At 38.8% G+C, this 486,408-nt stretch overlaps 3 protein-coding genes across 3 annotated transcripts; all 3 read right to left on the minus strand.

The window, feature by feature from the left end:
• Nucleotides 1–521: 521 nt before the first annotated feature.
• On the minus strand, nucleotides 522–49,167 carry AXIN2 (axin 2). Its single transcript, XM_070934741.1, has 11 exons — nucleotides 49,097–49,167; nucleotides 45,840–46,799; nucleotides 36,171–36,311; nucleotides 23,617–23,719; nucleotides 19,221–19,361; nucleotides 18,271–18,779; nucleotides 17,832–18,023; nucleotides 17,225–17,455; nucleotides 16,174–16,269; nucleotides 11,635–11,802; nucleotides 522–1,131 (listed from the first exon to the last, which is right to left on the minus strand). Exons 2-11 carry the CDS (start codon nucleotides 46,661–46,663, stop codon nucleotides 1,005–1,007), a joined length of 2,532 nt encoding a protein of 843 aa, XP_070790842.1. The 5' UTR covers nucleotides 46,664–46,799; nucleotides 49,097–49,167; the 3' UTR covers nucleotides 522–1,004.
• A 65,263-nt stretch (nucleotides 49,168–114,430) lies between these two features.
• On the minus strand, nucleotides 114,431–391,034 carry CEP112 (centrosomal protein 112). The gene is made up of 26 exons (XM_070934742.1): nucleotides 390,737–391,034; nucleotides 387,981–388,121; nucleotides 378,050–378,240; nucleotides 376,819–376,988; nucleotides 360,327–360,423; nucleotides 359,640–359,714; nucleotides 353,956–354,003; nucleotides 353,782–353,859; nucleotides 330,507–330,593; nucleotides 326,863–326,962; nucleotides 321,674–321,792; nucleotides 316,783–316,926; nucleotides 306,798–306,952; nucleotides 305,762–305,891; nucleotides 300,034–300,126; nucleotides 298,910–298,969; nucleotides 295,930–296,009; nucleotides 282,995–283,130; nucleotides 278,195–278,302; nucleotides 266,470–266,652; nucleotides 231,604–231,834; nucleotides 187,503–187,565; nucleotides 176,909–177,058; nucleotides 142,971–143,060; nucleotides 116,591–116,692; nucleotides 114,431–114,499 (listed from the first exon to the last, which is right to left on the minus strand). The coding sequence occupies exons 2-26, from the start codon at nucleotides 388,078–388,080 to the stop codon at nucleotides 114,431–114,433; spliced, it is 2,859 nt and encodes a 952-aa protein (XP_070790843.1). The 5' UTR covers nucleotides 388,081–388,121; nucleotides 390,737–391,034.
• Nucleotides 391,035–394,973: 3,939 nt separating this feature from the next.
• Nucleotides 394,974–417,378, minus strand: APOH (apolipoprotein H). Its single transcript, XM_070937733.1, has 8 exons — nucleotides 417,306–417,378; nucleotides 412,124–412,300; nucleotides 407,157–407,253; nucleotides 404,585–404,661; nucleotides 401,010–401,198; nucleotides 398,817–398,996; nucleotides 395,944–396,135; nucleotides 394,974–395,313 (listed from the first exon to the last, which is right to left on the minus strand). The coding sequence occupies exons 1-8, from the start codon at nucleotides 417,367–417,369 to the stop codon at nucleotides 395,249–395,251; spliced, it is 1,041 nt and encodes a 346-aa protein (XP_070793834.1). The 5' UTR covers nucleotides 417,370–417,378; the 3' UTR covers nucleotides 394,974–395,248.
• Between the last annotated feature and the right edge of the window lie 69,030 nt (nucleotides 417,379–486,408).

Raw genomic sequence — 486,408 nt, forward strand, 5'->3', positions numbered from 1 at the left:
CAAGTTTTAAATCATAACATTCCTCCGAGCCTTCACAAAGCTCCCTGTGATGACTTTGTAGCCCTCCAGGGATCTGTGGACCCCAGGTTGAGAACCACTGTCCTAGAGATTGTTTTAGGCCAGTGTTTCTCAACCTTGGTAGCTTGAAGATGGGTGGACTTCAACTCCCAGAATCCCCCAGCCAGCACTGCTGGCTGGGGGATTCTGGGAGTTGAAGTCCACCCATCTTCAAGCTTCCAAGGTTGAGAAACACTGTTTTAGGCAATTGGGAATGTTTTCCCTGCACAAAAATTAGAGCATCGTTGATCAAAATATCCTTCTCTGTAGAAAGGTCTTATCTTTTCCTTCTCATCCCCTTTCCAAAGAAATAAAACCACTGAAGGTCGTACAATTCCAGTTGGTCTTCTAAGGTGGCAGAAACAAATGCTCATTTCAGTAAAGGACACATTTATTTAGATCGTGGAAATAATGTAAAAAATAAAATATAAAACACCCATTTTCTTTAATCACATCCCCTCTTTTCTCCGTCTTTTAAAGCAGCATATCCATAAAATGGATTTAAAGGAAAAAAACCCTAGAATGTTCAATAAATATCAATAAGGATTATTATAAGGTAAGCTATACACAGTTTCTAAATCATTAAGTACAGGATCGTTAGGAAGCCATATATTTCTATATGCAAGTCTCTCAGAACATCATCTGCATCTTCAAATCACCTAGAGCGACCATATTTTTAATAAATAGTTCAGAGTTGTAACATCTTGGCATCCAGCTCAATAGACACATCTTATTTTTCTTCTTTTTTTTGCTAAGGCTGATTTGGCAAAGTCTACATAGACCTCAGTTTGTTTATTTGTTTTTTTTGTTGCTTCTTCATGGGTTCAAACCTTCCTTCAAAAATTTTGCTTGGTGGTTTTACGTCCAAAGGCCAGCATCCATAGCTTATATCTTCTTAAATATGCTCACATAGACTATGCCACTCAGAACCAGTCAATCAGAACCAGTCAATCAATCCTCTCAACTTTTCCGAGAATTCTGCCTTCGTACATTGGCAGAATGGCATCATCGTCCCAGATTTCTTCGAAGACCGCCCCACAGTCAAACTCATCGCTTGCTTTTTTGAAGTAATACCTGAAATCAGTAAGACCAACATATGCAAAATAAGTGGAGTGTATTTTGGAATCAATATATTTTTCATTGCAGCAAAAACACGCAACATTCCATATCTGGATTCCGAAAGGCAATTCAGTTTCCTTCCCAACTTCCAAATTCATATATTTCCAGATAGAGAAAATCAAGAAACAAAAACAAAACCATGATCTAGTTTGGTATCCTGTGTATTTGTGATTAGACCAGGCAGCTAAATCAAAGCAAATTAAACAAATTCCTCCAAGCTTGTGATATTTAATGGCATATGAATATAGTCCATTGTTAGGTTTGTTTTTGTCTGAATATAAGTGACTGGATCTTGGCTTGTTTTGGTTTGTATTGGATCTTTATGGTAATATATTTTGAGCTGCCCAAGGTCAGGTGAGTCATGCAGTGTCCAAATTGAATCAAATAAATGAATTACTAAATAAATAGCTGTTACCCATCATCAATTATTACTTTTTTGTCTTCTACATTCGAAGGAATTTGAACCAATAGAGGTGATGATACAGTATCTTAGTAATTGCTTGTGATTGCTTTTGGCATACCAAAAAATTTAAAATAAATATTACTTCTAATGGTAATGTCTTAGTTACAACTTTAAGCATATAGTTTACTGCAAAGCAGTGGTGGTATTTAGCTAGTTCTATCCGGTTTGAGCCAATCAGTAGCAGCTGCTGTGGAAGGCTCCGCCCACCCGCCTGGGCGTCATCACGTTCCGTTTTTGACGCTCTGCGCATGCACAGAAGGTTCTGCGCTTGTGCGGAGGTGGTGAGCGCGCGCTCACATATGCAAACTGGTAGCGAAGGTAAGTGAATCCCACCCCTGCTCCAAAGGCCAATGTTTAAAAGCATACATTATAGCAGACCTGGGCATTTTATAGCTCTCAGACCACATCCGGCCCTTTGATTGTCCCTGTCCAGCCATGTGAAGTTAATAAGAAATAAAAAATCAGCTAAGAAATTAAGTAAGTATACACCATGCATGCAATACAACTGCATTGGTTTTATTTTGAAGTTGATTGTTATTTTTTTAAAAAAATTACCATGTGCATGTGATTGTGCCTACGCATCTTCACAGCCCTATTGGTTTGGCCCTACACAAGAATCCTAGTTTCTCATGTGGTCCCTTTGGAAAATTAATGGCCCCCTCCTGGATTATAGTGACCAGGAGGTCTCTCTTGAGTACTCCATGAGTCTTGTGCTAATTGTAATGCAAAGCCATTGCAAATATCCATGGGCCATTAATGCTGCTGAAAGCTTCTGGAGGCACTGGTGGATAACTACACCATAAATAGCTGTTCGCATTATCCAAATTTCATCCACTAAAATGATTATGGCACTGATTGATGGTCTACTTTGTCCTGCGCCTAGTAAAATTATCTTTGATGTGTGGTGTAATGTGCAAATCAGAATAAAGCTTGTGAACCAGAGCATGGCTGGTCACCCCCATGTGTTGGAGACATTGGCAAGGATGAGAGCAGAGTGCTGGATCACCTAATTGTCAGTGAGCTGGCAACCAAGTCATTCGAGCCCTCCCAGAAGCTGCTGACAAAGCTTGAAGCAGAGTTATCATTTTGCAGGTTTTAAAATGCCCTGATCTTTCAAAACAACACCATCGTGCTTATTGTCCCTTCTCAGACTCAAAGTCTGGAACAAACGATCCAATACAGTCTTCTCTTATTTTGGCATCATCCAAATCTATGGGCCTCAACCTCTAGACTTTTTCAGTCATATCCAATCTGAGATTTGAATTTCATACCTCAGGAGGTTGGAGAAGGCTAATTTAGGATACCTCTATATTGAAATATAAACAGAAGGGCACATGTTATGAAGCACTGCAGCAGGGGTGTCAAACTTGCAGCGTCACGGCGGCGTCATGTGACATATCGCGACCTTTCCCCCCTTTCCTAAACTGGGTGTGGGCATGGCCAGTGAGTGACGCATCCGGCCCGCAGGCCATGGTGGGAAGAGGCCAGAATCTTCCCAGATGTTGCTGAAACAACAAAGGCCAACAGCCCATGCAATCAAGAGAAAGGATTGCTGGGAGTTGTAGTCCAGCAATATCCGAATTATCCCTTTCCCTGCTTATGCGGAGAGTTAACATAACACTTTTTTTTTTAATTCCAAGGTGACTGCATTAGGACCTTGATTCTCAAAGAATCAATCAGCCCTTCCATCAGGAAATGACTTCAATTTTCTGATTAATATCAATTGCAGACTTGCCATTTATCATTTGTGAATCAAGTACGACTAATTTCATTTGTCCACTTCTGTTTAATGGGCAGCCCCCACAAGAATAATTCCCTACAGCAGCAAACCAGCTCCTGGACTCCAAGAAAAATCCTGGATAGACAAGTGCATGGTCAGCCAATTGAACAGCAGCTAAGAAAAAGTTCTTAGAAAAGAGAGAGTGAAAGTGAGAGAGAAAGAGAGAGGGAGGGAGGGAGAGAGAGAGAAGTACTTTGAATGGATCAGTAAATTAAAAAAGAAAGGGGGGGAAACACCCTTTGAAGTCATTCATAGGTATTGGCAGGAGGAGCAGAGTTTTTCTTCGCCAAGCATTTGATTTAAGGAAAACAAAAATCTAAAACAAAACCAATTATTAATCTGTTCCTTAGAGCATCACTCCTGCCGTTTAGAATCTTTCATTATAGTGCAAATACTTTTCATTTCCTTTTTGTTTCTCTTGGGAAACCGTTCAAGCCTCTGCCTCTTTCTGAAACAAGAGACCAATGCAGAATCCCCACTTTCAAAGCCACAGAGAGGTTACCGCATTCATGCGCCAATATTTCTTAGCCGCTCTTACATAATGAGCAATCTTGGCTTAGCGGGCAATATTTGACACCGAAAGGTCACGCAGCAGTGTCCCCGCTCTCCCTTTCTTTGGCTTGGGAGCATAGATCACGAAGCCAGGGCTCACCCAGACAAAAAAAGCACCCCTTCCCCTCTTGTGTCAAACAGTAAGGACCCCTCTATTATCCTGAATTAGACCGTTCAGCTTCTTGATTAAAGGTTCCTTTTATCCTCCCGTCCAACTTACTGCCTCCTTCTCAGGCTGCTTAATTGCATATGCACCAAATGAAGGCCTTCCATTCAGAGAGTTAGCATTTTGGGAGCCTGCTTGTCTACTACCACATACACAGACAGACACATGGCCCTTGGTGCTCCCAGGCTGGGCTGTCGTCTTCCCTGAGCTGTCATCCTTCCCATCATCAGCAAGGGAGCTTTCTCATCAGGTAGACACCAAAGGAAGAAAGCAAACGTTTGCCGAACACAAACTGCTCTCCAAGAATGGGTAGATGGATCAATCGATCGGGCCAATTGACGTTACCACGGATCAGAAAGTTTTATGATTTGATTTTTTTTTAAAAAAAATGTCCCATCCTAGAGCAGGGGTCTCCAACCTTGGCGACTTTAAGACTTGTGGACTTCAACTTCCAGAGTTCAAAGCTGGCTGAGGAATTCTGGGAGTTGAAGTCCACAAGTCTTAAAGTTGTCAAGGTCGGAGACCCCGTCCTAGAGGACAGGAGGACATTTTGAATGTCTTCTTTGTCAAGAAGGTCCCTTCTTTTGGAATGGAACTCAGGAACTTTGGATTGAGAGGGAAGACTTCTGACTGTACCAACCTGAGGTTTCTTTATCAGGTTTGGGTTACAAACATACAGGCAGGCCTTGACTTATGAGCCGCAAATTTCTGTTGCTAAGCAAGACAGTTGTGAAGTACGTTTTGCCCCATTTTACGACCTTTCTTGTCACGGTTGTTAAAGTGAGTCACTGCAGTAACAAAGTTGCTGAGTGAAATCTGCCTTCCCATGGACTTTGCTTGTCAGAAGGTCACAAAAGGTGATCACGTGACCCCAAGACACTGCAAACCTCATAAATACAAGCCAGTTGCCAAGTATTCAAATTTTGATCATGTGACCACAAGGATGCTGCCATGACAGGAAGTGTGAAAAACGTTCATAAATCACTAAATGTCTATGGCGATTCTCAGTCATCCAGGTCATGGTTGTCCCAAAGGTGCTTTTTTCCAAGAGGCAACTGGACTTTCTGGTGGTTTTTTTCTTTGAAGATGTTTCGCTTCTCATCCAAGAAGCTTCTTCAACTCTGAATTCAGAGCTGAAGAAGCTTCTTGGATGAGAAGTGAAACATCTTCAAAGAAAAAACAGGAAGTCCAGTTACCTCTTGAAAAAAAGCACCTTTGGGACGTTCATAAATCACTTTTTTCATTGCTGTTGTAACTTTGAACAGTCACAAAAATGGATGGTTGTAAGTCTGTGGAACTCTCTGTAGTATAAGATCTCTGACTCAACGAGGAAACTGTTTAGTCCTTTTTCCTCCCCTTTTGCTACTTCCAGATGATCCCAGGAATGTAACCAAATCCATTCATTTCAGTTAAGCCAGGACTGTCCCTCTGCAGAGCCCCCTTTCCTGACCCCAAACTGAAGTACAATGAGACTTCCTTCAAGAAATCCCGCAAGCCAGCAGGCGGGGGAGGGGAGGGCGGGAGGAAAGCCTTTGAATGAGGCACAAAAAGGACTTTTGCTCAGTTGTATCTCCTCCCTTCCAAGAGGATAAACAGCTGTAGCAATAACTTCCCCCTTGATCTCAGGCCCTGGCAGCGTTGACAAAATTCTTTGTTTGAACACCACATTTTATTTTCTTGGGGGCAGAAGGGGGAACAAGACACAGTGTGATGTTTTCCATAACTGCAAGTTAATTTCTCACAGAGAAGGGCAAAAGGAGGGAGAGCATAAAGGAGGGAGGGAACCCAGGCTGAATATTGTTCCCTCCAGGGTGGATTTGATTTAAATCAAGTCGATTTCAATCATGATTTAACTCACTAGTAAAGAAGCTGGATTTAAATCAACTGGATTTAAATCATAATTTTTAAAGAGCAACTGTCATCTCTGTCATCCCGCAGCGGCTCCTCCTCTGACCCGCTGTTGACTCACCGGCAGTCCCAATATTGCAGAATATACAGCCTCATGCTACAGAACTAAGCTCCATTTCATGCTGAATAAACTAAATTATTTATGTATCTTAAATAGAAAACTATCTTTAGACAGATTTTTACTCCAAAAGCATTTTATTAAAATAAATTTGATAAAAATAAAAAAATCTGATTTAAATTTAAAAAAAAATCAGATTTTTTAAAAAAAATTTTTAAAAAAAATCTTAGATTTTTATTCACCCTGTTTCCCTCAAATATCGCACCCTCACAATCTCTCAAAACCCATTGGGAGGTCCCGATTTGCTCACTGAAGTGGACTTCCCATTGAAAGGCCACTTTTCAAGCAACTTCTGCTTCTTCCCATCCACCCACCCCCACTCCGTCCTAACTCCTACCCATCCCTCACCCATTCCTCCTTTCTCCTGTATCTGGCAACCTTACAGGCTTATAAGGCTGGGCTTCCTCTTTTTGCTCTTGCTGCGATACCCTAACCTGCTCAGATTGTGTGTGTGTGTCTGTGTGAAAGTAGGGGACAAACCTGAACTCTACTCTTTCTCTTTAAGCCACATGGGTGCACTAAATCCGCCCCGCAGAGCGCTCTGTGCTGACTGAAATCACCCAACAACAACAAAAAAACAAAAAACAAAAACCCAAGGCACCTAGGTTGCAAACTGACTCATTCAATCAAGAATGTGGAGTGTCAGCCATTGATGCATGTCTTTGTGTCTTAAAATGAAAGGCACAGGCTTCAAAGACATGCTTATTAAGAGGGCCTTAGAACAAAATCAATGCCAGATGTGACCAGAGTGAGTAGCTAGTCCTTCCCTAAGCAATCACTGCTATTCCGGGCAGCGTGGCCCTCTTCCCTGAAGGTCACCTGCAGTTTCACTCAAAGTCCAGCCAAAAGGAGGAGGGGTGGGGGGGAAATCAAAGCTCAGATCAAAATGATTCCCTGGGGGTACAACACATTTAGATAATTAGTTTCACCTTGTGTCTGTGCAAGATAAAAACACATACACATACACACCAGATTTGGGCCCATGTTTCTTTTGTACACAGATGTTAACAAAAATAAAATAAAGAAAAAAACAACTTCATCACCGTCCTGTTAATGTATAGGGGTAGTCCTCGACATCGGACCATAATTAAGCACAAAATTTCCATTATTGAGCAAGACAAGTGAGTTTTGCCTCATGTTATGAGTTTTCTTGCCACAATTCGTAAGTGAGTCACTGCAGTTGTTCAGTTAGCACCACGGTTGTTAAGTGAATCTGACGTCCCCCATTGACTTTGCTTGTCAGAAGGTTGCAAAAGGCGATCGATCACATGACCCCAGGGCACTGCAACCGTCATAAATACATGCCGGTTGCCAAGTGCCCAAATTCTGATCACGTGACTATGGGGATGCTGCAACAGTCGTAGGTGTGAAAAACGGTCATAAGTCGCTTTGTTCAGTGCCATTGTAACTCTGGTCACTAAACAAATGATTGAAAGTCGAGCCAATAATTATATCTTGCCAAGGTTCAAGCTGCAATGCTCAGAGAGTTTTTGAGTTTAGGTGGAACACTTTTTGTGACATCCTATTTTTTTTCCCCCTTGGTGTTGTCTAAAAACAAGGACTGCCACTACACAGCACCATGGTTAGGACTGTTAACTTCAGAGCCTGCTGAGAACAAATCAGGGCCTGTTTCTGTAGGGAAAAGATGTTTTTTTTTTTTTAAAAAAAAAAAACACCATCCAGTGGGCCAAGATTTTTGGGCCTGTGGCTACTGAACATTTATTGCTTCCATCTTTGCAAAGATGGAAAGGCCCAAAAATTTTGGCCCACACAGACATAATTAACATACGGGAATTTCATTACTCGCAGTGTGCCAACTGGGATTTTTAAAAAAACTGTCCTTACAGATGAGCTCCTGTAAAGCTGTAATGGTGGTGTTTCCTAGTGAAAGCTAGGCTACAAGTTGAGGGCTGCTAAATAAACATTATATCCACAGGTAATTGTATGAAAGTGGTTACTTTTGAGCTTTTATCTTACACTATACTGAACATAAATCACGTGTACAGGGGTCAGCAATCCACAGCTCTGGAGCCGCATGTGGTTCTTTCATCCCTCTGCTGTGGCTCCCTGTTGCTGGTCAGCTCCATAATTGATAGGGGTTTTGGTTAGGACAGGTAGAGGAAAAAGGATGCCACGCTAGGAGGAGACTCTATGGTAGGGGAACTGACTTCCAGTCAGCAGAGGAAAAAGGATGCTGTGCTAGGAGGAGACTCTATGGTGGGGGAACCGAACTTCTGGCCAGCAGAGGAAAAAGGACGGTGCACTAGGAGGAGACCGGAAGTCCAGTTCCCCCATCACAGTCTCCTTATGATGGGGGAACTGGACTTCCGGTCAGCTCCAGAATTGAATAGGGGCTTCCGGTTAGGACCTTTGTGGCTCTTTGAGTATTTAAGGTTGCCGACCCCTGACCTAGTACAATAGGTATGCAGTAGGGTTTGGAACCGTGGCCTTCCATGTGGGGTTTGAATGGGACTCACCCCAGATTCAGCCAGAATGGCCAATTTTAAGGAAAATGGGAGATGGTCTAATTATAGCTAGAAGGCCCCAGATTCCCATCATGAGAAGATGTTCAATCTTCTTATCTACACTAACATGGGTGGTTATCACAAGGGTAAGCAAATCTCTCTCCATCAGACTAGCCCATCCCCCTCTTATTACAGATAATCCTCAATTTATAACCTTTCATTTAGTGACTGAAGTTAACAACAGGACTGAAAAAGGTGACTTATGACCTTTATTCACACTTAAGACTGTTGCAACATCCCCATTGTCATGCAATCAAAATTCAGATGCTTGGCATTTGGTTTATATTTATGATGATTGCAGTGTTCAGGGGTCATGTGATCCCCCATATTTGTGGCCTTCTGGCAAGCAAAATCAAAGGGGAAACCAGATTCACATAACAACCGTGTTACTAACTTAACAATTGCAGTGGTTCGCTTAACAATTGTGGCAAGAAAGGTTGTAAAATGGAGCAAAACTCACTTAACAGCTGTCTTGCTTAGCAATGGAAATTTTGGGTTCAATTGTGGTCATAAGTCGAGGCCTATCTGTACTGCCAACCAGCTCAAGATGGATTAAACTACATCTTTAGTTTAAGAGGCAGGGCTTCAGTGTGAATACAAAATTCAGAAATATATATATATATATATATATATACGCACACGCACACACACACACACACACACACACATATATATATATATATATATATATATATATATATATATATATATATATATATATATATATATATATATATAAATCTATATATCCAGTTTTAGTCTCAACAAAGATTACAGAGATCATAGATTATAGAGATACATTATATCTCTCGAAATTCCATCTAAGGCTCTGGAGTAAGCTGTCATCACCGATCTAAAATAAGATTCTGAGACTCCATATTATTCCTGTGGGAGGTTAGACAATAAAGAGTTTTCACCACGCAAGTCCTTCTCAATGCCTTTAACCTCCATTCGCTCAATACCATCCACATAGTTTGGTTCTAGTTAATTAAATCAGGGAACCCTTCATTTGAGGCTAGGATCAGGAAAGGAAGGGGAAACTCCCTGGCAGAGTTTCCATATTGGTGTTGCTTCCTACAAAGTACAAACCATAAGGAGCTCCTATCAGCCAACGTACAATTCTGGTAGCAAATGAAGATACCCTTTGATCTGTAAAGATGGGCCTTAGGTATTTCAAGCATTTATATTCTAGTTTTGGTCAGGGCTAGGCAGCTAGTCAAAAGTACCTTAAGGTGCATCCTTTAAAAAGGCAGGTAGTCATAAAATAATAACCAAGCAACAGAGGAAATCTCTGTAAATGTCAGCTAACCCATCACAGAAATGCTGTCCAAAAATGCAGGCAGATGAAAAGCTGGTGCCAAAACCAGTCAGGGACAAGCAAGTCTCTTTGGAGAGCAAGTTCCAAAAATACAGAGGTTCTTTCTCAAATCCCCCTCATCTCTCCTACAAGGACAGAGAGACTAAAGTCTCCCCCAGTAGAGGACTTTGATGCCTATCCAGGTCCTGCCTTTAGAAAATAAATAAATTTTCTTATTTAGAAAAAACAAAAACAAAACCCTTTTAAGGTGTAGATCTTCCAAAAAGACCTGTGACTATTTGGAAGTTTTGTTTCCAATGTCAGCATGAGTTTTGCAGTAATCTAAGGGTAGTTTATGAGCAATTAATAGACTAAATAAATTCAAACTTTTATTCCAATGCTTCCTAATGGGTTCTTTTTCACAAAACTTAGAAGGTTTGACTGGAATGATATAAAAAAATGGGAAGATTGCAGATTGTTCTTTCAGGGCGATAATGGAAGATAGTAGCTGCAGCCCCCGTATTGTTGTTAACTTTTGGGTTAGTTAGATGGTCATATTGTGAAATGAAGCCCCACCTCTTCCAATGGAGCAATAAAGCATTCCTCAAGATGTTCTCTACCATCATCAGAGATAATAACTCCTGCTTAATATGTATGCCTCAGTAACAGGGAGATGGGACAAGTTGATTCTCTGAATAATTACATAGGAAGTCCTAAGATAAGTCATAAGCCTTAGGAGGACTTTAAAAGTCAATCTAAAATAAGGAAGTAGACAGGTCTGGAGATCAAAAGGTCCTGCTGATGTTATCTGCTGGGTAAATCTGCCCTCAGGACTTCACTAGATAATACACTCTAATTTTGCAGAACGTATTGGAATATCTACCCTCAAAAGAAGCCCCAACTCTTTCCTAACAGATGGCATTTGAGCAAATACCACTAAGTACAATAGTCAAAGTCAGTTAGCCATTGACATTCACAGATTAGGTTTACAATATTTTGCATGACCAATTGGGACTTTGGTAACACTTGACTGTTTTGTGCAAAGCTAAATCAACCAATACCAAAGGGGGAAAAACACATTTTAGAGACCCTTCCCCTTATAAACAAGATGCAGGAATATATGTACTCATTTATAGCTATCAGATGCAGGTCCCAACAATTTTACTTCCATTAGTGTCTCCGTAGTTGATGACTGTCCTGTTCCTTTTATTTTTTTTTAGGGCCCAAATGGCGAAATCAGAATAATCGGGTAAAGTGTAACCAAACTGATGAAAGAAAGGAAACTTCTAAAGCAGCAGTGTATCATCGCAGAAAGGAAATAAGAACTTTGAAGAGATACCTATTATACAAGTCTGCGGCCTCGTCGACTTGCAAAAGGCAAGACAGCCGACAATCTCACATCTACTCACCAGATGAGATCTCAGTTTGGTTGCTGGAGCAACCGACCCACCTGCTGAGTACTATTGCTGGGTGGGTAAACATAAAGAAGTCAGAAAAACTTCATCTAGTGAACGAGTTGCAGCCAACCTTCAAAAGAGAACAATAAACCTTTCCTTGTGGGAGGCTGCTTACAAATACATCGTGGTTATTTTGGCAGTCAGTCTGTGCAAACACAAGAAAAAGAAGAAAGAAACCACAAAGATGCTTACCTATAATTTCCCTTTTTGCTCAGCTGCTCTTTAAAATGCCCAAGTGTCAGGCTCGGGGCCTTCAACAGCCTCCTGTAGGGAATTTCTTCTCCACAGAAAAAATAAGTGACAACCAACTCACTAGGCTGGGAGGAGTGAACAACAGGGAGTTTCTTTGGTTCTTTGTGACTGAAACATAAAGGAGGGAGGAGAGAAAATAAGTATGGCTTCACAACATTTACAAAACATTTATGTCACACTCAGAGGCACAATTACACAAAGGCGTAGAGAGTCAACTAACCACATCAAGTAATTGAAAAATTGAGGAAAGCAAAGCTGGAGACTTATCTGTGTATTAAATACTGAAGAATTTGTGGTAGCCTTCCCCATACCTGCTGTCTGACCTTGTGGACTTCAACCACCCTTGTTGTTATTAACTAGCCCCTCAATTTGGAAGACGATTCCAACTCATGGCCCACTAAGCATTGCTGCTGGATCATTTTTTAAAAAATGGGAATTTTGACTGTGGAAAAAGGGTTAAAAACAAAGACCAAGGCATGTATTGTGCAAAGTTTCCAATGGAGATATACAGTCTTTAATTATCAGCTTACTAAGACTGGCCAACTAGTTATTGTACATATTTGAAGTATAAATATTTTGAAAAGGGATTTGCTTAACAGGGCAATGATGTCTGCAACCCTTGAAGATTCAACAAAGCAATCCTACATTGTTTTCATGTCCAGATGAAGGGGACATGAGTCTGCAGCTGTAGGATTATCCCAACCCTCAATTATTGGATGCATTTGGGCAGATTGCTCAGACCCTCTGGCAACTTTTCTGAGAAAGAACTTTCAGCTACATCAGGAGACATATGAGGTGAATCCCATGTGGACTGATCACTGGAGCAGATCATGTGATGTACAATAATACAATGACACCAGCATTGCTTCAGCCATGACCCTGTTTTACAAATGGATTTGTTCAGTTCAACTTCAACTTGATACTCCAGTTGGTTTCCCCATTCTTGGATCACCAATTTCATGTTGCTATAATTAATTAGAGAAGTGAGGGACAAATTGCCCTCCTGAGTCTGCAAACAATCCTTAGACTAAAAATCCTTTTCAAGTGACAATTTGGTCCTTGGCACTGAGGGTGCCAGGATGATGGGGATGTTAAATAAGAGATGTCAAAAACAGAAAGGAACAAGGGTTCTGAAGAAAGAGCCAACAAACATTCAATAAAAGAATCCTGAAACATGATAGAATTGGTAGGACCATTCACTGTTTGTTTAAGATCTACCTCAAGACCAAGTGGTCCTTGATGCAAAAAAGGTTGTGCTTGGTTCTTTAAAAGAGCAATGACAAATCCCGAGGCTGAATGAATTCATACATCACACTAAGCCATGGCTTGTTTTCTGTGGTTTTGGGATTAATTTATACATATCTGGGTTCCCACTCCAAGCTAGGGTATGAAAGAGAGGTTTATAAATCACAATGACTGGAGTTGAACTAACTAAATACCAAGCAAATAACTTTGTACAATATCTGAAACCAACTGGCACAACACTTCTCAGTCACTGTTGAAATGTGGATTCAGAGAATAAATATTGCTAAAGGAAGTGTTCCACTGAGAACACCCCCCCCCCCCGCATCATATTACATATAAATGTCTTGGCTAAGTACTGTCTAGAAAGCTTCAGAAAATTTATTTATTTTCTTGTGTTAATTTGTTATTAAAAATCCTCAATAGATATTCATGAAGATTTTCTGGGACTTTATGGGAAAACCCATAAAACTATTGGGTTTTACGTGATTTCTAACTGTCTTTATATATTAAGTTACTGACTATAGGTTTCAAATTCTACTTTATCAATGCCTCTATTGTCATGTACAACTTTTGCATTCCATATTAATTTTATGAAAATATTGGGTGAATTGTTACATGATCCTACACCAAGATTTCCTTATGGCTTGAATAAGCTCAAACAAACAAGAATAAGTCTTGCAGAGATACAAAATATTCATGGCTTATTTGACCATGACCAATCTCTGATTTGTCTTTTTTTTTTAAGTTGGTTTTGTTTTACAATTCTGCGAGCTGACTAGGTAAATGGATGAAGCCCCCAAACAATCCAATAATAAGCAAGGAATCCATAAACAAACCAAGTTTTTTTCTGCACATATTTAGTCACAGCCACAATCTTACAACAACAAACCATGATTTCAAACTATAGACTACAAATAAATCATGACTCTTTTGCAAAAGTGAGTTATCCTTTTGAAGACCAAGATGAAAAGGCTTAATCTCTCCTAGACCTATTATACCTCTCATTGCGTTTCAATATGATAGCCCATTATATACTTTTGGACTCTATGCAAGAGTCTGGAATTAGAAACATACTTTTGCAGTGCTTCTTCTTCCTTTACTACAGTGGCCAAATTATTCAGTATCTACGTGAAACCATTAGTGAGATCATATGTCACCTGGAGTGAAATATCGCCATTATATACAGCATATCCATCCCAGGCTGAGCCAGAAATCCTGCAGAAGTCCTGTCCCAGGGCTTAGAGGTTGTGAGAGCCTGGGTGGGTCAAAACAAGCTTAAATTAAATCCCTGCAAGTCAGTATTGCTCTATGTCTGTGATAGGTCTGGCCTTATCCAAGTTCTGAGTTTGGCTCCAGAGGGAGTTATATTCCCCTAACAGAGGAGATCTACAATTAGGGGGACCTACAGGAAAGTGGCAGGTGCAAGGTATGGCTAAGAAAGCTTTTGCCTACCTCTTGTTAGTGTGTGAAGTACAGGCCCATTTGAATTGGGAAACTCTGACTAAGAATATTTAGTGTGGGTCTGCCTCTGAAGATATCTCAGGCTTAGATACTACAGTTGTCCCAAAGTCCAGCAGCTAACCAACAATATGGTCAATGCTGCAGGTGCCACATTGGTTGCTGATTTGCTTTCGATTCCAAGGGACCTACAGGGATATCCCTTCTGCGCATTCCTGTAGCAAGGACTTGACTTGCCGATGGTCTGTATCCCACATGAAGTGTGGGATACAGATATGTGCTTTCTCGGTGGCAATTCCCATTGCGTAAAACCCCTCACTTCCCTGTATATAGAACATACCCCAACCTTATACCCTTTGGAAAACTTCATATAGTTCAGCTGTTCTCCAGAGCTTTTGGGTGCTTATGGTGCGCAGGCTGCCTAATTAAAAATGTGGTTGATTCATCTTCAGATTGTTTAAAGTAGTTCATTTTCATCATCTCTGACCATTCGCCAAAGTGCCTGGAACTAAGCAGAGATTCCTGCAGATTCCCCCGATTTACCCCATTGATTTGCCTATCTCCTGTTCTCCACAGGTTGTATGTATGTATGTGTGGGTGATTGTCTGTGTGTACAAAAACAGCAGTAAAGGGAAGAAATGAAAGGACCAACATTGTCTAAAGATCCAGGATGGAACAGAAAAGTATTTGTTTAATGGATAGCCCATATGGACATTTCACAGCTATTTAATTTTTTTGATAACACTGTAGGATCTCTATCTGAGTCTCCACAATAATTTACAATGTCTATTTCATAGGTTAGGGGAAGCCTAAGGTCCATAACCCAAACTTTGAAAGTACTCTAACTTTCACATATGTATGTGCCATCAGACCATTCTCAACTCCTAGTGGCAGCATAGATAGATTCTCTCCATAACGTTCGATCCCTAACCTGGCCTTTCAGATCTTCCAATTCACTTACAATGCCAAGGAATTGGCATATATATTCTATATATGCATTCCTTTACACCAAACTAAATTTAGAATGCCCTAACTTGTGTGGAACAGCACATCAAAAGCTGCCACTGTTTTTCTATCTTGGACCTGGAGGGGGGGGGCGGGGGGAGAGGGAGAAACAGAGACATGCCACATCTGTTTTAATACTTTGATACCACTGTCAAAGGGAAGAGAAAGCCAAGTTCTGGTTCCACCTTGGGAACCTCAAGAAGACAGAACCTGTTGCAGAAATAAGAGTCTTCAGTGGCATGAAGACAAGGCCGTCTCTGAGACAAGCCAGACTTGGCACGTCTAAAGGTCACCAAAGGCTACTCTGCCATAATTTTCTCTTCCTAATTTGTTCCAAGTCTTTGTAGAGTGGTTTCAGGAAGCAAAAAAAAAAAAAAAGCACTAGCACAGACAGCTGGCTTAAGGTCAGCCAATTAAAAATGAAAAGGGATAGTCATGTGGCTAAGCTTGGACTTCAAACATTACTCATTGCTTAAGATGCAGCATCTAAGAAAAAAAAACTTTAATTATTTAGACTCTAGCAGATTCCTTGTCAAAGAAGTACTATCCTGTAATTAGACTAATCCACCAATCTTTGTCCATTTAACTGGAATGCAAACAAAAAGAAGGGGAGAATTAGAGAACCAAGGTTTGAAAATGTTTGGTGTTCGCTATAGGCCTTTTTTAAAAAAAGAATCCAAACTCCCTTGTAAATGCTCCACTTCCAAAGCAATAAAATTGGGTTTGAAAAAAAAGGAACCAGCAGCTCTCTACTGTTTATATTGCACTTACTCTTCTGGTGCCGTGTTTGTCGTGCAGAAAGGGCCGTTCCCTCCCGGTACTGAAGCCAAGTGGTTTCGATCTCTAAGCTGATTTGAAGTTGAACATCTGAAGGATTGGGAAATGGGAGAGGAAGGGGAAGAGATACAGGAAAACCATTAATACCTTCTCCAAATCCCATTTATGCGCTCAAGACCGATGTGCTGAAACAAGCAAGGAAATATTACACATACTAAAGCCTAAAGTATCTCAACATCTTCCAAAGTCAGGCTAAAGCTTTAATCCCACCACTTAACTGGTTTCTGTTTCAGAAGCATTCATTAAGGAAACCAAACAAACCAGGTTAAATTGGAAGATTCGAATTGCTTTGACTAGAGAAATTACAATTTGTAGGGTGCATCCTGAATGGTAAGACTGAGACACTGATTGTTCCAAAACCTAAGAATCGCTTGATAGCGACATGGGCAAAAAATTCAATTTCATAAATAAGTAAGCCCATGCACCAGCTTGAGCAAGCCAAAAACTAACTCATAAAATGAAACCAGTTTCAGCTCTTTTGTTTCATCTTTCAAAAATATCTCAAAAGTAAAGTTGAAAAAGCTTTAGGTTGGTGGGGTCAAATATGGATCCTAATCTTTCAATCCAAGTTTTATAAGCCTACCTCTCTATTTTAACCAAGTTACAAATTTGGGAAATTGTATGTTACTCAGTTTGAATGGAGTGGCTTAAAAGCCCAGTAACCAATACACAAACAACCATAAACAAATTTAAATCTCTCCTGAGGAGAAAGGGGCTTTATGAATCTGACCTCCTATTTGCCATTGTTCTAGCTGATCACCATTACATGTTTAATCTGACTCTACATTTTGCAACACAATAGAGAATTTGAAAATATTCTGTTTGCAGATGCTTTTGTTAGGCAATCTATGGTTTTTACAGGCCTGTTCCAGAATATTCAGCCTAGCCTATCTTCAACAGGGACTGGATCTGCTTTTAGCAGACATCAACCCTGCAGCCCCGGGGGGGGGGGTCTGCTTTGACACCCCAATCTGTGGGAAGTTACCGTTGTTTCTGGGGCTTGGACACCTCGGCTAGCCTGCGGCAAGCTTCCTCCAGCTGGGCCAGTGTGTTGGGTGGAGTCAGTGGAGGCATGGCGGGATCCTGGACAAAGGGGTGGGCAGGTTGCACAGCCCGTGGGTAGCTGCTGTTGCCCCACTGGTGGTGACGAGCTGGACGCTCCCCAGATGCACCTCTGGTGGAGTCAGCATTGTAGGCCTTCTTCGTGCTTTGCGTGCTGGAAAAAAGGGACCAAAAGGGCAAGGTTATAAAAGCTGAAATACAGGCCTTTCATAGCAGCTTCTGTTCTGTGCACTCTGGATGAGAAGAAAGAAAAAAAGAGAGAGAGAGAGAGAGAGAGAGAGAGAGAGAGAGAGAGAGAGAGAGAGAGAGAGAGAGAGAGAGAAAAGTCTGTCATAACATGAAAAGGGATTTTTTTTTTTTTGCCAAAAACATGACATTTTTGTGGTTTTTCTGGTTCCGCGGAACAGCTTTCATATTAAACCAGAGGAGCAAAAGAGCTTCATTTGTTTTTAGTGATTGTAAAAATAGACAGCTGTGTAATAGATAAATATTTACCAGGAGCAAGAGTGTTGCAGACAGCTGATATTTACCTATGGGGCTTGTGCTTAGATTGTCTTTCACTCTCCAACATCCACTGCCAGACATTCTGGGAGCGATCGGCTTCCCCACTGGGTAGCGGTATGCCTGGTGGGGCAGGGGGACCACCTCCTTCTCCACCTGGCAGGACGAGGCCATCCTGGAGCTTACAGTTCCTTTTGGGAAGGGTCCCAGTTCTGCTGAGGCTTCCATCAGAGAGAAAAGAACAACACTTAGTCTCTGGTGGCTAGTCATTACACAGCAAGAGTTCTGCTAAAACCTCATGCCCCAGTTGGATGGGCTTCTCCTCCCTGGTCCCATCTCCACTCTCCCCTCATCGCACCAACTCCCAGCAGTCCCTTTAGCTTTTAGACAAACAGGCACAATTCACCAAGTGTGGACCAACCCCAGCCACCCCAAGCCTTTAGAACTCTTCCCCAAGATGAAACTCACCCAAATGGCTCCAGCTGAGCGACAGGAAGGTCCGCTCCCTTCGCGTGTCCTCTACATTTTGGATAGCAATAATAATCAGTGCCCCCAGCACACAAGCATTGGACCCGCTGGGCTGCCTCAGCTTCTATCTGCTCTTTCGTTTTGGGGATGGTGTGGTGGTGGATGTAGTGATGGTGAACATGCTTGGTGGTCTGCTTGGTGACAAATCCTTTGCTGAGAAGAGCACAAGCCGCAGGCACGGCGTTCTTGCCTGGGGTGGCTAGCAGGAACTTGCCCCCTGGGAGTCGGTCGGGGGAACGAGCACGAGGACTATGCCGCCCCATGCCGGGAGACTGACACCCGGGAGTCTTAAGCACGCGGGACAGGTGGTCGTCCAGAATGGCCTGAGGATCATCTTCGTAGCTGCCGGTGGGAAGGAGCGTAAGGGGGTGCTGCTGATGTTGCACGGCTACAAGCTCTCGGTTGCCCTGGGCAGCGACAGGCGTGTCAGAGATCTCCTTTTCGTCATCCTTCAGGACAAAATGTGAAGGACAATGACTCAATCAGCAGAGCTCAACAAGGAGTCCTCGTAAAGCTCTTCAGACATTATGCCTTCCTGCCCCTTGACAGATATCTGGGGCCAATGCCTAGTTACATAGATGCTGACAGAATTTGAGGCATTCGCACGGATACCCCCAAGAGACCTCAGCTGGCAGCAAACAGGCACAGCGGTATTGCTCTGGTTTCATTAGCTTGTGTGACTGCAGTGCCTCTCCACACCTGGCCCTCCTTCACAGAAGGATGACCTGAGCCAAGATTCATTCATTCATTCATTCATTCATTCCGCCCCCCCCCCTCTCATGCCTCCTTCTTCCTGCCCATCCTCTCGCCCACCCTCCCCTTCAGCAAAGGGGGAGCCACCAAGCAGGAACCCATGCAAAGGGAGCGGGGGTGGTGGTCAGGTTCCCTACCTCTGTGATTTGCTGCAGCCTCTCTTCCAAGCAATCCATGGTCTCTTGTTCTCGCTTGAGCTTTTCCAACCGAGAGATGAGCTCGGCTGCGAAGGTGGCAGGTTCCACGGGGGTCATTTCCTTGGGGAGCCGGTGGGTTCTCTACACAGAGCGGGGACAGAGACAATAAGCCAAGTTTAACAGGCAGCGCGAGCGAAAGCAGCTCAGTTCGAGGAGCAGGCTGGCTGGCTCCGTTCAGCTTGTTGTGTCTCCATGTTTGGATGAAAAGACGACCGCAACTAGGCATGGTCTGCTTTGGATTTTTATGAGCAAGTGCTGTGGCCTCATGGAGTGACATCTTCCCCAATAGCGTTTGCCTTCGGCAGGAGCAGTTGGTCGCACTCCGAGGAACCCTGCTTGTTCTCTCTGTAGTACAACCAGCCCATCAGTAGCTACTCTGAAGTAGAAAATCTTCAAAGACTGTTGTCAAACATCAAATGGAAAACTCAGAGGCGGGAGGGGGAGAGAGAGAGAGACTTTAACTCAAGGAATAAAAGTGGAGTATAAACAGAAGGAGTTGGAAATTAAAATAAAAATAAGACGGGGGAGAAAAAGGGAAGGGAGCGGAGGAGGGAGGGAAAGAAAAGGAGTCAAATGGTGGCAGATCAGAGAAGGGCTGGTAATTTATTTCCTGGCTACACACTGGGCACCTTTGAGGTAGTGTTGTCTCAACAGTGTCCTGGATCTTTCTCCCTCTCTCTCCCTCTGTTCTTCTCCCCCCCCTCCCTGCCCTCCATCTCTTTGTACAGAAAATGAAGGAAGCTGCTACGGGCAAACGGCGCTACACTGCTGAGCCTGGCTGCCTCCAGCAGATCTATCAAGGGAAAACGCAGCACCTCCAAATCAAGGCTGGAATATGAAAAGGCAAGCAAAAATCTCTGCCGAAAGAAGCCCAGGAAGGGGGGGGAAGGCCCCCTTCCACCCCATCTTTATTCTCCTCTCATCTCCCCCACAAGCACTCCCATTTCTTGCCTTTTTTGCCCTCCAGTTCTGGATACACAAACATACACACAATACTTTTTTTTTTTTGGTTTGGGGCATTTTTTGAGTTTTTTTTTAAGGGTGGGGTGGCTGAACTGCCAAGGCTTTCACAGGCTGCCCATGAGGTGAGGTAGGGCCTCTCTCTCTCTGGTAACCACTTAGCTTCAGAAATGATGTGAGGGGAGAAAAAGGCGACTCTGCAGGAAATTGTCACTCTTACACAAGCTGGCTCTATTCAGCTCCCTGATCAAAGCACTGCCTTACAGAGAAAGTCGATTTGCACGCCCCAGGACAAAATAATCTAATTTACAAGCAGAAGCTATAGAGAACTTTTTTTTTTTAATGGCAGAAGCAGAAGAAAATACTGTAAACAAACATACCAATAAATAAATACATGGGGACATGCAAACCTTAGATACCAATAAAGGAAAATATTTGTAGTTCAGGGTTGAAATGGAGGTCCTTGGAGTTCTCTGAGCTTGGTTGTTTTCTTGCAGACGTTTCAATTCCCAGTTAGATAATAGCATCAGTGCTAGTGCCATAGACAAAGCATTGATGTTACCTAGTTTGGCTAATGAAACATCTGCAAGTAAACAACCAAGCTCAGAGACCACCAAAGACCCTAGAGTCTCTCCAGGGGTGTCAAACTGGTGGCCCGCGGGCCAGATGTGTCACGTGCAGGCCACGCCCACCCCAGCTCCGCAAAGGGAAGAAGCGTCACGAAACATTACGTAATGGCAACGTGCCGCTGTGGGTTTGACACCCATGCCCTAGACAATCCCCCTCCATCTCAGAGACATACAGTATTTCACCTGGAATTTCTCATCCCTTAAGAGAACAGGAAGTTGAATTTGCTTACATTAATCACAAGATAAATTTAGAACATAGAACTTCATCAGAGTTGGAAGGGACCTTGGAAGTCTTCTAGTCCAACTCCCTGCTCTAGCAAGAGACCCTATACCATTTCAGACAAACACCCTCAAATTTGTGTCCTCCAAGCACATGGGCTCCCCAGTCCCACATCACTGTTTCACTACATTGACTGGGGATGATGGGAGCTGCAGTCAATTTTCCCTACTAGGCTGGAGATGATTGATGATGGCCAACATATTAAGGAGACCCTATGCTAAAGTAAGCTTCACCACAAGAATTACACAGCATATCACCCTGTACTTTAGATGAAAAAAGAACTCAAATTTCCAAACAAGCACTATTAGGTTAACTGCTTGCAAGGAAGCCAACAAGCAAGAAGACCTAGGATGGGGGCGGAATGGGAGGTGAGGGGAGACTTTTTGGTACAAATATCCTTTTTCCTTTGAAGGACCTGGGAACTCTTTCTTCCTGCCTTAACAGTTGCTAATAGTGGGGGAGAAATCCTGGCTCTGCTTAAACAAATAGCAGAAGGCCCAGTGACTTCAATGAGAACATAATTCCTCCTGGTGCGTTTCTCACTCTTTGACATCCCGAAGCAGAAATAGCAAATGAAAAGCATTAAAAAAAAAACCCTAAAATAAAATAAAGCAGCTGTGGAAGTTCACAGTGAGACTTCCCCCTCTTTCTCTTACTACCCTCAAGTCGATCCATCACATGGTTTAACAGAGGGAGGAAGCATGCATTTTAGAACAGTCCTGCAGCAGCAAACAAGCAGGATAAAATAAGCCCAGTTTTACCAATCATCTATCCATGAATGACACACATGCAAGACAGTCCTCATGTCAGACCCAGAGCCTTCGGGAAAGGAATCATCCAGGCCAGTCTTTGGCTAGGAATTTTGGAATTTATCGTCCAAGACATCTGGCGGATTCAGCCAACAATCATCTCAGCCCAACATTTCCCCAGTAATAGCTGTGAGCCAGATGCTCCCAGAAACTCCCAAGCTGGGTCAGGAGTCCAAGTCATGTTTTAATTGATCTCATCTTAGGGCAGATTCTAAACCTCCCCTGTAGTTGTTCTCCATAGCTCTAAAAAAGAGAGATGGGGAAAAGTTCTTTTTCTCTTTCTTTCTTTTTTTTTTTTTAAAAAAAAGAATTCTTATGTTGTATTCTATGGAAGTCCACTTACACAGGTAAGTCCTTGACTTACAACCATTCATTTAGTGACCGTTTGAAGTCACAATGGCACTGAAAAAAGTGACATGATTGTTTTTCACAGGCATCCCTGTAGTCACATGATCAAAAATTGGCCGCCTGACAACTGGCATGTATTTATGATGGTTGCAGTGTCCCAGGGATCATGTGATCACCTTTTGCGGCCCTCTGACAAGCAAAGTCAATGGGGGAAGCCAGATTCACTTAACAACCATGTTACTAACATAACAACTGTAGTGATTCACTTAACAACGGTGGCAAGAAAGGTTGTAAAATAGGGCAAAACTCCCTTGTCTTGCTTAGCAGTGGAAAGTTTAGCCTCAATTGTGGTCAATAAGTGAAGGACTACCTGTATATCAGTTCTTTCTCTCTAGGCGCTACCCTATTTCTCTTTATCCCACCCTCTCAAACAGCAAGAAAGAGAATTAGTCCTCAGAAAAGGGTGCAGGAAGGGATTGTCAATCCCCCCACACCAGAGCTTGGTGCCCAAAAGGCTGGCCTAGCACAAAGCAGATTCCTAGATCAGATATACTTTGAGTAGCATTTGGGCCGACATCCACCAGAGCAAAATGAACTTCTCTGTGGCGGATAAAACAAATCTGATATATCTAAGCAACTTTAGTAAAACAGGTGGGAAGAGGAAATGAATACTATTTTAACATTTTAGGAAATTAACTTTCCAGTTATCCTTACAACAGGGAATCACAATCTCTTGTCATTCTTTATTTTACAATATTCATAGCCTATCGCCATTCTGCAGGACTCCGGGTCAAAGACAAGCACATAAAGCCCAATACAAACAGATAAAAATGGTATTACAGGTAGTCCTTGTTTTATGACCGTAATCGGGACCAGAATTTCCTTTGCCAAACATTGTGGCTGTTAAGTGAGTTGTGCCTGATTTCTTGACCTCTGTCGCCAGGGTTGCTTAGTGAACCACTGCAATTGTGAAGTGAATCCCCCATTGATTTTGCTTGTTGGAAGCTGGCTGGGAAAGTCACAAATAGGAATCACTGGGACACTGCAATCATGGTATAAATACATGGCAGTTTCCAAGTGCCCAGATTTTGATCACACGACCGTGATAGTCATAAGTGTGAGGATCTTAAGTTGCTTTTTAAATTGCTGATGTAACTTTCGAATGATCGTTAAACAAATGATTGTAAATCAAGGACTACCTGCATTCAAAACTATCGATCAGCATCCTAGGCGGCCTTTGAATTCATTCATCTATGGGCCAAATGAATGCATGCTTCTTAAAATGCTTTGTCAACTCCAAAAGTACTTACCGGAAAGTGAGGTAGAGAAACTTGCCCGTTGGCCTTGACACTACGATGCATTTCCCTCTGGAGCTGCTTCTTGCTCCCGATTCTGTAAGGAGGGATCCCATCACTACACATGAGAAAAGAAACAATTATAATATTAGGTTTAGAGCTTGTAAGTGTTCAACTGCATCAAGAGCCAGTGCTTTGGAGTTTTTCTTTTAATGAGAGGCCCTCCATTATATAGATGCTTAGAGAGAGGGAAATATTTTGTTTTCTTTTAGAGAAGGCCCCACAGAGACCAGAGCTAGATTTATAAGCAGAAGCCAAGCCTTCAGAATTCCAAGCCAACCTTTGTTTTTTCCCTTCTTCCCTATTTAAATTCAACTGAGCTATAAATGTTTTTCTACTGGGGGAAAAAAAACCAGGTAAAAGAAGAACATCTCTGTTTGTTAGAACCTGGAACCTGGTTGCTAAGGCTTTCTCCCACTTCTTTATTATTCCCCCCCCCCACCCTCGACTTTAAATGCGAGTGGTTTCTTAAAAGTCACAATTCAAGGTGAAAATCCCTGTTTTTGCTTGCATCCCGGCATAATGCTAAATGGCACGTTAAAATAGAAAAAAGCAGCAGCAGGGATTGATTGATGGCACTTCTGTCCCTTCCTACATGCAATATTACAGGTCTTTCCAGTGGTGCAGTCTGAAATGCCAAGTACTTTAACATAAATTGTCCCTGTAGGAAAAGCCAGTGTAATCTATAGCCTTTTAGAAAGGCATCCAGGGCTCTAAAAATAGGAATCTTCAAATGAAGACATGGAATGTTTTTAGAATAGTCAAGTTACTCTCCACTCACCTCTTCACTTTCATTATTTTCAGAGAGAAGGAAAACAGTTCCCTAAATTTATGAAGTAGCTTTCACACTTAGCGCTTGAATGCATGCGCACTGATGGATTGAGAGGCAGATATGAGCATGCGAGCACACATACGCAAACAGACAAATATAAACTTTATATACACATCAATTATTTATTTGTAAAATATAAATAACTTTCTCTAGAAGCTCCTAGGGCAGTGCTGTCAAACTCCCAGCCCATGCGTCACGTGCTGGCCACGCCCACACCCAGTTTAGTGAAGGGGGGAAAGTCCCTATACGTCATGTGACTCCGCCATGATGTGAGTTTGACACCCCTGTCCTAAGGCAATAGATGCGGTTCTCCATCCTCCATTTTTCCTCTTTAATAATCACCCTACGAGGTTGTGATTGAGTTGAGAGACAATGACCAGTTCAAGGTCGCCCACCAGCTTCCATGGTTGACCATGGACTTGAATTTGGGTTTCTCTAGTCCTAGTCTAACATACGGGTGATCCTCAACTCGCAGCCACAATGGAGCCCCAAAATTTCCATTGCTAAGCAAGACAGTTTTTAAGAGACTTTTGCCACATTTTATAACCTTTTTGCCATGGTTGTTAAGTGAATCGATGCAATGCTTAAGTTAGTAACATGGTTGTTAAGTGAATCTGGCTTCCCCCCCATTGACTTTGCCTGTTAGAAAATTGCAAAAGGTGATCACATGACCCCGGGAGACTGCAACCGTCTTAAATACATGCCAGTTGCCAAGCATCCGAATTTTGATCACGTGACCACAGTAATGTTGCAATGGTCGTAAGTGATCATAAGTCACTTTTTCAGTGCTGTTGCAACTTTGAATGGTCATTTAGTGATAAATTGAGGGCTACCTGTTTTAACTATTCCATCACCTTGGCTCTATATTATATGCATACTGTATGTAAGCATAATGAACAAATGGTAGGATAAATCAATAGTTTATGCAACTTTAAAAATCCTTGAAAGAAGAAGGAAGTGATTACATACACACGTGTGTGTGTGTGTGTGTGTGTGTGTGTGTGTGTGTGTGTGTGTGTGTGTTTGGTTGAAGGCTCCATTCAGATTTTTAAACCCCCAGTCATGGAGGTCAAAAATTATGCTGCCATTCAGGATGCTATTATGAATACTTCACTGTTGATTATTTCAATATGAAGAATGGAAACAAGCTAAAATCCTTATTATGAAACCTCTTACCCTTTTATTCCTTAACCCAGATAATATAAACAGATGGTTTTTAAAGGCAAGGTATGTAAATCTAATTAAATCCAATTGCATTTGTTTCAGTATAAATATATTGTTGCAAGGGCCTGTTGGTAAAACAAGTCAGATGAAAAAAAAATGGCTTGTCTCTGGGAAAATATTTTCTGAGCCCAGATCTGCAGAATTTTGAGGTGGAAAAGACCATTAATTCTCTAAGCCAAGTTGAGCCACTGGCAACTTTTTTAGACCATGTACCACCCCAAACCTTACACTGATTTGGGCAACCATTCAATGGCATCCTTGCCTTGGGTTGAGACTACATATCTCATCCTGGTTGAGTTTCTAAGAGATGTACCAGTAAATCTCAACAAGACTGGAGAGCAAAGAGGCTTGGGTTCTTGGTTTAGAATATTTTAACCAGGTCAATACTTTTCAGACTTTTCCTTCAAACAGACCATGATCATGTTCAAAAGCGTCTGAGGCCCACCACATAAACAAGGGGTCAGAACTTAGTAAACATAAGTCTCTTCTCAGTTGGCTCCATAGGAGCCCAACTTTAAAATTACTACTAAAGGTTTATTGTGCGACCTTGTCAGATTTTGAGCAAGACCAATGACCAAAACCTGATCCATTTTTTAAAAAATATTTTCTGCTGCACCGGGGACCACCTATGCTTCCCTTATGGATCTCGAGCGGTTCCCAGATCACACCTAAAGAACCACTGGATCCCAGAACTTCATTCTAAAGGAATTCCTATCTTAATAATGATGCATCACCCAAACTTTCATATATTCAAACCCTGCTCCATCCCTCAAAAGAGATCCATGATGTTTTTGCCTATGCAAAACATCTGATCCTCAAAGGTTCATAGATATGAGTAAATCTATAAACTAGGACAAGATATTGTGTAACCTCTGTATCTCTCAGCTTAAAGGGAAAGTGCTTAAGGGAAAGTGAACTGCATTTACCATTCTGAGAGGTATGAACTAATAATGTGCCAGGTTATGAGAAAATTGGGAGTTTGCTAGGTGATCAGGCAGAAAGAAAAAACAGTCCCCAATCAAACTCATTCTCCTGCTTCCCAATAAAAGTTCATGGAGGGATTTGTGGTCCATGTTAATGACTTCGCAATTCTCAACTTTCTATCTGAGATAAAGACAAAATGTTCATTCTTTTCTCTAAAGAGAAAACTGAAAACCTCCAGAGTAAAATCATTATATGGAAATACTTAATGAACAAGCCTGCAATTTTCATACAACTTCCTTCTCAGAAATGTGACTTGAGTTTTTTTAATTTGTATGCACCATGATTCTAAAGAAAGCCATCCTGGCTGGTGTCATCACCAACAGGAAATCATAGGATCACCAGGCCGAATAGGGAATTGGGGGCCTATTGCAATCAGTGATCTCATGCAAATATTGTCCAAACTGTTAACTTAGTTTGGGTAGCACAGAGGGTATAGAAAGGCAAGATCTTTCCTCAAACTTGTGGATCTCTTTTCCTCAGAATATCTCTGCTCCAAATGTGATGCGTTGGGTACAGTTGGTTGTGATCAGGGCAATATTTTTTTAACACATTTGCTGTTCCATTTGCCTCCAAGAAACAGGTAAAACCAAGCTGAAGGCAGGTGGCACAGTTCAAAGATCATCTCAAACAGAAGGCATTAAGTCCTCTGAAGAACACGCAATGCAACTAGAGCTTCTAAATGTACAACATGCAAATCACATAGTTGGAAGGGACCTTAAGAGATGGTCTGGTCCAACCCTTGACCCAGCACAGGATCCCCAGCAGCATCCCTGAAAAGTGACCAGAAAACCTCTGTTTAAAGATCCCCAGCAGAGGGCCATTTCCTATTTTGTGTGGCCAATCATGCTTTTGAACCAGTTCTTTCTCCGCCTAGCCTTTAGTTGGGCAACTCCATTTTTTTCCTCCACAGTATAAAATTCCTGGGAGTAGATTGCAGATTCAGTCATAGCAGCAAACTACAGTTTACAGAATTCACTCATCGTGCTAATCCATTCCGTGATTTGTTTAGGTTTTCACTTATTTTCCCCCATTTCTCTTCCTATGTGATATACAAAAGAGACTTAACTTGCTAAGACTCTTAAAGTAAATGAAAGAGAATGCTAGCGGATGCAGATATTGGTAGTGAGCTGAGTGAGCTCTCTATATTGTTCAAATTCAAAAAACTTTCCATGCTTTTACAGACATTTCATTACCTGGCTAAATAACATCTTCAGTGAAGATATTACCTAGCTGGGCTATGACACATCTGCAAGAAGGCTACCATGCTCAGAGAGCACCAAGGATTCCAGAGTTCAACCCTAAACTGCATAAATTTGCTTCGATTTGTAATCATTAAGTTATTCATGTTCTACCACGTCATATGCTGCAGTTACTGTTTTCAAGCACTTCAGAAACAATGTACTTTTTGAAAATACATATCCATGGATTAGTTTTGTGTTTGCAGCGGGCTTGACAGTATTGAAAACTAACCATAATGGCAGAGTTCACACAGCACCTAACAACTAACTTGATGGGCTTCTAGTTCAGTTTGTTGGGTGAGTACAGTGTGAGTGCAACAGGACCTGACCCTGTTCTATAATTCCACTTTGCTAACATAAATATAAAACTGAAGATGCATATTATTCTTCCCTGTTTATTTCTGATTTTTAGACGGTACCATTGATATTTTACCTGTATTATTTATTCCATGCAAGCCATCAACATTTTTTAAAGAAATTCTGGTACCGTAGAAATATGTTTAATAAATAAATAAACAAATAGCAGGTGTATTGGTACAACATACTAAATCGCCATCTGTGAACTATAATCTGTAATTGCTAATCCAACATCATACCATACTCTGTTTTAGCATGGTCTGTGAACCAGGCCATTACTCAAAGCCATTTATGGTTTGCTTTGGCTTAGACAAACATATTGTGGTTTGTTAACTGTGATGTACAATGTGATTTATCCACAGGCAATAGGCAATGCCAGTTAATAAACCCAAAAACTCTGTGCAGGAGAGAGGAGGAGGTGGGGGAACTCAGGTATGGCATGATAATATACAGCTGTTAACACAGGCCCAGATTTTGTCTTGAAACTGGAGTTTGGCACAAGGTTTTAATGCCCCATCTCCCATGCTTCTCTGTGGGAGATTATCCCATTTATGTTTCAAAAGCTCAGATGCTTCTAGCCAAGTTGGCTGCAGAGAAGAAACCTGACACTAACCACAGCATCACATTCCTCCAACCGCTCAGACTTATGCTGGAATACAGCCTCTTTCTGTTGTGATGTTACAACAGTGATGTCTACTGTCCTCTCTTGTGGAAAAGCCAGCTCCCTTCCCCAGGCTAGCCTACCCTTAAGTGGCAAAGGACAGAAAAAGCCTGCCATCCAATTTTCTTTATGTGGGGAAGGGCAACATTAACATAACAGTCAATTACCAATCTAGTTGGCTCCTTCTGTGCTGGGAAAGTGGGGGCGGGGAGAGTGGGCTCCTTTTCCAAAATGCCATCAGTCAGCCCTGTGGCATCCTTGGGGTAGGCTAGGAGCTCTCTGGGCTCCTTGAGCCCATTAAGATTTAATTTCCATAATTCCTAGCATGCACCACACTTGGTGCACTTGATGTTAAGTGAATTTTGCCCCATTTTGCGACCATTCTTGACACAGTAGCTAAGGGAATCACTGCCGTTATTAAGTGAATCATGAGGTCATTAAGTAAATCCAGCTCCTCCCCCATTGAGTTTGCTGGCTGGGAAGGCTGCAAATGGTATTCACATGAGCCCAGGATATCTTAAATACATGTCAATTTTCATCCTGTGGCCTTGGGGATGCTGCAATGGTCATACATCTGAAGACTGTTCATAAGTCATTAAACTAATAGTCATAAGTTGATGAATACCTGTAAACCACTTTAAGCTCCTAAAGAACATGTGGGTATAAATCAAATGACTAAATGAAGCCCTTGTTTCAAGAATTGCTTTGGACAACAGAACACATAGCTAAAATACCTGCCCTAAATTGGGGGGCCCATTTATTTCTTCCTTGACCCCTGTTTTTGGTAACTTTTTATTTGATGGGAAGTCCTGGAGAACCTGAAAAGTTGCACATTCTTTTGTGACATTCATTGATCTGATTTAGACCTTACTTTTCATTGAGGAGCTCAGGATGGTGCTGCTCCTCATCACGACCTTGTGAGGTCCATTGGGCTGAGTGCAAGCCACTAGATCCACCTCTCCAGAGAAGCTCTTGTGGCAGAAAGTGGACTGAAACTGTGCTCTCCCTACTCCTGGTGCAACACCTTTACCATTATACTCCACTTAAGAAAGAACATACTTAATATAGTAGCAATTCTTGAAACAAACTCACGGAAATCAAGAATTCCCACTAAGAAAATGTGGGAATGTCCAGTTGCATACATTGTGAATTTCATCGGGCTTATCTCCATGAAAACTTTTTAAAGACTGCACTGTGATAGAGTTGATCTCCAAATAAACCAGAATTAAGAGCCAGGCAACAGTGGAACTTTGGGTTAGATTAAGCAGCCCATCACAAATGAATTTACATTGGAGGTAGACGTAAAAGGGAGTACCATCAAGCCAAGGAAAGCCTTTCCCATATTTATATTTGTGCTGCCACACAAGCTATTGCACAACTGTGAAACATCACAAACACCTCTTAATCTTCAAGCTCCAAGACCTCAAGACATTAAAAAGCCATCATCCATCTATGGCAGACCAGATGCCACTCCAGATATCCTCTGGAAGAACACACAACATTTGCCTCTTTCAAAGCAACAATTTCACTGCATTAGTTTTTCACCTGAAATGTCTCTTCAACCAGAGAAAGAGAAGACAGCTCAAATCTCTCAAACCTATTAAATCTGGCAAAAATATTGAGGCGGAGAGAGAAGAAACTATTTTTTTAACCAAATCCAAGGTATGAAATTTTTACAATTTCAAATCATACAACTTAGAACAGGGCCTCAGTTAAGCACCCCCCGTGCCACTTGTCAAAAACTATCCTATGGGCCAACAGAACTTTACAACCTACATAAAAACAAGGTAGATGCATCTCAGCCTAAAACGAGATAGACACATCTTAACTACATGGAGCAGAGCAAAGAACCTAAGCTAAAATAATACAAATGAGAACATTTAGGGACAGAGAACTGGGTGTGTTTTAGTAATAGGGTGAGAGGGAAAAAATCATGAGTAAGTATTAAGTGATCCCATACAGGAAACACCTGGGAATCAAGAGTGCGTAGAGCATTAAAGCAGTAGTGGGTTTCAAATTTGGCCGCTACCGTTTTGCTTGCCGGCAGGCACTCACACACACGTGCAACACTTCTGCCCAGGTGGATGGGCGGAGCCTCCCGCCGCTGCCGCTACTGGTTCGCCCGATCTGGGGCGAACTGGTAGCAACCCACCCAGGGGTGAAATCCAAAATTTCTCCCTACCGGTTTTGTGGGTGTGGCTTGGTGGGCGAGGCAGGGGAAGGATATTGCAAAATCTCCATTCTCACCCCCACTCCAGGAGAAGAATACTGCAAAATTTCCATTCCCTCCCCACTCCTGGGGGAAGGATATTGCAAAATCTCCATTCCCATCCCACTCTGGAGCCAGCCAGAGATGGTATTTGCTGGTTCTCCGAACTACTCAAAATTTCCGCTACTGGTTCTCCAGAACCAGTTAGAACCTGCTGGATTTCACTCCTGAACCCACCACTGCATTAAAGTGTACATGAGTTGCTGTGTGTGTGTGTGAGCCAATCTTTATGCTTTCACACAACAGGGCCTGGGAAAAAAAAACCCAGACTGAAAATATGAAAAACCTCTTCCAGTTTAGAAAGAAAATGCCGGATAGGGAAGCCATGGGGGTCTCTGATTATTCAATATAAGACTGCATCTTCTTTTCGCCTGTTATTGGTTAGCCAGCAGGATACTCAGCCATAGAGGTCGGGGGTGAGGGGGCTTAATGATTCATCTTGTACTGATAGATTGCTCTGATTTTTATTATATATATTTTAACTAACCTAAATCCTTATCCATAATACTTGGGCTTTTAAAAAAACCAAACAAAACTTGGTTTCATTATATCTCATTTGGGAATATCTTGGTGGTTGAAAAGAGGGCCTTCTCCCTAATGAAACCTTAGTGATATGAGGCTATCGGCCCCGTCTGTATCATTTTGTCCTAATTCAATGCTCCTTGTCCATCCAGGTAGCCCCTCCAATTTTCCCCAGTGTTTGGAAGACTCCCCAATGCAGCAATTTGGAGAAATGAGAGGGATCCTCTGAATTGGCTCACTTAAGAACTGCCTCTATCTTGGAACAAGCTGTTAATTGAACTTAAATAAAAGGCTCAATGAGTGTCATGTTAGGAGGGGGCATTCCTTAATAGCCTGAGAAACAGAACTGGGTATCCTAATGAGGATTTGAGCATTTTTTTGGTTCTTGAATATTTAAAATAAAAGAGCACTGGAACAAGGCAAGAATTGATAATGCATTCGTGCGAACGAGACAGACAGCTGCTTCTCAAATTTAAAATTAGGGTAGCCAAAGAAGCCAATTAAGGCACAGAGGAGAGAGGACTCATTTTGCCCCGGGGATATTTATTTTGGTTTCAAGCTTTCTTTCAGCCACACATGCACCAAACAGCCTTGGTGGTGGACTTCTAACATCCCCACAGGCTTCTCATCTGAAAAATAGGCAGCCACGAAATAGGCAGCCACGAAGGCAAGGAAGACAGAAAAGTCAAGCCTTTAAGATAAGAAGACGGTTTGGTAAATACGTTGGGGTTGATTTCAAATCCGTCTTAAAATCTATTGTAAGGCTGTTATAATCCTCAACTAGAAGAATCCTATAGATGCCACGCTCGCTAGGCCACTTGAAAGTAAGATGAGATCTGAGAGGAGGGGACACCAAATGTTCCTGCCCAATGCTCGAATATTCGAAAGCTTTTTACATCAATGGCCTCAAAAGTGGGACAGTGTTTTTTGGAAGATGACAAGATGACAATCATGTCAGTCCACTAGCTTTCTCCTTCTTGCCCCTGCCTGCCTATATGTGTGTGTTTAAATCTAAGTCTAGAATAAAGAACTGCACAATTTTAGGCAGCGAGGAGCACAGTTTAATTATAAACATTTTAGCTAACCACTCTGGGACTAAGCCAATCTGTTTCTGGGGAAACACTAGTTTTGAAGTCTCCTTTCCAGTCAGCTGCCATTTAAGCTGAGCCAATTATCTTAGCCTTTTGACTTAGATGTGCCTGACCTAACTTGAATGTAGTTTTACTGCTTCTTTTGAAATCTCAGGCTTTGGCGCATATGCATTCACTCCCATCTTCATTTGGCAATGGCTGTGGAGCACAGCCTCTGATCTTGCCAACATCAAAAGCCTGGTTTGTAAGATAAGGTAATATTTGAAGTTCACTCAGCAGTATTCCCCTGGGTCCAAAGTAAATCCATAAATAAGATATAACCAAATAATAAGACGCTCCCTTTTCAGCTCTCTTTCTTCTCTCTATTTCCTTCCCTCCAATCAAGACATGGAAATTGGAGGTGCTTTGTGGTCGGCACCAAAAGAGCACATGAGCAACCAAAAACGTCGCCAGGATCCTTTTGAGATTAACTGCAAATTCAGACACAAAGTGTATTTGTCTCCCCTTCTAGAAAGGCCACACCAAACCTTCCAGCCCAGTTCACCCTGGCTTCATATATCTCTACATTCTCTCCCTCCGTTTGCCTCCCACCCAAGAGGCAACCTAAATGCACAATTGGGAAGTCAACAAAACCTATAGGAAAAGGCACTGATGTCCTTTGCCGCAGCATCAAAGGAAGTCAATCTACCACAGAAGCAATGGATTTTTTTTTTCTTTTTCCTTTTCCAATCCATTCCCCCAGCCTGGACAGAAAATACCTTTCCCCTTTGAGCTTTTGCTCAAATTTCTCCTTTGTACACCCAGGGGGCAAGGGAAACAAGTCAAAGGCAGAAAAACCTGGGCTGGAGTTGGCAGCAGGAGCAGGTGAAGAAAAGTGGCTCCTTCGTGCTAGGTAACCATCCCGGATCCTAACTGAAATCCATGTTTTGTCTGTTCAATGCCTCCCCAGCGGTATAAATCAAGCCAGCTTCCCTGGCTCCTCATGACCTGAAGGAGCTCTTGTTATGGCAGGAGCAAACAGGGCAGCTTCTTTTATGCTTTGCTTTAAGGGGGAGCTCCTATTCACTTGTTCAAGTCAATTTCAAAGCTGCCTGCTAACCTCTTATCCTCTCCTAAGCTCCCCTAGATGAACAATGGGCTGAAAGGGATTCAGTTAAGCCTTTCATCCATCCACTCCCCCCCCTCCCCCACCTGCCCCCCTTTGCACTTTATTTCTCACTCAGGCCTCTCATCTGCAGAAGGCCCTACAATTGGCCTGGCTCTGAAGAGAGGGTATAAGGATCCCAGCCGTAAGGAGCCATTGCTAGTCCAGAAATGACTAACTCTGTGGAGGCACAAGGATGGGCCTACCCACATCCTGGCAAGCCAGTCTTGGCGATCCTCTTTTTAAGAATAGGCTAGTCCACACTGTGTAGCCCCGTAAGAGATGGGAGAGGCGGTTTACACGATTCTTTCAGGGAGATTTGACAACAAAAATGGAGCTAATCTGTACCATTTAAGCCCAAAGGAAGTCCCCCTATACAGATAGTCCTCGACTTACAACAGTTCATTTAGTGACCCCCGTTCGAAGTTACAACGGCGCTGAAAAAAGGCACGTAAAACCATTTCTCACCCTTGTTACAACCGTTGCGGGATCCCCATAGTCACGTGATCAATATTCAGATGCTTGGCACCCGATTCATATTTATGACGGTTGCAGTGTCCCCAGGTCACGTGATCGCCTTTTGCGAACTTCTGCCAAGCAAAGTTGACGGGGAAGCACTTAACAGCCATGTTACTAACTTAACAAATGCAATGATTCACTTAACAACCGTGGCAAGGAAGGTTGTAAAATGGAGCAAAATTCCCTTAACAAATGTTTCGCTTAGCAACAGAAATTTTGGGTTCAATTGGGGTCATAAATTGAGGACTACCTGTAAATGATTGGCTTCCATGAAGAAGCATGAGCAACATCAAAACTGCCTGAGTGCCTACAAGGGCCACCCAAAGGATGTTTACTCTGCAGTCCATTTCAGGGGGGTTCTAGATTTACTCCCGGGGCATCAGCTGACTCATGAAAGGAAGTAGAGAAACCCCTTAATTACAGCAAAATCAATCAATGTATTTCAAACTTCTTTCAACAGCAAAATGTACCATGTCCTTCTAATATCCTGGAATATTTCAATAATAAAGCACTGCCTTCATTCAGAAACAGGATAGAGATTACAATTTGAGAAAAGAGGAGGGCAGAGAGAAAAGAACTGGTAATGCAATTTAACCACCAGAGATTATATAAAGGCTGACCAAGAGTCCGTCTTTCTTTCTTTCTTTCTTTCTTTCTTTCTTTCTTTCTTTCTTTCTTTCTTTCTTTCTCTTTCTTTTTCTTTCTTTCTCTTTCTTTTTCTCTCTTCCTTCCTCCCTTTATTTCTCTCTTCATTTCTTTTCTTTTTCTCTTTTCTTTCTTTCTTTCTTTCATTCTTTCTCTTTCTCTCCCTCTTTCTTTCTGTCTTTTTCTTTCCTTCCTTCCTTCCTTCCTTCCTTCCTTCCTTCCTTCCTTCCTTCCTTCCTTCCTTCCTTCCTTCCTTTCTTTCTTTCTTTCTTTCTTTCTTTCTTTCTTTCTTTCTTCCTTCCTTCCTTCCTTCCTTTTCTTTCTTTTTTCTTTCTTTCCTTCTTTCTTTCTTTCTTTCTTTCTTTCTTCCTTCCTTCCTTCCTTCCTTCCTTCCTTCCTTCCTTCCTTCCTTCCTTCCTTCCTTCCTTCCTTCTTTCTTTCTTTCTTTCTTTCTTCCTTCCTTCCTTCCTTCCTTCCTTCCTTCCTTCCTTCCTTCCTTCCTTCCTTCCTTCTTTTCTTTCTTTTTCTTTCTCAGTCAAGATTTTTGCAGAGGACACCATTTCCCTTCCAGAGGGAAACTAAAAGAAAACAGGCCAAGCCTCCTCTAATTCTAGTTCTAATATTGGCACAAGAGGTCACTTGCCTTTCAGATCAATTGTACTTGGAAGCGTAGCAATAACCTGAGAGCACTTCCTAAAGGAAGCAATTTATTTTTTTAACACGGTCATTATTTAATGAGAGCACACACAGCCCTAAAAACACCTGAAACAAGACAGCAAATAAGGGACAACTTACAGACATGCTCCATGGGGCAGAAAAAAAACTGTAGGTTTTCCAGGAGAACGAGGCCATTTGTCTGAGACTTTGGAAGAATAATCCCTATCGAGCAATGAAAACGGTGGAGACCAAATCTTACTTTTGCCGCATATACTGTTCTGTTCCAATCATGTGCTCAGTTTAGTAGGAAGGATAGCCCAGAAAATTTACAAACTTCTCTCCAATTCCAATGATGGAAGTACTTACACACTGCTGTCGGTCATTGACATAGAATCGTCAGTCAGAGCGTCGCTAGAAATTTCGCTGTCGTTTGCACTAGTAGCAGGAGCAAAGACATAGCCAGAATTCACATGATAAGGGTTAACTGGATCATTTCTCTTGAAGGACCTAGAAATGAGCAAAAACAGAGAGCCCTGTTAGTCTTTGAACTCAGGAAATGCAAACTTTAGGAGACCAAAGAGTAAGGTAGCAGTTACTCAAGGCAAACTACAGACCTAGCATTCCCAACACTTGGAGGGGAAAAAAACCCACCACAGATTCCATGGAATTCTTGAAAATGAGAAGTGTTTAAGATGGACCACAGTTTAAGCTTTCTTCCCACTGCTTTAAGCTTTCCCACATAATTTCATAGGTCGCCTGTCTCAATGACTTCACAGGATATTTTAAATTAGGGATAGAGAATCTGGAGCTCTCACAATGTTTTTGGACTTCATCTCTCCTTAACTCCAGCCACTAATTATGGGATTGTGGGAGCTTCAGTCTCAGACCTCTGAAGGGCACCAGGTTGCTTATCCATGACTTCAAGGCACCAACTATTGAACTGCTTGAAAAAGAGTCATCCAACTTGCATTCCTTTCCTCTGTTCTTCCAAGGAGCTATCTTCAAGTATCTCTACTCTTAACTTATCCTCACAATAAAACCTCTGAAGTAAGTTAGTCATATTACTGAGTTTGGTTAACCCTTTGTCTTCCTGGTTTTAGAAACTATGTTTTACCAATTTACACAGTTGCCCTCCTTCTAGGTCTTGCTATTTCAAAGATGATAGAGATCTACATCAAGGGTGTCCAACCTTTGCAATTTTAAGCCCTGTGGACTTCAATTCTCAGAATTCCTCAGCCAGCCATGTTGGCTGAGGAATTACGGGAGTTGAAGTCCACAAGTCTTAAAGGTGCCAAGGTTGGACACCCCAGGTCTAGATAGAGTGGAAAAGGGGCCATCAATAAAAGTCACTCTAGCTGTCAACACCTTTTTTTTAAGAATAACCCCATCTCTATCTACCCTGAAATAAGATCTTCTTGTGAACAGTTGGACTTTGTCCTATTTAAGCAGGCAGAGGCTGCATTCATGAATGCTAAGCCTACTTAGGACAAAGCCCAACTGCACACGAGAAGATTTCCCTTCATTTCTCACATTTACCATATGATAAACAGCTCTGCAATTTTGTTTTAGAAGTAAAAACGCTATAACTCTATTACACTTTGCAAAACTGACACTCTACACCAGGAGTGTCAAACTCAATTTCATTGAGGGCTGCATCAGCATTGCGTTTGACTTTGGAGGGCTGGGGTGGGTGTGGCCAGCTCGTCACTTGTGTCGGGGGTGCCTGTGGTGGTCCGAGCACTCTGCCAGCAAAAATGGGGTCTTGAGTTCTGTTTTCAGCTGTGATGGCCCCCTGCAACCCTCTGCCATCAAAAATGGAGCTCGGGTGGGCCGCCCGCAGCCCTCGCGAGCTCAGTTTTCAGCTGTGACAGCCTCCTGCAACCCTCTGCGGCCCTCCCAAGCTCCGTTTTTGCTGGCCGGTCCTTTGCTGTTTCCAGTGCGGCCCTGCAGGCCATTCTAACAACCCCACAGGCTGGATCTAGCCCCCAGGCCTTGAGTTTGACACTCCTGCTCAACACAATATACTTACGAACCTCTCCTTGACATTTATGGCACTGATTCTCTGACCAGCCAGTGTTCAAAATTGTCCAAAAAGCTGTCAAGCCATCTACCCTCAGCCTATCCCTTAATAATCCCCCTTCACTACAGGTAATCCTCAACTTACAACAGCAATTGAGCCCAAAATTTCTGTTGTTAAGCAAGACAGTTGTTGAGTGAGTTTTGGCACATTTTGCAACTTTTTCTTGCCATAGTTGTTAAGTGAATCACTACAGTTGTTAATAACACAGTTGTGTTAAGTAATCTAGCTTCCCCCATTGACTTTGCTTGTCAGGTCAAAAAAACCTGATCACATCACCCCAAGACACTGCAACTGTCATAAATATGAAGCAGTTGCCAAGAGTTCAAATTTAGATAACGTGACCATGGGGATACTGCAAGGTAAGTGTGAAAACAGCCATAAGTCATTTTTTTTTTTCAGTGCCATTGTAACTTTAAACAGTCCCTAAATGAATGTTCGTAAGTCGAGGACTACCTGTATATAACATTTCCATTTTGGTCAGGGTCCCCAGCCGCACCCCACCAAATAGCACTAGCACTTAGACTTATATACCGCTTCACATTGCTTTACAGCCCTCTCTAAGTGGTTTACCGAGTCAGCATCTCCCCTCCCCAATCAATTTGGGTCCTTATTTTACCCACCTCAGAAGGATGGAAGGCTGAATCAACTTTGAGCCTGCTGAGATTCGAACTGCCAAATTGCAGTCAGCCAGCAGAAGTAGCCTGCAGTACTGCACTCTAACCACTGCGCCACCTTGGCTCAATATATATTCAACTACTTTCCCACTAAAACATTGAATGTTCATATTCTTACTTCTTCATGAAAAAGGGAGCAGAAAGGGTTGAAAAGGGGCAAATGAGCATCACCATTGAAGAGATGAATTGACTTTCCTGAAATTTTATCAGGGCCAAAAGCTCACAGCGTGACATTAAAGACACAGGACTCCCTTCTGCCTCCAATTGATAATAGGATTCATTGTAAACCTACAGTACATTACAGGAACTCTAGGCTAATGCAATGTGCTTGGGAAATCTGATGAATACTGGGAATTAGTGGTAAGCACACCCACAATATTTTAGGGTTATTGTCTGTGCCCTGATAGAAAGGTTATGGCTTCAAAATCAGCCAATGAGCATCTGATTTTGGAAGAGAAAGCAGAGGGCTTCCAAAGGCAGGGAGGTTCAATGGGAAAGCAGGAATCTGATTTGAAGAGCAAATCAATCTTTCCTCATCGATCTATAATCTTAAGGAGAAATGCACAAAAGTTTCTTTTTTATGTGTGGTAAGCACACTAAAAGATATTTCTTGTTTCTTTTCTTTTTTTTAATTCTGGGTCATCCTGCCATCTTAATTTTGGATAGCAACAGGATACAGGTAATCCTTGATTTATGACCACAATTGAGTCCAAAATTTCCATTGCTAAGCAAGATAATTGAGTTTTGCCCCATTTTATGACTTTTCTTGAAACAGTTAAGCAACTCGCTGTGGTGGTTAAGTTAATAACACGGTTGTTAAGTGAGCCTAGCTTCCCCATTGACTTTGCTTGCCAGAAGGTTGCAAAAGGTGACCCACAGGACCCCAAGACACTGCAACTGTCATAAATATGAGCCAGTAGCCAGTTGTCTGAATTTGACAGCTGGCTACTGATCACATGACCATGGGGGCAGGGGGATGCGATGGTTGTAAGTGTGAAAAATGGTCATAGGTTCTTCAGTGTTATTGTTAACTTTGAATAATCACTAAGCAAATGGTTGTAAATCAAGAATTTTACCTGCATTGTCACACTAGTAGTTTGAATAATTTATTTATTTGTCAAATTCATATGACCAACCATCTTACCCAAAGTGATTCTGGCTGAGATACAATAAAACCATAGAAATAGATAAACGTCATGAGATCAACTTGGCAATCCCATGACAACGATAAAGATGAATAAAACAAGACTACAAGCTGGGGGAGGGAGATGTTTACATATAGGGTAACCAGCATTGAATGAACACCCTTCACACAGAAGACTTTTAAAGCAGAGAGCAAGATGGCAACACCAAGTACAAAAATGTGCAGAATTGGCAGGACCGTTTAGAGACCAAAGGTCTCAGAAGTTCTTCCTCACTGACAGCAACACCTTTAACTCTTCAGTTCTTAAAAGCCTGGAATCCAAGCTGAAGTTTACCAGATGTTCCTTATTTGAAGCAGTCACCCCTTGTTCCAGATGCCTGTTTCCATAAAATACTGAAAAATGAATGAAAGGGCACCCCCCCCCACCCCATCCCGGCTGTCAAATGTACACCACTTCCAGAACATTCCACAGCACAGATCTCAGAGGGGCCCAGACCACATCCCTCATCCGGAAGAAACTCAGCTTGGTAACTCTTTTTCACTGGAGAGAGAATTGCTGGTTGCAACACACGTTGTTCCATGTTCAGAACCACTTGTTCTAATCAAGAGTTGCTCTCAAGGAGCTCAGAAGGCAGGATGGGTGGAGAAGAAATTCAGTTCTGCAAGGCCAAGGCATAAGAAGGGTGTCCTTTTTAAATTATTTATTAAAAAACATCCCCTCAAACCACTTGGAGAGAGTGGCAGAACTTCAGTAAACAGCCTGGCATCTTTAACGGAAAACATCATTTCACCCTTTAATATTCTAGTCCAATGATGGTGAACCTTTTTGGCACCGAGTGCCCAAACCAGAACGTGTGTGTGCATTACACGAGTGCACGCACACGCCAGAGTACCATAAACCCAAAACCAGCTGGCCGGTGGGCATGTGTGTGCCAGAAACCAGAAGAGCAGCTGGAAACGGTGTGTGTGCCCAGAGAGAGAGCTCTGTGTGCCACCTCTGGCACACGTGCCATAGGTTTGCCATCACGGTTCTAGTCCCTTTACTGTATTTTCGTGCATCCCAATTGCCCACTTTCACCCTTCTTAGGTAGCCTTTGCTCACTTTTGTCACAAGCTGAATGTCTCTTCTCTCCTGTCTGTTGCATTCCTCCATTTCATGGGGGTCCACCAACCTTTGTAAAGAAGGGGGTGGGGGTGGATAGGAAGGAACAGACAGAGGGGCAGCCCACCTCTTCAAGGAGTAGTGGCCAAGAGTAGTGGTGAACTTTCTCTATCTCAGGCTGATCTTTGCAAGGAGACAGCACTGCCAGAGAAGGAGCTATTTCTGCACATCTGGGACTGCACTCATTCCCAAAATGCACCAATATTTTTTTTTTAGTGGGAAGCTCAAGATATCTAAAAGATGAGGGAGGGAGGGAGGGAGGGAGGGAGGGAGGGAAGGGAAGGGAAGGGAAGGGAAGAAGGAAGGAAGGAAGGAAGGAAGGAAGGAAGGAAGGAAGGAAGGAAGGAAGGAAGGAAGATAGATACTAAACATGACATATGGAGAAAAGTCTGGGGTTGTTTTTTGTTTTTTTTATGTTTCTTAACAAGAATTTTTTTTACTGGGAGGATGGGAAGTAATGGCAATTCTACCTGTAAAAACAAAGCCAATTCTCTTGATAAGGCATCTCTGCTTCTGAAATTCCAACTTTCAGTACACCGTTAATGGTGTTTTTTTTTTTTTTATTATTATTATTTTTTAGGGAAAGGGGGCAATTGAAGCCTTTTTACCTTTTATTGCTCTCCTTGGAACTGTTTCATGTCTTGTTTTAACACAACCCAGGCCCATCAGAGCTTGTTGTTGTAAAGTATCTGGTTTCAAGATGCAAGATTCATCTGTACAGAACCAGCCGGCCTCTTTCGGGGGGATCCTATAGGCCTTTTCTTTTCAAGCACATGCAATGTGAAACATGCCAGCGCAGCAACCACTGGAAGTTATGTTTACAACGCATCCCTATGGGAGGGTTAAGAAGAGCCTCTTCAGTAGTGTAAGCAGTCACTTTGGAGAGTTCATCATTTTCGACAAGAAAGAGCTTCAAAACTATTGCTTTGAAGTTCAACAGGAATGGTAAGCACCATCGAAGAGTTTTATAAATCCCTGAGACACTTAGCTTACAACTTCTTTTTCAGCATTTCAACGAAGTGGATGGAAAAGTCTTCACACAGAATTATAAAAATAAAACCGGGGCGGGAGGGGAAATCCAAGATTTGCCCCTTACAACCTAACATACAATGAGTAAACCAATTAAAGGTAGTTACTTTGAAAAATAGGGGGGGGAGATTTTGACCACACTAACACCTTAACTGCAACCAAATCTCATCAAGCTATCTTGTAACTCCTCTGTGTAGGGATCTCCATCATATCTTTCTTCAAGGCCGCCAAAAGCTCCATCACTTTAAGACTGAATGGTGAGAAATATTTTCAAGGAGCAGGTAGTAGCTTCTCTTCATCATCAAAGAGGACATTAACAGAATAACAAAATTGGAAGGGACCTTGGAAGTCTTCTAGTCCAACTTCATGTTCAAGCAGAAAACCCTGTACCATTCCAGACAAGTGGTTATTCAGTTTTTTCTTAGAAGCCTCCACTGATGGAGCACCCACAACTTCTGAAGGGAAGCCGTTCCAATGGGTAATTGTTCTGTTAGGAAATTTCTGCTTAGTTCTAGGTTGCTTCTCTCCTTGATCAGTTCCCATCCATTGTTTCTTGATCTGCCTTCTGGTGCTTTGGAGAATAGGTTGATTCCCCCTTCTTTGTGGCAGCGTTTACAGTGACCCTTAATAAAAACTCCTTTTTCTTCTCCATTTTTTTCTTTCAGTTTTGCCTTCCTGCTTTATACAAAGCTTCAAAGCTTCCTTTTCGGTCCAAGCAAGAGGGTGCTGAGAAATTGTAGCCAATTTTCAATTCACAGCAATATACAGTTTGGGGGTGGAGAAAGCAAAATGGCGTCTAATTGATGACAGTTTTCATGTGACAAACTTGAAAACCCAAATTTATGGCATGCTTTGTCAAAAAACTGTTAAACCAGGCTGTGAAAATTGGTGTGTCCTTCTAGGGAGAGGCATGTATGATTATTTAATGCTGGCAGTGCAGTATTTATAACTTTATAGGAAACTGGTATATAACTTGCCTCTTCTCCAAAAAAAGAACCAATGAGAAGAAGGCATGGTTGCACATGCAAGGCCTTGTCGTGGTGTCATTTAACTGTGGATACAAGTTAGCTTCAGTTAATAATTATTTCTCATACAATAAGTGCCAACCAGCAGCTCTTTTGATCAATGAAGACCTATCTGCCGGATCCATCTCATTCAACAGCAAAGCTAGCTTCACTCAGAACTTGTCTTATTGTCTATACTGTAGGAAGGCAGATCTGGGCCCAAGAACTGGCACATTATACATTTAGACTACAACATAGACATTTCATTGTATGGGGCTTAAAGTAACAAATCTCAAAGTAACTGTCGCAAGTCCACATGGCAGAGAACAGCATCTTGCATGTGTGATAGTCGTTTGGACGAACCTTGAAATAGCTTTTTTGCCTCAAAAGTCATTCAGCATATACAGATATGCTTAACACACAAATCAGATGAGTGTTGTGTGTTAATTATGCATTACGGTTGTAGGCTAGTTGCAAGGGGAGGGGGAATATACACCAAATCTCTATAACTATCTGTTAAACTGATGCATTAGCAGAAGGTAGATTAGATATGTATAGCAGCAGTTCTTTTACCAAGTGGGGACAAAAACCAGGATTTTTAGCATTGGTTAAAACAGAAGAGCAATAGCATTTGATGATCTCTAGACCAAAAGAAGTTTGAGCTTGCTTCCTAGGGCAATATCATGTAACTGTAAGAGCCCAGTTTAGAAACTGCTACTGGATCTGACACTTCCAACAAAAGTACTCAACAATTCTTACAGAGACATAGGTACACAGTCATAAGTAAGTCCTATTTCAATTTCATAGCAGAAAAATTTAGTCTGAGAATGGATGGGCTGGTGTGCCCAAGATCACACCCTAAGCCTGGAGTAGTGACAATACTAGAACTCAAGTTCAAATCCTACTCTCTACTTCGTTATGCAAAGAAGACAGACCCCAAACCTTATTCCATGCCTCTTTGAAGATCATCAAGCAGTTTTGCTTAATGTAAAAGCTGTAAAGAAGTTCCCTATAAAATACCATCAACATATTCATGATAAGATGCGATCAACCATGGGGGTGGGGGGAAATCCTACTCTAGAGCCACTAAACAATTGAATATTAAAATATATTATTTCTGGAGTGCCAGTGGCAGAAAATGCCCTTTATAGTCTTTTTCTTAAGATAAGAAAAATAAATATCTCTAAATGATCATTATCTCCATGCTCAAGTTCACTGTCACAGCAGATATGAACTACTGAAAAGCTGGGCACCATAAGAAAAACTTATTGAGTCTTCAGACAGAAGACTAGAGCGCACATTCCCATCAAACAGATGAAACAAATATGTCATACATGGATGCCATGTACACAGCCAACAATTGTAAGCCGCTCCTTATACATCTGGAGCTGCTCCAGGTTTATACTGCTGTGAGTGAAAGCTGGATTGGAATCAGCTGCCTTGCCAGTCCTATCCCTAGGAAAGACCAAGTAGTCCCTTTGCTAAAAGTCAAGCAAAAAAAAAGACAAGGGATGCAGTTCAAGATCCCTCCTCTTAGAGGCAGGCCATGGTCGGTACAAGCTGAAAAAAAGAGGAGATGCCTGAAGTCCTTTGATGTCCATGAATCACAGAAACACTCACAAAATTCCTGTAAACCAGATGTCAAATACTTACCAGATTTAGAAACTCCCAAAGCAAGACAGAATACAGAAAGAGAGAGAGAGAGAGTGTGTGCGCATGAGAGAGAGAGAGAGAGAGAGAGAGGGAGAGAGAGAGAGAAGGTCCTTCTGCTCTACCGTTTCATATGCAACCAATTCTGATTTATGAAGGCAAAAGGGGAGGGGAGGGGGAATAAGAAGAATAAGAGCATAGAAGAGCATGCTACTCTGCATGACGGAAAGAGAATATGATGATGTTGCCACTTGGGGTGATGAATTCTTGCCCCACTTTCAGCAGCCAATGCAACCAAAGGAAAGCACACATCATTCTCTTGGGGTTACCAAAGACAATGTTCAAATGGAGAAAAAAAAGCAACCTTCAGATGAAGACTACATGCCATTCATGTGGGGAAAGCTCCACAATACAAGCACAATCCTTCACACAGAAAAAAAACAACCACAATCCTAGGTTGAAACCCTGACTTCTCCCTTTCCAAGTAGAAAACTGTATCTGAATTCTGCAAGAAGAGCTGCTATTAGTTGGAATAGACAAGTAGTGAACTCAAAGGACCAGCACTTTAAGTTGGTATCAAGCAGCTTCCTTTGAACCTGGAGCACACCGTTCATCTCTGACTCTTGCCCTTACTAACATCCTGTACCTGGAGCCATCCCTTTAGCTAAGTTTGTTTTGTTTGGCTTAAGAAATCCTATTTATCTGGCTAATATTCATTTATCAAGCTACTACCTGATATTCCTTATGGAAGTACCTCTGTGGAGTCATCATCTTCTTGAAGTCAACTTGGTTCAGTTTTACAGGTTATCTCAATAATAATATGGATTTTCTAGTTCCATCATCACATAATTGCTCTCCATTTTCTACATGTAATCCACATATTTCAACACCAGCTAGGGATGAAGTTGGCAAACTAGTATTTCATTACTCATTCACATGCCTAGATGGTGCTCTTCCCAGTTCCTCTTAATGTGGTTTAAAGTGGTAACAATTAATGCATGTCTCAAAGAACAAGAGCCCTTTGAAGTTCCTTTTTGATGTCTAAAAGAGGTTTAGAACTGGTGGGTCTTAAGAACCACAACGTACTCCTTTTTTTTTTGTATTAGGGGAAAAGGCAGCCCTCCCCTCCAGCAAGAAATAAATGCCAAAATTGGGAAGCTTCAAAAAATAAGAGAGTCTCTTTGCCAGATTTGACTTAAACCAGGAACACAACATTAATCTAGACACTCCTTTTGCAACACACTGTAACCACTTAACACCCTCCCATAATAAATGGAATCTATTGCTCTTACCTGAACCCATTTTCCACAGTTTCTGTAGCTCGGACACTGGCTGTAGCCCTCAAGGTCTTACTGGACAGTCCAAGTATGGAGGGCAAAAGTTTGTTTTTAAGGTCAGCACAGCTCCATTCCTCTTCTTCATTCAAGGTAGGGAGATAGCCACAATCCACTTTCAAGCTGCCTAGTCCATTGCTGTTAATGTAAGCAGGGTTTTCTCCCCCACTCCTTACATATTCGAGGTATATATCAGAAGTCAAAAACATCTGGTAAGCATTTTCCTCCATCACAGTCTGAATCTCAGTCTGTGCCTGATCAAACATTACAGAATCGATCTGCTGCTTCTTGATATTATCCCGTATGTAGGTCTTGGTGGCAGGCTTGAGTTGCTTGGAGACAATGCTATTATTCTCAATGTACCTTTTGTAGATAGCTTTGGCGACTCTTAAAGTTTTGGCATCCTTAAGGTCCATCTGCCTGAAGCCATTGCAGGCAAACCAAAAGTCTAAAGTATCCACACATTTCTCCCTTTCCAGGAAGGTCCGAAAGAGATAAGCACCATCTTGATCTCCTAGTAAAGAATGCAAGGATTTGGTCCATCGGGCTAGAGGAGAATCTGGAGATGCACTGCCTTCTGGCTCCCCAAGACCATCTTCATTCCTCCTGGGTGTGGAAGAAACAGACATGGCCTTGAAGCTTTGGTTTTTTAGGGCAAAGAAACTGGCAGCCAGATGGCATGGTGTCTCTCCTTCTTCCCCTGGTACAGGGGGGCGTGGGGCATCTTCCCTGAAGCTGCTGCTGGGGTCTGGGAGGTGAGTCAGCAATGCCGCGCTGCTCATGGTTCCCGGGAGTTCCTTCTGATACAGCTCTCTCTCTCTCTCTTTTTTTTTCCTTTTTAAGTTCCTCAGCAATCTGTGTGCCTCTCTCTCTCTCTTTTCTTTCTCAAGTCAGCAGGGGATCCTCAGAGTCTTCTCTCTTAAAGAAGAGGGGGAAAAAGAGGGGGGGAGAAGAAGTATTGATCTAATCAAAACCAGATCCAAGCAACATCAAAGACCAAAAGTAAACAGGCTTTTCAACTCTTCACATTAAAATAAAGAGGCAACCACAGCTATCTGCAGCACTAATCAAAAGTATCAAATACGCTTTTCAAAGAGGAAGACTGAACTCTGGGCACACTTTTAACTCTCCTAGGCAGAGAGCCGGGTGGGGTGAGGGGTTGGGAACAAAAACAAGAAAAGAACTCTCCCCCCCCCCCCTCCTTTATTGCACTGCCTCTATACAGTCTCAACATGCACAAAGAAAAACATCGGGAAGGGTTTCCCTCCCTTCCCCCCCCCCTTCCTACTTATGATAACATCTGAGGAGTCCCAGGAATAATCTCGGATCCCCATGCCGTTCAACCCATTTTGCAGCAAAAAAACATTCCTTCAGCTTTTGCTTCCCTCCCTTCTCTCTCTCTCTCTCTTTGCTAGATAACTCACGGCAAAAGAACAAAACGTGCTTTCCTCAGCATCTGGTTTCCATTTCACTCTCTCTTCTCTCCCCCCCCCCCCGCACCCCAACCTTTCAACTCCTGAAACGTTTAGATTAGGATCACCAGAAACCCTCCTAAGCAAGCACAATGCTGGATGCTCCTCTGAACTGTACCCTGAGAGGGGGAAGAAAAAAAAAAAAAGGTTGAAAAGAAGCTGGAAAGACAAAGCCAGATTTGACCAGCCTCGCGTTGAAAACGAAGACTTTCTTACCAGTTGCGCATTGCCTTTGAAAAGAGCCATGCTCGATTCAAGTATACTGTTGACATGTAATTTCCTCTCCCCCCCCCCCCATTGCTATCCCTACCTTTATCATGCATTGGTCCCCTTTCATACGACAAAGCACCATTTTAAAAAAAACACACACACACACACAATTCAACTCTACGGCGAGCGGGCTGTGCTCGCTACTCCTCAGGCAGCAGAGCAAAGAATGGGCATCCAAAGTTCTTTACCAGCTCACCATAACTCCACCATCCAATCCAGGGAAAAGAAAAGGGGGGAAAAAAGCTGCTATTCCGTCAGACACGCAAAGAGCTGCAAACTCCACTCCAGTAAATGAGCAGCCCAATGCCAGGTTTCCACCAACCTCTTCCACCCATAGCCTAGAGCGTATAAACACATAAAAAGTTCCCTGTATGGTTTCCTGCTCGCCTCAACTTTTCTTAAGAAAGTTCAAAAGCTGCTTCAAAGGGAGGAGGAGGAGGAGGAGGGAAGAGAAGGAGGAGGATGTCCTGGAAGATACCTGAACAAGAGCAGACATTCCAGACCAGGCTGTTAGAATCCTCAAGCATTTCCCCACTTAAACAAGCACTCCATCAAAGAGGCGTTGGGCACGAAGGCGATTGTTTAAAACACAAATTAGATAGATTTTGAGGAGGAGGAGGAGGAGACGGCGACAGTGCAGCCCATACCCCCAGAGAATCATCCCGCAGAGGGAGGGAAACATTAAAAGAAAGAGAGAAAAATATCCCAGAAATGGCGACTGATGGGAAAAGGGGGGGGGGGTGTAAGCAGATCTGCTGAGATATCTCAGGAACTGGGGAGGGGGGGGGGAGAGAGAGAGAGAGAGAGAAGAGGAAAGAGAGAGAGAGAGAGAGAGCTAGCGAGAGAGAAAGGAACGAGAGAACAGGAAAACCTTCCCCGGCCGCCTTCTCCAAGTCCTGTGTAACAACTGACCCCAAAGTCAGCACGCTGCGCCTCTTTGGAGTTCATCGAGGGTGCTGACAGAAGTGGGAGGGGTGTACGCGAAGAGGTGCGGGAGGAGGGACTGGCAGCCAAGGCATCCTTCGCCTACCTACCAACCGAAGCCATCCCTGGGTCTCTACCTCCTTTCCAAGTCACAAAACATTGCTGGGAAAACAAAGGCAAAACTCCTCCCTACTTTACCGGGATGTTTATGAGGGGGTGGGGGGGTGGGGGGTGTAGGTCTGTGAAAAGACCATTCCTTCCCCAGCAGATGCCTCCCCCTTAAACTCTCTCTCTCTCTCTCTCTCTCTCTCTCACACACACACACACACACACACACACACACACACACACACACACACACAGAGTTCAGTGGCTGCTGTGGTTCGCAGAAACCCAGCTCCCTTTTTTTCCTAGGTCTGCTTACTCATAAAAGGAAGGCGCAAACAGCTTCTCCCAACAACTTCAAAGCTCCAGCCAAGAAAACATCAAAGCAACCGGGGAGAGGGGGGGGAGGGGCGAAGGAATTACACACATTCTTTCGCAACTTACCATTGATCCCGTAGTTGGTGGTGGGGCGCTTTCTCCCCGCCCCCTCCGTTAAATCGGGCGCCCGGCGCTTCCTTCCAAACAGCAGGGGGGGCCCTCTCCCCCCCCACCCCCCACCCCCCGGACTCAAAATCTACCTCCCTGAGCCCTTCTCATAGGGAAAGGCGAAAAGTAATCCGCAACGCTGCGCTGATTCCTTCCTATCACCCACCTCCTCACAAGCTTCTCAACAGCATCTGAGAGAGAGAAAAAAAAGGGGGGGAGCGTGGAGAGCTCGGGGGGGGGGACTAGGACGTTGCCCAAAATATATCAGAGAGAGTTGTGGGGGGGGGGAGAAGAGATTCTCTCCTTTTTTAACCCAAAAGAGCGGGGGAGGGGGGGGGTTGTTTGAGAATCAAAAGACCTGACCCCTCCCCCACTTCTCCTGACCCCCCCCCACCCGCCCCCCCCTTCTTTCAACTCAGGTCCTGTTTCAAGCAGTCATTCCTTGCACCAAATGTCCTCCGGGCTATTTCAACAAACACTGAGCTGTGGGTTTAACTGTGCACATCAAAGTGAACAACCGAGAGAACGGTCCTGTAAGGGAGATAAGCCTCTTTTCTGCAACACCTTCCTCTCTCTCCCCCCCCCACCCTTTATTTTTATTTATTTATTTATTTTTGAAAGAGGGAAATTGGGGGGGGGGGGAGAGAAAAATTACAAGCCGAAATAAAAGGTCACAGTTCTTCAGATGGCGGTAGAGGCAAAAACGCCGGCCTAAAGATTCGGGCGTTAAACCCGAACTAAAGAGCTAATAATGAGTTTTGGTGTCCGTCCCCCGCCCCGCTTCCCCGTGAAGATGTGGGGTTTTGGTGGGTCCGTTCGTGCCGAAGCTTTGAGGCTCCGATTATTATTATTATTATTGCCTCTCGAGTTGTTACTAAGTTGCCAGGACCTTATCAAAGGGAAACAATCTCTAGCCAACTCCCCCAGGCTTTGGAACGTCAGAAGTAAGTGATCCTGCCGCCCCAATCGTATTATGCCTGCAATTCTCTTCGTGCTGCAGGAACCTTAAAGGGACAGGCAGCATTCCCTCCTCCCGGTTCTGCCAGCTCCACTCCCTGCCTTTAACCCTTTTATTGCCCAATCAACTCAAGCCTTTCTTTTCCAAACTCTCCTTCTTCCCCCCCCCCACTTCCCCCATGAGATAAAGATCAATTGCTGTTTGAACTCTCTTCCTTTTCTTTCACCGTACAATGCCCAGCAATGGCTGTATTGCTCTTTTGCAGGGGAGGGTTGGTGGGGGGGGTGTGTGGATGGTCAACTCTCAAAGAGGGAGGCTGCCATCATTTTTGCAATATAGCCCCTCCACAGCCCTTCCTTCTCCTCCTCCTCCTCCTGGCTTCATCTTAGAAAGAAAGTAACCCTTTTCCTTTTATTTTATTTTTATTGTGCATCACAACTAAACCCCACAGCTGCCTCCTCCTTCGCCTCTTCCTCCTCCTCTTCTTGGGTTCATCTTAGAAAGAAAATAAGTCTTTTCCTTTTATTTCTTTTTATTCTGCATCCCAACTAAACAATCTCTGATTGTAATAGAACTGGCACACCAACAAAACTCTGTTTAAACCCCCCCCCCATATGTTAAATATTAAACAGACACGGAATGCTTTAGAAAGGGCTTTAGACAAAAGGTTCTAATTAGGGACTGGATCTGGCGTGCACGTTTCAGGCCAATCCACCTCCTTACAAAGTCTAGATCTTTTAGGGGTTTTTAACTATTTTATGGGCCGTCCCAGAAAGTAGAAATCCAAAACTTTTGAACTTGATGTGAAGTTCTAGTGCTACTATGTGCTTTAAGTCATGATTCCAATCTATTTGTCTCACAATTGATACCTTTATGAATTCAGAGAGAGAGAGAGAGAGAGAGAGAGAGAGAGAGAGAGAGAGAGAGAGAGAGAGAGAGAGGGAGGGAGGGAGGGAGGGAGAGAGGTAGGTTTAAATTATGTGAAAATTCATGGAATTTCACTTTTTAACTGCATTTAAGAAATAATAATCAGCATGAATAAGATTGGGAAATAAATGTCTTCTTCTCAGTAAGGAAGACTGTCTTTAATCACATTATAATTAATTTTTATCACCCAGCACAGAGACCTTGTTCATTGTGCTAAAAGCTGGACAAATACAGATGACACTACATTTTTTTTTCTTCTTTTAATGTGCATATTCAGAAGAATGCGGCTTTCGCCTGTTTACTCTCGCAAGTGCAAATTGAATTATACCATGGGTGCAAAGATGACTGTTTTAGGGCACTAAAAGAGCAGCACAGTAATTTCTTCTTTGTTCAAGTGTTGTTGATCAAAATTGAAATTGCATGCATCTTTATGAGTTCCTTTCCTGATCCTCTTTATGCTTTCTCCAACTTTTTCACCCCAAAGCATCCTTCCTTACTATTTACTTTACAGAAATTGTTTTCTCAAACTAAGATCCAGATTTAATTTCCTGATAACCCAACAAACAGCTTGAAGGAAAAATAAATGGAATGCAAACTTTAATTAGATACTGAGTATCTCGGAGAATCAGATGCAACTGAACGGAAGGGGGGGGAATACCCAAATCTATTAGCTTTTTCAAAACAGGGAATCAGTATGTGTGTTTGTTAAGTACTGGACAAAATCCCACAGAATGCAGATTAAAAAATCCCATAATTGTGGTCATTATCTCTATACTTCCCACCACTTCAGACACATTGATTCATTGCACGCATTAGTTTATAATATGGTTGGCTTGGCCTTGCTCTAGTATGTGGGGAAACTAGCCATTGTAATTTATAAACCATGATATACTATTTAAATTATGACATCCCAGCCAACTATGGCTTATCCAATGAATTCAGCCAGTCTGTTTAAAGGGTTTTAAACTATGATTTATAAGTGAGACTACTATAGAACCCCAAAAGTGTTTTATTCAATGCCCCCCAAAAGTGTGAATTATACTGATTAGAGAAATCTTGGTTTGTTCTGATACATGAGAATACATGATACAGTCTCTGCAAGTATGATCCATGCCATTATTTGTCATAATTTCTAAACGAAGCTTAGACAGACTGAAATGTGGCCCAAAATTAGGTCTGGTGAAGAACCTCTTACTTGTAGAATAGACCATTTGCTTAAAATGTCCCTTTAATCTATGTATGTAAATAGCACAACTTCAGTCCAAGGAGTGTGTACTTGTGAGTGTGTACATTAGCCTCCCTATTAACACTTGAGAGGTATACAAGATTTCCATAAGCACTGCTAATGTCTTCCCAAACCCCCTGAGGAATTGGACAGAGAAGGTAGCATTGCCAAGGCTGGAGGCAAAATAGACTTGGCTCATTCAGGCTTCCATGGAGGAAAAATGTCTATGCAGCTTCTGGAAGCGACAGGGATATATCTGAGTGCAAGGGCCAGCCATCTAAGATGACCCATCTTGCAATGGGTCTTGAAATATCACCCCAAGTATGAAAAAGTGGGGTCATTTGCTTAGACTTGATGCAGTTAATGGGGTTTATACATAGTTGTGGATAAGAAGGGTGAGGAAACCAGAGTTCTAGGTAAATTTTTCCAGGGTAAAATGCACAGCCTTCATGAAAATACATATTTTTAGCATTTGTTATTACAGCTCAATTCTATTCTTCCTTTTAGTTCCTGTCTCAAATGAATGGAAAAGCAGCTTGTCAATCCCTCTCTTCTGCTCCCAAAAACAATGTTGTTTAAGGCAGGGTTGGGAACTTTTTTGAGGCTCTCTCACTAATGTTGGGACCCTTGTTTCTATCAGCCCCCCCCCCCTCACCATGATAAAAAGTAAGGGATGATGGGAGCTGTAGTTCAAAAGCACCTGCAGTAACATAGGAAATCAGTCTGCCAGAGAGAGTGTTCTGCTGCTCCAGGACCAAGAAGGAATAACAACTCCCAAAAAGAAAAGAAAAAAAGAAAAAAAAAACTCCATGTAGCCCCACACCACCCTTTCCAAAATACCAGCTTCAGCCACCTTTTCCCATGAAAGCAATTTATATTAAGCCTCTTTGAAATACAAAGCTTCCCTACAACCTATAATTAGCCTTCCAGACGAACTTTTGCAACAACACATATGCATTGAGTTCACCTGCGACCTGATCTTGGCGAGCTATTCACGGAGCCGGGAAATTGCAAGAAAACAAACGCCTAATTTAGAAAAGCCTCGCCAAGCCGTGGGCCGTCAATCCCCTCCCCTATCAAAGCCCCGGGCCTTGGGGGAGGAAAAAAAAAATCACCGAAGGCCTAGGGAGAACCAGAAGCCACCAGGGGAAAAAAAAAGAAAAAAAAAAAAGAAGAGAGGACTCTGTAATTACAAAGCATCAAAAGGTGCGTAAAGGCCCTTTGAAGACCCGTCTCCCCATTGACGTCACGGATCAGGATGGCCCCACGTGGGAGCGCAGAGGCGAAGGTTCCGCGCCTGGAGAAAACTGCGCTGGGTAAGGGAGCTGAGCTGCTCTTTCCACGATCCAAGGAAGCCTCTCCAACCTATCCAGGATGGTTGGTTGACCATGATTTGGAGAAAGGACCGTCTCCTGTTAAAGGAGAGCTAAGCTTTCCTTCCCTAACCAAGCCCACCTCTTGGCTGGGAAGGGGAGGGGTTGCAAAGGACGCTTGAACTCGACTAAGTGCCTTTGGGGGTGCAGCTAGAGTCCGTCCGTTCCCCCCCCCCCTCCCCGGTATACGGGAATGAATGAATGAATGAATGAATGAATGAATGAATGAATGAATGAATGGCACAAGGAGCCCTCCTCCCCCCCCCCCTCCCCAGGCGGGATCCACAGCCGGCCTAGCCTAGGAGACCCTTAGCATGTTTTCACTCGCCGTGCTCGCTCCCCCAAACCGCGCTGGTGGGCGTCATCGCCGCCCTTCCCATTGGCCTTTCCGCCCGCATTTACTCCCCCTCTTGGCTTCTCCGATTGGACGGTCGGCCGGGGAGGGGTCGGGAAGAGAACGCATGTCTGCGATTGATACATTGGCAGAGGCCGCGGCGGGAGGGGCCGCCGACCCGCTCGCTTTTTCTGAATGAATTTTTAGTGCGCTGGCCGGCCGGCAGCCCCGGGGAAAAGCAGCTGGCCGCGGTGACCGGAGGAGGCGGTTTGGGAGACTGTGGCTTGGTCTGATGATCCCGATTTGACAGTTGATTCGAAGTTGGGTTTGAAGCCGGAAGTCCGATTTAGGCTATCCGAATTCTTCCTTTTTATTTATGCCGGTTCCCCTGAATGAGGGCACGTTCGATTTAACAGGAGTGAAGGCGGCAGCTCGATCGTTTGGGATCTTAATAAACTCGTGTTTATTAAGTCTGCATTGGAATGTTCTTAAATATCCCTTAGATGGCCTGTGTCTGAATTGGGATATTATTAGAAAGAAAATGTGAAATTATAACTGCCAATCTTTTAGCTGGTGTTGGCCTTCATAAGCGTTGACTTTCTTCCCAAGAACCTACGGTGACATAATGTATCTGCATAGTATAATTGGGGATCCAAGCAGTGTGGCCTTTTGTAATTGGTATATGAATATTTTATTTTATTTTATTTTATTTTATTTTATTATTTTATTTTATTTTATTTTTATTTTATTATTTTATTTTATTTTATTTTATTATTTTATTTTATTTTATTTTATTTTATTATTTTATTTTATTATTTTATTTTATTATTTATTTATTTATTATTTGTATTAAATATTTCTCCCGAAGGACTCATTTTGTCAATGCACGGATTTTCTAAGCTACATCCAAGATTTTTTGATATGGTCCCCAGTCTGTTGATAACCACTGGGATCGCCATAGCCGGTTTATGCCTAATTTTTCAGCTTTGATAATACTTCTCCAATTGATCTTCTCCAATTCTTTGTCTTTTATTCTACTATCCCCTGGTATTGCAACATCAGTGGAACAACTGGCCTCCAGAAGTTGTGAATGCTCCAACACTGGAAGTTTTTAAGAAGAGATTGGACAACCATTTGTCTGAAATGGTATAGGGCCGTGTTGGCAAACCTATGGAACGTGTGCTGGAAGTAGCACGGAGAACCATCCTGTGAGGAATGCGCGGCCTTGCTGGCTCCTCTTATGTGTTTCTGTGCACACACTCACGCTGGTCAGCTGGCGTTAAGAGTGGATTTCAGTGTTGAAGTCTAAAGCACTGTAGCCATTGTAAGCCCTCATTTGTCCAACTAGACAAAGAAGAGTGGCGTTTCGTCACTCGGCCAGTACCCGAACTTCTGGGTTTACGTTGTGCGCATGCACGATGGCCAGCTGTTCATCGGGCACGCATCCGTGCCAGAAACTGGAAGTGCCGGCTCACGCATGTGCGATGGACCATCGCTCTTCCGGTATTGGCGTTCCCGTGCGCAAGAAGGCCAGCGGGGCCACGCGGTCCATGCGGGATGGTTTTGCATGCCATTTCCGGCACGCAGGCCGGCACGCGGTGACGTAAAAGGTTAGACATCACTGGTATAGCGTTTCCTGTCTGAGCAGAGGGTTGGACTACAAGACCTCCAAGGTCCCTTCCAATTCTGTTATTCTGTTCTGTTCTGTTCCTGTTACATAGCCATTGTACGGACCTGCTCAGTTTCTTGCTTCTATTTTTAAAATTGGGGCGGGGGAATGTTACAAGTACCCTTAACCACAGTGGACTCCAGTGTGAACTTGTTGGCCCGGGTATTGAGATCAATCTTGGCAAAGGTCTAGTTCACAGGTGTCAAACTCATGGCGTCATGTTGCCGTCACGTGATGTTTTGTGACTTTTTCCCATTCACAGAGCTGGGGTGGGCGTGGCCTGCGCGTGACGCCTCCAGCCTGTGGGCCATCAGTTTGACACCCCTGGTCTAGTTGGACAAATGAGAGCTTACAGTGGCTACAGTGCTTTAGACTTCAACACTGAAATCCACTCTTAACTGCTTTTATTTATTTATTCAACTTGTGTGCTGCCCAGTAACAACTCTGGGCAGCCCACAAGAAACAAAACAAGGAAATAACACTAAAGCCAATTAAAAGGAAGATTAAAAATTGCAAGAATGACAGACCAGATGAAAAAGAAGGAAAGATGCAGGTAGAGGCAAGTTTTCATAATGCTTCTAAAGACTCCAAACTTTTGCAATTTTTAAAATTTGTGGACTTAATCTCCCAGAATTCCTCAGCCAGCATAGCTATTTTAAACAATTGCAAAGTAGGAGTCATCCAGATCTATTATTTTTACAAATAACTCAAGACAGCAAACACATCTTCCCCCACAACAACAATCCCTTGAGGAAGGTTGATCTGAGAAAGAATGATTGACCCAAAGTTACCCAGCTGGCTTTCATGGCCAAGGCAGGAATTGAACTCATGGTCTCTTGCTTTCTAGCCTGATGCCTCAACCACTAGACCAAAGCAGCTGGGGTCGCTTAACCCCCTTCTTTTTCTGGCTATAATGAACCCTGAGATAACTCTTCTAGGGAAGAACAGAATAAAAATGGCTTTATTTTAGAGTCCCAACCATCAACCCCACATTTATTTCTAAGCATGCAACGTGATTTTTTTTAAAAAAAAAAGAAATATATTTTGTACAACGGAGTGGAATAAAAAAATCACACTAGAGCAACAAAGTAGAAGAATGAAGGACAATGAAATTTAAAATCCCAATAATTTAAAAACAAATTAAAATTTCAGTTTAAAAATTTAAAAGAAAGGGGAGAAAAATTAGGCCAGGCCGGCTTGCTGAAATAAGAGGGTTTTAAGAGCATGGCGGAAAGTGCGCAGATCCGGGATCCTCCGTATCTCCGGGGGGAGCTCGTTCCAGATAGTGGGTGCCCCCACAGAGAAGGCCCTCCCCCTGGGGGCCGCCAGTCGACACTGCTTGGCTGACAGCACCCGGAGGAGCCCCTCTCTATGAGAGCGTACCGGCCAGTGGGAGGCTGTTTGTGGTAGTAGGCGGTCCCGTAAGTAACCAGGTCCTAAGCCATGGAGCGCTCTAAAGGTGGTAACCAAAACCTTGAAGCGCACATGGAAGACCACCGGGAGCCAGTGCAGCTCGCACAGGAGAGGTGTCACACGGGAGCGCCATGTTGCTCCCATAACCACCCACGCGGCCGCACTCTGCACCAGTTGGAGCCTCCGGGTGCTCCTCAAGGGGAGCCCCATGTAGAGAGCATTACAATAGTCCAGGCGGGAGGTGATGAGGGCATGAGTGACTGTGTGTAGGGAGTCCCGATCCAGAAAGGGACGCAACTGGCGAATCAGGCGAACCTGATGAAAAATCCTCCCGGTCACGGCCGTCAAGTGCTCTTCTAAAGACAGCCGTGAATCCAGGAGGACACCCAAGTTGCGAGCCCTCTCCGTGGGGGCCAGCAATTCGCCCCCAATAGCCAGCGATGGCATCAACTGACTATATCGGGACGTCGGAAACCACAGCCACTCGGTCTTGGATGGGTTGAGCCTGAGCCTGTTCCTCCCCATCCAGATCCGCACGGCCTCCATACACCGGGACATCACTTCAAGGGCATCGTTGGGATGGTCCGGGGTGGAGATGTACAACTGAGTATCATCAGCGTACTGATGGTACTTCACCCCGAAACCATGGATGATCTCGCCCAGCGGCTTTATATAAATGTTGAACAGAAGGGGCGAGAGGACCGACCCTTGTGGCACCCCACATATGAGGGGCCTCGGGGTCGATCTCTGCCCCCCTGCCAACACAGACTGCGACCGGTCGGAGAGAAAGGAGGAGAACCACCATAGTACAGTGCCCCCCACCCCAACTCTTCCAGCTGGTGCAGCATGATACCATGGTCGATGGTATCAAAAGCCGCTGAGAGATCTAATAGGACCAGGACAGAGGAGCAACCCCTGTCCCGAGCCCTCCAGAGATCATTGACCAACGCGACCAATGCCGTTTCTCTTCAGAGTGGCTCTTCCAACATCACCCAGCTAGCTTCATGCCTCAGTGGAACTAAAAGTCACCATCTCCACTTTCTAGCCTGGGGCTTTAACCACTAGACCAAACTGGCTGTCTTAAGACAGATTTAAGGTATGTCATTTATGCTTTGTCACCCATTACTTTGGAGCAGTGGTGAAATGTAAAATTTGTTACTACTGGTTCTGTGGGCGTGGCTTGGTGGTGGTGGGTAATGTGACTGGGTAGGCATGGCCAACTTTTTTTTTTTTTACTTTTAAAAGCATTTTTTCTACAACCTCTTTGGCCGAAGAGGGTGTAAAAAAAATGCTTTTAAAAGCCTCTGAGGATCCCAGCTGAGTTGCCTGATCGACAGAGGGTTTTTTTTCTTTTAAAAGCCTCTGAGGATCCCAGCTGAGCCGCCTGATCGGCAGAGGCTTTTTTTTTTACTTCAAAAAGCATTTTTTCTACAACCTCTTTGGCCGAAGAGGGTGTAAAAAAAATGCTTTTAAAAGCCTCTGAGGATCCCAGCTGAGTTGCCTGATCGGCAAAGACTTTTTTTTTTACTTCAAAAAGCATTTTTTCTACAACCTCTTTGGCCGAAGAGGGTGTAAAAAAAATGCTTTTAAAAGCCTCTGAGGATCCCAGCTGAGTTGCCTGATCGACAGAGGGTTTTTTTTCTTTTAAAAGCCTCTGAGGATCCCAGCTGAGCCGCCTGATCGGCAGAGGCTTTTTTTTTTACTTCTAAAAGCATTTTTTCTACAACCTCTTTGGCCGAAGAGGTTGTAAAAAAAATGCTTTTAAAAGCCTCTGAGGATCCCAGCTGAGCCGCCTGATCGGCAGAGGCTTTTTTTTTTTTACTTCTAAAAGCATTTTTTCTACAAACTCTTTGGCTGAAGAGGTTGTAAAAAAATGCTTTTAAAAGCCTCTGAGGATCCCAGTTGAGTTGCCTGATCAGCAGAGGCTTTTTTTTCTTTTAAAAGCCTCTGAGGATCCCAGCTGAGCCGCCTGATCGGCAGAGGCTTTTTTTTTTTTTTTTTACTTCTAAAGCATTTTTTCTACAACCTCTTTGGCCGAAGAGGTTGTAAAAAAAATGCTTTTAAAAGCCTCTGAGGATCCCAGCTGAGTTGCCTGATCGGCAGAGGCTTTTTTTTTTTACTTCAAAAAGCATTTTTTCTACAACCTCTTTGGCCAAAGAGGTTGTTAAAAAAATGCTTTTAAAAGCCTCTGAGGATCCCAGCTGAGTTGCCTGATCGGCAGAGGCTTTCTTTTCTTTTAAAAGCCTCTGAGGATCCCAGCTGAGCCGCCTGATCGGCAGAGGCTTTTTTTTTTTTTTTTACTTCTAAAGCATTTTTTCTACAAACTCTTTGGCCGAAGAGGTTGTAAAAAAATGCTTTTAAAAGCCTCTGAGGATCCCAGCTGAGTTGCCTGATCGGCAGAGGCTTTTTTTTCTTTTAAAAGCCTCTGGGGATCCCAGCTGAGCCGCCTGATCGGCAGAGGCTTATTTTTTTTTACTTCTAAAAGCATTTTTTCGGCCGAAGAGATTGTAGAAAAAATGCTTTAAAAAAAAAAAGCCTCTGATGATTGCTAGGCTCAGCTGGGCATGTGGGGGAGGGGGGCGGAGGCAGGGATTTTTGCTACTGGTTCTTCCGCCGCCATTGCTACCAGATCAGGTGATCCGGTCTGAACCGGGAGCATTTCACCCCTGCTTTGGAGGGAAACTATATGACCACAGTGGGTCAAAATAGGCAAAGCAGGTCGTTCTCGACCTTCAACCATTCATTTAGTGACTCAAGTTACAACAGCACTGAAAAAAAGTGACTTATGACCGTTTTGTACACCTGCCACCATTGCAGCATCCCTATGGTCACGAGATCAAAATTTGGGGACTTGGCAACTGGCGTGTATTTATGATGGTTTTCAGTGTCCCTGGGTCATGTGAACACCATTTGTAACTTCCCAGTCTGCTTTCAACAGGCAAAGTCATTGGGGAAGCCAGATTTGTTTAATGACTGCATGATTCACTGAACAGCTGCAGCAATTCACTTAATAACTGTGGCACAAAAGGTCCTAAAATGGGGCAAAAACTCACTTCACAACTGTCTTGCTTAGCAATGGAAATTTTGGGCTCAATTGGGCTCATAAATCAAGGATTATCTATAGAGGCAGGATTGGAATCAGCAATAAGGACAGCAAACTTCATGGTAGTATAGTTTTCTGTCAACTTACGAAGGAACAGAGACAGATATATTGACTGACTAAACTGATCTTTATAGTTGTGCCATTCTAATATTTTCTTTGCACATGATTGTCTTCAGTGCTTAGGATTCTTAGGCTCTCATTTTATCATTTACCACAGTCTTCTGCTAAAGTAAAGTTTGCCTACACTCCAGGGGTGAAATCCAGCAGGTTCTGACAGGTTCTGGAGAACCGGTAGCGGAAATTTTGAGCAGTTCGAAGAACCAGCAAATATCACCTCTGGCTGGCCCCAGAGTGGGGTGGGAATGGGGATTTTGCAGTATCCTTCCCCTTCCATGCCCGAGCCACGCCTACCAAGCCACACCATACCCACCAAGCCACGCCCACAGAACCGGTAGTAAAAAAAATTTGGATTTCACCACTGCTACACTCTGAAAGTTGCCTTTCAACCTCAATCGCTTTTGGAGTTCTTTCGCTGCTAATTTTAAAAAATTGTTTCTCTGTGGCCATAGCCCTGTTTGAAAAGTTCATTCCTTGTCTTCATATTTATGTCTTATCAAAGAAATCTCAAAACTGAATTAAAGTCTTTGGGACCCTTTCTTCATGATTGCAACTCAAGTGTCATTCTCCCAGTCCTTTCTCATACTCTTTTCTGTTCAACCATTCGTACAGTAATTCTTAGAATACGCTTATTTCATTTATTTTTTAGGAAATTGTTATGGTCATCCATCTTAAGCAAATATCTCTGGGCAGTTCACAATATAAAACAATAAAAACCACACACAGTATAAATAAATATAAAAATACCACATACCAAAACCAAGGCTGAAGTACCTTACGTATTATCTTCCGTCACAAATTTAAACCAATGATGGGCTCCAGTAACTAACAACCCAGCTCTAATACTAACGCTGCACATGCTGCTGCCTTATGATCCAATTGGAACTTTTAAATGTTTTTCAGGGACAGTCCCATGTGGAGCTCATTGCAGTAATCCAGGCAGGGAGTGAGTAAGGCATGAGTGACTGTGAGCATAACCTCCTGAGCTAGAAAAAGGTGCAACTGATGCCCAATTGGACCTGCGCAAAGGCCTCCTAGTAACAACTGCCACTTACAACAACTGCAGTTGTGAGCCCAGGAGAGCCCCCAGATTGTGCCTTAACTTCCTTTGGGGAAGTACAACCCCATCCAGAGTTACTGTTGGAACAGCTCCAGGACCAGGGTGACCCCAAACATAAAGATACTCTCTTGTCACTGAGACTGAGTTGCAACCTGTGGATGTCCATCCAGACCCTCATAGACTCCAGGCACTGGCTAAGCATTTCCGCAACATCATTTGCACAATGCTGACAGAAGAACATGTTCAGCAGCTTCATGTAAAAATTAAATTGGATTAAGGAAAGAATTAAGCCCTAAGGTACTCCACATGGCAGCAACAAGATTAGACCTCTTTCCCTCCATCAATACTGTCTGCTGACTGAAACTGACCTCAGAGGAAGGTGGAGAACCACCTCAGAACTGTGCCTCCCAAGGCCACCCAGTAAACTCACTCAAAAGATGACATGGTCAGTGGTATCAAAGACCACCAAGATATCCAGGATGTACCACCTCATCCCAAACCTTCCAGAGTAGGGGTCTCCAACGTTGGCAACTTTAAGACTTGTGGACTTCAACTCCCAGAATTCCTCAGCCAGCTCTGCTCTGTCCACAAGTCTTAAAGTTGCCAAGGTTGGAGACCCCTGTTCCAGAGAGTATCCACAAGCATAACCATTGCTGTTTTGATGCTATAACCTGAAACCGGACTAAAAAGGATCCTGATGATATATTTTCTCTGAGCCTTTCTAGCTTCATAGGGCTAGTCTCTCAACAACCTTCCCTAGGAGAGGAAGGTTTGCAAACTGGATGAAAATTGCCCAGTACTGTTGGATCAAAACAATAGCCTTTTGAGAAAGGGACAGAAAGCTTTCAAAGCAGGTAGAGCGCTTCCTTCTGCAAAGAAGCATCCACAGCTTGGATCCAATCACATATCACCTCCCAGGAGGTCTTAACCAGCCATGGGTCTAATATACAAGTGGCCACATTCACAGCTCCAAAGATCCTGCCTAATTCTTCATGACCAATTTGTTGGAACTCTTCCCGGATACTTGAGCAAAACTGTTCCTCGGTCAGTTCCATAGATTTTACCCAGCCAGAGTCCAACACTGAGCAGATAGGGTTACCTTCCTGTTTGGCTACCAATATCCTCTACTGACATCTGGAAATTGAATGTGAAATCTTTCTTATCTTCTCTTTCCATAGTGGTTCCCAACGTGGGGCCTACGCCCCATGGGGGGGGTGCAATTTGATTTTTAATTTGGAACCTTGTTTAAACCAAGTTAATGGCCTTTTAGGCTTCTTCCGCATGAGTAGGAGTTCACTTTTTGAATAGTAAGAATTATATGTCACCCGGGGGGGGGGGCATCAGGATTTTAGAGATACTCAGGTGGGGCATGGCCAAAAAAAGGTTGGGAACCACTGGTTTAGGCTGTAACACTTTGCTTTCAGGTTTTGAGGTTGAAGACAAATTGGAGACAACTTCAAGGTCTCTTCTTCCTCGCCAACCCATCCCCAAGAGAGATGTTATCAAGGATCAAAAAACCCCTAACCTTGGGAAATTTTCAGCCCCGTCCTTCAAGACTACCCTCCCACTCTTGCCTTCCCCCTGTCTTGGAGGAGTAGCCATTTAAAAATGATTTCTCTTCTGTGCAGATAGAAATAATTCTTCTCTTTTGCCAAGAACCGAGTCAGCCAGGCAACCGGTGAGTTGGGAGTTTTCCTCCTGTTGTTAAGATTGATGTGCGACATGGGTGGTCTCTCTTTTTTAATTTCGGGGCACCATATGGACACTCGCACACACCTATCTTCTTTTTTAATCCTTTGCAGATTAATAGAGGGACTCTCTCTAATAGTAAGGAGGATGAAAGAGGGCAGGCAGGAAGGAGGCAACATATGCAACTGCTTTCTGCTTTGAAGTTGCAGCACCCACACCTTCTGTCAGATCCTTGCCTGATGAGAAAGAAGTGTCTTTGGACAGAGTGCAGTCTGGGCACTTCCAAAGTGGCCCTGCTATCTAAAACGTTGCATCTGTTTTCACCCTTTAGAACTCGAGAAGGGTTTCACAATCACCCCTCTCATTAAATCCCGTGCAGATCTCAAGGCTGAATCCTAGGAACATGTCCCAGGTGTAAGAGCAGGCTCCAATAAAACTTTTGATTCTATTTTCTATGTCTCCGTGAAGTTCAGCAGCTGACAGCTCCTCAAGATCACCCTAGTTAGGAAAGATTCAGTAGGGAAAGGAGCAGGCGGGGAGAAGATACCCATTTAATGCAACCTTGATCTGAGATATTATCACGAAATTCACATTTGGCAGCTAACATCTTCAGCAGTCAACTAACACACGGCAGTAGCATTGCCACTTTGAACAAAGGCGTGCAGTTAAGAACAAGAAGAAAGAAATCATTTTGCCACAAATCAATGCATGCCATCCTTGAAACACTATGCCAGCTCGTCCTTTGTCTTAGAGAAAACAAGCTGTCTGAAAGTCCCCCCTGGCAGTAGAAACTTTTGTTTTTGTTTTTTTTTGGGGGCTCCGGCAGAAGTCAAGATTTCACCTCAAATCCTAAAACCTGCTATTCAGGCATTGCCACTGACATCATAGACACATGCGAGGCGATGGTGTAGCATTCTCACCAGTGGACATGATGATAACAAGATCAAAGGCTCACAGCTACTCCAGCTGAAGTGATGGAACAGGTTTGATCAAAATGAAAGAAAGGGCCTGTATATAGAGCATATGAGTGGCTTGGAGCCCACATGTTGGTTAATACCTTTGAAGTTACCCTTTTTTTAATTGTAAATTACTTCATAGGTGCATTAAGCTGCTCTCAGCACTATTCATCTGTATAAGTGGATTGTATAATAAGTCAAAAAACACATGACAAGCCTTTTTCCCCAGCCAAAAAAAGCAAAACGAATTACAGCTCCCAGGCAGGTCAGCAGCTTCTGATCTCAAAAAGGAAGTCAAAAGAAAGAAGATGAAAAGAATGTCCTTTTGGACAGGTGTGGTCCTTGCAAGCTCCCCCAACTTGGTACTTTCCTCCCAGATGTTGGGGGAAAGAGGGTCAGGACTCAACCCCAGTCTGCACGGAGTATAATATCTTGGGTCTCCACTCATCTTACTGTGAGATTTAAAATTCCCAAATTTTATACTCACATTACCCATCCCTCTCCCCCAGCCACAGTCTCCCCCCCCCCCGCCCCCTTTGACAACAACTCCCTTCCTTTCCTTGGAGAACACTGGGAAATTTCCATCCAGCTAACTAGTGCTGCTGAATTTATGGGAGTTATTACCAGATTAAACAAGCTCCTTTAAGAAGGCTGCAACAATTTATAGATCTGAGTTTCTGTGCGTTTACTTGCAGCTTGAGCTACAGAGAGCTATTCAGAGAAATACTTATATGCCCTCCTTAAACCAACAGCGTGCTTTTCAGTACAGGCAGTCTTCGACCTACAACAGTTCATTTAGTGACCGTTTAAAGTTACAACATCACTGGAAAAAAGTGACTCATGACCGTTTTACACACCTCTGACTGTTGCAATGTCCTGGGATCATGTGATCATTTTTGGTGACCTTTTGACAAGCAAAATCAAATGGGGGGAATGCCGGATTCACTTCATAATCATGTAACTAACTTAACCGCTGCAGTGATTCTCTTAGCAACGGCGGCAAGAAAGGTTGTAAAATGGGACAAAATTCACTTAATATCTGTCTCACTTAGCAACAGAAATTTGGGGGTTCCATTGTGGTTGTAAGTCAAGGACTACCTGTACAGTTGAAAATAAAACCAGCCTGTAAACAAACAGTTAAACTTCATTGTTAATATTTGATTATGTTTATTCTGCATTCCCTAAAACGGAGATCCCCAACCCCTGGTCCTTGGACCAGCACCAGTCTGCGGCATACCAGCAACCGGTCCATGTAAACAAGCAAAGCCCATCCGCAGGATGCAGGCAGCATGCAAAACCACACCCCCTCTGGGCCACGGAAATACCTTGCTCCACGGAACCTGTCCCTGGTGCCCAAAAGGTTGGAGGCCGCTGCCCTAAAACGCTTCAGCTGCTGATTTCAGCAGATCTGGCTACCAATATTAATACCAAACAAGACCGGAACAGTCAGTCAGCAATCCTATCCAATCGCACAGGCCTGCAAAGCTTAGAAATTCCTTTGCTTTCAAAGAAGAAGAGGAAGAGGAGGAGGGAAGGGGAAGGAAGGCAGAAAAGGAATTCCTCCTCCTCTGCTGATAACATTATAATACAGTAATTACTAAGGCTCCTAAGAAAGCAAAATTTCTGGAAATATGATCCTTATTTAGAGCAATCCAATATTGCCTTGGAAAAAGCCCACATAAGGCTACCAGATATCCGAACTAGCGAAGAAGCATGCAGACAATTGGAACGGAGGACAAACGGCAGGAGAAGGATGACACACTGTTTAATTTTCTTGGCATCTGTGGTAAAAATTAACAGCAAACCACAATGAAAAAAAAAAAAAATTCTCTTCAACTCATTGCCCCCTTCATTCAGATTTTTCCATCGATTGCCAAACATTTATTATGTGAGAATAATTTAATAAATAATACTTTAACTAATAGTACTATGAATAATAATAGTGATAATAATGGACAGTCCCATCGACCCTTGGCGTTATTGATATTGTTCACTTTGAGGAACTGGCCTTAGGCCTACGTGTACATAAAATTATTTTTTCCAGCATCCCCAAAAAATTGTTTTTCAATTGCAATGTTTTTTTTTCCCTCAACAAATCTTTATTTTCAGGAGCAAACACCAGTGATAATATAGAGTCGACAATGTTGCACTTTCCAAATTTCACCATAGAACTGGATGAAGATGAGGATGAGTCATGTAACCTATGGGCTATAGTGAGGGGCTGGATTGAACCAAAATTGCTGGAATTAGGAAAGCAATTAAAGAATGTAAACTGATAATTAAATCTAGGCCGTCGAGTCTGTTAACCATCAGAAAAAACAGACAATTTACAAGACCATATTAAAAAAACGTGAATTACTGTTATGAAAACATCCGTTTTTTAAAAAATACACTCTAATATCTAGTATAGGGGTTCCCAACTCCTGGTCTGTGGACCAGCACCAGGCCGTGGCATGCCAAAAACCGGGCCACACAAACAAGCAAAGCCCTATCCACAAAGCAGGCACCACACACTAAACCACACCCCTTCCTGCCCCCGGAAAAATCTCTCTCCACGGAACCAATCCCTGGTGCCCAAAAGGATTGGGGGTGGGGGCACTGATCTAGTATAAAACGGGATCTCAAAGATAGAGCTACAATTCCCCCTTTGTCATTTCTTATCCTTCTTATTTAAGTCAGGTTTATGGACCAATAGGACGGAATTGAGATTCCTTATGGTTGCAGCCATTTCATGCACAAAGGAGCATTTCACTTCACATGAAGAGGAGCTAGTCAGGTACATCTGCCTCCAGGAAGCCTCCAGCATGGAGCCATAGAGCCATGTTCTTGCTTGTCCCCAGCCTCTTCAAGGCCCAGCATCAGTCCTCTCAAGGCGGAGCTTCCAAATTAGCCAGGAAATGTTGACTGATTTTTTGTCTTTGTTGGCACAAGGACCCTGCAGGCATCGTGCCAGGTTGGTCAAATGTATGAGAGGTGGGTGTTTTCAACATTTCCTGGCTAAGTGAAAGGTCTGCCTTGAAAGAATTGATGTTGGGCCTTGAAGAGGCTGGGGACAAGCAAGAGAATGGCTCCACGATCAGTGGTGGGTTGCCCCCAGTTTGGACCGGTTCACAAGAACTGGTAGTATAACCAGCAGGAGGCTCCACCCACCGACCCAGACGTCATCAGGAAGCTTCTGCGCATGCGTGCGCGTGGTCCCATTGTAAACCGGTAGTAAAGGTAAGTAGAACCCACCCCTGTCCACGATCTGCTAGATCTCCTGGAGGCAGGTGTATCTAGCTAGCTCCTCTGCAGCTGCAGCCAGAAAGGCCAGCATCCCGGGAAAGGGGCAGACTGGATTAGGCCAGTCTTTCCCTCTTTGCCTTATCTTCTGAAGAGCAGCCAGATGTAAAAGAGGACCAGGTTCCTGCATTTTTAACAGCTGCACAGTGGGAGGGATTTCACGCATTCAAACTAGACCTGCTAAAATTTTTGCATAAGTCCTTGCCTGGCATCTGGATGCCAAAATCCTCTATCGTCACTTGCCTTGCTGAGGTTTTCTGCCAGTTCGGTGTCTTACCTTCACATTCCCAAGGTCCAAGCTACCCACTGGGACATATTTCATTATCTCTCTTGCTGCCACTTAGGAATGGAAAAGCATTTATTCCCTCCTGTGCACAGCACCAGCTATAGAGAAAACCTTTTTTATTTTTTTGTGCTACTGGTCGAAGATCAGAGCTACTGGCCAGGGGACATGGCATAATTTTAGGTTAGTCTTCCTCAATCTTAGTCTTCACCTCTTGGAGGAAAAATGAACCATTAACTGAATGAATGCAGTAAGTAAAAGATGAAAGCTGCGGTGAGTCAGGGACCCAACATTGTCCGAACACATTTTCCATGGTCATGTGGTCAGCATGGCTAAATGCCAAAAATGCACAGAACACTGTTACCTTCCCACTGAAGTGGTACCTATTAATCTATTTGCATTTGCATACTTTTGAACTGCTAGATTGGCAGGAGCTCAACCCATTGTGTCTCGAACCTGGGCTGTCAAGTTCAGAGTCTTTAACCACTGAGCCATTGTTTATCTGGAAACAAATACCGGTCAATTCCATGGGGTTTACACCCTCGGAAATGGGCCTAAGGACTCACCCGTGTCTATATCCAGCTTTCATGAACTTTGGGCTAACATCTTTTGTCTTGTTACCATGTCTCCTTTCACCTCTAACAGAAATCACTGATAAACTATCAGCAACATTTTAAAATCTGCCTGTATTTAAGAAAACAAGTTTTACAAATATTATCCATATTCAGACACACACACATACACACACACACACACACAGAGAGTCACACTTATAACAGAGAGTGTGAGGAGAAAAGATTGTGAAACAGAGCACAGTTAGAAGAGGAGAGAGAGAGAAATATTGGATTTGAAGCTGGCCTTGTAAGCCAAGGCACTTATGTTATTGGGTTGAACTTGATAAGAGTTGTGTTTTATTCTCTTTTATCTTTTGAAATGTCTCCATCGCCCCACCTCCCCCTCCCAGCCTTCCGCCATGCTCTTTTGCTCCACAAATTTCCATATCCCTTCCTGTTATGTTTCTTGGCTAGTTTTCCTCAGAGATTACATTAATGGCTCCATAGCCCTATTGAATGCTTCCTATCCTATCCCTTGATAAAGGAGGCAAAAATGTTTTGCCTGACCTCACTAAATTGGAGGATGGAGGGTTGGGCAGGGAGGAATAAGGCCTGTTTTTTTTAAAAAAAACAAGGAGCTAAAAATAATGATTGGCCTGTGTTATCTTGTTTCAAAAGAATCTTGCCTGCTGAGGAACACTAGCGAAAGGATAAAACCTTCTGCCCTTCTATATTTTATTTCTTTACAGAGTTGACAGAGGTTATAGTTGGGATTGAAACCCTACAATCAGTTTAAAAACAATAACTACAAAGTGTTCCTGTGGAACCAGGAATTTTGAATAAAAGTATTCACACTAATGATTAAAAAAAAAAAATCCAATCTCACCACCACGAGAGGCAGCCACAAATTAGCCAGCCATCGTGGCTTGATGAAACAATTGACCCATTTTCTACAAAGCAGGCAGGAGGCAGGCACATTTGCGCTCACTCTATTTGTGTGAGATGCTTTAACAAGTTTATTCACTACCATTAATATAGATATATGGAGATAACCGGGTAGCCCATAATGTTCTCAGCATACTACCAGTACGGCCAAGGTAGAGCCCTGCTATCTTTGCATACCTTTGCATGTGGCCCTTGGCTTAATTTCAAGGCCACCCTTCAGCAAAGTCCACAGCAGATGGCAGCATCTAACTAATCTTGCCTGAGCCCCCAAAAGCAAAGCAGGATCCATATTTGGATGGAAAACCAACAGGAACCCCCAAAGCTGTAGTCACATCTGGGAAGCCAAAAACAATCCTTAGAAGAAGGGAGTGAAAACGCATCTCCCTCAAATGTCAAGAAGACTTTCTCAATCCCTGCAAAAGATCAGTTTGGAACTTGGTCCCTTCCCTTCTCTAAAACTTGTTGCTTGGGGAGAAAGAAGGTTCTGTCCAAAAGCCAGGAAGGAGGAGGGAGCGTTAAAAGAGAGAATAGGTGTCTCTCTGATAGAAGGCAGATGGTCTGTTCTGCCCACCTTCTTTTTAAACCTCCCTTTGGGAAGTAGGAGAAAAATAGATCTCCAGCAATTTGAGACCTGGACTATAACATTTTGCAAAGTTTCATAAATGTTAAATCAAGCTCTACCAAATATCTCTTGAATTACAAGGGGCATTTTCTGAAATACTAAGATATATTTGATGAGGATCAACCATTTTTTGAACAAATGTTAGTTCTCTTTTAGATGACAGAGGTGGTGATGGTAGTGGTGGTGATATCTATTATCTTTTTTTTTAGAATAGCATAGAATAGAATTTTTATTGGCCAAGTGTGATTGGACACACAAGGAATTCGTCTTTGGAGCATATGCTCTCAGTGTACATAAAATAAAAGATTTACACGGATAACCTAAAATTATTTACCAAATTATCAAAAACCAAACACCTAAATGCTATTCAGATGTTTAGTAGTGACACTGAAGGGCAATCGAGACTTTTTAAATGTGCAATAAAATAAAATAAAGAAAAGAAAAATCACTCAGACAAAGCTATTCGGCACAAAAATCCGACAACTACCAAAGGTCTAGCCTCTTTGCAAGATTACAAATATTGGAAACGTATTTGGAAACATCAGCTATTTTAAACAACCAAATGAAGAGAAAAATAAACATAGGACACTGAGAGCTATTAAGGAAAATCTGAAAGTCTAGCCTAAATGCTGGAAATACAATCAAAGCCATGAACTCCCAGGCAATACTAATGACTTGACATGGTGCAGATTGACCAGATTCAGATGGACTTTGATCACCTTGTCTGACAAACCAGAAAACTGATGACTTTTAATAGTCTGAAGAACAAGCACTACACACTAATGCCACAAAGCCGAGAATAGGACAAAAAAACCTCCCCAAATTGAGTAATAAATGCCATTTGTGATGTGATAACGATAAAGTAATTGAACTTATATAGTGATAACTGGATGCAGGCAAATTATGCAGACTGGTTACAAAAAAACAGATGATCAAGTCAGAAAGATATTTGCAGCCAGTAAGAATTTTTAAAAATGTGAAATTGCAGATAAAGTTACTAAAATCGATAAAGCAATAAATAAATAAATAAATAAAAATGGGTGGGATTTCAAAATTTAGATGGATGCATATACTTGAATAATAATATACCAGGTATTACTGTCATTGAACAAAATCGTATTTGCTTTACTGATAAAGCCATTCTAAGAGAGAATAATGTTGAAGACAAGAAATTGGAGGAAAAAATTACAAAACACTGAGATTTGCAAAGACACATTGCAGAAAGTTAGCACTGGTGCCATTGACAAATAAAGATCAGCCCAACAAGAAACAACAGCATAGTTGGGCAGCTCATCTAATTAGATGCAATCTTTACAATTCCCAAACCTGTGGGTAGGGCTGAAAAAACATGAAGACGAAAACTGACCAACCTTAGTTGTGACATATGATTAATACATTTGGAATAATAATAACAGTCAATTGCAAAAGCTTACATCTTGTGATGATACCTTTAACACCATGAAACATCCTCATCTGCCTATCCCAGGTAGGCCTTGGGAAGGACTCGCTAGGTGGATGGAAATGTCAAACCCAATCTGAACATCTGACTGACTGTGCGACCAACCATAATAACAGTGCAGGTGAATATAAGCAAGAAATGCCATTTGCCTGTAAGCAAGAACTGATGGAACTAAAGTGAGGCAGTGAAAGTGCTCTGGGACTTTAGAATTCAAACAGACAAGTATCTGTCACACAACATCCCAGATTTCACAACTGTTGATAAGAAAGACAAAAAAAGTGTGTTCGTGGACTTTGCATTACCTGGAGACAGCAGAAGACAAGAGAAAGAACTGGAGAAAGTCACAAATACAAAGATCTGCAAATAAAAGTAGAACGACTCTGGCAAAAGAATGCAAAGATAGGATGCAAAAGTAAGAGGTTCCTTGGCTCAATCCCAAAACATCTGGAGCATCACAAGAACACCACTGGCATTGACAAAATCCACCACCGGTCAATTGCAAAAGGCAGCTTTACTTGGAACAGCTTACATCCTGCAACAATGCATTTGACACCGTCAAACAACAACATCTACCTATCCCAGACCCTTGGGAAGGACTTGACAGGTGGATAAAAATGCCAAATCTGGTCTAAACATCTGGTTGACTGCCATAACAACAATAACAACAACAACAATGTAAGACAAGCCGCATATATCAGGCAAGAGCTGTGACATTATGGGCTCTTGGCTTTTCCACTCAAGGCCAAAGTTTTCTTTGTTTGAGCCTGTTAAATCCAAAGTGTTTGACAATAACAGGCCATAATAATAAAATACAAACATGAAAAGCATTTCTAAAAAGTAGTGCAGCAGGAAAGGAAGTTGGTCTTTGCTGGGGTCTCCAGTAGGAATCAGGGGAGCTTCCCTTGAAAGAGAGGCTGTACAGTGCCACGGTGGGAAAGATCCTCTTCTCCCTTGCCTTTGAATTGGGGGAAGCACCTGAAGAAGAGCCCCCCCCCCCCAGGTACATCCATGGCAGGAAATTTGTGAAGTAGATGTGGGAGAAGATACTTTGTCAACTTTTCAAGTCACCCAGTTGGATTGTGGGCTGATGGTTTTTGTTCTGCCCCAGCTATGGACACCAAAGAATGCAGCACACACAAAGTCTGTACAAACCTTAGTTTACTAAATTAAATCAGTCTTTTTCATACAGGCTGTTAATTAACTTTCTTAACAGCCTACAAGAAACCAAAGAATAAATAATCGTAATCTTACTATGGTTGACAGAAAGCCCAGAAGCAATTTGCAGAGAACTAAGATCAAGACGCGAAGGAGAGTGAACGAAGTTGTTCCCTGAAAATTGCCTCAGTCATCGTCCTTCCTTAAATAGGCTAAGGGAGTGGCCAATTAACACCAAGCCTTACTCTCGAGGAGACCTCCTCCTGAGGAGCCACTCCTGCCTTTTGGCAGCTCTGCACACCCGTGCATCGAGAAGAGGCTCCTCCTCTTCTTCCTCTTCACTTACGGGAGCTTCTGGACGTTCTGAAGGCCCTGGCTGAATCCCCACCTCTTGCACCACATCTTCTCCAGCCTCCTCATTGTCTGACTCAATTGCCAGCTGCACAGGCTGCTGGCGCAGCACCACACCAGCCTCCTCGCTGTCAGAATCAGCTACTAGCTGCACAGGCCACTGACAGGCCACAACAGTTTTTGGGACTATTTGTGGTATTTGTCCAGCACTGTAACACCCACTGGTTTGTCATCTTCTTTTCTAAGCCTGCTTTTTCTTTAATGGCCATTACCAAGTGAAGGGGAAAAACAACACCCTGCCAAGTAAAAAGAAAAACCATTGTCAAAGGGAGTAAAAAACTTGTCCTATGGTAGCCAAGAGCCTGTGGATGCAACAAGAAAGACTTCGAAGCCCGTTAAAGGCGAAGACTTTAACTGGCTGGAGCGAGTTGAGACCTGTGTTTCTGGAAAAGCTTTGGTATCCAGCCTCAAGGCGGATTTAAGGTTTGATATCAAAAAAAATCACAGTGAGATCCCGGAATTAATCTTTCTTTGTACATGGACAGGAGCATGACTAGGGGGATCAAACGGGTGGAACAGAATAGTCGAGATGTTTCTAAGGTACATGTTGATCCTTTTTGTCTTTGCAATCCAGCTTTTCCACATTTGTGTACATGAAAATATAATGTGTCTTAAAACCTGGACTAAGAATGAAATGAGCTAACTGGTGGTGGAAATCAGAGAGAGAGAGTGGAAGGGAGGGAGGAAGGGAAAGAGAGAGGGAGGGAGGAAGGGGGAGAGGGAGAAAGAGAGGGAGGGAGGGAGGGTGGGAGGGAGAGAGCGAGAGAGAGAGAGAGAGAGAGAGAGAGAGAGAGAGAGAGAGAGGAAATACAAATGTTTTGAGTTTAACTATTAAGCATAGTTTCCAGCTAGTGTACTCAGAACTTAAAATTAAATAAATGAAAGAAACATGTTTCATTTTTGGAGGTTGTTTTTGTTGTTGCTTTTTTAAATGCAGCAATAATGTGATTAACAGGAAATAAAAAAAAAACAGGGTTTTGCAGGCGTTAACTCTTTGTGTTCTGGATTGCTTTTCCCAGAAAATGTGAGGGGAGAAGAGAGGGGAGCAGATGGTGGCTGACATGGACGGGGTTGAGGTGGGGGGAATGTACTGTTTCTCATTTCACACTAAAATGTTCTACAAAGGGAAAAGTCCATTTAAAATTATGCAGAACCTGAGCACCAAGACAGTTATGGTTAAAGGCCCAGAAAGACTCATCAAAACAATAGAGTCATTTTTATGTAATACATTATATGGTGGCTTTACTTAGAGCCGACTTCCAAAGAGTCAGTGGAATAATATCTTTGATTCACTGCATTACTAGATTCTAGTAAAAACTTCAAATCAATCCAATCCAATCCATCCATCCTTCCATCCCTCATCTGCTTCAAGATATCAACTTTAGCTAGACCTGCATGAACCTAAACCATTTACATTATAATTAGCAATTTTATTTTATCCTTGCAATAATATTTTCATGCACTGATAACATCCTGCATAGGGTGGGCTGCTTTTGATGACAGTATAGTATTATACTTACAATTATAATAGCAGAACTTTTTCAGGAGGCAACTGGACTTCCTTGTTTTTTTCTTTTAAGACCTTTCACTTCTCATCCAAGAAGCTTCTTCAGCTCTGACAGGATAGTGGGGATGGAAGGATTTATATTCCTTGCAGACAGCTGGTTATTTGCATCCTTTTAGCTGTCTGCAAGGAATATAAATCCTTCCAATCCCCACTATCCTGTTAGAGCTGAAGAAGCTTCTTGGATGAGAAGCAAAACATCTTCAAAGAAAAAAATCAAGAAAGTCCAGTTGCCTCTTGAAAAAAGCACCTTTGGGACAACCATGACCTGGATGACTAAGAATCTCTACAGACTTTTATAATAACAGAAGTTGCAATTATAATAAACTATGGCTACTAGCCTATTAATATGGATGGATGGATGGATGGATGGATGGATGGATGGATGGATGTGTGTGTACAGACACACAGTGTACAATCACTGAACTTTGTTCCAGTCCATTCCTGATTTTAGTTCAAATTACTGATTTTGACCTTTAAAGGCTTAAATCATTTGGGGACTGTCGTATTTTAAGAAACTCTTTATCCTTTATCCAGCTCCTAAGATTCTTCTGAAATGACTTTTTCATCATCATTGGTCTTTAGTGTAAATGAGCCAGGACACAAGTGTTTCAGTATTGACACTAATTGTACAATTACTCTTCATTGGAAATCTTATTTTTCAGTACCACCGAAGTCCTTAGCATCCTAGTTAGGGTCTTAGTTTTAAACTTGGTTTTAATCTGGTTTATGCTTTTCTTACTGCTAGCATTTTATTTCCTGAATTTATTTCAGATCTTTCAGCTTTGTCAGCTGCTCTAGAAGATTTTTGCCTGAACAGCAAGATATAAATCCTTTAAAATAAAATAACAAAGCACAGTGTTTGTTACACTGAAAACAAATGATAGGATTGTCAAGTTCGCCATGATCTTCACAACAAGGTGGAAGATTGAATGCAGCTTCTCTGGATGATGTAAATCCAACACTGACCTTCGTACACCACAACTGGATCACCAAACAAGCTTGAGAAAGTTGCTCTACAAGTTATTCACTACTGTAAATTCTTGTGCTGGGTTTACATGAGATACCAAACCACTAGCTAATCTATATTTTATCATATTTTCTTCAACCCATGTTTATGATTCAGTGTATCCTGCATAGATTGCAGGGATTGAGACACTGGAATTAAAAGAGAGCAGCAGTGTTTTTAAAAGAGACTCCAAAAAAGGAACTGTGAATCTTCCCATTTTTACAAGAGAACCAACATAAGCCCAAATATCTTCCCCATACTCATTCATGGAAACGTCAATCCCACTGTCCTTCTATATCCCTCATGTATCTTTAAGATGCTCAGATGTAACAGATAATAACAATACGGAGAAGTACAAAGCAGTTTGATAGGCTACCCAAAGCGAGGTTAAAAAGAGATCTGTGGCTGGGGTAAATGAGTGCATACAGGGGGTGTCACTAACCCTAACATTAAGGAGAGCTAGTCATGTGTTTCCCTTACACAGTAAAAAGAAAACACTCTGAATCCAGCATGACACCACATTCTGCCCATGGCATAAGAGAGGTCTTGGTATCCAATAATAATGAAGATCAAGGGCCCTATCTTTATGCCACTGTCATTCAGACCATAGCTCGTTACAGATTGGATGGGCCAGCTATGATGCAATATGGATGTTACATGTCACACACAGCACAAGCACAGGAGAAGAATTTAGAACACCCAAATTCCCATATGCTTACATAGGAGCCCTGTTTTGACTTTGCAATTTCAAGAGAAAGAAAGAGAGAGAGAGAGAGAGAGAGAGAGAGAGGGAGGGAGGGAGGGAGGGAGGAGGAGGAGGAGGAGGAGGAGGAGGAGGAGGAGGAGGAGGAGGAGGAGGAGGAGGGAGAAAGAAAGAAAGAAAGAAAGAAAGAAAGAAAGAAAGAAAGAAAGAAAGAAAGAAAGAAAGAAAAGAGGAAGGAAGGAAGGAAGGAAGGAAGGAAGGAAGGAAGGAAGGAAGGAAGGAAGGAAGGAAGGAAGGAAGGAAGGAAAACTTTGGGTCTAAATTCTAGGCTGTGACTTGAGGTCATCTTACTGCCAACCAGCTCTTTTGTGTAGCTGACAATAGCCTCATTAAAAACACCCCCAAAATGTGAATGTAATTGCTCATAACTCTAAACACAGTTTAAGACATTAGCAGAAATTCCACTGATTTATAAAGTCCCATTGTCTGTTCATTACCCAAGCACGCAGATGACATGGGAGTTCGACAGACCACAGGCACATTCCAGGCAATAAAGAACACAGCAGTATTATGGGCTGGAGGCTGGAGGAGTCCCAAAACGAAATATTTGGACAATATAAAACTGCCAGGCAAGATTGGGCAATTTCATTTCTGCCTGGGATATTGGCTAAGGAAACCTTGGACGGCCAGCTGTTGCTCTTCCTAGGAAACTCAAGAGAATTCAGGTTGGGAACACGAAACCCTGGCTGGAGAAAGTAAAAAGGGAGGGACGCAGGTAGATTTTTAGACCCCGTCCAGAAAACGGAATGGCTTGTGTGCTCTCCAAATATTTCCTCCCCCCCCCCTCCATAATCTTTGCAGGGTAATAATGCAGAAGCCTCTCTTCTTTCTGCAAAGGTCAGTCCATTCCACTTCTCCTCAGCTTCCCACAACTAGAACTGCGGCTATTTATGTGAGCGCTTAGAGAGAGGGACATGCGAGACATTTGCATAACAATAGAGAGATTTGCCATCCAAATGGGGCTTTAATTAATAGCAGGCAGAAGGGAAGCTAGTCAAGCAAAAAACAAATACCCATGCCTCACACAGACACATACTGTACACATCCTGGCGGGGATTTGCACATCACGCTAAGCCTGGGCATTTTGATGGTGGTGGGGGGGAATCACAGGACCCTCGAAGGCAGAAGACAACCTTCCAGTTGCTGGCTTGCAGACTAGCTGACAAGGCTGGTTCATTTGGACCAGAAATTGGAGGTGTTCATTTGGACCAGAGATGGAAGTGTTGACTTGTCATGCCAGGAAATGTCATGTTTGAGCACACGTACATTTCTGATAAAGTTGTGAAATGCCCTGCATTTGTTCTCATAAATACCAAGCGATAAGATAAGCAAATCAGAACAGGATTCATTGTTAGGAAGGCCTGTTGCTTTGCTTTGAACACCTCTGCTTCAAAGCCTGTGGCTAAGAATGCGGGAGGTAAGGCTGAGATATAAACACAGACCGGGACTTAAGTTTCAGAGAAACCAAACCATGGTTGGAGTTACCAAGCATAAAATCCAGGCAAACAAGCTTTGCAGCAGGAAAGGGGACTTGCAAGGCTCCTCCTGATGCTATTGAAATCCCAGAAACTCCATGGAAGATGTCCAAAAAGTGAAAGCAGACTTGTCAGCTTTCAGCAATCAAGGGTAGGGCTCCTTGTCCCATCTTTTCTGCTGGGTTCCAATTTGGAATGTGGGGAGTGGGATTCACATGGCTGACGAGTCTCTGCAACAAAGTCTAAAACAGGGGTGTCCAACCTTGGCAACTTTAAGACTTGTGGACTTCACCTCGCAAAAGTCAACTCCAAGCAGAATTTTGGGAGTTGAAGTCCACAGGTGTTAAGAGTTGCCAAGATTGAAACATCCCTGATCTAAAATATCTAGGTGGTGACCACATCTATGTGATGGAAGGATGGAGCTTTGATCACACAGTTGTATTCCCCACCTTGGCTTTTTAGATCTCCCCCACCCACCCACGCCCGTCTTGCACACACCCCTGACTTGGCTGCTGAGGTAAAGGTACACAACAAAAGTTACCAAATGCTGATTTATTAGAATGTCCTTTGTAATGTAAAGCAACAAGGCTTTACAAAGATCTTTCTAGCTCGCTCGCTTGCTCTCTCCACCAAAAAATCTTTGCTGACTCTCATCTGTGTTCCTTTGTGGGCAGGTGGACAATCTTACAAACATTAGGTTGGCTTTCGGTTTTTTTTCTTCTTTTAAATCTTTTTTTTTATTATTGAAAAAGTTTTAAAACAAACACACTTTCCCCACAACCCCCCCTCCCAACCCCCCCCTCCCCCTCCCCGACTTCCCAGAGCAGAACACAAGGTATTTCTATTGACCTTTAACAATAAACTAAATTGCATAACCAATCATTAAACTAACACCCCTAAAAAAAATTTCTTAACCCCCCATATATAAAATCCTATTTCTTAAACATAATACTTCTAATATCACTTATATAACGCTTATTCAAATAAAAGACTGCGAGGCTCACAGTCATTTGGGGAAATGTGGGAAGCTGACACTGCTTTAGAGCAAGTCAACTTCCCATGTTTTTTCCATTAAAAGAAATGTTCAAAAATATCAGATGGAGCAGGGAGGCTGACAAATACCAAATCTGGAGGCTCGCTTGAGTCTTCCAGATCCAGATGTCCACCATCTAGCTTTGCTTAAAAGTTAGCTGTCTTCAGGTTGTTTCATCTGCCAGCCACAAATATTTGTGGTATAGCCGTCATTTCGAGGCAGCACAGGAGGCATATCTGTGATTTCTCAGTGACTTGTGGATTTGGATATAACAGTAAAGCAGTGCTGTAGAAGCCAACTGTAAGCCATAGGTGGATTGATATCCTAGCTTAGTAGTCTCTGGATACTCCTGTCCAGATTTTTTTTCCCTTTATTTGATGATCATGTCATCAAATGTTGATCACATCAACAGCAAGTCCACTTCTTGAACTCATCCCCACAGTGGCTGTATAGTTAAGGGTACCATGAATGTGACCGAGCACGAATATGGAACCTTGCACACAAGTGGAAACCTTTGGCACAAAGAACAAAAATAAGTGGACCTACAGATTGGTGGCCCTTACCTTTCACCTGCACACCTAGCGCCATAAGACTTCTCTTTGCTTTGGGCTTGGCACATTACCCTGCTGCTATGGTTTCTAAACCACTGTTTACGGTTTAGCTCCTTGTGCAAATTGAGCTGACTGTGATTTTTCAGTAAGCCACAATTGTAGAAAACATGGCTTAAGGCAAGAAAGGAAGCTGTCCTTTGTGTCTGTTGAGGCTCAAGGCCTTGGAGCCACCCCACCCTTTGCTTTTACAGATGAGAGAGTGACAACAAGGAGCCCTATCCTATCAACCAGTGAAGTGGAAGTGAACACCATCTATAGAGGTGAAAGAGCCTGAGTACCCAATGTTAGTGGGGCTCTAAGGATTGTGGCATGCCTGCTGATAGGATTCCAGACAGAATTGGCTGGATGCTTCATCCTTCTTTTTGGAGAAAAGATTCTCCGTGCATAAATATGTAACTAAGGTCAAGATAAGGATGCCTTCAGGTCAAATTCAACTTTTAAGACCCGTATAGTTTCTTGCAACAGAACAAAAAGTGGTTTGCCACATACTTTTTTCTTTTCTTTTTCTTTTTTCTTTTTCAATGTCCCATTCGGATCTAAAACAAGCCAGGCCCGTTTGCAGTTTTCTTTGGCTGTATTTATTCCTGCTTTTTTTTTTTTTTATTTATTTATACGCTGCCCTTCTCCAGAGACTCGGGGCGGCTTACAATGTGTTAAGCAATAGCCTTCATACTTTTGTATATTTATACAAAGTCAGTTTATTGCCACCATAATCTGGGTCCTCATTTTAGCTACCTTAGAAAGGATGGAAGGCTGAGTCAACCTTGAGCCTGGTGAGATTTGAACTTGCACTAATTGCAGGCAGCAGATGTTAATAACAGTGCTTTAGTCTGCTGCGCCACCAGGGCTCTTACCCTATCTATTTTCTGAATATAGATAACATACTGAATGAACCAAGTCCACAGGATGGGTTTGTGTAATATATTGGATAAAATAGGGTTGGCCAGTTTGGGGTTCAGCTGTCTGTGAGAAACCAGCCTATGAATCTGATGGGTCCAAATCAGCCCAGAAAAATTTTGCAGCCCAGGGAAGAAGTATCTCTTAAAATATCTGCTGGGATTATTTTACCATAAAATGCTACCAGCGATGGGATTTGAGCAGTTACCAAACAGAAACATACACACATCCGGGTGTCGGGCTGTCTGTTGCAGAGTTTTACCTTCCCGGGGCTTTGAAGTCTTTCATGTTTGAAAAGCATCGAGAAGCCGCTACAAATGTTAATAAAATTAGAGCCATCTGAATGTTGGATTCACATGTGCCTTTGAAAGCTGGCCTCTGATCAGTTATTACCGTCAATTACCTTGTTGTCCACTCTTTTTAGCTGGGGGTTAAACTCTTAACACTTCCCTTTGAAGTGGTTATCCTTTTATCTATGACCAGACTGAGGAATTTAAGGGCAATAATCAATGGAGGCTTCATAAGAATAGGAGAGGCAAAGCAACAGAAAATAGGTGTGAACTTCTCTTTAACCACCAGCTGGCTGGCTTCTTTGAGGAAGGAAGGAAGGAAGGAAGGAAGGAAGGAAGGAAGGAAGGAAGGAAGGAAGGAAGGAAGGAAGGAAGGAAGGAAGGAAGGAAGGAAGGAAGGAAGGAAGGTGTTCTCCAACATATTATCTCTTTAAAAAAAAAAAAAAAAAGGTGGGGGCAGGAATTTTCAAATCAGCATTAAAAGCCAAAGCTGAGGGGTGATAATTTGGGTGAAGGACAACAAAGGAGTGAGTTCTTCATCAAAGGGAGATGAAAAAAGTAATGAAGCACAAAGATACAATTAAAGAATTGCCTTAATCAGAGCTTTGATGTCTGACATGGTCCATAACACTGTTAAGAGGAGAAAGCGAGGTAAATTCACCTCTCTCATCTAGCAAAAAGGGGCTGATGCAACAACAGATTGCAACTCTTTCAGGTTTCTACAGAGAAATGTGTTTTTTTTTCTTTTGCACCCCAAGGGTAAGGTTGAAACCATCAGCCTCTGTATACAGCCTTGATTTCCAAAGCTAATTAATCTAGAAAGGCTACCCCCTTCTTCACTTTTACTCTTCAGCAGTTCATAACCGGTATCTGATGATGATGAGATGTCAAAGGAGAAAATGGAGAAGACTATTCAGGCAGGGCTACCACATCTGGGCTGCAACATTCTGCAAAATCATTCAGGCAGGTGGACCAGATGGACAAAAAAAAAATGTTCTGGATTTCTAGTGACATCAAGTGGGCCTCCATACTGTTGTGGCTTAGATCTAGTCTTTCTAATGCAAGTGTGATACTTTGGACTATTTGTAATCTTTCAAGACCTTAGGCCAACCCTGCCTTCAGGCAGAATGAAACATCTGCCTCTGATATGCTGAGTTGCTGGGCCATGAGGAGCGGCAACCCGTTGTTGAATTACAGAGTTGTGTGCCATATGGTCTGCCCTCCACCCCTAATCTAGCCTGCTGTCCTCAGAGATAGTGATGGATGCTGATCCAATCCCAGTTTTGAAGTGGGGTTCAGTTGCTAACCAACTACCTTCTGTAGGACAATCTCAGTTGGGGCTCAGTCCTGACCTGAATCGAGATATCTGAGGATGGCCCCCAGATACTGTTCCAGAAAGACAGGTTGAAAGAAATTCATGTGTGTCATGAATATATCCAAGCTGGACAACTTGGTTGAAAAATGCAATCTATAGCTCTCACCAATGAAATAATATTTAAAATCACCACATCACTCATAGGTAGTATTCACATGTCAAATTAATTTATATCTACAGTGAGGAGAGGAGAGGGGAGGGGAGGAGAGGAGAGGAGGAGGAGGGAGGAGGAGGGGGAGGGGAGGAGGGGGGGAGGGGAGGAGAGGAAGCCAATTTATGCCTTTATGAATTGAAAGAGTGCTAAGTTCTAGTTAATATTTATTTTAGTTAACAGGGTACTAGACATTCGCTTGGTTTACACCTCACACAAAGCTTCAGTTTGTGTAATCATAGTTTACTAAATAAATCACAATTGGCTGGTTTGCACATGTCATAAATCATGGTTTTCAGACCACAATGGCTCAATGCACACAACATCTTAAGCCATAATGTGGTTTGTCTGGTTTGCGTTTAGTTTCATCCATCATACAAAATCATAGGGTGTTTTTTTAAAAACAATTCTTTGCTGGATAAGCCACAACTGGGTCAGTTCAATCCTTCGAGCTAAGTGTGAATCCTACTCTAATGTGACTTGTTTGGTTTTGATTTAAGGTCTTTGTGGAACACACAGCCATTGTTACTTATTAACCTTGTTAATTCATTAGCATGTGGTGCGACCCACAGAATTGTGACTAATCACATGAGCCAAGTCCCACAGATTGAATTCAAATTCATGTTGGTTTAGGATGTTGGTTTGGGATGATTTATTTATTTATTTAAAATGTTTATGTAGCCTTAAAATCAAATTCTGGGTGGCCAGGAAATTTTCAGAGTTGAATGTAGCTCATCCACAATGGCCTAGGGTTGTTCAAACTACTGAAATCTAATCCAACACAGCCTTATAAAGATATTTTCTCTTTGGTGAAAAAATAAAACCTAACTTAGAATGTGTCTTCTTTCATTTTCTACTTGCAAGTAGGCTCTTTAAAATGGCAGGGACATGCAATTGAAAAGGTTTTCAGCACTTTCCTTTTGGGCCTAAAGGAAAAAGACTTGGAGAAAAAATTTGGAACTTTGTTACTATACAGTATGTGTTGACAGCTGCAAGACTATTGTACACCCAAAAATGGAAGGACACTTTGATTCCTACCATGGATGAATGGTAGCAGAAGCTGACGGAGTCGGCTGAAATGACAAAATTGACTATTTTGATTAAAGAAAAGAAGAGAAGTACTTTTGTTTCCACATAGAAACAGAAGACCCTTATAGAAATGGCTAGTTTATATTATTATGAAAAAAACAAAAAGTGGTGATTTGAATTAAACTTAAAATGCTTCAAGAGGTGAAAGAAAGAGGGGGATTTGGCTTACCAAAATGGGAATATTATTATCAGGCTGCAAATTTAGTTTGGGTAAGGGAATGGATTCTACTGAGAAGAAGACGGTTGTTGATTCTGGAAGGTTCGGGGTTACAACAGGGTTGGCACTATTTTCTTTGGCAAGATAAGGTTAAAAAACATATGAGTTTTGCAGGACATTATGTAAGGAATATTCTAATTGATACATGGAGGAAAGTTAAGAGTAAACTCTACTTTTCAACTCCTTCTTGGTTGGTCCCGTTAGAAGCTACAACATATAGTTCGCTTTATAATAGAGAAAAACACCTATCCTATCGGGAACTGTTGGATGCCCAAGGCTGCTTAAAAACAAGAACTGAGTTAGAGCTTCAAGGAATAAAACTGGATTGGTGGTCTTATGCCCAGATTAGCTCTAAATATAAGAAAGACAAGGAAAAAAGTGGTATAGACATGACCCAGCAAGAAATAGATAGTATTATATTAGGAAAGGAGGAAAGAATATTATCTAAGATCTATAAATTCTTAATAACTTATAGGTTAGGGGATGAGATTGTTAAAGACTCAATGATTGCCTGTGGGAGAAATATTGGTTACTCAATTGAACTGATAAAATGGGAAGAAATTTGGACGAAACAATTGAAATTTCTGATGGCAACTACTTATAAAGAAAACTTGTATAAAATGGTGTATAGATGCATCTCCCTCCCGCTCGATTAGCCAAAATGTTTCCAGGACTCTCCCCAAATTGTTGGAAGTGTGGGGAGATAGGTACTTATTATCATGTATGGTGGACCTGTCCTAAGGCAATCGAATTTTGGAGATCTATACAGAGGTGGATATTAGAAATCACGGGATATAAATTACAATTGAAACCTGAATACTATCTATTAAATATTAGGCCAGATAAGATAGGCACGAATATATGGTGTTTGACTACATATATCACAACCGCAGCAAGAATATGTTTTGCTCAACATTGGAAGGGGAAAGACCTACTGGCTGAAGACCTGATTCTGGGGAAAATTATCGAATATGCGGAAGCTGACAGGTTAACAAAAATTTTGAGAGATCAAAAGGACTCTGTATATTTTCAGTGCTGGGACCAATGGTATTTTTGGTTGAATAATAGAATAAAAAAAGGATAAGGTTAGTGTAGATTTTTTTTTATTTTTTATTTGTATATCTTGACTGAAGTTAATATATTCTGTAAAGCTTCCCTCGCGATCTGTGCCCGAATAAATATTTTGTTGTAAAGAAATAAATAAAAATTTTAAAAAAATTAAAAAAAAAAACAAGATCGGTTTTTCTCCTGAATGACTGATTATTTTCTTGACAAAGCCTTGGAGTTCTTGCTTTCTTTTCAGGAAAGCTTAATCAGATACTCACAAAACAAGCCACCACACTCTGAACAAGTGATCAGGTGCAAAGTCACTATGATAAAGTATTGGAATAAGTTGACCAGGGGTGTCAAACCAGGCAGCCTCAGGCCACATGTGTCATGTGCAGGCCACGCTCACCCTGGCTCTTCAAAGGCAAAAAATGTCGTGATACATCAAGATATGTCATGTGACGTAATCGAGTTTGACACCCGCAAGTTAGACTAAGAACTATCTATTTTGTAAATTCTTCACCCCACCCACCCACCTCTGGAACCCTGGGTGTCAGGTCCTTCCATTATATAATTTTAGGGTATGTAATCGTCCATGTGCCATTTTCAATTCTATGTCTCAGTGGGGATTCATTAGGAAGCCAAATTATCATCTCTTTGTATCTGTAAAGGCAAGTCTGCAGTACAGTTCTGAGATGAAAGCAACATTCAGTCCTGTTAGGTGTGAAAAGATGAAGACTTCGAATTCAAGTTTCAACAGTTCCTCAATCTTGCCATGGAGAAATGTTGGACATCAATTCCCACAAACCCAGAGTCCGCTAGATTTCAGACGGCAGAACAATTGCATAAATAGATCAAGCAAGCAAGCCCTAGTCAACCTGGACATCTGGAGATTATGGGAGATGAAGTCCAAAACATCTCAGAGGTAGAAGGCTGTGCTCTTTTCACCCTTATTCTGGTACTCCAGGAATGGATCCAGGGAGGACTACTGGTTTGGTACAATCAGTAGGAAGATCTGAGGCTGATGGGTTCTTCAAAGTTATACCTGGACAACCAGGTATACCTTTTCTGAAGCTCAGACTGAAGAACAAGGATAAGCAACAAATTTAACATCTGAGAAATTACTAGACTGATCTTAAAATGTGTATTTGCATATAATTGTGCCATTTGTTCTTTACTGGGTTACATTTTAATTTTTACTTGTTAAATAATGTAAGCATAACTTTTGTTTTATTTCCCCTCTTGCCTGGTTGCTCCCCATATCTTGGCCATGTGTTGATGATCCACAAATGGCTTATTGGTGTGGGTTCTCCCCCCCCCATCCATTCATTGTCTTTTCCCTATTTGTGCAACAGCAGCTGTGAATCTCTTTCTCCTCCTTAGCTAATAGATCCAAAAACCAGAGCTAAATTTCCTAAGTACCCAGATGTTAGTCTAAGAGTTAGTAGTCATGCTAGCTATTGCTTCTCAGCTCCGGTTTGGACTTCGCCTCTCTCCTCTTCCATGTCTTTCCTAATTTCAGTTTTCCTTCCCTCTGAATAACTTTAGCATTCAGCTTCTCAGTGAAAGTCCAGTCTATCTGTCTAGGTTTGGGGCAAGGAATCTTGCTCAAGACCAAAGGGATTATCTGGGATGATGTAAATAAGGAAGCAGGAGCTACATCAGTCCTTTCCTTTAAGAGTCTGAGATTAGCAGCTCACTGTGATATTAGGACCTCATTTTCTCCTCCTCTTTCCCTTCTTCATCCCCCCTGCCCGTACACTTTTAACACCTCTGTGAAGGTCACTACCAAATAGCTCCCATTTCAAAAGCCAGTGGAGAATCTCTGTTTTCTCTAGGTTCCACCTGAATGATCTATTCTTTGAGAGTAGATCAAATACAGACGCCCTCAAGTCAAACTTGTCTCTGTGCAGGATTGTAGATGTGATTTGTCCATACCTTCTGCTGGGCCTTTTTAAAAAATTTATTTTAACCTTCCCAATTTAGCCAGACAAAAAGTAATTTCTGGCACGCCTTTTCTGCTAGACATGAATTTCCTATTCCTTTTTTATAGGTAAGAAAGAAAAAACTATACTAAGATGGAATCATCCTACATTCATCTATCATTCAATCATTCTTAGCATTTTCCTTTGCATTAACTGGCTGGGAATGCATATGTATTTGTTTTTATTAGATTTTAATTCTGCCTTTATAACTTTTATAAATTAAAGTGGCAAAGATATATATCTAGTCCTTCCTCCTATTTTCCCCACAACAATCCTGTGAGGTGGGTTCTGCTTGCTTGACACCTACATTTGGGTTGTCAGGAAATTGAGAACTCAAAACCCCATATGCCTGGGCATACATTATGGGCCATGGAAATGTCAGCTGAACATTTATTGAATAAACGTTCATTCAGAACATTTATTCAATGAGTGAAGCTGGGTTTATACCAATATGCTGAAGTGTAAACTAATTACATGGTCCAGCCACACACAACAAACTAGGGGAGAATATGGCTGAGAGCTATAGCAGAAGAGGTTCTCCATCCCTAAAACAATAGAAAAGACCAAAATACAAAAATGAAAGTACAGCAGCTGTCTATTATCAAAAATCCCCCAAGAACACAGACTATACTCAATCAAAGTTACTTTCATTATCTACTACAACAGTACTAGGTAGAATAGCTTCCACATTAAACTGTGTTGCTAATTTTTCCTGCTTCAAATTAGATGATATTAAATAAAGGTGTGGAATCTTAAGTGTCATAATGGATAGCATCTTCCTTCTTTACTTGGAGGGTAATCTTTATGGCAATTACCAGATTATTCTTGAAATGCCATCACTGTGGCTAGATCTCATAAGTAGAGATCTTATTACTTCTTCATCCCAATATTGTTATGAATTATTATTTATAATAAAAATATTAATTTTACTTGTTCTCTTGAAGGAAGATATTATAAGCAAGCTTCTGTTTTATACACACACATATACACAATTTGCTTTATTTTTGTTTTTACCTAGATGGGAAATCATTATTTTTCCCCTATCTCAAATCCTTCACTTCCTATGTTTTCAAGATGTCTTTGAATATCTGGGCCTGGTGGCTCAGCAGACTGATAGCATTGTGATTAACACCAGCTGTCTGCAATTACTGTAAGTTCGAATCTCCCCAGGCTCAAGGTTGACTCAGCCTTCCATCCTTTCTAAGGTAGGTAAATTGAGGACCCAGTTTGTGGGGGCAATAAGCTGACTTTGTATAAATATACAAAAGTATGAAGGCTATTGCTTAACGCATTGTAAGCCGCCCTGAGTCTCCGGAGAAGGGCGGCATATAAATCAAATTTTTAAAAAATAAAATAAAAAAATAAAATATTGCTTCACAGCCCCAAGCTTGAAGTCTAGCAACTTGTTTTATTTATTTTAATTTTCAAATCAAAGCTGATATTACATTCAGATGCTGAATTCAGTTCCAAACAGAAAAACAAAATCAGCTCTTTTAATCATAATTATCAGGTCTCAGCTACAAAACTCGTTGTGGACAGTAGTAACACTGATATTAAGCTGCCTTTATTTACTCTGATTTAGAAAGTTAGCACATATCAGCAATGAGACAGTTGCTATCAGTTGTAGTGTAATACTCCGAGACAGGCCAAAAAGATAGCTGCCCAGAGTTACCTTGAGGTATAATGGAGAGTCTATAAATTTTATAAACAAGCAGACAAATAAATGTGCACCTGCTATATTTTAAATTTTGTTTGCTTTATTAAAACACTATCACTAACCTCCAGTTCCAGATATCTACTTCCAAAACCCAACATTTGCAATTTAGAGTGCTGCATGGAAATTAGGAGTTAAAATAAGAAATAAAGTGGGGGAATGTGATATTATATCAGTTGCTTGGGCTTCGTTTAATAGCAGGAACCTCAAGGAAAAGCAAACGATGGCAGAAAAAGGCAGGGGCCAACTACTTCTGTATTGTTGCCAATAGAACAATCTGCACGTAGCCACCTAATAAGCAAGAGTGATGGTTTGTTTTTTAAAATGTTTTTATAGTCTGGAAGCTGGACAAAACCTTTTGCCAAAGAAAAGATTGCTTGTTTGATGGAAGTATATTAGAATAGTTCCTACTCTACCATCACAGGATCCATTTGCTTGAATGTGATCAGTCCTCCCATAAAAAACCCCATCGATGAAGAAAGAGCAGGTCTCCTTGGAACCAGGAAGTGGGACCAAGTGACCCACACATGGGCTAAGCTCAAGGGCCATATTGCACCTATCAACATCAATCCCCAGTTTAAGTCAGGATTTATGGAAGGGGTGGGGGGGAAGAGGGCAGAAGGTCAGTGCTCCCCTACTTCCCTACCAGGAATCTGGTTTTAATCAGGCATCCAATGCTAGCTTGCTTTTAAGTTATTCATACAATTGCCTCAATTACTGCTTCCAAAAAGACAAACTTGAAATTCCATTGGATTCCATTTCTTCCAATGATATTAACCGTTTCTAAATGTGCCCATTGCTCGATTGGTTATGTATTTCCCATGCTCTGACTACAGCTAGTTACCACCATTGAGAGCCAAGTTATATTGGCAAAGTTCCTGTCTGTCAGTTATGGGAGTCTCTACCTCTCCTTTGAGTACTCATCTGGGCAAAGCCAGTTCCCGGTATCCTTTGCCTTTGGCCATTCATGTGGTTCAGGAAAGGAAAACCAAAGACTGCAAGTTGAGGAAATGTTACCTTCTTGTAACTGAGATTGGAAAAATACACTGGATTGTTGAAGAAAGGCAACCCAAGAGGCATCTGAAGGCAGCGGTGGCAGAGAAAGTGGGGGGTTGGGGTTGGGGAAGAGTAGGTAAAATATTTGTTTGGGAAAATTGGATTAGCTGTGGGATTACAGCTGTGAAATTCTTTGGATCAGAGAAAAGGGTGCCTATATCCATATGGGCAGCAGAGGAAAAAATAATCTTTTTTTCCCTTTCACAACCCAAAAGCAGCTCCACAGCCAAAACATCAACCCTTCTACTCTAATTCTTCTCTTTCTTTCTTCTTTCTTTCTTTCTTTCTTTCTTTCTTTCTTTCTTTCTTTCTTTCTTTCTTTCTTTCTTTCTTTCTTTCTTTCTTTCTTTTCCTTCCTTCCTTCCTTCCTTTCTTTCTCTTTCTTTCTCTCTCTCTCTCTTTTCTCCTAGCATGTGCTTTATCAACCCTCTTTTCTCATTTAACTGGTTTGAATAGCTCAGTGGGTCGCATCCTTCTTAGAAAGTGAAGGTTTGGGGGTGGAAGGGGTGGAGGGAGCTTCCTTGGAGATGGGATGACAAGAGAGAAATGCAGACAAACATCCAGGCTTGGCCTGCTGGAGAAAAAAATCCACCCTAATCCTGTCTGCAGTGTCCTTGTGACCGCAGACTCCAAGGTAGCAAGGAATTCCCAGTTCCTTTTCAAGAGCAGGGAGCACGGGGGGGGGGGGGGGTATGGCTGGGCTGGGCTGTTGGGCATTCCTGGGCTCAGCAGCAGGCACAAAAGGATTATTTTTCTCAGTGGAATCTCTCCATTTGGTCAGTAAGCTGATTGATAAGGAGAAATGAGTCCCTCTAGTCCAGGGTTCAGCCCTCATTGAGATGAATGTGCAGCCCCAGGTTGCACATTTGGCGCTCTATACTTAAGCATGGGGTAGCTGGTTTATTTATCCTTGAATTTAAGGTCCATAAATGTCCTCAGAGAGGAGCAGAATGCAATCAGCATCTTGTAGAAGAACATAAAGCTATATGAACTACATTTGACCTGTCCATTTGTTCAGTATGGCTGATTCTGATTAGCGATTCACATCATCTCGTCCCCATCTTTTATAACATTGGCAATTTGGTGAATTTGAGGAGATGTCACCAGGGTTTGAACTGCTCGAGACAAAGCATATGTTCTTACATCAGGCTAGGGATCCATCCTAAGCACGATGTGTTAGCAGTAGGTTGTTGATGTTTCAACATTCTTGCTGTAGATGCAAACTTGCATGAGAAGGCTGAACGTTGAATACACTTTCAGAGGGAACTAGAGAAGAAGAGGCTTGCAATATTTGATTGAAGCCTAATGTTCTCTTGCACAATGACCAGCTGAGTCTCTGAGAAATCAACTCTCAAGCATTCAGTGCCACATCATTCTCACACATTCCCCACATAGATGATAAATGGAGGGTATACATTATTCTGACAAAGGAAACAATATATAAGCGCTGTATAATATATAGCTGCTTATCATCTTGAATTTGTCTAAATTGAGGGCCATCATGATATTATATGGCTTTAATTATGCATTGCATGTAGAATTAGTTTTTCTAATCTGTCCTGAATCTCCCATAATTCAGCGTCATTGCATGACCTGGTTCTAATATTATGACAGAGAAATAAAACACATTATAAATCACATTATAAATAATTTTATATATTCTACCATAAAACTGCATTTCCTCTTTTTTCCTGAGTTAATAAAACTCAACCTTAAGACCTTTTCACACAAGTGCACTGCTCCACTTTCTTTACAATTGCGATGATCTGATGTTCTAGCTCTATGATAGTCTTTTTAGGTACAGTGCATATATTTCTACTGGGATTATTTGCTACAGGTATTTATCAGGGTATTGGATTTTTAAAAAGAAATCCTTTCCAAATAATCACATTTGCATTTTTTCTCATCGTAGACAACCTGACAAAGTTGCTGCTGCAAATAATTTTAAAAATGGAAGGCGTGTTTGTATGATTAGTTTTATAAACACAGATGTAAAGATTGCCATTTAATGTAACTCATGGACAAATTGATTATTAGGTTATAAAAATTAAGACTGACTGGATCCCAATCTATTTTTTAAAAAATCAACTGGGATGTCTTTCTAGGCAAGATTGATTGATTGATTGATTGGAGATGGCCACAAGACTCTGGGTGGCTATATAATCTTACTTGTCATCACTGTGAAATTTAGTTCTGGATTCAACTGTTGCTATAAGAGTAAACCTACTGAAATTACAAAGATTTTACTGAGTCATTGCTATGCCTTTAAGACAATATTGCTCATATTGTACAGTAGTTAGAAGAGGGACATAGGTCTAGAATGCCTATCTGTGTTTTGCCTACGGCCAACTGAAGAATATGTGGCAAAGGCTGAACCAGCTACAGGGCTTCCTTATTAATGGGGCCTGTAATTACAGTACTTGATATGAGCTAATTTTTCTATGTTGGATAGGATGAGATGTAAAAATGCTGTTTGGTTTGCCAGAGTGTGGTGTTTTAATATCGGTTAATACGAGTTACTTCTTGATGATGATGTCTTTGAAAATGTAACATGCTTGAATGATCCAGCCCGATTGTACATTTTTGAAAAAAAGCCTCCAATTGGGTGGGTGGAGGTGGCTGGTTCCCTGCCTGCCGTGACTAAGTTGCCCCTTGATGAACGGCTGCCTCCCTCCTGGGCTGCTGTTCCTCTTGGGTGTGAGACAGCCCAGACTGAGGCTGTCTGAGCAGTTTTCCCAGCCCAGCAGCTTCAGACAATCCCCAGACTCAGATTCTTAATTGTGGGCAACCAAGTGGGCTTAGCAGGCTGCACCTGCATTGCAGGGGCTTATAGATTGCTCAGCTTAAGAGCAACAGGGTGCCCATCCCCTGAATAATTTCAAGCCAGCTTGCAAGTTTCCAAACATCAATTTAGCGGCATTGCTGCTAATGCCCCTGAAAGCTGTGACAGAGGCCCGTTGCCAGCATTGTCTGGAGCAAGCTCAATGAATAAGTTTGCAGTTGTCTGGGGCTTGAGCCAGAGAATTGAGTAGTGCAAGACCACACAGATTCCCTTCCTAGAAAATAAAACATAAATTTCCTTTATAATTAAAAAAAAAAAAGTGATTAAGAAATTTGACCACTTTAATTCGGGCAGGATGATTCAATTCTCCCTCCTTACCCGCCTCCCACTCTCATATATCTTGTGGGAGTGGACAATTACATTTTTTTTTTAATGCCAGCACTGTTCCTTGGCAGGGACAATGCCTGCAAGCCTTTCCCATCCCTGGATGTAAATAGGGAGAACGTCAATAGCATGAGGAACATCTTAGGACAATTGATGCAGCACAGCTGAACCCAGTGCGGGATTTTGAAGAGCTTCCCCTTCTGTTCAGAAGAAAGCAGGAACCGTTCCTGGTACTCTTTCTGGGTGGAGATTTCTGCTGTAAATGAGCAGGAACTATTGGCGAGTGGGTGTTTAATTCAATCTGAATTCATGGCCCCAGGAGAACAAAGGGAGAGACTGAGAGGCAATAATTGCCTCCTGGTGGGACTTTAACTTGGTTGGCACCTGGACCTTGAATCAGGCCAGTCTCCAATCAGCTTGCTAACAAAGGCTTGGGAGGGAAAGAGGGAGGCAGAGGGATGCTTTCAAAAACACAGCACACGTTCACCGCAGCCTGGGGGAACTGAAAAGGCCCTGGACAAAATAGTCCCTCCCCACCCCCCGCCAGGAGGCAGTGGCTATGGAGACAAATGAAGCAACTCATATCTGGAGGAAAAGCATGAGGCCTCTAAATTCTGTCTGGGAAGCACCAATGTGCGTTCAGCAGCCTTTGGAATTAAATATAGGAGGGTGGGGAGCCAACCCTTTGTAAGTCATCTCCTATCATCTTACTAGCATATATAAATTATCTGTATCCTGAAAAACATTATACTTGAGGGAATCTGGAAGATCACCAGAGAACCAAGAGACTGGCAAGCAGATCGCTAAATGCCCCTGATAGGGAGAAAAGTGCTCCTTTCCACCTGCCAGGATGGGTCCAAACCTGCTCTGCTTTCCAGTCTTCAGCATGCGCTGGCTGAGGAATTCTGGGAGTTGAAGTCCACAAGTCATAAAGTTGCCAAGGTTAGAGACTCCTGCTTTAGGGCAAGGGTGTCTAACCTTGGCAACATTAAGTCCTGTGGACTTCAACTTTCAGAATTCCCCAGCAATTCTGGGAGTTGAAGTCCACATGTCTTAAGAGTTGTGAAAAGTTGAACACCCCTGCTTTTGGGTAAGAGTAGCCAGAAGGACAAGGAGACTAACCTGGCATCACAACCTGCTACCTTTCAGATGGGTTTGACAGTCCTAGGTTTCTCATTCAGAATTCTGGGAGCTTCGAACCAGGCTGTCTGAAAGGGTAAGAGGTGGAGAAAGCCAATCAGAAGTATTGGCTGTGGATTGTGAAATCTGCAATCCTGCTCAGATATGAATAGCTTTAGCATGTTAGGCGCTAATCGAGATATGGGGATAGAGTACAACGAGAAGAGGACCACTGCAGAAAACCCAAAGGGCACATTCCACTTGTATATTAGGATTTTTAAAAAATTATTCCACGGCTTCGTACATTTTTGTTTTATTAATCTACACTGTTGAAAAATAAAGTTCTGTCAACTAGCCTAATGACAGCAGCAGAAAGGGACCAGTTTATTGCATTTCTTAATGAGCTTTTAGATAAAGGAAAAATTTAACAATAAAGACTGACTTGAAAAGCTTGGTTCCTGGAGACTGTTCAGGCTAGTCGATGCATTTCTCTGGGCCATAAGAAAGAAATGTTTGCCTTCTGATTTCTGACCAAATTACTCTTCTGGCCTACAATCCTGGGATTTCCTCGTGGTCTCTCATCCATGTATGAATCAGGTCCGATCTTGCTTAGCTCTTAGGAGATCAACCAACATCAGTAAAATTCTGTCACCAGCTTGTTTCTATGGGTTTTTAAAAATTTCTTGATGAATAAAATGTATCAATGGGTTTTTCCTCTCTCTGTTGAAAAGCTGAACATTCATGGAGGCACATTCCTAAGGAACAAAGCCATTAGAAGAAGGGTGTCCAAGCTTGGTAACTTTAAGATTTGTGGACTTCAACTCCCAGAATTCCTCAGCCAGCTCAGCCTAGACAATGAGCATTGCAATGTAACAATATAGCATCTTAGACTATATTGAGTGGCAGTTGTCTAGTCTATGTAGAGAGGTCTATGCATTCCCAACAAAACTATTAAAAAAAGAAAAGAAAATAACAATGTAAATTTCAAGATTCTGGAGGGGAGGGGGAGGGTCTTAAGTAAGAAAAAAATCCATAGGTATATATGATTCCTTTACAACAATCCGCAATACACAACTGAAACACACTCAGGACTTAACAGGATGGCTGGTATTATGAACATCATGAATATATTGGGTAGGTGGGCAAGTTCACAAAGCATGATAAAACATTAAGCAATAGCATTTTACCTGCCACAGAATGGAGAACTGCAGCCTCTCCCAAAATATTTAGATTGAGTCTTCCAGCTGTGTCAGATGAACTATCCCCAAAACAGTGTGTCATTTTAACATTTGGTTTCTACTGGCCTCGGTTTCGAGATGATCAACTAGGTAGGGCCCAATATAGAATTACAAGCAGCATTGAAACTCATACAGCAAAATATGTCCTTCACAGTTATGTTGAAAGTCTTAAAAATAATGATTGCCAGAAGATTGAATTGGTCCTGGAAACTCACTGGTGGAAATGAAGGTACCACTGGCCTAGTTGGATATATTTCTCAAGGAATTTTAGGGTGGAATGATGAAAGCAAAATTTTAATTACAAGGAACTCTTTGATGTTGTGAGGTGTTGTTAGATTCACTTCTCTTGTCTGACTCTGACAGTGCTAAGGAAATCAGGATGGCCTTGAAATCAGATACCTCTCCAGCTGTGTAGGTTTTGGAGACTTCAGTGGTGGCAGTTGCACACAAAGAGCTTGGTTTCCCCTCCTCTAGTATGGTGAGTGTCACTCCCTAAGGTCAGATAGCAAGGGTAGAGTCCAAGAGATGTTTTTGTTCCTTGAATCTTTCCTGGGAGTAGTAGTTTGCTCTGAGGGAAGGAAATGAATGTCAAGCACACCCCAAGCTGGAAGTAACATCTCCCATAATGCAAGAAGGAAGTGAAGCTAGGTAGATTCCTCTGCAATGAATATCCAGAAACTTACTGCTTTAATTTTATTTTGGACAAAACTTTCCCCAATTAATCTCAAAACTATTTTCTTCTGATGTTCAATCTCCATTTTGAAAGGATCAGTACTTTGTTCTTTTGTTTAGAGTTCCTCTTTGAATCTGAAAGTTATCCTTAAGTCTAAAACCCATTCATGTTTCTCTTATTGCTGTGTGAATTAATAAACGCCAAATGCCATTTTAAAGAGACAGCTTTAATGCTACTTTATTTTGTAATCTGGCAATGCATTCTAAAGATTGATGACTCGCTTACAGGTTATGTTGTCCTTGTGTTTTTCACTGAACAGAAAAGACATTTTCTTTCTTTTGGCCTTGCTTTAAACACCTGGTTTAAGGAAGGAAGAGAAGGTGGTGGCAAATACAAGTTGAAGCCAATCATTGTTATATCATTCTGAGCTACTCTAGTTGGGTGGGGCAAGTCCAATGATGAATGTCACCCTTATGTATGTCAATATGGGGTTCCAAAATACTTCATTACCAGTTACTCTGCATTTAATGAGGTTCAACCTTAGTGACGTATGTCAACATTGCAGCTTTTGAGAATTCACATTAATATGAAAAAAGGAATGTGGGTGGGAGGGTGCTTCAAGAGTCTTACAGTTGTTGACAGTCCAAAAGGCATGAACTAGGAGGCTGAAAAGTGGAACTAGTCATAGGTTTAGCAACCAAGCTCACAGAATGTATCATCTGACCATTTCTATTTTTTTTTAAATGACACTATTTTCCACCTGTTGGATTTGCACATCTAAAAGCAAAGATGATCTCCCTACCATGCCACACAACAATCTGAAATACAGAAGTTGCAGCATCTGTAGATGAGTGTTTTGGTTCTCATAGGGGCCAACCACTAGTACAGGGGTGCCAAACTTGTGTCGTCATGGCAAGGTCATGTGACGTATCGGGACTTTTTCCCCCTTCACTAAACCGGATCTGGGAGTGGCCAGCGTGTGATGCATTCAGCCCACGGGCCATGAGTTTGACAGCTCTGCACTAGTACATTAATTTATTGGGAAAATGGTGTTATATGAAGCTCGATAAATGTACACTGGCTCTTAAAGTAACAAAAATAATCATCAGTCAAAGCCTTATTTTATTTATTTACACTGCAGTTGAGGTTTAGTTGAGTATGAAAAGGCTAAAAGAACTCAGTTTGAATTGAATAGTATGGTTTTTAAAAGGTTTGAGAGGTTTAATTAATTTATAATCTAGTCTTTGTAGCCTGAAAAATAGTCAATCTGAAAGGATGCTACAAGCTCCTTCTATGAAACAATACAATTTTTGTGGGGGTGAGTGGTGGGTGAGAGTGCACTCATATTTCAAAGCAGCATGAATTCTGATCCATAGGATTACAAGCTTTTTCCCAAAGTAACTTTCTTCCACATTATCTGGAACAATTTCTAAAGGAGCAGCCATGTTAATCTTCTTTAGTAAAAATAACAAGAATGTTGTGGTATGTTAAATTCTCTGAAGGGTATTATCATTTCAGCATTTGTGCATCTTGTCTGAGTTTACCAGATATCTGGGACAATTCTCATTTGAGGATAGTGCTAAAACAACAAATTAAAAAGAAACCCTATTAAAAATAATTGGAAGTTCTTAGAAAGTACTTCAGCTCAAAGCATTATCATCCTTGTGCACTGTTGGAGAGATTCTCCAGGCAACTTCATAAACTTGAAGCTTCAGCTTTCTGCCCCTTCAACTAAAGATCTCATCTTGATTAGCCTTCAGAACTGAAACTCATTCTATTTTAAATAGTTTCTTCAAAATTAAGAGTGCGCAGGACAATTTGTATCCAAGTATACTGCAAATAAATACATAAATAAAACACACAAGAATGTAGTACATTTAATGAGTACCTTAAGGTACTGAATTAATATTGGGGAACTCAAGTTCAAGTATACTTGAATTTGAGTCATGGAAGTTCACTGGATGACTGGATGACTCTGGACCAATCATTTCCCACTCAAATCTATCACACAAGATGATGATTGTCGGGAAACATTGGAAGATGGAATGTTATATAGGCTATCCTGTCCTCCTGGAAGATGGGATATACAATCAATGAATGTGGTCATTGTCCACATCATGGTCGGAAGCATATATCACACTTGTCCCAAAGGAGGATACTGATCCACAACAAATCAAGAATTATAGGCCTATATCCCTGCTAAATTCAGATTATAAAATCTTCGCTACAATATTGGCAGAAAGACTTAAAAGATACGTAAATAATTTTATACATTCTGATCAAAATGGATTTCTGCCAAAAAGGCAGATTAAAGATAATTTGAGGATAATTCTGGACACTTTGGAATACTATGAGGCACATCCAGAGAAGCAAATGGCTTTGATATTCTTAGATGCACAGAAAGCCTTTGACAATGTGAATTGGCGATTTATGCTATTACAACTGAAACAGATAGGCTTTGGGAGGAAATTTATTCAAGCCATAGAAGCCATATATCATAAACAAACAGCAAAAGTAATGATAAATGGAGAATTGACAGAATCTATTGAAATACAAAAAGGAACGAGACAAGGTTGTCCACTGTCACCTCTGTTGTTCGTGTTAACACTAGAAGTATTAAATAGAAATATTAGAGATGAAAAAGAAATAAAAGGAATGAAAATTCAAAACGAAGAATATAAATTGCAAGCATTCGCTGATGACCTGGTATTTATTCTTGAAGATCCATTTGAATCAATAAATAAACTGATAGACAAAATAGGAGAATTTGGAAAAGTAGCAGGTTTGAAAATAAATAAAGATAAAACGAAGATTTTGACAAAAAATATATTAAAAAAACAAAAAGAAGAATTGGCGGATGTATCGAAGATGCAGGTCACGAATAAGGTTAAGTACTCGGGGATATATTTGACAGCAAGATGCAGTACACTCAAGGAGAATAATTATAATAAACTTAAACAACGGATAGTGACAGATTTGGCTAAATGGGAGAATTTGCAATTATCATTGATAGGGAGGATATCAACTATTAAGATCAATATATTGCCTAGAATTTTATATTTGTTCCAGACAATCCCAATTAGGTTGGGAAAAGATTATTTTGAAGATTTGAATAAAATAGTGTTAAAATATATTTGGCAGGGTAAAAAGGCGAGGATAAAATTAAAACTGCTGCAAGATGCTAGAATAAGAGGAGGTTTTGGTTTGCCGGATTGGGAACTATATTATCAAGCAACTAATCTGATGTGGATCAAAGAATGGATAATGTTAAGAAATACTAGGTTGTTGACTTTAGAAGGACATGACTTGTTGTTGGGCTGGCATGCTTTCTTATGGTACAAGGGCACAAAAACACAGGGGTATTTTAGAAGACATGTTATACGAGAGTCTTTGCTATTAAATTGGGAGAAGATTAAAAGACAACTGTTGTGGCCCCGCCCTCTGAGCCTGTCCCATCGGAGGAAGAAAGCTCCGAGCATGAGGAAGAGGAGTCAGCCAGGCCTCCCTCTCCAGGCCCCTTCCCTCTGGCATTGTCTCAGGTGCCGGCCGAGGGAGAGGAGATCAGTAGGGAGACAGCTGGCTCGGATCAGAGTGACGAAGAAACATCATTCCTGGACGCACGCCTCCAAAGGCGTGATAAACGTTTGCAGCAGTTTAGGAGGCGTGCTAGGGATTAGAACTGAGTCACTGGACCACACCCCAGAGACTATATAATAGAGGGTAGTGGTCAGTGATCCTTGTGACGAACAAAAGTAAACCTTGGATAGTCACTAAAGCCTCGTTCGGAACTGCGGAGAGAAATATTATTTCTGCTTGGACTTTTTGTACGCTAAGTACCTTATCTTTCTGTTTGTGAAAATAAAGGCATTTGGCAGACGGTGTGTCTATCGCTGCCAAGTGGGAGATAAGACCTGAGTGCGTTCCAAAGTGTTTCCTTAACCCTCGGCTGGCTGTGTTTGTGTGTGTGTGGGTACGGGGACAGAACAACAACATTATTTAAAAATTCCAGTCTGGTTATCTACTATTGAAGCATTCTCATATTCAATAACATTTAGAAAGGAACAAATTGTTAGATATAGTGAATTATTGAATGAAAAGGGTGAACTTAAATCGAAGCAAGAATTAGAAGAACAGGATATAAAAATGGACTAGTTTTCGTACATGCAAGTACATTCTAGATATGATAAAGATTCTAAGACAGAGGGTTTTTACAGTAATCTGACTTAGATAAAATTTTAACAGGTTCTGATGACTATGTAATTAAAAAATTGTATGGTTATTTATTAGAGGTAAAATTGGAAGAAGAACAAGACAAAAAACAATGATTGCACGGGGGAAAAATTTTGGTTATGGAATTGATTTAGAGAAATGGCAAAAATTGTGGATGCAAAATTATAAAATGACAATGTCAACAGCATATAAGGAGAATTTGTATAAGATGTTTTACAGGTGGCATTTATCCCCGACAAGTACAACGAGGATGTTCAAGAACAAATCCGAGAAGTGTTGGAAATGTCATCAGATACTGGGCTCATATTACCATATGTGGTGGACATGTGTAGAAGCGAAAAGATACTGGACTAAAATCCACACATGGTTGGAAAAAATGACAAAAAAACACATAAAATTTAAGCCAGAGATTTTTTTTATTAGGGATTGTGCCAGAAATATACAATAGAGAATTGAGATATTTGATTGTGAATGTTTTAACAGCTGCTAGAATTGTGTTTGCTAAAAACTGGAAAAATGAGAAAATACCAACGCAAGATGAAATTATTAAGAAAATTATGGAATGTGCTGAAATGAGTAAATTGACATTTGAAATTAGAGAACAAGAAGATAAACAATACTACAAGATATGGGATTTATTTTATCAATGGCTAGATAATAAAACATGGAAATGAAATATGAAACATGAAATGAGTTATAAATATAATATTTGAAAATAATTTTTTTGAAGCGACAAAGCTATAGTTAAATAAATGATAAATGAGGATGTTGATTTGTTTGACAATATGAGAAATTAGATAATTATTAAATTCTGAATATGGGGATGAAGCACAAAAGATTTGTAACCAACTGACACACGGTTTGCAATTGTAATGGATGATGGATTTGTTTTATGTTTTGTTTAAAAAATTAAAAAAAAATTAAAAAAATGTGGGGCTATTACCATATTAACTGCTGTAAATAGAACTGTGGAAATGGTGAAAATGTAGTAACTAGTGACTATTTCAAAAAGTTCATGAACCCAATCATACTCTTATATTATAAATAAAACTTTGGTAAAGTATAGCTAATACTGGGCACAAATTATTTTATTGCACTACACTGGTGTCCTTTACTATTGTAGCATTGGGGGAGGTTTATTGAAAATATTCCTTCTTGAAGGATTTATGGGGAAGTTTTCTAACTAAAGACAGCTCTGGTTTAAAAAAAAAAAAAGGAGCCAAAGCTGTGGCATAATGAAGAACTGGCAAGTAGACTGGCTCTTCATCATTCCTTTCTGGATAAAGAAGACTTGAGATCACCTACGAGTACTCCACACAGCTGCTCTTTCCAAGAAGACCACAAGACAGCCGTTTCCCACAGGTCTAGAGTTTTGGGAGACAAGCGAATAGCCATGTTGCTAAAGCCACAATTGGTGCCTTTGAAAGAATACTGGATTTGTATACTTCATGTTCTCTCACTTTCAGAAAAGCTTGTTAACTACTTTTTAGTTATTAGAAACCTTTGGACCGAAAAATCTGAAAGCACCGGGTGAGCTTCCTTCAATCCTTAATGAATGAAGTTTTAAATACAAGTGAAATTGGATAAATACATATTTCTGTTTTTCTTTATTATTTTTTACATTTTCTATTTTTCTTCTTTTCTGCATTTTATTTTTTTAGTTTGTATTAGTTTTTACTGTTGCAATTCTACTTTTAATAAAATCACTGTATAAAAAAAAATAGTCCATTATAGTGATGAATATGAATCTTAATTAATGTTACTTATCCTCTGCCAACTCCATATTTGTTAGAATGTTTCTCAGTACATTTATAAAGCTGGACAAAGTTCACTGGTTAAATTCAAAGACCTCATTCAAATCCAAATAATTTTATTTATATTTAAATGTTCTATTTTGTTTGTCCCATCTATATAATGTTGTTTTGGATGGACACTATCAATAATCATCATTAACAAAAGAAGAAGAACAGAATTAATCCAACCCAAACAGTGCAAATGTAACAGATTAAAAAAAAACCATCATATTAAGGACCGACAGAAATGTAAACTAACTGAACAATCAGGAGGAAAAAAATCTCTGGAACAAGCATTTTTAAGATGAATATTTGCAAAGAGAGAGGCAAAGATTTCCACACTATTTCCATTCTGCTGCATCTGCAGAAAAAGGCTTTTTATGTATTCTAAGTCTCAGAAGTCATTGGTCTACACAAAAAAAGCCTCACAATGTAGGCACTTATGCAACAAAAAGCATTTTTTAAACAACTAGCTCCTTGAATGATGCCAAGAATCATACCTGTTTTGACTGATAGGAAGGTAACCTTGATCAAGATGTAAGCAGCAGCTGGTTTCCTAATGGTCTTCAGAAGGAGTAGCACATAAAATAAATAACCCTTAATCCCCTGTTCTGAGTTCACTCTCAGAACAATGAACACCTTGGGCTAACTGCTATTGGCACTGAGAATTTATTTGATTGACACCCTTCTTTTCCACCCAGGCAGTTTGAAAGTTCAATAAGAGTTAGCAATTAAAAGTTACCATTGATAAATTAAAACTGAAAAGCCTGCCTAAAGAGAAAGGTCTTGACTTCTTTCTAAAGCACAACAATAATGCAAGGAAGTAGGATGTTGGCTTTTATTTATTTATTAATCAAAATTATATAGCTGCCCATCTCACGAAGTTACTCTAGGATGGCATACAATAATTAATTTTAATACCCAGCCTTCAGTGGTGTGAACTCTTTGGGAGCAGGAACATGAATAAACAAGCAGTCTTTGCATATTAATAGCTCCTCAACACCTCACCTGCTAACCTCTGGATGCTCACCTTGAATAAGCCTCGGGGAACGCAAGCAAGCCTGCATCTCCTGGAAGCCATCTACACTGAGGGTGGCAATCATTACAGACAGAAGTAGAATTTCTTTTTCAAGTGTTGCATGATGTTCCATCCCTGATTATTATAAAGCATATATATTAACCACAACAAGTCTGTTCAGAATATGTAACTTGTTGCAGCCTTATCTTGAATATATTTTGAATATATCCAGTCTTTTGAATTATGTGAATCATGACACCCTCGAAATCTCCCCTTCTTCCACAAATTCTGGAGGGGCATGGGACTATTTCCTAGATTATTGAAATTCATTTTGTAATTTCATGTATTTTGATGTCATGTCAATGAATATAATAATCCAAACACCATATGTTTGGATCATTAAAAGGGGGGGGGAGAGAATGTGTTATGGTTTCTCATTTAGTTAAGCTGACATTTGAGAAATATGATTAAGCCTCCATACGTCTATCACTAAATATTTTGATTGATTGACTTCATGAATCAACTCAATATATATTTATAAAGATTTATTTTCTACATTTAGAGGGAGGGAAATATTTCTGGCAAACATGGTAAATAATGTAATTCATACTTCAGGAGTTGTGAGATCAGAAACTAGCGTTAGAATTCCACCATCAGAAACAAAATATTCAAAGCTACTGCTGCTGTGCCAAATTAAATATGCATAGTGTAACTACAAATAATTGGGCTAAATCAAGTTCAGTAAGAGATATGGTAAAATGGATAGTTGTATCCTGTACCCTTTTCATGACATGAAACTCTGGGAGGTATGCAAATGTAACTTTTATGCACAGAGTTCCCAATTTCTACCAAAAAGGATGTTTCGTGTGAGAATAAGCAATCTGGAAGCAGATCCAGGTGGGTATTGTAATACCCAGCCGGTCTATATATTGAAGAATTTGTACAATGACCAGCAAATCAGTTTGAGCAGAGCAACTGATAATTCCAAATTGCAAAAGGAATGTACAAAGTTGTTTACTTATTTTCCTTATGTATAGAATATATTGTGAGAAATGCTAGACTCAACAAAATAGAAATTAGAATTAAAATTGATGGGAGGAACATCAACAAGCTTTGATATGCTGATGTTATCACTTTGATGGCTGAAAGCAAGGAAGAAATAAAGTACAAAGTTTCTTGCTGAAGGTGAAAGAGAGTTTGAAAGGTAGTCTGCTGCTTAGTATTCTAAAAAGCAAAGCAAAGCAAAACAAAACAGAACATCCCCACCAGCTATTTAATTATTTATAAAACAAATTTACATAACTGCCCAACTCACAGGTAGGTGACTCTATCATTATGTCAGCAAGCATGGCCAACCCAATGCAAATGCATTAAGAGAAAATCTAAGTAGTGGCAGACTTTATCTTCTAGAGATGATGACTGCAACCATAAAATACAGAGATCTGCTACTTAGGAGAAACAGCATGGTAGAACTAGACAAAATATGAAAAGTGCAGAGATCCTGCAATGACAATAAAGGGACATATTATCAGATTTATAGTTTTTCCTGTTAAACACATATAGCTGAATGAAGGGTGGGGGCGGGGGGGGGGAAGAATCCTTTTAAACTCTGCTGTAGGGAAAGTTGTTAAGAAGACTTTGAACGTCAAGAACAAATAATTCAATATTACATGAAGTAAAACCAGGATGTTCATGAAAAAGTTAATAATAAAGCTATAGTTGAAATAGAGGTTCCATCATCAAATTAGTATGCTCAAAAATACCAATGGACCAGACAGTGACTGATTCAAAGAAGATCAAATAAAGATGGAAAGAATATACTGAAATTCTATATTGTAAGATGTCAACATCCAAGATACTTTAGAAAGTATTCCCTATTTGCAAGACTCTCTAGTGCTAGAAAATGAAATGAAATTGGCACTCTAGTCATTACCAAGTCAAAAAGCTACAGGAATTTGTGGCATATCTATAGAAATATGACAAGCAATAGATGAATCAGTAAAGACTCTAATAAAGCTATGTCAACAGACAGAGAATGGTATATTGGCTAATAGATTGAAAGAAGTCAATCCATGTGCCAGTACCTATTGCGTGTAACCATCACACAATATTCTTAATGTACACGTAAGCAAAACAATACTTAGGATCATCCAATGCATATTAGAGTCTGGTATGGAAAGGCCAGATGTTCAAATAGCTTTAAGAAAGGCTGAGGGATACAACACATTATTGCTGATGAATATTGGATAATTGAGAAAGCCCATGAATACCAAAAATGAACCAAGATCTGCTTTATTGATTACAGAATGGCCTTCCATTGTGTTGATTGTGTCACACTATGGAATGTGTGTAGAAAACTGGGAATCCCAGAAGATTTCATTGTCCTCATGGGACAGCTATATATTGATCAAGAACACTATTATGAGAGGGAAGGCTGAATATAAATTTATGTGTACTAATCATGCTGTAACATGGTAAGCAATGTTATGCAGAATAAGAAATAGTAAGCCTAAGAAATTAAGACTTGGGAGAAGGACAAAAACAATATAGTTAAATTTAGTTTATATCAGTACCATATTTCTCAATTTCCTCCTATTCTTCATCAATTTTATTCTCTAAAATTCTAATCTTCTTTTTAAAGATCTCATCATCTCAACCATTTTTCTTGACTTATTCTTTACAGGTAGTCCTTGACTTACGACCACAAATTTTCTTTGTACCATATAGTATAACTTTGTACCATATAGTATTAACCTTGTTAACTCTCAAAATTGTTAGATCTTCACATCAGAATTTCATTTTTAATGTATGCCAATGTGTTCACAGAAAAAAATGATAATAAAAGTTATATCTTATTTCCACTGCTAAAGAAGACAGTTGTTCTTGCCACAATTGTTGAGTGAATCATTGTAATTGCTAAATTAGTTACACAGTTGTTAATCTGTCTTCCCCATTGACTTTGCTTGTCAGAAGGTCGCAGAAGGAGATCACGTCCCCAGGACACTGCAACCATTATAAATACAGGCCAGTTGCCAAGTGTCCTAATTTTGATCATGTGACTGTGGAGATGCTTCAGTATGTGATTTGATCCTTATTTATCCTCTGTATATGACCTCATTTATCCTCTTTATATGTCTAAACCACCTCAACTTATTCTTTCATACCGGTCACTCATTTTGGTATTCAGCCTGCATTTTAGCACCATTTGTTCTTAACTTGTTCTTGCTTTCCCACACCATACTTCTTTCATTCTAACTATATTCAACATCGTTCTTTTCTTGACATGCCCTCTTTTCTCTTTGTATAAAGAGGGTGGGAATATATTCTTATAAACAGTCATTTTTGCATCTTTTGCAAGTATTTAGGCACCCTGACTAATTTTTTATATGTCAATGAATCTCTAAGTAAACAGAAACTGACACAACTTCTGCATGATATGAAATTAAATGTTACTTTTCTGTAAACTACAAGTTTCTTTCTTTCTGGGTACAATTGTTTTTATAAATTCAAAATAAAAAAACCAGTGATTATGGCACTAACAGAACATAGTGTTCTTCCATTATCACCATTAACTGGATTATAAACTTCCAACTATCATAGGCTTATAGACATCAATTCCTTAGGCATCCGCAATAATTCTAATTTGTACTTTTTGAATGCAATTTTAGCTTTTTCATTCATAATTAAACCTGTATCTTATTTCAGTGCATGTTCTTATCAGGTCTATTATACCCTTCCCCTTTCTCTTAGTTTTATAGACATACAAGCATACTATTTTGTTTTCTTTTCACTCGCAGTATTTATCATTTATTCCTTTTAGTTTTCATTTCAAGATTAGTTGGTTGAAAATCAGGGTCAAGCTTACATTTAATTCCCTTATAAAATCTTGAATACCGATTGCATAAATTAAAAAATTACAAACCTTATCACTTGAATACACACAATTTGTAACTTAGGACAATATTGCTAATGGAAAAATATTTCCGCCCCCCAACTCCTTAAATGTTTTGTACATGAATCTTCTTTCACTTTCTATCATTTCTTGATTTTCCATTTTCTATTGCCAGCAAGATTACAAGATAGCACTCACAAATATAGTCTTATAAAGAATTTTATTACAAATTTATTACTATACATATGATACAAATCAGTGAGTGGGACATGATAGGAGTGAATTATGATGGGAGACACTCAGGCACCTACATACACAATATGTCCTTATTGATTTATTAAATTTATATACCGTCCATCCCATTCTGAAAAGCAACTCTGGGCCCTTGCCCATCTCGGCCTATTTTCCTTCCTCCTATCCTTCCCCAAACATTCCACCCCTCTAATCAGAGGTTTCATACACCTGCACATCCTTAATGTGGAATTGTCCTAGAAGAACATCGGTTTGGACATTTTTTACTATAACATTATTTCACATTACTTTAATCCTTTTCAGATCAGTGTCATCACTGAAACACACAAAAGAATGGAGAGAAGAAGGTGACAAATGTGCAAAATATTGTAAATGAAGAAAATTAAAAATAAAGGGTCGATAAAGATAATGATAATAAAGGATGGGAAAAATGGGGAATGTATATAGTAGAAAGTAAGAGGAACGAAACTGATATGTAAAAAGAAATACATATCATGTGTTTTGTATGTTTGTGTTTTGTATGTTGTGTTGTGTTGTTGTGGTAAAAGAAAGAAAGAAAGAAAGAAAGAAAGAAAGAAAGAAAGAAAGAAAGAAAGAAAGAAAGAAAGAAAGAAAGACACAGAGGAAAGTGCTTTTTCCAATTTGAAAACATTTCACTTCTTATCCAAGAAGTTTTTTTCAGAAGAAATTTCTTGAATGAGGAGCAAAATGTTTTCAAAGAAAAAAACCTAAGCAAGTCCAGTTGCCTTTTGAAAAATGCATCTCTGGGATAACCATGACCTGGATGATTGAGAATCCCCGTAGACACAGAAAGAAATTCCACATTGCTGGAAAAACATCCCATCACTGTACATAGCCTCTATAACCTCTACTCTGAATGGAAAAAAAAATGAAAAAGTTAAGGAAATGTGCAAAAAATGTATCTATATTTACAATAAGTAATGTGCTTAGAGAACTGAATAGATATCACAAAAGATGGCATGACAAAATAAAAAAAGTATTCAAGATCAAAGCGCTGTAGAAGACATACATCTTTAAATAACTTATGCTTCTATTCTGAGTTTTTTTTGGTTACACTGATTATTCACATTCAAAGAAAAGAATGAAAAGATTATAAAACATTGATAAATGTCTAAAAGAGAATGTTGGATGTCCAATTAAATTTCATAATTATTGCCAAAGGTCATTAAAGAGATCTGCTGGAAATAGTACTTGGACAAATTAACCAATTCTGTTTTTGTCATGTTTGTAAAGTGTAGAAATCTTTGTTATAAAGATTATGCTTAAAAAATAGAATCAAAAGACCCTCTCTCTTACAAGATTAATTGAACAATGCTGGAAATAAAACAACCTTGCAATTTAAATGGCTTTTGAGCTATGAGATGTAAATAGGACATGGCTTGTTTTTAAAATGCTGTAGTTAAAAAGAGTAAATAGGAAAAAAAAAAAACACCAGCACAAAGGATTTTAAGAAAGTGATTGGTTACCATACTTAAAACCAATGATACATTTTTGTTTCAGTATCTTGCAATTTCAGCATTCTTTGATAATGTGCTTTGAAAGAGGCAACTTGTCTTTAATGACACAATTTAAGCAGGAATTATTTTTTCTCAGCAAAAATATCAAAGCTGAGACTTTATAAAAGAGAAAAGTATGAATTAAAATGACCTTGTGTTCCAAAATCTTTTCACCTACTGCTTGGTGTTCTTAGTGCCTTTTTTCCCCCCTTTCAAAACCAGATCTGATGCTGGTGCCTTTGGCATATTGAGATTTCAAAAGGCAGAGCAGTATTTTAAAAAAGAATCCATACTCTTTCTGTATGATGTGTTAGAACTACTTAGCATCAAGGATGCCCTATATTTTTAGTGTAACCTTTCCTAGTTATTAAAGCAATCACAAGTATTTTCTTTCTGTCAGTGTTAGAACCTTATTTACCAAGGGCAAGTCTGAACAGAGCATGAACTAATAAAGTTGTTTTTTTAAGAGAGTTGGACAACTAATAAAAACAGTCCATCAGTTCTGCTGCAGGAGGCAAAAAAATAAACCCACACCCCCATCTTATAATTAAGCCATCAATATACATTACATATCCAAAAAAGAAGTTGGGTATTTCAACCAATATATTGTATATAAACATGAACAGGAAAATAATATGAAAATCACTAAAAGTATAGATAACATCCACTATAGCAATTACTTTTCCAGGAAAGAAAAATTATTCAGAACTAAATAATCTATTCTTGAAACCCTTCAACAGCCAGAATGTAATGGAGGATCTGGCCTATTATTAGGGGTGTGAAGATAATGGGATTAAATTTATGATACCTAATTATAAAAGTGTGCATATGTGTACATTAATAATAATAAGAGGTACCTTAAGGCAGAGGTAGGCATACATGATTGTGGCAGATTGAGGTTGGCATAAATTAGATGAACTAATCCACAGGCTACAAGTTTACATGGTTTTGACTGTTGTTTGAGGCATTTTAGCACATTTGATGGCCTTGGGAATGTCCCTGTCTTTTCTCTTACTTAAGTCCTCAACAATCCTCAACAACTGCCCTAGCTTCTCATTTAAATATTGAGTAGAAGTTTTGGTTTGCTTAACTCATCCTTAGATTTTTAATCTCTGCTGATTTCAGAAGTCAGGATACAGTTCCAAAGTTCTACAAATTTATTTCATGCTACCTACACACAAGAATCTGAACTACAAGGCAAATGGATGCTAGATAAAGGTCAATGGACTTCAGGGGGGGCTGGACTTAGGTCTTTTATGGGGGTGTAGAGACTCCAAACTGATGATGTGTTTGAACCCACCCTCGGGCTCAGCCTGGTCATCTCCAGCATCACATGCCCTTGGTCTTCAAAATGCCTATGCTGTAGCTTCAGTTTATATCTTTAACCCACAAGCTTCCTGAAGCTGGAGAAAGCAGGAATTCTTCAAAAATCTCTAAATGATAAACTCTAAACTGTATCCTACAAAATGTCATCCTGCATCTGCATTGAGGTAGGTTCACCCTTAATTCAAAGTTAGAAATATTAAAAGGCAGGCTATACTATAGTTAAGGAAACAAAGGAACACATGTTTTCTATGAAACAGTATAGAATAAATCATTATCATTTATTGAATGGGTGCCCAACTTTTTGGCTTCCTTGGGCCACACCGAGTGAAGAAGAATTATCTTGGGCCACATATAAAAATATATAATATAGTTTTATAATATAAAATCAAATAATGATGTTAAAAGTTTACGATACATCCAGGGCCGTGAACTGGATCCCTGATTTATAGCTATTGATGCCTAAATTGCATTTAAACCTTTAATTTAATAGTCCTTGCTTGCTTGTTCATAGTGGTTAGAATTCTTTTTTTCCGCTTCAAAGTCGAGCCGCTTGCAGACGAAGAAATCCTCCCCCAAAAGTTCTCACAGCATTTTATCTGTAAAGTTCACAATTTCCCAAAACAAAGATCAAGTTGCAATTATTCCTTTTTACTCCTGAAGGTGTCTCTCTGCAATCCACAATTACCAATTGTCAAACAAGTATTCATTTTGTTTCAATCTGCATCAACAATCTTATTTAGTTTCTCTTTTTCTTTTTAGCTTTTAAAAATATCAAATCAGTTTGTAGTCCAGTCCAAATTTACACAACTCTTTTCATTTCTTTTTTCTTTTTTCTTTCATTTATACGACACTTCTATTTTAAAGCTTATTATCCATTCTCTTTGTTTTTCTTGAAATTCGAAAAAGAAAGGAAAAAGAAAGGATCTATTTATTTATTTCTGATCCTTTAACCACTCTTGGGGCAATTTCTCTAGTTATTTAAAATTTCCAAATAGTTTTATTCCAAAGTCAATTGGAATTGGACCTTTTTATCAGGTCCGCCTGATTTGCCAGTTGAGTTCCTTTCTGGATCGGGACTCGTTACGTATGGTCACTCACGCCCTTGTCACCTCACGCCTGGACTACTGTAATGCTCTCTATATGGGGCTCCCCTTGAGGAGCACCCGGAGGCTCCAGCTGGTCCAGAATGCAGCTGCGCGGGTGGTTATGGGAGCGACGTGGCGCTCCCATGTCACTCCCCTCCTGCACGAGCTGCACTGGCTCCCGGTGGTCTTCCGGTGCGCTTCAAGGTTTTGGTCACCACCTTTAGAGCGCTCCACGGCTTAGGACCAGGATACTTATGAGACCGCCTTCTGCCACCAATAGCCTCTCACCGACCAGTACGCTCCCATACAGAGGGGCTCCTCAGGGTGCCGTCGGCCAAACAGTGTCGACTGGCGATCCCCAGGGGGAGAGCCTTCTCTGTGGGGGCGCCTGCCATCTGGAATGAGCTCTCCCTGGAGATACGGAGGATCCCAGATTTACGCACTTTCTGCCCTCAAAACATTTTTATTCCAGCAGGCTGGACTGGCTTGACTCTCCCTTTTAATTTTAGTTTTATATAAATTGGGTGTTTTTAAATTCGTTTTTGGGCCAAAATTATTTAATGTACTTTTAATTGGCTTTTTAACTTTTGTATGATGTATTTTTATCTTGTGCCTATTCACCGCCCTGAGTCCTTCAGGAATAGGGCGGTATGTAAATTGAATAAAATAAAATAAAATAAATTTTCCATCGGGTTTTTATCCCTTTAAAATTATGCTTTAGAATCTTCTTTTCTCCTCATCCTGCTCATTAGCCGCTGTTTCATCACTAGGGGTCTTAAAGTTACAAAGATGTTTTCCTTATTGTTATTTCAAACCATGAGTTGGCTGTCACTCACCCGGCTTCCAAAAACTCCGTTCCATTCATCACACCTGCTCAATGCTTAATCCGGTAGCCCAGCTTCGTGGCAGCCGCAATGGCTGCTATCCCCCGCCACCCTGTCATAGAGAGTTTCCTCTGACCTTCAAGGAACTTGCCTGTTCCTCTTGATCTTCTGAGGTGCCTCTCCTTCTTCCCTGTCCCTACAGGACGGTTCTGGTCCGCAGACCCATCGGCAGCGGTTAGTCAGTCCGGGTTTTCGCGGAGCTCATCAGAGCCTGCTAATTCCCTGACTGTCTCGCCGCGACGCCAAACCGGAAGTCCTAGAATTCTTATTCTGGGGTCATGTTCTTAGTAGGGCTTTCCTTCATGTTTGGGAGTGCCTGAAATGTGAATCCTTGATCCTACATTATAGGTACAGGTAGTCCTCGTCTTACAACAGTTCGTTTAGTGACTATTCAAAGTTACAACAGCACTGAAAAAAGCGATTTATGACTGTTTTTCACACTTATAACCTTTACAGCTTCCCTGTGGTCATGTGTTCAAAATATAGATGCTTGGCAATGGTAGTTAAATTGTCCTGGGGTCATGTGATCATCTTTTGCAACTTTCTGACAAACAAAGCCAATGAGGAAGCCGGATTCACTTAACAACCATATTACTAATTTAACAACTGCAGGGATTCACTTAACAACTGTGGCAAGGAAGATCGTAAAATGGGGCAAAGCTCACTTAACAACTGAAATTTTGGGCTCAGTTGTGGCTGTAAGTTGAAGACTATCTGTATGCTCATTCAATTCTGCAGTGAGTATAGCTGGCAATAAGGGAAACTCAGTTGCAGAAGATAAGGAAGTCACCAATAGAACTACTATTGAAGAATTAATATGCAAAGCAGTCTTTAACTTCCACTGCACTTTCTGAAATTAGCACATGCCATAGGCAGTCTTAGTAAGTGAAAATATTAATAAACTTATAACTGTAATTCATAAATCAGGGAGTTCCTGATGTGAAACTCTCTTCTGCCATTAACAAATGACGTGATCTTAAGCAAAATTTCCTTTATTCCCCTTCTGCAAAACAGGATATAACAATTGTCATTCACTTTATAGGATCGTAGGAAAGACAACTAGACAAGGCACCTGAAGTACTCTGAACATGTAAGAATGCCAAATGCACTAAAAATATTATAATTACTGTTTTTCAGAAGAACTATCCTTCAAATCTTCTTGTCAAAATACTTGGTAATCAAAAATTCGGTATTTTAATATTTGGACACAGAGTTACTCCAGACATGAGAGACAAAAGAGTCTAATTACCACATCTATATATGTTGGAGGGCTATATAAATTCCTTCTTAGAGTCAATATCATGTATTCAGAAGCAGGCTGTTATTTAATATAATATTTTCTTTTATCACTCACGTAAGCATTAGATTTTAAAATTGAGTAAATGTGGCCTTTTCTCACTTAATTTCAGAAGATGCGGGGGCCTCGTGGAAATATGCAATCATGCAATTAGTCCCTTGTAATGGAAATATTAATAGTTCTTTTTGGGCTTGTTATTTCCTAATCACATCAGATAATTAATGACTATGCAGGACATTGGAAATAGCAAAAGTACACTAAATGGGAATGGCACAAGGAAACAAACCATATAATTATATACTAAAGAGGGAGATCAAGAGAAAGAATTCACTGTCCACTCTGTGAAACAGTCTTAGCTGTCATGCTATACCACATTATTGCGAAGTGACCCATTCCAGAATAAAATATATATTCTTACTACTCATATTCAAACTGAGCAGCCAAAACAATATGCACAATCAGCAGACGTAAAAGGTGTATCCTGCCATACAAACTGCAACAAAATAATTTTGAAAACGTTTATACTTTGCTGCAGATACCCTTTCCAGTAAATAAGATGTTGAAAACAGAAATAATATTGAAACAAAAATGTACAAAAATATTTTAATAATGTAACATATGAACATGAAGCAATACCATATAGGTTTTAACATGTTTTGGCCAATAGAATATAATAAGGACTTGATTTTAGCATGTATTTAAAAAAACTGCATTATGAAACAAGGGACAAAAGCAATGTAAGCAAACAAAATTATGTCAGGTAGTGAATATATCAAAAACATAGAATCTTTTTTATGGTAAAATGATTCAAATGTGTAGTAACTTAAAATACTGTAATGAATAAGGGTGTACTTTTATTCCTTAATTACACAATCTAATTTTAAAGAACAATCACTGATCTCCCAGATTAATTCAAAAGATCCAAATCTTCAAACCTGCTGAAAGAAATCCATCCGATACTTGAATCAAACCATCACCTTCAGTAATTACCTAAAGAATAAAATATTCTCATCAATTATCCATTTATTTTGTACAACAGACAATCCTAACATCTTTTAGATTCTTTCTCACTTTCTGGAAACAATGCCCCACTACACAGATATTAAGTACTAAAATGAAAGACTTCTTGGATTAATTCAGAATAATTTTCAATTATGGTTTCAATTGGGAAACTATGGTTACCAGGAAGAGAACAATTGAAGACCAGAAAGCAGATTATGGAGTTGAGATCTGAAGTTTCATCAGAGCAGGTGGCAGCACTTATGTGACCTCGACTGATCCTGATCAAAACGCTTACCAGTAGTACTTAGATGAGAGACTAACAGGAAATCCCAGGGCTATAAACTACAATGTTTTAAATATTCAAGTTTAAACTGGACCAGAGTTTTTATGCACAGATCTTGCAACACAATTGAAGTGTGGCAAAAGTCTCTGGAAAGGCCTACTCAGTAGAAGTGATCTAGCTTTAAATTAGAGTCATGCCTTCTATCAGTTTAATTAAGTGGTATTTACATATCTTATATCCCTACAGAAATGTTGCAGAAGTCAAAACTCTTCTTAATTTGCAAAAAAGAAAAGGAAAAGAAAGCAGTGACATCATTTTGAAGTGACATAACCACTCTTGTGAGTCATTCTTTTCAAAGAGTACAAAGCACCTTTGAGCTATTATTGCAACATTTGTGCATATTTTTGCATAACAGGAGAACAATCTAAAAAAAGCCAAGGAGGGTAAAGATCTTGGGCTTTAAAGATACAATCTTGAAGATTATAAATTGTATCGTTGTACTTTTATCTCAAAAGATGGCGACACTTCATAGCCCTGTAACCATAAATTGAGCCAGTGTCTCAGGTGTGTTAAATCAAGGCCCAGATCAGACTTGTACCCGCCAGCTGTTCTAGACCTACTAAACTGCAAAATTATAGATGCACAACTTTTTGAAATGGTTGTGCTTACTAAAAGCAAGCTAACAATCATAGTAGAAGATACTATCTTACCTTCTGGTGCGATATGTGCTCAGTTCATCTTGTAGAATTGATGCTCTTTTTCGTAAAAAATTTACCTAGAAAATACAGCTGTTGTGACTGAAGAGCTTCTAGTATATAACAGACTTATGAATATATCAGCTTGCAGTTCCTCAGATATATTGCTTAAGCCCTGTTTATGGCCTGATAATCTAGGGATTGGTGTCCCAATGTCAAACAGCCTAAATAGGGATCAAGTGCATTTAATCTTCTGAGAATACAGTCCATGTTCTATGTTCATGTGGTATTACACATTTTGGGGAAAAAAATGAAATACCTAAATTTTGTTTACAAGAAATGCGAAGATTTCAAAACTGAACACTAGCATAAGAATACCGAATTCTGCAATTTAAGCATCAACATTAATGGATTACACATGTCTTTGTGAGACACAAACATAAGATTCTACTTTTGAAGGGTGGTCAAAAACTCTTTGTTCGGAAAGTAAAGTTATAAGCATGCTATAAAAGTTCATTAGCAAAGTGCTAGGATAGAAGACAAAGAACACAGTGAAAAGCCTCAAAATTGAGGAGCTGGAGGCAGCCAGCATATTTTAAATATAAGCAAAGCTTTGTTTGAGAAGTGAATATTTCCTATTTGTTCGTTATTACTGCTGCTCTGTTGGTGTTTTTACCTAACCAAGCCCTCTCATTCCTCTGGAACAATTCACAGCCCTGACAGGTGCAAGGATTCCACTGTTCTTTCTGGCTGATGTTTTTGAAACAGGAATTTCAACAATTTTCAAAGAAGACACCTGTGCTTCAGAAGCTGTTAAGAGAACAGCCTGTAGCTGGATATTGTAGTTCACTGCACAGGCAGCTGCGAGCTATGCTTTGTATATGAGCACTCACTTTTAAAAGTCTGGAGTTACTTTTACTCCTTTGAAATGTTATGTATGCTAGCAGAAGCTTTGAAGACTGAAATCAAATTTCAACCTCAAATTCACTTCACTGGAAGCTGGCGATTTTTCAGTTGTTAATAATGTTAAATTTGCATGCCAGTCATAAGTCACATATATTATTAACTAATTTCCTAGATAATCCATTCTTCCCTTTTGTTATTTGTAATGGCAACACTGGATGAACCTGAGCACCAGCAGGAATTCCTTCTCAAAATCAGTGGTAGTATCAGCAACACCCATAAAGTACCTGCCATTATCAAGAGGGAACATGATTTGCCAGGGCAATTCCTTTAGAAATAGCATTACAAGGTGACAAATCCAAGTGCACCATTTCCAGATGAAAAAAGAAGTAACAACAACCCTATTTGAGACTATATGAATTGGAAAAATGTAACTACTGGAGGTTTTCTAGTCTTTGATTTTAGTTGGGTTCCTATCAATGTCTTAGTAATTATAGGAAGTTACAGATGACCGGTTCATATAGTTTTCTGTAATGCTATTATTTTACTAAATATATTTACTGCAAAAGAAAACTTTTATTGATGATTACCTTATGAAGTGTGAATTGATTTAACAAATACTCATTCATCCACTTGTTCTTGTTCTAAAAACCCTTGGTATTAAAGGAATGTCAGGATAGCAAAATTATTCCAAGTAACAAGTGGCTCCTAAACGTTCTTGCTTGAAGAGGACTTAGTTCATCACGGTATTGGAATGTTTGCTTGTTCAACAACAGACTGAAAAATGTAACTTCACAAATCCCAATTTGGGGCCCCACTCTTTCTCAGGTCTGTATCACTCCATTGCTACATGCATGGACAATAGTAAGCAATGACAAATTATTCTCCCCAATGCATCAATGTCTTTTTACAGAAACCATGCATGCTTGAAAAACAAAAGATGTTTATGCAAAAACTATCAAATTTAAAAAATTATGTTCATGTTTAAATATCAAATGCTAGAACCCTCATCACTTAAGAGATCAAAAATGCTAAACGTCTCTCTTTATATTGGTGCAGAGAAAAAACAGAACTAACTCTAGTGAGTGAAGGTTGGAACTAGCTAAGGGAGAAAAAAAAAACCAGAAGCAGAGATGATGAGCTATTAATTGTCAAACTCCATTGCTTATACCAGCATGCTATGGATATTTTTGTCAGCTGTTTGAACTAGCAAATCCTAGATTACATGCTACTGTACTATTCTGACAAATGGAACATAAAATCTTTACCTGAGATTTTAGTGAGAGAATTGTGTCTTCAAGTTCTTGTCGCAAAGATGATGGCATTAGACCTTTCAGTTTGGTTTCATATTCTTGCCGTATAGAAGTCACCTGAAACCATAGAAAGCAAGCATTTCCATAGCGAAGATTAGGTGAGCCAGTTAAAGTTATTTAGGGGCAATCACTACCTACATGTTTGAGGTAATATCAATATGAAGAGAAATGTTGACATGCAAGAAAAAACTGTGCTGTATTGAACCAAACAGTAATTCCTTGGTATTCTCTTCCGGTTATAAGGCTATCAATTCCTCAACTTTTATTATGTAAACAATGATAGTATCTGCTTGTTTTTAAACAATTAAATAATGGCCATAGGGATTCTATCACAGATGCTGCCTGTAGATATTTATAAGTGTTCTAATGAATCCTCCCCCAATTGCAACATCCAAACTGAACAGATCATTGCAGGAATAGTTTTACTCAACCTATCTTCAGCCACTTCCTGCTCCTACTCACTCTTGCCTGTTAATTCAGAACTGGATCAGTTCTTTTTTACCTCCCACATACAATGCAAAGAATGTCACAAGAACGATAAAGATAAAGCAAGTTTCCTTAAATATGCTACACGTTTAAAATGTTTTGCTTCTAGATTTACATCTTCGATATGGTGAGATTCATTTCCAATGCAACAGTATTTCCATCTTGAAGCTGAATAATTAAGATAAAATAGCTAATGAGCCAAACATAACCAACACAATTTTTTTTTTTTCAAAATTCCCCAAATTTCTTTCACACTTCTGGCTGTTTCTCTTCAAGCTTTATTTTCCCAACACATGAATGGCAGCACAGTTGGTTCTGGTCTTGTTCTCCCATTCACTGACCCAATTATAGTCTGAAGTATATCAAACCAACTACAAATGAACTTATAATAGTTCATTTAGTGAACATTTGAAGTTACAACGGCAATGAAAAAAGTGACTTATGACCATTTTTCACACTTATGACTGTTGCAGCATCCCCATGTCATGTGATTTACATTCAGATGCTTGACAACTGACTCACATTTATGACAGCTGCAGTGTCCCAGGGTCATGTGATCCCCTTTTTCAAGCTTCTAACAAGCAAAGTCAAGGGGGAAACCAGATTCACTGAACAATCGTATTATTAACTTAACAATGACAGGGATTCACTTAACAATTGTGGCAAGAAAGTAAAATGGGGCAAAACTCACTTAACAAATTTCTCACTTAGCAACATAACTTTTGGGCTCAATTATGGTTGTAAGTCGAGGACTACCTGTAATTACGTTTGACAGCACTGTATTCTTCAGAACCAAACTAAACCCACTTACTTCCTATGTCCATGTAAGCTGACAAAAACATCTTACCCAGGGGTGAAATGCTCCCAGTTCGAACCGGATCACCTGATCCGGTAGTGATGGCGGTGGGTGGTTCAGAGAACCAGTAGCAAAAATCCCTGCCCCCCCCCATGCCCAGCTGAGCCGCGCGATCATCAGAGGCTGCTTTTTTACTTTTAAAAGCATTTTTTCTACAACTTCTTCGGCTGAAAAAATGCTTTTAAAAGTTAAAAAAAAAGCCTCTGATGATCGCGCGGTTCAGCTGGGATTGTCAGAGGCTTCTAAAAGCATTTTTTTCTGCATGTAGGGAAAAAAAATGCCTTTAAAAGCCTCTGGCGATCCCAGCTGATCATCAGTGGCTTCTAAAAGCATTTTTTTCTGCAACCTCTTAAGGTTGTAGAAAAAATGCTTTAAAAAAAAGTTGGCCATGCCCACCCAGTCACATTAGCCCCCCACCATGCCACGCCCACAGAACCGGTAGTAACAAATTTTAGATTTCACCCCTGATCTTACCCCAAATTTGATTTCCAAAAGTTGTATAGAATAGTTGGTCCTGCAGAACATGCCTTCTCTATTTTATCCTTCAACTTCCATATGTTAAAGACTGATATTTATTCTCCTATCTTTCCTGTACTTTCAGAGGTCTAAGTTCCCGAACAAAAATACAATTGTGATTGGAGCCCTAGAAAAATACCTAAAGGACTTCCTTAATGTTGAATTTATCCAACTTGAACACCCTGATTTTACAAAAAATACCCTACTTTTAGAAACTTTTATATTTTTAGATGCTACCTTAAAAATTAATAACCAAAAGGTAATAATTCTTAGGTCTTCGGTTATTTGAATTGTTAAGTTTCCACCAGTCTGAAACTGTGAATCTAAATCCATAATTACAATATCTTTATTATTATTAAATAGCAAGATCTGCCTAGCCCAAGTCCTTGGGAAGATCTTGATAGGTGGATAAAAATGCATCTGGTTGAGTGTTCGACCACCATAATAATAAAAACCTACTTGGTTTGGTATAAGAAAAAAATACTAATATATTTTTGTTAATAATGAATTCATACTTCAGGATAGATGTAGCTAAAGTTTTATCATTCTTACAATCATCTTTGGAATAGTCTTTTCAATACCTCCCCCTCACCAAATTTAATAACAGCCAAACTTTTATCCTTCTTTTATTACTTTTTCAGAAAAGGAGTTTTTAAATTAATGTAAATTGTAGTGATTCACATAGCTCTATTCTCCTAGCTACAATATCTTTCCAATTTATACAATCAAAAATGAGCTGTCTTAATTATGTGTTACAAAATTATAAACTCGAACTACGGCTTTCATATCAGACCTCTAATAAATAGCCATCTGTGAAATTCTTGTATTTGAAAGAATGTGGTCTGAATGCACATCTCATTGCTAGTTAGATTAAGAACCAAAGAAGAGTATTTCTGGTTTTAGACTTAGGAAATTAAGCATCCTGTTTCTTACAGTAGCCATCCTGAATCCATATGAAGTACAAAAATAGGACACAGGGACAAAAGCATGATCCCTTAAATTCAACAGATAATTTGTTGTACAAAAAGGGAAGATATTCATTTAATTTACATTTTAAAGCCAAACAGTCCTTTTGTGAGGGTGCAGAAAGGGTAATTGTCCTACTGCATCCTTTGTGCTGGAAAATGGGAATTTACCCTCAAGCAAGGTAGATCCCTTCTGCAATACAGTGATTTCCTGATACTTTGGACCAACCACCATTAATCCCAACTGACAAGGAATCGGAGAACGCATGCCTGTGGATCTGTATTTTCCAAATACAATTCCCTCCTTTCGGACCAAGATGAAATGAAAACAAATTTGCCTTTTGATTAATGATTCCTATGCATGACATGCAGAAAACTGTTTCTATATATTGTCTTTATTTGAATTATTCTTTGGCTGCGTGAAGGAAGCCTGTACACTTTGCATTTAGCCTTCTCTTTCCTTTGGCCAGGATGGTCCAGGAGCCTTCAGTCATCTTCATTTAATTCAGCCTTGCCTTCATGGAAATATCCATGTAATTTTCTTGATAGCAGTGCAGAGATTACTTACTGTTGTCTTTCCAGAGATTCCCCCATCTTCATGGTCTAAGTAACATCCCTACATGCCTGGAAATTTCTCATCTAAGGACTCACTAAGACTAGCCCTATTCAGCTTTCTAGTCCAGACAAAGCCATCCAGGTGCTGCCATCTACTGAGTCAAGGCAAAATGAAGCTTCTCTGAAATGGGGGTGAGCAAATATTCCTTAATTACTGTGCTACGCTAGCATGCTATATTTTGAAGAACTATTCCTATTTTTTAGAAAAATCAAAGGAAACATATAATACTAAAATCTTCCAGAAAGTATGTCCCCTTTTCCATAAAAAGGACACCACCTAATCCTACCATAGAAAAGAAAAGCCATTGATATGATAACAAATGCAATCTACATATGAAAACAACAACATTCAATCTCCATTTACCGACAAGGAAAACCACCTTTTATCAGCTTGAGAAAACATACTGATTTGAAGAGCTGGGAATCCATAAAACTGAAGGTGAAATAAAATAGAGTATTACCGCGTTATGAACTGGAGCTGCATAATTAAGTATACATGAATGTTGCAAACTTAAAAAGGGAGAAAACTGTTTGATCTGATAATTATTCTTTCTACTCTCACGTATAGCAATATAGATGCGTTCAGTGAAATTATTTTGATTGTAGATATAAATTGTAACAGTAATTTCACACAAACTACAATTAGCCCTTTTCACAGAATGAGGCACTGTATTAGTAGCTTGGAGCACCTACTTCGTCAAGGCTTAACACAGTTATTCCTACAAACCATTCGTTTCAATGACACTGAGTATAAACCCATAGCATAAAATCTCACAATATAAAGAATGGAATATATTGCTATTGTTGTGTATTGCCAAAATTGCTTCTAGTAAGATGCGTAGCTATTTACATTTGATTAACAAATGAATACAAAAAAAATGAATAATCTGAAAAAAAAAAAAACCAAAGTAGGAACAAAATGTAAAATACCGATCTTACACTTTTTTTAAAAAAAATACTTATATTAAATCTGTTTTTTTTTAAAGTTAGACGATCCTCATGCTGAAGTGTTTTTTTAAAGAGGGCCTTGAAATAGCCATACTGTATTTGCCTTCCTTCCACCTCTGCTGATATTAAATAAATAGGATGACTTGAGTCACAGTATTCAACTGAATGAGTTCAGTTGCAGCAGCTGCACACAGTTCTTTTGCCAGCTAGATGAAGACACACTATATTCTGCATTGAACAGCAATTTGGCAGTTCACTTCAAAGAGAAAATGAAACTTTGGAAGTTTGTTTAGTAGCTTGTTTGAGGTAGACAAGGCAAAACAAACACTTTTTTAAGCAAAAGCTTCTTTTTGCTTTTATTCCTTTCATTAACAGGAGATATTTCCTGTTCATAAGGAACTATTATCAAATTTGTGAATGTCATTTAGAAAACTCCCTAGCACAGAGTTCTCTTTACATTTCATAAAATTTCCAAACAAAGTCAGGTATTATATAGCAATAAAGGAATCTCTATCCAAATGGTTATACTACATCCAAATCAAACTTTTGTAGAAAAAATTGTGGTACAAGGCTGCTATGTAAAGAGAGGGGTTTGCACTAATTGTTCCTCATAAGAAAATTTCCCACCAAAGCTAAAAAAAATTGGAAGACTTAATTTACTATTCCCTCCATGGAGTGGTCTTTCTACAGCTAAACACATTTTGAAATTATGGTACATTACACCGGTAACTATCCTCTTGCTTGGAAAAAGATAGAGCCATGTTTTTCAGAAGGTTTGAAGGATTATGGGACAAATAATAGGCAATACTACATATTAACATGTAAAGATCATACTGTGAGATTAGTAAACAGCCAGGTGGCAATGTAAGCATAAAATTTCAAATATTTCAGGCTTAAAACAAATACACCCCTTCTGAGGATTAAAACAGTAAGACACTTGCTGACTTCTATAGTTTATAAACTGTATGCTTCTTTAACCTCTTAAACAAATAAAACTGTTATTTCTTTTTCAAATAAAGTGTTTATTGATAGCTATTTGATAAAAAGATTAGGTAAGCATTTCTATATCCTAGTATATTTTTACCACATGGACTGCAAACCAAGACTAAAAATTCATTTTACTTGAAAGCAAAATAAGGTCGTGATTTATAACTTCTCTGTAAAATCCACAGTTTCTGTTGTAGAAATGTAGATCTATTTGAGATACCAATTAACCTCCTCAAATAGGAGAAAAAGTCATGCCAAATGTAGCATTTTGCATAGCACAATAAAATTATAAATACAGAGCAGGAATAAGACAGGCAATTCTGTTAAAACAATAATGAAGTATATAAATCTTGGTGTACGAGTTAAAAGAAAATGGCAATTATATTATAGCAGGCACTATTCACAAAGAAAAATAAAAGAAAGCTTAAGATGAAATATACAGTCATTTTTCCTCTGACCATTTATTTTGGGAGTATTAAATAATTTACATTCTCACTCTGATGCACAAAAAACTGTAGTTTGTCTTGTGCAACTTCCCTATTAAAAGAAATAAGGATTATAATAGGACAGATAAAAATTGCAACTTTAAGCACAGTAACCTGAGACCAAGCTCTACTCTGGAACTTCTTTCAGAATAAACGTGCATAGAATTTTATTGTAGGTTTAGCAGGAATGCTAAATGCTATGAAGAATGAACTTATAAGAACCTATAAGAACTCAGGAAATGTTTCTTACATAATGTTCTCTGAAATGTTAAATTGTACCATATGGCCACCATTATCTACCCTACATTTCTAAGTCCACCAAACTCCATGCTGGCTGGGGAATTCTGGAAGCTGAAGTCCACAAGTCTTAAAAGTTGCCAAGTTTGGAAACTTCTGTCTTATGAACTTAGGACTCCTCTGTAAAATATATTACGATGGTGATTATGACGATGATGTTCGCAACTAGGAAACACAAGGTGGAGTTCTCATCTAAAACTGCCTAATTAATTCACTGCAGTAAACAGATTTATAGCAAGCCACCAATTGTTAGTCTTAGAACAACTGCACTGATCTCATTATTTTTCCTTTGAATTATGATGTTTAATAAAAACAGTGATTTTGAAGACCAGCCCTCTTATTTCTGTGATATATACTAAAAAGAATCCTTGTGGATCAGGGGCACACAGTGGCGGGCTGCAAATTTTTTAACAACCGTTTCTCTGCCCTAATGACTGGCTGGGTGGGCGTAGCCAACGCAATGTTACTTACGTCATAGGGCGCTTTGCCTTGCCCGCCCACTCATGACCATGGGGATGCTACAATGGTCGTAAGTCTGAAAAACGGTCATAAGTTACTTTTTTCCGTGCCCTTGTAACTTTGAATGGTCACTAAATGAACTGCTGTAAATCAAGGATTATCTGTACAAAAATACAAAAAGCTCCTTTGCTTGCAAAAAGCTGCCCTAAATACCAGTCATAAGATTAGAAATGGGGGAATGCACACTGAAGATCAATGAGTCACAGCTGTCATGGAAACCTAAGCCATTCTGTCTGAATACCTTCCTTTTCCTCAGCAATACCTGCAACAAGCAAAATCAATAGGAAGGTTGGTAAGAGGTCACAAGTCACAGTCATATGATGCCTTACTTCACTACTTCAAGCGGGACTGCCATCGCTAAGCAGGGTGATCATGATGTTTCACTTAATGACTACTTCCCTTAGAAATGGAGTTGCTGCTCCCAATTAGGGTTGTTAAGAGAAGATGACCTCTACATGATAGAGGTGCATGGGCGTGATGGCTTAGCAGTTAAAGACACTGAACTGTTCAGCTGGAAAGTTGACAGCCCAGGTTCAAGACCCAAATGCTGCGCATGGAGCTATTGCTACCAGCTCCTGCCCATCTAGCAGCTTGAAAGAATGCAAATGTAAGCAGATACAGTAAATAGGTACCACTCTGATGAGAAGGATTTAATGGTCTATGTGCCTTGGGGTATAGTCATGCTGGCCACACCACAGAAGTGTCTTCTGACAATGCTGGCTCCCTCAGCTAAGAAACAGAGGTAAGCTCCGTGCCCTAGAATTGGGCCCGAGTGGACAGGGGAAACCTTTACCTTTACCTCTACATGCAGCTATCTTTGAAGAAAATTCATAAAATACAGCTGGTGGACAATGCAATTGCTTACTTGTTGACTAGCACTAGTTACTATCACCATATTACACCTATCTTAATTATCAATAGGTTTATGCATGCAGTTCAAAGTACTAAATTTCACTGATAAACACTATATGGTTTGGCACCAAGATGAGTCCAAGACCATCTACTCAAAGAGTTGTATAAGCTCAGCCAAGGAGGTTCTTCTGGGGACCTTATTTACAGAAAGCAAGAAAGCTTGAGGCCAACAAAGCACAAAAAAAGACTATTTGTAGTTGACAAATAGTCAACTACAAAAAAGGACCAATGGACACTAAAACACTAGGCGCATCTATCTATCTATCTATCTATCTATCTATCTATCTATCTATCTATCTATCTTCTACTTCTAAAAACCTGGGTTGTCTAACTTAGGAACTGTCTTAGAGAACATTTGCACTTGATGCACAGCAACTCACTGGCTGTTTTCTGAAGGGGCATGGTCAAATCGTATTCCGTGTAATTTTTCTGAATATGTCTATTGTCTATAGAAAAAATTATTTCAGTGTCTTATGTTTTCATTCTAAACATGGATCACCCACCTGGAAAACCCCTTGTTTATGGTTAAACACTTAAGAGTTTCATATAAAATCATGACTGCCAAAGAGAAGCAGCAAAGCAAACCTTAGGAAATAACAGACTGCATACAGCAGACTTTATGGGATTACGTGAGTTGGACAGAAATAAAAGTCTTTACTCAACAACATGGCAAAACTGTGGTCAGAAAATACTTGCTGCTGGATGAGGTTGCCAGCCTAAAGGTTTCCCCTAGGTTTCTGCTAAAAGTCCTCCTGCTAAATGAAAGCATCTTAGCACTGAAGCAGATTATCAAGAACAGGTCTATTATACTGCTTTTAAAATGGCAGCAAACCTGAAATAAATCGGAAACTGATGTGAGATTTGGTACTAATAGCATCTTTATTTCCTTAATGATACACTAAATGTTGCAAGCTGGGGCAGCAGCTGCCATTTTGGTTGGAGAGAAAAGAAGAGATGGTTTTTATATAAATAATGAAAATGACAACAAAATAAATGTGACTTTTATTCCTACGATCAGATTTTGAAGATTAAAAGAGCACACAAATTGTGAAACTCATGTTTGAAATTCAGAGAGTGAAAGTGGCTTTGATTTGCTTAGGAATTGATATGCTGGAAAGATATGCTGACAAAACATAATGATTCTGCAGAGAAAAAAATATTTTTTTTCTTGTCCTGAAACCACAGAGATGATTAAGTACAACATGTTCTTTCCTCACATCATTTATATTGCTAAAAAAAGAAGAAGCAGAGGTTCTACAATCATCATGGCTAAATCACTTTCATGACCTATCAATTGGTAGCTGGCACGTGGTATCCTTGTTCTCAGGAGATCCTCTATTATACAGTGTTGTGAAATCATGACCTGAAATTTTAATTTTTTTTAAAAAAAAATTATTTATTTTTATATGCCGCCCTTCTCCGGAGACTCAGGGCGGCTTACAATGTGTTAAGCAATAGCCTTCATACTTTTGTATATTTTATACAAAGTCAGCTTTTTGCCCCCACAAACTGGGTCCTCATTTTACCCACCTTAGAAAGGATGGAAGGCTGAGTCAACCTTGAGCCTGGTGAGAATTGAACTCGCAGTAATTGCAGGCAGCTGGATGTTAAATGCTGCCTTAGTAGGAGGCATTAGCCTCCTACGCCACTCAGGCTCCTTGTTGAAATGTTTGAATCTTAAACTAGACAGCCCAGTTCATTCTTCTTTCCACATATAATATAGGCTTGTGCTGTTTCCCTTCCCCTGGCGGCCCTCAGGACACCATAGTGAAGCCTCCTCCTCGACTGATGCATGGAATTGCCTACCATTTTGCTAGGGAGAGCAGAGATGGTGGTGGTGGTGGAAGGGAGTGGTAGAACACAAGGAAAACTTCGCCTCAGGTCCCCATTCCAGTGTATCCCCATGAGCTCCTCCCTCCAGGGAGAAAAAAAGCTTACCCATCATCAGCACCCCCCAGCTGGATCTACCTTGCCCGTAGGCATCTGAGTTGCTACTTATTCTTCTCTCACTAGCTACCACTGTTAAGATATTTCAAATATTGGCCTTAGTTCCAATGCACCCAATGACTGTATGGCCATCAAGTCTTGCCACCAGACAATTGGGCCCAGTGTATATAGGGAGGCTGGAAAGAGGATGGGGATACGCTCTTCCAATCTTCCCATCTGCCATGCAACCTATGGGTTTCTGAAAAGTGTAGACAGGAGGTACTGAAATGCCACAATTTTGCCAAATTTGAATTCCACAGAGTCATGGGTCCTAGATTTTGGACACATTCTATAATTTAACCCATTTGAGGTTCGTTGATTCAAAAATTGTTGCTTTATGATGCGCTGCTTTGCCTAATTGAGGGTTACAAAATAAAATCATTTTTTTAAACAATTTAGGGGAGAGTAGCATAGGATAGAGAAGCCTGGGCCAGTGGAAAGATAAAGAAAACATGAAATGTCCATTTGGGGAGTTGATATTGCACACTGTGCAAAAGAACAGAATCAATAACATCACAATTTTGCATTCTACATTAATAAAGAATGAAGTAAGCACAATGTAAATACAAAGTACAATGTATTTTTCTCACAGCTTATGCAAATTTGAAAGTTATCTAAATATGGATACAGTATGCCACAGAGACATATAATTTACTTCATAAGTAACTAACAAAAAAAGTTGGTGGGAAAAGTATTTTGATTACATTTCCAGAAAAGATTTTGTAGAAATATCCTTTCTGAAAGAATTAAGTGTTAACTAATATGCAGCTCCAGTATGGATTGACACCCTGAACTCTTTCACCATATCATAACAGATTATGAGAATACTAACGTTACACAAAAAGGGAAAACCCCAAACTGTTAAAAAATGCTGGTCTTCATAGGTGTATTGATTTATACTGTATAATAACCAGAATATTTTATGCTAGTTGAGTGGGCTACAGTATGGGAAGCAATCTTGTTTGGCCTGTCAGCAACTTCCAGATAGCGAGTGTTCCATAAATATTTATGAAATCCATTGGTTAAACCAGTTACTTCTAATATTGATATTTTGCTGTTTGGAGAATCAATCCATTCTGCTATCCACGACATACTTGTTTGATAATTTAGTAAAAACAAGTCTATTTCTTTTAAAAAAAAATCTTGTAAAGTTTTCAATCTCATTCTCAGGTTTTTCCTGCTCCATATAAATCTGTTAATTGTTGTTTCCCAATCTTGCATGTTTTGAAGTAGGAACTGGTGCCATTTGAAATAAAAAGTTCAATTTAGATAATATATTAATTTTATTGTTGCAAAAAATCCCAGCTAAAAAGGTATTAACATTTTCCCCCTTTCAGGATCTTGTTTTATTTTTTTCCATATTTTTTTATAACTGTTTTGAAAGATATTTTTATTACATCCTGTCAAATTCACTGGGTCTTTTATTATCTCACAGCTAGTCTCTTCCTTCACCAAGCTTTCTTCTTTAGAAGTTATTATCTTTACTTCTTTTTCATTGACTCTGTATCGAGAAAAGTGGCCAACTTTTTAAAATTCTTGTCATCAACTGCCTTGCAGAGCTTAGTGATTGCATAATTGTTAGTACTACATAATCTGCACACCATTTCATTTTGTATTCCTCTCCTTGAATTTTGATCCAAGTTATTTGTCCTTTCAGATCTTGTCTGCCAGAACTTCTAGAAAAATTTTATGCAATACAGGAGACTTCCTTGTCATCTGCCTTCCTTCACTTGATCTTTGCTGTTTGCTGTTGATGTATGCTCTCCGCTCAAGTTTTGAATTCTTCTCTTGGGTTCATTTTGTCAAGGACGTCTAGTAAAAATCCAATCCAAATTGTTAAAGGCTTTCTCCGCATCTAAGGATATTACTGTCACCTCCCTTTTCTTGTTATTAATGTATTCTAATGCAGTTATTATAAACCTGATGTTGTCATTAATCTTCCTCTTTGAAATGTAATCTGTTTGATCTAGACATGTGATTTTGGAAATGCAGTTCGTCTGCGTTGAGCTAATGTTGTGGTAAACAATTTATAACCAACATTTGATATAGGAATTGGTGGTAAAAGGGAAGAAGGAAGAGAGGTGTGAGAAATGTTTTTGCACAATGGAACTTGTAAAATAGAACAATCAAGCAGTAATACATGAAACTGGCTGTAGAATTACAATTAACACACTGTATAGAATCATTTTTACTGTACTTATAAAGAAGGAAAGAAAGACAAAAAACAATATTGAGGAAGAGGGAGAAGAGGCAAGGAAGATGGAAGGAAGAATAATCTGATTCAGATATAATAAATCGGTTTGATTAAAAACTAACAGCACAAATAAAAGAGCTGAATGAAAAGCTCCAAGGTTCACAGGAACAGGTTCTGCACATGATGGAAGAAATGAAAGCAGACTTAAAAACAATAGAGATTATGAATGTTCAGGTTAATTACACAATCTAAAATTCAGAGGTACCTGAAGATTCTGGAAAGGTAGAACTTGAAGTCCATTTCAAAATGGCTACCCAAGACTATTTAAAAATAGATGGAAGCTTTCCACATATTTTTAAACATAAACTCCACATTTGCACAAAAGAAAAAAGTGCCTCCAGATATGCTTGTCAGAGTCTTACAAATGAGAACAAGAAATGCTATTTTAAAGCTGCAGACTGAGAAACCTTTGATTATAGAAGGAAAACGTATTCAAATATTTCAAGACCTCTTCCCCAGAATACTAAGAAAAAGGAAAGAATTCACATTTCTTACAGGAAACAAAATGAATAATCATAAAGACAACTACAGAGGCTTCCTGCCTACATGAAAGAGTAACTGCTCAGGATTTTGCAGACAAAGAACTTTTTGGCACAGGAAAATACACTTGGGATGAAGAAGAGGGAAATTAGCTAGGGCAGCAGCATTAAATTAGAATTGAAATGGGCAAAACAACATTAACTTCTTTTAATGAAAATAGACTAAATTCCCAGTTTTTTAAAAAAAAAAGTATTAAAAACTTATAAAAACAATAAAGCCAATTTTGTTTACAAGAAATGCATATAAAATAAGACCATGGTAACTTGCTAAAACTGGGAGAAAAAATTTGCAACAGAAAAGACAAAGAAAATTGGAATAGCAATGTATTTTAAATCAATTACCTTGGGAGGTATTGGAACAATGAAAAGATAAAGGAGGAAGAATTTTAATTTTGAAATTAAGAAAAGATGCGAAATTCAACTTTGGCAATCCAACTGACCTTCAAATAAGAATCAATTTTATGAAAGGTTTTTCCAAATATTACTAGAAATAGAGTAATGGGTAATGGACATTATTGGGAGTCATGAATAGACTGCTAGATTTGATTTTAGACAGATCATCTCAAGGAAAAAAAGGAGGAAAACTTTTAAGAATTTGGTTTTCAGTATATGCATACATTGACTTTGACAATGCTTGGAGAATAAAAAAAATCCAGGACTAAGAGACTCTACCTTTTTATAGCAAGACTATTATTTCTTGTACTCAAGAACTGACATGCGTTGGTTTTGAAGATTTTTACACCAATTATTCAGGAAGATATATGGATCACAATCCAGTTTCAATATTAGGGTTCCAAGAAGGGGGGATGCCTTTTAAATGCTGCATTTCTTTTTAATTAATTCTGAGTATAAATGAAATCAAGCAAGTTTAGGCTTTCTCTTGCTATATCCACTTTTGGGAAGGGCGGCCTCTCACATATTGCTTCATTAACCAGAAGTGGGCCTTCTCTGGAGAAAAGTGTGCATCACTGCTTTAGATCTGCCAGCTTTTTTAAAAAAATAATTTTATTAAAAGTTATAATTAAAAAGCTGAAAATTAATACAAAAGAAAAATAGAAAATGAAAAAATATAGTAAAGAAAAAGATGTATGTAAGAAAAACTTCTTCATCAGGAGTATAAACAATTCAATAACATATTTTTTTTCAAATTCAACAAATGGTCTTTTTTTCCTTATCCCATCTCTTATCTATGAAGAAATCTTTAAAGCCTTGCTGTTTCAATCTTGATCAGCAAAAGTCTATTAACTGTTAGAGATAAGAACATATCTACTTTAAACGTTGGTCAAATAAACAAACTTTCTGTTCCTTCCTTTTATTTTTAACAATCTTGATCTTTAGTCCAAATAATATCCTAGAACTTTGTCCCTTCTCATAGAATTCTTCAAAGAGTTAACAAGTCTAGAAACTTTATTCAGATCACTCTCTTGCTTTGTTATTTTTATGTCCCTTTTAATTATTAAAACATCAACAGGTTTCTTTTGTATGTCAAGTCTAACATTTTTTGCCATATTATCCTTGTAGTCTGCCTTTTTAAAATCCACTTTCAGATCAGTCACAATCTTGTCAGATAAAGCTTGCTCCTCTTTGGTAACATAGTTAAAACACGATCTATTTCTAGTGGCACACACTCTTAAAACTAATTTCTGGGTCTATTATTCAACAATACCTTTCAATCTGTCCAATATTAAAATATTTTCCTTCATTCTGTATTAGAAAGTCAAATTTAAGTATTCTTCTCCTTTAATTGTAATATTTTGTACCTTCTAATATCCAACCTTCAAAGTCTCATCCTATAATTTTTTAAAAAGAGAATTCAAAACAAAAGCATTTTCCCATGGGAAGGATTCCTATAATTAATTCCAGAATCTTGTTTTAAATCCATCTGGACCTTTAATCCATTTGTTACTTTCCAAAATCAAAGTTCTAATCATCCTTTTGCTGTTTATTCCAAAAGAAATCTCTTTAAGTCCTTACACTTTTATTTAAAACTTCTTTCATAAGAGGAAAAATCACCCAGTGCTGTACAACTTGTTGATCCAAAAGTTCCTGAAAATAGCTGAAAAGTAGTCAACAAGCAATTTTCAAAAATGATCAGAAAAGGAAGCATGTGAACCCAGTTTCCTTTTAAAAGGTGCTAACCACAGTTTGAAGAAGATGGCTAGTTCCTTGACTTTCGGTGCTCAAAAGCTGTCTTGCCACTAGTTCAATTGTCTGGAGCACTTGGGGATGGTCTCCCAGCCTCTTCTTACCTAGCAAAGAACTGTTCTTCTCAGTCTCCTTTTATCCTGATTAATTATTAGATTTTCCTTCAGTACTACGTATCTGCAGTTGTTCTTATATGCCCAACTCAAACTACTTCCATGGCAATTCATATTTTAGAGGCTATATACTGTTGAAAAGCAAATGACAAAGATAAATCATGATGGAAGGAATGTTACTGCTTTTCTCTACTATAAGCTTTCCAGGAACATTTGACCAGCCACTGACCCAAAGAGAAAACCGAACTAACCAAAGATACTATTACTCAGAACTGAGTATTAGTCCACGAAGCATCAAATGATTCTTTCTCTTCTTATGCATGCTGCAGCAACAATATAAAACAATTTTCAGGAAAGTCAGCTACAAAAACAGGGGTCCTTCCCATGATTACAAACTGAAAGCAAGAGTATATACTAGTTTGAAGTAAATGAAGACAAAGCTCCCATTAATTCTATATCTATTAACTGAGCTCCCAAACTGGATTACTCTCAATGCAGCTCTTTTCTCCTTAGGGCATGGGCATCAAGCTCGTGGTGTCACATTGCCGTTACATGACGTATCACAATGTTTCCCCACGTTCACTGCACCCTGTTGGAACAAACACTAAAGAAACCAATGCCCTTGTAGCTGTTTTCCTTTTTTGAATAGTAGGATTCAAACATAATTCTATAAGCTACCCAACAGGATTCTATAAGCTACCCAAACTACAGGAAAATAATATCTATCAGTAGATATAATATCTACTGATTATTTTATTTTGTTTTAAAAAGTTTAAGAACAACCATAAGAAATAGGTATTTTAAACATTTTCTTAAAGTTAAAAGTAATTTCCTTGGTCAATTTTTCTGTAATAGGTGACAGCATGTATTACTACCACAAACAAAACTACAATAACATACCACCGTTCCACTTAAGCTTTAAGTTGTTAATAGTAAAGCTTTTTTTTAACAATAAAATGTATCTATGGGCATATAAAGCAAACAGAAAAGCAGTAACAGGCTCACAGAAACTACAGTGCTGCTTCAGACACATGCGATATGCTTAACTACTGCTTTAGACCAAGGACTTCAGCCCCATGTTGCTTCAACCAGGCTAACCTAATAGCAGCAGAGACAGGGGATATTTTGCAAGCTTCTGACCATTCACTACCTTTGTTTTATTATAATGTGGTATCTTAGTTGTTAACATACAATAAATGTATCAGAAAGTACACTAGTGATCTTTCCAAAGACAAAATAAGCCACACCTGATCCCAAGTAATATATAGGGGGAAAAGCTGTTCAGTGGATAATTGACTAATGGAGTCTGTAACTATGTTGCTGTAAGTATGGAGAATAACAGAGTTGGAAGGGACCTTGCAGCTCATCTAGTCCAACCCCCTGCTCAAGCAGGAGACCTACCATTTCAGACAAGCTGCTATCCAATCTCTTCTGAAAAACCTTCGGTGACGCAGCACCCACAACTTCTGGAGGCAAGCCCTTCCACTGGTTAATTGTTCTTGCTATCAGAAAATGTTTCCTTAGTTCTAGGTTGGTCCTCTCCTTGATTAGTTTCCATGCATTGCTCTGTGTCCTACTTTGAAGGTTGACGCCCTTCTTCTTTGCGGCAGTCCCTCAAATATTGGAAGACTGCTAGAATAGAATAGAATTTTTATTGGCCAAGTGTGATTGGACACACAAGGAATTTGTCTTGGTGCATATGCTCTCAGTGTACATAAAATAAAATATACGTTCAGCAAGAAAGGAAGACAGCTATCATGTCACTCCTAGTCCTTCTTTTCATTAGACTAAATATACCCAATTCCTGCAACTGTTCTTCATATGAGATACGTATGATCCCGGATCTACGCACCTTTCACTGTGCCCTCAAGACATTATTGTTTCAACAAGCTGGGCTGTCTTGAATTTTAATGAATTTTAATGGTTGTTTTAGTTTTTTAATATTGGGGCCAAATTATTTAATATGTTTTTAAATTGTTTTTAAATTTTATGGATATATGTGTTTTTATTGTGGCTGTGCACTGTCCTGAGTCCCTTGGGAGAAGGGCGGTATAAACATTTAAATAAATAAATAAATAAATATGTTTTAGCCTCCAGTTTCCTAAATTTAATTTGAACTGTTTGTTACACATTGTAGAAAGACAGAAACCTTTTTTTCCCCTTCTTGCTCTTTTTCTGACTCTGTTTCATGGTTCAATAAAAATGTTAGTCTGCTGTTTGCAATAGTGGCATCTTGTCTGTTTATGAAATGGCTAACCAGGGACTAGCATGCTATTTGCAATATGCATTGCAGGGTTTATTTCAGTGATGTATGGAAAAAAGTCCCTACTTTTTCTGATTATCTACTCAGTATTCTAGATATATTTTCCTAATGAATTGAACTTAAAACACAGGTAGACATTATGCAAATCATATACACATTTGCAATAATAGTAGCAAAAAAGTTTTACTTGCTCTGTAAGTATATTCACAAGACTTTGGGTATTTGTGCCAAGGATTAAGAAAGTCAGCATTAGCTGAATGGATAACTAAAGTACTATGTGGATAAAGAGCTATCAGGAAAGAGATGGCTTTAAGCCATTTCATCTAACAGTACTAATTTTTTTTTTGCATTTTTATGTTGTACTTATCTAATATTAGCCTTGCTGAATAGCTCCAAATCTGGCAGCACCAACCCTAAACTGTTAGAAGCATTTCTGTCATCTGAAAGGAGCCAAATCCTTCAATTGTTTTATGCTATCAGACACTCAGAGATGATTTATTGAGAGCTGTAAAAAGAAAAGTTCATTTTCAGTGTGTCATTCCATTATGGGGATAATATAAATAACTAAAATTGCAGAACATTTCATAACTGTTGGAACACTGGCATAATCATTTAATGTTCTTATCAAATATTCACTCTCTTCCTTTTAACCAAGGTTATTTTGGTGCCTTTCAACTTTGTTTACGTGCTGTTTCTATCTCCCTTATCCTCCTTTCCATTTCCTGTTTTTAGCTGCTCATATGATTTCAACATTCTTTCTTTGCCATTGCAGCTATGTGTTCACCTTTATACATTTCTAAGACAGAGCATGATTACCAAGTAATGCTTCAATGTCAACTTCTTTGAACCCAAGTCCTTCCTCACTTGGCTCTTCTTTTTGTTCATAATCTTGATGTTTTTTCCTAATAATAGTCATTCTTCTGTTCCCAATAAAAGAATAGAAAAAAAGCTCTAGCAAAATTAGCACAGTCTTCACTAATCTCTCATATTTCAGGATTCTATTATGTTCATGTACAATACTTAAAGCTGTGTTGGCAAATAGCAATCTCTGCAACAAACCTGCTAAGTGAACCTCTATTTTTTTAAAAACTCAACTTCCTATTGACCTTATAAAGTTGTTTTAAGAATTACTGAGAGAACATATATGAAATGGTGTCATCACTTGATTCTGTAAAAACACTTCGGTTTTAGTACCAGTTAATTTGATTATTAAGGTGCAAAGGTCTGGTGCAAATGTTATTTATTGCAATACATAACATTACATTGCGCTTTTATGAAGCTAAAGCATAACCCCATGTTTCTACGTAAAGAAAGTGTCCAGCTAAAACAGGATGGGAACTTTCCCAAGAAAGACTAATAAAATACATTCTGTCTTGCCCTTGATCAAATGTTTTTTCATAGTTATAATCTGGAGTAATAACTATGAACTACATCTAAAACAGATCTCCTTTTGTCCAGATGGGAATAGGCTGTAGTTTGTATGTTAAACATTACAGAGAACCTGCCTAGCCTAACGAAACTTTCTGGTAGTGGTTTAACAGCCAGTTAACTAGAAGAAGCAGCTTTGCCTCTCTCTGTATGATATGTTGGAGCAGTCTCACTGAAAAGAATACTAGGAGCATTTGCAGCTTTCTAAACGATTTAATAAAGTTACGGGAACTACAATAGTCTCACCTACTGTATGACTGTCTAAATGCCATGAAAAAAAATCTCTATTCAGAACTTAACATCTCTAGTACAAAAGAAACAATTCAGGAAATGGGTACAAGGAAGGCAAATATTTTTTTTCCCCATGATATAACCAAATTGGCTAAAGTGACCCTTGCAAAACCTGATGTTGTACACCTGAAGATGCAAAGATGATTGAGGCTTTCAGGCAAGTAGATATATTTAAAGCTGTACATTGTTACAGTTCAAGACAAATAGAAACATAGCTCCTCCTAGCAATTCAGTACAGTAGCAATTGAGTGCAATAGTATGATAATAATTTGTGTGATGGCAATTTTTTTTTAAATATACAGCAAACTTGGAGATTAATGATCAAATTCTTCAGCTTAGATGACTGAAGATGTTAAAGGCATTGCTAGTGTAACAAAAACATAATTACATAAGTATTTTGATTGAATGACACTGGATCATTATTCTCTTTCCAAATCTCAAAATATGTGATTCTGAATATTTCTGAGTACCTAGGAAGCAAAGATTGCCAAGGGCAATTGGCAAGAAAATACTATACTTTCAAAGCCTACTTCCTGAGTCATAGTTTAAGATTCTATCTTTTGCATTTTAAGTTATGATTTTTGGTAAACTCATATTAGCTAGAGATAATGGAAGTTGTTGTGGCGCAAGATTCTTGTTTTTCCAACAAGAAAAATCCTGAAACCTTGTAGCTAGCACTAGATTGGGACTGCCTTTTTCAAGGGACTAAAATTAGTTCTCAATTTTGGTTGTTAGTATTTAGTTGACCTTTAACACGGACACATTTCAAGTCTACATTTCCTCCCGAAGACTAGATACTGGATTTTAAAAATAAAAACTGAGCCTTGAGATGTGGATCCTATGCTAAATATGAATGCCTATTGTTATATTTTAGGACTACTGGATCAATGGATATTTTATAAGAACCTTTTCACAAATATGAGGGTTTATTTTAAACAAACTGTTATGTTACCTTATATAAATTTAAAAAAATTGTTTAAGCAATGCTGTCTATTTAGAAATTAATTATATCCATTCATCAAAAGAATCTTAGACAATTTGTCTACCTCTGCAAACTGTAAGGCTCTAATTAAACAATATCAGCAACTAAAGTGTAGCTAATCATTATAAAGGTGCCTATGATAATGATTCAATAACAATCTAAAAATCTATTTGGCCAACACAGAGAATAATCACGCTTCCCCTATTATATTTCCATTTTCCTTTCCCTACCACTACCACCCCCAACCATCCACACACAAACATGGTTGTTCCTGAAGATCATTGGGAACAGCTGGAATGTTGTGAGATGCTATAGCAGGACAGGGAAATTAAATGATTTTGATACAACCAAGAATTTTTAAGAATGCTGATTATCAGCAAGATATCTCTATGAATAAAGCAAAGATATTATCATGGCATTTGATATCTAGTATTTAAATTCCCAAGATTAGACATCAACAATATATTTTATATTAGTCCTAAAGAGTTTGTTTCTGTCCATAAACCGCAGATAATTATATTTTCTTTGAGTTTAAGACATTGTAATGTAAGTTGTTTAGCAAGCAAAATTTTCAAATGATGCATCATAGCTATCTTAAAACAAATTTATTTAACTGGCATAAAAACAAAAAAGTTAAGCTGAATGTTATAAACATCCAATATTTATTAAAAAATCAACTTGAGTAAACTGGAATAATAAACACTCAACTGGCAAACTAAATGTGTGATTGAATCATTGTTCTCTTGCAATTAAGATTTCTGGTTTCATTTTGCACTTTGGAATGAAATTTTTAATGAATGTTGTTGAGACCTTGGTGCTCTCTGAGCTTGGTTGATTTGCTTGCAGAGGTTTGATTACTGAACCAGGTAACATCATAGGTGAATCTTAATTTAATGAATTAGTAAAGTTTAATTTAATGAATTTTATTTCTAAATAATCTCAGAAATGTGGACTTTTCTTGCTTTTTAGTTTATTTACTTCAAAAGTAGTATTAAAAGTAGTATTAAAATAGTATTAAACATTAGAAAATGTTACTGAAATGTATCCCTCCTTTCTCAGTAACATTCCCAAATGATGAGTTATTCTCTGATGGATTTAGTTCTCCTTTTCTTAATAATAAGAGAACTTGGCTTACTGTTCTCAATGAAATGTCCTGAGACAACTTGGGGAGGAGCTGTAAAAGGATGTACATAAATTCAAGCTGGATTTTTTTTCACTAAAACCTGTCCCCAGCTAATTTCTGTGGAGCTTGCCTTGAACCAGTACTTCTAATTTCTAGATACAGTTTGTTTTAATTTCAGCTGAGGGAAGTGTTCAATTCAAATGGTTTCATCCTGAAACTAAATAGTTCTTTTTTTCACCAGAATGATCACATTGGAAGAGATTTTATTTTTTCTACAGAGACTTCACTGGTGACTTCCATGTAGCTGATAAATCAGTAGAGTTTAATGCGCAATGATTCACTCTATTATGCATCTCCAATCGAGCAAGACTGGGATAGAAATGAACTATTCCATCTTTACTACAGAGAGGTTCACTGTTCTTTGATTCCACGGGAGTCTGTATTATCAAGAGTAATACGAAATCAAATAATTATTGAGAACTTAGCCATCAAATTACTCCAAGCTAAGACTGAGTTTGAAAAGACGATAACTTGACGTGGACTCAATTTTTGGTTACAATTACTGACTCCTTACAAATTAAAAATCAGGATGATCTGCAGGTTCAGGTTTAAAAAGTTGTGGTGAAAAGCTATAATTCAAGTATGACAAAGGATGCAGGTTATATATAGAAAATCCATGCTTCAGTATAAAATGTTATTCAGTAGGGCTAAGCCAGATTCTTATCTTAAAATCCCTGTTCAGTCTCTAGATAAACAGTCTGAACTAGAGTGAACCTGAATCAACTCTTTCCTCCTACACTAACACTGTAGCTGCACCACTGCTATCAAGAATGCACACATTAGGACTTCATTGGACATGGTTGCAATGTAGCATGTAGCTTGCTCTCTAGTGAATTTGTTAGATATGAGCATAACCTTAGAGGCAGTTCTCATCTAAAAACAAGGCAAACATGGAGAACTAAGATACCACCCAATAAGAAATAATAAGAAACAGTCTTGTGCTTTTAATTAAAACCACAGTTTTTTTCATGTCTCATTCATTTGTTTGTTGTTGTTATAGAATCAAAACACAAGACTTTCCTTTTAATGAAAAACAGCAAGCATTTAAATAAGCTTTTTTTTTACTTGATGCAGACTTGTAAAAGCCCATGAAACTGCCTTTTGTAACTATGCCAAAGCAATTTTTGAACCTTTCTAAAATGTGGTCTCAAGACAATAGTATCTTATAGAAGTAGAGAAGAGTCCCAAATAGGTTTTTTTTATTACCATTACTTGTTTCTGCAGATGTGTTTGTAGCTAGCGTGGATAAGGATCAACAATGAAAGGGAGCTATCATTTTGAGGTGGCCCATTCAATTTTTCCTTTGTGGAATAGTTAACACTAAATAATTAATTGCTTCAGATAAAAGCATGCAAAACATTCTTTTAATTCTCCTAATCAGACTTGGAAAAAAGAAATGCCAAGAAGATTACAGGTAATCCTCAATTTACCACCGATCTCTTAATGACTGTTCAAAGTTAGGATGAATGTGAAAAAAGTTACTTATGACTAGTCCTCAAAATTATGACTGGCACACCATTCCTGGAGTCATGTAATTGCATTTTGGCAACTTGTGCACATTTACAACCTGTGGTCATGTGATCACGTTGTGCAACACTGTATGCAGTTTTCCAGCATAAAACTCACATTGGATAAAATGCTTTTATACTTATGACCACATGGTTTACTGAATGACCATAGTACTTCATTTAATAAACATCATAAAACTCTGCCTGGTCACATTGTGCCTCAACCTACAACAGCAACAATTTACAACCAAAATTCTGGTCCCAATTGTGGTCATAAGTCAAGGACTACTTGTATTAGAATATTTGGGTAAGTGCATTACTACGTCAATTTTTTTCTATAAGCTAGTCTTAAAAAAAAAAAAAGCTACAGCATTCTACTTCATAGATGGCAAACATATAGTGGAGTAGAGGTGAATTTTCCAGGTAGCAATTGATTTCTCATTATGGAATAAATGGTGTAATTCAACTTTTCACGAAGAAGCTGTCCCTGAAGGATTTTACAAAACAACTACCAATTACAGACATCTCTTTCTTGGAAAATGGCTAGTTAGCTACAGATGTATTTGAAGGAAACTGCTTGTGTTGACCAATTTGTATATGATTTCAGGTTTGGATACAAATCTGAAACAGATTTGGTCACATTTGTTGTTCCTCCTGGATTTTTCAGCAGCACCTGGTTCCTTAAGCACGAAATCTTGACGGGACAGCTCTATGGCCTGAGAAGTAAAAAGGCAGCATTGCATTGCAATAACTCTGTTTCTAGCTGCAGGCTTGCTACAAAAAATAGCTACGGGAAATTCCTGTTCAACTTATTTCACTGAATTCTGTTCCTTCCCTTGTCCTACTTAACATATTTTGGGTACTATTATCTACAAGCTTGGGACATGATAACACTAATGTACTGTATCTCTCCTGAATCAGGAGTGCTAGACAGTTGTCTAGTTGTAGTGATGGGTTGAGCAAGGATCAATAAATCAGCTGATCCTGGTAAGACTGAAGTTCTGACTAAATCCAGAATTATGGAGATAATGTCTTCTATATGACGGCATGTCTGAATACATGAATGCAACTTTTGGATCCAAAGCTTTAACTGTGGGGAGCACATATGCACTTCAAGCTGATATAGTAGATATAAAACTTTATAAAGAAGAATAGCATGATTTTACTTATTCATTCCCTAATCGTTCATAATTTGTTATACAAATATTTTCTTGTCCGAAATATTAGTTATAAAATACATTTTTCATTCATTCAAATTAAACCCAAAAAACCCCAAAACAGATCTGCCTAGATGGTCTTGGACTGATACTGTACCTTTTAGCCTTGCTATGAATACTACTTTTAAAATATAAATATTAATTAGCTGACACTAAATAAAATGAGTATCGACTAGTTATCCTTCATTGGATTTTTAATTTTTTTCCAATCACTTTGTTATATAGAAGTGAAGAAAGTTTTAATTTATTATTTTAAAAAAAACATAGGAATATTAAAAATGTAATCCTTCCTAGGATTCTACCATTTCATGTTCACATCATGCTGCTACATATATAATCCAGATATTAGTTGGAATTGAATTAAAATTAATTGAATTGAATTAAAATTACATTAAATAATTCCCCTAGTAATATGCGTGTTCATGAATGTGAAATTCAAGTGAGGTACCAGAGTGTACTAGATATTCAAGCAGTTTCTTTTCCATATTTTATTGTTCCTTTTCTATTTTGAGTACACTGAATATTTGACTTGAAACTGAAATATTGGATCTGAAGTACTAATCTATGATCTTAAATAAACAAACATAAATAGTACTATTTTAGACTAAATTTGTACAGTAAAATAAATCATAGAAGAAAATGTAGAATTTAAAATATTTATATACTTTTTTCCCCCTTCAGGGTGCATATAAATGTGGATATGAGATAATAGCCACTCTATCCTAGAAGGAACTTCTCTGACTTGTTGACCTATATCCTTATTTTCTTCTAAGACAAGCATGGAGAAAATGGCTTGGGCAGGGATGAAATGCTCCCGGTTTGGACTGGATCGGGCGATCTGGTAGCGATTGTGGCAGGTGATTTGGAGAACCGGTAGTGATGGCTGTGCGAGGCTCCGCCCACCCACCCAGGTGTTGTTACTTCCTAGTTTTAACCAGGAAGTAATGTGTTTTTTGCCCTCTGTGTATGCGCAGGTTTTGCGCATGCGTAGAGAGTCTGGGTGCGCATGTGATGCGCGCTCGCTTCGCTCGCATGCATGCGCAGCACATGCACTTCCGAACTGGTAAGGAAGGTAAGTAGATTTCACCCCTGGGTTTGGGGCATAACAACAAACTTAATAAATAAAGTTCAAGCATATTAGTGATGCTAACTTTTTTTTCCTTTCTAGAAAAAGCTTAAAATATTTCAATACTATTCTTAACAAGCAACAAAATTAAGTGTTTGGTAAGAAAGAAATTCATTGATGTTTATGCAGCACTTTTTTCCTTTTAAAATGCATGAATATCATGAAATCTCTCTTCTTACAAGCAAAGTCAATGAGGAAGGTGTTAGGAAGTCTCAAATGGCAACTATGTGAAATCCTTGCAAATGACCCACAACAGTTTGCTTAACAACAGCAAGTGGAAGTGTTGTTGCTAAGCAGTACATAGTGTCATGTTGCGCTTTACAACCACATTACTTAGTGATGGACGTTCTTGTCCCTAATTCCATTCTTAAATGAGAACTACCTGTGTTTGTTTGCTGTGTATAAACTCTTACCACAAATTCCTTCTTTTTAAAAGGAGATAACTATTATTACAGATAATTAAGAATAAAAGGAATTAGAACTTTAAATAATCCCACAAGGCAGTTTCCCAACCTTGGGAATTTCCAGGATGTGGACTTCCACTCCCAGAATTCTCACTAATAGTCATGTTAGCTGTACTGGCTGTGGAATTCTGGGGGAATTCCTGGAAATTCCCAAGGTTGGGAAACCCTGCCCTAAGGCAAAGATCAGGAACATGACTAAAAGGGAAAAAAAAGAGAGATATCAGTAAAAATATAAGCTACTACATGAGTATACCAGAAATTTAAAGCTTCTATTTCTACTTTACATCAACATCTAAAGATATACAAATAGACAGCTGCTTCTACAACAGAGCAAATCCTTTCTTTCCTTCATGCATTGTATGTACACCATGCAAATCTAATCCAGGAGGCTGGGAAACCCTTTGATTTTAGAACTGTGCAGAGAGATGCACAAAAGAATGTCCCATCATACTGTCAATTCTGCTGGCAGATAGACAATACTAGATATCAACCAGAAGGGCATAATTTCATTCATTTAAACAACATTTTAAAATTCTAATTTGTGAACTAATCATGGTTTGAGCAACCCCAGATATCTCAACTAGAATTTGTCAGGCAAGAAATAAGGGACAGCAAGTGAATCTAAGGCTTATATCTGCTCATGTTTGTAATGCTGATCCCCAGAGTTTAATATATGTTCCCACAATTTTTATTTTAAAAGTAAATGTATAACATGAGTCTTGGGACATATGAAACCAAGTATTGTATACACCATTTCTAAATCAACCTCCTTTTTATACTTTCTACTCAGAAAGTATAGCTTGCCAAAAGATTGATAAATTAATAGCTTAAATAAATAAATAAATAATTTTATACTATCTTTATAAATACAAAAATAGTATTCTCATCTACAATAAAGTGCCTCATCAACAGCTAAAAAAGTAACCCGAAAAAGAGGGCATTAGCTCAGGATACAGAGATCTTTCTTATGAATAAAAATAAAATATAAATCCTACAAAAATCAACAAAACATCTATTGTATTATCAAGTAAGACACGGGCATCAAACTCGCCACATCACATGACTTTTGTGACGTTTTTCCCATTCACGGGGCTGGGGTGGGTGTGGCCTGCACGTGAAGCATCTGGCCCATGGGCCGCCAGTTTGACACCCCTGAAGTAAGAGATTATTTTCATATATAAATTTGTGCATCTGTGCTTTTCATTGTCCTTTCTCTAAAAATCAGAAATCTCTCAGCAAAAGAATTATACCTGTTCCTGTGCCTCCAGATCTTTCTGTTGCAGCTTTTCTTCTGCAGAGTGCACCTGATTGTGGTAACTTTCAATCTCATCTTGTAAACCCTGAAACAATATAAAAAAAAAATGCAATGTATTTTTCCAGAATTACAAGCAAACAAAATAAAAGAAACTGTGCTTGCACCATTCATGGATTTCTTAAATTCCTTCGTGACAGTTACCCATGTAATAAGTCTCCCCCTTCCTCTCACTAAGCAGCCAGTTCCTTTCTACAGCAGCCCTGGCAGGCCAATAATTGTATTAGCTAGAATAAGACATATAGTATTACTTTGCTGACAGAGAAAAAATAATATAAAAACTCCTGCGAGCTCTTGTTTATTGCTTCTTCTATAAGGACAACATTAGGCCAGTGGGACCAATTTACTGAGAATATAAAACAGCTTCCTGTGTTTTATAACTTAGGTGCCAAACTGAACTGCATCTATAACAAGAGATCCCAAGATTAATTGTTCGCAATGAACTGCATTTATTTTGCAATATGATTTAAACCTGTGAATACTGTGGATCTATTATCCATTTTCCATTCAACTATGCTGAACAGACTAGTCAGCAAATACAGAATGTGATTCATTTGGGAATTTAAGACACATTAAAGCAAAACCTGTAAAGTGCAAAACTTCTAAACTGGCTCAAAGCAACTAAAATAACTCACAGTACAAATATTTAACAGAATCCTCTTCTATCTCTCTTAAACAATAATGGAATAGTGTATGTTTAAATCATTTACAGGATGAATGGCAATTCAGATAAGATAAGAGGGGTACTTGTGATAGATCTTGCACAATTGTTTTAAAGTAATGCCAAGAGTTAACTTAAAACTATTAACGAAGTTGTACAGCTTCAACTTCTTCTGATGCCAAAACGTTTAGTCAATAGCACAAGAGAGCTTCAGATCTCCTCCGTTCTGTATTATTATGCACTGTACAAATAACAAAGCATGTATAATGGAAGTCCATCAAAAATGCATTGCAACGTAACAGCCTAAACTGATTGCTAAGAGAAAGATTTGCTGTGTCTTTTCTTGTCCCTTCATCTTTAAATTGTTTTTCACTATATTATACAAAAAAAAAAAAAAAAAGGTGGGGGGAGGGGACACTCTTGAATGTAAATTTTGTATTATGTGAGCAGGCTTATGCCTGTGAGGGGATAAAGCAACATGATATCCACAGGCACCTTCTGTTCTGTCTACAAAGTACTTTGGTATTATCCGCAATTTATTTTATGTGAGGGAAGACTTCAAAGTAATGAGCTAACCCTCCATGCTGTCTGCCATCTTTATTCCACAGAATGCCTCTGGCTCCCATGAGACTCAGAGAAATTCTTCAGAAATAAAGGCTACGAGTGGCTGGAGGCACACTCTTGCTTTTAAATTCTCCTGGCCAGCTGGGAGGCAGAGGGAAGGAAAAGACTCTTAGCATCGAGGGTGCCTTTAAAAGGAGCAAGATTTAGAGGTGACAGTGAGGCAGGGGAACAAATGGAACTAGGAGAGATTGGAGAGAAAGCATTTACTCTATTTGGGTTTTGATGAAACCATATATTGTCATAATTATTAATTAACAGGTTAAAAATTAATTCAGATGTTGTGGTGAGGTTCAGATCCCACTTCTACTTTATTCATATTCTAAAAACTAATTTATTTAATTTTACTTATCTTTTTGCATTGTTTTTTTTTTAATATAGATGTTTGTGACATGGTGAACAGAAATGGCAAAGCAGCACATTTAGAAATCACTGCCTATTGCCTACCATGTCTTTCACATTATTCAAAATTCCAAATGCTCCCACCAATGGGAAAAACTGTCAAGAATCACATGCAATAGATTTCTATTTTGTACATTGGACTATACGACAAATCCAACCTTTTAAAATGAGCTTTTGGCTCCTTCTGGCAAGTACTTCTAAGATAAATAATACTTTCTATATAGTTTGCATTATGGAGAAAAGAACATGTATAAAATTAATTGCAACAATTTGCACATTTTCAAACACAATCTAATTAAATTAGCTATACTTACATTTTTGAAATTAATGGAATAAATAAAAAAGGATTACTAGGTTTATCTGGTCTCACTGAATCTTACTGAATCAAAATGATTTCCTATCTAGATCTTTTGCTTTGGAGGCTGGCACTCACTGGTTATAGTCCACTGTAATTTTTTTCTCTTTCCTTCTGGACAAGATGGACAACATTCAACAAAGTTAACTTATCATGGATCTTCAAACTATACACTGGGGCCATTACCATTCCAAACATATGAAGGGAATGAATAAGGAATTAGGGTTGACATTCTGATCCTTAATATCAAGGGAGACTGAAACCAACATTTTAAAAAGCTTGTACTGATAGTCTTCAACTTACAACGGTTCATTTAGTGACCATTCGAAGTTACATCACTAAAAAAAGTAATTTATGAAACTTTTTTCACTCTGATGACCACTGCATCAGACACTTGGCAACTGTCTCATATTTCTGATGGTTACAGTGTCCCAGGGTCATGTAATCACCTTTTGTAACTTTCTGACAAGTAAAGTCAATGGGGAAACCAGGTTCACTTAACTGTGTCATAACTTAATAACTGCAGTGATTCGCTTAACAAGTGTGGCAAAAAAGATTTAAAATGGGGCACAACTCACTTAACAACTGCTTCGCTTAGCAACAGAAATGTTGGGCTCAATTGTGTGGTAAGTTGAGGACTCCCTGTATTTGCATTAATTTCAAAGCAGCAACCATCTCCCCTCTCCTCTAAATCTCATCACAAAATGATGGGTGTATTCTGAACTCTTTTTTAGGCTTGTGCCTAAGCCTACTGCTATTTAAAAATCTAGTGAAACCTATATTTATTTAGCTCACTGATAAGAACAGAAGGACAAGGGCCACTGTATAATGACTACTTCTATTTAAGGAGAGTAATTCCAGTATGCTACAAATCAAATTGAAATGCCATTTCCAATTGTGCAACACTGGTGTAATGTACCATTTGTTCTTCTATGATGTGGATTGGGGCGATTGTTAGAGAGTTAGTGAGGATGGTCTTGCTCTGAATCAGGATTTATCATCAGAATTATTAGATTGGATGATTACATCTCTTTTGTGAAGCTAGTCGAGAAAACTGACAATAGATGCTTCAAAAGTAGAAACTCTAGAAAGCAATGGCAGAAAATATGGGTTTTAATTGCACAAATAATATATTAGAGTTTATTATTTTAATTTGCAGTATTAGTGAGATCAGTCAAGCATACTCATGCCATCTCACTCTTAATAGATGATAATAAATATGTACCCTAAAAATAACTCAACAATTTTGGAACATTTCTGGTTTTAAAAGTTAATAGAAACACTGTTGTGCAAGCTATTAAAATATTCAGCTGAAGACAAAACTGCCCGTGTTATTGTAAAGTGAGAAGAAGGTCAGTGTTCTGTATTGACAGCAAATCAGTTTGCAACATTTAGATTATTATATATGTTTCTTTCACCACTTCTCTTTACACAAATGAAAGATAAACATTATGAAGGGAAAAAAAGGAAGAAAGCTGTGAACATCAAAGGCCTCTCCCTTTCCCACACCAATCTGCCAACTAACCAAACTTTCCAGTCAGAGCTATAATAAAATAACAAGTTCACATGATGTTCAAATGATTAGTTTCTAAATGTGATCCCAGTCATGAATTACCAATTCAGTAATGCTGGATCTTATGACTTCTACATAGGACCCTTTCTTATATTTATTAATTTGAATCTTGCTTTTTATTTAGGCGTGCAAAGGGCTCCCTATTCTTATTTTCTCTTGCTACGAACCTTTGAGGTTCTTTCTTTAAAACTGAGTGGTCCATAATCATCCAGTGAGATTCTGCACTAAGGGTGGACAAGACCTTGAGTGTCTCCACTCCCCAATACTAGTACCATGTCTTCATCACATGATTATCACTAGCCAATCAGCAAACAGTATGGATACTTCGAATTTTTGAGAGAATCCGGTAGAAAAATATAAAAATATGTTTTTACCAACAAGCCTATACTGATGCCAAATTTTCATTGCAAACATTCTTCTGAGTCAAAGTGGCCTCTAAAATCAACAACGAAGTACCAGATCTAAGCTGGAAATTAATGATGAGAATATTTAAAATTGTACCATGTTTTTTTCTTCTTCCATTCTTGAAAGTTACTTGGGTACATGTGTTGGAATCAACCTATGTGAAGACCTTCAGTATCAATGAAACTATCGATCTGAGAGTAATTCACATAACAAAATAATGGTGTTTTATTTTACACAAGGCCAGCTGCTTTGTATGAGTGACTCATTTCTGTTGTCACTTAGAAAGTTCCTACATATTTGCTACATTGTAAAGGCTAGGTGAAGAAATGAAAATTTATAAATAAATGGCATCTGAGCCTTTTCTTACCAAATGAAATGTTACATGAGATTGAATCATTGATGCCTTTTCTTCTAGATATAAAAGAGGTATATGTAATAGTAAATATTGTCAGGCAACAGAAACAATAATAGACACCTTATATAAGTTCATTTGGAATCCATATTTATTCTGTCCAAGAGAAAGTTGTCTTCACCTGCTAAAAAGCCACCTTTCTTCAAAACAGTGCTTTCCGAATCTGATTTCCCTAACTATCTAAATTCTGTAGTTTTTAAAAAATACTATTAAATAATTAAAGTTTTGGGATGCAATGAACATTTGCTATTTCAGTTATTTTTCAAGGACTTATGAAGAGGTTTGCTGTGAAAAGTTATATTATAGCTGACCTTTGAACACGGAAGTATTATGTTTTGTTTTCTTATTCAGGTGCCCCATGTCCCATCTCATCCCATGAAAGTTACTTAAAAATCAGATAAGGCCTACTATAACAATGTGAGTGCATTATGGAAGAGGCAATTTATTTGATTTATTGATACAAGGGAAAAAGATACATAACGTACTTTAGAAATGTGTTACTTTAACCTAAAGCAGAATGAAAAAAAAAATCTTATAATCTTGTCACCAAGGTCACCTGACCAAGCTTTCTAAAAAATTTTCTCTATTTAGAAGAACATGTCTTATGGCTGATCCCTTGACCTGCAATTATCAAGGATTAAAAAAAGAGATCATGATTAAATAAGGCAGGCAAAGTTTTCAGGGTATGTACCCAGCAGTAATTTTTACTAAAATTTTGTAAACATAAACTATATCAGAGCTGATTTTATTTATTCATATTTTATCAACACATGCTTCCATATGGTTACATTCAAACTTTTACATGAAGAAATCTTATGGTGACATTATTTAAGTGGGTAGGCCTAGGAATCGGGTGGGGTGGGGTGGGGTGGGGGGGACTCAAGATTTTTGTTATCCTAAAATAATAGAAAGGTATACCTTTGTTTCTTGGTGTCTGCCTATAAAATTTGGGAACAGGATTTCCGGGGCCTACAACAGAGACAACTTAGAAGCCGTGTTGCTTTCTTCTGGCATAAAGACTCTAGGAGTACATGACTCAAAAACCTCAGCAATTGAGCAATCCTAAGTGATTTTCATGGCTTATGTAGATAATTTGAATCCATACTGAATCTTTCAAAATGATTTCGACCAGATGTTTACCATAGAAAAAAATATCATGGGACAGTTTTCCAAAAGTAGTATGAAGTATACATTAGAATACACTAGAATACACTAAAGTAATAGAGTGTACACCACTAGACGATTCAAGAAAAATTCTCATACTGCTAGGGAAAGAAGTCTTGTAATAGCAACCTGACTGACCTGCACCTTAAGGCCTTATGAAAATGTTTACCTTTGTGTGCAGTTAAAATGCAGCATCATTCTTACGGCTATTTGGAGCTCATTTATCAAATGCTTAGGAACTATACTTTTGTTCATAAAGTGATGTTTTGATGAATGTGTGCATAAGATTTTTATATGCATTGTTATAAATAAAATGAAGGGAACAGGAAGAATGAATAAAGAGTTTTGATGTAGAATTGTTAGAACATCCACTCATACTGCATATTCAGTTACCTCTTTACAAAGCCACCTATTTGTGAAAGAAATTTGAAAAACAAATTCTTGTTAACAATCGATTTATCTTATAGGACTTTGTTATAAAGCAATTTCACAAGCATGCAAAAATGGATCAAGTAACTTGAGGGGAAAAACAACTTTACTAAGCACTCTGCAAAGAATATTGTAATAGTTAAATCTTGTATCTGTATCCCAATTTTCTTATGAGATGCTTAGAGCAGCACCATATTCGTATAGTTCTACAAGGGAGGTAAAACTCCAAGAAAAAGACTGTCTCAAGTCTGTCTTGGCAACTTCATATCAATTAAAATTCTGAATTTTCCTTCCCTCCCTAGAAATTTAAGACTGTAGGTACCATTCCTGTTGTGGTATGTGGACTGTATCATTAGTTTGACAGGATGTGGACTAACATTACAAATCAACTTACAAATGAACGATCTTTATAAGGAGATATCATTAGTTATTTTTCAAGAGCCATGCAAAAATGACCCAATGAGATATGATATTATCCCATTGGTTAAAGTGAATTTGCTGTGGTATGTATGATTTTTGTTGGAAGTCACATTTTAGCTGTTTGCTTTCCTATTCCAATTATGATGAAAATTGATCCCACCAAGTTGGAGTTTCATTTCCAAAGCTAAGGAGAGTGTTGGCTGGGGAGGGCAGCTTTTTGACATGAAAGCAGGGGAGGAAAAGCTCCCTTTTTCTGCACTGCTGTTCTAATGAGAATCTTCCCAGTGTAATTGATGATTTTAAAAAAAGGAATGCAACCACAAGCAATACATTGTTTATCCTACATAGTACAAATTTAGAAATCATTATCTATCCCTGTTGACTATACCAATTATCATCATAATTCCTCACTTATTTTGGATAACAGCACTTATAGACATAAAGGTAAAAGCATATCAGACATTAATATAATTGAGAGAGTCCAGAGATATTTCATGAGAAGAGTCCTCCACTCCTCTACTCGCAACAGAATACCTTATGCCACCAGACTTGAAATTTTGGGCTTAGACAACTTAGAACTACACCGCCTTCGGTCTGACCTAAGTGTAGTACATAAAATTATCTGCTACAATGTCCTATCTCTCAATGACTTCAGCTTCAACCACAATAATACACGAGCACACAATAGATACAAACTTAAGGTAAACCGCTCCAAACTCGATTGCAGAAAATATGTCTTCAGCAATAGAGTGGTCAATGCCTGGAATGCACTACCTGACTCTGTGATTTCTTCCCCAAACCCCCCCAAATTTTAACTTTAGACTGACTACTGTTGACCTCACCCCATTCCTAAGAGGCCTGTAAGGGGCGTGCATAAACGCACCAACGTGCCTACCGTCCCTGTCCTAATGCCTCTTTTTATTCGTATCCATTTCATGTATTCATAATCATGTTTATACATTTCATGTATTCATAATCATGTTTGTACTTTTATCTGTAATCTTATATATACTTGGCAAAAATAAACAAACAAACAAACAAACAAATAAATAAATAAGGCACATGCAACATTGTTACACTTCCACCAAAGTGATACCTATTTATTTATTTGCAGTTGCATACTTTTAAACTGGTAGCTTGGCAGGAGGTTACTCATCATGTGGTACTTGGGTCTCAACTGCCAACCTTCCGATTGACAAACCCTGTGTTTTAACCACTAGGCTAATGTGTCCCCTATTATAGACATAGGCATCAGATAACATAACTTCTCTAGAGAAACCTACTCCAGCAAGAGCTTTCTCTTCTTTGATTGTACAATTGAGACCCCCCTCATTGTATAAATCTGCAATGGGCCATCTCTTTAGTGCAGATTTGATTTGTCTGGAACAAAAACAAAATCACCACCAAAGAACGAAAGCAGAGCTATAACACCACTTACTAAGGCTTAGATTAGGGTTCACAAAAATACACTGTTACTGCATTGGAAAAACCCTAAGGAAATGTTGACTATGCTTGGGAATTATTAGAATTACTGCTTAAAAGGAGAGGAGATATTTTACGATAACATGAATTGGTTTGACATGATGGTGCTTGTAAAATGTTTGCAGCTTAATTCACAGAAAAATCCCTTTGTCTCACAATGGCTTTAGCAAAGTAACTATGTGGATAAAAATTAATTCTGGAAAAACCAGAGTAATCAAAACTATTTACACCACATCTTGACTAGAAATATCTTCCATCTTTCTTCATAAAGTTGTTAATGTTTTTTTTAAAAAAATTCTGGTCTAAAATTATTTGTATTTACCCAAGAGACTGAGCATACATACTTGTTAACATTTCACTAAGAGTCAGTGACATATATTTCATAGAATTATTAAAATGACAAAGCAAACAAGTTTCAGGGAGAACTGATTAAGTGAGGAATTCTGTCCAATATAATGAGCTTGTAAACAGAAATAATTAGCTCTCTATATTTGTAAAAAAAACCCAAATCACAAGCAAGAATTCAGAACTGCTTCAGAAGTTTCATATTTTCACTTTTAAAGAAAGGATGATTTCAACCGGATAATCAATTTGACTTTTTAGAACAAAACTGATTTCAGTCCCCACTCTGGGTGTTTGGAGCCACCTTGGGGAACTTCTAAATGTCAGCTAATTGCTGACATTTCCTGCCTTTTTGTGGCTCGCATCTGACATGCCGTGGCAGTGACAGGATAATGCTGGGCCAAGTGGGAAAAATCTCTGATCATGCCAGTAATATCCCACATTTTGAAGGGAGAAACGTCATGAGATTAGAGGAGCAACTGCATGGCTCAAAAAAAAAAAAAAGGAATCTGGCCTACCTAGGCTTTCCAGAGGAGAAGTTAAAAATAAGTAGATTATAAAGAGAAAAGAAATGCAACTGGTAAGGATAAAATAGGGGAAAACAGTACTACTTTCAAACGGTACTTTGATAAAAGATAAAACTTTTCTCTCCCACTCTGGATTTGAGGTTCAGGAACAAACATGGCAACATTGTCATGGCAATGTATGCGCAGTGCATTGTAGTGAAACAATAATAACTAAGTCCCTAATTTTTCTAGATTGAGTCCCATTTAGCAAGAATTGATTCTGAAGATTAAGCAAACTATGATATCTTTATGTTGGGGTGGGCTCATTTAGTTAACCTATTTATTACAGATCCTTTTTTATGTTTTAAAAATGCAGTGAGATATTAAATGTATGCCAAATATTTTTCTGCCCCTGGTTTCCTTTAAAATGTCACCTGCTATGATTGCTTAATATCTCAGATTTAAATATGATCCTGTTGATGGACTGGCAAGAAAATAAAATGCTGTGTCAGACATCTTTTAAAAAAACTATATATCTCCATATGTCTCAAAATGAATGCATAATTTCAGCTGATTACTAGAGATCTTAACTTCAGTTTATTTATTAATTAAATTTGTATGCTTCCCATTTTGCTAAAAGGTGACTCTAGACAATTTACAACCAATAAAATTCCAAAAATAATACAAAATATTGTAAATATTTACTGTAATTACTAAGTTCCACTTTTTTTGTTTGTGCAGAAAGAAAATAAGAGGAAAACGTCTGTGCCCAATTCATGTTTTCTGTATGTGCATGAAAAAAATACATTCTGCAATTACTGCAGTCAAGCAAATACAAAAAGTTGTCTTGGATAATTGAATTATTAGAGCGGCTGACCAGTAAGATTGCTGCTCTTCCAACTTTTTCATTATCTTGAAATGGGAATAAATAATCTGGCATTCATTACCATATCTACATGGATAGGAATCTGAAGTTTATACTGTCCCAGAACTGAAATATATTAAAGATGTGTTATGTTTATTATATGTACAGTAGTATCTTCAAGTATCTGCAAAACCCCAATGAGAATTTAAATTTCTCATCCTCACATAAAGAATATAGACTTTGATTTCTGGTGTAATTGGTTTCTTTGACATCATTTAATAATATAATTTTCCTCACAGTGCTGACCAAATTATAAATCCAAACTGGAAAGTAAAGCAGCTTGCACATGAATAAGTCATATACCGAATCTAGTGCAGCAACTTCCTTGGGAGTGTTTCTTCGTGCTTTTTTCTTCATCTTACTATAGAAAGAATTCATAAATGCTTCTAGGTTACATTCAACATTTTCCCAATACATTCATGTGACTGGGGATTGTGTGCAGTAGAGACAGTATTGCTGTAAATTATGGACCAAGTTTTTTTTTTCTTTTTTTCTAAACTGTATTAGTCATTTTACTGCAGTAGCTCCCAAATGATGCATCTGAAAATGCTAACAATAGACATAAAACTTGGTAAAATAATGACTTCCAACAATCAATTCTCAGCTTCGCAGTAAAACAGCAGTTCTGATACATGATTTACTTTAAATTAAAAAGCCAATGGGTGGAACAGAAAATAGAATAAGCTAGGTATATTTTCCTTATGTTGACATTTAAAAACTGGGGTGTTACTACTAAGAAAATCTATGCATAAGTGGCCACCTGCTGCTGTTCATCTATACACTTGAGCAGAAACCTCCCTCTGGATACATTGTGAACCTAAGCAAGGACAGAAATTAATGTTAATAACCATGTTCTGAATTGGGCCTGAAAATGAACCATAGACCCATGAAAATGATATAATAGGATCATAACACCTACCTTACCTGCCATATTTTAAACCAACTGATGTTTCTGGATCATGACTAACTTTGAAGCTTTCTTCTTATTACTCTGATTGCAGCAGTAGCATCAAACCTCAATCAATGTCATCTGAGTTCATTTAAAATTTTAAATATTTTTTTTTTGTGAAAATACAATCTTCACAATGCAGACCTCTCTTTAAATTACCGAGGCCATACAGTATCTGAGCTCTATAATCCTTGTTTCATTCACTCTTCAACATTCCTGCGCGATTGCCCAATTTTATTTTTTTGAATAAATTGTGACCTGAAATCGTATCTCATTTACACATTCAAGAGACAAAACTCACATTTGTAAAGCAACTGCAATTGTATAGCATTAGAAAAATTGGTTTTATAAAAATATGGAGAAATGGTTATAATTATGTATAATAAATTTGTAGGACTATTATGTCTCTAAAAGAAGTTAAAAAGCTATTACTATATGAAAAGAACAATCTTATTCAGAACCTATTATGCTTGTCAAAATGTAGACAATCAGAATAAACTGTAAAGCTAATCAGTGGTCAGTATAGTGTATAATTTTCTGAAAACCTTCATAATTAAAAACTGATGATTGTCAAGCAATGGATTACCATCAAGCACTAATGGTTTAAATATCAGAAATATTAGGACATTAGTGGGACATTAGTAACATAATTGTTACTAATGTTACAATTGTTACTAATTGTTAGCCCTTCCTCATACAATGCAGTGGGTTTATAGTAACAATAAATATTGCATGTTTTTCTAATAAATGCATTTTATATACTCAAAAAATATTAGAACAACTTTGATTAGATACCATCAAATCAGTGTCAACTCTTTAATCACATAGCTGGATTAGACTTTTGCTAGTACAACTTTAGCAAGTACACTACAAGAGCCATGGTGATGCAATGGTTAGAATGCAGCATTGCAGGCTACTTCTGCTGACTGCCAGCAGTTTGAGTAACATTGGCTCAAGGCTGACTCAACCTTCCATCCTTCTGAGGTCAGTAAAATGAGGACCCAGATTGTTGAGAGCAATATGCTGACTGTGTAAACTGCTTAGAGTGGGCTGTAAAGCACAGTGAAGCAATATATAAGTCTAAGTGCTATTGCTACTTATGAGGAAAAAGTTCAAAAATTCTAATTTAAATATGAGAAGATTTACAAATATTCTTTTATATAGAATTGCTGTTACATTTCAGAAACATGTATTGCTGAATGTTTTGAAGTTTTCCAGCTAATCTCTAGGTATTAAAGCTTGAACTACCATGTTTCCCTAAAAATAAGACCTATCCGAAAATAAGCCCTATCTTGATTTTTACGTTTGCGCCTAATATAAGCCTTACCCCCAACATAAGACCTAGTTAAGACTCCGCCCACTCTGTCCCACCGTCTGGTTGTATGAGTTGGGGGCGAGGTGCATGCGTAAAAAATAAAACTAGGGCAGGGGTGGTGGGTGGAGCTGCCCCACATGCCTCGCACCCGCTTACCTTAGGACCACCGCAGCCACGTCCCAACACCTGTCACACCACTGCCCGACTTCTACTTGAGTGTTCCTCCCACTTTATAGTTGTAAAATCACACCAAAGGTCAGGGCATGGGAGGCCTGGCTGTGGTGGTCCTAAGGTAAGCTTCTAAGACATCCCCTGAAAATAAGACCTGGTGCTTATTTTGGGGGCCAAAAGAAAACAAGACCAAGTCTTATTTTCGGGAAAACATGGTAGAAGGAGTTTTAGGCATGTTCTCCACTTTGAGTTATAAAAATAATAAAGTCAGGATTTAATTTTTTTTTTTAAACTGCACAGTTTGTTATCAGTTTCAAAGCAGACATGCTAAGGTGTTTTTTTTTAAACCCATTTTATTGTTGCCAGATCTTTGGTGTGATTTTACAACTATAAAGTAGGGGGAAGCACTCAAGTAGGAGAATTCAGATAATATTTTAATAAATTAACTCTTTTCCCAGACACATAATAGGTTTAAAAATTACTGAACTTGTCCTATGCTAAAACTGATGATTAAGTCTTGAATCATCACCATACCGTATTTTCCGGCGTATAAGACAACTTTTTAACACATGAAAATCTTCTCAAAAGTCGGGGGTCGTCTTATACACTGGGTGTCGTTCTCCTGTAACCAGGCAGACCAGCCCGAAAGGCTCTGACGAGCCTTAAATGGCTCTGGCGATCCAAGCTCTGACGATCCCAGCTTTGCCTGCTAATCAAGCAACTCAGCTGGGATCGCCAGAGCCATGTAAAAGGAAAAACCTTTTTTTCTTTTACATGGCTCTGGCGATCCAAGCTCTGAGGATCCCAGCTGAGTTGCCTGCTAAGGAAAAAAGTTTTCCCCCTCCAGCTCGCTTACCTTAGCTGCTAGTCGCAACGCTTGCCTTGCTTCGCTTGCCTGAATCCATTCCATCAGCAAGCCACTCCCTGCCTGCAATCAAGAAGGCAGGAGTTGTGGACTTCAACTCCCAGAATTCCTGGCTGAGGAATTCTGGGAGTTGAAGTCTACAAGTCTTAAAGTTGCCAAGATTGGAGACCCCTGTTCTATTGGGTAAGTTTTTTTTCCCCTTTGGGAGCTTTAAAAAAAAATAGTTAATTGGGATTTTTTTTAGTTGTTCTTTTTTAGACCTAGCCATTTAAAGTTTAGGAAGTTTTAAATTTAGCTTTCGTATAAAAAAAAAATAAAATAAAATAAAATAATATTTGTGCAGCTTTCTGAGATTTAGTATGTTTTTGTAGTGTTTCACTCTAACTACACAAACACACAAAATCTCACAAAGCTGTATGTGGAATTTTGTATGTGTAAAGTGTGAAAGTTAGGTTTTGGGGCTTTCTGTGGCTGTGTGAGGTTCCTGCTTGTTGCAGGGGCCACTTTGGGTCTACCACAGCTGCTTTTACATTGTGGGTGAGCCAGCTGTGTTGTGTTGTGTTGTGTGTGTGTAAAGTGTGAAAGTTGTTTTTTTGGGCTTTTTGTGGCTGTGTGAGGTTCCTGCTTGTTGCAGGGGCCATTTTGGGTCTAGCACAGCTGCTTTTACATTGTGGGTGAGCCAGTTGATGTTTTTTAATTTTTATTTGGTGTGCGTTGGAAGAGGGGTAGTCTTATACGGCGAGTATAGCCCAAACCCTATATTTTAACAGGAAAAGTTGGGGGTCGTCTTATATGCCCAGTCGTCTTATACGCCGGAAAATACGGTAATTATCACCCTCAATTGTGATAATTTTCCAATGGCCCTGATATGGTTCAAGAGATACTATGAAAACCCAGTCTATTGGGCTCAACATGGTTCTCTATGATCTAAATTAAAAGCATAATAAGCATATTATGTAATATGTAATTTTTAAAAGTCTCATGCTGATATATAATTCCAGACAATAATACAGTGTCCTAATGAATTACAAATCCCACCCTATTTCTCTTTTCCAAGAATTAACCAATCTAATTGTTGATAGAAAATACATATGAATAATTCACTACTGCAATCAGGTATAGCTTTTTTCTTTCCAATATTGTAATTTTCTCTACAATACTCTACAAAGAATGTATTCACAATTTTGGCATGCTGACAGATTCCACAAGCTAGAGAATTTGTTTCGAAGAACCCTTGCATTCTTGTTGAGGCATGTTGGCAATAATTCTCAAGGAATGTTGGCAATCCTATGAATTTTACACAAAATATGGTAAGTGACAGAACTTCAACCATAACAGTTAATGTTTCAGGCCTCAAAATACAACTCTAGCACTTAAACTATCAGAATTATATTGCACTGAGGTCTCCTAACATAAAAGGAAGAATTGCCCCACTTCTCTGACATCTGAGTATTACAGTTGTGCAGCATTTTGGATTAGATTCCAGAAAGGTGTTTTGGATTAATGCATAGGTCACTTTTGGAGTGTGCAAACTCTGTATTGATCTGTAGCTCTTTAAAGAAGCCACTCCTTTTTCTAAGATCACATAGTGGCTATAAAAGGCAGCTGCATGATCCTGGAAAAAAAGTTCAACTGCTTTAAAGAGCTGCAGGTATGACATTCATGATCTAAAATAGGTTTGGGTTTGTTTTTTTTTTGGAATTCTACCCAAAGTGTTTCAGAGTCTTAGTAATTATGATCTGATTCACTGAGTTGTGGTTTATGACCCAAAATAGTATGTGGATAAATCAACTTGCTGGTTGGTTTGAATACTCTGATCTTTTAAAGCAGTGGTGTCAAACTGGCAGCCCATGGGCTGGATGCGTCGAGTGCAGGACACGCCCACCCCAGCTGAGTGAAGAAAAATATCACAATATGTAACATGACAGCAATGTGACTCAATGAGTTTGACACCTGTGATTTAAAGGCAAATAATAATTTGTAATATAAATTGATTTCAGCTCTCAAGTGTAGCCCTTGAGAAAAAATAAGGATAACAGCAACAGTGAAACATAAATATAACATTGATGCTTAAATACTGATGTTTTGTGCAAGGTGACTGACATAACTATTTCTTATTCACTTTATTCCTTATAATAGCTTAATGAACTAGTAGATTAGTTGAGAGAATGACTGTTCAAGCTCATCCAATTGGCTTAGCTGAAAGGGAAGTACCTATGTTATAATATCAGTAAAAATAATGAAAAATAATAAGCTAATGCTAATTTTCCAGTTGTAATGAAAACATTAAAAAACCACATATTACGAAAAGATCTGTTAATCAAAAAATAATTAAAATGAAATGATTTTACACTATTATGTAAATAAATATGAATGCTAAATCTTGCTTTTAGCTTCTTTTTGACAGATATGCTTGAAAATCTATGGCACTCAGTAAGACTCGTGTAAAACCTAGAAACCAATTAAGTGCAAAACACTAAAGTTATGGAAGGTGCACTGAAACCAATGAAAAAGATGGCTCTTTTTTTTTCTCTGCCTGCCAGTGAGTTCTATAATCACATCTTCGAATACATTCTATATGATATATCTGTGCAATGATCACGTGACCCAACTGTTGATTAATAAAACTTCACTGAGTTTTCTCCACTATCTGAGGTATAGATTAAACAGATCATTTTAAAAACGGCAAGCAGCAAAACACCAGGTATAAAACATTTATAGGTCTTTTGGTGCCAAACATTATCATATATATAAAGATAAGGGAATTTTATTACCGGCTTTTAATTAGGCTTATATTACAGTTATGCCAAAAGCAGTTGATATCACCCTTAGTATGCCAATTATTGTCCAATCTCATTGATTAATGGTGATACAAAGATTTTAACAGCAGTGTTAGCAAACAGTCTTGCCTTAGCCATGAAAGCCAGCTGGGTGACCTTGGGCCAGTCATTCTCTCTCAGCCCATCCCACCTCATAAGGTTGTTGTTCTGGGGAAAATAGGAAGAGGAAGGTGTGTTGTATACATTTGTTGCCTTAAGTTATTTGTAAAAAAAGTAGAGGTGGGATACAAATAAATAAACCTGCCTGTGGGAATTTATATGTCAGGCAAAAACTTTCTGGATGTAAGATTTTATCACTAAAAAAGGAAGGACTGAAGAAAAGCCCCAATATAAAATAAATAGCAATATAAAATAATAGCAATTGAAATAAATGTAAAATAAAACAGACATATTTTCAAACATATGCTTTTTAAAAATGTATATATGCCTTTTTTCCAAACTCGTATGAGATCTTTAAATGATAACCAGTTTTCTCCAGCAAGTTCTCAAGTATCTCTCACCATTAGAATTTTCAGCCAATTTTTATATCAACCCTTTTAAAAAAATTATTGTACATACACACACAAACATACATGTTATAAAATTATATATATACCCACACACACACATGTGTGTATATAATTTATATTATAATATTATATGACATTAATTAATTAAAGGATCATGCAAGAAATATAGTTCCTGAGAATGGAAATGCAATGTTTGTTTTATGTTTCCTATTACATGTTCAGCTTGAACAAATAATCATTTTGTTCTCCGATAACATTAAATCAGACTATATAATATACCTCTATATTGATTATTTCTACTAAAAGTCAATTCTTCCACAGCAGAAGCAATAATGCTATTATGTTACCATCATAATCTTGTTCCTTTCTTCTATAAGAGAAATTTTATAAAAACTTATATAAAGTCATAAAGAGTTGATTGAAGAGATTCCTTTGGACAATTATTATTTTTTTATTTTTTTATTTCTATACCGCCCTTCTCCTGCAGGACTCAGGGCGGTGCACAGCCAAAATAAAACATTGTATACAAAATTTAAAAAACAAATTTAAAAACAATTAAATAATTATGGCCCAAATAATTGTACTGCGCGGGTAGTGACGGGAGCAGCGTGGCGCTCCCATGTAACACCGCTCCTGCGTGAACTGCACTGGCTCCCGGTGGTCTTCCGGGTGCGCTTCAAGGTGTTGGTTATCACCTTTAAAGCCCCCATGGCATAGGGCCAAGCTATCTTCGAGACCGCCTACTGCCACCGACGACCTCCCACCAACCAGTGCGCTCCCACAGAGAGGGCCTCCTCGGGGTGCCATCAGCCAAACAATGCAGGCTGGTGACCCCCAGGGGGAGGGCCTTCTCTGTGGGGGCACCCACCCTCTGGAATCAGTTGCCCCCTGAGATAAGGAGAATCCATGACCTCAGTGCCTTCCGCCATGCCCTTAAAACTTTCTTTTTTCAACAAGCCGGGCTGGCTTAATTCTTTTTAAGGGTTTTTTAATTGTTTTGTTTTGTTTATCGTTTTAATTAATGGGGCCAAATCTATATATATATATTTAACTGTGTTTTAATATTTGTATTTGATGTTTTTATTTGGCTGTTCACCGCCCTGTGTCCTCAGGGAGAAGGGCGGTATACAAATTCAAAAATAAATAAATAAATAAATAAATTTAAAACAACCCAAATTATAACCGAATCAATTAAAACTGAGAGGACGGGATCAAGCCAGCCCAGCTAGATGGAATAAGTGTGTTTTTAGGGCCTGACGAAAAGTCCGGAGGTCTGATATCGTGCGTAACTCAGGGGGTAGGTCGTTCCAGAGGGCTGGTGCCGCCACAGAGAAGGCTCTCCCCCTGGGGGTTGCCAGCCGGCACTGTCTGGCCGACGGCACCCTGAGGAGGCCCTCTCTGTGCGAGCGAACCGGCCGGTGGGAGGCTATTGGCGGCAGAAGGCAGTCTCGCAAATACCCCAGCCCTAAGCCATGGAGCGCTTTAAAGGTGATCACCAACACTGATTATGGGTCACCCAGCTGATCGTTGGAACTTTTTTAAAAACATTTTTTAATACCGGTTCGGTGAACCAGTAGCATTTATTACTACCATTGAGGCGAACCGGACCAAATGCAATCTTATAGATCTTGGAAGTTACGTTACACTAGGTTTCATAGAATTTGTTTTCATCAAGAACAGAGATCAAATTTCCACTATGAGAGAATTGGAACAACTGACAGTTAGAACAATTAATTAGTGGAATTACTTGTCTCCAGAAGTTGTGACTGCTCCAATACTGAAGGTTTAAAAAAAAAAGATTAGACAACCATTTGTCTGAAATGGTATAGGTTTCCTGCTTCAGCAGGGGGTTGGAGTAGAAGACTTCCAAAGTCCTTTCTAATTCTATTGTTCTGTTAACTTTTTTGTGATCTCCTTTTAGCCTTTCAATTTAGCCATTTATACTGTAGTGGTGGTAGAAATGTATGTTTCAAACAATGTATCATAACTTGAAACACAAAATTCATTTCATAATATTTTATTAAGAAGAGCTAGATTTTCCCCACACTCAGGTAATCATTCTATATTATGTTCTGTATACTCTGGACAGCCACAGGATGTATTATGTGGGCATAAAATCGAAGAGTTCCATTACACACAGACTTCACATTTTTATTATTATAGTTATATGTGGGGGTGGATTTGAAATTTTCTCAGAAACTTCAATTTGCTCTTTTAAAAGTCAACTGCATGTCATTTCAAAATGCAGATTTGCTCCTGTGCTTTACTTCCTCTGCTATTTTAAATTTTGCTAGGTTTAATTATTTTTGTTCATTTAAAAATCATTCTAATATTAACTGTTCTGGAAAGTACCACTTTCAGGTTTTTTTAAATGAACAACTCACAGAAATGTAAACTTTGGTAAATAATATGAAGCCATCATTATCTATCTCCATGGTTCCTATTAATCGAGCAAACACAAACAACAAATTATGTGGTCTCAACCACAGACAATCAAATAACAAGCACAATTTATTATCTTGTTTAGAAGAAAGCTTACAAAAAAATAATAATTTACAGAGGAATATTCCAATTTGGGCACTGCCTAGAACCCCTTCAAGGTGAGGCAATTTTAAAAATTACAAACTAACATAGAAAATCATTTCCAAACATTTATTTTCTGTTAACTGAACAAAGATCCCAAGGCGAGTCCACATTGAATTTTATCCTTGCTAGTAAGCATACCTAGGGCTAAACCTTGAATTAGAAAGAGACAGTGGAATTAACATTGAAAGCAGGAGTTGTCAGATATCATTAAGCCAAAAACATAAGACTTTTGCTAAAATAACCAATTGATACAATGGAAGAGAATACTTGTAACTCAGGTTTAGGTTCTTGATGCTCTCTGAGATTGGTTGTTTTCTTGCAGACACTTAATTAACAAATTAGGTAACATGTTTAATCACCATATTCTTTGTTAATAACATTATTTAAAATGGTCGCCACTGTCTTTACTCAATTCATTATGGCCTTCAGCTAGCAAATTGGTATTTACTATATAATTATTCCTAACTACTGTAATTGCTCCACAAACATAGAGCACATACAAGTTATCAATTAATTTGTCAAATTCTAAAACAAACAATTAAAATTTGTGGGGCTAGTGGCTTTTTCACACCATCTTTCTATAACTAAAAGATTCCTTATACAAGTAGAAAATATTCAAATGTCAAAGCACTGGAATAGTGTTTGATCAGTTTATAGTGAGTCATTACCACGCTTTGCTTGGCTCACTTCTGTAAGACAGGTTCCTTTAATTTTCCTTCACTTTTTATATAATTTCAGTTTTTTTGAGCTGTAGCTGAATCCTTATAAATGCAAAAGCATTAAAAGCAATAGAAAACAGATCAACTTCTAAAGCACCACAAGTTTTTCATTTGTGCAGCTACATACCATCCTACTCTCATTAGAATTGCACAGAAAAAGCAAAGAATGTCAGTCCTTTCAAACTATTACATAACTTCCTCTTCCAAAAAAAGCAGGGGGGGGGAGAAAAAAATATGTGCCTTTTTATAGAGATACTAGTGGCAATGAAAGAAAAAATGGAATGGTGTGAAATAGTTTAGGAGCACTTGTATTTCAAAATCTGACTTCAAAAACACATGGCACTTCATTCAGCAGAATTGTAAAGACTACATTCTGCCCTATAATTAATTACTCCAATTCAACAAACTTTTTTAATTGAAGTCCATTTTGAAAAAAAATAATTTAAGAAGCAGAAGATAAAAATGTAACAAAGTGATGGTTTGGGGTCTCTAACAAAAATGAACTGGTATCACCAAGCTTGCATCATTACAAACTTCAGCTGCAAATTATCTTAAATTGTTTATGAGGACTAGGCAGGAAACAGAAGGGCAAAGAAAGGAGGCATGAAGACATAGAAGGCAATACTTCCACCAAAAATTGTGCATTAGTAACTCAAACTATAGTATAATGTCAAAACATTAATCACCTTTATTTCCTTGTGTTCTTTTCTGGCTTCCAACCTTTTCACCAAACATGGTCAATTACTATCCAGGATTATAGTGGAAGCACATAATATCAGATGTGAGCTAAACACTCAGGCTTGGTAGAGACTAGTGGAGAAGAATGTCACCAGGTATGCAGACAATTAGAACCTGCTGATACTGTTAAAATTATTACACTGGCTCCAGTAATTGCTGTTTTTACTCAGGGGAATTGAAATGGCATAAATTATATTAATTTTAGAAAGAAAAACACAACAAATCTAAGTATAGTTCTATAAGGGCAGATCTACATTTTTACTACAGCTAGAGGAAATGAATGTGGTTTTTTGGCATTAAAAAAAGGCTACTCTGGAATATAGAACTACTCTGGACTGATACGATGTATTCTGGTATTTGGCAACATATTTATTGATTTATGTCTAATTTGTTTTTCTGTTTTCTAAAACATAATGAAAGAAATACTGAGGCCAATAGTCGTTAACACATGCCTGAAGCTTTTTGAAGGCCAAGTTCTATAAATACAAAGAGATGGAATATAACAATATTTATCCTCTTCATGAATACCATATAAGAATCAGAAATAGAAGCTAGGTGAAAATGATTTGGAAAATGCAAGCAATTACATGGAACAAGAAAAGGGAGCATTAAAGAACTAGATTGGACTACTACAATGCTCTCTACATGGGGCTCCCCTTGAAAAGCACCCGGAGGCTCCAACTGGTCCAGAATGCGGCCGCGCAGGTGGTTATGGGCGCAACTCGTTGTGCCCATGTGACACCCCTCCTGCGCGAGCTGCACTGGCTCCCAGTGGTCTTCTGGGTGCGATTCAAGGTTTTGGTTACCACCTTTAAAGCGCTCCATGGCATTGGACCTGGATACCTTCGAGACCGTCTTCTGCCACCAGTAGCCTCCCACCGGCCAGATCGCTCCCACAGAGAGGGTCTCCTCAGGGTGCCATCGGCCAAATTATGTCGGCTGGCGACACCCAGGGGGAGGGCCTTCTCTGTGGGAGCCCCTGCCCTTTGGAATGAACTGCCCCCAGAAATTCGTAAAAACTCTGATCTCCGTGTATTTCGCTGTGCCCTCAAAACCTTGATGTTCCGCCAGGCTAGGCTATCAATGTAAAGATTTTAATTGGTTTTTAAATATGGGATTTTAAATTTGGGGTTTTATAATTGGGCCTATCATTTAATAATTTTAATTATTTTTAAATTTTGTTTGCCTATGTGCTTTCAATCAGGCTGTACACCGCCCTGAGTCCTTCGGGAGAAGGGCGGTATAGAAATAAAATTAATAATAATAATAATAATAATAATAATAATAATAATAATAAATAAGCAGCAGTTTTTGATACTGATACACAATATTCATTATTATTTGAGCTCAAAACAAATATAAAAAGAAATATTTCAAGATTAGAAACAAAAATCTTCCCTTAAAAGTTATCTTAAACTATCTTGTTTGTTTTGCAGGGAACAATAAAATATTTTCTCAAAATGGATTTCAATTAAAAAAGAAGTTGTTGAATTGGAGCAATTAATTCTAGGGCAGAATGTAATATTTTAGAGTTTTATCTCATTTATGGGGAAAACCAAGGGACCTTCTCCTGTATTTATTACTGATCTGTGTAGATTGGAACTACTAATAATGGATTGAAGCAATCTGCTAAAAGCTTCAAGTTTCACAGATGATAGCACAAACCTACATTTGGAAATAATGATAGCTGTGATACTTAACCTGGCCCTAAATTAGCAGTTGTTTGTTTAATAAAAAGCATAGTTAGAAAAGGGGCCAGGTAAGAGAAGGTCCAGAGACAAGAATTTTTTTTTATAGTCAACAGCATACTCTTTTCCATTCTTGCAATCCTCTAACTATATCTCTTCCAATAACAACCAATATTTCACTGTATGCAAATTTTAGGCATGGAATTTCTATATCCCCTATATCAGGGGTGTCAAACTCATGTCGTCATCGTGGCGTCACATGATGTATTGGGACTTTCCCTCCCCTTCTCTAAACCGGGCATGGCCATGGCCAGCGCGTGACACATCCGATCCGCAGGCTGCGAGTTTGAAAGCCCTGCCCTGTATTCTCCGTGATTATTTCTCACTCCTTTTAAAGGTATCCATGTAGCTGATGGTATTATGTCTAAAGAGAGTGAATTATATAAATGAATTGTGTATTATATGAAAGACTTCATGTCTACTATTTTTTATGCAGGAGTTGAATATCAGTGACCCTGAGAAAAGGGATAATTCCAACCCTAAAAACTTTGTGATTATAATTCATATTTTGTCGTACTGTCACTTTCGGGAATGCAGTCTGCTCATTTGCTTTTAAGAGTGCCAAGATTGGCTCATTTACAATGGTAAAATGCTCTTTGGCATGGACATATTTGCTAGTCACAGTACTTTAAAACTTATTTCCAATCTTATCAGAAGCAAATGGGATAATTGGTAATTTTAAAATTAGTTTCAGAAACCAGTTCCTTAGCAGTGTCACTTTTTATTGTACTTTCAAACTGTGTCCTAGTTTTTCACAAGTTTAACATTCTGGGATTCTAGCAGAATTGTGGTTTATTTTTTTAATTTATTGGATTCATATCCTATCTTATTATCATCATTGAAAAATGATCATTCATTTGACTTTAAAATCTGTGCTAATGTCTCAAATGTAACATTTGCATTACTGCAGCAAGCTGTGAAAACTAGATACTATTAATTTTGCTACAAAGAGGTTCTTCTGCTCTTCTGAAAATGCCATAAAGCTCCCATAAATTTTTGCAGTTGAATGAAATTTGCTAATATTGTGTTTCCTCCTACAGTGCTGGAAAAACCTCCAAGTCAACACTGTTCCATAACAGAAAAGGAAGACAGGCATAATTCCAAAGAGTCTCTGGAAGCAGAACAAAGGCTGACAACTGGAAAGCCTGCATTACTTCTGCAATACTTGGAATTGGAAAAGGCAGAGATGGATTTTTCAAAGCCCTTTCTGTGAAGCCCCAAACTTTTGAATGTGGAATCTTCTATAAAGTAACTCAGCCTTATGAAATGGATTCCTGGGATCTCATTTTTAGACTGTATTCTGAAACCAACAAAATCTCCAAAAGAGCTTTTTAAATTGTTCCATACTCATTAAACTTTGCCTCCCTCTCCAAATTATTTTTAGCTCATTTGACTTGGAAATACCGTAGCGTAAATACTGCTGCACAAGATAAAGTACAAATTAATTGAAAGTAAAAACACCATTTTAAAACACAATCAAAGATACAAGTAAAACCACAATCAAATAACAATCTTTTATTTCTTATGTACAATCATATCTGATTCTCAGAAACTGTTTGGACAAGTTCCTGTAGTTTTCCTGGCACGGTTTGCCATTGCCTCCTTCCTAGGGCTGCGAGAAAGTGACTGGCTCAAGGTCACCCAACTGCCTTTGTGCCCAAGGCCAGACTAGAACTCACTCTCTCCTCATTTCTTGTCTGATGCCTTAGCTACTATACCAAACTGGCTAGATAAGCACAAAAACCTGCCAGGTGTAAGACTTCTAATGTATAATTTTGATGTTTGTCATGTATGGTTTTTTAATGTGTTGAGGTATGAAAAGCCAAGAGAAATAGCAGTGAGCAAAGCCAGTTATGGGAAAATGAGTTCTTTGTTTCATAAAAATGTTATAAGTATTATAAAGTGCTTAGACTCAATCTTTTCATAGTTGCCCAACTGGCCAAACATTTGAAGTCATTTTTTTTTTTAGCGTGGACTGTTTCATAAAATGCTGCATTTTCAAATACTATTTTCAGCTGAAAAAGTTGAATAATAATTTTAGAAAATGAAGAATGTTAAAATAAAATGAAGTTCTCAACCAAATCAATCTGGAAGTAGTTTGGTTTCTTTTAATGGTATGTTCTCCTTCCACCAGATTCACAGTTCATGTTCAAAGATTAAATCAGTTATAATCAATATGCTGACAATAGCCAGCTATCAAACTCCTGTCTCTGTCCCTGCAATCTGGGAGTGGCTGTCCTCACACTCTGGAATATCTTGCCTTCAAAGATGCAGAATAACTCAAGTACTTGGATTTCAAAAAGTCACTGAGGACTTATTTTCCACAGGATAGCAATAGCAATAAAACTTATATACTGCTTTACAGCCCTCTCTAAGCGGTTTTACAGAGTCAGCATATTGCCCCCAACAATTTGGGTCCTCATTTTACCCAACTTGGAAGGATAGAAGGCTGAGTCAACCTTGAGCCTGATGGGATTTGAACTGCCAAATTGCAGGCAGCCGGCAGGCAGCAGAAGTAGCCTGTAGTACTGCACTCTAACCAACTGTGCCATTGAGGCTCTTCGAGGCATCAAGGAAATTTGAATGCTGATGAGGAAGGGCTACCTTTTGAACTGGACAGTTTTTATCTGTTCGATTTTGATTTGTCTGTAAATAATCTTAGAAAGTCTAGATGATATATAAATGATATATTATGATGACAATGATATACAGTATATGATATCATACAAACTATTAGCTAGCCTTGGAACAAAAGATCCCTGAGACAGAAATAGAAGAGGACTGCTTGCTGACAAATTTACTAAGTTTTAACATTAAGATCTCTGGGTCCTAAGTACCAAATGGAATCACCGTTGTTGCATTCTCTATGCATGACTGCGATTATCAATAGAATTCAGAGGTTTACATGGTAGACTCTACTGTCCTTAAATTGGTAAACTGCGAAAAGAAGGACTGATCTCATAATTGACCAGAAATGCAAATTGATTCTCTAGTGATCTCCATATATTTGGGCAAAAATGTTTGAGGGAAGATTCCTTTCTTCCAGCTCTAGATTCTAACAACTGAATCCAACTGCCATGATGTGAAAATCTCAAATGTGAACTGCAGAGATAGAAGTAACTATACAATGAAACTTTCAGCAAAAGATAGTTCCTCACAAGTGAACAGGATTTAGATTCTCCTAATCAACCAGTGCACAGAGTCTGATTGTCCAGGATTTGGGAATTATATATAATAGGTTCAAACCTAACGAAGACCAGATAAACCAACTGGACAGATGTCAGCCTTCCCAGGTAGTCCAAACATGAAACACAACCAGATGAGCTATTTTACTGTAAGGCTACATTAACAGAATCTTGCAAGTCTGAAAGTACAAATCTCCCACCGTCTCCTTTACAACCTGAGAAGTTAGGGAGGATCCCTTCTAAACCTTCTTTCTGCATCTATCATGCAGCTGTGGGTTAAGCTCTCTCTTATCTGACTGCTCCTTAGGCATTTCTTTCTCACATACCACAACAGTGCTACCATAGACTACATAGTCTAGATTCCCTGAGCAATCCTGCAGACACAATTGGCCCCCATCCTTTGAGACCCATGTTGCTATTTTATAGGGAATTATCACAGTGGTCTCCCAAGGATAACTATTAAACAAATGGCTGCTTCTTTGATGGACAAAACAAAACCTTGTTTTACCATTTCCATTAAGTCATATTATTTAGCTTGCTGTATGTATCTGACCAGGTATGTATCTGCAATGGACCTTTTGGACCCTAGAAAGAATAGAGCTGGAATGGACCTTGGAGGTCTTCTAGTCCAGCCCCCTGCTCAAGCAGGAGAACCTATACCATTTCAGATAAGTGATTGTCTAAACTCTTCTTAAAAACCTCCAGTAATGAAGCGCCCAGAATTTCTGAAGGCAAGCTGTTCTACTGGTTAATTGTCCTAACTGTTAGGAAGTTTCTCAATTCCAAATTGCTTCTCTCTTTGATTAGTTTCCAACCATTATTTCTTGTCCTGCCCTCTGGTGCTTTGTAGAATAATTTGACCCCTTCTTCTTTGTGGCAGCCTCTCAAATACTGGAATACTGCTATCATGTTAAGAAAGACTCTATCTTTTCTTACACCTATCACATAAGGATATAAGACTATAAAAAGTAGAGGAGTGTTTGTTTATAGCTTTCACATTAAAACTGGACAGGACTAGAATTAGAAGTTACCCTTTTTCCTATAGCTACATTGTACATAAATTTGGCCCTGCCTATTAAAGCAAGTGGAAGTAGCAACTTTTTTTTTTTTTGCTTTAATTTATATGCCACCCTTCTCCGGAGACTCAGGGCTGCTTACAATGTGTTAAGCAATAGCCTTCATACTTTTGTATATTTATACAAAGTTAGCTTATTGCCCCCACAAACTGGGTCCTCATTTCACCTACCTTAGAAAGGATGGAAGGCTGAGTCAACCTTGAGCCTGGTAAGATTTGAACTTGCAGTAATTGCAAGCAGCAGATGTTAATAACAGTGCTTTAGTCCACTGTACTAGCAACTCAATGAAAGATACTCTTCCTTTGCTATTAGAGGAAGTTATGTTTACTGAAATTTATTGATAATAATAAATTATTATTTATTGATAATAACTGAACTAATAAATTTATAGCTTAACATTTCAGAAAGGTCAGCTTAATTAAGTTTTCATGAACATTTAAGTTAAATTGATGGCTTTGTTTAAACAATTGTATATTGGAAATAGAATATTAAATTTAAAAATTTAAATTGTTTTAACTGATCTAAAATTACCTAAAATTTAATACAATTCAATAGTTGCTTATTATACAAAATTATAGCAAATAAAAAAAATTAAAAGAATATCATATTGTTCAGTTTTAGAATACAAATAAATAAATAAAAGGAAGTATTTTTTTTCCAGAAACTCAGAGATTATATGATATGCAAGGGGGAAAAAGGATCCTTAAAGTCAAGTTGCTAGGCTACCGGTAGATGCTTAACTACCTAGCCTCTGCTTGGCAACCTAAGGCAACTCATCACTTATATCTAAAATACATTTCCTTAAAAAATACTCAGAGGAAAAGGGAGGAAATGACTGCAAGTAGGGCATTTCAGTGAGTTCCAGTTTTCTGAATTTTTATGATTTACCAAAAATAGAATGCCATTACTGCTTATCCTTGCCCTTCTAAGAATAAGCATTTACAATCCGCCCCTTTTTTTTCCTGAAGTGCAGGAAAGCAATTGTCACAGTTAGGTTGTATAAATGCACCCACAGTCCAAGTTGGAAGCACTGCTTGTCTCACTCTCTTGCCAAATGCTCCTTTAGCCAGAGATGGATATTTATGGTATATTTATAAAAACTACATGGATACCTACACAAATGTGTTCTCTGCATCCTCCAAGGAGTAACCTCATCTCCATTACTGCAAAGCCATCAAGTCTCAGTAACACAGAGGCAGTGATTATGTGATATGCAACATGCCTAACAATTGAAAGGCTAATACACATTTGTCAAGCATCTGGAGATGGCGGGGGTTTGACACATGCCTTCCCAGAGATGGTTTAATGAAAGTCATAATATTCCAGAACAATCTGGGCAGAACACCTCGCATAGAATAAGCACTCAATGTGTGTCTTCTGCTCAAGAGTAAAAATAGCCCAGGAGAAAATGAAAAACATTTTGTGATGTGTAGAAGAAGCTTGCTTGGAGAGTATGAAAAAAGGAGCTAGGCATTATCACCCTTATGGAAGACATAAAAAAGCCTTGTTTGACGAAGCCTCAATCTCTGACATTAAATGAAAAAGAAATGCCTACTATTTGACAGTTGGTCCTTTCTAGGCACAAGTTTTCAAAAAATAAAATAATCATGAAACAATGCAATTGGATGAATAATGAATCAGAGTGGCATTGATTATATGTAGACATATGGGGGATGTTTGAAAACCAACTCTATTCCCTGAAGAGCCAGCTGACAATTTGAGGTATCAGTCTTTTTAAGCACCGTCTCATTTCTACATTAAAAATCTCATCTTCTAGCCCTGTCCTTTTCCTACCTCAAATCCTAGAAAGTCAATGTCATCTGAAATCCACTGAAAGAACTGAAGTTGAAAACATTTTGTTGCTGGGAGCTCTTTTTCAAAAAGTCTTGGAGGACTTCAAGAAGTTTGAGGATGACATGATGTTTCTGGAAAGAGGGAGGCTCATTGTTTTAGTTTACTTCTTCAGATATTTCCATATAAAATACATGTATTACATCTAAAAAAAGCTTAACACTTATCGTATTTTTTGGACTATAAGACACTCTGGACTATAAGATGCACCTAGCTTTTGGGGAGGAAAACAAGAAAAAAAATCTGCCTCTGCCTCCCAGCAATTTGCCTCCTTGCAGCAAACAGCAAACAGCCTGGTCAGCTTCAGCACAGCTTTATTTAGCATGAGCAGCTGATTGGTGATTGGATCTGCCTCCCGGAATACCACCTATCAGCTGTTCCAGGCTGCGGGAATCGCCACCACCCATCACCACTGCCGCCTCCGCACATCCCATTTTTGGTCTCCGTGTGTCCCATTTTCGGCCTCTGTGCGTCCCATTTTTGGCCCATTCCAAGCAGCGACCGCCTGGAACAGGCCGAAAATGGGGCCAACAGAGGCTGAAGATGGGACATGGGGAGGCCGAAAATGAGTCGCACGGAGGCAGCAGCGGTGATGGGCATTGACGGCGGCAATGGGCGGTGGTGAGCCCCACAGCCTGGAACAGCTGATCGGTGGTATTCTGGGATACAGATCCAACCGCCAATCAGCTGCTCATGCTAAATCAGGCTGTGCTGAAGCTGACCAGGCTGTTTGTTGTTTGCTGCAAGGAGGCAAATTGCTGGGAGGCAGAAGCCAAAGGGTGTGGGCCAGCGGATGGGCAGGGCTTCGGCAACATTCACTGTATAAGACGTACAGACACTTCCACCCACTTTTTTTTGGGGGGGGGAGAGAAGTGCGTCTTATACATCAAAAAATATGATAATTGTTATCGGTTAGTTGCTTGTGCCCTTGATTGTTATTTTTTAAATGTACCACTAAAAACTGACACTCCGCTTTCAAATTCTGGCAGTATAATTTTGAGATGATAGTTCGTGGCATATTGCTTGACTGCTTGTTCCTTTACTGCTGATGGTTAATCCATATTCACCATTAAAATTTATTGTTCCTTTACTGTTGATAGTTGAACTATATCCACCATTAAATTACACTTAATATTGTTGTGGGGTCAACAATATTAAACTAGTATACTTTAATGGAGGGCATTAAATGATTGTTTATACTGTCAGCTAGGTCTTATAAGGAACTCACTCTGAAATGAAGATTCTTTTATTAGAAATGTTGACTTCCAGATGCCATTATGGAGAAGCCAATGACTCTATGTACATATTTGCTCTGCTATTTCAACTTCAAAGGCTGAAAGATTCTCTGAATGATTCAGTTGAAGTAGAGACAAGAAGTTTTTATACCAAGGGCTCAGTTGGACCACAGATTGTGTCATAATCTTGGTTAATGTCATAAGCTTGAACCTTGCAATCTACATCATTCTGACATGTGTCTGGCAAAGTATATTCACAAACAATATTCTTAAATTCTTAGATGTTTAAAGACGTTGTTCATCCTTTGACTTAAGATCAAGTAAATGATCATACTAAAACTATTCACAAATTATACACAAGTCATGTAATGAATAGTTCAAATATTAAAATTTGTCCCCTTTCACTTTTAGTGCAATGGTGCCCCCTTTCTGAATTGAGATATACAAGCCACAAGCAAACAAACAAAATAATCATAACACAATTAGAGGCATGTGTTATAAAGAGTTCAAAAACATGCAGCATTTTTTCAACATGCTTTTTAAAAGAGTAACTAAGGTTTGCTTGTGGCACACATTGTGATAGCCAACACAGACACTTTCATGCATTAGATACATTACAATCACTAAATCAATTAAAAAGCTTTATACTGGATTTTTTTAAAAAAAGAACAAACTTGTCATATGTAAATTAAGAGGTATTTAGAGCACTATAACATTTTCAAAGCCAGTGGTATTTCCAAATAGACATTTGAAAAGCCAACTATTAGTAAGTAGGTGAAGAGACAAAGATTTCCTATAAGATAAATTAGCTTTAATTAATAATGTAACAGTAGGCTTGCAAATGAAATGTTCTTACTTTATAAATGGATAGGAATAAAACAGGTTATAGCTTTCTCAGATTAGTTCTCTTCTGAGGGTTGGAGGAGCAGAAGGTAAGTAAAGAGCCGATGGAATTCTCCATGCAAGTATCCCAACTGTATGAAAGCAAGAGCATCAATACTAAGCTTCAAGCTGTCAAATTGTTTGGAAGAGCACTTCAAAAATAATGGTTAATTTGGGGATAGATTATTACTTTTGAATAGTCCAATTTCTGCAACCAGCTTTAGAATGTTACCAATTGGGCCAGGAGCCCTTACTTTCTTGTCTGAAAGCAATCAAACATTGAAGTATATTCTGGACAGCTCTTCTTCAACTCTAAGCTTCACCTGATATCCTGGAACCCCTGACATGTGTCTGGATCTGACAACATTGTTCTGCTTACTGCTCTGAATTTGGCAGCCAATAATGAATCCTTTGCTTGACTTCTGTACTGGACCTTGATCATGCTTTTGCCTATAACTCAGCTTTTTGTGTTCTTGGCTGATTTTTGACACCAGCCTGAACCCAGTGAAATTGATCAAAGTTTTGATCTTGTCTCACAAGTGCTGGAATGTTTCAGGATTTGTTATTAGAAGCCGAATACAATGTAACAATGAAAAATAAAGCAATCACAAAATTTCTAATAGCATGTAATTTACAATCTTTTCCTGAACCTTTAAGCCTAACTGCAACAACAATAGCTATTCAGCAAACCATTAAGAAGTAGAATTTTAAAGCATGATGTAATAATTAATTTTGAAATGTTTCAAGTATAGAATGTCATAAATGTCTCACTTTGATTATGCAACTTCTGTTTTCATATGAACTGAGATCCTTCAACAAGTTACCCCAAAAATAAGACCTGTCTTATATTTTTTTTTTGAACCCCGAAAAAAGTGCTTGGCCTTATTTTCAGGGTGGTCTTATTATTTTGAGGCACATGGAGCAAGATGGGGCTCCTCTTGCCATCTTATCTTATTTCCAGCTCTACGTTTAAATATTTTCGGGGAGGGCTTATTTTTAGGTGGAGGCTTATTTTAGTGCATGTGCTCTAAAGCCCGATTGGGCTTATTTATCAGGGGATGTTTTATTTTTGAGGAAACATGGTAGGAACTTCACATCAAGATAACAAATTTAAAATATTGAGAGTTTGGAGAAACCTGGACCAATGTGAGAGCAAACTGGAAATTTAGGACAGAAGAGAGGAAAGGGAATATTCATTATAGTTTGAAGGCCCCTCGTAACACTGGACAGAGATCATCAATTCATCTTAGTATACTTTTCATTTTTGTCTTTATGACATTTGAACATTTTGAATTCTATATAGGATCAGGGTACAATGTCTGCCACGCATCAAGCAAGAGAAATATTCAGTAGAGCCTTCACTGAATGGCCAATAATAAAATGATACATGCAATAGTCCACAAGGAAATGACAAGGCATGAGTGATAGTGAGCAATGCCTCCTGTCTAGAAAAGGGTGAAACTGGTGTATAAGCCATATCTTGTGCAAAGGCTTTCTAGCTATAGCTTCCACCTGCTTTCCAAGCGGGAGCTGCCATGTCCCACAGACACTGTCTGTGGAAGTGTTACATCATTGAATGTCAGAGATAACAAAGAAAGACCCGAGGCTCAAAACAACTCCATCTTGCCAGGGTTGAGCTGGAGCTGGGTCCCCCCATCCAGATCCCCAGAGTTTCCAGGCAATGAGTCAGATGATTTACCATGCAAGATTCTGTTATTATAATCTTACAATAAAAATAGAATTAGCTTGTGTATCTTTGGTTTCAAAGTTAGGTCTACCTTGGAGACCTGATGATAGGTCATCCACCAGTGTGACCAATGCCATCTTTGTATTACAACCCAAACTGAATCCAGACTGAAAAGGATCCAGGTAATTCATTTTATCCAGGGCCCTCTTGAGTAGGGAGTCTACCACCAACTCTTTTGATGCTGGTGGAACCATTCACTCCTGCAGAAAGGCATTAACAACTGTTTGGACACTCAGGAGTCCTTGACAACGGGGGGGGGGGGGAATAGGTCCAGAACATAACTGGCCAGACTCACTGATTGGCTCAAACTCCTCCCAGAGGTCACTTCCTAAGGGATCTGTCCAGTCAGCACCATCAACAAGTGAAGTAAACTGACTTTGTCTGACAGGTGTTGAGTATAGTATATTCTCCACAATTGCTCTGCAAGAATTTTCATGGCTCTCCTTCCCAAGGAAGGACATGGCAATCCAAAACAAGACTGCTGGTTGGCTATCTACAGATGTGATAAGTACATTAGAGCAGAGAAGTACATTTGCTTTGCTGCCCTTATTGCCAAAAGGAACATCCTAATAAAGGCTTTTACCTGTGCTTGGTTGGCTTTACTTTTCATCTTTCACTAGCAACTTTCTAGGCATCTTTGTGTCATTTATCTCCTACAGTTCCTTAGTAAATCAAGAAGCTCTATATCAGGGGTGACAAACTCGCGGCCCGTGGGTCCATCATGCGCTGACCACACCCATGCCCAGTTTAGCAAAGGTGGGGAAAGTTGTGATATGTCACATGATGAAGCCATGATGATGCGAGTTTGACACCCCTGTTCTATATGATCCATTTAAAAAAAAGAATCCACACTGGTGTGACCCAATCCAGGTACCTATCACTTGTTCATTACAACCAAAGACCAAGACCTCCACCAATCCATGCACCAGGCTTTGGGGTAAAATCCAAGCTGCTTCTGAAATCCAATTGGGTCCACCCATCGTCTGGTGCCAGTTGCCAATCAAATAGGCCCCACTTCCGTTAGGGTAGATATGGTGGCACAGAAAATTCCTGACACATGGAACAATCATTGATGGATATAATTATTAATCCCAAACTAAGTACAAAATCCAAATTAATCAAAGATCCTCAATCAAGAATGAGGTCACCATCACTTGGATCGAACTACATGCCAGGGACATGGAACTAATTAGCACAGGTGGACACAGTAAAAGAGCTCTTAGAATCTATTCATTTTTTCAAAGATCACTAGATCAAATTTCTACAGTAACACAGTCAAACCTTGTTTCAGATACTTCAAGAAGACCTAGTCAGAGTCCAACTCTGATACAAGGCTGAAATCCCCCATTTATTCTAGCTCTTTCTATTCATATCTATGAAGTTTGGTAAGGAAGCACAAAAATGTAACTTTTAACATGCTGAATATTTCAAACTAGAAATGAACCATATATTCAAGCATGTGATTCAGGAAAATGTGAATGAATTTTGTTAAATCACACAAAAGAGATAAGTGGTAGATATTTTCCAATTAACCATGTAATGTGTTTAGAAATTTTCATTCACTGGTATTTTTAGCATTCAAAACTCATCTAAAACACAACAGAAATAGCAAGCATTTTATATGAAATTTCTAGAGAAAAAAATGCTGACTTCTATAAAAGTGTGACTTCAACATGCATTTTTAAGGCCACAGTCAATATTTTCAAAACTTTTAATTATACTCAAACAGCTGGCAGCATAATTGACTCAAAGCCCCAGATTACCTTGATTGCTGTGTCATTATCTCTAATCAGCTGCTGCTTCTCATCTTCAAACTTTTGTAAAACATCTTGCAGACGCCTTTCTCCAGCAAGTTGCCGCTGGTTGCTTTCCTCTGTCAGAGAGGAAATCGTTGTCTTAAGTTCAGCTATGATCTAAAAAGAAAACAGCATGCTAAAACTATTGCAACAGTAAGAAGTTATACATTTTGCAATGTATTTATCGTTGACACAAGAATTTGAGTTGGCAAACTCAACTGTGAAAACTAAATAGCTTAAATTAATGTTACATGCCAGCAAGCAGAAAATTCTACAGAGAATAGAAACATTGAGTTTGGAATAGTATAAACTGCTAACAAAAACATTTAGGAGAAAATTTTCCACTACAAAAGTCCCTCAATAATCTGCATACCAGAACAAAGCACACTTGTTATGTATAAAACATCAAATATAGGATTCCAATTTTCCACTTTACTGTAATGGTTTGAAAACTGATAGTCTGAAACACTTCTGCATATATACTGGGAAATGCAGCAAGAGAATATTGAGTTAATTACCAAAGAAGGAAAATGTATTATATTATCATACGTTATACTAATGTATAGTATAGTCAGTCTGCCTTTTTTGCATGAGACAGAATAGTTACCAATACATTTATTTAGCCATTTTCAAGCAAATTTTCTCCAATAATCTCTTCTACCTGCTCTGAACTACATAGTGTACATTTAGCACTGTGCTAAAGCAGCATTCATTTCAGTCTCTGCATTACATCTTTGGTGGGGGTTCTTTCCTTGCCAAACCATCACTAGGAACTTTCTATAGCTGAGATTTTCTTTTTGCGGAAATAGTAAAACCTAGTTTATTTGGTCAGAAGTGGATAATCTTAATCTACATTAATGAATATTCTTTAAAATATTGCTGCCACCATCCCCAAGTGATAAACTGAGACTTTTCTTATGTTATCTTCTTTCTGTTTTATATGGAAAGATCAACGTAGGAGATTGTACTCTGTACTCTTTACATAATCAATTGATTGTGAGTGATTAAAACATTATTTGACAGTAAACCTAGCCAGATTTACAGTATTGAGATAAAAAGAGTTTCCATTTGCAAGTAATATATCTCAGTGTATGCTAGACTGGAAGCAGCCTTTCTTTGAACTAGCAAGGGTGGAAATCTCTTCACTGTTAACAGGGTAGTTTGCTGTTGTAGTGGGGATTAAACCAAATCAGTGTTTATTATGTACATGAGCATATATACATATCTAAAAATAGAAACAGATAAAAGAAAATATATACAGTTCATTTATAAGGGAAAACTAAGCAACTCAAGGGTACATATCAATTCTCCTTGGATAAAAGTAGCAGCAAATAAAAGCTATACTCTCTATAAATCCATGAGAAATCCATGGCTGGGGGATTCTGGGAGCTGAAGTTTCATACATCTTAAATTTGCCAAGTTTGAAAAAACACTGTTGTTGATAAAGTAAAAATGGAACATATGAGTTATGGACTGAGTTATCCTTAAATGGGCATACATGCTGGTTTGAAGGGGCATTTTTGTAACACCCTAGCAAAATAGCAAAAAATAATGCAATGCATCAATTCTGGCCAAAGTAAAAGCTAATCAAAAATTCAGAATTGTGACGAGGACAAGTAAGAAGTTGGAAGGTACCGATTTATTTATTTCCCATCTTTATTATTTTTATAAATAACTCACGGCAGCAAACATACACAATACAATATTCCTTCCTTAGCCTATTTTTCTCACAATAACAACCTGAAAAGTGGGTTGGACTGGGAGAGAGGGACTGGCCTGAAGCCACTCAGCTGGATTTTACCTAAGGCACCACTAGAACTTAGAGTGTCCTGGTTTTTAGCCTAGCATCTTAATCACATTTAGGAAGAACACACGTTTTGAGGATGGGAACCAGAGTTAGGAACCAAACAGACCTAATACTTCTACCTCCCATTTTCACTATAACAACTACCATGTAAAGTGGGATTGGCTGAGAGTAAATGGCCCAAAGTTACCCAGTCAGTTTTCATGCCTAAGAAATACTAGAACTCGGTTTCCGTTGCGCAGTGGTTAGAATGCAGTACTGCAGGCCAATTCTGCTGACTGCCAGCTGCCTGCAATTTGGCAGTTCGAATGTCACCAGGCTCAAGGTTGACTCAGCCTTTCATCCTTCTGAGGTGGGTAAAATGAGAGCCCAGATTGTTGGGGACAATATGCTGGCTCTGTAAACCCCCTTAGAGAGGGCCGTAAAGATCTTTATCTCCTTAACTCAGTCCTTCAATCGTTTTTTCATGAAGAAACCTTCCAGATTTCCTTTCAAGCTCCTTTTTTTCCTGCCTCTTCTATTATTCTGATGCCAGGTACTTTGAAGCTTGGTTAAGAAGTATACTATTCAAGGTGGTTATATGATGTATCATGACTACAGTTATTACCAGGAGTTGTGCAGATTTTTTGGGCCTCAAAATATTACACTGCAATCAACTATCCTGCAATGGTCTTTGTGTCAATAAACATGGTGGGGTGATATTCTTAGTTTGATGTACTCATCTAACCCTACAGCTTTGCATGGGAATTCTGGTTCATGAAACTTTTTCCAGGGGTGAAATGCTCCTGGTTCGGACCGGATCGCCCGATCCGGTAGCGATGGCGGCAGGTGGTTTGGAGAACTGGTAGCAAAAATCCCTGTGCCCCCCGCCCCCCACCATGCCCAGCTGAGCCGCACGATCATCAGAGGCTTTTTTTTTTTACTTTTAAAAGCATTTTTTCTACAACCTCTTCCGATGAAAAAATGCTTTTAAAAGTTTTTTTTAAAAAGCCTCTGATGATCATGTGGCTCAGCTGGGATTGTCAGAGGCTTTTCAAAGCATTTTTTCCTGCAACCTCTTGGCTGAAGAGGTGGTAAAAAAATGCTTTGAAAAGTCTCTGACAATCCCAGTTGAGTTGCCTGATCGGCAGAGGCTTTTCAAAGCATTGGAAAAAAATGCTTTGAAAAGTTTTTTAAAAAAAAAAAGTTGGCCATGCCCACCCAGTCACATTACATCCCTCTATCAAGCCATGCCCACCGAACCGGTAGTAATAAATTTTACATTTCATCCCTGACTTTTTCATTTACTTAATTTTTATTTATTTTTATTTATTTATTACATTTATATGCCACCCTTCTCACTATTCAAAGTAGCTCTGGGCAGCTTACAATACAATACAATAAAAGCAAATATAAAAACATTACAATTAAGAAGAATTAGATAAAACTAAGAACCAAGTGCACAAAGCAGTAGGGAGGTGGGATCTCCTCTATTACTCCATCAACCACCTTCAGCATAAACCATTCCTATCGGGGGCCCAAGCCATCCAGTAGCGCCTTGTCTTCAGGGCCTTTTGGAAGGCCAAGAGGGTGGAAGCAGATCTCACTTCTGGTGGAAAGATGTTCCAAAGGGCAGGGGTCACGGCAGAAATGGCTCTTCTCTTGGACACCGTCAGCTAGAATTTCTTGACCGATGGGATCTGTAGCAAGACCCTTCTGCTACAGTGAGTGGGACAAACACTCCCATTGAAGCGAGATAGTACCTCAGATAATCTGGTCCCACGTTAGGAAGGCTTGATAACCAACATCTTGAATTGGACCTAAAAGCAAACTGGCAACCAGTGCAGCTCATGCAGCAAAGGTGTTAAGATGTGCCACCTTACAAGTATCTAGACCTGCCCATGCTGCTTTTTGCATGGATTATAGTTTCTGAATATTCTTTAAGGCTAGACCCATGTAGAGAGGCATTGCAGGTAGGCCTTCACTCACGACCACATTGAGTCCAGAATTTCTGTTGTCAAGCCAGACAATTGTTAAGTGAACTTTGCCTTATTTTACAACCTTTCTTGCCACAGTTGTTAAGAGAATCACTGCAGTTCTTAAGTTAGTAACACAGTTAAACGAATCTTACTTCCCCACTGACTTTGCTTGTCAGAAGTTTTCAAAAAGTGATCACACGGCCCCAGGACACTGCAGCTGTCATAAACACATGCCAGTTGACAAGTATCCAAATTTGTGATCACGTGACCATGGGGATGCATGCAACGGTCGTAAATGTGAACAATGGCCACAAGTCACTTTTTTAGTGCCATTGTAACTTTGAACAGTCACTAAACAAATGGTTGTAAATCGAGGACCACCTGTAGTCCAAATGAATGATGACCAGGGCATGGGGGATTGAGCTGACTTTAGTCATCTATCTGAATGAGCCAATATAATTTCACAATTTCAACCACACCTGAGATATTTTCTACAAATGGAGACTGCATCCAAACTTCATTGCTGACCTCTTTCATTATTGCGAAACCTTGTCTCTGAGTTTTGCAAAAGCTCCAGCTGTTGCAAGGGCTTTATAAGTGATGCATTCCTCCATGTACAGATGAAACCCACTGCCATAATTCCTTCTTATCACAAGGTTTCTACAGAGGACCTGGCATATAAATTCCTTGCATCTTCAGAACTAGCTGGTAGCTAAGGCAACCACTGTAGAAGAAATTTTCAATGATTCTTGAGCCTGCAGCTAAACTTTCTATTCATTTACACTTTTTCAGAGGTTGTGTTTGCACATGTAGTCAAAAGGTAAATCCCCATTTACAAGAACATGTTTTTCAGATCAGTAAAGAGAGGTTCTCACTCACAGATTTTCACCCATATGGATAATACACCAATATTTCAAAGGTAAGCAGAAAGAGATTTTCTCCAGGTCTCCATTGCTGGTAAAGAATGTTTGATAGGACATAGGAAGATTATCCAAAGCACATCCTTTTTGGCTAGAGAGCAAAACAGTTCAGTCATTTTGTAATCCTCAAGAGGGGCAGGGGGAAAGGGGAAAGGAAAGGCTTGCCTGAACAGATTTAAAAAAAAATTCCATTAGGCCTCACCCTTTCTGGTAAAGAGTCTTTTTCTCAAGGGACAGTGAGCAAGATTGTGGTTAGATACAAGACACATTAAGGGAATGAACACATCCTCAGATAATGAAGGCTTGGAATAGGAACTGGTGAAAGCCAGGGGAGAGTTGGTTTCTTGGAAAAAGACAAAACTTGAGAAAAACAAAGGGCAACACTCCAGGTTTATGAAAAAGTGGACTGTATGTGGTAATGTGCCAAACTGATTTCCCTGCAGAATGGAGGTTAAGAAGAAGTTCTAGATCAGGACCCATACCAAGTCAAAGGAGGAAAGGTCATCATTCTGATCAACATCTGGAAATCTGTAAGGAGCAAGGCTTATCCAGATAAATCACTGAATTACTGAGAAACAGGAACAGCAAAATAAAATACACTGTCAGGCATGTGTGCTTTATTATTTGTGGGTGTGTCTGCTTGATTGTTTTTTTGGAAATTGCCCTTGGTAACTTTTGTGTTTGAAGTTTGTAAAGCCAACTTGCTTCCTGTATTTTTGTTCCTTCTTAGGCTCTCTCAGCCACAGATCTCCCCCAATGTGGGTCTGTACCCAATCGTCCCGATAGCATTTTATGGGACATTGATTTTAAGACATTGTTTGCTATCTTGTTGGCATTATGTTCTTTCTTTTTTTCATCTGTAATTGGCTTTGTATGTGACTTCCTAAAGCTAAAAGGAAGTTTCACATTTTTATTTTTAATAGTTAATTTTTAAAATATAAATTGTGCTTTTGTTCCAGACAGAGAGGGGGAATTATTTTCTCTGGTCACACTCCTAAAATTACAACGACCAGGAGGTGGCAGTATAGAGTTCATGTTCCTTTTTCATTATTTTGTTATAATTACTGTTATTGAATTCAGCAGGACTTAAAAGCACTGGCTTTTTGACTAATCTTACACATATATATCCAAAGTCTAATTCCAATAAAGCTTTTTCATAAATGCTGCTTAAAGTCTTTTTAGACTGAAGGCCGTATAAATGAAAATAGCTACTTATGCTGGTTTATGACAGTGACACTGCTATTTCATTTCATTTCAACTAAAAATTTATTCTCTGGCAAATAATGGTCTTCAGGGTATGAGATCCCCTATTTATCTCACACTCAGGTGATCAGAGGAGGAGGAAGCCAGGTCAAAGTATTTCCCCAAAATAGATGGCAGCAGCAGAAATACAGCCTAACAGCTGCTCCATAATAGGAAGGTAGGGCAAAAGAACAGGCATTACCAGAGGACTTGGGGGAACTTAGGCAGGCAACCCAGCCCTTCTCAGCTGCTACAGCATGGCATGGCTAATTAAATTATCAATTCCTCTGGCCAGCTGACATATATCCATATTACAGCAGTGCAGATTCCTAGGTATGTCAAATTGTAATCTGTCAGTGAATTTTTAACCCTTAGCTGCTGCAAAAGGAAATTGGCACTTTCCACTTCTTAGGTCGGTCTCTCTCTCCCCCCTCCCCCCCCCCACACCTATCCTGAAGGGGAAAAAAGTGTGGCATGATCAGGGTCAGTGCTATTACTCACACCTACCAATTACCTACCATTTTTCACTCCCGTGTGGCAGGGAAGAATATAACTATAGACCATGGGTGTCCAACCTTTTAGCTTGCCTGGGCTGCACTGAGTGAAGGGGAATTGTCTTCTGCCCCATATTAAATATATAGTTAGTTAATGTATGTAAATATCACTAAAAATCATACATCAATGATAACAGTTTACAATTTTGTGGGACCGTATTACTAGAAAGTCCAGGGCTGGGTGCACATGCCAGCTCTAGACAATGCTTCTCTGAAACTGTATAATTCATATGTATGTCCCTAGATTAAAGAACGGTAGTTACAAGTCAGCCACTTTGTCTTTTTCAGAATATTTATGGGTTACAGTATGGAAAGACTCTGCAAGTGAACAGAATAGACTTTGATTGATGTCATATAACAATTTAATATTGAACTCTATGCCTTGTGACTATAATGAACAAACGTTGAATTACACAACTGTAAAAGTGAATTGTCTTTGGGTACATGTTTTAAATTTTATATCATTTAATTACTTCTAAAGGTTGGAATACCTAATACACTTGCTTACAACAACCTTCCCTGCCTTGGCACTTTCCAAAAATTTTTGGATTGCATCTCAGCCATTGGCTATGTTGGCAAGGCAGTTTGGTGTTGCAACAGCAGATCTGGAGCAGACCAGATTGAAAAATGATAACTTGGTGTAAACACTTCTGAATACTATTTTGACTGAGTTTGTAATAATGCAGAGGGGATCACACACTAAGGATACTGAAGCATTTGTCCATATAAAAATACCCTGCAATATTAAACTGAATTCTGGTAAAGCAAAGCAATCTATGAACCATTTTGCAGCTTTTTAATTTGAATATTTCATTCGATTTTGTAGCCAAAAAAATAATTCAAAGGAAGCAAATGTCCCTTACAAAATGCTATAGAGTAACAGGGGCATGCAAAATGAAAAATATGTTTTGTTTCAAAGCTGAAACTATTGCATTCTGGAAGTGCTGCCAAATCAGCACAATTATTCAAACCAATGTCTGTATTGGAACATCATTGGCAAAGGGGAAGCAGGCGAGAGAAGGAGGGAAGGGATCAGAAAGACCAGGAAAGAATATCCCAACAGGGGTAGGCTTAGTTTCTGCTGAATCACAGCTAAATCTGAAATAGTTAAGCAGAAGCAAAACTCAGAATGCTTTAGCTGTTCTGGATTCTGCCCACAGCAAAATCCAAAGGGATCCTAGAGTGATTATATGGGTCAAATCTGTTGCATTTTCTACTCCATGTTGTCTGTCTATTGAGTCACCCATCCTAACTTTCTTAGCATCTTCTACCCTATCTCTCCTCTGCTGGTGATGTCCCGAACCTTCCAGAATGTTTTTTTCCCCTCTGTCACATCAGTTGCTATTATTGTTGCTAATGCTCCAGTGTGACATATTTACCAGTGATGATCCAGGAGGGCATCCTGCGCCAGCCCCAATCTTGCCAGGGTCTTCACTCTGCCTCCTCTCAACAGCAACTGCTGCGAATGTTCACATGTACCATCACTACGGAAAGTGGTGGAATGGTGCCGGTTTTACAATCAGTTCAGTGAGTGTGTGTGTGCTGAAGGCGATTGTGCGCAGCACTGAAAATGGAGCATTTAGAAGCTCAGCTGTTTACTTCCAAGTCAGCAACGGTAAGTAGAATAGCAAGGGGGGGGGAATCAGCTGTGCCACACGATTGAGATGAGCTACAAAGCAGGAAATAAAGGACAGGATAGAGCAGGGCCGGGTGGGCAGGACCAACTGATCATCGGCACTACCGGTTCACCCAAACCGGTCCGAACCGGCTGAATTCCACCTCTGACTACAGATAGTTGTCAGTCTTAGCTTCTCCTACTCTTACCTTCACACACACCCCACTTCAATCTGGAACATTTTGGTCCACAAATTGCTACAAACTCCAAAACAAAGCAAGCTTTGTTTTGAACAGGGACAGGGACAAAATCAGCTGTTCCATGCAGGTGAGAGTAAGTGTATGAAACATTTTGCCCATCCCTAGACTGAATCCATTCCTTTTAAAACAATCCAGTTTTCTGCTTCAATTCACATCAAATGATGCTCACATAACTTCTAAAAGCAGTAAGCAAACCAATGGTTAGGCACTAATATTTGGGGGGGGGGAAGAAATATTATTTATTTTGACCACATTTAGAAACAAGTTCTTGAAGTACACTTTCTTTTGAAAATGGTCCAGGAGGCCATAGAAAGTTAGAGGCCATACAAAATTTACAAATGACCAATTGTTAACATTGCAAAACTGTGTTTAAATGGTAGCCCGGCCGTTGAAAACACATTTTATACACCACCATCCTATTAGACTTCTGATCAGCACACACTGATTAGAAATGTGTTCATTTGTTTCCCAGAATATATTCACACCCTCAGTGGAGTCAGCATTTCAGATTTTTATAATTTAATTGGGAAGAATAACTTCCGATGTTATATAAGTGCTATGTCTACTTGTAGCTGAACTTTACTATGAGGATTTCATGGACATGTAGACAAATAGGTTTCTTGACAACTATATGGAACTGGTTGCCACGGCCTATGTTTTTTCCCAGTGTAGCTTACACACTGGGATTTCCTGGAAACCTGACATCCACCTTCTAACGAAAATTGACTCTGTTTAGCTTTTCCAAGTTTGATTATGGTGCAATAACATCTAGGCCAGACTGCATAATGTTCAGAAGATATATTTCAAACAACTATTTTCATTCTGCTTGTGCAATAAAGTAATCAAATCCCAGCAGATCTAATGCTCAGGGAGGAGTCAGTGCAAGCCTTAAAATAATTATTTAGTCTTCCTTTCCTTTCCATGTTATCTCTCCACTGATACCACATTTATGGCTTCCTACTACTTTTCTAATGATGAAAAATGGGGTTCCACCAGGCTGTACTCATGTAACACATTAGTATTCTTGTTCATAATTAAGAAAGTGGAGGTAAGTATTGAGTAAATGTAATTTGGTCGGACTTGTCTTTTAACCTACACTAATAACAGCACAATCATCCATTGAACTGTATTGTAGAAATCTGACTCTTCCTCTCCAAATGAGAAGGGGAAAAATGGAGCAAATGTCCTTTCCAATTTTGATAGAAGCAATTAACTCAGATAATAGAATTAACAAAGTAAGCAAGAGAAGGAATATGTTGATGGACAGATCAACATAGTTGTTTTTACTGGTGGACTGATTAAGAAGACAACTGGTCTTCTTGAAAGAACTTTATCCGAAAAGGTAGTGCTAGATAGGAACAATCTACTTAAAATTACTCCTCTCCCCCAAATGCTATCAGTGCTTCTACATTCAAAGACGATGCTATCATAAAGACTATATCTGCACAGGGATAAAAAATGAAAAGGCAATATAATCCCCAAATACTAGTGCCTTATGAGGTAATATACTCACAATAAGTTGTAATAATTGTTCACCCCACCCAAAGAGGGCAAAAATGTCCATGTTCAAGTAGCATACAATGCAGGATGTCCTGAGCATGTATGAACTGGCCATCTTTTTTAGGCCTCACTCCCAGACATGATAGAGGACATTAGGACCTTTCATTTCTCTTTCCATTTCCATCTACAATGGCATGACTGGGTTGGCAGCACTGCAAAGTCAGGAGATCGTGTGCAACCTGCCAATTTCTTTTCTTTTTCTAGAGTGAAGATAAAAACTAAAACACTTATGGATTTTGTACAGAGATAACCTCTTATGAGTAGCTGGCTGGATCCAATGACCCAATTTTGGAGTTTATGTGAGATGTTATTTTCTCCTTGTAACTAAATTAACACTATTGTGAGAACCAGATGTCGTGTATTTGGAGAATTTCATTTTAATCCCGCAGGTTGGCAAATTCATTATTTAAATTAATATTGGGGGGGGGCAATAACATGTGAGAATAAACTGTAAAAAACAAAGTAACATCTGCCAACAGCAGAATTTAACTATATGGAAAGGAAATGTGTGTTAGAATAAATCCTGGTATTATAAGTGTAGATGCCAATGTGGCTTATTTCTGTTTTCATCTTTAACTGAAAAGACAAAAAAAAAAAAAAAACCCTTCCTAAAGAATAGCCTCGTTATGCTTCATTTTTGTTTCCTACCTGTGAAGATTTGGCGAGCTTCTGACTATATTCCTTTTCAATCTGCTTCAACTTGCCATTGGCCTGAAAAACACAAACAAAAAGGGAAACCAGATTATCTTAGATGAAGAACGTGTACAGACATTTTGCCACTGACCTCTGTTGCCTGGCACCTCGTCTGCATGCCTATCACTAAGCAGCTGGGAGTTTTGCCAATTCCAACGCCCTTTTGTGGCAGCCAAAAAAACCCTAGGGCTTGCCTTTGATCTAGGGCCAGCTATTCATCACTTGAAAGAGAGGGAGGGGGGAAAGGGAGGAGAATAGTGCTGCTGCTGCCAATTATTAGAAAAACATAAAGGCCTCTGTGGATTTTTTTTTTTTTTAAAGTTTGGAGGGGGGGGGGAAGGGAGAGGGAGTTTATCTGGATGACCTCATCTCAGTAAGAAGAAAAAAGGGAAGGGAAGGGGAAAAGAGTCACCAGCTCCACTGGGGGCTGGGAAGATATAACGTGACAGATACTCTATGATATTGTGTGCCAACTGATACCTGCTAGTTCCTTTTAAATATTCCCACATACCTTCTTGACTAAAAATTGGATTCCATTAACTCAATTCCACTACAATATGGAATCATTTGGGCTTATTTTGACCCCTTCTTCTCCCTTTTTAGCTTCTCTTTTGCACCTCAAAGGTAAGAAGAAAAGCAATCTGGAAATAGGGGTTCTTTGTTGATTTGATACCACACACAGCTCCAAAAGCAGGATTTCTAAAAGTATCTCAAAACCACCACCCCAAAACTTCCGAAGAAATATTTACCTAGATTTCTCTATTGACTTAAAACATTTAAGAATCTGTTCCAACCTTTTAATGGATAACTGTTCTTCTTAATTATAAACCAATGAATGTGCTCTGTTCACAGGTTTCTAGACAGAAGGCGCAAAGTACTATTTTCTAATAATACATGCAGGTAATTTGGCACATTGGAAATGTGACTGCTGATGCTTCCCTGTTCTTTTATTGAGCAGGGAAATATGTCGCACACCAGGAATGGACAATGACTGCACCCTTGTGCGATATTTTTCTTTGTAAGAGGAAACAAACAACTTTGGACAACACCCATTTATTAAGAAAAGTGTAAGGCGAAACTAGTCAGTCAAGCTAATGACTTTGTAGCTGAACCAGTGGTCCCATTTTCAAATTAAATTCTGTTGCTATAAATTGGAATTAGGTCTTCTAGCTTACTACAAAAATATTTGCCAATTACATCAATATAAAAATGCGAAAGTGTGGGTATAGCAGACTAAAGGTAGTCCTTGACTTATGACCCCAATTGAGTCCAAAATTCCCATTGCTAGGCAGGGCAGTTGTAACTTGAGTGTTGGCCCACTTTACAATCTTTCTTGCCACAGTTGTTAAGTGAATCACTGCAGTTATGAAATTAGTAGCACGGTTGTTAAGTAAATCTCGCTTCCCCATTAACTTTCCTTGTCAGCAAGTCACAAAGTTGATCACATGATCCCGGGACACTGCAACGATCATAAATATGAGCTAGTTGCCAAGTGTCCAAATTTTGTTCACATGACCATGGGGATCCTGCAATGGTTGTAAGTGTGAAAAATGGTCATAAATCACTTTTTTCAGTGTTGTGGTAACTTCAAACAGTCACTAAACAAACGGTTGTAAGTTGAGGATTACTTGTATCAGCTAGTGACCAAAGACTGCAGAAGGGTATCAATGTCATTTCCATATTTGACATAAGAAAAAAAATTGGTCACCTATACTCTATGACCATATCAGCATTTTACACACTATATTTCTTGAAGAGGTCACCACCACAGCTGGTTGCAGCAAAACATAACAAGAAGCATTAAGGCACAATAAAAATCGATATGCTTACTATGGCATCAATTTTTATGGAGTAAATACTGCTTCATCAGATACATGGAATGTTAGCTTCAGTTGACAGAATACAATTAACAATGACTTCAGAAGGAATGAAAAGTAAGAAATGCAATCTGTGATACTTGCAATAAAAATTAAATAATAATAGTGACCATTCATAAAACACAGTTAAGAACACATACATTGGGGCATGTTAGCTAATACATTGTTAATGTGGATTAGCTCAATTCAGGTTATTTTATTTTATTTGCAGAATTATATGGCTGCCTATTTCATAATGGTTCTAGGTAACATAAAACCGTATTTGTCTGTCTGTTTGTTTAATATCCAATCTTTATTACTTTTGTAAATAACTCAAGGCAGTGAACATACCTAATACTCTTTTCTCCTCTTGTTTTCCCCACAATAAAAACTCTAAGGCAGGACTAGAACTCACAGTCTCCTGATTTCTAACCTGTTGCCTTAACCACTACACCAAACTGACCTAAAAACCAAGATAAAAAAAAAATAACCTTCCCCCCAGTTGCAAGACCAGTTTCTCAGCTCAACCCCCATCCTAGTTCAATGCTTGGGGCAAAAGCCAGGTCTTCACTGCCTTCTGTAGGGTTAAAGGATATAAGTCCATTGGATCTTAGGTGGGAGGCTGTTTCAAAGATCTGGGGTGGCCAATGAGAAGTCTTGTACATCAGGTGGCATTTAAGGGAGCAGATCTGGAATTTGCCCACCCTATCTATTTTTTTTTAAAAAAAAATGATTTATATGCCGCCCGTCTCCGGAGACTCAGGGCGGCTTACAATGCGTTAAGCAATAGCCTTCATACTTTTGTATATTTATACAAAGTCAGCTTATTGCCCCCACAAACTGGGTCCTCAATTTACCTACCTTAGAAAGGATGGAAGGCTGAGTCAACCTTCAGCCTGGCGAGATTCGAATTTACAGTAATTGCAGACAGCTGGTGTTAATCACAATGCTATCAGTCTGCTGAGCCGCCAGGCCCTTTAATTTAATAGGACAGGCAGATACTCTCATGGTCTTGCAAATAACCTGGCCAGCTGCCATGTAAAGCTTTCAAGGTTATGAATGAATTTAATTAATTGATTACTATATTAAATTTACAGAACACCCATCTCACTGAGCGATTCTGGGCAGTATTCAATGAAAAACATAAAAACCATATAAAAATATTATAGTATCAATAAAAGGAGGCAATTAAAACAAGTATAGAACAATTAAAGCTAATTATTGCACCCAGAAAGCAACTGGGAGACAGTGTAGTACAGGGGCATCAAACTCATGTCGTCATGGTGGCGTCACATGACGTATTGAGACTTTCTCCCCCTTCACTAAACCGGGCATGGGTGTGGATGGCGCATTATGCATCTGGCCCATGGGCTGGGAGTTTGACAGCCCTGGTGTAACACATACAGCAACACTGTAACTCAACTGAACCATGGGGCATTCAAAACCTGCGTATGCTATTGTGTTCTGGACCACTGCAGTTTCTTGGGCTGTCAGTTGTAAATCCACTTTCAATACCATTTCTACCTTGTCAGATAAAATTGGTTTCACATTTCACATTTCTTTTGGACACAGTCTATCATAAGAAGCAGACATCATTATTGATACTGTTGACATTGTGACTATTTTCTGATTCCATTGCTCAAAAGTTTCCTTCAGCATATTTATTGCCATAATCAGACATCTTGCAGGCTTGTATATATTTCCTCTATCTAAAAACAACCTTTTAGTATCCACATTTTGAAATCATGAATTTATTTAACTCCTGCCTTTATTTTTATCAATAACTCAAGGTGGTAGATACATACAATACTCCTTCCTCCTCCTACTTTCACTACAACAACAACCCTGTGAAGTGAGGTGGGCAGAGAGAGAGAGAGTGACTTGTTCAAAATCATTCAGCCAGCTTTCATATCTAAGGTGGGCCTAGAATTGAGAATCTCTTGGCTTCTAGCTTAGTGCCTTAACTACTAGATCAAACTAGCTCTACATTATTTATCTATGTCTCATAAAAATCAAAAGAGGATTGATTTCCCGTGAGAACCTGTTCATACGTTATAATTTATTCCTAAAATGTATCATAAAAGTTTCAATATTCCAATTTTATCTTGGCCTTTTAGTTTGTTTATCACTTTCTAAGATCAAAATCTTATTTAGCTTTTTGCTGTTCATTTCAGATTTTTAAAGTTCTTAAGCTTATAGTAAAAGTTTTCTTTCATTCAGGATTAAAGGCAGACTCATCCAGCATTTTCGAATTTGTCATTTTGAAGGCTTCTAATAACTTAGTAGTTAATGAACGATTTTCAAAAGTGATTACAAAGTGAGGCTTGCGAACTTAGTGTCCTTTAAAAGTCTTCACCATGTCTGTGAGCAAGACGGCTAATCTTGTTATCTCCAAGAGCTCAAACTTGCCAAAAATTATTGTCCTGATGTTCCCTTGTAGGGGGCAATCAATGGGAGCATACGTGGGCAATCTCCCATCCTCTTTATCCAGAGAGTTTCCAAGGAAACAGTCTGGTCACCAGTTCCTTAGTCTTTGCAATGATTGTCAGCTCTGCTTTCCTGGAGATACCTTCAGTTTGACATACCTCCCCCAAAAGTCTCAGTAGTACTTCAAAGTTTGTGAAGCCTTTTGAATTTTCAACATTTGTGCATAAATATGACCTAAAACATGATCTGTTCTTCACTCAAGTCTTGAGACCAGATAAAGAGAAATCAATTGAACAAATGAGTCAAAAACATTATACCTGTTCATTGATTTATTGAGGAAAAAATCCAATACATATAAATGTAATAAAGAAATCTGTAGGTGGCAAAAAGAATGTGAATCTTTGCTTTCAATTACTGTTGGGTCCTCCCTGGGCATCAATTAAAATAAAAAGGTAGCAGGTGATTTCTAATTTTGAATAAACTTTAACAATGATACATACAACTTACATTAGCATGTGTAAGAAAAACCATTTAAATTCACCTATGAAACAAGCATAGATTGTTTAAGCATGCTTCCTGAATTGGCAACTTCTTCTGATTGATTGGCATTTTTAAAATATTTTTGAGGGATGTAGGAAGTGTGCCAAGTGATGCAGAGACATTATTGTGGCAGAGAGGGAAGAATTACTGGCCTTTCAGGGTATTTTGTCATCTTAATTATTAACAGAAATTGATTTGGTCGCTCTGATTGACAACCACTGTCAAAAGCTGGACAAGATCATCCTAGTTAATTTCTTCATAGATTTTAATGCTACCAGTTACAATTTCTTCTTCTTCTTTTTTAAAGTTTTTGGATTTTTTTAAAAAATATACATCAACATCAATACATGAGTAGTGCAGCATCTGGGTATCATTCATTTTTGGACAAGTGGTAATAATGATATTAATATTTGTTACATTAATCAAACTTATGAAATCCTAGTATTAATATGCATGTTTGTTTTAAGGTAGTTATTCAATATTTCAATGTTCCATTTTAATGCCAATTACAATATTATTTCAGGTTACATAGTAATGCCATCTTTCAACCTCTAATCTTTCCCTCTAGTTATTGCTTTTATTCTATTGTATAAAAAAATATGTGTGCTAATATTCCCCCTATGTCTATCTATTCTGGCTTCTAATCAGGCCATCATTGCCGATCCTAATGTTTATACACACGTTTATATTAAGATATAGTTCTTTATTCTTTAATTACTCAATGTTTCAATGCACCATTCTAGTGCCAATTACCATATTATTTAAACATACTTAATAATATCATCTTTTGACCTCTAATCTTTCCACCTAGCTATTACCTTACTTTATATAAGAGTACTTTATATAAGAGTATGTATTCTTATTTCTACCTTTATTCTAGTTTTTAATCAGGCCATCATTACACTAAAAAAAGAATGAAAAAAATATTTCCTTTCTATCCATAATCTCTTGCCCGTTTTAATACTTCCATTCTTATTCGCTTTTTGACTTGTCCCCCATACTCCTCTCTTGGATCCTTATCTCTATCTACATCTGTGTTTTCACTATTCAGTCTAAACATTTCACTCATCTCTATCCTCCTATGCTGCCCGGCCTCCAGAGTATTCACCCAGGCCCCTATCTCCCTTTCAAAAGTATCTTCCTACTTATCCAATTTTATTTTTAAATCTCTCAAAAGTACTTTCCCCTTGGTTTATTTCATCAATCATTATTATCTTTATTATCTTCTCCTTCTCATCTTCATGCTTTATTTGCTGGTTTTTCTGTTCTGTCTTTTCCTCCATTTTTTCTTTTGACTCCTCTCTTTCCTGGAATTTTTGGTCTTCATTATTAGTTGCAGGGTATTTTCTATTTTCCCATTTATGCCATACAATAGGTTCTTGATCTCCCTGTAATTCTTTGTCATAGTTTCCTTAATGCTTTGGAACATCAACCCTATTTCTTTCGAGATTTCACTTATTTCCTCCTGATAGAGCATCTTGTCTTATTTTAGTAAGTCCCGCTTTTACTCAATAGTCCAAATACGATATATTCAAGTCTAATGTTGCTCCTCAGGAAGTACAATACTCATAATTCTTTATATTCCAAGCTTATTCAATCAGTTCCATTTAAATAGTCCAGGAAGATTTCCAAACATCAAAAGTCACTTTATTTTACTTAAGTCTTCCTTATTCCCACAGTTGAGTCTCCAGTAATCATAAAGTAAATAATTATAGAACAGTAAATATCACCACAGTCCTTCAGATGGGTCTTGTTTATTTCTCTTATCACAAACTTTCCCAGGCTTGTAAGGGTATGGTATATTTTCCATTCAACAGTAGATGGCGCCCTCAGGTTAGGTTTCAAATGTAACAAATTATTTAATCCAATTTTAATTCAGTTTATAGAAGCAAAGTCAGTTATTCAAATAGATAGTTCCAGTATTTTAAAATGCCTTTCCAAAACAACGCCTACCCAGTTTGAAAGTCCAATTTTCTATGTTTTAAAAAGTCTTTAGTTTTTCTCCCCTTAGTTCCTTTCTTTCGTATCTAGAGTTTTTCTCTGTATAATTGTTCGCTGCTTTAACAAACAGTTCAAAGAATCTCTTTTCCTAGATTTTCTCTCTCTCTTTTTTTTCTTTTTAAAGTTAGGATCTAAATAAAAAAGGAATCTTCTCACCCAGCTCCAGTCACTGGCTATCTACACCACTCCTGCACCCACTCCTGCACTTTCTTTATTGCCTCGTCTGTCCCAGCTTCACGGCAGCCATGATGGCTGCATCTTCTCGTTGTGGATAAGAGGGAAAAAGCCCTGAGTTGAGCAGAAGTGTTGCAGCTCTCCATTACCTACAGGGCACCCCACTTTTCTTCACCACCCCTACAGAGTGGCTTTAGCTCCTTTTAGAGCCCTCTACGTTTAGTCCATACACTTTGTATCTTATTTTCTATGGAGATCAGTGTCTGAAGATTTGATCTATGGAATCATCATACTGCTAAAACTCTGGTTCCTTGTCCTCTTTCATCAGCTCCCAGGGGTTGCACATTTTGAATTAGCAGCTGAAAACAGTGTTAGTCTGGCTATTATTGTGTAAAGCATATTTTGAATTCAACAACTTTCGACTTTGTACTATAGGACTACTGAGTATGACCTGGACTGCCTTGCCTTGGCGCTGGTGGAGCCAAGTTATCAGGCAAAACTTCACTAGGAATTGCCTCATGAATGAATTTTGTTTCAAAAGATCTAACAAAATAACAAAAGAAATGAATATTGTTTACACTTATGCCTGGAAGAAGTCATAATTAACATTGTAAGGATGGAAATATATATGAATTTTTGTCAATTATGCAGCGCTTTGAACTTTATCTTATTTGTACAAATATTTAATTGTCATGAAATCTGAAAGGAGGACTATTTTAACATTCAGTTTCTTTGCATTAGGCTATGATTCATGTCTTTTTTCTCTTTTAAAATTAAGTAAATTAACTCAAGTGTAAATAATGAACTGCATAGTATGAGATGAATATTATTTTTTCTTAAAAATATTTTAAGTAAGAGAACTAATTACTCTATCTTCTTAAAATTAAAACATTGTAGAATAACATTAAAAAAATTTCCCCTGGGTATCAGTTCAGATGGCTCAAATATTCTCTTCCCTCTTTAACAAAAACTAATCAATTGAAATGCAAACAAGCCATAAATCAGAAATTCATTGCTGCACGTCAGTAAAGACCTGTCCTTCTAAGATTAATTCTTTTGGCCAGCCCTGGTACATATAAAATCTACAGTTCTTGATGCCTAGATAAATTCCAAGTGTTGGGAAAGTAGCCAGCAGAACATCCTCAATCAACAAGATTGATTCAAAGACATATTAATAACCCACTGGAATTTAACCCCACGTGTGGCAATAGTGGTACATAACCAGACCATGTGAGTTTATATTTCGACTTCAACTCATATCCATCAACAAAACAATTGCATGATTCCCTTTATAAACATTCTCTTGGAATTAACACATATGAAATTGAGCTTTTTGTTGTATTAATCTCATTTTACGTATTTATTTATTTCAGATTTTAAAATACAAAGACTTCCATTTTAAATTCTTTAAGGCAATCCTCCTTTATTTCACAAAATACAACATTATTCCAAAGTTTGCATTAATTATTAATGTTCACTTCTAAATCTTCCTTCTAAGCTTAGGCATCTCAACTATCTCATTCAAAGTTTCTAATAATTGTGAAAGGTCATAATAGCATCAGTTTCCAAAAGAAAAAACAATATTTCAAGTTGAATAAATTGTCAAGATCCGCTAAAGGCAAAGTAGACCTGTTTAGGTTCTACCAAAATTTTTAGAATTACATCAGAAGTAATTTTATTTAAAGTGATTGTGTTGCAAAAGACACTTTATCCTTGTAAAGTTTATAAACACGAGGTTATGAGCTATTTTTAAATTGGAATTGTCTTACAATGTTTTTTTTTTTTAAGAACCAATAATTTGTATCATTAACTGCAAGTAATCCACAGATGAACAAGCAATTAACTTGTCAGGATTTCAGCGGGGTCAGATAATTTTCAAGCTGAAACCAACTAACTGAATTCTGAACTTGAAACCAGCTAACTGAATTCTGAACTTCAATAACCAAATATAAAATAAATAGTGAAAAATCTGAAAGTGTAGACATTTAAATCCATCTTTTCTCCAACAGGTAAATGTACTTTACAGATTGAAAATTAAGAGGGATGCTCCTGCTTGGAAATCAGAATCTATTTATTTCCTTGAATAAAAGGATAAAAACAAGAATATTTATTTAAAAAATAAATAAGGATTAGCTATAAAATGTATCTTATATAAGCTCCCCACCTACAACAAAATTAAAACAATATGACAACACTACTATTATTATAAAATTATTCTTTTATATTTTGAGGGGCAGGGGAAGTACTTGAAAAGAAAATGAATTATTTTTGTTTTTAAATAATTCATTTCATTAATTTTTTTTTAAAAAAACTTGAATTTTAAAAGTTTTCTACTTATTCACTAAAAGTATGATTCAGACACTATGTGCTTGCTAAAAATGTAGCTAATTTCAACCAGGCTAACAAACAAGAGTTTTGAGGCTGTTAAAAGTTGTGGCGAGATTTCTACATTTGTATTCTATTAGATGAAAAGCTGCAGCAGGTATATAGCAGGATTATGCTGACCTTCTACAAGGATTATATCCATATTTTAGGCTGATCATATTCAGCCAAAGCTTTGGTGATAATAGTTGAGTGGAATAGATAAAAGGCTAAAAATAGATAAAGTCTCAAAATTGTACTAATTATCTCCCCACCCCCACCCCCACTAATACAACAGATGCAATTCATTTCCAGTTCTATGGTATTTGTTCCTTTGAAAAAAAAACCCTACATACTATTGCTGGTAAAAGCTTGTTATAGTTCCTTAAAAAGATCCAGTCAGATCAGAAGTGATGATTAACAAGATACTTGTTGTCTTGTAAAAGGAACTTTTGAAGCATTCTTTCCTCTTGTCTGACTCACTCAGCTGAGCTGTGGGCCATGCTTGTGACACTACAAACACTTGTACAGTGATCAGTTCTGACACCATAAACACTGAGTTGTGGTTTCCCTGAGTGAATGAGCTCTGCAGCTGGCTGCTATTTAAGAGAAAGTTTTCATTCCTAAATACCTTGATGAGTAGCCATGAGGAGAACGGAAATGACAAATGGGTTTGGTTTTGGCAAAAACATAATGGTTCATAGTTTGCAAGAGCAGCTGTTTCTAAAATATAGATCTGAAGTCTCCATAGGCATAAAAATCTTGGTCTTTATGATTCCGTCCTTAGTTCACCCTACATTGGCAGCTATTGCAGAATGCATGGCATGCAAGCTACTCATGCACTTTTTGCAAATGCTCCAGGAAGTTTAAAAAGAACTACCTCTCTAAACTTCAGAGAGCAAATCAATGGCAATGATTTTTGTAACAAGTGCAAATTTCAACCTGTCTTCATTTATCAACATCAAACTGTAAGTACCACAAAGATTTCAGTGTGACTCATATATACAGTGGTACAAAGGGCAGCATAATGACTACTAATTTTATCCCATTGGGTTTTATTAGACTTTTTTTTTTCATTTCAAAAACAAACACACACGCACCCAACCGCCAATATTATAATATTAGAAGTTGAGCTCCTGGGTTTATTAAATGCTGGGAAATTCAACAACACAAATTAATTTTTTTCTAAATTCGGGAGCAATGGAAAATAAAGATTATATCTTTCCTTTTTCTTTTTTCTTCTTTGCTTGAATTGTTGGTGCTAACATCAGAGTCAAATTACACAATATCAAAAAGAAAACATCACCAAACAAGTTTGGCATCGCCCAAATCTCTGCCACGCATGCAAGTGAGGTGAAAAACAGATTTGAACTGCTGGACACTTCTGAAAAGATGGCCAAAGAACTGTAGCAGGAAATTTAATTGACCATCATTGAAACAGCAGTTGAACACATACCATACAAGAACCCCAGAGAAAAAGTGCAAGTAGCTCTCAGATGAGCTCTTTCACATTTCTTATTCAACTGTATGTTGAGATGATCATGCGGAAGCTGGAACTTGAAGACTCAAAAAATTAGAGTAAAGATTGGAGGAAGAAGCATCCACAATCTTCAATAAGATGACGACAAAACTTACCTCTCAGAAACCAAAGAAGGCCTGAATCATCAGATCAAAAGGATTAGAGAAGAAAGAGAGAAATTGGGTTTCTTCCTGAACATCAAAAAGACTAAAGCTCGTGACCACTGTGAGGAATGCAAATTTCAAAATAACAATTGATGGTGATGTGATCAAATGTGTGCAAGAATTTAGTTTCCTAGGATTGCAGATTGATCTGCACTGAATGCAGTCCAGAAATAAAACTTTGAATCGCACTGGATCACACAGTAAAAATGAGCATGAATAGAGTATGAAAAAGCAAGGACATCATCCTGGCAACTAAATGCAGATTAGTCAACCAAATGCAGATGTTTCACACAGCAACCTAGAGTTGTGAAAGTTGAACAGGCAGAAAACTAGACAGGAAGAAAATCAACTTTTGAGCTATGGTGTTGGAGAAGGTTTCTTGCTGGACAGCAAAGATGACAAACAAACAAACAAACAAACAAACAAACAAACAAACTAGAGTGTATAAAAAAAAACCAGACATGTCACTGGAAGGCAAAATCACAAAATTCCACCTTACTTATTACAGCCATGCCATGCACTCAAACTCACTAGAAAAGAGGCAGTTACGGTTGGAAAGGTCAGCGGTAAAAGGAAAGGAGGTTGTTGTGACTCCGACTCCCGAGCCTGTCCTCATGGAGGAAGAGGACTCAGAAGGTGAGGGGGAGGAACTGACAAGGCCTCCCTCTCCAGGACCCTCTTCTCTGGCAATGTCTCAGGTTCCATCCGAAAGCCAGGAGGAACAGCCTGGGATGGGCCAGGAGGAAGGCATTTCGGAGCACCCATTGATAGAGTGATAATGATGAATCCTGGCTTGATCCCAGGCAGCGTCGGAGGGAGAAGCGTGTGCAGCAAAGGAAGAGGCATGGGAGGGCCAGGGATTGAGCTGAGTCACTGAGCCATGCCCCACAAGGGATAAAAGGGGGCGTGATTGCTCGGCAGGCTTTGTGACAGACAACAGTTTAAACTCTAAAGAGTCACATCGTGAATCCTGCACTTCGGCTCAGATATATTTTGGACTAAACTCTTGTGGATAATTTGTCGCTCTGGAAACGGACTGCAGATAAGGCCTCTCCTGCTTTTTGGGAGTACTAATTGGACTTGGCAGGCCTTTTACAGTTAGCTGCCAGAACTCTCGTCTGCCAGGAATTCTGGTCTGTTTATACAATAAATTATTGGCAGGCATTTGATACTGCATTTGTCTGTGTGAGGACGGGGGACAGAACAGAGATGACTAAAAACATGGTGACTAGACACCACCAAATCTGACACAAGCTAAAGAGCTGTGATTTCATGTTGTTGTATACTATAGTGATAAGGAAGAAGGAGTAGTAGTAGTTGTTCACCTGCTTACTTTTTTAAATTTAACATATGTTATTCAGACTTATACATCTATTCCTTGAGCTTCTATATCTTTACAAATGAAGTAGGCTGAATTCTAAAGTATTTTTTCATTTCAAACTTTTATGTTCAGAAATACTAACTAAACAAAAGAACTGATCCACACGGAATTAAAACAGTGTAATGTGTTCTGGACCTTTCCCCATGCCGAACCTGCCACAGGTAGTCAACATATGTGATCAATGTCATTTTAGGGCTGTAACCAGTTCTGAATTTGATTGTCCTAAAATAAAAACTAAGTGAAATATGTGATTCCCCCCCACCAATCAGACCAAAGATTACTGGTTCCAATCCATGGTGGCTTGGAACTTCTGAACCGCCTAACCTCCATCCAGAGGTGCAGATTAAATTCCTCCAGGACCTCAAGTTTGGGGAACTTCACTGCCAGCCCAGCTGTGGCCTTGGGCAACTTAGGTGGAGAAGTTACTGTGCAGGGGGAAGATTGATACACAAGCACCAATGTCCTCTAATCTCTACAAACAACTTCACAATTATCTCTGGAACAGTGTGCCTAGAAGACTACAGGATTTCTCAAATGACAGTGGCTACACCCTGCCCCAGTCCTGGTTTCATAGGTAGTGCTAAGTGCAAATCCTGGCTGGGAACATTTCCAAGAGACACACCAGGCCTGACCCAGGTTTTCATAATAAAGATCAAACTTCTCATCCAATCATATCTGATACAATATAAACAGAATTAGAAGCCCAAGCTTAACTGACATTTAAAGGCTAGAATGAGATTAGAAAAAATGGTTTATAAAAAAAAATCCTTAGCACAAGCAGGTTATGCTTGCAATGAGAGCCTTCACTACAAGAACATGTACTCATTTATAATAAGGCCTGTATATCTTAACTATCGGGTCTGAAGGCTGCCAAGAGAAGGGATAAAGGAAAACAAAATATTAATGGATCCCTAAATCTAAATCAAGAGAGAGATAAGGAATAAAAATGGACATTCCTTTAAGAGGAGGGGGCCCTTCCTATACACTGATTGGTGAGAGTGGGAATGATGCCAAAGTGGGGTCTGTGGAAATGAAACAGGAATGGAATGGAATGGGGAAGTTTATGCAGAAGATATATGAGGAATTGCTAAATGGTTTTAGTTTGTGGGCCCAATAGTAGAGATGTATGTTTATTGAAGGGTTCATGTGTGTGGTGGAAGGGTTGCTATTAGTACTGGCATTCTGATTCCTAGGAGGAGGATGCCTATGGGGAGGAGAGATAATCTTAAGGGGGGATGAAGGAGGATGGTAAAATTATAGTAGAGATAGGCAAAGGGAAATATATGGGAGGCTCTATGCTGGCTATTACAGGGAAAGGGATAATTGTACATTTAAAGCCATTCCTTTCTCCTAGCATTTCTACTTCATTTCTGGGCCCAGATTGCCAAACTGCTAACAGCCTTGGCCTCAGACTTCTGCTAAATCTTTAATAAATCTATCCTTATACATGACTAGGTCCTGCAAGAAAGATCAGACCTGGCATGTATTACTGGATGAGAAGGATGAAGAGATGTCCATATCCAAGATCTGCTCTCCTGGGTTTCATGTGTTACAGGAACTGCAACTCCAAGGCCAACAAGAAAGGACACTAATAATTATCTGGGAGACCTGGAACTTACTAGATGCTATATTGTAATGCTATATTGTATTGGGTTGTAATGGGAGGATCCCGATACTGTCATGTTACACCTCTCCTGCGTGACTTGCATTGGTTGCCGGTTGCCCTCCGGGTGAGATTCAAGGTGCTGGTGTTAACCTATAAAGCCCTTCATGGCTTAGGCCCAGGATATCTGTCGGACCACCTGCAACCACATCAACTTCCCATCGCCCGGTGCGTTCCCACAGAGGGCCTACTCAGGGTGCCGTTGGCTAGACAATGTCGGCTGGCGACCCCCAGGGGTAGAGCCTTCTCTGTGACCACGCCCACCCTTTGGAATCAACTTCCCATGGGTCTTTGGCTGGCCCCCGACCTTCGTACCTTCCGCCGTGAGCTTAAGACCTGGCTGTTTAAACGCCCTAGCCAGGACTGATGGGGTCTACTGTTTTAAATTGGTTTTTAGTCTGTTTTAGTCTGTTTTAATTTGTATTTATTGGGATTATTACGTTGATGTGAGCCGCCCTGAGTCCTTTGGAGAGAGGGCGGCATATAAATCCAATAAATAATAATAATAATAATAATAATAATAATAATAATAATAATAATAATAATAATAATAATATTATTATTATTATTATTCAGCAGGGTGGCTAGATATCAGGCCCTATAAATGTGAAGCTGGGATGGAGGGACAAGCACAGATGGTACTCGTGTACCATCTACCCTTGTGCTTCGTGGCATTCTTAATACAAAAAATACAAACGTACTTTAATTTCTGGAAAAAATTAATTTCTGTATGTAAATTCTTACGAACCTTATAACAATTCTTAAATAAGATAAGAAACAAAATAACAAAAGTATCTATAGATGCAAATTACATGCACCCAAATTGAATTTATCATGATTCTGGATGAATGGATTTTTCAACGGTTAGGATAAAGAAGAATGCAAAGGGCTTAGATATAATTCTTAAAATGAGCTAAATAATTCCTCCATGGGATATTAGATGTGAATAATAAGCATGACTTTTAATAAATATTTAAGTATTATTTTCTTTGGTGCATTTTTCAAAGCCAAGGCTTAAGCTAGGTAAGTAATGAAATAAAATCTAGCTATATTTTAAAAACCACAATAGTAAAGCAATATCACATGTTAATATTCCCTAATTAGCTGAGTAAAAATATAAGCAAGCTTTAGAAAGACTGGGAGGGAACTACAGAAAGACAACTTGCTCCAGGGAAGAAGCAACAGTTCTCTGAAGTACAGCAAAGAATTTCACATCAAAGAGTTTATGTAAATGAGTCCCCACTCTAAAATAATAATTAAAAACCTCTTTCTTACAATAGTCTCTTATTTAAAAAAGTCAAAAAACAGCACTGAATAATTTCACTGGTGTCAAGAAATGACTCTATATACTATATTTGCCAAACTACCTTGGGAAAAAAATGCAACCTTGTAATTAAAATTTAGAGATGGTTAGGTCAGAATAAAAATGGCCTCCAAGATTTCTAATTTCCAGAACAAAACTTCTGAAATGACACTAAAAGTTAGGCAATAGAGGGATAGCCAACACCAAAACCAATGATATATTTACTTTTTTTCTGATGTTATTATTTGGGAAACAAGTTTCATATATTTACCTGAGAGTAAGGTCTACCGAATAAATATAGCATGGATAGCTCAGGTCTGTTATATTTAAAAGCAAACTATAACAGAATATATGACTTACCAAAAGGTTAAATACTTCTGGAATATTTCAGCTTGTCAAATACAAACAATAATCACAGATAAAATATTATTAGAAAAAAAATGGCATTCTATCTATTGTATCATGAAATTCTAAACCCTCCTAAAAATATTTTTTCTTTAGTTAAGTTATGTGCAATTTTATTTCATTTTTTGTGAAACAGCTATTGAAAAAAGGGAACAAAATGAAGAACCCCATTCTAAACTTCTTAAATTTTCACTAGCTATTCACAAAAATAACAAAAATAATAAAATAAAAATTCAGGCATTATTTGCTCTCAATATTTATAATACAGATAATCCTCGACAGCAGGATTGGGACCTGTTGCTAAGCAATGCATTTGTGAAGAGCTACCACATCATTTGGCAATGGCAATCCTTATAGTCACAGTTACTATTGTTAATTGAATCCAACAGTTCTTAAGGAAAGCAAGGGTCAGAAAGAGAACACGATGGTGTAAGGGAGGGTCAAGGGTGTGCAGGTATGTCAAAGAGTTTGTGAAAGGCACGGCATGACCAAGGAGGATGCATGAGAGTATGCGAGAGGTGCAGCACATGTCAGGGACAGTGCATGAAGATGCAAGGCGGTATACAAGGATGCAAAAGGTGTGGAATGGGTTGAGGCAGTGTGTGAGGGTGTATTAAAGGTGTGAGTCAGGAAGTTGGATTTGTAGCAAGCTGACAAACCGTACTCAATGAGTAGTCCTTAATGGTACTATACCCACATGGAGGGAAGTAAGCAGTGGGGTATTGCAAGGCTCCATCTTAGCCCAGTACTCTTCAATATCTTCATAAATGACTTAGATGTGGGAATAGAAGGGGAACTCATCAAATTTGCAGATGATACTAAACTAGCAGGACTAGCCAACACTCCAGAAGACAAAAAGGATCCAAAAAGGTCTTGACAAACTTGAACAATGGGCCCTATCCAACAAAATGAATTTTAATGTGGAGAAAAGCAAAGTTTTACATTTAGGCAGGAAAAATCAAAGATAATAAGTACAGATTAGGTGAGACCTGGCTCAAAAACAGTAACTGTGAGAGGGACTTTGGAGTCCTAGTGGATGATCACTTGAATATGAGCCAGCACTGTGCAGCAGCAGCCAAAAAAGCTAATACAGTCCTGAGTTGTATAAACAGAGGCATAGAATAAAGATCACGTGAAGTATTAGTGCCACTTTATAAAACCCTAGGAAGACAGCACCTGGAATACTGCAACCAATTATGGTCACCATACTACAAAAAAGATGCTGAGACTTTGGAAAAGGTTCAGAGAACAGCAACTAAGATGATCAAAGCACCAGACAAGAAACAATGATTGGAAACTAATCAAGGAGAGAAGCAACCTGGAATTAAGGAGAAACTTTGTAACAGTGAGGACAATTAAGCAGTGGGAGAGCTTGCCTTCAGAAATCGTGGGCACTCCATCACTGGAGGTTTTTAATAAGAGACTGGACAGTCACTTTTCTGAAATGGTATAGGTTCTCCTGCTTGAGCAGGGGACTGAAGTAGAGGACCTCCAAGGTCTATTCTATTCTATTCTATTCTATTCTATTCTATTCTATTCTATTCTATTCTATTCTATTCTATTCTATTCTATTCTATTCTATTCTATTCTACTCTACTCTACTCTACTCTACTCTAATAGTTTATATAAACATCATTTTCAAACAGCTACAATTTTACTAAATTCTGGCATTAGTTTCAAGTATTCTGGCAGCAATGAGACAGAGAGCTGTTGTGATGTATGAAATGTACCCAAATTACTGTTGCATTAAAAAAAAGTCAGATTCTTGTGTAATACATGCAATACAGCAGAACTTATGTCATAAACTATTAAATTATGACATAAGTTCAAGCACAAACCAGCTAATAAATGTAAAGTGACAAAGTGTTACTATAGGATAAAAATACTATAAGATAAAATCAGTCTTATAGTGAAACTGTGGATCAGCTGAAAAGCAAATTATAAAGTTATCAATGGTTAAGGTTATGTATGAATAATGCAAAATAGTGCTGTATTTTGTATAAGCACATGAAACTATCAAAGTTAACAAAAGAGTCTTATGTAGTATTTTAATAAATGCTCTTATGAAATAATTATTCATTACTAATTTGATGGTTGATTAAATAGCTTTAATAAAACAAAAGCTTAAAACATCACTCAGTATCAAAAAGCACTACAGAACAATGACAACCAGTATTGCTGGGATGTTGCTGAACAACAAGTTCAGCAAAATCCCAGCAAAGCAAAAAATTGGCATAGGTTCATTAGAAAAGACCCTGATGTTGGGAAGGGTTGAAGACAAAGGAAGAAAGGGACAGCAGAGGATGAGATAGTTAGATAGTGTCATCAACACAATGTACAAGGGTATGGACAGGCTCCGGGAGACAGGGGAGGGCAAGGGGGCCTGGCGTGCTATGGTCCATGGGTCACGAAGAGTCAGGCATGACTTGGCAACTGAACAACAAATAATGTACAAATGTATGTTACAATCATGGTTACCTTCCCTGAAACTCTCAGGACACTTTGGTAGATTTCTCTGCTTTATTTATATGTATGTAGATCACCAAATGTGTTCACAGGTGCATATGCAATTTGCCAGTACTATCTGGAAAACTAAGCACTCCAAATTCACAAAATGGCAACAGTTTGCCCCTAAGAAGATTTTCTACAAATTAAACATTCTTGCTGTGCTCAAATGTGATTGTGAAACTACTTTGATCTGAATGTTCAATATATTTTTTTATATAATCCATGACAAAATATAACATGATTTACTGTATCTGTATATAGCAGCCTAACAGTTGACAGAACTGAATAATTTAATGTAGGAAGAAAAAAAAATTCTGGCATGAAAATATACAGATCATAATTGGGGTGCTTTAGTATCGTATTACAATGAAATATATGCAGAGTGATCACAAACAGTTCAAAACAATTATAATTCTTTCTCACCCATTTACCAAAGGAGGTTTTTATTCTCGAACACATTCTCCAGCTGCAGCTGCAAGTCATTTCAGAATACTTTGAGTCCCCCACTTTTTTTCAAAAAAAAAAAAAAAAAGACTACAAATGATTAAAAGCATAAAATGGCCTCCTCCTGGTTTTTCAATCACTGCTTCCACATTCAATTTTTTTACATTTCTCAAGTAAATTTAAGTACAATTTCGAATGACCATGTTTTAAATAAAGACTGGCCTTATTATTATTATTATTTTATTTTTCAAATTTATATACCACCCTTCTCCCGAAGGACTCAGGGTGGTATACAGCCAAAGTAAAAACATAAATACAAACATTAAAACCAATTTAAAAAGATATATAGATGTTTGGCCCCCAAATTAAAAGAACAATAACAAAGCTATTAAAAACATTTAAAAAGTGTTAAGCCAGCCCGTCTTGCTGAAAAAGAAAGGTCTTCAGGGTACGGCGGAAGGCACCGAGGTCTTGAATTCTTTGTATCTCTGGGGGCAGTTGATTCCAGAGGGCAGGTGCCCCCACAGAGAAGGCCCTCCCCCTGGGGGCCACCAGTCTACATTGTTTGGCCGATGGCACCCTGGGGAGGCCCTCTCTGTGGGAGTGCACAGGTTGGTGGGAGGCCATTGGTAGCAGCAGGCGGTCTCGAAGATATCCAGGTCCTATGCCATGGAGCGCTTTAAAGGTGATAACCAACACCTTGAAGCGCACCTGGAAAACCACTGGGAGCCAGTGCAGCTCACGCAGGAGAGGTGTTATGTGGGAGCGCCATGCAGCTCCCGTAACTACCCGCGCGGCCGCATTCTGGACCAGCTGGAGTCTCCGGGTGCTCTTCAAGGGGAGCCCCATGTAGAGAGCATTGTCATAGTCCAGGCGAAAGGTGACGAGGGCCATATCAGTCACGTATGATCTTGTACTTAGAAACCTTGTACTCAGCTGCTCCCAACCTTTTGGTTGCTAGGGACTGATTCTGCAGAAGAACTGACGGTGTGTTTTTTCACACACTGCTGGGATTCAACATGTGCATGGGTGGGGCTTTGCTCACTGGTGGCCCAGTTCTTGGGGGCCATGGATCAGTGCAGTGCTGGGGATTCCTGCCGTAGTCCATTCAAATTAAGTTACTGAAATAAAAATGTTTATCAGAACGGCTTAATAATTAAGAGAAAGCTAAATCAAGTTTATTTATAGATATCTTTAGGAAGATAAACTGTTTCAACCATGACCAATTCTAAGCAGCATTGCTCCAAATTACAGTAAAAAGTTAAACAATAACAAATAATGGTACAGATAGTTCTCACTTAACGATACTAACAGGGACTGGAATTTCCCTTTCTAAACAATGTGGTGATAAAGCACTACATCACATGACTGCATCACTTAGCAAGAGCAATCCTGTCCATTGTCTTGTTCAGCAACAATTGTGGCTGGTTATGTGAAGTCACACAGGTGCTGCTGTAAAATGCAGCAGGATGTGCTACTGGCTATAGGAAGCTGCTGGGACATTGGTTGCACAGCTCCTAAATTGTGAACACATGACTGTGGAGTCTTTAGGATGGCTGAACTTTGCGGACTAATCGTTAAGTACCACTTGTTCAGCGTTACTATAACTTCAAATAGTTGCTGGATAAATGGTCATGAATCAAGGACTTACCTGTAATGTTCTGTTATATATCAAAGAACAACAAAGCCAAGCCAAAGCAAACCAACAGTCTTACTGCAGGAAAGAATTCAATCATATCAAAACCCAAAGGCCTTCAGGAATACCCAAGTCTTGAATTCTAAAACGTGCCAATCTTACCTCAGATAATATTCCCAAAATAATAGGGTGATTTACAGAGAAGTTCCACCCTCTACTGATGACACTCCATCGAAGTAAGTAAGTAAAGGAGCTCCTTTTTCCACATCTAATCAGATACAAACAAACTATCTAGCCATCACAAAGATAATCTGGTCCTGAGTTATGTAGGCTTTAAAGCCCCTGATTATAAATAATTAAGGCAGCGTTTATGTGATCCCACCCAGAACAAAAGATCACTAGCTTCAGTTGAATCATCTTTTTCTGGGATTTAGCCTTAGTCTGTCCTTCCTCATCCAGATCCCATACAGACTGTAAGCACTAGGACAATACCTTAAGTATATTTCTGATTGGTCCAGGGTTGAGTTATATTTGTTGGTGTAATAATGCTCTGTGACCTCATACTGGAGGATGACCTCATACTGGAGGTTTCATGTAGATATTATATACAAGTACAGTAAGATTAAGCCCTATAGCACCATCATGGAAGCCTAGAGGCCAACTCCCTCCCCTTCCTATTGACTAGAACTACATATGGGGGAGGCGGAACAATTGCTGATCAAATCCTATTGTTTCCAGTCCAAAAAGTAGTTCAGAAAAATGCCATGATCAGTCGTATCAGAGGCAGCTGAGAGTGAAGAATGGCTAGGAAGGTTATTCTCCTATCTCAGTCCTGCCATCATTCATTTCCAAATTCAATCAATGTTGTCTTGGTTCCATATATGAAACCACACCGAAAAGGGTCCAGTTATCCACGCTCATTACCTTCTTAACAACATTCCCCCAAAGAGAAAGGTTGGACTCTAAGTGGAAATTCTTCAAAGAGCTGCTTGAGTGATAGCTTCTTGAGAAGAAGGCACATCAATTTTTCCCGAAAATGTGTTTGCTACTACAAACAGTCTGAATGTTATAGTTAATTATGAAATACATATAGCCAGATAATAGGGAAAAACCTAAAAGCCATAATTGGGCAAAAACTATGTTAGGACTAACCAAATATGAGGATCTCCCAACAAGCTAAATGACTTATTTGGCCTGAAGTTTTATACATCAGTTCTGAGAGATGTGTTTGTTATGCCTATTTAAAACTTCTAAGAAACCTTTTAGTAAGAAGCATAAAATATGCTAAACTGCAGAAAATTTATATCTATATGCTATATGCGAGTTTACTATGCTTTATTTAGGGGCAAAAAAGTAATACTAGAAAAAGAGATGTTGGAAACATATAAAGGAAAAAGGAACACAAAAAGGAGATAAGATATATATCTTAGAAGAATCTTAGCACAAAAACTAGCTAAAGTTCCTTCTAAGGAGCAGCACGTTCTAGGCCATGTGAAAATATCTATACAGTTTCAGTAAAAGACATAAGTTCTTTTTAAAGAGCTCCGGCATGTAACAGATATCTTTAGAGCTTTGGATTCATAAGCAAAATGATCGTTTGAAATGTATAAAGATGCTAAAAGGGAATATATCTGCAAATCCTTATAGAAACTGTGTTTTTTGGAAAAGATGGTTGCCATGTACCACACAATCCTCCAAAGTTTAGTTTAAGAAATTTGTAGACAGATACTTGGTTCATTTCCACGCACTTTGAAGTACCTTTCTCAGAGCACTACATGGTACTCATAAAATACACTTTCCTCTATAGTATACCCTAAAACAATTCATGGGATATCACTTAGCACAAAATAATGTAGGTACACTAGTCTAATTTGTAGCTCAGGGTTGAAATGAGGGGTCCTTGGTGCTCTCTGAATTCCGATGATGGTACCTAAGTTTGGGTAATGAAATGCCTGCAAGAAAGCAATCAAGCTCAGAGAGCACCAAAGACCCTTCACACTGGTCTAATTTAGAATTAACATTAATAGGCATTGTTTATTAATACATTAAATATGAATGCGCAAAGAGGTTTCTTTGTATATTGATTCATATGAGTCTTTAAGCCTTATTCTCCAGGATAGAGTAAACACAGTATAAATTAATACATTTTTTAGATTTTGCCTGAAATTCCAATATATACATCTGGAAAATATTTTTGGAAAATTGCACTTTCATCCTTCTTTTCTCATTAAATTGGTAATCCAGATCTTAAAATTCCATTTGAAGAAACTCTCTATTATTTGAGGAATTTGAATGGAGGGTGACATTTTTATTTCAGATCAATTAGGAGAAAATGATAACTTTTTATTATTTTCTATACTAAATAAATACAATTTGTGTATTGTTGCCCACCGCAGTATCAAATATGTATTCAAGATTGGACCAGTTTATTCCAAACAACAACAATAACAGCTATTATTATCATGCTTAAATTGTATGCTGCCCAATTCCCAACAATTCTGGGTGGCTCACAACGAACTAAGAAATTACAATAAATCAATAAAAGATAAAAAAGAATGGCAAGTGTAACAAACCAGAAAGAATGAAGTGTGTAGTGGAATGTGTGGATGGCCTTGGGGAATGAGGGGAAATGTTGCCTAGGAAACAATCCAATAAGAGAGGCAGGAGCCCTCAATGACTTAACAGGCAGAGAAAGAGGAAGGACCCACTTTAATGAATCAAGTGGTTAAAAAAGGTAGCAGAAAGTTTGTACTTTCATACTTGCAAGATTCTGTTAATGTGGCCTTACAATAAAGTGGAATTATTTCATTTTGTCGTATTTCTTATCTTTACCTAGGAGGCCAAAAACACCAAGGAGCCTCATTTCCTTCACCAAAGACCTGTGTGAGGAGTCAAGTCTTCACAGCTGTTCTGAATAACAGCAGGGGGGGCAACCTCATTTCAGAGGGCAGGCACTGCTCAAGAAAATGAACACTTCCAGAATCCTGATAGATGACATCATTTAATTGAAGGAACCCAGAGTGCGCAAAGTCAAATTGGCCAAGCAGATACTATGTCAGGCAGTTCCTTTAAAAAAAACAAACAAGCCATATACCATGTAGAGTTTTATAGGTAATGACCAACCCCTTGAGCAGCAGGTTTACAATAGTGGGTATTTGTGGGTTTTGCTTTGTACCTAAATTATCAAATACCACTTTTGGCTCTAAATGCTTTTTGCCTTTTCAGCTAGTTTGCCATATACTGTATTGCAAGGTATGGAAGCATCATCAGGAAAACATAATATTTTATAATATGCTATGTTAAAAAATGAACTGGAAATTTTTGCTATTAAGGAACCTCTGCTCACTTCTCAACTGAAGTATTGTTATTACTAATAAAGTTTTATCTTGGCCCTGGCAACTCCTTTTTTTCCTTTTTTTTAAATATTATTTTGAGAGGTTATTTAGTAGACATTTTAAAATCATTACTTTTATATGCATTACATATATTTCATTAATTTTAATTAGCTGTCCTTGGAAATATTTTCATTAAATTGCTGTAAAAGGTAGTATATATAAATGGGATTGAGTTCATTGAAAAGGAAAAACAATCTCTTTAAATTAAGGAATAAGTAGCTATGTGCCTTCAAGAGATACAGATTTCAAAAGATAATATAACTTTCTTAGAATATAGACATCTTGGTGCAGAACACAAGGCTTCAGACAAAAAAATGAAGTAGCAATATATGTGGAAAAAAAATTATGGACATTAGAAAAACAAATTCAAGATGAGGAAAGAAAGTAGACTCATAATATTGTATTTCAGATAGAATTTGGAAAAACAACAGCTGCTTCAATTTTTTTCTCTGAATGATAACAAAGCAACCTTTTATAAAAATATTTTTCAATCACTTCTTGAAATTGCAAAGTGACAGATTCTTATTCTTTGAGATGTGAATGAAGTCTTTCTCCCTTATATGATAAAACAATTTTATTTAAAAGAAATACTGACAAAGTCCCTCAAAATGTCTCAGCCTACATGTCACTGTTATTTCTCTTGGATGCCTAGGTATATAAATAAGCTTTCAGAGAGCCAATATTTATTACTTTTCAGTTCATAAAACTTATTCAAGGGTAGACATGTATTGCATTTCTAATGCTCTTTTAACCAATCTTTGAGAAGGGGAGATGGCAATTCCTTTTTATGCAGGTCATTATCCAATAACAGTAAATCTGGAGGAACTTCCAGATCAAAAAGGCAAAGATCTATTGCAAAAATATATTCAACCATGAACTATAGATCTTTTTCCAAATCATCTTAGCCTCTGAAGCCTGTGGGACACCTTAGTAAGACATTTCATGAGCGATTTATCTCTCTTGTATCAAACAGAGAGAAAGCCATGCAAAACACAGAAGGATACATTACTAAATGATCTGAAACTTTAAGGCACAAACTCAACCAAATGCAAATAGTCCTTGACTTACAACAGTTCATTTAGTAACTGTTCGAAGTTACAATGGCACTGAAAAAAGTGACTTATGACCGATGCAGCATCCCCATGGTCATGTGATTTACGTTCGGATGCTTGACAACTGTTCATATTAATGACGGTTGCAGTGTCCAGGGGTCATGTGGTTGCATTTTGTGACCTTCTGACAAGCAAAGTCAATGGGGAAGCCAGATTCACTTAACAACGGTCCTCCTATTTTAACATCTGCAGTGATTCACTTAACAAATGTGGCACGAAAAGTTGTAAAATGGAACAAAACTCATTTAACAAATTTATCACTTAGCAGCATAAATTCTGGGTTCAATTGTGGTCATAGGTCAAGGAATACTTGTATCAGATTTGTAAAAGATAAAAGCAATACAGAACCAACCAGATTTACTTGATGTAAACAAGACTTACAAATAGATGAATTTTACTAAGTATAAATAATTTGAAACAATCAGGTAAATTGTTGGTCTCAATTGCATATGAAACAGGATAAAGCAACTATTACCTCTATTTTGGATGGAACCAAACATGTTTCTACAATGAAAGAGGTGGTGCTGCAATTTGGTCAAATATAACTCTAAATTATATAGTAAACAAACGTATGATCCAAAAACATGTGGCAAATATTTGAGTAACATATTCAGATTTAAAGAAATGAAGAAACAAGGGGGAATACTGAGAGACTTGGCAAAATTTGAAAATCATGAAACATGGAACATGTGCTGGGCCTTTCAAGTATATAATTAGTTATAAATTTATATATATATATATATATATATATATATATATATATATATATATATATATATATATATATATATATAAATATATATAATATATATAAATATATAAAATATATAAAGACCTACATACAAATACCTGCCAAAACCTCAGAAAACATACACACACACACACACACACACACACACACACACACATATATATATATATATATATATAATTAGTTATAAATTTATAAGCAGTTGCTAAAGCATGACTCCGAATTTGAAGTCAAATATGGCTTAATTAAATTTATGCAGAATTTGAATGCAGTAATAAAGATGCACAATGGGAATTTCAATGGAAGACTATTAATTTAATATACTTCAAGAAAACTTATACAATATTGTTTTATCACTGGTGTATTACTCCCACTTTGATTGCTAAAATGGACAATATTCTGTAAAAATTGCTGGAAACATAATGAACAGGTTGGACTTTTTTTTTTTTTTTTCCATATTTGACAGCAACTTTGTAAAGTTCAACAATTCTGGAAAAGGATTTACCGGTATACTGAAATTTAAAAGTTGAATTTCAATTTTATTCTATAATATTCTTATTAAACTTTACTAAACATAGCCCTTCAAAGTACACAGAATTAGCTTTGTAAATGGTCACTGCTGCAAGGATATTATACGCCTTTTACTGGAATGTTGTTTGATCCCATTTCTGGAAGAATGATTACAAAGTTGTAGGAGTATGCTTTGATTTATAGAATAACTTCGTATCATAGACATACATCTGTCATACAATTCAACAGAACCTGAAAACCATTCCGAGACTAATATGCATTTGTGCTACATCTAACATTTGGTTTATGTATAGAACCTATATTTCAACTTTACAGGATACCAAATCACAATGGAGTCTCACCAGTATGGATTGAATTATATTTTATAATTGTACTTGGTGATTTATACTATCTTTATCATGGTTCTTGATATTCACTCTTACTTTAGAGCTTAGTAGTCATTGTAATCCATTAAAGCAATATAATATATTCAGTTACTTATAACTAATTATATACTTGAAAATGATAACCTCCTTATTTCAAAATCCCTTGCTTAGTCATCTGTAATCTTCTGTTTTACCTGTTCTTGTTTTTTTATGATTGTTTATTTACTTCCTTTGATGCCTAGTAGAAAAAGGAAAAAAGTCAGATTTTTCTGTATAAGCACAACAGATAAGTCTGATATAGGTAGGGGAATACGGGCAATCTGATAAACAAGTTATTATCACTTTCCACAGCCAAATACAGTACAGACTTTCTGACATATTACTTATGACATTTATACTGCTTAGCTGTTTTATATATTCTAGCATATATAAAGATATACATGAAAGCAAGTGAATGATCCTTATCTACAGGAATAGTGGCAGTGGGATATATATCGGGATATGAGTAAACAAAGCAAGGAGTTTACAGCTGCCAATTCTTCAACAATATGTATATGACTTCAATTACAAGACTTCTTAACCACAGATATTTCTATGCAATAAAATGGTATGAACTTGTTGCATGTATTACTCTTGCTGAATTGATGGCGGACAGTAGCAAATTTAATTTTTTCATCCTTTAAAGGAGAAAAGGAACACCTCCCCACAGATGTGAACTTATTGTGGAAACATTTCCAGTGCGCATGCATTGTGTAAATATCTATATAAATAACTATAGAATAAAATACACTGCTCAAAAAAATAAAGGGAACACAAAAATAAGACATCCTAGATCTGAATGAATGAAATATTCGTAGTGAATACTTCGTTCATTACATAGTTGAATGTGCTGACAACAAAATCACACAAAAATTATCAATGGAAATCAAATTTATCAATCCATGGAGGTCTGGATGTGGAGTTACACTCAAAATTAAAGTGGAAAAAAACACTACAGGTTGATCCAACTTTGATGTAATGTCCTTAAAACAAGTCAAAATGAGGCTCAGTAGTGTGTGTGGCCTCCACGTGCCTGTATGACCTCCCTACAATGCCTGGGCATGTTCCTGATGAGGTGGCGGATGATCTCCTGAGGGATCTCCTCCCACACCTGGACTAAAGCATCCCACAACTCCTGGACAGTCTGTGGTGCAATGTGGCGTTGGTGGATGGAGCGAGACATGATGTCCCAGATGTGCCCAATTGGATTCAGGTCTGGGGAACGGGCGGGCCAGTCCATAGCATCAATGCCTTCATCTTGCAGGAACTGCTGACACACTCCAGCCACATGAGGTCTAGCATTGTCATGCATTAGGAGGAACCCAGGGCCAACCGCACCAGCATATGGTCTCACAAGGGGTCTGAGGATCTCATCTCGGTACCTAATGGCAGTCAGGCTACCTCTGGCGAGCACATGGAGGGCTGTGCGGCCCCCCCAAAGAAATGCCACCCCACACCATTACTGACCCACTGCCAAACCGGTCATGCTGGAGGATGTTGCAGGCAGCAGAATGTTCTCCACAGCGTCTCCAGACCCTGTCACGTCTGTCATATGTGCTCAGTGTGAACCTGCTTTCATCTGTGAAGAGCACAGGGCGCCAGTGGCGAAGTTGCCAATCTCGGTGTTCTCTGGCAAATGCCAAACGTCCTGCACGGTGTTGGGCTGTAAGCACAACCTCCACCTGTGGACGTCGGGCCCTCATACCACCTTCATGGAGTCTGTTTCTGACCGTTTGAGCTGCCACATGCACATTTGTGGCCCGCTGGAGGTCATTTTGCAGGGCTCTGGCAGTGCTCCTCCTGTCCCTCCTTGCAGAAAGGCGGAGGTAGCGGTCCTGATGCTGGGTTGTTGCCCTCCTACGGCCTCCTCCACGTCTCCCGATGTACTGGCCTGTCTCCTGGTAGCACCTCCATGCTCTGGAAACTACGCTGACAGACACAGCAAACCTTCTTGCCACAGCTCGCATTGATGTGCCATCCTGGATGAGCTGCACTACCTGAGCCACTTGTGTGGATTGTAGACTCCGTCTCATGCTACCACTAGAGTGACAGCACCGCCAGCATTCAAAAGTGACCAAACCATCAGCCAGAAAGCATAGGAACTGAGAAGTGGTCTGTGGTCACCACCCGCAGAACCACTCCTTTATTGGGGATGTCTTGCTAATTGCCCATGTTTTCTACCTGTTGTCTATTCCATTTGCACAACAGCATGTGAAATTGATTGTCAATCAGTGTTGCTACCTAAGTGGACAGTTAGATTTCACAGAAGTGTGATTGACTTGGAGTTACATTGTGTTGTTTAAGTGTTCCCTTTATTTTTTTGAGCAGTGTATATTAAAGGCAGAGTGCATTATTTAAATATAGCTGTTTTATACAGTTATGATTAAATCTTTGAAAACTGCTTTTTTAGAGTGCTGCTAATATGTCAACTGATCTTTTATTTAGAATTTGTTCTGAATGCTTAATTTCCGTGCCCCCCCCAAAAAATTTTCCTCAGATGAATGTTTGTAATAGATTAAGCCTAAATCACATTTGTACTCAAATAAACCTATAGTTGATTCTTTTTTCTCTTTTTTTGAAAACTTACTAAGCTATACAAGGTTTATTCATTCTGTTACACCTGACTAAGGTTTATCACATAGATTGTGCAATGGTCAGGCAGAAAGACACAACTACAGGTGTACATAGTAGGGTTAGGTTGATGATCTTCTACTGCTGCACAAGAGAGTATTTTAACTTATTGCAACTGTGTATGGTTTGCCAATTGCACAGTGGCAGATAGGACAGTGGGTTAACATCATTGCCCAGAGGATCATTGGTTGCCCTCTCCTCTCTTTGGAAGAGCTTTATAGCTCCCGCTGCCTTAAGAAAGTTCAAAACATTCTTAAAGATCCATCTCATCCTGGGCACCCTTTTTTTGAACTCTTACCATCTGGCAGACGGTACAGGACAATAAAAACAAGGACAAATAGGCTGAAAAATAGCTTCTATCCCAGAGCAGTAACTATATTGCATTCTATTGTATAGTGTAATATTAATGCAGTATCAGCAGTTTTCAATTCAATTGTATAGAATGTGAAGGATGTGTGTTTTTGTTTTATTTTTATAGTTTTCTTATGTATGATATACACTGAACATGGCATTTAATTTCGTTGTACGAGGTGCAATGACAATAAAGTAAACTAAACTAATGTAGCATTTTAGATTCAATGCCAAAAAATGCTCCAGAGCACATGGAGGTATAAATATAGCTCCTTTCTAACTTTAAAGCATCTGCATTCTCACCACCACCCCACCACCCCCGATGCACAGGATTGCCTTCCAATGCATCTCTCACATGTCCCCAGAGAAGGATGTGGTTGCACTCTCTAAAACATTTTTCAAGATCTGCCATTAGGATGGGATAATTTACATCAGAAGAGAAAAAACAATTGTCTTATCACTGTCCATTCATTTTGCTCTGAAACTTTACAATCAACTGCAAATGCCTGAGATCATTTGCAAGGGAAGAATTGGTCAGGACTGTATTCTATGTTGTTGTAGTTTAATGGACAGCTTCCTTATCCTACCATCACCTTAACAATAATTATCAGCCAAAGTTTAGCTTCTACAAAAAGAAGCCATCATGTGGAACAAAATGCAGCAGCTGCCAAAAAAGCCAACAGTTCTAAGCTGCATAAACAGAGGGATAGAATCAAGATCACATGAAGTGTTAATACCACTTTATAATGCCTTGATAAGGTCACACTTGGAATACTGCATTCAGTTTTGGTCGCCATGATGTAAAAAAGATGTGGAGACTCTAGAAAAAGTGCAAAGAAGACCAACAAAGATGATTAAGGGACTGGAGGCTAAAACATATGAAGAACAGTTGCAGGAACTGAGTATGTCTAGTTTAATGAAAAGAAGGACCAGGGGTGACATGATAGCAGTGTTCCAATATCTCAGGGGTTGCCACAAAGAAGAGGGAGTCAAGCTATTCTCCAAAATACCTGAGGCAATGGTGAAATCCCCCCAGTTCTAACCGGTTCACCAAACCGGTAGTGCCGGTGGCGGGAGCCTCTGCCCACCTGCCGGGACATCATTACATTCCGTTTTTTACCATCTGTGCATGCGCAGAAGGTTCTGCACATGCGCAGAAGAGGTGCGTGCGTGTGTAGCATGCGCTCCTCCATTCCAGAACCAGTAGCGAAAGTAAGTGGGTTTCACCGCTGACCTGAGGGTAGGACAAGACACAATGGGTAGAAACTAATCAAGGAGAGAAGCAACTTAGTTCTCCTTAGAACTAAGGAGAAATTTCCTGACAGTTAGAACAATTAATCAGTGGAACAACTTGCCTCCAGAACTTGCGAATGCTCCAACACTGGAAGTTTTTAAGAAGATGTTGGATAACCATTTGTCTGAAGTGGTGTAGGGTTTCCTGCTTAAGCAGGGGGTTGGACTAGAAGACCTCCAAGGTCCCTTCCAACTCTGTTATTCTATTTCTATTTCTAAAATCCTTCCTTCCTTCCTTCATTTCTTCATGCATGCATACAATCGATCAATCAATCATTGGACCAAGAACAGCTAAAAATAAATTTTACAAAGGAGTAAAGCAATAACCAATCAGCCAATTCAAAGCGGAAATGTTATCAATAAAGTATAAACAGAAAGTTATGGTCATATACAGTAAACACAGCCAGCAGCTTAATTGAATATCTACATTTTCAGTTATAGACAAACAGAAATCAATACTGCACAAGCTTGGCTTCTGGAAAGGAGACTGAGATAATGACTTAGCCAGAACTGAGAAGACTCTCTCCTGGAAATACTGTATTATGTCTTCTTCATGTTATATCATACACAGGGAGTAGAAAAAAGAACTCTATAACAGTTTTTAATGTTTCAAAGGACTATACAAGAACAGGGAGCTTTAATAGCTGCAATAAGCTGTTGTGTATAACAGAAGCCCTTGGGCAACCAATGCAACGCCTTTAAAATGGACTTTATATGATTTTGAATTATGCTCTCAATTTCCATTTGGGGCCTCTTCTATATCACTGCAATGAAAGTTCAATACAGAGCACATGCAATAGCACAGATAGAAAGTTATCAAAATATATTATTACCATCAAATCATTGCTCTAGGAATGATCATAGGCCATACGTCAGTAGAAGTTGAACAGAGTTATTCCAAAGCTACTTAAGGTTATGAGTCAGAATTGAAATTTTCAATGTGGAACCTACAGATATCTCTTCTGGTGCTTTCTGCTGCACCTTACTTTTTTTTTTTTTTATTTAATGAAACAGGAAACATGCATGGATTGGGTTCAGTCTATAAGACATTGCTCGATATATCCCAAGTGCTGTGATGTAAAGGGTTAAACAGCAGGTGGGATGATAAACCAGGAAGCTATTGGCAATTGGTGCGCTAAATTTATAATATGGTTTTCAGCTGTAGCTTCTGGGTCATTTTCAAAGGCAGCACATTGCAGCAATCCAGCCAAATGGTGATCAAGTTATGAATTACCAACAGAACATCTTGGTCATAACTGGTGCACCAGCCGAAGGTGGATGAATGTTCTTCTGGCCATGGCTTTCATTGTTTAATTAGGACCCACAAGTCCAGAAGAATCCCCAAAGTATGAACATGCTGTTTGGAAACAGCAAGACCCTGCCTAGAGTGATTAGTAGAACAGATGTTACAAGATCACTCTAATGATAGGAGATCTTGTCTTGGTAGTGTTTAACCTGAGCTTATAACCTCTAGACACTGGCTCAGAACTTCAACAGAATCTCCAATTCAGCCCAAGTAGCAACATAGAACTGGATGTCATTAGCATATTGATGACACCCTACTTTGAACAGTGAAAAATCTCTCCCAGCAGTTTCATGTGGATCTCAAATAACATGGGGAAGAGCACTAAAATATTCTCCATCATCACTAAGTGGAGACTTTAATGTACAAAACTGGTAGTTCCAACCCCTTCAAGTGATTCAGAAGATATTAGGGTCAGGGTGGATTTGATTTAAATCAAACTGATTTAAATCACGATTTAAATCACGATTTAAATCACTAGTCAGTAAGGCTTGATTTAAATCATAGTTTTCTACATAAAGACTAATTCTTGCTGGTATAACTTTAATATGCAAGTAGATGAAGATTTTTAGAATAACAACTTTTCATATTAGTTTTTTTATCCCCAGTTTAATAGGTTAATCATTCATAATTGGACAACTTTTCTGGTGTACTTAGGAAGGAGAAAAATAATCATTACCTTAATAATAACAATTTAAATAGATTTATTCAACTGAAATAATAACATTACAGCATATGTTATTTGCTTAAACAAACATCCATGTTTGTTAACTAATTTGGCTAAACAAAATATATATATTTTAAGAAACTTAGACTGTCAGCCCAGCCTACACATGAAAAACTTAAATACTCTCCTCTGTAGCTCACTCGTCATCTTCATCTTCTTCTTTGTTCATAATCTGGAAAAGAAAAACAAGCTTTCCTGCTTTATCGGGTCCCAAACGATTTCTCAATTTAGAATGAATGAGTCCAAAGGAAGAGATATTCTTTCAACACCTGCAGAAGAAGCTACTGCTGTTAAAAGTGAAATCATTACTTGAACAGTCTCTAAATCCAAGTGCTTAAGTGACTTCCACCAGTTCACTGGTGTGACTTTCTTTAAAATATCTTCAGCAAACATATATTTCTTGAATGGTTCCCCCTTAGCTTTGAAGTTTATTATAGTTGGCATTACAGATGGATGATTGCTGGATACCCATGTCATAGTTAACTCCTTTTCCTCAGCACTTAAGTTTTGACCCTGATGCTGGATATTGACAATATTTGCCAAAAAATGAGCTGGAGACAGTACTTGTCCCATTTGTTTTTTTAATGCTTGTAATTTAATTCTGTCCATGTGTAATTCTGTTTTTAAGTGTTCACTCAGTTCCTTCCAAATTTCAACAGCATCAGCAATAAAACAGCTATTTTTCTGTATTTTGTTTAAAGCTTCAGAGATGGGTCTCAGGATGCTCAGCATATGTTCAACATTTCTCTTAAGCCCAACGTTGAGGATTTTGGCCGTGACAGTGCCATCTATTTTATCTCAATTTTCTTCACAAACTGTCATCAGAATAGGCCAGTTCTTGATATACTGCTCAAAACAGTCCACCACAGAGTTCCATCTAACATCTTGTGGGTGCGTTAGCTTGGTTCCACCCATCCTTTTCAGAGCTGCTGCAGCAAAATGATTGTTACGGAAGTATTTAGCAATTTCAACAACATTAGTCTTTATTTCTGGAACACTTAAGTCTTTGGCTAAGAGGTGCAGCAAATGAGCACTGCAACCATATGTTATTAGCTTTGTATTCCCTTCCTGCTCTTCTAAATTTCTTCTCATCTTGGATACATTTGCAGCATTGTCTGTGACCAAACTGAGTACTAGACATTTGAATTTTTGTTCACATGTTATTATAGCTTTTACTGCCACTTATTGTAAGTATTCTGCTGTGTGTGCATTTCCTGACGTATCAATTGTTTGTGCAAGGAAGACTTTCCCTTCTTCTGTTGTTATACAAGCACATACAATAGGATCATTGTGGACATTACTCCACCCATCAATACTTAGGTTAACAATTCTACCCTCCAGAGCTGTTGCACATTGCTCCATTTCTCTGTCATACACTTTATCCAGCAGTTTCCCTGCAACATCTGCTCTGCTGGGTGGACTGTATCCTGGTCTCAGTGACTGAACCATATTAATGAAATGTGGGTTCTCAGTCAGACGGAAAGAAGAGTTCGTTGCATAAACAAACTGGGCAATTTTTTCATCAATTAACTCTTTTTCTAATCTGCTAGTTTTTATCACAAATTTATCTATGGTGGTTCCAGGAGGGAAGGGTTTTTTTCTTTCTTTTAGGTGATAGTGATATGTGGCTGTGGATGTCTGATGATGATGATGCTAATGAAGCACTATCCTGGATAGATAACTCTGAAACTGTAGAACAGGAGGATGGTGATCTTGAAGGTGGATAGTTTCCAGAATCCATGAATTCCCCTAAACAAAAAAGTCAATGCTGTTATTTTATTGTTTATACAATTTCTGCTTATTGTACACAGCACTGCCCCAAAAGGAATATTTGCTTTTCTTCATAACTGTACCAAATGACAGTAACATGCAGTAATAATAAGAAATATAATTTTGCTCAAACATGACAGTTCAAGGCAGTCTTTAGAAATATGATTCAATAAAAATGTTTACCAACCTGAAGATCCTGCCTGTTCAAATGTGTTTCTTTGGTCATCTTCATCACAGCACTTCTCATGATGTTGCCTCATTCGGGCCACCAGGCCTTGCATTTCTTCGTTGCAGTGTTTGCAGTTTGCACGCATGCCTGCCTTACCGATAGGTAAAGGAACTTCATTAAAATATTGCCAAACTGGGTCTCTTTTACGGCCTACTGCCATTATAGTTTTTTTCCTCCAAGGAAAGAATGTGATAAACCTCAGGTCATACACACAAAACGATCCAAAGACTTGTCTGTCTGTGGCTGTGCAGTATTGTGCTCAGAAAGTTTCACTTTCATTTTGTACTGCTTGTCTGCTTGCCCCTTCCTCCTCACACTTAGTTTCACTTTCTTCTTCTGCAGATCTATTCCACTCCAAACAATCAGAAAAATATTGTTTCTATTCTATTCACTGAACTTCTTGAAACTTAGCACTGAAGGGGTTGATTCTGTATTCATAGGTTTGTAGAACAATAGGATTAAGGTCTTTTTCTCAACTCATGTTATAACATTTTTGCTGTGAAGAAGAGGCATGTGATCTCTGCTGAGTCAAATTCAGTTTTGAGAACTGAAAAAGTAACCAAGCATCTGTGATAATATCTTGTAGGCAGAGAAACTGCCCAATAATCTTACAAAAACCTCTGGAAGAGCATGACATTGTGAATGGATTAATGGAATTTATTTACCAAAAAAATTAAACATATGCAGCCTTATTCTACATAATTAAAAAACTAATCTTTATTTCATGATGGAATAACCTTTGGATGGTAATATATTTTCCTCAAAAAGCATTTTATTTAAAAAAATCCGATTTAAATAAAAAAAAATCCGATTTAAATCAAAAAAATCTGATTTTTTGATTTTTTAAAAAAAATCATTGATTTTTATCCACCCTGATTAGGGTCAATATTACATATTAGATCAAGGGATGCAGTTCCATCATCAAAGTTTCAACCAAAGTAATTGACTAGAACAGGGGTCAGCAACCTGTGGCTCTGGAGCCGCATGTGGCTCTTTCACCTCTCTGCTGTGGCTCCGTCACTCAAAATATCTGTCACAACCACCGATGTGTGACACCAACCGGCATGTGATTTATTGAGCTTTTCAACCCCCGGTAGGCCAACCATGGATAAATCCAAGAAAAGAAAAGTTTCAGAAGAAAACAGAACATTTAATTCAACTACATATGCTAGTTTTGTGGCCACTCAAGAAATAGTCAGGCACGGGAAGGGTTTTCTGACTCCCGGTATTTTCTTTTCTGTGGGAAATGGGTCCAGATGGCTCTTTGAGTGTTTAAGGATGCAGACCCCTGGACTAGAACAAAAAACAAATGCTGTTTCTGCCCCATAACCAGCTCTGAATCCTGACTGGAAAGGATCCAGATATTCCATTCTTTTGTAGCTGACCAGCTGCCATTTGTTAATTTTCTTCACAATGAATTGCCCACCAAATTGTCCGAGCATTCCCTCTCTGGAAACATCTGGATCCATAAGGCAACCAAGAATGCTTGAAAATGTTCATGGCTGTTGTGAAACTGCAATTTGAAAAGGAAGGGATCTCACAACAGTTGCAGAAGGTATAGAAAATGGCACTGAAGGACAGCAGAGGGAATCATTACCAAGGCAATGATGAGACAAGTCTGCCTTGAGCCCATTCCAAGTAAAAAACTTTTTAAAAAAGGCCCCTTCCTAATTCACACAAAGATAAAGGAGAAGCACATTCATATTTGCAAGATACTATTATAATATCTGTTCTAGTAACAGTAATTTTTGGAGGCAAATGATATTTGTTTCTTCATTCAGTCTACCTTATGTAATTGAGACAATAGCAAAGGAAAGATGTTAAAGTTCTAATATTTATTTATTTTATTTATTTACACAAATTTATATGCCACCCTTCTCCCTAAGGACTCAGGACGGCAAACACAGGTTAAAACATACAATAATAAAAGAAAAAGTAATTAAAACCAATTTAAAACAGCGACAATAAATAATAAAACCCAGGAATCAGAATCAACCCATTTTAGAAACAGCCAAATCTTTAGGTCTCGACGGAAGGAGCGGAGGTCAGGCGCCGTCCAAAGCTCGGTGGGTAACTCATTCCAGAGGGCAGGAGCGCCCACAGAGAACGCTCTACCCCTGGACGTCACCAGCCGACATTGTCTGGTTGACGGTACCCTGAGGAGGGCAGCCCTGTGTGAGCAGACAGGACGGTGGGAGGCGGGTAGGAGATGATCCTGCAAATACCCCGGACCTAAGCCATGTAGGGCTTTAAAGGTAAGTACCAGCACCTTGAAGCGGATCCAGAGGACCACTGGTAGCCAGTGTAGCTCACGTAGGAGAGGTGTTACACGGGAGCTCCCGTAACCACCTGCGCGACCGCATTCTGGACCAGCTGGAGCCTCCGGGTGCACCTCAAGTGCAGCCCCATGTAGAGGGAGTTGCAGTAATCCAAGCGAGAAGTAACCAGGGCATGAGTGACTGTGTGAAGGGCATCTCGGTCTAGGAAAGGGCACAACTGGCGCACCAAGCGAACCTGGGCAAAAGCCCCCCTGGTCATGGCTGTAAGATGGTCTTCCAGAGACAGCCGGGAATCCAGGAGGACACTTAAGTTGTGGGTCCTTTCAACGGGAGCAAGCACCTCCCCCCCCCATCAAAAGTGATGGGACTTCTAGAGCACGAGATGCTGGCATCCACAGCCACTCAGTCTTGGAGGGGTTGAGTCTGAGCCTGTTCCTACCCATCCAGGTCCATACCGCCTCCAGGAAGTGGGACATCACGGAAAGGGCATCCCTGGGGTGGAGATATATAACTGAGTATCATCAGCGTATTGATGATACCTCACCCCGCAATGATCTCACCCAGCGGCTTCATATAGATGTTAAACAGTAGGGGGGAGAGAACCGACCCCTGAAGCACCCCACAGGTTAGGTACCTCGGGGCGGACATCTGCCATCCCCCCGCCCATACAAACTGCCAATGACCTGAGAGGTAGGAGGAGAACCACTGTAGAACAGTGCCTCCTACCCCCAACCCGTTGCAGTAAGATACCATGGTCGATGGTATCGAAAGCCGCTGAGAGGTCAAGTAGGACCAGGATGGAGGAACAACCTCCATCCCGGGACCACCAGAGATCATTCACCAGAGCGACCAATGCCGTTTCCGTGCTGTGCCCACACCGGAACCCTGATTGGTACGGGTCTAGGAAATCTGTTTCCTCCAGGAACTATGGGAGCTGTTGCACCACCACGGACTCAACAACCTTCGCTATGAAGCAAAGGTTAGAGACAGGCCAATAGTTATTAAGTGAGTCTGGATCCAGGGCAGGCTTCTTGAGGAGGGGTCGAACCACCGCCTCCTTAAGAGAGGCAGGGACGACCCCCTCCCTCAAAGAAGTGTTGACAATAGCCTGGATCCAGTCTCCAGTCACCTCCCGGGCAGCCGAAACAAGCCAGGAGGGACACGGATCCAACAAACACATGGAGGCACCCAGTCTACCCACAATCCTGTCCACTTCATTGACGGAGACAGGGTCAAACTCAACCCAGATATTACTCCCAACACTTGCCCATCTCCTGGATGGATTCTGCCCAGAGTCCAATCCGATCCGGATCTCTGCAATTTTATCTTGCAGAAACTGTACAAAATCCTCAGCTCTTCCCTGTAAGGGGTCTTCCCTCGCTCCCTGATTGAGGAGAGAGCGGGTCACTCTAAACAGGGCTGCTGGGCGGTTTTTTGCAGATGTAATGAGAGCGGCGAAATGATCCCGTTTCGCCGCTTCCATCGCCACAAGATAAGACCTAATATAGGTTCTTAACTGTGTTCGATCAGATTCAGATCGGGAGGATCTCCAACACTCCTCTAGGCGTCTTTTCCGACGCTTCATTTCCCAGAGTTCCATGGAGAACCAAGGAGCCACCCGGGACCTGCGTCGGATCAGAGGCCGCAAAGGTGCGATTCGGTCCAAGACCCCAGCAGCCGCCCGTTCCCAGGATGCTACCAGTGCCTCAGTCCAATCGCGAGATTGGGAAGCAGGGAATGTCCCAAACTCCGTCAGGAATCTCTCAGGATCAATCAGGCACCTGGGGCAGAACCATTTTACTGGTTCCGCCTCCCAGCGGCAGGGGTTGGCAGACTGAAAGTCCAGTCAAAGGAGGGAATGGTCGGTTCATGACAGAGGGGCAATGGACAGTTCCCCCCTACCCGGCCATTTATCCACTGCCCAGAAAGAAAAATGAGGTCAAGTGTGTGTCCACCCCTATGAGTTGGGCCCTGAATCACCTGAGTCAGGTCCATGGCCGCCATGGAGGCCATGAACTCCCGAGCCATCTCAGATGTCTCGCCAATCGATGGCAGATTGAAATCTCCCACAACCAGGAGGCTGGGGAGTTCCACTGCCACTTCAGCCAAGACATCGAGCAGTCCGGGCAGGGCAGTGGCCACACAGCTGGGAGATAGGTATGTGACCAACAAACCTGACTGAACTCCAGGGTCCCACTTCAATAGGAGAGATTCACACCCGCTGATCTGAGGGACAGTGACCTCCCTAGGACTAAGACTTTCTCTAATAACCACCGCCACCCCCCCCACCCCTTCCCTGGCATCACGGCTGGTGCAGTACACGAAAGCCTGGGGGGGCATAAATCAGAGAGGCACTCCCCCCTCTTGCCCCAGCCAGGTCTGCGTAATACAAGTCAAGTCCGCGCCCTCCTCATCAATAAGATCTTGTACGAGGGGGGCCTTATTCGCTACAGACCTGGCATTCACATACACCAGCCGGAGTCCAGGGTTCCCTGCTCTCGCACCCCCAGGGAAGCAGGATGAGCAGTGAGAGCGGGAACGCACCACCGCCTGGATATAGCGGATGCAGTGTCCCCTCCTCCTGCTCCCATCTCCTCCTCTAATATGTTCAAATTTGATCTCATCCGTCAAATGAATTGAAGATAGCCCTTAACTCCATCCCTGCAGTACCCCAAATCCCTAAAGCCGTGAGGGCGAACCTATGGCACATGTGCCCAAAGTGGCACGCGGAACCATGTCGCCGGGCACACATGACGTTGCCTGTTCCTCTTCCGGGTTTCTGATATGCATGCATGTGCGACTATCAGCTGGCTTTTTTGCATGCAGCAGTGCCGGAAACTAGAAGAGCTGGTCTTCCGTTTTTCTGCATGAGCATGTGCGCTGACCAGCTGATCATCGCATGCACATGCAGACGCACACCAGAAACCTGGAATAGTAGTTGGCTGAATCTGGAGGTTCAGTAACTGAAACCGGAAGTTCATTTTCGGGCGCACACATGCGCCCTGGGCAGCTCCTTTTCTGGGTTGTGGCCCACAAACGCGCATGCTCCCTTTTCGGCACTCAGTGCCAAAAAGGTTCACCATCAATACCTGGTCATATAATCAAAATCTGCAAATTTATTTTTGCAGCATTTTCTTTTAAAAAAACAAAAACAAAAACACACCACAATTTACCTCACCAGATAATGAGTCTTATCTTCTTGACTGGCTTCCTGCCACCTTTAAAGAAAAAAGAAGTCAAACACTGCTGGCATCATGAAAAGGCTGCTGACCTCACTCTAGAAGTTTCTTCAAGTAACATCTGAAACTGACTGGCCCTTTCTCTCTTGAGAAATCCATCCCCCCAAATAATGCTATTGACAATGGTTGCTTGTGTAAAGCACTAGATTTTTATGGTAACCTATATCATTGCTTCTTTTATTCTTACTCTTCGTAGCATTATTTTTGCCCTGAAAAACCACAATCCCATTCTACAAAATCAACATAAATACTGATTAGATATTCTGTGCACAGAATCCATAACCCTAAGCACAGCAATACTGCAATCCCTAATTGCAGCGGATTGCCACTTGTTTACTGTGCGCACATGCAGTGTGCACCAAAAGCACACTTTGCACGGAAAAAGGAGGCTTGGGAAGGTAAGTAGAAGAGCAAAGGGGGGAACAGCTGTGTTGTGTGATTTAGCTTCGCTAGAAAGCAGAATTTCCTGCTTTCTAGTGAATATAAACAGCGCGGCACAACTGAGCATCAGAAATATCGGTTCAGATGACCGGTAGCTTTTTTTTACTACTGGTTCGCCTGAACCGGTGCAAACTGGTAGCATTTCACCCCTGCTTAATTATTAATGACTTTGGCTAATTTTTTTCAGATAGTTTTAAGCAGAGGAATAGAAGTGGTTTGTATCTCGGAGGCTTCCATTTTCCATTTCCTATTCTTAAATCCCACCATCCTAGTTAAAAATACAAGCAAAGAAAAAAAAATTAAAAAAAGAAATCACTCATGTCCCTTCTGGTAATATCACAGCATCATAAAATAGTCTTGTGTAGCCTTCAGAAGATTGGAAAACTGAGCAGCAGCCTCTGACATTTCAAACATTACATATCTCAAATAAAGCAGACTTTAGCCCAACAGCCCAAATAAAGCACACTTTAGCCCAACAGAATCATCTACCAAGCTTCTTAAGATGGAAAATGTTTTCTATATCCAATAAGTATCATACAGATTTCATGTTATGTTTCTTCAAATTACATGTACTGCTGTAGACTACAACTGGTCTACTTGCCATATAAAGTTCCTGGAAAATCTGATTCTGTTTCTGGAGATATAGGCAAACAGTTAAAGTTTTCAGTTGGCATTAGTTATTATTATAGTTCTGCTTCCTTTAACAAAAAAAGATCAGTTACTTTTAAAAAGAAAATATACCATAATAAAATAGCATAACTTTAATTTGGAAAACTTACCTTTTCCCATTAATGTGTTTCAAATTTTAAAAGATCTGGGGGGGGGGGGGAGGAAATGTGATTCAAATTCAGCTTTTAAGCAAAAATGACAGTGTCATCATGAGTTAATATTAATCCTTTAATTAAGAATTTCAAAGATTTAAATATTTTCTCTGACCTTGGCTTTAAATAATTATGCTAAGTGCGGATTTCTTTAAATTCCAAAAAGATTCTGAATTGTTGATCATAGTTATGTAATAGTTTCAAGCTGGCAGATTTCCAACATAAGCTGTTTAAAATTAGAGACGAAGAATATGATACCCGCAAATGAAATGTCAGTTTCCCAAATGCTGTTCCAACTCTGTATGCTAATTGTTCCATTTGGTTGCCGTATTTCATCTTGCAATAAATTATAGATGGTACTTTAATATATGCTAAAGCATTTAAACACCTGGATGTCAACTAATGTAGATAAGTATTTTGAGAAGTTCCTTTGTAGTCTAACATCAAGTATTTAAGCACCATCAAAAAGGAATTTCGCCAAAGCAATGGGAAAACAAGCCAAACCAAAGCCTTAGATGTAAAGTAAAATGAAGGTTTATTTTATCAGGAGCAGTATTTTGCTTCATTTATATGCTGTACCATTTCAGAAACCTAGTAATATTGTTTAATACTCTATGTATGTTGGTACATTAATAGGACATATATTCAAGTTCCTGATTTAAAAAGTGTTAATGTAATCATATCAAACAAAGAAAAACAAAGATAGTAAATAAAACATACACAAGAAAGTATTTCCCTTCTAAGGTATGTCAAGACTAAACTTGAATATTCAAGTTCACAAGAACACAATTTCATAATACCTGATTCTGGCCCAGACTCCCTGGTTTTTCATTTGAACCAAGACAAGCAAGTTCAATTGACTGCAATTATGAGAAAAGAAAATGCTGGGCAGAGAGTGTAAAAATCAGGATAAATAGGAAGGCACTGAATTGATAGGATCTCTGGTACCCTGTTAATAATAATATACATAGTTGCTAAGTCCCTATGCTTATTTATTTATTTTATTAAATGCATATTGTCTCCCTCTCACTACGCAAAATGACTCTAGCAGCTTAAAATAGAGTAAAAATAGAGATATTGGAGCCTTGGTAGTACAGTGGTTTAATGCACCCTGTAATTAACACAGCTGCCTGCAATTTCTGCAGGTTTGAATCTTACCAGGCTCAAGGTTGACTCAGCCTTCCATCCTTTCTAAGGTAGGTTAAATGAGGACCCAGTTTGTGGGGGCAATAAGCTGACTTTGTATAAATATACAAAAGTATGAAGGCTATTGCTTAACGCATTGTAAGCCGCCCTGAGTCTCCGGAGAAGGGCGGCATATAAATCAAATAAAAATAAAAAAATAAAATAAAATAAATAAATATAAAAACAATGATAAACATAAAAGCAGAATAAAATTGTAAAAGATTAAATACAGACTAAAAATGATGGGGTCAGCGCAGAGCAGAGGTGGTGCATTCTCTATCACTGCACCAACCATCTACAAGCCTACAGTTTCTGATCATCTGCTGATCAAGGATTCCAAAGAGAAAAATCATATAACTTTCAGTTTCCTCTTTTGCAAAAGAGGAAAAAAAAATTTTAACCACTCTTAATCTTTACTCCAGTGCAGGAGTGTCTAGAAGAACTTTAAATAACTTGGAAAGGCAAAGTCAGAATTAACTTTTAAATTTAATGAGAAAATCTGCAGAGTGCATCCACAACTCAGTACCACAAATTCTTATAGTCTATCTTAAACTTCCCTTTTTATTAATTTGAAATACCATATTTTTTGGACTATAAGACGCACCAGAGTATAAAATGCACCAAGATTTTGAAGAGGTAAACAAGAAAAAAAAGTTTTTGCCCTCCCCAGCTCCCAGAAGCACTCTGCAGGCCTCTCAAACCCTCTGTGCATCGCGTTTTTCAAAAAAATGGGCCCATTTTTCCCCAAAACGGGATGCGCAGAGAGTTTGGGAGGCCTGCAGAGTCTCCTGGGGGCTGGGGAGGGCAAAACGCTGTTTTTGCGAAAAAAGTCGGCCTGTTTTTGGCCTCCCAAATCCCCCCCACGTTGCCCTACTCTGCCTCAATGCCAATGAAAACCGGGCCATCTCAAACAACTACTTTCCTTCACACATGTGCAGATATCCAGAGAAGTGAAGTGACATGGCTACTCTGTTGTTCTAAAGTAGAGTAGCTCTTTGTGTTATAGTTTTGATTTGAAAGCATGCTTTGCTAGAGGCTTCAATAAAGAACCCCTTCTAAAATCTATACAGGATTGGTTTATGTGCATTGTGCAGAATGAAGATAGTAACATGCTGTTCACATTTCCCAGACTTACTTCAATACTGTGTTAGTTCCACATTAATTTTAATATCCCCGAATTGCAATATCTTAATCAGATATTTTTATTCTTACCTTTTCCAGTGCCATCTCCTTTTCTGCAGTATTAGTCTTTTTCAGGTCTAGAATCATTTTTTCTGACTCAGCTTTCTTTTTGTTCATGGCAGTCTCATGATCTCGAGCAGCTCTTTGCTTTTCTTCTTCCCGAAGAAGACTAAGTTCTACCAATTGCTGTTTTCTTTGAGTATTCACCTGAATCAGCTCTTCCCTCAGAGTGTGGATCTGGGCTTCCATGTCACAGATGATCTTTAAAATAACAATACCACCAATCAACAAGAACAAATACTTAATTTTTATACACACACACACACACACACACACACACACACAAAGTTTGCATCAGTTAGAATAGAAAATATCAAATATTGCCATATCAAAAGTAGGAAAATGCTTTCTCAAACTATTTACACATTATAGTGAGCCTTATAAGTAAGTCTCCACTGATAATTCATGGTGTAGTAGATATCCCCGAAGAAGCAGGGATGGCACTATGGAGTTCAGCAATCAGACAGTGAATTCTGGCCAGTGCAGTTTCTCTGGAAAAAGCACAGATTGTGAGATTGCCCACTTGTTACCAGGACAGCAGAAACTGAGTTTTTTGTGTTGGCTCATGAGTTGAGCAGTTGAAGTTGAGGAGTTTCAATCAAGTTCACTGTCATAATGCAACCTATATGGACAAAAGCTTGAAACAAGCCTCATTTCTTAAACATTTTCAGTTATCACAAATTTACAGATAGAGATTTTCTCAATGTAACGTGAACCAGACTGTAATGCTGCCTGTAACTATGGAGATACTGACTGGGGTGTTAACTAACAATGGAATGCCATTTGAGATAAAAATATTAAGGGCACAGAAAGACAAAGTAGAAAAGTAATGACCCTTATTTTGTTAAGGACCTAGGTGTACTCATCTCTAACGATTTATGTGGTAAAGTTCATTGTAACATCACTGCTAAAAAAAAGCACTGAAAGTCATGAATTTAATTCTATGAAGGTTTTTTTCCCCTGGAAATATTATATTGCTCACTGAGCTTACAAACATACATTATGCCAATCCTAGAATACTGTTCAACTGTCTGGAATCCTTTCCATACACCGGACATGAATACAATCAAGCGAGTTCAGAAGTAATTTACACGAAAAGTCTTGCATTCTTCTGTGCATAATAGAATATGCACAGAAGGCTTGAAATTATGCTACTAGGCTTGAAATTCTTGGTTTGGATAGTTTAGAACTGTGACACTTGAGGTCAGACTTAGGTATTGCATACAAAATTGTACATAATAATGCTATACCTGTAAATGACTTTTTTTAGCATTAATTGTAATGTAATGGATACGAACAACCACTTTAAACTTAATGTAAACTGCTCTAAACTTGATTATTTAAAAATTGATCTTTATAACAGAATTGTCAAAGTCTGGAATAACTTGATTCAGTTGTCACAGCCATTAACTTTCACAGTTTTAATTCTAATTTAACTTCTGTGTACCTCGGTCCATATTTAAAGGTCCCTAAGGGGATGTATGTAAGTGCACTGGTGTGCCTACTGTCCCTGTCACATTTTGATTTTCTTATTTTCTTTGTTTGAATTTGTAATTTTTGTTCGACAAATAAAATAAATTTAATAATAAATAAAATAAAGGGAGAAGTTTGCCTTTTCTCTTTCTCTTGTTTTTGTTGTTGCTGTTTTGTTTCAAGTTTTTTATTTTATTTTACATATACATAGCAATGAGTGAACAGTGTGGCACCTGGGTGTCATACATTCTAATACAAATAAGACTAGTAAAATTAATCATAGTTATTACATTCAAGCAACTTCTATATTTCTAATACACATTTATATTAAGTTGTAGCTTATCATTATTTAATTATTCCATGTTTTAATATATTGCTCTAATGCCACTCATTAGAGCATATATGATCAATAATATTTGATCATACATAATACCGCCATTCAATTTCTAAGCTTCCCTCTTGTTATTGCTTTTATTTTATTATGTAAAAATGTATACATTAATATTCCCCCTTTCTCTTCTTTCTATCTCTATTCTAACTTTTAATCATGTCACCCTTTTATTAAAAGACATTTTCTTTCTATCCAACATCTCTCACCCACTTTGGTGCTTTGAATCCTGTTCATTTTTAACTTACCTCATATATTTCACTCTTTACATCTATTTGTATTAAGATACAATCATTATTTCATTATTCAATGTTTCAATACACAATTCTAATACCAATCTCAATATTATTTAGACATACAAAATTATTCTAATCATATTCTTTACAATAATCAAATCTATATAATTCTGATAGTAATACACGTTTATATTAAAGTATGTTCTTTCATTAATTGCTCAATGTTTCAATATATTATTCCAATGCCAATCACAATAGTATTAAAAAGTACTTAATAATACCATCATTCAATCGCTAATTTTACCATTTTATTGTTACTTTTATTCCATTATATAAAGGTATGTAAATACAAATGTTTCCCCCTTCTCTTATTTCTACCTAACTTCTAATTATGCCACCATTCTAAGAAAGAAGGGAAAGAAAAAAACCCAAATCAAGACATTAAAAAAAAGGAGATAGAAACCGTTTCCTTTCTATCCATCGTCTCTTGCCCGCTTCAGTACTTTAGTTGCTATGCTTTTTTTTTTGACTTGCCTCCCATATTCCTCTTGGATCTTTATCTCTGCCTACATCTACTTCTTGGCTATTCAATCTGAATATTTCTCCCATCTCTACCCTTTTCCACTGCCCAGCTTCCAAAGTATCTGCCCAAAACCCGTCTCCCATTCAAAAGTATCTCCCTGTATCCCCAATTCTCTTTTCAACTCTCTTAAAATATTTTCCCACTGGTTTAATTCATCAATCACTGTTATTTTTATTATTATCTCCTCCTTGTCTTCTTTTGTTCGCTGGTTCTTCAGTTCTATCTTTTCCTCCATTCCTTCTATTAGCTGGATCTTTATTCATCATCTCTCATATAGTATTTTCCATTTTTTCCATAGTGTCCTTAAATCCTTTCTCCATGATGTCCTTTGTGCTTTGGAAAATCAACACCATCTCCTTCAAAATTCCATTCATTTCTTCCTTATGAAGCATCTTTTTTTTTTAATTCTACTTTTGTCAAATAGTCCAAGAACCATTTATTCAGACCTAAAATTGCCCTTCAAGAAGTACAGTTCTTTGTAAGAAATCAATCAGTTCCATTTAAATAGTTCCAGAAGTTATCAAAAGCCTCTTTACGTCCCCTTTACAGGTTCAATCTTCAAGCACAACATTCAGGGGTCACTTTAATTAAATAATGTCCATGTTCTCATATTTGAGACTCCAGAAGTTGTGCGGTAGTTAGATATATCCCAGTAAATATTTTCACAATCCTTCATGTAAGTATTCCCAGACTTGTATATTTTCCTTTCGTCAGCAGGTGGCACTCTCAACTTGAATTTCAGTGTTGCTACTAGTCAGTCTAATTTTAGTTATTTTGATCATAATTTTAACTGTAATTCAATTATAGAAGCAGGATATTTTTTAAGTTAATAATTCCAGCATTTTAAAATGCCTTCCCAATAACATGTCTTCCCAGTTTAAGAATCCAATCTTCTCTATTTTTAGAAATTTATTATTTTTCTCTCTTTAGGTCTTTTCCTTCCAATCTGGTATTTTTCTCAGAATGCTTAATCGCCGCTTTAACAAACAATTCTGAGCAAATAGTTCTATATTGTTCCTTGGGGTTAGGTTTTAAGTAAAAAGGAATCCTCTCCCCCAGTTCCAGTCACTGTTCACCTACTTCGCTCCAGCACCAGTTGTCAGCATTCCAGAAAAACCCCAACTCCAAGTAAAGACGCGGAAGCAAACATTTTTCCAAAGTTCTCTTTACTAGAATAGGCAAACTGGCACATCTGGGAAAACCCGAATCTGAAAAGCCCGGGTTTTATTTATTTATTTATTTATTTATTTATTTTATTAGATTTTTATACCGCCCCCTCTCCCGAAGGACTCGGGGCGGTGAACAGCCAAAGTTAAAAACATACAATATAAACAATTAAAATACGTTTAAAACAGAATTAAATCTAAAATGGCTCCCCAATTTAAAACGCCTTACCCATACCCCTATAAATAAGATGAATTTAAAATTTAAAAATTTAAAATTTCCACATTTAAAAAGGGGGAAGATTTAGGCCAGGCCAGCTTGATAAAATAGAAAAGTCTTAAGCGCGCGGCGGAAGGTGCGCAGATCCGGGATCCTACGTATCTCCGGGGGGAGCTCGTTCCAAATCGTAGGTGCCCCCACAGAGAAGGCTCTCCCCCTAGGGGCCGACAGCCGACATTGTTTGGCCGACGGCACCCGGAGGAGCCCCTCTCTATGGGAGCGTACTGGCCGGTGGGAGGCTATTGGTGGTAGCAGGCGGTCCCGTAAATAAGCAGGTCCTAAGCCATGGAGCGCTTTAAAGGTGATAACCAGAACCTTGAAGCGCACTCGGAAGACCACCGGGAGCCAGTGCAGCTCGTGCAGGAGAGGTGTCACATGGGAACTCCATGTCGCTCCCATCACCACCCGCGCCGCCGCACTCTGCGCCAGTTGGAGCCTCCGAGTGCACCTCAAGGGGAGCCCCATGTAGAGAGCGTTGCAGTAGTCCAGACGAGAAGTAACGAGGGCATGAGTGACTGTGTGTAGGGAGTCCCGATCTAGATAGGGACGCAACTGGCGGATCAGGCGAACCTGATGAAAAATCCTCCCGGACACGGCCGTCACATGCTCTTCTAACGACAGCCGTGAATCCAGGAGGACACCCAAGTTGCGAGCCCTATCCGTGGGGGCCAATGATTCGCCCCCAATAGTCAGCGATGGCACTAGCTGACTATATCGGGACGTCGGAAACCACAGCCACTCGGTCTTGGATGGGTTGAGCCTGAGCCTGTTCCTCCCCATCCAGATCCGTACGGCCTCCAGGCACTGGGACATCACTTCAAGGGCATCGTTGGGGTGGTCCGGGGTGGAGATGTACAGCTGGGTGTCATCCGCATACTGATGGTACTTCACCCCAAAACCACGGATGATCTCGCCCAGCGGCTTTACATAAATGTTGAACAAAAGGGGCGAGAGGACCGATCCCTGCGGCACCCCACATATGAGGGGCCTCGGGGTCGACCTCTGCCCCCCTGTCAACACAGACTGCGACCGGTCGGAGAGAAAGGAGGAGAACCACCTTAGTACGGTACCTCCCACCCCCAACTCTTCCAACCGGTGCAGCATGATACCATGGTCGATGGTATCAAAAGCCGCTGAGAGATCTAACAGGACCAGGACAGAGGAGCAGCCCCTGTCCCGAGCCCTCCAGAGATCATCAACCAACGCGACCAATGCCGTTTCCGTGCTGTATCCAGGCCTGAAACCCGACTGGAACGGATCCAGATACGACGCTTCATCCAGGTACTGGGGAAGCTGTCCCGCAACCACACTCTCAACAACCTTCGCCACAAAACGAAGGTTGGAGACTGGACGATAATTAGCCAATATTGCCGGGTCCAGGGAAGGCTTCTTGAGGAGGGGCCTCACCACCGCCTCCTTAAGGGCGGCGGGGAAGACACCCTCACCCAATGAAGCATTTATAATCCCCTGGAGCCAGCCTCGCGTCACCTCCCGGGAAGCCAGCACTAACCAGGAGGGACACGGGTCCAACAAACATGTGGTCGCGTTCAATCTACCCAGAATCCTGTCCACGTCATCTGGGGTCACAGGATCAAACTCATCCCAGATAACAGTCTCAAGACCTGCCTCCGTCACTCTCGCTGGATCTACCCAGTCAGAGTCCAGACCTTCCCGAATCTGAGTGATTTTGTCATACAGATACTGAACAAAGTCCTCGGCTCTTCCCTCCAAGGGGTCCTCCCGCGCTTCCTGGTGGAGCAGGGAGCGGGTCACCCTAAACAGGGCGGCCGGGCGATTATCTGATGACGCAATAAGAGCAGCAAAATGCGTACATTTTGCTGCTTTTATCGCCACTAGGTAAGTCCTAATATGGGATCTAACCAGTGTCCGGTCCGATTTAGAAAGACTAGCTCTCCAACTACTCTCTAGGCGTCTTTTCCGGCGCTTCATCTCCCTCAGCTCCTCGGTAAACCAAGGAGCCAGGCGAGATCCGCGCCGGGTCAGAGGCCGCAAAGGCACGACTCGATCCAGGGCCCCAGCGGCCGCCCTATCCCAGGCGGCCACTAGGTCTCCAGTCGAGGCGTGAGCCAGAACCTCAGGAATTGGCCCAAGCTCCGTCTGGAACCTATCGGGTTCCATCAGGCGCCTGGGGCGGTACCATCTTATCGGTTCCGCCTCCCTGCAGCGGGGTGCCGCGGTACGAAGGTCAAGGCGAAGGAGAGAGTGATCCGACCATGACAAGGGCTCGATGACTACATCCCCTTCAGTAAGTCAAAGCTCCCAAAACCATCCCCTTTCCCCCCAGTCAATCACATGCTCCAATCAACGTCTGTCCCATCTCGATCCAGATCCCTGACCACTCTTTCTCCAGATGCTGGATCACCCTAACCTTGACCGACAGGAAGAATGCTATTATGTCTACTCACAACCCCTCTCCTTAATCCCCCCTCCTACTTTCCCACACATGAGAAGGTGGCAGCATTGATGCTTCCGGCGTTATATGGCTTCCAAAGCTGACACCTGTCTTAGTTGTTCCTCAGTTATCCCAGCTTCATGGCAGCCATCTTTCGGCTGCCTCTTCTTGCCGTGGCTGAGAGGGAAAAAGAATCCCGGGTCAGACAGGACAGTTGTGACTCTCCGTGACCTCACAGGGCACCCCTCTTTGCTTCACCGCCCCTACAAGGTGGCTTTGGCTCCTTTCGGAACCCACCAATGGGGAGAACTCGGCACAGGAGCATGGAGACCAGCTCCTCATGTCCGATCTTGCCGCGACGTCAACCAGAAGCCCTCTTTCTCTTGTTTGACACACTTTAATTTTTGGATTATAATATAATGACAACACCAGAAAAGCAGCAAAATAGTAGAAGGGAGGAGAGGATTGCTAGAGTAATCTGCAGAGAGAGGAATTATACCAGAACATGTTGAGAGCCTTGGTAGTAAGTTAGCTGTATTACTGATATTAAATTGACAACTGTTTTAAAAAAGATAATGGGTAAAAGACTTGTAAAGATGAAAGATGATAAGAAGATGGAAAGCTCCGTAAAACAATCCTGGATGTAAAACTAATGAAAAGTGGAAACTTTCAAAAGTACGACAAATGTATAGACAGAGAGTTGGAAAAAGAACTATCTGGCTCTATTTGAATTGAGAGCGAAATAATTTTGTTTTTAAGATTTAGAGCAATTTCAGAGGATTGTAATGAAGATATTAGAGAAAACTTTAGCACTTTGGGAGGAGGGGATCATATGAGGTAGAAATAGAAAAACTATATAGAATAAATGCAAGATTTGTGACAATAAGAAATGTTCCAAGAAATGTTCCGAACACTTTGTCAGAAAGAAAAGAGATCAACTTTTGCACTAGCGTTTTAATATAAAACTGAAGATTGGGATTTATATATGTGTAAAATAGGGAAGACATAAAATACTGTATCTAACACAAGCATATAAGCACACATATATTATTAAGCAAATTAATCAATAATCTATTTTTATCTGTAAGCAAATAATGCAAGTAGTAAGGGATCTACACCTCACCATACAGTTGGGAATTAGTATCAGCCATATCTACTGCATATTTCAAAATAAATATTTCCCTCTACACAGCATTTCACTCCAGAATTACTTTTACTGAATCCTAGACTAGTTTGTTTTCATTTTTTAAAAAAATGAAACATCGCAGGCAGAGGATTATATAGTGTCTCAACAATTACATAGAGTTTCAAGAAAATGTTTTCAGAGTAAAATATGTATGATACAGAACAGAGATAAAAGAAAACTGGATTTAGCTTAATGTGGTTGTTGCTGTATCTTTTGAAATCAGGAAATGTGACTCAGTTCCATCATACCTTTGAACATGCTTTTCAGAGGTAGGAAGATATAAAATGTAATTATAAACATTTGCTTTTAAAATTTAGCTTACAAATATAATTAATAAAAAGATTGTGTTGAAACTTCCATTTATACATCTTTCAACTTCTGAAACATATTTTAGAAGTGTCTATTATAAAAGACTGCATGTTGCTGACCAATACTCTTATTAATTTAACATTTGGTGAGTTTAAAATTTCAAGATTGTAAGATACAAATTATCTTACAAATTCAGGTGTCTAAGAATTTGACAGAGCTGAAATCATAGTAAAAGGAGCTATGATAGCCTGGGCTAGGAATATTGGACATAATATTGAACTAGAGGATTGGGAAATAATTTGGAACAAAAATTATAAATTAACCAGATTGGCAAAATATAAAAAAAATCAATATAAAATGTTTTACCGTTGGTACTTGGCACCCTCTAGACTGGCAAAAATATATCCAAATTTAAATTCCCAATTGTTGGAAATGTGGACAAAATCAAGATACCTTCTTTCACACATGGTGGTTATTCTCCGAAACAAAAAAATATTGGATGAAAATACATAGTTTGATACAGGAAGTAACAGGCTTTCAGATAAAATATACACCAGAATTGTTTCTTCTAGGAATAATGTAAAAGAAATATGAAAAAACAACATATATTATTCTACATATGACAACGGCGGCAAGATTGGCATTTGCACAATGTTGGAGAAGTTCAAACATACCCTCAGAAGATTTAATAATTAGAAAGATATTAAATTGTGCCGAGATGGATAAAATGACATTGGAACTGAAAGGACTGATGGATTCGGACTTTTACGTAATATGGGAGAAATGGTATAATTGGATTGAAGATAGAAAAAAGGGGAAATAACAGATAATAGATTTTGTAAAATTATATAGAATATAGGAGAACATTAGTGTGATGATATGTAAATGGTCACAGTCATGCAAACGAGTTGAATAAGAATTATTTACTTGTTAAAACCCAATAAAAAATAAATAAACAAACAAATAAAGGTATCTACTTAGCTAATTATTGTAAACTTCTTCAAAGTACATCCTCAAGGTGCAAGATCACTGTTTTTATAAGATACACTGTGTTGTACTGTATGCTACACATGAATATGAATCTGTGGGAAATCTCTATATTTACATATATAAGAAATCTTCCATTTTATTACCCTTTTATTCGACTCCAACTATACACCAGAACTGGCAAAGTATAAGTTAGATAAAATACTTGGCTTTAGAAATTAAGAATGAATGCTTAAAACAGATTCACAATTAGTTCTAGAGCTCTACATTCTTTTCTTTTTTTTAATATTTCAAAGCTTAAATATGTTCAATCAATTTTGATTCTGCAATGATGTTATCTAGTTTGGATAATGAAATGTCTGCAAGAAAACAACCAAGCTTAGAGACAACCAAGGACCCCTCATTTCAACCCTTAGCTACAAATATTCTCTTCTATCAAATTAACAATTCTTTAAGCAATTTTTTTTTAATATCAATCTCTAATCTCAATCTTTGCAATTTTAGGAGAGAAACACATCAGTTAGGGAAAATTTTCCTGATTATAATGTTTAGTTAATGAAATAATTTCTGTAGTTAGTCATTTTGTTGCCAATATTAACTTTTAGAGTAAAAAATTTATATAAATATTTTGATAATAGTTTGGTTTTTTAAAGGGCAGATTTTTTTATTGTTCTGTTTTTATGACTCATTTTGTAAACAATTTTTTTGATTAAAGATTTCATGTCAGTATTTTAAAATGTTATGTTGAAGACATAAATGTTACAGAAACATTTTAGAGAGAAACACTATGTGTTGAAGACCTCAGGCAGTATAAGCCTGTGAAGGAAACTCAAAGGACAAGTGAGCTGTATAATAAGAACCAAAATAACAAAGATGCTATGCAAACCTTATGAAGCCAATACTGAGTTTCTGGACAAATGCTGATTTGCAGAACTAGGGTGATTACTGTAAAGAACAAGTAGTTCAGTTCCAAGAATATGGTACAAACTTTTATGCTGCCCATTACTCATCAACAAAGTGATTCTGGGCAGCAGTCTTTCTTGTTGTGGTACCTGCCCTTTGGAATATTATCCTTCCAGAGATTAGATTGGCCACCTTCATATTGACCCCTCCGTAAGACTCTGAAGACATGGCTGTTTGCTCGAAGCTGGGCAAAATGGGCATGGAGTGGAGTCCATTTCTTGGTTGTGCTGAATGTTCGATTGTGGATTTATTCTCCACCATCTCCCCTAGCTGCTGTGGGTTTTATATTTTTTGTATATGCTTTTCGTTGTTTTTAATATTGTTAGTCACTTAGAGTCGTGTACATGAGATGGACAGCCATACAAATCTACTGAATACATTTGTATTAAACGGTATAGTTAATACGTCTCTAGCCTAGTTTGTTTTAAAACACCGAAGCTCCAAATTCACCTATTATTCACTTCCAAATTCACATATTAACCATTATTAGCCGAGAGTATTAATGAGGTAAGAATAGAAGTAGTTGTTAGTGGAATATGCACTGCATTTACACTTTTTTTCCATGAGCAGATTTACTTAGAGTTGCTGACAGAGAAAAACAGACTTGAAAATGTGCAGTGATTCTGAACAAGATCATGGGATACAGGAAGTGGTTTTTAATCTCAACCAATAGTGATTCTTGTCAGAGCTGCTGATTCCACATTGTTTATACTATCAGGGAGAAAAAATTAACAAATTTCTGTTGAAATAATAAATGAAAACTAATGTGTTACGTATGCAAGCACAGAGCCCTTTATATGTTGCTTATCTTGATGGACATAAAAGATCAAAAGAAGTACGTGCATATAGTAAAAATACATGTATGTATATCATTACACTTATAGATTTTATTTGATGAACTGCAATAAATACATTGTTTAGAGTGTTTGTATGTCAGTTTGTTTGTTTGCTTGCTTGACTTCTATGCCACCTATCTCATCAAGATGACTTCAGGCAACTCTTAATGATTTAGGTTCGAATTACCCGAAAAGGCCCTTGTTAAATCAGAATAAAAGTATTCTGGAAGTCTGAGAAGAGTCAGCTAATTACTAGGACATAGATTCCCACTGGTATGGTATCCCAGTGATGTAATCCTCTTCCAAAATTAATTTATCTGTTGCCTTTAATACCATTTATATGCTAAATGAAGACCTTTTAATTCTCAAGGCCCTTTAGAGTTTAAGTAATTATAACATTATTATGAAATGTATGCTAAGTGTTTTGTGATTGTCTTTGAAGCTGTTCATTTTTTAAAAAATCTTTTATTGAATCCTTTCACAGGGAGATTGCAAAATTAACCAACACAGTTTTACCTCTGAGCTTGTTACCGAGTCACTCCTCAGATGTTCTAAAATATTGTCCACAAAACCTCTAATGTATAGGACACACTTGGGACTAGATAGGGAATTTTAAACTCAGATGCGAAATCAGTTTGATCTCATACTGGCTAAAGAAAGGAGTAATGAAAAACAGTAATCTTGGAGGATGGATGGATGGATGGATGGATGCAAATTCAGAGAGATTTCACACATACACAGAGAGAAAGAGAGTCACTGCCAGGCAACGTGGGTGGCATATAAATTAATTAAACAATTACATAATTACATACATACATACATACATACATACCAGGGGTGAAATTCAGCAGGTTTTGACAGGTTCTGGAGAACCGGTAGTGGAAATTTTGAGTAGTTCGGAGAACTGGCAAATACCACCTCTGGCTGGCCCCAGAGTGGGGTGGGAATGGAGATTTTACAGTATCCTTCCCCTGTCATGCCCACCAAGCCACGCCCACAGAACTGGTTGAGAAAAATTTTGAATTTCACCCCTCATACATACATACTTATATAGCTTTGGATGCATTTGTATGAAGTCTAAATATATCTACTCATTGATGGTGCAAAGACTGAACCCACTGCCACATAACAAGCTGAAGTATGTAATAACAGAGTAAGGGAAAATGTTTATTTATTTTTATTTATTAAATTTATTGCCACCCATCTCAGGGCTCAAAGCAACCCTATAATATATTGTAAAGTAGCAAACTACATTTTTAAAAAGAAGGCTTCAGATAATGTATGAAATTAAAGCTCATACAAAGGCAGCTACTATGAAAAAAGAGTCATTTTCTGAACTAAATTTGATAAAAATATAAAATTCATCAGATTTGCCAGAAATACAAGTGACATTTATTATTATGCATTGTTTTGCTATGTGTATGTTAAAAAAATAATATTTATCAAAATGAAAACACTAAAATGTAATCTAGAGCAGTTTAGAAAAGAATGCTATAGCCACAAGAATCAGGTAGTGCAGGTATTAATTGATTATTCCTGCCTCCCCACTTCCTCATTTCTTCTGAATTTCAGGTTGTGAAATTGTTTGTACATTTACTGAACCAGCTTGGCTTAGACTAACTCATCCCGCAATGACATGTATACTGAATACAAATCAGACAGCACAGCTTTAAATGTGTGTTGTAGTTCTCATTTCCAATTCAAGAACTGTACTATAATCATAAGCTTCTAGTGGATAAAAGAAAATCAGCACTCTGTATATTAGTTAATGCCACATTTGCAAGTCCTAAGGAGATCTGTGCTTTTTTTAAAAAAAAAACCTGTATCATTTCTTCTGAAAAATACAGAGAGAGAGAGAGAGAGAGAGAGAGAGAGAGAGAGAGAGAGAGAGAGGGAGGGAGGGAGAGAGACACATACAGAGAGAGAGATACATGAATAGCTTTGTACTGCTCAACTGATAGAAGCAATGCCTGTGCTGGGATTAAACCTTTTCATCATAAAGCCTCATCTGATTTGGAGTCCAAGTCCATCAAACCTTTTCCCTTTAAAGTCCCGCCTTTGATTCAACATCAATTTATTCAAACCACAGCTGGGTGGCTGAAAACGAAAGGACAGCATCATTTAAACCCAACCATATTCTCAACTTAAAAGAAGGGGTATAATTAAAAAAATTGGCATAAAAGAATGGAAATGGGATAATATTTTTAATGGTAGTTGAAAGGCTGACAGATGTCAAAGTCTTTGAAGATGTCAGTACAGTGAGCAAGAAGTTGCCATTAAATAGTTTGCTGGAGAGGTGAAGTTTTTTAATGACTGAAAAAGCCCTTCCAGACACATCCTTCTGTTTTTAATTTGTCAGACTTTCTCTGTGTTCTCTGAACAATGACATATGACTACATAGCAAACATATTTTTATAGCATGTTAATGTACAAGTTATTTTATACTCTTACACAGCTAGATAAGTATAAGGAAACTTATATATACATATATATATATATATATATATATATATATATATATATATATATATATATATATATATATATATATATATATATATATATTTGACCTTTACAGGGAGGAGTCATAAAATATGGGTGTGGCTGGCTGAAGAGGTCCAAAAAGACCGAAATAGTGCTATCCCAGTCTCCCATAAGTCTCAGAATAAACAACACAAAATGTCTGACAGGCCTGAAAGTGATGATTGGAGATTTCATCCCACCATGGCCATTTAACAACTTTATCTACATAGGAAAAAACCCTGATTACAAAAATATCATACATTTAAGCCTATGAATTAAAAAGAATATATATATATGTGTGTGTGTGTGTGTGTGTGTGTGTGTGTATGTACACACACACACACACACACACAAACACATGTACACATGTGTATACACACACACACATAATTTTTGTTTCTTTAAATGTTACGATTAGCTAAACGCAATTTGCCTATGTTTATTAAAGGTCAGAAATATTTACAGCTTTTTGAATGCTCATTAAAGAAGCTGATTGATAGTTGATGACGAATATGTTTAAACAATTCTTTATTAAGCAGAGTGGGATAGGGGGAGGCTGGGATAGGGGGAGGCAGGTGAAGAGAGCCACATCTGGAAAAGCAATAAAACCATCAAGACTATATGTCTATGGAGATTCTCAGTCATCCAGGTCATGGTTGTCCCAAAAGTGCTTTTTCAGAGGCAACTGGACTTTCTGGTTTTTCTTTGAAGACGTTTTGCTTCTCATTCAAGAAGCTTCATGAAATGTCTTCAAAGAAAAACCAGAAAGTCCAGTTGCCTCTTGAAAAATCACCTTTGGGACATCAAAACTATAGTTCCTAAGATATATAAGAAATAAATGTTAACTCCAAAACACTCATATTTCCACAATTTGTTTACTGGCAAGCCTTTATTACCAGATCACTTCTCCTCTCCACACTCAAATGCTAATTAATAAAAATTAGCCAAATAACCTTTAAGAGGAAGGCTTATTTATACAGAATCCTCACTTTCTGAACCAACTCAAAAGGACAAAGTGATCAATATAAACAATCATACCTCCCATAGTCCTACTTGACAAAGAAAGGCAGAAAGGAGACACAGAGCATTTCCTTCTTCCTTTTTCAAATATTTCAGCCTTTATTTCTTCAATTCAAACTCAACCCAAATATGTCACAAAGAACCACAAAACCTCTCTATTTTAACATTTGTATGCCATCTTTAACCAAAGTTCTCATTCAAGGAGCAAGTGACCAGGCTCAAATTATCTTCCTTTGGAGCCATTATGCAAAGACCTAGTTTCCTGGAGAAGATTTTAATGCTGGGAAGGGTTGAAGGAATACAAGAGGGCGAATCAGAATCAAGATGGATTAAATGTGTGCACCACTAGAAAATCTGAAGGACCAGGTTGAGGACAAATCATCATGGAGAAAATCTCTTTATGTAGTCACTAAAGGTTGATACCAACTCAATGGCATATGACCAATCAATTAATCAATGAATAATTCAATAACAAAAAATACACGAACACATACATGCACACACAACAATAAAAGCAGCAGGTATGATGGTAAACCTGTATTTAAAATTAACATATTAGTATATTAATAACCAACAATAAAATGGTTTTCATTACCTTTGGTTAGTCATGGACAGCTTGAATATATTGCAGTGTTACTCAAATTAAGACACAGCACATTAAGTCTTTCAAAGTTTTATTAATTATATTTTCCAGTCAAGATTGAGTAGTCCTTTTTTCATAACCAGAATAATGTGCCACCACTCTTTTTGGTCTTGGACTTCTCAGCCTATTATTGATCATACAGATGTTCCTGCCTACCTCTTTCTTATCAAGGCAGATGCTTCTAACCATCTTGAGGGTGGTGCTTGTACAATCCAGTCCAGAGTTTCCTTCTTAGCGATTTCCTCCCCTGCACATTATCCTCTCAAGGCTGCTACAGGCCAAGCCATACTTTTTTAATGAGGAACTTTTGGTCTTCAAAGAAGCCTTTTCGGTATTGGCCCAGTCTACTTCAAGGTAACAAGTTCAAACAGATCAAAAGGTTTTGGTACAATGGTTTCTCATAAAATTACACCATGTCAGTTGAGCACATTTTCCCCTCATGTTAGCTTTTAAATCTCTCACATGTCAAGCTTGCAGGCTAAGCAGGCAGATACTGGTACTTAATTGCGCAAGCCAGGATTTTTCATATCTTACAAATGCCCGGTAACTTTTTTTTCACTCTGAAAATTCTGCCCCCCCCTTCTCTGATATATAATTCAGAGAATGCCTCTTGAACACTTCTAGACACCCTGTACTCTTAAATAAAGTCATGGACTCAGCTTGAGTAAATAAAAATTCCTTATTGCAGATATAAGCAAGCTTAGCTACAATGATGATTGACCTTTCTGAAGGTGAGAGAGAGAAAGATAGCCCAACATTTAAATCCTGGATTTCTTTTTCCTATCCTCTTGTTTTAATTCCTGCTTGCAATTGATTTGGAGATGTTTTCAGTAACCATAGCTTACCCAATAAGACCTACAATTAGCAAAACATTTTCAGAAAGTTTTGCAGGTAGCCCTCTCTTACTGCCTTGTTTAGTGATTAACTGAAGTTACAACAGTATAATCTGCTCCCCAGCTTTGCTTCCAATTCTTGCAGTTATGACCACTGCAGCATCCCATAATCACCATTTGTGTGCGCCCCAACAGGCTTGCGTCAAGCAGAATTAATGCAGAATGCAAAAGTAAAATCACAAGTCACACTCACTTGATGTTTCACTTAATGACCAAATGGGAGGTGATGTCATAAATCCATAATGGTCACATGGTTTTCTGTTTAATGATGCTTAGCCACAAAATTGCCAGTCCCAATTATAGTCCCAGGTGAAGAGTAATTTTATTTCATCTATTGGATGGGAAATTCCTTGGCTCATTATTCACTATCTGATAGGGAAAATGACTGAACAAATGCCATCTTCTCAGATTATGAATTACTAGCAACACCATTAGTCAAACTGAGGGCTGACTTTATTTATAACACAATTCCTTCCACAATTCAGTTTTCCTCATTCCAGGCCACATAGGTCTACCATCCATGACTACTACCAAATGCCTCGCAGCTGCCCCAGAAACCTTGAGACCAGAAGGTACTTCCTTAAAGATCAATTAGAGCATGCTAAGATCTCCTACAAAAGCTCTGATGATCATCATAATCAGAGATGTCCCCTTCATTACTACTGGAGATTACAGACTGTCTATATCAAATTCCCCCCCCCCCACACACACACACATGACAACACAAATGTTGAATGCCACATTTATTGGACCAATGTGATAGCAGAAATCAATCTTATTATAATCATTCATCTGCAGCTTCCAACCACATTGAAAATATACTCCCTTTTTTACGATTCCTTCCTAGTAATGAAGCACTTTCCATGCCCCCTCCATACTTCTAACCTCTCACCTTCCATCTTGGAGGCAGAGAACTGAAGAGAGAGCATATTTGGAACTCTCAAAGCAGGAAGGACAGACTTATTCAATTCACTAACTACTCAGACATAGAATATTCTTGGCAAGATATGATGATCATGAACCTTTGCAACACTCTCAGAAACAAAATCCACCTGGCTGGTCAAGCAAAAATTCTGTCTCTAAGAAGTTCAGGAGGAGGGATTAAATGGGAAGGATGAGACAATGGCATAATTAAAAAAATACAAATGCTGCCTCATCTGAAACACAGAGAGAATTCTCAAATGGGTGAAATTCCTTACAAAGTAGTAGAAAGGAAATAAATACCGTATTTTCCGGTGTATAGGATGACTGGGCATGTAAGACGACCCCCTACTTTTCCTGTTAAAATATAGGGTTTGGGCTATACTCGCCGTATAAGACTACCCCTCTTCCAACGCACACCAAATAAAAATTAAAAAATATCAGATTTGATTTCAATATGGTATTTCGTACTAGGTTTTCTCCCTGTCACCCTGTCCTGTCACCCATGCAGCCTTGATGAGATCGGCACAGCTTCCCCTCAATGTTGTCGGCACTCCCGTAGCGTCATCGGTCAGCGCCAGCAACTCAGATTTGGGAAGCTGTGCCGATCTCGTCAAGGCTGCATGCCGCTGAATGCTGGACCCATCTGGTTGCTGAGCAGAGCTTCCCCCAGGCATCCAGGTGGATGTTACCGACGCTCTGACTTCCCCAGCTGACCCCCAGTGATGGCGAGCCCCAGCTGTCTGGGGAAATGCCCACCTTTGAGTGATTTTTTAAAAAACTTGTTTCCCCGTAGCTTTAAATTAGGATACTAGATGGACCGGCTTTGGGTTAGAAATTATGTCCATTTTTTGGTAGTATGTTTACATATTGTTGGTCTTTTATCTTGTGAAGAGACCCAACATTCTGGTCTAGGGTACATATAATAGATTTTTGCAATTGAGTTCCCTATAAATGAGAGGATCAGTAGAAATAAGGTTAGTTTTATTTAATAGGTAACAAAGGCTAATAAAGAGCATTCTAAATATAGTTTATTATTATCTAAACTAGGTTGTTTTATTTCACTACAATGAAGAAGGTGAAACTAGTTTGCTGGATTGAACATGTACTGTTTAATGTTGTGCTGGCTGGGGATTGTATGAATTGAAATCAAAACACACCTGGAGGATTCAAGTTTGGAACATGCAATTGTAGAAAGTTACTCTCAGTGAAGGTCATCCCTAACTCTAGAAATGTGCATTTGAACGGCTTCTTTTGGAGCTACAATGCCTTTTTTCTCTTGCGGGATGGGCAAAGTTTTACGGAATGCCTTATTTGGCGATGTGCTATATGAGCAATTGGATAACGTTCTCCATACGGTCCTTTTTTTAAAGTACAACGAGGTAGGCTGGAAGAGCCGAGGAGGACTTGCATGCACGATCGCCTCCCCAAAGTGCCCCACAGCAAGAAGGTCGAAACTGAAGCGAGGCATTTATCTGCTTTCGGTGAAGGCGCTTAGAACCGCTTCTAACATGGAAGTTTGGAAGCTGGTTCCTTCAACGGATTTTGTTCCCCAATGTATTTCCCCAAGAAATTCTCAGCCTCCAGCCGAAGGGGGGGGGATTGACTTTGAAACTGGATCCCCTCCCGGGTCTTCGCTTCTGCATTGGCCGATGCCGTGGCGAACTTAAAAGAGGCTTAATGAACTATGGCCAAGTCACAGCCTTCCCTTTTGACAGGGGATTTTTTTTCCAGGGGGGCGGGGAGAGTGGGAAGAAGCAGCTCCCCGAATAAAACAGATCTGCAGCGTCGACAAGCCTGCAGAGAAGTTTGCATCAGAGTGGCAGAGCACCGGGTTAGTTGCCCTTTGCCGAAAGGGAATTGCGCCGGAATGTGACCAAAGAAGAGGCCCTGCAAGAGATGAAAAACCCAGGCAAGCCCCCGCAGGAGAATAACTTTTCTTCCCTCGCCGCTGGGCCAGTTGGCGGGCAGAGGCCGGTCCGGCTCCTTTGCACACCCGACACTGCAGGTTGCAGTAGAGGCTGCGAATAGGCATGCGAGGGGCTGGGCAGGAAGCTCGTCCTCCCTTCCCCCCTCCCTCCCGCGGCCCCGCTCCTTTCTTCCCGCGGCTCCGGGTCTGCTGCCTGCTGTCACGAAGAGCCAGACTAGCTGCAGCCGGGCAGCCAGGCAAGCCCCCGCGGGAGAATAACTTTTCTTCCCTCGCCGCTGGGCCAGTTGGCGGGCAGAGGCCGGTCCGGCTCCTTTGCACACCCGACACTGCAGGTTGCAGTAGAGGCTGCGAATAGGCATGCGAGGGGCTGGGCAGGAAGCTCGTCCTCCCTTCCCCCCTCCCTCCCGCGGCCCCGCTCCTTTCTTCCCGCGGCTCCGGGTCTGCTGCCTGCTGTCACGAAGAGCCAGACTAGCTGCAGCCGGGCAGCCAGGCAAGCCCCCGCGGGAGAATAACTTTTCTTCCCTCGCCGCTGGGCCAGTTGGCGGGCAGAGGCCGGTCCGGCTCCTTTGCACACCCGACACTGCAGGTTGCAGTAGAGGCTGCGAATAGGCATGCGAGGGGCTGGGCAGGAAGCTCGTCCTCCCTTCCCCCCTCCCTCCCGCGGCCCCGCTCCTTTCTTCCCGCGGCTCTGGGTCTGCTGCCTGCTGTCACGAAGAGCCAGACTAGCTGCAGTCGGGCAGCAGCTGGGGAGGGACAGGAGGGGGCGGAGGAGCCGGGAGCAGCAGACGCAGCCTCCACGCGCAGGAGACAGACTGAAGGGAGGAGGAGGCAGAGGCAGCTGCTCTGCGAAAGGCAGCCCTCTGCCCTGGGGCGGGTGAGATGGAGGGGCTTTCGGAGGGAAGGTGAGTGCGGACAGCCTGGCGGGCTTTTTCCTTCTCCAGCCTTTGCCTGGCGGCGGGATGCGGCTGTCGCTCCCCGCCAAGGCAGACAGGAGTTGCTATTCCAGGACGACGACCTAGACAGCTAGCAACTAAGTGTCGGGCAAACCGATGACGCTATGGGAGTGCCAACAACATTAAGGGGAAGCTGTGCCGATCTCGTCAAGGCTGCATGCAGCTGAATGCTGGACCCAGCTGGTTGCTGCGCAGAACTTCCCCCACCGTCCCAGGCATCCAGGTGGATATTACCGACGCTCTGACTTCCCCAGCTGACCCCCAGTGATGGCGAGCCCCAGCTGTCTGGGGAAGTTGGAGCGTCGGTAATATCCACCTGGATGCCTGGGGGAAGCTCCGCTCAGCAACCAGCTGGGTCAAGCATTCAGCGGCATGCAGCCTTGACGAGATCGGCACAGCTTCCCCTCAAAGTTTCGGCGCTCCCATAGCTTCATCAGTCAGCGACGGCAATTCAGATTCGGGTTAGAAATTTCTAGCAATGACTAGAGATGGAAGTAGCCACTCTTACCGCTTCCATCAGTCTGTCAAGGTAGATATCGTAGGCTTATACCCGGCGTATAAGACGACCCCCGACTTTTGAGAAGATTTTCCTGTGTTAAAAAATCGTCTTATACGCCGGAAAATACGGTATCTGTTCTGTCAGAAAAGGAGTGAAGAGATTTGATATGGCGTGGAGAATTTCCGACAAAGGTATGAAGATGGAAAGGGAACATGTAACTTCCAGACTCATGGAGAAGGAGGAGTTGCATGGGCACCGAATTAGGAGCCAGCAGATCTCAGATCCTAAATGGCATTTTGTGTACATAGAACAACATGGCATCATTATTGTCTGCCATAAATATCCTTATCTATCTCACTCTATGTCTGGGACTTTGGTACTAAATCAAAGATGTGCTATCTTGTATAGTTTCAGGATACTAATTGATTGGGAATGTTTAGTGGGCACCTGACTCTAAACTCTGGGCATCTTACAATAAAACACAGAGAACATGGTAACTGCAGTGAAATTATTTTATGCACAAAGATGGAAGGATTCCAAATTATCCATAACAGAATAATGGTTGATAAAGATGATAGAATTTACAGACTTGGCAAAATTGACTTGCTTGATTAGGGAAAAGCAGCAACTACATTTTTCAGTGTAGTTTATGGACTTTTTTCTGAGCCAGAAAAAGAAAATGAATTCATGATTTATGGGTTTGACGAGTAGACTGTGGACCCATGATATAGCCATAGGGAGAGAGAATTTATAAAAGCTGTAAAGTGGAAGTTACTTTTTTATATCATTTTTCTTTTCTCTCTTTTCTCTTCTATTTTATTTATCTTATTTATTACTTTTCTTGATTTTTTCTTTAAATTTGTATTATTTTTACTCTGTAAAAAAAATTCTTCAGTAAAAATTAATACTAAATATCACAATAAAACACAAATAACAATAAAAAGAAACACCCAGGAATCTATGTCTATAAAGACTCAATCATCCAGGCCAAAGATGTCTAAAGGTTGAATCCAGCAACTAGACCAATTGTCTTTAATCTCTGACGTTTCACTGCTCATCTGAGGAAAATTAGTTAATACCCATGCCTCTCAATAAATGCCAATCAAGTGCAAATGTTTCTTCTGACTGCAAAGAATCATTTGGGAACTGGGATTTAACTTTCCCGTTCTCTTTTGAAATGATAAAATCAAGTATTTTGTGAGGAATTTGTCAGTATACTTTCTGGAGTATGCAAACATGCCTGCAGCTAAGACTCATGGAAGGTAAAAGTCAAAAATTTGTTAGAAATTATGAAAAAAAACCTGACAATATCTCTTGAAGACATCAAATAAGTTAAGAGCAGTGATGTGTTGCTACCGGTTTGCTCCGGATCAGGCGAACCAGTAGCAGCGGTAGCGGGAGGCTCCGCCCACCCGTCCGGACATCTCTGCGCATGCGAAGAAGCTTCTGCGCATGCACAGACGCATCGCACACGCACGCACACAAGCAAACCGGTAGCGAACAAAATTGAAACCCACTACTGGTTAAGACCCCATTTTAGCTCCAAAAACACACTGAACTGTCATGTTATACAGTTCACATTTAACTATCTTTTTATCAAAACCATGCCACATGCTTTGCTGAAATCAAAATCTATTATGTCTACAAGATTCCCATAATTTTAAAAAACTTCCAAAACAGGGAAAAGGGAGGGAAAGACAAGATGAAGGTTGTAAGTAAAATAGATTACAAATATCTTGCCAATTAACACATGTAATGTATTAAAAACCTATTGTGTTTATCGAGAATGCCTGTCATTGTTTGAAACTTTTGGCTGAAAGTGAAATCAGCAATCTCTTATTCAACTGTGCTGGTATTTTTTTTTTTTTTTTTTGCTGTTCCAATATAGATAGATAGATAGATAGATAGATAGATAGATAGATAGATAGATAGATAGATAGATATAGATATAGATATAGATATAGATATAGATATAGATATATAAATATATAGATAAAAGAACAATATAAAAATAAATATTTGACCTTTACAGGGAGGAGTCATAAAATAAGGGTGTGGTTGGCTGAAGAAGTCTCATAAGACAGAAATAGTACTATCCCAGTCTCCCTTAAGTCTCACAACAGACAACACAAAATGTCTGATAAAGCCTGAAAGTGGTGATTTGAGATATCACCCCACTATGGCTACACAAACATCTTGAGCTATGTAGGAAAAAAAAAACCCTGACTAGAAAAGTATTATACATATGAACCTACGAATTAAAAGAACAATATATATATATATATATATATATATATATATATATATATATATATATGTATGTATGTATGTATGTATGTATGTATGTATGTATGTATGTATATGTATATGTATATATATGTATATATATATATATATATATATATATTATGATCTCAAATGTGTCCATTAATTCTTCCGCACAAAACACAGTCTGTTTGTCCTAAGTAAAATCCAGAGATGTATTGTTGGCAGTTGATGGCATATATCACATTAAAGGAGGAACACATAAAGGTGCCTCTAAATTTTGTAAGGGAAATTGTTGGGACCTGCAATGTTGTAGGTGTTAAGGTAGAATTTGCCTGGGTTTGTCGCAAGGCCTTGTTCCTGTGTTAAATCATTGTTCTGCTGTTTCTTATGGCTTCTAAAACTGCTTCAGATTGGGTGATTATCTATATACAAGTATAGGGCTGCCACCCAGTGCCTGACAAAGTTCAATGTCATTGTCCAATATGGATTTTGTGTTCTACGTTTATAGATATGCTTTTCAGCAGGATACAAAAAGCCCAGAAACTTGTGAATGAGATTTCACAGAACTAGGGCTGTAGAACAACTAAGCTTACGTAGGTGGAACCTGGCTAGAAAGAATATGCACATAAAAGCCTACGAAAAAGACATTATATACAAATATATATATATTTGTCTATGTAAGTTTTCACGGGTATATATGTGTGTATAGTTAATATTTCGGGTTTCTTCCCGTGTAATTGTGGATTTGAAATAGTAGATTTGAAATAGTAACGGCAGTTACTGCAAAAGACTCCTCACATAAGCCTGATGATGGCAGATGAGATTCTGTCGAAACGTCGCTTCTACCCTTTTAGGGATAGATCCACAATTACACGGGAAGAAACCCGTGAGCGCACGCACCACCTCCACGCATGCGCAGAGCCTTCCGTGCATACGCAGAGCATCAAAAACAGGACGTGATGACGTCCAAGTGGGTAGGCAGAGCCTCCCGCAGCTGCCGCTACCGGTTCACCCGAACCGGATAAAACCAGCTGAATACCACCACTGATATATAGTATGTCACAGAAGTGAGTACACCCCCTCACATTTTGTAAATATTTAAGTATACCTTTTCATGTGACAACACTGAAGAAATGATACTTGGCTACGATGTGAAGTAATGAGTATACAGCTTATATAACAGTGTAAATGTGCTGTCCCCACAAAATAATGCAACACACGGCCATTATTGTCTAAACTGGTGGCAACAAAAGTAAGTACAACCCTAAGTGATAATGTCCAAATGGGGCCCAAAGTGTCAATATTTTGTGTGGCCACCATTATTGTCCAGCACTGCCTTACATCGTCACAGAGCTGGTGGATGTTAGAGACCTTGCGCACCTCCACCTTCCATTTCAGGATACCCCACAGATGCTCAATAAGGTTTAGATCTGAAGACATGCTTGGCCAGTCCATCTCCTTTACCCTCAGCTTCTTTAGCAAGGCAATGGTCATTTTAGAGGTGTGTATGGGGTCATTATCATGTTGGAATACTGCCCTGTGGCCCAGTCTCCGAAGGGAGGGGATCATGCTCTGCTTCAGTATGTCACAATACATGTTGGCATTCATGGTTCCCTCAATGAACTGTAGCTTCCCAGTGCCGGCAGCATTCATGCAGCCCCAGATCATGACATTCCCACCACCATGCTTGACTGTAGGCAAGACACACTTGTCTTTCTACTCATCTGGTTGCCACCACACACACTTGACACCATCTGAACCAAATAAGTTTATCTTGGTTTCATCGGACCATAGGACATGGTTCCAGGAATCCATGTCCTTAGCCTGCTTGTCTACAGCAAACCATTTGCAGGCTTTCTTGTGCATCATCTTTAAAAGAGGCTTCCTTCTGGGATGACAGCCCTGCAGACCAATTTGATGCAGCATGCGGCATATGATCTGAGCACTGACAGGCTGATCTCCCCCACCCCTTTAACCTGCACAGCAATGCTGGCAGTACTCATACATCTATTTCCCAAAGCCAACCTCTGGATATGACGCTGAGCACGGGCATTCAACTTCTTTGGTCGACCATGGTGAGGCCTCTTCTGAGTGGAACCTGTCCTATTAAACCACTTGGTCTTGGCCACCGTGCTGCAGCTCAGTTTGAGGGTCTTGGCAATCTTCTTATAGCCTAGGCCATCTTTATGTAGAGCAACAATTCATTTTTTCAGATCCTCAGAGAGTTCATTGCCATGAGGTGCCATGTTAAACTTCCAGCGACCAGTATGAGAGAGTGAGAGCGATAACACCAAATTTAACACACCTGAAACCTTGTACCACTAACACGTCACATGACACCAGGGAGGGAAAATGGCAACTTAGGCCCCATTTGGACATTATCACTTAGGGGTATGCTCACTTCTGTGATATACTGATATACTGTGTGTGTGTGTGTGTGTGTGTGTGTGTGTGTTCCGTGGTTGTGTCTGTCTGTCTGTCTGTCTGTCTATCTATCTATCTAAACAGCCATACATATTTTTTAGACAGTGTATTGACTGGATCAATATACTTTTTACATAATGCTAACAGTAATGATACAATTAATTATACATAATCCTAGTCTTCCAACTTCTAACCTTAACATGCACATTATAATTATAATAGATTCTTTTATAATCCAGTGTATATAATACTATTTTCCCAATTTGTACTCATCTTTTCCCCCCCACTTGTTGGAGTTCTTCTACATTCACATCTTTATTTTTAAACAATAGCATTCTCTCTTTATGATTCTTTGTCATTTTCTTCATAGTTACATTTAAACATTGATAACATTTCTTCATACAGTACATTTGTTGTTCCCTGCTGAGTCACTAATATTTTAATATTTTTAAAATTACTCAATAGTCCACCATAATTCTAATATTCCAATTATCTAGAAACACCAATAAGGCCAATTATTAACAAGGCTTGATCAGTCCCAGGATTATATCTCAAGTCCTCTAAATTTCTAGTCCTTAAATTTGTAAGTTTCAATATATTTTTTACACACAGTTAGTAATAATACAATTAGGTTACCTAATCATGGAGTCTACCCTCTAACCTTAATATGCTTATGATTATAGTAAATTCTATTATCTATTGATATGTATGCTACTATTTTCCCAATTTGTACTTTCTACTTTTTTCTTTTAGTTTTTAATACAATCACCATAATGAAAGGTATTTTATCTCTATCCATCATCTCTTTTTAACAAAATTTAAAAATCTTTTTAAAATTTCATTGTTTATTGACTTTTATGTTTCTCTCTTGGAATCTTATATCTCTTTCTAACATTTTTATACCAACTAAATATTCCCTCTGGCTTACCCCTTTGTCTCCTGCTGCATCATTTGAGCCCCTATCCATAATTCTTTCATTATTTTTGGGAGATCTTTCTTTTCTTTCTCTGTTCTATTGTAAACTCTTAAAAAGATTATCGATTTGGTTCATACTTACTATTCCTATCTCTTCCATGTCTTTATCTTCTTGCAGCTTGTTTTGATTTGCATCCTCCATCACTCCTTTTGGTTTCTCATCTGTTTTCTGAATATTATCCCCCATCTTCTACACTCATATCTTTATCTTTGAACAATCCCATTATCTCCTTATGATTTTTTATCAATTTTCATATATACTTTTAAGCATTAATAACATTTCTTCATATACCTCTATTGTCCCCTATTGAGACATTTTGTTATAGTTTAATATATTAAGAATTACTCAATATACCATAGGTTCCAATGTCCCAATATCTAAAAACTCCAAAAAAGCCAATTATTAATAAAGTCAGTACCAGAATTATACCTGCAAATCCCCTAATTTTTTTGTGTGCTTAAAAGCTATTTAATAATTTAGTCTTTATAATTTCCAATTTACACCTTCCCAATTGTCCAAATTTTAAAGTCTTATTTAGCTTTTCTTCCTTTCTTTTTTCTTCTGTCACCTTTCTTCTTTTGCCTCTCAGGATGTTCTGTCAGGCAACATTAATAATCCAAATCCAAATTAGCCCACCAAATTTCCTCATGTTTTTCAAATCCACAATTTCAATAGAATATTAGTTATTTGCAATTCAGTTTGTCTTAAGGATCTTCAAAAAGCTCACTAAATATTTCCAAACATCCAGATCGCCTACTGAAATAGAATCAAGGTCAAGTGGACTTCCAGGTGTTGTTTACTTTCCCTCCTTTCCTTTATTTATATTAAACAATTATCACTTTCACTTGAGTTTCCCACGCTGTAGTGATCTTCTTCGTCCAGTAGATGGCTCCCTGCGCCAAATTCCAACATCAAACAGTGTGCAAAAATCAAACAGCTGATTGTCAACAGATCAGGGGGTGTTAAAAATAAAAATAAGAGAAGCTGTTTCTCCCAATAATCACTTTTCAAGTTGTTAAATCTTTTTCAGGCTTTCTATCTTTTAAAGCTTCCATTAGACATTTCTTTTGCATCTGAGTCTTTAATCTTTCTCAATGTATCCAATCACCACTTAATGTTTGGAGATTATTTTTGGAATTCTTTTACTTGGGTTAGATCTCTAGAATAAAAGTTCCATCTCACCCAGTTTCAATGCTCTGTCCATGAACTGCTCCAGCGCAAATCTTATTGTCCCAGCTTGTGACTTGCCAAAATGATTGTCGTCCCTACTGCCGTTCAGAAGAGCTTTCTTTGGATCAACGAGGAAACTGTGGTTTCCTCATGATCAGTGAAGCAACTCTCCTTCCTTCACCACCCCTCCAGGGCGGCTTTGACCCCATAGGGTCTCCCGGCAAACAGATACCAGCTGGTTTTCATGGAGCTCGGCAGAGCTCCTCTATTTTCCAGCCATTCCCGCCATGACACCAACTGGTCTCCTCCCCCAACTGGTCTCCTCCCTTCTGTTCTACGTTTTAATAGATTCTCCCTGGAAATCAGTCTGTCTCTACTGATTTATCTGGTGATTTCACTAAGTTGGTAATGTAGTTGCTTGAATGACTGGCTTAATTCTATCAATTTTGCCTTAGTTGATTGGTAGGCAACTCAACAGAGTCAGACCTTTGGATTTTTGACTGTTTATCAGCAACTATCCAGATTTTATTCAGAAGTGCTAAGAGAGCTCTTCTCGGATGAGCAGAATCTCAGGAAAGAGGGCTATATTATTAGCATATAGTAGGGTTGGGACTGATTCATTGGCAAACTTGGGGGAGGAGGGATCATTGGCTTAATTAACATTTCTTGATTAATACATTCACAGCAAAAAATGTACAACGCATACCTCATATTTGTCTTATACTATGTGAGAATAGTTTTGAACAGTTGGCCCTGGAGATTACTCCTAATCATAGTCATATTACTATACATCTGCTGAACGAGCAACAAGAGGTGCCTAGCCAGAGAAGATTGCTCCAATTCTCATCATAATCTTTTCTGATATTCAGAAACACTAAAAAACCAAATGAAAATCAACAAACGATGAATATAAATTCCCAGATAGTGAACCAATATATACTTCAACAAGATGTTGCAAAATTACAACATATGCTAAATAAACAAATAACAAATAAACAAACAAATAAATAAGCAGTATAGTAATCCTCAATGTACAATCACAATAGAGTCTGAAATTTTGGTCATCAGTTGTGTTCGTTAAGGGGGTCAGCATATAAATTGATTTGTTGAATTTACAATAATTTTTTCTCCCAGAAAATGGCAAAAAAAGTCACAAATCACAGTTATATGATTGTGGGATGCTGCAATCATTCCCAAATGCAAGCCAACTGCCAAGCTTCCAAAATGGTCAATAATTGAAAAGGTTTATTTCCCCCCTTTAAAAATACAGTATAATAATATTTTTTTCAGGTTTTAAGAATGATACCATATGATTTACAATCATGTAAAGAGGGTTGTCAGTGTTAGAAACCACCATTTGGCATTCAATAATTCAGATAGCTACAAGGAGAATGTTCCACAAGGTGGGCACCACAGCAGAGAAAGCTCACCTACTGGAACTAATTTAATTTAATTTCTAGCAAAGGGACCTGCAGCATGCCTTCTCTGCAGATCTAATGGGACTGCCTGATATAAGGCAATTCCTCAACTAACCCAGTCCCATACCATGAGGGGCTTTAAAGATAAAGGCCAATATCTTGAATTGAACCTAGAAGCAAACTGGCAGTCAATGCACTCCTGGTGCAGAGATGTCACCTGGGAGCCCCCATAACTGCCTGTGGAGCTGCATTTTGCATCAGTTGAAGTTTCCGTATACTCTTTAAGGCAGCCTCATGTAAAGCATTACAGTAGTCCAATCGGTTGACTAGGCAACTCAGCATAAGTGATCTAGAAACAGGCATAACTGGCACACAACACAAAGCAGTGCAAAGGCCCTCTTAGCCCCATCTAGCACCTGTTCTTCAAGCAAAAAGAAACTAGGAGGACCCCCAGATTGCACACCAGGTCCACCTGGGGCAGTGTCATCTCATTCAGCTCTATCAAAGATAGGATCGTCCTAGAACCAATAAGCCTCCAAACCCAAAGCTATTCAGTCTTGCCAGGGCTTAGCTAAAGACTCTTGTTCCCCATCCAGACCTACATAAACTTCAGCACTGGGATAACATATTTACAGCATCATTTAATATCTTACCCCATGGCAATGGATAAGCTCACCAAGTGTTCTCATGTAGATATTAAATAGAAGAGTAGAGAGCATCAAATCCTGTGGCAACTCACATAGTAGAGGCAGAGGGTGGACTGCTCCTCCCCAATCACCACTGGAACCATTCGATTCGACCCTGGAGAAAAGAGGTGAACCAGCACAACCATCCACATGCTACCCACCCTCAATGCTCTGAGCTGACGGGAAGGATAACAAGGTTGATGGGAAAGCCACCAAGAAGTCAAGTAGGACAAAGAAGGATGCATAACCCCCATTCCACCCTTTCAAGAGATCATCCAAAAGTGTGACCAATGCCGGTTCCATGCCATGCCCAGTTTTGAATCCTGACTGAAAAGGATGCACAGATAATCCACTTCCTCCAAGGTTTCCCAGAAGCTTTTGCTCAACCACCTTGTCAACCACCTTCCCCAAAAATGGATGTTAGATATGGAACGAAAATTGCCCAGTTTGATGGGAATCCAATATTGGCTTCTTGAGGAGGGGGACAAACCAAGGCCTCTTTCAGAGCATAAAGGAACAACTCACACAACACCCCCTGGACCATTTTTTAACAACCCAGGAAGGGCTTGGATATAAAAAGCAAGTAAACCTGCTCAATACCTAAAGTTCTGATTCATTTCTTATATTTAGAATTATAGTTTGGAGCAAATGCAATTATCTATCCACTCTAAACCATCACTTCAAGGTATTAAAAGAAGAAGAAATCACTTTGAACCAGGGGTACCTAGCTTTTTCTAGAGTGAAGGTTTCACTTGGCCTTTAAATAATATGCTAGGGATTGTAACTGGGACCAGGAGATAAATTATATTATATTACATTTATATTTAGGCTTACTAATAATTAAATATAGTGTAATGCGGGACAGCTCACCAGTTGTGTATTTAATTACAGCCACCCATTACAAATTACAATCTGATAATAATTTTTGGAATTATTGGGGAAACGACATTGACTACAGGCTTTCAGGAGCATTTTGATGCTTAAGGTTATAGGCACAGTTAATTTATAAATATCGATAATTGTAATGTAGCTTTATTGTGAAAAAAGAAAAACAACTGTAGACTATAATTAAGGATGGCAAATATGATGACATTCATTAACAAAAACTATACTTATAAATTTCAGTGGTTACCAAAAATTGATGTAGATGAAACTCAAGTGGAAACTATTGGGCAAGTTTCATTGGCGGAAAGTTTTTTCATTAGAAATATAATATCAATTTAGACTCAAAAGTTTTGAGTCTAAATTTCAAAATTTGAAATTATTAGCCTGTGATTCAAGTAGAATAATGAAATTATGTAAATTGAATACCTGGGGCGCTCTGGTGTGTGTGTGTGTGTGTGTGTGCGCACACACACACACACACACACAGAGTATATAAATTCAAAGTGAACTGAGATTTAATGGTATGGAAAATAACACTGGCTGTCAGGTTATGACAGAATTTTCAAAGAAACTTAATTTAAGAATTGTCTTATGCAAAATTTGTTTCCATTTTTTAAGCCATATTAACACAGTATTATTTTTGTTTATACAAGTATATTTTGGATAGAAATATTTCATAACAATATTTACAATTTCTTTCCTTAAGACTTTCCTTCATGCTTTTCTTTCAATACAAAAAGAATTGAGAAAGAACATGAATTCGATTCTTTTGACCCTCTGAAATAGATCCAAGATACTGGAAATGCAGAAGGACGTGCGTTGTATCTGTAAGAATATCTCTTTCTAAGATGGGGAAAAGTGGAGGGAAGGAGAGGGTGTGTCTTATAATTATACAGAACACTGATTTATTTATTTTTTTAAACAGAGAGAATAATGAGAGGGTAATGAATTTTCTTACACTAGGCTGTTTCTTCTTTCCCTTAATGTTAAGACCAATGATGATACTGGCTTATTACTCTCAAACAAAGAGGAAAGATTGTTTTAACAGCTTTACAAGCAGGTTACATGACTGATATCCTTGATGCATATTACTCCTATGCCTGTATTAACTAAGACCAATACATTAATATATGCTCTTAGACTCTACCAGCTGGAAGGATTTAATTGTTGTACCAGGTACTATTTTAATAGCAGATATAGGTTGTAAAATATATCAGTTCACATCCCATTCCAGTATTTCAAAAAGATCCACTTTGTGTGGATCTTTCTCAGCCTAGCTTTCAAATTCAAATTCTTTCAATTTCTCTCATTTCTAAGTAAAATTATTAATGTTTATTTGCCTCAACTGAAGAAAAGAACGAGAAACTAGAGGAAGAAAGAGATTAGAATTCTGATTATTTGTAAAATATTTTTAAAAAACAGAGTAGTTGAGTTTTAAAGGCAGATCAAGAATAGAAATATAATTTAATGAAAAAAAGAAAGTAACGCTTAAGTGAGGCAAAATACAAAACCGAAAAAGAATAACAAGAGAGCAAACAGGCAAAAGCAGTTGCTGAGAACTGTGGAGAAGGAAAGCCAGGAGAAATTATGCTGTATCTTATCTAGGAGTTTGCTTCCCTAGATGAAAGTATCCATAGTAGTTTTTATTTGTCCAATCACATGACTATTTGAACATACATTCCCTTAATGGATGACAAGTGTTTAGGATCAAGTGGATATTATATCAATGCTTTTGATGTCTCCTTTCTGTATCATTGGTCAGGAAGTCTAATTCCATTACTCAATTAATATAGAAACATTTGTGAATGGAAGAAAATACAAAGGCAACAGAAAATGAGGGGAAAGACTTGATTTCTATTATGCCCATTTTACGATCAACACAAAGTACTAAGATTTTGTGAAACGCATTTCGTTCCTTCTGTATCTAAAGGTAAGCTTGTGAGAACCTGGTTATTTCAAAGAGTATTGGGTTCATTATTATGTGAGTGTTGCATTGTAACCATCATTATTGAATTTTTATGTTTATACAGTTGAGCTGACAGAATTGAAATAATTGAAATCAGAGAATAATAGGCAGATAGCCAGACAAATAGGAAGTCCAAAATTACTGGTTCACTCAAGTGGCAAAAAATGGGTAATATGTTAGAGAAAAAGTGTCATTAACTAGACAAAAGAAATTATGTGATGGTGAAATGATACATCTGCTAGTAGGTAATAAAAATGCTTATAAAGCAAGGCGTTTCGTTAAAAAAAACTACGAAAAAAGTGATGCTATTTTGTTACAGTTTTATTTTTAGAACAGATCATCTAAATATTCTGCATGCTACTTTAGAGTAACTGCATATACCTAAATATCTCTCAGTTGTATCTGTATTTAAGTTTTTAATAAACATTACTGAATTGCTTTTAATGATTAAAAAAAGAGTACAAACATTTTAAGAAATAAAATCATAATCAAAACTTTCTAGCATCCTTTCATAATGATAATTTATTAAACTTCTGAAGTAAAAGATAATCATCACATATCTTCATAACTATGCCTCAAAATCTAAACCTGTGGATCAGCGTGGTCTTTCAGAGTAAGAAAAAAATATGAGACTGCTAAATTTCTCATTGGTAGAGTAATAGTCATTTGTTTACTCACGTTATTTATATAAAGTAAACAAAATTACTTCCAAAAATCTATTAAAAACTGTGAAGAACAAGCAAAGTGTGCAAATTCAGTACATGCAAGTATCATATGATTTTTATCATTCTGTACTGATATTTGCTCAATATAAATTCCATTCCTATCCATACTAAAATAGAAGATGGTAGCAAAACACATCAATACTTGCGAATTACATCAAAAACCAATCAAATCACTTCACACTGTTATTTCTGTAATGTCACTATCAGGATAAAATTGATTATTTTTATAAGATATTCAATACTAATAAATTAATTTTAAGCAACAATTTGCAATTTTTATTTCCTACTACATATTAAATATTTATAATATTGCACAGCCCTCAAAAATACTCTACTATGCTACTGAATACACTAAATAATTAATAGTATAAAAAACAATAAACATCAGCCTGTTACAAATTGAAACCAAAAGGTAGATGATTTAACAAGGACAGGAAAAATTAGAAAATATTATGGATGGTAGGTCCCAAATCACACGCCTACATGATATGATTCTGCAACTGTTTCTCATAACTCATTATCTCTGTGATTAAAAAAAGTAATGCAAATAATTTAATGATGAAATAGCCCAGTGATTTTAATTCAACTATACAGTAGATAAATCTTTGGAATCCCTTGGTTGTAACATAAAGTTCCCATATTTTAGAAAGATGTTCTTCATGTATCATGAGCTTCATTAAACATGAAATAGTAAGGATGCATATATATTAACAAACTGTACTGCATTAAAAAGGTAAATGGCACCTATATCATAAATGTATACAAATTATAAATACGGAAATATAGTAAGACTGATGATGAAGAAGAAGCTATCTATCTTTTAAGAAGTATACATTTGTTATTAAACATGAATGTAACATATTCTTTGACTAATAAATATAAAAACTGAGCACAGTTCCTTCTTCCCTTCTATTCCTTGTTCTTTCTGGATTGTATTATTGACATGGTGCAAATGAAATAAATGATTAACTTTTTTCAATAACTCATGAATTCGCAGTGAAGAAAATAACATGAGATGTTTTTTCCTTCAATTATGGAGAAAAGGTTCCAAAGTGCGTATATATGTGTGTATACATGCCTACATGTGTGTTTATGTATAATATATATATTAAACTATGATAATAATTATCCACATTTTATACCAAATTATTCAAACTATTCTATTGAGAACTGCTAAAGCAGTCATTGTCTTCCTATTCTATTACTTTCAATTTTTAAGTGTCTTCGCTTCAGGCCTTTTAAAGTATATTTATTCTGGATAAAGAACTATGTTCAAAACAACGGGCATAGGTTATATATTTTTAGTTGGAACAATTAAGAAAATTTTCCATATCAACAATGCAGATTTAAACTGTGCATTTGAGCAATTAAACACACCATATCTGGGAATTACTCTGGTAAATGGCTTCTAACAGTTATCATAAAAATGGAAGAGATATATGTTTGTTATAAGTACATATGTGTACACATAACCTAATGTATGTGTGCTTATATAGTTTAATGCATGAATGAATATATGTTTATGTATGAATATATAGATACAAAAATTTTACACACCCACAAACACATTTAAAAATCTTATCTAAAGGCAAGCAATCAACAATTCATAATTTCCCATATATTTATCATTAAAATAAATCCTTAGCAAATCACGTGCAAAATAAAATATTAATAATCCCCAAACATCATTAAAAAATTAATAAAAACTTAAGTACAGGGAATATATAGGCTGATTGCTGGGTTATTTATTTTAAAAATCAATGAGTAAGTCAAAAGGGGAGGGGTTTACTACAGATACATAGACAGGAAATAAATAACGGTTTTTCTTAAATATATCATGACAATAAATGAGACAAAATTATAAATAATAGGCCAAATTATTGCACACCATGTGATTCTTAATCTGGCTACCTGTGGGTCCCCCCCCCTTTTTTTTTTGAAAGCCTTTTTTAGTAGTGGCAGGAACATGGGGCGGTAATGAAAATACAATAGAAAAAGAAAATTATGTTTAGGTGCCAGTTTTTTTAATGATTAAAGCGTGCAGCAAAAAGAACACTGGAAAATAGGGGATTAAAAAAAAAAAAAGGCAATCCCATTATTTTTGAAATGCTGTTATTACCTGAGCATCTCGTTTCCTATATTCCTGGGTTTTATTGTCGTAGTCTGTCATGGCAGCCCGAAGCTGTTTTTCTAGTTTCTCTATTTCCCGTTCATGGTCTCGGACCAGGCAATCCTTTTCTGTGTTATGTTCTTGGAATAGGTGCGTCTTTTCCTGTTCGTGCTCCAGCTTCAGCTCTACTATCTGATTGGACAATGAGGAGTACAGTTCATCAACAGAACATCCCTGTCGTCATGACAACTCATCTTACTGCTTAATTTTTTTTTCACCCCCACAATTTCATCGTAGGTTTTTACCATTATTTTTACGTCATCGTTACCTCACCTGCAAAAAAAAAAAAAAAAGTGGGGGAAAAAATCTAAGTTTTAGGTGCTATTCATAAAAACGAGACAAATTCAACAAATCTCGAATACTGAATGTCAGTACACCAGGGGGATGAAAAAAAAATCCCTGTCACATTGGATGTACGTTCCCGAAATCCAGCAGTGATACAGATTAAAAATGGTTAATTGTCTCTTCCGCTCTTCATGGGTGCACAAACGTCTCCAAAATAAAAGTCCACCCGATATGAATGAATGAATGAATGAATGAATGGAGGAATGTGTATATGTGTGTATGTCTATATCTATATCTGTCTATATAAACTTTTTGTCAACATTCCCCCACTATTTTTAAAATGAAAAGGTTCTATGAAAATGAAAAAAACTGTAGCACCCCAGCACAAACAAATGTACGTGTTTTAGGAGGCACCTGCTGTGCTGCAAGCTTGCACCATGATTGCCAAGAAGATTCTATTCTCAGGAAGCTCCTTTGCCTGTTCAAAGCACGCTGGATACGATGACCCTGGCCAGGCTTAGCCTCTCCATGTTAGACTGAATGGCAGCTGGAGACCAAGGGCCTGGTGGCTGCAGCTTTAATACTAATCCTCCCAGACTGTGCACAATGGCACCCTACCTGGCCGGCAAACTATAGCTAGCTAGGCTGCCTTTGAAGCAGGTGGTGAATAGGGAACTGCAGGAAGCCAGCTTTCCTCGTGAACTCCGGGCCACACAGCTGCTAGGAACAGTCAGTTGAATTTTTCTTCAGTTTTGGTGGATTTCAGGATAAGAAGAAAAGGCTGTTATCAGGAATACGATGGATATATTTAGCGTGAGAATCTCTCCTCTTCAAAAAAATAAAATAGAGCAGCAGTAGGAAATCTGCTCATAATTGATCTTGTTTTTGTGAACAAAGCATGGAGGCATCTTATCTTAAAGAGATAGCATTCATTTTTGTAAAAGCATTCTCCATAACTGTCACCTTGGTGTGGGTATATAAATTTTCCATGTATATTCTGAATATCTAAATCTCATAAAAATCTTATGGAATCAAATTATTCTCAACTGGAAATATGTGGGTAATATATACTTGGCCTAATACCATATAAAGCAAATTGTTGAAACTGCAGCTTTTTGAATAAAGATACATTCTTTATTGATTGTTAATACTTTACTAAGGTTTGTGATATAATTAAAATCAGATTATTTTAAACATTTTTGTCAAATAGGCCTGAGTATTATACATTCTTTTTTAGCAGAATATAGTTTTCCTTGTTTACAACTGAATGTCCACTGCTGTGAAAAGCAAGATAAATTAAGGAAAATTACTACCCTTTTTCTAAACAGACCAACCATAATTGAATTTATACTTTTTAATTTGAAAAAAAAAATCCTGATTAAAACTGCAAACTTTTCCTTCCCCAATTAATTCTGTGATTGTCCAATTAACTTTTACTTTCCAATTCCCTGGAACCAACTAAATTTATTACTAAAAATATGAAGTATTATTAAAATAAGAAAAATATCTGAAAGAAACATAAAAAGTTATGTCAGCCTTCACTTTACCATGCACTTTTCATTTTTGTAGTCAGCAAAATATTAAAATTATGAAAGAGGGCATATATAACCAAGAAAAAGGACATCATTACTTCTAAGAGTAGGAAGATGTACCTGATCTTTAAGCTTAAATGACAGTACTGACTTCCTTGGCAGAATATAAATAAATAAATAAATGGCACTAGCACTATCAATGCTAATCTATTAGGCCACCGAGAGTGGTCAACATAATTTCTTAGAAGTAATTCTCTCTTTCCTTCTCCAATCTTTACTCTGTTCAGTTGGATGTTAAAGTTTAAACATTTCCAATCAAACAATATGTTTCAGTGAATTCCTAAGTGAACAGTAATTGATATAACCTCTACTTGGTACAAATTTAAACATCACATCTCTCTGCAAATGTTAAATGCATACTTACTATGTATTTGCAGTTGCCTAAGATCTCTGCACAGATGTTCTATAATATGAAAATCTGGGGATTGTGAAGATCAGTATTAACATTTTATCTTTCTTTCCTTTAACTACTTCAAACTTGATTGTAGGTATGTTTTAGGACTCAATCTTGCTGAATTATCTAACTTCTTCCCAGCTTCAAATTCTTCATTGTCTGTGGGACATTATATACAATATATATATTGTACATAAATATATATACTGTGTATATATATTATATACAATATACAGTATTTTCTCTACTGGTAGCTGCCACACAATTCTAAAACATAATAGTCACTATTGTGCTTAAAAGAGCCTTGGTACTACAGTGGTTTAAAGCACCCTGTTATTAACACAGCTGCCTGCAATTTACTGCTGGTTCGAATCTCTCCAAGGCTCAAGGTTGACTCAGCCTTCCATCCTTTCTAAGGTAGGTTAAATGAGGACCCAGTTTGTGGGGGCAATAAGCTGACTTTGTATAAATATACAAAAGTATGAAGGCTATTGCTTAACGCACTGTAAGCCGCCCTGAGTCTCCGGAGAAGGGCGGCATATAAATCAAATTAAAAAAAAAAAAAAAGATAAACAGGTCAATTTTTTTTAGGTCTATCAAGGTTTTCTTTATAGATGTAAACAAATGTTTTGTGATTTGACCAGAAAAGGGTTGTTGTTGTTTTTAATGAGAACTCTCTCATGCAGATCATTTTTCTATAAGCAGCATCAAATTGTAGAACTATATACAACTATTCAGGTATTAGCTAATTTTTTCAGCAGTAATGTGTGGTTTCCACTCTCCAGATTTGACCAGTTTTGAGGCACTGCTAGTGGAGATTTTTCTTGGGTCTTTCTGATCTTCCTTTGCTTTCAATGGTTCCATGTAACCTCAATTAACAAGGTTACCACAGTGGAAATTTCTAGCTGAAAGTGTTGAACAGATTTAATAGCTTTCCCATCCTTTTAAGAGTGAATTATCTTTACTTTCAAATATGCCTAGAAGGTTGCCTAGAGGAACTCATGATGTTAAAAGTAGATAGGTTAGAAGATCAAAGTATCTGTTTATGAATTGAACTGCCAACATATAATAAATCTAATGAATCAATCACTGAGAGGGGAGGGGTTAACAACGTTACAATACTGAATGAACTAGCAAAATGTCAAAACTACAACTGCCATATTCATAATTTTCTTAGTTTGAATCTTTAAACAACTGCAGATATAGAGGAAGTATGCATTTAATTGTGTACCAATGTTGTTCTGTTTGGATCACATTCTGTCCAGAATTAACTGAAATATTCCAAGATGATAGTCAGTATCTGGTCGTCCTGTGATGGTGTTAGAAGATAAGGAGGCTCATACCTAGTTACTTCTAGAATGTAATTTCACCAAGGTATACCATGATTATAGGCTAGATTGGAGGGGTGGGGGAATCCAGAAGAAAGCAATAGCAAATTGCTTCCATACTTCTGCCAAAACTACCTGGACGTATCACCAGAGTGACATGGGCATGTCACTAGAAATTGAGCAAAACAAGATTTACATTTTATATTTTATAAAAGGATAATTTAATCTAGTACTACCAACTGTTAATGACATAAATGATAAGTAATTGATTTGTAGAAATCAAAATATAAAAAAATAGGAACCACTAGGACTTCTGGTTGAAGTCGTGGCAGGAACAGCTGGAAAATAGCGGAGGTCCATGGGGCTCCATGAAATGCAGCTGGCAACTGCTTGCTAGGAAACCCTACGGGGTTAAGCTGCCCTGGAGGGGTGGTGAAGAAAGGAGAGGCTCTTCATCAATCACCCTGAAGAAAGCTCTCCTAAATGGCAGCAGGGACAACGGCCATTTTGGTCTGTCACAAGCTGGGACAACCAGGACACTAAGATTTTGTGCTGGAGCAATGCATGGACAGAGCAGTGAAACTGGGTGAAATAACTTCCAATTTTTACCTCAAAGATTTAACCCAAGTTAAAAGTTATAAAAAAAAAAATCTCCAAATAGTAAGAAAGCAGCGATTGGATTTATGGAGAAGGATTAAAGACTAAAAATTAAAGAGAAAAACTAAAGCTTAAAGACTCAGATACAAAAGAAATATTTAAAGGATGTTTAAAACCCTAGGAAGCCTGGAAAAAGTCTAATAACATTGTGAAAAGTGATTATTGGGAGAAATTGCTTTTCTAAACTCTATCTTTAACACCCCCCCCCCCCCCTGAATGGCTGACAGTCAGCTGTTTTGACTTTTACACTCTGTTGAATGCTGGAACTGGGAGCAGGGAAGCCATCTACTGGAGGAGGAAGATTATTGCAATATAGGAAATTTGAATGAAAGTGAAGAAAAGAGAGAAAACAAAGAACACCTGGAAGACTATTTGACCTTGATTTTATCTTACTTGGCAATTTGGAGGCTTGGAAATATCTACTTAGCTGTTAGAAGATTTTTAAAGCAAACTGAACTATAAATACCAAAACCTTATTGAACTGTTTCTTGAAAGGTGGATTTGAAAGATTTGAGGAAACCTGGTGGGCCAAGCTGGAATTGATTCACTAACATTATTGGATAGATCATCCTATGAGGCAAAGAAGAAGAAAAAGAAGAAAAGCAATAAAAAAAAAGAAGAGAAAAAAGAAAAGACTAATAAGACATTAAAATTTGGACAATTGGGAAGGTGTAAACTGGAAACTTTATAGTTTTATAGTTTTAAAGACTATAAAGTATAAATTTATAGCTTTTAAGGACTAGAAAGCTAGGGGATTTGGAGGACTAATTCTGGGATTGATAAACTTTAGTAATAATTGACTTTTTTGAGTTTTTAGATATTTGGATACTGGAATATTAAAGATACACAGAATATTACACTGGAATATTAAAGATACACAGTAATTTTTAATATATTAATTTGGTACAGAATGATTCAGCAGGAGACAATAAAGTTCTATGAAGAAATGTTAATGATGGCTAAAAGTTTTTATGAAAGTGTGACAAAGAATCATAAGGAGATGATGGGACTGTTCAAAGATAAAGAAGTGAGTGTAGAAGACCCTCAACAAATGGTGGCAAAAGATGAACAAAATATTCAGAAGACAGATGAGAAATCAGAAGGAGTAGTGGAGGAAACAAATCAAAATAAGCTACAAGAAAACAAAAACAATGAAAAGACAATAACAATGAATACTAAGAATCAAATAGATAATTCCTTAAGAGTTTAAAATAGCACAGAGAAAAAAAAGGAAAACTTCCCAAAAATAATGAAAGGGTTATAGATGGATGTCCAAATGATGCAGCAGCAGGAGATAAGAGGTTTAAGGCAGAGGGAACATTCAGTCTATGTAGAAATGTTAGAAAGAAATATAGGATCCCAAGAGAGAAATATAAAAGAATCACCAAAAAGTCAATTTTAAAAAGGCTGAAAGATGGCGGATAGAGACATATCTTGTAATACTGTGATTGTATTAAAAACCAATAGAAACAAATAGAAAGTATAAAATAGTATACACATATATAGATATATAACAGAATTTATTATAACCACAAATATACTAAGGTTACGAGGTGGAAGACTTGTGATTAGGCATACTTAAATATATTATTATTACTGATAGTGTGTAAAACAGTGTGTAAAAAATGTGTTGGAATCCATAGGTTTTAAGGATTACAAATTCAGGGGATTTAGAGATATAATCCCGGGATCGATTAAATTTTATTAAAAATTTGTTTTATTGGTGTTTATAGAAAACTGAGATATCGGAAATATGGTGGAATTTGAGTAATACTTAAAATATTAAAGACTTAACAGGGGTCAACAAATACATTGTACGAAGAAATGTAATTGATGTTTAAATATATTTTTTGAGAAAGCGATAAAGAGAGACTAGTACTGTTTAAAGATAAAGAAGTGAATATAAAGAATCCCAAAAGTGGGGGGGGGGGGAATAAGTACAAATTGGGAAAACAGTATTATATATATATGTATTGATATATAAAAGAATATATTATAATTATAATGAGCATATTAAGGTAAGAAGTTGGAAGATAAAAACTATGTATATGTAATTATATTATTATTGTCAGCACTGTGTAAAAAATGTATTGACCCAGTCATTACACTATCCACAAAATATATTGGTTGTTAAAACTGCAAATAAAACATATACCCCCCCCCCAAAAAAAAAAAGGAATTACTAGTACCCATTAACAGCTTCTTACCTTTGCCCACTCAACTGCCTACTGGATACCTGATTTTAAAGTTAACTTAGGACAATAGCTATTGTCTTTTCTCTGATTCACATATTTTTGCTCTATTTTTCTATTCCTGAAACTTTATGTACACTAAATTCATTATTCCGCAAATATGGAAAAAGGTGAGAGGTATGTATTAAATCAGTTTTGGTGTTTCCCAGGAATATGGTAGCAACAGTAGAATATCTGGCACTATTACAGGTAGTCCTTGTCTTACAACCATTCATTTTGTGACTATTTGCAATTACAATGGCACTGAAAAGAGTGACTTATGGCCATTTTTCAAACATACGAATATTGTAGCATCCCCAAGGCCATGTGATCAAAATTTGGATGCTTGGTAACTGGTACATATTTATGCGGGTTGCAGTGTCCCAGGGTCATGTTTTGTGACTTGCTGAAAAGCAAAATCAATGCGGAAGCCAGATTCACTTAACAACCATGTTATTAACTTAACTGTACTGATTCACTTAAGAACTGGGGCAAGAAGTAAATGTGATAAATTGAAACAAACTTACTTATCAACTGTCTTGCATAGCAATGGAAATTTTTGACTCAATTGCAATTGTAAGTCAAGGACTACTTGTATTAAGCTATTATCTTTAGTGTGCTTTTTCTTTCTCATCCCTAATACTAATCAACTCCACTTTTCTCTGGCCAAAACAGGCATTTTTTCTGGCATCTGGATATTTTTGTATATGTGTGCTTCCAAAATTGTTGATGAATGAAACATTAAAATATAACATATATGAGACGTATATAAAATTTATGCTCAATAATGTGGAAGTTTAAGAAAATTGGAAAATGCTTCTAATTATTATTGTTTTTAGAGCTGACATAACCATTATGGTTACCAAACACGTTTCTGTTACACTATGCTAGAAAGGTATCTAAGAGACACTGCATAATCCTTATGGCTGATAATAAACTGCATCCATCTGTACCACTGCAACACATCAAATCCTTCAATTAATTTATTTTCTGGATTTTTATGATCTATTTCCATTGTGTGTCCAGCATGTAAGTAATAAAGAACAAATAGGCATGTCGCATCTTATATTTGATTACTTGGGCTATATAATTTATTGTCTTATTTATTTCTCATAGTGTAATAATCCATAAAATTAAATATAGTGAAGTGCAATACAAAAAATAACATCAGGATTTAAATTAATTCATCTTAAATGAAAAGCTTATGGTGAAAAATCTTAGCTGTGCATAAAAAACAACAACAGGTATGTAGATGCTATGAAAACTATTTAGGAAAATATTATAGATTTGGGGCCACCACTGAGAAAGCATTCTCTCTTGTTGTCGCCCTCCAAGATACAAAATAAGAAGGTGCCTTATCTGTGAAAATCCAGATATTGCTAATTTGGAATTGTATAAACATAATTCAGAATTAAACACTCCAAATTCAGTTGGTCCCAACCCTGCCAATTTTAAAAGAAATTGAAGATCCGATTCTTCATCAATCACTGGCCCATTTGAAACTGTAAGGGTTGTGTGACTAGCCTCCGGCACATTTCATGTTTTATTATTTCATTACTTTCCTTTGTAGATTATCTTTCTAATCCTTGTTAGCTCCATAGCAGCAAATGGTCAAGTGGGCACTTGACAAATGGACAACACAAACAAATTAACTTCACCAGAGCTTGAGCTCTTTTTATCCAGTCTAGGGCCAGCTTGGCTGGTTTAAGTCTCAAACTTTAGGTCCTCATCCAATTTATTATCCTGGCCAACACCCAAATAACATTACCACGGTCAATTCCAACAAGGAAAAATAATAACTTTCTGAGGACTCTACTCAGCAATTTCATGAAGAAGCAACATGGAAGAACTAAGGTGAAGCTATTTCTGAACATCATAGAACATGGCAAACTGATCGCTTGCTGTAGCTGGGCTTTACTCACAACCTGAAGATGGGAAGATGACAGAAATGGACAGCCAGAATCAAATTTGGAAGGATGAAAGATACAAAGCATGAGAAGTTGTCTAGGCAAGAACTTTGTTTATGGAACACTCGCCTACCCTCAGGGACTTTCTTTTCTATAGTCTTGAAGACCGGGATACAATTAAGCAACGTCCAGGTTCTGATAAAACAAGCTCTCTCTCACGAAGAAAATTAATTGCAGAAACAAACTTACAATATCATAAATAAAACTTACAATTATAATTTGTATTCTGTTGCACAGATAATTCCAAACTATGGCCCTGCATTGCTATTGTCATTGCAAAATAAACTATGCAACAATGATTAAATAGTAAAATACCAGGATTCATTTTATATTTATAAATACTATCTGGTAATAGTGAAGAGATTATCATTAACTTTTCAAATGTCTATGAACTTCTAGAGGAATTTGGCACAATAAAGTTTGCACAGAAAGTTGAATTAAGTGGATCATGGCTAAATACAACAATATTATATGTTGTATTGTATATTGCTCAGAGAAATTGGGCAGGTTAAACATTTTTTAAATAAACAAATAAATATTGATTTGCTCCAATTTATCACATTAGCATTTATGCACAGATAGCCAGTGGCCTGGAGGAAAAATTGAACCCATAAACATGAAGAAAATTCAAATGCAAAATTAGAATTTTTATATATGGGGCGCTTATGATAATTTTATCTACAAGGAATGTTTGCAATATTTTTGAACGAAAAAGATACTGGTAAGATTGTATGAGGCCTCATACAGAATAAGCTCTTTAATGTGAAGCTTTAAGGCAAATGCATTTTATATCTATACTTGAATCAAAATTATAACTTAATGATCAATTTTAAGAATTTTCTGTGAAATGATGCAAGTTTTACAATCACCCTATCAACTGAATTCAAAGGAAATTCCAATAGAAAAAGGATTATAAAAGCTATCCTAATAATATTTTGTATTTCATAATTAATACAACACAAAATGATTGTAATACTGAAATGTTCACGTTATATATTTCAAGTTCTATAACATTTCCGAGCCTATATATTCATAGAACTTGTAAAGTTGTATTTGAAGGTTGAAAGAAAAGTAATGCTTCCAATGTTGTAAATTGCCAACAAATTACAGTATTGACAACACTAGAAGTTCTGACATGTTCTTTATCACATTTATTTTTTCATTTCAGTAGATAAGAAGTTGTGAGAAAAAGTTGAGAGGTGTTGCTATTTTTCGTGAAACGGAAGCTTGCAATGAATACTCATCAGATAGTTCATGTGAGCAGGTGACAAGTGTGCACGCAGTTCCATTTGCGCCAGTGGCGTGCACATGCAACCGTCGCTCATGCAAATGAAGCAGGCATGCACTTGCTCGCACACATGCTCGCCCGTTTCCATGGCCTGGTTGCAAACAACTCATGGCATACTAGTCAGTTTCCGCCCAGAGGTTGGGAACAACTGCTTTAGTGAGCACCTGTTTGATCTAACAAAGTATTTGAATATTTGAAGTAGAAAGGACTGTCGGGAGCTCTTTCATGATAGCGTCAAGAAACTTGTTCATCATAAGCAGAAAAATGGTGAGAAAGACTGTGATTACTTTTATATTTTACTAGACAGTAATCGCAATCTTTCTTAGGGACATATAGTTCCTTTCAAAGTTATAAACAAGGAGGCATTACCTTTCATTCAATCCTCAACATAGAGCAGAGCAAGAAACAAGCTTTTGTGTCTTAATGTTTCATATGTAACTGACTATTTCAATCAGCATTTGGAATGCATACAATATAAAGCATGACAAGTTTCAAAATATAAAGCTATCTTAGAATCTAAGTAACACACATGAATTTTGACACTAATAAAAAAAGAAATGTAGAAAGCAGAAGCAGGATTAGAGAGAGCATTAAAAACCCTATGTATAAAAATGGTTTGCAATAAAGTTGTCTAATAACTTCATGCCAAAAAAAAAGATAATATAAATGAAGGAAGAGACTGAACTGTTACAATCCCATCTCCAATGTAGAAAGCTCCAACAAAATCCAGGGTCCTACCAAAAACACTCAGAAAGGTGTGTGTGTGTGGGGGGGGGGGGGTAATTTTTGGATTGTTCTTCTGCCCCAGTCTTTTTCTTTTCAACACATTTCCTTCCCTCACATGCAGCGAAAAGGAGTTTATCCATACACAGTTCAATACTATTTTATTTACATCTAGAGACCTATAGAATTAGGAACAATTGTCCATTTCTGAATATTCCCCTATAATTGTATCTTTAAAATAGCAATTTATTGCAAGGAAAGGGAAAGTCCAGCAGTGGAAGATGGGAATTTCATCAATGAAGTCAGATAAGTCACTCTGCTCAAGACAAGTAATCCAATGTAACCTATATCCCTAGAACATCTGCCCATGAGCAATATGGCTGTATCCTTAGTTTGAGATTTCAAAAAACAAATTCTGTTTTTGGAACAAAGACAAGGAGAAATATTATTGTAGAAGATTTCAATAGGAAACAGTTTGAATTTTTGATATACTTTGTCACAGATATTATGAAAAGCTTTTTTTGTTATAAATGCTTATACAAATAAAGGATTTTTATCTTATTTTATCTTATAATAATGAGCTAATTTCATATCAATAATAAATATTAAACAGACTCAAATCCATTTTCTACCATTGTTGAGGATTTTTTTGTTTTGTCACATTTATAGAAGAAAAAAAAGGTCCTAAAATTAAGCTACTCATCTCTATAATTGCGATATATATGGTATCTCAATGTAGCACCAGATTAAACTATCTATATTATTTGTTGAACTGGACTAAATTGACTTTAAAATGTTTTGTTATTCTTCTTATTCTCCCCATTCCTCTTATTCTACCTATTTCTCAAATACCTTACCTTATGCGTAAACGCAATATTTTTTTTACCAAAAAGGTAATGTTCATTCATTTATTCAACAAAATCAGATGAGCATATAGAGGAAATAATTTCACTTCCATTATAAGAATTTCGGTTATAGGTTATGCTTTTCTGTATAACCAGAAAGTTTAAAAACTTTGGAGATACATTAAAACTATTTGCTCAAGTACAAAAAAGAAGAAGAAAGTTATAACTGTGACTTAATGAACCACTTTGAAAGCAGATCAATGGCTTCCAAGATCACTGATAAAAAGGAAACAGCTAAGACAGTATAAAGTAATTAGCGCCAACATGCAAAATATTAAGAAACATTTTCTTAAAATTAACTAACCTGTTGTTCTTGTTTTTGCTTCAGCTCCTCCAACTGCCAGGAGAACTCTTTTGACTGCTTCTCACGGAAAGATTTTGATTTGCTAAGATCTGCTTCTACCTTTTCCATCTACAAAGCAAGAAAGAATACATAATTTCATAACAGACATGGCAGATAATGTAATAGTTTTCACATCATCAAAATCTTTAAAACTATTATCCATTAACAGTTAAAAATTAGAGTCGAGCATGTTTTATCAGTAAAGTAACAAGCAGATAAATACAGATCATAAAAAAAAAAAATAACCACAAATTTAGTCATTTAAAATTTTATCAGCTTTCTATGAAAATCTTGTATCATTGAAGAACAATCTAATTTTACACCTGATAAAATCTAAAAGCCTCAAGTGCTATTTATTGAAACAAAAACAGTGGGGCTTAAAGTGCTGAAGATTTTATTGCATTCCATTTGTGTTTTTTCAAAGGTATTTATCTTGGAAATCATGTTTTTTTTTTGTATCATTATATTTATTAAATGTATGTTGAGGTTTCATTACATATGCATCTACTTAAAATAAAAAACAACATAATATATGTAAAGAGAACTACTAAAAGAAAATCTAGAAACTCTGACTGTTTCAAAGGAAGAAAAATATCAGCAAATCCTATTCCAGAGATTTCCTTCTCAGCTGTGGAGAATGTTCGTTTTATATGCCGAAAAATACGGTAAGTCACAGGGCCATTGCACTTTGAACCAATTGCAGCTCCCAAGTGATCTTTAAAGACAGCCCCTTTTACCGCAGATTGCAGTAGTCTAAACTGATTAGACTAAAGGGCAGAAGTCATCATATGAAGATTTCTTCTAGCAGGAATCATGACTCCAGAAAAAAAAACCAAGTTATGTACTCGCTCTATCGGGGTGCTACTCTGCAATCCAAAGAAGCTACTGGAGAAGACAGAGAACCTCAACAGAAAAATAATAACAGCATCTTGCTACAGTTCAGTTTATGTCTGTTCTCACAGCCTCCAGCACTGAGATATGATCTCAATTACATCACCAGTCTGGATTAGTGGGGTAACACTGAATATCATCATGATATTAACATTAAACTTCAGACTTTCAAATTATATCTCCTTGAGTCTTCATGCAAATGTCCAATGGGGGTGGGGCTGGGAAAATCAAGCCCTGCACCACACATACAGGAATAGCCATCAAACTGTTCTCTCTTATCCCATCATCACTCATCGCAACCACCATTTCTCCAGGTTGAATAGCACAACAATCATGTTCCCAGAGTTTCTACACATGGGTATCTTAATTGTAAGACAGACAACTGGCTGTCTTCTTTCATCACAAACAAATCTACCACAGGTGTGCCAAGCTTAATAGCAATCATCAGAAAAGCTTCAGAATCAATGTACCATTATATTAGCCACAGTGGCACAGTGGTTAGAATGCAGTACTGCCCGCAATTTGGCAGTTCAAATCTCACCAGGTTCAAGGTTGACTCCTTCCATCCTTCCGAGATTGGTAAAGTGAGGACCCAGATTGTTGGGGGCAGTATGCTGACTCTATAAACAGCTTAGAGAGGGCTGTAAAGCACCGTGAAGCGGTATATAAGTCTAAATACTATTGCTATTATCTTAATATTTTCTGTCAGATGGAAAAAAGAAAGCCCACTTCAAAAATCTAAATGCCTGTCTGGACTCCCCTTTGGCCATGATTCCTGAAAACTGGTGCCAGTGTCCTGCAAGTGTGGAACAGATATATGTTATAATATAGGGTGTAGCATAAGCTCTAAAATAACAGTATATTTTTTAAAAAATGATGAATTTTTCACAAAAATCTCAGAACATCCTCAAGTATGGTATAAGTCTACACAGTTGGCAATCTTCAATGCTCCCACCATCTGGAACATCCCCCCCGAGATTAGACTGGCCCCCACTCTGACACTCTTTTTGAAGGCCCTGAAGATGTGGTTCTGCCAGTGGGCCTGGGGAACCTAGAGCTGGATTGAGTCCATTAAATGGCTGGTATGAGTGTATGTGTTGTCGCCGGGGTAGGGGGAGGGAGGAGAGTTATTATTTTCTTCTTCTTCTTTTTTTTATTATTTTTATTTCTTTTACATTGTGTTTTTATGTCCTTTTATGTCCTTGTAAACTGCCTTGAGTCACCATGTGCGAATAGGCGGCAATATAAATTTTCTAAATAAATATTCTAACTGCGGATTTTGGTTATCAGAGATTTGTTCATGCAAATTCATTTGTTTATTTTTGATGTAAGTGAACAAATCATGGACAAAAACATATTTCATATCAAGCTTTAGAAATAGAATGCATGTGTCACAAATGTTGGTATTGATCAAATTACAAATACAGGACAAGCATCCTTTAGAAGTGTGACAACTTTCATAATTCTACTTTATCAGCTAAACACAATTGATATTTATTTTCTATGTAACTGCTTCTTCAGTGCACTGGGAATCGGAAGATGGATATGTTTACAGAAAGGTGAACCACAATCATGCCACTAACTCAATCTCTAACACAACACTTTTTACATTTTGTATATTGACAAGGCTGCCTATAACAATCACAAGTAACTCCTGGAAAATATTGGGCAATTTTTTTAAAAAATTTGATTTATATGCTGCCCTTCTCCGGAGACTCAGGGCGGCTTACAATGCGTAAAGCAATAGCCTTCATACTTTTGTATATTTATACAAAGTCAGCTTATTGCCCCCACAAACTGGGTCCTCAATTTACCTACCTTAGAAAGGATGGAAGGCTGAGTCAACCTTGAGCCTGGTGAGATTCGAACTTACAGTAATTGCAGACAGCTGGTGTTAATCACAATGCTATTAGTCTGCTGAGCCACCAGGCCCTTTTGGGACTTCAAATACAGATGTGATTAAAAGTCCTGGTACCCTTCCACTTATACTCACCCATCTACCCCAAAATCTCAATCTGCTGTGAAATAAGTTGAACCTGACACAAATAAATGCTTTTGCTTTTGATGAATAACTAAATACCGTATTTTCCGACGTATAAGACGACTGGGCGTATAAGACGACCCCCGACTTTTCCTGTTAAAATATAGGGTTTGGGCTATACTCGCAGTATAAGACTACCCCTCTTCCAACGCACACCAAACAAAAATTAAAAAACATCAACTGGCTCACCCACAATGTAAAAGCAGCTGTGCTAGACCCAAAATGGCCCTTGCAACAAGCAGGAACCTCACACAGCCACAAAAAGCCCCAAAAAAACAACTTTCACACTTTACACACACAAAATTCCACATACAGCTTTGTGAGATTTTGTGTGTTTGTGTAGTTAGAGTGAAACACTACAGAAACACATTAAATCTCGGAAAGCTGCACAAATATTATTTTATTTTATTTTATTTTATTTTTATATGAAAACTAAATTTAAAACTTCCTAAACTTTAAATGACTAGGTCTAAAAAAGAACAACTAAAAAAAACCCCAATTAACTATTTTTTTTAAAGCTCCCAAGGGGGAAAAAACTTACCCAATAGAACAGGGGTCTCCAACCTTGGCAACTTTAAGACTTGTAGACTTCAACTCCCAGAATTCCTCAGCCAGCTTTGTTTTGCTGGCTGAGGAATTCTGGGAGTTGAAGTCTACTCCCTGCCTGCTTGATTGCAGGCAGGGAGTGGCTTACTGATGGAATGGATTCAGGCAAGCGAAGCAAGGCAAGGGTTGCGACTAGCAGCTAAGGTAAGCAAGCTGGAAGGGGAAAACTTTTTTCCTTTTACATGGCTCTGGCGATCCCAGCTGCGTTGCCTGATTAGCAGGCAACGCAGCTGGGATTGTCAGAGCTTGGATCGCCAGAGCCACTTAAGGCTCGTCAGAGCCTTTCGGGCTGGTTTGCCTGGTTACAGGAGAACGACACCCGGCGTATAAGACGACCCCCGACTTTTGAGAAGATTTTCATGTGTTAAAAAGTCATGAGAGAAATGACTGGTCCAAAGCCACCCAGTTTGCTTTGTCTGTAAGGCAAACCTGGAAGTCATGATATAGTCTAGTAATGGCTTCTAGTCTAATGAGTTAACCACTGTACCAAACTGGCTATCTTATAAATAATAAAACAAATGAAAATGATAACCAATTGGGAGTCTATGGGGAAAAGTTGGAGGAGTATCAATACTTTTGAACATGTGTCCACTCTTATAATTATTAAAATACCTCATTTGCTGTAAATATACAGCATTTTAAGAAACATTTATTCATTTTGCTTTGACTCTTCTATTTACCCTCAGGGAGTTATGCCGAAAAAGATGATCCCTTAAAAGAAATATTGTTTTCTACCTACCTATCTAGGTATTGTAATTGCAAGATTACAATGAAATACAAAGGGTTTTATTAATTAAAAAAGGGAATGTGTTTGACATTATTCCACTACCACACATATATCCTAGCAACACTGAGTTTAGAAATTGAGGTAATATTTTTCAGAAAGATAGCTGGAGGGAATGACAGAGCTGGGTTTTAGAAAATGAATGAGTAAAATAATGAGCTATAAAACCCAACCCCCAAATAGGATGCAAGTTAATGATTTATTTATTTGGAAAAATCCTATTCAGTAATAAAACCAGGGAGAGTTTTGGAAAATTCTGTTTTAAAAGATTAATCAGCTGCCAACATCATGTCTTCTGATTCCCAGGCAAAGCTACTATATAGTCTAAGAGTTTGATGTTCCAGAATAAATGAAATATGTTTCTAGCCATGTAAAACAAGAAGATGCTCTCCCACTGTGGCAGAGAGTTCCAGAAAGGCTGGCCCTGTGACCTTCTCACCTGTTCTTTCATTTCTGCATACACTTTTTCTGAGTTCAGCTCCACCTGCCGCTTAAACTCCTCCAAGGCAGCATCAGCCTGCTGGGCTTGTAGTCTCTGTGCCTCCATCACCTGAGTCAGATGCTCCTCCCTCTCCCTAGAAGGCAGAAAAGATTTTCATTGTTAAAATATCAAATTAAAAAAGCACGGCCCTGCATAAAAGAAATGGCTTTCATCAGATTTGCTTAAAATAATGTTCACTTTTTAATCTTCTGTCATTGCTTATCTTGTCTTTCATTACTAATATTTTGAAGGAGAAAACAATCAGTTATTTTTACTCTCCCGTTGATCTGAAATCACCTAAAACAAAGGATTGGGTTCTTTAAAAAATTATCCATTTAAAAATCTCCAGTAAAACAAAAAAGTTGTAGAAACACTGCAGTTTTGAGTCACGCAGAATTTCACCCTTCCTTATATAACATTATACAATCATCTTAAAATATTTAATTAAGATAATACTTTTAGTATATTATGATTTTAAAAAAATACTTCAAAGAGCAATTCCCATCCACAATCTCTCCAAAATTCTGTAGCTAGTATACAGCTATATACCTCCTTTAGCTTTTCCCCCTTTTTTAACATGTGGGTATATTAATATTTTGTCTTCATTCAGCCAGTATATAAAGTTAAAGAAAAACCAAAATCAAAATTGTCTATGCAATCATTCATTCAATTAAAAAGTAACAAGTGTTCCATTTCCTTCCATGGAAAAAATAACTGCACCCTGAGCTCTGGTATATGGTATTGCCCCTTTTAGCAGAAACAACTTTGAATAGAATAGAATAGAATAGAATAGAATAGAATAGAATAGAATAGAATAGAATAGAATAGAACAGAACAGAACAGAACAGAACAGAACAGAACAGAACAGAACAGAACAGGATTTTTTTATTGGCCAAGTGTGATTGGGCACACAAGGAATTTGTCTTGGTGCATACGCTCTCAGTGTACATAAAAGAAAAGATACGTTCATCAAGAATCATAAGGTACAACACTTAATGATAGCCATAGGGTACAAATAAGCAATCAGGAAACAAATAGGTGTTTCTTATATCTATTAGTCTCTGATATTAATGGTAGGGTGTTTTTTACAGTTGTGTGATGTTTCTTCCATGCAGAGGCTTTTTCAAATCACTGATGGGATTTAGATCCAGGTTTTGACTTGCCATTCAGAACCTTCCATTGATTTTGAAGAGGGTTTTTTTGGAGGGGTGGGGGGTGGGGAAGAAAATTAAACTTCCTTTGGAGGGCGGAGAGAAATGAATTCAACCTTGAAAGGAGAAAAGGAAAGGAATTAATGCAACCTATTTTGAAGAGAGGTGCTCCTCCATGCACTGGAGGCTCTAAGGTCTGAAGCAGGTCAGTTACCAATGCAAGGCCTGCTGTCTGGGGAAAGGGCACAGGGTTGCTGCCTCAGCTTAATTGCAACAGCAAGGTCCCTTGGCACTTGCTGCAGCTCAGACGAGAGGAAACTCCTGTAACATGGTGCTCCTGGCTCAGCCTATGCCACAGCACTACCTTTGCCGCTTCAATTAAGCTGGTGCGGTGAGCTTGTATGTTGTTAAAAATTCATATTAAAGAAGCCCCCTTTCTAATATCTACTTCCTCTTTTAAGACTGAGAACTGTTTCAGAGAAACCTGGTGAATATATTAGAGAGGGGGATTCTTTAATATGAATTTTTAACATTTTTGGGGTGGGATGAAGAACAGGTAGATGCAGAAGTTTACAAAGCGTACAAAGTTAATACATGGTATGCAAAGCTTAGAAATGTACCAAGATATATATTTGTGCACTTTGTCAGGAGTAAACCAGTTTCTACAATAATGTTTTAATTAATATTTAATAGATAAATATTGGAAAAATGGAAGCCTCCTTAATTAACCAACTATTAGTCCATCTAATACATTTGTTTCACAAAGAGAACTCACTCAAGGTAACACAAAACCCCAGGGCCATCTCACAAGTACCATTAGAACTGAGAAGGATGTCAAGCAAGGCTGCATATTGGTCCCATTCTTATTCAACTTCCATGTGAACTCAGTGGTGGGCCATCTCCTTAACACAAACTTTCACTCTACAAAACTTCACGGAAGACCCATCTCTGTTCTACTTTACTCTATGCAGACAATGCAGCAATATTTTCAAGAACATATATTGGCCTTAAAGGAACTCTGAGAACATTAACTCAGTATTGCAAGGAAAACCAGTTAGAAATCAATTTACAAATTTAATAGAAAAATTGATAAATAAATATACCTGCAGCATTCGAATTACTGCCAAGCCAATAGCACAACTTCTTTTTGATGCCCAGTTGTGCCCCTTCTCCAACTTGACAACATTTAAATTTGTTCAATCCAAATTTCTAAGATCGGCCCTTTAAGTCCCAAAATGTGTTTCTAAAGCCTCCCTGAGACTAGAGAGAGACTTCATGAAGTGAAGGCTAAAGTGGGGATGACCATACCCAACTATTGGTTTATACGATTTTTCTTTCCCCAATTAAGGGAGGGAGGGATTGTTGTTTATCCAATGCCTGTACTATAAAGACATTTGTGGCAGCCTCATCTCACTATTATTGCTCTTCCCTCTGTTTCATCTCTTAACTAAAAACAAAATTCCAAAACTTTTCATTCATTCCTTATCAGCAAAAATCCAGTAAGGGTTGTCAGATATAACTATATTGTCATCTTAACCTCGATCAAATAAGACAGCTTTGTATTACTTCCCTATACATTTAACAGATCTTAACTTTTAACCCATTCAAATAGACTACTGTAGTTGATTTCTTGTCGTCTTTGTTTTATTCTTCTTCTTTTTTGGGGTGGGGGCACTTCTCAAAAAATCCTTCAAAATTCTGACAGATCTCTTTTGTACATCAAGTAAAACAAAAATATCTACCTCTCCTTTCTGGTTTGAGAGTTGCATATGTCCTTTAGATACTGAAGCATCATCCCATTTCATTTGAAAGTCCAGCACATCCTTTTCTGCATTCCTCTCATTACTTGCCACATTTATATCCACTTTCAGATTAATTTCAAATTTATCCAAAGTATCTTGTTCTTCTTTCATTGCATCCTTGACATTCCATCTATCCCTCATTTCCAATCATTTCAAAGCTCATTTGTCATAAATTTTCAAAAACATCTCATAATTGCCATCAATAAATTCACTATTAGAATATTTCCTTGCATTCTGTTGTTATCTTCTAGCTCTCTCTAGTTTCCAGCCTTTAAAGCCCTATTATCTTGTTTAATAACATTTTTCAAACCCTTTTAAAATTGTATTTAAAATTCATATCTAAAGAGAAGGAGCTCACCAAGTGAATGTAATATTGCTTGCTCTTCCAAAGAAATTTAATCCTTTCAAAGCAACAGAAAAAAATGCAAATCCAAAATGATTATGATTTGGTCAATGTTCTTTAAAAAGGCTGTGTTGTGTTGTCTTCTCTCAACCCCCAGCCACTGGACCCATAAGCACCACAAAGTGACAATTACTGCGGTTAACTCATGAGCAGCAGCTGGGTTATGTCATGTGGGCTATCTTAAGATCTCCCCTTATTCTAGGAAGAGATAGGTGGCTTGGATCTTGTATCCAGGTACCAACTACATCACGGGTGTCAAACTCGATTTCCTTGAGGGTCGCATCAGGGTTGTGTTTGATCTCGAGGGGCCGGGGTGGGCATGGCCAGCTCAATGTCACTTGTGTCGTGGGGGAGTGCCTGTAGAGGCCTGAATGCTCTGTCAGTGAAAATGGGCTCCTGAGCTCTGTTTCTGGCTGCAAAGGCCTTCTGCAACCCTCTGCCAGTGAAAACGGAGTTCTGGCATAGGCCCCATGGGCCAGTCCTTCACTGTCTCCAGGGCCGCCCCGCAGGCCAGATCTAAGCACCCTGTGGGCCAGATCCGGCCCCCGGGCCTTGAGTTTAACACCCCTGGACTACATCATAACACCGTGTTACCAAAAAAGCAACACTTAGCTCACCATGGCTTTCAACAAAAGTCTCAACAACTTAGTTCTGGAATTTGATATTCAATGAACTATTTTTAAAAAAGAGAAAAAAAGCATTATACAAAAAGTATTTATATAGACTTTCTTTTTCATTATGTTTTCTTCTCTATTTGTTCTGAGTTTCCTTAAATTTTATTTATAATTAATATAAAATTGGTATTTTAAAAAGTTAACAATAATCATGGACCTTGTATAGCCAAAAACAGGTATTAATTACACCTATTTTGGAGGGAGGCACTCCTTCATGCACAGGAAGCTCTGGGTTTGTGTCTGATGTGTCTTCAGCTTGACCTGATCCAGAACAGTTTGGCTATAATGGCAAGACTGGGGAAAAATTGTCTGCCTGCTGTCCCAGGTGAAAGGCACTTCCTGCAGCAGTGTGTTGGATATGTTCACTATCTTGAGTTATATGTAAACATAATGAAGGTGGAATACAAATAAATAAACAAGTAATGAATCCAGGTTTCCTGTTTAACCACGATGCTCTATCCCAAGCAGTTTTGGAGTATGAGATGCTAATATAAATCGAGCATTAGAGTACCAATAAAGAATCCATTTTTATTTCAGTAACTATAACAAAATGAATACTTGAGGAGTAAGATAGTCAAGCCAAGTTATGAGGGACCTAAGATCTATATCAAAATGCCAGTAATATTAATCAACAAACAAAAAGCTAGAATAGAAAATATCTATAAAAACTATACCAACGAGTAAAGTGATTCTGAAAAGAAATAACATGCCTGATGCTTCAGCTAATACTTTCCTTGTTGATAGCTTAAATCTTAACTTACAGGGAGATGACTGAAGTCCCTGGCTTAGTCAAGAAATATGGCTTTACAATCCTTGCTAATCCTTCCTAATCCTTCCTAATCTGAAGACTTGCAATTAACAGTTGATTGTGGAAAACCAAATTTACAACTGCTTCTACCAGTCAGAATCACATCATCCCTGCCTCTTATAGGTAGAGGACAATTTATCTGATCATAGAAACGATTGTACTTTTCCCAGTAGGTACCAGTAATATGATATCAGCTCTTATGTTGTAAGTCTCAATAGTATCCTAACTATATATTTTGCAAGACAATGTTATCCTGTAGTTCAATTCTTCCTAGTATAAGAAATGAAATGGAATTATAAAATCAAACTAGATGCCATGCACATTTTCATCTAATCAATATATCATATGAGCCTTTTTTTTTCTTTAGGGAAATTGACAAGTCAATTATTTTATTACTTCATTATTATTTTACTTAGTAAATCCAAGAACTATAATTAAAATAAAATTCTACACAGTTCTGAAAATGTTTTCCTAATAGTGAAGAAAGAATATACTAATGTCCCCAAATCTTATTCATTCTGAACTGTACACGTGTGTATAGTTTACACACGTGTATATTATATTACATGTGTGCTGATTGTATTTGTGGATTCTGTGGAATTTTACTTCAGTTTTTCCATCAAGCAGCTTAATTTAGAGAGATGATAGAAAAATTACACAAAAATGAAAGAGCATAAAATCATATGCAAATACCTCTTGATAATACAACCTCAGAAGTCTTGGGAAAAACATTGCATGTAACTATCTCTACGATGGAATATCATATCACTACATTTCATTACAAGCTCAACATTCTTTCTTTGTAAAATAATGCCTATGGATCACCTGAAATGCTCACACAAATTTTATTTGTGAATGTAAGCTATTCCAAACCTACTGCATGGCAATACTTTTGAGTTTTAATTGTACAATAATCTGTCTTCAGGTTTTCAATGAATTCAGTCATCAAGGAAAATGACTTCTTGTGGAGGAATATTGTTAAGAGTTCAACTGAAAAGAGTAATATATTATGGCAAACCTTCCATCAGTTGCTACAGCACACACTTCTTCATCTGTTGGGGGAATGGGAAGTTCTACAGACTGGAGCGAAATATACTTGGTCATAATCAGAAAAAACACTGACTTCCATCGAATTGTTATACAGTGATCAGCCATCCCCACCAATTTTGAACAGTCTGAACCCCTCAGGCTTAGAAGAGCATTTGAGGCAAGTAGAAGAAATATTGATGTAACAATAGAAAAATTAAATGGATACATCTACTAGCTTTTTTCACATTTTGCACCTCTCAAAATGTTTGTGTGCATAGTTCTATAGATAATATTGAAAAACAAATGCATAAGAATCTGCCTGTCACAGATGAAAATGGTTTATTTCTTCTCAGAAAGATTCTGATTTGAGCAAGTAAAATCTGGTATAAAGATGCCCTCTGAAATACTTTAGTATTTATATCCAAGAATCCAGAGAAAAGATCAAAAACCAAACCATACCAAAAATTACTTCTCTTTTCTCATTAAAATACAAAATATCCCAAATGGATATCGGGAGAGGGTTCCTTCTAGTGGCAAGCAACAAATTACAGTGGGGCAAAAAAGTATTTAGTCAGCCACCAATTGTGCAAGTTCTCCCACTTAAAAAGATGAGAGAGGCCTGTAATTGACATCATAGGTAGACCTCAACTATGAGAGACAAAATGAGAAAACAAATCCAGACAATCACATTGTCTGATCTGGAAAGAATTTATTTGCAAATTATGGTGGAAAATAAGTATTTGGTCACCTACAAACAAGCAAGATTTCTGGCTCTCACAGACCTGTAACTTCTTCTTTAAGAGGCTCCTCTGTCCTCCACTCATTACCTGTATTAATGGCACCTGTTTGAACTTGTTATCAGTATAAAAGACACCTGTCCACAACCTCAAACAGTCACACTCCAAACTCCACTATGGTGAAGACCAAAGAGCTGTCGAAGGACACCAGAAACAAAATTGTAGACCTGCACCAGGCTGGGAAGACTGAATCTGCAATAGGCAAGCAGCTTGGTGTGAAGAAATCAACTGTGGGAGCAATAATTAGAAATTGGAAGACATACAAGACCGCTGATAATCTCCCTTGATCTGGGGCTCCACGCAAGATCTCACCCCGTGGGGTCAAAATGATCAGAAGAACGGTGAGCAGAAATCCCAGAACCACACGGGGGGACCTAGTGAATGACCTGCAGAAAGCTGGGACCAATGTAACAAAGGCTACCATCAGTAACACACTACGCCGCCAGGGACTCAGATCCTGCAGTGCCAGATGTGTCCCCCTGCTTAAGCCAGTACATGTCCGGGCCCGTCTGAAGTTTGCTAGAGAGCATTTGGATGATCCAGAAGAGGATTGGGAGAATGTATATGGTCAGATGAAACCAAAGAAGAACTGTTTGGTAGAAACACAACTCGTCATGTTTGGAGGAGAGAGAATGCTGCATTGTATCCAAAGAACACCTACCTACTGTGAAGCATGGGGGTGGCAACATCATGCTTTGGGGCTGTTTCTCTGCAAAGGGACCAGGATGACTGATCCGTGAACAGGAAAGAATGAATGGGGCCATGTATCGTGAGATTTTGAGTGCAAACCTCCTTCCATCAGCAAGGGCATTGAAGATGAAACGTGGCTGGGTCTTTCAGCATGACAATGATCCCAAACACACCGCCCGGGCAACGAAGGAGTAGCTTCGTAAGAAGCATTTCAAGGTCCTGGAGTGACCTAGCCAGTCTCCAGTTCTCAACCCCATAGAAAACCTTTGGAGGGAGTTGAAAGTCCGTGTTGCCCAGAGATAGCCCCAAAACATCACTGCTCTAGAGGAGATCTGCATGGGGGAATGGGCCAACATACCAGCAACAGTGTGTGCCAACCTTGTGAAGATTTACAGAAAACGTTTGACCTCTGTCATTGCCAACAAAGGATATATAACAAAGTATTGAGATGAACTTTTGATATTGACCAAATACTTATTTTCCACCATAATTTGCAAATAAATTATTTCCAAATCAGACAATGTGATTGTCTGGATTTGTTTTCTCATTTTGTCTCTCACAGTTGAGGTCTACCTATGATGTTAATTACAGGCCTGTCTCATCATTTTAAGTGGAAGAACTTGCACAAATGGTGGCTGACTAAATACTTTTTTGCCCCACTTTATGTATCCAAGTATTTGTATCATTCAGCCTATTAATAGAATAGATGCAAAAATATTTATCTAAATGAAGAAATATGTATCTGAAGAAGAGACTTAAGGGATTTCAAATATGTTTTAAAGTGTAGAGAAGAGGGAGGGAAAACTCTTATCTGTTATTTATTGACATTTGAAGCAGTCTAAATGAATTGGAGATTTCAAAGGATTAAATTAAAATAGAACAAAATAACAACAAAATCCGGTATATATTGCCACTACCGATTCAAACAATCCCAAAATATCAATACCCAAATGTCTGCTCAAAGACAGACTTAAATGCCTCCTGAAGAGCTAATACACAGAGGGACCAGACATACTTCTAGCACCAGGTTGTTCTGGGAGCCATTACAGAGCAATGCCTTCAGGTCCATGTCCTTCTAAATACTTAGAAGGACAACTAAGAATGTTGTAACTTCTTTAAATTACAGCTTTTGTATCCTTCTACTACGCAAAAGGTACTACTGTTGCTTCTTGATCACCTGGACCTTTTAATGCTACCAAACTCTGATGGCAATATGAGAATCAAAATCAAATCAAAGCTAAAATCATGGACTTGGGGAATATAGGGAACTAGGAGAATACAGAAACATATTGAAAGGAATATGAAAGTATCCAAAAAAACAAAACTTTCTTATAGGTAGTCCTCCACTTCCAACCAATTGTTTAACAACCATTTAAAGCTATGACAAAACTTTCTTATAGGTAGTCCTCCACTTCCAACCAATTGTTTAAACCATTTAAAGCTATGACAGAGTTACAATTGCTCTTAAGTTATAACAGCCGCGCCTCCCACCACAGAGATATGATTGCATTTTCAGTGCTCGGCAACTGGCTTACCACCAGTTGCAGGGTCCCATCATAAGACTGTGATTTGCAACAAAGTGCCCATTGGATATGTTGCTTAACAACCATGTGTTCACTTACCAACCACTTATTTATTTAATGACTTCATTAGGCTTCATTGTGGTTGTTAAATCTAGGATTATCTACATTCCTGAAAACAAAAACAAAAAGTCTCTTGGAAGCATCCTAGCTCAGCCATTCAAAATTAATGGATGTCAATAAAGTATAGAAATTTTGTTAATAGAAAATGTCTCACCTTATTCTTTGAGTATGGAATTGTACTGAAAAAGGTACCTTTTTCTTTTTCATTAATTCATATTTAATTTTAGAGAGTTAGCTTTGAGAATATTGCATCAGAACAACGAAATAAAACTTAACTGGCCTAAAATCTTGTGTTTGCATCCAAATTTTCAACCAGCAGAATAGTTAGCCTGAGGCTGAAATCCTGAACTCTTATTTAGAGCTGAAAAATGTTCAACAGTTAATTGGCAAAAGAAACTGGGGAAAAGGGGGGGGGGATCTTCAATTTACCCAAAATGAATTTTGTGATGGGTCTGGCAAGGAGAACTGTCAAAGTACTGATCTCTTATATATCCTCTTCTCTTCCAATTTATCACACTGATTTGTATGCCCATCCTGTCATTCATGAGAATAACAGATAGAAGTGGCAGAATTATAGTGGCAGCAGTCAAAGAAGAAACCATAAGAAAATTCAAAAGTTCTGCTGTGGAATTAAATTTGATACGTAGGGATTTGAATTTATAACTGTGCAAGCTTATAAGCCAAATCATTCACACCACTTTGCTAAATCTTTCAGAGGAAGGTACCAAACGTAATAATCATAATCTTTATTATGGTCACTAACCACCGAATTGACTTCATAAAAAGAATAAAAGAACAAAGGAACAAATTACGGGGAGCCATGACATAGAAAAGAAAGCATAAATGTTATCTAGAGGGAATAATAAAAATTCTTTCAAGTCTCAAACATTTCTAAGGAATCAACAGGTGTATTTTCCAAAGTATAATAAGTACAGATAGTAGGCTATGAAAAGTAGAAGCTAAATGATAAAAATAAAAGGATCCAATCAATTAATAAGAATATTTTAAGAGTAAGATACTAAAAGTAAGATGCCTAAGAAATGAAGTTCCCCATCCAAACTGATTTCTCTACTCGGTAGCAAACCTGGTTTGAAAATTGAGAAAACTCTTTCCTTTGGGAGGGTTAAAATTAGATATTTATCCTACCTACTCATTCCAGGAGAAAAACATCCATTGTGAGGCTTACAATTATCTCCCTTTTTGAAAGCAGAAAAATTATGGTACATACGATTCCTATGGAGTCCTTGTTGCTCACTGAGTTTGATTGTTTGCTTGCAGATGCTTCATTGCCTAACCAGGTAACATCACAAAGACTCCGCAGTCAACCCTGAGCTACCTGCAGGTAGTCCTTGACTTATTGCAGGTAATCTTTGACCATTCATTTAGTGACCACTCAAAGTTACAACAGCACTGAAGAAAGTGATTTACGACCATTTTTCACATTTATAACTGTTGCAGCATCTCCACAATCACGTCATCAAAATTGTGACACTTGGCCACTGGCATGTATTTATGATGGTTGCAGGGTCCTGAGGTCATGTGATCACCTTTTGCAACCTTCTGACAAATAAAACTAATGGGGAAGCCAGATTCACTTAACAACTGTGTTACTAACTTAACCACTGCAATGTTTCACTTAACAACTGTGGCAAGAAAGGTCATAAAATGGGGCAAAACTTGCTTAATCTGTCTCACTTAGCAATATAAATTTTGGGCTCCATTGTGATAATACATTGAGGACTACCTGTATATTCTCTTCTATATATTCCTGTTCATAAAGCTAGTGCCATCCTATCCTTTTCACACCTTTTTTTCTTAAGACAAATTTAGCAAGCTCTGATTTTTTTCAGGGGTGGTTGTGTAGTACAAATTGTTAACAAGACATTCAAGCATAATTTCTTGGGCACTTTTTTAACATTAAAGGCAAACTATGTGCTTTGTAACAGTCTGGCCACTTAACAAATAAAAATAAAGTCAGCTATACTTCCTGTTGTTGGAAAAAGCAAAGTGGAATAGGGAGGGCCAATGCAACCAATAACTATTAAGCCATGCTGATCTACTCTTTTCTGGATCATCAGAAGAATGTTAAGTCCACATCTTTAAACTCATAAATATTTAGGTGAAAAGGGCTTATCATATTAAGCTGGAAAAAAAAGTGAAAATTAGTAGGCTGGCATAGGCAAAATCGAAGAATGCACAATGTAGCCATTTAAACTTGTTCTTTTTCCTGCACATGTTTGCTGGCTTACACAAGTAAAGGGGGAGTAACTTGAGACAATTGAGTAAACCTGTACTTCCCCTCTGCAAGTATGTACATTCTATGCACAAATTATTTGGGGCGATCTATGTTCAGAACAAGAAAATAACAGCTCTGAGCAGACCTGTTTCTGCAGTAATGGTAGGCCAAGATAGCAAAGGCCACATGGGAAAGTAGGAAGAAATGGATGGAGGTCAAGAAAGCTGTTGGAAAGATGGCCAACTGGATTGGTGTATAGGTCTTGTAGAGAAGTAGACAAAGAAGGAACAGTAGCAATGGCTAAAAAGAAAGTAGGGAAGGGAAGTTGGTGGCCAGACTGATGGGCAGACCAGCACAACGGCCCTGCAGAAGGAGAAAAGGGGTGAGGTTCAGGAAACTAAGGGTAATTAGGAAAAAGGAAATTTTCTTGTTGCATTAAAATATAATTTTCACTCTTAAACATAAACTTCAGCATTCAAGGTGGATAGGAGGAATATTTAAAAGTTCAAAAATGGAAAGGTGTCTTTTGTTTCCTTTTCTTTCCTTAAAAACTAGCCTTTATATTGAAAAGACTGAGATCTTTTACTTTATTGCAGCATATCATTGAATATGTATGCATGAATCTTTCTGAAACCATTGTAACAGAATAACAGAATAACTATGGCAAAGATATTTCTTCCATGTGTGTGAGTGTTTTTTTCCTGAGGGAACATGCCATTCATTTTCAGCAATACATGACTGGAAAAAGAAGTAGGAATGGACTTTAATTTTAATTAGCTTGTGCTTCATACAAAGGACACTAAACAACACATTTTTGAAATTATGAAGAAAGTACATGAGTCTCCCAGCATTTTCTCCTTAATATCCTCAGCTGCTTAAGTAAAATGAAGGCAAGATAATACAATTAAAAGAAACCTGTGTCCCCACTTATGGTCTATTTTTTAAAATTCAAAATACAGTAGTTAGATGCTTTATTCTTGTTTATCACAGCCATATTTTTATAGAGCATTAAAAATTTCCATTTTTTCTTAACACTTTCCCTTTATCTTAAATATATCATCTATGAAATCTATAGTGATTTCTTGGGGCCTAGGCACCCACTCCTATGCCTAATTTATTAAACTTACAAGATTTTTTTTCTTTGAACTAATATTGTGAACTTTTTTGTGACTCAGCTTCTTAAATCTATTCATATAGCAAAATAATATAATCTACATGAATATTTGTCTTGTTAATCTATAAAATCTTCACATATAATTATTAGGATATTCAAACGTTGTACCAATTTATCCTAGATTTACAGACAAAATCTAGCCAACAAACAGAAAATTCAATATAAAACTACAAAAAGAATCTCGCCATCAATTCACATTGTTAAATGAATCTGGTTTCCTGATTGACTTTGCTTGTCAAAAGATTGCAAAATGTGAATATGACTCCAGAACACTTAATCCGTCATAAATACATGCCACTTATCAACTGTTTGAATTTTGATCATGGGACCACAATGGTCATAAGTGGGAAAAACAGTCATAAGTCATTTTTTCTCAGTGCAATTGTAACATTGAATGGTCACTAAATAAATGGTTGTAAATCAAGGACTATAATCTTTCTTAAAACCATCTCAAGAAAAGATTTCATAATCAAATATTCTTTTTACCTCAGAAGATCTTCCAACTTCCGTATCTTCTTATGTGATTCTATTCTCTCTTTATCGAAATCACTCTGAATTTCATAAATCTAATTAAGAAAAAAAGGCAGAATTAATTCTAGAAACCATGTGACAAGTGACATATCCACTATTGTTCAGATTTGGGAGTATTGAGATTAGCTCTGTAACTACAATCTCTGCAGGGCTTTACTTCAGATTTTGGAAACTTCAGCTAATGAAGAAGGCTACAGACTAAGCATTAACAAGCATATATCAATACAATCACATATTGTAATTATCTGTCAGAAATACTCTAGTACATTCTATACTGAGCAGGGTCTGGACTATATAGCCTCTAAAGCCCCTTCCTATTACAATTCTATGTTCTACCTCTTATTCAATATTGCAAGGTTTTATTATTGCTATGTTTTAATATTCTGTTTGAATTATTTTTAAATTTTGTTACACTGACTTTTATTAAGACATTTTAGTTACACAGAAAATAAATGACATATCTAAAGAACTGTTTTGAACTGCTAGTGAAGTCAAGCTAATAATATTGCATGACTACATTGCAGTATCTAAAATCTTAAAATGTAATATGCTTGCATTGCAAATATTACGGACTTGAAAGCTCTCTTTCTCTTTTTGTAACAGCTGTTTTCCATACTGACAAACCACATCTGCAACTGAATGGTTGTCTTTTCACAACACAAAACTACTATTATTAAAAAATGTAATTATTATGTTTATGTGGGTATATCACATCTTTGAATTGTGACTGTTGAAATATGGACTGAGGATCTAACAAACCATAGCTGTTTTCAGAATAGTGTTCACATTACCTCTACAATCAATGTTGAATTATAATAATCACAAAAGAAAGCTAAATGTTTGTCACACAGGAAACTGACTTAATAAAGTGTGACTATTCAATTTTACCTAGGTTTGTCTAATCTGACTGGCAGCGACTTAAGAGTCCTCAAAGTTGCAGCCCTACTAAATTCTTGTCACCTTACCAACTTCAGCTTTCAGAGGCCAGAGGTAGATGATACTTTATGTAGTTCAGTTTTTTTAAAAAAACAAAATTAGTATTTGTCAATGTTTATTTTAAAAAAATAAACATCTGAATTCTAAATATCAAAGGAAGCCTATTTACAATGATACTGGAGGTTCTAATAGTGTAATTTAGCAGCATTTACTTCCTATCTCTCCCCAATTCCAAAGAAAATAAATTCAAAGAAACAAGTAAACAGTTTATTTCTAACGCATACCATACCGAACCAGGGTAATTTAACAAATCAAAACAACAAACTAAAAACTAACAATTAAAATGATACAAAATAGATTATATATATATCATTATATACCACAACATATTTACAAACACAGTAAAAATAACAGCATACTGAATCTCTAAACCTGATAATCTTACTTCTAACTTTATTTAACTTCAGTAAGATTATAGCAAATCTACTCTACCAATACATTTTTAAATGTATCTGAAAATGTTAGAATTGGAGGATGGCAGAGAACTCTATAATATATGATGCAAGTCTTGAAATACAGACAAATAGGTTGGAATATTAGGGGAAAGGGAAGTACAGATAGTCCTCGATTTACACCCATTCATTAAATGACTGTTTGAAGTTACAACGACATGGAAAAAGTGACATGACCATTTTTCATACTTATGACCGTTGCAGCAATCCCATGGTCACATGATCAAAATTTGGATGCTTGGCAACTTATGACTGTTGTAATGTCCTAGGGTCATGTGATCACCTTTTGTGACCTTCTGACAAGCAAAGTCAATGGAGAAGCCAGATTAACCTAACAACTGTTACTGCAGTGATTCACATAACAACTGTTTTGCTTAACAACATAGATTTTGGGGTCAATTATGGTCATAAGTCAAGGACAAACTGTAGAAAAAAATCGCTATCCTGTTGACTATGACATATAAACAGAATCACGGCAAGAGAGGAGCTGGAACAGGTAGTGAGGAATAGAGCCTTAAACTCTAGCACCAAGAACTGAAATTGGGCCCTGCCCTTAATAGAATCTGCTTTAATACCCTGTGTAGAAAGAAACATAGGAAAATGAGGCAGATCTAAAACAAGGCATTCTGGGCCAAGATCAGAGCTTTCGCTATAAGCAATCAGCCACCACCAAATGAAAAGAGTATCATTTCATGGTTCCTAACCATTGACACCAGAACCACCTCACAGACCTGAAGGGAAGACAAAGAATACCGGAGGGATAGGCAAGAGAGTTCAGCTAAGGCACCAGAATCTCATCTTATCCCTATTCAGTCTTTACAGATGAGCAGGCAACTTATCAATGTGTCTAAAAGGCTTCACAATAGGGAGAATCACACATTCTCATTCATCTCAGGAAAAAAGCCATTGGTACCGCTGGAATAGATGCAGTCTTTAAAGGATGCAGGATGCAGGACAGGATGCAATCCTGATTCGGACTGTCAGACGAGGCAATCAAGGGAAAGGGTGTACAGGGCGGGGGGGAATACAAAAACAACACTTTGGCGGGCACCTACTGAACAAAGAAACACCATGGAATACAATGAAGTTAGTATAAATGAAAAGAATAACCACAAAGATCTGGCTGAGACCAAGATAAAGCACAGTCAGTGATGCTCATTGTCAGTAACCTTGTCAGTGATATCTGGTGATCAAAAATCATAAATATTGCTGAACATGATTTTTTAAAATCTATGATATAAAATTTATTTTTATCTAAACTTTACTGAAATATAGCCAAGTACTAATATATTTCTCAGGCAAAATATAAATGTTCTGAAAATCAGTAGGTGCATCCTTGCTCGACATTTATTTTTAGAGTTTCTACATTCACCAATTTTATATTCCCCTCTGTGCCCAATACTTCCATATTACAGTTTACTTTTTAAGTAAACTTTTATGGCCTTGACATTATATCTGTACACAAAAACAGTAAGATTCTTAATTACCTTTCTGTCATGAATTCTTTCTAAATCAGCTTTTTCTTGTAGAAACATTTGCTCTTGTTCCTGAAAGTAGTTGAGTCAATAAAATTACCATTGTTATTTTTTTCATCATAAACTAAAATATAATCCAAGAAATAATAAATCTTGTACTTCAGTGGGAAGATCAGTAACTAAGAGCAGATAATCAGTTAGAACAGATAAGAGATTTGCTAAGGAAAGGGATGGGGAATTGAGTTGAGAATCTCCTCAGTTCTAGTCTCATATAAAAACTATGTATATAACCTTTTGTTTGAAAGCATGTAAAATCACTCTTGGCTTTTTGCCTTTCCCCTTAAGTTTATTGGAAAGTTAGTCTTTTCCATTTTTCCTCATTTTTTTATTTCCTGAGGCAGTTTCTACCACCACATCATTCCTTGAGCCTCTATTGCCAATGTCTCCCCCTCCTGAGGTAATCAGGTCCTTTCTTTAAATGGTTCCACCCCTCCCCTGCCATATGCAGGCATGCTAGCACAGTAAGGCATATATATATGCAAGATATGCAAAATGTGATATCTATTCAGTGCAGGTCTGCCTCAGCTGACCTGCAGTGGAAGTGATAATTGGAAAGTTCTGGACTAGGTCTGGACTCCTATATAGAATTCTATATGCCATCCAATACAGTCAGACCGAAGAATACTGAAAGATGTAGGGCAAAAAATTTAAAAGACCCCTGCTATAAAAAATAAGAACAAAAGCCAAGAATGCTTACAATGTAGCACCAAGGCAACAGATTTATGTAATGCACTAATTTATACAAATGTTAAGATAGACAGGATGATAATTTTCAACTTCACTGAATGCTTTTTTTATTCCACTGATAAGCACACTTTTCAAATCATTCCACAAGAAAAAGTAAAAAAAATCTTTAAAGGCTTTAGCCTGAAATAAGAAAGTATTCCATTATTTTTCCTCACAATATTGGCAAGGCCTCCAGCAACTCTCTCTCCCTCCTCCCTTTCTCTCTCTCTCTCTCTCTCTCTCTCCCTCCCTCCCTCCCTCCCTCCCTCCCTCCCTTCCTTTCTCTCTCTTTCAAAACAAAAACAAAACAAAGTGCTCATCATTCTGCTGAGTAAAAGATCAGGGCTCACCTGCAGTTGTTCCTGCCTTTGCTGGTCCGATTCTAGCAACTGTTGTTTTAATTCAGACACACACTGCTTTAAGTCCTCTGTCACATCTGATGTCTATAAAGATTTAATGAAAATGGGAATGTTGATCTTCAATTCATTTGGACAGAAATAGCTATACTTTTCAAAGTTATGCTTTAAAAGGTAAAAGGAATGAAATACTCTATTTGCGCAATTATCCCCAGAAGGCATGCTGAAAATCCCTCCTTTCTGGGACATTTATGCAATTTGGACTGGACAGCAGGTACCAGCACTATACTTCCTCTGTACCAGCCAGTGTATTATGGAACAGTGTCTTATTATTTCACAAAACTGCCACAGACAGTCCTTGGATTATGACCACTTGGTCAGCAACAGTTCAAAGTTCCAATGGCCCTGAACGCAGGGGAATTATAACAGATCTTCAGAGTTCCAGCCATCATAATGTCCCCACAGTCATGTGATTGAGATCCAGGTGCTCCGATTCTGGCTCGCGATTACAGTCACAACAGGCCACAATCACATGATCATGATTTCCAATATTCCCTGTCAGCTTCTACAAGTAAATAGGGAAGCCCCTAGGAAGTTTTAAGTCATGATTATGTGAGATCCTCATTTGACAAATTATGTGGCCCTTGTTTAATTTACAGCAGGGCTGTCAAATTCCCAGCCCATGGGCTGGATGCGTCATGTGCTGGCCACACCCAGTTTAGCGAAGGGGGGGGGGAAAGTCCCGATATATCCCATGATGCCACCGTGATGACATGAGTGACACCCCTGAATTACAGGTACTGAAACTGCTGGAATTGCCATCACTAAGCGACAGTCATGTGACATCTTGTTTTACAACCATGTAAACAAAGTTCCTGATCCCAGTTGCTGTTATAACTTGAGGACTAACTGTAAAAGGATTTTTTTTTTTTTATTTAAGGCGAAGGTTGCTTATCTATGAATTTATGGTTTTCTATACCTAAGCATTTATATAACTGAGGGAGGGGGCACGCTGATTTTGCTTTGTTACTGTACAATATGCTGCCTGCGGAGTTTAACAAATATACCAAATACTTAAATAAAAGGCATGAAAGCTTTTAAATGCAAATCTTGTAATCTGATATAGCCACTGACTGGATATGCAATTTAAAGATGCTATCTATTAAAACTACCTGAAGTCCTTCTATGCTAACCTATTAGATGCAGGTATGGCGGGAAAGATGCTTCCAAAAAGGATGAATTGAAGTACACTAGGAGTGGATGCCAGATGCAGGTAGTCCTCAACTTATGACCACAATTGAGCCCAAAATTGCCAGTGCTAAGCTAAGCAAGACAGTTAAGTGAGCTTTGCCCCATTTTACAACCTTTGTTGCCACAGTTATTAAGTGACTCACCACAACTGCTAAATTAGTAACACAGTTGTTAAGTGAATCTGACTTCCCCAATGACCTTGCTTGTCAGAAGTTTACAAAAGGTGATCACATGACTCCATGAGACTGCAAACATCATAAATACATGGCAGTTGCTAATTTTGATCATATGACCAAGGAGATGCTGCAACAGTTGTGTGAAAAACGTCATAAGCCACTTTTTTAGTGCTGGTATAAATATGAATGGTCACTAAACAAATGATTGTAAATCAAGAACTACCTACACATTCATAGATATGTGCTTTAGCAATACTCTTTGGGTGACCTATTAGGAGTATATATTCTTGGCCTCATATACTCCTGGTCTGCTTTAACTCAGAAAGGTGGGTGGAAGTGGATGAGCAACTTAGTGAGAGTGGCGAGGATATCATTCCATACTGCACAGTAGAAGGCAACGTTAAGCCACTTCCGTATTTTACTATGAAAACCAAACAGAGAGACAAGATAAAGTGACTGAGTGTCAGATGATGGGCCCCTTGGGTCCAATGCAACTTAATATGCTATTGAAGAATGTCTGAGGATCTTTCAGTACACTAGTGATGCTTTTGATGTAGCTAGATTAAAGCTTTTCAGACATTTAGTTGATGTTGCCATGCAGGGAAAGAAAACCCAAAGCTACAAAGACAGCACTGCAGTGGGAGCATGGAAGGTAGAAAGTATGAATGCGAGAAAGTTCAACATAGTGAAATATAAAATAAACTGATATCTTATATGGCATCAGTGAATTGGCTGAAACAGACTGGAATTGGACACTCTCAGTGAGAATATTAAACTGTTTACTACTCATGACACGAAGAAAAAAATAAGGACACTGCTTTCATAATAGGAAGGATACAGTAAAGACAATACATTGTGGATACAAAGCAGTCAATGATCAAACAATTTCAATCACAAATATTTTTCTCACAGACAGCTCTCTAATATAACGGGTATTTTAAGTTTCAAATCAAATCAAACACTTTATCAAAATCAATAACCAGATCTAAATATAATTTGGTAACATTATTTCGGGGAAAAAATGGAGTGTGATAAAATAGCCAAGCAATTTTCAGAAAACAGGAGGAAAAGGAGAGGAAAAGTAAAACCAGCAAATAAGGACTAGAATGGCAGACCATATTTAAGTATGTCAGGCGGCAGAAAATCTGAGAAATGTTTAACTGTCAAGCATGAACAGAGCTACACTGCTATGTAACAGTTTAAAGGTAAAGGTTCCCCTCACACATATGTGCTAGTCGTTCCCGACTCTAGGCGGCGGTGCTAATCTCCATTTCAAAGCCAAAGAGCCAGCGCTGTCCGAAGACGTCTCAGTGGTCATGTGGCCAGCATGGCTAAACGCCAAAGGCGCATGGAACACTGTTACCTTCCCATCAAAGGTGGTCCCTATTTTTCTACTTGCATTTTTTATGTGCTTTCGAACTTCTAGGTTGGCAGAAGTTGGGACAAGTAACAGGAGCTCACCCTGTTATGCAGCACTAGGAATTCAAACCGCTGAACTTCCGACCTTTCAATCGACAAGCTCAGCATCTTAGCCACTGAGCCACCACGTCTCTGTTATGTAACGGTTTAGTAGGGTAATAAAATACCAATATATTAAAACATTGATGTAATTAAAACATGGTGATAAAATGCAAAAGGTGTACAGTAAAACAATAAAGTTCTACCTGGAATAATTTTAGTATGGTTTTATTATTTATTTATTTATCACATTTTTATATGACCAATCTCACCTAAGTGACTGGGCATTTTACAATAAAAAATTAAATTACAAAAATGTAAATAACAAGTGAACAAATAACAAAAAAAGGAAATATTTAAAAAATGAATCAGACAAGCAGCATGATAAAAGTGTGAAAAAAGAAAAAAAGAAAAAATAACAATGGCTTCTGGCTTTTAGCATATAGATAAAAAAATAATCCAATTTACTCCAAAAAAAATAGTCTACCTTATTTCCATAGTCCCATATAATTCTAATAATCAAATCCCAAAATCAAAATTATGTCTCTTAGTTCCTTGCAAAAGTCCAAAAGTGAAGCTACTTGGAATAATCTGAGCATAATTGACGGTGCTTGTAATGATTTTCTATAAGGTTGACTCAGCCTTCCATCCTTTCGAGGTAGGTAAAATGAGGACCCGGTTTGTGGGGGCAATAAGCTGACTTTGTATAAAAAAGAACACCACTCGGGGGGGGGGCAAAAAGCCCTACTAAGCAGGTATATACAAAAGTATGAAGGCTATTGTTTAATGCATTGTAAGCCGCCCTGAGTCTCCGGAGAAGGGCGGCATATATAAATCGAACTAATAAATAAATAAATAAATAATCATAATTTAAGGATATATAAAAGTCTGAGAGGAAGTAAGTATAGTAATCATTTGTTGTCTGCAGCACTTGCAGTAAAAAAAAAGAATTATGTTGTTTTGAATATTCTTGTAGAGTGCCAATGGGAACACATTGTGCCCAGCCGTAAAAAAAAAAAACTTTCCTCAACTAAAGATGAGAGTGTACTAGAGAAGTTTGCTGGTTCCCAGGGACCTGTATCTAATAGGACTTTAGTGCTTTGAGACTATGAGTTGACTTCAGACAAATATTCAATATCAATATTCAATATCTTTGCAACATGGTTCCCTGCTATAAAGACAGAGGATGGGGGGGGGGTTGGTTTCCCTCACTATTCAGGGCATCAAACGAAACTCCTCAATCTCTGCCTCAACCCTACCTTCTTCCTGCCTAGTGCTACTTGCCAAGAGGTTGGAGTGACCAAGATGAAATGACTGTAGTGACAGGAGCGAAGGTGTGGCAGAGATGGGAAACTGACAGAGGTTGAAATTGGCACAGAGAATCAGGCCAGCATTGGGAGCCACACAGAGCTTGTTTCTACCCTGCCAGCCAGCACAAATCTCTGGCCGCAGATTGGGGGCAGCAGAAGCAGAGCCAAGCCAGAACTGTCATCTGTAGCACTGAGGGACATGACCAGGACAAGAAACCAATGGGAGATGGAAAGTAGTGAAGAGGGGGTTGTTCCCCTCTCAGAGACATGTCCAGCTGGGTTTAGGGTTTGGCCTCAGGCAGGGAAGAAGGTGTAGCAGTTGTCATACAGGAATCTCTTTTGACCATCAGGGATCATGCTTCCCAAGTTTCTGGATATGAGACACTGTTCTTGAAGCTTGTGGGATCAGTTGGGATTATTGCTACTCTACCCACCTACCTGCTGCACAACAACCTCCCTGTCTCAGCTGCTGGAGGCCATCTCAGGGTTGGCATTGAAGGCCTACTTCATGGCAGTTAAGAACAGTGAAACACCACTATTTCTCCACTCTTTTTGCAAACACAGAGTGTAGCCCACTGGCCCTATTTAAAGTCACTCGGTTCCTCCTAGGAAAGAAGGGCTCAAATGATCATTTACAGGGCCAGGAGGAGGAATTTGTCCAGCACTTGATGAATAAAATCATTCAAATTTGTTCTTAGTTGCAGACTAAGTATGGAGTGGGGTCCATTATAGATGTCCAAGAAACAGACTTACCCAATTATCTGAGAACACTTTGATTCTGTTGTACCTGAGACAATGGACAGGAACCTTGGAGTTCTTAGTGCAACTATTTTGTTTATTAGATCCTAGACCCTCCTGCTTGGTAAAAGTTTCCTGGAGGATGAATTGCAATTAGGCTCAGGCAATAATTAATACATTGCTGTTCCCAGAACCATTGAAGGAAGCCTTGGTCCATTTTTTCCTAAGAAACCTTCACTGGATCCCACCTGCTTTCCAGTCTACCACCTCCACTTTTAGGGAAGATAGTGGAAAAAGTGGCTGCACTGCAGCTCCAGAGGGTCCCAGATGAAATGTACTATCCAGACCACTTCCAGTCAGGTTTCAGGCCTGGTTATGGGACAAACAGCATTGATCCCACTTGTAAATAATCTCTAGTGGCAGCAGGATGGAGGTAGTTCAACCAGTGGTTGGTTGCCCCCGGTTTGGACTGGTTCTATACAAATGGTAGTAAAACCGGAGGGAGGCTCCGCCCACTGACTCCAACGACATCAGAACATTTCTGCACATGCACAGAAGCTTCTGCACATTCATGCGCACGCGGCCCTGTTACGAACCAGTAGTAAAGGTAAGTAGAATCCACCCCTGAGTTCAACCATCCTTGCTCTTCTTGATCTCTTAGTAGCTTTCAGACGAATAAAGGTAGTTATATTTATGAAAGATATGCAGGATTTAAATTTCAGAAATTAACTAAGAATTTTTTGATTGATCCATTCAGTATTGTAAGTAAAACGATCCATCCATATCTACCTTCATTGCAGAAAGAGCATGTTCCTTCTTCAGAAAATTTAGATCCACTTCATACTTGCTTTGTAACTGTTTAATGTTATGTTTATGTTCTTCCATCATGCGGCCTCTTTCTTTCTGAAGTGAATTATGCCTAAAAACATTTGATTACAAAGTACAGGCATATCACAGAAGACACAGATGACCAAAGAAGACCATTCTGATCAAACTAACATTTATCTTTATGTTTTCACACTTAATATAATCACCTTAAAATTTGAATTGAATTTATAAAAATGTAACTAGTGAAGGCTACTTATATTCCATTATGAATAGCTGATTATGGCTCATTATGTATGGTCAAAATTATAGACTTATCAAGTCACTTACTGCTGACAAATTATATTACAGAAGTAAATCAATACCATAATAAAAGTATACAAAATATACTTTTGTATATTTTTAGACATATGTATATATACAGTACATTTAGTTCAAATTGTATTTATGAAACCATGATCTAGATGACATTATAGAACCACTACAGAAAGATTTATTTTGTCTATATCAAAAATAGGTAGTTTAAACTAGAGTATCATGGCATATTTAGTTCAGGTTCATTTCATTTATTTGTGAAATAAAATTTTCCCAATTATTGATTACTTCTGATGTTACAAGCCTTTTCATTTTTTCCTCAAAAGAACATCACAGGAAACCTACAAGTAGTAGCTTTTCCATCATCACCTCTAATTTCAATATTTAAAAAATACTGGAATCAGAAGACCTTATTTTTGACCAAACTTAGAATGTTTAATTCACACTGATTCATCTTATTCAAGTGTAAACAACAAATGAGTTTATTATTTCACAGTAATGAACTGTAGAGCAAAGTAAAGAAAGCCAGACCTTCACAAAAGTAAAAAAATGCAGATTTTATCACTTTTCACAAGGTATAGAATTGTTAATTCTACTATAATTCCACATTTACTCAATACCAATACTTAACAAATTGCAATAAAGATTATACTACCATAATTTAAAGAAAAAGACCATTAACTACCTTGCCTTAATTTCTTCAAGTTCTAAAGACGCAGACTGGTAAGACTGTTCCAGATTATTTTTCTCTTGAGATAATTTCTGATGCTGCAAATGACTTGTTTCAGCTTCCACTGTCAACTGATGGACTCGTGCCTCCAGCTCTTTGACCATCTGGTTCTAAATAACGTGAAAAGCTATATTAAGACATACATTCATGCACTTGTCAGATGCTATTCAATACATTATCAACAGATGACTCAGATAACTCAGAAAATACTGAAGGATCTCAAAACATAAAAGCAGTTTTTATTATTTAAGAAACATGATGAGCAAGTATACAGTTCCTATTTCATTATCAAGCCAAGTAATATCTATGTTCAAACATATGCAACATCAAGAAGGCACCTCATATTCCAGATGCTGCACTTCATTTAGGATGAATCATATTCCAAGTCTGTATAAATTCCAAATAACTTTTAATACATACTTAAAATAAAGCCATTTGGCAATTATTGCATTAGCCTTATACATTTCAAAAGGGATGATAGACTTCAAAATAATGAATATTCTTCCATTTAAACATAGCTTTTCTCCTTAACGCTCTGTAATTTTTTTTTTTAGTAAAATAATGTAGAAAATAAGATATAAAGAAAATCAGCCTTGTACTACATCTACCATACCCAGTAGGGATGGTTGGCTAATAGGGTCTGCTGAGCTTTGGATATGAATCTACAAACTATTTTGGAATGAGCATCCATTTGGTGCCTGTCAGTAGCACTTTAAAGAAGCTGGTTCTTCCTGGACTATCACAGCAGCTGTACAACATCAGTTCAAGATTTATTTATTTATCATACTTATATGACGAACCATCTAACAAAAGCAACTCTGGGTAGTGTATAAGAATCAGTAAAAATAACAAATATATAAAAACAATCATAAAAATATAAAATCATGAAAATGAAAAGATTATAAAAATAATGCTGATAAGCTAAATTAAAGTGTGTATAAGATGCTTTACTGTGGGTCTGGTTGTGATGTTAGTGCCATTTGAATTCATCTTTGGGAGGGATCACATGGCTATCATTCAAAATTACGAAAAGATGCAATTTCTTTAAGAATGTCCTAGCAAGCACAGCATACTGCCCTGCACCCATTTTGAAATATGTTTGACTTTAGAACCAAAGCACATCACATCTCTGCTTACTAATTCCAGCAAGGCATTAATGACAGAATAACCAAGATTATAAACAACCATTCCTAAATTTACTTTTAGAAGGCATGTTCTCTAGCTCGGCAGCCCCCAACATTTTAGGCAGCAGGGATTGGTTCTGTAGAGAAAGGTTTTTCCGCGGACCGGAGGGGAATGATTTTGCATGCTGCCTGCATCCCGTGGATGAGACTTTGCTTGTTTTCATGGACTAGTTGCTGGCATACTGCGGACCGGTGCTGGTCCATGGACCAGGGGTTGGGGACCCCTGCTCTAACTGACTGTCCCCCAAGTCACTGCTTGAAACTTAATGGCTTGAAGTAAGAAGCAAAAAAACCCTAAGCTGTACAGACAGAAGGTACTTGGCCAATAAAGCATTCACATCCACTCGGGAAGATACCACTTTGACTTTTGATGGGAGGATTTAAGAATTCCAGTGAATGATAAAAATGGAAAACTTGAGCTTCCAGTATAGTCATGCTTACTGGAAAGGGGAAAAGGGTAGAACTAAAACTTAAACAAATTCAGATGTCTGTTTTTTACCTTACTAATTATGTAAATGCCTTTAAAGGTATAACCCTCAACCAATTGGGATAGGTATACAGGTATACCAGGAAACCTCATCTGTCTATAGACAATATAAAAACTATATGGTTCAAAACTGGAAGAGGAACTTGTATCACTCATTTTATTTAATTTATTTGCAGATTGTACCATGAAAAACACTGTACTATAGAAAATAAATAGAAATCAAAATTAAAATTAAAATTACTAAGAGAAAACATCTTTTATAATAATATTATTTATAATGATAATTTCATTATCATTATAATGATATTTATAATGATAATGAAATATAAATCAGATATGCTGATTATATCACTTCAATAGCTATAGTCAGGAAGATTTGACAATGTCAATGAAAAAAGAGAGTGAAAACCCAACGTTCTGCTTAATATTTTTTTTAAAAAAACTAAGATTTAGAAACTTAGAAAACTGGCAGCAGAAAAATATCAATAGACAATGTCAATACAATGCAAACCAGCTCAAAATTCACAAAGATGTCTAAAACCATGAAGTAAGTAAATATCTTATGCTTAGGAGAAAGACTATGGCAAATCTAAACAAGATATTAAGTGAAGACACATCATAACAAAAGTACATATTGTCAAGGTTATAGATTTTCCAATTATAATTTACAGCTGTGAAAACAGGACTACCAGAAAAACTGAACAAAGAAAAGTGATGCCTTTGAATTGTGGTGCTTGAGAAAGTTGTTGTGAATACTTTGGACCCCAAGAAAAATAAATTATTTAATATCAGATGAAGTAAAACCAGATTGGAAGAATTAATGACAAATCTAAAGCATAAATACTTCGGAAACATAATGTAAAAAAAGAGTCAGCGAAGAAACCTTGATCCTTCAAAAATCAAAGATAAGGCAATTGGAAAAGAAGCAACAGACAGCACATGGCTGTTTATCATCACTACTGATATAAGCATGACCTTACACAAACTCAAAGAGGCATCTACTGATAGACAATTCTGATTAAATGTTATCCATCAGATCATAAAAGGTCAGAGTGAACTGAATGACAATGATCAGATTAAATACATAGTTCTGCAGTTAGAAAATTGTAGCTAACAAGGATTGAAAAGATGGGAAATGGTGAAATCATATATTTGGCTGTTGACAAACATGCCAAATACTCAACAGATTTTTAATAAAATAAGTTACCAAAGATGTGAGTTTTAATTAAGGCCATACTTATTGGCAGCAGACAACCTACATATTTTGGGACAAATACATATGTTTAGAGTTTGGGGGTTCCTTTTCCCTTGTTACAGTAGTTTGCCTGGGCAGGCAAACAAGAGCTATAATTTGATCTTCCACAAAAACCCAGATGCTGGATTTCTCTCCCAAGTTGTTAAAGAAATACACTGCATAGAGAAAACATATTGGAATGCCATAGCACATGTATGATGAAGGTCAAGAAGGTACTATTGATACTTCCTTTATTTATTTATTTATTTATTTATTTATTTATTTATTTATTTATTTATTTATTTATTTATTTATTTATTTATTTATTTATTTATTTATTTATTTATTTATTTATTTATTTATTTAGTTTAACAAGGGTTATATTGGTATTTCATTTATTTGTTTATTACATTTTTATCCTGCCCATCTCCCCTATCAGGTGACTCCAGGCAGAGATGTTAATTTAAGAAAATATGTATGATGAGCTTCTGTGGAAGAAAAAAAAGAGCATTAGCAATAGGAAAAATTACTAAGAGCAAATCTAGCTCAAATAACCTTAAGGTGAAGAAGTTGGCTGATGATATAACTTAAAGCATATGCAGGTTGTGCTTTTTCTAACAATGTACTGATACATTGGAATGTTGCTTGTTATTTACCAATTTTGTGAATTTGGTGACGGATTGTGGAGTCTTAATTTCTTCAGCTGCAAAATGCCAAAGTAGTAGTGATAGACAGAAATCAAGAACAGGTGGAGTTTTTTTTTTCTTTTAATTTCTCTTCAACTCTAAATTACTTTATTCCAAGGAAATATTCAAAATGATGAACTGGAGAAGGGTTGATACTGGGAGTTGTGTATAGAAAATCACTCACTCCGGAATGTAAGAAATGTGGTAAATGTGTGCGGTCCAATATCCCAGCCTGCCAGGACTCACTACCTTCCCCACTACTACCTGCCCCAATGCCTATCTAGTCCCCTCCAGTCTTCCTCCATCTATGCTGCCTGCCATCCTTCCAAAAAAAAGGGTGATGGGGAAAATGTGAGGGAAAGGCTGTCCTGATTTTGAGGAGAAGAAACTAAACACTGGTAGCACCCTCTAACAAAAAGGTAGAAAAAATGAGATTCCTTCAGTCATAAAAAAAAATATTCAAAAAACCGTTTTTCCTCCTTCTAGCAATCTGAGATTAAAATCACTGTTTCTGTATGTGCCTGTAAGAAAAAGAGTGTCAGTCTCTAACCTTGCGCCAACAGAGGTTACTCCACACCCACAAGCACAAGAATGGAAAAGTACTCCTCATATTTTCAAAATTTACATTTAAATTATTTCAATGTTACTATTTATGGTTTTAATACATTTATTGTTTTTTAAACGACCATAACCCACTAGTCACATCCAGGCAAGATGGGCGGCATATAAATTGAATAAATAAAAAGATCCCAGTAGTGAAGATGAAGCACTAGTGAGATTGGCTCAAGTTATTTCATTACCTCTCATCTTTCTTAATAGACAGGACGATCAAAAGTCTGTATAAGCACATGTGCGGTCAAGAAATGTATGGTCATTTTTGAGATACTTAATATTATTCTTTTATTAACATTTCTGCATGTATTTGGAATGGGACCACCAAAAGAATGAAAAGGCAATTAGATGGGAAAAACAATAAAAGCTAAAGAAGAATTATGTAAATACAAGTAAAATAACTTTTAAAAATTCTCTTAAAAGAAAGGCTATATAGAATCTTAATAAGAAGCATAATTACATGCCAATTTGTGAAAAGAAAATATACATCCAAGCAAAAAACAGGAACAACTACAGTTTGGAATTTAGCCATACAAATTGTTTTAGGGTTGGTCTAAAAAATTACAAGCATTTGTAAAATTAAATTCCTCACTATACATAACACATAGGGATTATATGAAGGAAGATTACATATAGCTTTCAAATATGATAAAATATCTATATCTGGAAGTGAAAGAAGAAAAGATAATCATGTTTAATTTATGAGTACTCCTTGATACAAAGGAAAGAATAAGAGCAAAGAATGTAATAGGAATTGCAAGATAATACTATTTTGCTTCATAGTAAAGTTACTTTAACTACACTAAAGTAGCAATTCTTTTTACAATAGTTGAAGAAAAATAAGTAATAAAATGGAATTATAATCATGGAATGCATATTAAATAAATTCCAGAGGAGACTGTTACTGAAATATTTGACACAATATTAGTAGGTTCTGCAATATCTAATTTTTACTGTCAGATAAGCAACTGTTCAATAAATATGAATTTTTTTTACCTTTCTTGAGTAAAAACAGATACAACTCAGCTCCAACTTAATGGCTAATCCACATTCACAGTTCTTCTCTTGACAATATTTATACACTAAGAGTTTAGTAAGCATTTAACTGTGTCATAGTGTGACAGGGTGGTTTTTGAACCGGAGGTGTATTTTGCAAGTGCGGCAATTGGCACGGAAAAACGAGACAGTAGAGACTTTTATGCTTTTTTACTACATACAGTGAAGTGATTTGCAACCAGTATTTACAATAGGAATGTACAGCACAATTCTGGTGTTCACCTGGTGTCAAGTTGCCTCCTAAGTCTTCTTCAGAGAGACTATCCCCCTCTAGCTCTTCTGCTTCCTTCCTCTTTCACTTAGTCTCTCTCCCCCATTTTTGGGCTTATTAAGAGTAAAAGTGAAAAGAAAGGAATGGGCTGGGTTTACTGTAATGTGTAAAAAATTCTTCTCGATCTGCTGAGCTGAGCACCTATTTAGGCAAAGAACATCTCTCAGAGTCTTCTGTCCAGTCCTTTCCCAGAGACCAATGAATGACAAACCACTGTTTCCATCTTGGATATCAGGTGAACCTCTTGTCCCTTTGAGTCTTCACTTCCTTTCTTCCAGGTAAGTCACCCCTGGAACTTTTTTTTTCCTTTCCCAACCAGGAACCAATACCTGATCCGCACACTCATCTAACTTCACTCCCCAACCATTTCATTTGCAGTCTTTTTGTTTCCTTTCCTTCTCCTGCTCTCCAACTTTGGATCAAATTGGAAACATGTCCCATAGCAACCCAGGAGGCAAGTGCCCCCCAAGGCTCTAGTCCTCAACACCTATATTCCAGGCTGGACTGTATGCTGTCGCTACATCTTCCTATAAGAACCTTAGGTAGTAGTCTGGACAGTTCATCATCATTCATAATGTCATAGCTGACCTTCAGGACCATAGCTGAATTTCTTCTCCCCCTTTCTAACTCCATTTGCTGACTTGCACCAGTACAACTACAGCCATGCTAGGTCATTGAAAACCATATGCCATAAACTGTCTTATGTTGGCACAGTAATACAGTCTTACAAATGTTACTTTGTTCCTTTCTGAAAACTATTCGCCTTTATCTCCATTAGAAGATTTCTTTTTAAAAATTGTAATATTAGGAAAATTACTAGTAATGAATACATCTGTAATCACAAGTTAATACCAAGAAGGATTCAACCTATGCCAGGATTTTAAAATATATTCTGAAACAGGAAAGAACTTAATAATGGATTGTAAACTGAATTTGGTTTCTTGAGGAACTACTTCATTTTAACAGTAAGCTACTAATATAAGCTACTTATAGTTGTCATACTTTACTTGAAAATGCATGAGCAATTCCTACTGAAATATTAGAAGGTTTAGGTGAAGATAACATTACTACTTGCTCATTGTCATAACCAGAAAAACTGCAATTATTAAAATAAAATCAATTTTAAAGCAAAGTTATTTGACATAAATTATATAGGCTTAGGTCAATATATTTAAAATAAATATGCTGCGTTAAGCAAATATGGTGACAAATGGGGCATTCAAATTTATTTTTATTCATTGATGATCATCTTTTTAATCTCAGCTGAAAATACTCATGCAACAAATTGTGAGAAATGATATAGAGATTCTACTGACTTTTGTTCTTTTTTTTTTTTAACCCACTCTATTCATCCCTTAACTATTTTACTGTATTTCTCTTCAGAATCTTCTCTTCTGGATGCCAGCCAAAGTATGTGTACATAAATCTTTTCTTCAAACAAGGAAGTCACAAAGAATGATAAAACATAACTGGAAATTTAGCATCACACTGCAAATACTTTGGAGGATACTTTGAGGATGGGGGTGGGGATCTCTCAGCATGCCTGAATAATACTAAAACTGTCAAATGAGAATGAACAACTCAGACTATCTAAGTGAAATACATAAAGAAAAGGTTCACTGACATCAAAGGGTACATTCCAAAGAGATTTGTACATTATCATACTTTAAAAAAAACTGAAGATGAAATGAATTATGAAGGTAGGTTAATTGTAGAATATTCTAAATGGGAACTCTTCCCAAGCATAGATAACCTTTATGAAACATGCAGAGACCACAAAGAAAAATAAATCAGAAGTTTATATCTCTCTCATTTTTTCTATGGCTTCCTTTTCAGATTCTCACAGTAAACAATAGAAAAATTTTATGCAATATTTTGAATTATAATTAAAAAATAGTTCTGTTTTGAAGAAAACTGTTAAACAAAAGCTCTGTAGGTTTTATAAGTTTAATCTTTATAACTTTATTTAAGTGTACCCATAGGATCGCAGCTTAAAAATTAAAATGTGTGGTTTAAAATTAAGCAGTATGTAATAGTTAAGATGGATCAACTATTATCAGCACATCACCTATTCAAACAGAACCATTACTAAATTTATTTTTTTAAGCAGATTTGACTTAAATAATATCACTTTAGAGTCCTTGGCACTCTATTAAGCTTGGGTGTTGCTTGCAGACATTTTATTATTACTATGATTAGCTAACATTTTCTGTGCTAAGTGCTTCAGTGCTCTTCAGTAGGCACTGAAGAGTTACCTAGGCATGTAATGAACCATCTGCAAGAAAACACCCAAGCTCAGAGAGTACCAAAAGTCAACCATGAGCTACACATATTTTCTTCTATTGAATATTACTGTAATGATATTATACTATATATTAATATGAGTTATCAGTATTGCATTTTTCTAAGTTAATTATTAAGAACTATCTGCCTATCATGATACTATAATATGATTAGATTGCGTTTCATCAGTATTTTGAAGGATAAAACAATGCAATATTTGAAGATTGTTACCTGCTATGCCATTATATCCCAAATTCTAGTATAAAATAAATAATTTTAGGTCAATAACCATCTAAAATTTTGAATAGCAAGCCAGGACCAAGTTCCCAAAACTGAGTAAGAAATAATTTAAACTGCTGAATATAAAACTGTCCATATTAAAGGTTTTAATAACCTACAGAGGTAGACCTCAACTTACAATAGTTCATTTAATGACCGTTCAAAGTTACAACAGCACTAAAAGAAGGGACTTATGACTGTTTTTCACACTTATGACCATTACAGCATCCCCATAGTCACATGATAAAAATTCAATTGCTTGGCAAGTGGTTCATATTTATGACTGTTACAGTGTCCTGGGGTCATGTGATCAACTTTTGTGACCTTCTGACAAGCAAAGTCAATGGGGAAGCCAGATTCAATTAACAACCGTGTTACTAACTTAACAAATGCAATGATTTACTTAACAACCGTGGCAAGAAAAATCGTAAAATTCATTTAACAAATGTTTCACTTAGCAACATAAATTTTAGGCTCAATTGTGATCGTAACTCGAGGATTACCTGTATTTAAAGTTTTAAAATACAAATGGTGTGGAGATTTATTTGCTATTTATAAGTTTGCACCCAATTCATTCTCTTTGGTAGAAGTCAATATACAATCAGGCAAAATACATTTCTCCCTGTTGCAGGAACTTGTTTCCTATCATAAGAAAGTTAGCTATATCAGATTTTATCTTCTATTCAGAAGAAGCATGAAGAGAGAAAGGCGTGAGCCAGAAAACCAGAGAGTAGCATCTAATCTGTCCAGAAGTCTATTTTATATAACACTTCCCCCTTCCCTCCATTATACTTATTGTTAATTTTCCCTCCCTTTTTTCTGGGACATTGTATTATAAACTTAGAAAATATTTCTTTTTATTATGACTGAATGACAAAATGTAGTCTGACACTTAAAATAAACTATTAGATTATTTAGATTTACTTGCCAAATAACGCTCATTACCGAATTAGGAAGTAGTAAATTAAAAAAAAAATACCAAAAATGCCAAAAATGACTATTTTTTAAAGTCATTTACAAAATCAGTAACTAGCAATACATTGATACATAGCCTTAATTATTTCAAGGTATAAATATGTTTAATATCAGCCCCAAATAGTATATAATGGAAAAATCCTTGTTCCAAATATGTAATTTATAAGTCTCATCACTCAGCAGAAGTTGTTAGTGCTCAACAAACGACATTTCATGAAAAACAGATAAAAAGGGGGGGGGGTCTGAAATAGTCAGAAAAGAGAAGCTAATTTTCAGTGACAGTATAGTCTTTCATCTTAAGCCATGCCTTGAACTCTACCTTGTTTAATTATTAAAATCAGGAGCTGCTGTGCAAGATCTGTCTGCTTTTGATGGTTCTTAAATTCAATCCTGCTGACAGACTGTATCCATTTCTTGCCATATATATTGTTACATATAAGAAGCTTTGAGTACTAATTTTTTTCCAACACAATCTTCATTAACAAGAAATGTTTGAATAAGCTTTAAGGGCAACATCAAACTGTTTTTCTATAAATATGTAACACTGATAAAAAAATGTTTAAACAGACTTGATTTGAAACACATAAACATTTTCTTTATGAAATCCACATACACACTTTACCATATGCTGCATCAAAAGGAGAACAACGATACATAACGCCTCAAACTCAGCTGCCTGGGTGAAGAACAGAGATAGACTTCTGCATTCAGCTTAGTACACTATCTTCAATGTCATTTGAAAAAGGAACTGATGAAAAGACCTTGTATATGGACAAAGAATTATTTTGGAATGCTGGCAGTCCCATTTTAAGAAGGCTGCCAGGTGGAGTATGGAAAAAAAAATAGTATTTGTGGTATTAACATAACACTTACAGTTGTTTTGGTCTCTGCCAAATATTCTGCTTCCATTTTACTTAAACGTGCATTTGTATCCTCCAGCAATTCTTGGATATTTTCTGTGTGTTTTTTCTGAAGATTAAACTTGTCTTTTTCCATCTCAGCTACTGCATTATGGAGCTACAAAGACAAATACAGTTCACTAACACAGAAAAATTAAGGGACAATTCAGTACTATTAAAGCTTTTTCTTTGATTTATATCACAACTTCTCAATCAGGAACTGAGGAAGGCATATATTATTCAAATTTTTAAAATATATTTCTGTAAACATGTTCTATCTATGACATTTCCTAAATTTTAAGCTAATTGTATCACTTAATAGACATTTATCTAAATTAATAACTGCCTCATAATAATAATTGCGGCGTGGTGGCCTAGGGATGAAGACACTCGCCTCCCACTTGGAAGGTTGAGAGTTCAATCTTAGATAGTGTATGATATTTCTCTCTCAGGGAACAAAGAGAACATATCTACTGCAAACTCCATGTAGGTGCCTGGAAGGGCATCAGCTCCATTCAGCCACCCCAACTGTCCCCTGAATTCAGGGATTACAGGGTCATAAAAAGAAAAAATAAATAAATGTAAGGCTTAAATGAAGGAGGTCAACTTTACATAATCAGTATTAAGAATGTCTTCTTCCATATTTGAACACCTTAAACAAATCCAGGTAATCAGTTCATTTGTGAACAAAAAGTTGGACAATATTTGCCACAAAGGTAAATTAAAAAGTCAGGCTAATGCCTTATCAAAGATTACCCATATTGCTAACCTTTATTTTGGGTTTGATAGAATTAATTAATCGCAGGACCCACCTAGGCTAATGAAACAGCTTAGCTATTTAACACCAGAATCCTGCTGAAAATCTATTGTGGTTTCTTCCTGATGGGAATCAATACCAGAAGCAATCTATGTATTTCTTGCAAGAGAAGAAGTTAGTCCATAGTGACAAAATGTCAGGAGGAATTTAGTAGCATCTTTTCCAACTAACAAATGTGATTAAAAGGAATCAGCTTTTGTGAGCTGCAGCTCATTTTATCAGCAGCACAGAGTAGCTATATGCAGTGAATGGGTAACCTCCCATCACTCAAGCAGCACATGGCAGACCCCCAACAATGTAGCTACATGTCGACTGACAGGCAAGATTGCGAAGAGACTGCCAATGCACATACCCCAAATGCCTCAACGAACAGACAGAAAAATCCATAACAACTTTAAATGTATATGTACGCTTAAAATGACCCACAACCTTTTCCTTTTGGCTACAAAGAGAAAAACCTTTGGCATTTTTGATATGCTGAATTTCAGTCCAAGAGGTAGGGATAACAACTTTTCCCTGAGGAAAAGGACATTTTCCCTTCCTCTTTCTTTTCTTAAAAAAAATATTTTCTTGAGGAGAAGCTGTTCTCCAAAGCACCTGAGGGCAGGACAAGAAGCAATGGGTGAAAACTGATCAAGGAAAGAAGCAACCTAGAATTAAGGAAAAAATTCCTGACAGTTAGAACAATTAATCAGTGGAACAACTTGCCTTCAGAAGTTGTAAATGCTCCAATACTGGAAGTTTTTAAGAAGAGATTGGACAACCATTTGTCTGAAATTTATTAAATGGTATAGGGTTTCCTGCCTAAGCAGGGGGTTGGACTAAAAGACCTCCAAGGTCCCTTCCAACTCTGTTATTCTATTCTATTATAAATGAAAAGGCAGCAGCCGGGAACGGTTTACCTGGAAGGGAGGAGAAAATGGACAAAATGCCTGAAAGAGAAGAGAAAAAAAAGAGAGAGAGACATTGCTTAAAGATCAAGCAAGATGGAGACTGGAAGCAGCCACTTGGTTTCAGTGAGCCAATCTCCAGGAACAAGAAAGAGGTAAGCAATATTTGAGCAGAAGAAAACCATGGTAAGTAGGAAGCTAATCTTCTCTGGGAGTGACATGATTGAAAATCCTCCGGGAGCAGAAAACAAGACTTGCCCAAACAGGGAGGAGGCAGAGATTCCAAGTGAACAGACAAACTGGCTGGGTCCTATAGTAAAACCAGAGCTGATTGTCTATATGGGCTGAAAATGAGATCAGGAGTCTAACCGTAATCCATAAATCTCTAAGGAGAAAACAGGAGCTAAGAGGAAGTGTTCCTAAAACGTTGATTGAGGTTTATAATCTATGAAAGTCAAGGATTAGTCAGGATCAGTGAGCTGGAGAAGTGAGCTGCGGGAAATCCCTTTTCTCTGAGGTAAAGTAAAAGTTACAAGGAAGGAACGCCTTTTGGTTTCAGATACACTCATCTGCCCTATGGACCCTGAGAACCTGGATCTATCTAATAATTGTTTCAAGGAATCTGTGGCCAATTTTTATATCAGAAATGCACTGGTTACATGCAAACTCCATTCATACATGTTTTGTTCCGTCTAAACTATTTTAGTCTCAGATCCTGCCCATTTGGATTTCTGCCCTATTCCCCTGACAGTATCTTATGGAAAATTTATGTTTGAAGGGATGTGACTATCAGCACAAAATGTCTTATTTTATTCATAATTCTCTGGCATTTTATAACATGAAGCTAAAAGAAAGTTTTCCTGTTCCTTTTCTTTTTCATATATTTAATAAATTAATTTTTAAATCATACGATTGATGTTTTTCTTTCAACTTTTACAAGAGCAAGGAACTGAGGCTACAGAGTTTATTTTCTATTACTGTCATGATCTTTATCATTTTATTACTATTCCTACTTTATGGGAATAATAAGGCTATGAGAAGCTAATCTGTCTCACAAACTGCTGTGAAAGATTAGGAGCCAAGGAAAGATGGGTGGTAGCAGCAAGAAATTCTACATACCCAATAACTAAAGTAGGGCTGAAGGGAAGTGCTATTTTTTTTTTATTATACATCCCACTTTCAGGCCCGTTAAAAGTACTCACAAAACCTGAAAACAAAACACTGTCATGTATTAAAGCACTACAACAAGATAAACCTATATTAGTGCACATCTAATTGTAATATTTTATAACAGCATTCTCACTATCCTCATGAGCAATTTATATACAGGCCAGGAAATCACAGTACAGACAGACTATGGTGAAACAGATTGGCTCACAGTCAGCAAAGGAGTATGATAAGGCTACATATTCTTCCCTTATTTGTTCAAACTTTACACTGAATAAGTATTAAGGAAAGCTGGATGAAAAATGAATGTGGTTTTAAAATTGGAGGAAGGAACCTCAATAACCTGTGCTATGCTGGCGACACTATCATGATAGCCGAAAATGAAAAGGATCTGCAAGTCCCAGTACTAAAAGTCAAAAAAACACCATGAAAAAAATGGGATTAAAATTAAAAAGATCAATCTAATGAGAACAGGTAGAACAACCAACCTTAGAACTGAAATGAAGGTATCAAAAGTGGTGGATAGCTTCTGCCTTCTAGGATCAACAGTAAACAAACAAGCAATCCAGAAATGTGCTGCAGACAAACACTAAATAGAGTAGTCATAAGGGCCATGGAAAACATAGTCAGATGTTGTGATGTGTCTCTTCCAGTGGTGAAATGCAGCTGGTTCTATCTAGCTCGGGCAAACCGGTAGTGCCGATGGCGGGAGGCTCCGCCCACCTGCCTGGATGTCATCACATCCCATTTTTGACCTTCTGCGCATGCGTGGAGGAGGGGCGTACATTCACATTTGCAAACCGGTAGTGAAGGTAAGTGGATTTCACCCCTGGTCTATGCCAATAAAATTCAGAATAGTGCAAGCCATGATATTCCCCATGGCACTCTATGGAAGTGAAAGTTGGACTTTAAAGAAGTAAGATAGAAAGAATTCGAATTTGAACTTTGGTGTTAGGAGAAGATTCCTGAGAATAGAAGTCAAGAAAACAATCCTATAGATCAGGGGTGTCAAACTCAAGGCCCATGGGGTGCTTATATCTGCCCGGTGGAGCAACCCTGGAAACAGCGAAGGACCGGCCCACAGTGCCTCTGCCAGAGAAAACAGAGCGGCTCTCCCAAGCTCCGTTTTCGCTGGCAGAGGGTTGCAGGAGGCCACCACAGCCAAAAATGGAGATTTTTCGCTGGCAGAGTGCTTGGGCCACCACAGGCACCCTCAACACAAATGATGTCAAGCTGGCAATGCCTACCCTGACAACACCCACCCTGGCCCCCCCAAGATCAAACACAACCCTGATGTGGCCCTCAATGAAATCAAGTTTGACACTCTTGCTATAGATAATTAAACAAATCAACCCAGAGTCCTCACTCAAGGCACAAGTGACCAAGCTCAAATTATCCTATTTTGGACACATTATGTAAAGACCCAACTTTCTGAAAAAGGTTCTAATGCTGGGAAAGGTAGAAGATAAGAAAAGAGGACAAGAATAGGTTGGGGATAAAAAAATCTATGTGGTCGCTAGGAGTCAAAAGCAGCACATAATCAATTAATAACAGCATTTTCCAATACGTTCCTGAGATATGCTGTGACAACAATTTTCATTACTTTGAAGAAGAAGAATTTTTAAAGTGTTAGGAATTTGGATTTGTTGAGTTTTCATAGGTAATCCTCATAGCTACTAAAAAATCACTCCAATACTGAATCATACTTCAATTAATCTTCCCTCTCGTTTCATTACAACATTTTCAGAATTGCTCAGGGTAGCATACTTTTATGTGTTTAGTATACAAAACCACTCTTCATACTTAAGATTTCACTTAATGAGAATTATAAAATTCATGTAAGAAACATTACATGGAAATTTTATACAAAATTAATTTTAATGTTTTCATTGACTAATAAGTAACTGATTTAAAATTTGATGTTCCAAATTAATTAGGCAAGAGCTTTTTCTTTTTTTTCCATTTTCATTACACTAATTTTAAAAAATTACCTTTTTCTCCCATTCATTGTTCAAGGAATCTGTACTGTGCTCACATAACTTTTTTAACTCCAGAATTTGTTTCTCTTGAGCTTCTCTAATGACTTGTGACTCACGAACAAGTGTCTGAACTGTCAGAAAATAAAAGCAACAAAATAAAATACATGAGATGATATTCAGGCTATTCTCTCTAGCAAGAGAGATATATGTTATTGCTGATTTCAATCATTTTCGATCATTGTTCTTTAACTCTATGTTAAAGAACTATAAATGAAAATTGTCCTCAGTTATTTTTTAATACAAAATAACTGAAAATAGTATAAAACAACCATAAATAAATTCATCATGATGTTTGGAATAATATTCTGATTGAATTTTATTTTTAAAAATTAACTGTTTTTTCTATTGTGTCTTACTGAATTTTAAATATATATTTTTTAAAAAATCAAACATTAATCCACAGGCCACTGCTTGGATAGACTGCATGACAACTACCAGTTTATAGATTATCTCTACATCTATAATTACAAAATATAAGAGAATTTTTATTACAGTCACTGACTAGTATTGAAAACAGAAACACTCTAAAAATAAAGTTTTAAAAAAAGCCATGATAAAATTTTACAATTGAAGATGGGTTCATTGGTGGACAATCCAAGTCTGTCTAATTTTACAGGCAATATAACAAAATGTAACTAATTTTGCTGTGAGTTCCCACTGACCCCTATAGTGAAACACTAGAAATAGCAACTTAGAACAGCTCTTCCAATCTAGGAACGTATGAAGTTGAGTACTTTATACACATCCTACTACCCTAATAAATAATTTCTATTTAAACATCAAGCAAGCAAAAATATAAACTATATAGAACTGTAATAGCAAACTGACAACACAATCTTTTGGGAATTGGAAATGTCAATGCAACTCAAGCTAGACACAGCCTGATCAAAGCACAAGAAAGAAAACACAATATTCAAATTGCCATTCAAATTTTGAATGATACAAGAAGAGCCAAACTGGATAAAACTAATGTCATGTTTAGACCAGAATTCTGTTCCCACTGTGAAAATGTTTCCAATCAGCCCCTTTTTGGGCTTCACATTAACTTGTACCAAAAATAATGTTTTTTCTAAGGTAACATATAGCAGTTCAGATTAAATCTTACCCCTTATGAATTTGTCAACTCTTCAGGTTAGTTGCCTTCATTATGATACCGTTATGCTTGTGGTATCAAATTCATACAATATATACATGCATTAAACTATATATAATTTACTAAAATTTTAACAAATCAAGTTTATTTATATACAGGTGTGAGAATTATAGTGAGTCTCTGATGAGGGATTATGTATCTAACTTGATGTACTGACACCTCTATTCTAGTTAAGCAGAATGTAATTAACAAAATCTGGTTATCTGCTTTTAATTGTCAATTGTTTAGAAAAGAGGTAGAGAATAATATATTCTCCCAAACTGCCTTCTGAGATCTAGCTATCATCACTGGTTCTCTACCAAAATACATTAACACCCAGGAGATGCCATTTTAGTATACCATGGGTGCCTGTTAGGAAAAGCAAAGATCAAATAAAGCCATAGGTAGCATCACTTAGGGCACGAGTAAAACCTAAAACAATTTTTCCCAGCCACAACCCCCCCCCCAATGTATTCAAATTCAAATTCTGAATTTTCAGAATTCAGGGAATCAAAGTCCACATATCTCAAGAAAGTTTAGGTTAATTAAAAGGCATTTTTAAAGGCATTCTTTCCTAACATGTCCTTTCTTACTCTTCAGTTTAAAAAAAAAAAAACAGAAGCCAATTTCCTCAAAATCATGCAATATTTTGTCTCAGAAGTTTTCCATCCCTAATCAAGAATGTGTTTCCTTTGGGACTTCCTGTTTGCTCTCTGTCGCTGCCAGACGGTCCCTCAGGACCGCCAGCCCCGTCACCTGTAAAGAGCCGCCTTTACAGCTGAAAGGCGGCTCGAAAAACTCCATTTCCATAAGGAAATGTGAGACAGAGCAGGTGAGGGCAGGTAGAGCTCTCTGCGAAGCCCCCAGAGTTTTTTTTTTACTCTCGGGGGACGAAGCAGATGAGGCTCTCTATTTCCCTCGCCGCCGCTCCGGGCTTCGGGAGACCTCTGCCTTTTCGCAGAGCCAGGCGATGAGAACAAGCCTTTTAAAGAAAATTAACAGATAGTTTATTGAAAGAGAATGAGATCTGGACCTGGGACCCTAAATCGCAAGTATTCTCATTGACTTTATAAATGATATTGAAGAAAGGAAAAAAGAAATTTAAAATGGCGACTGCTCAGGCTTGAAAAGGGAAAGCTGAAAGAGAAAGTCCTTCCGTTTCAATAGTTTAACAAGCTACAAAGTAGCGGAATAAATACTACTGGCTACAATTGAGAAGAAAAAGTTCCACTCTTATGTTTCTTTTTTCCTGGAGATCTGATACTGATCTTGTTTGGAACGAAGCTTTCTTTTCTTAAAAAAGAGTTTGTCTGTGTGGAAGGATGGCGTTTAAGTTAACAAAGCCAGACAAACAAGCAGCGGGGGGGGATTCCCCCATTTATAAACTACGTGAACAAGTTTTAAACTTACAGACTCAGAAAAATGATTTTAACTTAATTGAATTTCTCTTGGAGGAGATGGTAAGAAGGGATGAGATTGTGAACCAGAATCTTGAAAAATTTAAGCAGGAAATTAAAGAATTGATACAATTAAAGTATGACAATTTGAAACAAAAGATTATAACAGTGGCTGATGCCTTTACAGAATTATTTATAAAGATGGATAATAATATTAAGTTATTAGAGTCTAAAATGGAGGAAGTTGATGACAAGATTTATAATTTGGATAATAAAATACAAAGAATTGAAAATGATTTGATAAATACTCAAGACAATAGCTCAGAAGAAAAATTTAAAATGGAAGCTGATCGTAAGACTTGCAATGTAGAAAATATAAAACAACGGATTGAAAAAGAAGTTTTAATGATGCAACACAGGTTCACAGAATTTGCGATCAGAATGAGAGGATTACAGGAAAATAATAGAGATAATTTAAGGAAAATATCTGCTGAAATTCTGGCTGGGATTTTAAAGGTTCATCCTGAGGAAGTATTTTGCAGGATTGATAGAGTCTACAGAGTAAATTCTTGGATTGCAAAGCAAAGGCAACTGCCTAGAGATGTGGTGATTTATTTTACAGACAAAGAAATAAGAAATGATATTGTGCAAAAATCCTTTAATTCTACTCCACAACTGTATGGGAGAAAAATCTGGATATATAAAGAATTGCCGCCTAAGATGTTAAAAGATAGAAAGAAATTTGCATTTTTGGTGACTGAGTTAAAAAAACAAAATATTTTATTTAGGTGGGATGTTCCAGTGGGTATAATATTGAGATATCAAGGAGAAAGATACCAATTAAATACTGTTGAAAAAGCGGAAGAATTTTATTATAAGATTTTGAAAATGAATTCAACATCTTCATGCATAACACAGGATAAGCAGAAGGAGTTGGAAATAATGGAAAAACATCGAGCTACAGAGGTCTTTGTAGATGAATCGCTTTTGGATCCTTTAGATGTCTCAGTTGGACTACTTATAAATACGAGAGAAGCGGCGTTGGATTCTAATGTGATGACTCATCAAGTCACAGACAAGCATGGAAATCAATCAGTTGATATACAACTTATAGAAAAGAAACCTGAATGGCGATCTAAGCTGCAAAAGCACAACCAACAAGATCAAGTTATAGATCAGAACGAAAATCGAACAGTTGATATACAACTCATAGAAAGGAAATCAGGAAGGAGATCAAACCCACAAAAAGTCAAGAAAAAAAGAAATAGGTCTCACAAAAACAAAAAATTTTAAACTAGGCAACAGCAAAGCCAGTTATCTAAAGGATGATTGAATATATGAAAAGACAGTTGAGGCGAAGTATTGGTTAATATTATCCTGAGGAGAGTGACAGACCTCTGCAATGCCGTATTTTTGGGATGTGAAGAGGGCCTCAAACTGTTGGATTGGAATTATCTATTTTGGATTCTTTGATAAATGTATTACGTTTAAGTTGAGTTATATGGCAAGAGAGCTACATTGGGGCACGCAGAAGATCTGGTTGTTACCCCATTATGATGGTTGGAATTAATAATCTTGAAGAAAGCCACTACTACAGATACTATATGGAATACAATTATAATGTCACTCGGGTGGTTGTTTTCTTTTTTTTATATACATACATGAAAATATTTATTACTGATGGGGGCAGATGATAACTGAGGATTCCGAACATTCTGTTTGAATTAGGATGTGATGTTACCCTAATATGGGTGATGGAGTTAATAATCCAGTTGAAAGACATTATAGAAGACATTATATGGATTACAAGTTTAAAGTCATTGATTTTATCTATATAAGGGAATATTTTTTTTTTTAGCAGGATGGGCAGAAGAATAAAGATATTAAGAATTGTTATTTTGTAGGAAAGTGGGTGGAGACAGGCTAGTTTATTGTTTGTTTATTTATGGGAGTGGAGGAAATGGATAGACTATGAGTTGAATAAATGTTAAATTAGGATCTATTATATAGTTTTATAGTGGAAGGCTGCTTTGAAATGTTATATTAATATACACAAAAGATTAAATATTAAATTAGGATTTATTATATAGTTTTAAAGTGGAAGGTTGTTTTGAAATGTTATATTAATATACAGAAAAGGTTTGGTTTAAGAGATATATGTATGGGGGAGGAGAAAAAGGGCAGATTATTGTTAAATTGGGTGTTATAATAATATTACTATGCTAAATTAGAAGTTATTATACAAGTTATAGTAGAATGTTATTTTGAAATGTATAGTAAAAGGGGGATATAATAATATTATTAGAAAGAAAGGGTCAGTATTTGGGGGATGGAGTAAGGGGATGCTAAAGTATTATATAATCTGTTATGAATTTGGATTTTACTTTGAAGAAGTCACAGGGGGAGGGGTGGTGAGGGGGGTTAGGGAGGAGGGGGGGAGAAAAAAGGGGGAAAATCTGTATTTGAAAAACTTTTTCAATAAAAAAAAAGAATATGTTTCCTTTGAATTTTGCTTGTTAAGAGAAAATTAGGAGACGTATAAACAAACAGACAAGAAGCAAACATCAATCATGCAGTTTTCAAGATCAATACAAAATTGGAAAATTGAACACCTTTCTTTTCAAGCTTCTGAATAGTCTCTTCAGCTTCATTCTGTTTTGTTCTATACAAGCTCTTCAGTACCTCAATTTCATTGTTTTTTCTATCCAAAATCTGTGACAAAAATATAAACAGAGCAAAATTGAAAAATGTCCATTTTCCATGAGGTAATCTCTCTCTCTCTTTTTTTTTTTTTAAACCAGTGAACTGGGAATCTTATTGTTAAAGACTTATTTAGCTTTGGTATCAATATCTCTAGCGAAAGAGCACCTGAAAAACAAGGAAAATGTTATACAGAAAAGTGATGGAGATTTTTTTCTTCAAGGCATCCATATCCTTTTACAATCTTATAAAGAATTTTAAAGGTTAACACATTCTAAAGGCCATCTCTAAAATACAAGTTAGAGTATTATTCTAAATGTTCTGCATTTGAGATTTCAACAAGAAAAAAACGTTCAAAGCAAAGGAAACATTTAAGATGACATATTCTCTTTGCAAAATTGGTGTTCAGTTTGCAAACAAACAAGCACCAAAAAAAAGGGATTTATCTTTACTTTAAAATTTCATTGGACCTGCACAGTATGCATTCTTGTGATTTGACAGTGTTTTTTATAAACTCGATAAATAACCACTGACACAGTTGCCATTACAAGAAAGGATCCACTGCTACCACAAAAGACATGCTGCCAAGTGTGTCCAAGCTTCATTGACATACCTGCTGTATTGCTAAGTGCATGTCACTAGCCACCAAACAGCTGGTTGGAGTGCCAGGAATTCCTTTTTAGCCCACAATTCTACTTAATTTATCAACATGGCCCTTTCTGCTCTATAAGTTATGCAGGCCTGCCATAGAACATTTCATCTAGAAACTCTATTATCAGTCAAAATAATTCTTCAAAAGAAAATAAATGGCAATATTTTATTATAAACCCTCTTCTTAAAATCCCAAATTATGACATATGTTTGATAATCAGTTTAGGCTTTTTATGTACTCAAATAAGCATTATTTTCCATATCATATTTTCTGGTAACAGCTTCATTTTTAATAAATTCTTTTTTCTCCCTCTACTCATATTTCTATGCAATCCAAGACTGTGAATAAATATTTTCTTCTCTACATTTACATACTAAATATGTGTACTATATCATTTACAATTCACTGTTTACCTTACCTGCAACAATGTAAATTATATGCAAATTATCATTATACCTTGCATAGTTATGAAGCAATTTTACGTCCCTCAAAAAATGAAAACGCATTTTGCCTCAATGGCTGGCACTCATTTTGTGAACTGCCTTATTCTCTTTCAGCAATAAATAAAATTAACAAAGCAAGGCAGTATTTTCCTTAATGCTGATAAATCCAGAAGTCACACGTAAAATAACAGAACAATCATAAATGTAGCAGAAACACTGGCTGAAAGAGAATAATCCCCAGAATTGAAGCCCTGATTATTCTTTCAATATTCAACATTGCACTCAAGGCAGTAAACCTCCTTTTTGAGGGGCATATTTCCAATAATCCAATCTTCTTTTACTAGAATTACACATCCACATCCACATCCACATCCCACTCACCCACCCCCACACATAGACACATGCACACAGTTGGGAACGTCTTCCAACATACTTTCCAGCTTTCCTATTTTCATGGAAAGTCTGGATGCCAGATAAGATTACATGGTAGAACTAATAGTAGATAAAATCAATACAATTCATTTTTATACTAATTCTCATATCAAATACCTATATTTTTTTACTCATCTTTACGTATTCAAGATATTTACTCACAGTTCAATCATAAACTGGCGGAAGTTAACCAACAAATATTTCCACTGACAAGGAACATTTTCCTTATTAAACAAATGAATTGGGATGTTTTTGACACTTTTGTTTAATTGAGTTCTCTTTACTCAATCTTAGGACTTGTATAGAAAACAGATCACATTTTACGTTATATTTATGCAGAAATATTGAACATTCAAAAGTGTTAATATTTTCATCAATAAAATAACTACATCTGCCCAGTATTGGATACCATTTAGAATATATCTGACGGGTATTTTCTACAGAAATGATTTGAGATTCATTTGAGTCTGTAGAGCTCCTACAATATGCGCTCTGGAACCTGTGAAATAAATTCCTGGCCCTCCTGGTTTTTCCATGCAGCCAAGGAAAGAGTGCTGGCTAAATCTAATGCATCTTTGAAGGAGGAAGCACTGAAAAAAGGCAGTGGTACATTCTCTCCTAAGATTTATTTCTTTTTTTTAAAAAAAAAAAGTTTTTATTGATAAAAAAATTACAAACATAAATAAATTAAGACAACATACAAAACAAACAAACATCGATTCAGTCTTACGACTGACTGTTAAATCTGCACAATTTGGGATTGTGTTTGAAGACCACTCAGAAACTGCAGTGAGTTCAGAATGTAACAACAACAACCAACAACAAGAGTGGTTAAGAACTGCTACAGTAGGACTACATTGATTTCCACACTTTCCAGGTACATGTGCTAGTTATTATCTTTTAAGGCTGAGGTTTGCAAAAGATCTCCTCATCTTGTATAATCTACCCAGGAAGCAATATTCCACATTCCCCCCTCTAAGTTATATGAGAGGAGAGAGAATGTGGAAGTAGGACTTCTCTGTGACAGCATGGAACAGCATGTCTTAGAAGTTAGGATGGCTGGCTTTCCAGGAGCAGGATATGAAGTATCTTGCAACACTCTTCAAGACTCTATATTTTTAAATTGTAAATTGTGAACCTGACCTTTATGATTTTATTATATGTGGATTTTAATTGAGTACTATTTGTTGGTTTGTTTTTCACATTTCTGAAGCACCACCTCCCTTGAAATGGGATTATTATATGTGGATTCTGAGTATCACTATATTTGCATTGGTTGGTGTATGTGAGAGTGAAAATAAAAATGTGGCAAGCTCAAATGCTGATTATGTGCTATCAAGTCATTGTCAACTCTTAGCATAGATAAATTTTCTCCATTATGATCTGTCCCTAACCTGGTCCTACATACAAATATCCTTGATGTATCTGTGTAAATCAACTGGTTTAGCAAATTGAAGCAGTTTGCAGTCCTAAAACAGATGAGCAGCTATTGATGGTCAGGGGACTTATTTTTTGGTAGATGAAAGTAGTACTTATTTCATTAACACAGAATGATAAGCAAATGACAGATTTTCTCCCTCTATCTCTGCAAGGTTTGGGGATTTCTTTTCTCCTTTGTTTTTAAACTACTTTAACTTTTCAGTACAAAATGTCACAAAATTGCATTGCCAAATCTCGGCATTTTTAGATAGATAGTATACAATGATAGTATACCAAAAAGGGATTCAGTGACAAATGTTATTTTATACATCAGGTATTATAAAATAATTATAAACTAATTGTTCTGAAATGACAGGAAATGCAATAATGATGGTAAGTGATGTGATATTTTCCTTATATTCATTAATGCATCATCAAGATTCATTATTTCAATTTATAACAATCTATTACTATAAATGTTTAAGTGCAGCCAATGGAATACTAATGCCAACATTCAGATGTTACATAGGAATTTTATATTAGATATTTCTTTGTGTTACAAGTATTACACAAAAAAACTCACCATATCATTTTAATCAACATACTGTACCTTTTGAACATCTGCATCATGCCTCTGCTGTAATTTAAGTTTTTCTTCATGAAGTCTAGCTTCCATCAATTTTGATTTCATCTCCAGCTGTAAATTGGATGTTGCACATACTGATCAGTTTCAGAGATGACACTTAACCCTTCCTTATAAATCAAAACAGCTTCAAGAAACTTTAAATCTAAAAATAACAAATAACAAAGACACACTGGCAATTTATCTAGCCTGCTGTGGATAGAACTCAAATGGGTTGATCTTTCTTTGATGATGAACTAAAGAGTCACCAATCTTACAGGTAATTAATTTCCTTGGGATAGAGAAACAGTTTTGATTCAGTCAAGCCTCTACAAGGTCATCCCTTGGTCACGAAAGAATGCTTTTTGACAAATTGGTTAATATTTCTTTTAAAATGTATTTAAGGAAACCTTGTGAATTCATATCAACAAAACTAAACATTGCTTATTTTGGCTAACATTAGCCAACTAACAATAATACCTTTTTTTCTGACTGTTCATTGTTTTATTTTAAATTCCCTTATATTAATATATTGGCCTCATCCTACACACCTACCATTTTGGTTTGGATTCTCATCTCTGTCCTTTAGTACTTGACATACTGCCTCAGCTGTTCCCAACAAGTTATACAGGAAGAAGAAGAAGTCAAAATAATAATAGACAAATCAGAATGGCTCATTTTCAACAGAAAATCAGAGCTAAATATCTTGAAACAGAATAGATTTTCTTTTAAGATCTTCCTTTTCTTTTACTAATTATATCGTTTAGAAAAGTCCCAAATGTGATCTTACAAGAGGCAACTGGACTTTCTGGTTTCTCTTTGAAGACATTTCACTTCTCATCCAAGAAGCTTCTTCAGCTCTGACTGGATGGTAGGGAATGGAAGGATTTCTTCCATGAATGAGATCTTCCCATTCCCCACTCTCCCATCAGAGCTGAAGAAGCTTCTTGGATGAGAAGTGAAATGTCTTCAAAGAAAAAACAGAAAGTCTAGTTGCCTCTTGAAAAAGCACCTTTGGGACAACCATGACTTAGATGACTGAGAATCTCCATAGACATCAGTTGGAAATGCACTATAAATCAAGAAATGCACTACACCCCAAGAAGAGTTTGCAAAGAAGAAAAATGCTAAAAATTTGCTTTTTTTTAATTTAGGGCTGCTCTGCATAGCCTTAGGAAGCTTTGCAGAGCTTTGGAAAAGTGAGGGCAGCTCTCCTTTTCTTTTTTCCCTATACAAAGCCAGCTCCAGCCTGCCCAGGAGGATGGGAAAAGGGGCATTTTCAGATGCTGCAGCTGACGGCTGGCTTTAACATTTTTCTTCTCCTTCCTCTTCCTAAAGCACCAGGCTGGGAGGAAGAAAATAGTGAAGATTAGTTGGGGCAGGGCCTGCTGCTTAACTAGAGCTTCCCAGGTGTTGGTTGGGTGGGAGGTAGCTGCTTCACATCCCTGGAGTCTACAGGACATTTGGATCTTCCCTTTGGAAGGGAACTTCCAAATTCCCTTCTCCCTTACTTTAAAGCACTGGGTGGACAGGAATGAGGCTTGGGGGGAGAGGGGAGAGAAGAACAGCACACACTCACACACCTTCCTGCAGACATTGCAAGGAGGAGTGCTTGAGATGTATGTATGTGTGCTTCTAATGGAAGTCTTCCTCCTCTCCTTCTTTAAAGCCCTTCTCCTCCATGTAGACTCCAGTGGATTTCTTTCTTTTGAACTGGTAACCCCTTGGACAGTGGGGTGAAGTCCCTGGCAACTGCAGACAGGTAGGACCTGAGTGATGCAGGTGGGGGGGGGGTATCCCATCCTTGGGGGGAGAGACAGGCAAAGGCTGGGGCGAGTTGCTGCAATAGGGAAAGCCACCAGTGGAAGGGAAACAGTAGGAGGGAAGCCACCAGCAAGGGCAATTAGATTCCTATTTCATTGTGGCTGCTTGGGAAATGGTACCCACTTCTGGAATGAAGCCAAGCAGTTCAGGGACACCAAAGGATGGAGGGGCACAATCGGTGATAGGTGGGGAGTTGGGGACTGGAACCAAGCATATGGCCTATGGGATCCTGGGAGGCAGGGTGGTGGTGGGCACTGCAGCATCCCTATGGTCAGTCATAAGTGCAAATGACCACAAGGATGCTGCAACAAACATAACTTTGAAACCAGATCATAAGTAGCTTTTTTTTGGGGGGGGGGGGGGTTGTTATAACTTTTAACAGTTGTTAAGCGGTTAGTCGTACGTTGAGAACTACCTGTAAATTTTTTAGCTTTTTTATGTATCCACAAAGCGTGATAAACTATCAATTCATGTTCACATTTTCAACATACATTTGAAGTGCCCTTATATATTCTAGATATTTAGGTGGTATCATGTAGCAAAGATACATCATTTTATAAAAATTATCTTTGGGATCATAAGACAATAAAAATTTCAACTCTTTTAATCACATATTTTCTCATTGATCTATCTATAATAATCAAAATTCTTAGTATATTTTAGCAATTATACATTCAGTATCAGTTCACAATTGTATTTCAGATTATTACTTACTTTCCTCCATAACGTAAGTGTTCTGTCCCCGTCCCACACACGCACACAAACAGACAGCCGGGGGTTAAATAAACTGGCAGACAACCAATTCTTCCGATAAGATGCTTGGCAGCAACCCAGTAGCTGCTTGCCAAGAACTTTACTCAATAAACAAAATACCCACAGTCAAGAATTGTCCAGTTCGTAAAATAAATCCAAGGCCAATAATGTTGTTTCCAAAGATGCAATGTGACTCGATAGTAGTTAGTTTTGTCTGTCACAGAGTCTGAAGGGCCACCTCACCCCCTTTTATACCCTGTGGGGTGTGGTCCAATGACTCAGCCTAATCTCTGGCACGCCTTTTCTTCTGTTGCGCGCGCTTATCTCTGCGACGCTGCCGAGGATCCAGCCAAGACTCATTACCCTCATCACTGTCCACCTGTGGCTGCGTGGATGTGCTTGGCCCCGGCCCTATCTTTTGCCCTTCGGCGGACACCGAAGGCATTGCCAGAGAGGAGGGTCCTGAAGAGGGAGGCCTTGCCAACTCCTCTCCTTCACTCTCGGAGTCCTCTCCTGCCGATGACGCAGGCTCAGGTAACGGAGCCACAACAGTAAGTATTTGTATTCACTTTAAATCTTTCATATAACTGTAAATGGGAGAAGCATTGACAACTATATTCTTTTGCTATTAATTATTCTCTTGAACTAATTTTAAATTTCCAATAAATCCCAGTACATCTTTATGTGCCCTTTCTCTTCCATAATGTGCTTTTTGAGCTGAGATCCATAAAAGTGTTTTCAGGCTGATATCTATTCCATATTCTCAATATGGCACTTCTAATATTTTTTTAAAGTCCACATTAACTTTATGTTTAACATACCATAAATATAGATGCCACACAAACCTTACCTTCCAAGTGTAAAATTCTCTTATTTGTCAGCAGCACTTATTTTTTCATACAGACCAAACAACAAGCAGTAAAATACAATTTTAAATCCAGTAAACCTAATCCTTCTCTTTCCTTTGGGTCTTGTAACACTTTAAAGTTAAAGTGGGCACGGAGGGAGGTGTCCCTCTGAACAAACTCTGCCCGCCGGGTTTTCGGGTGCTACACCAGCCGAGGACCCAGGGGAGGGGTGGGGGGGGTGGCGGTTGTTATCAGGGAAGCCCATGGTCTGAGGGAGGTCACTGCTCCTCAGATAGATGGTTGTGAGTCCCTCCTCATGAGATGGGAACCACAAGGTCAGTTGGCCCTGTTGATTACGTACCTATCTCCCAGCTGCGTATCAACGGCCCTGCCTGGGCTGCTAGACGCCATATCGAGGCTGCTGGTTAAGTTTCCCAGACTCATTGTGCTGGGGGACTTTAACCTACCATCCCTGGGGGAGGCGTTGGGAGCTGCCCAGGAGTTCATGGCTTCCATGGCGGCCATGGACCTGACCCAGATAATACAGGCCCTGACTCATCGGGGGGGGGACACACACCCAATCTAGTTTTTATCTCGGAGCAGTGGCAGAGTGAATTCAGTGGGGGTATGTCAGTTATTTACCCCGTCATGGACCGATCACTATCTCCTTAGGCTGGGCTTCCATTATGCCGCCCCCTCCTGCGGGGAGGCGGAACCGACCACCTGGTTCCGCCCCAGGACCCTGAGCGGTTCTAGACGGAGCTTGGAACTATACCTCTCTCTCTTTCCCATGCCCCGGTCGAGACTCTGGTGGATGCCTGGGATAAGACGGCTGCCAGGGCTCTCGACCGGGTCGTGCCTTTGCAACCTCTGACCCAACACAGATCCTGGTTGGCCCCTTGGTTTACTGAGGAGCTCCGGGAGATGAAGCATCAGAGGAGAGGCCTGGAGAGCTGTTGGAGATCCAGCCGTTCCGAGTCTGACCGAGCACAGTTGAGATCCTTCACTCGATCTTATCTGGTGGCAATGGAGGCGGCGAAGCGTGTTCACTTCTCCGCCCTAATCGTGTCCGCAGATAATCACCCGGCTGCCCTGTTTAGGCCCTTTTGAATCAGGGAACGGGGGGATGATCCTATGCAGGGACGGGCCGAGGAGTATAGTCAACATCTGCGGGATAAGATCGCTCAGATTCGGGATGGGCTGGACTCCAACTGGGCAGGGTCAGCCAAGGAGGTGGTGATGGGACTGGTGATTTGGGACGAGTTCGATCCTGTTAGTCCCGAGGAAGTGGACAGGATCATGGGGAAGCTGAGTACCACCACGTGTTTGTTGGACCCGTGTCCCTCCTGGCTCGTTTATTCGGCCCAGGAGGTTACACGTGGCTGGATCCAGGCAGTGATTACTGCCTCCTTGGGTGAGGGGAGTTTCCCGGCCGCCTTGAAGGAGGCGGTGGTGACACCCCTCCTCAAGAAACCTGCCTTGGATCCAGCTATTTTGAATAACTTTCGTCCTGTCTCCAACCTTTGCTTTATTGCGAAGGTTGTTGAGAGTGTGGTGGCACATCAGCTCCCGTTGGCCCTCGATGAAACACTATATCTGGACCCATGCCAGGCCCGGGTACAGCACGGAGACGGCATTGGTCGCACTGGTGGATGATCTCTGGAGGGCTCGGGACAAGGGATATTCCTCTGTCCTGGTTCTATTAGATCTCTCGGCGGCTTTTGATACCATCGACCATGGTATCCTACTGCGACGCCTTGATGGGTTGGGAGTGGGAGGCACTGTTCTACGGTGGTTCTCCTACCTCTCCCCGGCATTCGCAAGCGGTGTTGGCGGGAGGACAGAGGTCTGCCCCGAGGCCCCTCACTTGTGGGGTTCCTCAGGGGTCGGTCCTCTCTCCCCTTCTGTTCAACATCTATATGAAGCCGCTGGGGGAGATCATCCATGGTTTTGCGGTGGGGTATCATCAGTATGCTGATGATACCCAACTTTTTATATCCACCCCTAATCAACCCAGTGATGCCCTCGATGTGATGTCCCGGTTCCTGGAAGCGGTGCGGCTCTGGATGGGGAGGAACAGGCTTCAGCTCAACCCTGCCAAGTCAGAGTGGCTGTGGGTACCAGCATTTCGGTTCCAAGGGAATATTCCATCGCTGGTTATAGGAGGTGAGGTGTTGCCCCGTTGATAGGGCGCGCAACTTAGGCGTCCTCCTGGATTCACGGCTGACTCTGGAAGATCATGTTACGACTGTGACCAGGGGGGCATTTGCCCAGATTCTTCTGGTGCGCCAGTTGCGCCCCTACCTGGACCGTGATGCCTTTCGCACAGTCACTCATGCGCTCGTCACCTCCTGGATCGACTACTGCAACACTCTCTACATGGGGCTGCCCCTGAAGACCACTCGGAGGCTTCAGCTGGTGCAGAATGCGGCCGCACGGGTAGTGATGGGAGTGTCCCGACATTCTCATGTTACACCCCTCCTGCGGGACCTGCATTGGCTACCAGTTGCCCTCTGGGTGAGATTCAAGGTTCTGGTAATCACCTATAAAGCCCCACATGGCTTAGGCCCGGGGTATTTGGCGGACCATCTGCGGCCAGCAACAGCTCCCCATCTACCGGTGCATTCCCACAGGGAGGGCCTCCTTGGGGTGCCGTCGGCCAGACAATGTTGGCTGGCGACCCCTAGGGAGTGGGGCTTCTCTGTGGGCACACCTACCCTGTGGAATCAGCTCTCCCGGGGCTCCGGGTAGCCCCTGACCTTCGCTCTTTCCGCCGTGGCCTTAAAACATGGCTATTTCGCCTGGCCGGCTTGGACTGAAGGGGTTTTAGAGGGGATTTTAATGGTTTTTATAGTTTTATAGTTTTATTGGATATTTTTAAAAGGAAGGATTAGACTGTATGTGTTTTATTGTTGTGAGCCGCCCTGAGTCCTTTTGGAGATAGGGCGGCATATAAGTCCAAATAATAAATAATAAGAATAAAGTAAGTCTTGGTTTTTTCCCTTGAAATATAAATTTAGATATATTTTTTGCCATTCTTAAATAGTATATCTGTTGTGAAAACAGGCATTGCCTGAAACAAAAACATTATTCTTGGCAAAACATTCATTTGGACCAAGTACCTTTCCCATTTTAATCTTTTGGATAGCTTTATATAGCTCCCTTATTATTATAAATCCATTCAAAATTTGTCTGCAATCCTGGGTAAATTCTGTTTATAAAATATTGTCTACTTTTTCTGAAGAAATTTATATAAAATAGTAGGGTACTGATAAACACTTTTCACATATTCATATTATTTGTTATGATGGTATCCCCTTCTTATAACTTTAATATCACTTTCTTCTCTTTTTCATTTCATAACTTATATGCCAATCACTTCCCTTTCCCCCCTTTTATCTTTTGCAAATAGCAATTTTTTTCTTTTTTGAGGGGCATTTGTTCCACTTATACTTTATGTTAAGCATTTGTAATCCAGAATTAATCCAAGATTTTAGAAAAGTGAATAGTTGTACTGCCTAATGTGGCATCTTCTTCAATGTCTTGTATCTGTTGTGGCATTTGTTTAGTCTCATCTGTCACTGTCATTTCCCTTTGTGTCCCATCCAATTCTTCTTTAATTTCTTTCAAAAAAAATCTCTTGCTTTTTGCATAGAGTTCAAAACAAATTTCTATTGTTTGAAAGTAAAAATCACCCATTGCAGCTTACACCATCTAAATGGAATTTTCTTGTGTTTGTCAGAAAATGTACAACTGCATTTGTATTTATCATTATTCATCCTAGTATTAAAATACAGTTGTAGATCTTTTGTTTTCTTCCTGACAAAGTGTACAGGGACATCCCTTGGACCTTTTTTTTTAATTTTGCAAAATGTGTACTGAACCTTTAGCCTAATCAATCTCTCTATCAATATTGTCTTCCTCCCAATCCAGAGATCCAGGTCCTTTTCTCTAATGTCCTCTCCAGGTTCTTCTGAAATTTCTCTAATTCTTAAACAAAATTATTTTTCTCTAAATTCCAGTAATGCCGGATTGTCCTTCTCTATATCTCTATTTGTAACTTCTGTCTTAGTTTCCAAAACTTCTACTTTGTCAGTAACTTGTTTCAAATCTGCAGCCAGTTGTCCTCAGATTCAATTTTCTTAACTTCTTTCACATCTTTTTTTTCATCGCTACAAATCCATTTACTTTTTAACTGTTGCAGACATCTTTTTACCAAATTCTTCAAATAGTTTCTTCAATAAACCTGATACAATACCCTTATCAGTAAGTTGTTCTAGTGAACCTGTGTGTCCTTCTCCCAGTTTGGCAGCTTTTCTTGTGGTTGCCATGGTGAGAAAGTGAAAGTATGTCAGTTACTATGATGAGAAAAAAGTTAGAATTCTTTTTTTATTCTGCTTTTCTTTTCACTATCCTCCCAATTAGCTTTCCATAGTCAGTCAAACAGACTAGCTCATATTACTCTTATCTTCTTGTTTTCTAAAATCCACCAATTATTACTGTCCTTTTATATAAACAGACACCTTCCCACAGAGGTCTGGTCTGTTAAGTCTATTTAAATTTTCAAAGATACTTTCATCAAAGAAAAAAAAACCTTTTTTTAAAAAAAAAATCAGTGTCCTTCTTTTCCATTTGAAGCTTTCTAACATCACAATCTTGCCTCTAAATTATAATCCTTTAATATAGGGATTTTTCTCTTCTTAATTTCAAAAAGAAGACACTCATCTAGATTATTTAAACCAGGGGTCCCCATGGCATTCCACAAACCAGGCCGCACAAACAAGCAAAGCCCCATGCAGGGCAGCACACGAAACCACACACCCCACTCCATGGAAAAACCTCTCTCCACAGAACTGGTCCCTGGTACCCAAAAGGTTGGGGGCCGCTGCTTTAAACATCATTGATGTTCAGAATATGTCTCTTAGGCTGTAAAACAAATCATGAACTTATTAAGAAGGTGAGTTTTTTGAAAGTCAAATATCCATAAAAAGGCTACACAACAATTTAGAATAAATACTCGATTCCTAAGATACTTGACTCACCATCAACTTCAAGAAAAGTAAACTACTGTATTTTATTTATTTATTGTTTTGGTAAGGAGCAGTTCTTTCAGAGCACAAATGGACCATTCCCCCAATTTTTCCTTCTTCTGGAATAGTTTTCTGTCAGTCAGAACCAACTTCTGGCTGGCAATTGCATCACTGTGCATCTAACTGGCCAAAGCACCTCTGGAAGCTGAATACTCCTTAAGTATCTCAACAAATACCTTATTTTGTTTTTATAATTAAAAACCCAGTACTACTTCTTTTATTTAGCTAATATCTTTATTTTTATTTTTTTTCTTACATTCAAAAAAAGAAATATTATTTAGAATAGAATAGAATAGAATTCTTTATTGGCCAAGTGTGATTGGACACACAAGGAATTTGTCTTGGTGCATAAACTCTCAGTGTACATAAAAGATACATTCGTCAAGAATCATAAGGTACAACACTTAAAGATAGTCATAGGGTACAAATAAGCAATCAAATCATATTAGAAAAGAGTCAATATACTGGTGGCCATACTTGCAGATACAATCCAGGTACAAAAAAGACATAGAAGAATTTAGTATCGAGGTGGAAGCAAATCAGTTAGACAAATTATTGGTGGATCCAGAAAAAAAAATATTATCCAGACTATATAACTACTTATTAGAATATGACAGGGCGGAAGAGGTGGTAAAAGAACCAATGATAGCGTGGGTCAAACATATTGGACATAATATAAATCTGGATGAATGGGAAATGACTTGGAATAAAAACTACAAATTAACAAAAGCGGCATCATACAAAGAAAATCAATATAAAATATTATACCGATGGCACTTAGCACCTGCAAGACTGGCAAAAATCTATCCGAATGTAAGTCCTAAATGTTGGAAGTGTGGGCATCACCAAGGTACCTTCTTCCATATGTGGTGGTCATGTCCCGAAGCGAAGAGGTATTGGAGTAAAATACAAAATTGGCTACAAGAATTAATTAATAATAAAATCGAATTGATCCCAGAAACTTTTCTCCTGGGAGTACTAAAGACTAAATATGACAAAAAAACAGGATATTTAATTATACACATACTCACAGCAGTGAGAACAACATATGCACAACATTGAAAAGGAAATAATATACCACCAGAAGAATCCATTATTCAAAAAATATTCGATTATGCCGAAATGAATAAACTAACATTAGAACTAAATGAAAAAGAGGATTCAGAATACTATCCGGTGTGGGATAATTGGTACACGTGGATTGATAACCGAATTAAAAATGGATAAAGACTAGTATAAAGTTTAAGATATATACATATATTTAGGAGTTATAGAATATATAGGAATAATTAATCTAACCTGTGGGAAAGGTAACACTGATCGATTATGTACTGGAATTTTGGAAAAAGGAAAAAAAACTACAATAAAAATTTTTTTGGAAAAAAAAGAAAACAGTCAATATAAATCATAAGGATACCAGCAACAAGGTTACAGTCATACAGTCATAAGTGGAAGGAGATGGGTGATAGAAACAATGAGAAGATTAATAGTAGTGCACACTTAATAACCTAGTTTGACAGTTCTGAGGGAATTATTTGTTTAGCAGAGTGATGGCGTTCGGGAAAAAACTGTTCTTGTGTCTAGTTGTTCTGGTGTGCAGTGCTCTTTAGCGTCATTTTGAGGGTAGGAGTTGAAACAGTTTATGTCCAGGTTGTGAGGGGTCTGTAAATATTTTCACAGCCCTCTTCTTAAATTGTTTACAGAGTATTTGTTTATATCTGTTATAATTTCTCACATTATAAAACCACATTATGGCAAAACTCCACCATATCTAAGGTAGATTCAGCCACGGAATGAAGTATCGGCAATAAAAATGTTATAAAAGCAGAATTAAAATATACCTCTCTGGGGACTGTACCAAGTTTGACTGAGACCATACAAGCAGCAAAATCCTATATGCAGAGCAGGGACGAAGCCAAGCTTCAAATCCAAGGATTTGTCACACAGGCCAATTTTTAATACTCAAGTAATGAGTAAACTAGGCAGAGAATATAACTCTTAAAGTATGATTACAGCCAAGTGATTACTCTTACTGTGAAATACAGTAATCCTAATCACTGTTTTAATGGTTATACGCTATATGAAACCTTAGCATAAAATAGTTAACATTTATAATATGTTTTCAGAGCAACAGATATGGACGGTTGAAGTATGATCTGAGAAGGAGCAGGTGGTGGGGAAAAGGACAGAAATTGAAGATCAAATTATCCCCTGAAAGAACTAGAATGGCCTTTAAAATTTTGTGGTTTTAGACTGATTACATGTATGAATGTATGATTTTAAACCTGTTAATACCAAAGTTGCACAACTTTAGAATTCATTATACTTAAAAATTACAATCACTTTTAAAATTAAAGGTATGATTAAATTAATATGATTAAAGTTTATATTTAGTTATATTTAGCTACCAGAATTTCTTAAAATAAAATGTATTCATTTATTTAAATTTGTTATAGCCACCTACTCCTTTAACCTCTAGGCGGTTTACAAATATAAAAATAACAAAATCAGTTAAAAACATACAATAAAACAATATGTACAGGCAATTCAGACTAGCCAGACTAGAGGCCCTACAAACAGATTAATCCCAGGCCTGAGACCAAAGTCTTAAGGGCTTTGGGGAACTCAGGAGAGAAGGCATTGGGGGGATCTATTCCCAGAAGGTGGGAAGATTATCAATTTATCAAAACAATATTATGTTACTTTGTTCTGTTTCAAAAAATGATAATTAAAACTGTTTAGACAAGCAGCATTGTGAATCATGAAAATATATTCTTGGGGAAAAAACCAATTAGAATGTAAAATGAACATTTGAAATTATTTTTACCGAATTGTTTGCAAGTGCAATATTTTTATCATTGCCATCACTTATTCTTCTGTGTTTTCGTCATTGTTTATGCTCTTTCCAGAGAACTATGAAGCAACTGTCTTCCAGGCATGTAAACACTACTGATGTCAAACATCTGTTTTGTTTCTACAATTAAAGTTATTAAGAGTGAAACCAATACATTTAATTTTGTATTTGTGTGTGTTAGCGCTCTCTCAAACATATACATACATGCCTTTAAAGGTTTTAAATGCACAAATATTTTTTAAAAATCAAGTTGCTTCATTTTCATAATATCCTGCCTGCTTATATCCTTGGATAAAATGTAAGTTATTTACTTCAACACAATCTCACTGAGAAGTAGCACATCTCCACAGTCCTATTTCAGTACAAGCATTCGAGCTTATCCATAGAGAAGATGCTTTTTCCCCCTTAGCAACAGAAACATGTCCTGTTAAATTGGGAGATGCTCTGGGGAGCATTTCCATTTCAGAAAGACTCCAAGACACTCAAGACTGGAGAGAAAAAAACCCCAAATAGCCCTTTATGAAGAAGTTAAGAATTCCGGAAATTTTACTTAAAGCCTCTAGAACAGATAGTAGATGTTAGCTGGATTGTTTATATTCATTCATTAAAATGTAATGACTGTTGTGGCCTCCACTGACTCAAAGGATTTTGACACCAAAGAGCAGATAGACTTCAATCTGAGGAAGTCTTGGCCGGCAATCATACAAAATAACAAAACAGAACAGAAGCTAGAGTGTATGGCTAGTCTAAGATCATAGCAGTTGCAAAAGCAAGCAGAACTTAAATGCATCTCCTTGCCAGCTTCACCATTGTGGACTCTATTAACAGAAATCACTAACCTGTTTTTTCTCATTAGCAGCAATTAAGCAATCAATCTGAATTCTGTGTTCTTCAAATCAGGATCCTCTAACAGGCTTGTCAAACTGGCGGCCCGCAGGCTGGATATGCAGGCCATGCCCACCCCGGCTCCGCAAAGGCAAAAAATGTCACGATATGTCACGGTCTGGCCCGTGAAGCAATTGAGTTTGACACCCATGCTCTAATATCTTCAAATTCCGCTTTTCTGGCCCAAGACCAGCTGAAAACCCATCAGCTATGTTTAGACCACTGGACTGTAACTTCTGCAAGCTGGTTTGGAGTTTGGCTATAGAAACGTATTGCATGCAAGCTCTCTGGGGACTTTCTTTGTACTGTGCATACATTTGCACACATATCATGCTTGCCTCTGCCTGAATTTGTGTAATACTAAGTAAAACTTACTGCAAGCTATTTCTCTGCATTTGCATGTGACTGGCCCAGAGCAAATACATCATTGTATTTATGTACAAAATATGTATTTCTTTGTCAGGCCATATTTAAGAACTTACTAATATACAGACACACATACACACAGGTTTGTTTCCTGTCCTGTCCTCAAGTTAGCAGGGAAGTCTCTCATAGCATTCCTCTTCCTCAATCCTCAGGAACAAGAGTAGCAGAGTTTCTACCTTCACACAAAAGCAGCAGTTAACTATGGCTGTCACTGCTGCTATCAATGGCAGTGTTGATGCTCTCCAATAACCATGGAAGTAAGGTAAGATGCAGTTAATAGAAAGGAGCATAGAAAGTGCTCCTGAGGGGGGAGAAGAAAGTGAGGCAGAAAGAATTTGCTTTCCTGATCCTAGCTCTCTCAAAAGCAGCAGCAGCTTGGCCTGGGTACTTAACAGAGAACGAAGGAGGTAGGAACTGCTTCTTCTTGTGTCATATCCGTCATCGGACGTTGGCGAGCATGTTGGCAATCCTATTTTTGTCAACAGCAGTATGAAAAAGTGTTGCTGAGTTTTGTCCAAACCAATCCCTTAGGTTTTGAAGCCATGATGTTCTCCTTCTGCCTGGACCTCGTTTGCCTTCAATCTTTCCCTGGAGGATTAAGTGAAGGATGCCGTATTTTTCTGGGTGTCGCATCACATGTCCAAAATATTCTAACTTTAGCTTTTTAACGGCTTTGATTATTTCCCTTTGCTTTCCCAGGCGGCTTATCACCTCCTCATTTGTGATTTTGTTAACCCAGCTTATGTGTAACAGTTGTCTGTAAATCCACATTTCAAATGTTTCTAGTTTCTTCAAGTGGTTTTCTGTCAGAGACTAACTCTCTACTCCATAGAGCAAGATAGAAAAGATGTAACATCTGACAAGCCTGATTTTCAGTCTTAGGCTTATGTCGTGACTGCAGAAAACCTTTTTCATTTTGAAGAATGCTGTTCGAGCTTTCTCTATCCTTGTCTTTACTTCACTGATCATGTCCCAGCTTTCATGTAAATTAAAACCGAGGTACATGAACCTTTCAACTTTTTCTAATGGTATTCCTTCCAAATTTATCAGTGGTAAATTAATGGGTTGTTTGCTGACGACCATGATCTTGGTTTTTGAGGTGTTAAGCTTCAAGCCATATTTTTCAGTTATTTCTGAGACTCTGTTGATGAGGAGCTGAAGGTCTTCATGCTTACTGGCACGCAGAACTGTATCATCAGCATATCTTAAATTGTAGATCTGAACACCATTCTACTTTGAGGTAGGAACATGAGCAGAAATTATTGATGAAAATTAGTGTTGTCTATGGAAGATGTTTTACAAGTCAATATTCCCTTGAATATAAAAAAGAGAAAAGTTGCTGCCTAGAAAAGGTTTCTATATCTAGCCAAAGCAGAAATCGCCAGGGAGCACAAAGTCCCATGTTTGAACATGTTGGTCCTGCAACGGCCCTGCAATTTCCTGGCTTTCTGAACATTTCTCTTCTATACAACATATAATGTTTCCAATTCAATCTCTATTATGGACCAGAAAATGTTTGAATGGGAGTTTTTTTGGTTTCATGGAAAATAACACTTTCCTACTGGATCATCTTGATTCCATTTTAGCTCAGCAATAGGTTCGCCATGAGATGGGACCTTTGCTATGAGAATATAGGTTTGAATAAATAATTAAGGATATAAAAATCAAACAAACAAACAAATAAAATATTCTATGTAAAATGTCAGCACTTCAACCTGCATTTACTCTAGTGCTGACATAAGAAGGAGAAGCGAAGGCGTCTGGAAAGGGACGGCTGACTTTTCACCTACTTATTTTCCCTGGAGATAATGTTTCCGAGGAGATGAGATGGGAGGGGGGAATTCCTTTGAGTTGGAGTAGATTAGGGGTAGAATGACTTGGAAGATCGCCAATGAGTGCAGGGGAGTGGGGAATGGAAAGGGAGGGTTTTGGGGCTGGACGTCAGAGTTGGCTTCGTTTGGAGTCAGGTTAGGATGTCGTGCTCAATAAAAAGGAGTTTTTTCTTCAAAGATTTTGTTTGAAATGCATTTTATTCGAGACGACCACGAAACTTGACATAAAACTTTAAACGTTACTTTAAACGTGGCTTTGAGATGAGCAGCATATAAATTTAATAAATAAATAAATGGGCAAACTAAGAGCTGGAGCAAGGATAATGTGGAAATGAGCACTAAATTTATAATGCTACCAAGTTTTAAAAGTGACATTTATTAATGCTATTTCAGCTACATGAATATTGTTGTAAAATAAAAACAACCAAATATCACTTTCAATGGAAGAAAGTATGATAACAAATCATATTAATTTAGATTATGTTTGATGTATCAGAAGATTTTAAAAAATACAGAACAGAAAATAAATCTGTTTCAATTAATTTAATTTATTTAGGACATATTCTACATGATTACTCAGTATATAACTAAAAAATAACAAAATATTTTGAAGAACATCTTGCAGAAGCCAAAAGTCTAATAGTTTAGAATCAGGAAGAAACTATTTTTTTACAGACAGTAACACTTTCTGGAAGCAATTGATGCTAAGATGTTGATCTCATCAACCCTATGTTACATAAAGATATAAATAAATGCATTTCTAAGTCACATTTCTATGCTCTACGAAAAATACTGAGCTTGTCAATCAGCATTACAAAAAGCAGCTTTTTTTCTTTATTAAAGCAAAAAGATATCCCAATGTGTTTTAGAAAGGTTAATAGATGTGTCCCTGCCCTTTAGAGATGACATAAAAATATTGTGAAGGAGAAAACATAAGTATTTATATAGGCTTTCAAGTCTGTAAGTAGAGAAAACAAGTTCCCTGCACCTGCTCCCTCATTATTCTAGAGATAGCCTCCTGCTTATTTAGATGTTCTTCCAAAAAGGCAACAGTACATTTTAACAAAGCAGACACTTTGAGGAGATAAAATGTAATGCGTATTCTCAAAAGTGCAAAAACTCAAAATGTTCTCAAAAGTATGAAAACTCAAAATGGAAACCTCAATCTTGTCAATAGATGTTCATTTAATCTAAAGTCAATGATACATTTCTGGGTGGAGTGCTGTACAGTTCTATTCTCTCTCTCCCACCTCCTTTTCATTATCTACATGAAACCATGAATGACGCCATCTGCCAGTTTGGAGTTCAGTATCAACAGTATGCTGTGGGTATAGAACACAGCAGCTTGCGTTCTGGTGTAAAAGTCACCATTCCAGAATAAAACCTTATTTTATAATTGCACCAATAGCTGCCAATAACCTTCTAGATGAAGTGTTGGTCACCACCTATAAGGCCCTATACAACATGACACTGGGTTATATTACAGACTGTCTTGCTCTATAGGATTTTCATTGTTGCATTCTTTGAAAGACAGCCTACTTAAGAACCCTACACAAGAACTGTGAGGACTGTAGATATACATCTTCTGTGATTGCCTCAATATTTTGGAATACACTGCCTCCAGACATCTTAACAATTTCACTTCTGGCATTCAGGAAGGCATTAAAACACTTACTTGGCACGTACATGATTATTCCATGACTTTTTTAAATCACGATTTTTATGTAAAAAGATGGTTATTTTACTAAGATGTTTTATGTCAATGTTTTAGGATTGCCACTTCTCAAAAATTAAACTTAATATACTCAGTTATGGCTTGACAATCTAATTCTGTAATTATTTATACTATCAAAGTATCCGCAAAAGCCAGACTGCTTGTGCATAATTATTTTAACACTGTTTTACTATGTATGGAACTGACAGGGTTTTTTAAAAGACATAACTCTTAGATCCACATCAACATTAAAAAGATCTAAAAATTGACTTTAAAAAAAAACTTGATACAGAATAAAGGAAAGAGATTGATAGTCTGCCTGCAATTATCTGAATCCTGCACTGGTTAAATACATTGTCCTGAATTGCTAAATGAACTCTTTCATCTGTATCAAGGTCTAATACCTATGTACATTAATTAAAGGCATGTAGTCATTTACCACAAACAACTAGTACTAACACCCTATGATATAATTATAAAAAGTGCTTACATTCATGCTGAACATTTCAATTAAGAAATAAGATTCTTGTAAAATCACAAATAGAGCCATCTGTATCAGAATTGGGCAGATCCACGTTTCAGAATGATATGTGGCTTTGGCTTTATTTTACACATTCATTAGTGTCTCCAATTCTGTCTCATTCTATTCCACATTCCAGATCTAAATAAGCCGCACAAGCACATTGCACAGAGATAAAAACCATAATTTACAAATTGTTATGTCCGTGCAGGCGTGAGTAGAGACTTTTCTTCTGCCATGCAGGTGCAGGACATATTTTAATGTTATTGGTTAAAGGCTGATAGTTTTCTTTTAAAAGGGGCTATCAGCCGGAAGTTGCATGTTGGTTTTTACTGAGTCATTATCTGCAATAAACAATGCTGCTGGAAGTTTGGCTTCTCATCTGAATTCCTTCTCCCACACATTCCATTGGCGATGAAGGTGGGATTGCTGGGCCCTGAGCCAACGTAGAGATAAAAGAAGCACGTGTGAGTGGAGACTGTTTTGGAAAGAGAATGGTTAACTCACCAAAGTTTGTTCCGTTTGATCCTGAAACACAGACGTGGGATTCTTATCTAATTCTTTTTGACTGTATATTGGAAGCTAATGACTATACCAATATCACAGACTATTGTAAATGAGCACTTTTTTTGAGTGTTTATGGAAAAGAAATGTTTGAGATGGCAAGGGCCCTCATTGTGCCCCAACCCCTGCAGACAGTTCCTTGGGAGATATTATTAAGCAAATTGAGGGAATATTATGCTCTTCGACCATTTTGCATTACTAGAAGACATGCTTTTTACCATAGGGACCAGGCAGAAGGTGAGTCTATCAGTTGTTATATGGCAGCCCTCAGGAAAGCAGCTATCTATTGTGAATTTAGCAACTTAGATGAAGCCCTTCGAGACAGATTGGTCTGTGGGGTTCAGGATGTTCGGTTACAGAGACGATTATTGGCAAAACCAATGTTAACGTTACAGACAGCAGTAGAGGAGGCGCAAGCCGCCGAATCATCAAATAGATTAACAGAAGAGATACAAAAGTTGGACAGCCCCCTGGTGGCTAGAAGGGGGGAACCGTCCATCGGGAAGAAGTGGAATTACGGGAGGACACTGAAGATGAAGAAAATAATCATGATAATGTCTATTGGTTGAGAGCGACTAGCAAGGAGCATAGATGGACAAAGGATCGAAAGTTGTTCTCACGTATGGAGTGTGGCAGAAACCGCTCGAGAGCTATGTGTCGCCATAAAAACACCATTTGTAAATGGTGTGGGAAGAAGGGTCACCTAGCACAAGTTTGCCGTGCCACATTGCTTGCCCCCCCCCCCCAAACTGGACAGACTTCAATTCAGAATGGGGGGGGGAAGCGTGGCCCACCGAGGCTAGGAACTCCAGAGGACGAGTGTTTTACTATTAACACGGATGCGTGTCGTTCAGAAAGGGTGAACAATCAAACCGGGATTCCAGGAAGTAGTAAAATTTACATTACTGTCCTTATTGCGGGATCTCCCTGCCGGATGGAAGTGGATACAGGGTCAGTAACAACAATTGTACCCTGGCAGACTCTACAGAAATTAGAGCCGAGCGGAAGCTTATGCATAGTCATATTCGTTTGAGAGATTATCAAGGAAATAACATCCCCATTAAGGGTAGCGGAATGTTCCACATAGAATATAAAGACTTCTCCGGGCCACTTTAATTGGTTGTTGTTGAAGGTGCACTGCCTAACTTCCTGGCGTATGCGCAGGAGTGGAAAACCATATATCTGATTTAACATTCAAAGGTTTTGCCCCCAATAGGAAAATCTCAGGCCTTAATTCCAAATTAATCTGTGTAATTTCCAAAATCCATTGCCGTATTTTTTTCCAATATTTAACCTCCTGTGGGCAGGTCCACCATTGGTGAAAATAAGTTCCATTACTGTAACCGCACTTCCAACAGCAGGCAGATGTCCCGGGAAACATTTTAGCTAATCTCGCCGGGGGGAGATGCCACCAGTAGACCATTTTATATATGTTTTCTTTGTATGAAGAAGCCATAGTTAATTTCATATTTTTCAACCAAATCTGTTCCCATTGCTGGAAGTCAAGGGGATATCCAAAATTTCGCCCCCATGATATCATACATCCTGTCCTATCTGCAGAGACAATAAATATGCATAACATTTAGATAGTATCCCCTTCCCTCCTTCTAATAAGATCTTATCCAATTCTTGTCTTTTACGGTAGATTCCTTCACTATATAAATCTTTTTTATACCTGGAGTGCACTTGAGAATAAGACCACCAGTCTATCTTATATCCTTGAAGAGTTAATAATTCTCGTGACTTCAGATTACCCTGAACATCCAAAAAAACTTCATACGTCAAGGTTTTCTCCCCTTTATACAATGTCAGGTAAATCTGAGCTTCCTGCGCCGAAATCCAACATGGAACTTTTGAATATACTCTTCTTCTAACCTTTTCCCAAGTGTACCCAAGCGTCCTATGTAAATAGTGATCAGTAAAGTGTCTAGGGCGGCCGGATGGTCCCGGCCATAGAAAATAGTGCCAGCCATGTTGAAGACTGGCTCCCTCAAATGTCAAAAGTCGTCTCTTTTGTAGGACCATCCATTCTTTCACCCAAATCAAGTTCGCTGCTTGGTGATAGAGCTCCCAATTTGGGAGTCCAAATCCTCCTCTATTTTTGGGTTCTTGTAACATTTTAAGTCTAATCCGCGGCCTCTTTCCCTGCCAGATAAATTTAGATATACTCCTATCCAGATTTGTAAAAAACTCCTTATTCAACCTTACCGGGGCTGTTTGGAATAGAAATAACCATTTGGGTAACACGCACATCTTAATGGTTGCCACCCTTCCCAAAATTGATAGCTGGAGATTTTTCCATCTTTCTAGGTCTTTGAGCATCTGGCTGTAAAGAGGAAGATAGTTATTCTCCTTTATGGAGGAGCATCTGGCAGTCAACCATATACCCAGATACTTAATTTTATTTGTTATTCTTAAACCCATTAACTGCTCCAGCTGTTGCCTTTGCATCTGAGTCATATTTTTTGCTAGGATTTTAGTTTTTTCTTCATTCATCAGTAATCCCACTACCTTCCCATACTCTCTAATCAAGCGTAATAATTTCAGGCCCAAGTCCAGTGGTTGATCCAAGATAAATACAAGATCGTCTGCATAAGCCTGGACTTTAACTTCCTCCTGCCTAATCTTCATTCCTCTTACTTCCGTGTTTCCTCTCACTTCTCTAAGCAGGGGCTCTAAAGTTAATACAAATAGCAATGGGGAAAGGGGACATCCCTGTCTTGTACCTCTACAAATTTGAATTCTCTCCGTCTCCTCTCCATCTATGAGAACTCTTGCAGTCTGCTCCTGGTAGATAGCTCGAATTGCCCGAATAAAATTCCCACCAAACTCCATACATTCCAATTGAGAAATCATAAATTCCCAACTAATTCTGTCAAACGCCTTTTGGGCGTCAACAAAAATTAAAGCTAATTGTTTATCCAGGCGATTTTTGAAAAATTCTAGTGTATTCATGATAATTCTAAGATTATCTCGTAGATATCTATTAGGAAGGAAGCCGTTTTGGTCTGAATGAATGAATTGGTTAAGGAAGCAGCTAAGTCTGGCTGCAAGAACCCCCGCAAATATCTTATAATCGGAATTTAGTAATGATATTGGTCTATAGTTCTTAATAAGAGATAGATCAGTTCCTTCTTTTGGGATAATAGAAATATAAGCCTCAGTCCAAGATACTGGAACCTGAGCTTCTTTTATAACCGCATTAAATAAATCCATCATGTGACTTCCTACCACGTCAAACACTATTTTGTATAATTCAACTGGAAGGCCATCTCTACCCGGGGTTTTGCCATTCGCCTGTGCTTTCATAACTGTTTCTACTTCCTCCATCGTAAATTCCGCATTAAGAATTTCCTTCATTGTTTCTGAGACTTTAGGCAAGTCTGTCTTTTCCAAATATTTCTGAATTTCACAAATATTTTCCTCTCCTTTCTGATAAAGCTGTGTGAAAAAATCCTGAGCTACCATTCTCTTGCCTTCCTTAGTACAATGAAGATTCCCAATTACATCTTTCAGCCCTTCTATTCTCCGTTGTTCCTGCTCTTTTCTAAGCCAGTAAGCCAACCATCTTCCTGTTTTATTCGTCCTTTCAAAAAAAATTTGTTTAGTCCACTTTATTTTATTTGCTAATTCCTCTTGATCTAATAATTTAATCTGGTGTTGCCAGTACTCCCTTTCCTCTATCAATGTTGTCTGGGTTAATCCATTTTGCATCCTTTCTTCCACCCGTTGTAATTTATTCAAGAGGTTGTCTCGGTGTTTCTTACCCGTCCTATGTTTATCAATCATATATTTGATTAACCATCCCCTCATCATTGCCTTAACTGTATCCCATGTATTGTATATTGAAGTATCCTCTTTCTTATTTTCCTGGAAAAAAAGATATAACTCCTTCTTAAATTTACTCATAAATTCTTCATCTTTCAGAATACCTATATTCATTCTCCATCTACCCTTCCTACAATGTGGGATCTTCCAAGTTACCATTAGCGGGTTATGGTCCGCCCACTGGTTGGGCCCTATTTCCACTTCCGAGACCAGCCCCCTCAACTCAAGAGACATCCATATCATATCTATTCGGCTCCACGAGTGGTGTCTGGGAGAGAAATAAGTATATTGATTTTTATTGGGATTTCTCAACCTCCATATATTCTGTAATCCAAATTCCTCCCTTAAATCATTACATATTTTTGGTAATGTTCTCTTAATATCCTTCAACCTTCCTTGTATGTTTCCTGGGACATAATCCTGCATTCTATCCGTTACAGCTCTGAAATCTCCACTAAACAGACATGTTCATATTCCAGTTCCCCCAGTTTAAAATATAAGTTTTGATAAAAAGTCCTCCGATTGTCATTAGGGGCATAAATACAAACCAATAAAGACTTCCACTGGGCAATTTCTATTTCGAGCATGAGAACCCAGCCTTCCTGGTCAGCAAAAACCTGTTGGGATTTCAAATGATGTCGTACATATACCACTATCCCTTTTTTTTTTTTGACCTACTAATGAGGTATAAGTTTTAACCAACGCCCGGCATTCTAACAAATGGTTTTGATCTTTTTTTTATATGGGTCTCCTGCATGCAGACAATATCATACTTAGCCTTTCTTAATTTATTCAAAATCCTACTACGCTTATTAGGAGCATTTAAACCGTTAATATTTACAGATATCAAACGCACAAATTCCCCCATTTCCTTTTCTCACCTAAGTTTTTACTTTCCCGCTGTTATAGCCTTCTTAACTGTTTGTTTTGTCTCCCTCTGAGGCACTGTTAATTCCTCAACTTTTTGTGTTCCCCCACCCATTCTTTCCCACCTTTCCTTCTCTCCTCTCCTCTACCTCTTCTTCCTCTTGCGATTCCTCCAAACTTCTACTTTCCCCTTCTCCTTCAACATCTAATTCTGACAAATTAAATTGTTGTTCCATGAATTCTCTTGCTTCTTGAAGACTCCGAATCCTCACCTTTTTATCCCTCCATGTCATCAATAAACCTTCAGGTAATAACCAACGATACGAAATTGCATTTTTCCTCAGGAAAGTCGTCAAAAATTGATATCTGCGTCTCTGTTCCCTTACCCGACGTGGGATTTGTTTCAAAACTATCATCGGTTGGCCTTTATATGTAATAGTTTGATCCCTTGTTCATTTATAAAATTCTTCACACAAAGCTTTCTTGTTAAAACGAACGTGAATTTCCCGAGGGAGATTGTTCCTTTTTGCATAGCTAGTGAATACTCTAAAGGCCTCATCAATATCCCGTTGGATCATGAGTCTATCTGCCTCCAAAGTTTCTGCAACTATTTATATTTCAATACCGCCTTTCTCCCATAGGACGCAAGGCTGTGTACAGTCAAGAAAAAATATAGATATACAAACATCTTTTTTAAAATTGCTAATTAAAATTATTATTATAATATAGTTTGGCCCAATTAAATAGAACCCAAAATTAGATAACATTTTAAAATCATTCACATGTTCATATGTTTAGCCCCGCCTGTTAGAACATCAGAGTCTTGAGGGCACTGCAGAAAGCACGGAGATCAGGGATATTTCGTATCTCAGGGGGCAGTTCATTCCAAAGGGTTGGAGCCCTCAGAGAGAAGGCCCTCCCCCTGGGAGTCGTCAGTCGGCATAATTTGACTGACGGTACCCTGAGTAGTCCCTCCCTGTGAGAACGAACTGGTCGGTGGGAGGCTATTGGTGGCAAAAGACGGTCTCGTAGGTACCCAGGTCCTAAGCCATGGAGCGCTTTAAAGGTGATGACTAACATGCATATCATTTTCTTAAACTGCCAGTTATCATAGAGAACTATGTGTCTTACTCCACATCGAATACCATATCTGCTGTCAAAACTAGCCTCAGAAATTATGTTTAATTCATAACCTTATCTATTTTATTTGCCTTAAAACAGACAATTAACAGACAATTATAAAAGCAAAATGTGTTACCTCCTTTTCATGTATTCGGAACAATGCTTGTTCATCTCGAGAAGTACTGTTTTTCCCCAAACCTAACTTGGGTGACATCTATTATAAAAAATAATATTTTGTATTTAACACCAGTGTTAACACAGAGAAAAAGTATTATAACAAGAAAACCAAAACCAGGAGAACACTACATACCAATGAGAGGGACATAGGTTTCTCACGTAAATATCTAGGATTTTCAAGCTGAAAAAGATACATTAAAAGAGATTTAATATGAAGACTTTCTGAACTGATAAAGTCTAGATGAAGATGTTTAAAGGGTTTATGCTTAGTTTATGATAGAGACATCTTAAAAAAAAAATCTCATACTAAATTCATGAGACCAATAGCTTAGCTTTTAGAGTCAAAGTCCCTCAAGCAAATCTTCACAGTTACTGTGAAGTAAAGAGGAAAAGTGAGATATAAATGGAATGAAAAAGCTTATATTTAAGAGAGAAGGAGGGAGGGAGAGGGAGAGAGAATCACAATATGGGAAACACTCTTCTCTTGAAGCAGGTTATGATATCCTAAAGAATATTTTGAGAAACAACATTTTAACTTTTATGTATTTATCTAATTTTTCTCTGACTTTTCTTATTCTTCAGCTCACTCTGCTGTTCACTCTCTGTTGTCACCAGACAACATCTCTGTGGTACAAACTGAAAGACTATGAATAGTTCATAGCGATAGAACTGACAGCTCATAGAACTATTCTTTTTACATCTTTGTTAAACAGCCTAATAATTGTATTTAAACACCAAACCCACTGTTTCATTTATTGAAACAGTGCAATTATGCAAATACACATTGATGCAACTAACACTTTTAGCATCTACAAAATGTTTACTTATTTCTATTTTTAAAAAGTAAATTAGCAATTCTGGATGATTTCCAATATATACAGACAAATGCTACATACAGACAAAACAAGACAATTTCAAATTGTTATTGCCTGAAAGGTCAATGTGTAGTTGTTTCATTTCATCTTTCACTATATCAAGGTTTTTCATGTTCATGCTCCTTATGTTACTTGGTTTCACACTACTGTTAATTCTGACTTTTTAGCTTTCAGTTTTGTTTTTCAATATAGCAACATCAGCAACTAGACATCCCAAACATATTAATCTAGCTGCATCACAAACATTATTCATTCACTACATTTCAATTCTCAGCTTTTCCTCAATATTTGAGAGCCATTCTTTATTTTTAAGCGCTGACTGTCATGTTACAGAAATTAATTAACCTGACTGCAGTTGTCACCTATGAGTGAATTACCTATAGGCATAGACTTTGTAGACTTTGTTAGGACAAGAATAATGAAGCATGGGACTCATTTATACAAAACACAGCTGGTTTAAAATGTAATACTTTTATAAATGTATTAGAAATATATATATTTGAATAATAATTGCATTAGATAGCTACTTACTTATTTATTTTTATTTACTATGAAATTTATATGCTACCCATCTCACCAAGCTACTTTCTAGGCAGCTTAAAAACAAATAAAAGGAACAGAATAAAACATTAAAATATTACAACAACAATTTTTACTATTAAAATTAATTTTAAAATTGACAAAGATGTTTAGAAAAGGAGCAAGGTACATTGGATGGAAGTAGAGTATTTTAATCCATTAGCTACCCTCCAGTATCACACATCCCAATCAACAGAGCCAGGATTTCAGGTCCTTTGGGAAGGCCAAGATGATGGGTGCAGATCAACCCTGTTTCCCCAAAATAAGACATCCCCTGATAATAAGCCCAATCGGGCTTTTGAGCACATGGCAATATGGCCAAGCGCTTATTTCAGGGTTCAAAAAAATATAAGACAAGGTCTTGTTTTCAGGGAAACACGGTATATACATATGGCAACACTGAAGCTCCAATATGGCTCCTAGAGGAGCATGTCAACAGAATTGTAACTATTTACAATTAAAATGATATAGAATACTATTTTTCTCATTGCGTTTATTCACTTTCTATATTTTTTCTTTAAGAATGAATGCATTCTTATCTTAGTAGGACTTCTTTTCATTTCTTTGTTATTATTTTAAAAGAAATAAAGGAATAAATTAAAAATTTCAGAAAATAATTATAATAGCAAGAAGCCATTGACTTTCAGGAAAAATATCATGATGGATAATATAATAAAGCTTCATTAAATTTTTCCTTGGAATTATTTTTTAAAACATGCATAATCTTGATTTAAAAATTGCATTTATTTTTATCCTATGGGCAGATTTTATGTTTTATTTATTATTTACATAATTTATATTCTGCTCAATTTTAAATACTCCAGGAAGCTAATATAAAATATTCTAAATATTCTAAAACAGTCAATTTAAAACAACAAATATAATTAAAACATAATTAGAAATTAGAAAAAACCAACTAGAGTACCTTAGGCACCAGAAGTAAAGAATTGTTAACACCTTTCTGAATTTTAACAGTGAAAGGGTAATTCTCCCTTGGGAAATTAGAATACTACAGAATGAGAGAGATATTGTAAACAAACAAACACTGATTCAGCAATTCTGACTCTTAAATGTTCCAAATCTTCATTTCCTGGACTAAACACATAGGACAGGTAGACTGTTTTTGGAAGAGAGGGTTCCCTAATAACATAGGTCCTAGTCATGTAAGATTATATTAGAGGTCAATCAGTTTGAACTGTACACATAAGCATACCAACAAATGCAAAGCCCATAATATAGACGTAACCCTGCCAAAATGGTTGTCACCTGCCAGCATGGTGACTGCCGCATTCTCCCTAAGCTTAAGTAAGCTTCCAGGTAGTCTTCAAAGGTAGCTCCAAGCTGAATACATTTCAACAATCCAATCTCAATGTATCCATGATTCTTGCAAGAACATCCCATTCCAAAGGGAGTATAATTGGCACAGCATCTGGACAAAGTCTCGCCTGTCCACAATTTCTATTTTCTATTCAAGAAGCACTTGTGAATCCAGTAGAACATATAAGTCATGAACCTATTAGGAGAAGCACCATCCAGAGCCTGCATAGGGCCAACACCACAACCAATATCTGATGTCTTCTACATAAACAGCAGCCACCAATACTGAAGAATCTTTAACCAAAGAAAGAGGGAAACTTGTTTCTTTTAGCAAAACTTTGCTAGAATATACTTCCTGCACGTAAATTACCATAACCTTATGGTAATTTACCATAAGATTAAGGGGGGGAAGCAGAAACACCAGTTAAGGTTAAAGATTGTCATTGCTCCTGGAAGCACGAAGCCGAGAACACCAGCCTGAAGATGACGAATGAGACTTCGTCGAAACGTCGCCAAGACACTTCCAATTTTACGTGGGAGAAGACCCGAATAACCAAAGACATATATATATATATATATATATATATATATATATATATATATATATATATGTGTGTGTGTGTGTGTGTGTGTGTGTGTGTGTGTGTGTGTGTGTGTGTGTTCTGAGGTTTTCGTGGGTATTTGTATGTAGGTCTTTGGTTATTCGGGTTTTCTCCCGCATAAAATTGGAGGTGTCTTGGCAACGTTTCGACGAAGTCTCATTCGTCATCTTCAGGCTGGTGTTCTCGGCTTCATGCTTCTAGGAGCAATGTGTGTGATCGCAGCTGTTTCTTCCTTTTAACTGCCAGTGGGAGTGTGAACTGATTGGGTGGGAGCTTGGCTGTGTTCTGATTGGGTGGAGGTGTGCTCTGATTAGTTGGGGGTTTGGCTGTGCTCTGATTGGATGGGGGGTTGGCTGTGCTCTGATTGGATGGGTGTGTGTTCTGTTTAGGTGGGGGCTTGGTTGTGCTCGGGTTAGTCACACTCGGGTTAGTCACACTCCCACTGGCAGTTAAAAGGAAGAAACAGCTGCGATCACACACATTGCTCCTAGAAGCACGAAGCCGAGAACACCAGCCTGAAGATGACGAATGAGACTTTGTCGAAATGTTGCCAAGACACCTCCAATTTTATGCAGGAGAAAACCCGAATAACCAAAGACCTACATATACATATACATATACATATACATATACATATACATATACATATACATATACATATACATATACATACATACATACATACATACATATATATATATATATATATATATATATATATATGTGTGTGTGTGTGTGTGTGTGTTAAATAAAGGTGAATATTTGTAGGTAAGGGCTGAAATGAGGGATCTTTGTGTTCTTTGAGCTTGGTTGTTTTCTTGCAAGGTGTATTACTACCCAAGTAGTGGCATCATCAATGCCAGCAAGCACTCCTAATTTTAGAATATACAATAAACTACTCCATTCATAAACTCCATTCATAACTGAACCATGTTCAAATAGAATCATCACATTCAAGCTGAAAGTCTAAAACAGGAGTTGTAACTTTTCTATGCTACGTAGCCCTGAGGATGTTGCATGTTTAAACCTGGATGGGACAATTCCCCATCCAAGAATAGGGCACAATTTGCAGGTCTTCTGGGACTCGTACTATTTGATGAGCAGGAAGGCCATTGAACAACTTTGACCTAATACACCAATTGTACCCTTGACATATGCATTCTACAAGGGACTGTTGTTGAAAACCACCCAAAAGCTTCAATTGGTCCAGAATGAGGCAGCATGGGCATGTAACCCTTCTGCTCCATGAGTGAATTGGTTGGCAGCTTGTTTCCAAGTGTGGTTCAAGTTGCTTGTTATTACTCATGGCAGAGGACCCAACTACCCAAGGGACTATCTCCCCTAGTATCTGCCCCACCACTGCAGTCCAACAAGCATGGCAAGTTCTGGGTTCCTTTGATTAAACAATACCATATACTGTACTGAGATCCTAAGATCCTCTCTCACAACACTTGCCTTCTGAAATGAGATTCCCTCAAAGATCCAGGTTAGCTCCTATCCTATTGGAAGTTCACAGGACTTTGAAGACCTGGCTCTTTACCCAGCTTTTGGCTAGAATGGGTACATACCCTTTTGAAGAGTGTTTGTATCTTTGTTGCTATCTGGTTTTCCCATCTATATTTCTTATTGATGCACTATTATTTGATATTTTTAAGATTTGTTAAGCTGTCCATCAGTAGAAAAATCCAAGTAATTTGATCAACAAACTGACTGCAGAGGCAGAAACAATGCCATCTACCAAACCATTTATTTGGCATTAAGCTATGTAGCACTTCAGGTTTGAAAGCAAAGAGATGCTTTAGTGTTCACAGGGCTACAAATGTAGAACCTTTCTGAAACTTCTTAAATAGTTGTGCCAATTCCTGAAATGACATAACTATTTGATAGGAGCAAAAATAGTGATTTTCTAAGGGACAACACCCTCCCCACATACAAACATAGCCTCCCATCATATGAAACACATGAAAGCAACAAAAATCCATCATCCCGTATCTTTCCAATCTTATATGATATTATCCACAACTCTCTGCAGTTCCACTGACCTTTTAATTTCCTGTTCCCATCATCTAACAAACACTTTTCTTACATGGGTTTTGAAAAAGATTAGATATATTTGATGTACGAATAGCTACTAGTCATGACGGTTATATACAACCTCCAAAATAAATCGCAGTGTATCTCTGAATACCAGATGGTGAAATATGGAAAGAAATCTGTTGCTGTACATCTTGCTGATGGATTTCCTAGAAACACTTACTTGGACACCGTGGAAAATAAAGTTTTGGATTCTTAAATATCTTTAAAAACACCAAGATTTATTTTAGTTTCTTTCCAATTCATTTTAGAATATCATATGCAAAGTCATGCCACACATACTGAATACAGGGATTACAACGATTAACATTTTAAAATAAAAAAGAAATGAAGAAAAAAACAGAATTTACCCCAAGATTCCAACTGTTAAGACGAGCTTCAAAGTCACTGTCATCAAAAGAAGTTTTTCTTCTATAATAATCTCCCTGAAACATTCAATTTTTAGGTAAAATGTTTTAGTGCAAATATGGAAAAACAGGAAAATTAGAAGAAAACATGTGTATTATATACATATTGCTATGCAATTTCTTAATATAAATCAGCAATTATTTCCACATAAATAGCAAGGGAGAATTAATTTAGCATATGAAAGCCTCTTGCCTCTTTGGGAACCTTTGCATCGGAAAATTGTGTATAAAGGCTCTGAAGGAAATGGGAGAAAAGTCTGGGAATTTAGTCAATTAAGTTGAAGAAAGCTGTATAATTTTCAGAGTTTTTTGTCTTTTCATACCATTTTTTTTTTATTTGATTTATATGCCGCCCTTCTCCGGAGACTCAGGGCGGCTTACAATGCGTTAAGCAATAGCCTTCATAGTTTTGTATATTTTATACAAAATCAGCTTATTGCCCCCACAATCTGGGTCCTCAAAAAAACTATTGTAGTTTAAGACACATTGCAATATACTATACATACATATACATACATTTTTTATATCAGTTCTGCCTTTTTTCTGTTTTAACTTATTGGGTGTTACATTCATTTTTTGCATTTTGAAGCTTAAAGAAAACTGGTTACTGCAAATATGGAAAAACCTTACCCTTGCATTTGATGGAAGGGTCTCATCTTCTGATAAATGAGGAGGACTCGTAGAATGTGACCTTAAGGCTAGTTTTCCATTACAGGTAAATTGTTCCCTGTAATAAATAGCAATAAACAGAACATACTGAAACATCTGTTCTTTCTTTATATTATATTTCTTTCTTTCTTTATACTTCTATCTTGCCTTTCTACTTCAATACTAATATATGCATTTTCAAAAGGCACAGAAATAGAACAATTAAAGCAATCATCATAATAAACCAACAAGAAGGTGAGGCAATATGGAACTAAAAATTGTATCAGTCAGCTTTGATCTCCTAACTCTTTTGAAAAGTAGCTTGTCTATATAATTTATATTTGCTTCCTAAAAATTATACAAGTGGTCCTCACATTAGCAACTGCCACCCGCAAACGATTCTTAAGACCATGTTCTGGAGTTCCATTGGTTGCACACATACCTGGGTCACATGACCACATTTTGGATGCTTGGCAACCAAATCACCTTTATAGCAATAGCACTTAGACTTATATACCAATTCACAGTGTTTTACAGCCCTCTCTAAGCAGTTTACAGACTCAGCATATTGCCCCCAACAATCTGGTTCCTCATTTTATTGACCTTGGAAGGATGGAAGGCTGCGTCAACCTTGAGCCTGGTGAGATTCAATCTGCCAAACTGCTGGCAGCCGGTGATCAGCAGAAGTAGCCTGCAGTACTACATTCTAATCACTGCACCACCGCGCCACCTTTATGGCTGGTTTTAGTGGTCCAAGGTCACATAACCATGATTTACAACTTGTTCACTAGTTTTTGACATTTTCATTCACGATCTTATTCAGGAGGGGGAGGCGGACCTGGCGGGCATTACGGAGACCTGGTTGGGCCATGAGGGGGGAGTCCCCCTCGTGGATATATGCCCACCAGGCTTCCGTGCATTTCATCAACCGAGGGCTCAGGGCAGGGGCGGGGGGGGTGGCGGTTATTATAAAGGAAGGTCTAGATCCAAGGGAGACCACTGTTCCACAGATAGCCGGATGTGAGTCCCTCTTTGTGAAGTGGGGTCATGGAGTACAGATGGGCTTGTTGGTCACGTACCTGGCTCCCTGCCACGTGGCAACGGCCCTGCCCGAGCTCCTTAACGTTATAGCCGAGGTGGCGGTGGCTACCCCCAGACTTGCCATCATGGGGGACTTTAACCTGCCATCCATCGGTGAAACGTCTGAGGTGGCTCGAGAGTTCATGGCTTCCATGACGGCCATGGACCTTACTCAGTTAATTCATGACCCCACTCACACAGGGGGACACACTCTGGACTTAGTTTTTGTCTCTGGTCAGTGGTTGAGTGGCCTTGATATAGGGGATATAGTCATCGAACCCTTGTCATGGTCTGACCACTCGCTCCTTCGACTGGACTTTCTAACCGCTGCACCCTGCCGCAGGGAGGCGGGACCGACAAGGTGGTTCCGCCCCAGGCGCCTGATGGACCCAGACAGGTTCCAGATGGAGCTTGGGCCATTTCCTGAGATTCTGGCTCATGACTCGGCGGAAGACCTGGTGGCCGCCTGGGACAGTGCGGCTGCCGGGGCCTTGGACCGAGTCGTGCCTTTGCGGCCTCTGACCCGGCACCGAACTCACCTAGCTCCTTGGTTCTCCGAGGAGCTTAGGGAGATGAAGCGCCGGAAAAGACGCCTGGAGAGTAGCTGGAGGACCAGCCGCTCCGAATCTGACCGAACACGGGTGAGGTCTCATATTAAGACCTACCTAGTGGCGATAAAAGCGGCGAAAACTAGCTATTTTGCCGCTCTTATCGCGTCATCAGATAATCGCCCAGCCGCCCTGTTTAGGGTGACCCGCTCCCTCCTCCATCTGGAAGTGCGGGATGACCCCTTGCAGGGTCGAGCTGAGGATTTTGTGCAATATCTGTATGACAAAATCGCTCAGATTCGAGAAGGGCTGGCCTCTGACTGGGTATGTCCGGACGGGATGACTGAGGCAGGTCTTGAGAGTGTTATCTGGGGGGAGTTCGATCCTGTGACTCCCGAGGACATGGACAGGATCCTGGGACGGCTGAACGCGACCACATGTTTATTGGACCCGTGTCCCTCCTGGTTGGTACTGGCCTCCCGGGAGGTGACGCGAGGCTGGCTCCAGATGATTGTTAACGCTTCTTTGGGTGAGGGGGTCCTGCCGGCCGCTTTGAAAGAAGCGGTGGTGAGGCCCCTCCTCAAGAAGCCCTCTCTGGATCCGGCTGTTTTGGCTAACTATCGTCCAGTCTCCAACCTTCGCTTCGTTGCGAAGGTTGTTGAGAGTGTGGTGGCGCAACAGCTTCCCCGGTACCTGGATGAAGCTGTCTATCTAGACCCGCTCCAGTCCGGCTTCCGGCCTGGGCACAGCACGGAAACGGCATTGGTCGCATTGGTGGATGATCTCTGGAGGGCCCGGGATAGGGGTCATTCCTCTATCCTGGTCCTGTTAGACCTCTCAGCGGCTTTTGATACCATCGACCATGGTATCATGTTGCACCGGTTGGCGGGGTTGGGGGTGGGAGGCACCGTTTTGCGGTGGTTCTCCTCCTACCTCTCCGACCGGTCGCAATCTGTGTTGACAGGGGGGCAGCGGTCGACCCCGAGGCACCTTGCTTGTGGGGTGCCACAAGGGTCGGTACTCTCGCCCCTTCTGTTCAACATTTATGTAAAGCCGCTGGGTGAGATCATCCGTGGCTTCGGGGTGGAGTTCCATCAATACGCTGATGACACCCAGCTGTATATCTCCACCCCAGGCCACCCCAATGATGCCCTTGAAGTGTTGTCCCAGTGCCTGGAGGCCGTGCGGGCCTGGATGGGGAGAAACAGGCTCCAACTCAACCCCTCCAAGACCGAGTGGCTGTGGCTTCCGGCGTCCCGATATAGCCAGCTGACGCCATCGCTGACTATTGGGGGTGAATCACTCGCCCCCACGGAGAGGGCTCGCAACTTGGGCGTCCTCCTGGACGCACGGCTGTCCTTGGAAGATCATTTGACGGCCGTGGCCAGGGGGGCTTTTTATCAGGTTCGCCTGATACGCCAGTTGCGTCCCTTTCTAGATCGGGACTCCCTACGCACAGTCACTCAGGCACTCGTCACCTCCCGCCTGGACTACTGCAACGCTCTCTACATGGGGCTCCCCCTGGGGTGCACCCGGAGGCTCCAGCTGGTCCAGAACGCGGCCGCGCGGGGGATCATGGGGGCGACGAGGCGCTCCCACGTGACACCTCTCCTGCGCGAGCTGCACTGGCTCCCGGTGGTCTTCCGGGTGCGCTTCAAGGTGTTGGTGACCACCTTTAAAGCGCTCCATGGCTTAGGGCCGGGGTACTTACGAGACCGCCTTCTGCCACCAATAGCCTCCCACCGGCCAGTACGCTCACACAGAGTGGGCCTCCTCAGGGTGCCGTCCGCCAGGCAATGTCGGCTGGCGACCCCCAGGGGGAGAGCCTTCTCTGTGGTGGCGCCTACCCTCTGGAACACCCTCCCCCCAGAATTACGCATAATAACAGACCTCCGGATTTTTCGTCGGGCCCTAAAAACCTATTTATTCCAACAAGCTGGGCTGGCTTGACCAAATTTTTTAATTTTTAAATTGATTTTAAATTGGAAATGGTTTTAATTCGGCCAAAACATTTAATTATTTTAAATAGTTTTTTAGATTCACCATGTTTGTATATATGTCTTGTTTTTACCTTGGCTGTGCACCGCCCTGAGTCCTATTTTGGAGAAGGGCGGTATAAAAATTTAATTAAATAAATAAATAAATAAATAAGTATCCCAAGCTTCCTTTAAGCCATATGCTGGATCTTGTGTTTCTTATTGCACTAATAACCTGTACATTTTTAAGATTATTCCTTTTGATTGTTCTAAATAGTGAAATATTAATTTTTAAAATTGGTATAAGGCCATATTGCTGAAATTCTAATACCGGTATTTTTATTACCCAAAAGAGATATCAATTTATATCACCTATCTGTTCTTTATTAAGAGGTCTCATTACTATACAAATCTTGTATTCTATAAAGGTTGTATTCTCCCAAAAAAATTATTTTAGCCAAACGGTAATTACTAAGGAACTAAAGAAGCATCTTTTGTCAAAGCTATGTATTTACTGTTCCAAATTTGAAGCATTAATTTCAGTGAAAACATTTTCAATCTATGTTAGCCTTAGCAGAAAGACCAGACAGAAACACAACCAGATAAGCTAATTCAATTTTATTGTAAAACTGTATTAACAGAATCTTGCAAATCTGAAAATACAATTCTGCCGCAGTCACCATTACAGCTTAAGTTACTTGTTCCATCTACTATGCATATCTGATCATTCCCTAGGCCAGGGGTGTCAAACTCAAGACCGGCGGGCTGAATTCGGTCTGTAGAGTGCTTAGATCTGGTCCACAGGGCCGCCCTGGAAACAGCAAAGGACCAGCCCGTGGGGCCTCTGCCAGCAAAAGCAGAGGTCAAGCTTCATTTTTGCTGGCAGAGAGTTGCAGGAGGCCATCCCCACTGAAAACGGAGCTCAGGAAAGCCGTGTACAGTCCCCCTGAGCTCTGTTTTCACTGGTAGAGGGTTGCAGGAGATCATGCCAGCTAAAAACGGAGATCAGGAGCCTGTTTTTGCTGGCAGAGTGCTCAGGCCACCACAGGCGCCCCCAACACGAGTGACATCAAGCTGCCCACATCCACCCTGGCCACGCCCACACCTAGGTCAAACAGAATCATGATGCGGCCCTCAATGAAATCGAGTTTGACACCCCTGCCCTAGGCAGCATTTCTTCACCTAGTCTCCTAAAATCATTTCCACATACCATTACAATCTTTTTCATTCTAGCAAAATATTTTGGGTGAAAAAAGCATTGATTTGTAAAAAAAATTATTTGGCTCTAATATGGTGGGAGTGGAAGTGGATTTATGTCTATTTAAATAAAATATGCTTTTATTACAGGAATCTTAATTGTCCTTGCATCTATGAATCCATGACTATGCATTAAATTTTGAAATCTCTTAAGAACTCCAGTCTCAACTTTTAATGAATCAATACTGAATTCAATGTTGAAATCCCTCTTACTATAAAATTATCTGTGTGGGATAATTAATCTTCAATAAATAACCAGGAACATAAATGTTAAAAGTTATTATTTTATCAAATTTCCCACGTATATTTATTTATCTTCCCTATGTTTCAGAATCTTTTGAACCTTGAAATTTATGCCAGCTTTGAAAATATATTAATGTATTAACTATGTAACTACATAATTAGATCAACAATCAACTAATATAACATCTATGTTATAGATATTCATATTCACTATGAAAGCTCTCACGTCTTAGTTTTATTAATATCTGGCACAGAAATACATTTAAATAGACAAACTTCAATTTTGCATTATAATAAAATAATTTCCAAAATAAATAAGGCAGCTAATATTCCATTTATAAGATCCCATAATAGATATCTTGGGACCACATCATAAAGGTAGATCTCCAGTTATGATCATTCATTCAGTAACTGTTTACAATTATGACAATGCTGAACAAAGGGATGTAAGAGCAGGACTCAAAATTCTGGCTGTTGCAGCACTTCCACAGTTAAATAAATTTCGGGTGCCTGACAACAAGCTCATATTTATGAACAGTTGAAGCTTTCTGCAATTATTTGATCTCCATTTGCAATCTTCTCTACCAGTTTCCCCCAAACAAAATCAATGGGAAGCTGGCAAGGAAGATCATAACCCCCATGCCCTCTTTGCACAGCCACCCTGTGATTATACACACACTCGCATACCATGTCCTCATTCTATGGCCTCTCTCTGATTACATGTTACTCTATCGTCTCTTTCCAAAGCCTCGCTATAATTGCACATATGCATGCATGTGCTATGTGCCCTCTTTCCTCGATCTTCCTGTGATCATATATATATGCACACATATACCGTGCACCATCTTTCTACGATTATCCTGTGATGGCACACAGAAACCCTATGCCCTCATTTCCCAGACTTTCTGAACTTGTGCCATACCAAGTACGCCTTGCCCTACTTGTATGTAGCTTTGTTCTGCCCCAGCTACAGACCCCAAAGAATGCAGCACACACAAAGTCTGTACAAACCTTAGTTTTACTAAATTAAATAAGTTTTTTTTTTCCAAACAAAGGCTGTTAATTAACTTTCTTAACAGTCTACAAGAATCCAAAGAATAAATAATCTTAATCTTACTATGGTTGGCAGAAAGCCCAGAAGCAATTTGCAAAGAACTAAGATCGAGGCACGAAGGAGAGTGAACGAAGTTGTTCCCTGCAAATTGCTTCAGTCGGCGTTCCTCCTTAAATAGGCTAAGGGAGTTGCCAATTAGCCCCAAGCCTTACTCTCAAGGAGACCTCCTCCTGAGGAGCCACTCCTGCCTTTTGGCAGCTCTGCGCACTCGTGCATCGAGAAGAGGCTCCTTTCTTCATCCTCTTCACTTAAGAGAGCTTCTGGAGGTTCTAAAGGCCCTGCCTGAATCCCCGCCTCTGGCACCACATCTTCTCCAGCCTCATTGTCCGACTCGAGTGCCAGCTGCACAAGCTGCTGGCGCAGCAGCACACCAGCTTCCTCGCTGTCCGAATCATCCACCAGCTGCACAGGCCGCATACGGGCCACAACAAGCTTGTACTGGGCTTTCCATGCCCTACCCCATCCCCATTCCTCATGTTCCTTAACTGGGACTCCCTCTATTTCCTGCTTAAAGACCAGCGCGTCTTGGATTACATCAGCAACCGAAGCAATGTGGTTATATAATGCTTGCGCTTTACAACTACATCACTTAGCAACAGTAATCGTGGTTCCAATTGCAGATGTAACCTGAGGACTAACTGTAGCAGCAAATCACTATTTAAACATGTAGATTAGGACATGTTTAGTCTTAATCTACATATTTAACAGATTATTGAAAATTAATTGAAACATATAGCTTTGGATGATTTTTCTGAATAAATGGACAATTATAATGCTTTTGATCCATTTGTTTAATTAGGTTCTCTTTATTTACTTTTAACACGTGTGGAAAGATCATGTTTTAGAACATATTTATGCTGAAATATTGAAAATTTTAAAGTATACATAAATTTTTAAGAACCACTGTACATGTTTACAATCATAAACCTACAAAAACTATTTATAAACAATTGCAGTATAAGAATATAGGGAAACAGAGTGTATCAGACCAAAAAATCTGGTACACAAATATAATCCTGTTGTTTTTTTTTTTGGGGGGGGGGTTCTTAACTTCTACATGTCATATTGGATTGGTGTGATGGTTAAGGCACCACGCTCAAACTAGGAGCCTCATAGTTCTATTCCACCTTGGGCACAGCTAGGTAACCATGGGCAAGTCACATTCTCCCAGCCCTATGAAGAAGGCAATGGCAAACCGCTTCTGAAATCTTGCCAAGAAAACTGAAGGTACTCGCCCAGGAAATTGCCAGGAGCCAACATTAACTCAAAGCCACCAAAAAAAAGATTAGATTTTATTTTTTATACCATCTTTATAATTTTTATATAACTTAAGGTAGTGAACTTACTTCTAATACTTCTCCCTACAATCACAGCTCTTTAAAGTTAGTTCGGATATATATGTATGTATACCGTGTTTCCCTAAAAATAAGACCCTGTCTTATATTTTTTTGAACCCTGAAATAAGCGCTTGGCCTTATTTTTGGGGAGGTCTTATTATTTTGGGGGACATGGAGCAAGATGGGGCTCCTCTTGCTGTCTTATCTGATTTCCAGCTCTGCATTTAAATATTTTCAGGGAGGGCTTATTTTCAGGGGGAGGCTTATTTTAGCGCATGCACTCAAAAGCCCGATTGGGCTTATTATCAGGAGATGTCTTATTTTTGGGGAAACAGGGTATGTGTATGTGTATTTGATGAAGGACCTAGGACCTCTACCGCAGATCTAGGGCCTCCCCTGCCACTCAAAAAGGCTGCCTCTGTCCCCAGGGGCCAGCACCTCCCAGGATCTGCTGCATGATGCTTACCTTCAGACAGTGTTCTCTTCCTGTTTACTGGCCCCTCTGATCTATGAGGCTGTGCCAGGTCAGATGGGGCCTTTATTCTTGAAGCAACTTCAGAGAATGCTTTTCCACAGCTCCTACAGCTCCAAGAACTGTGCAAAAGCACTCTCTGTTCTTTCACGATTTTTGAAGATTCTGGTGACTATGTAGAAAACAGGCCATGCCCCATTCTTGTGCTGTCTCTGTAGCCTCTGAAAATCACACAAGAGCAAGGTCTGCTTTTGGGAATAGTTGTCATCAAGTGTTGGTGAACACTGATGTGTCACCCAAAATGTGGCATGTCACCTTTTATACACATCATAGGTTCACCATCACTGAGCTACCTTATTTAAACCTGAACAAACATTTCACTGTCAATACTCCATTTCCCATTTTTCCTACATGGTAAATTAAATTTATTTAAATATTAAAAACTAAATTATAGAATGTGCATACACATAAAACTTGATATTTTTGTAGGTAAGAGATCTATGTTTCCATCATATTTTAGTATATACAAAAATAACAAAATAATCCTAAAAGGACTATTTAACATCTTATTTCAGCAACTGGCCTCTTAATTTGGAAGCTGTTTAGAATGGAGTCCTAAGACAGCAATCAAAATTTCAATTATAGATCATCATCATCTATTATTGTGAAGTAGTCCATTGTGCACAAGTTCAGATGCCAAGAGTTATTTTTCAATGTTAGGTAATGTTGAACTAAGTTTATTTACAAGTCATTTTTTCGTTAGCTCTTTATATATTTACTACTTCTCATACTGTTATCTACTATTTTTCAGGAGCTCAATTGGCATAGATATTAGAGTAATCAAATGCTTTGTATTTAAAGACAAAAAGATATTTTGGAGCAGCTAGAGTTGCAAACACAGCATTTTCCTTCTTAAGCCACAACATTTTCTTGGCATTGTATAGTGGCAAAAGTAATTAAAAATAGTGCTGGTAAATGTACGTAAGATTCTCAAGTGGTCTCCCACCTAGATCTTAACCAAATCCAGGCTTACTAAGCTTCAGAAAGTAGCTACATTATAACCCAATAGACCACACGAGCTTAAGAATTCTTTAAAAGCTAAATACAAAATAGTTTTTCATACTGTACCAACAAATGACCAAGTACTACCCTTCAACATATGTTGTATTTGTGGCATCTAGTCACTATAACACTCTGAATGATTTATTATAAAATTATCAAAACAGAAAGCAGCATAAAGAGGGAAAGCAATCTCCAGTTACATTCAACATACATTGCTACAGCTATGGACACCTTGAAAATGACCTCATATGAGTACCAAACATAAATTTTAAAGCATGCATAACTTTAATTTATCAACAGGGGAAAGGCAAGGGGCGTCAGACTGATGCATTATATTGTAGTATTGTCATGCAAGTTCTCCCCCCTTTTTTAAATTCATTGCCACGTCATAAGCATGCCCACAAACGCAGGGGTGGGCAACCATGAGCAACTTTATGACTTACTTCAACTCCCAAAATACTGAACCAGCCAACATGCCAGCCACCCCTGCCACAAAAGATGGAGTTTACAATGTAATATTGTGTTTGTCAATAACCACTGCTCACATTTATTCATATTCACATTTATTCAAAGCTCAAAATAACTTTTTTGGAATCAATTTATGCTAGAAATTCACAGCCTACTTTTAACTTTCAGTACAGATATCAAGACAATAGTAAAAGAGAGTAATAACAATTTAATAATATAAAAGTTGTACCTCTCCAAAAGTGCATATACAGACCAAATGTCTTTTTTTTTTAAGAAAAGGGTATTTTTAAAGATCTTATAAGGAAAAGTACTCAATTTTTATATCAGATAATGAAAGAGTTCACCAATGAGAAGTCATTATAAAGAAAATATTGCTATATACTTCATGAGCAACCACACCCATAGGATGCCATAATTTGACTGCAATGCATGGGAAAGAGAGATGCAATTAGGTTTCTTTTCAATAATCTAAAATTCAGCTATATTAGTATTAGGATAACAATCATTCAGGGTGGAACCCTTCTAGCTTTTGTACTATTGTTCTGATTTTCCATATTACTAGGAGTGGCCATCTATACATTTCCATTGCTGTCAAGAAATTATTAGGGGGGAATTATAGGTACATAATTGTAAAAAGAACAGTAAGTGACATAGCAAAATCAAAAAAACAAAACAAAACAAAGAGTAGCCCTCCTGATTACAGACTGCTATATTTCCATCAATCTCAGCTGTCAATTCCTGCAGAGAGATGTGATCACATGTAGAATAGGCATTGTCACAAACACAATAAAAAGAAGAGCAAAAAAAGATAGGTTATAATTCTAGTGTGCCAAAACGATCAACTTCTGAGGTGAAACATATCTTGGATTGATTAGAACAGTCTTTTTACTGTCTATAAATCACTATTTTTTTCGACAAATCATTCCAGCTAGAAAGGGAATGGATATCAATGCACCCTCAGAAAACTCTCAGAGAGCACAAAGAAGTCTTTTACTCTGTTCTACAGTACACCATCACCATCTGCTGTCTATTTCAGCATCTTACACTAAGAAACAAGTAATAGCTAGCTGCCCAGAAACTTTTTTTTAGTGATTCAATTGCAGCAAACTATTAAAGTTCATTAAAGAAACAAATTTAAACATACCATTTTGCTTTATTTTTTTAAAAAAATCCAAATGCCCATACAAAAAGACAAATGTGAAAGATACGGCATGTATATCTTTTCAAAAGCCAGAAGCTTGGATCCTCCCAAAAGAATAATGAACAAAGTGAGCATCCTCCTACTGTAATTTTTTTTTCAAATAGACATATTCTTTGAACAAGTGTCTGACAGTTCAACTTTAATACAGTCTATGCATTTTTATATACCCCAAAACACATTAACTGAAGTACCAGTATCCATCACTTTTGTGCCATATTATTATTTTTGCAACTAGAGAGGCAGTATGTTTCACAACTAGTTATTTTAATTTGTATTAAAATTTAGGAATTTAAATTTCTCTCTGCCTCATAAAAACATATTTTTGCATTATCAAAGTGATTGTGGGTTCTGGGAAGAAATAATTACATATATTAATTTCACTGAGGCAGTTTAATATTTTTGAATGCTCATATTCCATTGAGCTTCCACTGAGCTAAATAACTATTAATTGGAAATTAATAATTGGACAAGAGAAAATTATTTCCTGCCCTTCTTGTTCCTAAAACACCAATCCTTCAGCATTGGAAAGATAAAAGAAAAAAAATGTACTTTATGTAATTGTTGCTTCACATTTTCCATTTGTTGTTTTCCATCATTAAGTTCACTACGCATTGCTTCTAATAGTTTCTACATGAGCCTCCAAAAAAACACTGGCAAGCTTTTGAAAAAAGATTCTCCAAGCACTGATTCTCATTTTCAATTTCTCTATATGATTTTAAAGTATGATGTATAATTCTATGTCATTCCAAAATATGTACATGGAGCTTTAAGTTTTTGTACATAAAAACTTCCAGTTTTCACAAAACATTGTGCCACCAAGCCAGCGGTCATGTCACTGTGATCTGGGTGCTTGGCAACCTGTTCACAATTATGACTGTTTGCCAAGCCTTCCCTATCATGTGATCGCCATTCACAATCTTCTCTGCTGGCTTCCGTGGAAATTCATTGAGTCCTGAGCATAACCTCCCATAGTCTCCCTTATCTGTAACTCTATCCACTTAATGACCCATACATTCGCTTAATGACCACCACCAGGTGTGCTGGGATTGTGATTTTGGTTGTTGAGTGAAGCAATCATGTAGGAAGTCATATGACATCTTGCTTAACAAACACTTTACTAAATGATTTCTCAATGGGACTGGCTGCCCCACCCATGCCAGCCAAGGAGGCATGCTGCAAGTCCTATTGCTAGGGTATTCTGGTAGGCGGGGTCCAGGAGAAGAGCCTTCTCTGCCATTGCTCCTGCCCTTTGGAATATCTTGACCCTCCCAGAGTGAGGTTAGCTCCCACCCTCCTGATCCTTTGCAAGAGTTTAAAGACCTGGCTCTGCCAGTTGGCTTGGGACTCTAATGGGAGAGGCTTTACATCACCTCCCCAGTTCATCCTACTCACTCACTCCTCATCTTTTAGTTAGGGTTGAGTATTTATATTTGTATAGTATTTTGTTCATATTGTGTATAGGTTTTGTATAATTTTATCCTTTTAATATTGTAAGCTGGCCAGAATTATTGTGGTAAAATGGGTGGCCAATCAATCAATCAATGTTTGTTTGTTTGTTTGTTTGTTTGTTTGTTTGTTTGTTTGTTGATTGCTAGTCCTAACTGTGATCATAAATCAAAGATTACCAGTATATGTTCATGATTGTAAGATGGAAACACGATTTTCATTCTTCTCCTTTAGCTTAATTTATAACATGACCTCAGTTGTTCATTATCTGTTCCACAATCAGCCCCTGGACATATCTTTATCATTATAACTGAGCTCTTCCACTTCTTTGCACAATAATATAGTTAATTAGATGTTTGTGTGCTCCATCTGGTGATATTTAGACATGTAGGCATTGCTTTGTTGTTTGAAGACAGTAATGGAAACCATTCGATTAAAAAAAACTGGTTAAGTTGTTCTTTCATTTGTTTCCTCGGCCATACAATCTGACCATATTTCCCTTCTTAATATTTTCACTTCTGGCATTCTGATCTCCAGCTACAAACAGCACATCTTGCTTAACTGTTCTATCAACTTCAGATGTAATTTGACTGCCAACCTCAACTTCCTTTTCTCCTGCATCCATATCACATCATCACCTTGAATAACAATCATATTAAAGGGTCTGTGTGAAATCTAATATATATAATTTTGTCAGTGCTACATTATACACAACTTAAGAAAACAATATTATTCTTTATTTTTCCTGTTCTGAACAGTAAAAAAATGATTTTCTGACTGAAAGAGTCCAATTCATTTCAACTCACTGATGCCTAGTAGATCACTGTTTAAATTGAATCATTTCCTCTTTCACTGTGTAAGGTTTTCCCATGTTCAAGCTTTTTATGTTCCATCTTCCCAATTCTGTTTCGTAGCCTCTGATGTTCTTTTCTTACATGGTAACATATCTACCATTTCCCCGAAAATAAGACCCTGTCTTATATTTTTTTGAACCCCGAAATAAGCACTTGGCCTTATTTTCGGGGAGGTCTTATTTTGGGGGGCATGGAGCAAGATGAGGTTCCTTTTGCCATCTTACCTGATTTCCAGCTCTGCGTTTAAATATTTTTGGGGCGGGCTTATTTTCGGGGGGGAGGCTTATTTTAGTGCATGCGCTCAAAAGCCCGATTGGGCTTATTATCAGGGGATGTCTTATTTTCAGGGAAACAGGGCAGCCATTTCATAAAAACCATTAATATTCCAAAAGATCATCAGTCTTCCTTAGTAACAGGGTGAGAGTGAGAGTCATCCAATGTGACAGGATCATCCATCATGGGTACTTTTTTTTTTTTTTTTAAATTTGATTTATATGCCGCTCTTCTCTGGAGACTCAGGGCAGCTTACAATGTGCTCAGCAATAGCCTTCATCCTTTTGTATCTTTATACAAAGTCAGCTTATTGCCCCCACAACTGGGTCCTTAATTTACCTACCTTAGAAAGGATGGAAGGCTGAGTCAACCTTTTTGAGCCACCAATAACCAGACTGACCCAGATTACAACACAATACACTGGAAATTTGGACAATTGATTTTTATTGGTTGATTCAGCCTTCCATCCTTCTGAGGTTGGTAAAATGAGGACCCAAATTGTTCAGGGAAATATGCTGACTCTGTAATCCACTTAGAGAGGGCTGTAAAAGCACTGCAAAGCAGTATATAAGTCTAAGTGCTATTGCTATTAATATATCTCCCCTCGGTGAGAGCAGGGAGCATTTTAAAATAGGAAACCTTACAAATAAAAAAAAAAAGGGAATTATAAATGTCTAGAACTATTGACAGATACATCTTAATAATAAAACTATTTTATATTTTAATTATTTTCTATAAGGTCTTTATTTACACTTGACTTTAAAGTCCAATTTCACTATATTCTCGTATCTTTCTGTTTTGTATCTCAGATATATTTATTTCTGACCCATTTTCAGTGTTCTTAATCTCATTATCTCCATGGTCACTCTCATACAGATAAGAGTTCAATCTCTCTTATCTTTTTTTAACTTCTGCTGTCCATTTCTGCAGACTTTATTTTTTTTATCTCTTCTCATTTGTTTCTGGCTGGACTTCTTGATTCTTTTTCTTTTATGCTGCATCTTTATATCATCTAAGGGAAACAGCTTGAAAAACTTTTACCTCATTCCAGACTGAGGAAAAGAAACAAATAGTTCTCACACCCCGGTTTTCTCAGTTGCTGCTTCCTTTCCTGTTACTTCTACTCATTAGGTTATCTATCAATTGCCCATTTACTTTGGTTCCTGATGTTTGGCTTTGTTTAATCCACTTCTTCATCCTGAGGTCCGTGGTTGCAGACACCCAGGCAGCCATCTTGTCTTCCCTCCTTCTTGTCTCTTGTCCAACATTTCTGTTGTTAGCTGGGACATCCTGATGATGGGAGAGGAACACAGGTGCATACAACCTGTTCAGGCGGTCTGTCCTTTCACTGCCATCATCCTGTACTATACAGTATAATCAAGCACTTTATCTTGTCTGGGCAGCTGGCATCAGCAGGTAGGCAAAAAGTGAAAAGGGAAGAAATTGGGGGGTGGGGATAAGCAGGTGGGGGGAGTTCAAGAGGTGGCAGTCCCTTCCCTTATGGAAGTTCAGGGCTGGGAGGGACCAAGCTACAAATGGCTCAGATCAGAGTGGATCCTTCCCTAACAACCACTGGGATTCAGTTAAAGACAACAGGGACTGCCAAATCTGTTGTTGCCAAGTAATGCAGTCACATGACACCACACGTTTATAACCATATCACTTAGCAATGTTAATTTTGGTCCTAATTTCCGTTCTTAGCCAAGGACTACTTTTAGTGCTGATTTAAAACTGAAGGAAGAAACATACTAACCTGCACAATGCTGATGATACTATTCTAATAGACAAAAATGCAAAGGATCTGGAAGGTTTATTAATAAAAGTCAAGGAGTGTAATAAAGAAAATGGGACAAATATTAAATATAAAGAAAACCAAACTATTGGCAAGTACAGCAACCAGCTTTAGAATTTATAATGAAGACATCAATGTGGTAGAAAATGTCTGTCTTTTAGAATCAACCATCAACAATAAAAGAACAAACTTTCAATTTTTGAATTTTGGTGTTGGTCTTGTCCATAATGTCCAACACTATCATCCAGTCTTTTTTTAAGAAACATTAACATTTTAATGCCATACTGATTTAGCAGTTATTCTATGGTTTTATTGTTCATTATTTAGAATAAAGTTCTCTGAGGTGGGTGGCCTCATAAGTAAAATTTATAAATAAAATAAGACTCCTGAGACTACCATAGACAGGCAAAAAAACAAACCAAAGGATTGCTGAACAATTCAACCTAGAATCCTCCTCAGAGGCATAAATGACCAATCTCAAATTATCCAATACATTATGAAAAGACCTAGTTCTGTAGAAAAGGCTGTAATAGTGAGGAGGATAAAAGGAAAGAAAAGAGGACAACTAGCAGCAAGGTGGATAGACTCAATTACAGCAGCAATGGAAACATTCACTAATGGAAAACCTGAAAGACCAGGTTAGAGTCAGATAGTCAGGAAGAAAAATATATCTATGTGACTGCTAAAAGTCAACAACAACTTGATGACACATAATCAATCAGTACCTATGTCACATAATTCCAACCTCAATTGTCATGAACTGTTACACTGATATTCAGCAATTCCATCGCTGAAGTCTGAAGGTTACAAAAGCCACCAAAAGAGTTGAAGGTTGCAGGTGAGCCACTACTGCCTTATTTTTTTATTTGTTTGTATCCCACCTTTATTGTTTCTACAAATAACTCAAGGTGGTGAATATATCCAACACACCTTCCTCCTTCTATTTTTCCCACAGCAACAACCTTGTGAGGTGAGGTGGGCTGAGAGTGTGACTGGCACAGGGTCACCCAGCTGGTTTTCATAGCTAAGGTGGGACTAGAATTCATGGTCTGCTGGTTTCTAGCCTAGAGCCTAAACCACTGACAGTAAAAATACAATTACTGAGGCAAAAATGAAGCATGGTACTAGAAATAGAAATGTAACCACCAATTGGTAAGGATAAGCCATAAATAAAGATGAAGCCACCTTAAGCTGATGTCCTATTAAATGATAAAAGCCAATCTACCACATCAAAAGAAATCAAGTCTCTTAGAGATAAACTACAACCATGATCTATTTTAAAAATTACTCATTTTGAAAATATAAAAAAGAACATCAGTCTAGCATTAATTAATATATCTCCAATTCTTACCTCTGTTTAGATGGTGTGCTAACCAAAGCAGATTCTTCTTTAAAAGAAAGTTTCCATGATTCATCTGGTTTATGGTCACTTTGACCCAATTCTTCCATGACCCAGTCACGTAAATCTTCCGGGATGTTACTCCAAGCTCTTTTTGAACTTGGTTCATCAAAATAGATTGACTAGATTTTCAAAATAGAATATTGAAAAATATGTTTCACAATGTAAGTTTCCAGAAATAATCATTACTTTGTTTAATAAATTCCACAATAACTCTAAATACTAGGTAGTCATTGGATCCATTCAACAATGGATCATTTAGTATAATAGATGACTCTTGACACAGTAGCTCATTTCAATTTCCAATGAATACACCCTTTATTGCAAGTTTAAATCAGAAATGTATTCAAATGTGCACAGGTTATTTATTTTACAAACTTCCCTATTAACATATCTAAATCTCCTACAACTATCATGACAGTACTATACTATCAATAGACTGAGGCATATTCAAAAACATGTAGTTCTGTCTGCTTTCATATTGCAGTAGTAAAATCTTTGGCTCATATCTTTTCATACTATGTTTTCTACAAAAGTTCCCAAGACATTACTAATGCCCCAGAATTCAAACTTTCCCGGATGAGTCCTGTGAATGCTATGTTCAATATCTCTCATCAAATCAAGATTAAAGAAAAACTGCACATGTATTAAAATTACTTGAAATAACCTCCAGAATACAACAGCAATTAGTAGCCATGTAACCTGGTTTTACAGTTGTTTGCAACAAGGTCATGCTCAGCATCCTTGCTACCTGTCCTTGCCCTAAATTTTCCTTATGCATCTTATCACATTTAACGGTGCTAAATCATATTTTAGTACTTAATGTTGATACTAATCTATTCTAAATTAGTGATAACATCATCCTGTGATGTATTATTCAACTAGATATTAAGCATCTAGAGTAAACCCAGGCATTGATTTGGGACATTATTATAGGAGCTCTGGCATGGGCAAATGAATCTAGTACTTTTGCATTTTTATTGCGCCTCAAAGCAATTTTAATTTATTTCTTTTAGCCCAATTCTCAAGGTGGGGGGATTGTTCATTCCTCAGAGTTTCTGAATAACTGGGCAGCCATATAAATTGTATTAATAAATAAAAGAAGCCCTAATCAGTTCTTTCTTCCCAAAAGTAGAAATATGAAACATACTGATTTTAAATTATAGCAAAGAATTATATTTACCATGTATGATGGAAGTGTTTTCAATATGCCCGATTCAGGTTTTTGTGTAAATGGTCCCTCCAATACTCCTCTCTTTAGCATATGAAGAAGCAGTTTTGCATATAAGTTTCTATTCTTTCTACCAACAATTCCTGTACCAGCACCTGAAGGCTCACAAAGTTTTTTAATCCAAACAGCACATCTGTAACGTTCTGAAGAAGGCAAAAGATACATTTAGGAAACAGAAATTAGTAACAATATTTCTCCATCCTGAAATCAAACATGCAACTTCTTTATTTCAAGATAAAGATTACAAAATAAATGTATTACTTAAAATGTTGTGCAGAATATTATCCTTAAGTACCTAATAACACAAGAAACATTAAGATGCAGACAGCCTGATACATTTACTTCTAAGTTAGGACTCTTTTTTAAAATTAAACAGTTACATGCTACATTAATAAACAGTTACATGCTACATTAATTTTTAAATTAATTAGCAAATTAATTAAGTTAATGTATTTTAATGTATTTATTCATGTTAAAAGAAAATTATTCTTTCTGGGCATGTTTAGACAGCCAAAGTATGACTCCTTTGAAAATTAGGCAAGTTCTTATACCAACTTCAGTAAGCAATGACTGACTCGTCCAACATTTAAAGGCACTAGGGACTGGGAAGCAAATACATTTTTAACCTCCGAATTCATAGGAGAAATTCACATTATAGACTAATCCTAATATGAAGATTGAGAGGATGGAAAATGTTTTGCTACATTTAAGGACTGCATCCTTTTCATCTGAAGATTCTGGGAATTTAACAGTTTTTCCAAACAAAATTTTTTTCTCCTTGTGCACCTTTCTTTCAAATTGAACTGAATAATAACTCCTTTTATTTACCTCAGGTTTGCCAATGATTGCTTTCTATCCAAATGCTCTCATCACTGTAACAAGCTCTCTCATTTTTATTCTCATCCTTAACTCATAAGGTAATTTAAAAATAAAATAAATTTAACTTAGGCATGTTAATGTTCTCCAAACTGTCTACCACTTTTATTTATTTATATACTATATTTAAAAACTGCCCATCAATTCAGAGAGTGACTCTGGGCAGGGTACAAATAAGTATAACAACATAAAAACTATATATAAATATTATAATAAAAACAATTAACACAGGAATAGCTGAAGTTCAAGATTAAAAAGGTGGAGGAGGGGCTTTGGAATATTAGCCAGCCCAATGGCTGCATGCTCTTCTGTGGGCCCCAAGCAAGTTGACAGAGCCAGCCAAGCAATTACAAACTATCAGGAGGGTCAGGGCATAGTTCACCTCTGCGGAGAGAAGGTTCCAAAGGGCGGAGGGGCCAACGGCAGAGAAAGCTCTTTTCCTGGGCCCTGCCAGTTGCAATTCTTTAACCGAAAGGGTTTGCAAATACCTTCCTTGTCTGACCGAGTGGGATGGGCCAATATAATGGAGTGAAGACAGTTCCACAAGGAATCCGGCCACATGCTATGTATGGCTTTAAAAAGCATAAACACATCTTGAATTGGATCCAGACACAAACCAACCCCCAAAGCAGTTTGTGCAGCAGAGGTGTTACATGTGCTATTCTTGGGGCACCTACAACTGTTCACACAGCCTCATTCTGTACCAGCTGAAGCTTCTGGGTACTTTTCAATGATAGACCCATCTAGCACACACTGCATTAGTCCAGACAGGAGATGACCAGAGTGTGAGTGATTGAGTGAAGAGCCTCCCTACCCAAGAATGAGTGTAATTGTCACACAACATGAAGAGCAAAGGCTCTCCTAGCCACAAATGTTACTTGCTCTTTAACCAGGAGGGTCCCTAGATTACACACCTGTCTGAGGTACTGCCAAACCATTTAAGATGATAAACAAATCCCCCATCACCCACCCACAACCACTCCACTTTACCAAGGTTGAGCAGTAGTCTGTTGTTTCCTATCCAGACCCCCATTATCCCAGGCACCACAAAACAATATCGACATCACTCATTTCATCCAGGATGGAGGTATATAAATGATGATACCTCACCCAATGGTGACAGATGATCTCATCCAACTCTTACATGTTAAAAAGGAGAAGAGAGAGCATCGAGTCCTGCATACCTACAAAGTAGGGGGCTGTGAACTGCACCTCTCATTTCCTATCAACACTAATTAGGACTGGTCTTAGACAAAGGAAGAGGACAGCAAAAACCACCCCCAATTCCCTAAATTGACCCAAAAGAATACCGTGGTTGATTGTCATGAACTTCACAGAGAGGTCAAGGATGGATGGACTACCTCTATCCCACTCCTGCCAGATCTAACAGTGCAACCAATGCCATTTCTGTACTGTATCCGGGCCTGAATGCTGACTGAAAAGGGGTCCAGATAACTCATTTTAATCAGGGGTTTTCTGGAGTTGCAGTGCCACCGCCTTTTTGACCACCTTCCTTACTCTATCACTTTTTATAATTGCACTATATTTGAGATATGTATAAAACTACCACATTTTGAACAAAGTATTTTTTTTTAAAAAAAAGGCTCCTTTATAAACTCTTTACTGTTTTTTTTAAATAACAGTAAAGCAGCTTGTTTTTCAGAAAGGGCAATGAAATCAAATTTGAAATTAATTTCTTGAAGTTCTCGTCTCTCAACTTACATCTCTTCAAAAGGCAACAGAAAAATGTATAAATGGTAAACTCCTTATGGGAAGCAAAAGGCTTTCAACTGAACCTTAACCCGTGACATTTTCATGTTAAGATTGAGCGCTTGTATCTCTGAGTCCATCTAAAAATTGCAGGTCTTTTATTTCTAACTCTGCAGTTCCTTTTCTTTCATCTCCAATTTTCTCAGCCTGCTTTGTTCCTTTAAATCTGTAAACTTGAAGTAACATTATTTGTTGTGCTTTCTTCCTAAATATCCCTTTTTGTCAGTAATTGAGTCATGTGTTCCATGTTGGAGTTTCTGTACTTCATATTCTATTATTAGTGCCACTTTGTTCATTGCCTAGAATCTGGCAATTATTTTGATTGGTATCATTTTATACTAATTTATTTTTTCTGTTTAATAATCGTTTATGAACTTCCTCTGATGTTTCTATTTTTTGTTTTTGCCCATTGCAAATATGTATTTCCTCAGACTTCCTTAAACCTCTGGTTCTTGCTTCCTCAAACTCTTCATTTAACAAACCTTTTTTTTAAAAAAAACTTGTATTACTTGACATTACCACCACATGCGGCAAAATTAATTTACTTGTTTAGAAGTGGCATAATTTCTTCAATATTTATTTTGGGACTAAACAAATATATTTTGAAATCTCACTTGGTGCTGCTCCAAACTGATAAACTATAAAGTTACTGTTACTGAAATTTAATTTAAATTAAATTGAAGCCATCTTTCTCATAATTTCTTTTCCTCATAAAGTATTAACTTGGGAGTGGAGTTATTATATTCTGTCTCCCATTTACTTAGGAACAGCTGATTATGGACAATGGAAATTTTTTTTAACAAAAACATTGTATGAAAATAGAGAGATGAACTGTTTTTACCAAAATTCTTCCTCTACCAATACATTTCTTTTGTTTTAAATATCACATGCAATCTCTTAGTATTATTTAATAGCTTTACAATACTATAGGACTAGAACAGTTCAGTTACATCAGGTTCTTGCTTACTGATGAGCTAAAGCAAAGGGTGTCATGGCAATTTGCTTGGTTCCTCTTTCTTTCCAGGATACACTATTAGTACTTTCCCTTTCCCTTTTTCCTACAATGGCAGAAAACTCTCTGTCTGCTTTGAAGTTTCCAGAGATACCTCTGTGGACAACCCAAGATTAAAAGAAATATGTAGTCCTCGATTTATAACTGCTTATTTAATGACCGTTCTACAGCACTGAGAAAGTGACTTAAGACTGTTTTTCACTTATGACCATTGCAGCATTCCCATGGTCACGTGATCAAAATTCAGATACTTGGCAACTGATTTATATATAATGACAGATGCAGTGTCTCGAGGTCATGTGATCATCTTTTGTGACCTACTTATAAGCAAAGGCAATGGGGAAGCCAGATTCACTTAACTACTGTGTTACCAACTGCAGTGATTCACTTAACAACTGTGGCTAAGAAAGGTCGTAAAATGGGGCAAAATTCACTTAACAAATGTTTCATTTAACAACAGAAATTTTAGGCTCAATTGTGGTGGTACATCAAGGACTACATACACACACACACACACACACACACACACACACACACACACACACACACGAGACTACCTATAAATACACACAATTATATATGACTATCTACAGTTGCAAGAAAAAGTATGTGAACCCCTTGGGATTACGTGGAGTTTGAATTGGTCATAAAATGTGCTCTGAACTTCATCTAAGTCACAACAATAGAAAAACACAGTCTGCTTAAAATAATACTACACAAACATTAGATGTTGCCATGGTTTAATTGAACATAACATGTAAACATTCACAGTGCAGGGAGGAAAAAGTATGTGAGCCTCTAGCCTAATGACTTCTCCAAGAGCTAATTGGAGCCAGGAGTGAGCCAACCTTGACTCCAATCAGTGTGATGATATTGGATGTGTTGCTGACAGCTGTCCTGCCCTTTAAAAACACACACCTGTTTTGGGTTTATTGGTTTCAAGAAGCACTGTCTGATGTGAACCATGCCTCGCAGAAAAGAGCTCTCAGAAGACCTACAATCAAGAATTGTTGACTTGCATGAAGCTGGAAAGGGTTACAAAAGTATCTCCAAAAGTCTTGATGTTCATGTGTCCACGGTAAGACAGACTGTCTACAAATGGAGAAAGTTTAGCACTGGTTTTTTTTTATTGAAAAGTTTTAAAATGTTTTACAAACAAATTTTCCCCCCTCCTCCCCCCATCCATTCCCTTCTCCCTCCCCCCCCCCCACTTCCCAAAGCAAAATACAGGGTATTGCATTTAACAAACATAATCTAACATAAACAAACTGACTATAAGCTCTTAACTCCCCCTTACTCTTTAACTCCCCCATAGGTACCAAAATGTCAGGATAAAAAGAAAAATCATCTAAATATTTCATTCATAAACTATTCACAACATTTTAGTCCCATATTTGTTTTGTATATAGTCAATCCATCTTCTCCATTCCAGTACATATCTTTCATCCGAACGATCTTTCAAATATGCAGAAATTTTAGCCATCTCCGCCAAATTAGCTACTTTTAATGTCCATTCTTCAATAGTAGGTAATTCTTCCTTCTTCCAATATTGCGCCACCAAAAGTCTGGCTGCTGTTACTAAATTCAGAATCAGATTAGTCTCTATAACTGTACAATCTAGTTATGCCCAATAAAAACAACTGTGGAGTAAATTTTATCTTCCTTTTAAGAATATTTTGTATAATCCACCATATTTTGATCCAAAACGCCTTAACTTTCTTATATGTCCACCATATATGAAAATACGTTGCATCATCACATTTACATCTCCAACATGTAGATTGTAAACTCGGGTACATACAAGCTAACTTTTTGGGATCTAAATGCCATCTATAAAACATTTTGTAAAAATTTTCTCTCAGGTTTTGGGCTTGAGTAAATTTTACATTTCTAACCCATATTTTCTCCCATACATCCATAGTTATTGATTCCCCAAAATTTTGTGCCCATTTTATCATACAATCCTTCACCAATTCTGTTTCTGAATCTATTTCTATCAATGCATTATACAATCTTTTAATATGCATTGGACTTTGATCCCTGATTTGTTTTATTAAATTTTCTTCCTTTTGCAAAATACCAATTTTCTGATCTTCTTTCCATCTAATATACAATTGTCCATACTGAAACCAAGTTTGAATTTTCCTTTCTTCCTTTAATACCTCTAAAGACTTTAATTGCAATATACCTCTTTCCAAGATAAGAAGCTCTTTATAAGTAATCGTATCTTGTTTCTGTTCCACACTTATATTCTCTATCATATGTCTAGGTATTGTCCATATAGGTAATTTATTATTTAATTTATATTGATACTTTTTCCATACACGTAATAATGCATTTCTTAATATATGACTTTTAAAATTCTTATCCACCTTTTTATCATATAATATGCATGCCATCCATATAACAAATCATACCCTTCAATATTCAATATTCTCTCTTCTGTTGAATTAATCCAATCACTAATTACTGAAAGCACAATTGCCTATACAATCTTAAATTAGGCATTTTGAGACATCCTCTTTCACGTGTATCTTGCATTATTTTTTGTTTTATTCTTGGTCTCTTTCCTACCCACACAAAGTTAGTAATACCCTTCTGCCATTCGTTCAAATTCCCATCTTTTTTCAATATTGATATCATTTGGAACACAAATAAAAACTTTGGTAAAATGTTCATCTTCACTGCTGCTATCCTTCCCAGCAGTGATAATTGCAACTTTTTCCAATTTTCCATGTCTTTCTGTATTTTTTGCCACAACAGTTCATAATTATACTTATATAGTTTCACATTTGATGTCGTAATATACACCCCTAAGTACTTAACCTTCTTGACTGATTCAAATCCTGTTATTCTTTCGATTTCTTCTTTTTGACCTGTAATCATATTTTTAGTTATTATCTTCGTTTTCCCTGCATTAATTTTAAATCCAGACACTTGTCCATATTGGTTAATTATATCCAGTAAACCTGTAACCGATTTTATTGGTTGGGTCAAAGTCACAACCAGGTCATCTGCAAATGCTCATACCCTATAATCCTCATGCCTAATTTTAATTCCCCGTATTTTATCTGAACCACGTATTTTATTCAACAAAACTTCCAGAGTCAAAATAAACAATAATGGAGATAAAGGACATCCTTGTCTTGTTCCCTTTTCTATATTAAAAGTTTCCGTTAAACTACCATTAATTATTACTTGTGCCTTTTGTTGCTGGTATATTGCCTTAATAGATTGTATAAAATACTCATCAAATTGCATCTTTTCAATTATTTTCAATAAAAAATTCCAATTCAATCGATCAAACTCTTTCTCCGCATCTAAGAATATAAGCACCGCAGGGACCTGGTTGTTTTTACCCAGATATTCCAATATATTAACTATTTGTCTTACATTACTCTTCATATATCGCCTATTAATAAAACCAGTTTGATCATTGTGAATCATTTGTTGCATAATTGACATCAACCTATTTGCCAATATTTTAGTAAAAATCTTATAATCTGTATTTAACAGTGATATAGGCCTGTAGTTTTTTGGTTGAGTGTGATCTTGATCCTCCTTTGGGATCAGGGAAATAAATGCTGTTCTCCAGGAAGGAGGCACTTGTCCTCCAGTTTGTATTTTATTAAATAATTCTTTAAGTGGTTCCACCATTTCTGCCTGTAAATTTTTATAATAAGCCGCTGTCAATCCATCCGTCCCAGGGGCTTTTCCCACCTTCAGTTGCTTAATTGCTAAAATAATTTCTTCAACAGTTATCAATTGATTCAAACCTTCCCTTTGCTCTTCTGAAATTATAGAAATATTCTCCCTCTGTAAATATTTATCTATATCTGTACCTTGAATCTTATCACTAGTATATAACTTCGTATAGAATTCTGAAAATGCTTTTTTAATCATATTTTGCTGATACCTCTTTACCCTTATATTCTATTTTCTTTATAGTACGTAGCTTTTGTTTTTTCCTAAGCAAATATGCCAACCATCTGAGAAAGTTTAGCACTGTTGCTACTCTCCCTAGGCGTGGTCGTCCTGTAAAAATGACTGCAAGAGCACAGCGCAGAATGCTTCATGAGGTAAAGAAGAATCCTAGAGTGTCAGCTAAAGACCTACAGAAATCTCTGGCACATGCTAACATTTTTGTTGACACATCTACAATAAGGAAAATATTAAACAAGAATGGAGTAAATGGGAGGACACCACAGAGGAAGCCACTGCTGTCCAAAGAAAATATTGCAACACGTTTGAAGTTTGCAAAAGAGCACCTGGATGTTCCACAGCACTACTGGCAAAATATACTGTGGACAGATGAAACCAAAATTGAGTTGTTTGGGAAGAACACACAACACTATGTGTGGAAAAAAAAAGGCGTGTACCAATTGAGAGCATGGGAGAGAAATATTGGACACAGTTTGAACTTTAATGAATGGGAAGAAGCCTGGAATAAAAATTATAAATTAATTAGAGCAGCCACGTATAAGGAAAATCATTACAAAATGCTTCATAGGTGGCATTTAGCACCTGCAAGACTAGCAAAGATGTTCCCCAACGCGCAGCCAAATTGTTGGAAATGTGGCCATGGTCATGGCACCTTCTTTCATATGTGGTGGACATGCCCCGAAGCAAAAAGGTACTGGAGCAAAATTCGGAGATGGTTGAAAGACATACTTAAAGAAGAAATCGATTTGAATCCAGAAATATTTCTCCTGGGAATGGTAAAGAAAGGGTATGGAAAGGAAAAGGTCCACCTCCTAATACACATAACTACAGCTGCCAGACTAGCATACGCTCAACACTGGAAAAAGAAAGACCTACCACCAGATGACCTTATAATTAATAAAATATTAGAGTGTGCAGAGATAAGTAAATTAACACACGAGATAAATGACGATGAAAATTCTGATTATGATACTGTGTGGGGAAGATGGTACGAATGGATAAATGATAGAACTAAGGAAGGAATAAAAGGTGCAGAAATTAATTAGAAATGTATAGTATAAATGACACCAGACACTTACTCATGTATATATGTATAACACTGCGAATCCGATGTTAAATAGAATTGTTACTATATTTTATTTGTGTAAAAAAAAATCAATAAAATTGTATTAATAAAAAAAAAAAGGCACAGCACACCAACATCAAAACCTCATCCCCACTGTAAAACATGGCGGAGGGAGCATCATGGTTTGGGGCTGCTTTGCTGCCTCAGGGCCTGGACGGATTGTTGTCATTGATGGGAAAATGAATTCCAGAGTTTATCAAGACATTTTGCAGGAAAACGTACGACCATCTGTCTGCCAACTGAAGCTCCGCAGAGGATGGGTGATGCAACAGGATAATGACCCAAAGCATACAAGTAATTCAACAAAAAAATGGCTTCAACAGCACAGAATATGCCTTCTGGAATGGCCCAGTCAGAGTCCTGACCTCAACCCGATTGAAATGCTGTGGCATGACCTTAAGAGAGCGATTCACACCAGAATCCCAAGAATATTGCTACACTGAAACAGTTTTGTGAAGAGGAGTGGTCCAAAATTACTCCAGATCGTTGTGCAGGTCTGATCTACAACTACAGGAAATGTTTGGTTGAGGTTATTGCTGCCAAAGGAGGGTCAACCAGTTATTAAGTCCAAAGGTTCACATACTTTTTCCTCCCTGCACTGTGAATGTTTACATGTTATGTTCAATTAAACCATGGCAACATCTAATGTTTGTGTAGTATTATTTTAAACAGACTGTGTTTTTCTATTGTTGTGACTTAGATGAAGTTCAGAGCACATTTTATGACCAATTCATGCAAAACTCCACGTAATCCCAAGGGGTTCACATACTTTTTCTTGCAACTGTATACACACACAAAATTATATATGACTACCTATACACACACACACACACACACACACATTCTTTCACTTTCATTAAACATTGGATCTCTCTCCATATTACTCTCTCCACCACATCATCACAGAAAATATTTTCTAAATTATCAACTAAGCACTGAATTCCTATTTATGTATCTCAAAACCATTTTATTCTATTTTTGTGTTTTGCACTGAAAATATGAAGGAAAAATTGTATATCTGCCAGCACGTAAGTTTCTTCCAAATCACATTTTCCAGTAATTTTAAGAATTAAGTAAAATTATTACTTACTTTACTCAGACATGTTTCTATGTAATGGAAAACAAAATATGAAACACATCAATTGTCTAATCTTTACCTGATTTATGAGGAAGTTTTAAAACATAAGACTTCATATCCACAACATAATGGTCAAATTCTGAATCCAATTTCTCCCATGCTTCTTCTTCACTGCTCATCGTGGTCAGTCAACTATGTACAGATGGGTTCTTCAAGATTACTGAAAAAAATCATTCAGAAAATCAGGACCAGATTATATCTATCACTATATTCATAACTTAAAAGGGGCATCAAACATTACACAAAATATTTTCCCTAAGGCAATAGATAATATTTCTTGCCCTCCTCCCTCTATATACCTTTCAGAATAGGAAGAAATTTTAATTATACTGAAAATGAAAATTATACTCAAAATGAAAGCTTTTATATTTTGCAGTTTTTATCTTAGTAGCTACTACATTTTTCCAAATACTATATTTTATGAATAAGTTCAAATATATACAGTGAAGCATTAAATAGCATCCAATCCAAAAGCACCAAGTCCAAAGATCACTGCCTTGGATGGTTATAGGAAGTTTTAGAGTTCCCACTGTAACTGGAGACAAAACGAAAGGGAAGTTGTAGGGACATCCAAAATACTGATGCTCTGAATGGCTATTTCAAGTACGCTCAGGGGGCAGTAGCTATCTTTTATATGTACAGAAATTATAGTACATATAGCAGAGAGTTGCTTTTTGATTAGCATTTTTAATGAGAGATCATCAAAAAATTAACAAGTCTTTTATTTAAATTTGCTTTGCAAATAGAAATCCATGCTGCCGATTGCTTTTTTTACCTAGCCTATATAAAAATTGCCAAAGCATTTTTTTTTATTGTATATCTTTTATTATTATTTCCTTGGGCTTTGTTTTGGTAGACTGAGGTAGCAGCTAATAGTAAGCACACAACTCACAACTTCTAGGATATAAAAAAGGGGAATGGAGTTAGTCACAAGCTCCATTGTTTTCTATGACCCAAATAGTTTAAAACTTTGAACTGTTCCCTGAACTTGCAGCAACTGGGATATTTTGCATTTGGTTAATCACAAATATATGAAATCTTTGAGTAGGGGAAATTTAATATTTTAATATGCATGCAGACTTAACTTCAGTAATATGAACACACACTGAGGTAATCTCAATAAGGAATATTGTTATATCTACCTGTTGTCATTACAGGAAGTCCTCGATTTACCACAATTGAGCCCAAACTTTCCATTACTGAGTAAGACAGTTGTTAAAGTGAATTATGCCCCAATTTACAACCTTTCTTGCCACAAGAATCACTGCAGTTGTTAAATTAGTAACAAATTCATTAAGTGAATCTGACTTCTCCCATTGATTTGCTTGTCAGATCACAAAAGGTTATCATATGATCCCATAACATACAACCAAATAAATATATGCCAATTGCCAAGTGTCTGAATTTTGATCACATGATCACAGGGATTCTGCAGTGATTGTAAATGTGAAAAATGGATGAGTCAATTTTTTCCACTTTTTTTGAACAGTCACTAAATGAATGGTTGTAAATTGTGAACTAGCTGTATTAAAGGCAGGACATTAATTCACACTGTTTAGACTTAAGGTATTTTTGTGATGATCTTCAAGTTCCCCACAGAATAGAACCTGAAGACAATTACAAAAGTATCTAGGTGTAACAAAACTCATGGAAATTTTTTTTTGGACCATTCCAGGGAATTTGCTTCAGCAATCCAGTCAAAATATCACAAGTATGGGTCTGGTGGCTCAGCAGACTGATAGCATTGTGATTAACACCAGCTGTCTGCAATTACTGTAAGTTCAAATCTCTCCAAGGCTCAAGGTTGACTCAGCCTTCCATCCTTTCTAAGGTAGGTAAATTGAGGACCCAGTTTGTGGGGGCAATAAGCTGACTTTGTATAAATATACAAAAGTATGAAGGCTATTGCTTAACGCATTGTAAGCCGCCCTGAGTCTCCGGAGAAGGGCGGTATATAAATCAAATAAAAAACAAAAAAAATAGCTATACTACTGACAAACTTCAGTGCTCTTTTAATTATCAAATCATCACAAAAACCAAGGAAATTACCAGTCATTCCCAACCTATAGTGAATCGAATATAGAAAATGCAATCACAACCCACAAATTACTAATGCAATCATACAGTTAATCCTAACTGATAAGAATGATTAATGATAGAATCTATAGAATTATGAAATCCTTCTCAGTATAAATATGTATAAAACTAAATTGAAATAAGCTTGCAAAGCAAACAACTGCCAAAATGCATAAGGGTTGTTTAGTATTTTCCAATCAGAGGGGAGAAGCCACAGTTTCCAGGAAAAAAAAACACCAAAATAAGTGATCCTCTTCCTTCTATGAAAATGTATGTAGGATAAACTCGTTTAATTGTAATTACTTCATGCTACTCAAAAGTTTGAACCTCTAACTGGATTTTGGTACAACAGTCTAACCTGACTGAGTAAATCAGGGTATGTGTATATATATATATGTATGTGTGTTTATGTTCACAACCCACTGAGCCACATCCAATAACGGTTCACACGAGGCTAAAAATGTGTTGGTCTAATTTGTGGTTCAAAAGTCAAACCACCCAGAGCCACTAAGTTCGGTGGATTTGTATCCCACGGGATAGCAACACCGAACCTCTGTCACATGCACAATCTCCTCACAAGCCCACTTCCCCGCATTTCAAGAAGGACGCCGCTCCCACGGCCAAGGAATGTGCCCAACGGGAAACCTGCACCCTTTGGCTCTTCAACCCCAACCTTCCTGATCATACAGCCCCGTTTACCTCACGCAGTCCACGACGTCGGAGGCTTTGGGCAACCGTTTCCCCACTGAGGGAAGGGATTACTAGCACAACCCCTTTCCCCAAAGGGTGGGAAATGAATGCAAAGAGGTCTAAAGGAGGGAGGCGGAAGCGGGGGACCGAACTGTCTCGGAGACGCTCAAACTCTCGTCACCGACGCGGCTACGCCTCCTCCTCCACCTCCTCCTCCTACTGCGAAGGGGATACATGAGACTGGGCAAAAGCCAAGGCTGCGCTTCAGGCCCGCGAAGGAAACCCAGGACGGAAGCAACCGCTGCTAGGAGCCTATCCAAGCGCAGCCAACGGCTCGCGCCCAACTCTCTCTCTCTCAGCGAGGGAGTGGCGAGCAGACCCAAGTGATTTCCGCTTCCGGTGAGAAGCTTGGCGGGCGGTTGCCGCGCAACGCGGAATTTGCGAGCGTTGTTGGAACGTTAGAATTCGGTCTGGGAGGGGCCGTCTTGGAGGTCAGAAAGGCTGGTGGGGTTATTTTTATTGAGGTGAGGCAAACGAAGGAAGGAAAGTGAAGGGAAGCTGCTGCCTCCTGGAAATAAAAGACAAAAGCTCGGGTTTGGGGCAGGAACGGGTAAGTTCACACGCCCTCAGTTAGTGAAGGTGAGCCCCTGGGCAGTGGTGAAATCCAATTTTTTTTTACTACCGGTTCTGTGGGTGTGGCTTGGTGGGCGTGGCAGGGGAAGGATACTGCAAAATCCCCATTCTCACTCCACTCCTGGGGGAAGGATATTGCAAAATCTCCATTCCCACACAACTCTGGAGCCAGCCAGAGGTGGTATATGCCAGTTCCCTGAACTACTCAAAATTTCCCCCACCGGTTCTCCAGAACCTGTCAGAACCTGCTGGATTTCACCCCTGCCCCTGGAGCTTTGCAGGTAAGTACAGTAGTCCTCGACTTACGTCCACCACAGAACCCCAAATTTCTGTTGCTAAGGGGAAAATGTGTTGAAGGGAAAAAATAATAAGGATATAATAAATAATGCTAGGATATGATATACTGGTATACTAGATTCTGTAACCATTAGGTTCTTGTAATACACATATGCCTTTGTATTTGTATCACATATATTATGCCTTTATATTTGTATCTCCTGTAACAAACATATTCTGTTATTAGGCCTGTAATGTATCTGGTATTTGTCAGACATATGTCCCTGCCATTTGACCTGAACCCATATTAATCTTCTCCCTGTTTTTTTCTTGTGCCATCTAAGAGCATGGTACTATCTCAGTCTTAATTTATGTTGATCTGGATAGACTCCTACTTTCCAGGGCCAGGGGGCCTAAGTGGCCAATTGAGTAAACAAAGAAATGCTCAAGATGACTAATTGGGAAGTTTCTATTCCCCCTTGCAGGGCAACAAGGAATGCACGGGCCTGGATTGGGAGGCCAGAGTTGGGTACTAAGCTGACATTTCTGAGGGTATAAAAGGACGCCATACCTTCCCTAAGGTGTGGCTATCTCCTCGCATGCATTGTATCTGTATGTTCTGGATATAGTTCCACCCAGTATTTTGTTTTTGGCCATAAATAAAATCTGTTTTTTTTGCAAGCCTCGTCTTGAGTCTCTCTCTTTGGCATTCTGGTGACTCAAGTGTATTTTGGGACCTTACAGTGTTAAGTGAGTTTTGCCCCATTGTTACTGACCTTTCTTTCTTGCCACGTTTGGTAAAGGAATCACTGCAGTTGTTAAATTAGTAACACCGTTGTTAAGTGAATCTGGCTTCCCCAGTGACTTTGCTTGTTGGAAGGTCGCAAAAGGGGATCACACAGGACCCCGGAATGCTGCAATGGTCATAAATGTGAACCAGTTGCCGAGCCATGTGCACCAGAAGACCAGGTGGCCAGCGCGCATATGCGTGCCGAAAACTGGAAGATCATCTTCCCGGCGCATGCATGCGTGCCGGGCCGCTGCTGTTCCAGGTTCCCGCACACGTGCTCCCGTTTCAGCACTCGGTGGCGAAAAGGTTCGCCAACACTGGACTAGGAGGTCCTGTCAAGCTGCCAAGGTATCGTCTTGCCCTATTTTATAGGAAGTTTTGTATGATTTCTGAGGGAAAATACTTGCAATTGTCAATCTGGAAATTATTAGATCTATATCAGTGATGGCTAACCTTTTTGCCATCACGTGACAGGAGAGGGGGGGCGGGGAGGGTCACGCACGCATGTGCCCACGCGCATATGTGTGCAACCCCCTCCCCCCCTGCTCCTGGCACATGATGGCCTGGTAGGCCCGTTTTTCTTTCTTACCTGGTTCCAGATCCTCTCTGTGTATCTGGGAATGGCGAAAACAGCCTTTCCCACTCCCTTGGAGGCCCTACGGAGGCTGAAAAAGCCCATTTCCCAACTCCCGGTGGGACAGGAAGTGACATTTTTTGCTGTCCCCAGCCTCCAGAACCTCTCTAGGAGTCTGTAGGAGCCTCTCTAGGAGTCTGTAGGAGCCTCTCTAGGAGTCTCTGGAGGCTGGGGACAGGAAAAAAACGTCACTTCCTGTCCCACCGGGAGTGCGGAAATGGGCCCTTTGAGCCTCCATAGGGCCTCCAAGGAAGTGGGAAAGGCTGTTTTTGCTGTTCCCAGATACACAGAGAGGATCTGGAGCCAGGTAAGGAAAAAAAAACGGGCCTTCCCCACCCCCCGGCCCTCCAGAGGCAGGAAACAGCCTGTTTCCCTACTTCTGGTAGGCCCAGAAGGCCCGAAAATCAGCTGGCCGGCGCGCGCATGCACCCCAGAGCTGAGCTGGCTTGCCCACTAATATGGCTCCGCGTGCCACCTGTGGCACGCGTGCCATAGGTTCGCCATCACGGATCTATATCCTTCCTTGGTTGGTTAAAGCCTCCCAGAAGGTAATGTATAGTTGAATCCATGTGGCCATAAATTCATCCTTGAGAAAGGATGTGTATCCTCTCTTCAAGAAGCCATCACTAAACTAAATGGTTCTGAACAATTTTTTCCAATCTTCCCTTTTTGGGTAATATTGTTGAGGAGGAAAAAGCATTAAATTTACTTGTTGATGACCTGATTCTCCTTAGTCTCTCAGTGGCTTTTGAGACCATCAATTACCTCTTATATCTCTGCTATGTCAGCTGCACAGGTTGCCAATGAGCTTCTGGTTACTATCCAAGACGTTGGTCATCACACACAAAAGCTTTCAAGGAATAGGTCCTGACTATCCTCTTTCTCATCGTTTCTCCCTTGCCCATGCAATCCAACACAGCAGATATGCTTGACCTAATGACTGAAAATGTTTGATGGAACCTAGGGAGCAGGACTTCTCTGTTATCGCACTTGTCCCTTTGAGCAGAATTCCTCCAGAGGTTTGGACAATATCTGAAAGACTGATTTCCCCCCACCCCCCCCATGTGGTGTGCAGGATGTGTTTTAGTTAGTATACATATTTGGTTTTTTCCACTATATTTACTATCATGCTTATTGTCCCAAAGGTGCTTTTTTAGGAGGCAATTGGACTTTCTTGTTTTTTCTTTTGAAGACATTTCATTTTTCATCCAAGAAACTTCTTCAACTGACAGGATTTGGGATGAACACCCTTTGAATGGTGTGGGAGTAGGAATGGATTTCCAGAGGAAAAATTGCAGACTACAGGAACCAGGAGCACCACTCTGGTGATCCTGAGGACACAGATAAACCTTCAAGTGCTTCAATGACCTTCTAAAAGGATGCAAATTACTAGCTGTCTGCAAGGAATATAAATCCTTCCATTCCCTACTATCCTGTCAGAGCTGAAGAAGTTTCTTGGATGAGAAGTGAAACGTCTTCAAAAGAAAAAACAAGGTAGTCCAGTTGCCTCCTGAAAAAGCACCTTTGGGACAACCATGACCAGGATGACTGAGAATCTCTACAGAGATCATGCTTATTTTATCATTTTTAGGTTTGTATCTGTTTTTAATCAAAATGTCAGAGTCAATGTTGAGCTGGGCAGTCTTATGCATCTAAATTATAAATAAATACACATATTTAAAAGATACTAGCTCAGTATGATCCTAACTGCTTGTTAAGATCAATACAAGATCAATACTTTTCTTGCAAGTCCCAGTTTTGCCTGAAATTATGAATTGAGGAATTGACCTTGGTAGGTGCCCAAGATCCTGGAACATCAGACACACAGAGCTTAACAATGTTGTCAATTAATAATCTTTGAAGTGTTACTGATTGGGAATGTATTTTTATAAAGTACCTTGAAACTTTCATAGTTGAGGTTTATACATGTTTTATTAAATCAAAAGCTAGAAAAGTGTCAGGGTGTTTTATGTATCGTAGTACAATACAGTCTAGTGGTTTTATCAGATTAATTTGCAAAGCAAAATATTAAAAGAATCACATCAAAATAATATATTTGATAAAAGAGTATTAACTGTACATATGCTGGTACATGTACTTGGAAAAATAATATGTGATCTTGAAGGAATTCTCCATTTATAGGTACTTCTTTTTCAGGTCATGGAGGACAGGGAGATGATATCTTCAGTTAGTTACCACAAGGAGACATGTCTGCTGGATCTTTTTTGAACCAGGACATAAACCAGCTAACTTCTGTATAAAATAAGTTACACATTTATTTAGTCAAGTTCCTTATTTAGTAAACACAATCTAGCTCTAGGAAAGCTCTGTTTACGTGGTTGCTTCTTCAACATCTGATTTGCAGGGAAGGGGGGGGAGCCATCCTGTTTTTATGAAATTAATCTAAAAATGGTATGATTACTATAATAGCTAAATTAATTTCTTATACCCTTTTCCCTCTAATACAGGAAAACTTTATTCTTACTATATTGGTGCAACAGGAAGCAAGCGCACCAATGTTTGGAAATGATGTTCTTGTAACATCACAACCACTGTAGAAGGGGTGGGAAGCTGGTCACATCCGCAGATTAAGTGGTCAAAACTCAGGGAAATGTATCTTACATATTCAGAGGCTTCAAAGATGTTTAGGCGTAAATCTCATGTCATCTCTGTGAGAGATATGGGCATGGATGGATTGATTGATGGATGGATGGATAGATTAAATTTAATTTTCAACCCCTATTAGGCATTTTTGCCCCATACCATTCTTCGAAGCTCTGGATGTTTCCAGTAATTTTATGTTTCCCACAATGCCAACCAAATTAATGTCAAAAAAGTTATATCATCTGTTCCCATAATAATGAAAAAAGAACATGTTCATACCTTCAAAACAGCCAGGGACTGAAAGTTCGCCATCTATGCATTGACTTGATATTTTATAACTGCACTTCTCTGTCTTACTTTTACAGAAAAACCAGATTGTCTCAGCATGTTGTAGACTCTTAATTTTTTCCACATTTATTTTCTGCCCATTATATAACACTGTCGCTTTTTCCACTGGTATGTTACATGGTGCTACCGGAAGAGGAAGAAGGAACATAAAGTGCATAGTTTAAAAAAATTAATTGGTCAACAATCATAGAAGCACCGTGGGATACGAAATGTCTGACTACTTTATTTAACTAGTGATTTTCTAAATTAAGTAAATGTTGTCAAAGGCAGGCTATTCAACTTTGTGTATTTTGCACAGCAATCTCTATTTAAAAATCTTTATATATCTTCTGCATCACCCTTTTTTTAAAATATTGTGTGTGTTCCAAAGCAGCTAGTCATATATAATAAGTATACCTTTACATGTTATACCTGAAAGATTCCTACTTTAAAATGACAGACAAATGGGGGGTGGGGGACGGGACCCAGTTGCTATACTTAAAGGAGATGGGTACACATTTCTCACAGCTACCTTGGCTACATTTGAAGACTATTTAGAAGTTCCAGCTTATGCAGAAGATGGCAGCCTAGGTGCCAATAGATAAGAGTCATCACACCCAAATTAAACCAATACTATAGACACTGCTGTTCAAAGGTTGGTTTTGGTTATTATTACGGTATTTTAAGCTCTTAAGTGGTTTTGGCTCTGAGGTACTTCCAAGATCACCACCTCCAGGTAAAACTAACCCATCTGGTACAGTTGTCCTGAATGAGAATGGTGGTGGGTCCCACTCCAGGGAAGTGAGACAGGTGGGGGAACCCAGAGTTGGCAATAGCTCAGCTGGGGTCCTCATCCTATGGACTAGCATTCTTCTTGAGGTAGCCAGTGATAACTTAGGCATCATTTTGAAAGAATGTAAACATGGAGTGATTTTCCACAGCCTCTGAAAACCAACATTGCCTCAGTTTGATGAGTGATGTTTGATTATTGTAATGTTCTCTGTAAGTGACTTGATTTTTTTGTATTCTGCTTTCATTCATTCATTCATTCATTCATTCATTCATTCAATTTTTATAACTGCCAATCTCAACTAAGTGACCCTGGGCAGCTTACAATGCTAAAATTATAAAACAAAATAATTTTAAAAAGCATTAAAACAGTAAAAAAAAAAAACCATCCACTAAGTAAATTATTACAAACAGTAGCCCTGATGATTAATCAGCTAATACGGTAGTAAAGCAAAATAAGAGGATCCTTCACATGTCCCTTGTCCCAGGCCCAGTTACTGTATATAGCCAAGCTTTTAAAACTGAAAAGCCCACTGGGTTGGGGCCATTCTGATCTCTCTTTTTAAACTTCCTATACTTTTAAAATCCACTATTGCATATTCTGCACTATAAAAAATAGAATGTTTGACTTTTTTCTATGTGACATCCTTTAAGAGGCCTCTGAAGGCTGAACATGCCCAGTTCTTTGATTCTCTCTTTATCCAATTTAATTTCTAGTCCTTTGACGTCAATCATTTACTTCTTTGAACTTATTCTGTATCCATCCTAAATGTAATGCTCAGAAACAGTGCTTAAGTCTGACCACAGTAGAATAAAGCCAAATCAAATGACTAAAGTACTGTCTTTCCCCAAAAATAAGACATGTCCGGATAATAAGCCCAATCGGGCTTTTCAGCGCATGCAATAATATAAGCCACCCCCGCAAAATAAGCCTCCCCACCAACTACTTACACACATGCGCAGCCGGTCCCGCCATTTCCTCTGGTTGCTTACCACGCAACCAAAATGAGTTGAGGCGAGGTTCAATCAAACTTCTTGAGTTCGAGAAGTTTGATTGAACTCGCGAGAAGGCTTTCTTTTACAGTGTGTTTCCCTGGACACAATGGCGAGGAATGTGACAGAGCTAGAAAGGTAAGATGTGTGTCCCACCTCTCACCCACCCTACCTGCCACCCCTAAATTGCATCCTTAAAGGGGGCAGGTGCCTAATCGAGGGGCAGGAGCCCTGTCACGCCCAGTGAGGGGGGAGAAGAGACGGCAAGGGGAGCCACGTCTCGCTCCATGTGTCTCACTTCTCCCCTGCCCCACCTGCCACCCCTCTCGATAAAGAGATGGCGGGGAAGGGGAAGCAGCATTTGCCATTGGGGTGGGATGGGGTGGGACGTGTTGGGCTCAGCTGGCGGGAAGAACAGGGAGGGGAGGCGACAGCAGCAACAGGACATCCAGTCCCATGCTCACTGCCTCCTACACCCCCAAAATAATAAGACCCCCCAATAATAAGGCCAAGCCCTTATTTGGGGGGGTCAAAAGAAAATAAAACCCTGTCTTATTTTCGGGAAAACACGGTATCTAAAAATTACTTGCAATAAATAAATGTAAAAATTGCTTTTCTAGCCTTATCATTCTGCTAATTCATATTCAATATACAGTCAATGCTGTTCCAAAATATTTAAAAATAAAAATGACTACCAAGCCAGATACTCCTGTACTTATTTCTCTGCATTTGATTTTCCTTCCTAAGTGAAGTTTTTTACTTATCTCTGCTAAATTCAATTGTGTAACTTTCAGCTGAGTTTTTCTACTTATCAAGATCATGTGAAATTTATTTCTGTCTTCTAAGGTATTAGCTATACTTCCCATTTTGTGTCATTTGTAGATTTAGTAAACATTCTGTGTTCCTCTTCATCATTTGTGAATTCCAATATTATGGATTATTAAATAAACTGGCTTAACTATTATGAACATTCATTACATTGTTAAGATACTTTTTTAAAAAACAAAAGCTATTTTGAACAAATACAATACATGCTGTTTTACCTTTGCAAGTTGGTTTATTTGACCAAGTTCCTGTTTTCTCACACCTTGATTCTGAAGCTTCATCCATAGTATAAGGTGGATAACAACCATAAGTCACAGTATCTCGATAATGAAAAGTACCACGAAGAGCAAAGTTTATGAATCCATGTTCTATTGGTTCTGGAGGTGGGCATTCTACAGCTATTAGGGGGAAAAAAGAGAAAATGGGAAATCCAGGGCTTGTATTTTGGGCTAATCTATATTTCCTGCTTGTCCCAATGTGAGGAACATGTACTGTTTTGGACAACAAGAACAGGATGTCATCCTCGGTGCACTCCTATCTTGCTGAGAGCAAAACCATCAACCAAATTTTCTTGTAGGGTATCTAAAGTATTCTCCTCCCGCTGATGGCCCAATCGAGAAGAAGCAGGGAATCCAGAGAGGATAGCTGTCCATCACTTTGACCAAAGCAGAGGAGAGAGTTGAAATTTGAAATTTGGAGAAGCAGTTTTTTCACGAGATTTATGTCCCACTGCTGTACGCGCTGGAGGCAAATAGCTGAAGATTACCTATAGAAAAGTCCTCTATGTCCTGATTCCAAAGTTGATCGAGCCATAATCAAAGAATTCCTACTAGGTGATGGTTGGGAGAAGATTCAGAGGCAATTTACCTAATCTTAACAGCAGAAATAACATTCTACAAAAACTATGCGGAACAACTTGGGGAACTTCAGCCCCAACTCTTCGATGTGCAGCCCTCTGGCTTTGCTACTCTGCAGCGGAATACTGCGCACCTGTATGGATAAACAGCTCACATACAGGACTTATTGATGTTCAACTTAACCATACGATGAGGCTAATTACTGGGTGCATTTACATGTAATTACTGGCTACCAGTTCTTAGTCACATACTTCCCCCGCATTTACGACGATAAGCTCTCATTCGGGAGTATAGTACGATCCTGTTAAATTCCTCTTTACCCATTCATGGCTACATTCCTGATCTCTTAAAATGCCGATTAAAGTCAAGAAACCCACCACTCTTGACAGCGCTTAAACTGCTGGCCAATCATCAGAACAGCACACAAAAGTGGATGGAAGCGTGGAGTAGCTATTCCCCCCAAGATATTTCTGATCATATTAATCCGAATAGTATACCTCCAGGATTTAATCAACCCTGATACATATGGGTGACATACAATAGAATTAGAATGACTCATGGGGTGTGTGCTGACTCCTTGTATAAATGGAGAAAAACACCTTCAGCACAATGTGATTGCGGGGCCCCTCGACAGACTATCCAACATATAGTGAGGGAATGCTCTAACAGAAGGTATCCAGGAGATGTTAGGGACTTCCTCTGCATAACAATGACAGCTACTGACTGGATCTCCAAACTCGACATTAAACTCTGAAATTATTATTATTATTATTATTATTATTAATCAAATTTCTATACCGCCCTACTCCCGAAGGACTCAGGGCGGTGAACAGCCAAGATAAAATACAGACAATACAAATATTAAAAATCCCTTAAAATTATTAAATATTTCGGCCGAAACACAGATTAAAACACCCAATTTATAAAAACACGAATTAAAAAATTTAAAATTTAAGAATTTAAAAGAGGGGAGTTAGGCCAGGCCAGCTTGCTGAAATAGAAAAGTTTTGAGAGCACGGCGAAACGTGCGCAGGTCCGGGATCTTCCGTATCTCTGGGGGGAGCTCGTTCCAGATGGTAGGTGCCCCCACAGAGAAGGCTCTCCCCCTGGGGGCCGCCAGTCGACACTGTTTGGCCGACGGCACCCTGAGGAGCCCCTCTCTATGGGAGCGTACTGGTCGGTGAGAGGCTATTGGTAGCAGAAGGCGGTCTCGTAGATACCCCGGTCCGATGCCATGGAGCGCTCTAAAGGTGGTAACCAAAACCTTGAAGCGCACCCGGAAGACCACCGGGAGCCAGTGCAGCTCGCGCAGGAGGGGGGTCATTGTTATTTCTGTTTTCCTATAGGTTTTCTTACTGCTTTTTTTAAAATTGTTTTAATTGTTTTAACCTGTAAAAATGAAGTGTTTTAATATTGTGTGTGACCAGCCATATGCTAAATAAATAAATACCTAATCTTACTTTAAGCCAGTTTCCTCCGGTATGGTTCTCTCAAGATATGTTGCCAATACAATCCCAAAATTCCCAGCTACCAATACTATATTACAGGACTTACATTTGCATTCAGGTAATGCAGTCCAGCTTCCATCAGCCTGGCAGGTAGCTGTTTCACTTCCAAACAGTGCAAGAGGTAACAGACAACTAAAACTGATTGTCTCTTGGAAAACAAATGTATCTCCAGACTCAATTTTACGGTAAGAGAGAGCTCCAAATTCAGAAACTAGAGGTGGAGGGCAAATCACAGCTAGAAAAACAAAGCAAATCTGTTTAATACAATGCTCTCCCAAAAATGCTATAAATCGCACTTAAATTTTTACCCTATTGAATTCATATAATTACATCTTAAGAGTATTTTATTAAATTGATAAAATGCTGGTAGCTGATTTCTGCAAATTGTTTGCTAAATCACCAAACTGGAGATTAAACTTAATGTGCGGTCAGTGGAATTGTGATCCATTATTAAGAAAATACTGAACAGCATACAATGTAGTTTTTAAAAGAGTTTCTAGAGTAAAGACTATGTAAGCCAAACTGAATGATTCACTTAAACCAGGGCTGTCAAACTCATGGCGTCATGGCGGTATCGTGACGTATCATGACTTTTTCCCCGTTTGCTAAACCGGACGTGGGTGTGGCCAGCTCGTGATGCCTCTGGCCCGTGGGCCACGAGTTTGACACCCCTGACTTAAACAATTGTGGCAAGAAAGGTTGTAAAATTGAGCAAAATTCTTTTTTCAACTGTCTTGCTTAGCAACGGAAATGTTGGCCTCAATTGTGTTCCTAAGTCAAAGACTACCCATGTCCCACGGTTTAGATGGCAGCCAAGGCTTGTAGGAAACCCTCACTCTTTGTTACCACCTCATGGTGATTTCAAGTTTTGCAAGCCAGGTATAGCCCTAGTCAAGCCATAACAGCGGTGGTATTCAGCAGGTTCTGACCAGTTCTGGAGAACAGAGGTGGGTTGCTCCTGATTCGCACCGGTTCGCAAGAACCGGTAGTAAAAAATTTTAGTAGTTCGGAGAACCGGTAATAAGATTGGCTGGCCACGCCCCCGAACCAGTTCCCGGCCCGGTCGCCGCTTGCTTACCCTGCCCACCGTCATTGCGTGCATGCAGCCCCGGGACTCCGCCCTTTGCCAGCCAGGAACGCTGCCATCAGTCGCTCCCATGCACCCTTCTGCCTGCCTGCCTGATCACTGCCACCATGAGGAAAGGCCCCGAAGTTGCGCTGCCTGGGATCCACGCCGCAGGGAGAAGCCAGGTATGGCTGGGGGGACGCTGCCCGGAGCTGAGCTTAAGGCTGGCAGGAGGAGGAACGTTGCCTCTTAGCCGGCTCAAACTGTCTGCTGCCAAAGCCTGCTGCCATCCCCTCTCCCCTGCCAGCTGCTCCTGTGAGAGAACTGCTGCCACCAAGGGCGAGGGGGCGGTGGTGGCAAGGATGGGCCACCGGGGCTTTCTTGTCTCCCTGCCCGAGCAGACTTCTGGCATAGCCCCAGGCCTCTGGAGGGAGGGAGGGGGGAAGGGAAGCCCTGGCCTACTGCTCCTGCCACCGCCACCCCCTTGCCCCCAGCAAGAGCGGTTCTCATGCTGCCGCTTCTCCGGCAGCACCAGGAGCAACTGCTGGGGCAGAGAGGGCGGGGCAGGCTGTGGTGGCAGGCCGTTCTTGCGGGGTAACAGGCAGGCTGCTCCTGGAGCAGCCAGGAGAAGGAGAAGCTGCCAGCGGAGAGGCGAGCTGCCCCAGGAGGACCGGAGGAGAGCGCAGCTTCTCACTCATGGAGATCTATCGGTGGGGAAGTAGGCGCGGTAAGAAATGTGTGAGCCAGGAAGTGGTTATGCTCCCTGGCCGGAGAGGGTTGCACAAACCTTTGATGGAATGAACGTGCAACCCTCTCCGGACAGGGAGCATAACTGCTTCCTGGCTCACGCATTTCTTACCACACCTACTTCCCCACCGATAGATCTCCATAAGTGAGAAGTTGCGCTTTCCTCCGATCCTCCTGGGGCAGCTTGCCTCTCCGCTGGCAGCTTCTCCTTCTCCTGGCTGCTCCAGGAGCAGCCTGCCTGTTACCCGGCAAGAACGGCCTGCCACCACAGCCTGCCCCGCCCTCTCTGCCCCGGCACAGCCTGCCCCGGTTGCTCCTGGTGCTGCCGGAGAAGCGGCAGCATGAGAACCGCTCTTGCTGGGGGCAAGGGGGGTGGCGGCGGCAGGAGCAGCAGGCCAGGGCTTCCCTTCTCCCCTCCCTCCCTCCCTCCAGAGGCCTGGGCTATATTTAGCTTTGCTCAGCCGGCGTGGGAGGCACGGGGCACAGCGGATTCCCGGGTGAGGGATGGAAGGAAGGAGACCTGATTGGCTGACAAAAGTGTCCACGGAGGAGCAGAGGATGCGCCTATCCCTGACCCTGCTTAGTGCTTTCTTCCTAAAACCAGGGACCGCTCTGCTCTCGCAAGGCACAGGGACTTCCTATCCCGCTCCCTCCGTCGGGACTGAGGAAGACACACTGACACGCCTCGACACCCCTCGGCTTCAGTGGGCGCCGCTGGCGGCCCCAGACAAGCGCCTCTGTCTTTGCGGCTGCAGAGCTTGGGAGGGGAGGCCAGCTGGGGTTTCCATTCGACGCTCACCAGGGGCTGAGTGAGCCGCCTTTCAGTGCACAAACTCGGGGCACCAGATAAAAGGGCTGGCAGCTCTGGCGCTGCTTTGATGGAGCCGGGTAAACCGAGGGGAGGAAGGAGAAGGAACTGATGGGCAGGATAGAGTAGCTCGCTTTCCTCTCAGCGGGGCTTCCCTGTCGGAGCAGCAGCAGGAGGAGGAGGAGGAAGTGGCGGGAGAGGCTTTGCTGGCCAGGAGTCGGGACCCAGAGGCGGTGGCTGTAATAGGGCGCTGGGTACGCAGAGGGGGGAGAAAGAAGGGCGGGTGATTAAATGTCTTCTGAGTGTATCTATGGATGTTTTTTTGCATTTTTTTCTGCAACCTCTTAAGGTTGTAGAAAAAAATGCTTTTAAAAGTAAAAAAAAAGTTGGCCACGCCCACCTAGTCACATTACCCCCCACAAGCCATGCCCACAAAATAAGCCACGCCCACAGAACCGGTAGTAAAAAAATTTAGAACCCACCCCTGCTGGAGAACCAGTAGCAGAAATTATGAGTAGTTCGGAGAACCGGTAAATACCACCTCTGACTGGCCCGGTCCCCATCTATTCTCTGCCTCCCGAGTCCCAGCTGATAGGGAGGAAATGGGGATTTTGCAGTAACCTTCCCATAGAGTGGGGTGGGAATGGAGATTTTACACTATCCTCCCCCTGCCACACCCACCAAGCCATCTCCACCAAGCTATGCCACGGCCACCAAGCCACACCCACAGAACCAGTAGTAACAAAATTTGAATCCCACCACTGAGCCATAAATGTAGTTTTCTGTTTGTGGCTTCTTTTCAACACTTTTCAATATTGTAGCTCTCCCTCAGGAATGTTTCTGATTGAGATCATGTTAAAAGAAATTCCCTATTTCAATTGTCTTTCCATCCAAAGGTGTGCTCATTGAAAAAAGTTAAATACCTCGATAAATTCACTATTCCAATTAGTGAGACGGTGCATTTCTTTGTATGTATATATTAATATCTTGTCATACTTACGTTCGCATTCAGGCAAGCGTGCACTCCAGCTCCCATCTACCTGGCATTGGCTGCTTGTTGGTCCTTCAAGAACAAACCTGAGTATAAAATACTCTCATGAGAGCAGTTCTGAAAATGGTTACATCCATGCTTGTTAAGCATCTACTAACAATGCAGGGGCTCAGGCAGTAACAGTACAGGTAGTCCTCGACTTACAATATTCATTTAGCGATGTTTTGAAGTTACAACGACACTGAGAAAAGTGTCTTATGACCATTTTTCACACAACTGCTTCAGCATCCCCATGGTTACATGATCAGAATTCAGGGGCTTGGCAACTGGCTTATATTTATGACAACTGTACTATCCCAGGGTCATGTGATCACCATTTGCAACCTTCCAAGTCGGCTTCCAACAAACAAGGTCCATTGGGGAAGCCAGAACCATATGATTCACTTAATAACTGCAGTGATTCACTTATCAACGGTGGCAAAAAGGGTCATAAAATGAGGTGCAACTCATTTAATTACTGCCTTGCTTAGTGTTGGGATTTTGGTCTCAATTGTGATTGTAAGTCGAGGACTACCTGTAATGACTGGGGAGCATTTATTGCATTACACTTTAACATACTTTGTTTGATTTGGCTTCCTGTTTTCTTATATAAATTAAGCCTCCATGATTTCCAAAACACAACTTGTGACTTATACTGATGGGTCAACCCAGCCACTGGGATTTATTCTGCAAAGTGAATGTAAAAGAAATCATGACTTAACACTATATGAACCTTCGCTAAATTGTTTTGAACATCTGGAACAAATATCCTTAACTGAGTCAATGAGGAGGTTTGTTGTGGAAACCACCATCAAAGGTGTCAAATGACTCAATCACCCCATTCACAAAAGGCTAAATGTAGCCCCCAAATGATGCAAACTGGTACAAAGTCCAACTAACCCCACCCACATAGTTATGGTTGGGGACAGTTTTTATTTATTTATTTATTTATTTATTTATTTAATTAATTAATTTTTTATACCGCCCTTCTCCTGAAGGACTCAGGGCGGTGAACAGTCAAAATAAACATATATATAAAAATGTGAATAGAAGCAATAAATAATAATTAAGTCAATTTGGCTTATCAGTTAAGTTAGGATCTTCAGAATAAAATGTACACAATTAGGAAAAGGAAAGAAAAAATTAATTATGCCAGCCCGGCTTGGTGAAAGAGGAAGGTCTTAAGTGCCCGACGGAAAGTACGAAGATCTGGAAAAAAACTAGTTTTTTGGGGTTTTTTGCTTCCCTACCTAGTTTTTCAGAAAAAGAAATAGAAAAGGGGGGAAAATGCCTATACAAAAAAAAAAAAAAAAAACGGGGGAGCCTCTCATTATAGAAGTGGTAGCAAACTTCTTAACTATTGATAGACTGCAGCAACTGAGTCACAACTGCTTGTTACCTATCTGGTCAAGAAGGAAGAGACAAATGATGTCCTGTAGTGTTGGCTGGCCTTGGTGCAAGGCTTCATGAGATCCTAGGGCAGTGATGGCGAACCTAAGGGACGCGTGCCCGAAGTGACACATGGAGCCATGTTGCCTGGCACATGCGGCATCACCCGTTCCTCTTCTGGGTTTCTGGCATGCATGCGCGCACAACGATCAGCCGGCCTTTTTGCATGTGGCAGTGCCAGAAGCTGAAGAGCTGGTTTTCTGTTTTCCTGCGTGAGCATGCATGCTGGCCAGCTGATTGTTGCGTGCACAAGCGCGCTAGAAACCTGGAAGAGTAGCTGGCTGAAACCAGAAGTTTGGGTACGCGCATGTGCTCTGGGCAGCTCCTCTTCCACTCGGTGCCAAAAAGGTCTACCATCGCTGTCCTAGGGGCTTTCTGGAGAAGATGGGCAAGGCTATATGAATGGAAATTCTAGTAAATATGGTTGTCTGCTGCCAAGTTCCTCAAGGAGGAACTTTGGGTGAATTAAGTAGTGTTGCAGGACCAGGGCCAAAGCAGAGTTTTGGTTTTATTTCCCTTCTTTACATGTTTTAATAGTGTTTTAAACATATCACAACTGATCTTTGAAACTGTTTTGCCAACAGAGTCATAAAATCTACCGATTGAGATTTCTAACTGGCCCTTACAGTATTTGTTTTCCTGAAACAATAATATCATATTCCTGGGAAAACCTATAAGGACTGAATATTTGTATTGCCTTTTACAAAGAACGCACATTAAAAACAACACATACTACAATAAAAAGAAATGATAAAGAGTAAAAGGAGACTAGGAATACAAGTGTGAAAATGTATAAAGAAAAACAAAGAAAAATACAAACAGATGCAAAGAATGACTTTTGACTTCTTCCAAGGATGTAGAGAACACTTACTATCAACCCTTAGTTTAAGACTAGAAATAAAATGTCCATTACCCCCCCCCCCTCCAAATTTTTTTAAAGCAAGATATTCATCCCCATTTAAAAATCAACACGGGGAATAAGAATAGAGAATATTATGCATTTGCTTGATATAGATATAACATGAAGTTCATGTTACAAATTTAATTTGTGAGAGATAAAGGTTCATTTCAATAGGCCTGTATACAAACTTACCCATTATGACAGGAAAAGTTTATGACACTCAGGTAGTTGAGATCAGTGATGTGTATTTCTCCATTGTCCAAGGGTCCAGGATAGGAACATTTCCTGGCTGTTTTAATATATATAAATATATATACATGCATTTATTAATATTTAATTGGGGAAGAGAGAAATAGATACACTGTAAACAAGAAGCAATCACCAAGTTAAGCCAATTCATTCCAATGGATGAGTGGGTAGATGATTAACAATAGATCCGTGATGGCGAACCTATGGCACACGTGCCACAGATGGCACACAGCACCCTCTGATGGCCCGCGAGCCGTTGCCCTAGTTCAGCTCTGCTGTGCATGCACACATGCCTCCTGCCGGCCAGCTGGTCTTTGGGTCTCTGCCGTGCATGCGCAGGGGCAGGGCGCATGCGGGGTGGCTGCTTGTGCATGTGCAGGGGAAGGGAGGTATGCAGGGGCGTGCACATGTGTGGGGGTGGGGCGGATGCCGGGGGTGCGCATGCATTACATTTTTGGAGTTCAGGCGCATGCGCTTTGGGCACTCGGTCCGGAAAAGGTTAGCCATCACTGCAATAGATCATTTTCTACTTGATGAACTAAGACAATAAGCTTAATAGCACAGTTCACCTGCTTATACTCAAGAACAATAGTGTTCCAGCCACAACAGGCCAGAAAGGATGAGATCTGTGGAGATCAAGTAATCAACACTTTTCCACCCCCCAGGCTAGATACTTCTGGAGAAAGTCAGCGCTGGAAAGCAGATGCTATAGGAGTAGTTTAAAATTTTAGTACAAACATTTCTTCAAACATGTTTGCCCCTAAGAAAAAGGTCTAACATCATGTGAGCTTCAAGAAGCCACACCATTCAAAATTGTTCGCCTTCATTTTTATTTTATTTATTTTTTTGCCTAATGTATTCTCTATTCTTTGCTCTTTTAAACATGATTGGAGAACCTTTTTAATAACTAGGTGACAAAAAGAAACCAATGATTACAGCTTTTCTCACCAAAGCAAGAAAAGCTTTTATCGATGTTTCCATCTGTTGTGCATTATCAAAAGCAATCTCTGGGGATTTTTTTTTTTTTTCAAAGAAGGGTAATAAGATAGTCAGTGATCTGGACCAGTGTGGAGGCCATTGCAAATAAATCCTATGGATAGGCTCCAATTTATAAGCCAAAGCAATTTTGGATTAATTTAACGTACCCATGGTGATGATTGTCCTATTAATGTGACTGTTTGATCTGAGGATGCACAGATCCTCAGAAGACCTCCTACCATTTTCTCTTCTTGCTTGACATAAGTGCCACGGGTAACTTGGGTAAATAAAGGAGGGGCAAACCCCAATCCTCCTACTAGGAAGAATGAATCAATCGTTTTAGGCTGTACATTTCACACCTTATTAAAATGTAATAAAAGCATTTAATTAGACTCTTTTTTCCTTGTAACAATTTTTATCTTTCAAAAAGGAGAGAGATGTTTGTAGAATTTTCCTCCATGGGTGCCAGAATAAAGCGGCTTCCTCTAGATACTGGCCTTGGCCTAACCACATACACAACCAAATCAGGGAATAACTCGGTCAGTTCTCCATCATGGTGGCTTCGACAGCATTCAATCCCATTAAATAAGTTTTTTTTTTTAAAAAAAAGGTCATTTTGAAAATATGGAATGTACATCACTGGCAGCTAAAATCAGAAGACTACATCTGATTTACTTTGGCCATATTATTCATGTGGATTCATTGGAAAAGGCAATGATGCTAGGAATGTTTAGTGGAGAAAGAAGAAGGGGCAAGCAAAGAACCTGTTGGCTTGATAATATCAGTTTCGATGCAAATGTGAACATACAACAATGGAAAGAAGCCGTGCCTGACAGGGTAGCATGAAGAGCACTTGCCTATAAGGTTACAAAGAGTCCAACAGAACTAAATGGTTAAAAACAAAACAACAGCCAACTTCTCCAAAACATTACTAACATCACTGAGTCCTTGTACCAGAATACTATTGGTAAAACTACTATATCACTCAGACTTTCTGTATTGACTAGGTATATTTGGGGGGCTCAAACAGAGGCATGTTTGAAATTGCCAGGTCTTAGTCAAGAGTGCTGAAATTGACACATCCCATTCTTTCTCTTCTGATTGTTTTGCTGGAGGAGGAGGTAACCAATATATTAACTAGATTTTGTTTTTTCAACAACATAGCAGATGTAATGGAATAGATTTATCCCTGATCTGTTTTTCTCAATCCTTTTTGATCTTTTCACAAGAGAACTTCCTTGACCTGGTTCCTTGACCTAACCAAACATGCTGTGTCCCAAAGGTGCTTTTTCAGGAGGCAACTGGACTACCTTGTTTTTTCTTTTGAATACATTTCACTTCTCATCCAAGAAGCTTCTTCAGCTTTGACAGGATAGTGGGGAATGGAAGGATTTATATTCCTTGAAGACAGCTGGTAATTTGCATCCTTTTAGAGAAGGGCTGTCAAACTCCTGGCCTGTGGCTGGATGTGTCATGAGCTGGCCATGCCCACACCCATTTTAGCAAAGGGGGGGATCTCAATATGTCACGTGACGCCGCCATAATGACATGAGTTTGACACCCCTGTTTTAGAAGGTCGTTGAAGCACTTAAAAGGGTGCAAATTACCAGCTGTCTGCAAGGAATATAAATCCTTCCATTCCCCACCATCCCGTCAGAGCTGAAGAAGCTTCTTGGATGAGAAGTGAAACACTTCTTTTTCAAAGAAAAAACAAGAAAATCCAGTTGCCTCCTAAAAAAGCACCTTTGGGACAACCATGACCTGAATGACTGAGAATCTCTACAGAAGTTCAAACATGCTGTGAGAACTATGTACCTTGAACTGGATGACTCAGAATCAACACTTGTTGACCTGGTACTGTGCTTCACACCACAAAATCTTTCAATGAAATCTAATGGAACTGATTGTGAGGCTATTATATTGACTAAAACATCACCCACTGAATGTCACTGAGCCTGGCACAGTGGTTAGAGTGCAGTACTACAGGCTACTTCTGCTGACTGCGTCTGTCTGCAATTTGGCAGTTCAAATCTCACCAGGCTCAAGGTTGACTCAGCCTTCCATCCTTCCGAGGTGGGTAAAATGAGGATCCAAATTGTTGGGGGCAATAGGTTGACTCTGTAAACCGCTTAGAGAGCAGTTTACTCTCTCTAAGCAGTTTACCGTAAAGCTGTATATAAGTCTAAGTGCTATTGCTATTATACAAGGTCCAGCTGGTTTCTAATATTCCTTTTTTCCCCTGCTTTGCATTTCCAGACTTTCCTGGATAATGCTGGTTATTGTTTAGATTACCGTCATCTTTTGGGGGCCAGATTACAAAAGAGGAGCAGTTATCATTGCTTTTGTGAAATTTCTTCAGAAAATTTCTTCTTCAGGGCCAACTTTGCAAATAAAATAAAAATTATATTAAAGAAAAAGAACTGGCCAGGGTCATTGCTTCTCTTTTGATTTAACTGGTTGATTAACATCTTTTAACACTATTAGCCTTCTGCATTGAGATTGAATGTATTCTTTCATATTGACTCTTGCCTTTTCTGAAAAGATGCTTCTACAACTTAATCTTGGGGCTGTTTCTTTTCCAGTGTCTTGACTTTAGCCTTTGTTTCCCATCATATTTGCCATCTACATCATTCCAGAAGAAGCCAACCTGACATCTGAAGGAATGCACAGCTCTACAGCCCTCTCTAAAAATTAGTCTTCATAATTTCAGTGGGAAAAAAAATGGAGGAAAGAAGCAGAGTTACCCATCTTAGCCTTAACCTCATTTTTGCAATGCAATGCTGATTCTCTGCCCAGATGTCTGATAATGGCTGGAAACCTTGTGCGGGGGTGGGGCGAGTCAACTTAACTTATTTAGTTCCTTTTACATAATCAGCAAATGTTTAGGTTTTGATTGATGAGATGAAGCTATGTACATTCAGATGTATTCATGTAAATTTCCCCACATTTTTCAGTCAGTGTCTCAAGCTTTAGGGGTGGAGCTGGAAAAGGTGTGTCATTGCCTTATCCTTCACTTTTTTGTGTTTCTAAAGGAAACATCTCTGCAAGTCCAGAGATGATTCAAATCTTCCTTGCAAGCAGTTGCCATCCTCTACAGAGGGCCTTTTAGGGGTTTACTAAGCAATGTGGCATGGTCTTCAGTCCCAGGGTCCAATCCTTGATGCATAGAGCTGTAGTGGCGTAGTGGTTTGAATGCAGTATTGCAGCCAAACTCTGCATTCCACTGCCAGGAGTTCGATCCTGATCAGCTCAAGGTTGACTCAGCCTTCCATCCTTCCAAGGTCGGTAAAATGAGGACCCAGATTGTTGGGAGCAACATGCTGACTCTGTAAACTGCTTAGAGAGGACTGCAAAGCACTGTGAAGCAGTATATTGCTATTGCTATTGTCTACATGTGTGTGTGCCTTCAAGTCATCATTGAACCTGGACTAGTTGCTGTAATTTTCTTGCAGGATTTTGAAAATAGTTTACAACTGTTTTCTTCCTAGGGCTCAGAGAGAGTGACTGACCCCAAGTCACCCATCTGGCTTTGTGTCTAAAGCAGGATTTGAGCTCCCTTTTCTAGGGAGTCTGGTCCTTTTAACCACTACACCAGACTATCTCTTTTAGGCTTGATCTGCGACAAAAGTTCCCTTAAAACTTTGGTACATAGAAAGGTTTTTACATCAAGAATATGACCTCATTCTCATGATTTTGATGAGGAGAAAAAAAATCTCATGATTTTGATGAGGAGAAAAAAAAATCTCATGATTTTGATGAGGAGAGGGAGCAGAGGGGCAGCCATGGAAATTTGGAAGATTCAAATATGTTTCAAAAGTTAGACATTTCACAAACTGAAAATAGAAAATAGGTTTTTATTTAAAAAACCAAAAATATTGATTTGTGTGGAAAAAGCAAAAAAAAAAAGGCAACTACAGAAAGGCCATACTTACGCATACATCTGAATGTAATGGTAGACCAAGTACCAGATGAAGGACATATGTATCTCCGTGTGCCAGACTTGTAAATATAACCTGGGTTACATTGATATACAATGTCTTCTCCAGGTCTGTATGCTTCTTTATTTACATTGATGGTAGCCAGAGGTACTTCAGGAGGCCTAGGACAAACTATAAGACACCAAGCACTAACAAGTCATGTATGAAAAGATATGTTGGTACATGAACAGTAGTCTTGCATGGCCCTGAAACCGTAATATTTTTATTTATTTATTTGGTTGGTTGGTTGGTTGCTTATTTATTCAAATTTATTTTCTGCCCATCTCATTTTAATATTAATATTAATGAGTATATTGTCTGTTTTCACAGATGAGACCAAAGGATACATACCGTATTTTTCGGTGTATAAGATGCACCGGAGTATAAGACGCACCTTAATTTTGGGGGAAGAAAACAAGGAAAAAAGTATTTTACCTCTGCCTACCAGCATTTAAGGTGGCACCGCCCTCCTCTTCCTCCTGCAAGTGAGAGGTGCAGGGACTACTCACTTTCCCCCAAAGAGACCCCTAGCATGCTCTAGGGGGAGGGACAGAGCACAGCCTGAGGAACAACCCTCCCTCTTTGGGACGGGGGGGGGAGAATCTGCCCAGCAGCTTTGGGGAACAAGGCGGGTGCCACGATTTGCGGCTGGTCACCCCTCTGGCCGCGCTGACTTCACTCCCCAGCAATGTGAGGAGCCGCTACCCGCCGCTGCCTAACCCTCTCTGCACCCAGGAGCCAAGCCGAGCTGAATGGGAGCCCCTAAAGGGAAATGTTCCTCCTTTCCAGCCATCGCTGCCCAGATTCCAAAATGCAAACCTCAAGAGTCGCGCTTCAGGTGGCAGCCAGTTCCCCTGCAATGTGCAGCGGGGAACTGGGAAGGGCAGCAGACCCGCGATCCCCTTCCCGATTCCAAACATGGGGTGTGTGCAGAGACAAAAAAAAGTGTACCGTGTTTCAGGTGGCGGATCTGGCCAGGAGGAAAGAGAAGAGTCTGCTGAGAAGGAGGACGGGGGCACGCGGCTCTGCAATGTGCAGAAAAACACTTTTAGGCGTCAGCACTACAATCTCCTCCCCGAATCCAAAGCACTTCCCAGTTCCTCGCTGCACATTGCAGGGGAACTGGCCGCCACCTGAAGCGCGACTCTTGAGGTTCCTCAGGCTGTGCCCCGACCCAGATCCCTGCCGCCTGGAACTGGCCGAAAATGGCCGAAGGGTGGGGGCCAGCAGGTGGGTGGGGCTACATTCGGCATATAAGACGCACCCAGATTTTCACCCCCTTTTTGGGGGTAAAAAGGTGCGTCTTATACACAGAAAAATACGGTAAATGCAACATAAATTCTTTATTTTTAAAAAATATTTAGTATATGATAAAATACAAATAGAGACAAAAGAAAGAAAAAGAAAAAGCACCAAGATAAAGGGGGGGGGGAGCAGTGACTTCTGATTTTTTCCCCCCAAATGCAGTACAACACAGGAAAATTTACACCCACAACCTTACATTTCTAGTTAATTCAAACCATTTCTATAACAACAAAGTCAATCTAATCATCAAAGCCCAGCAAGATAAATTCTTTAGACAACAACCGTATATCAGAGTTTGGAAGAGTGGGATCAAGCTCCATCATTCTTCATTTGCTTTCTTTTTTAAAGAATAAGATATAAAATAATGAAACACAAAAGGAAAGAAAGATAAGATAGAACAAACAGAAACAACTATGAACAAAAAGTACTGTGGAAAACTTTCTAGTGACATATTCTCTCCTTCTCTTCCATTTGAGTCCCCAACCACTATACAGAATTTAGATATTTATACCGAATAATGATTCTTGCTAATTTGTGTTTAAGCCACAGTGGTGCAGTGGTTAGAGTGCAGTACTGCAGGCTACTTTTGCTGAGTGCCGGCTGCCTGCAATTTGGCAGTTCGAATCTCACCAGGCTCAAGGTTGACTCAGCCTTCCATCCTTCTGAGGTGGATAGAATGAGGACCCAGATTGTTGGGGGACAATAGGCTGACTCTGTAAAACCGCTTAGAGAGGGCTGTAAAGCGATATATAAGTGCTATTGCTATTAAGTACCTTCATCTATTAATTTTAATTGGTCTCAGAACTTTTTTTTTTTCTCGAAGCCATATCCCAAATGTCTAAATTTGCCTTGCTGTGTAATATGTCAAGTATTCACTATCCTTGATTTGCCTTCTTAAGTAACACCACTGACTTCTAGCCTTCTATTGTAGCCATTAAGTAACAAGGTTTCTACCTTGCAGGCTTCATCTAGGTCAAGTTTAATTGCTGGGACAGTGTTAGTTAGTTAGTTTAGTTTATTTGATTTGTATACCGCCCTACTCCCGAAGGACTCAGGGTGGTGAACAGCCAAACAATAAAATACATAGATACAAAAAATTTAAAAACCAGATAAAATCAAATTAAATCATTTTGGCCCAGACAGATTAAAACACCCCAATAATTTAAAAACAGGTTAAAATTTACATATTTAAAAAAGGGAAGAGATTAGGCCAAGCCCGCCTGATGGAATAAAAAGGTCTTCACAGCGCGGTGGAAGGTGCGCAGATCCGGGATCCTCCGTATCTCTGGGGGGAGCTCATTCCAGATGGTAGGTGCCCCCACAGAAAAGGCTCTCCCCCTAGGGGCCGCCAGTCGACACTGTGTTGCCGAAAATCATAGTGGATATAACAACGGCATAAAAATGAAGAGATTCTTTTCAGACCTTATTAAAGCTCTCTCTCTCTCTTCCTCTCCGCCTCCCTCCCCCACCTTCTCTCTCCTCATCTGGTGTAATATTGACTTACCTAGATGGAAATTTGAATTGCAAACAAGAATGAACTCATATGCATTGATTCAGAAGATATTAAAGATTAATATGCAATTAAAAGCAGAGCTTTTCCTTCAGGACTGATCAATAACATTTTTTCCATATATGATAACTGTAACAAGCTTATGATTGAAAAATAAAAAAATTCTGCATTACCCACAATGAAGGAATGATTGGTGAAAAGATGAAACTTGGAGAAATGGCTAGACTGACTTCTTTGATTAGAGAAAAGACATCTAAATTTATTGCCGATTGGAAACCCATTATAGGCGTTTTGCTTGAAATATTTAAAAAATGAACTTTTGATTTGCAATAATAGTATAGTAGAAAAAAGAGAGCCTTTTTGTAGCTACAGAATAAGAGATAATTGTATAATTGTATATTTTGCAAAGAGGATTGGAAGCTCCTTTCTATTTTTTTTATTTTTCTTATGGCGCATTTTGCAATATATAGATATATATAGATCTATATTACGGGCTTTAAATTCTAGCCACTTTTGTAGTTCTGACTGTCCTAATCAACAGATATGTTGCCATTCTCTTTAAGAAGATGGGAGGTAGTTTGGATGTCCTGACAGCATTTTTCACTCAATTTGGAGAAATTGTCTTGCCAAATGTTTCTGCCTTGCCAACTCCATTTCTCAAAGTTACCCATGGAATTTGGTAGTATAATTTATGGCAAAATTTGGAAAAGAGATGTCCTGTCAAAATTTGCTGGTAATTTGATTTTTTTCCCCAAACCAATGTTTTGAAAGCATTATGTTTAATTTTTATAATAATTTCCATTTGTTTAATATAGGTTTTGCATTTTTTTTTATTATTATGTTTGGTTGGCTTAGCTGTTTTTTCCTGGTTCTCCTTCCCTTGGGAGGGTGTGGGGGAAAAGATCCTGGTCTTGCACAATTGTGTTTTATACATCTTTCCACTTATGCATGTCACCTTAACCACAATGTTTGCCTTCTGAATACTTTCACACTGCTCCCCCTCGCCAAGATCCTTCATTCCTGCTGTGCTTGAAGCATGAGTTCACAAATTTAGATGAAACAACTTGGCTTGGTAATTAAATCCTACAGTACAATTCACAAAATCCCTAGCTGAAAATTCACTGTAAAATTGCAAGCAATTGCAGCCTTGCTTATTAATAACAGGAGAGCTATCAGCCAGAGTATTTGAGATATATAACAGTAATATAATATAGCATTAATCATAAGCATACTTGGGGTATATTTTATGTTTTTATTTCTTCAGCTGACAACTTGCCTTTCTACTCTGGTGAGGGAGATGATATTTTTACTTTAAAAAAAGCAAGTAAACAGTTAATAAAAAATTAAAACTTGGATTAAATTTAATCTTTTATTTAACCATTACCTAAACTAGGTAATATCAGTGCTAATCTGACAAGCATTGATGATGTTACCTAGTTTGGGTAATGAAAGTCTTCAAGAAAACAACCAAGCTCAGAAAGCAATAAGGATCCCTCATTCCAACCCTGAGCTGTAAGTATTCTCCTTTATTTTATTTAAGATGTTAACTCATTTTGAAGATTTCATTTAATGTTAAAACAGGTCCTAAACTAAGGCTTAGAGTTAAACTAGAGATGTGAAAGACACACAAATATTTCCCTACGTTCAACATAGTGTGCCTGTATTTTGTACTGAAGAAAGAAAGAATCACGAGATACAGAATGGGGATAAAAATGGTCTCACTCGGTTCCCCAGCAAAAAAAAAAAAATAAAAATAAAAAAAAAAAATTGGGCTCCTGACTTACTAACGTGAGAAGGAGACGATTTGGGGACATCACCAATGAGAAAAGGGGAAAAGAGACAGTTTTGTGCCACGTTCCCTATCTGGATCACTGAGCTATTTAGGAAACAATATAAAAAGAAGGAGCTGCATTGATATGCCACTTAGTTTAGCTTTCAGATGGTTGATCGGATCATTTCTAGCAACATTTTAGTGTCATTTAGTGAGATAGCATCCCTGGAGGTGAATTTGTAGGAGCAATTTACAAAGATGAAAAATCCCATTTCGCATGTTTTGGAAATATTCAGGAAGCAAGTGGAGGGAAGCAGTTTTTACTGTCTCTGTAACAGAATTTGTGAATAGGACTCTAGATATGGTCAATACTTTTGATTTCATAAAAGGAGCGTAAATACATACATGCAAATTAACATGCAGAGACACCATTTAAGAAAATGGGTTGGTGGGGGGAGAGATCTACAAAAATCTCATGCCACAATATACCGATCAGTTTCCAAAAAATATAATGTTTCCATCTTATTAAAACAAAATGCAAAGACACTTACCGTTATCCGCAAGAGCAACGTGGGTTATTCCAACCAAGCATAAGCTAAACAGAACTGGAAACATGACTGCAGATCTGCAAAACCTCGGAATGAATCCAAATGTCAGCTTGCTAAGATAAATACCAAGCAAAGCTAAATATTAACTACCTGCATTTGTTTATATTCTTAGCAACCAAAGATGAGGGAAAAAAGAGATCCTGATACTTCTGGGTAAATAAATGTCATAGGAAGTCATGCACAATCTTTTGCAACTGTTACAAAAGTTGAGATATAATTACAGTCTGAAGGTCTAGTATGTTGGCAAATGTTTTGCAACCCACAACTTTCATTTCTCAATTTTGATTAGATATGGTGGAGACAGAGCGAGAGATGATCTTTGGATGACAGGAATTCAAATAAATGATGTCAGAGATTGGCGTGGTCGGATGGCTAACAAGATCCAGGAATTTAGAATCAAGAAAGTCTATCTGCTCTCCAGCCTTTCTAACCCTCTGACACAAACCCCTAGGCATACATTTAGCCAAAGAAGCCAGTATTTTCCAAAGACATTTCCATGATCATGTGGCCAGCATGACTATACGCCGAGGTGCACGGAACACTGTTACCTTCCCACCAAAGTGGTACCTGTTTATCTACTTGCATTTGCATGCTTTCAAACTGCTAGGTTGGCAGAAGCTGGGGCAAGTAATGGGAGCTCACCCCATCACGTGGCACCCAGGTCTTGAACCCAGGCTGTCAGCTTCCCAGATGACCAGCTCAGTGTCTTTTAACTGTTGAGCCATTGCCCAGCCCCCATCAAACTCTACTATTATCTTAAATCAATCAAAATAAATAAGTGAATCTTGCAGTGTACATGCCAGTATTGAAAATGATACCATAGAAACAATGATACAAAGGTCTTAATAATTGACAGGATTTCAGTTTTTAAGTTAAATCGATACAGAAGCTGACATTCCTTGTCCCAAGCAGTAATTGAAACCAAAGTAGATACCCAATGCTAAGCCTGAATGCATAGAAAATTAAATATTTTCTATTAATATAATTAGAAAAGATTATGCACTAAATTTATGCAATGAAAATCTTGAAGGACAATCCTGCCTAGAAAGCTATGAAACAATACATAAATTTGCTTGAAATAATGCGAAGCAGTGTGACTAGGAGTGCCTTTGAAAATGGCACTTACTCAGAATTATATTACTCCAGATCATCAAAGGAATTTTAGACCATTGGTACAAATAAATGGTCCATTTGCCAAGGACTTCTGATCTAATGTTTTTGCAAATCTAGGAGAAAGTTACTCACGTTATCTCTTAGCTTTGCATTCTGAAGAATAGGGTCTCTGTCATCATTAGAGAAACTGGAACCATTGACACTGGAAAAGCATTCAAGAATATCTGAATTAACAGATCTCAAATCACAATACTGTAGCGTGAATTGAAATTATTCCATTACATAATTTAAGTCTAAAGGCCAATAGCTCACTAGACATCACCATGAGATCAAAATTCTAGTTCAGACCTAGAATGCTTTCTGGCTTCCTCTTTAGCAGAAAGTAGTGGGCCCTATTGCTCAGGAGATAGGTGGAGTGCATACAAATTAATTTCCTCCTATAGTGATTTAACTTTAAAAATGGCGTCCTCTTTATATAAGAAACATATCCAAATACTGGATGAATGTTATTGCAACATTCCATGCCAAAAAAGGCATGTTTCCTGTTAATACAAAGCATGTTTCTATTATCCTTTGTTCCATGTTTGGAATATTTTTGTCATTAAGAAAGGATACATTCTGATACCAGACTAAATGCATTTAAATTACTGTTAAATAGGACTATAACTCTGACAATGTTCGGAAATTATTGTATCGTTGCTATGTGTTTTAACTTCAGATGTCAAGAAAAACCTAATATAAGATCCACTGATTTTCTATACTAGTATTAAAAGTAATTATGCCTTTATTTTGGAACATCTGTATAGGGATTTAGGACAACTCCCCACAGCCACCTCATCATGGCCAATTTGCTGCGGGACAGCTCGCCGTGGCCAACTTACTACAGGCCAACTTGCCTCAGACAATGCCTTGCGGGATAATCAACACAATGAATGTTATCTGCCATTGGTTTGTTTGTTTTTTACTTTATTTCCATTTTTGTCAATGGAAATAATGTCAAAGATACAGTGGCTAATAACATCTATCATGTTGAGTCATCCCGCAAGGAATTGTTCCACAGCAAACTGTCCCACAGCAAGACGGCCAGATGGCTGTGGCAAGATGGCCTCAGAAGTTGTCCCATTCAACTGTAATAGATTCAATAATGCTAAGCATTGAACTCTCAAAAAGTAAGCATATAAAAATGTTTTTGCTACTTCTTCAATTTAACAATATACTACAGGTAGTGTTCACTTACCAATGGCAACTCGGACTGGGAACTCTATTGCTAGGTGACAATGACTTACAATGGCACATCCAACAGACCCAGATGCTCTTATTAGACAAATCCAACTTGGTTGCAGAGTCCTGGGGTCACATGATTGCCATTGGCAACTTCCTACTGACTTCCCCTTTTACTTCGTTTACTGGAAGCTGGCCATTAAAGTTGCAGACTACAATCGCGATGACCTCATAATCGTGAGCCAGTTGCACAAATGACTACTGTCATACTGCAATTATGGCTGCAAATACCATCTAACCACAGTACAGTCTTCACTGGATATTTTCTGTGTGTGTATTTGTGTGTGACAGAAGAACAGAAGAAAGAGAGGAATTTTTTTGAAGTTTAAATTTATGTGGGGATTTATAATCTAAATTGTTGCCTTTTTACTTGTTGCAGAGAATTTGAGAAAGTTGTGATAGGAGAGCCATGATAGTACAGTGGTTGGAATGCAGTATATTGCAGGCAAACTCTGCCCGCTGCCAGGAGTTTGATCCCGACTGGCTTAAGTTTGACTCAGCCTTCCGTCCTTCCAAGATTGGTAAAATGAAGACCCAGATTCTTGGGGGCAATATGCTGACTCTGTAAACTGCTTAGAGAGGGCAGTAAAGTATTGGGAAGCGGTATATTGCTAAGTGCTATTGCTATAAGGGAAGCATCATTAAATTTCCAAACTACAAAACTGCATGACTGTATAGCTTTCAGGTGGAGTTTAGAAGGCAGGAAACCAATCTGTGATAGGACCAGCATGTTGAGTACTATTAAGTTTTAACCCTCCCCCTTTTTTTGTAACCCCCCTCCCTTTTTTCCCCTATGTATTTCAGTGAGAGGGGGAAGTTGAGTCCAGAACATTTCCTAGACATTGTGAGAAATAACAGACTGTAAATATGACTCGGGGGGAGGGGGAGGAGTCTGTTCCATGTTTGTGGCAACTATGCCCCATTTCTAATGCCAACCTCTTTTGTCCTCTCCACTGCCTTTTCTTTGCCAACAGAACAACTCAAACAATGCAATGTTCTGCCAACATCACTGGACAGTTTGTCAATAAAGCGGTTGGCCTATCACTCATGCTGAGAGCTGATCTTAAATTTGGCCAGCGAAGGGGGTTTTTGTAAAATCCCACAGACTTTCAGCTAGCCAACCTGGAGTAGAAATATGCCTGTAGTGGTATGATCCATTTTTATAGATAATTCTGTTCCTATGAAACATAATTTAAATATTATAATATTTATTAATGTGGATGTTTACATCTTTTAAATTAGACAGTTTAATATATTAGGAAGATTTTTTTTCCCCTGCTTAAGACATTGTGGCTACATGACAATGTAGCTTTCCAAAGAGAGTTCCTAAACTTTATGTCTAAAAAGCTGAGAAGTCTGCCAAGAGTAATTAAGCTGAAACAAAGATGGCTTGACTCCTAGGAGCAATTTGAATTTGACTTCAAAAAAGTTAAAAATGAGTACCAGCCTTCAGGTTTATTGAAGTTCACTAAGAAAAGAATTGGGGGGGAAGCGGGGAGGGGGAGGAATGTAGATAAAAAACATAAGATGACTGTGTTGATGTTATTCATTATGAATAAAGCCCTTTCACAAACAAGATAGACAGCAATCTGCCAATGATACATGATCTATTGGTTAGAAGGAGTCTGGTAGCCATTTCCTGTTTAACAATTTTTATTAAAGACTATGAACTTTTGTGAGCTACAGTTCATTTTATCAGATACACAGGGTGTTACAGGATTTAAATTAGCATGAAATAGAAGGGAAAAGGAGGGAAGGACAGGATAGTTATGCAAATGCATGGTATATGTGAGACAGATTGCAAGTACCTTGTCAACTAACAATTACTCAAAAACGCTTTGTGTTTACTGAGACCTTCTGAGATACCATGAAACTTTTTGATGCATTGAATTCAGCAATCTCTTGCTCAATTGTGCTAGTAAGGAGGTTTCTCTCCCCACGCCACCCCACCGCACCCCTCCTTTCACCAAATGACTACATTGAGCTCTGTATTGGAACAACCTTGGAAGTTAAAGTCCCTTGATATTATTTTGTCCTTGTCTTGAGTACTGATGTCAAGCTTGTGCCACTAAATTATTTTGTGCAAAGCCTATCCCATTTGTCCTTTGAAGAATCTACAGGGGAATCGCTGGCAGATGAGGGCATATATCACATTAGAGGAAGAACATGCGGAGGTACTTCTGAACTTGTGTATGAAATTATTGGGGGGCTGTGGTAATGTTGCTGGTATAAATGTGGAGGCAAAACTACCCCTGGGTTTTTCAGACCTTCTGGTTCCCATTTTAATACGAGTTTCCATTGCTTCTGGCCATTTGTGAAAATCTCCATCAGGTTGGATAATTTTCTATATTGGGGGTGGCATTTACAGTCAGGTCCAGAAATATTGGGACATCGACACAATTCTAACATCTTTGGCTCTATACACCACCACAATGGAGTTGGAATGAAACAAACACAATGTGTGTTAACTGCAGACTGTCAGCTTTAATTTGAGGGTATGTACATCCAACTCAGGTGAACGGTGTAGGACTTACAGCAGTTTGTATATGTGCCTCCCACTTGTTAAGGGACCAAAAGTAATGGAACAATTGGCTTCTCAGCTGTTCCATGGCCAGGTGTGTCATATTCCCTCATTACCCCAATTACAATGTGCAGATAAAAGGCCCAGAGTTCATTTCAAGTGTGCTATTTGCATTTGGAATCTGTTGCTGTCAACTCTCAAGATGAGATCCAAAGAGCTGTCACTATCAGTGAAGCAAGCCATCATTAGGCTGAAGAAACAAAACAAACCCATCAGAGAGATAGCAAGAACATTAGGCATGGCCAAAACAACTGTTTGAAACATTCTCAAAAAGAAGGAATGCACTGGGGAGCTCAGCAACACCAAAAGACCTGGGAGACCATGGAAAACAAGTGTGGTGGATGACCGAAAAATTCTTTCCTTGGTGAAGAAAACACCCTTCACAACAGTTGGCCAGATCAAGAACACTCTCCAGGAGGTAGGTGTATGTGTGTCAAAGTCAACAATCAAGAGAAGAGTTCACCAGAGTGAATACAGAGGGTTCACCACAAGATGTAAACCATTGGTGAGCCTCAAAAACAGGAAGGCCAGATTAGAGTTTGCCAAACAACATCTAACAAAGCCTTCACAGTTCTGGAACAAGATCCTATGGACAGATGAGACCAAGATCAACTTGTACCAGAGTGATGGGAAGAGAAGAGTATGGAGAAGGAAAGGAATTGCTCATAATCCTAAACATACCACCTCATCAGTGAAGCATGGTGGTGGTAGTGTCATGGCGTGGGCATGTGTGGCTGCCAATGGAACCGGTTCTCTTGTATTTATTGATGATGTGACTGCTGACAAAAGCAGCAGGATGAATTTTGAAGTGTTTCAGGCAATATTATCTGCTCACATTCAGCCAAATGCTGCAGAACTCATTGGACGGCGCTTCACAGTGCAGATGGACAATGACCCAAAACATACTGCAAAAGCAACCAAAGAGTTTTTGAAGGGACAGAAGTGGAATGTTATGCAATGGCCAAGTCAATCACCTGACCTGAATCCCATTGAGCATGCATTTCACTTGCTGAAGACAAAACTGAAGGGAAAATGCCCCAAGAACAAGCAGGAACTGAAGACAGTTGCAGTAGAGGCCTGGCAGAGCATCACCAGGGATGAAACCCAGCGTCTGGTGATGTCTATGCGTTCCAGACTTCAGGCTGTGATTGACTGCAAAGGATTTGCAACCAAGTATTAAGAAGGGAAAGTTTGATTTATGATTATTATTCTGTCCCATTACTTTTGGTCCCTTAACAAGTGGGAGGCACATATGCAAACTGCTGTAAGTCCTACACCGTTCACCTGAGTTGGATGTACATACTCTCAAATTAAAGCTGACAGTCTGCAGTTAACGCACATTGTGTTTGTTTCATTCCAACTCCATTGTGGTGGTGTATAGAGCCAAAGATGTTAGAATTGTGTCGATGTCCCAATATTTCTGGACCTGACTGTAATTATCCCAAGGGGCCACATGAGAAACTGGGGCTGTTGTGAGGGCTGAACTAATAGGGTGTGAAGGTGTGTAGGCATGCATATCATCATCATTATCATCATCATCATCATCATCATCATCATCATCATCATCATTTTATTTATTTATTGGTTCGATTTATATCCCGCCCTTCTCCGGAGACTCAGGGCGGCTTACAATGCGTTAAGCAATAGCCTTCATACTTTTGTATATACCTGCTTAGTAGGGCTTTCGCCCCCTCCCCCTAAGCGGTGTTCTTTTTTTTATACAAAGTCAGTTTATTGCTCCCACAATCCGGGTCCTCATTTTACCTACCTCGAAAGGATGAAAGGCTAAATCAACCTTGAGCCTGGTGAGAATTGAACTTGCAGCAATTGCAGGCAGCTGGTGCTACTTTAACAGCACTTAGTCAGCTGCGCCACCAAGGCTCTATCATCATCATGTTGTGTGTAGAGCACATGGGGCAGCAAGTGTTTTCCAGCAGTTCCAATCATTTGAAGCATCTTTGACATCATCCCAAGGGACAATAATCTTAAGATCTTCCTTAACTGTCTGCCTGGCTTTGTTTTCTCTTTCCTTTGGGAGATAGCCAACATATTGCAATTTTTGTATGCCAGTCTTTAGGCATACATCGGATATGGCCAACAAGCCACGTTCAACCTTGACTCATAGTTCTCGATAAGTGTTCTAAATCTGAACTTTGTAGTAGCAATAGCACTTAGACTTATACAACGCTTCACAGTGCTTTACAGCCCTTTCTCTAAGCAGTTTACAGAGTCAGTCTATTGCTCCTAACAATCTCGGTCCTCATTTTACTGAGCTTGGAAGGATGGAAGGCTGAGTCAACCTTGAGCCTGGTGAGATTTGAACTGCCAAATTGCAGGCAGCCGGTAGGCAGCAGAAGTAGCCTGCAGTACTGCATTCTAACCACTGTGCCACTACGGCTCATTAGTGATGTGGTCATTGTAAAGGGAACCTTCCTCCCCCGAATAAAATATTTCCCCAAGGCAGTCTCCCTAAAAAACAGATGAAAAGAAAATTCCCTTAAGAATAGGCAGGAAACCGCTTCCACCCAAAATGGCCCCCAGGCATAGGGGAACAATGTCACATTCAAAACAATATAATGTTGCCCACTCACAAAATGGGACTCCTATTCCGAGAATACTGTTTAACAAAGCGATCTCCAAAAGGACAGGCCAATCGGTAAAGGACTGAAACTGAGCACCCAAGCTAGGCCAAATTAGAAAAACACATATACCTGCATTTCCAGGATCAGCCACAACATCAAACACAATTAGAGTATTGTCTCCAGTCCAAAGAACACGGAAGGAACTCATACTCACACGTACACCAACATGTTGACAAAGAACTCAGAAACATATAACTGACTCACAACCCCAATTTGCCAGCTGTCCCCAAGAACACACTTTGTTGCTGTTATTGAGAAATAAACAGGAACCTGTTTTCCAGCAGCTTGTCTCGCGTCTTCTTTTCCTGGCTTGAAAGATGGATCCAAAACCAATTCTCTCAACATCAAGCTATGAGACGCGGATGATTCTTCTCAAGCAGCATTGTGAGAAAACATTTAATCATTTATTCATCTTGGGTGTGCACTTCCACGCCTCCCAAGCATATATTGCAGTTGGTATAACAACACTCTTGAAGAGTTTTATCTTTCTGGCATAGGCATGCAAGCACATGTGTAAATTGGGGGTTGGGGAGTTGCAGTCACCTTCAAAATAAAAGCAATCCATGTGGGTCAGACGGGGGAAGCCAAAGGGTCAGATGTGACCTAGGGCTGTAAAATGGCCAGGTCTGTTCTCTGTGCAAGTATGAACTTGCCACTCAGGTTGTGAGAAAAATGCAGTGTCATTGTAGATAAACAGACCAGATCAATTTTAAGGGAAGATTTATTAACAGACAGTTCTCAAAAACAGAGAAACAGAACACCACTGATTATCACCTACAGCCCAAAACAGCAGTCACTCAAATGCATTATGAGTGAACTGTAGACCAGTGGTGAAATGTAAAATTTGTTACTACTGGTTCTGTGGGCGTGGCTTGGAGGGGGGGTAATGTGACTGGGTGGGTGTGGCCAAGTTGTTGTTTTTTTTTTTTTTACTTTTGAAGTATTTTTTCTACAACCTCTTCGGCTGAAGAGGTTTTAGAAAAAATGCTTTTAGAAGTAAAAAAAAAAGCCTCTAATGATCGCAGAGCTCAGCTGGGCATGGGGGGGTGGCAGGGATTTTTTCTACCAGTTCTCCGAACCACCCGCTGCCATCACTACCAGGATTGGGTGATCCGGTCTGAACCAGGAGCATTTCACCCCTGCTGTAGACCATTCTGGATAACCACACAACTTATAATATGAAGACTCCAAACAGAGCAAAGGAAAGCAGAGTATTTTAAACTCTGTTACATTTCTCAGTGTAGCCATTTGCGAGGGGGAGCGGGGGGAAAGAAACTTTATCAGCACAACTGAACATGACAATCTCATGCTGAGTTGTGCCATTAATATTTTTTTTTCAAAATGGCTACACAGGACTCACATACAGGTGGTCCTTGACGTCCAACCACAACTGAGCCCAACATTTCTGTTGTTAAGTGAGATGTCTGTTAAGTGAGTTTCGCCCCATTTTACAATCTCTCTCGCCACAATTGTTAAGTGAATCATTGCATTTGATCATTTAGTAACAGGGTTGTTAAGTGAATCTGGCTTCCCCATTGTCTTTGTTTGTCAGAAGGTTGCAAAAGGGGATCACATGATCTTGGCACACAGCAACCGTCGTAAGTGTGAACCAGTTGCTAAGCATCTGAATTTTGACCACATGATCGTAAGGATGTTACAAATATTATAAGTTTGAAAAAAGGTCATAAATCACTTTTTTCATTGCCATTGTAATTTCGAATTCTCTCTCTCTCTCTCCCCTCCCTCCCTCCTTCCCTCCCTCTCTCTTTTACTAATAAACATGTTTCACTCATTCCTGCTCAGGCTAGATTCCTGCTCTCAGGAACATTCATGCTCACTCAATTTGTTTGGTTTTTCTGACACTTCTTTCATTTTATTTTGAAGGGGGGAAAAGAAGAGAGCAGGGACAGCTTCTTAGCCACTTCTGTAGTAGCTGGGAGGCTATCAATAGCTGCTCCCCATTCAAGCAGGGAGTTTCTTCTATTACACATTATTATTGTTTCCCCAAAGTAGTGGTTGGCTTTGCCAGCCAGGCTAAGTAAATACAGTTTAAAGATTCTGAAGAGGTCAGGAGCTAAAACATGGCACTGTGAAACATCTGCTGTACTATTGAGCTAGTACTCTGAGCATGTAGAGAGCTACACCTGGGTTCACTTCAGAGGTGGGTTTCAGCAGGTTCTGACCAGTTCTGGAGAACCGGTAGCAGAAAATTTGAGTAGTTCGGAGAACCGGAGATTTTGCAATATCCTTCCCCTGCCATGCCCACCAAGCCACGCCCACCAAGCCACACCACAACCACCATGCCACACCATGCACACCAAGCCATGCTCACAGAACTGGTAGTAAAATAATTTGGATTTCACCACTGGGCCAATCACTTAGCAACCGTTCAAATTACAAAAGACCTCCCTGGGGGTACTTACAACCCAGATTTGAAGTTCTGATGGCTGACTCCCCCAGGGTCATGTGACTGTACTGTGGGCACTTGGCAACAGGGCCATGTTCACAGCTATTTGCAGCATGCCAAGGTCATATAATCGCATTTCGTGATAGTTCTGCCGAAAAAAATCCATCATTTAATTTGATTTTGGGCAAAAATAGGCCCATAGCAAACCATTGGTTAGCTTAATAACTGGGATGTTCATTTAATAACTGCTGCAAAAAATATCATAAAATCAGGTCGGTCACCTGGGTGACCCGATGTTACGATCGTAACAGGCAGGCTCCATTATGGTTGTAACTCAAGGACCTGAATATGCCTCTATCTTATAACTCTAGATTTTAGAACTACCATGTTTCCCCAAAAATAGACCCAATCAGAAAATAAGCCCTACCATGATTTTTCAAGATGCTCATAATATAACCCCTACCCCGAAAATAAGCCCCTAAAGTTAAGATCGTTAGATGCATTTAGTACCACACTTCCCCCAAAATAAGACCTAACTGGAAAATAAGCCCTAATGCATCTTTTGAAGCAAAAATTAATATAAGACCCGGTCTTATTTTCAGGGAAACATGGTATATAGCAGAATTTAAACTATGGTGGTATCTTTTCTAGTTTCAAGTTCTGGAAAAAATTAAGGGAGATTGTTACTGCCCTTATTTTGGCCTGAACTTCCCATAGTATCCGATTTATTGCTGTGGAAAAACATCAGCTATCTGGGTAGCTCTTTAGTTAAATCCAGCATGCTTTCTTTGTGTCCGTAGGACAAGAAAATCCCAGCCTTTCCTTATAATAATCTACCTGCACTTCCTGTCATGTTCACCAGAGGGCACAAGATTCATTCTCATTATAGGACTAAAAATGAGAGTCGAAATAATTTATTTTCTTGTTAAAGTGTCAGTAGAGGAAACTTCAAGTAGGTTGGGTACTTAGATCCTCTTTTTTTCTAATTATGTGATTTATGTCAGTTTTTAAAGAGATCTGACTCTCTTCATTTGCTGTCATTACCTAGGGAGCACTGTACCAGATTATTGGGTCCATGGGCCAATTTTACCTGTTCTACCACGTCTACCTGAAAGCTTATGAAGCCATTCAATCAAATTTTTCAGAATCTTGTTTGGCACCCCAAAACATGCCCCCAATTCAGTACTGAGGCTTAAGGCTAACATCCCAAGTATTAAGGCTCAGGACTGGACTAGGATCCTAGTCTCATCGCGTTCGATCTTAGAGACCTGATGTCTTTGTTGCTGTCAATTACCAATCCCATAGCAGAGCTCTGCAGTTGTGGCCTCTCTCCTGAATATTTAGGCCAATTAATCCTGGAGAAGGTCAACTCAATAGTAAATAGCCCCATTAGTGGGCTGATCCTTTCCTTGACTTTTTTCTTTTTTACATGTTGAAAGAAACCTTTTTAAAAATTCTTTTTGACGTTTGTTGCAAGTCTTAGTTCATTCTGAGCCTTAGCTTTCCTAACTTCATTTTTGCACATTTGGGCTACAGGCTGATATTCTGCCTTAATTGTGAGCCCCTCTTTCCATTTTTTATACCTGTCCTTTTTGTCTTTTAGTTTATCAGAGAATTCTTTATGCAGCCATGCTAGTTTCTTCTTGGGTCTCTTATTTTTCTTTTTCAGTGGTAATGTGCTGAACTGGGCTTTTATAATCTTATTTTTAGAGTTTTCTGTACATTTTCTGTACAATAATTGTATTCTGCACAAAATACAATTCTACAATTATGTTCAAAAGTAAAATTATAACTGTCCTATAACATGCCATCAGTTCAAAATATATATGTAATATAGCTGTAATAAATGAAGAAGCAGCTATGTGCTACATGACTTTTTAGTATTCAGGCATACAGATGTGCACAAATGTTCTTTACAGACAGAAGGTTAGCCTTTCAAATATTTCATCTCTGTGCTTTCCATGGCCCTGCCTTTCAAGAGAGGAAGATAATTCCGAAGTTGCAATTGATTTAGAATATAGCTACATCTTTTTTACATCGTGGCAACCAAAACTGGATGCAGTATTCCAAGTTTGGCCTTACCAAGGAATTGTGAAGTGGTGTTAACACTTCATGTGATCTTGATTCTATCCCTCTTGTTTATGCAGCCTAGAACTGTGTTGGCTTTTTTGGCAGCTGCAGCACACTGCTGGCTCATATTTAAATGGTTGTCCACTAGGACTGCAAGATCCCTCTCACATTTACTACTACTGATCAAGGTACCACTTATACTGTACCTGTGCATTCTGTTTTTCTTGCCTAAATGTAGAACATTACTTTTTTTACCATTGAATTTCATTTTATTAGATAGCAGCCAATGTTCAAGTCTGTCAAGATCCTTCTGTATCTTGAGCCTATCTTCTGGAATGTTGGCAGTTTGGTGCCAGTTTGGTGTCATCTGCAAATTTGATGAGTTCCCCATCTATCCCCTCATCCCCTCGAGACACAGTTTAATGATTTTGCTGTCTAGTGATAAGTCTGGTGTTATATGATCCAGTACTTGCTTGTTAGTCATCTTTGCTGTCCAAAGAATACACAGGATCCTTCTCCAGCATCACAGCTCAAACAAGTTGATTTTCTTACTGTCTTGCTTTTTTAAGGTCCAGCTTTCACAATTATAGGTAGCTACAGAGAACACAGTCGAGTGAACTAACCTACATTATATTGTCATATAATACAGGTCTACAATTGTCACTCCATCCGAGCAGGAAGAAATAATAGAACGTGGGTGAGGCTTGCTGCTCAAACAAGGGTCAGCAGGAAGTAGAGCAGCTTTAAATGCCTTGCTTCCCAGGAAGAGCCAATGCCCTACCTTGATATGAAAAATCATTTCTTGATAGGCTGCAGTTACCTGATTCCTTGTAAAGGGCTGAGTGCATGAGCCCCAATGGCCCTGGTGACAACCATCCTCCACTCAGAGCAGGTGTTTTCCCATTCCCTTGTTATCCTGTGCAGAATTTCTGTCCTGAAATCTAAAGTTGATTAAAAAAAAAATAGTATTGCACTGGAGGAAATCTCTATAAGAGAGCCAGTTTGGTTTAGTAGTGAAAGAAACAGGCTAGAAACTGGGAGACTGTGAGTTTTAGTTCCCGCCTGAGGCATGAAAGTTGGCTGGGTGACCTTGAGCCAATCAATCTCTCTCAGCCCAATCTCTCTCAACCCAATCCACCTCACAGGGTTGTTGTTGTTGTGGGGAAAATAGGAGGATGTGTTGGATATGGTTGCCACCTTAAGTTATTTGTACAAATAATAAAGACATGATATATATATATATAAATACATGGATAAATGTCTATACACACAGATATTGTAGAATTGGTTCCACACATATTTTATCACATTACATTTGTGTTGGGTACTCACCTCCAATGGAGGAAATGCAACACACAAGATCATAGCTTTTTTAAAAAAACACACACCAATCTCAGCTGTAGCTCTTGGTTTATAAACACACCAAACTGAATCCCATCAAACTATATTTTGATTTAGTACAACTGGTGGACCTACATTCTTCAACCATGATCTCAACCTGAAATATGTACAGTGGCCATATAAGAGTTTAGAAGAAACTGAAAAAATTAAGGTCATGGGAAATCATTCTGGGAAATGCCTCACACAATTCTGACTACAGAATCCCTCTGGAATATTCAACAAACCTATTACTAAGCGCAGGCATTTATTTGATGAATGAATGTATTTGATGCTACCTTCTTTTGATTATACAAACTTCCTTGGGCAGCAGCTGTCACATTGTCCTGCTTTGTGTATTTACTTAACACAATGTGATTATAGTCAGTGAGCCTTGGTACAAAGCCACTGCGATGACTATTCCACAATATAGGGTTTTTTTTCCCCTAGAGGAACAGATGGCCTTGCTTTCTAGGCAGGCTACAGAGAACTCATTTATCTATTAAAACCCTGGCCTGCTATATACGCTGAGCAAAAGTAAACATAGGAGGGACAGAAAGAGTGACCAATTCAGCACATGAAGACAGCTTGCTCAACATCCTCTTACTGTTAGAGAAAGAATCCAAAATCCCGCCCCAATGTTGACGCTAGAGTTATGGCCCATGACTTAGACCCAAAGGTTTGTGACCTGACAAGTCTTCAGAGCAGCCCCTGAATATTAAAGAAAGAAGCATTAAAAGGGAGCTGCTACACCTCCTGCTTCTTTCTGCAGCCTCTAGGTGACTCCTGAACATTTTTTCAGGATTGCTGGGGATTCCTCTTTAATACTGTAGAAGGGAGCCCAAGAATACATATATTCTTGTGTTAAAGAATTATATCAATCAAGGCATACACAAATGGCCATATTATATAATCAATGAAAGAATGATCGCAGGAACACATTAAACCTATAATTTTGGGTTGCATATGGGTTTGGAACTATACATGGGGGGGGGGAAGCATTTCTTATCCAATACTCAGCTCAGAGGTGGGTTTCAGCAGGTTCTGACCAATTCTGGAGAACCGGTAGCGGAAATTTTGAGTAGTTTGGAGAACCGGTAGTAAAAATTCTGACTGGCCCCGCCCCCATCTATTCTCTGCCTTCAAAGTCCCAGTTGATTGGGAGGAAATGGGGATTTTGCAGTAACCTTCCCCTGGATTGAGGAGGGAATGGAGATTTTGCAGTATCCTTCCCCTGCCACGCCCACCAAGCCATGCTCACCAATCCATGCCCTGCCCACCAAGCCACACCCACAGAACCGGTAGTAAAAAAATTTGAAACCCACCATTGACTCAGCTACTGTATTTTTCAGAGTATAAGATGCTCTGGACTGTAAGATGCACCTACCTTTTTTGGTGAGGAAAACAAGAAAAAGAAATCTGCCTCTGCCTCCCATCAATTTACCTCCTTGCAGCAAGCAGCAGAGGCCCCCGCAGCAATAGGCAATGGCAATCTCTGCAGCCTGAAAGAAGCTGAGAGTCGGGAGGCCAATCCAACTGACAATCAACTTGTGGTAATTAGGCTGTGCTGAAGATGAAATGGGCTGTTTCTTCTTGCTGCTTGCTGCAAGGAGGTAAATTGCTGAGAGGCAGAGGCCAAAGAGTAGGAGCCAGTGGGTCGGCGGGGCTACATTCAGTGTATAACATGCACCCAAATTTTCACCCCCTTTTAGTGGGGGGGGAAGGTGTGTCTTATACTCCAAAAAATACGGTACTTCCTTGAATACCCTTGGGAATGCATGTGATACTATAACATAGATAAATAGGAGATAGCGATAGGTAGGCAGACAGACAGACAGACGGAGGGAGGGAGGGAGGGAGAGTCTCAGCTTGACTATTTGAGGAGAATATTTGTGGAGGGTCAGTTCCTTTTAATCTCTGGATAAAAAGCATTTTAGCCAATTTCCTTCCAAATAGCTACTGCACATCAGTCACATTCCATCCCAAGCTGTTCCAGAGAGATTTTTTTTTCTGATTCCTGGAAAAAACATTTGAAAGACATGGCAGCTGTCTAGGGAGAGGGGGAGTAGGAGAATATGGTCCTGAGGATTTTCCCAAACTAATACGTGCCCATCATTCATAAGGGTTGGGAGCACTTTTTCTCTTTAAATAATGGAGAATGGAGGGAGTTGATTGATGGGTTTTCAGCGACTTCGCTACTAGAATTCACATTCAGCTCAAACCATCTGCGATGAGGAGCAAATGCTTAGCCATGTTTTTGGAAAAAAACATCCCTTCTTTTGACTGTTAAGGCAGGGAGTATTCCAGATTGTTCAAGATACGGCTCATATGAGCAAAACAAAGGAGCTAAATTTATCTTTGTACTTTAAATCAGGGATTGAGATGTTATGTTTAATTACATGCTCCCCTACAAATAATACCTTGCTAAGAGAGAAAGAAATACATTCCTCCTTATCAGAATTGATTTGCTGACGCTGTGCCAAAAGGAACTATATAATACAAAACACAGTAGCTCTTCTTAATTATTAATTTGCATTTCCAGGAAAGAAAGAGTCTTAGGCGTAATACATATTTGTATATTCCTTTGCAATGATAACGATAAATGGCCTACCTTCCAAAATTGTCCTATGTTTATATAGCTTGACACTATAACTGACTTCCCCAGCAAGTGGCCCTCCAGATGTGTCTGCCTTCCCCAGCAAGGGTCCCTCCAGAAGGAGGGCAGCTTGTTTGGATATTCTGGGAATTTGTAGGTTTCAGCCTACAAAACATCAGGTTGGGGAAAATTGATCTATAGGATATATCAAGTTTTTGCATTTGGTAGATAAGCCCTTATACTTACCATAGGCCACATCTGGAACAGTTTTACAACTGAGTTTTACAAACCTTGAAAGTGATGCAACAGAATAAGGAGAGAGAGAGAGAGAGAGAGAGAGAGAGAGAGAGAGAGAGAGAGAGAGAGAGAGAGAGAGAGAGAGATCTAGTGTTTAAGGTATTGGGCTAGAAACCAGGAGATGGTGAGTTCTAGTCCCACCTTGATCGTGAAAGCCAGCTGGGTTATCTTGGACTATTCAGCCCAACCCACCTCACAAGATTGCTGTTGTGGGGAAAACAGGAGAAGGAAGATGTATATGTTGAGTAAATAAATAAATGAAGAGGGATGACTTTGCCACAAAGCCCACAAGAACCTAAATAAATAAATAGAGGTAGTCCACAATTTACAACAGTTTGTTTAGTGACCATTCAAAGTTGCAATGGCACTAAAAAAAGTGATTTAAAACTATTTTTTTTCACATTTATGGCCATTGTAGCATCCCCATGGTGATGTGATTTACATTCGGATCAGTGGTGGGTTTCAAAAGTTTTTACTACCGGTTCTGTGCGTATGGCTTGGTGGGCGTGGCTTGGTGGGCGTGGCAGGGAAAGAATGCTGTAAAATCTCCATTCCCACCCCACTCCAGGGGAAAGTTACTACAAAATCCCCATTTCCTCTCAATCAGCTGGGATTTGAGAGGCAGAGAATAGATGGGGGCAGGGCCAGTCAGAATTTTTATTACCAGTCCTCCGAACTACTCAAAATTTCCGCTACCGGTTCTCCAGAACTGGACAGAACTTGCTGAAACCCACCTCTGATTCGGATGCTTGATAACTGACTCACATTTATGACAGTTGCAGTGTCCTAGAGTCATGTGATCCCCTTTTGCGACTTTCTGACGAGCAAAGTGAATGGGGAAACCAGATTCACTTAGCAATCATGTTACTAATTTGACAACTGCAGTGATTCACTTAACAAAGGTGGCAAATAAAAGTCATAAAATCAGGCAAACTCACTTAATAAATTTCTCACGTTAAGTAAACATAAATTTTGGGTTCAACTGGAGTTGTAAATTGAGGACTACCTGTAACCTGAACCAGCTCCATCGTCAATCTGGGAAGGTGTGAGTGACAGAATGGCCTTTTTTTCCATTCTCCAAAAAAAGGCACTCAGCTCAGCATCCTGGTGCCATAAAACTAGATGGCTCTTACTTGCTTCTTGGGCCTTCATCCTCATTTGCATCACCTCATTGGGCAGTCTCTCAGTCCTCTAAGGGAAGCCGATTCCTTCATTTTGCTTCAGGGCATCAAGGAGCAAGCTTTCCTGCCTTCCTACAGGGATGAGTTAAAGGCATCTTGCCCAATGCTCTGCATTCGCTGCAGCTGCTCCCACTTTGTAAACATAACTGAGCTGGTTATTTAAACCATGCCTGTAGTATGATACCAAGAAGAGGTTCTAAATTTAGCTGGCAGCTAGCGAGAAAGAGAGAGAGAGAGAGAGAGAGAGAGAGAGAGAGAGAGAGAGAGAGAGAGAGAGAGAGAGAGAGAGAGAGAGAGAGAGGAGGGAGGGAGGGAAAGGGAGAGAGAAAGAGAAATAAATAATAATCCGGGACATAAACAAACAAACAGTTCAGTTCTACGGGTGATGCCATTTCTTTTCCCAGCAATACCCCTGTAGCATTCTTCCTCAACCCAGTGCTGAGTAGAAATGGTTGAGGAGTTTAAGAGATGTTTCAAATGGTTTCAAGCAAAGTCTATTGGAAGGGATTGGTCTAAAACAGGTTGAGAAAGGCTCTTCTTAAAGATGGCAACCCGTGGGAAGAAAAAGTTATTTTCCTAAAACAACCAGAATCCCAAAGCTGTACAAATATACTTTTAATTCAATAGAAAACATCTTTTGAAGCTTAGTAGGAGGTTCAACTACTTAGTAGTAGAAGTGCAACAAGTTTCAGGAGGAGGGGGAGGAGGAGAGAAAGGAGTGGGGAGGAGGAAAACTACTGATAGGTTTGTATGTGTAAATTACTGTTGGCACAATCCAGAGTTTGTTGGATGAAAGCCACCCATCAAACTTCTAATCTTGAACTTAAAGAGTACTGTAATACCAGGAGTAGAAACAGAGGTGGGTTTCAGCAGGTTCTGACCAGTTCTGGAGAATCGGTTGTGGAAATTTTGAGTAGTTCGGAAAACTGGTAAATACCATCTCTGACTGGCCCTGCCCCCATCTATTCTCTGCTTCCCAAGTCCCAGCTGATCGGGAGGAAATGGGGATTTTGGAGTGGGGAGGGAATGGAGATTTTACAGTATCCTTCCCCTGCCACAGCTACCAAGCCATGCCCACCAAGCCACACCCATAGAACCAGTAGTAAAAATATTTGAAACCCACCACTGAGTAGAAATGCATCCAGCTGGGCACTTTCTACCCAGCTAATAAGAAGTTAACCAGGATTTGCCTGTGTTGTTCTGGGTGTGACTAGAATTCTAATTTTCTGTTCAGCTCAGTTTATTTTGTAGAAACATTCCTGGACGTCATTGTGATTGCATGTCTCCTTTTAACTGAAATTCCCAGGAATTTCTAAACAGGGACTCCAAGTCAGAAGTGAAAAACAGGTTCCATGGAATTTATTGAGAATACAAGTTTAATCTAAAGTTATGAAAGGAACAGGACTTAATGATATGCAGTTTGTGATAGTAAGGAATGTGGTGACCTCAGGGCTCTAGGCTAATTCAATAATTTACTACACTGGCTTGATGTGCTTAGTAATTGGCAGAACAAGGGCTGTGATGTCACAGGAAGCCAGCTCTACTCCAGGGTCAAAAGTGACATAGGTGTAGAATCCTCTTGAACTCATGCTGTAAGTTATGGCTAGGGGGCCTTTTCACACCTTAGAGTGGTGCACCAGTTGCACCTGTTCCTAGATCAAGAGGTTTTTCCCACAATCACTCATGCCCTCGTGGCCTCTCATCTGGATGTTGTGGCCCGTCAGCGGACTGTGCAGTTAGTAGCTGATTCTGACAGCGAGGAGGCTGGTGTGATGTTGCGCCAGCAGCCTGTGCAGCTGGTGCTCGAGTCGGACAATGAGGAGGCTGGAGAAGATGTGGTGCCAGAGGCAGGATTCAGCCAGGGCCTTCAGAACCTCCAGAAGCTCCCATAAGTGAAGAGGAAGAAGAGGAGCCTCTTCTCGATGCACGAGCACAGAGCTGTTAAAAGGCAGGAGTGGCTCCTCAGGAGGAGGTCTCCTCGAGAGTAAGGCTTGGGGCTAATTGGCCACTCCCTTAGCCTATTTAAGGAAGGACGACGACTGATGCAATTTGCAGGAAACAACTTCATTCATATTCCTTCGTGTCTTGATTCCAGAAACATTTGATTCGGCTCTTGTTTCTCTCTTGTCAGTGTTCCTGCAAATTGCTTCTGAGCATTCTGCCAACCACAGTAAGATTACAGTTATCTGAAATACTGTGCCTCAGAATTGAGTTATTATTCTTTGGATTCTTGTCGGCTGCTAAGGAAGTTAAATTAACAGCTCTTGTTCAGAAAAGACTGATTTAAACTATACTTGTATTCAAACAACTACTAAGAAAGCTCATTAGTAGTCCTTAATTAGTAAACTAAGGTTTGTACGGACTTTGTGTGTGCTGCGTTCTTTGGGGTCCATAGCTGGGGCAGAACACTGGACTACTGCAATGCTCTCTATGTGGGTCAGCCCTTGAGGAACATTTGGAAGCTTCAACTGGTGCAGTATGTGGCTGCACAGGTAATGAAAGGTGTTAGATATTCAAGACATGTAATCCCATTGCTTCAAGAGTGGGGATTGTTGACTCTAAAAACCCTTCTGATGTCTCCATGTACCTTACTCTTGTTTTTTATCCTTCATGACAGCCCTGTCCTACTTGGTGCTCTGTAGATATCTTGGAAACAGCAGCGCCCAAAATACCCAATGAGTGTACGGGTAGTCCTCGTGTTACGACCACAATTGAACCCAAAATTTATGTTCCTAAGTGAAACATTTGTTAAATGAGTTTGCCCCATTTTACAACTTTTCTTGCCACAGTTGTTAAGGGAATCGTTGCATTTGTTAAGTTAGTGACACGGTTGTTAAGTGGGTCTGGCTTCCCCATTGACTTTGCTTGTCAGAAGGTTGCAAAAGGGGATCACATGACCTTGGGACAAAGCAACAGTTGTAAGTATGAGCCAGTTGTCAAGCATCTGAATTTTGATCATGTGACTACAGGGATGCTGCAACGGTCATAAGTGTGAAAAATGGTCATAAGTCACTTTTTTCAGTGCCATTGTAACTAAATAAACTGTTCTAAGTCCCTGTACTGACTTGGGCTACCAGATCTGGGCAGTAGAACTCTTAGCTAACATTCCCAGTGTTTGCCTGCAGTTTTGAAGCTCTAATTCAGAAGACCTTAATAGTCCTTGACTTATAACAATTCATTTAATGACCATTTACAGTTACAACACGCTGGAAAAAGTGACACTTACGATGGTTACAGCATCACCACAGCCACGTGATCAAAATTCAGATGTTTGGCAACTGACTCATATTTATGACAGTTGCAGTGTCCCGTGGTCACGTTATCACCTTTTATGACCTTCTGATAAACAAAGTCAAAGGGGAAACCAGATTCTCTTAACAACCATGTTACTAACTTAACAACTGCAGTGATTCACTTAACAACTGTAGCAAGAAAGGTCATAAAGTAGGGAAAAACTCACTTAACAACGGTCTTGTTTAGCTCCAATTGAGGACTACCTGAAATGAGAACCAAAGTTGCAAAAGATGTTGAGGGCTCCAGCTTGAGGACAGTTCCTGCGGATTGTTTCCCAACACCATTTCAAGCAGAAAATGTGTAGCATTGTGATTTACTATTTGTTTAAGATGTGTCAGACTTTGTTCTGTAATCCATCCTGGCTGAAGTGACAAAGGAAACGTCTTTCAACCTGTGGCTTTCAGCACTCAGAGAGTGAGTTAATTTCTAGCCTCCTCACAATACTTAAGGGCTAATTATAGTAATATTGGTATAAAGTAGAGAAACAACATTATTTCCAACTGAAAGCTGGTCTCCGCCAAAGCAAACCATTGAAGTTAGAAATAAACCGTCACACAAATTCCTGTTCTGAGGAAGAATACGGCAGGCATGCTGTATATTCTATTGGTCTGGCTGCCTTCCTAGACTCCATGGCCTACTGACTGGCTAGGAATGCTAATGAGGTTAGAAAATCTCTTTGAGAAAATATACATCCTGCACAAAATGGGTATCTGCACCCAAATACATTTGCAGTAGCCATGGCTTTTAAGCATCTTGCTTTGAAGGGATCCAGATTGTAGAAAGTTAGCACCCACCTCTCTCCTAGAAGAATGAAATATTTTGAGGAATATTTAAAAAAAAGGCAGGATAAAATATTTCCCCTAAAAGAGAAATAAAAATCTTAAGGGAGACAAAAACTCAGCCCCAGCTCCCTCCCCATAGCAGATATTTTGTGCCCATTAAGAGAGACTGGTTCATCCTATCTACAAAACAAAAGAGCCTTGATAGTACAGGGGTTTAGTGCACCCTGTTATTAAGAACAGCTGCCTGCAATTTACTGCTGGTTCGAATCTCTCCAAGGCTCAAGGTTGACTCAGCCTTCCATCCTTTCTAAGGTAGGTGAAATGAGGACCCAGTTTGTGGGGGCAATAAGCTGACTTTGTATAAATATACAAAAGGATGAAGGCTATTGCTTAACGCATTGTAAGCCGCCCTGAGTCTCCGGAGAAGGGCGGCATATAAATCAAATTAAAAAAAAAAAAAAAAAAGAAGACCTTCAGCTCAGTGGTGAAATCCAAATTTTTTTACTGGGCTTGGCTTGGTGGGGATGGTGTGGCTTGGTGGGCATGACAGAGGAAGGATACTGCAAAATCCCCATTCCATCCCCACTCCTAGAGGAAGGATACTGCAAAATCTCCATTTCCACCCCACTCTGGGGCCAGCCAGAGGTGATATTTGCCAGTTCTCCGAACTACTCAAAATTTCTGCTACCGGTTCTCCAGAACCTGTCAGAACCTGCTGGATTTCACTCCTGCTTCAGCTCCAGGATGATGGGATTAAGACATGATCCTCCAGGACATAATAGGATTAACCCACTAGCAGCAGAGCTCACCACATTGCACAATCTCCTAAGGACATTGCATCACCCAGCAACCTGGCAAACTTCAACCAAACCTGGGACAACCTACAGAGCTAGCTATGACCCCTACAACAGCCAATAGAATACATGTTCTTGAATAGGAAATTCAAGTTCAAAGCCCAAGAGAAGGTATAAATACCCCTCACTCTCAACTCCATGTGGTCAGCTGCACCAGAGAACCATGTGCTTGGTGGTTCTGCTTCCTCATTAAACCATCTTTCCAATCAGCCTCCATGTTTCCAGTGTCTTTCTCCTGGCTTAAAACTGAACCAGATAAATATTTCTTCCTATACAGATACCTTCCTCCTCCTCCTCCTTTTACATTAATCTTTCAGGCAGATCCTTCTCTATTGTTCTTTAGAGAAGCATCAGCTGAGGCGGGGAGCTCAAACACAGAACTCCTTCGCTCCCATCTCTGAAAATGAGAATAATTGGCACAAATAAAACTCATTATTTTACTGGGGCTAGGGCTAAAGGAGAAAAGGTGCACTTTAAATAATTGAATAATTTGAGTAAACTTTCAATAATGAAATACCAAACCCTATATCAAATTAACAGGAATAGAACCTTCCAAGTTTGGGGAAAAGGGGAATCACAAGACTGATTTTTCCTCAATGGTAGTATACACTCCATGGATATACAGTATGATCTCCTGCCACGGTAGCAGAGCTGCCAGAGAGATTCAAAGTTTCCAAGAAAAGTGAAACCGAAAAACTCAGCTATCAATCCTCCCAAATCCAATAATAGTTTATCAAATAAGCAATAGGTATCAGGTCATTTTATCTAATTATTAATTAATTAAAAAAATTAAAATTTAATTATTTAAATTTATTTAAATTGTGTTAAAACACCTATCTTCAAAATCTGTTATGTTTTAATAAAAGAAAATTGCAAGAAAAAGTACAGACAGCTTTTGATGGAAAAACTGAAACTTTGTAAGTAAAACTAAGTATTAAAAACAATTAAATGAGTGAGTCTTTTTCTAGTGTCATTATATCAAGCCAGAATATAGTTTGGTTTGGGCTTAGAACCATGCATAAACCTAACTACCACGCTTTGTAAAACATAGATAATATTTTAGCACTTTTGTGATATTGGCTAAGCATGGCTTACTCAACAAATTATGGCTTAAAAAGAAATGTGCCAATGCATAATCAGTCAGCACACCCTATGTCTGAAAGCTGATTTGAAGGGGAAAAAAAAAAAGCAAAATATATTTTGGTAGTTTTGGCTTAGCATGTGGTATGAACCAGTATTGCCCCCGGTTCGGACCAGTTCTATAGAACCGGTAGTAAAACCGGCGGGAGGCTCCGCCCAATGACCTGGACGTCATCAGAAGCAATCTGCGCATGCGCAGAAGAGCATGCAAGTGAAGCGAGCACACACGCATGAGCACGATGCAAACCGGTAGTAAAGGTAAGCAGAACCCACCCCTGGTATGAACCCAAACTTTATAATTTATAAAATATTGCTTATGATATGGCATATTATGCAAACCTAATCAGATATGGCTTATTCAGATAGACTATGGTTTAGCAGCCATAGTTTAGTGCAGTGTGTGCACTTGTTTCCCTTATGGGAATTCCAGTGTGTAAAGAAGAAGGAAAAGAAATTCAAGTTCTTAGAAGCCATTTGTGGCCAGTGCCAGTTTCTGCTCAACTTACAGCTATATGCAATTTGCCTGGCTTCCTGCAAAGTTGTAAACATTTCATTTATGTTCCAGCCTTCCTTCGATGAACTCAGATGTCTGTATGGACTTGTCTTCTCTGCCCATCCCATTTTGTCCTCAAACAAGGCACAACAAGAAATAAGCTGGAGATCAAGTAAGGCGAACTCTTTCTCTCCTCTTCTGCTGTTATCTTGTCATTGGACAATGCAAGTATTTTCTGGTAACACAAGATTCTGAAGGGATGCCCCTTTTCTCCCTTTAGATCCATGTTTCTCAACCTTGGCAATTTTTAAGCAGTGTGGACTTGAACTCCCAGAATTCCCATTCTGTCTGGGGCATTCTGGGAGTCAAAATCCATATACAATGATACCTTGGTACTAGCCGTTAATTGGTTCCACAAGGTGCAACAAGTACTGAAAAGGATGAGTACCAAACAAACCATGTGACTTACCGCGTGACCCTTTGTTTTGGCCAGGAAGTACTTCCTGTCCAGTGGTGGGTTGCTCCCAGTTCGGACCAGTTCTATAGAACCAGTAGTAAAACCGGTGGGAGGCTCTGCCCACTGACCCAGACGTCATCAGAAGTAATTTGCACATGCAGGCATGATGCGAACTGATAGTAAAGGTAAATAGAACCCACCCCTGTTCCTGTCTGTCCTTTTCCTGTGTCAGCCACTTTCCAGCATGGCCGTCTTCCTGTCCATCCTCTGTAACTGTGCCCCACTTCCTTTTGCAGTAACTTTCCTGGCATAGTCAATTTCCTGTCCGTTCTCCACAGCCATCCCCCTCTTCCTATCACAGCATGTTAAGTATCAAACAGACAACAATTACCGGGACAAAATTTTTGCATCAAAATGCATCAAGTACCAAATTCGACAAGTTTTGAAGCAGTCAAGTACCGAGGTACCACTGCAGGGGTGGGTTCTACTTACCTTTACTACAGGTTTACAGCGGGGCCGCGCGCTTGCGCACCTGCTTTGCTCACGCGCACACGCACTCTCCTGTGCAAGCGCAGAAGCATTTTGATGATGTCGGGGTCGGTGGGCGGAGCCTCCTGCCAGTTTTACTACCGGTTCTATAGAACCGGTGCGAACCGGGGGCAACCCACCACTGTACCACTGTATCTTAGAGAAATACTGCTCTAGGTGATACTTAGACAGGGCAAGCAAGATTATCAGAGGGACAATGATGGCATAGCTAATTCAACTATAGTTCACTCAGTCCAGTTCTCTGAGTATGGACAATAAACTGTTCACAGGTCATAAAATGAGTCAGGATAAAATGTATTGACAAGTTTGCAGTTCAACATGTGATTTGAGCATAAACCATGTCTAGATTACGTCTGTTCAGATAATCCAAGAAAAATTCCTAGGGGAGAATGATGCAGTGCAGTTCCTCACCTTCCCTCCTTCCAATTTGCCAGCCATGAAGGACCTGGGCTACTACATAGACAGAAAGCACCACACACACACACCTCCTACCATCGGATACAACCTTGGTTGACAGGCAGCTAGAAAGATGAGGGAACGCAGAGTGACTCAAACTGTACAGATGCACAGTTACCTTCAAGTCCCAATGATGTGTGATGCTACCTATTAGTAAAGCATTCTACTAGTACAAACTAAATTTCTCCAACTGATATAATTGGAGGCCTTAAAGAAGACAGAATGGCTATGTTTGCAAAACAGGCTACAGGTAGTCCTGGACTTACAACTATTCATTTAATGACTGTTCAAAGTTACAATAGCACTGAAAAAAAAAGTTACTTATGACTGTTTTTCACACTTACAACTGTTTAGCATCCCATGGTCATGTAATCAAAATTCAGGCTCTTGGCAACTGGCATGTATTTATGACCGTTGTACTATCCCAAGGTCGTGTAATCACCATTTGTAACCTTCCCATCTGATTTCCAACAAGTAGCCAATGGAGGAACCTGGATTCACTTAATGACAGATGATGTGATTCACTTAACAACAGCAGTGATTCACTGAACAACTGTGGCAAAATAGTTATAAAATGGGCCAAAACATTAACAACTTAACAACTGCCTTGTTTAGCGACACAAATTTTGGGCTCGACTGTAGTTGTAAGTCAAGGACTACCTGTACTCCGTTTAGCTGAAGTAACCATAGTGTGGATTGAAGAAAGGAGTAAGTCATAAACTTGCTAAGCCTACTTCAGCCTAATCTGTTCTCTGAATTTGGCCGGTATGATTTGTTTATTATTTGTGGTATCACACAAATCCAGTCAGTAGTTAAATGGGGTGTGTCTTTGAAAATACTGCCAGTGCTTATGTTATGAACTTTTAAAATACTATTTGTTTAGTAATTGGTGTTTTATAGTGCACTACTGTATACTGAGAAGAAGGTCTATCTTTACTAGCATTCCTGTTCCTGGGTTTGCACATAACTTTAAGCCGTGCTTTGTTTAGTACCAATAGCACTTAGACCAGGAGTCTGCAACCTTAAACACTCAAGGAGCCATTTGGACCCGTTTCCCACAGAAAAGAAAACACCAGGATCCACAAAACCCTTCCCGTGCCTGACTATGTCTTGAGCGGCCACAAAACTAGCATATGTAGTTGAATTAAACGTTCTGTTTTCTTGGATTTATCCATGGTTGGCCTACCAGGAGTTGAAAAACTCAATAAACCGTGTGCCGGTGGGTGTCGCACATTGGTGGCTGTGACACATATTTTGAGTGACGGAGCCACAGCAGAGGGGTGAAAGAGCCACATGCGGCTCCAGAGCTGCAGGTTGCTGACCTCTGACTTAGACTTATATACTGCTTCACAGTGCTTTATAGCCCCCTCTAAGCAGTTTACAGAATCAGCCTATTGCCCCCAACAATCTGGGTCTTCATTTTACCAACCTCGGAAGGCTGGAAGGCTGAGTCAACCTTGAGCCTGGTGAGATTCGAACTGCCAAACTGCAGGCAGCCGACAGGCAGCAGAAGTAACCTGCAGTACAGCATTCTAACCATTGCACCACCATGGCCCACCATGATTAATTAATTAATCATGATTATTGAATAAGCCATAATTGGTTACCTTGCTCTCTAAGTTTATGTTATAAAGTTGGCAATGACATACGATGCATGAGTGAAGCCAGGATTTTCTGTTTTGAAACTGAGAATGGGTGTGCGTATTTACATGTAATTATGACAAATCTATTTTAGGATTTTATGTTGCTCATGTACTTCCTGCCTCCAAATAGCAGGAAATAATTTTGCCCATTTCAATAATTGTGTTTGAAAGAACTTGCCCACTCTTGCCACAATGCTTGGACAAAAATTACGTAACTGGCTAGACACACAACACACCAAGGCTTACTAGGCTGGGGTGCATGGAGCCTGCTCAATGGCCTAATGCACTGAGCAGGTCTGAGCAAGAATGCCTGCTCACCCACCATCCATCGGTACAATAACCGCAATCCCATTGGAGAGGCCACCTCTGACTCCTGCTGCACAGTTTGAACAATGATGAGGCATCTTAGGAAAGTTGGAAGAATAGAACAGACGAAGGTTATTTTAGGTTTTCAAAGAAGAAATTTAAAAAAAAAACTGGCTTTGTTCGGTTGAACATCAAAGGTGTGTCTGGTTGTCCAAAAATAATAATGGACATTACCTGGGGTACCATAGATTGCAACCAATTGCTGAGAATGGCTGCACTCGGACAGAGACAGCCAAAGGCCCAAGAGGCAGGCTGACAGCACCTGCCACAATACAATAGTGGAAGGGGCAGAAGGTTCATCCGTATTGACACCTGGTCTCCTTGGACTGCAGAGAAGCGAGGAGGCTGCATAATTCTCCCAGAAACTGTTTGCATATGTTGCATACAGGTAGTCCTCGATGTACGGCCACAATTGAGCCCAACATTTCTATTGTTATCTGAGAATTTGTAAAGTGAGTTTTGCCTCTCTTTTTTTTACAACATTTCTTGCCACAGTTGTTAAGTGAATCACTGCAGTTGATAAGTTAGTAACCTGGTTGTTAAGTGAATCTGGCTTCCCCCATTGATTTTGCTTGTCAGAAGGTTGCAAAAGGTGATCATATCACCCTGGGACACTGCAATAGTCATAAGTATGGACCAGTTGCCAAGCGTCTGAAATTGGATGACGTGATCGTGGGGATGCTGCAAAGGTTGTCACTGTGAAAAATGGTCCTAAGTCATTTTTTTTCCAGTGCCGTTGTAATTTCGAACAGTCACTAAATGAACTGTGTTGTAAGTCAAGGACTACCTGTATATTCATGAATGGCTCCAAATAGGATATAAGAAAGGTGCTTTCTTTGTTTTCTTCAATAAATGCTCTGTCATCCAGAAAAGCACTTGGGTGTGGTTGCTAGCTAAGCTAACTTGACTAAGTTGCTAGCAGGTCTTTCCAAGGAGCAATAAAACTGTCATCCAAGTCACACACCTTTCTATTCAGAATGCCATCCGTTGTGCCACGTCTACTCCAGAGATTCCACAGAATGGAAACTCTGCAGCTTCAATGGAACCGATGACCCTTGCTGCTATTTCTGGCTAATTAGAGGAGTTCCCAACCAACTGCAAGGGCAATTATAGGTACTGTTAAAAATGGGAATTATGGTAGATATATAATGGAAGAATTGATTTATTTGGAAAGAAAGACAGGTTTGATGTAAATATTGGCATTGCTTTCCCCATGCCTTTCAATGCTCCATCACACTATCAGGAAAATTCAGCAAAATTACTCTTAAGTGTAGTGGTTGCAGCACTCTGCATATGCATCTGAGCCAGTGGTGGGTTTCAAATTTTTTTACTATCGGTTCTGTGGGTGTGGCTTGGTGGGCGTGGCAGGGGAAGGATACTACAAAATCTCCATTTCCTCCCCAATCCAGGGGAAGGATACTGTAAAATCTCCATTCCCTCCCCAATCCAGGGGAAGGTTACTGCAAAATCCCCATTTCCTCCTGATCAGCTGGGACTTGGGAGGCAGAGAATAGACAGGGGCGGGGACAGTCAGAATTTTTACTACCAGTTCTCCGAACTACTCAAAATTTCTGCTACCGGTTCCCCAGAACTGGTCAGAACCTGCTGAAACCCACCTCTGATCTGAGCAGCCTGAAAGCAGGCATCTGATCCAAGGAAGGATTAGTAAAGCAAGGTTTATAAGTACAGGTAGTCCTTGACTTACAACAGCTCATTTATTGTCAGTTCAAAGTTAAAACATCTTCGAAAAAAGTGACTGTTTCACACTTAACAGCATTTCCATGGTCAGGTGATCAAAATTCAGACTGACTCATATTTATGATGGTTGCAGTGTCCTGGGGCGTCACATGAACCCCTTTTGCGATCTTCTGACAAGCAAAGTCATTGGGGAAGCCAGATTCACTTAACAACCAAGTTATTAATTTAACAATGGCAGTGATTCACTTAACAACTGTGGCAAAAAGATCATAAAATGGGGCAAATTCACTTAATAAATGCAATATAAATATTGGGCTCAACTGTGCTCATAAGACAAGGACTAGCTGTACACCAGAAGGAGATGCATTTATTTATAGGGATGATGTTAGAAAAAACCTGGCCTCTAGCTAGCCACATCCTACCAGGAAGAGAATCCAAAGCATGTGTCCCACGCATGGGTTCTTGGGAAGGAAAACAGAAGAAAATTATTTTAGAATAGCAATCTCTTACACAAAGAGAGGACACAGAGGAAACAGTGTGTAAACTATTTATGTACTCTCTACTGCTCCCTGATGGTCATTGGTCATTTAAGCTTGATTTAAACTTGTCCGCAACTGTGCATAACTGTCGACACATACTATGCTGCAAAGGGGTTGATGGATAAGTGTAGGTTGTAGATGGTAGGCAGACAGGCCAACGTGGGTATCTCCCAAATTTCAACTACATGTTGTGTTGGAGATGCACATCCTGCATACTAATTAGTTGATCCAACTTTCTGTTGGGAGGTTTTCTGTGCTTTGTTGCTTGAGCACCAGAACATTTAAGATTTGCAAAAGTATAAATCCAACAGCTATGCAACCGTCTCTGAACAACAGACACATGTTCCCTGTCCTGCAGAAGTCTAATTCTTGCCTGAGGCATTGAAGTATCAGGGCCATTGAATTTGGACGTAGGACTTTAAGAATCTCCTGGTCCATTAAAAAGAAATCGAACAGGAGCACGAGCCAATTGTAGGCATTTTTCTCTTTCAATCTGTTTGGGATACAAGATTCTTTGGAAGGGGTTTGCATGGAGGTGCAGCAAGAAAGAGGCAGATTAGATTAAATTTAGGACAGGGGAGCACGTCGCTGCCGCTTGCAGGCTACATGTGTCTCCAGATGCTGTTCAGTGGCCTTCCTCAACCCTAACCATAATTTAGCAACAGACAATTCAGCAGCCTGGCTTCTGTCAATTTTTTTTCTCCGTGGTAGAGAACCTGCTTTCCAACGTTCATTTTATTCCTGTCTAACTTCATTTTGCCTGTTTTTTGCAGCCTTCTGTTTTGTTTTGTTTTGTTTTTTTTCCTATTAACCATCTCTCAATTCTTCCTCCCACTGTCTTTTAAAAAACTCGTATCAGCACAGGGGACAAAGACTGAATGCAATCCTCAGCTGAAAAAACTTTGCTTACTCTTGATTTAGGTATTCTGGCCATCTGGTGGCCCATCTGCCTGTACCTCCATTCTTCCTTCCTCAGAAATTCACCGAGAGTATTCTCTCTCTTCTACTGCTTCGTCTGACTTCCCGTTAAGTTCAGCATGTCTATGAACTCTATGACAAGCCTCCCTGTCATCTTTTCCATCCCACTGAGATTTGGTCTCAGATAGGATGTGCCTGTCCCAGACAATAGCTTAAGTGCTTCTGGATCACTATAGGAGCCTTGGTGGTGCAGCGGACTAAAGTGCTGTTAAGTAGCACTTAGCTGCCAGCTGCCTGCAATTGCTGTGAGTTCAAATCTCACCAGGCTCAAGGTTGACTCAGCCTTCCATCCTTCCGAGGTAGGTAAAATGAGGACCCGGATTGTGGGGACAATAAGCTGACTTTGTATTAAAAAAAAGAACACCGCTTGGGGGGGCCGAAAGCCCTACTAAGCAGGTATATACAAAAGTATGAAGGCTATTGCTTAACGCATTGTAAGCCGCCCTGAGTCTCCGGAGAAGGGCGGCATATAAATCGAACCAATAAAATAATAAATAAATAAATATTTTTCTGCCTCTCTGTTAGTGCTCCAGAAACAGAATGACACCACTTGGAACTTAGACATCCCGGTTTTCTGAAGGCTTGTGGGAGTAGAGCAGTGAATGTTAATGGCTCCCTGATCCCACTTCATGGCCCAGCTTTATCCCTCTGGCTAGATTTATTTCAAAGGATGACTCAATATCACCTGGGCAACTAATGTCTTGCTGCAAAACTAATGGCACCAGACACACTCAGGGGGCTTATAGTCTGGCAGAGCCAATGCCTGTTTCAGTAGCTCTCCAACTTCTTAGAAGATCCTTCAAGCAAAGATCGATGTGATATTCCAGTTTGTTTCAGCACGAAATTAGTGAATTTCAAAATGGATGAGCTGTCCTAAGAGAAAGCGCGAAGCTGAAAATTCGGAGAATATCATCCAGTACAATGTATACACGTACACAGAGCATTCTGCTTGTTCAGTACTCATTTCTGGGTACCCTTTTAACACAGCAGAGCTTAAAATGTGACTAAATCTGGATCCAGTGATATTAAAAAGATATTGAGAGTCTAGAAAGAATGCAGAGAAGAGCAGCAAAGATGATTAGGGGGACTGGAGACTAAAACATATGAAAAATGGTTGCAGGAATTGGGTATGTCTAGTTTAATTAAAAGAAGGACTAGGGGTGACATGATAGCAGTGTTCCAATATCTCAGGGGTTAAATGCCTATGGAGATTCTCAATGATCCAGGTCATGGTTGTCCCAAAGGTGCTTTTCAAAAGCAATTGGACTTTCTTGGGGTTTTTTTTTTCTTAAAAATGTTTTCCTTCTTATCCAAGAAGCTTCTTATAATGATAAATCCTTCTATTCCCCTCCATTCAGTCAGAATCGAAGAAGCTTCTTGAATGAGAAGTGAAATGTTTTAAGGGGGGAAAAACCCCAAGAAAGTCCAGTTGCCTTTTTAAAAGCACTTTTGGGACATCTAAGGGGCTGCCATAAAGAAGAAAAGGGTCAACCTATTCTCCAAAGCACCTGAATATAGAACAAGAAGCAATGGATGGAAATTAACCAAGGAGAGAACCGATCTAGAAATAAGGAGAAATTTCCTGAGAGTGAGAACAATGAATCATTGGAAAGCCTTGCTTCCAGAAGTTGTTGAGTGCTCCAACATTGGAGGTTTTTAAGAAGAGTTTGGAGAGCCATTTATCTGAAATGTTATAAGGTCCAGGAAAATGGACTAGAAGACCTCCAAGGTCCAACTCTGTTATTTTGTTATAAGCTTATATTGCTTTGCTATTCTTCCCCAATGGGGAATCAAGAGCCACATACCTCCTGCTATGGAGCTGATGAGTGAAATATTAATTGAGGCTGGGCATTATGCTCCATCTGACTTGGATTGACTTAACGGCCTGGGAACATGAAAGTTGAAACTGGCTGAATCCTAGAGCGTACAAGTGCTCTGCTCCATCTGATAGAACTATTCTTTCAAAGCTGAAATTTCAAATAGGATGCGTGAATATATGTTTTAATTTAATTTGTATACCACCCTTCTCCAGCAGGACTCAAAGAGTCCTCAAATGTACAAAGAGAAATACACTTGAAAGAAAAAAAAACCATAGGATTTTGAGACAAAAGTTTCCTGAACAATGTAGTGCTTCCTTCAAAAAGGGAAGCTGGCAGTCGGGACTCTCGAAACCTTCTCCAGGTGAATCTGGCTCAGGCACATCAACACACCTTAGAGGCTTTAATTTAACATAATGGCTGCTAAGATCAAAATCAAATTAAAGAACTCAATAATATAAAACATTAAATCTTTCTGTGAGCAATGTTGCTCAAGCTAAAAATGTCCCAAAGACTGTCCTTTTTGGCCAAATGGTCCCTCATCCATCCTGTTGCCTCATAAACATGTCCTCTGCAGGCCCAGTGAGAGGCCTATGGCGTCCACCTCTTGTGGCAGCCAAGATACAGTCTCCAGGCTGAGATATCACTGTTGCTACGTTCCTCGTAGCTGCCTCTTTCTTTTCGCTCCCTTTCAGTTCTTCTCAGCTGCTCGAATCTGTTGTCCTCCTTCCCCGGACTCTGAGTTAATTCCCTCTGCTAAGGACCACTTTTCCCAAAAATCTCCTCCAGGGGTCCCTCCTGTCCTAATTCCAGGGCCAAGGCCCCAACCAGCCATCCAACCAAAAAATGCTGTTCATGGAACAGGTTACAATAAGAAATGGAATTAGGAAACTCTGTTTAATCAGAGTAGAATTGAAATCTGGGAGACCTGACTTCAGATCCACCTCATATATGGAAGCTTACTAGAGACTTTAGGCAGTGGTGGGATTCAAATAACTTAACAACCTGTTCTCTGCCCTAATGATTTCTTCCAACAACCAGTTTACCAAATTGTTCAGAAAGTTACCAACCGGTTCTCCCGAAGTGGTGTGAACTGGCTGAATCCCACCACTGACTTTAGCTCAGCTGCTTGCCTAACCTCTCCTACAATGTTATTGTTGTCGGCAGGGGTAGGCTCAGGGGTGAAATGCTATCGGTTTGGACCAGTTCAATCAAACCGATAGCGACGGCGGTGGGTGGTTTAGAGAACTGGTAGCGGCGGCAGCGCAAGGCTCCGCCCACCCGCCCGGTTGTCATTACTTCCTGGTTTTAACCAAGAAGTAATCTGTTTTTTACCCTCTGCACATGCGCAGAAGGGTTTGTGCATGCCAGAGGGTCCAAGTGCGCATGGACGCACGTGGCGGGTGCACTTCTGAACTGGTAGGGAAGGTAAGTAGATTTCACCCCTGGGCGGGCTTCAAAAATTTTAGCAAGGGGTTCTCTGCCCAGTTGTGGCCAAGTCAGCCTCCTGCTCCATGGTGGGGGGGCATTTTTGCCATCTCCGGGGGTTTTCCGGAGGTTTTCCTTGAGCCTCCGGGAAGGCGAAAATGGCTTCCCCAGGCTCCGTTGGCCCTCTGGAGGCCGGAAACAGGCCCATTTCCGGCCTTTCCAAACTTCCAGTAGGCCTGTTTTCCCCCCTCTCTGAGCCTCTATGTGCACCCTGCACTTAGCTGCATCCAAAACAGGTTGCGTGGGGACCCCTGGGAGGGGAAGGGAGAGGTGGGTAGGGCCAGTCAGGAGTGGGATTTGTGGGTTCTCTGAACTGCACAGAATCTTAGCTAGAGGTTCTCCCAAACCCCTGCGAACCCCCAGCAGCCCACCCCTAGTTCTGGGGGAAAACAGAGGAAGAAGTGCTTACTGGAAATGTGGGCTATAAATTGGACAAAAAGAAAAGTTCCCTTCTAAGGTATTCCCTCTCCTCAATTTACCCAATGACTTCAAATGTTTTGCTGAGCCATCTACCATGGTTTGCTAAACAAAACTCAATAGCATATAATACCGAAGTAACCGTGTTATGCTTAAATCCAGCTATGGTTTATGTACATTAAAGAGACACAAATATTCACTCAAATCATCAAGACACAGCCGACACCATTAACCCCAAATAACCCATTTTAGGAGCATCCGGCTTTCTCACAAAGTAGCCTTTTTGACCGCACACAATGTGATAAGTCAGACCTGAATAAGGCTTAGTGTGGGAATGAAGTTGTAGCATATGCAGATGGAGGCACTTGTCCATCTTTTCTCTGTTACAAAATTCTTCTGGTACAAAAAATGCTGGAGAATGCAGGAAGAAAACCCGGGTAACTAAACACAGACCCCTATGAGAAAGGAAGGCCGGTTGCATAATATAAACATTCCCCAGAGGAGAGAACATCCTTCATGAACATCTGTAGTTGAATCCTTTAAGCATCAGGTCTTCTACGCAAAGCTTTTGCTCTATCCAGGTTTTAATGCTGGGCATTGTTTTTAGTCCTTTTCTCCTTGTTTTGTCCTCTTATTAGAGGAAATTGTTTCAGTTATTTGGATTTTAAAAGCATTGTTGTAAGCTGCTTTTGATGTATTATAAAGAAAAGTGGGGCAGCAATGTCCAAATATGTAAGTACCTTTCTCAGAGTGGGATATTCTGCCAGGAGAGGACTACTTACTGGAATCAAATGTCATATCATATTTTCAGCTGAAAAATCAAATCCTTCCAGCTAAGCTTGCATAGTGTCTACTAGCTTCCTAGTGTACCGGTCAGATTATTTCTAGGCACACTTCCAAAGCAATTGGCATAAACATTGACTCCTATTATGAAGATTTGTTGAAGCTTCCTAAGCACACTTTAAGGTAGGATGCTTCTTTTCACTCTATACCATCTAAGCTAAATTGCACTAAGAGAGGAAACTGCCTTCGGATTGAGTTTGACAATATTTTCCATCACTGAGCCTGAATAACTTTACGGCTGAATTTTCACAACTCCTTGACTACAATAATGTTAATAATCTGCACAATTTATAAAAAGCCTCCCCTATACCAGTGGTGGGATTCAAATTTTTTTATTACTGGTTCTGTGGGCGTGGCTTGGTGGGCGTGGCAGGGGAAGGCTGCTGTAAAATCTCCATTCCCACCCCACTCCAGTGGGAAGGATATTGCAAAATCCCCATTTCCTCCCAATCAGCTGGGACTCAGGAAGCAGAGAATAGATGGGGGCAGGGCCAGTCAGAAGTGATATTTACCGGTTCTCTGAACTACTCAAAATTTCCGCTACCGGTTCTCCAGAACTGGTCAGAACCTACTGAATACCACCTCTGCCCTATATTGGAAGATTGAGAAATGGTACTACAAGAACTATATACAAAATCAGCCTTAGAATAAGAGCTCCACTTTCCCACATGCAAATCATAAATGCTTTCAATACGCAGCAAAGAGATTCATGGACTGCTTTAGGATCTTATTCATCTTTTATCTGTGCTTGGCCAAGGTCTACGTATTTTTTAAAAAACAGATCTCCAAAGGGTGTGATTTGTTGCAGCTTGTTCTGTTCATTAAAAAAGGGTCTGGTCAAGGTTTTTGGCACATCTCTTTGGTCTCTCTAATGCAACTTTTCCCAATCCCCAGATGACTCAGACCACAATTCCGTTGTTATCCATCAACATGCTCTGGCTTAAGCTTGGGGAAAGCTTTTTTAAAAGCCTAGTGGTCCCATAGTATCAATCCATCAGCCTTCCTGCTGATCCATTATGCTGTTCATTAAAGTGTGTTTGCTTTCAATAACTAAAAACAAAGCACTCCCAAGTTGTACAGTTTCCATGCAGAGTTACAAAAGCAGGGGGCAGAGTCACAGCTTGCTTTGCAGCTATTCTTGTATTCAAGGAAACATTGGGACAAGATTATCATAGGGATCCTTTGACTTTTCCAAACTTCCCATTTGAAATGACCCATGTTAATCTCAAATCCAGGACCTTATCAACAAAGGGGAATTTTTGTTGCTCAGGATTGAAATGAGGGGTGCTTGGTGCTTTCTGAGGTTGGTTGTTTTCGTGCAGACATTTCATTACCCAAATTACTAACATCATCAGTGCTAGTGACTGACAATGTTACTTAGTTTGGATGATGAAATGTCTGCAAGAAAACAACCAAGCTCAGAGAGTACCAAGCCCCCCTCCCAAACATTTGTCATGGAAGTTGCCTTAAAATGCTATGGGAAGTAGCACCAGCAGGAGGTATATTTTTTAGTGAAAACTAATCTACAGAGTGGAAAGACACACTCTTTTTATATGCTATGTGTATATGCTATGCATATGCTACCCTGTGTTTCCCCGAAAATAAGACCGGGTCTTATATAAATTTTGGTCCAAAAGATGTATTAGGTCTTAGTTTCCGGTTCAGTCTTATTTTCAGGGAAATATGATATTAAATGCATCCGCCTGGCTGACAATCTTAACTGGGGCTTATTTTTGGGGTAGGGCTTATATTACAATAGAATTGAATCGAATAGAATTCTTTATTGTCCAAGTGTGATTGGACACACAAGGAATTTGTCTTGCTGCATATGCTCTTGGTGTACATAAAATAAAAGATATATTCATCAAGAATCATAAGGTACAACACTTAATGATAGTCATAGGAAAACAGTCAATATAAATCGTAAGGATACCAGCAGCAAGGTTACATTCATACAGTCATAAGTGGGAGGAGATGGGTGATAGGAACGATGAGAAGATTAATAGTAGTGGAGACTTAGTAACTAGTTTGACAGTGTTGAGGGAATTATTTGTTTAGCAGAGTGATGGCGTTCAGGAAATCATGCTAGGGCTTATTTTCAGGGAAACACAGTATGTATATGCTATGAAAACCTCTTTCCTCCACCAAATGCCTTTCCCACTGATATTTTTGTTACTTAAAAGAAACCTGTCCCTCCTGCCACACACATTATTGGCTCCAATAATGTCAGGCATGAGACTACCACTGCTGTATCCAGGGAAAGAAAGAATTTGATCCTAATAAATTGTCCATCACTTATATATCTATCTCTGTATTTCATGAATAAAGGCAGTTTATTCTTGGTAAGTAAAGAATAAAAAAGAAACTTATTTCTTCTGGTGAAATTTTTGCAACTCTATGCAAAATTTAAACCCAGCAATTATTTTTACAAAGATTACAGAAGTCTATGGAGGTTCATCGTCTGTACAAACAATGAGCCAGGAAACAGATGGATATATGCCATCCTTATATGAACTGCAGGAATCCTATCTGATGCCCTTCAAAGCTAGCCGAGGGATTAATACTAAAGTAATCATAATGAGATACAAATGAAACTATCCTGAATTGAGGCATGTCTAAAGTTCTCTTTGTATCCATGCCAATGCTATTTGCATCTGTTCTCAGTCATTACCTCTTCTTCCAGTCCCAGATGCTGCTTTTTATAATAACCTTTATCCACCTAGAAAATACGTACAAGGGCTGTTTATCAAAAAGGGCTGAATGTGGACCACACATTTAAAACAATTACTGAATAATCCCATTCTTAGGGTTTGCATAATACCCCAAAGGATCAACTAATCATATGGGATCGGTCCGCATAACACTGTAAACCTCAAATATGAAGAGCCAAGATTAAAATGAAGCAGATTTAGAGCATGGTACAAATTTAATTACTAAAACTTTAATTAGATTGGTTAGGGATGCTGTGTAAACTCAGCCACTAAATCCCTTCTTAGATAGAGGCCATTCACTTATATCCGATGGATGCTCTTTATTAGCATGAAAACTAGAAATCAGGGTTAATTTCATTAAAAGAAAAATAATGACAGTCTCTAAATGGGTCCATCATTTCATTAAAATTGGGAATCTGTACTGATCCTCCTATTGCCCTTTAGGTTTGAAGTTAACATCTCAAATCTTTTCTAGATACTTCCTCAAACTCAGAGTATATGATTTATACATAGTAAGTTGAATTTGATTTTGGTGGTGCCCATGTAGCTTTGTTGACAATGTATAGATGTGGTTGCTGTTACATTTTTCCATGATATCCTTTTCAACTATTCAACAGCCTGGATATTTTCAGGATAAAGTAAATTTGGAAATAAAGAGAAGGAAAAAAATTATACAAGACTACTATACACAATTGTATGAAAAAGAAAAGATAGAGGAGGAAAATGTGATACGATAGCTTCAAAATGCAAATTTACCTAGGATTCCTAAAGATATTGAGGAGACGCTAGAGGGAAACATAACGATGATGGAACTAACTGAAGCAATTAAGAAACAAAAGAATGGAAAGGCACCAGGGCCAGATGGTTTGCCAGCGGAAAATTATAGGACATTGCAGGAAGCTTTGAGTCTCCCACTCTTAGAAGTTATGAATGAAGTGATGACAAAGAAGGAAATACCCAAGTCATGGTCTGAGGCATATATTACATTGATTCCAAAGGAGGATACAGACCCACAACAAATCCAAAATTATAGACCTATATCCCTGCTAAATTCAGATTATAAAATATTTGCTTCAATATTGGCAGAAAGACTCAAAAGATATTTAAATAACTTTATACATCCAGATCAAAATGGGTTTCGGCCAAAAAGACAAATTAGAGATAATATGAGAATAATTTTGGACACTTTGGAATATTATGAAGCCCATCCTGAAAAGCAAATGGCTTTGATATTTTTAGATGCCCATTTAGCTTTTGAATGCATAGAAAGGTGGGTATATGTTGACAGATGTCAAGGACACGTATACACTATGAAACAAGAAACTTCTTTTCAAAACTTCTGAAGTTGATCAGAAAAACATGTGAACTATTCTTGCAAATTTCATTTTTTTCCCCCCAGGATGATAAATGCCAAGCTTTTGATATAAAGTTTTCAAGGAAATGAAATGAATAGATTTGCATTTTTGATTCATGCATTTCCATATAATGTAGGGCTTAATTTTCTTACATTTAATTCCTTCCGCTCTAAGCTTCTATTTTAATGCCAGCAAAACAATAAACTAAAAAAAATGATTATTCCTTTTGTAATAATAACAAGGGATATATGACATATCATATACCACAGTAATGGATATTTTTCATTTTAGTTTCAGAGACATAATACTATTTATTAATAGCTTTTGGAATAATAGAAAATAATGTTTCACCTAGCAGGAAGTAACCTAGTTTTCGCCAGCTGTTTGAATATAAATTCACACAATGCATGGCCATTGGCCAATAGTGAATATTTATCCTTAGAACAGCATTATCAGATATCAAAATATTAAAATTAGACACCAGCAACAATTACACACATGCCCCTTGAGGAGCACCCGGAGGCTCCAACTGGTGCAGAGTGCGGCCGCCCGGGGGATTATGGGAGCGAGGGGGCGCTCCCCTGTGACAACTCTCCTGCATGAGCTGCATTGGCTTCCAGTGGTCTTCCGGGTGCGCTTCAAGGTGTTGGTTACCACCTTTAAAGCACTCCATGGCATAGGACCTGGGTATTTGCGGGACCGCCTTCTGCCACTGATAGCCTCCCACCGACCAGTACGCTCCCACAGAGAGGGACTCCTCAGGGTGCCGTCAGCCAGGCAATGTCGGCTGGCGACCCCCAGGGGGAGGGCCTTCTCTGTGGCCTTCTCTACCCTCTGGAACGATTTGCCCCTGGAGATACGAAAGATATCGGCTCTCCGGGTCTTTCGCCGTGACCTGAAAACTTTTCTTTTCCATCAAGCAGGGCTGGCGTGAACCCCCCCTTTTTTTAGTCTCTTTTAGTTTTTTAGCTTTAAAATTGTCAATGGGTTTTAATTCGAATTGTTTTAAATTTGGGCCAAAGCTATGTAATTCTTTTAATAATTTTAAATTTTGTATTGGTATGTGTTTTAGTTCTGGCTGTGCACTGCCCTGAGTCCACTAGGAGAAGGGCAGTATACAAATTGAATAAAATAAATAAATAAATAAATAAATAAATAAATAAATAAATAAATAAATAAATAAATAAAACTGATCATCAGCATCAACAGTTAAAATGCAGATGATTCTTCTGTCTAATTATATGTTCCTTAAAAATTTAGAAGTTGAGACGATTGTATTAAATGATACTAATTCTTAGGAAAGCATTCGTAGGGTAATAATCTCTTTCTTTGTTCATAAATTTAAAATACAGCAGGGCTGAGAATCTCTAACAAAGAATAATTTGAAAGATTGTGGCCAATTCACTCTATTTCCTATCTTGTAGAAGTTAAGAATTTGCATATTGTCTTTGGTAAAGAGGAGCTTTAATTCTAATGCTGCATTCTAGTTCCCTCCGCTTAGTCCCAAGTTCTGGTGTTTGGAGGATAGGTGCAGTAGTGGATTTTACTTACCTTTGCTACTGGTTCGCTTGTGCCTGTGCTTCCGCACATGCGCGGGCGGGTAGGCGGAGCCTCCCGTCACCACTACTACCAGTTCTCCCGAACCAGTGCAAACCAGGAGCAACCCACCACTGGATAGGTGTAATGATAATGTGGAAATGGCCTTGGGAAACTGGAAGAAGAATTGCAGCCTACAGGATCTGAGCAACAAAATTTGAGTCCAAAGAAGGAGAGATGGCGAAAGCATCTCAGAAGAGACCCTCCCTAGTTTTGGGGAGAGTAAATGGAAGAGACGGAAGAGGTATAGTGCAACAGTTCATTTAGTGACCATTCAAAGTTACAATGGCACTGAAAAAAGTGATTTATGACCATTTTTCACACTTACGACCGTTGCAGCATCCCCATGGTCACGTGATCAAAATTTAGATGCTTGGCAATCGGTTCATATTTATGACAGTCGCTGTGTCCTGGGGTCATGCGATCCCCTTTTGCGACCTTCTGACAAGCAAAATCAATGGGGAAAGCCAGATTCATTATCTGAAGGACCGTCTCTTGTCGGTCACATCTATCCAACCCACCAGAATGGGGAGGCAAGGATTGTTGCGGGTCCCATCCCCTAGGGAGATACACCTGGTGGGACCCAGAAGAAGGGCCTTCTCCGTGGTGGCTCCCACTCTTTAAAACATCATTCCCCCAGAAATTAGAATGGCCCCCACTCTAATACTCTTCTGGAAGACGTTAAAGGCCTGGTTCTGCAAGCAGGCCTGGGAAATCCAGAGCGGGATGGAGCCAGGGGTGGGTTCTAAATTCTTTTACTACCGGTTCTGTGGGCTTGGCTTATTTTGTGGGCATGGCTCGATGGTCATGTGACAATTATTTAGAATTTAGCAGAGGTACTGGTTTACCAGGCTTTTAACTGCTTGCAGAGCAGTACCAATCTACCCATTTATTTTTGCAGGCACTGGTCTACCCATTTGTTTTTGCAGGCACCAGTCTACTCATGTATTTTTGCAGGCCCTGGTCTACCCATTTATTTTTGCAGGCACCGGTCTACTCATGTATTTTTATAGGCACTGGTCTACCCATTTATTTTTGCAGGCACTGGTCTACTCATTTTTTTCTTTTAACACTGATCAGCTGTAGGATGGCCCTTTGAAGCCCTGCTGCAAGAGTTTAAACAGTTTTTTTCCCTCTAGCCATCAGCTGGGAATCAGGAGGCAGCAATAGATTGGGTGTGGGGCCAAATAAAAGGTAAGTATAACGCGGGTGGGGGGGGCAGAACCGGTTCGGTGATATCATATCGTCACCGCTACTGGCTCAGCGTAACTGGGCCGAACCGGGAGGAACCCACCACTGGATGGAGCCCATTAAATTGCTCATGTGACACGTTGTCGCCGGGGTGGGGGGGTATTTTATTGTATTATTTTATTACTTTATTATATGATTCTCTCTTTTATCAGCTTTATTGTTTTTATATGAGTTTTTTTTTTTCCAAGAGTTTTAATAACTTTATTAAACCTCATATGTCATTGGAATGTAAAGCTCAGTTTACCTTGTAGGCATATTAAAATTTCTGATACACATTTACATTTTAAGGTAAAGGTAAAAGTTCCCCTCGTACATATGTGCTAGTTGTTCCCGACTCTAGGGGGTGGCGCGCCTCTCTGTTTCAAAGCCAAAGAGCCAGTGCTGTCCGAAGACATCTTTGTGATCCTGTGGCCGGCATGACTAAATGCCAAAAGCGCACGGAACGCTGTTACCTTCGCACTAAAGGCGTTCCCTCTATTTTTTCTACTTGCATTTTTTACGTGCTTTCAAACTGCTAGGTTGGCAGAAGCTGGGACAAGTAACGGGAGCTCAGCCCATTACACAGCACTAGGGATTCAAACCTCTGAACTGCCGACCTTTTTTTTTTTTATTGCAAAAGTTTTACAATTACATTTTCACCCCTTTTTTCACCCCCCCACCTCCCTCCCCAAACTTCCCATCCTCCCTAACCCTCCCTAACCTTCCCCCCCCCAGACTTCCCTATTATGTATTCATAACTAATAACACTGATATATAAGCTTGAACCCATCCCTCCCCCTGTATAATTTTTCCTCTTTATCTCTTTACATTAAAATATTTCTAATACATTATTTTCAAATAAAAGCTATTTGATACTTTCTAGTTTGGTATTTGTTCTGGACATATTCTATCCAGCTTTTCCATTCCCATTCATAAGTCTCTTGTGAACAGTCTTTTAAATATGCTGAAATCTTCGCCATCTCTGCAAAACTAGCCATCTTCAATATCCATTCCTCGATAGTGGGCAAAGCTTCATTCTTCCAATATTTACCTATCAACAATCTTGCTGCTGTTATCATATACAATATCAGTTTTATTTCACCCCGTGTAAAACCCTTAACTATACCCAGTAAAAACAACTGTGGAGAAAATTGAATTTTTTTCCTCAAAACATTCTGCATGACCCACCAAATTTTTATCCAAAAAGCCTTAACCTTCCTGCAGGTCCACCAAACATGATAATACGTAGCATCTAAACATTCACATCTCCAACATTTTGGCTGAACATTAGGGTACATACATGACAACTTTTTAGGATCTAAATGCCATCTATAAAACATTTTATAAAAATTTTCTCTCAGGTTTTGCGACTGTGTAAATTTAACATTCTGAACCCAAATTTTTTCCCAAGTTTCCAGCATCACTGGTTCTTCAAAATTCTGTGCCCACTTAATCATACAATCTTTAACTAATTCCGTTTCTGAATCTCTTTCTAACAAAACATTATAAAGCCTTTTAATATGCATTGGACCTTTCTCTCTTATATGTCTAACCAATTCTTCCTCATGCAACATAATGCCAGTTTTTTGGTTCTCTTTCCATCTCAGTTGTAATTGATTATATTGTAGCCAAGTTAAATTAAACCCTTCATCCAACAGTGTCTGTAATGTCTTCAGCTGCCATCTGCCCGCATCTGTAAAAAGAACCTCTTTATATAAAAACCCCCCGAGTGACATTATATTTGTATTCCACAAAGTATGACCAAGATCCAGCCATAGCGGTATTTTATAATCCCATTTGAGTCGGTGCTTCTTCCAAACTCTCATCAAAGAGTCTCTAAGTATATGACTTTTAAATACTTTATCTACTTTGTCATCATAAAATAGATAAGCATGCCATCCAAATTCAAGATCAAAGCTTTCTGCATTCAATATTCCAGTCTTTTTACTTCCAAACCAATCACTTGTTAAAGTTAAAGCTGCTGCATCATAATATAACTGTAGGTTTGGGAGTTTAAGGCCTCCTCTTTCTGGAACATCTTGCATAATTTTCAATTTCACTCTCGGCTTCTTCTCGTTCCAGATAAACTTATTCACACCAGACTGCCAAACTTTCAGTTGTTTATCACTTTTAAGCACCGGAATCATTTGAAACAAAAACAGAAATCTTGGCAAAATGTTCATCTTAACTGCTGCTATTCTTCCAAGTAGAGACAGTTGCAGCTTTTTCCAAGTCTCCATGTCTTTCTGAACCTCTCGCCACAACACCTCATAATTATTTTGAAACAATTTCATGTTTGATTCTGCAACCTGAACTCCAAGATATTTTACCTTAGGTACAATTTCAAAACCTGCCCTCCTTTCAAGCTCATGTTTGCGATCTTGTGTCATATTTTTAACTATCATTTTAGTCTTTTTTGAATTCAATCTAAAACCCGAAACTCTACCATAGTCTTGTATAATGTCCTTCATCAAGATTGTTGATTCCATAGGTTGTGATAGGGTAACAACCAGATCATCTGCAAATGCCTTTATTCTATAATCCTCTTGCCTTATCATTATGCCTTTCAAAATTTTAGAGTCCCGTATTGTATTTAACAAGACTTCCAATGTTAAAATAAATAAAAGTGGGGACAACGGACATCCCTGTCTTGTTCCTTTTTCAATTTTAAACTCTGTCGTCAAACTTCCATTAATAATAATCTGTGCCTTTTGCTCTTGATAAATTGCTGAAATCGCCTGTATAAATCGGTCCCCAAAGTCCATCTTTTTTAAAGTCTTTAGTAGAAAATTCCAATCCACTCTATCAAAGGCCTTCTCTGCATCCAAAAAAACCAGCACTGCAGGAATCTGTTTATTCTTATCAAGATATTCCAATAAATCTATTACTTGCCTTACATTATCCTTCATATATCTGCCCTCAATAAATCCCGCTTGATCCTCATGAATCACCTTTTGAATTACTGGCATCAACCTGTTGGCTAATACTTTCGCATAGATTTTATAGTCTGTATTCAAAAGAGATATTGGTCTATAATTCTCTGGTTTTTTAGGACCAACTTGTTCTTTTGGTATCAACGATATATAGGCAGTTGTCCATGATGGGGGTATTTTACCCCCTTGTTGAATATTGCAAAATAAATCTCTAAGTTGTCCCACCATTTCAGCTTGTAAAGTTTTGTAATACACTGCGGTCAAACCATCCGTGCCAGGAGCTTTAGCTGTTTTTAACTGTTTAATTGCTACTGTTATCTCCTCCTCTGTTATAGGATAATTCATTCTTTCCTTTTGTTGATCAGTAATTTTTGTAACTCTCTTATCATTTAAATATTTTTCTATAAGTCCATTCTGCACCTCCTCTTTAGCATATAGTTTAGTATAATAGTCCACAAAAGCTTCTTTAATTAATTTTTGTTGAAAAATTTCTTTCCCTCCAGTTTCAATACTATCAATAGTCCGTATACTTTGTTTTTTCCTCAATGTGTAAGCCAGCCATCTGCCCGGTTTATTAGCGTTGCAAAATGTATTATGCTTCGCATATTGTAAGTTTGTTGCAACTTGTTCCGCCATAAGCATTTGAAATTGGTCTTTCAAAAGTTTTATAGCACTTCGTATTCTTTCATCTGTTGGGTTTTTAATAAGTAACTGTTCTTTATTCTTTATTTCCGTTTCCAATTCAGATCTTTTCTTTTGTCGGAACAGTCTATGTTTAGAGTTCATGTAGATAAGTACCCCTCTCATATAAGCTTTACTTGCGTCCCAAACAATTTCAATTGGGGTACCTTTATTCAAATTTGTTTCAAAAAATTCTTTCAAATGCTTTTTAAGTTCTATTGTATTTTTTTCATATCTAAACAAGTTCTCATTTAATCTCCAAGAACGTCTCTCAACCTTATCCATCTTAATTTCAATCCATACAGAGCTATGATCAGTCAAAATTCTTGGAAAAATCTTTGTTCTTTTTGTCTTAACAAGTAGATCATTTGACAACAGGATAAAATCAATCCTAGAAAAGGATCTATGTCTATCAGAAAAGAAAGTGTAGTCCAATTCATTTGGGTTATGTATTCTCCAAACATCTTTTAGTTCCATATCTTCTTTCATATCAAAAAAAGTCTGTGGTAGTCTAATTCTAGACTTTGCCAAACTCTTTTTATCTAATTTAGAATCAATTACTCCGTTCCAGTCTCCCATAATTAAAATAGATCTATAGTCCCATTGCAATATTTTAGTATGTAACATCTTATAAAAATAGTCCTGTTGTTGATTGGGAGCATAAATTCCAATCAGAAGAATTTGGCCATTTGCTGTAAGCAATTCAATTGCTACAAACCTACCATCTTGATCTGCTTCTATAACTTTAGCTGTTAACTTTTTATTTACATAAATAACCACACCATTCTTTTTCTGCGAAGTTGAAGATATAAAGTGTGCTCCTAGTTTTGAATTTATCAAGTATTTTTGATCTTGAGTTGTGATATGCGTTTCTTGTAAACATATTATATCATTATTAAATTGTTTCAAATATGTAAATAGTTTCTTCCTTTTTTGTGCTGAATTCAACCCATTGACATTCCAAGATAAACACTTAAAGGTCATCAGCCTCTTTTTGGAGCACAGAGCAAAATACTTGAAGTTCATCCGAGAGCTTCGATCTCGCTCCTCCCATAGCTCCACTCTCTTGTACAGTACTCTTAACTGCCTTCTTATCTTGTCTTTCCTGTTGTTGTTGTTGCTTTTGTTTAAGTAGCTTAGATTGGGCTCTAGTTATACGTTGATCTTTAACTTCAGTCAACTGAATCAAATCCAAAATTGGAGAAGAATCAAACAAGGGCTCACTCAAAAAACCTCCTTCTGCACCTTGCACTACTTCTAATTCCTGCTTAGACTGTTCTTGCAATTGCCTCTCTTCACTCTCTTTAATCTCCAAAACTGTAGATGTACGTGGAGATGGTGTTCTTTCCTTAAGAATAGTAGTGTAAAAGTGTTGTGCCTTCTCCACGGTATTCAACCGATATCCTTCTCCCTTATATCTAAAAATTATCCCAGCTGGTGCATCCCACCGGAAGGGTATCTGTAAGTTTTTCAATTCCTTAACAAGAAAACCAAATTCTTTTCTGGCTTTCAGCATTTTAGGAGGTAACTCTTTAAAGATTTCAAGTCGTGAACCCCCCACTTGTACAGAAGTATGAAAAGATTTTTGCAGGATATCATTTCTAATTTCTCTATCTGTAAAGTATATGACCACATCTCTGGGCAGTTGTCTTTGTCTGGCCACCCAAGAGTTCACTCTGTAAATTTTATCTATTTTGTGAAATACCACATCAGGATTAACTTGTAAAATCTTGGCCAAGGCTTCAGAGCAAACTTGTCTCAAATCCTGTCTCTCCTCCTCTCGAATTCCCCGAAGCCGTATGGCGAATTCCATCGCCCGGAATTGTATCATAACAATCTCGTCTTCAATTCTCTGCATTTTATTATCAACTTCATCAATTTTATAATCATTGTCTTTCATCTTGACATTAACTTCTGATTTAAATTCTTCAACTTTAAAATCAACTTTCCCAATAAATTCTGCCAGGCCAGACGCCACTTCTGATATTTTTTTGGTCACCTTATTTTGATTCTGTTTCACCATATCTTTAACTTCATTAATTTCCTGCATGAATTCCTGGTGTGATTTTTGAAGTTTATCATCTATCTCCTGTTGAGATTTTAGAAATTTATCATCCAAAGTTTTAGAAATAAATTGTTTTAAATCTCCCACATCAAATTCTTTTTTCTGGGTTTGTAACTGCTGTGCAGAGGGAAGCTGCGTTTCTTGTTTATGTGTGGGGGATCCCCCCCCTGCTGCCTTCCCTTCCTGTTTCTTTGAAGCCATCCTGCTGCGTAGTCTGGATTTTCTAAAAAGGGAGGTTCCTTTTCCTTTCCCTCCTGCACAAAGACTTCTAAAAAAATCCCCCAGATTTGATCAATTAAAAGCTAAGGTAAAACAAAGTCCAATATTAGAAAGGGAGAAATTTTCCACTTGCTTCTCTTATAGCAAACAAGGCAACTTTGCAACAACTTGAAAACTTGTAACACAGAATAACTTCACCAATCCACACTCATTGGCTCGTTAACTTTAAGGCTAAGCGCCATGTTTTTTTTTCGAAGCACTTTCACTCACTCAAATTTGTCTCAGTTTGAAAAATCAACAAAGCGCTGATACTTGCGTTTCCAAATTTGAGGGTTCCGATAGGTTCACTGTTTGTTAAAGCTGATTCTTTTCAAATTACGTTTCCTGCAGCCGGCTTGTTTTGCGAAAGCAAAGTCGTCCCACGTCGCCCGGAGTTTCCGCAGGTTGGGAGGGAGCCCCACCCGTTCTCTCCCCAGAAACAATTCCCTGGGGGACAACGGGGGCTCAACCTGTACCCTGCGATCTCTACTTCTTCAATCTTTAAGATTTTGAAGCTTTCAAGCCGCTTCTGAGTAGCGAAGCGGCTCTACGGGCGGCGGGGCTGGCGGAGCTCCGAAAGGCACCGCCGTCGCCGAAGGCAGAGAAACCGGAAGTCGTTTTTATATGAGGTTTTTATATCCTTGTAAGCCGCCTTGAGTCGCCATGTGCGAATAGGCGGCAATATAAATTTCTTAAATAAATAAATAAATAGTTCCCTGAAGGTCTGAAGGACACCTTGATTGAAAAACCTACCAGGCAAAACAAAGGACTTTTCCCCTCTGTACTGAGTTAAAGAGCTAGCTACCCCATTTTTGAGTCAGGAGAAATCTATGCCAACATGAAATTTAGGTTAGCTGACCTCCATTGTTTCTTCTGGTTTTTTTTTTTTTTTAAATTTGATTTATATGCCGCCCTTCTCCGGAGACTCAGGGCGGCTTACAATGCGTTAAGCAATAGCCTTCATACTTTTGTATATTTATACAAAGTCAGCTTATTGCCCCCACAAACTGGGTCCTCATTTTACCTACCTTAGAAAGGATGGAAGGCTGAGTCAACCTTGAGCCTGGTGAGATTTGAACTTGCAGTAATTGCAGGCAGCTGATGTTAATAACAGTGCTTTAGTCTGCCGCAACACAGGGCTCTGTGTCTGTTTGAAATCATTGCAGAACGGGTTGTTGAGATTATACAAGTGCTAGGATGATACAAGTGCAGGTGTCAGCACTTCAAGCTGCATTTACTCTAGTGTCAAACCAATCAATCAATCAATAAACTTTGAGGTAAGGATTCTTCACCTAGGTTGCGCAGACCCCTCCTTGGGGGTCTATGAACCTAGATAAAGGGAGGAGGGAAACTTTAATATTATTTTAATTAATAAATATTTTAATTTAAGGGCCTGGTGGCTCAGCAGACTGATAGCATTATGATTAACACCAGCTGTCTGCAATTACTGTAAGTTCGAATCTCACCAGGCTCAAGGTTGACTCAGCCTTCCATCCTTTCTAAGGTAGGTAAATTGAGGACCCAGTTTGTGGGGGCAATAAACTGACTTTGTATAAATATACAAAAGTATGAAGGCTATTGCTTTACGCATTGTAAGCCGCCCTGAGTATCCGGAGAAGGGCGGCATATAAATCAAATTAAAAAAAAAAAATTAGGCTCTGACTGAAATCCAGCTTTTCGTTTCAGAATGCATGTAGGCAGCAAAGAACTGTTTTTAGGCCCAAATATGTTTGTTGACTTCAATAACACTCACTAAAATTGTTATACCCCAAAGACTGTATTGTTTGTGACCGATTTAAAGGTTCATACAGAGGCACATGTATTAGAGGTAGTCCTCTACTTACAACAGTTCGGTTAGTGACCGAAATTACAACGGCACTGAAAAAAGTGACTTATGACTATTATTCACACTTATGACCATGGTCTCATCCCCTGGTCACATGATCTGCATTGAGACGCTTGACAACTGGTTCATTGCAGTGTCCCAGGGTCAGGTGATCCCCTTTTGTGACCTTCTGACAAGCAAAGTCAATGGGAGAGCCGGATTCATTTAACAACCAGGTGACTAATTTATCAACTGCAGTGATTCACTTAACAACAGTGGCAAGAAATGTGGTAAAATGGGCCAAAACTCACTTAACATATGTTTCACTTAACAACAGAAATGTTGGGCTTGGTTGTGGTCGTGAGTTGAGGACTACCTGTACTTTCAGACTTGCACGATGCTGATATTGTAACTTTACAATAAAGGTAGAACTAGGATTCCTAGATGTGCTTCTTGTCTGGACTACTTCATGAGGCTGACATTAAGAGGCCCTAATCTTGGCTATTACTACTTCATACAAGGTTGATGTAACAAAGTTAGCTCATCCATGGTTTAATCTTGAATGAGAGGACTGACCTTATATGAATTATCAAAACTTGGTGCGGCATCGGAGAGTGGTTCCTCTTTCTGAAATGTGCCATTCTGGATTTAAAATGTAGCACCAGTCACTGAAGGAGGCCATTCATTACCACAGTGTGAGCTATCATCAGTATGCTGATAATATTACGCTGTTATGTATTTCACTTGGCTGGACAAGTGATGCTGCTGTCGAGGTGCTGATTCAGTGCCTGGAGGCAGTAAGGATTTGGATAGGAAAAGAACCAACTGCGATTCGGCTTTGAGGCCTCTTGAATCTTGTGAGATGTTTCATCTTTGCTCTTAAAGGGGTAGCACTTCTTCAGACAGAGTTGGTGGACAATTTGGGGGTCTTCCTGAACTCATGGCTCCTGCTCAAAGGACAAACAGCAGCTATGGCTGGGTGGGGAGGTAGGCTTTGCACAAAAAACAATTGTATACCAATTCATTGTGAGGAGCCCATACTCACATTGATCTATGACTTAGTCACTTCTCAATTGGAATATTGCAATGCATTCTGATTTCAGCTAGTCTAGAATGCATCCGTGTGTGTTATTTTGTGCATATCAAGGTTCGGCTGGATACCCTGTGCCCGTGCAAGCTACACTAGCTCCCAGGATGCTGCTGGGTGGAATTATTATTGTATTGTTATCACCTTTAATGGCCTAAATGGCCCAGGCCAGGTTGCTTCTGGGAAATCTCTTCCCAAGAGTTTCTGACTGTCCCGTGAGATTCAACAGGGAGGGCTCTGTCAAACAGTGTCATTTGGTGTGATCTAGGAGAGGTATCTGCCCTATGGAACAGCTCTGCCCTTCAGATGCGGAAGGCCCCAGTCCTCTTGGACTTCAAGAAGGCTATGAAGAACTGGTTCCTCCCCCAGACACTGGTACGGGACAATTGCAGAGCCCAATTTTGCTGGACATTTCCTGTGGTATTTTTGTGAATGTGTTATGATTGTTCTTTAATAATAATAATAATGACAACAACAACAACAATAACAACAACAACAACTTTATTGTCATTGTACGTGTATACACAGTATACCCATACAACGAAATTCACTTAACACCCAAAGACCAGGTCCATAACAATCCCCAAACATACCCCCACCTACCACAAATTCCCCACCCCTAAACCACCCAAACATCCACACAACAGACCAAGTAATGCTGTCCAACAGCTCACTGATGGTGGCCCTTTAGTTCATTGTTGAGTGCAATTATAGCTCTGGGATAAAAACTATTCAGAAAATGTGTGGTCCAAGTTTTAATTGTTCTGTATCTTCTGCCAGAAGGCAACAGTCCAAAAAGATTGTAAGCAGGATGGGAAGAGTCTCTGAAAATGTTATGCAAGTTCCTCAAACCGTGAGATTCGAAGATGTCATCCAGGGCTGGTAGCTGGAGCCCGATGATATTCTGGGCAGTTTTAATGATTTTCTGTAGAGCTTTTTTTTTTCCACTACAGAGCTGCTCCCATACTATGCAAGAATGCCGTATGTCAGGACACTCTCAATGGTGCTGCAATAGTAGGACAGAAGTACCCTGTTTCCCCCCAAATAAGACATCACCTGATAATAAGCCCAATTGGGCTTTTGAGTGCATGGCAATAAGGCCAAGCGCTTATTTCAGGGTTCAAAAAAATATAAGATAGGGTCTTATTTTCGGGGAAACACAGTAGATGCTGAGATAGATTTATCTTCCTGAGCATTCTCAAGAAGTACAACCTCTTATGTGCCTTCTTCACGAGCATGTTAACATTCAAAACCCATGAGAGGTCCTTTAAGATATAAGTGCCCAGAAATTTAAAACTACCAACCCTCTCCATCTCCTCACCATTTATGTACAATGATAAATGTACATCTCTCTTCCTCCTGAAATCAATTATAAGTTCTTTAGGTTTTTTGGTGTTAAGTGTAAGATTATTTTCTTTACACCACAATGTTAGCCCTTGTACTTCCTTTCTATAAGCAGACTCATTGTTCTTATTAATGAGCCCCACCACTGTCATGTCATCCGCAAATTTAATAATTGCGTTGGTGTTATACAATGGGGTGCAGTCATGTGTATACAAGGAATAAAGGAAAGGGCTTAGCACACAACCCTAGGGGGCTCCTGTGGTTAGTATCAGAGTAGAAGAATGGTGAGACCCCATCCTTACTGACTGTGGCCTATCTGTCAGAAAATCCTTTATCCACAAACAAATCCTCTGATTTATACCCAAATTGGACATTTTAAGAAACAACCTGTTGGGTAGAATGGTATTGAAGGCAGAGCTATAATCCACAAATAACAGCCTCACATATGTTCCCTGTTGTTCCAAATGATTCAGTACAGTATGGACAACAGTAGACATAGCATCGTCAGTTGATCTATTACTCCTATATGCAAATTGGTATGGGTCCAAAGTAGATGGAAGACAAGCCTTAATATAGTTCAACACCAGCCTCTCAAAACATTTCATGACAACAGATATTAAAGCTACTGGTCTATAATCATTAAGGGATACCACTACTGTCTGCTTAGGGACTGGCACTATAATGGATGTCTTCAGGCAGGTAGGGATAGAGCACTGCGACAGGGATAGATTGAAAATATCCGTGAATACTCCAGCTAGCTCAGCAGCGCAGTCCCTAACAACACGCCCCATAATTCCATCAGGCCCAGTTGCCTTTCGGATATTAACATTCTGGAAAGCACGTCTCACATCAGAGATCTGCAGTCGAAGTAGTTTTCTATCGATGGTAGATGTTAATGGTGTACTATCAGTGGTAAATGCTGGAATGATGGTCATTCCTGTTTCCACCACAAAACGGTTGAAGAATTGATTTAGCTGCTCAGCCAAAGAGTCACTACTGCTAGACAAACTATTTTTATTGCTCTGCCTTGTGATTTATTGCAGGCCTTGCTATACCCGACCAGAGTCCGAGTTCTCAAAAAGATGTCCAATCTTCTGTCTGTATGTAGCTTTAGCGTCCCTGACACCCTTTTTCAATTTAGCTCTTGCCTCGCTGTACTGTAGCGCATTACCAGAATGGAACGCAGCGTTTCTAGCTCCTAATAAAAGACACACTTCTCTATTTATCCAGGGCTTGTTGTTAGAGAACACCCATACTTGTCTGGTGGTAGTGACAACATCAATGCAGCTTTTAATACAAAACAGTACTGTTGAAGTGTAAGTATCAATATTGTCCTCCTCAAACAGTGCCCAATCAGTGCTCCCAAAGCAATCTTGAAGTTGCTCTGATGCACCCACTGGCCACACTTATATTTCTCTAATCGATGGTCTAATTCTGTTGACAAGAGATCTATATGATGGGATCAAGAACACAGATATATGATCTGACTGTCCCAGGTGGGGTAAAGGCATAGTTCTGTATCTATGCATGATGTTACTATATACCTGATCCAAGGTATTTTTTCCTCTAGTGGGACAGTCTACGTACTGATAGAACTTAGGGAGGATAGTCTTTAAATTGGCTTGATTGAAATCACCTGCAACCACCAGCACTCCATCCGGATAGTTTTTAATTTTTATGTGTGTGCTTGTGCTTTGAGGGATTCTTTTAATGTACTTCTTTGTGTTTGTCAGCTGCACAAGGCTTATCTTAAAGATGGCCTGTCAGATTGATTTTCTAAATAGATAAATAAATACTTGTGAAGATGAACCTTTATGGAAGGAAGCAAATAAAACTGAATTATTTTTCTGATACTGTTTTTTTTTTTTGGGTTGATGGGATCCAATGAAACGTCTAATAAAAGGTTTTATACATGAGTTGATAAATGAAGTTCTTTTTGTATTCTACCCAATTAAAATAATGTATTTTGTTTGTCAATGGTACTTGCTTCTGACTAGTTATGAGTACTTATTCTTGACTTGTTGCTTATTATATATAGTGTGATAAAAAAATCTACATGTTGAACTTCTTTATGAATTCCAGTTCCAATTTCATATCCTGATGAAGTTGGTCTTTGTTATTATTTTAATAATTTCATCGCTGATCACAAGATATCTAATGTTTATTGCCTTCTATCCCATCTATTAAAATAGAAGAAGATACAACATTCTGATCAACCTTGTCCAGATTAGTATCTACTTCTTCCCCCATTTTATTGGAACAAACCAATCAGTGGGAAGCTTCTGAAAATTACATGGGGTTTTGGGGTTTTTTTGAGAGTGGGCGGGGGTTGAGGTGGGGTTTTGGGTTTTTTTTTTTGTTACAACACATTTCATGTGGAAACTTGTTCTGTCATTTGGCATGCAGTGCAGCCTGTTTCCTGGCAAATTGTAGCAATTGCACATTAAGGTAACTATCATTCTAAAGCTAAATGGCATTAAGGGGAATTTGCTAATTAGGCCAAAAAGGAAAATATGTTTCCTTTGTTCCAACATGCAGCAGTCTCTTCATTTTTTCCATTATTTGTCCATGTAATACCGAACATTTGTTCGGGTAGCATAGTTTGTCCCTTAGTAATGGCTATTTTATTTCTGTTCTCCAGAAAACAGAAACTAAGACTGAAGGGGAAAATTCCTCTCAGTACTGTTGAGTGCGAGTATGAGTGGGGACAGGTGGGGAGAGAAAATAGTTCCATATAGAATGTTCCCCATCTGTAGTTCTCCAAGCCATGAAGTCATTAAGCAAGCAAGGCTTTGCTACTCCTGCAAAAGCATTACCAATATAGCAATTGTAAAAGGATAGCTTGCTTAGAGAAGGTTCATCAATGAAGATTCATTTGTCATTAAGCTATCCTTATACAACAGGTAGTCCTCGACTTACAACAGTTCTTTTAGTGACTGCTCAGAGTTAAAACAGCACTGAAAAAAAAGTGACTTATGACTGTTTTTCACACTCACGACCGTTGCAGCAGACCCTTGGTCACATGATGAAAATTGAGACTCTTGAAAACTGGTGCATTATTTATGACGGTCGCAGTGTCCTGGGGTCATAAGATCAGCTTTTGTGACCTTCTGACAAGCAAAGTCAATAGGGAAGCCAGATTCACTCATGTTACTAATTTAACAATTGCAAGGATTCACTTAACTGTGGCAAGAAAGGTAATAAAATTGGGCAAAACTCACTTAACAAATGTCTCGCTTTAGCAACATAAATTTTGGGTTCAGCTGTGGTCATAGGTTGAGGACTACTTGAATTCAGTCGATGCCAAGTCGCTGCTGCACAAAGTGTGAAACCCCAAAGAAATGCGGTTTGTGCAGGGACCCCTGTGACTGAATCCATTCTAAATTCATCCAAGGGAGAGCAAAATTCAGAATATACAGCACTTCAGATTCAGGCTGGAAAAGATGATTTGAAGTGGGTGTATCAGCACCACCTTAAAAACTCCATCTTCTTCTGAGCTCATGTAATAGCCTCAGGAGCTAGAAAGTGAACATGGCGGGGTCAACAAGAGACATTTGTGTGCTTCAAAGCCCTTTGTCAGTCTCGGTCAATGTATTTTCTGGATGGCACAATTTTCGGCATTAACCAGGAAAAGCCACCATTTGTTTTTAATGAATTGCTGGCAAGCTAGGCATAACTACCTGTGCCCCCTACATAGCACCAGCTTCATAACTGAAGAATGCCATGTTCCTTCTTCTTAGTAAGGGAGCAATGAGGTCTGTAATCAAGAAGTTGGCATTTTCAACAATGTTTTCTCTCCAGATGTTTTGCTCAATCCTTGCAGAAAAAAATGGGATGGAAGCTGGTCAACTCACTGGGTTTGAGATAATTGACAGGGTTTTGCAGACAAGGTTTTTAAATGTAACATGCAAAGCTGACAAGATGTATTATTCAGCATTGCTGGCTCATGGTTATAATTAATTGAAGCTGAATTGATTGACTGAGTGAAGTTATTTTCATTTTGCATATGAGGCAGTCTGTTTGGGTTAAAAATTAAACCCCTGAGGGTTTGTTCACTAGGTTAGTCATGAGCATCTGCAAGGGGGAGGGGGAAATATGAAATGTGGGTAGTGACATCACATCAGATAATAAATGATCATAAATGCTGTAATGGCAACATTTGTGTGATGACATCATCATGTCTATGCCACTGCAGCATTGTTGTGGTTTATTATTAATAGCAATAGCACTTAGACTTATATACCACTTCACAGTGCTTTACAGTCCTCTCTAAGCGGTTTACAGAGTCAGCATATTGCCCCCAACAATTTGAGTCCTCATTTTACCCACCTCGGAAGGATGGAAGGCTGAGTCAACCTTGAGCCTGGTGGGATTTGAACTTCCAAGCAGCCAGCAGTCAGCAGAAATAGCCTGCAATACTGCACTCTAACCACTGTGCCACCAAGGCTCATGTTACTGGCATTAATTAATCTATTTTTGGTGTAACACCCCCCCCCAGGAATTACTTAAAGCATCTTGTGCCCTTGGACTTATGTTCTGGGATGTGAGTGAACATCTGTCATCTCACTCCTAATAAAGTGTTTCTAAACTTTGAATTATCAGACTACGCAGATAAAGAGTTTGACCTGAGTGAATAAAACTTTTCAGTACATATTTTGTTTTGAATAAACTACAGGAATGGCAGCTAGACCCAAACTTTAAACAGTAGCTTAATTCCAGCTGCATCACTATCTGCCAAGCTGGGAAAGATGGTGGAGGAGGATCCTTCAACTAATTTGTTAAAAGAGATCCTGGCTCAGGTACAAGACTTTGAAGATGATCCAGCAAGATTTGGCAGAACTTAAATGTGATTTAAAACAGGTGCAAAGAAGAATAGCTTGCTATAAGGATCAGTTGACAGCCCACAAAACTATTATACGAGCCAGTTATAGCATTTTAGACAAAGGAATTACTTAGTTAAAATCACAATTGCATAGGAAAAATCTATCTGTGATTGATATTGATAACCTTCCAAATTAAATACACTTTGTTGAATTTATGGAATGTTTCAGACATCTTTCTTTGAGAATGGATTTTCCAGTCAAGACTGATCAGAGGATTAAAATTCCTTAACTAGAAGGAAGACTGGACTAGTTCCAATGTAATTATTGTGCAATTCCTCTGTGTTACAAAAAAAAGATGAAATTTTACTTTCTTTCTTTTTTTTGCCAGGAATCAGTACAGTCCCCTTTGAAGTGGTGTTCTGGTCAAAGCAAGGTATCAATTTATCTTGATTTCACTCAGGAAGCTTCAGGAAAAAAAAACTTATTTTTTTTTAACCAAAGCCCAGAGTCTCACCAAATTGTTACAATTTCAATATTTCATGCGTTTCCTAGCCACATTCTGTGTTAATCACCAATTTATCACAAATTTAAGACTGTCAGATGCAGAGGTCTTTATTCTAACTCTTAACCCTAACCCTAAGTTGATTCTTTGTCAATCTATACATAGAGATCTATATAGAGATCCAAATCTATGAGCAATACTAGTAAATGTGTTGAATATTTAAATATAGAAAATATTATTAGTTATCTGTTAAATAATACAAGTCATAAAATCAGTTGCTATTGGAAGGATATTGATAAGTGAGTCAAAATAAAATTTATGGATGAAGTCTTAATGTAAAAGGGTTACAATAATACAAAAAACCCACAAAACTTAATTTTAGCATATTTAATATAATTAAGGGTAGATACTGCTTATCTACAGGAGATTTTATTTTATTTATCAATTTTAGGCACCACCCATTTCACTGTTAGAGTTGCTCAGGGTGATATAGGACAGTGGCCCCCAACCTTTTGGGCACCAGGAACCAGTTCCATGGAGAAAGCTTTTTCCGCGGACCAGAAGGGACATGGTTTTACATGCTGCCTGAATCCTGTGGATGGGGCTTCACTTGTTTGCACAGTTGGTTGCTGGCATGCCGCAGACTGGTGCTGGTCCATGGACCAGGGGTTGGGGGTTGGGGCCCCCAGATATAGGAGATGACCAGGCGGAGCCCAAGAGAGGGATCAAACATGTCATCAGTCATGAGTCCCTTCGTGTCCACATGAGATCTAAGTCCAGCCATTCCTGAATTCCTTTCTGTTCTTAACTCCCGCTAATTTCCCTTGACTGTTAGATTCTTGTAGAGAGCTTAAGCTTACAATAAATCTTGATACACATTTGAACAGCCTGGATCTCCTGATTTCCCTGGTGCTTGACAGGTGGTTAAGCATTTATTTCCTGCAGATAAGAAATCCTGTACATCCTATACCATTTAATGGAACAGGAGGAAAAAATCTGTATTAATGAAGAATTGGATGAGATAGGTTTGTATTACAGAAACTTTAACCAAAACTAAAGAGGTAGTCATTTTAATATGAAAAGGATTCTCAGTTGATGTACAGCAAGTTATCACTGATATAAATGAATATAATTGAATCTGCTAAAAATAGCAGAGACTGCAATAGCTACGGTTAATGATTATGGGCCAAATTTAAATTCTCCTTGTATGTTTTATGAAAGTTTTCAGCGCTTGAATGAGTGTATTTATGATAAAATGATAATGGGAGATTTCAAAGAAATACTGGATTCTGTGTTTGGTAGAAATATGTATGTATCAAATGAAAATATAGAGGCCTTTTAAACTAATTAAATTAATCCACCGCATTTAGATGAAAGAGAAACAACTTTTATGTAGTCCATTATCTAAGATAGAAATTAAACAAATAATTTTTAAAATGGCAAGTGGTAAAATACCAGGACTACCCAACCCATTTGACCAGGCATCTATCTGATATATATAGTGTCATCACGTTTATTCACTTCCCGTCTGCCTACTATTTGGAAACCTGCTCTCATAGACAGACGGATCTTAACACAAAATATAAACCATAGATTAAAGATTCATCATAATGCCTATGTTGCCACCATTTCCAGCATAACTTATCCATTAACCCACAACCAAGCAACAGCGCTTGCACCCAATCAAAATACAGCTATGTCATCAGCCAATCAGAATACAACACTGTCAACCAATCAGAATACACTTTGCCTCTTTTCATAGAAAAACAAAAAAAACAAACATACATAAATTGCATCCCCTAATTGAATACTGATAAATATATTTCAAAAATAGTAATTCTCCCCCCCCCCTTATAAAGCAGATAGTTTATGAACTTCTACAACACTGTTTACCATATGCAGATATTAAGAAATCAATGGTATAACTGTTATACCAATTTAAAGTTGCTATACAGTGTATGGGAGCAAGCCTCTTATCTTCTAGAGGGATGGAATGGAATGGAATGGAATGGAATGGAATGGAATGGAATGGAATGGAATGGAACGGAGCGGAGCGGAGCGGAGCAGAGCAGAGCAGAGCAGAGCAGAACAGAACAGAATAGAAACAGAGTAGAGTAGAATCAATTGTCAATGGATCTCAAATTACAATTTATAAAACAAAAAATAATATTTAGAAGTTATTGAACTCCATTGCGTTTATATAGAAAAGAACTGTCAAAACAGCAAAACAGTATTTTGTTGGAGGTATAATAAGGATAATGCTTCTTTAAAACATATGTTTCTGTATTGTCCTATATTTACCATGTTTTAGGAGAATAGTATATTATATAAATATGATTATGTGACAAAAGTTGAAATTTTCAGAAGATAATATTCTTTTGAACTGTATACCTAGTTGGAATTTGACAACCAGACAAATTGGAATCTTTGGGGTCTTACTATGGGTAAAAGACTGATATTGCAACATCAGAAAGATAAATGTATGGCCCCATAAATGCTATGGATTGAAGACCTGATTTCACTTACCACCTATGAGTGGATTGCCTATAGACATAGATTTTATATGAACAAATATAATAAACTATGAAATTCATTTATACAAATAAGAAGGTTAAAGAAAGAAACATGCTGCTTGTATAAGCATATTGGAACTACCATATATATGTATTTGAATAATAATTGCATTAGATAATTACTGTATTTTTCAGAGTATAAAACACACTTTTTCCCCCCTAAAAGAGGGTGAAAATTTGGGTGCGTCTTATACACTGAATGTAGCCCCGCCCACCTGCCGGCCCCCACCGTTTTGGAGCTCTTGGAGGCTGCAAATGCAGCCTCCCGAACGGAGAGCCATTCAAGCAGATTTTTTTTTCTTATTTTCCTCCCCCCAAAATAAGATGCGTCTTATACTCTGGAGCATCTTATACTCTGAAAAATATGGTATATACAGAAATTTAATTATTTACTGCTAAAATGATATCCTTTTTTCTTTTTCCTTGGTTGTGTTTTTTTCCTTTTCTTTGCTAATGCACGTATTTTTATCTTTGCACTTTGGGGTTTTTTTTATTGTTTTTTTTTTGTCACTATTTCAAAAGCAATGAAAGAATCATTAAAAAGCAACCTGTGTCCTCTATCATCATGATGCTAGGAAAGCCTCTTTTGGTAATTGATCACCCAGATCCTCAAAGAGCAGCAAAAATCCTTCTTGGTTTGTAATGAGGCATTATTGTATGCTTGCAGATATTACTTAGCCATGTTTTACCATAGAGCAGTTTATATAATTACATTAAGTGTCTGAATTTGCATGACAACGTAAGGACAATCTAACCATGTAGGCTGGATTTGCAAATTCATCATAGCTGGCTGGTTTGTGATTCTTTGTGCAGTGTGGATACAGCTTAGCTTGCTTCTGTGGAGAGAGTCTTCCTGAATACTGGAGCATCAGTTTTGAAACTGGGAGTGATTGCTCGCTTGAAGTTTTCAAAGGTATTTAGCAAATATATCAGATTTCTTTTAGAAAACATGGATACTAGTTGTACCAGATTCTGAGTTATACAGATTTGTCCTTGGTTTCAAATTCAGGCTAGCATTAAGCAGAAATAGCTCTACACTTGGAGGACTGGAATAGTAGAAAAATTAAGCCCTCTGGGATTGAGGCAAACATCACGATGCAGTGCTCCCATTAGTCACCCTGTGTTGCTCAGTGTGAAAGTGTCAATGTTTTTTTTTAAATTAGGGTAAATCTTGCAGTCCTCTTTCCAGACTACTTTCTTCTTCCTCTCAAAAATTATCCAGTAGGAAAGACTAGAGCAGAGAAAGATCAATAGAGACCACCAGAGAAAGTTCAAAGGGCATACCAGAAATGGCTCTCTAGCTCTCTGCATTATATGTAGGTGTTGCACAGACATCGCAAAGTGACATCATAAATCAATTTGTTCTCCTCAAGATTTTGGATTAGAAACTGGGTGATTGTGAGTTCTAGTTCTCAGCTCTCTGGATGAGAGTTAATCACTCTCTCTCAGCCCATGGAAGAAAAACTTTGAAAAAAAAAGTAGGATTTTAATTTTTATTCCACCTTTATTGTTTTTATAAATAAACTCAGGATGACAAATATACCTAATACTCCTTCTTCCTCCCGTTTCCCCCATAATTACAACCCTGTGAGGTGGGCTGGGCTGAGAAAGAATGAGTGGCTCAAGGTCACCCAACCAGCTTTCATGCCTAAAGCAGGACTAGAGCTCAAAGACTCCTGGTTTCTAGCCTGGTACCTTAATCACTAGATCAAACAGGCATTATGTAGATATAAATCTAAAGGTAAAGGTTCCCCTCGCACATATGTGCTAGTCGTTCCCGACTCTAGGGGGCGGTGCTCATCTCCGTTTCAAAGCCGAAGAGCCAGCGCTATCCAAAGATGTCTCCGTGGTCATGTGGCTGGCATGACTAAATGCCAAAGCCGCACGAAACGCTGATACCTTCCCACAAAGGTGGTCCCTATTTTTCTACTTGCATTTTTTACATGCTTTCAAATTGCTAGGTTAGCAGAAGCTGGGACAAGTAACGGAAGCTCACCCCATTACGCAGCACTAGGGTTTCGAACCACTCAACTGCTGACCTTTCGATCGACAAACCAAGTCTTAGCCTCTGAGCCACCGCATCCCTAATAGATATAAATCTACTTAGTAAATAAAATAGCACCAAGTGTATCACGTGCAGCAATTACATGCTTTGAGATTTCCTCCAAGAGGTTTTAATCATATGCACATTTTCAACAAGATTTGTACTGAATAACAGGCATAGTTTTCAGCTAAATATATTCATATTTTCATGGCTAATGGCTTGAAAATTTTACTGTAGAAACATAAACCTGAATAATGGCTGCTGCATATTCAGTTAAGCCACTGGTTATAAATGGCATGAAACCCTTATGTTGCCCTTTTGCACAGATTGGAATTTAATACTCAGTGATAGTGAGGAAAATTGTGATTAAAAAGACTGTGTGATCCAAGGGAATGTTAAGCACTTGCAGTTCCTGCTGGCTTAAATGTGAAATCAGTGGCTATATTTGTTCAACACATTAAATTACAAAGTTGCCAAAATTCTTTTAGTCTGGCCCATATGATTACTTTATGGCTCATTATGCTATTGTACACAGAGAAATGGGCTGTACAAATCATGGTTTAATTTATTATGGAAAAGTATATCATGAAGATTACAGTCACTCTGATGTAAAAGGAAGACCTCTTTTCTAGTAGTTTTTCACCCACATTACAGGTTGCCCTTGACTTGAGACCACAATTGAGCTCAAAATTTATGTTTTTAAGTGAGAAATTGGCTAAGTAAATTTGGTGCTATTTTACATTCTTTTTTGCCATAATTGTTAAGTGAATTGTTGCAGTTGTTAAGTTAGGAACATGATTGTTAACTAAATCCAGCTTCCCCACTAATTTCGCTTGTCAGAAAATTGCAAAAGGTGATCACATAACCTCAGGACACTGTAACCGTCATAAATATGAGTCTGTTACCAAGAGTCTGAATTTTGGTCACATGACCATAGGGATGCTGCAATTGTGGAAAGTATGATAAATGGTCATAAATCACTTTTTTCAGTGCCATTGTAACCTTGAACAGTCACTAAACAAACTGTGGCAACTCAAAGACTACCTGTATTGAAGCAAGGTAGATCTAGTCAATTCATCAGGCTCTGGTTAGTTCCTAACTATCGTATTCTTCAAATTTTCTTGAATGGGAGATGGAAAAAAATTAGTATTGCCTTCTTTGGGGATGCTTTTTGACTTCTCAGTCTATTCACTAGCTCTGAAGTTCATTCATTGCTTAATTTGGAAGATTAGCCTATATCTATAGAGGGCATAGGGAATGAAAGAAGAGCTGCTACCTAGGTCACAATCAGACAAAAGAGTCCATTCCAAGAATATAATTTGAGGAAATGTCTCAGACAATCTCCTTCCTAATTCATATGAAAATAAAAGAATAAGGGAGGGAAGCACATTCAGACCTGTAAAATTCTGTTCCTATAGCACAGGTCTGTCAAACATGTGGCCCATATGTATCATGCGCTGGCCACGCCCATGCCCAGTTTAGCAAAGGGGGGGAGTCATGATACGTCACGTGACGACGCCATGACAATGCACGTTGGACACATCTGCTATAGCAGTTCCAATAAAAATAGTTTTGGACTTACTGTATATGGCATTCGTTTCTTAGTCTGTTTTATTATATATAATAGGGCTGATATGATCTGCCATCTGCTGCTTAAACTTATTACTTAAGGTTCTGTACAATAATATTATTAATAAGTGTTATTAATATTATTTATTTATTTATTTATTTATTTATTTATTTATTTTATTTAACACAAATTTATATGCTGCCCTTTTCCCAAAGGACTCAGGGCGGCGAACACAAGCTAGAAACATACAATGATAAAAGAAGAGTCTAATTAAAACCAATTAAAATCAAAATAATAAGTAATAAAACCCCAGAATCAGAACTCAGCCCATTTGTTGACATAGCCAAGTCTTTAGGCCCCAATGGAAGGAGCGGAGATCAGTGGGTAACTCATTCCAGAGGGTAGGAGCGCCCACAGAGAACGTCCTACCCCTGGACGTTGCCAGCCGACATTGAAGAAATTGTCTATTAATATCACTAATAGCATTTAAATTGAGTACTCAACCCTTCCTCAACTTACCAGAGTCCACAAATTGTGCATTTACATGTTGGACAATTCTGAGCTCGAATGAATGAATGAATGAATGAATGAATGAATGAATGAATGAATGAACGAACACACACATAAAGAATTAAAAATAATGCCACAGTTATTTTTCCATGAATAGATATGTGCTAAATCTATTTATATTTAGAACACAACCTCCCCTTCTGTCCCTTCTCTCTGTTTTTTTAAAATAAAAAAACAAAAGATTTTGGGGACATATTATTTTATTTGTTTGTGTGTTTGTTTGTTTGTTTTAGTGATTGATTAGTATAATTTGTATGCCATATATTGATGTCTTCATAATCTTGATCCTAAGGTTGCATTATAAATTGGGTACATAGATGAGTATAAAGCTTATAATGTTGTAAGATGTAGTATTAGAATAACGAAGTACATTGTATCAGTAAATTACCAATATGTATTGCTTTTCCCATAGGCTTTTATGTAACAGAGTATTATGGAAAACATTAGTAATGTTGCTACACAAAATATTCAAGATTAAGTATCGTAGCATCTTGTTTCATGTAACTTGCTACTTTATTGTGATATTACCAAATATTTCAACAACAGTGAGTAGCCCACCCACTTAATATGTGGACAGGGCAAACTGTGGTACAGGCCACTAACTGGGTCATTTGAATAAAATAAAATTATATTTGTCAGCGAAAAATGTTTACCATTTCAGTACAGTACAGTGCTGTTTTGGGGAAAGAAGGTCGATTTGAATATCAAATATTTTTGCTAATGTGCTCCAACATGATAATTGAAATGGTGGCATAGAAAAATATGAGCTATGTGAACTATATGATTATTCTCAGTGTAGAAATATGCTGCTTAATTTACCAAACGCATTATTTAAAAACATAATCATGCTTGATTCAATTTACATAATTCTTTGCACTGAACCATTAAGGAGTCCTTCTACTAGTGTACTCCTTCTTCACTAGTAGAAGTAGTATAACAGTAGAAGGACTCACTGCATTAGTGAGGCCACACCTGGAACACTGCATCCAGTTCTGGTCAGCGCAATACCAAAAAGATGTTGAGGCTTAGAAAGTGTGCAGAGAAGAGCAACAAAGATGATAAAGGGCCTGGAGGCTAAAACACATGATGAACAATTAAGGGAACTAGGTATGTCTGCCTAATAGAGAGAAGGATTAGGGGTGACATAATAGCTCTCTTGCAGTATTTGAGGGGCTGTTACAGTGATGAGAGGATTGACTTATTGCCTATATACCACTGAGGGCAGAACAAGAAGCAATGAGTGAGCTTGCCAGAGGGAAAGCTAACCTGGAACTAAGGAGGAATTTTCTAACAGGGAGAACAATTAATCAATGGAACTGCTTGCCTGCCAGAGTTGTGGGTGCTCTGTCACTGGAGGTTTTCAGGAAAAGATTGGACAACCATTTGCCCAGGATAATATAATGACTCCTACCTTGGGCAGGGGTTGGACTAGAAAGCCTCCAAGGTCCCTCCCAGTCCTATGATTCTTTGAGAGTAAAAATAGCCATAGATGCCTCTCCTTACCTAAAGATTTTCATCAGATTTAAAGGCAAGAATAGCCATTGTTAATACGAAATCCAGGGAAATCTTTATTGGACTGACTGGGGGGAAAGGGATGTCAATTGTTGAGGAAAGTCCACTGGAGCAAATAGCAAATCTTAGCAGGGATTTGCCTCATTTGTGCAAATGACATACAATTAATGCTTTTTGTGTAGTGCGGTGTTACTTTGGACTCCTATTCTTTGAATGTAGTCAATTTAACTACCGTTTACATAATTGAAATCTTTTGCACATTTCTACTAAAGGATAATGTGAAATGTCTGCTGGAAAATCAAAAATGGTTCGTGCCGATATAAAATTGCCAGAGCAAAGTCCTTTGAAACAATTTAGTTGACAACATTGATAATATATTATCACAAATAATGGATAACCAGGATTGTTTTTTAAAGCAGGTTCCCTTTAAGCTGCCACTGTTTATTGGAAATGTGTAATAAATAACCTTAACCAAGTTTGTGGCCATGTTCACAGATATATTCACAGATATGCTGAGAGTCCAGTTATTGCCACTTCCATTAATTCACTCAATTGGAATGGGACAATTGGAGCATTCAGAAAGCCTATAAAAAAATAAAACATGGACTGGCCTTACCAGAGCAAAGAAGCAATCCAATAGGCCTTGACAGAATAATTTGAGTGGTCTAGAACAGCGGTCACCAACTGGTGGTCCGTGGACCACTGGTGGTCCACAAGAAAATGTTGGTGGTCCGCAGAAAAATTATTTGCATTTTTTAATATTGCACTAAATCAGGGGTCCTCAAATTATGGGCCTTGGGCCAGCTATGTGCAATGAACGTTTGTGTTGCTGCAGAGAGTCTCCCCCTTCAGGGTCTTTTTGTGTGAGTTGGAGAGGGACTGAAATTCCGACTTGGGGTCTGCTTTGGCCTCCTGGTGTGGGGCTTTGGGCTAAGGCTGGAGGGAAGTGCCGCTGGTGGCAAGGAGCTGGAGGGCCTTGTTCCAGTGGGACTGCATCATGGCCTGGAACTGGCTAACGATCTCAGTCCACTGAGCCTCCAGGCGCCGGTACCTGGCCTTGCACTCCCGCAGGTCTTCCCTCTGCTTGGAAAACCTATGCTCATAGTCCTGAGTGAGGTGCTTCTGCTGAGCCTCCTTCTTGATCAGATCCAATTTGAACAAAGCCAGCTGTTTTGCCAACTCTTTCTTGTGGTGGCTGCTTAGCTCCAACAACTGCTTCCTGTTGGGGTCCTAAGGAGCCCGGGTGGGGAGTCGAGGAGTGGCTGGCAGGAGAGGGGTGAGTAGAGGCGCCCCTCGATGTGAGTGACATCGAGTTGGCCATGCCCATCCAGTCACAAGATCACCTAGCCATGCCTACCCAGCCGGTCATTAGGCAGATCATATTAGTGGTCCATGGGATTTAAAATTATGAATTTAGTGGTCCCTGAGGTCCGAAAGGACCTGGTTTAGAAAGCTTTCAGACTCACGCCACAGTGGAAAGCGCTACTCAATTTTCTCCTCCAGTGATATCTGAGGTGCTTCCAGACTCAGCTACTTTGAGATTTCCTAAAAATGCTGACCCTGGAATACAGGGTGCTTTGAAGGGGTTCCATGTTATATGTTTTCGGCACATGCTCGCAGTGTTCGCCAAAGCCACTCTGCATGAAATTCTTTCAGCAGCCATGAGCTACTTCAAAACCGTAGTCATGCAGTGTGAGCCAAAGCCATCAATCCTGGAAACACATTGACCAGTACTGGTAAGAAGATTTCTCTCTGCCTTCTCTCACAACACAAAGATGAAGGAGTTTCTGAAGCAAATTCATCAGGCAGCTTCAAATATGGGCTATGTTTGCATGTAAGAAAATACATTTTTGAAATTTCACACAACTCTACTTTTGAAGTCCATGAGATGAAACTCCTGCTCTGTATAGGAATTCAAGTTGAAGCATTCCTAGAAGATGGCTATCTAGGTCTTGTTCAAATGCATGCAGGGAAAGGGAGCCCACCACCTCTCTAGATGATTTAGGAAGTTCTTTCTAACATTCAATTGAATTCAGTTTTTCTGTAGCTTAAATCTGTTCCTCTAAGTCCAAATCCTGGAAAGATAGTGAACAGCTCTTTACTTTCATTATATGAGATTCTTTGAGTTATCTAAAGATCACTATTATATCTCTGCTCATTCTTCTTTTTTCAAAGCTAAATTATTCTTAATATCTGCCACCTCTCTTCATAAGCCTTAATTTCTAGTACCTGAATATCCACATTGTCTTTCTGTGATTCAGCCTTTCTAAACCATTCTTAAATTGCAGTGACCATAATTGAATGTAATGCGCAAGGTAAGATTTGACCAATGCAGACCAAACTGAAATAATTACTTCCCAGGATTTGGAAGCCAATCTTCCAAATTTTGTGAGCCATCCAGCACCCATGGAACAGTCTCGCTCATTAGAATTTCATGCTTTGAAAGACATGTTGCCAATATTATCTTTTTAAGCTGGCAGTAGTTAATCAAAACATTAGATGCATTTGACTGGCAGGAGTAGTTCTCGGGATAGTTACTGATTGATCTTTTGTAATGTGCTAGACTAGAGAATCCTCCTAGATATTGATATAGTTTGTTGTAACTTCCTTTTTTTAAAAGAAAAACTTCTGTTCCTCTCCTGTCTGCTATTTCTTGAATAGAATAAAAGAGAATAGAATTAGGAATAGGAATAGGAATAGAATAAACAGAGTAGGAAGGGACCTTGGAGGTCTTCTGTCCAACCCCTTGTGCTCAGGCAAGAAATTCTATAACATTTCAGACAAATGTTGTCTGATCTCTTCTTAAAAACTTCCAGTTGGAGCATTCAAAACATCTGGAAGCAAGTTGTTCCACTGGTTAATTGTTATAACCGTCAGGAAATTTCTTCTCAGTTCTAGGTTGCTTTTCTCCTTGATTAGTTTCCATCCATTGCTCCTTATCCTCCTCTGTCTTTCAAAACACTTTACAGGTGATCCATAAATGTTTGAACAAGCCACGAATGGTACTC

This window comes from Pituophis catenifer, unplaced genomic scaffold (assembly GCF_029215685.1).
Source record: "Pituophis catenifer annectens isolate HBS135680 unplaced genomic scaffold, rPitCat1.0.hap2 SCAF_2, whole genome shotgun sequence".
Lineage (NCBI taxonomy): Eukaryota > Metazoa > Chordata > Lepidosauria > Squamata > Colubridae > Pituophis > Pituophis catenifer.

Coding starts and splice junctions, on each gene's coding strand:
- AXIN2 (XM_070934741.1), bottom strand. CDS start 46,663: ATGAGCAGCGCGGCATTGCTGACTCACCTCCCAGACCCCAGCAGCAGC. Junction 36,312..45,839: donor ACTGTGGAAAATGGGTTCAG/GTAAGAGCAATA, acceptor GCTCATTTCTAG/GTCCTTCAAGAGAAATGATC. Junction 11,803..16,173: donor ACAAACACGGCACCAGAAGA/GTAAGTGCAATA, acceptor TTTATGTTTCAG/TCACAAAGAACCAAAGAAAC.
- CEP112 (XM_070934742.1), bottom strand. CDS start 388,080: ATGAGCAGTGAAGAAGAAGCATGGGAGAAATTGGATTCAGAATTTGAC. Junction 300,127..305,761: donor ATGCTCTTTCTGCAATGAAG/GTAGATATGGAT, acceptor AAATCTTTATAG/ACATCAGATGTGACAGAGGA. Junction 278,303..282,994: donor ATGCAGAAATGAAAGAACAG/GTGAGAAGGTCA, acceptor CTTGCTTTGTAG/ATGGAAAAGGTAGAAGCAGA.
- APOH (XM_070937733.1), bottom strand. CDS start 417,369: ATGTTTCCAGTTCTGTTTAGCTTATGCTTGGTTGGAATAACCCACGTT. Junction 412,301..417,305: donor CGTTGCTCTTGCGGATAACG/GTAAGTGTCTTT, acceptor GGTGTCTTATAG/TTTGTCCTAGGCCTCCTGAA. Junction 404,662..407,156: donor AACTTTTCCTGTCATAATGG/GTAAGTTTGTAT, acceptor TTTTATACTCAG/GTTTGTTCTTGAAGGACCAA.